This window comes from Rhinopithecus roxellana, chromosome 5 (assembly GCF_007565055.1).
Source record: "Rhinopithecus roxellana isolate Shanxi Qingling chromosome 5, ASM756505v1, whole genome shotgun sequence".
NCBI lineage: Eukaryota > Metazoa > Chordata > Mammalia > Primates > Cercopithecidae > Rhinopithecus > Rhinopithecus roxellana.
Window position 1 is genome coordinate 76,512,969 of NC_044553.1, and position 576,716 is coordinate 77,089,684.

A 576,716-nucleotide genomic window follows, 5' to 3' on the forward strand; every position below is an offset into this window, starting at 1 on the left:
ATGGGTGGGGGCTGCCAGCAGCAAAAGATGTGCCTACATCCAACAGCAGATGCAATGAAATGACATTTCTGGGTGATTTATAGTCGGCAAAGCACTTACACATCTGTTATTTCCTTTATCCTCCCAACAACCTTGTGGTGAATTAAAGAAGCAAAACGGGAATTATTACCCCTATCTAATAGATGGAGGCAAAATAAGGTCCAGTGACCTGGCACAGTGGCTCACCCCTGTAATCCCAGCACTTTGGGACACCGAGGCGGGCGGATTGCCTGAGCTCAGGAGTTCGAGACCACCCTGGGCAATATGATGAACCCCGTCTCTACTAAAATACAAAAATTTAGCCAGGCGTGGTGGCGCACGCTTGTAACTCCAGCTACTCAGTAGGCTGAGGCACAAGAATTGCTTGAGCCCCAGAGGCGGAGGTTGTAGTGAGCCGAGATTGTCCCACTGCACTCCAGCTTGGGCTGCAGAGTAAGACTCTGTCTCATAAAAATAAAATAATCCAGAGAGTAGATGTGGCTTGTCCAACGTTACACAATCAGTGAACGACAGAGCCAGAGTAGAGCTGTGGACTCCACAATATCCATGTGTCCACCTCATTTGCAAAGAATTTAGATATTCATGCAATCTATGTCAAGTTAGAAGCAAAGTATACAGAGGGTAGAGACTATGCTAACCAAATACATAAAATAGAATTAAAACACAAACAATGTTTAAAGCTATGCATACCAAAGGATATACAATTCATAGACAATGGTTGGATAGGTGGTAATTTATTCACTCTACAAAGCATCAATTAAATATCTACAGTGTGCAAACAGCTATGCTAGTCACCATAGGGGCTACAGAAACGGATAAGGCATGTATCTAACCTTCTGGGACCACAGGATCTAATAAGGAAGACAAACAAGGTGCAAATATACCCATGACACCTGACAGTTAATGCCACCGGAAAGGTACAAACCATGTGCTCTCAGGGTTCAAATGAAGTAAAAATCTTCCCAATAGGGAGTGGCAGTGGTATTCGAGTTAGGACTTGAAGGGTGAGAAAAATGTCCCAAGGGAAGATGGAAGGAACTGTTGTTCCATGTGAAGGAGAAGTTGAGGAGTAAAGTTGTGGAAATGAGGATAATGACATGACTAGCTGGAATGCAAAGTTGTTTTTTAAGGAAAATGAGGCTACAGAGGTGAGCTGGGACAAGAGTATTGAACAGCAGCTAAGGAATGTGAATTTTACTTGGTAGGTAATGAGGAATATGAAAAATTTGCATAGGAGAATGACTCCATCCTAGTAGTGGTCCAGGCAGGTTAATGTCTCGGAAGCATATGGGATACATTGGATTAAAGGCAAGAGGGGTCCACTACTTATCTTTCCAGCAGTCTAGTAAAGCTTACCAAAGGGGTGGGGTTTCAGAAATAGCTTCTGAAGGTCCATAAATGACACAGCAATACTGCATTTAATATAGGAATAAATGGTTAAAAACTTGGTTTGAATCCCAGGTTTGTCAGTTGCCAGCTGTGTGAACTTGTTGAAGTCAGTTAACCTCTCTGTAAAATAATGTTATTAAACAACTACTTTACAGGGTCATCGAGAAGATAAAATAAGAACATATGTGGGAAAACACTTGGTAAATTACAAAGTGGTACATATGTTGGTGCTTTTGATTTCCAGGGTTAAAGTGACTTTCTGTGGACTCCCTACAGGCAGGGAGGATGGGAATGGGAGCCTGACATTGCATCTCAGAGGTACTCACCTTCCAGGTCCAGGGCTGCGGCTGCTGTCAGACACCCTTTGCAGGAGCAGATGGTGCTCACAGTTGGGACCCTGTCAGTGCCCAAGGACACCCAGGGCCCTGCTGGGTTCCCACCTGCAAGCTCCCTTCCTAGACAATGCACCTGTGCTTGAGCTTCTGGGGCCACCAGCGTCTGCCAAGAACAGATCATGTCTGCAAAGGGAGATATGATAAAGCCACAACTCAATGCACAGAGGCTCTTACAAACTTATAATATTAACAAATATGACTTGAGCACTCAGGAGGTCCCAGGTGCTATGCTAGGTGCTGAGCATATAGTAGAGAGCAAAACAAATGGGGCTTCTCATCTCTTGAAGCTCACAGTCTAGTAGAGGGCAGAACACTGAGCAAATTACCCACTATTGTTAATGGCTAATGTATTTTCTTTTTAAAAGGTAAAGCTGTAATCTTTATTAAGGTATAATTTTAGATAATAAAAGGCACAGATCTCACATATCCAATTAGGTGAGTTTTGACACCTATGTATAGTCATGTAACCACCATCCAAAACAAAATATAGAACACTTTCAAAACCACCAGGTTGCCTTGTGAGTGCCTCCTTTCCATTACTCAAATCAGACCACCCTGCAAGGGCAACCACTGGTCGATTTATCACCTTAGCTCTCCTGTTCCCGGACTTTATATACACAAAATCACACAGAATATATTCTTTTATATATGCTTATTTCACTCAGTGTAATTTTGTTTTTTTAGCTCCATCCATGTTGTTGCATGTGACAATAATTCATTCCTTTTTAGTGCTAAATAGCATTCCATTATATGACTACTTCACAGTTTGCTTTTTTTCACCTGTTGGTGGACATTTGGGATGCTTTCTAGTTTTTTGTTTGTTTTTGCTGTTATGAACATTTTTGTACAAGATTTTTTTTCTTCTTTCTTTCTTTTTTTTTTTTGTAGATGTGTGTTGTCATTTATCTTCAATAAGTACCTAGAGGGCCAGGCCCAGTAGCTCACGCTTGTAATTCCAGTGCTTTGGAAGGCCAAAGCTGGGCGGATCACCTGAGGTCAGGAGTTCGAGACCAGCCTGGCCAACATGGTGAAACCCTGTCTCTACTAAAAATACAAAAATTAGCTGGGTGTGGTGGTGGGCACCTGTAATCCCAGTTACTCCTGTCTCGATCGGCTGAGACAGGAGAATTGCTTGAACCTGGGAGGCAGAGGTTGCAGTGAGCCAAGATCGCACCACTGCACTCCAACCTGGGTGACAGAGCGAGACTCCATCTCAAAAAATATATAATAAATAAATAAATACCTAGAAATATAATTTCTGGGTCTTAGAGATATGTATATTTAACTTTGTAAAAAACTGCCAAAGAGTTCTCCATAGTGATTGTGCCACTTTGCATTCCTATCAGCAAAATATAAGAGTTCCAGTTGCTGACATGACCACATCCTTGCTGATATTTGCCTTACTAAGTATTTAGTTTGAGCCATTCTGGTGGATGTGTAGTGGTTGCTCACTGGGATTTTAATTTACATTTCCCTGATGATGAATGATATTTGCTTATTGGCCATTTGTATACATTATGTGTGAAGTGTCTGTTCAAATCATTGAACATTGTTGATTTGTAGGAGTTCTTTATATATTCTGGGCACCAGTCCTTTGTCAGATGTATGTAATGAAAATATTTGCCCATTCCATTACTAGCCTTTTCATTTTCTTAACAATGTTTTTGTAAAGAACGGATGTTTTTAATTTTGATTAAGTACTTTTTAATTAATTTTTTGGGTGTTTTTAATAGTGTTTTCCATGTCTTGCCTAAAATAAACTTTGCTCACCCTAAGGTTGCACACTTATCCTTCCACATTTTCTTCCAGAAATTTTATGGTTCTAACTTTTACAGCTAGGCATATGATCCTTCTTGCATTATATTGTTTGTGTGAAGTGAGGTAGGGATTATGGATCATTCTTTTCCATGTGGATGTACCGTTAGTGTTACATGGGGGCAGCCCTAAACCAATGACTAATGGAAACTGTCATATAAATACCCAAGTTCCCTTACTCCTCAGGTGGGACAGTTCTGAGATGTGTGTAATACCCTGTTTCCTAAGTTTTCCAGTGGAGTTAAGTTCCACTTACCCATGATGCTAACTTGTTTAGTAATGATTCATTTTGGGCTAACTTCCCTACCCTATCTCCCTCCCCTATCAGTGTTTCCTGGGATCACCTCTCAAATAAATTGCTTGCACTTGACGGTCTGCTTAACCCAGGGTCTGCTTCTGTGGAAACCCAAACCAAGACAGTAACAAACAAGATAGATAGTCCCTACCCTCATGTATTTAGCTTTAATATAGTTACATACAGGAAGATGGTACAACCAGCATTCAGAGGAGGGAGAAGTCATTCTCATATGCGAAGTAGACCCTCCAATGCCTCGCTGACTAGAAGCAGCAGAATGACAGCATTTGAAGTTAGAACTAATAAATGACAGGTTACTATGAGCTAATACATCCCCTTCTTTTTTTTTTTCTGTAGAGATGGGGTCCCGCTTTGTTGCCCAAGCTGGTCTCAAACAAACCCAAACTGGCTTCAAGCAATCCTCCTGCCTCAGCCTCTCAAAGCACTGGGGTTACCCACATGAGCCACTGCATCCCCACATCCCCCTCTTAGAAGACTATTACCAGTTAGAAAAACCTAGCCCCTGAAATTTAAAAAAAGAGAAAAAGTCATTTATTTCACTGAACAGTGTTTTCATCCCAAATCCTTTTACTGTGTAACTCTATTTTGCAGATGGCATAAATAGCACAGAGAGATGCTGTGTGAGTAAGTCAGCATCATTGTTGGAGGCAGGCTGAAGGACTGGTTTTAGAACCCTAGTATGTCTCTTTCAGAGCAGATCAGGGACCCCATACATCCCTTCTGCCAAGACTATTGAGTCAGCAAAGGAAATGATGGCTTCAGTCTCCTTGGGTCCCCTAGATGACAAGATGACAGGAAGAGCTGCACCTCTGCTCTGCCTGCTCTGTCCCTCAGCAACAGCTCTGGGGACCACACAAAGTGATTGAGAACTGCAGAACAATGTTGGTGGTTGTGGGTTTCCCAGAAAAGGCCTGTGTGCATCAGTCAAGCCAGATGAACTGTCTACATTATGACAGACCTGTGTATACTGTGTAAGAAGGGGATGTTCCCCTGGTACTTTACACTCACTGCTAAAAAGCAATTATTTTCCAGTTGCTACTCTGTATCTTTCACAAGCAAAAATCAACCGCTCCTTTGCAGGTAATTGAAAGTATTTCAATGTGACCAGGCGCAGACAATCCCAACTTGTCTACAGGTTGCTGGTCATTGGCACAACCTGGAGAGAGATTAACACTGATTTTCCCATGTGTTAAAAACCCAGAGAATAATAAATTACTATAAAATGTTTGCCAGCTGGTAGATTTGGGAGTGCATTTTACAAAGCTGGATTAGAGTCAGAAATAAGAATTTAAAGCAAACCCTAAAGGAAGACTATGAACTCAGACCTTAAAGAGAGGGACTATACTTTATGTTGGAATCCAGAATTGCTGGCACATAGTAGGTTCTTAATTTTTTTTTAATGAAAGGACTGCAAATTTTAATATGGAAGAAAGGGACAATTTAAAAATTACTATGAGTGTATAAAGGGTTAACATGGGGGGAAATAGTTAATACCCTTTTCGCTTCCTTGCCGCCACACTGTTGGAACAAGAAGAAATCACCTTCAACCATGTCATGAAGAATTGGAGCTAACATTAAAGAATAAATTTTTGTATCTCAAGATCTTAATCTAATAGGTGATCTATTTGGGGACTTTCTAACCCGGACACCTACATATACATAGTCAAATACAGAAACATAGATCCCTAGAAATCTCTTCCAATTTGATGCATCGCTTATTCCATCATTTGTTCCCTGACCCTGGAGAGGTCATTTAGCTCACCTCTGTAGAGTGAGGCTGTGAGACTTGCAATTCACACCTCAGAGGGCAGACAGCATAAAGAAAATGCTTTGTACTGGGAGTGACTCAGCAACAGCATTTTTGTGCTTAGTTGTTGGGAATATTTTGAATAATTCAGCAACTGCAACTGCACCTCCAGCAGATGTTAGGTTAGGACTAGCTGAGGCTGGGAGGTTGAAGTTTCCGGGGGACCCTGGGAATGGTAAGGGCTGCTTGCACTGCTTCCTCACATCAAATGCTTAGCTCTGAGGACATCACAGTGTCTCCAAATGAAAATCTTTCCCTGGGGGATGATTCTAACAATAAATTGAGGGACCCAGAAAAAGAATGACTTTTTGTGAAGTGGTCATGTCAATTCAACTAATTTGTTCATTCATTTATTCAGCGGTGTTTCTTGGATTTACTCTGTGCCAGGCACTAAGCAAAGTAACAGAGATAAAAATCTGAATAGGTAAAACGCTTCTCTTGAAAATGTTTATAGTCTGGTAGAGGGACAGACCCAAAGACAAAAAATTCACAATATATTGTGAAAGATGTTCAATAAAGACAGGACCTGGCCTTGTGTTGGTGCAAAGGACTGATACCTTCAAACGAGAGCAGTTAGAAGGCATGTGTTGTGCAACCATCACCACTCTCTAGTTCCAGAACATTCTCATCACCCCAAAAGGAAACCCCATACCCATTAGTCATCATCTCCATGTTCCTCTCCCCTGAGCCCCTGGAAAACACCAATCCACTCTTTGTCTCTATGAATTTATCTATTCTGTATATTTCATATAAATGAAATTATACAATATATGGCCTTTCATGTATGGCTTCTTTTACCTGGCATAATGTTTTCAAGATTCATCCATGTTACAGCATGTATGAATACTTCATTCTTTTTAATGGATGACTAATATTCCATAGTACAGCTATACCTATGTTGTTTATCCACCTATCAGTTGACAGATATTTGAGTTGTTTCCACCTGAGAGGAAACTCTTGAATACTTTATGTATTTCAACATAAAAATGGCCTTTTAATTATCTTATAAAATAAGCAAAACAGACTCCCAGGCAGCATAGTACAGTTAAATTCACTCGTCAACAACTTCTCCCATCTCCAGACACATAGCAATGACAGGTCAAATATAAGAAGAGATGACTGAAAAGGGATAGCTAGGATCAAAGAGAAGACAAGCATCTCTGGGACCATAAATCTCCAGCAGTGAGCAAGGATAAAGCTAGGGCATGCTGGGCTCCAGGTCTGGCCCCAGACAGTGGTAGCAGGGAATCAGGACCAAACAGCTCCACACAACGCACAGAATAGAGTCAGGCTTCCTGCATGAAGCCAGGAGCTGGAGTGGGATGCTGTTCCTTTGAAAGGGGCTCAAAAAGACTGCCACTCTGCTGCCCGGTGTAACTGTTTCCAGAAACATGGGGCCCAAAGGAGGCAGGTGGACAGACACAGCCTCATGAGCAGGACCTGAGCCAAGGCTCCTGCAGACTCTGGGACTGGATATCTCCAATGTTGTAGCACATCAACATCCCTGTAAGACTTGGTTTTGGACCGGGGCCTGGGGGACCAAGGGAAGGCAGTAGCACACCACTCAATTACTAGAAAGCAAGGGAAACATGAAGAAAAGCAAGAAGCTTCTTGCTTAAAATGACCCTGAAAATCAAAAGTCTAAAACACGTCAGGGAACACAATTCTAGGAAAGACGATCAACAAAATCAACACTAGGAATACAAACTCACTTCTGACAAAACTAATGGTATAGAACAGACTGACAAAAATGCTTTAGAATGATCAATACTATTTATTACAACCTGCGACATGGATGAATAACATAATATCGAACAAAAGAAGCTAGACACAAAAGAGTACGTAACACATGCTTACATGATGTAATGTGAAAAAGCAGGCAAATCAATCTATGGTGTCAGAAGCCAGAAAAATGGTTACCCTTGGAAAAAGGCCAAAGAGGATCCTGGAAACATTTTATTTCTTGACTCAGATGCTTGTTACATGGGTGCCTTCACTTTATGAAAAGTCATTGTGTTGTCCATACAATCCATCTTCATTTATTCACTGATTCTGTATTTGCTTATTTACCTACTCACTCAAATTTATTTGCAACCCCAAAATCAATACTTGCTGAGCTTTGTGGTTGTTTGCAGATACACACATTGAAGGGAAAAATTTGAGTCACTGGATGCACATGTTCCAAGCTGAAGTCAGACAAAACAACTCTCTGCTTACTTGTTTCAGCTCTCATGTTAGAAGCAAGTGTCCTTTTCACAGGCTACTTAGTGCACGTTTTTCTGCATTTTTGTGCTTTCTGATGGTGATTTTGCTGTTCAAAATGGCCTGGAAGCATACAGCTGCAGTGTTACCTAGTGTTATCATAAACCTGCGGTATGCCTTACAGATAAAATACATGTGTTAGTAAGCTTCATTCAGGTATGAGTTGCAGTGCTGTTTGCAGTAAGTTCAATGTTAATGAATCAACCATATATATTAAATAAGGTGTCTTTCAATAGAAACACACACAAAACAAGATTATATATTGATCGGTTGATGAAAATGTTGTGACCAGAGGCTCACAGGAGTCTAACTCTGTACTTCCCCTGGGAGCAATGGTTCAGTATTCATTAATTCAGTGTTCATGGTGATTTTATGGAACATAACTTTCACAAATAATGAAAATCAATTGTATATATAATTTTTGTAGGTTTCTTTATTTATATTACACTTCAATTAAAAAGTTGCCCATTTAAACATTTAAACAATGAATTTTCAATGTAATAACTGAGAGTTGATACTTCTAGACATTCACTAAAACAATTATTAGAGGATGTATTTAATGGTAGCACAGAAATTGGTTTTAAATATAGAGAAACTTAATTATTGACTATCAAAAAAACTATTGACTTTTTAAAACTCTAAAGAATAAAAAGATAGAGGGAGAGAGGTAGTCAACAAGTAGTTAAATTATGACAACGTCCAAAGTTAGGATTGAAATATTTAATAATGTTAGTTTTGCTAGAAAATGAGGAGTTAAATGTGCATATGTTAAAAAATGAAAGAAACTACTAAAAAACATAGAACAATCTATAGCTTCCAGATGAGTAGACTAAAAAAAGTCTATCAACAGAGAGAAGGAATAAAGAAAGAATGATAAGCAGAAATCATGCATAAGCTGGTCCTAAAAGTTCAAATATACTTCACATATGCATATATTTACAAAAAATGTAAATAAATTGTACTCACAAATTAAAAACATAAATTATCAGATTGGACTTTTAAATCTAGCTATATGCTAGAATCAGTTATGTTATTCAAAATCATAGCTAAAAACTGATCAACTAGAAGAACATCAGACTATAAAAAAAATCCTTATTATCAGACAAAAACAGCATGCACATTCCAGAAAAATAGTCACAGATTATAAAGTGAAACATTAATATAACAGAACATCAAAAAAGTATTAAAAACCAAGGAATAACTAAGAAGACAAATGTACTGTCATATTAATAAATGTAGATGACTAGAAAAAAAAAGACTATGATCAAAAAGCAAGGTGAAGGAGAGATTTCAACAAGTTTCTAAGGAGAAAAAAAGCTACAGAAAGAAGGGTAACTGTTAGTAGAGCAGGGGAAATTGCAGCCTGGAGCATACTAGAAGGAGGATGTAAAATAGAAGAAAGCCATCATGTCTGGCAGAGATGGCATGTGTCCCCAGAGGATATATGTGCCTGAGATGTGAGGCTGCAAATGGATGGATTAATTGAAAGTCTGTAAGTGGGGCCGGGCGTGGTGGCTCACTCCTGTAATCCCATCACTTTGGAAGGCCGAGGCAGGCAGATCACTAGGTCAAGAGTTCAAGACCAGCCTGGCCAACATGGTGAAACCCTGTCTCTACTAAAAATACAAAAATCAGCTGGGCGTGGTGGCACATGCCTGTAATCCCAGCTACTCGTGAGACTGAAACAGGAGAATCGCTTGAACCCGGGAGGCTGAGGCTGCACTGCAGTGAGCCGAGATCGCACCACTGCACTCCAACCTGGGCGGCAGAGTGAGACTCCATCTAAAAAAGAGAGAGAGAGAGAGAAAGAAAGAGAAAGGAAGAAAGAAAAGAAAGAAAGATTGAGAGAGAGAGACAGAGAGTGAAGGAAGGGAGGGAGGACAAAGGCCAAAGAGACAGAGCCCATGGCAGAAAACATAACAATCTGGGAGCTCCAGTGGGGTCCTACTCAGTCATTCTGACCTATGTGCAACCTGGAAACGTGAAGGAATTAACATCCCATGGGACAATCCTTGACCGCTGGAAGCTAGGAGCCTATGGATAAATGAATTAATCTTCTATCCTTGGGGGAAACAATTACAGACAATTGGTGCTCGAGCCAGGTTTCTCCTTTTCTCTGAGAGCTGGCTTCATCATCCTCCTGTTGTTGTCAATTTCAGCCCACTTGTGTTTACTTTGATGAAATGGGCCTTTTCTTCACAACTAAGACAAGCTCAAACTGAAGAGGAGAAATAGAAAATTGGGAAAATAGATTCTGTTTGTGTGACATTTTTAGACCCTCCCCACCACCTACAGGCACAGTTGCCTCTCACATGTCTGCTTTCTCTACTCCCTCTGATTGGAATGTCCTTTGAAGCCATCTCACACCTACTTCCTTGTCTACCAGGTCAACTACTGTTCGCCCCTGAATAGTTCCTCACATATTAGCTCCAGGAACATCTCCTTGACCGCCTCCTCCTCCCCAATATAGATAACTAATTCCTTCTGCTCAGTGTTATGTTTAAATGGTGTTTGGTAGCCATTTCATATGTTTATCACATATAATGAAACCTTATTTCCTTACATAATTGTCTTTTTGCCTAAAAGAGAAATTGTTGAGAGCAAGGGGAGGGACTTATTTATCTCTATAGCTCCCTACACCCAGCATAGTCCTTGGAATGGAGTAGATGCTCAATACATGCTTGCTGAATGAATGAGTGAATATAAAGTGAGTATTCCAAAATAGCAGAAAATCCCCAAACTTTTTAGCTTAGTCTTTGAAATGTAATTTTCTTCCTGCAGACCTCGTTTTCTCATTGTGTTTGGTTCAGACTGAAGCTACTTATTTTCCCATTTCATAGCTTTTGCAGTTTCTCTGAGTGTATTCCAACTGACTAATGGAAGTGAGGGAATCAAAAAAGGTTCACTAACGTGCCACCTGTAGGTAATTAAGAACCAATGTAAACCTTTTCAAAGTGGTTTTTAATGTGATTGCTTTGCCCAAACAAGGTCACAGTACTCACACTGGATAAAATGTGTAATTGAAATTTCTCTACCATCCCTAGTTTCTCAGTGCTTTCTCCTCCTTTTCTACCTTTTTGCCATTTCTAGGTCTGACAAATATACATTATGCAAAATGCCAAGATGTCTCTGCAAGAAACATTTTTTAATGCAAAGCAAAACTTCTCAATGCCTGTTAGCTCAAAAAGAGTTATTCCTTATACCATGTATAAAAATAAATTCCAGATGTATTAAAGACCTAAGCATAAAACCAAAATGTAAAATTATGAAAGGAAAGAAGTAAATATTATCATAAAGTACCATAAAAAGAAGATTTTTTAAAACAAGACATAAAAAATTACAAACAATAAAGGGAAAATATATTTGATTACATTAAAAGTAAAAACTAAGCATCATAGGCAAAATTTGAAGACAAGTAAAACTTTCAGAGAAAATATTCACAATCTATTTAACAGATAAAGGATTTGTATCTAGAATGTATGAAGAAGTTCTATAAATCAATAACAAAAGACAAAGAAACCCAATAGAAAATGGGCAAAATATGTGAATAAGCAAAATACATAAAAGGAAAACAAAATGAGCAATGAACTTATGAAGAGATGCTCAACTTCGTTAGCAGTCAAGGAGATACATATTAAAAACAATAATGAGGCTCTATGTTATTGGCAAAAATTAAAACCAGACAACATTAATATTGAAGAGAATGTGGGAAAATGGGAATTTTCAACAGTGTGCACAACAATGTAAATTAGTTCTACCATATGGGAAAGCATATTAGAAAGCAATTTCTAATAAAATTGAAAATGCACACGTCGTGTAACTCAGCAGTTCTACTTTCAGATTTACACCGTAGAGAATAACTCACAGTCACAAGGAAACATAAAAACATAAAGCAGGATTTTTTTGTAATAGGGAAAATTTGGGAACCTTTTTTGTCTTAATTTAGATTCCCTACAAAAGCAGAGGTTAAGACTGGATCTTGCGTGCAAATAGTTTATTTGGGGAAGTGGTCTGAGGAAATAGAGGTGGGGGGACTAAAGAGTGAAAGAGAGGGCTGGGCACAGTGACTAACACCTGTAATCCCTGAACTTTGGGAGGCTGAAGCGGGCAGATCACTTGAGGTCAGGAGTTCGAGACCAGCCTGGTCAACGTAGTGAAATCCCGTCTCTACTAAATATACAAAAAGTAGCTGGGTATCGTGACATATGCCTATAATCCCAGCTACTTGGGAAGCTGAGGCAAGAGAATCACTTGAACCTGGGAGGCGGCGATTGCAGTGGGCTGAGATTGCACCATTGCACTCCAGCCTGGGCAACAGAGCCAGACTCAGTCAAAAAAAAAAAAAAAAAAAAAAAAAAAAAAAAAGAAATGAAAGAGAGAAAGAGGAAAGCTAATCCAAGGATGTGTATTTAGCTGGTCACATTGTAGGCAACTGTAGTGGGGGTCAATCCCACCACAGATTCCTTTGGGAACCATAGGAACTGTTCTAAGTGATTCATAAATATGAATGAATCTAATCTTCAAAAGAATTCCATTAAGTGCAGCTAGTCCCACTTTATCTATAAGAAACCCAGGCACAGAGAAGTAAAGCAATGTGCCCAAGTTGCACAGTTAGTAAGTGGCAAAGAATTTGAATGCAGGTAGGGAATTCTAGAGCCCTCAAACATGACCACCAAGCCAGAGATGTTGCTGTAGTAGTAGGCTGGAGGGCAGATCATAAAAGACCTTGTATGCCTTGCTAAGGAGTCTACATAATCCAAAAGAGCAGTTCTGCATTTGTCTGCTTTACACATTGCACTTCTGTTTGAAGACTTCATTTAGATACAAGGTTCTGCTTCTAAAATTGCTATAGGCAATGGCAGTGACTGAGTAATTTTAAGCTAAAGGGTGATGTGGTCTGATTTGCCTTTTAGACAGATCATGCTGGTGGTCAGTGGTGTGGAGAATGAATTGGTAGTACCTGTGATCAGATATAAGATCAGTGCAGTGATCCAGATGAGGGATGAAGAAGTTTGATATACACCAATATAGCAGTGATGGAGAGCAGAAATGGTTGTGAGATATATTTAGGAGGGGGAATCAACAAGACTGAAGAGACTGATTGAGTGTGGGAGCTGATTGAGAAGAAAGGGTCCCAGATGACTTAGAGTCTTGCATGCCTGAGCATACACAAGGGCACATCTCATACATGTGTGCAGTCATAGTGTGGCATGCACACACTATGCACAGAGATGCATTATTAACTCTAGACAGGAACACACATACTCAGATTCACAAATGCATTTCCGATATCACCCATGGCCACATCTGCAAAGCTCCTTTTCTCTTCTTTTTTATTTATTTTTATTTTTTTTTGAGACAGGGTCTCACTCTGTCACCCAGGCTAGAGTGCAGTAGTGCGATCACAGCTCACTGCTGCTCAATCTTCCCAGCTCAAGCAATCCTCCCACCTCAGCCTCCTGAGTAACTGGGACCACAGGTGTGTGCCACTATGTCTGGCTAAATTTTGTATTTTTGTATAGACAGGGTTTTGTTATGTTGCCCAAGCTGGTCTCAAACTCCTGGGCTCAAGGATCCACCCACCTCGCCTCCCAAAGTGCTGGAACTACAAGCATGAGCCACTGTGCCCAGCCTCCTTTTCTCTTCTTACTCTGCCAGAATCCTGTTCTGAAATAAGAATTTATTCTATCTATTACAAATAGATTTATTATAGATCTAAAAGATCTATTTATTCTAGATATAGGTTTAAAACTGTGTGGAGGCAGTTTAGCTGTTACAATGACCTGGGCATGCTGTTGTTTAATGCTCAGGAGCCAGAGTTGCTAAACATCATGTAATAAAAAGAAAAAAAAACTGCCCTGCCCAAAATGTCAACAGCACACCTCTAAGAAATTCTGAAAGAAATTTGTAATCTAAGAGCCCTAGATTTGAAACTGAGCTCCTCCCGGTACCAGCCTGGGCAAGTTAGTCAGCATCTTTAAGCCTTAGTTTGTTCACCTGTAAGGTGGGCATCTAACACCTGCCTCCTGGGGTTCTTGTGGGGATTCAGCAAGATAGCACAGTGGCTGACATATATGGAGTTCTTGGTAAGAATAGTTTCCTTTCCTTGTTTAGCATCACATTCCTTTTCTCAGCTTCCTTTTATGGGTCGTGAACCAGTGTGCTGATTTCCAGGAAGCAAATGTTGTTCTCGCCCCTTTCAGAATCCTGGGCACATGGCAGGACCGTGCAGTCCACTTCAGGGGTAAGTGATTGACAGTAAAATGTCCCTTGAAATAACTCATGAACAGCTTGTGGAAGTTGAGCTGTCAGAAATCCCAGCTCAGGAAGAGCTGTTTCCAGCACTAGAGGCTGTCAGCCCATTATATTTATAGAGACAGGGGCAGTGTGGATGAATGGATGGTTCAAGCCCAAAATGAGGGTGAAATTATGGAGAGGCCAGTAGCTGTTTCCTTACTTCAGAAATCAGAGAGCTAATCTTCCTACAAAGGCATTTGTAAACCACTCAGTTGTCTGAAGTTTTTCAACCAGCCTCTTGAGATGGTAAAAAGAGATACTTACCATTGATTAACTCCCTACTATGTGCCACGCCCTGCGTTAATGACTTTATTTACACTACCTCTACGTGTTCATAACCAATTTTGGAGGTAATTCTTGTATTACTCATTTTTGTAGATGTGAACATTGAAGCTTGGTCAGGTGGAGTAACACAGCTATAAATGATCCAGCTCATTTTGACATTGGTTTGTCTTGACTTCAATGCTATATCTCTTCATTAAATGCAGCAGAAAACTAGGGAGGCTTTTGCTGGATTTTATTTTTGCTCTCTTTAGCCCATGCTTCCGTTGGTGTTTGACAATGATAATCCTAATCTCCCTTGAAACTGTGTATCTGCTGATAGGGATCCCTCTGTCCTGGCACAGTGTTGGCCTGGGTGTGAGTGAGAATCCCTTGGCTAGTGGGTGTCCAGCACTGGTGGCTGAAGGTAAACTGGACAGTTTTATGTTATACTCTGAGCTGATGGGGACTGCTAAGTCATAATGACTGTGATTGTGGCTGAGGTCACCAACGCAGTGGAGTGGCCAGTGACATCCTCTCCCCCATTGTTTGGGTGCCCACTCAGATTGATTGATAACTGTGCCATACTGCTCATTAAATATTTTTAATATCACCCTTAAATTGTAGTGTCAGGTTAAAGCTGATTTCAGAATGCTGGCCTCATTCTATAGAGTCTATGTAAAAGGCTCATAAAGGTGGTTTGTTACTTTTTCTGCATAAAGAACATTATTATTATGGTATTTATATTATATTTACAATATAATATTCTATTATAGTACATCTATAAATATTATATTAGGTAGAGTATACTAGAGTATGTATTATAGAAACTTACATGATACATATTATATACAAAATATATATGTATCATATATTATAATAAATATTTATATAATACAAATTTATAACTTATATATTATATGTTTATATTATATAAACTTATGTAATATATACTATAGTATACTATATATAATATTCTATAAAAGAGCATTTTTACACTTATGGTTTTTGAACTTCCCAGAGAAATACAAGTTTATTCTAAACTTTTCGAATAGGCTTAAATACATGTATTTGTTAGCTGTCCAGCCAGCATTCATTCTCTTGTCTCCCCTTCCTAACAATGCCCAGACATTTTTTCAGGTATCTTCTCCATCTTGCTTATCTGCTTAAGCTAAGACTGATCAGGATAATATGATCGGAGGGGGAAATGTGACTTAAGCATCAGTTATCTGTGGCTTATGAGAAAGAAATTTCCTCTTCTTTTGAAAGCAGCCAGGAGAGAGGTCCTTTCCCTGGGACAGCCTGGTGTGTGGGTGCACAGCCTGGGACTGCTACAGCTATTCTGGTACCATGAAGGGAGTCAGCCTTGGGGTAAAGCTGGAGCCAGAGATGGCAGGGCAGAAAAAGGGAAGGGAACGGGTTCCTGATGACGACACTAGAACCTCTGAACCAAATCAGCCCTGAAGCTCACACCACCTCTGGCCTTTTCAGTTACATAAGCCAATAAATCCCCTTCATTTTTCAAGTCATTTCAGATTGGATTTTCCATTTCCTGCAACTGCAAGCATCCTAAGTGATACATTACTGAAATAGATTTTTTCAGAAAGGAAGAGAAAATGAAATTAATCACCCATAATTCTGCCAGGTAGTTTTATTAGTATTTTAAAGTATTTTCTTAAACCTTTTCCCTCCACTGTAGTTATATATATATATATATATATATATATATGTAATTGTTCACAGATGAGATAAGATGGTCTATACAATCTTGTGTCTCCCTTCTCTCTAGCATTCTAGCATAAGCATTTCTCCTCACCATTAAGAATTCTTTGTTTCTCTTTTTTCCTGTGCGGTAAAAGAAACACATAACATTAAATTCACCATCTTAGCCATTATTAAGTGTCCACTTCAGTAGTGTTAAGTATATTCACATTCCTGTGAAACAGATCTCCAGAACTTTTCCATTTTGCGGAATGGAAACTCTGCACCTATTAAACAACTTCTCTTTATCTCTCTTCCCCAAGCTCCTGGTTCTAAGCATCATTTTAATGGCTGTATTATGTAACATCATTTGGCTTTATCAAAAATCATTTCTCCTTTTATCGGGTGTTTTAAGTCATATAAATTTTTTTATTTTTTCATGCACATTTGCTGAGCATTCCATGGGTATCACTTAGCCAGGGATAAATTTTACATTAATTTCTTACTTTGGGTTTCTGGACCATCAAGGAGTGTAAATTCAAACAGCAAGCCTATGTCAGGTAAATATCTATGGTTACAAATTCTCATAGGGGACACACACACACACACACACACACACACACACACACACATATATTTGCCCAAGCAAAAAAAAAAGATAAGCTTTCCCGATATCTCCCTTTGTGTGAGGTGGTTAGGGTGGACAATTTTTTTTCTGGCCTACTGTCGTATATACAGTTAAGGACACACACATACCCCACCAGCATTCATCATTACCATACACATTATCTCATTGTAAGCCTGTGATTCTCTACCTGAGGGCTCACACATGGTTCATGCCATGGGGTGAACCAAAAGTGCTGGGGAGTACAAATCCTGGGGAGTGATTCTTAGTGACGAATGGGAGGAGGAGCTGTCGATGGTGAAAACCTGCTCATTAATACAGCCTCTCTTGACTTCCTTCTACTTGTCTCTCTTCTCTAGCTTCATACCAGTGCTGTATGGGAACACCTTCCAAATAAGCTCCTTGCATTCAAATCCTTTTCTCATCCTAAGAAGGCTGGTGCCAAAAGTGATCCTAGGAAGCAGACCCTCAAGTATGGGATTCTGAAATTATGTCATTTGCCAACCAGATGTCAATAAAAAGTGACTGGGGTGGGCTGGGCGCGGTGGCTCACGCCTGTAATCCCAGCGCTTTGGGAGGCCGAGGCGGGCAGATCACAAGGTCAGGAGATTGAGACCATCCTGGCTAATACAGTGAAACCCCATCTCTACTAAAAAATACAAAAAAATTAACCAGGCATGGTGGCAGGCACTTGTAGTCCCAGCTACTTGGGAGGCTGAGGCAGGAGAATGGTGTGAACCCAGGAGGCAGAGCTTTGCAGTGAGCCGAGATCATGCCACTGCACTCCAGCCTGGGCGACAGAGCGAGACTCCGTCTCATAGAACTTGCCTATAGATTGGGATGGAATACAGGTGGAATGGAGTGCGATGCTTATTCAATAGCTCTGGCACTTGAAAGATAAGGGGGCAATGGTAATTACAGACATGGCAGAATTGGTTGGCTATTGTTAACTGCCATAAAAACCCAGAGGGGCCCAGTGTGGTAGCTCATGCCTGTAATCCCAGTACTTTGGGAGACTGAGGCAGGTGGGTCACTTGAGCTCAGGAGTTGGAGACCAGCTTGGGCAACATAGTGAGAGCTTGTGTCTACAAAAAATAAAAAAATTACCCAGGCATGGTGGCATGCACCTGTAGTCTCAGCTACTCAGGAGGCTGAGGTGGGAGAATCACCTGAGCCCAGAAGGTGGAGGTTGCAGTGAGCACAGATTGCAACACTTGCACTCCAGCCTGGTGACAGAGCGAGACCCTGTCTCAAAATAAAATAAAATAAAATAAAATAAAATAAAATAAAATAAAATAAAATAAAATAAAATAAAATAAAATAAATCTCAGCAGGGGAAAAAACACCAAGTTCCTGGCAGCCTCCTATTAAATCTGGATACAGTGTGAAGACCACAGGGCCTGGTAGCAATGTTAGTGACCTGCATCTCCTACAGCTGAAAGGCAATTGTATTAAAAATCAGGACAAGGTTTGACTGCAAGGGTGGCGGAGTTACACAGCAAGATGAATTAATAGCCCTAACAAGTCTCGTATGCCAAAATCACAGCACTGATAAGGTGAGGTCAGGACCCTGATACATGGGATATTTGGGTAGATGCCTTTAAGAATCCAGACCCTTGCCGGGCGCGGTGGCTCAAGCCTGTAATCCCAGCACTTTGGGAGGCTGAGACGGGCGGATCACGAGGTCAAGACATCGAGACCATCATGGCTAACACGGTGAAACCCCGTCTCTACTAAAAATACCAAAAAAACTAGCCGGCCTAGGTGGCGGGCGCCTGTAGTCCCTGGCGCCTGTAGTCCCAGCTACTCCGGAGGCTGAGGTAGGAGAATGGGGTAAACCCGGGAGGCGGAGCTTGCAGTGAGCTGAGATCTGGCCACTGCACTCCAGCCCGGGCGACAGAGCGAGACTCCGTCTCAAAAAAAAAAAAAAAAAAAAAGAATCCAGACCCTTCTGAGCCAGTAGGTGTGCCCCTCTCACCTCCACCACCACTTGTTAGGAGGGCAACCTCCCATTGCCACCTTCCTTGCTTCTCCATTTTCTTTTTTTTCTTTTCTTTCTTTTTTTTTCTTTTTTTTTTTTTGGAGGCGGAGTCTTGCTCAGTTGCCTAGGCTGAGTGCAGTGGCAAGATCTTGGCTAACTGTAACCTCCACCTCCAGGGTTCAAGTGATTCTTCTGCCTCAGCCTCCTGAGTAGCTGGGATTACACACACCTGGTTAACCACACCTGGTTAATTTTTGTATTTTTAGTAGAGACAGGGTTTCACATTGTTGGCCAGGTTGGTCTCAAACTCCTGACCTCAAGTGATCACCTGCCTCAGCCTCTCAAAGTACTGGGATTACAGGCGTGAGTCACTGCACCTGGCCACTTCTAGATTGATAAGTAGGGTCAGGTGTGCTTTCAGTTGAAAAGTATGATTCTTGCCATGAAGTAAAAGGGATTATTCACCAAAAGAGCTGAGGGAAAACATATGTGGGAATGGATCCCAACAGTGGTGGACTAATGAGGTTGAAAGATAAGGCTGAATATGGAAGATTTAATGATATGGAGACACTCTTGTGGCTTTGGATTTAACATCCCACTGAGGATGCCTGGAGCTGATCCTAATATGGAATGGCTCCTTGAAGCTTGGAATCAGTGATAGTCTGTAGGAAAGAAAAGGGAGATGCCTTAGCAGAGTACTGAGGAGGAGGTCAAAAGCCTCAGAAAAGCCAAACACAGTGGCTCATGCCTGTAATCCCAGCACTTTGGGAGGCTGAGGTGGGAAGATCACTTGAGGCCAGGGGTTCAAGACCAGCCTGGGCAACATAGCAAGACCCCGACTCTTTAAAAAAAATTAGCTGGGAGAGGTGACATGCACCTGTAGTCCCAACTACTCTAGAGGTTGAGGCAGGAGGATTGCTTGAGCCCAGGATTTTGAGGTTGCAGTGAGCAGTGCCACTGCACTATTGTCCAAAAAAAAAAAAAAAAAGCCTCAGAAAAATGAGCGTGTTAGAACGCATTTATTATGCAATTTTAGAGAACACTCCAGCTGGCTATATTCCTTGGAAAGGCCAAAAAGACACTTTCTTCATTAAAATAATAAGGAATAAGCTAGTGAGGGGTTCAGTGGTGGCAGTCCTGTGTGGGCCAGGGTTAAAGGTAAAAGATGTGCTATGAAACTGGAGTCCCTAATATCAAAGAGATGATAGGATTCAGGAATAGCACAGGCCATGGGGCAGCACTTAACTGTCAGAGACAATGCGGGTGTAATTACCATGATGAACAGCAAAGCCAGAAGAAAATCAAGAGTCCTAACCCACATGGCTTCAGAGCAATGGCTAATAAACAATGATGTTTCTAGGCACAAGATAAATGGAGGGCCAATGAGAATGTGGCTCACCTTAAAAGATCAAAATAGATCAAGGGAGGATGAGCAGAAGGTTGATTGCAGTGGAAAAATACCATGATCTCTCACTGTTTTCCAGACATGAGCGAGTTTTTAGAGCACTTGCTTAAAGGAGACTGTACTTCCTTGAAAAAGGACCCTATATTCACATCAAGTGTATGCAAGTAGGTGTTCCCTCAATCCTGATCCCAAAGGGACCTGTAGTCATTTATCACAGTAACTGTGCACAGGGCTGTCCAGATCTTTTAAAGGCTATTGGATAGAGAGCCTTTAAATGAGCCGACATTTGATACCATGAAGACCCAAAATGTCATCATGGTCCCCATACTTAGAGTAGGGGTATATGCAGGCTGGGTATTACATGAAGTCCTGGTATAAGTCCATTTTCTCAGTCCTGATTGCATGATTGAAATGGATATACTTAGTAGTTGGTTCCCTGACCTGTGGGGTAAGAGTCATTGTAGTGTGAAAGGCCAGACAGAAGTCCCTTAAACTATTCCTCCTGCCAACCAAGATAGTCAATTAAAAGTAGTTGTACTGCATCCTGGGTGGAATAGCAGAGATTACCATCATTCTTTCTTAAGGACCTACAAATCAGATTGACCAAGACAAATGATGGTGGATTCCCATAAATTTAAGCAAATGGTAGTCCCAATCCCAGCTACTATATGAAATTTGCTCTTTACTGACTAGATCAACACAGTGTATGATACTGGGTCTGCATCTATTAAGCTGGTGAATGTGTTATTTTTAACCTCCATTAGGAAAGAAGGTTAGTAGTAGTTTGCGTTTACCTAAGACACAGAGCTGTACACATTCACTGGTGTTGCCCAGAGCTTGATTAACTCTCCTACTCCCTGTTACAATATAGTCCAAAGGGACCTTGAACATCTTGATATTCTGAAGAACTTTATGCTGGTTTACCATATTGATTGAATCGCATTAGTCAGACTTGGTAAGGAGGAAGTGATAAGTATTCTGGAAGCCCCGGCAAGACACTTGAGGGCCAGAGGGTAACAGATAAATCCCATAAAAATTCAGGGAGAGGCCGGGCGCGGTGGCTCAAGCCTGTAATCCCAGCACTTTGGGAGGCCGAGACGGGCGGATCACGAGGTCAGGAGATCGAGACCATCCTGGCTAACACGGTGAAACCCCGTCTCTACTAAAAATACAAAAACTAGCCGGGCGAGGTGGCGGGCGCCTGTAGTCCCAGCTCCTCGGGAGGCTGAGGCAGGAGAATGGCGTAAACCCGGGAGGCGGAGCTTGCAGTGAGCTGAGATCTGGCCACTGCACTCCAGTCCGGGCAACAGAGCGAGACTCCGCCTCAAAAAAAAAAAAAAAAAAAAAAAAAAAAATTCAGGGAGAGCACCATACCAGTGAGGTTTTCAGGGACCCACTGGTCTGGGATATGCTGGAATACCTTCAAGTAAAAGAGAAATGATTGTACCTTGTACCTCCTAGCACTGAAAAAGTGGCAGAGTACTTGGAAGTTCTCTTTGAATTCTGGAGATAGCACCTACCATGGTTGGGAATATTATTCAGTCCCATTTATCAGATGCATTGGAAGGCAGCTGATTTGGAGTTGGGCCTAGGGTAAAAGTGGGCTCTTGAGCAGGTCCAGGCTTCAGCAAAAGCAGCCCTGCCATAGGGCAGAGGGTGGGGAGGTCATATAACCCAGCACAATGGGGCTATAGGTATCTGTGATAGATAAGGGTGCTATGTGGCATCTCTGACAAATTATTTTAGGAGAGTCATAGCACAAATCCCTAAGGTCCTGGAGAAAGGATTTGCTACCTGCAGCAGAGAGATTGTCATTATGTAAACAACAGTCCCTGGTAGACCAGAACCCTGGTTGAAACTGAGTGCATGACCATGGGGTGCTAGGTGACTGTAGGGTCCTGTCACATCCACCAAGTCACAAATTTGAGAACACAGTAGCAATATATCATATGGTGGAATTGGTATTTTTGAGATTAGGCCTAAATAAAACTGAAGAGCTCAAATAATTTACACTTTCAGGTATCCCAAATCCCCATGCTGCCTGCCTCTGTGGTACCAATACCTTTATCTCAGCTCAAACCTAAGGCCTCATGGAGAGTTCCATACAGCCAGCTACCGCGAGCAGGAAAAAACTGGGTCTGGTCCATGAATGGAACGCCTTGATTTGTTGCTGTGAGCCACAAATGGTCTGCCATCCCACTACAACTCCACCCATGGCTGTGATCCTCCTGGAAGGCAGAGCTCTACGTAGGATATCTGGCCATCAACTTTTGTGAAGGGAAAAGTGACCTGGGGTAAGTGTATTAATATTCCATTGTATGGCTATACTACCTTTTATTTATCCATTCATCAGTTGATAGACACTTGGATTGTTTATACCAAGGTATCCACTATTACAATTGTCCTTTGATATCCAAGGGAGATTGGTTCCAAGATACCCTCCCATACCAAAATCCACATGCTTATGTCTCTGATATAAAATGACACAGTATTTGCATATAACCTGTGTACATCCTCCTGCATGCTTTAAATCATCTGTAGATTACTTACAATACCTAATGCAATGTAAATGCTATGTAAATGGTAGTTCTGTGTTTTTATTTGTATTATTTTATTGTTGTATTATTATTTTTTAAAAAATATATTTCTTAAAAATATATATACACATATATTTTTTTGAGATGGAGTCTCACTCTGTCACCAGGCTGGAGAGCAGTGGCATGATCTCGCTTCACTGCAACCTCCGACCACCTGGTTCAAGGGATTCTCCTGCCTCAGCCTCCTGTGTAGGTGGGATTACAGGCATGCACCACCATGCTCAGCTAAGTTTTGTATTTTTAGTAGAGATGGGGTTTCGCCATGTTAGCCAGGATGGTCTTAATCTCCTGACCTCGTGATCCACCCGCCTCGGCCTCCCAAAGTCCTGGGATTACAGGCGTGAGTCACCATGCCCAGCCCAAAAAATACTTTTTATTCAGCCACAGTTGGCTGAATCCAAGGATGTGGGACCTGTGGATATGGGGAACCAACTGTATAAGTAACGCTGCTATAAATGTTTTGTACAAGTTTTTAATTCTCTTGTGTGGAATTGTTGGATCATATGATACTACTATGTTTAACTTTTTGGGCCAGGCACGGTGGCTCACATCTATAATCCCAGCACTTTGGAAGACCAAGGGAGGTGGATTTCTTGAGCCCAAGAGTCCAATACCAGCCTGGGCAACATGGTGAAACCCCGCCTCTACCAAAAATACAAAACTTAGCAAGGAATGGTGGCACTTGCGAGACTGACGTGGGAGGATCACCCATGACCACACCACTGTGTTCCAGCCTGGGCAATAGTGCAAGACCCTGTCTCAAAAAAAAAAAGAAAAGAAAAAAGAAAAAAACCTTTTTGGAGTTTAAAAAAATTTTTTTGAGACAGAGTCTCTGTCGCCCAGGCTGAGGTCAATGGCAAGATCTCGGCTCACTGCAACTTCTGCATTCCAGATTCAAGCGATTCTCCTGCCTCAGCCTCCAGAGTAATTGGGATTACAGGTGCCTGCCACCACACTTAGCTAATTTTTGTACATTTAGTAGAGACAGGTTTTCACCATGTTGGCCAGGGTGGTCTCAAAACTCCTGACCTTAAGTGACCTGTCCACCTCGGCCTCCCAAAGTGCTAGGATTATAGGCATGAGCCACCGTGCCCGGCCTAGAGTTTTTTTTTTTTTTTTTTAAACAATTTTACATTATTACCAGTCATGTAGAAAGGTTTCCATTTCTTCACACCCTCACCAACATTGGTTATTTTCATGTTGTTGTTGTTGTTTTTTTAATTATTACACCAATCCTAATGGGTGTAATGTGGTATCTCACAGTGGTTTAGATTTTAATTTTCCTGGTGGCTAATGATTCACTTTTCTTTCTTGTAAGCTTAACCATGCACTTTATTTTTAAATTTTTAAAATTTTTTTATTTGAGACAGGGTCTCAATCTTTTGCTCAGGCTGGAGTACAGTGGTGCAAACAGGGCTTACTGCAGCCTTTACCTCCTGGGCTCAAGCAAACCTTCCACCTCAGCCTCTTGAGTAGCTGGAACTACAGGTATGAGACACCACGCCTGGCTACTTTTTTTTTTTTTATGTTTTGTACAGATGGGGTTTCACCATGTTGCCCAGGCTGGTCTTGAACTCCTGAGCTCAAGTGATCTGCCTGCCCAGCCTCTCAAAGTGCTGGGATTACAGGTGTAAGCCACCACACCCAGCCAACCACGCATTAAAAAAAAAAAAATTGGTTACCTTACTAAGTGTTTGTAGTAGGCAGACCCAGAATACTTTCCCCACTACTTTCTTTGCAATCAAGGATTAATATTGAGTTTTTAAAAGATTAGAATCGGCCAGGTGTGGTGACTCACACCTGTAATCCCAGCACTTTGGGAGGCCAAGGTGGGCAGATCACTTGAGGTCAGGAGTTCAAGACCAGCCTGGCCAACATGGCGAAACCCTGTCTGTACTAAAAATACAAAAATTAGCTGGGCTTGGTGGTGTGTGCCTGTAAGCCTAGCTACTCAGGAGACTGGGACATGAAAATCGCTTGAACTCGGGAGGTGGAGGTTGCAGTGAGCTGAGATTGCGCCACTGCACTCCAGTCTAGGCGACAGAGCAAGACTCTGTCTCAAAAAAAAAAAAAAAAAAAAAAAAAAAAAATTAGATTTAAGCATAGAAATCCATAGCTAGAGGAAGCAGTACGTTTTAGATTAGCTAGGATTGGTGTTAGAAGAGCATCTCATATTAGAGTTTTTATCATATGGCAAAACTGATATAGAAATTAGATGGCTATTAGCAAGTCATAGAGTTTGTTGAAGAGATGGGCCACCCAGTCACTGCAGAAGGTTCATTATGGGGGCATATACTAGGGAGATATGATAATTGCTCAAGCCTAGCTTCTCCTGTATCCAGAATCTTCTCATGCTCTGGGTTCAATATATCCTAGTCCCATGATTTAAAACATGGGATTAAAACTATATCAAAGTGGCCATTCAGCCCGTCCCACTGGGTTGTCAGTATGACAACACAGCTGCAAATCACTCATTCATTCATGTGTTCAAGCAATAGTTATCAAGCATCAAGAGTCTAGCATTGAGAACAGTGGCCATAATTGCTCTAGGCACAGCATACATGACGGTCAACAAGGCAAAGTGGGTCCCTGTTCTCCCAAGTCTTATATTACAGCACTGTGTGGAACTGGATAGCCTCTGAGTGTTTCTGGACCTACTACTCTCCTGTGTGCAGTTTCTACCCTCAGACAGGACAGTAGCTTCTTCAAGGCAGCCCCCATGGCAACTTTAGAATGCAATTAGAATGATCCAGATAGACTGTCAAGTGTGTACTTTCACAAAGAGACAATCTGGGTTTAATTAGAAAGAGGATTCCGTTAACCCATTATTCATTCAACTGAAAGGCCCTCTAACCTGAAAATTTGGAAATGCAAATGAAGGCAGACACAGTCAGAGAGATTTTTAATATCTAAGTGTCCAAGGGTCAGATTATAGTTCACTCCACATGCATGGTTAATACTCTCCAAGCCTTTTCTCAGTAATTACTGTAAAAAGCTTTGAGATACCTTGAGCATAATCATAGTTCCAGGAAAACACATTACACAGCATATTAATTACATTGGTTGCTAAAAATATGGGGGACCGGGGTGACAACTGCATAAGGGTTGGGGCTGTGGAACAGCCAGAATGGAATAATGCACTTACTTCAACCTGTAAAAAATGCAAACCAGGACGTCTGGGAGAAACATCACCTGGAACCCAGATGGTCAGGGGAGGAACACTGCTGATAGCCTGATGGTCAGAAGGGGATTTGGCAAAGCTGCTGAGTGTGGCACTCTGGCTGAGCCCCATAGGGAAGTCATACGCCTGCCCTGCAGGAGCCTCCATTGTGATGAGGAAGAGCCATGGGCCACAAGAAAGCTTCACGAGTTTGATGACGAGCCCTGCAGAATGCTATAACTGAAAGGGCAGTGAAATAAACTTATCAAACCCTACACTCCCACATGAATGATGTGCTGTGGTCAACTTGATCACCCTCCCCAAAACTGGCCTGAAGTTTCCCATCACCGCCCATGCTGGAACATCCTCCATTCTTTTTTCATGTATCAATTTCCATTTATCACTCAAGACTCAGTACAAATATGACCTCTTGGACCAGTTGGCCCACATTGATCTCTCCCTTCTCCAATCATCAATCAATGACTTACAAAGTCCATGGATTGGTCACGGACTTCCTTGGATAAGGAACCAGACCTTTATTCAGCTCCACCTCTCTGGGAGTACAGTGCCTGTGCCCATATGGTTCTTGCCCTTACAGAGCTCAAACTGTGTATCTTTTAGGTAGTTCTCTTCTTGACTGAGAGGCAATAAAACATACAAATTCCAAAAAGCTGGTGACATCAGCCAGGGCTTGTAGGTCCAGAAGGGCCAGCCAGGGACTGTGGAGCAGAACAGGGAAATAAGAGCAATGCAAAGCCTCAGATGCACCCAAGCAGCTGTTGGAGGCTTCAGGGTTAGCCCTCCAGTATCAGCTCCTCACACTGCCTGGGTCATCAAGGTAGGGCTGAGACTCTGGGGAAAAGGAGGCCAGGATCCAGGATGATCCAGACCACCTGGGAAATTCTTCCCTCAATGATGTTGCTTAACTCTTTGTGAACTTAACTACTGCTGTTTGGGTTGAGAGAAATGTAAAGTAGACTGGAAAGAGTCTTTACCTGGGAGGCAGGAGGCCTGGGTTCTATTTCTGGTTTTGATTTGTTACCATTGAATGGCTTCAGACAAGTCATTTAAAGCTTTCAGATTCAATTGCCTCACCTGAAAATGGGGATAAAGGATATCTGATCCGCTTGATGGAGTGGACCTAAACCAGAGGGCCTCTTGAATTTATTTCCAGATCTAATATATATTATATTTCATCTTTTTATTCTGCAATATTATACCCGGAAAGTACATAAAACCGATGGTTCCAGATGAATGTAGAGTTTAATCCTTCTTACTGACCACCTGGGTAATCAGCACAGCTCAAGAAAGAGATCATTATTTTTTTTTTAATTTTTATTACTATTTTGAGATGGAGTCTCACTCTGTTGCCCAGGCTGAGTGCAGTGGCGTGATCTTGGCTCACTGCAACCTCCCCCTCCTGGATTCAAGCTATTCTCCTGCTTCAGCCTCCCGATTAGCTGGGACTACAGGCGCGTGCCACCATGCCAGGTTAATTTTTTTCTTTTTCTTTTTCTTTTTTGTATTTTTAGTAGAGACGGGGTTTCACCGTGTTAGCCAGGATGGTCTTGAACTAATGACCTCGTGATCCACCCTCCTCGGCCTCTCAGCCTCCCGGCCTCCCAGAGTGCTGGGATTACAGGTGTGAGCCACTGCGCCCAGCCAGAAAGAGATTATTTCTAGCACCACTGAAGCACCCCCAGGTGCCTCTTCCTAGTCACAGCCCTCTTCCTCCCCAAGAGGAATACATTATGCTGACAATAATAGTAGTCACATTCTACCTAAGGCTGTGAGTCTAGGCTAGGTAGTTTGGCTGCTGATTTCTTCAATATCATACAGATGGAATCATGTAGTGTTTATTCTTTTGTATATGACTTCTTTGCTCAAAATTATGTTTATGAGATTTGTTTATGTTGCTGTTTATGTAGCTGGGTTCATTTTTGTTCCCATATAATCTATTGTATGAATAAATAAACTATGGTTGATGGACATGTGGATTGTTTCTAGTTTGAGGCTATTGTGGACAATAGTGCTATGAACATTCTTGCCCATGTACATTCTTGTACAGGAATTTCTGGGTTATGGTATGAGTATGTATATCTTAAACTTTACTAACAAATGCCATTTTTCCAGGATGGTTATGCCAATTGACACTCCCATCAACAGTATAAGAGAGTTCCCCTTGCACCACACCCTAACCAATGCCTAGTGCTGCCAGATGTTTAAGGAAAATTTTACCCATCTGATGGGTATGTAATATAATCTTATTGTACTTTTCCTTAATTAATAAAATTGAACCACTTTCCTTAAATGTATTCAACATTTGGACTTCCCTTTTTGTGATGTGTCTGTTCAAGTACTTAACCATTATTTAAATTATGTTGTCTTTTTCTCCTTGATTTCTAGGTGCTCTTTCTTGCTGGTTATATGTGTGGAACACATCTTCCCTCATTCCATGGCTTATTTTTTTTTTTTTTTTTTTTTTTTTTTTTTTTTTTTGAGACAGAGTCTTGCTCTGTCACCCGGGCTGGAGTGCAGTGGCCGGATCTCAGCTCACTGCAAGCTCCGCCTCCTGGGTTCACGCCATTCTCCTGCCTCAGCCTCCCGAGTAGCTGGGACTACAGGCGTCCGCCACCTCGCCTGGCTAGTTTTTTGTATTTTTAGTAGAGATGGGGTTTCACCAGGTTAGCCAGGATGGTCTTGATCTCCTGACCTTGTGATCCGCCTGTCTCGACCTCCCAAAGTGCTGGGATTACAGGCTTGAGCCACCGCGCCCGGCCAATCTTCTTTTTTATGGTTGGTACTGTTGTGCATCTTATGAAATCTTTACCTATCCTAAGGTCATGAAAATATTCCCCTATCTTCCCTTATACATTTTTTACTATTCTGTCTTTAACTTTTAGGACTCCAAAGTATTAAGAATTTTCCAATCCATCTGAAATTTGATTTTTGTTGATGGTGTGAGAATAAGAGTCATTTTTTTCCACGTAGATAACCACTTATTACAAAGACGATCTTTTCCCAGTGTACAGCATTTTTTGTCATATATCAAGTGTCCATCTATGCACAATTTATTTCTAGAATCTCTATTCTATTCCATCAGTTCAATGGTTTAATTTTTTATCTTTGTACAAATACCATACTGACTTAGTTACTCTAGCTTCATAGTAAATCTTTTTATTATTATTATTATTATTATTATTATTATACTTTAAGTTCTAGGGTACATGTGCACAACGTGCAGGTTTGTTACATATGTATACATGTGCTATGTTGGTGTGCTGCACCCACTAACTTGTCATTTACATTAGGTATATCTTCTAATGCTATCCCTCCCCCCCCACCAGCATCATAGTAAATCTTGATATCTGCTAGAACAAGTCATCTTACCTCTTCTTTTACCTTGGATAAGCTTTACCTTTTACATTTCCATATAAATTTTAGAATCAGCTCATTGTGTTTCATAAAAGAATCTTGTGATTTTAATTGGGACTGTATTGAGTCTATTGATCAATTTAGAGAAATTTTACATATTTACAATATTGGCTTCTGATACATCAACATAGTATATCATTTTTTTGGCCTTCTTTAAATCTCTCAAATTTTATAATTATCTTTATTGAGATCTTGAAATTAGACCATCCACAGCAGCCACTGCCCTCAGGACCTTCTCAGTGCTTCTCTCTGGTGCCACCATTAACCCAGATCTCCCTGTCCACAATTCCACTTTCTCTTTAAGAGAAATCCAGAGGGACAGAGACCTCCACTTTTAACTTCCTAAGCCTGTTCACCATTTCTTTTTTAAGCTATCTCAAATGTTACTATTCACCTCTACATCAACCTAACAGTGAACACAGTTCCCTGTTAACCCTGATGCTCCCGGCTGGTGCCACACAAATTGCTGGCAAGTGGCCTTCATGAGTTGGTGGTTCTTGCTGTGGAAACTTCCCTTGAGTCCTCTCTTCTCACAATAGCCTGTACATCCCCATGGTAATGCTTCAGCTCTAGAAATGCTCCTAACATGTTAGGGTAGGTTTCTCAATCTCTAGGTTTAATGGTGTCAAAAACTCTACTTCCCCAAGTCTACACTCCTTGTCCAAGACCAGGGGACATCTGTAACAGGCATTGAGGCCAAGGAGGCTCTGATGGACACTAAGGAAAAGCACCCCTTCAACTCAGTGCAATGCATAGATGCTCCACAGGACAGACTGCCATATTGTCTGTGGCCCACATTCCCTTATTTAACTCAGGCACATCATGTGACTTCTCTCAACCTTAGATTCCTCAACTGTAAAGCTGAGATAACACTTGCCCTGGCAGATACTGTAGATTAGATGATTTAGCATCTATTTCAACCATATTGTCTACTGCCTTACTTAAAAAAAGGCTGGCAAGTGACATGCTCACATCTCTACTCTTTTGTAGAAAAAAGTGGCCATGATACCACACAGCTCTAACTAATGAGATGCAGACAGAAGACCCCAGGGAGTCCTTCCATTCCAGAATAAAAAGTCAATGTCTGACAAGGAAGAGGCTACTGAATTTTGCTATTTGCTTTTTTTTTTTTTTTTTTTTTTTTTGAGATATGGTCTCACTCTGTCACCCGGGCTGGAGTGCAGTGTACGATCTTGGCTCATGGCAACCTCTGCCTCCCGGGTTAAAGCAATTTTTGTGCTCACTCAGCCTTCCACTCTCAAATAGCTGGAACTACAGACATGTGCCACCATGCCCAGTTAATTTTTGTATTTTTAGTAGAGATGGGGTTTCACCATGTTGGCCAGGCTGGTCTCAAACTTTTGGCCTCAAGAGATCCACACACCTCAGCCTCCCAAAGTGCTGGGATTACAGGTATGAGCCACCATGCCCAGCCTGCTATTTGCTTTTTGCCTTCCTCAATCTTCTTTCTTTCTGCCTTGAACTTGGATGACATGTCTGGAGGTACAGCATCTATTCTATTCTACTCTATTCTACTCTATTCTATTCTATTCTATTCTATTCTATTCTATTCTATTCTATTCTATTCTATTCTATTCTAGAAGTAAAAACACACGAACGATGGTAAGGCAGGTAGATGAAAGAAGCCAGGTTCTTCATAATGGCTTTGGCAAGTCATACAGTTCTGAATTTCCTAGCCTGAACATCTGTTTATGTGAGAAAAATAAACCCCTTACTTTTTTTTTTTTTTTTTTGAGATGGAGTCTTGCTCTGTCGCCCAGGTTGGAATGCAGTGGTGCCATCTTGGCTCACTGCAAGCTCCACCTTCCGGGTTCATGCTGTTCTCCTGCCTCGGCGTCCCAAGTAGCTGGTACCACAGGTGCCTGTCACCACGCCCGGCTAAGTTTTTGTATTTTTAGTAGAGATGGGGTTTCACCATGTTAGCCAGGATGGTCTCGATCTGCTGACCTCGTGATCTGCCTGCCTCGGCCTCCCAAAGTGCTGGGATTACAGGCATGAGCCACCACACCTGGCCTGTGATAGGGTTTTCTAATGCTTATGATCAAAAGCATTCTTGATACACATATGTACAAGGCTATGATGAGAAAGACAGCAAATATAAAGTCCCAATAGTACCTTGGTGCTTGGTGGTTGTTCAATAAATAGTATCTATGATAACAGACCCCTTTGTGTGAGTCCATTTACCCAGACAGACTAGGAACTTCCTGAGGGCAAAATCCAAGAAAATGAACAGTGGAGGTCAGTACCAAGTAGGTTGAGCTGAACCAAAATGAATTCCCTCCTGGGCAAACTGTTATCTATTTAGGTGACCCAGCAGAGGACAGATGCATCAATCAGTTTACTGAAGTAAGCAGAAATCACTCTAATTATTTTATGCAGAAAGGAATGTAATACAAAACATTTTTGGAAGAAATTTGTGATGTGGAAGTCAAGGTTCTGCAACCAGGCTATCAAATACATAATTATACCACTAAAACTGTCAGGAACCCACTGCTGCTACTACCTCTGCAAACACTACAGCTGACTCTCATCCCACAAAGCAAGACACTAGACATTGGAACTCTGAGTCCAGATGCTGCCACAGCCTTTGTACTCTTTACTTTGTTTACCAGCAACAGCAGGAAGATGGCCTTCTTCTCACTTCTTACTTCCAAATGTCACCTGAGTGTTTATTTGGTAAAAGCTGCTTTGAATCCAGAAACTTAGCTGCAAAGGAATCTGAGAAACCTAGTGTTTAGCTTTTCAATGCCTCTAACTAGGAGAAGGTAGAATGGAGGTTGAGAGGCCAATTTTTGCAGTAGGGACATGGAGAGGAGAGGAGATGGGTAATAGAAGGGGAGGGAGAAAAAGATGGAACCTGTACCTTTCCTGTGGTACTGTTGGAGGCAGCAAGGACAGGGAATCAACCATAGTATTTTCTGATTACTGATGGTTTTGTAAATATAAATTCTGACAGGCATGCTGACAGCTCCTGGGGAAGGAGTAAAGCAGACCACATGCTCATATGTGTCTCATTCTCTTAGTGAAGTAGGCAGACAACAATGAGCTGAGGAAGACATACCAAGGGGAGCAGCCTCTGTGAGTTGACATGCTTGGGTCATTTTTCTTTTGTCTGGCTCCACTGCACTTTAGAGAGGGGACCAGAGAAGAGGAGGGAGGCTAGAGCTACCCTTTCATTCAGCTCTCTCATTCCAGGCTTAGTCAGGGAGACACTATCTGTCCGAGACTTGCGTTGTAAATCTGTGAAGCCCTCTATTCACCCAGCTTCTCTCTAACCAACACTCAGAGCCAGCATTAGGGTTCCCACATCACTGTGTGACAGGTCCTGTGCTAATTGCTTTGTGTGTGGGTTCATTCGACAGTCAACAAATACTCATTTAACAAATACTGGAAAGGTACAATACTTTTTGTGTATTAGGCTGGGTTCTAGGTGAACAAAGGACCTGAAAATGTGTGCCCATATAGAAGTATGAATGACAGCCATGATGCCTCAGTTGTAGGAATTTCACATTATCTTTGTAGGCTGAAATAAATCAGCACTGAGAACAGTGACCCTTTAACATATAAAACAGCCCTGATCTTCCATGCCAGTGCTATGTTCCTTTTCCCCCACTGCTGGGTCATACTTAGATCCCTGGGGCCTGGTCCTTAGCCCTATGTGGTTAACATTGTTCTTACATCTTTTGCTGTCCATTGCCAGTCCTCCCTATCTCTCCTGCACTGTTGTTCTTGGTGGACTACTGATTTATCCATCACAGTGATCCTATCTTTTGACACCACTCTGATGCCATTCTAGCTCTCCTCCAACTCAATTTTCCCTAATGTCTCAGAGGTAGATGCTCCCATGACCTAGTAGCATCCTCCACTTGGAGGAAGACTCCCAGATGAGAGTCTTCTGTTAGTGTGACTGTTCCTCAGAGAAATTCTCCCATTTTTCTGAGTGAGAGGGAAAATGGCTCACTGGAGAAGCAGCTGCAAAGCCTAAAGACACTGCCTTACTGGGGCCTGATTGCCATCACCATGAATTCTGACTCAGCTGGATACAGAGCAAATGCACCCAGTTCTACCAGTAGTGGCTGTGACAGCCTCTCTAGTTAAATCCAGCCTGCCCTACAAGTTGATGCCAAAACTCAGAAACATCAGCACACTAAGGGAGACCTTCAGAGATGCAGAAAAAGCAGTTGATTCAATATCCATTCATAATAAAAAATAAAAATAAAATACTATTAGCATCCTCCTACTCCCTTTAAAGTCCAGAATAAGACAATGGCACTTCTTTTCAATAAGCTTAGGGAGAGCCTAACCATGCTAGGGAAAAAAAGATGCTAGCAAACAAACAAACAAACAAACCAGTTGGGCGTGGTGGCTCACACCTGTAATCCCAGGACTTTCAGAGGCTGAGGCGGGTGGATCATCTGAGGTCAGGAGATCAAGACCAGCCTGGCCATCATGGTGAAACCCTGTCTCTACTAAAAATACAAAAATTAGCTGGGCGTGGTGAGGGGATGCCTGTAATCCCATCTAATTGGGAGGCTGAGGCAAGAGAATGGCTTGAAGCTGGGAGGCAGAGGTAGCAGTGAGCCGAGACTGTGCCATTGTGCTCCAGCCTGGGTGACAAGAGCAAAACTCCATCTCAAACAAACAAACAAAACCCATACATATCTCTATTAAAGCATAAATCAATTAGTACAAAGATGTCAAAAATGTATTGGAAATAAAGGAAACCATCATTATTAGTAGAATAATGCACAGAAAAATAAAAAATAATCTACAGTACAATTATTAAAACAAAGTAGGAGAAGGTGAAAACATGAATTGCATTCATATGCAGCAACAATAAATACTTGTAAAATATAATTTAAAATACTGTCAAAATTGTAAAACAAAACAAAGCTAGAAATTCACTAAGAATAAACCTAACCAACACATCCCAGGAGAAAATTTAATGGAGAAAATTATACAACACTATTGAAAGATTTTAAAACAGATCTAAGTAAGTGTGGATTTTATATATCTCTTAGATTCATACGTGATAAAACCCAAAATTGTAACTATGGCAGTTATCTCCAAATTGATATATGAAATCAGTATAGTTTTTGGGCAATAGGGTTTTCTGTGGAAATGAACAATTTGATCCTAACGTTCATATGGAATAGTGAAGAATTAAAAACAGCCAAGACAATTTTGAAGATGATAGGAGGAGAGACTCCCCAGCCAGATATCAAAATTTCATATAAAGCTATGGTAGCTAAAGGAGTGTGTTATTGGAATAAACATTGACAAATAGAAGAACCTAATGGGTAGAGAGGCCACAAACATGTCTATGTCATGGATGTCTGATACATGATAGAGGTAGGATTTTGATTCAGAAGTAAGAAGGGCTGAAAATATTGGTTATCCACACACAAAACATTATATCTGTAGCTCATACCACATACAAAATAAATTCTGGACGGACAGATTGAAGACCTAATTATGAAAAAGCAAAACTTAAAACCTTTTAGACAAAAATATAACAGCATATTTATATGACCTTGGAGTAGGAAAGGATGTCATAAATTAAGAAAAAAAAGCATCAACAACAATGGAAAATAAATTCAACTACATTAAAAATAAAAAGTTTGTACAGGCCGGGCACAGTGGCTCATGCCTGTAATCCTAGCACTTTGGGAGGCCAAGGTGGGCGAATCACCTGAGGTCAGGAGTTCAAGACCAACCTGGCCAACATGGCGAAACACTGTGTCTTCAAAAATACAAAAATTAGCCAGATATGGTGGTGTGTGCCTGGAATCCCAGCCACACAGGAGGCTGAGGCAGGAGAATTGCTTGAACCCAGGAGGCAGAGGTTGCAGTGAGCTGAGATTGTGCTACTATATACCAGCCTGGGCAACAGAGTGAGACTTTGTCTCAAAAAAAAAAAAAAAAAAGTTTGTACAAAAAAATCACAATTGAGAAGTCAAGTTATTGATTGGGAGATGATCTATGCAGTGCATCAAACCTACAAAGGGTCAGAATGTAGACTATATAAAGAACTATGAAGCACTGAGGAAAAAACTAACAATGCAGAGGAGAAAATATGGTCAAACAAGGAATTCACAGAAAAGGAAAATCTAAGTGGCCAATAAGAGAGAAAAACTGCACAACCTCATAAGCAGTCAGATATGCAAAATTAAGAGAATATGATATACCATTTCACACTCAACAGACTGGCAAAAACTGTGGTGCCACATGGACTCTCATACAATCAATTTGGACAGGAGCTGCTAAATATAAGATTATATACACTAGGAATCAACAATTAATTACTACCAGCTAAACAGGAACTGTTGTATTTATACATGAGAAAATACATACAAAATTTTCATTTCAGCATAGTTTACAATAGAAAAATATTGGAATCAACCTAAATGTCCATCAATAAGAGAATGAGTGAATAAATTGTGATATAATTAGGATCAACACAGATAAATATTCAAATAATGTGAGTGAAAAAATAAAATTATGGGGCACTTAAGTATGATACAATTTATATAAAGTTTAAAAACATGCAACACAATGCTATATATTATTGATAGATACCTACACATTTAGTTTGGGTAGGAATGATGAACACCAAATTCAAGCTAGTGGTTATCTCTGAGGGCAAAGAGAAGAGAATTGCAGACTGGTTTACAAGGGCTTCAACTGTATGTGTAATATTTTATTTCAGTTTATAAATAAAAGGGTCAGAAGCTGAATGGATAAAGAAAATGTGGTACTTATACACAATGGAGTACTATTCAGCCATAAAAAAGAATGAGATTCTATTATTTGCAACAACATGGATGGAACTGGAGGTCATTATGTTAAGTGAAACAAGCCAGGCACAGAAAGACACATCACATGTTCTCACTTATTTGTAGGATCTAAAAATCAAAACAATTGAACTCATGGAGATAGACAGTAGACTGGGAAGGGTAGTGGGAGGATTGGGGGAAAGTGGGGATGGTTAATGGGTACCAAAAAAATAGAAAAAAATGAATAAGATCTAGTATTTGATAGCACAAAAGAATAACTGTAGTGAATAACAAATTAATTATACACTAAAAAATAACTAAAAGAGTATAATTGCATTGTTTGTGACACAAAGGATAAATGCTTGAGGTAATAGATATCCCATTCTACATGATGCAATTATTACACATTGCATGCCTGTATCCAAATATTTCATGCACCCCATAAATATATACACCTACTTGGTACACACAAAAATTAAAATTAAAAAGATTGTTTTTAAAGGTTGGAAGCAAAGGTGACAAAATGCTAAGATTTGACAAGGTGAGTGATAGCTACATACATACACTTTTTTTGTTTTTGAGACAGGGTCTCACTCTGTCACCCAAGCTGGAGTGCAGTAGTGCTATCTCAACTCACTGCAACATCCACCTCCTGGGTTCCAGTGATTCTTCTGCCTTAGCCTCCCAAGTAGCTGGGATTACGTGCACACGCCACCACGCCCAGCTAATCATTGTATTTTTAGTAGACATGGGTTTCTATTAATCCCATTTCACCATGTTGGCCGGGCTGGTCACATATACCTTTTTTGTGTGTGTGCCTGAACTATCTCCTAAGTTTAAAAATGATATGGAAAAGAGCTACCATGGAAGTCAGCCCTCTGTCTCAAGAACTCTTTCATTATTCCAAGAATGCTTCCTTATACAAGGTTGGGGGGTTGGAACAGTCCATATCAAAATAGCCATACTGTCAGCTGGAGAAGGTTTCATTAGTCCTTTACTTCCAGCCCAAATGCTATCACTCCATTTTCATGGATCTGGTTGCTAGTAAAGGTTCTTATATGTGGGCTGCAGCCTGCTTCCTGGGCGTCCTGCCTTCTTCCTTGACTGTCAGAGAAAAGAATGTGGCCGCCGCCCCAGGAAGCAGGATTCTCTCACTCATTTGTTCACTGTGCCTCCCCTTCCCCCACAATCCTCTGTCTTTTTTTCATTTCATTATTTTTAACTTTGTAGTATGAAAAAAATGTAAACATACAAAAAGTCGAGAGAATGGTAAAATGAACTGGGTGATAGATCATCTCCCAGTTTCACGAGTTATTAATATTAAAACTTGCCAATCTTATTTCGTAAATCTTCCTGATGTTTTTCCTTTTCTGTCTGCAGTATTGTAAAGCGAATCCCAGATGTTATTTTATTTCATTCATAAATGCTTCAGTGTTAACAGATGACTTTTTAAAATTACTGGGCCGGGCACGGCAGCTCACGCGTGTAATCCCACACTTTGGGAGGCCAAGGCGGATGGATGACCTGAGGTCGGGAGTTCGAGATCAGCCTGACCAACATGGAGAAACCCCATCTCTACTAAAAATACAAAATTAGCTTGGCATGGTGGTGCATGCCTGTAATCCCAGCTACACAGGAGGCTGAGGCAGGAGAATTGCTTGAACTCAGGAGGTAGAGGTTGCGGTGAACTGACATCGCGCCATTGCACTTCAGCCTGGGCAACAAGAACAAAACTCCAACTGGAAACAAAATAAAATAACCGCGGCCAGGCGCGGTGGCTCAAGCCTGTAATCCCAGCACTTTGCGAGGCCGAGACGGGCGGATCACGAGGTCAGGAGATTAAGGCCATCCTGGCTAACCCAGTGAAACCCCGTCTCTACTAAAAAATACAAAAAACTAGCCGGGCGAGGTGGCGGGCGCCTGTAGTCCCAGCTACTCCGGAGGCTGAGGCAGGAGAATGGCGTAAACCCGGGAGGCGGAGCTTGCAGTGAGCTGAGATCCGGCCACTGCACTCCAGCCTGGGCAACAGGGCGAGACTCCGTCTCAAAAAATAAAATAAAATAAAATAAAATAAAATAAAATAAAATAAAATAAAATAAAATAACCATAACACTATTATCACATCTAACAAAATTAAGAGTAATCCCTCAGTATCTTCCCAACACGATGATACAGTATTACTCCTAGACCTGGGCCAGACCCCATTCTTTATATATATATATATATATATGTGTGTGTGTGTGTGTGTGTGTGTGTGTATATGTGTGTGTGTGTGTGTATATATAAAATACAAATATATTTTAGAGACAGAGTTTTGCTATGTTGCCCAGACTAGTCTTGAACTCCTGAGCTCCAGCAATTCTCCCACCTCCTGAGTAGCTGGGAATATAGGGGTGCGCCATCACACCTGGCCAAGGTTTTTATATATTTCTAATATCAACAAATATATAAATACATAAGTATTAAAGAATACATCGGCACCTCTATCACCTGGATTGAGCATATAGCCCTAGCACAAATAACCTGTAGCCTAACATCTGCTCTTGTGACTCACACCAATCAGGCCTCTGGGAAGAGCTCTTGTCCCCCCAGTCCCCCACCAGCCTCTAAGTAAGAGGTGCCTGCCTCCAAATACTGAGTAAGCATCAGAGCTGGGCAATTTTTGAGGTTAGAGATGGGTCCACTTCTGGGAGCCTGTGGATTTTAGTAGCAGAAGCACTTAAGCAGAGAAAGACAAATTAACTTGTCAAATCATTCCTCTTAGAGAGTGTGATGTGAATGCAGTACATTCTTGCATGATAGATGTCTGCCTCAGTAGTGCCAAGAGACCATTTCCTTGCTTCTCTTCATATTCTAGTTCAGAGTTCTGGACGCACTAGTGAATTAGCAAAGAATTTGCAACAGCTATGTATGGTAACTGAGGAACATTTTGCAAAAGTAAACAATTCATACTAATTTTAAATTTGTATCTACTAGATCTAGATGCCCTGTCCCTTAAGTATAATGCTGATTCTTTACCTCAGCAATTAGATAGACAATAAATGAGGCTGGGTGTGGTGGCTCACGCCTGTAATCCCAGCACTTTGGGAGGCCAAGGAGGGTGCATCACCTGAGGTCAGGCTGGTGGGCGTAGCAGCAATAGGGAGGGGCAGGGGAACAACAGGGAACAAGGACAACCCAAGATGCAGGTACATGCATGCAAGCACACTCAGACACACACCAGCCGGCCCTGTGTGTAGAGGGAAACAGATGGCCAGAGTCAGAAGCCCTACCTGAGGCCTCCCAGATGTCTAATAATAGTAATCGAGCCTGCATTTACAAAGCACTCACCGTGGGCCAGGCACTGGGATAACCTCTTCTGGTTCACTATTTCATTAAATCCTTTCCACAATTCCTGGAAGTGGGCAGTAGTATCCTTGTTTTACACATGAGGGACTGGAAGCCCAAAGAGTTGGGGCTTGCTAAAGATCACACCATCTGATTTCAAAGCCCTGTCATCCTGCTGCCCACATGGGTACTACAACAGACCCAGTTGTAGTACCAGCCTGGCCAACATAGTGAAACCTGTCTCTACTAAAAATACAAAATTTAGTCAGGTGTGGTAGCATGCGCCTGTAATTCCAGCTACTCGGGAGGCTGAGGCAGGGGAATCACTTGAACCCAGGAGGCGAAGGTTGCAGCGAGCCGAGATCACGCCACTGCACTCCAACTTGGGTGACAGAGTGAGACTCTGTTTCAAAAAAAAAAAAAAAAAGGTCGACAATAAATGCTAACATTGTGATTATTTTTAATAAAAATACTTAAGGTGTAATTAAATTTTTTTAAAGTAAAAATTTCAGCTTTAGTCAAATAATTTGAATTTAAACTTTTGATAATCATTCCTTATGGTTTGTATTTTGCCTTTTAATTCAATGGGTAATTAAGAATATTTCAAACTTTTTCTGTAAGGATCCATGTACTAAATATTTGAGGTTTTGCAGACCACGTATGGCATACAGTCTCTGTGCTATATTCTTTTTTGTGTTTGTCTGTTTTTACAGTCCTTTAAAAATGTAAATACCAACCACAATGAGATACCACTTCATAGCCACTAGGATGGTTAAAGTAAGACAGACAGACAATAACAAGTGTTGGCAAGGATGTGGAGAAATTGAAAGCATCACACATTGCTGGTGGGAATACAGAAGGTACAGCCTCTTTGGAAAAAAAAAGGCAGTTCATCACAAAGTGAAACCCATGACCCATCAATTCCACGCCTAGGTATATACCCAAGAGAATTAAGAACATGTGTTCACCCAAAATCTTGTACATGTATATTCATAGCAGCATTATTCATAATAGCCCTAAAGTGGAAACAACCTAAATGTCTGCCAACTGATGAGTGGATAAACAAAATGTGGTATATTGTGGTATAATAAAAAATGTATTTGGTCTTTGTCTGCAGTTTCTGGCCCAGAGCTCCTGAAGCTCTGGGAGTTTCCTGAGTGATAGGAGCATCTAGTCATTCATCTCAAGCCACTTTGACTACACTTGAGGTTTTCCTTGTTTTGTTTTTGGTGGGGGTGTTGAGATGGGGTTTTGCTATTTTGGCTGGGGCTGGTTTCAAACTGGGCTCAAGTGATCTTCCTGCCTCATGAGGCCTCCCAAGTAGCAGAGACTACAGGTGCACACCACAGGGCCTGGCATACATTTTATTTACTTACTTATTTATTTATTTATTTATTTATTTATTTACTTACTTACTTATTTTTGAGACAGAGTCTTGCTCTGTCACCCAGGCTGGAGTGCAACAGCTGATCTTGGCTCACTGCAACCTCCACATTCCAGGTTCAAGCGATTCTCCTGCCTCAGCCTCCCAGGTAGCTGGGATTACAGTCATGTGCCACCACGCCAGGCCAATTTTTGTATGTTTATTAGAGATGGGGCTTCACCATGTTGGCCAGGCTGGTCTCGAATTCCTGACCTCAGGTAATCCACCCACCTCGGTCTCCCAAAGTGCTGGGATTATAGGTGTCAGCCACCGCGCCCAGCCCTGGCATATATTTTAGTTTTGTTAAGAGGTGACTTATGGCGGAGCCCCTTGATAGCTTCAGGATGGTGGCTGGTCATCAGAAAGACCCAACATGTGATTAGAGGATGGGAACTTTCAGTGCCCTCCCCTAACTCCTTTCCCCATCTCCAGGGAGAGTAGGGGAGACTGAGTTATAAAAACTCTTGAACAATGAGCTTCTGGAGGGTGGTGCATCCAGAGAGGGCATGGAAGCTCTGTGCCCCACCCCACATCCCTTGCCCTACACATCTCTTCCATTTGGCTATTCATTTGTATCCTTTATAATACGCCAATAATCGTACGTAAAGCACTTTCCTGAGTTATGTGAGTTATTCTAGAGAATTACTGAACCTAAGGGTCAGGGGTGGGGGTGGGGTCATGAATTTGGAATCAGATGGACAGAAGTGTCCCCATTTATGGCTGGCACCTGAAGTGGGAGCAGTCCTTTGGGACTGAGCCCTTAACCTGTGGGGTCTGTGCTAACTCTGGATAGTTAGTGTTAGAACTGAATTGAATTATAGGACACCGAGTCATGTTGGAGAATTGGTTGTTGGTGTGGAAAAACAGCAGGTATTTGGTGTCAGTGAAAAAACATTTGGTGTCAGAGTGTTATCAGAAAGTACTACACATATATCGATACAATGAAATATTACTTATATACAGTATATGCTACAACATGGATAACTTTGAAAACATTACGCTAAGTAAAAAAATTCAGGTATAACAGGTCATATATTATATGATTATATTTATATGAAATGTCGAGAAAAAGCAAATTCATAGAGACAGAAAGTAGATTTGTGGTTTTGAGGGACTGGGGGCTAGGAGAATGGGAAGTGATTGCTAATGGGTCATGTTTCATTTTGGGGTGATGAAAAGTGTTCCAGGATTAGATTGTGGTGATGGTTGCACAATTCTGTGAATATTCTGAAAATCACTGAATTGTATATTTTAAAAGAGTAGGCTGGGCATGGTGGCTCACGCCTATAATCCTAGCACTTTGGGAGGCCAAGGCCAGTGAATCACCTGAGGTCAGGAGTTTGAGACCAGCCTGGCCAACATGGCGAAACCCCGTCTCTACTAAAAATACAAAAATTAGCTGGGTATGGTAGCGTGTGCCTGTAATCCCAGCTACTTAGGAGGCGGAGGCAGGGAGAATTGCTTGAACCTGGAAGGCGGAGGTTGTAGTGAGCCGAGATCACGCCACTGTACTCCAGACCAGACAACAGAGCGAGACTCCATCTCAAAAAAAAAAAAAAAAGTAAAAACCATTTTTAGCTGAAGGGTCATAAAAAAGCCAAAGGCTGCATTTGGCTTGCAGACTGGAGTTTGCCCAACTCCTGTTTTAAGTGATAAAGCTGTTTTGGGAAACATGTGGGAGGAAAATGTAAATTTCTACTCTTAACCCAAGCTATGTTAATGCAAGGGATAGTCCCGATCTAATATCGAATCTGTTTTCAAATTTCTCAGAATGTCTCTTTACACATTCACTGTCCCCTCCTCCCAGAGTTCTGTTTTCTCTTGTGTCTCTCTCTGTAGCCTTTGGTCCTTCTATATCCATTGTTTCATCTGGTCCCACACCGATGGAGGAACGAGAGAAGAGGAAAAACGTTCTCACATAGCTGGATCAAATAGCTAAAACACAAGCAGACTTTTTGCACTGTGAAGATTTAAGAGCACAAATCCTGCACATTTTGTATAATCAAGTAATTAAGGTGATGATGGTGAAATGCGTAATGGTGGTGGTGGGTGGTTATGGTGGAGGACAGGGTCCTATTTAGATAACAGCCATCTATAATGGAATGATTACCAAAAGATATTTGAGAATAGCCCTCTTTTTGCTAGCAATATTGCTATTTTTCTTTTATTCCTGAGTTAGCCAGGAAAATGAGTCTCTGCCAGGGTCTGGGCAAGTAGGAGTCTGCAGTAATATTTAGAGACCTATTTTGCGATTTTATGGAACTGCTGAAAAGGTCAGGAACATTTCTTTAAATGTCAACGGCCTGAGGGTCCAATTACCCAGGGGAGGACATTCTTGGAAGAGGAGCTTTATAAGTCTGGCAGAATGGTGTGGGAAGAGCTTAGAGAATAGGGAACCAAGGATGGTCCCAGGCTTCCAAGAGAGAGGGTCTTGGGCAGAGGAAAGAGGCTTTTGCAGAAGCTGTTGATGCATTCTCCTGTGGACGGAGAAGGCCTGGTAGAGTTGCCTTCTCCAAGAGGGCTTGCTGCCTCCTCCACCCCTTCTTGCGAGACGGAGTCCACAGGGGTTGCAGGGGCCTAGGGAGCCAACTGAAAGCTGGAGGGGATGCACCCTCCTCCCAGAGTCCTCTGTGCAGATCCCTGGGACTGACACTGACCTGAGGAAGCCCAGCAACTGCATTCCAGGCCAGGCCATGTGCTCAAAATCCTGAGCAGACATTTCCAACATTAGTGAACCTAGTTCTCTCCCATAAATGTATGAAAAATGTAGATTTGCACCTGAGCCCCATGTGTAGCAATTTGGAGTCAAAGATCTTACAATAAACAGTATATATATACATATACACACACACACATATATATATACATATATACACACATATATATACACACTGTATATACGCATATATATACTTATATATACACACACATATACACACACACACACATATGTGTTTTGTTTTGTTTATTTTGTTTTGGTTTGTTTTTTTCATGGAGTCTTGCTCTGTCGCCCAGGCTGGAGTGCAGTGGCGCAATCTCAGCTCACTACAACCTCCGCCTCCCGGATTTGAGTAATTCTCCTGCCTCAGCCTCCTGAGTAGCTGGGACTACAGGCGTGAGCCACTACGCCTGGGTAATTTTTGTATTTTTAGTAGAGATGGGGTTTCGCCGTGTTGGCCAGGCTGGTCTTGAGCTCCTGGCCTCAGGTGATCCACCCACCTTGGCCTCCCAAAGTGCTGGGATTGCAGACGTGAGCCACCATGGCCAGACAGTATATTTTTTTAATAAGGGGGAGGGAAGCTATTTTCATGGGAGACAGGCAGCTTGTTAAAGTGCATATTCCTAGGCCCTCAACCCATTGAATCAGTATGGAGAGGAAAGGGTGCCTGAAGAGGGAGTGGAACCCAGGAACCTGCACTTTCGGCAACTTCCTCAGGAGATTCTAGGACTGGGCCTCTCCAGGCCTCCCTGCAAGAACCAGTGCATTTGCCTGGAGAATCTTCTGTCCCCTGTGAATCTCTTCTTAGGAAAACTGGGTCTGTTGTAGTACCCATGTGGGCAGCAGGATGACAGGGCTTTGAAATCAGATGGTGTGATCTTTAGCAAGCCCCAACTCTTTGGGCTTCCAGTCCCTCATGTGTAAAACAAGGATACTACTGCCCACTTCCAGGAATTGTGGAAAGGATTTAATGAAATAGTGAACCAGAAGAGGTTATCCCAGTGCCTGGCCCACGGTGAGTGCTTTGTAAATGCAGGCTCGATTACTATTATTAGACATCTGGGAGGCCTCAGGTAGGGCTTCTGACTCTGGCCATCTGTTTCCCTCTACACACAGGGCCGGCTGGTGTGTGTCTGAGTGTGCTTGCATGCATGTACCTGCATCTTGGGTTGTCCTTGTTCCCTATTGTTCCCCTGCCTCTCCCTATCGTTGCTATGCCCACCAGCCTGCAGCTCAGGGTTGCCCACCCAAACAAGGGGAAGTACAGCTGAGATGTGTTTGCCAGTATCCTGTGTGTCTGCCAATATCCCATACCAATCACGGCCAGCTCCTCGGGAAGGACAGTCTGTGCAGATACACAAGGCTGATTTGGGCACAGATGCAGACGGTGGCCCTGAGGGACCCAGCGTCTGGGTTTTCCCTGTGGCCTGAAACATTTAGAAGCTGGAGTTTCCCCAGGATAGATATACTCAGGCTCCCTTGCAGGGTCTTCCTCCCACTCTCCACTCTGCTCTTGTGATGCACTCCAGTGTATCGACCTTTTCCCTGAAGCCATGGAGACATTTTCCCAGAAAACGGAGTGCTCCCCAGAGTTGGCCAGAAGGGATGTGTGTGAGCTTAGCTGGGGAAGGGAGACTGAGGTTTTCTCTTTCAGGCTGCAGCAGGAAGACAATCCTCACTGCCCTTCCCCCACCTGCTACAAATAGCTCCTGCTCAAATACACGGATCTTGCTGTTTGACAAAAGAGCCGCGGAGACTATATGTTTTGATGAGGAATTTCTCAGGATGCCATTTATTGAGTGCCTATTATGTGCCAAGAACTTATATTCCCCACCTCTCTCTCTCTCTTTTTCTGAGATGGAGTCTTGCTTTGTTGCCCGGGCCAGAGTGCAGTAGGCGCGATCACAGCTCATTGCATCCTCCACCTCCCAGGTTCAAGTGATTCTCGTGCCTCTGCCTCCCGAGTAGCTGGGATTACAGGTACGCCCCACAATGCCAAGCTAGTTTTTGTATTTTTAGTAGAGACAGGGTTTCACCATGTTGGCCAGCTTGGTCTCACTTCCAGCCTCAAGTGATCTGCCCACCTCGGCCTCCCAAACTGCTGAGATTACAGGCGTGAGCCACTGCGTCCGGCCCCCTGTCTCTTTTAACCCTCATTACAACCCTGTTGGTTAGGTACTCTTTTCTGTTTTACTAGTGAAGAAACAGGATCTCAGACAGGTCACAAATGGTAGCACTTTTAACTCAAGCCCAGGGACGCCTGACTTCAAATCCTGGGATCTTATCTTTGGGCTCTATTTCAACCACTAAGTAAAGTTGACCAAGATAAGAGAATGAAGGACGAGGCCAGTCATGGTTGCTCACACCTGTAATACCAGCACTTTGGGAGGCCGAGGCAGGCGAATCACCTGAAGTCAGGAGGTCGAGACCAGCCTGGTGATCTCGATTGGATTGATTAGGTCTCTTGGTGGCAAGGGACAGAACCCAATTATGGGTACAAAAAAGAACTTTATTGGTAGATACAGAAGTACCAGGTTGTCCTTTCGGAGGAGCTGGCCAGAGTCAGGTATGGGGTACTGGCAAATACATCCCAACTAGAAGAAGGGTTGAACAGTCAATCTAGGGAAGAGCAGGCTACCAGCCTGGTGATCTCAACATGGTGAAACCCTGTCTCTACTAAAAATACAAAAATTAGCTGGACATGGTGCTGCGTACCTGTAATCCCAGTTACTCCGGAGGCTGAGGCAGGAGAATCACTTGAACCCACGAGGCGGAGGTTGCAGCGAGCCGAGATCATGCCATTACACTCCAGCCTGGGCGACAACAGCAAAACTCCATTTCAAAAGAGAGAGAATGCAGGACAGGATGGGTCACCAGAGCCAGAGTCTGGGGTAACAGATGAGAACAGTCTCTGGGTCAGGATTTGCCGGCGGGGAGCTGGGGATGAGGAAAAGAAATACATCTAGCCGTGTGTGCCCCTTGAGAGCCAGAGGTGATGAGAGTCACACTCACGAAGCTTCTCTAGTGGGACTTGCAAAAAAAGTCCCACAGTCCTCCTTGTGAGAGAGCAGATGAAATAGAGGCTTACTGATTTGTCTCTCCAGCCCTCCTCTCAAATTCTAGGGAGAGGCCTCTTTCTTCTAGTAACCTGCTTCTTCCTCCTTTCCAACCACAGGGTTCCCATGGAAAGAGCCATTTTACTCTATCCTCAGTTCATCATGGACTGATCCAGGGGCAGGGCCTCTACCCAAGCTGAACCCATTGACTTCCTCCCTGGGATTTTTTTGAGCTGCTACTGAGATAGAGTCCATTTCTCATTAGGAACTGTGGCTGTGAGGGCTGAGGCTCAGGAGGCATCTGAAGCTGATCTACAGTCACAGAGGAGCAGAGACAAGGCATATAGGTGGAAGGAGGAAGACAGGTTCCTGGCAGCATTCAAGACTTGAGTTCAACCGGGCGTGGTGGCTCATGCCTATAATTCCAGCATTTTTGGAGGCCTAGGTGGGTAGATCACTTGAGGTCAGGAGTTTGAGACCAGCCTGGCCAACATGGTGAAGCCCGTCTCTACTAAAAATACAAAAATTAGCTAGGTGTGGTGGCGCACATCTGTAATCCCAGCTACTAGGGAGACTGAGGCAGGAGAATCACTGGAACCCAGGAGGCGGAGGTTGCAGTGAGCCAAAATCATGCCACTGCATTCCAGCCTGGGCAACAGAGCGAGACTCCATCTCAAAAGAAAAAAAAAAAAAAGACTTGAGTTCAGATGTTCCTGGGGTCCAGCAGCAGCCCTGCTCTTCCCTAGGTTGACTGTTCAACCCTTCTTCTAGTTGGGATGTATTTGCCAGTACCCCATACCTGACTCTGGCCAGCTCCTCCGAAAGGACAACCTGGTACTTCTGTATCTACCAATAAAGTTCTTTTTTGTACCCATAATTGGGTTCTGTCCCTTGCCACCAAGAGACCTAATCAATTCAATCTGTCATCCATCACTGCTCCATGAGGAAGACATGACCGGCATGTTCCAGAAAGCTGGGTCAGTCAAGCCAACCAGAGGGGCCCAGGTGCCTAATGGTGACATGAGGCCAAGTATGGGGGAGGCTCAGGCCCGGAGCAGCTGGCGCCAGTTCTGGGCTGCAGAGCCCTGGTCAGAAGCCAATCGTTTGGGCCAGGCTGGCTCCTGGTACCCAAAACAGAAGCCAAAGAGGTTGGGTTTAGAGGTGGCTGCTCTAAATTTGTCATCACCCAGATGCCTGAGCCAGAAATGTTGCCTTTCCTCTGACCCTCAGGGAATCACTATAAGAACCACTGGGCTTTTCCTGGAAGTCCAGAGCCTAGTCAGATCATTCCAGAAACCTTCAGCCAGATATCCCTCAGAGCCAACATGGATTAGGGAGGGAAGAAAAGATGGGAGGTAGAGGGACAGGGGAGGAAGGGGAGAGGAGAGGAACAGTGAAGAGGAACCTGCAGAAAAATCCATTCTTATCTCTTTGTCAGCAGTTCCTACAAAGTGCTTCCCCCACCCTCTTTCCTTCTTCCAGCAGAGATCCAGACTTTATTCTCCTTTCAAGAAAGCTTTTCTGCTCAGCTGGAAGGAGCGGTCAGGAGTGCAGGGCTGATCAGCAAGATTCCACAAAGCTTCTAAGCAGCCCTTCTGGGTCTCAGCTACTCCCCAGGGGTGTCTCAGTCCTGGGCAAGGATCCTAGAGGATGCTCATTTTAGGGTAGAGAGAGCTGGACCCTGTGACTACGCAGCTGGCCCTCCTGTCCGCAGTGGAGACACAGCTGAAGACTCTGGCCCCCATTCGCTGCCTGTGGAATGAGACAGGGGTGTAACTGAATAAAAGCCAACAGCTGTTGTGCTGGGAGTCTCCTGTTGGGAGATGGAGAAGACAGTGCCCTGCCATCTCCCCCACACTCATTACCCTACTCCCAGTGTCCTTTCCCTCATGTCATTTCATGGAAGGGTCGTAAGTGTCCTAGAGGAAGGCCAACGATATCCATCATCTCGGCATTCGTGGAAGGTTGAGCGTCAGAGTTGGGGGCCCACCCACTGAGAGCCGCACAGCACATCCCCATAGAACTCTGTTCTGCTTACCTCACCACTCTGCCTTCCCCTGTAGCCCTGGTCCCACCTCTGTGCCTCCCTGCAGCTTGGGCTTCCTCCAGCTCTTCTAGCTTTTGTCCTGGATGAACTTTTTACACAACTTCAGCCTGTCTGACTTGGCTGTCACCTAGTTGCTGTCACCATCTCTCTGTTCCACTTACTTTCTGTCCTCTCCCTGCCACTCATTCCCCTCGAGACAGCCCCTGCCTCAGGGACAACTGGCACCCTGCAATGTCAAGGGAAATGCAGGCTGACTGGTAGGGTTTGCTGTGCTGTGCAAAGCTGCTTGGGCCCCCACACCCATCCCAGTCCCTCTCCCCTTCCTCTCCCAGCCTTCTGAGACACCCCTGAGGGCTCTTCAAGGCAGACCCAAAGCTGGCTAGTTCCCAGGGTGCTTGGAAGGTAGGGAGGGGAGAGGAAACTGTTCATTAAAATTCACATCAAGAGAAATAACTAATCAGAAACCATTTGTTGCTTAATTGGTTTTAAACTTCAGGAAGATTCCTCATTAGCCTAGGGGTGACCTCTGCAGAGTGGCCCAATTGGGAAAGGAAGGACGGGGGTAGGGATGCAGAAGCCCCTTCTCCTGCCAGCCTGCCCCCGACTCTCCAGCTGGGCCATCAGAGATGCTCCTACGCTTCCTGCTGTGGGTTCTCAGAGCCAAGCTCTGGGTTTGCACTCCTTCTTCCTTCAAGCTCCCTTTTCCAGGAAGCCTGCTGCTAGAGTCTGAATGTTTGTCCTTCAAAATTCATACGATTATCACCCCAGTGTGATAGTATTAGGGTGAGGCTTTGGGAGGTGATTAGGTCATGAGGGCAGAGGGTGGGTGATCTGCCCACCTTGGTCCAAAGTGCTGGGATTATAGGCTTGAGCCGCTGTGCCCAGCCCACACTGGGTACCTTTTGATGTATTGATTGTGCTTCCCACCCTGAGAGCTGAAGTTTTCTCCCCATTCCTCTCATTAACTCCCATTTCTCCCTCTTCCTCTGCCTCCCTGCTTCTCCCACTCTTCTCTCTTCTCTCCTTCCTCTTTCCCCTTCTCTTCCTCCCACCCACCACCACTTCTCCTTCCTCCCAAGTCAACTCCCCTGGTGGCTAAAGGAAACACCAGATCAGTGGCCGCCTCCAAGGCACACTAGAGCCCCCCCCATCATTTTCATCAGCATTCCAGTTGATAATTCTCAAATTCGGGCCCCATTCCAACTTCCAAGCAGACTGCTGCCTTCTGCCCAGGAGTCTGGGGAGGGGGCACTGGAAACCCATTGTATTCAGAGAGAGGGAAGAACTTAGCTTGGAGAAATGAAGACTAGGGAGGTTACAATGACTCTTCATATTTTGTCCTGTGCAGGCCAGAAGGACAGAGCCAGGACTGGTGCTGGAATGAATTTGAAGAAGATTAGTGAACAACCACTTGTTTTGTTTGCCCAGGCTTCTAGAAACAGCATTTCTTTCTTTGGGGAACCTACCCTTCCACACTCCATATGGTTTCAACATGGCTACCACCTAGTGATATGGTCTCCTAGCCTCAGGTCATGGGACAACACCTGGCCAGTCATAAGCGCCCATGGTCCTGTCTGTGGTGATTGGCTCAGAGATGGGCATAGGACCCAAGCCTGGCCTCTCTCTGTGATCACTGGGAGAAAGATTCTCTATCTTCTGGTTCCCCAAGCTGGGACGAGATATGCTGGGAATTGTTGGTGACTTTGTGCCAATCACACAGAGAAACAGAGCCAAGAGTTGCAGGGAGAGAGAAGAAAAGTCCTGACAACATTGTTTAGGTCTCTAGAGCCCTTGAGGTCACTTCTGTTGCTATCCTTCCCAATTTCTTGGGCCAATACATTCCCTATTTTGGTGAGCCAGTGAGTTGAATTTCTGTCACTTCAACTCAGAGCTCCCGACTGACGTAAGAAGTTTCTCACAGTGGAGCTGTACAAATGGGGCTGGGCCACCTTGGGAGGTGGCAGCTCCCAGAAAGAGCTGGACAACCTCCGGCCAGGGATACTGGAGAGAAAATTTCTGGGTCCAATTATGCCAGATAACAGCTAATATTTATTGAATGCCTGGCATTTTATAGATATTAACTCAATCCTCAAAACACCCCTGTGGGGAGGCATTCACCCCATTTTATAGATGAGGAAACAGAATCTCTGGGAGGTTCATTAATTTGTCAAGGTGGCACAGATCCAGGGTGAAGTGCAAGTTTTTTGACTCCAGAACTCCTGCTCCTTAAGTCCAAAGATTCAGAGACTCTTTGCCCATACCCTTCCTCAAAGCCTAGATGCCTCTGGAGGGGCAAATGCAGTCCTGGTTTCTGCCGTCAGCTCAGCAACTCCTAAATAGGGCAGTCGATAGAGGAATGGTGCTGTGTCCAGGTGAGCAGAGAAGCACATGGCCCCAGTTGGCTCTGGGGACAGGCTGTCTGCATAAGTGGAAGAAACCCAGAGGAGGAGAGGGGAGCCTCTCGGGAGGGGGCAGGTGAGCAGAAGGTGTGTCTTCCTCCAAAGACCTGGATGAGGGGTTCTGCACCTTTTATGTGTCATGAACACCTTTGAGAATCTGATGGAATCTGTGAGCCCTCTAGAAACAAGGACATGTGCAAATATGCAATGTATTGCAAACAAGTCCGGGGGCTCCAGAGACCTCCTGGAGCCATGCATGGAACCCCAGCAGCCCAGTTAAGAATTCCTTGTCAAGAAGCATGAAAAGTGCCCAGGTGCTGCCCCAGGCCAATCAGGAGTAGCAATGAAATCTCAGAGAAGTCAGACCTACCTTAGCTGATGATTTTAACCAGCACATCCAGTGGGGAAGGAGATGGGATTTCTTTGCCCCCTTTCTCAGGACTTTGCCCCCCAGCACCATACTGACTCACAGCTCTCCTGCTTCCATTTCCTGCAGGGTTTCTGACTGATACATAGGCTCCTGTCTATGTTAGCCCAACTATTACGACTAGGATGACGGAGAGAAGGAGGAGGATCATGGTTGTTTCTCTCTCTCTCTCTACCTCTGACTCTGCCTCTGCACTTCTCCGGAAGAGATTGAGTTTCAGGAGTCATCCAATGAAGAAGGATGAAAGAAATGACTCAGGGTGGGCTGGTGAGGCAAGAGGGGTGAGTTGTCTGTGAAGCTGTCCTATCGACAGATGGGAACAGGGAGGTGGAAAGGAGACCAGAAAGATGAGGGGTCTTCTAGAGAGGCTTTGGCCTCCAAATAAGACTGAGATTCATGGTTGAAGAGCAAAACGCAGCAGGGCTAGGAAGGGCCTGCTGAGGGGGCCCTGCAGGTCAGGCCTCTGCCTTTGAGTCCATACCATCCCACCACATCCCCACGATGAGCTCTTCCTTCCCAGGGCCTCCCTCTGGAGCCTGACCCCCTTCTGAGGCTCCCTCTATCTGAGCAGCCTGTCCTGCATATTTGTCACATTGGCCTCTGAGGTGTGACTCTTATCTGCAGTGCCTGGGCCTCTGGAGCCAGGCACACCCAGTCAAGCAGGAGACAGATCAGCCAGGAATGCGGGGGTTGGAGGGGGCAGGGTGAGGGAATGCCCCTGGAAAGGCCCCCATGTGGAATGCCTGCTCTCCATCTCAAGCTTCTCCCACCTGACCCTTCACCCCAGGTCTGGGCTAGGCATTCCTTTTTTGGGCTCTCAAAGCTGCGTGTACTTTCCTTATTGAAATTGTCAGATTAATCGCCCATCTCCTTTCCTGTCGAGTCAATATCTGGTCCACCATTCTACCACCAGTATCTAGCAACTTGCTTGGCATATAATAGGTACACTGCATCCAGTAGATGCCCAACCAATATTTATTTATGAGGGAAACTGATCACATACACCCTGCACCTGGGGAAAAGGCCCCCAGCTGCATTGCGGAAGTAGCATGAGGCGCAAGACCCCTGCAGGACTGAGAGGCAGGAGGCCTGCAGTTTGCTTAAATTCCACCAACTGTGGCTTTGGACACTCCCTTCTCCTTCCAGGCCTATTTTCTTATCTGAAACTTGGATTTGGTTGGACTTGATACTCTGTGGTTCTTAGCCCCAATATAAAACTTTTTAGTTTTATTTTATTTTAAAAAGTTTAATATTTTTTTTTTGAGATGGAGTCTTGCTCTGTCTCCCAGGCTGGAGTGCAGTGCACAATCCTGGCTCACTGCAATCTCTGCCTCCCAGGTTCAAGCAATTCCCCTGCCTCAGCCTCCCAAGTAGCTAGGATTACAGGCATGTGCCACCACGCCCAACTAATTTTTGTAATTTTAGTAGAGATAGAGTTTCACCATGTTGGCCAGGTTGGTCTCGAACTCCTGACCTCAGGTGATCTGCCCACCTCAGCCTCCCAAAATGCTGGGATTGCAGGCATGAGCCACCACACCCGGCCCCAATGTAAGACTTTTTAAAGTATCATGATTAATACATAAAAATTTTGACTCGTAGTCAACAAACCTTGGCAACTTAGCTTTTCTTTTACTCATGGCCAGGCACCATGGGTATTTTTATTTATATGAACCTGGCCTAAAAAGAATCTGTCTCCTCATCCAGTCATGTGCCCACAAAATCAATTAATTACTTCGCTCACTCACTTGTTCGTTCAGCAAATATTTATGGAATGCCCGTCATGAGTCAGAGATAAACCGCGTTTCCTTTACCATCATTGTGGGAATCTTCAAGAGAGTGGTAGGTAGCAGGGATGGCGCCTCACATAGAGAATCTTCACGTAGGCATGGGGGGTGGGCCAGGGGAGGCCCCTCCCTCTTCACCTGCCCTACTTCACCCCTCCTGCTGTTTGGCAAAGGCCTTGCTCCTGGAAGAGAGACAGCCCTGTGCGCTGAGCAGAGAGGTCCGGCTGGCTAACAGGCTTCCCGTGGGGCAGGTGGTGACATCTGATTCAGGGATCTGGAAAGAGCGGGAAGGGGCTGGTGCTTAGCCCCTTCCGCATCCTCCAGTGGAGACCTGTTCACATGCCCCAGCAATTCCCTTGCACACACCCACCAAATATAGGTGGGAAGTACCATGGCCCCCTCTCAGTGACACTCAGGATGGGCCACTAGCCCCAGCCAGGACAAGTGAGCTGACCGTGCCACCTGGGTGGATGCTGTCTAGGACTCATCAAGGACTTGGCTAGAGCTGTAAGGCCTTCCCTCTAGATGTCGGGTTATGGTCTGACTTGCGCCTTTCCCCCGCACTGGCGGGCAGTGTCCTTGCCTCTCTTTCCACCGGGGGTTGGAACAGCCACAGCTTTGTGCAGCGCAGTGAACATGACAGGCACATAACTGGAATCACAGCTGTAGCCACCGCAGTCCATTCCTTCTGAGAACCCCTGCTTGTTTCAGCCTTCCTGAATCCTCGTGAAAGAAAATAGATCTCGAGACCCTGAACTCTCTATGCCAAAGGGAAAGTTAAGCTGGGGAACTGAGTCATACAAAAACTGCTTTCCTTTTGTTCCCAAACAGGCAGCTGTGATTTCACAACCCCATCAGAGCCTCATTTCCTCTGCTCCCTCCTTTCAAATGTTTACTCTCTCTATGTCAAATGCAGATTTACAAAACGCAGGATAAAGCATCATTGACTTTTTCTTCTGCTCCCTTTCACATATAAAATGTAGATTTACTGAGGTGAATCAGAGCCTCACAAGAACGTAATTATCTGCCTCAAGGCCTACCCTCACTCCCTCTTTTTTCCCTCTTGTTTGCTCTTTCCCCTTTAAATATGAAAGTTCCCAAAAACCCCCTTTGGAAAAAGCACGGGTCACAGACGCTCCTGTGGCTTGAATTTCCCTACCCTCCCTCCCACCCCCTACCTGCAACCCCTACGGCCTGTCCTTAACCTTGACTAAACAAACCTCTACTCGATGGAAACCTACCTCAGTCACATTTGGTTTATACCTACATCTCTCCCATTTGGCCTTGGGTACAGATGGGCTCAGGAGAGTTGCGTGCAGAGTCAAGAGAGGGGGGAAAGTGTAACCAATGCCATCTGATTTGAAGTCGCCAGCTCAAGGGTGGTCTACAGAGCCCCAGGTGGGGAATGTAGGGCAGCTCCCCCTGGAAGTGTCCCATGGGTTAGATGCATTTTGCTAAATTTGGCCAAGTTGTTTTTCCCTTCGGTTTACACAGTCATGAGCTATACCTGCTGAGCGCAGCTGGGGAGAGTAACCCGGGCTCAGGCACTGGCTTCTCAACAGATTCCCCCTCCTGGCTCAGCTGGGGTCCCATTACCGCTTGGCAATCCTTTTAAAAAATAACTTTGTTATTTAACTTACTAAAAAGCCATATAAGCGCCTTGTAGAAAATTTAGAAAATAAAGGTAAGTAAAAAGAAAAATCACTCATAATTCTCGCAATTCCACCACCCAGAAAAAACTACTGCTAACTTGCATATATTCTTACAGTCTTACATCTGTCTCTATATACATATATTACATATTCTTTTCAAAAATCAGATTATTGTGTTCATACTAGTTATTCTATGAATATTCCTGAATTTTTTTTCATGTAATCAAACATTATTTTCCAACATATTTGAATGGCTGCATACCATTCTATTATACTGAAATTGGGTTATAAATTAGACTAATATTTCATATTAACCATTTGAGCCTGTCTGAAGTAACAAGAAATCCAGTGTCTCTCTCGGGGGCTTCCTCCACCCTGAATTGGAGGACTTCCTGAATCCGAAGGGCTGGTTCATCCATCCAAAGCCAGGTGAGGAGAGCGCTGGAGCCTCCGACTCACTGTGGCTTCTGCTGCCGCCCCAAGGTGTCACAGTAGAACCTGGCCCTGCACAGTCTGAGCATCCTTGCCCACCGAGACAGTGATGTTCTCACTGGTCCAGATTTCTACAGAGATTGTGGTCCTTCTTCAATGGAAGAAGACCCCAATGTGCTGAAGTGCCTAGGATGGGAGAGGCTTCCAGCCCAGACACACCAGCCAGAACCCTACCAGCTTAGAGCCTGGGCCTGGCACTGAGCTTAGACCCTGGCCAGGTCCCCACCACCAATGGCTCTCTTTCAGATCCATCTCAGTCCATTAGAGGGAATCAAGCCGTGTTGATTACTGAATGAAAGAGTTAAAGGCTTCTACTCCTTTCCTCTGGGGGCTCTCTGCTCCAAAGAGATTGCCCACCTCCTTCTCAGCAGCCATTCCTGAGAAACTATTAGTTCTCTCAAATTCCCTTTGCTACACCTCAACTTTCCTCTATTTGCCATGCATTCTTTTATTTCCTCTCTTGTCAGGAACTGTCCTCCTCTTCCAGGCTAACCCCATGTCCTCTATACACTGCTGATCTTGCCCCTGCCCTCCTGTATCTTCTCTCTTTGTTAACTATGCCTTCTATATCTCGCAGCTTCTATCTCTCCCTCTTTACTAAGTCCTTACCCTTCCCCAGACGGACAAATCTCTCAAGCCTAGAAAACAGACAAGCAAATAAACCCGCCCCTTTCAACCTTGATTCCCCTCCATCTACCACTCAACGCTCTCCTTATCTTTTGGGCCAAACTTCTACAAAGCACAGTGTACCATCAGCCCGCATAACCTAGGCACCTTGGCCACCCCTCTGATGAGACCGCTTTCTCAGAGGTCACCACTAACTGGGGTTACCATGTGTCTCAGTTTTCCAGGAAGAATCCTGCTTTACTCTTGTTGTCCCAGAGTATTCTCCAGCGGTCCCAGTTTAAACACTAAATGTTATAACCACCTCATCCCTAATCAGCCACGACCAACACAGCCCACAGCTCCATTGCAGTCATTCTCCACAACCGCCCTGCAACACAGCATTCTATCGACTATGCTGGTCTTGAACTTTCTTCCTCCTCCGGCTTATTTGACACCTGTCTGCTGGTGTCTCACTTCTCCCCTCTGTGTGCTTTCTCTTATCCGCATTCACAGCATTCACTTTCCCCACATGTGCCAATGGTTTTCCACCTTCACTTCCTCTTGTTTAGCATTTAATCTCCTTCTGAATTTCGCCCACACCCACAGCTTCACTCATCATCCCTGCCTTCACCCTCAATTCAGGGCAAATCTAAAGACTCTGGGAATCACGCTGGCCAGGATGGTCTTGATCTCTTGACCTCATGATCCACCTGCCTCAGCCTCCCAAAGTGCTGAGATTACAGGCATGAGCCACCTTACCCAGCCTATGATCTTTTAAAATATGATCAAATTATTTTAACTAGATAGTTAATCTGGTAAGAAACCCAGGAAAGAATTCTGACTGAGATAATACAGGAGAGAGACTCCTCTTAATATTTAAAGATAATAGTATGTTACAGTAATTTGGGGGTGGTGGCAGAGTGGTATAGGAACAAGAATAGAGAAGCAAATCAATGCAACAGAGATATAATCCAGAAATATATAACCGTGTATGTACAGAAATTTAGTATATGAGGAAAGGAGACATTGCTAATTAATGGGGGAAAGATGGATTATATATGTATATAAACATTTATTCATAGAAAGAAAATTTAAATGAGTATTTCTTGAGATGGGGAAGAGCTCTTCAAGTGTGATATCTAAGTCAGAGATGGTAAAAGGAAAGGTTAATATATTTTACCATCAAAAGGCATTGTTTGATCGTAAAAATACTTTTTTACAGCTGGGCGCAGTGGCTTACGCCTGTAATTCCAGCACTTTGGGAGGCCGAGGCGGGCAGATCACGAGGTTAGGAGATTGAGACCATCCTGGCTAACACGGTGAAACCCCATCTTTACTAAAAATACAAAAAATTAGCCGGGTGTGGTGGTGGGCGCCTGCAGTCCTCGGGAGGCTGAGGCAGGAGAATGGTGTGAACCCAGGAGGCGGAGCTTGCAGTGAGCTGAGATGGCGCCACTGCACTCCAGCCTGAGCAACAGGGCGAGACTCTGTCTCAAAAATAAATAAATAAATAAATAAATAAATAAATAAATAAATAATACTTTTTTACTTTTAATTTTATACTTTACTATAAAAAAGAAAACTTCTGCATGGCAAACACTGCATAACAAAAGTTAAAAGAAATAAGAAACTAGGGGAAATGGGCATTTGTAGCAATATGTGATAGAGAAGGGAATACTCTCCCCAGTATAGAAAGTGCTCCTTCAACTAAATAAGATAAAGATGCAGACTGAATGAAAACAGGGAAAGGGGATGAAAGCATTTGGACATCGTTGTTCGCTTAATCAGCCACCTATGCGAAAAGGCAGTGGGGGAGTAGCCAGCTAGAGGAGCAACATCACACAAATGTTATCAGACCCTCCCAGTCTGTGGCTATAAATAAAGCTCCATTAACATCCATAACTCAAAGTTCCTGCTGTTTCTCTTCTTGCGCTTACAGGACCTCTGCCCTCTTCCTCCTCTGCCACAAGTATTTCTGGGAGTTCCAAAAAAGGGAGCACACATATGCTCAAGCATCGCTCTGTCAGCCATGATCCCCATATGGTTTCTCTAGAATCCTTCCTCTCTGCCCCAGCTCAACGCCTACTGTCAGCAAAGCCACTAGAAGTAGCCTGAGCATGTCACTCTGACAGTGACCCATGGGTGACTAGTGCTCTGAGGAGGTGTCACCTTCCAATGTTTCCAAAGCCACCATTCACTGGAACCAGAGGGTGCCAGGCCCCAAGGAGAGGTGAGGAGGACTGTCTTTCTTCTCTACCACTCAGCGCCCAGCTACGCTGCTTACCCACAGCTTAACCTGACTCAAGAGGAAGTGAGAAGTGACACCAGAGAGGGAGGGTGGAAGGGGACTGTATTAGTTTCCTATTGCTGCTGTAACAAAGTGCCACAAACTTGGTGGCATAAAAGAACACACATTTATTATCTTACAGTTCTGGAGGTCAGAAGCCTGAAATCAGTTTCACTGGGCCAAAGTCAAGGGGTTGGCAGGGCCACGCTCCCTCCAGAGGCTCCAGCACAGAACCGTTTCCTTGCATCTTCCCACTTCTAGATATGTTCCTTTGCATTCCTTGGCTCATGGCCCCTTCCTCCATCTTCAAAGTCCGCAGTGTAGCATCATGCTTTTGTGGGCACTTTGTCTTCTTGTTCTAGGTCAAACCTCCCTTTGTCTCCCTCTTATAAGGACACCAGTGATTGCATTTAGGGCCTACCCAGATAATCCAGGATAATCTTCCCATCTCAGGTCCTTAATCACCTTGGCAAACTTTTATATATTTTTTTGTCAGGCAAAGTAACATTCATAGGTTCCAGGAATTAGGACCTGGTTATCTTTGGGGCCCATCATGCTGCCTACCACAGGGGCAGATCAGTGCCTCCTGATCACTCCCCAGACAGCTTATCTCCAGTCTTCCCAGCTCCCAGCTACCTTCCCCAGTTCAGGAAAGCAGCCTCCATGTATCTTCATAGGGGCAAATAAATGCTGGTATTGGGGAGGGATGTTGTCTATATCAGAAGTGTCAGGGCTCCAGCCTGGCAACCAAGTGCCTTGTGTTGGGGGTCAACCTTCAGCCCTGGGTGTACAGAGAAAGTTGGTGACAGGTCAGCATCTCAGAGCCAAACAGCCCCATAAGCTGATCACTGCTGGACTCAGCAGGACTTGGAACCAGCACCACCTGGCTGGACCTCCCAGTGGCTCCTCTCCTAGGGTCCCCGGCAACTTTGTCTGTCTCCCCAATGAGTGCTGCAGCAGGATCCTCATGTTTATCACCATCACTGTCCCATCACCAACATGCTGGGCTCAACTCAAGGCCAGAAAGAGATGAACGCTGGACATAGGTTCAGGCTGATAACCAAGAGTCAGTGTGGGAGCTTGCCAGGGCCCCAAACAGAGAGCCCTGAAACAACCTGGGTGGAGGTGGTCTGAGATGGGCATGCATAATTAACCTTGCAGGAAATAGGAGCAGGGAATATTTGTTGGATGACACCAGCCTCCAAAGATTGCCTTGAAAATGTGATGGGCAGTGGTTTAAAGTTACGATCATAACCACCAACAACTAACATCTGATCGCTTCCACAGCCATGAATGACATCACCATCATCACTACCAGCAGAAAGCCCATGGACATGCATGAGTACACAATGCAACAGTCAGGAGGGCACTGGTTAGAGGGAGGGCTGAGGGAGCAACAGCAGCCAGACCATCGAGGAGCTTATTTGCCAGTAGAGTTTGGATTTTATCCTAAGGCCAGTGATATTTATTAGGAGTTTTAAGCAGATGTGTCTAGACTTACATTTGAAAAACCACTCTGGCAGCATCATGGATAACGGGTTATAGTAGAGCAAGGCTGGAGGCAGGGAGACCAGTTAGGAGGCTGTTGCCATAGCCTAGGCAAGATATCATCTGAAGTTGTGTCAGTGCATATGGTAAGAAGTGGACATATTTGAGAGATATTTATGAAGGAGAAATAAGACTTTTGAATTGATGGGATGTTGGGGCAGAGGAAGGAGTCAGGAATAATGCCAGTGTTTCTGACTTCAGCCACGGGATGATGGTGGTCTCATTCACTGAGCAGGAAGAGCAGGGGTCTTTGGAGAATAGTGTGAATGTTTAGACATTTGCAGTGTGTGCTGCTTGTAAGACATCCAAGAAGCCAAATAAGCAGGTCTGGAGCCCACAGGAGAGGTCTGGAGCCCACAGGAGAGGTCTGGGCTGAAGGCATGAATGGTAACTGAAGCCAAGGACCTGGTGTTCAGGGAGAGAGATCCTGTAGGGGGAAAAAAAGAAGAGCATACAATAGAGTCAGGGATATCACCCACATGTGAGGAGCCAGTAGAGGAGGATGGGACACAAAGGATCCCGAGGACTGGCCAGAGACATAGAAAGAAAATCAGAAGTGTGTGTGTCCCTAAAGTCAAGGCAAGGGGATGTTTCAAGAAGGGAGAGGTGGTCAGCAGCATGGCATGGTGCTCCAAGGACAATAAGGAAAGGAATAAAAGGTGAACTTCGTACTCAGGAGGACATTTGTGGTCTTGCTGAAGACACCACGGGTAGTGAAGCCTGACTGCATGGGCTGATGAGTGAGTGGGAGTTGAGAAAGGAAGGCAAAGGAAACCCACCCTCTTGAGAGGTTTAGATGTGATGGGAAGGAGAGAAAGGGACAGTGAGTTTCAAGGAGGACACTTTTTTTTTTTGGACAGCAAAGATTTGATCAGGAGGCTGAGATTTGGGGAGAAGTATTAATTGGTTGCTATTGTTTGAATGTGACCCCCTAAAGTCTGTGTGTTGGAAACTTAATTGCCATTGTATTAAGAGGTGGGGCCTTTAAGAGGTGATTAGGTCATAGGAGCTACTCCCTCACGAATGGATTAATGCCATCATTGCCAGAATGGGCTCCTGATATGTCTGGTCCCCTTCCTCTCTATTTCACATGCTTGCCTTTGCCTTCCATCCTTCCAACACAGGATGACCCTTACCAGATGCTAGTGCCATGCTCTTGGACTTCCCAGCTCCAGAACCATGAGCCAACTAAATCTCTTTTCTTTATAAATTACGCAGTCAGTGGTATTCTGTCATAGCAACACTGTGCAGACTCAGACACTGATGGAACAGAATGAAGACATGGCAGATAAGGAAAACACAGTCAGATTGCCAGGCACAGAGGCACATCAGAGACAATGAACAAATCTGTGCAGCTATGTGATTTTCTCTGGCTGCCTCTCAGGCCTGCTGTAGCTGGTGTGCCTGCAGAGAAGGTCAGAGCTGGAGTTTCTAGGTTGACAGACAAAAAGAACCACGAGGCAAGGAAATTGAGGACACTGGCAAGATAAGGTTGTGGTGGTAGATATTGGGATCTAAACTGGGAAGGGAAGGGACTGAAGGCAGAAGGGGTGGATGCACAGAACTTGCTATTGTCAGAGGTAAACAAACCGAGACACTAGTTAAAATGGTAAGGACAGATTTTATTCAATGATAACTATTGCAAAAGGGAAAAGGGTTCTGCATGAACTGAACTCAACTTCTTCAAAACAAAGGGGAAGAGACTTTTTTTAAAGTGGGGTGAGCCAGGCAACAGGCACTGAAGGGCAAAAACAGGGGTTTGCTCTATATGACCAGGCAAGCTAGATTTGGTGACTGGCACTTATCAAAGTTAAGTGCCTTCCCACAGAGTCTGGGAGACAGAGGCCCTCGACTGGAACAAACAATAAATTCTTTTGGCCACCTTGAGCTTTCCCAGGCAGGGACTTTAAGGGGCTGGAGTCATCATCTAGTGATGCTGCTTTGAGCTGTTAGAAACTATGCTAGTGTTTATTTAAGTCTCTGGGTGCAAGGGTTCAGATGGAGTCATTATGTGCTGAGAGTTCTTTTGCAGCTCTCACTGTCCTTGATGAGCAGGTGTAAAGGGAGGGCCCAGAGAGCAGGTGGAAGGAGCAGAGGCTGAGGTCAGCCTAAATTTTAGATTGTAGAGGTAGAGAATCTCTAGATTGAGGCCATGGGAGTGGGTGGCTGGAGGTGAGATGAAGGCCACTGAAATCAGAAGCTAAGGCCGAGGTTCACGCGGAGCTCCCTCCGTGAAGGCAGAAATTCAGTGGGAAAGATGCCTGGGTGACAGCCATGAGGGGACCTGCTGTGGGAGCCTCAGAGGAGCAGGTGGGTGAAGAGGGATTTTTGTTTGTTTGTTTGTTTTTGAGACTGAGTCTCACTCTGTCCCCCAGGCTGGAGTGCAGTGGCTGGAGTGCAGTGGCTGGAGTGCAGTGGCTCATTGCAACCTCCGCCTCCCAGGTTCAAGCGATTTTCCTGCCTCAGCCTCCTGAGTAGCTGGGATTACAGGTGCCCACCACTGTGCCCAGCTAATTTCTGTATTTTTAGTAGAGACAAGGTTTCACCATGTTGGCCAGGCTGGTCTTGAACTCCTGACCTCAGGTGATCTGCCTGCCTTGGCTTCCCAAAGTGCTGGAATTACAGGCATGAGACACTCCCTGGCTGGGTGAGGAGTTCTATGGGAAGGTAGAAGAGTGATGGTCTGGGAGGAGCCATAGGGAGTCCCACCTTACTTCCTGACCAAGGAGCATCTGGGAGAATGAGGATCCATCCATCCTTCAAGGACAGCAGGGGGTGGGGGCCTTCTCTGCACAGCTCAAAGTGAGATCCTGACCACAAGGTACAAAAACAACCACAGTCCTTGAAATCATTACAGTTATTCTGTGCTCTCTTAGGGCAGAAAATCATATCCTGCTTATCCCCAACTTAGTACCTCAGGCAGGGGCAGAGAGAAAATACAATTCCAGAAATGCCAGAAGTGGCCATGGACTGAAGGAACGCTTCCCTGTAGGTCCCAGCCAATTCAAGTGTGAAGACCCCTTTTTCAGTGAAAACATTTTTGACTTTGAACTTCAAATGTATCTGACACAATAGCAGTTGTGATTAAGAGAGTTGCTCATGGTGAGTGAGGATAGGAGCCCAGACTGGGTCAGACAGAAGCATCTTCAAACCCTGGCTCTTCCTCTAGCCTTGGGAACTTGGGCAACTCGGTCAGCCTCTTTAAGCCTCAGTTTAATCATCTGTAAAATGGGGAAAATACCACTTACCTGACAGCTCTAGCGAGGATTACATGAGCTAATCCATGCTAAGCATTTGGTGTGGTAGCTTGCACAGAGCAAGTGCTCCATAAATGTTAGTTACCATCATGACTATGAATTCTCTTACATTAAAAAAAAAAGTGTGTTTCTTTCTTCACAAGAGCACTGCACACATGGGGGAGATGGTTGTTCATACGTGTGGGAGGCACATTATGGATTCAATCAGCTGGCTGTGCCTGGGGAGACTCTGGAGATTCAGAGACCCCTGTGAGTAACTTGGGCCCCTAGTTAGTCCACGTTTGCACTTACCACACTCTAATCTGATCTGTCCCCAGGGTAAGCACTATCAAGGAAACTGAGGCCCACAGAGGGCCAGGAACCTACCTGTGGACACACAGACATCCGTGGTGGAGCTGGGTGGGCGCCAGCCTCACTCACCTCCCTCTCGCTGTCTTCCTGTGGCAGCTTCAGCCTGCTGGCGTCCCCACAAATGCCTGGGCCTGGCTGGGCCTCTGTGTTTGCTGTGTTGCTGCTGTCACCGCCAACTGCTCTGTCGACCGTGGGAGTGTGGGCCCGGGCTCCAGGAACTGTTGTCCCAACTCTGACTGTGGTTCCAGATTTAGTCACATTTCTGTCCCAGTCCCCATCGCAGTGCCTGTCCCTGTCCCTGTCAGAGTTTCTGTCCCAGCCTCTATCACAGCCTCTGTCACAGCTCCTATCGCAATTCCTGTTACAGTCCCTGTCAGAGTTTCTGTCACAGCCCTTGTCCCAGCCTCTATCACAGCCTCTATCACAGCCTCTGTCCCAGCCTCTATCACAGCCTCTGTCACAGCCTCTGTCACACCCTCTATCATAGTCTCTATCACAGCCTCTATCACAGCCTCTGTCCCAGCCTCTATCACAGCCTCTGTCACAGCCTCTGTCACAGCCTCTATCATAGTCTCTATCACAGCCTCTCACAGCCTCTGTCCCAGCCTCTATCACAGCCTCTATCACAGCCTCTGTCCCAGCCTCTATCACAGCCTCTGTCACAGCCTCTGTCACAGCCTCTATCATAGTCTCTATCACAGCCTCTATCACAGCCTCTGTCCCAGCCTCTATCACAGCCTCTATCACAGCCTCTGTCACAGCCTCTATCACAGCCTCTATCACAGCCTCTGTTACAGTCTCTGTCCCAGCCTCTATCACAGCCTCTATCACAGCCTCTGTTACAGTCTCTGTCCCAGCCTCTATCACAGCCTCTATCACAGCCTCTGTTACAGTCTCTGTCCCAGCCTCTATCACAGCCTCTATCACAGCCTCTGTTACAGTCTCTGTCACAGCCTCTATCACAGCCTCTGTTACAGTCTCTGTCACAGCCTCTATCACAGCCTCTGTTACAGTCTCTGTCCCAGCCTCTATCACAGCCTCTATCACAGCCTCTGTTACAGTCTCTGTCCCAGCCTCTATCACAGCCTCTGTTACAGTCTCTGTCCCAGCCTCTATCACAGCCTCTATCACAGCCTCTGTTACAGTCTCTGTCACAGCCTCTATCACAGCCTCTATCACAGCCTCTATCACAGCCTGTTACAGTCTCTGTCACAGTCTCTATCACAGCCCATGTCACAGCATCCATCACAGCCTCTGTCACAGCCTCTATCCCAGCCTCTGTCACAGCACTTGTCACAGTACTTGTCATAGCTCTGTCACAGCCCTTGTCACAGCCCCTATCACAGCCTCTGTCACAGCCTCCATCACAGCCTCTGTCACAGCCTCTTTCACAGCCTCTATCACAGCCTCTATCACAGCCTCTGTCACAGCCCTTGTCACAGCCTCTGTCACAGCCCTTGTCACAGCCTCTGTCACAGCCCATGTCACAGCCTCTGTCACAGCCTCTGTCACAGCCTCTATCCCAGCCTCTGTCACAGCCTCTGTCACAGCCTCTGTCACAGTCTCTATCACAGCCCCTGTCACAGTCCCTATCATAGCCTCTGTCATAGTCCCTGTCACAGTGTCTATCACAGACCTTGTGACGGTGTGTATAACAGTCCACACCGCAGTCTCTATCACAGTCTCCATGACACCCCCTGTCACCACGTGTGTCATAGCTTATGTGGCAGTCTCCATTGCCCACTCCCTGGCTCTGCCTCTTCTCTGGATCCTGCAGGGTGGCCTGGGGCACAGCTCTCATTACACAGTGGAGCTGTCTCTTTCTGGAAGGCATCCAGTGGAAGGCTCATGTAATAGCAGGTTCCCCTGATGCATGGGGTTTGTGGGAGGGAGGCTGGGCCATGGGGCCTGTACGAAGATGTGCTTTGTAGGGAACCAGAGAGAGCAGCTCTCTCAAACTTGAGCCTGGCTATTGCTCAGTCCCTGTCCCTGTAGCAGTCAGGGGTCCAGGCCCCTGCTTCTCTGGCAGGATGACTTGTTTCACAGCATTACTTTCATCTCTGTCACCCCACTGTGAGCTTCCAGGGGTGAGGATTGTGTCTCGTTCTTTTCTTGCTCACTCTGAGCAGAGCTGAGCACAGCGCTGGGCTCCCAGAGCACAACCCAATGTCCTCCCCAAAGCCCTGGCCTGTCTCCAGTTGCCCTTAGCATTCCCCACTGCTTCAAGAGCCACCCACCCTCGTGTCCTCGCGTTCCCCACTCCTCAACCCCCGGGACTGCGGTCTCCCAGGGCACTCATCTCCTCCAGGGCAGGGGCTTCCCTTTGCTGTTCTTCTGCTCACACTGGGCCCTGCACCTGGCGTGCCCCACCCCCCCTGCCTCCACTTCTACAAGTCACACCTGCTTGCTTCAAAACTACTTCAGACATGAGCATCTCCCCTGCTCCATCCTCATGCTTGTCCTCCTCCCCCCTCGACTCTCTAGCCTCTTGTCCACATCACATGCTCCTCATCCCTGGCTTCCTTATGTGAAGTCTTGAGTCTGCATTATCCTTGCCACAGCCTGGAGGTGCCTGGAGATTAGGGACTGGTTCATATAGCATCAGATAACAGGTACTCCACACGTTGAACAGAGAAAAGGGATCATGTGAAATTGGGGGAGGAAGAAAATGTGGATAAGTCAGGGAGAGGATTGAGGCCATGGTAGGGAGTACTGCCTGGGCAAGGCTGGGTGGAGTGGAGGAGCCCAGTGTTAGTGGGGGACTGAGCCAAGTCCAGTCCCTGGGCCATCTCAGGGTCCCAGGAAAAGCCCCAACTCTCCAGCTGCCCACCACCTTTCTTTCTACCACCACACCCGGCCCCATTTGCAGAGTCTCTTCCCCTGTCACCCAGTCTATTCTGTCTCTTCCTTCTTTCCCTTCCTGGCGCCTCCAGCCCAAGCTGTGAAACCACCCCCAGAGGCCCCTGTCTGAACCCACTTCATCCCTGATATATTGTGAATTCCAGACTTTGAAAAGAGGAGTCTGTGGTACTTAGTTCTTGGCAGCTCTGCTCAGTTGGCACCTCAGGGCCTCCGCCTCCCAATGCGTCCCTCTCTGGCCTGGCTCTGAGTCCAGGTGGCCCAGACGTCCTGGAGCCCCAGAAGGACACAGAGACACAGTCCAGACCTGGCTGAGCTGTCAGCACATCTTCCTCCAGGCTCCCCGGGGTGGGAGGGGGAAGAGGTCCCACCCGGTGCCCTGGCAGAGTCCCCAGGGAACAGCTGAGCGTCGGGGATGGTGGGGAGTAGAGAGATCAAGGGCAATGCAGCTGGGGCTGGCCTGGAGATGAAAGGGCTTTGGGCTCTGCTGGGGTCCAGGTGCTCACAGGTGGAGTTCCGCACAGAGGCAGGGGATAGAGAAGAGGACAATACAATAGCTCATGCTCCTAGATCCTAAAGAAACCAGGCAGAACTGAAGAGAAAGCAGAAGGCAAGCCCAATAGGAAGCTGGGCCTGTAGGGGGTCTCTTGTTCACTAACACCTTAATGTGATGGGCATGTGGGCTCCCAGGGCTTTTTTATAGCAAGTGTCACCTACTGGGGTTGAGGGTACTAGGAAGGGGGGATCAGAAGGAAGGAGTATAATACAGCAGGACTTTCTCTTAGGGCTAGCTGAGGGCAAAAGCTGCTGCAGGTGAATTGGACACCTGCCCCCAGCCCTATCCTTGATGACCCCACTGTGAGAATGCTGCAGGCCTTATCCATGCCAGGCTACTCCATTCACTGTTTCCTCCATGATAAGCACACACACACACACACACACACACACACACACACAAAACCACTTTCCATTTCCTCCAGGAAACCCACCTTGACTCTACTCAAGAGGATCATTGACCCGAGCTTCTGAACCACTCCCTCTGACCCTTGATTATAAACCTCTGGGATGATCTTTTGCTGCTTTGACCAGACCAGGTACCTCCCAAACTAGGGCATATCTCTGCCTTCTTGGCCTTCATCCATGTGTAGCTGTGCACAGGGCTGGGCACCCAAGGGCTTGGTCAACACTGGCTGGCTGGTTTGTTTCCAGAACATCTACATCCAGTCCGGTTGCTCCCTGCATGCCCCCTCCCCTTCCAGTTTCTTTCTCTTTTCTTTCTTTTCTTTTCTTTTCTTTTCTTTTTTTTTTTTTTCTTCCAGTTTCTTTATCAGGAAGCCTCGGGACAGAAAACCTGAGGGTATGGTGCTGATTCCAGTATTCTTTCTTAGAGGCCTTGTCTCCAGGTCGGGACTCCCAGCGGGAAGTCTATATGTCCCTGATCCCTGTCCAGCAATAAAGAGCAGACCCGCCTTGGGGCAGAGCAGACGGGCAGGACTGTATCTACACTGAGCAAAAAGATGAAGTGGCATGTATGTATGGATACCACTCCCCACCACCCCCCGCCTTCTCAGAGGGTCTTGAGCACAGGGTCAAGGGTGTGGCCTCTGAGTTAGTAGCTGCCTATACAGCAGGGGTGTCCAATTTTTTGGCTTCCCTGGGCCACACTGGAGGAATAAGAATTGTCTTGGGCCACACATAAAATATACTAACATTAACAATAGCTGATGAGCTAAAAAAAAAAAAAATCGCAAAAAAATCTCATAACGTTTTAAGAAAGTTTACAAGTTTGTGTTGGGCTACATTGAAAGCTGTCCTGGGCTGCATGAGGTCCGTGGGCTGTGGGTTGAACAAGCTTGCTATAGAGCTTGGGGTCACAGCAAGTTCCTGTCCCAGAGAGAAGGAAGTCTGTCTTCTGGAGACCCAGCCAGGGGTTGTCAGGGATGGAGAGTTCAAAGGAAAGAATCTTGTATAAAACATCCCTTTCATCCCAACAGAAAGTTTTAAGATGACGGTATGACCTAAATTGGATTCCAAAGGCCAGCTGCCTTCCTCTCCACTGGGTAATGCAGGTTTCATTCTATCATTTCATCATTCAGTGTTTACTGAGAACTTACTACAAATGAGATGCTATGCTAGGTGCATTCATTTTCTCTTATAGTCTTAGCAATAACTTTTGAGGTGCATATCATTAAACCCATTTTACACACGAGGAAGATTGAGGCATACACAGGCAGTAACTGACAGAGAAGTACTTAATTCTCCAGCTTTTGTTTTTCAGTCTCATGCTCTATTGTTTACAACAGGGGTTCCCAGACTTTTGGAACTTACAGATCAATAACATTTCAAAAATAATTTTTGGAAACAAACACAGAACCCAGTGCCAACTTTTTATATAGCCAATGACATTGAAAAAACAGCATCTTCCAGCATCATGATTTCATAAAAGGGCATTTTAACACAGAGAATGTGGCAAGGATATAACCTTAGAATAAAGACAGCCTTCTAAGAAAGGACAGCTGGCAATCTTACCCTAAAATATCCTACATTGTTCTCTCTCTCTCTCTCCCTCTCTGTGTGTGTGTATGTGTGTGTTTCATTTCATTTCAAGCAGAACTGGCCAAAACTTTGGCATTGCAGGCTGTGGGAGCCACTGCCCTACCCCAGAGCTGCCTCTCCAAGCAAGAAGAATGTCCTCTGCCCATAAGCAAATAAGCGTCCAGAATTTCCCATCCCCCTCTGCCCATCTAGGTCCCCCACAAATAAGGTCTGAGATTGATTTATACAATCAGCTACATTCTCCACTTCTACTCCCAGCAGGTCTTCTTTCATTGATATTCAGTGTCCGTTCCAGGGAAGGAAACGCATCCTCCCCAGTCCCCTTCTCTCTTAGACTCAGATGTTTTCTACGTTTGCATTCCAGGAATACCCAGGCCTGCTGTAGCCCTGCAGCACCCCACTTGTCTCCAAAGTCCCCTAGTCCCCCACCCATGGTTAGAGCAGCAGGTCTTCTCCATATTTCAGTCCTGAGACAGGGCCTTTCCCTTGCTGGGGTCCCCGGGGCCTGGCTACCATGTTATCAAAGGAACCAGAGCAGACCCCAGGCCTTCTAGGCAGTGCTGGAAAGGAGAAGGTGTGAGACCCGGGTGGAGCAATGGGGAGATTACAGAATGTGGGGGTCCTATTTATTCTCTCTCCATTCTTCACCTTCTCTCTCCTTCTCCTTCCTCCACCTGTGCCTGCCCCCTACCCCACCTGCATGAGCAGATGGGCAGTAGGGCACAGCCTGCCCTATGGAGCCCTTGTTTGGAATTCCAGCTTCACCATTTTCTTGCTATGGGGCATTTGGCAAATCACTTAACCTCTCTGTGCTTTAGTTCTCTTGCCTGCAAATGGGAGTAAGAATGTTAAGTTGACCTATGTGAAATCGCCAAAATTTGACAATATTGGGCTCACAAATATCAAAATTCATGTGGTTTAACAACAAAAAGGTGTAAACTGTAAAGTGTTGGATATACGTCTCTCATCAAGTCTGGCCCCCTCCTCCAGGAAGCCCTCCCTAGCTACTCCAAGGCCAGAAATAGCTCCCTCTGAAATCTCTCATGGTTGGGGACATGATTTAGTACACATTTCTTTGCTGTCTTCAGTTTTCCTGCTCTATTTTCATGCCCTATTCCTGAGAATGAGTCTAGTTTCCTCATAACTTGAAGCCCACCAAGGGCAAGACCTGGGGCTCTTCCTCCTCTGTCCCCTGGACTGCTGGCATACCATCAATGTCCTCCATTAGAATTTCCACATAAAGGAGACAGGAGGAGCTAGACCTCATCAGGGTTTTCCAAGGGCCTGTATTTATCTAATAGTCATTGCTGCACCCAAAGTTGGTCCTAGATGGTGGTGAATGGGTGCCACTAATGAAATTGAGGGTGAGTGAAGTGCTGGTGGGGAGGAATTAAGAGACCCTGACCCCTGGCCAGCCTGTGGCAGCAGTATCCCAGGAAGCAGAATCTTGGTCTTATCCTCCATCTCCTCCAAGCATCCCCTCCAATGCCGTTAGCTAACTTCTAGGGTCCCTCACTCATTTGTAGTGTTGAAACTTATTGATCTGCTTTCTGTCCACCCTTGTGTTGGTGGAGAGGTCCCTGAGACAAGGTGGACCTGCTCCACCCTCAGGGCACAGACTGCACTGTGTAATCAGTGCTCAGGGTCACAGGAGCTAATGGACCATGGGAACCAAAGGCAGGGACATGACCAAGGTTTTGGTGACTGGGAAAGGGTTCCCAGAGGAGCAGATGTCTCTACCATAGGTCATGGGGAAGGCTATATGGGCTGACTTCCTGAGCGGGGTTAAGGCAGACTAACTCCCAGCTAGACAAAGAAGCCCAAAGAAGTGTGTTAAATGGAGGTCTTCCCTCCTGTGGCTGGTAGACCAGGGCGGGCTGGGCTCACAGCTCGTTAAGAACACTTCTTCTCAAGGAGACCCAAGGACACTCAGGGATTAGGCCTCCAGCATCTGTGCAGAGAACTGTCAGCTCAGAGCTGCTCAAAAGTAAAATGCCAGCTACCAGTGATGTCATCACCCTAGTCATTCCTCCCACTGTGGGAGGTCCTGTGGTTCAGTGGGTAGAGCAGAAGAGCCCCTGCTAGGCTGCCCGACCCCCATCCTGCCCTCCAAATTCCTACTCTGGATGGAGGAGGGGGAAGTGGTTACACTGGGCTAAGAATGAGAGTAAAAAAATCATTTGAAGAAAAGCTTGATGTTATTCCTCAGAGAGATGGCAGAGCCAGGGGACCTTTTTGCCTCCCTCCTGTGAGACTTTGCTGTGTGTCCGCTCCAGCGTTAACCTCGGCTCCAGCCTTCCATGGACAACCCCCTCCCCTTAATGCCCAATCTGTCCCCCTCTCCATTTCTGAGCTAATCTGGGGTATCAGGCTGCCCAGGGTGTTGGAGAGGGGTAGGGCTATACCTTAGGCTGAGCTAGTGAAATCTGTCCATACGCGCGGACACTGGAGACTGGGAGAGACTCGGAGAGAGGACACACAGCTGGATCCTTGGGGGGGGGGGGGCCGGGGGGCGGGGGAGGGAGGGGCTGGGCTGCAGACTGGAAGGGAGTAGGGGCTGTGCAGCTGCTTGGGGATGCAGGTAGGGCACTGGGTGGAACAGGAACTCACCCAGCGTGGGTCCACATAGGAGGTGTCATAATTTGGATGGGAACACAGGGAGAAGGGGCTCCAAAGCCAGTTCCGAGTGCCGGGGCGTCCGAGGAGCCCGCCCAACCGCTCCCCGCTGCAGCCGGCTTGTCCCTCTCTCGGAACTACCGAGGGAGAGGCGCTTGCGGAGGTCGGCGTTCGGATCTCGTATCCGTGACTGTTGCCGGCGCATTTCCTCGAAGTCTTACCTCGAAGGGCTGGGTCCCACCCGCGCGCCCTGTGCGTGTCTCCCTGTTTCCCCACGCCCTCCTTGCCTGGCTGCTGCGAGGCTTTGCAGGGGAAAGACTGGCGCGGGGTTCGCCCCCTGCCCATGTCACAGGAAAACCCTGGGAGCCTCCCCGACGCGGCGCATTTCCGGAAACCCCTCCCCAAGCGGGCTGCGGGAAGGCCGGGACTCTGCATCCAGAAGACCCGGTCGCCTCCCAAAAGGAAGAGTCGGAGACCCAGCTGAGGGGCAAACATGCCAGGGAAAGGCGAGCCCAGAGCTTGGTGATGGAGAATTTGGGAAGCCACCCCGCCCCCTTCAATCTTGGGATGGGGAATTCGCAACTGAAGCCGGAGCTCTAGACTTGGGGCGCGCTCCCAGCTTGGCCCAAGAAAGAGATTTAAGGGCGCAGCAGTATGGACACCTCTCACCCCGGCTCCGAAGGTCTAGCGAGGGTCTAACCCGGGCCCCTCGCCAGGCCCGCCCCCCGCCCCCTCCCAGCCCCCGGCCCGTGCGCCGCTGCCCCTTTAAGAAGCCCAGGTAGGCAGGCCCGGCTGCGGGAGCCGCTCCTATGGCAACCCGCGAGCTGCGGCGGCTTCATGAATATTCCGGGGCGCGGGAGCCCGAGCGCGGCCGGAGGGCGCTCCGGGGGAGGCGGCCCCTGATGTAAGCCCGGCGGGTCGCTGGGCTCCGCTCGGCTGCGGCGGGAGCCCCGGGACGGGCCAGAGGGGCCGGGCCAGAGGAGGCGAGACGAGGTCGCGGGGGGCCAGCCACAAAGTCCGGGCGGCGAGACAGACGGACAGCCAGCCGTCCCGCGGGACGCACGCCCCGGACCCGCGCGGGCCGTGCGCTCTGCGCTCCGGAGCGGTTCCCCAAGCGCCGCGGCCGCAGAGCCTCTCCAGCCGGCGCCCATTGTTCCCCGCGGGGGCGGGGCGCCTGGAGCCGGGCCGCGCGCCGCGCCCCTGAACGCCAGAGGGAGGGAGGGAGGGAGGCAAGGAGGGAGCGCGGGGTCCGAGCGCCCAGCCCGGGAGGAGGCGCAGCGCGGCGAGCCCGGGGAGTCGGAGCGCAACTGGGAGCCTCCCAGCGGCGCACAGCCTGCCGGAGCATGGGCGCCTGAGGCGGCCCCACGCCGGCGGCGAAGGACGAGTCCCCACGGGCGGACTGACCGGCGGGCGGACCTGGAGCCCGTCCGCGGCGCCGCGCCCCTACCCCCGGCCCCTGGCGCCATGGACAAGCTGCCACCGTCCATGCGCAAGCGGCTCTACAGTCTCCCGCAGCAGGTGGGGGCCAAGGCGTGGATCATGGACGAGGAAGAGGACGCAGAGGAGGAGGGGGCCGGGGGCCGCCAAGACCCCAGCCGCAGGAGCATCCGGCTGCGGCCACTGCCCTCGCCCTCGCCCTCGGCGGCCGCGGGTGGTACGGAGTCCCGGAGCTCGGCCCTCGGGGCAGCGGACAGCGAAGGGCCGGCCCGCGGCGCGGGCAAGTCCAGCACGAACGGCGACTGCAGGCGCTTCCGCGGGAGCCTGGCCTCGCTGGGCAGCCGGGGCGGCGGCGGCAGCGGCACGGGGAGCGGCAGCAGTCACGGACACCTGCATGACTCCGCGGAGGAGCGGCGGCTTATCGCCGAGGGCGACGCGTCCCCCGGCGAGGACAGGACGCCCCCAGGCCTGGCGGCCGAGCCCGAGCGCCCCGGCGCCTCAGCGCAGCCCGCAGCCTCGCCGCCGCCGCCCCAGCAGCCACCGCAGCCGGCCTCCTCCTCCTGCGAGCAGCCCTCGGCGGACACCGCTATCAAAGTGGAGGGAGGCGCGGCCACCGGCGACCAGATCCTTCCGGAGGCCGAGGTGCGCTTGGGCCAGTCCGGCTTCATGCAGCGCCAGTTCGGGGCCATGCTCCAACCCGGGGTGAACAAATTCTCCCTAAGGATGTTCGGCAGCCAGAAAGCCGTGGAACGCGAGCAGGAGAGGGTCAAGTCGGCCGGATTTTGGATTATCCACCCCTACAGTGACTTCAGGTAAGGGGCCACAGCGATGATCCTGTGGGTGCCCTGCACGGTGCAGGCATGCCTCCTGACACTGCCTCCCAGCCGGAGTTAACTTTCCTTCCTTGCGCTGGGAGCTCCAAGAGAAGCAGGGCGCCTCTAGGCTCCGAGACACCCCCAGGCCCCCTTCTGCACCGCGCTGAGGGAACTTTCCTCTGTGTTCTGTCACCGGCCTTCTCGGGTCTGGGCTGCATTGGAGACAGAATAAAAAGGTGTTCTGAGCCTGGCCTACCCCTGCCGGCAGCCAGGATAGGGCTCTGCCACCTTAAGCCACACATTCCTCCTCCCCCTTCAAGGCTGCAGAGTCAGGATGGCCATCCTAGAGGCAGCTCCGGGTCATTCAGCCAGCAGAGCAGGGCCATGAAGAGAGACAGACCTCTTAGCAACGGGCCAGCTCCTCGGGTACTGACAGCAGGCATTATTATCTGCTTTCTGGTGCCCTGGCAAGCTGCGGCTGGGTCCCTGGAGGACCGAGGTCACTGGGGCCTCAGGCCGGGATGAAAACCCCCTGCACCCATCGTCACCCTGAGCGCAGCTCCTCATGCTGAGTGGTGGGCCAGGAGCAGGCACCCTGGGCAGCTGGCATCCGGAGCGGCAGGGCAGAATGACCTTGCTCACAGTGATGGATGAAGATGCCTGGTGTTCTGATTGATGAGCCGCTGTCCTGTACCCCATGCTTGTCCAGTGGCCCATCTGTAACCTGGAGACCCAAGCTCCAGCATCTGCTTGGCCTCTCATGGGCCACTCGTGGGTCCCCAAACAAGGTATGACTGTCAGGCAGGGAGAGGGACCCTGCCCCCTTCCACATCACCTGAGTCAGATGCCACTGAACAGCAGATACCACTGGGAGCTTGTGGACATATTTGTGCAAAAAGAGGGATTGTTGGTTGTCTCTAGGGTTGGGATCAGGGATGCCTTTACCTAAGTCAAGGTCCTGAGGTTCCCTAGTGCCCCTCTGGGCTTTCCTGATACGTGAGATTGTGATGAAGGTCTGGGAAACACTTTTCAAGCTGGGTTTAATTCTCTTGTTCTCTCTTTCTCTGGGCCCTGCCCCCTACTTATCTCCTTTCCTTGCCTACCTTGCTTGCCTGCCTATAAAAATGAGCATTTTGCCAACCCAGAGCCCTCTTTGCAAACTCCAGGGAAGCTGGGTTTGTAATGAGAGCAAAGCCATTTTCCATCCAATGAGAGAGATTTCTCGCACTGGAAATGACCAGTCAGACAACACTCGGTGGCTTAAAATAGGTAGTGAACAGAGCCCCTCCCCCCTTTTTCCTTTGAGAGACTGCTCTTCCTAACCCTAATATCTCCAGGGTTCCCATTCCCAGAGGACTGGGGAGACCAGAGGGCAGGGTAAGCAGACAGCCATAGTCATCAAATTGTATGAGTAAATGTGGGACCCTCCCATCAGGAACGGTGGCTAGGTTCCCTGTGCCAGGTTCCTAAAGAGTAGACTTGCCTCTGGCCAGTATTAGACCCTGAGGATCCCGGGCTGAGCTAGAGGAGTGAGCAGGAGCTAAAAAACGGGTGTCCTGCGTTTTTTCTCCTGTCTCTCAACTCTTCAGTAGTGGTGATAGGCAGTTCCAGTACCAACCACTTGAGATTGGTGAGGGGCCGTCCCCTCCCTTGCCCAGGTTCCTGCTGTCTTTGTTGTCAGAAAGCATCTGTTCAGGGTTCTCATCACCAAGCCCTTTGCCTGGGGAGCCTACAAGAGGTCAACCCCAGGCATGCCCAGCCTCCCTCAGCAGGAAACATTGGCTGGGGACCTTCTGGATGCTGGGCCTGGCCCTTCCTGTCTCCCTTACCTTGGATGGTGAAGAGTGACGACTGGGTCGATTTCATCAGATAGGATCCTTTTCCCCTTCCTGGTCTTACCACATTCTGGTATGTCTGTCTGTAGTCCCCCTGCTGCAGAATCTCCCACTAACTACAGGCTGCCTGGGACATGGCTGCAGGAGAGGGTGTGGGGATAGGGAAGCAGGGATACAGCAGAATTGTTAAATGGGCAACAGGAAGAGGGTCAGAGTGGGCTTTGAATTTGGGTTTGTGCAACAAGCAACAGGAACTGGTAGCTGCAAGTGGCATGACCCCTTTGCACAACTTTGTAGCTGTCTGGAGCTGGGTGGGGTGTAAGGAAAGAAATCCAAGAAAGACCATCTGAGTGTGTCTAGAGGAGTGGTGGCCATGCCTTTCCTGCTTCTAGGCCAAAACAGCTAGTCTTATCCTCAGAAGGTCAAAGAGGCAAGAGCCTAGCTAAGTCTTCTAAGCTTAGAAAACCCACCACTCAACCCCACCTAACCCACCCTACCCCGACCAGCACCCCCAGCCTCAGTCTCTAGAGTTTTAGCCACTGGCCTTGGGCCTCTGTGTAGCCACTTGCCATTGCCCACCTTAGGCTTCACAAGAGCTTCTGCAAGCATTGCTCAGGCTAGTCAAGGATTTATTCATCATTTTGACGGGCAGGAAGCATTGATCCAGCAGAATTGGTTTAATAAAGAATTGCCAGCAAACCATGATAGATTGAGTTTGTGGTTTGGAGTTCAGGGCTGGCTGTGATGGACTGCTTCCGGCATCTCCCCTTGCTGGGGAAGGAAGGCTGGGTGCCTTTTCCAGGAGAAGGGTGGGCTGTGCTTTGAGGGACCAGCATAACCTGGGCCGTGGCTAATAATAGGCTTTTCTGGGCTGCCTCTGCTTCTCATTACTCTACCTACCCCTGATCCCACCCCCCAATAGAAAAGAGACCATGCCTTGGCTACCCCCATGGCTCCTCCAGGCTCCCTGGGCTTTTCTGGCTTCCCCTCCCCTCCAACTCCCCATCTGCCTTTTGAAACTTGTATTTGTGGTATGTTAAGAGAAGAGGCCAGGATGATGCAGCCCCTCAGGACATGGCTCCCCAGGCTCCTCCCCGAGGCTGGCTGTGCTCTTAGGTCCTGGATGGGTCCTTCCTTCCACACAAGCTGTGTCCTGGAGAACCTGGAACAACAACAACAACAGTACAAAATAACAGATACAAAAACAGTATCTGGATAATCTTGTTTTTCTAAGAGGAGAGAAAAGAAATGGAACCCCAAGTGCAGATGTAGCTGGTTGTGTTCCCCAGTCCCCTCTATAGACCCAGACTGGGATTATCAAGTAGGCCAGCCAGGCCGCCGAAGACGAGATATGATGGCTCAATGTCTTCTGGCTGGTATGCAGGCGGCCTCAAATAAGGTAGTAAATTTCAATAAACTAAAAGAAATTATTCAAGGTCCAGATGAGAACTGCTGGTCAGGCTCAGGGAGTCAGCCTGGGTGGGTGTATCTAGGTGTCTGTCTGAGTGGGTGTCTGGGGGCTGTGTGGGTGGATGTGGAAGCTGGTGGGGAAGTCCCTATGTGGAATGTCAGTTCCGGAATTGCTACTGCACCCCCAAAGCTGGCTAAGTGTTAATAATGGAGGCAGGCAGAAGCTTGGCCTTTCTCATCCCCCTGTCCCTACCCTCTCCTAGACTGAGCCTCCTGAAGCCATGAGGAAGGGAAGGCGAGGGTGCTTAAAGTGTCCTTTCCTTGGGGCAGAAAGAGCTGGGCTCCAAAATCTTGGAAACTGGGCCAGTGGCCTAGCAGGTCTCAGGGGTGTCCTGAGCTGACTTCCTCCTGCCTGCTGGTCACTGGCACCCCATCACAGCCATTACTCACCTCCCATCACCTCCCCAACCCTGACTGCTATGGAGCCCTGCATGGGTTATGAGCCTTCTTTGAGCCCCAGTTTGCCCATTTAGAAAATGGGAATCTTGTTGCCTGTTGCCGTGTCAAGCACAAATTGTACAGCTATGGTCGCCCCGCCGAGGTGAGAAGCTGCAGTGAGCTGAGAGGAGCAGTGATGCTGTTGTGAACCACACCTCCCCTGCCCTCACAACTTCCTTTCCTTGGTTTTGGGAAGATCACATGGACCTCTGTCCTTGGCTCAAGCAGGGGTTCAGAGATTTCACTCCATCCAGAAGGATACCCAGGTATCCAGACACATAGAGTGTGGCACTTGATTTCTGGTGTCTGTGGCCTCCTAAGTTGAGGACCATCTGGGGGCTCAAGGTTGTGAACCCCTCTCTAGGCCATCGCAGAAGAGAGCCTGGGCCTGGTGAGAGGCAGGCACTCACTTTCTCTAGAGCCTGGCAATGGGGGTCCCTTTGCAGTCTGGGGCTTGGGCCTCCCATTGCCAGCAGGATAGAAACAAAAACAGGGCTCAGAGTTAGATGCCTGAGGGAGGAAAGGGGTTCTGCCTGGGCACTGGTTTCTTTTCTATTTCCTCAGTCCTACCCCCTCCCACCTCTCTCCCTTTGAGTCCTGGGAAGGACTGTTCCGGCAGGAGGTGGAAAGGAGGAAGAGGCAGCAGCCTGACTCTGGGTCTGGGGGTTCTGAGGCCCCTTCTTTCCTGGGCTTTCCTGGGGCCATTTCCCAGGAATGTTGTTAAGACTCTCAGTGTGCAAAGCCAGGCAGAAAGGAGCCGCAGGCTGTGCTAGAGGGGGAAGGGTGCCTAGTTGCAGAGGGGAATTCCAAGGTGAGCTGCCTGGGCTGTGCTTTCAGCTGGCACAGTGGGCAGCATGGCTCTCTCTGGGGATGAGATGTGTCCCACCTGACAAGGCAGGGGCTGCTGGAGCTCAGGACTGAAGTGCTCCCAGGATGCTGGGTGCACAGAAACCCGATAGGGGCAGAGAGCCAGGACCCCCATACTGGCTGGCTAGAGAGATCTTGGCTCCAGGTTCTCCCTGCTGCAAGGCTCAAGTTCCTGGTCTGGTGGCTACATGATAAGGCTGGGGGTTACTTTCTCCCCTGCTTGGCCCTACCACACCAGTTCCCTTAGCTGCTGTGAGCTTTGAGGCTTTTGGGCTGCCAGGTAGCCGCCTGCCTCACACAGGGAGCTTCCAACTGTGCTGACCTTTCTCCCTGTCCATCCACCCTCCTCTCCCATGCTTTAGGGCCCACTGTCCCCAGGGCCTTGTGGGATGCCCTCTCAGGCCACCCTGGCTGCCATCCATCTCTCCCTGGCTGACCACCCTGTGGCATTTGGACGGAGCTCTATGTTTGTTACAATGCAGCTTCTCCTGCTGTAATGTCATCCGACTCACCTGGAGATCTTGTTCAATACAGATTGTGAATCAGTGGGTCTGGATGGGGTCTGAGATGCTGCATTTCTCATAAGCGCCCAAAGAATGCTAATGTGGCTGGTGCCCAGACCAGGACCATGCTTGGAGTATTGAGGTTACTGTTCATGCTCTTGTTCCATGCTTAGCCCAAGCTCCCAAACTGAGCTCCCTGAGGGCAGAGCTCCATTTTACCTCTTTGGCCTCAGAGCCTGTGGCCTCTGTCCTCAAGCTCAGCATGGCAGGATGAAGTCTGTGAACTGGGCTGAGCCAAGCCACAGAGGTCTGCCTGCCAGTGTGGGGATGTGGAATTCACAGCTCGCTCTTCCTCCTTTCCTGCACTGCTGCTTGGACCCTGCTGGCCCTGCATGCTGGCTTTTGTGATGGGTGTAAACAGGAAGAAGCTGGGTGACCAGACGACCCTCATTAATCCATCCTGTCCCACCACTTTTGCAGCTTTTCTCTCATCCAAAGGGCCAGAGGGGTGGGCCTGGCTGGGGAGAAGGGGCAGGGAGTACTGTGACTGCTGCATTGCAATGAGATTTCTGGAAAGGAGCAGATGTCGGTATGAGCGCAGAGGTGACTGAGCAGGGGAGCCAGTGACTCTGACAGGGGCCAGCTGAGAGGAGGACAGAGGCATCCGGGCCTTCTTCCCAATCTTATGTCCTCCTTCTGTGCCCCAGGCTATGCCCAGAAGCCTCCCCTGAGGGCTGGGCTTGCCCGTCACTTCTCTGTGCCCCCTCCTACCCTGAAAAGCATTAACTTCCATACAAATGGTGGGGCTGAGAAGTGTCATAGCAGCCTGAGTGGCCCTTGTGCCTGCCACAACACTGGCCACCATGGGAGAATTCACTCAGAGCAGAAGATCCAGCCCCAGTCCCCTGGGGGCTTGTCATAGAACTGAGGAGGCAGCCGGCTCCTGCACACGCTCACTTGGCTCAAGGGCTCTTACAAAGCTGCAACTGCCAGTTGCTAATTAATAGAAGGGCTACTGAGGGTGACCAGACAGTCTTGCTTTCGCCCAGGGGGATGCTGAAGAATTCACATTTCCCAGACAGAGAGGGCCATGGGCCGGCAGGGGCATTTTGTTGGCTTTGGAGAGGATGTTCTCTGCCAGCTAGGCTTCTTTACTGAGGAAGCATTGCCAGGGCCCTAGAAGTCTGCAGTGCCACGGGCTGGGAAGTCACTTGGAGACACTGTACCATCAGCACCCACTCGGGTCTGAGGCGGAAGGCAGCACAGAGAGGTGGTGAGCTCCCCGTCACCGTGGGCGCTCAAGATAAGACTGAGCAGTACTTCAATCAGAGGTTGCCAAGCAGCATCTCTTGCACCAAATACAGCACCCAGATGTGCTCTGTTTGGCCAGCATAGTGTGTCATAACAAATCTGAGCCAATGTTTTTAAATGGAAAGATATAACATGAAAATATGGCTCTTGGGCTTCTCTTGAAAAACTGGAAACTCTGGCAGCCCTGGCCCCACATTCCCACTCCCTAGCAGGGAGCTGAAGGAGACACTAGAGGCTGCCTCCTTTACGTCAGCTTTTGTTCTGCAGTTGCACGGGTCCCCAGCTGTCGCTAAGGCCACTGTCTTACACCCAGCCACGTCATTCATGCCATTTAGCTGCCTGACCCCTGTAGGCTTCAGAGTTTACAGCCCTAGACTCAAATCAACAGAGACTAAAAGCCAGGTGGGTTCACAGATCAGTAACCACCATTTACAAAGCCAGGCTGTGCTAGGAGCTCTATATCTCCCGTTTCATTTATTCCTCACGATGGCCCCCAAATAGTTTTATATCCCCAGTTTACAGATAAGGCTCTGACGAGGAAAGGGGAGAGAGAGAGAGAGAGAGAGCCCCCAATCATGCAGCCATGAATATCAGAACTGGAATTTGACACTCCTCATTCTTTTATGTTAGTGTTTAAAAAATTTAATTACACGAGTAGTTCAAGAAAACATTCTCCTGAGAATTAAAACATTGAGGAGGGGCTCAGAAAGGGATAGTCAGCAGGCACAGGAAATCGATCAGGTGTCGGAATATCAGATCTGGAGAGGCCTTACCAAGCCCCTGGCCTGGAGCCTTTGTTTCATAGATGGGGAGCAGAGGAGCAAAGAAGGGGAGCACCTGGCTCAAGGTCACAGAGTATGCCAGAAGCGAAACCAGAGACCAAGTGGGTGGTGTAATATCTGTCTGCAAAGGTCTTCAAGCTTAAGTCCACCCCTAGCTTCCCAGCCAGAGGGTTCACAGAGGCTTTCCTGAATAGTCCTGTCAGTTGGAGCTTTTTCTTGTCACTCTAGCTTCATATGTGTCTTTCTGGGATGATAGGTGTTTTCAGGATCCCATCATAATTTAGGCTGCTTCCATGAGAAGGTAGTCTTCCCCTTTCTGAAAGTGCAGAGTCTGGTGACTGAGACATGCTGTCCTGACCCCAGATCTGGGGTTGCTGTTTCTGAGGATGCTGGGCTGGGATGCCGGCTCACCTCCTCTTCCTGGGAAGGTCCTGACTGCTAGAGACCTTTGGGGTTTGGGGACCATGTCTGGGTGCCATTAATGCCCCTGTTCCTGGATGGGGGTGATTGGGGTTCAGAGGAGAAGGGGTAAGTGGCCAGTGGTATCTTTCTCTGATCCGCTAGAAGAATGGCCACATGATCTATTCATTATATACTTCAGAAAAGTCAGGATTTGGAGTTGATCTGTGGTTTAGGATTCAGTATGTGACCAGAATCAGGGCTCATTCTGTGACCATGGCTAGAACTCAGTCTCTGACAAAGGTTGGGGCTCAGTGTGTAACCAGGATTGGGGTTCAGTCCATGGCTGGGTTCAAGGCTAAGTCTGTGGCCAAGGGAAGGGTTTGGTCTAGGGTCGGGAATTGGCATCCTTGTGCAAAACCTTTGAGCCAATTTCGGTGCCCTTCCTGAGGTACCAAGGTTTGGGGCTCTACCTTTGTGCCCTGCCCCCCTTTAGGAAGCTTTCCCTAAGTTTCCTGAGCTCCTACACCTCTTAGTATCTGAGCCAGCTGCCTCTGGTCCTCTCCGGGAGGTAAAGTACAAATTATAAATAAACAACCGTGCCACTGCTGCCGATGCCAGAGTCATCACATCTCACACGTGACAGCTCCCCACCCAACTCTGCTCTCTCATTGTTTGGGGCTGGTGTTTGGTGTTCTCAGCCAGGCAGCAAGCTCAGGCACCCTCAGGGTCAGGGCTGGACCTAGAGCCGTGCCAGCTGGATAGAGGGACTCCCTCCACCCACTGCAACCCCAGCTCTGGGCTACCACAAATTGCAGAGCGAGCAGCGGGGCCTCCAGGTCTGATCACGGCAGCTGTGGGGGCCTGATAATTGGCTGCTGATGATTTTGTGTCTGTCTAAGCATTTATCTGTGTGGGTGGATGTGTTATGTCTGCATGAATGAGGCTTTCAGAAATTAATACATAATAGGGGCTGGCTAATACATTATCCTCTGGGCTTGGGGAGAGGCAAGCTAAGGGAGTCATGCCCTCCAGAATACCGTATCACCCATTCCAAGGCTGCTTTCACCATTAAGGGGGCTGGAGGTGGCAAAGTGGAGAGTAGGGTTCCACTTCTGGTTTATGGGAGGGCCAATGAGCAATAGATCAATGTGGGTTGATGGTCAGGGAAGGCATCCTGGAGGAAGTGACTCTGAGCTGGATCTGAAGGAAAGAGAGAACCATTCTGTGCATTTTCTTGGAAATTTGAGCTGAGGGCCGCCTGGCTGGGGTGAGTGTTGGCAGATGCTTGGGGCTGCTTATTCAGAACCTGCCTCTTTTAACCTGCACTCCTTAGTCCCTGCCCTTCACCCTCCAGGACTCTGAGCAGGCTGCCTGTGCTGCCATCTGATTATGTGTGGTGTGTTTGCCTGTGTGTGTGTGCATCCTCATCCTAGCTGTGCAGCCTTTGAGAAGACTCGCTTCTCCTGCCGTACTAGGCCCAGAAGGCAGGTGTTGCCTGCAATAATGTCACTGAGCGTGTGGCCTGGAGCCCAGAAGTAATTACCCTGCAGTTCCCCGTTGGAGGCTAGAGCAGCCCCTGTTAATGATTAATGTGAGTCCCCAGCCACTGTATGCCAAAGCCAGCCACGGGCTTCTCCCACCTCCAGTATCCTCAGAGGATGTGAGGGCACTTGTTCCCTTCCCCAAAGACAGGAAAGACCCTTAGGTCCATAGGTCCCATCCATGCCATTAGCACCTTTTAGAAGAAACTTGGTCCAGCAGGGGAGACTGCCTCTGGGGCCCGGCTTCCTGCAGTGTGGGGGCTGGCCTGCCCCAGATCTCTGGGTCCTGCATCTTGAGCCAGCCTGGCCCAGAACTGCCCACTCCTCCCACCCTCAGTTTCCCCTCCTGAGTCTCATCCTGTTCTGCTGGGTGACCTCAGCAAGCTCTTCTCCTCTCTCAGTGTCCAGGGTTGGGGCTCAGTCTGAGGCTGAGAAGAGAGCAGAGCTAATTGACCAAATAGGTATTGAGCCCTGAATCCTGACCCCATTAGCACAAATTGAGCCAGCAGGGCAGGGACAGCGCTGCCGGCCAGTAGAGCTTTTGAGAATCTCCCTCCCTCTTTCTGGCTCTGTCACCGAGGTCCAGCCAGTCATGATCCTAGAGTTCTGCAGCCCCTTGGGGCCAGGGACACGTGGAAGATCTCTTACCTAGGGGCCAAGTTTTGTGGAGGCTTTGGTGGCCCTTGTCCTGGGGAGTGGGGCTGGGGGTCTTCCTGGCATGTTGTGTCCTATTGGCGAGGCCTCTTGAAGGACCCCCTCCATTAGGTCGTGGCCTTCGTGGAGGGGATGCCAGGCTTTCTCTTCTTTGTTTCTGGGGCATCCTTCCCAGGAAGTGATGCAGCAGGAGCTTAATGAAAATGAACTAAAATGCTATCCTGGAAAGGGCCTCAACCATGCTCTCCTCCCAGCCTCCCCTCCTAGGGAGCAGTCTCCTCCTGGAAGCTCAGACCTGGCCTCAGAAGAGCTCGGGGTGTGAGGACTCATGCAGATTGCAGGGCGCACTGGATGACTGTGGGTGGAGGGGCCCTGTGGGATGGGTCAGCGGGATCATGTACTCTGGGACTGGCAGAAGAAGGAAACAGGAAAAGCTGTTCAACGTGTCCCAGAGGTTCTGGGGCATCATCATCCCATTGGGTTGCTCTGCAGCTCCTGGGGACAGAGTGTAGGGGACAAGCCTGTGAATCCCACCAGTAGAAGACTTGGCTCTGTGCCGCCCAGCTGTGTGGACTTAACTGAGGCCTCACCTCTCTGGGTCTTGCTTTCCTCCTCTGAAAATGGGACCAGAGAGGGGTTGGGTGTTAGCAAGATCCCAAAGCCTAAATTGGCAGCTGCTGAAGAGTCACCTGGGTGCTTATGTGATCACAGATGCTCGGGCTCCCTGGGTGAGGCTGGGCAGGTACAGTTTTAGGAAGTACTCAGGTGATTCTGCTTCCATCACTTTGGGAGCCAATGAGCTGGACATCCCTAAGCCCCCATCTGTGTTAACAGTCTGCAGTTCTCTGATTGCACTGCATTTGCCTTAGCCCTACAGTGGCTCCCCAGAGCTTGGGGTAAAATCCTGCCTTCTTAGCCCAACATCTAACCCCATTGGTAATAGGCCTCCCTCTCCAGGGAGCTTTTACACCTTTTTTTCCTTGTGGGTTGTGAGGAGTCAAAATCATAAAATTCTGAGGCCAGGAGGGATCTCAGAGAACATGGCCCCACTCACCTTCCTTGTTAAACTGTGTTTTCCTGGATAGAAGGCAGCACAGCACGTTCCCTCTAGCTCTGTGTCCCCAGATGCCCCAGAGAATCCTTGTTATTTGCTCCCAGGCTCCATCCCATCAAAAAGGGACGGTGTAGACCGTCCCAGAGTCAGTATTTAGCTACTCTTTATAGGGAAGCCTTCCTGTGGTCTCCTTGTTAGCCCCTTCCATGACCAATGCTGCCTACCTTAACAAGTTCTGCCCCAGGCCAGGCAATGTGGCTCCCTCCTGTAATCCCAGCATTTTTGGAGGCTGAGACAGGAGGATCACTTGAGCCCAGGAGTTAAAGATCAGCCTGGACAACATGGTGCGACCCTATCTCTACCATAAAAAAAAAAAAGAAAGAAAAATTAGCTGGGCATGGTAGTGTGTGCCTGTAGTCCCAGCTACTGCAGAGGCTGAAGTAGGAGGGTGGCTTGAGCCCAGGGAGGTTGAGGCTGCAGTGAGCCAAGATTGCACCACCACACTCCAGCCTGGGCTACAGAGTGAGACCCTATCTCAAAAAAAAAAAAAAAAAAAAAAGCCAAAAACAAAGGAGTTCTGCTCCAAATCCGTTTCTAGTGCTTCATGTTGCCCCTCAAGCCTGTGTCCTCCCGCCGCTGGCAGTGCCTTCCTGCATGAGCAGGTGAGCTCTCCCACCTAATTTCCCCAGAGGGCGTGCTCCCATGCTACTCCACAACAATATTCTGTTTTGGTTCCAATCTCCTGAGTGGGAGGACAGAAGGTTCCTGGGGGAGTGGTGTTGGAGCCTTCTTTGATTCTTGTAAGCTGGACTGAGTTCAGTTCTCCAACTGCTTGTTCCCTCCCCCATCTTCCCTGGTGGTCTTGTCCGCTGGGTGAAGCACAGAGAGGTTAGGCCCTGGCCTCAGGGAACATACATCCGGGCAACTTGGAGCACTGTGGCGCAGATGTCCCCTGCTGTGCAGTTTGGGGTTATGTGTGTGTGCGCGCGCACATGCATGTATATGTCCACTGGTATGTTTCTGCATGTACAAACATAGAGTCTCCAGAGGAGGAATTAGCCCATCAGATAAACAGTGGGTTTTCATCTCAAAGTATTTCTTTTGCCCAGGCCTGTCCTCACTGTGCTGAGAAGGTACGGTTGCAGTCCCTTTCTCAAGGAATTCTCTTCCTCTATAACCTTCCCAGCCCCTCGTATACCCTGGAAGAGCTCTGAGTTCTCAAGCTGGCATTCAGGGTGTCTCCCACATTCTCTTCAGAGTTGGGAGCTGAGGTGTCAGGGTTCCCTGAGATGCGTGTTCTTCTGTGAGTGAGCTGTCGATCTGGCCAGCTGCCCTTGGCTGACCTCTTTAGCCTCTGCACTGCAGAGATTCATGGAACTCAGCATATCTTTGGAGATGTCTAGCTTGCTTTGTGCCAATGGGGAAACTGAGGAAAAGTCAGTGAGAGGAAGGGACTTACTTAAGGTCACACAGCAAGTTAGAGACAGGGATGGGACTAGAACTTGAGAATCTCAGGCCCCTGACCTGGAAACCTTCCATCGCATAGCATGGGCCTCCTTCCTGTAACCCCTGGGCTCTAGCCACAGTGCTGTCTCCTGATCAGTGGACCTACTTGGGTGCCTGCCTCCTCTTTGACACTTTAGTACCCAACAGGGCATGCTGCCCCCTGCTCCTTTCTGATGCAAGCCTGGCTGAATTTCTCCTCCCCTCTGGCTGTCCCCAGCCTATGGGATACAGAGTCAGAGATTCTGCATCAACCCTCTTATTCCCTTCCCTTGGCTCATGGCCCCATCTGCCCATGGAGCTGGCCTGGATTTTCAGCTCCCCTGTGGGGTGCGTCTGTCCATCCTCTATACTGAGGGCTTCTTGAGGTGGGACCATTTTGTGTTCCTCAGGATCCTCCTACCTCTCAGGCCAGGACCTGCATCTTAATGGACATAAAATAATGATGATGAGGATGATGATGATGATGGGGATGATGGCCCACTTGAATTGAGTATTTATGCCATATAGCATATTGCAAATACTATCTCATTAGATCTTCCTAGACTCCTGTGAAGTGGGGATTAACGTTCTCATCCTGCACATTAGAAAACAGGCTCAGAGAGGTTAAGTGATTTGCCCAGGGCCTCACAGCAGAGCACCTAGCCACCATACATCTACAATAGCCTGGCCACAGAGAAATGTGGTCCCTGCGCCAGTAGTCTCAGCATCACCTGGGGGGTTGTTAACAGTGCAGATGTTGGCCCCACCCCACAGCTGACTGAAGTCCACCAAGTCTGCAGCTCAGAAAGTCCCCAGGTGATGTGTGTGCACATTCCAGTGTGAGGGGCACTGTGCTGTATGGCTGAAGGATTGCAGGCCAAGAAGAGAAGACTGGGTCAGCTGTCACCCTCACATAGCTCACCTTCTCCTTGGGGAGAGGCTGAGGCCAGCTCTCACTGCATCATGACAGGCAGGACTCAGCCCAGGATGAGGAGGTACCTTAGAAGAGGCAGGGGTAAAGGATCATAATTGGGTTTTAAGAAAAACAAAACGAAACAAACTTTATTCCTTAAATATTGATAAACATAGAAAAATTGGAAAATAAAGGTACACCCAAATCCAAACAACCCGCCTATAAACCAAGCCCCAGATGCCCTTGGCTCTAAATTGGACTGTATCTGAGGCAGCCCTAGGCAGCCAAGGGAGCAGCTACCTGGGAGCCCTGTGATTCTGAGTCAGAGATTTTGAGGTGGGTTAAAAATAGAACCCTAGTGGCCAGGCGGGGGTGGGAGGAAGACAGCAATTTATCTATTATGGTGGGGAGACCCTGGGGTCAGGGAAGAATAGCGAGGGGAGGATGGGCAGGAAGGAGGCAGTGGGTGGGGGGTATATTTCCCTCCAGAGACCTGAACTGAGCACCCAGCCTGGCTCAAGAAGGCTGTGGGAGGTGATTTCAACCCTGAGGGTACAGGGGGAGGCTAAGATGCCAGTCCTAGGACACAGGCAGGGAGGACTCCAGCTCACTCCGGGACAAAACACTCCCCCCACCACCAGAGAGGCAGCTCCTTCTAGGGTATGGGATGATGAAGGGGGCGAGAGTGGCTCTACCTCAGAGAATGGCAAAGAGGAGCTAGACAGGTACGGGGTGCGGAGGGGGAGTAATAGGTGCTTTCAAACAATTATCAAGGTGTGGGGAGGGGAGGCAGGAAAGGCATCCTCATGCATGTCACATGTGTGTGTCATGGGCTGGCATGCATGTGATGTTAAGCTATCCTCCCTTGCCTATTACACCTGCTCTTCAGACGACTGCCCTCTCTCCACCTTCATCATTGATTTCCAAAACATCTTCTCATCCTGACCTCCCGGTCATGGCAGTGGCTTTGCCACGTATTTCTGCTGACCACTTAGGAGCTGGGGACCACTTAGGTCTGACCGCTTAGGAGCTGACCATTTAGGACCACTTAGGTCTGGGGACCAGGGTCATGCTCTCCCCAACACGTTAGAGGACCCCTCACAGCACAGGCCGTCGTCTAAAGGTAGATGAATGTTTCTGATTATAAAGGTAATATCTGCCTGTTATGGGGAAGGTGGAAAAGGTAGAAAGGTGAAATGGAGAAACTCAGAGTCACAATATTCCCACCCTTAGAAATCATCAGTGTTAATGATTTAGTGAATTCTTTCTTTGTTTTATTTTTGGCAGTCTTTTCTTCTTCTGGCAACAGTCTTCCATCCATCTGTCCATCTGTCCGTCCATCCATCCATCCATCCGTCCGTCCGTCCGTCTGTCCGTCTGTCCATCCATCCATCCATCCATCCATCCATCCATCCATCCATCCATTTAACAATACGATAACGTTACTGAGACTCCTCCCCATCCGTTGCCCAACTGTGTGTTCCCATCTTGGAAAAGGAAGAGAAATCATTTCTGCCCTTGGGGAGCTCACAGTAGCGGAGAGCCCTAAGACTCCTCCTGGGTCTGTCTGGTTGGGGAATGGAGGGGATTCCGGGCAAGCAGTGGAGTTGCCTCCTTCATCCCCTCCCCAGGGCTCCTGAGTCTCGGTACTGGGGCCTATTTGGGACAAAGGGAGAACCTCTAAAATCCCCTGCGGTGGAGGTGGGGTGGAGGGGCCAAGGGGGTACACCCATAATGAGGGGGCTTATTATGGGTGGTTGGTTCTGCCCCCACTGCCTGCATAGCTCAGGCTGGAAACGCAGTCAGGGCCTTGGTTGCAGTCTTTAGCCACAAGGTCCCCCCACCAGTTCTTTCTCATCCCATCCTGTCAGAGACCCCAGGCCCCCTGTTTCTTCTGGCCCATGTCTGTCCACGTGCCTTCTCTCCCACTTTCAATGCCTCCACTCTTTCTCTGCCACTTTTCCACCATGATCCTCAGCACCTGGTGGGGCCACCTGCCGAGGGCTGTTGCTGTGAGTCTTGGGGGTTTGGATATGCCAGATTCTTCCCTGACCGTCAGAGGCTTGTGGAAGCCTGGTGGGAAGGAGTCTGTTTCCGAGGGCTGCCCGCGTCATGTGGCTTCTGCTGGGCTCCCTGCCACTCAGCCTTTGGCACACACTCCTGAGGCATGCATGGCATGCACGCATCTGTTCACCCATCCCCCATCCACTCATTTGTATGTTTCCACCCATTCACATATTTATCAGGACCTACCATATAAAAGGTACTGTATAAAAGGACTTCAGAGAGTCAGTGATGGCAAGTTAGACAGTCACACACACAGTTTCATTATAACATGATAAATACCATGCCAGGGCAGCGCCTGTGAGGGGCAGTTAACTGGATTTCATAGGATACAAAGAAAGCTTCCCAGGAGAAGTGATACCTCTTGTGAACCAAGGGGGATAGGTGGGCACAAGTGGGAGAAGAGTTCCAGGCAGAGATGACAGCATGTAGGAAAGCCCAGAGGCAAAGAAAGTGCCATGCGTTGGGGACACTGAAGGCTGCTGAATCTGTCTGCAGCAGAGTGTGCAAGGAGAGGAATGGGGAGCATGAAGACAGGAGAAGGAGGCAGAGTCCAGGCCAGGAAAGGCCTTGGGGATGACAGTGAGGAATCTGAATTTCACTTGGGAGGTGGTGGGAAGCGCAGAAGGATTTGGGGCTTGGAGTGTGGAGAGTGGATTGGAGGAGGGTGCTGGCCCCAGCCCTGACCCTGAGGCATGTGAGGTCCTCGACTGGCCGGGAGCTCCCCTGGGAAGCTGTTGGAGTAGTCCCCATGGTGGGTTGATGGGACACATTGGATCCAATGTAATGAAGTGTTGGAAGGCAAGGGAGATAGAAGAGTTGAAGATAACTCTGAGGTTTCTAGGATCTGCTTTTGGATGCCTGGTGGTACCATTTTCTGGGAGCACAAGAGTGTGGAGGAAGCTGTGAAGCTCTGTCTGAATATGGCAAGGGTGAGGTTCCCGTGGGACATCCGTTGTAGACACGTAGTCAGCAAGTGGATGCATGGGTGTAGAGTTCAAGAGAGCGGTATGGTTTATAAGGCAGCAGAATAACAAGGCCATGGGAGTCGGTGAAGTCACCTGGAAAGAGTGCATAGAGCGGGAAGAGATGAGGGCCCCAAGGAGCAAAAACATGGAAAGGTCATGCTGAGGGAAAGGAGGCTGTTCAAGGGAAGGGAAAGGAGAGGCAGTGAGAACAGAGAAAAGCCAGTGGAGCAGGCCACCTTGGAAGCCAAGGAGGAGACTGTCTGCAGGACAGAATGGTCTACAGGGCCAGACAATGCTAAAGGCCGGGGAGGAAATGGACTGGAAAGTGACTATTGGATTTAGCAGCAGGGTACATATTGGTGACGTGCTGAGGAGTGGAGAGCAGCATCGCTTCTTGGCCTTTGGCTAAAATCAAGTGGAGTGGAGAGGAGCGCTGGGTGAGGCGCATGAAAGCAGGACTGTGGGGACAGTGACATTTCCTTCAAGGAGCCTGGGAAGAGATAAGACAGCAGGGGTTCAGGGAGGGATTTTTTTTAAGTTTAGAGAGCTTAGAAGGAAAAGCTGATGGGAAAGGATCAGTGGAGAGGGAGAGATGGAAGAGATAGGTGAGAGAGGGAATCTTCTGTAGATTAAGGTCCTTGGGGAGGAAAATGGGGATGGTATCAAGAGGGCAGGTAGAAGAGCCGCTGATTCCCTTGTGACTGGGAGGAGGAGATGGGATGGGGGAGATGCTGCAAGGTGGGAGAAAGAGGAAAGGGGTACTCTGGCGGCTTTTCTTTTCTCTGTGTGACATAGAAAGTGGTATTATCTGCTGACTCTGAGAGAAAAAGTGGTGGTTTCAGAGCTTTGAGGAGACAGGAAATAATTTGAAATAGCAGCTGTGGGGAGTGGGAAAGTTTACTAGGTTCTCCTGTAAGGATCAGGGGAGGGAGGTGAGGGCTGTGAATGAGGCCATAATGAAGACATTGAGGCACGAGGAGCTAAGAAACTTGGCTGTTTAGTAGGACTGGTCTGAGGTTGTGGGATTCTTTACACAGCCCCCATGTGAACGTGAAAAGGGTTGATGCCGACCCTTGCCTGGGGCTGGGATTTCATGACGGTGCCAGGAAGAGGGGCATAGAAGTTAAAGGCATTGGTTTTAGAGAGGCGAATGAGCTGGACCATCGTGTCTGGGGTGGAGGGTGGTTGGGAGGATGTGCGAGGGTTCTGATGGGAGGATCAGAGGAGTCAGCAGACTGGATATTCCCAGTACTCCGAAAAACAGGTGCAGTGCAACTGAATAGAAGAGCTGGCAGGAAAGGAGGGCAGGTCGTACAAGAGGACTGCAGAGATGCAGTACCTGGAGGTGGTGATGTGGTCAAGGGTGCACTTTGGAATGGACCATTGAGGTGGGATTGTTAGTCAGGGCAGCAAGCTACCAAGAGGCCAGGGTGTTGTCTGGGTCAATGATACGAAGTAGAAGTCACCCAGGACGATGGCAGGATTTGGAGTGGAACGGAAGGTTGTGAACCAGGTGCCAGCATTGCCAAAGTCCTTGAGGATGGCAGATGGATGCTGGAAGGATGGCCAGCAAGTGACAAGGATACCCAAAAGATCTTGTAGACATTTCTACCATAGGCAGGAGGTAGCAGCAGTAGGGAGAGGGGAGGGTGCTGACTCACCCCTGACCCTGAGGTATGAGGGATTTGGGGGAGTGGTGTCCTTAGGACACAACTAGGGTTCACTTAAGTGGGGAGGCAGTGGGGTCTGGGAGTGAAGAAGTTAAGGATGCAGGTGTCATGGAAGAGAGCACGGGAGAGAGAGCTGGGTGGGAGACAAGGAGCCTGAGGAGGCACAGAGTTTGGGAGTAATAAAATACCACCAGCCAGATTGATATTTCTGTGGAGTGGTTAGAAAGTAGGCCTCTGGAGTCAGACTCTTTGGGTTTGAACACTTGGCCCACCATATATAGCAAATCTCTCAACTCCTTGTACCTCAGTCTCTTCATCTGTAAAATGGGCATAATTATAGTATCTACCTCACAGGGCTTTTTATTAATGAGGATTAAATAAAGTAATCCAGATAAGGTACTCAGATTAGTGCCTGGCAAATGGTAAGTGCCCAAAAAGTATTGACTGCCCTCATCCTCCATTCTCACTGTGTTCAGTATCAGGATCTTTGCTGGTCTGGAAAACCAAGGGAACGGGAAAGATAACCCAGAGGGCATATGAGTTGGAGACAAAGAGAATGGAGGCTGGAGACCAGGAAGGAGGTGGGGGCAAGGGTCCAGGTGAGAGACAGACGCAGAAGCCATCATGGAAGCAGCTTGACTAGACATGGTAACTGCTGGGGGTGTTGCTGTAGGGGTGGGTGGGAGGTAAGAGGCAGCAGTAAGGGATGGCTGGGAAGTTTTGGGCCTGGATTATTGAAATACAGATTCATTCAGCTTTGAGGAGGAGGATGCTGAGTTCAGCTCTGGAGTCGTTGGCTGTAGGAGACAGCAGGCCCTCTGCGTGGATGCATTTTGCAGGCAGGTGGGAATGCAGGTCTGGTGCTGGGAGTGGCCCTGAGTGGGAGCTGTCTGTAAAGTTGGAGAGGGTAACAGATATGGCACTGAGTGTGCTATTCACCTGGGAGAAAACATGGAGACCCACGGGCTACAGTCAGCACTGCAGGGACATGGGTGTCTGAGACAAGGCCCCTGTCCTCCAGGAGCCCATGGTGTTTTAGGAGAGCTAAAACCAAGACTCAGGCTGTGCAGAGGCTTCAGTGGTCAGAGTTGAAGAGCTAGCTTAAAAGGTGGAAAATATTTTAATGACAAAACAGTGACCTTCTTCTTCCAGCTGACAGGATTCTCAATGGATATCATTTGTGGCAAAATGTATGCAAGAAAGTATGCATGTGTAAAAATGGATGCATGTAGGAGGGCAAAAGACAAGAGTGTGTTTACAAAAAATGTATTCATGGTATTGCATGTGGGTGTGCATGTGTGTATACATGTTCATGTCTGTGCATGTGCACATGTGCATGCATGTATATATGTGCATATGGCCTCAAAGGCAAGCATGGGTGTGTGTGGACAAGAAGAGGTTGAAGGAGGTCATCCCCAGCTGGGACCGCCACTTTTCCTACTTTCATTCTGTCACCCTTCCCATCCTCTTTGGCCTCCAGGGAAGGACAGGGCCCTTAGTCTAGTCCTTGAGTCCCCGAGTTCAGGGTCAGTCACCTCCTCGTGTCTTCCTCAGCTCCCTTGAGGCTATGAACTTCCTCTCACACCAAAACATGAAATTTTCAGATATCAGTGTAATAGGCTGCTTGACTTATTGCTATCCCCCATTCTTTCTGCATATGGGACCTGCCCCTCCAGTGTCAGCCTATAGGCTGCCTGCCTGGGTGGACCCATTGATCCAGGTAGGAAGTAAGGAGATAAGACAGGTCTGGGAGCCTGGGGCTGCTGGGGCTTCCAGAGTCCAGTTGGTGTCTTGCTGGGCAGGACTCCTGTCAGCTTAAAGGACACTGGGCTGGAGGAGCGTCCTCTGGATTTGGAGAGACTAGGGCCCCTAATTCAGGCATGTGCCAGCTCCAGGATATCTGAGCCTGACTGCCCCTTGCTTCCTTGTCAGGGCATGACACTGACCACCATGGATTCACACCCTAGATTGTGAGATTTATTCATGAGTGATTCTAGGGGTGGCCAGGTGATAAGGGAGCATTGGGCATCCAGCTTGAGGCTTTGGAAATGTTACTCTTCCTTCCTTTGTGAGCCTTCATTTTCCCTTCTGTAGGACACGTGCAACCATGACTGAGTGACTGCTGATGGCCAAGGTGCCTTTAGCACTTGAGAGGTGTACTACTTCCTCTACTTCATACAGCCCTAGCATCAGGAGCATGGGCCCCCCAAATCCTCTTTGCAGTCTTCTCTTCTGTTTTATCTCTGAGGCAGGGGTCGCACTGCTGTGGTAGGCTACCTTTCCACTGTGATGCAAAAGTGTCAGAAAGGCGTGTCTGCCTCCCACATCCCTCCAGGGTACCCACAACTCCAAGAACTCAAACTCTGCAGTCCCAGAGATTTCTCCTAATCTTGCGTCTGTCCCTCACGAGCTGTGTAGTCTAGGGCAGACACTTCTCTCTGAGCCTCAAGATCATCATCTGTAAAATAACAGCAGCCACAGTGCTGGTATGAGGGATAAATGAAGTAATGCGTGGAAAACCAAAGTAAGTGCTCTATACGTGTGAAGTGTTTTGGAGTCTTTATGAATAAAGACTTTTCAGTCACCAAGGAGCCCCCAATAAAAATGCCCAGAGATGTTAAGGAGTCACTTGCGATGCTTCTGACCAGCAGGATTGGAAATGAAGAGGGGCCAGCAAGCTGAGGATGCAGTGCAGAAGCTGTTGCCAGCTTCCCCTGGCTAAACCCACTGAACGGGGCTGGCAGGTGTGCTGGGCGCTGTCCGTGGTGCTGAATGCCATATCTGGTTCTGGCAGAGCCTGACTTTCGGAGATCTGTGCAAGCATCTGGCAAGGAGTAAGGAAAGGTAGTCCAGGAAGCCAAGGGCAGCTCCCAAAACGCAACCCCTCTTGCTTCCTCCAGAAGCACTTCCCTGGCCTCACCCTTCTAGGCCACCAGGATACCATTTTTATGGATGCCTGGGCTCATTTGGATGGTTTCTTACACCATTGCCCAATTGCCTTCTATCCAAGCCTTGTGCTCTTGACCAGACCATGAGTCTCTGGAAGTGAGGGCATCTGTGTGCTGAGGCAAATAGGTCTGTCATCTGATTGCTGGGGGCACATGTGCATGCATGTATATATGTGCATATGGCCTCAAAGGCAAGCCCTTGCCTCTTGCTACTGGCTCCCCTGGGTCTATTACAGGCTTCTCTGTGATCCCACTCCTAGCAGATGTTTTGCTCTGGCTCTTCTCTGGGAGATTTGATCTTCCTCCCTCTTACCTCTTTCCTGCAAATTTATTGATTTGAATGATTTATGTACCCATTTCATAACATAGCTGGGCATAGGTCAGAGCATTTGACAGAAATCAGTTGATTTCCTCCTTATGACAGTGCTTCTAGTCAGGTACTGTGGTTATCCTCATTGAGCAGATAAGAAAACGGAGGTGTGGCATGGTAAGGTGACTTGCTAGTAAACCATGGAGCAGGAATCGAACCCAGGTTGGCTGATTCCAGGGCCCATCCCTCCTCCCACCATATTATACTGTCCAGCAGCTCTCTGATGTTCCAGGATAGTGGTTTGTGGGAAAGAATGATCCGGGATCCCGACCCCAGCCCAGATCGAGTGCTGGAAATATCCCTGAGCATCTGGAAGCTCAAGATTGAAACCATTAGTCAGAGTGCGAGGAAATGGGTGTTTTTGCCTTATGCAATTTGGTTTTATGAAGACCACTAAATGCAAACATTCTCCTGTTAATTACTGTCTCAAATTTTGACTGTAATTGAGGGAACTAGAGCTGGGGAGAGTGTAGAAACCCGTTGGAGTGGCAGGCCTGCCCAAGTCAGCATTCCCAGCCGCCTTGCACCCGCTCTGTTAATTTTAGAAACTCCTCTAGCCTGGGTGTATTATTAGCTTTATGTACAGAGGGCCACATGGCCCTCAGTGGCCTTTCTATGCACAGTTAAAAAAATTTGTTTTCTTTTGTTTTTCCCAAGAGATTAAATGAAGAGGGATGACAGCAGAGTGTATAGAGGGGTGTTTGTGCACTGTGCATGTGAATGGGGATACCTGCGTGTGGCATCTATGAGTGTACACAGCTGTCTTTGAGTGAGCTCCATGTGGCTGGGTGGAGCATGCATGGCTCTAGGGCACCCCATAGGTGCTGAAACCATTCTCCTGGGGTCCATGACTCATTAGCAGATGGGCTGTATTCTTTGTAGTGAAGTGTGAAGCTGAGGGTGGGTCCTCAGGCCTTAGTTGGGTTCTCTCAGCTGGCATACGGGTACTGGGGCCACAGAAAGGAGTAGTGGGTCATGGGATAGAGAGGAGCTGAAGTTGGCCTCTTGGCATCCAGCCTTATCCCCCATAAGGCCCTGTCTTGAGGCCCTGAAGAGCTTGGCTTTCAAAGGAGCTGCAGAAAGCTGACTCTCTGGAAACTGCCCTTCGCCATGCAGCATGATGTAGGACAGCCATGTCACCCACCTTCAGCAAAACAGGTCCTACCCTCTCCTTGACTCACAGCCCCATTTTGAGTCTGGCAAACAAACGAACAATTTGCTATGAAGTAATTTCTTTGCAACCTGGAACTCTGCAGGCAGGGGCACTTTGGTTTACAGTGAGACCCTCTGAAGACTCCAGGAAAGCTTATCACTTTCTTTCCCACTTCCTTCCTCCCGGCTTCCCTGCAGTAAAGAATCAAAGATGGTAGGAAAGTTATTTCTCCTGGGAGAAGACATGCTTATTTCTGCGTGACTTAATACCTTTATCTGTTATTGTGTAAACGTCTAAATTAATAGCAGAGGGAGACAGCTCTGCAGTGCAAGTTTTTGGTCTTGGGGCCAGCCCTGGTATGGCTGGTACTTGGGCAGGGTCCCTGGGAATAATTGGCCATGGCTTCTGGATTGGGGTCTTGGCCACCTGTGTTGTTTCACACTCCAGAAGGCCCCCTGCTTGGTGAGTTGGGAGAAACCCAGCGCAGACCTGTGAGTTGGCATTGTGCCTCCTCCTCATGCTGCTCAACTTCTCTGAGGCTTTGCCCTGAGGCTCCCTCTGCAAACGACTTGAAGGTGCCTGAGGCCTTAGAAGAAATGATTCTGGAGGCCCTGGGCTGCTCTCTTTCTATCACATTGAATGGTACCTCACTAGTGCCTGAAATCCCCCCATTAATTCTTCTTGTTTTGAAGCTATCTCTCCCCCTCCACACCCCCATGTTAGGATGCAAACCTCTGAGGGAAGAAGATGGTCAGACATTTTCTGATTATAGGGGAATAGACTAAAGGGGGATGCCAGAGAACCAGTGTGGGAGAGGGCCAGATCAGAATGATAGGATTCATTACACAGTGAGGAAACTGAGGCCCAGAGTAGGGAGGCCTTATTGGATGTTACACAACATGTTGATGACAAAGCTGGGGCTGGAGCCTGGGCCTCCTGCCTCCCAGGCTCCCGAGTTGTGTCTGCATCTCCCCTGCTCTTTGGTCATAGTCTGTGGAATGTCTCCCTGACAGCCCATCTCAAGCCACAGCTGACCCTCAGGGAGGATGGGGCAGCCTAGCCTGAGCCTGGGGTGGTGTGGGGTGAGCTGCTCCTTTTGCTGAAACAGCCTCTTGCTTCTCTCTCAGTGTCACTGATGTGCATTTCAGCCTGACTCTCACTGTGGGGTGGGGATGGGAGGAGGAAGCTTGTTGTTGGGGGTTGTGGGAACTCACAGAAGGGCAGCACGGAGGGTATCCTTAGTGAATGAAGAGCGTCTTACTGTGTCATTCCCTGTGCCAGTCTTCACGTCTTGCCCTGGTACCCATGTGCCTATCTTCCTGTCTCGGAACCTCCCAAGACTTCTCTCTCCCAGATGCTGTCCCTCAGATCTTCCTCCCTTAGTCTGTAACTTGTCCTCTCTATCCTCCTGGCGACTGACCCCTGTGTCTCTGGGCAGATTTTACTGGGACCTGACCATGCTGCTGCTGATGGTGGGAAACCTGATCATCATTCCTGTGGGCATCACCTTCTTCAAGGATGAGAACACCACACCCTGGATTGTCTTCAATGTGGTGTCAGACACATTCTTCCTCATCGACTTGGTCCTCAACTTCCGCACAGGGATCGTGGTGGAGGACAACACAGAGATCATCCTGGACCCGCAGCGGATTAAAATGAAGTACCTGAAAAGCTGGTTCATGGTAGATTTCATTTCCTCCATCCCCGTGGACTATATCTTCCTCATTGTGGAGACACGCATTGACTCAGAGGTCTACAAGACTGCCCGGGCCCTGCGCATCGTCCGCTTCACGAAGATCCTCAGCCTCTTACGCCTGTTACGCCTCTCCCGCCTCATTCGATATATTCACCAGTGGGAAGAGGTGAGTGGTCAGTGCAAACCTCTTGGGGGAAAGGCCACTCCCCACAGAGGGAGTGAGGAACTGGCAGGGAACCTCAGATAATTGAACATGGGATGTCAGATTGTGGCAGGCACACCTGCTGTAAGAGGACAAATACTAGCAATTTCTTGACTTCTTATGTGCTGAATACTTTACATGCAGTATCTCAGTGAAGTCTGTAACAGTTATAGAGGGAACCATATAGGTACATGTATATACTCATTTTTCACATGAAGAAACAGAGAGACAGAAAGATTAAGTGACTTATACAAGGTTGCATGATTAGTAATTTGTGAACCTGGAATGTGAACTTAAGTCGATCACCTCCAGAGCCCACATTATTAACCACTGCGTTATGTTGTAGGGTTTATAAATCCGTAAGCTTGTTGGGGACAGGCAGGGAATAGGGATGGGGTGAAAAGGGCCAGTTGGGGGACAGTAGACAGTGTGGTGGATGAGAAGAACTAGAGAACATCTCCGTCTATATTGGATGGCCTCTATGCAGCTCCAGCTAAATTTTGTTCAAGTGGGAATGGGCCCAGGGTTGCTAGTTCTACAGCATTATGAGAAATGGAAATCTGGATTTTTGTACAAATTTTGTTGGCAACTATCTTAGTTTGGGTTCTTCCTGAGCAGACCCTGAGACAAAGATTTGCATGAAAGTGATGTTTTTGGGATGCATTCCCAGGAAAATCTGGTAAGGGGGTGGGGGAGAGGGACAGGAAAAGCCGGAAAGCCAAGCAGTAGTTGGACATTGGAGGGTGTCTTGTGGAGGGCTGTTTGCCTCAGCCCTGTGGGATCCGAGGATAGTGTGCGCCACACCTTGGAGTTGTCCCAGTCAGGGCAAGGGAGTTGGAATGTTTATATCCCCTTACCTGTCAGTCACTGATTCAAGGCACTGCTAGCCCTCAGCGCTAGCACCAAAGCAGTTTCCAGCAGCCCGGGCAGGCCTCTGACAAAAGGTGCGGCCACTGGCTGTAGAGAGTGAAATCACGCAGGCAGGCTAGAGTCTTGTGTTCAGATACTGTAAAGGGATCCTAGGGGCTGTGAACACTGGCTACAGGAGGAAAATAAAACATTGAAAAAGAACTGGGCGGGCCAACTCCGTTCTGAACAAACTTCACTCATTCACGGGCTGAAGCAGTCGTCTGCAGCAGAGGAGTTAAGGGCTTTGCTGGGAGGAAGAGCAGCTGACCTTGCCAAGTGCTTCGGTCTGTGTCTGCCACCCACCCAGGTTACACGACTTGGCAGCAGTGGCAGGCAGGCCAGCCTGGAGGGCCCATTCTCTCTGTGAGACAGCCCACCTTGGGGCTGGGCAGTCTGTGGGTGGAACAAGCTTCCATGGAGGGCCATTTCCCGCTGCATCCCTGTGCCATGTGGCTGACTTCCCAGCCTCCAGGACCCCTGCTTGCCTGGGCAGAAGTTCCCGTGCTCAGGACATGAAGCCCCCCACCCTCACCCCCAACAGCAGCCTGGGCCTCGGCTGGCAGCCCCTGTGGCTGATGGTAGAGGCACGGGCAGGTTCAGGTCAGAGGCATCATGAATACATGTGCCATGGGAGAAGTGTGTGCACCAGTTTGGCAGCGTTGCTCCATGGCAGAAATTCTCTTTGGCTTGGAAAATTTGCATTACTGATGCTGACAGATAGGGGCCATGACTCTCCCAAGGTCATGCAGTTAGACCTCTGGTAGAACTGGGGCAGAATCCAGCTAGCTCTCTTGGCCCCCAGCACATAGTGTGGGCTGTCCCACCCTGGTGTAGTGGAATGGCACATTTAAGACCCAAGTTAACATCTGGCTTCATGCTGCCTAGCATGTAGGTTTGGGTCCACTTTGCCTCTCTGTGCCTCAGTCTCTTTATCTGCAAAATGGGTGTAAGTTGTACCTGATGTTTATAAAGCCTTAGCATGAAGCCTGCTGCAGAAGAACTGTTTAATATGTGTCCCTCCTGGCCAGGCGCGGTGGCTCACGCCTATAATCTTAGCACTTTTGGAGGCCGAGATGGGTAGATTGCTTGAGGCCAGGAGTTCAAAACCAACCTGGCCAACATGGTGAAACTGCGTCTCTACTAAAAATACAAAAAATTAGCTGGGTGTGGTGGTGGGCGCCTGTATGTTTATGATATATATATATGTGTGTGTATATATATATATATATATATACACACACATACACACACACACTTCCCTCCCCACCAAGTTGTCGTAGTAACATTTCCTTGGTTCCTCACACCTAGCTGGCAAGAGAAACAGGGCAAGATTTATGATCCTCATATGTCAAGCGAGGAAACTGAAGATCCGAAAGGCCAGCTGCCCAGTGGTAGGACTTTTGGCCTAGGCCTCCTGTCTCCCAGTTCCATGCCCTTCCCGCTTTCTCAGATGGAAAGAGAGTGACTTTGATTCTATGATTGTTTCCTTTCATGGCTGGGTTGCCTCCATGGGGGACTGGACTTCATTCAGTCCAGCAAGTGCTTGCCGGGCACCCACCTGTGCTGTCCTGGGTGGGCGCTGGGATCAAAGGACTAGGATGACCACTAGCAGAGAGTGGGAGGGCAGCGGCAGGGGAGGAGATCTGTGCAACAGGTCAAGTTGGAGGTGCCTGTGGGACAGAGATGTGCAGAGATGTGGCAGATGGTCTGAGCTGAGGGCTAAGAGGGGACAGTGACTCTGGAGGGTGGCGGCTGGGTCCACTCTGAGGGACTGTGAAGGAAGGATGGAGGCATGTTTCCCCTTATGCCCTGACACACTTGTCTCCTGGTTTCCATCCCAGGTGGAAATGTAGGACCAGGTTGGCTCCCTCAGACCCTGAGAAACCCCCAACCTTCTGCATGTCATGGACCCACAGCTAGACTGCCATGAAAAGCAGAGACATGCCAGCTCTTTCCCTTCACTAGCATCCATTTGTGTCTCCAGGCCTCAGCCTCCCAGGGGCCAACCTTACTCCTCCAGGGCCTGGGGGCTGCGGTCTTTTGTAGGAGTTGGCAGAGATGCCAGAGGCTGGACAGGGTGAGTCCTGTGTTGGAGCTAAGCTTGTCTTTCACATCCCCACATTATGCATCCTGGGAGGTCAGGCCCAGGACTCCTGTCCCCACTGCCACCCTGGCCTGGCCACCCTCTTGGGCACCCAGAACTGGTCAGGTGCTGGTCCTGGCCTTTCTCTGGGGGAGGCAGAGGCCCCAGGACACCTTGGGTCAGGCCTCTGAACTAGACATGCTGCCCCATCTCGTGGGCAGGAAGGAGATCCCAGAAGGCCAGATGGATGACTCTCAACCTTCCACACACAAACCCTTCTCTCTCCTACCAGCTGGGGAGAAAATTGCTTTGAGCCAGTTTCTGCCGGGCACACCGCCCAGCCTAGGGCTCTCACTGGACCCCTGAGATTGGACTGGAGTTTCCCAGCTGGCCCCAGGAACCCTGTCTCCAGGACCATAGTCGGCCACTCCAGCCCAGGGGCATCTCCCACCTCCGCTTGACCCGGAGGCAGCAGCAGAAAGACCATTTGAAGCCCTAGGTCCGTGTGAGAGCTGAGGAGAGACGTATTTAGCACAGAAAACCCTCCCCTAATCTCCTCTTTCAAGTCTCTCTATGAATCTCTTTCCTCCTTTGGGCCTCAGTTTCCCCACTTGTCAGGTACATGCTGATGTTCTCTGAAGCCGTGGCTCCCTGGGGCCCAGTCCCCAGCTCCCATCTGCCTTGGCAAGGTTCATGTTAGCTGATCCTGAAGACCTTGTTGTAGCTCACAGGACGCGAAGGAGGACGCCCTGTGGTGGGGCTGGGGAGCTTGCCTCCCACAGACTGGGGAAAGCTTGCCCCAGGCTGCCTGGTAAAGCTGCAAGAAGCTAGACTTCTGACCCCAGGCTTCAACTGCCCCCCCAGCTGGGCCCAGAACAGGCCCCCAAGAGATCTCCTAAGTGTTGGTGGCAGTCAGGCAGTCTTGCGAGTCAGCGTGGGTGGAGTGGTCTAGGGCAGGTATGGACCGCCATCTTGGAGGATGTCAGCCTCTTGCCTCCATCCTCGGTGATCTGGGTCAGCAGACTCCCTCCTGAGCCTCTCCAGCCACGCCTCTTCCCTCCCTCCCTCCGAGGTGTGAGCTTATTCTAGGCATGGAGGCTATTGTTAGAAACCGTGGTTACCTCTCTTTGGATGTTACCCTGCAAGGCCCAGCACTCCAGTGACCCATCCCAGAAGCCTCTCCTCTTCCTTGGCCACCTGAAGTGGCCAAAGAGGGGCCGGAGGCAGGAGGCCAGCTGGGGCTGCTGTGTGGCCTCTGATGAGTCCCCTCATCCTGTGGGCCTTGATTGTCTCATCTCAGAATCAGGCGCTTCTCATCTGCGAGAAGTGATGACATGAGGAGAGGTCCTGGGGCGTGGGTACTGGCCCTGTCTCCTGCACCCAGGAAGGGACCTGGCATGACCCTCAGTGCAGCTGCCTTCAGGCTGCACCCAGGATGCATATGCAGCAGCCTGTTCTGCCAGGCCTGGGGTTGTTGTCTTCAACGCAGACACTTGTTCTTGAGACACAGGTGGAAGTTGTTCTTCCATGAGGAGAAAGTTAATCCAGAGGAGGGGATTCAATCAGGCCCCAGGAAGAGGCCTTGGTGGAAACAGTAGCAGTCTGACCTCTCATTTCTGGTCTCCCCTTGGAACTGAGAAATCAACTCTTTGGAGGTCTGGGAAAGAGAGGGAAGGAAAGGAACCAACATGTCCTGAGTGCCTACCATGTGCCAGTGGTGGCTATGATCTCACCTGACCCCTGTGATAGCCCTGAGAGCTGGCAGTTACTGACCCATTCCACAGATGAGGAAACTGAGGCTGGGGGTGGAAAAGGCAGTTTCCACCCAAGGTGAAAGATGTGTAGCCCTGTCCTTGCACTGCAGTTGAGAAACTGCAGAAAGTGTGAGAGCAGGGCTTCCCCAAGTTCCATGTGTGGCAGAGTGAGCTGCCTGGACCACCTGACTGGCAAAGCTTGCAGTGGCCTGGAAAGGAAGGTGCTCAACCCCTGCGGTCAGAACCAACATCGTAAGAGGGAGTTCTAATGCAATATAAAGAGCAAGGCAAATATTTGCCTGGTGCAACTGACTCTCAGGTGGCCTGTGGCCCCAGCCAACAGTGGAGACACACCAGTGTTTAGCAGCCTCTCCCAGCAACGTCCAGCCTTGTTCTCAGCAACCACGTCCTGGGTGCTGGAGAGTGGTGCAGGTGAGGTGAGTGTCCTCAAATCTAGGGTACCCCCTAACCTGAACGGATTTGCCCCCACCAGCTCTTCCCAGGCAGCTCAGACTGTGCATTATTGGTGCTTCAGCTTTGTGTGTCTAAAAATCATCTGAAACAAGCCTCTCCAGCCCTCCCACCTGCACCCACTACCCCAGTGCCCACACTGCTCCTCACCGCAGTCCCAGGCTTCACCACCACCATGCTCTCAGTAGGACGTGGAAGTCTGTGTGCCCTGCAGGAGAAGGCACCTTGGTTATTCCCACAGGGACGAGGGCAGGTTCCCTGTGGGCTGCATCTGCCCAGAGCGGGTACCTTTTTGTTCTTCCACTGTCTACACTAGCAGGAGCCCTGCTGCCCACCATCATTCTCATCACTGTCACCATCGCCTTCACCTTCATCGCAAAGCTCTTCTCAGTTCCTGAAACCTTACCACGTGCTCTGTGCCATGTTCATTGCTGAGATCACGATAAAGGCAAAATTAGACAAGGACCTGATCTTAGAAGAAAAGGAGTGATGAAAAGAAAAAGGTGATACAGAAGGAAAGGAAGTCATTGCAGGAAAACGTGCCACCCTCGATGCTCTGTCTTTAAGGCTCAGCATGATCTGTCCAAAGGAGCAGTTACTGTGGACTGTGATAGTCTGGGACTCTTTCTAGCCATGCCTGGAGACTTCCTTGAGCTCCCATATGGTGCCCACTCATTCATTTAGATGTACCCACATTTATTCAGGCAATCAGCAGATATTTTTGATGCCTGTTTGTGCTAAGCATGGAGGAACACAGAAGTGAGAAATAGAGAAGAGCCCTGCCTCACGCAGCAGCATGCAAGTCAGTGAATGTCATTTCAGATGGTGAGAACTCTGGGAAGAAAATATATCAGGGCGAAGAGTCATGGTGAGAAAGGGAAGGGAGGGCCCTTGGCTGTGTCACACACAGAGATCCAGTGTCCTTCCTTTCCATGGAAGTGGCTCTTGAGCCAAGACAGGATGGCAAGAAGGAGCTGGAGGCAGCACGCAGGCAGATGGAAGAGCAAGCCCAGTACTGAGGGCCTGGGGCAAGCGTGAACTGGCCTGGGGCGTTCAAGGACACCTCTGTGGCCAGAGATGGCCTTGGGCAGAGTCGGGGAGGCTGGTAGTTGGGAGCCAGGATGCCGAGGGCCACAGTCGGCAGTTGGAGTGTATTCACGGGTGCAGTGGGAAGTCATTGGAAGGTTTATGGTAAGAGGGTGACATGTTCTGATTTATGTCTCCAAGAGGTCTTTCTAGCTGCTTGGTGGAGAATGGCTTGGAGGGGTGGGGAGCCTCATCAAGAGATGGGGGCCGTCATCTTGGGGGTGTTTAGATTGGGGTCATACTGGGATTGGAGGGAAGTAAATGGCTTTGAGATGTCCACTTTGGCAGTAGAGCCAAAACCACCTGGATTGCTGGTGGATGGGATGTGGGGAGGGGTGAGAGACTCACTCACAGCTGGCTGGTGGGTTTTTGCTGCTCAGCCTCACGAACAGCGGCACCAGTTGTGAGATGGAAACAGGTTTTGGATGTGTCATGTAGAGACAGACCAAGACAGCTGGACCTAAGAGCCAATTTATGTTACTCTTAGAGTCCACCTGTGTGTCTCAGGCATGACAGAAGGAAGGAACTGGGGTATCCCAGGGCTTGAAAGAGGAGCACAGGGAAGGTTGCCTCCGGCAGAGGAGGAGCATTGCCGACCTCCACAGCCCCTTGTGATGGGGGCAACACAGTTGCATCCTGGGGAGCCCTTTAGCCAGGGAGACCCCACTCAGGGTGCTTCCAGAGATGCCCTAGACTTTGATACCCTCCGCAACTAAAGAAACTTTCAGCAGAATTCCTGCTGCCTTGACAAGCCAGGGGTGGGAGGAGAATGGCATGCTTGTGGCTGTGGGCTCTGCTACCAGCTGTGCTGTCCAGTCCCACAGCAACATCTGGGCTGCTCAGAGCCTGAACCAGCCTCTCTACTGACCTCCCCATTGTGCCCTGCTTGCCTTGCTCTGTTGCTAGGTTTCTATATACATGTTCCCAAGTCCCTTTCCTGGGTGTGGCTTCCTTCCCCAGCCAGACTATGAGCTCTGGGCAAGCAAGGGCAAGACTTTCCTCCCTGAACCCATAGGGAGGGGGGCTTTCTTGGGCACTGACAGGCTGATTTCCAGGGGACATGGCATAGACATTTGGGTCTCCCTGAGGGTACTGCCCCGAGATCCAGGAAAGAAGGGAAGAAAGGCCCCACTGGCCCACACTCCAGAGGGCTCCTCTTCTCACAGTGAGGAGTCTGGGGGCTCTTTGCAGCTCTTTCTTGACCACACTTGAGTACCCAGCGTTCCTGGCACAGACACCTCTAAGCTTGCTGCCAGGGCCTGTGCAGGGCCCTTCCCAGGCTGTGTCCTGAGGGGACCATCCTGCCTCTATGCCCACCCCTTGACCCACTTACAAGTGACTGTTCACACGAGTGGCATGGATGTGGCTTGGCTGTCGGCCAGGGTCCCCTGCTGGGGGGCACAGTCAAGGAAGAGAAGGGAGGTGAGCTGTGCTCTGGAGTGGTTTTCTTGGTTTTCTTTTCTTTTTTTTTTTTTTTTTTGAGACGGAGTCTCGCTCTGTCGCCCAGGCTGGAGTGCAGTGGCCGGATCTCAGCTCACTGTAAGCTCCGCCTCCCGGTTTACGCCATTCTCCTGCCTCAGCCTCCCGAGTAGCTGGGACTACGGGCGCCCGCCACCTCGCCCAGCTAATTTTTTTTTTTTGTATTTTAGTAGAGACGGGGTTTCACCGTGTTAGCCAGGATGGTCTCGATCTCCTGACCTCGTGATCTGCCCGTCTCGGCCTCCCAAAGTGCTAGGATTACAGGCTTGAGCCACCGCGCCCGGCCTGGAGTGGTTTTCTAGGAGTTCTCATTTCAAGCCTGACCCTCCGGGGCGTTATGCTGGTGCCTTCTGTCAAGGTAGGAGAACAGAATGTATTTTCCTTTGTTGGCTTGACTTACAACTTTATCCAAATCTGTGGCTTGTGGAACTTGATTTGTACCTTGTCCTGGACTCTCCAACCCTGGGGCAGGCCTGCCTCATTACCCCGGCTCAGCACTAGGCCATGTGCCTTGGGGAGGCTGCCGTTTTGCCCTCATGGGCCCCCGTCTCTGCCTGCTGTGCCCTTGGCCTCCTGCACAGCTTTCCTGTCTGTGGCAGAGGGCTGGGTTCTGAAGGCTGGTGTCTCAGTCAGCTCAGGCTGTGACAACATAAATACCAGAGGCCGGGGGACTGAAATAACAAACACTACTTCCCACAGCTCTGGAGGCTGGAAGTCTGTGTTGAGAGTGCCAGAATGGGGGCTTCTGGTGAGGCCTTTTGTTGTTGTTGTTGTTGTTGTTTTTTGACTTGTAGATGGCTGCCTTCTCCCTGTGCCCTCACAGGACAAAGAGAGATCATCTCTGGTCTCTTTTTATAAGGGCGCTCATCCCACTCATGAGGGTGCTAACTTCATGACCTGATGACCCTCCAAAGGCCTCATCTCCAAATGCTATCACATTAAGGGCTAGAAATTCAACATAGGAATGTGGGAGGGACACAAAGGTGCAGTCCTTAGCAACTGGGAAGTGAAGGAGCTTAATAATAATGACTCCACCCTTGCATCTATGATGGGTGTGCAGAGAGTACTTTGTTAGCTAGTTTAGTTCACAAGCAGCCTTGCAAAACAGGAGGCAGATGTCTAGCTTGTTTGCGGGGGAGGCTGAGTTGTGGTGGTGGGGAGGCAGGTGTGGAGGATGGCCGGCTCTGAGACTGTGAATGGTGCTGTGCCACTTGCCCTCCCCAAACCCCTGGTGTCTTAGCTCAGACACCAGGGAGTTGGGTGAGCTGGGAAGCTAGTGGCATCCTGGACAACCAAGACTTAGAAAGGTTAGGATTTGCCCAAGGTCATAGACATGTCACGTTCACCTAAGTGTTAAGGAGGCAAAAGTGGGATCTTCCCCCCAGCTGGTGCTGGGGGCTCTGGTGCTCAGGGACCTGCAGGGGAGAGCCTCACAGTCTCAGGATACAGGTGCGTAAGCACGACCAGCCACAGAGAATGGACCAGAGACACTAGCTTCATAATCAGATCTGGTCTGCGTCACAGACCCAGGCTCCAGCCCAGCCACAGACCGGCCTGCTCTCTAGGGCCCACCATTCCTTCCAGGCCATGGCAGATGCTGAACAGTGTCAGCTTAGCCAGGAGCTCAAACGCTGACAGCCCCAGAGCTGGTCTGTGCCCCAGTGGTGCTGGGCTGCAGGGCACACAGCACCGTCTACACCATCGCACTGTTTGCAGGGCCTGGGGAGGCGAGAAGCTGGGAAGTCCCGCCTGGCCTCAGACCCAGCTTGCTGTGTGAATCTGGGCACGTCATTCAGCCACTTTGGGTTTGAGTTGTTTTATCCACAAAATGGAACTACTGAGAGTTACCCTTTCCTCACTAGGTCAATCTAACGATCTAATATGGTGGCTGCAGGCCTCAGAATCAGGCAGACCTGGCTACAACATCTGGCCTTTTCACTGCCACTGTGATCTCGGACAAGTTCCTTTACTTCTCTGAGCCTTGGTATAAAACAGATGAACAATATCTTCAGCAAAGGATTTTTGTGAGTTTAAATAGAGGATGGCTGTGGAATTTCATGTCCATGGTCAGGTGTGGCACTGTTGTCCCCTCTGTCACCAGGGCCATGGGGAAATGATGGGGCAAGCTTAAGCTACCAGATCCCGGAACCTTTCGCTGTCCACTTCATCCTGGAAAGACTCCCAGCTTTGCAGCTGGAACCTTCAGGGTCATGCCCTTGATGGGGGCCACAGGTAGGGGTGACTGCAGGTGATGAGCTGTGGACAAAAAGTATTCATCTTTGGTCACTAGCATCAGAACATCCTGCCACTAGCTACAGGGCCGTAGCTGGAAGACCAGTAGACAGGGGCTGACATATCTAGGCTCTGTCTCTTTGGGCCTAGTTTCCGTGTCTGAAATGGGCTTAAACTAGGTCTCTGTGACATTTGACCCAAGCCCCCCTCCAAGAGGGGTGTCTTTGCCTGGGAATAGTATGGAGGGATGAGAATGGGGGCTGGGTGGCTAGACCCATTCCAAAGTCTCCCAGGCCACAGAAGCAAGGCCAGAGCTTCTAGAGACTTTCCTCTAGACTTGCCTCCACCTCTCCATCCCTCACTGCCCTGTCATCAAGGGGACCCCAGCATGGTAGTTTGGGAGGGGGGTGCCAGGATATGCCCACCTTGGCCCTGTCCAGCTACACTGCAGCCGCCCACTCGGAGTTGCAGGAGTGGAGAGGGGCTGGTGGCAGTGGGCTGGGGTCAAGGGTGCTGTAAAGGAGAGCATTACCCCAAATACATATTAACCAATCAGGAAGATTAATTATTAATAACAACTTATCAATTAATAATGGTTTGTAATTTATTGAACACTCCTTTACCCATTACTAAGCACTTTATATGTATAATTTAGTCCTTTTGACAACCCACTCAGATAAGAATTTTTATCACCATTTTCCAGATGAGAAAACATGATCAGAGAGGTTCAAGGTTACACAGCTAGGAACTGGGTAGGACCTGGGCTTGGGATCAAGGTCTGCCTGAACTTGGGGCCTGTGAGCCTGTGCCGCTTCCTCTGCAATTCCGTGGCTGCCCTGTGTGGGTCTTGAGAATTTAGTGATAGATTTAGGGAAACACACCCCTGGTGTGTCTGTCAACCTTCGTTCTCTGAGGAGCCTCAGGCTGGCAGGCTTTTCTCCCTGGTGTCCTCACACCCCAGGCAAGCTGAGAAAGTGGCTTCTCTGCCCACTTCTGGGCTGCATGGGGCTCCAGGTGTCCTTCCACATGTTCCGGATGGCTAGACCTTTCAGTAGGACCCCCCATCTGTATAGATGCCAGGAGATGTCCCTCTGGGATCCCGCAGCCTGCAGTCTTCCTCTTCCGAGGCCTGGACCGATGCTTTCCCACCCCACCCCCCGCCTGGACTTGCACCGAGCGGGCGCCCTGCAGAGTCCGTGCAGAGCAGTGCCCACCACCTGCTCCAGGGCAGAGAAAGGGGCTGCTGGTCCTCCTGGCTGCTCACCTATCCCAAGCAATTTCTCCTCCTCTGCTGGCAGATCTTCCACATGACCTACGACCTGGCCAGCGCCGTGGTGCGCATCGTGAACCTCATCGGCATGATGCTCCTGCTCTGCCACTGGGATGGCTGCCTGCAGTTCCTGGTACCCATGCTGCAGGACTTCCCTGATGACTGCTGGGTGTCCATCAACAACATGGTGGTGAGTGCGCCCAGCCCGGTTCTCTCTAAGCCATAGGCGGGCTCTCCAGAGGTAGAGAGGTGAGATGTGGACTTCCAGCATGTAGGACCCTGAGTGCCACCCAGAGCTGAGGAGCATGTAGCTCTACCGAATACAGGCCCAATGGCTTGCTTCCAGTCCAGGAATCCATTCACAGCTCTGGGTTGGGAGCTGGTACCTCCACCTTCTCACAGCCTCCGTTGCAACTGGGAGCCTCAGTATTTCATCTTAGTTTTACCAGGGACACTAAGACCTGGGCGGCCTCAGGTTGTATCAGGTGTGGCAATGCTGGGCTGGCAGCTCCTGGCCTCCTGCCTCTGCCCCTTAGAAGCCAAGTCCTTAAAAGCTGAGCCTGAGGCTGGATGCAGTGGCTCATACCAGTAATCCCAGTGCTTTAGGAAGCCGAGGCAGGAGGATCGCTTCAGCCCAGGAATTGTAAACCAGCCCGAGCACCATCGGGAGACCCCTGACTACAAAAAATAAATAGAATGTAGTTTTAAAAGATGAGCCGGGTGTGGTGGCGAGCACATGCGTCCCGGCTGCACAGGAGGGTCCCTTGAACTCACTTGCACTTCAGCCTGGGTAACAGAGCAAGATCTTGTCTCAAAATGAAAAAATTAATAAAAACAAAAAAAACAAAAAGCTGAGCCCAAGAAAACAGACGCCTTCGAGGGTACTATTTGCAGCCCACGCAGACTCCCAGACCATACGTGGTCACTTTCTACTCCAACAACAGAGCTGGGCTGCCCCCACCCCCAACATATCCTGGTCCGAGGTGGGGTCCCGATGGGGAGGGCAGGCAGGATGGAGGCTGATCCCACCCTCTCCCTCCAACCTTGCGAGTGGGTCAGTGTGGCTGGGAGAAGTTGAACTTGGGGCCTTGGAAGCCATAGGGCAGAGTCTTCAGTCCCCCTGTGGATAAGGTGGGCTCCAGGCAGGACAGAAGACACCCTGGATCTAGGAGCCTTTCTGTATCTCTGGTGAACCCCTGCCTCTCCCAGGCTCCCTCCCAGTCAGTTTGGTTTGGTCTGAAGGCAAATTCCCAGGGCCCCAGGGGAGGAAAAATCGGCTTTGAAAGAGGTGAAAGAGACCCTGAGGCATCTTTCAGCATCAAACAGGCCTTTACAAAACAGCCTTTTGATGAGCTAAGTGTAAATGAATCGGCCATATGGATTGAATTCCCTGTTCCCAGAGGCTCAGCAGTAAAGGCCAGAAACCCTGACTGGAGGCCACTGGGGGCCTGCCCCTGTTCCCCAAGGCTGGGAACCCAGGCCCCTTCCACTCCTGGGGATCAGCCCTGCTGGTCCCCACTGCAGTCTAGACTGAGCCACCAGACCCAAGGAGCCAGCTCAGCTCTGTTCGGGGCGGTCTGGCTGACCTTGAATATGGCTCGAGGCTCACGGTCCTCACGCCTTCCCGTGGGGGCTGGGCCTCCGGCAGGTGCTCTGCAGGCCTGGGTAGGTTTCTACACTGTGGCTCATCCATCTGCCCTGTGAGCAGAAAGACACCAGGGAGGTGGCTGATGCTGGCATTCATCTGGTTCAGCTGGCCCTCATCTGGGGCAGTGTCCTCTCTGTGTGAGGGTGGCAGGCCCACACATGCACTAAATTCAAGAGATGGCCCTTCCGATCCCAATGTTCCCACGCTGAGCCTTCCTTGAGACACCGACTGGCTTTGTAGACAGAAATAGCCAAGAGCTTCCCTCCTCCTGTCCCACGCCTTGTGTGTTCCGGAGAGTCTGCCTTGGGGGTAGTGGGAGGAGAACTGGTGGCCGCAGCCGTGGCAGAGGCGGACAGGGTTCACACAGGAGGCCAGTTAGCTCACAGCTTTAACTTTTGCTCACCCAAAATGAGGACAGTGTTTTTCGGCTCAGTCTGCCAGAGCTTGTACCCCCAGGGGAAGCATATCTGGTTTTATAATTGAGGTCAGTGGGGAAATGGGCTTCACTTGGCAGCTGTTTAGGGGGTAGGGGGTGGAGCTGTTTTAGCAAGGGAAGGACAGCAGGGTGGCTCAGCCCGGGGCCTTTGCCACCCAGCCAGGAGGCTCCAAGCTGCCCCATGGGGGCTGGGCCATGCTGGCTCCCATACCTTTACTGGGGCTTCCAGGTCTGATCCCTGCCTCCATTGCAAGAGGAAGGCGCAAGAGGGGGACTCACTGGCAGCACAGGCTGCCTCTGTGGGCTTCCTGCCCCTCACCCAAGGCTCTCGGCCAACAGCAAGGTGGGGGAGCCCTGGGCCCAGCCACTGAGCAAGTCAGGTTGAGGTGAGGAGGTGGCAGAGACTTCTCTTGCTAGTGAGAAGGGCCTTCCCTCTCATCCGTTGCCCCCACCCATCCGTCTGTCCACAGAACAACTCCTGGGGGAAGCAGTACTCCTACGCGCTCTTCAAGGCCATGAGCCACATGCTGTGCATCGGCTATGGACGGCAGGCGCCCGTGGGCATGTCCGACGTCTGGCTCACCATGCTCAGCATGATCGTGGGCGCCACCTGCTATGCCATGTTCATTGGCCACGCCACTGCCCTCATCCAGTCCCTGGACTCCTCCCGGCGCCAGTACCAGGAAAAGGTAAGTCTACCTAGGGAGGGCCTGCACGTTGGTCCCTCCCAAGAGGGAGCACAGGCCACCAGTCAGTGGGCCCCCAGCAGGAACTGCTCTGTTCCCACCCCCTGGGATCGGGACTCCCAGTGTGAGGCAAGAGCAGGAGGAGGGGGACACCTCTGAGATGAGAAGAGTTCCAGCTCCCTCGCCTGGCACCTCCACATGTCTTTTTATCTGTGCCCACCTTCCCCATCTCCGGTGTCACTGGGGCCTGTGGCTCCTGGCTGAGGCCTTGTGTCCTCCGTGCTGCGCCGGTAGGCATTTGACAGTCACCACGCCCTTCCTGGCCACTCAGTCGTTCTGCAGGACCACACTCTCGCGGTGTTCCTCCTGCCCCTCTGGCCACTACCCTGTCCCCTTTTGCTGGCTTCTCTTCCCAGTCACTGCCACTGGAGTCCCCAGTGGCTCAGGCCTCGCCCCTGAGCCTCCCTGTGTCTGGGGCCCCAGTGCTATGGTTTCACCACCCAGGCCCGCAGGCTCTGCGCCCATCTTCGCGCAGTGGGGCCTGTACAGCATCAGCAGCCCCAGCTCATCTCTGAGCTCCAGGTGGTTTATTTCATCCCTCTCTGGACACGTCACGCCCCTCTTGTCTATAATGAGAAGTCCGCCGTGTCCTCTCTACTCCACCCTCTGTTCTTCCCAGACCCCAGGCCAGAGACTAGAAGCCATCCCTGACCTCTCTCTGTCATCAATGCCTAACTCAAAGCCACAGCTCCTTCTCTGCATCCCAGCCACCCTCGCCCATCACCAGCTTCATCTCTCCCTGGGGTCTCAACAGCAGCCCCCTCACCATAGAGAATGAGTCCTATGGCTTGGAGTCAGGCCACCTGGGTCCTACCCCAGCTCCTCTGCTGCCGAGCTCTGTTGGAGTGTGGGCCTGTGCCTCCGCAGCGTGGGGCCTCGTTTCCTCATCTGCAGGGCGGGGGTGGTACTGGGCATCAGCCCATGGGGGTTGCAAGTAAGCTCCCTGTGTTTATCAGCTAAGGAGGTTCTGCCCTGGTTGCTTCCACTGCACGCCTCACACAGCAGTTGGAGTGGCATCTAAAACGCATCAGCCTGATCCTCTCCTTAAAGCTCTTCGGGGACTTCATGTTGCTCTGAAGACATATATTCACTCCTAAGCATGTTTTCACAGCCTGGCATTTGAGGGGCAAAACCAGGTCTCTGCCCTCATGCTCAGCTCCTGCCCTGGGCCCTGCACCCTTTATTTCAGCCTGGCCAGATGTCTCTCCCCATGCCCGCTCCTGCCATGGGGCCCAGACACGGCCTTTCACCCTCAACTATCCTCCCAGCTCTCCACCTGACACCCTCTCCGCATCCAACCTCACCTCTTGGAGAAGCCTTCTGTGACCCGGCCAGCTCGTCACCCATCATGTGACCCCATGGCACCCTCTCCTCCTTCACTACACTCAGCACTCTGGTGATGATGTTATTAACTCTAGGCAGCCATCTGTTTAACGTCCACCTTCCCTCTCCAGGCCACGGCTCCATGAGGGGAGGACGCAGTATGTCGTTCTCCATTTTATGCCCCATGCCTGGAATATAGTAGGGTCAGCATTTGTGGATTCATCGCCTACCTGTCTGCCCCAGGCACTGTCCTTTGGTGGGATGACTGACAGGCAGTGTGGAGGTCCAGGTCCCATGGTGCCAAGAAGAGAGGTCAGGAGAGCCTGCAGAGCCGGGAGGGAAGGAGAGCTCACCCTGGGGAGGCAGAGGAAGGAGAAGGTGGAAGAGAACTCTAGGCCAGGCATCAGGATGAGCATGAGCATAGGTGTGCTGGCAGAGAAATTAGCCTGGCTAGAACACAGGGTCCTGGGTTAGAAGGGAGCAGACGGGAAGGGAGGTAAAGAAGGCATCGAGCTACAAAGATCAGGGCTTAGCCCAGGCCCAGGTGAGGGATCGTTCTGGAGCCAGCACCAGGGCCCAGCCTGTGACTGGGGTGGGGCTCAGCATGTGAGTGGGGTCAGGGGCTCAGTGTGTGACCAAGGCTAGGGTTTAGTCTGGGGTCAGGATCAGGGATTAATATAGAAAAAGCATCTGGGGCCAGGTGTGGTGGCTCACACCTATAATCCCAGCACTTTGGGAGGCCGAGGCAGGCAGATCACCGGAGGTCAAGAGTCCATGACCATCCTGGCCAACATGGTGAAACTTCATCTCTACTAAAAGTAAAAAAAGAATAGCTAGGCGTGGCAGTACACACCTGTAGTCCCAGCTATTTAGGGAGGCTGAGGTAGGAGAATCGCTTGAACCCAGGAGGCAGAGGTTGCAGTGAGCCAAGATTGCACCACTGTACTCCAGCCTGGGTGACAGAGGGAGACTCCGTCGCAAAAAAAAAAAAAAAAAGAGAGAGAGAGAAAAGGAAAATCATCTGGGAGGCTGGGCATGATGGCTCATGCCTGTAATTCCAGCACTTTGAGAGGCTGAGGCAAGCTGATTTCTTGAGCCCAGGAGTTCAAGACCAGCCTGGGCAACATGGCAAAACCCTGTCTATACTAAAAATACAAAAATTAGCCAGGCATGGTGGCGTGTGCCTATAGTGCCAGCTACTTAGGAGGCTGAGGTGGGAGAATCACTTGAGCCCAGGAGGTTGAGGCTGCAGTGAGCTGTGTTCACATCACTGCACTCCAGTCTAGGTGACACAACAAGACCCTGTCTTAACAACAACAACAACAACAAAAATAAATAAATAAAAAGAAAAAAGTTGGCCGGGCACGGTGGCTCAAGCCTGTAATCCCAGCACTTTGGGAGGCCGAGACGGGCGGATCACGAGGTCAGGAGGTCGAGACCATCCTGGCTAACACGGTGAAACCCTGTCTCTACTAAAAAAAATATAAAAATCTAGCCGGGCGAGGTGGCAGGCGCCTGTAGTCCCAGCTACTCGGGAGGCTGAGGCAGGAGAATGGCGTAAACTCGGGAGGCGGAGCTTGCAGTGAGCTGAGATCCGGCACTGCACTCCAGCCCGGGCAACAGAGTGAGACTCCGTCTCAAAAAAAAAAAAAAAAAAAAAAAAAAAAAAAAAAAAAAAGAAAAAAGTAAAAGAAAATGCATTAGAGTTTATTTTAGGGCCAGAGTCAAGGTGTCTGTGGCTTTTGATTTGAGACTTTTATTAAAATGTTTTTCCTTTGGCTAATATCTAAGTCTGCCCGATAAATTTCTCTTAGATGTCTTCCCTCCCCTCCATCCCCATGTCTGTCTCTCACCTGGACCACTTCAGCCTTTTAACTCCTGCCCCATGTCTAGACCCTGCCTCCCCACCCCTACCTGTTCTCTGGGGATCAGAGTAGGGATTCTCTAAAACACAGCTCCAGGTATTCCGGCTGCCTCCGCCCCTATAACCAGCCGGGAAGTCACTGTCCCCTGGGACTTTGCGTAACTTGGAGCAATCAGAGGCCAGGGTGGCTGGACAAAGTTTAGGAAATGTCATTTCCCAGCCCTCATTTGCCTGTGGGTATTTCTGTGCAGCAGTTCTGTGTCCCCACCTCTTTGGAGCACACATAGATGCAAACAGGCTGCCCCATTTCTGATTGCTGCTGGGGTTATAGGGACTTCCTCTGCTTCCCATCCAGGAGGAGTCTGTGTTGTTGCCTAATCAATACCTCCCATCCCTCGTTCTGCTCTTGAGAATCCCACTGTCCACCCACAATCTACGATGGTGGGAGCAACGTCCACTCCTCTCAGCAAGGGTGGGCAGGATCGTTTCTTATTTGAGCCCCAGGGTCTGAGGCTCACAAATCTTTTGTACCCGAGCCTCTATTTGCAGGTTGCCTCAAATTAGTCTACCCTGCTTTTCCCTTGCCTGGAGTTGCTCTCAATGAAGTGACCTGGGGTCTCAGCTGAGGCCGCGTTTAGATTCATAGTGTAGAGCAGCCAGGGATCCTTGCTTCTGCCTCTGAGCGTTCTGAGCTGTCGCAGCCTCGCCTCCGGACTGTGCTGTTGTCACTGCTGGGAGGAAACAGCTTCTTTCCCCACAGTCAGTGAAGCCTCCCTGTCCCCAGTATAAACATTCCAAGGAAACGTGATCGACCTCCCTGGCGATACAGTTGGTGTCCTGTCACTGGGCTTTGGACATTCCCTGCTGCCCCCACCCACCTCCTTAGTATTAAACACAGGACCAGATGCTGGTGGGGCCGCCTCCTCCATGCCAAGCAGCTGGGAGCCCGGGCAGTTGTTTGGAGCACAGTGAGGTCATTTCAACACTGTAGAGCTCAGATCTCAAGAAACCAAGTTTAACCAAGAATTCCCCCAGGGTGGGTGCCCGGATGTGGTGCCTGCTGAGGCGGTGGGGCTGGCTGCGCGGAGATGACGCCCCCTTCTCCCGGCCTCAGTATAAGCAGGTGGAGCAGTACATGTCCTTCCACAAGCTCCCGCCCGACACCCGGCAGCGCATCCACGACTACTACGAGCACCGCTACCAGGGCAAGATGTTCGATGAGGAGAGCATCCTGGGCGAGCTGAGCGAGCCCCTGCGGGAGGTGAGCTGTGCAGCGGCCCGGCGGGGAGGGGAGCCAGGCCTTCCTGGCAGCCAGCTCCCCTCACCTCCTCCTTCCCGTGTCCCAATCCACCTCGTCCGGCAGGAGATCATCAACTTTAACTGCCGGAAACTGGTGGCCTCCATGCCACTGTTTGCCAACGCGGACCCCAACTTCGTGACGTCCATGCTGACCAAGCTGCGTTTCGAGGTCTTCCAGCCTGGGGACTACATCATCCGGGAAGGCACCATCGGCAAGAAGATGTACTTCATTCAGCACGGCGTGGTCAGCGTGCTCACCAAGGGCAACAAGGAGACCAAGCTGGCCGACGGCTCCTACTTTGGAGGTGAGGCAGCCCCGGGCCCTGGGGGACAGGGCAGCTGCTCCCAGGGGATGGGCTGGGGAGACACTAAGGGGACAGAGGCAGTGAGCACCGTTCGTGGCCACAGCCTGGAGGGAAGTGTTTGTGAGCCCGGGTTAGGGGTGTCTTAGTCAGTCTGGGCCCTTGTAACAAAAGTGCCGCAGACTGGGTGGCTTGTAAACCACAGGAATGTATGTCTCATGGTTCTGGAGGCCGACCATCTGAGCTGAGGGGGCCAGCATGGTTGGGGCTAGTGAGGGCCCTCTTCTGGGCTGCACTGCTGACTTCACGCTGTGTCCTCATGTGGCAGAAGGAGGATGAGCCAGCTCCCTGGCCTCCTCCTAAAAGGGCACTAATTCCATCCACCAGGGCTCCACCCTCATGATCTAATTACCTCCCTAGGCTCCACCTCCAAATACCATCATGCTGGAATTAGGGGTTCAACATATAACTTTGGTGGGAGGACATTCAGTCCAGAGCAGAGGGTATGTCCCAAAGATGGGAAAGGCTGTCCAGCCCCCATTTGGTGGGGAAGAGGCATCCAGTGTGGCCACAGTCTGGGGGCAGGGCCTTGTGAGCCTGCCATGGTTTCTGTGCCAGGTAGTCAGGGCCAAGGTCAGGGTGGGCAGTCCCCGTGGCTTGGGCAGGCTGTGCATGCCTCACCCTGAGTCCTGATGCTCTGCCAGAGATCTGCCTGCTGACACGGGGCCGGCGCACAGCCAGCGTGAGGGCCGACACCTACTGCCGCCTCTACTCGCTGAGCGTGGACAACTTCAATGAGGTGCTGGAGGAGTACCCCATGATGCGAAGGGCCTTTGAGACTGTGGCGCTGGACCGCCTGGACCGCATCGGTGAGGGGGATGGGCCACAGGCGGGGCAGGCGGGGGGCGGGAGGGGCAGGAGGGCAGGGCTTCTCTATGCCTAAGCTGGGTCTGCACCTGATCTCCTTCCCCACTCTGCCCTGAGTGCCTGCTCTTGTTCCGTGGCCCAGGCAAGAAGAACTCCATCCTCCTCCACAAAGTCCAGCACGACCTCAACTCGGGCGTCTTCAACTACCAGGAGAACGAGATCATCCAGCAGATTGTGCAGCATGACCGGGAGATGGCGCACTGCGCACACCGCGTCCAGGCTGCCGCCTCTGCCACCCCGACCCCCACACCTGTCATCTGGACCCCGCTGATACAGGCACCACTGCAGGCTGCCGCTGCCACCACTTCTGTGGCCATAGCCCTCACCCACCACCCTCGCCTGCCTGCTGCCATCTTCCGCCCTCCCCCAGGATCTGGGCTGGGCAATCTCGGTGCCGGGCAGACACCAAGGCACCTGAAACGGCTGCAGTCCCTGATCCCTTCTGCGCTGGGCTCCGCCTCACCCGCCAGCAGCCCATCCCAGGTAGACACGCCGTCTTCATCCTCCTTCCACATCCAACAGCTGGCTGGATTCTCTGCCCCCGCTGGACTGAGCCCACTCCTGCCCTCATCCAGCTCCTCCCCACCCCCCGGGGCCTGTGGCTCCCCCTCGGCTCCCACACCATCAGCTGGCACAGCCGCCACCACCACAGCCGGGTTTGGCCAGTTCCACAAGGCACTGGGTGGCTCCCTGTCCTCCTCCGACTCTCCCCTGCTCACCCCGCTGCAGCCAGGTGCCCGCTCCCCGCAGGCTGCCCAGCCACCTCCCGCACCACCCGGGGCCCGGGGAGGCCTGGGACTCCCGGAGCACTTCCTGCCACCCCCACCCTCATCCAGATCCCCATCATCTAGCTCTGGGCAGCTGGGCCAGCCTCCCGGGGAGTTGTCCCTAGGTCTAGCTGCTGGCCCACCGAGCACGCCAGAGACACCCCCACGGCAGCCTGAGCCGCCATCCCTTGTGGCAGGGGCCTCTGGGGGGGCTTCCCCTGTAGGCTTTACTCCCCGAGGAGGTCTCAGCCCCCCTGGCCACAGCCCAGGCCCCCCAAGAACCTTCCCAAGTGCCCCGCCCCGGGCCTCTGGCTCCCACGGATCCTTGCTTCTGCCACCTGCATCCAGCCCCCCACCACCCCAGGTCCCCCAGCGCCGGGGCACGCCCCCCCTCACCCCCGGCCGCCTCACCCAGGACCTCAAGCTCATCTCTGCATCTCAGCCAGCCCTGCCTCAAGACGGGGCACAGACTCTCCGCAGAGCCTCCCCGCACTCCTCAGGGGAGTCCATGGCTGCCTTCCCGCTCTTCCCCAGGGCTGGGGCTGGCAGCGGGGGCAGTGGGAGCAGCGGGGGCCTTGGTCCCCCTGGGAGGCCCTATGGTGCCATCCCCGGCCAGCACGTCACTCTGCCTCGGAAGACATCCTCAGGTTCTTTGCCACCCCCTCTGTCTTTGTTTGGGGCAAGAGCCACCTCTTCTGGGGGGCCCCGTCTGACTGCTGGACCCCAGAGGGAACCTGGGGCCAGGCCTGAGCCAGTGCGCTCCAAACTGCCGTCCAATCTATGAGCTGGGCCCTTCCCTCTTCTTTTCTCTCCCTTCCTTCTTCCTTCAGGTTTAACTGTGATTAGGAGATATACCAATAACAGTAATAATTATTTAAAAAACCACACACACCAGAAAATCAAAAGACAGCAGAAAATAACCAGGTATTCTTAGAGCTATAGATTTTTGGTCACTTGCTTTTATAGACTATTTTAATACTCAGCACTAGAGGGAGGGAGGAGGGAGCAGGCAGGTCCCAAATGCAAAAGCCAGAGAAAGGCAGATGGGGTCTCGGGGCTGGGCAGGGGTCGGGGTGGCCAGTGTTGGGGGTTCTTAGAGCAGATGTGTCATTGTGTTCATTTAGAGAAACAGCTGCCATCAGCCCCTTAGCTGTAACTTGGAGCTCCACTCTGCCCCCAGGAAGGGGCTGCCCTGGGGCGTGCCCTGGGGAGCCTCAGATGCCTGCGACCTTGGGAGAAAAGGGCCAGGGCCCTGAGGGCCTAGCATTTTTTTCTACTGTAAACGTAGCAAGATCTGTATATGAATATATGTATATGTATGTAAGATGTGTATATGTATAGCTATGTAGCGCTCTGTAGAGCCATGTAGATAGCCACTCATGTGCGCACACGTGTGCGGTCTAGTTTATTCCCATGTTGCCAGGATGCCCGGGTCACCTTACACCCAGCAACCCACCTTGGCCCGCAGGCTGTGCACTGCATGGTCTCGGGATGTTCTCTCTCCAGTCCTCAGGGAAGAGGACCCCAGGACTTCGCAGCAGGCCCCCTCTCTCGTCTCAAATCCAGTCCCAGCCTGACCTCTCACCACACGGAAGTGGAAGACAGTCCTTTCCTAGGGCCTCAGGCACACCCCGCCACCTCTGGGGCCATCAGTTTGCCCATCTGTACAGCGGGAGGTGAGGGGAACTTCTGTGTATTGAGTCTGCTCTGTGCCAAGCACTGGTTTCGCTCTTTACACACGTTCACTCCTTCAGTTTCACAAAGACCATGGGGTGGGCACTTTCATTCTCCCCATTTAGCAGATGAAGAAACAGTTCTGGGTAATTTCTCCACCATCATGTAACTCAGAGTGGCAGAGGGGGGACTGATTTGAGGTTCAAATCCACGCCTGCTTGAGGCCCAAGTCTGTGTTCCTTCCATCAGAAAACTGTTGAGGGGGTCTGAGGTAGATGGTCCCCAAGCGTGGTGCAGAAGGAAGACACCAGATTTTGGCAGCAGTCAGGCCTGGGTTTGAATCCCAGCCCTGCCACTTCTTAGCTGTATGATCTTGGGCAAGTTATCTGACTTTTCTGTCACCTCATTTGTAAAATGGGAATCATTATGGTACCGCCTCACAAGGACCTATGAGGACCAGATGCGAAAAATCTGTATGTGAAATGCCCAGCCCAGCGCCTGGCACATACCATGGTAGGTGCTCAATCAATCACATTTCTTCTGCCCCTCATATGCCCAGCCTATTGCTCCAGCAAACTATGTGAGAGCCCAGGGAGCTTTGGCTGAGGGCTCCAAGACTTAAAATCTCAGGACTCAGGAGGTGACTGGGCCTCCCTAAGGGCCCAAGGAAGGTGTGTGGCCAGAGGTGGGTGGGAGCCAGGCCTTGAGATGTGGGAAGACTTCAACAGGGAGAGAGGGAGGGAATGGTGGGTGGGATGGAGTATATAGCGGAGAGATTCCTGAGGTGGATGTGGAGTGGTGGATCAGGGCTTTGGGAGGGAATCCGCAGGCTGAGGGGTCAGAGGGATGGCCTTGGGTGATAGGCTAAGGGATTGACTGGGCTTGGTCCTGGCAACTAGGAGCCATAAGCAGGTTCCAGATTGCAGGAACGAGAAAGCAGCGCAGATGCCTTTGAAGGCACCATCCTCCCTCCTCCCAGATGGGATCCTGCCAGAGGCAAAGTCAGGGGTCTGCCCCTGCCCATAGGGCCAGAGCAGGTATAGCTGCAATCCCCAAATAATGAGATGGGCTGGCCCCACATTATCCGTCCAGAACATTCCATGCTTCAAGCCAGAATGTTGGCAAGATCGAGTTTTGCCTTGAGCTATCCTGGGATGTGGGAAAAACCGATTTCTCCATAGATGGGCTGCAGGGAGTGGGAGGCGGTACTCCAGGAGAGAAGTGGGTGAAGGTTCCTGGGATCTTAGGTAAAGACTAGATGCCGCCTGATACTGGTCTGTACTGTGCTGGCTCAGGAGTTCTGAGAACTGGAAGGACTTAGCCTCAACCTGAGTTCTGCACACACCCCTTCCCCTTAAGGAAGGCAGCTCTGAGAGGCAGCAGGACTTGATCCAAACCCACAGTCTTGTCCTGGAGGCAGCAGGAGTGAAGGTGGAGGGTCCAGGGCCGTGAGGAGGCTGCTTGCCATCAGATCCTGGCCTGCCACCCTCTTGTGTACTTACACACACATGTATTTTAGAATAGCTCTGACCCAACCTGGCCACTCTGCAGAGACTGGGACAGCCAGGTGCAGGCAGTGGGCCCTCCCACACCCAGTCACCTACAAGGAATTTTCAAATCTTCCACTTTTAAAACAGAAACCGGTAAATGCGCCGTATTGTATATTTTATTTAAATAAAAAAAATTCCAGCAGATGCTGCCTTCTTCTAGGGGCCAGGGACGGGGGTGGGGGTGAGGTCATTGGGGAATCCTGGAGTCCTGGGAACTGGGGTGTGGAAGGCAGGGGACATGGCCCAGAGGGCACATGTGGGCCCTTGTGTATGTGCAAACCTATGCCTGCAAGAGCATAGAGCTGTGTTCTGTGCGTAGAGGTGTGCACGGGGGATGTGCAAGGCCTGGCTATGGACACAGGTGTGCACGTGATTATGGACTGGTGAGAATCATTAAGGAGGAGGGTGAGAGTGAGTGGGCATGTGTCCTTTGCTAGTGGAGGGGAGAAACGCAGGAGTTGGGGAGGTGTGAGACCCTTGCCACTCCCTACTGCCAGGGCTGGCTGAGGAGGAGGAGGGTGGTGAATGTGCACCTGGGCTCCATCCAGCTAGATGCTGAAGAGGGGGACGCCAGCTTAGTGTGATCAGGTAAGCTCTCAGAAGTGGGAGGGTGGCTGGAGACACAAGGTGACTGGGCAATGGGGAGGGCATCAGAGGGGTGACCGAGGGGTGGGGGCACAGCGCTGGGCTTCTCTGTGGGTTGGTGGGGGCTTGAGGGCAGAAGCAGTATCTGGGGCCTCTGGAAGGAGGCAGGGCACGGACTCCCCACTGCTGTGCCTGCTCGAGGGGCTAGGCCTGGTCCCCGGGTGGCCCCTTTCCCCACCCCTGTCTCTAGAGGGTTCCTCCAGGCCTTGGGACTTCGCGGGGTCAGGCAGAGGCCCCCTCCCGGGCCGGCGACGGGCGACTGGAAAACCAAGTCCCCGCGGCTCCCGCCGGCATAGGGAGTGCCATGTCTCCCGCCCCAGGAGGGGAAAGTCCTCGGAAAAGGGCAGGAAACCCGGCAGCCGTTCCCCATCACCGCTTGCCAGGGGATGCTGTTTCCATGGCAACTGGCCGGGGAGTCCTGTTGCTAAGGAGGCGGCTCAGCGGGCCCCGGTGTCCCCATGACAACTGCCCTCTGCGGCCAGGCGGCGGTGCTTCCTTGGGGACCCCGGGGGCGGCAGAGGCAGGGCGCGGCCCTGGGCTGCGATCACCTCCCTGGAGTCTGAATGGCTCAGGCCTGGCCTCTGGGGCTGTGGGGAAGCAGTGGGGACAGGTCCCTCTGAGAGGGAGCCTGCGCGGGTGGGGCATTCGCTGCGGGGCCCTCAGTCACTGTCTCTGTTCCCTGATGCGGGAAGGACACCTAGTAAGTACCTCCTGGGCGCTAGACCCTGGCTCTTTCCTCTGCTGTCATCCGCCCAACCACCCCAGAGGTCAGAATTTCCCTCAGTTAAGTGAGCCAAAGGGAAAGGGGCTCAGAGAGGTAGGAATTTGCCAGCCCTGTCAGCTAGAAGGAAGGAGCGGGGCTGCACACCCAGGTGCCGAGGACTCAATCTGTCTCTTCCCACTAGAGCCCTGGTGCAGGCAACAAAGGGTGCGCTGACTGTAGAGAATTTTTAAAAAGACGGTAAAAGTGACTAAATGTCAGTTTGCTTCCTCTGATCACCATGTACCAGCAATTCAGACAGTGTCAGTGAGAGAATGCTCCCCGCACAGGGGCAGACGGCTCCTCCACCCCCACCGTGAGCACCCTATGCGTCAGCCCCAAGGGACACCTGCTGTGCTCTTGCTGCTGGCGCTGTGGGAAGGCCTGAAGGCACTTTTTCTCCCTAGTGGGGCTAAACCAGACTGGGGTTTTAAAGAGACAATTGAAGACAGGGCGCGGTGGCTCACGCTTGTCATCCCAGCACTTTCGGAGGCCAAGGCGGGCAGATCACGAGGTTAGGAGATGGAGACCATCCTGGCTAACATGGTGAAACCCCATCTCTACTAAAAATACAAAAAAATTAGCCAGGCGTGGTGGCGGGCGCCTGTAGTCCCAGCTACTCGGGAGGCTGAGGCGGGAGAATGGCGTGAATCTGGGAGGGGGAGCTTGCAGTGAGTCGAAATCGCACCATTGCACTCCAGCCGGGATGACAGAGTGAGACTCCGTCTAAAAAAAAAAAATAAAAAAAAATAAAAAAAAATAAAAAATAAATAAAAAAGACAATTGAAAGAGATGCATAAGATCCCTGCCCGGACTCCACATCTCTTCCCAGCCGCTACTCCTCACTCTTCCCACCGGAGAGCTGTGTCCCCTCCCTGTCCTCCTTTCCTCCTCCACCACATGGCTCTGACAATTTCTGATGAATTCACCTGCCCACATTGTGAAATCCAGGGCCTCCTTCCCAGCCCGTGTCCTGCTCTCCTCTTAGCAGGGTGTGACCTCCTCCACCAGGCGCTCCTCAGTGCATGGTGCCCCATCCCCTGCTCACTGCTTCACCTTTCTCAAGCTCAGCCTCAGCTTGAAGGGCTCTTCTTTCTCCCAAAAGGTTGGTGCTCCCTGGGCTGGCCTTGGCCCCCATCTACTCACTCCAGATTCACTTCCTGGGGTTAACCTCACCCAGGCCTGTGGCTTCCCCAGCTTGGAGGCAAAAGCTTCCCAGAGTTCCCCTACCCCAGTTCAGTCCCCCGCATGCCCTGAGCCTCAGCCTGGGCTGCTGCTCCAGGGTCCCTCACTCTCTTCTGACCGACCACGGCCATTTTATTCTCTCTTGGGTTTGCAGCTTCCAGTGCACTACAAAGCATGCCTTCTCCTCCATCTGGCCCCTTATTGATTTTCCTGCTTTAATTTTCTTTCTCTTGAGGATGGAATATTTCATACATACTGAAGAGATACATTATGTAAATCAGATATAAAAAATAATACCAACAGCCATATCTCAATCACTCAGTTTAAGGAATGGAGCATAAGGAATACTTTGAAGGCATCTGTGCTGTTGCCCGTGTGTCCCTCTCCCTCCCTCCAAGGAAAACCTCTCACCTGAATTTTATCATTACTTTTCATGATACTCTTTCTATAGAAATAAATGACTCTAAAGAATGTATTCAGTTGCACACCAAGGTGGGGAGTGGAGATTGGAAGTAGCTGACTTTGTGGCAAGAATTTTTATCAATAATATTGTCCAGAATTGGTGATGTATGGTGACAATAAAAATCAGATTTTGGTCAGTTTTATTATTACTTTCTTTACAAGCAATGGGCCTTTTTATTACCTGCATTAGGGGTGGGCCATACTCACCATCTTCATACACCACTGAATATATTTGTAATTTTAAAACTTTGCGTCAATGGTATGCTGCATGCATTTTTTAATAATTTGGGTTTTCTTCATTCAGTACTGTAATTTTGAGATCCTACTGAGGCATGGATAATTCATTTTCATTGCTGTATAGCATTCCAGTATATGAATAGCCCACCATTTACATACGTGTTCTTCTGAACACAGACATTTCAGTCAATTCTCATTTTTGTGATTAACAGGCCTGCTGCTACAAATGTTCTTGTTTGTGGCTCCTGAAAAAGATGGGTAAGAGGATCTCTAGGCTCTATATCTAGGAGTGGAATAACTGACTCACAGAGTAAATTAATCTTCACTTTACAAGATAATGCCAAGCTGTTTTAAGTAGTTCTAACAATTTCCACTCCCACCTGCAGAGTATGAGAACTGCTCTTGCTTCACATTCCTGCCAATAATTGGAATCACCAGGCCTTCTTATTTTTTCCCAATCTAGTCATATCTAATTGTGTTTTCATGTGCAAATCCCCAATTAACAGTAAGATTGGATGCTTGTTCGTATATTCATTTGCTGTGTTTCCTCTTCTGAGAAATATTTATTCACATATTTTGACCAATTTTCTGTTGCCTTTTTATTGATTTGTAGGAATTTCACACATCTTTTTGAAAAACTAAATCCTGTGTCCACTATATTTATTGCAAATGTCTGTTTATGGTTTGTATTTTCGCTTTTTTTGGAGGGGTGTTTTTGATAAACAGAAGCTTTACACTTTAATGAGGTCAATTTTGGCTATATATATATATTTGTCTAGTACTTCCTTAGTGCCTTTTTTGCTTAAGAAACCTATCTTACCCTGATGTTATAAAGATATGTTCTATATTCTTTCTAGAACTGTGAAGTTTTGCTTTTCACAGTTAAGTCCTTACTCTACTTGACTTTGGTGTGGTGTGAAGGTGTAGTTCAATTTTTTTTTGCCCCATATGGATAACCAATTGTTCCTACATTGTTTCTTGAATGAGGCTTGATTAATATGCAATGCCATGTTACACCTCTATCATATCTGGGTCTGTGTCGAGGCTCTCTATTCTGTACTATTAGCTTATTTGTCTATCCTCAAACAGTCAATTGTCTGAGTTACACTAGCGTTATAAAGTGTGTTAATATTGAGTAGAGTCAGTTCCTTCTTTTTTTTTTTTAGATGGGATCTTGCTCTTGTCACCCAGGCTGGAGTGCAATGGCATGATCTCGGCTCACTGCAACCTCCACCTCCCAGGTTTAAACGATTCTCCTACCTCAGCCTCCCGAGTAGCTGGGATTATAGGTATCCACCACCACACCTGGCTACTTTTTTTGTATTTTTAGTAGAGAAGGGGTTTCACCATGTTGACAGGCTGGTCTTGAGCTCCTGACCTCAGGTGATCCACCTGACTCGGCCTCCAAAAGTACAGGGATTACAGGCATGAGCCACCACGCCTGGCCCCCCAGCTTCTTCTTAAAGAATGTCTTGGCTACTCCAGTCTCTTTGCGCTACCGCAGACATTTTAGAATCTGTCGAGGCACATGAAGAGTCCAGTGGGCTTCTGATTGAAATTACATTGACATTGTTGTGGAAATGTGTGTTCCCATGGATGAACAGGGTATAACTGTTGCCACATTTAGGTCTTCTTTAATGTTTTTGTATTAGTGAGCACAAACAGCCCCAACAGAAAAAGCCACAAATTTCAAGGTTTAAGACAATAAAGGTTAATTCCAGCTCAGGTAAAGTCCTGTGCAGCCCAGGCAGCATTTTCCTCGCTGATACCAACTTGAACTGAATCCCCAACTCCAAGATCATTGTGGGAGGAGAAGAGACAACTAGATGAGATTCCTGCGTCTGACCAACGTCTCAGCAGTGAACATCACTTGCTCTTATATTCCATTGTCACAAGGCCACAGCGTCACTGCAGAGGAGGCTGTGCTGTGTGGGAGATCATTTGCAATCTTTGCTGGGCATTAACTGTCTCTGCCAATTCTTTCAACACAGTCTTATCATTTTCTTCATGAAGGTTTTTGCATTTCATTACATTAATTCCTAGTACCTTATATTTGTGTTGCTAGTGCTAATTCTATTTTCTTTTCTTTCTTTCTTTCTTTTTTTTTTTAGACGGAGTCTCACTCTGTTGCCCAGGCTGGAAGGGGCAGTGGCGTGATCTCGGCTCACTGCAACCTCTGCCTCCTGGGTTCCAGCGATTCTCCTGTCTCAGCCTCCCAAGTAGCTGGGACTACAAGTGTGCGCCACGATTCCCAGCTAATTTTTGGATTTTTTAGTAGAGATGGGGTTTCACCATATTGGCCAGGCTGGTCTTGAACTCCTGACCTCGTGATCCACCTGCCTCAGCCTCCCAAAGTGCTGGGATTACAGGCATGAGCCACTGAGCCCAGCCTCTATTTTCTTTAGTGAGGTATGACTTATATGTATCAAATTCACCAATTTTCAGCGCACAGCTCAATGAGTTTTGACAGACAGTACTACAACCACCTAAACAAGTAAGTTATAGACTCTTTCCATCACTCCCCAGATTCCTGCGTGGCTCTTTGCGGTCAATCCCCTCCTCCCTCTCCTGAATCCTGCCAGTCTGCCTTCTGTCACTAAAGTTTTGACTTTTCTAGAATTTCATATAAGTATCATCATAAAGCATATGGTCTGTGTCTGATTTCTCTCCTTTAACCTAATGTTTCTGATGGCTATGCCACAGTTGGTTTATTACTCACCCATTCATGAACATGGAATTGCTTCCAGTTTTGGGCTATTAAGAATAAAGCTCCTATGAACATTTATGGTCAATTCTTTATCTGGGCGTGGATTTTCTTTTTAAGTAATTATTTAAATTGACAAAGAAAAATTGTGTTTTCTTTTTCTTTCTTTCTTTTTTTTTTTTTTTGAGACGGAATCTCGCTCTGTCACCCGGGCTGGAGTGCAGTGGCCGGATCTCAGCTCACTGCAAGCTCCGCCTCCCGGGTTTACGCCATTCTCCTGCCTCAGCCTCCCGAGTAGCTGGGACTACAGGCGCCCGCCACCTCGCCTGGTTAGTTTCTTGTATTTTTTTAGTAGAGACGGGGTTTCACCGTGTTAGCCAGGATGGTCTCGATCTCCTGACCTCATGATCCGCCCGTCTCGGCCTCCCAAAGTGCTGGGATTACAGGCTTGAGCCACCGCGCCCGGCCGACAAAGAAAAATTGTGTGAATTTATCATATACCACATGTTTTGAAGTATGTACACATTGTGGAACGACTACGTTGAAATAATTAACCTGACATACTTATCACATTACCTCACATACTTACCACATTACCTCACATACTTATCACATTACCTCACATACTTACCACATTACCTCACATACTTACCACATTACCTCACATACTTATCACATTACCTCACATACTTATCACATTACCTCACATACTTTTCATTTTTTGTGGTGAGGACTTTTAAAATCTACTTCTCTCATTTTCAAGATGGATGTACATTTTTGTTTATCTTAACACTCAAGGAATGGCATTGCTGGGCTATTTTATATATATATATATTTTTTTTTCTTCTCCTTTTTTTTCTATTTCTTTGAGATGGAGTCTCACTCTGTTGCTCAGGCTGGAGTGCAGTGCCTTGATCTCGGCTCACTGGAGCCTCTGTTTTTAGTAGAGACAGGGTTTTGCTATGTTGGCCAGGCTGGTCTCGAACTCTTGACCTCAAGTTATCCATTTGCCTCAGCCTCCCAAAGTGCTGAAATTACGGGGGTGAGCCACCATGCCCGGCCTGATAAATATATTTTTGACTTTCTAAGAAACTTCACAAGATTCTTTTCCAAAGTTGGAATACTCTTTTGCATTTCTCTCGGCAATCATATGAGAGTTTCAGTTATTTCACATTCATGCAAGACTTGATATTGTCAGTCTTGATTTTTACCATTCAAGAGCGTGTATAATATTAACTCCTGGATTTAATTTGCATTTCCATGATGACTAAAGATACCAAGCATCTTTTCAGGTATTTACTTGCCAACTGTATATGTTCTTTGGTAAAGTGACTGTTCCAATATTTACTCATTTGTTTTTGCTGAGTCATTTGTTTTCTTATTATTGAATTGTAAATAATATATTTAGGATATAAGTCCTTTATAAGATATATGTTTTGTGATTATTTTCTCCTAGTTTTTGGTTTGCCTTTTCAATTTTTAACCATGACTTTCAGAGAGTAAACATTTTTAATTTTGATGATATCCAACTTACCTAATTTTTCTTTCATGATTCATGTTTTTTGACAAGGGAATTAAAATGGTACACTAGAAAATATCTACTTAACAAAAAGAAAGCAGTAATAGAGTAATAGAGTGACAAAACAGACATAAGACACGGTCAGTGCAGTGGCCCACGCCTGTAATCCCAGCTTTTTGGGAGGCGGGAGGATCACCTGAGGTCAGGAGTTCATGACCAGCCTGGCCTACATGGTGAAACCCCATCTCTACTAAAAATACAAAAATTAGCCGGGTGTGGTGGCAGGTGCCTGTAATCCCAGCTACTCAGGAGTCTGAGGCAGGAGAATCGGTTGAATCCAGGAGGTGGAGGTTGCTGAGATCGCGCCACTGCACTTCAGCCTGGGAGACAGAGTGAGACTGCATCTCAAAAAAAAAAAAAAAAAAAAAAAGGCACAAGACATATAGAAAACAAACAGGTAAATGGCAGATGTAAATCCTACCTTATCAGCAATTACATTTATGTAATATGTACCACTTACATAAATGTACATAAATGTAATTATGTAATATGTACCACTTACATAAATGTAAGTGGATTAAACACTCAGATTAGAGGCAGAAATCGGCAGAATGGATATAAAACCATGAACCAACTATATACTGTCTACAACAGACAGTTCTGTATTCAACGATGCACATAGGTTGAGAGTAAAAGGGTGCAAAAAGACATACCAAGCAAACATTAGCTGAAGAAGAGCTGGAGTGGCTATACTATTTAATAATATCAAAGTAGACTTTAAAACAAAAATTATTACTAAAGACAAGGAACATTTTATAATGAGGAAAAGGTCAATCCATCAAAACATTGAACAATTATATGTATATACCTAACAACAGAGCCCCCAGACTCCTAAGCCACCATGGCGGTGCATGCTTATAGTTCCAGCTACTCAGGAGAGTGAGGTGGCAGGATCACTCAAGCCCAGGAGTTTGAGTCCAGCCTGGACAATACAGCCAGATCCTGTCTCTCTCTCTCTCTAGAAAAAAATTATATATATAGAGAGAGTTAGGAAGAGTTTGTGAAGGATTGCTATTAATGTTTTCTAAAGCTTTGGTCGAATTCACCAGTGAAGTCATTGGGTCTTGGGCCTTTCTTTGTGGGAATTGTTCTTTATTACTAATGTAATCTGTCACCTATGGATCTATTTGGATTATACACACACACACACACACACACACACACACACACACACACACATATACATACACATACACTCATGAAGTAAATCTGACATAATGGAAGGGAGGATAGACAATTCAACAGTTATAATTGCAGACTTCAATACTCCACTTTCAATAACTGATAGAAAAACTAGACAAAAGATCAGCCAGGAAATAGAAGATTTGAACAATACAAACCAAAGAGAGCTAAGAGGGATCTCTGGAACACTCCATCCAACAACAGGAGAATATGCATTCTTCTCAAGGGCACGTGGAACATTCTACAGGACAGACTATCTGTTAGACCACAAATCAAGTCTCAATAAATTTAAGAGGATTGAAATCATATGAAAGATATTCTCTGACCATAATAGAACATTTAGAAATTAGCAACAGATATTTGAAAAATTCACAAATATATACAAATTAAACACATATGTAAATAATCATTGAATCAAAGCAGAAATCACAAGGGATATTAGAAAATAAGTTGAGGCTGGGTGTAGTGGCTCACACCTGTAATTCCAGCACTTTGGGAGGCCAAAACAGGCAGATCCCTTGAGGTCAGGAGTTTGAGACCAGCCTGGCCAACATGGTGAAAACCCATCTCTACTAAAAATACAAAAGATTAGCCAGGCCTGGTGGCGGGCGCCTGTAGTCCCAGCTACATGGGAGGCTGAGGCAGGAGAATCATTTGAACCCGGGAGGCAGAGGTTGCAGTGAGCTGAGATCACACCACTGCACTCCAGCCTGTGCGACAGAGCAAGACTCCATCTCAAAAACAAACCACCACCACCACCGACAACAACAAAAACCCTGAAAAAAACAAGTTGAGATGAATGAAAACAAAAAGATAACGTACCATTCCAAAAACACGGGATGCAGCAGAAACAGTGCTTACAGGGAAACATAGAGTAGTATGCTCTGATACTTAAAAAAAATCCAATCAATAACCTAAACATTCACCTGAAGAAACTAGGAAAAGAAGAGCAAACTAAACTCAGAGCAAACAGAGGAAAGGAAATAATAAAGATGAAAGCAGAAAAAAATGGAATAGAGAACAGAAAACCAATACAAAAAATCAGCAAAACCAAAAGTTAGTTCTTTGAAAAGATCAACAAAATTGACAGCCTTTAGCCAGTCTGACAGAGAGAGAGAGAGAGAGAGAGAGAGAGAGAGAAGAGAGACTTGCTAACATCAGGAGTAAAAAAAAATATATTACCACCAGTCTTAAAGCAATAAAAAGGATTATAAGAGAACACTATAAAAGTTGTATACCAACAAATTAGATAACCTAGATAAAATGGACAAATTAGAAACAAATTACCAAAAATGACAAGAATAAATATAGAATCCGAATAGATCTATAACAAGTAGACAGATTACATTAGTAATAAAGAATGCTTCCCACAAAGAAAGGCCCAGGCCCCAGTGACTTTATTGGTGAATTCGACCAAAGCTTTAGAGAACTATCAATAGCAATCCTTTACAAACTCTTCCAAAAAATAGACAAGGAGGGAACACTTCCCTTATTCTATGAGGCTAGAATTAAACTGATACCAAAGCCAGATCCCTCCACCCAAAATACAACCCCCGCCACCCTGGCAAAAACAAAACAAAACAAAACAAAACAAAACAAAACAAAACAAAACTACAGACCAATATCCCTTACGAATATAGACACAAAATTCTCAACAAGTTCTCAGGGAAGATGATGATCACTCATTTACTTATGTTTTGAACATACAGTGCCAGTCAGGCTTCCCTCTGGTTCTTAGTATTAGGCTTTTCCCTGAGGAAATCTCAACCTCTTTTTTCTTTTCTTTTTTTTTTTTTTTTTTTTTTTTTTTTGAGACGGAGTTTTGCTCTGTTGCCCAGGCTGGAGTGCAGTGGCCGGATCTCTGCTCACTGCAAGCTCCGCCTCCCGGGTTTACACCATTCTCCTGCCTCAGCCTCCCGAGTAGCTGGGACTACAGGCGCCCGCCACCTCGCCCGGCTAGTTTTTTGTATTTTTTAGTAGAGACGGGGTTTCACCGTGTTAGCCAGGATGGTCTCGATCTCCTGACCTCGTGATCCGCCCGTCTCGGCCTCCCAAAGTGCTGGGATTACAGGTTTGAGCCACCGCGCCCGGCCTCAACCTCTTTTTCCATCTACCACTTGGGTTACAGACATCCCTTACTGTCTTTGGAGCAAATCACTGAAAAGCACTTTTGGTTGTAATTTACTCAGTATTGGAATTTTTCCTGCTTTTCAGATTAGTTCAAGCAATGCTGGAAGAAACTCCTCTCTTTGGTGAATTTGTCATCATTCTCAGTGTCACCTTCTTCGTGACACGCAACTCTCCAGTGAGGGTTGGAAATTCCTTCTTTACTTTACCAGATCACTTTGTTTGGGTCTCTTAGCACTTTTCATGGTAATTTCTTTCTGTTGAACATCTGTGAACACACAGCAATGGAGACTGTCGTACTCATTTTGCATCCTCGGTGTCTGGCATATAGTGGGCCTTCAGAAGTATCTTTGGAAACAATTGAAGATTTCCAGATTTTTGGGTGAGGAAGACCCTTTTCTGACTGGCCCCAAATGTTCCTTCTCTCATCCCACCAGCCCACACTGAGATCTCTCTGGCTTCAGTTACAGTCAATTTCTCTTCTGTGTGTTAGTCTAGAATGTTCATTGGCTGGTTCTCCTTACATATCCTGGACAACTTTGTCTGCAGGAGCCTGATCCATAATTTTGCCTTCAAAAGTAAACCCTGGCTCTTTCCAGAAAGCCATGAGCTGCCCGGAATTCTTGGCAAGACCTGGGTTTTGAGTTTACAAAAGGAGCCACTTTATTCTCGTCTCACTAGAACTGACCCCAAGCTGTGGTATCTGGCCAGCTAAACTTAGCTTGACTGGGCCCAGTATTGCCCTTGCAGTGTTCCAGGAATCCGGGGGACCATCTCCCTCTCTCCACTGATGGCCAGCTAGCCAGACCTGTGCACCCTTCATAGACTTTGCACTGGCCTGCTGGGGCCTCTGCACTGAATCCAGTGACAGGAGGCTGAGCACAGGAGTGACACGGGATGGCTGGGATCTGTACTGGTGGCAACATGAAGCAGGCAGCTCCCCAGCTCTGCAGTGGCCTCCTCCTTCCTCCGGATAGATAAGCCTCACATTATACCCTAGACTCAGCTCAAGCTTAGTTCCTCTGCAAAACCTTAAGTATATGCTCCTAGGAAGAATTAGGGCTTTGTTAAATTCCCTCAGCACTGGGCCACGATGTATTAGTTACCTGATTTCAAGTCCATCTGCCTCACGAGGCAAGTTCATTTAGTGAAGACTTATGGTGTGCTGGGTGCTCGGGTGGAGAATCCAAGCACAACTGCTTTCCTTAAAGAGGTCATAGTGTACTGGTGGAGACAGAAACACGAACAAGAATGATCAGGGGACTGGATGGTTAGGCTGGGCCTTTAAAGATGAATAGACATGACCAGACAGAGAAAGCCAATGGTCAGCGTAGGGGATAGGGAGAAAATGAGGCAGAGGAAACAGTAGAGGCCAGACATCATGGCTTATTCTGCAAGTGTAAATTGCTCTCTGTGGTTAGGGCCAAATTCGGGTGAAGGGGCAGATTAGTGGGAAATAAAAGGGATGAGGCAGACAGGGTCACACTGGAGTCTCTACTGTAGGGCAGGTGCTGGAGCTCTCATCGCATGGTGCTGAGCAGCAGGGAGGCATCAGATTTGCCTTAGAAGCAGCACCTGAACACTTGTGTGGGGGATCACTACCTGATTGCTGGTGAGACTCAGGCAGGGGGCTTAATTAGTAGTTTGCCTACCAGTCAGCAAAGAGCTGCTCTGGGGAACATCTGAGAGGTAGAGCTGGCAGGATTTGCTGAGCAATGCGCTGTGGTGTTGAGGGAAGAATTTAGAATGGCTCCCAGATTTCTCCTTTGTGTGACTGGGTCCACAGAAGGCAGACCCCATTAGCAAGGGGCTGACACCTAGTAACAGGGTGATGAGGCTTTGCTCCAGGACCCTGAGAGGGAGAAATTGTAAACGGATGGCAACCCAGACACAAGCTGAGGTCAGTCTGCCTCTTAAAATCTGGATTAGGCTGATTGGAACCCACTTTTCTTGACCTGTGTCCCCCTCTGCCCCCTGGACTGCTGGGAGTTCTCAGGTTTAAATTCTTACGGTCACTTCTGGCTCTCAGCTCTTGCTTCTAGCAAACCAGTTCCACTCATGGGTCACCCTCGCCGTGCCAGACACATGGCCTGCCCCCCGCCATGTTGGCCCAGATGCTGTTTTCTTCACTGGAGGAGTATCCAGTAACTCATTCAAGGCCATGTGCACACAGCAGATGTTACATGAGATTTGGGGAGCTGGAAGGAGTTCACTCCATAGAAGTGCAAATAGCATGAAATTGCCTCTAACATCTTCTCATTTGGCCAGGTGTGGTGGCCCACGCTTGTAATCCCAGCACTTTGGGAGGCTGAGACAGGTGGATCACGAGGTCAGGAATTTAAGACCAGCCTGTACAATATGGTGAAACCCTGTCTCTACTAAAAAATACAAAAATTAGCTGGGCGTGGTGGCAGGCGCCTGTAGTCCCAGCTACTCTGGAGGCTGAGGCAGGAGAATCGCTTGAACCCGGGAGGTGGAGGTTGCAGTGAGCTGACATCATGCCATTGCACTCCAGCCTGGGCGGCAGAGTGAGACTCTGACTCAAAACCAAACCAAACCAAACCAAACCAAACCAAAAGATCTTCCCATTTAAGAAAGGTCTTTGAACACCTTGAGGCCAGCCAGTTTCCACTGGGGTGCTTTCCCACAGAGCCCCTCAATCTTGCACCATCTTGTTGATTATACTGGTTGCCAGTGTCCCCTCCATCCCTAATTATTTCAGGAAATCCCGAATTGTTCTTGTGCTACAGTGCAGCAAGTGTTCCTGCCAACCTTTTGTGAGTTCAGCTCTAGGTCCCTTTCATTTTTCAAGCCAAGTTCCTAATTGAGGAAAAGGATGTCTTGAGATGAGTATCATCCACCATGTTTAGAGGGTAGTTGTAGTTTGAAGTAGCACTTCCAACATTATGCCCATTAAAAAGATTATTAAAAACTTAAGTATTATTTTCTTGCAACTACTGTCTCCTACCTCTTCCTCCTGTGCCCCTGGTGAACTCCCTCCTTTGGTAGCTGGGAACCCTAGATTAGGAATTGGGTACCTGCTACCTGGGGTTCTTCTGTCTGTGGTTAGGGGTGGTTCCTCTTGGCTCCCTGGTTCTCCAATCCCTGCCCATGGTCCTGTCATCATCAATTTGATGGCTTATTGCTGGTCTCCAGTCTCTCCTGATGGTTCTCCCCACTTCTGGCAGGAAGGTGGTTGCAACTGGGAGGGGTTGATGGATGGGGCAGGAATAGGGTAGGAGAAGAGGTATTTCTTCTTCGTATAGAGGCTTGTTCATAATGCTCATCTTAGAACAAATCTGCAAGACCTTCTTGTCTTAGTTCCCAGCTTGAAGCTGGTCATGAGGTCATGAGGCATCAGCACTGTTTCTTATCTTTCTTTTTTTTTGAGATGGAGTTGCACTTTTGTTCCCCAGGCTGGAGTGCAATGGCATGGTCTCTGCTCACTGCAACCTCCGTCTCCCAGATTCAAACTCTTCTCCTGCCTCAGCCTCCCAAGTAGCTAGGATTACAGGCACTCGTCACCATGCCTGGCTAATTTTTGTATTTTTAGCAGAGACAGGGTTTCACTATGTTGGCCAGGCTGGTCACAAACTCCTGACCTCAGGTGATCTGCCCGCCTCTGCCTCCCAAAGTGCTGGGATTCCAGGCATGAGCCACTGGGCCCAGCCCAGCATTGTTTCTTATGACTGTCATCTTTCATCTTTCACGTTTACCCCAGGAGGCCAAAGGGCCATGGCTACTGAAATGGGGGTGTCCTAGCACCAGAACACTGCGGACCTCCCAGGATCCCTGCCAGGAGGGGGCTTCTTGTGTGTGCCTGAGTGTGAAGCCTTTCAACACGCTCCAGGGCATGAGTCCACGTGACTGTTTGTCTATCCATCCAAGAGACAAGCATCTGCTATTGTCAGAAACTGTCCCTGGCATTAGACATTCAGAAAGGAGTGAGAAATAATCTTGTCCCCACTGAGCCCACAGGGCCCAGGAAAAGACTCAAACAAGTCACAGCAAAACGTGCCAAGAGCTCCACCTAGGGACGCACTGGAGGGATAGCAGCAGCAGATGCCCGGCACTTAGAACAGAATGGCAGTAAAGAGGACACTCCACGCAGACTGCGAATGGCCTCACTGGTAGCTTTCTGTGGCCACAGCCCCAGTGCACAAGGCGACATGAGTCTGGATCTGGAGGCTGTGGCAGACCAACCTCCAGCTATGGGAGTATGGAGTTCATCCTGAGCCCAATGGAGTGTGGCTAATGAGAAGGACGGGATTTGGGCTTCCTAAAGTACACTCTGGCCGCAGAGTGAAGGAGCAGTGATGACACTGTGCTCTGTGTTCAGCCCTCACTCTATTATTGCAAGCTCAGGCCTCTGGCTGCTGAGGTTACCTATTCCCTGGCCCAGACTCTGGGACACCACGAGGAATCTTAGTGAACACAGTGAGATGAGGCAGCCTGGGGCAAGCGGGCCTCCCAGGAGACATCTGCTCTGGCTTTAGGTCCCTGTGAGTGGTGGGGCTGGGAGTGGGGAGGCCGGGCTCCGCATGGGCACTCAGTCTGCCCTAACAGAATGCACTGCCGCAGCAGGGACATGGCCTGCACTCCATTCAGGGAAGGCTGCCAGGGGCCCCCTGATTCCTCAGGCTGCTCAGTCCCTGCAGGGCAGCAACAGGGGGATGAGAACAGGGACAAGACTCATTTTTGGTGCTGGTGGACGGTCCAAACACCTCCTGCAGCCTCCTGGCTCACCTGCCACCCTTCCCTGAGTCTCCTTGTAGACTACTGGCTTTACAGTTGTGAAGGCAACAGCAAAGCCAATTAGAGAGGCTGGGAAGCAGGGGGCCCTGAAGGTTTTTGTTTTTGTTTTTTTTTAAGGACAAGGGAAAATAACTCTTTGACCAGACCAGAGTTTGATTGGATTAAAAAAGTGTATTGGATTTCCAATACTAAATAAAAACATGAAATCGTTTTTAAAAAGCCATAGAGTTTACAGCATCAACTACAGAAAAGGCCAAACAAGTGTGTACAGACGCCAGTCCCAGCAGCCCTCTGCGCCCCTCCCGCAGGCAGTGCGGCGACAGACACAGGCGTTCCACATCCCCCGAGGAAGCCGCTGAGCAGCAGCTCAACTAGGACACTACAGACACGCAATGGTTTAGTTTCAAAAATCACAGGAAAATGTAAGAAAATGTATTAAATTGTGAAAAGGTGCAATACAGAATAGCTTTCCTTTTTCTTAATTTTTAAAAAAACCCCCAACTTTGAACAGTTATTTTATTGAAAAATAGGCCCCTCCCCCACCCGCCCCAATTCTGTGGCAGTATCCAGGTACCAAGGCCCTGAGGTAACAGAAGGTCAGGGTTCGTGGGACGAAATGCCCCAAATACTGAGCATGTTCTTTGGGCACAAGGTAGTTTCTGGGGAACCTGGCCCTCTAGTGGCCAGAGTGCTTGGACAGCTCTCTTCAAGATCAGTTTAAGTGCACTGGTTTTCCAGAATCCCGCCTGGCACCCCCACATGACCAGCTAGCTCGGCAGCAGGAGTTCCCGCATTGCACCTTTCATTGCCCTCCAAATCATAAATACAAAGAGTTCATCTTGTGAAAAAGCAAATATGTGGTAAGATCCAAAAGTGGGAAATCCCCAAGTTCAAAGGCAGGTGACCTGGGGTACCCACTGGTGGTTTCAGCAGCTGATCTCTTCTTGGCTATAGAACTGAAGCCCGATTTACTGTCTACACTGCCTTCCACACTGTCTTCTGGGGATCTGTTGGGGAGTAGAGGAAGATGCCTGAGCATCAGTCCTATGTTTTCCATTATATATTCTTAATATTAAAAAACCACACACCTCAGCTCCTTACCTTTTTAGGAAAAAGAACCCAAGAACTATGTGCAAAGGCAATGGCTTCCAAGTGTGGCTGAGCCGTTGGGTTCACCTCAGAAAACTCCTGTGGCCTCCTTCTCATCAGGGCCTAGCTGAGCTGCCGGGACAGGGGAGGGCGGGCAGCTGCTTCCGCTGTCTCTGTCCCTTGTTACTTGAAAAATAATATTCAGAAAGATGTGTGGAAGCCTCAGGGGGCACTGCAGCTCTGCCTTGTCTCATTCCTCCTGCTAATGCTTTCTCTGAAGGGGCTCTGAAGTGTGGAAGAGAACGCTGGACTGGTTGAAGACTGGAACTAGAGAGGAGGAGGAGTCTTATGTGGAAACAAAGTTCCTTCCTTAACCTCCAACTTCCTCAAAGAGAGCCAGTAATAGCAGCAGGAAAGGGTCTCCATCCTTGCTTTCTGATTTACAGAATAGGGTCAGGCTCTTACCCTATTCTGTGTGACTCAGGCAATTGGAAAGACAACACCTGTCTCCTCAGCATGGACATTCTTACCAGGCTATGACCAAGACATCAGGGCTGCTAAATCCTCAAACCCACCTATTGCACAGAAGAATTTTAAAACCAGATCCAAATCAAACTCCAGTTGCAACGTAGTGACAATAAGGATGGACATGCCAGGAAACGACAATAAAGAAGATGCTTCCATTCTCTGCAGGCTTCTGGAAGAAAGTACAATGACGGAAACATTCACAGGACCTCAGCAGCCCCTCCATTTCCTATTACCAACCCCCAGCCCCCCACCCCGCCCCAATACTGAAACTGCACAGAAAGCAACAAACAAGTCTTTTCAATGTTACATTTCATTCAATTCAAATAGATCTGTAATCTCACAGTGATGAGAGGAAAGAGTCAGGCCTTTAATAATTATAATAAAAAAATAATAAAAAAGCTTACAAACAGCAATGCAACATTTCCTCCCCCTCAGAGTGATGGATTAACAGCTGGTAGAGGATGCAATGACTCAGAATTAAAAAATAAAAACAAAACCAAAAAACAAGCCAACCCCAGGAACAACCCACACTGTCAATGACTTTCCATACATAATTGGAACAAGCAGTCAAATGTCAACCACTTGTGGAGAACACCACGGACTTCCTCGGTTTTGGATGGCGTTTTTGTTTTTGAAGGTAAAATAAAATAAGACACAAATAAAATTGTACATAAATGCCAATGTCTACACTCCATAAAGGTGATGCAGTCGCAGCACGAAGACACAGCCTGACCACAAAGTGAAATGCAGGTTGCACTTCTCGCTTCTTCCCTGGACACAAAATTTTGGCCCATGGTGCCCAGTCCTGCAGAATATCAGCAGGCAGAGGGAAGCTGCCTCAACACCGGCTTCTTCCAGGCTGACCAGGGGAAGGCAGGTGGCCATGCCTGGAGCCAGCCCTACACAGAGGCGCTGGCCAGTCTGCTGGCTCATTCTGTGTTCTCAAGTGCTGTCCTCTCGTACTCTGTACAATTCCTTGTTTTCAAGGGTAAGTTCCAAGACTTCCAGACTCAGGTTTGAAGCCATGTCCTGGTGAAGGTCGTCATGCTGTCGTGATAGCGTTTAGGTCCTTCATTAGTCCTTCCAGGTGGGCCATCTCTTTGGTCAGCTCATCTGGTTCATAGCTCTATGGAAAAGAAAACACTATTACTAACCCAGAAAGGAGAGCCCAGAGAGAGGCCAAGGCATCATGTGGTCAGTAGTCAAATGGTCCCAGCAAACGGGCTACTAATACGCAGGGTGGCTCAGAAGAGTGGAAAGTAGCAGGATAGACCCAAGGTCACTGGGATCCCGTTTCCTGATAATGCACAATGCCTTTCTCCCAACACACACTCCCCAGGGTCACAATGACCTCACAAGCCAGAAGGCCTGCTGCTTGCCCCTTCTAGGTCTCTGCCCCAGTCAGCACAGTCGGTATGTCCCTGGATCTCTGGGCCCCAAGCTTTCTGCTTAGAGAATCCTGTACGTGGAAATTCAGAGGCAAAACATTTTTACTGGAGTTTGAGAGTGAAAGATCAAAGAGAGACCCTGGTGATTTCTGTTTTGACAGCAACCACTCAAGCACCTTCTCCTCCAGTATCTTGCTCAGGAAAGGTCACAGAGTAGAACTGAGGGAACGTATGAATGGTTCAAACCAAGAAAAGAAGAACAATGAGAGAAGGGACAGAACTAAAAGGCAGGTAGGAAGTGGGGGGAGGGGCCATTAGCTGGGCTGTGTGAAAAGCTAATTTAAGACGTTCAAGAGTGGATATGGGGGCTGTGTGCGGTGGCTCACGCCTGTCATCGCAAGCACTCTGGGAGACCAAGGCAGGTGGATCACCTGAGGTCGGGAATTTAAGACCAGCCTGGCAGACACAGTGAAACGCTGTCTGTACTAAAAATACAAAAAAATAGCCGGGTATGGTGGCGGGCACCTGTAGTTCCAGCTACTCAGGAGGCTGAGGCAGGAGAATCCCTTGAACCCGGGAGACAGAGGTTGCAGTGAGCCGAGATGGTGCCACTGTATTCCAGCCCAGGTAACAGAGCAAGACCCACTCTCAAAAACAAACAAACAAACAAACAAACAAACAAACAACAGTGGTTATGGGAAAGAAAGTAGACCAAATCCTCAGCATAGTTCCCGGCTCAGAAAAGATGCTCAACACTGTTTCTACTGAATGAATGAGTGCATCTGCTTCATAGTTCTGGGTGGCGAGCCTGGTATGTACAGAATATCAGCTTGACCAGCAGTCTCAGACCCTGGGGCGTGTTCCCAGACAATCTGGCTGGACTGATGGCCCCACGAACTTACACTCTCGGAGTCTTCCAACATCCTTGTGGTCTCCTGCACTTCAGGGGCACTGGGAACAACCACTGGCATAGGAGGCCGGCTCCTTCCTAGAGTCCCGATGGAGGCTGTCTTCACTGAGTGAATGTGATGGTTCAGAGCTGAGGGGAAAGGGCATCGTCAGGTATGTGACCAAGCCTGCCTCCCCTAGACCTCATGAAGGCCCTAAGGTCCAAGTGCTGCTTCAGGGTGAGAGAGACACACAGACCCAGTGTGCGGATACTGCTCTGAAAAGTTACTGGAAGAACAGGGAAGGAGGGAGATAGCAGGGCTTTCATGAGGCCAGAGAAAATATTCCATTGGCTCTAGAAAACCAATATCCTAGTCCAGTGGTTCTCTAAGTGTGGTGGTCCACGAACCCTTGCAGGATATCTGGGAGGCCAAAGCTCTCCGCATAATAAGACATTATTTGCCTTTCCACTGCGTTTGCCTTTGCACTGAGGATACAAAGGCAATAGTGGGTGAGCTGCTAGAGGCTTAGTACAAATTAAGGCAGTGGTGCCAAACTGTAAAGCCATTCACCGACATGCACTTGCAGTTTAAAAAAGCCAGTTTCACTAAGAACCATCATTAATAAAGGAGTAAATATTTTTTTTTACTACATCTTGACCTTACTGTATGTGACAAAATGGAAAGTATGCATAAAGTACTTCAGCTGTGTACAAAGTATGACAGCTATCTTTTTTTTTTGAGACGCAGTCTCTCCTTATTGCCCAGGCTGGAGGGCAGTGGAGCGACCTTTGCTCGCTGCAACCTCTGCCTCCTGGGTTCAAGTGATTCTCCTGCCTCAGCCTCCCAAGCAGCTGGGATTACAGGCGTCTGCTACCACGCCCGGCTAATTTTTTGTATTTTTAGTAGAGAAGGGGTTTCACCATGGTGGCCATGCTGGTCTTGAACTCCTGACCTCAGGTGATCCACCCGCCTTGGTTGGCCTCCCGAAGTGCTGGGATTACAAGCGTGAGCCACCGCGCCTGGCCAACAGCTGTCTTAAATAAAGGCACTTGTGATAGTTTGAGTTTTGAGTTGAATGTTTTTATCATGGAATATCACTGTTAGTTCAAAGACAGACAAACTGGTTCTTGAGACATCTTTTAGAAAATGAACAAAGTGAGCCTGTCAATTCAAGGCACACAATGGATAGTGTTTCTTGCCAATGATAAAATTTAAGTTTTAAGTAAAAATGAACATTTTGGAAAACTTGCATCTGCCACCATGGTCTTGAGAACTTAATACTTACACATTTTGATGATATTAATGAATATGTTTTTAGATACTGAATGAAATGTATCACTATTTGCAGAATTTGTATAATGTAGTGAACCAGTATTTTCTAAATGACTGACATGTGATGTTTTAGTATGGTGCATTAAATGCAAGACAGATGAATGAATTTTAATGGAATAAAGTACAAATAGTTCATAGATAAGGTTTCAGATTTCACTTTACAAACAAACCTTTAAAAAACTACAACTTGTTGAGTTTTGCTGTAGTATCAAAAAAGAATATCCACAATTATCTGAAAAGGTTATAAAAATACTCTTTCCTTTTCCAATTACATATCTGTTAGACCAGATTTTCTTCTTATATTTCAACTAAAACACCATATTGCAACAGATTGAATGCAGAAGCAGATAGGAAAATCCAGCTGTCTTTTATTAAGCCAGACATTAAAGAGATTTGCAAAAAAAATAAAACGACTCTTCTCACTATATTTTTGTTTTGAAAATAGTTGCTTTTCGGCCAGGCATGGTGGCTCATGCCTGTCTTCCTAGCACTTTGGGAGGCCGAGGCAGGTGGATCATGAGGTCAGGAGATCGAGACCATCTTGGCTAAGGCAGTGAAACCCCATCTCTACTAAATACACAAAAAATTAGTTGGGCATGGTGGCAAGCACCTGTAGTCTCAGCTGCTTGGGAAACTGAGGCAGAAGAATGGCGTGAACCCGGGAAGTGGAGCTTGCAGTGAGCCGAGATTGCACCACTGCACTCCAGCCTGGGTGACAGAGCGAGACTCCGTCCCAAATAAAAAAAAAAAAAAAAAGGAAAATAGTTTTTCATATAAATATGCTGGTTATCCTAACATGATAGATAATTGCTTTTTTAAATGAATAAAATACTTTAAAAATTTCTTAGTTTGAATTTGAATATTGTAAATATTGACAGATATAACCTACATGAAGAAAAGCTCTTTTATGTGCTCAATAGCTTTTAAGCTATAAAGGGGTACTGAGACCAGAAATTTTGAAAATCACTGACTTATTCTAAAACAAATGAACAGGTAACAATCAAGTGCAGAAAGCAAGCACACCTTTGAGGTCAGGGGACTGTTACTGAGCTGTGTGGATTTGGGTAAATGACTTTCCCTTCACAGGGTTCCTTTCCCTATCCTGAGGTTCCCTCTGCTTTCACCACCCTATGAGTCCAAGCCTTGGCCTGATCCTTCTCTAGTTTGCAGGGACCTTACGAAGTGAGGTGATTCCAGGGAGCTGGGCAGATTAGATCTGCTATCCATTCCCATGCCATTGGACTTACCACCAAAGGTGCTGCACATCAAACCCAATTCAAAACGTCAGCCCACAAACTTCTTGGGTGGGGCAATGGCACACTGCTACTCTAACTGAATTGCTGGGATAGGCTTGGAGGATATTTGCTTTGCTATACTTCAAGGAAGGGGTGACTTTATCCAAGCTTGAGCCAAAGGGTCCCTCCAGGTATGCTGCCATCCTCACTCACCTTGCTGGGATAGTAATGGTGTGCTTGGCAACGCAGGATCATAGGTGGGAGGTCCTGGAGGCGGGACTGCCGGCACGGCGAAGCTCTTCAATGGGTGGGAAGGGCGAACATGGGCAGTGGGAAGACTCTGGCCTGAATCTTCCTCTTGGGAGCTGGCCAAGTAAGAGGAGCTGGTAGCACCTTCAGGGTCCTGGTGATCAGTGCAGCATGTTTGAGACGAGGAGGCTGGCATGGTGTCAGTGCTGGGGGTATTTCGAACGGATTCTACAGCAGGAAAGTCTAAAAGTTAGTATTTCTTTTGCCATTAAATATGGGGAAGTCCCCGAGTTTGGCTACTTCTAGGGGTTCCCTAAATCAGCTCAAAAGCACTTGTGATCAGTGCTAGTCCAAGAGAACATGGATTAGTACCACTGCCAGGGATAAGAATGGAGTCTCGAACAATTTTGTACTCAACCAGCTATTCCAGTTTTTTGCCTCACAGCTAAGTGGTCACAATTTTATAGATTTAAAGTTCTTCTCATTATTTACTATGGAGCACATGTAAAGGTTCCTGAGATGACTAAGATATTAAGATATAAATAAGTATAAAAGAAAATTAAAAACTTCACTCACTGGAATCTTAGAGAGTGGCCTTTCATAGACAAACATGGCTAATCACCAAGGCTGGCTGGGTACCTGACAGTAGCCAGCTCTACTGACAAGGCCTGGCGGTCACTGCAGGAGAGGCCAATGCCACAGGCCTTCATGCCTTCAGGGGCTGTGCATGGCCTCATCACAGCAAAAACCCCATAGCTCAAGTGAGAACTGGGCAATGAACAGAGCAGCCCGGAGGTCTGCACACAGCTTTCAGATCATGCCAAATGAAGGGCATTTTTGATTCAGAGAAAGAAATGGGGATAGATTAGCCTGGAGAAGGGAAGGCTCAGGAAGAACATGATTAACAATCTCAAAATATAAGAAGGGGCAGAGTTGTTCTGGAAGGCAGCACAGCAGGGTAGAAAAGCGCAGACTCTGGAATCAGACAGACCTGGACTCTAATCTTTGCATACAAGCTGGGTGAATTTGACAAAGTCACTGAGTTATCTCTGAGTCTCAGTTTCTTCATCTACAAAAGAGGGAGAATAACACATAATTCTTTGAGGATTAAATGAGATATATGAAAAGTGCTGAACATGGTGCTTGAATATCTGAAAATATTCTTTTCTTTGTAAATTACTGGGTGCTTACTTTAAGCCAGGCACTATGCTAGCTGCTTTACATTCATTAGCTCACTCGATCCTCAAAGTAACTCAGAAGGCACTGGCAGGTTAAGCAAATTGCCTATTTGCACAGTTAGAACTAGCAGGGTGGAATCTGAATCCCTGTCTTCCGACTTCCACACACATGCTCTGGACCACCACACACCTTTCCACACACAGAGTACCACCTGCCCCCACCCTGTGGGGCAGAAGCAGCACCAAGGCCCGGGGAGACCACATGAGGAAGACCCTTCCAACAGCGTGAGCTGGTGACCACCTTCCACACCCGTGAGGAGAGGCACGGAGGACACAGCTCAGGACAATGAACTGTACCAGGTAGCCTGAAGGCCTCTTCTGACTTCTGGAGTTCTCAACCTTAACAAGTACCGTAGTCCCCCTTATCCATGCTTTTGCTTTCAATGGTTTCAATTATCTATGGCCAACTGCTGTCCAAGAATTTAAATGAAAAATTCCAGAAATAAATAATTCATAAGCTTTACATTGTGCACCATTCTGAGTAGTATGATGAAATCTTGCGCCGTTCCACTGGGGATGTGCATTATCCCTTAGTCCAGCCTCTCCAGACTGCGTATGCTACCTGCCCTTGAGTCACTTAGCAGCTGTCTCAGTTATCAGATAGAGAAAGCAGATATAAAAGGTTCAGTACTACATGTGATTTCAGGCCTCCACTGGGCGGGGCGGATCTTGAAATGTATCCCCACAGATGGGGATACCATAAAGCATGAGCAATCTGCAGAAATCCAACACATTTCCCTGTCTTTGTTGCTGAGGTAGCAGTGAATCTGTGCCTTTGGGCTCTGAGAAGTCAGGCCACACCAGTCATGAGTGGCACCTCTGACCTTGGGTCCACGGATGAGGACTCATACACCCTCTCAAGTGTGCCTGACTGTGTTGGCCCTACCAGGCTTAGGCCACTCCTCATCCCTTAAAGGGGTGTGCTGGGGATCTCTTCTCAGGCTTGCTCAAGTTAGCCATCCCTCACGGTGGGGGAGCTGGTGGTCCCCCTCTGTGATCCTGGGCAGGGTAGAAGCTGGCTAGGAAGGGTAGCAGGGAGGAGGAGAGAGAAGAGTAAACTCATGCCCAGACCATGTCAGCCTGTATTGGCAGGTATGTTAGATCAGCTCTGGGCAAACAGGCCTCTCCTGACTGCCTCAATGGTCTGTAACTAGATATATAAGCTTCTGAGGGCCAAAGAGATGGTGCAAAAGGTGAAAAAGGAAAATGGGGTTGCCTATATGAGTCAGCACCCTGGCCTGCTACCACAGACCAGGGCTGCCTTGTACAACTCCAGAAGCCCCAGGCATGTTGCTTTCTACACGAAGGGTGCTCCCTGACACTGTGCAAAATCACTGGCCTGCTCAGAATCCATGCTGTAAGTAAAATTCCTACTTTGGCAAGGGGCCTACTTCCTGACTGACTTGCCTCTTAAAGAGTTAAGACACACAGAGTTCACACTGGCCAAGTGATTGGACAAGAGGGAAAGTGCTTTTCCAATGTCAAGTGGTGGTGACATAGTGAATGTTCCTTAGAGCAGAGACTGGCCCTGCCTAGCCCACATATACCAAGCTGTGCCAACACTCTGAGCTCCAGAAACACAAAAGCTTAAAAAAGTGCAATAGTGAAAAAGAACTTTGATCATTTCTGGATACTTGCTCTACATTTCAAATCAGTCTTCAGCGAGTCTATCACTTTAGTTTTACCTTCCTTTATGCAACTGGTCATCAAAGCATGGACTCTCTTAGTAATGCAAATTATTCTTTCCCCCTCTCTTCACTTTCTGCCTAGGTCTATAGAGAAGGGAATGCTTACCAACACTAAATCACAAGGGAGAGGGCTGGGTAGGAGCTGCCATGCTCCTCTCCAATCCCCAAACCCAGCAGGAAAGAGGGCCTGATTTGATTGGAAGGTGCCTGCCATCCACTCAAGCAGGACCACATCCTAGCGTGTGAGATTCCTTGGCCTTAAAAATGGAGAAACAGGGTTGGGCACAAAACCTTCTAAGAGTGGTGTGGAGGCTGCTTTCTGGTCCTCTGTTCTATTTGAGACTATGTCTGTAAGGCAGACTTTGGCTCTCCATGCAGCTGGCTGGAGTAACTGCCTATCTTGTAAACCATCTTTCCTAAATGCAGGACTTCAAATTGGGATTTGGAAGGAGATAGTAGAAAGGTCAAACATATATATATATATATATAATATTTAATATTTAGTAGAGATGGGATCTTGCCTTGTTGCCCAGGCTGGTCATGGACTCAAGCAATCCTCCTGCCTCGGTTGCCCAAAGTGCTAGAATTACAGGCATGAGCCACAGTGCTCAGCCTGGAAGGCCAAATTTAGATGTGAGTTCAAGCAGCATTCTCCAAATCAGGTAATAGCTTTGGGAGTAGATAATGTCAGGAATTATTACACACCCCTTAATAAAGCTTCATTTGATGTTCTGGGTATGTTTATGATTGATAAAAACTTGAAAGAATGGGGACCGGGTGCGGTGGCTCATGTCTGTAATTTCAGTACTTTGGGAGGCCAAGGCAGGCGGATCACTTGAGGTCAGGAGTTTGAGACCAGTCTGGCCAACAAGGGGAAACCTCGTCTCTACTAAGAATACAAAAATCAGTCGGGTGTGGTGGTGTGTGTCTGTAATCCCAGCTAGTTGGGAAGTTGAGGCAGGAGAACTGCTTGAACCCAGGAGGTGGAGGTTGCAGTGAGCCGAGATCGCGCCACTGTACTCCAGCCTGGGCGACAGAGTGAGACTCTGTCTCAAAAACAAACAAAAAAACCAAAGAGAAACAAAAAACTTTAAAAAATGGGGATATTACTAGGAACCCAAACTTCCAGCATAAAGTTTTGAGGTTCTTTTAAAATGGAACTCACTTGAAATTCCCTTATTCCCCAGAGCAGCAAAACTCAGTTCTATCAGTAACATAATAACTATTAATAGGCAAGTTTCAAATAGTGGAAAAATAATATGTTGAATATATGGGAAGTTGCTAGGCTTGCCATTTAAAACTGAGGATGAACATTAATTTTCAATTAATGAAGAATAATATTTACACCACTTGCTGTCTCCATGCCTTCACTATTTCCTCCTTAAAACTTTGATAACGCGGTTTCCTAAGATTTCCAAACTGGGACTTGTTTGTCTAGCAACATGTGTCTTTAAATACACTGCAGATTGTTACGCTAGTTTCCTGTTTCTGCAGAGAGGATCTATTCCTGCGCATCCCTTCCTAATTTTAATAATCCTGAGGTTTACATCAGGCACCCTGTGGTTTACAATACACACAACTCCACGTGGCTTGTGGCCCCACCGCCCCTTGGATGTTGTTTGCACTTTGGTCCACGGTGGAAGTAACCTGTATGTAACAGTTAACCTTTGGACCTACCCAACGTTAGGGTGACTGCCAGGCAAAGGCAACCACGAGTGTCTGAAATCACCCAGGATGAGTTTTCCTTTCAAATTAGAGGATTAAAAGAAATAAAGAAATTGGAAAAAAGGACTGAGTTAAAGTGCAATTTTATGGAACAAGGGATGCTTATGTGATTAGAGATACTGTTTTTACTAAAAGGAAACTTTGCACTGAATGTTTAAAACTTAAGTAGAAATACAGGGTGAATTTTATAGAAACAAATTTGAGTCAGTCACAGAAACGTTATGCTAAGTAAATAAAATAGAAAAATTCCAAATCCCTTTTCTAAGTAGGGCAAGCCCTTCCCCATTTCCGCTTGCTGACTCCTTTGGAATGGTTTCCATCTGGGCTTGATCCTCATCTCTCACCTGTGGAATTGGCCCTGTCTGAAAGGGACATGGATGTGCCAATGGGCCATGGGCTGCCCGGGTGGTAGAGATGACTGCGAGCTGGAGAAGCGAGGCTGCTGGAGTGGAAATGATGGTGAGGGTGATCGAGGGAATGGATGGGATGGGCACTAATCACAGCTGTGAATGAACACAAGACAGAGAAATGCTTAACACGCTTGCACAAACACACACAAATCACAGTTCAGAGCAAAGTCACCCCCTTCCCACCTCCCATACAGTCCAACCACTCCCTTGGGTTTTCGGTGGCAGCTGGCTAGATCTGGTCAATTAGCCATTGATTTTTACATTTGTTTTTTAAAAATGAATATACTCTTTTGCATATGTCTACATATGTATAGAAAAAAAGGTCTGAGGAATATATACTAAAATGTTAACAGTGGTTATCTTGCAGGGAAGAGTGGTCAGGATTAAAATAATATTTTTCTTTTGGCTTATCTGTATTTTCCAATTCTACTATAATAAACATGGATTACACGAGTTATTACAAATATCTATTTGAATATGTCACAAAATATAAATCCATAAGCCAACACATAAATTGAGTTTCTATTTTGTCCTGCTAAAAAGGATAGAAAGAAGTCCCTTCTTTTTCGAGTATATTCCTAATTCATTCTGCCTTTGTTAAATCTGCTGAATTAAGCATTTAATGGGTATTTAGGCCAAATAAATACGTAGCTGCTTAATCAGCTTTCATGTCTTAAAATAAATGCAAATGGAATTGAACTCTGATGGTCCCATCTAGTACTAAAAGCATGAATCACTGGCCGATGGCACCATCTTTTACTGCTTCCAGTCTGGGGACTCAGCCATACCCATCTGCATTTAGGAGAATAAACGGCTCTTTCCTTCTCACACTGGTTAAGGATTCAATTAACTGTGTTTAGCTAAAGAATCTGAAATTTCCACACAGATTTCACATACTACTTTCTATGAAGACAGAGATTCCATGTACAACTTTCTACGAGGCTTCATTATCCATCTGAGATGGAAACAGATAAAATTAGAAGACCAGAGTCTTGGAATAAACTTTTCTGAGGAACTCCCTTGGAGTGGTTGTAGAAATGGCACTTTTAAGGTCAAGATAACCAGCTCTACCCGTACCAAACAGGCAAATAGGCCAAAGCTTACTAGCAATACAGGGAATCCTTTTTTCTCTAAACAAAGGCTTCGTGAACTTAATAATACAACTTACTTAACACTTAGTGGCCTACTGAAATGTCTTCTGTCCCCAGGGATCTCCCTAAAGTCTTTGTGGGGCTATTCAACATTACTCTGCTGAAGAGAAATCCTGGTCAACAAAACGGATGCCTTTACTTTCCAGCTATCCCTTGTCCTGGCCACATGCAAGCAAGCAGGTGGCATGACTGGGGCCCCTGAGCACTGCTGCCCCTTCCTTCCCCTCTCAAGGCCTGAGGAACAGAAAAGGGGCTTTTCCTTAGGTGCTGCTCTTGGGGACCAGAGGCTCCAGGTTGTGCCCAGGAATAAAACACAACACAGGAAAGCTGCCTGAGGAGGGCTCTTGGGGTAACTGGGTAGTCAGCAACTCCTCTAGGGGAAGACAGGTAGTTTTTAAAAGTGGGTGCTTCAGACTAAGTGTTTTCCAGAATTCAGGCTGGGGTAGGGGGAATAAACCTGATTTTTACCTAGGAAAGTACAATTTGAGAGCATTTTAGGACTCTCACAAAGGAAAGGCAAAATTGACTTTTTTCCCTTTATAAGGCATTTCCAGTCTTTGTAGGTAAGTAAAAAAAATAAAGCAGTGTGAATATGCTTGCCTAGGATATAGCAGGAAATCAGCAGCTGTTAGCTGACTCTGAACTCGATGCTTTGGTACATGGCTCTGGATGGAGCCATGTCCCGGCACCAGCAAGCCCTTCCTGGCACTGCTCAGTCATTTAAGACCAGGGTAGGTGGGTGGTGGGTACATGGCTCCCGCAGCATTCCAGGGTCTAGAGCTCAGGGAATACCAGCTTGTGAAACAGAACTGTAGTCATGTGGGTTTTACAAACAGTATCTGCAAACCTAAACACCATAAGTGGATCTTATGGTTGCAGGTTTTTAAAAGATTCCACTTACCCACCCAACTGTTAAGGCACAAATTAAATAATATTGTATATCGGTGCAAACTCCTTCTCCAACATCAAAAAAAAAAAGAAGAATGGTATCAACTGGACAACAGATCTTTTTTACTTAACATATTTAAAAGTAAAATACATCTAGAAATAAAGAGAGCAAAATTTTAAGTTTTCAAAATAAGCCAGTTCAGGTAGGAACTGAAGTCTTATACAAAACAAACAAATAAGCAGTAGTGCTAGCATCTTCTCGATCAATCAGAAGCAACTAGAATGGATTAATTTACTCTTCTTGGGCATTTGTATCTTTAAACCTGGGAACCCCATCCAGGGCACCTCTTATAAGAGGGAAACCAGGTTTTCCCCCGCATGCTTCCAAGTCCAGGCCTTTCTTTCCATCAAGGACCACAAGCATAAGCTACCCTGAGCTGAAATTACCTATTATCAAATAAGGTGTTACTCTTTCAAAGATGATCTTTGTAATAATCTTACACGTTTGTGTACAGTGTTTGTGGGAGAGGGAATGGGTGTGCAGACATCCACATGCTTGGAGCTTCCACCAAGAGGTTGGGGATTTGAGGAACTTTTCCAAGTGCACGATGTCATAGTGCACCTCGTTGCATGTATGATATTCATGGCTATTAAATCTCATCATTTGTTGACAGATGGCTGAATATTCCCTCAACTGCAAGCCCCACTGTGCTAGCTAGTCTGAAAGGCTTCACTTCCTTGAAAACAGTGACAAGAGAGAGAACACAGTAGTTTGAAAGAATTGGTTTGTCACACTGCTTTCTGGTTTAATCGTGATATTTAACTTATTTTGAATTTCAACTATTATTAAAAGAGGCTCAGAAACCTTTATGCTTATCAAAGTGAGGCACGAATCAAGAATGAAAAATGTTGTTTAAAAAATTCCGGCTGGGTGAGCATGGTGGCTCATGCCTGTAATCCCAGCACTTTGGGTGGCTGAGTTGGGTGGATCACCTGAGGTCAGGAGTTTGAGACCAGACTGGCCAACACGGTGAAACCCCGTCTCGACAAAAAACTAGCCAGGTGTGGTGGTGAGTGCCTGTAATCACAGCTACTTGGGAGGCTTAAGCTAGAGAACTGCTTGAACCCAGGAGGCAGAGGCTGCAATGAGCTGAAATCGTGCCACTGCACTCCAGCCTTGGCGACAGAGCAAGACTCTGACTCTGTCTCAAAAAAAAAAAAAAAAAAAAAAAAAAAAAAAAGAAATCCATACAATGAAACCTAAGGCTATTCTAAAATATAAAGTCTAATAATTTTATTTTTTATTACTTTAACTAATTTAGAGACTGGCTCTTGGCTCTGTTGCCCAAGCTGGAGTGCAAAGGTGCAAAATCACAGCTCACTGCAACCTTAAACCCTGGGTTCAAGAAATACTTCCATCTCAGCCTCCTGGGTAGCTGGGACTACAGGTTGTGTGCCACGATGCCTGGCTTTTAAAAAAAATTTTTTTTTTTTTTGAGACCGAGTCTCACTCTGTCACCCTGGCTGGAGTGCAGCAGCACGATCTTGGCTCAATGCAACCTCTGCTTCCCAGGTTCAGGAGATTCTCGTGCCTCAGCCACTTGAATAGCTGGGATTACAGACATGTACCACCACACCTGGCTAATTTTTGTCATGACTAATTTTTACTTTTATTTTTTTTGGTAGAGATGGGGTCTCACTACAACATTGCCCAGGCTGGTCTAGAACTCCTGGCCTCCAGCAATCCTCCCACCTTAGTCTCCCAAAACACTAGGATTATAGGTGTGGGCCACCTTGCTTGGCCTTCAAATCTATTAATTAAAAAAAAAAATTCCATAGGTGCTCATTAGCACTGGTATCAGGAAGCACAACGAAAACTTGTAACATCGGGCCATCCTTAGCCCTAGTCTGGAGGGAAGCTTTCCCATCTCTCCTATAGAGATATGATGCACTTTTAGGGAGACTTCCCTATTCCCAGGGATCTGGAGACATTCATTGGCTTTTCAGCTTATTTACCATAAACATAATGACGTTAGGCCTCAAGAATAATGTTTGTTGCAAAATATGGCAAGTGTTTGGTACTTCCTCCTTCAAGGTGTCAAAGCTTTGGTAGATTATCTTTGTGTTAGAATCCAGTGAAGTCAAAAAGATCATTCATATTGTTCCCCTACATGACTGAACAGATTGATAGCACTGAGGAAAAGAGAAGCTTTTACTTACGCTGGGGTGGCTGGGAGTCAAAGGGCATCATCATTTTTGGTCTCATTCCCCGCCTTCCAGCCAGTGTAGACATGCTGTCCTCTGACTCATGCCCTAAATGTTGAATGTGGAGGTTAGTTACCAGCATGTGCCCTACGCCACTGAGCAGCCTCAACAATAAAACATTTCTAGTAGGGGATTCAGAATTCACAAACAACACAATGGGGACAAGACATTTCTGCAAGAAGTGAAATAAAGAGGAAAATGATCATGAGAGCATCACAAGAGTTCCTGCTAAATCAATGTGGATGTCACAATGTTGCCCGCCACACTTCATAGAGTGTCTGAAAGAGCCTCCAGACGAAGAACATTCTGAATACCACGATGCTAGCTGGAAGCCAGCTGAAGACACTGAATGAAATGCACAGACAAGGGCTAGCTAGCAGCCTCAAATGCTTGAATATCACACTGCTGAAGCCTGATGAGAGACCTAAAAGATCTGCAAGATTGTCTTGTATGGGTGTGTACCCATACGAGTACCTCTCTCCCATAAGAAGCTAGCTATTCTTTATCATATGTTCCCAAATCTTCTAACACACATTTCTCTAAATCTGATGTCATATAGGAATTGCCAAATGAAGGCAACCTCAGGGGGAAAATGATTTAAATGAAAACAGTCTCCTAACATTTGAGGAAAAAACCTACACTTAAAATGGTACCTCTGTATGAATTTCGCCTTTGATGGATATTGCTGTCCATGGAGTTGTCAACTGGTGTGATATCTTGAGAGTTGCGAGGAATTGGAGTATCAGTCATGATGGGGTTTGGGTCTGGAGACTTATCAATGGGTTTCAGCTCCAGTCTCTCATGATGGATCCAGAGATCTGGAGGTTTCACATCTTTGGAATTCCCTTTGTACTTATGAGAGCCATTCACTGATTTGCAGGCAGCTCGCTTCCTAGGCACAAAGTTAAGAGAAGCTTCTTAACTCATTTGAACATATTCATCAAAAGGCTTGAGTGATTAAAACTGCCTTTCTGAGAGAGTTTCAAGCAAAGGCAAAAACTAAAAATATACCTCCTGCCCCCAACAATAACAACAACAACAACAAAAAGTTTGCTCCTGGGGAGAGTAAGTGTATCTCTATTTTGTCCACACATATTTAGAGATACTTACCAGGGTTTTATGTTTGAATCCTGCCTTGTGACTACTTTTGTTTGACTGTTAAAAGATTAAGATAGCATTTTTCATTACATAATCTCTAAACCAGAAGGTTCATCCACAAGTTTCCAATTAGAGCAATGTAGAAACATAACAATGGAGTAGAAGGAAAGTCTATGGCTTATAAAGGAGGGAGGCAACAACTTTATTTTTTTTTTTGAGATGGAGTTTCACTCTTGTTGCCTAGGCTGGAGTGTAATGGCGCAATCTTGGCTCATTGCAACCTGGCCTCCTGGGTTCAAGCGATTCTCCTGCCTCAGCTTCCCGAGTAGCTGGGATTATAGGCATCCGCCACCATGCCCAGTTAATTTTTGTGTTTTTAGTAGAGACAGGGTTTCACCATGTTGGCCAGGCTGTTCTCGAACTCCTGAACTCAGGTGATCCACCACCTCGGTCTCCCAAAGTGCTGGGATTACAGGCGTGAGCCACTGCGCCCGGCCGGAACAACTTCGAAGACTGCTAAACTAGGACTACGAACTAGATGGAGTCAAGAATGGGGACAACAATGTCTACTCCTTTGTGTTTTAGCTTCTCCATTCACTCGCTTACTTACCCCTAATGAGGACATACTGGGTAACCAGTATATGCCAGATCCTGTGCTAGACTGCTATGCCCTCAGAATTTTTGGTGAAGTGAGGAACACAGATGTTGAACTATTATTTTAAAATGTTCTGAGCTTACTGAAATGCCAAATGTTAGAGTAACTTCTTAATAGTTGGACTAAAGCTGAACAGGAAAAACCTAGAGGAGGAAGCGACATTTAAACTAAGACCTAAAGGGAACAGAAAGTGCATGTCCAGGTGGTGAAATCAGCTTATGTCCAAACCCTAAAGCAGACAGCAATGCCCTGGTGGTATATTAGAAGGATTTTAAGAAATCCTGAGTAGTGGGGACATAGTGAACCCTGCAGAGAATGATGTGAAATAATACTAGAAAGGTAGTCAGGGACCAGATCATACAGAGCTTTTAGGACAATGCTAAGAGTCTGAACTTCCCTTTGTGAGTAATGAGAAACCATTAAATGGTTTTAAGCAAGAGAGTAAGGAGATCACTTTTGAGTTAAAACTTTATACCAGCTGTGATGTGAAGAATGGCCCTGTGGGGTTGGGGATAGAAGAGGAGACCAGCTAGGATGCTACTGCAATCTCAGCCATAACTGATGGCATGGGACAGTGGGAGTAGAGGCAAGAGGCAGATTTGAAAGTTATTTGGGAGGCAGATATGACAGGTCTTGGTAAATAAATGGATGTAGGGTGAGGTGGGAGTAAAGAAGAAAGAGGAGTACAGGATGATGTTAAGGTTGCCAGTTTAAGCCACTTAACATTGGGTTTAAAGGAGCAGAAGCGGGTTTGCCTGAAAAAATGATGAATTCTGCTCTGGGCGTGCTGAATTTGAAGTGTCTCTGAGACATTCAAGAAGAAATGTAGAAGAGAAAACTGGGTGTGCAAGTCTGATACTCAGAGGAGGGAGGCCTTGGCTGGAGACAGAAATACAAGAGTAGCTGGATTGCTGAAGCCATGGGAGCAGATGAGATCACTTGGGGAGAACACAGAAGGAGAAGAGAGTAAGTCCAGGCCCAGGCCCTGAGGAATATCTGTATTTGATGGCTAGGGAGACAGGAGGGCCTATGAAAAAAAACAAAAACAAAACAAAACATGCTGTCATGGATACAAAAGAAGAACACATTTCCAGAAGGAAGGAACAGCTGACTGTGTGAAATGTTGTTGAGAGACTAAGATGAGAACTGAAAAATGTTCTTTGGCTTTAGCAATATGGAAGTCACTGGTGACCTCCACAAAAGCAATTCTGGTGAAGTGGTAGGGCAGAATAAAGATTAGAAAGGACTGATGCATGGGTAGGGAGTGAACAGACCTAAGAGTATAAGCAAGTAATCAAGGAAATCTGTGGTGGAGAAGGCGGGTTTGTAAGCAGCCTGTGATAAGGACCATACAGGGGGTGGGGGTAGGGGTAAGGTTGTAATTATAATGATTCCTTAAGCTGGAAGAAGTTAGAGCATACTTAAATACTGAAGAGGTGGCCAATAACGAGTAAGAGGTCAACTATGCTGGAGAGAGGAATAACAGCAGGTAAAAGGTCTTAGAAAAATGGAAGACAATGAGATTCAGGGGGTAAAGGGTGGAACTGGCTTCAAACAGGGGAAGTACACTTAGGAGGGAAGAGGAAACAATGATTACCAGTGTAGGAAGGTGTCAGATTTGATGGCGGTGTGCTGAGGTCGTTCTTATCTGACAGCTTCTGCCTTCTTCATGAAGGAGAAGCCCAGCTTATCTGTTGCCAGTCAGGGGCTAAGGGGGAATGTGCTGAGAACCAACGAGGGTTTAGATTCTCTAAGTGCTCTGTCAACTTTGAGGTTGTAAGACTCTGTAAGCAGCTACCATCTAAATGAACCTCAGGTATTACAGAGGAAGAAAAGTAGCCAGAAAAGCTCACTTATATTTTTCAACAGTCAATGGAATACTTGCAAAGCAGATACCTGGGGAAGTGGGGGAGGGGAAAACCCTGTGAAGATCTGATATGATGATTTTCGACAAAGGGACCCAAATCTGTAGGATGTGCCAATACAGAGAATAGAGCCTATTACCAACTCATCTTCTTACTTTCAATCTGAAGACTGAGTACCTTATTAAGGAGGCTCAGGCGGGCAGATCACCTGAGGTTAGGAGTTCAACACCAGCCTGGCCAACATGGTGAAACTCTGTCTCTACTAAAAATACAAAAATTAGCCGGGCATGGTGGTGCATGCCTGTAATCCCAGCTACTTGGGAGGCTGAGGCAGGAGAATCACTTGAATCCGGGAGGTGGCGGTTGCAGTGAGCTGAGATTTTTCCACTGCACTACAGCCTGGGTGACAGACTGAAATCCTGTCTAAAAAAAAAATTTACTTTGAAGTCCTCCAAAGCACTAAGGAATTGTCATTTTGGTTTTCAAATTCTTTTAATAAAAGAACAATAAATAGGCCGGGCGCAGTGGCTCACGCCTGTAATCCCAGCACTTTGGGAGGCCGAGGCGGGCGGATCACAAGGTCAGGAGATCGAGACCACGGTGAACCCCCGTCTCTACTAAAAATACAAAAAATTAGCTGGGCGCGGTGGCAGGTGCCTGTAGTCCCAGTTACTCGGGAGGCTGAGGCAGGAGAATGGCCTGAACCCAGGAGGCGGAGCTTGCAGTGAGCCGAGATCGCGCCACTGCACTCCAGCCTGGGAGACAGAGCAAGACTCCGTCTCAAAAAAAAAAAAAGAACAATAAGTAAAGATCCCAATATTTCTGAACTAGACATAAAATCAAGTTCATAAAGACAGATAAATATGAAATGTCAAATAAAGAGGCTTGAAGAAAAGTTCTAGAGTAGAAAAAAAAATGTAGTCTTTGAGGCTTTAAAAATAATAGTTTTCCACTATTAAAAGTAGATGGAGCCGGGTGCAGTGGCTCACGCCTGTAATCCCAGCACTTTGGGAGGCTGTAATCCCAGCAGGTGGATCATTTGAGGTCGGGAATTCGAGACCAGCCTGGCCAACATGGTGAAACTTCATCTCTACTTAAAAAATACAAAAGTTAGCCAGGCATGGTGGTGGATGCCTGTGATCCCAGCTACTTGGGAGGCTGAGGCAGGAGAATTGCTTGAATCCAGGAGGCAAAGGTTGCAGTGAGCCGAGAACGTGCCATTGCACTCCAGCCTGGGCAAGAGAGAGAGACACCATCTCAAAAGAAAAAAAAAAAAAAGGAAGAGCTGTAAGAGGTAGTGGTCAGAAAGATTATAAAAGAAGCTCCATTTTCTTGGAAAAATGATACAGTACAAGCTATGGAAAGCTATTTCATTTGGGCAAAAGAGAGAGATTTAAAATATCACATAACCTACAAAAAATGACATAAAGTCATTACCAGTAGCAGTTACAGGGTAGACTGTACTTGCCCTGTACAGTGAAAATGAACAAATTTATGATCATTAAATACATGCATCCTTGCCTTGGGCAGATCAAGTCTGCATGGATAATCACATAAACATGAATTTCTCTTTCTCTAGTGGAGCAACACCCCCATCTTATGATCTTTCAAGATATTGCAACTAAAGTCATTTTATTATCTATATTATGGTATTGCTATTAGGAATAACTCAGGAATCTCCTTTTTTTTCTATCTGTCTTGCTAACCAGATATTTGAGTTGTATGTAATTTAGGATCAAGGCTTCTTGCAAGTGTAGGAGTGTATGGTATCAGCAAGCGTTACATAACTGAGTCCCTTGCTATCTGCACTTAGACCATTAGCCACAACCCTCAAAATCCCAGAGGAGTTCACGGCTAGCAGACATCTAGTCTCTCTGAGAAACGGATAAATTAATTATCAATGATCCTTTCCTGTTCATTAAAGCAACCCCACTCCCACCCCCACCCTCCACACTTGGTAGCACTTCTTTAAAAATATTCTTAAACTTAGATTTAGAATGACAGGCTTACGGTCTTCTTCCACCTAGGCTGGCATTTGTGCTGTGATACAGCCTGTGAGAATGCCCACAGACTCCTGGACATCGGGTTCACCGTGGGCATGTATAGACGGTGCTCCAAAGGGGTGACAAGCAGTGCCAGACACTTTCCACTTTCCTCACCACATCTATTCTCTAGTTGGCTCTGTGACCCGAGAGGTTGAGCTAAATTAACTACATCTACTTGGCAATCCTGCTGGGTTTCCTGGCTTCTAGCTGGGTATAGCTAATACTAGGCACTGCCAAGAGGCTGGAGGGTAGGTGTTTCTTCTCCCGCCACTGTCCGCTGGGAGGAGGCTGGCAATGGCTGCATGCCTCTAGCACCCACCTTGCTCTTGTCAGGAAGCTCTCTCCTACTGCTTCAGATCTCTGAAAACAGCTCTCTCCTCTTGCCCTTTCAGGCCCAAGGATGATGGTGTCTTATCATAGCTGCTAGCCTCTGAATATCCCTGCCTAGTTTTCCTTAACCCCATCTATGACTTTGTAAATTACCTCTTTTGAAATACTTTTAAATGTGCCATGTCTTTTCTGCCAGGACACTGACTGATACATGTAAGAGGAACCACTTCCCATTTTCTTTTAAAATATCTGAAATTCCTTTTCATGTATTTTTGTGCCTTAACTTTGTGTACCACTCCATATACAGAAGTCACATGGAAGCAAAAGATAAGATGCAAAAGTCTAAGGGGTGCATTTGGGGCTTCTTACTTTTTCTGGTGAAAGGTGGTACGACGGGTGCAAAAGACAGCGATAATCACAACCACCACGATGGTGATGACGCCAACAGAAACAATTATGACCAGCAGCATATTACTGTCCAGAGGAGAGGTGGGGCTCCCATGAGGGCTGTTACTGCCTGCAGAGAGAGAAACGGTATATGTGTTAGTGTTAGAGAATTTAAAACTTGTATACTGTCAAGTTACAGAACCATTAATATCTCACTTGAACTTCTTGATCATTGCTCTGCCTCATATAAAAGTGCTGCATGAACATGGCTCTCTCCTCTAGATGATGAGCTCCTAGACAGCTAAGAGTCTGTCCTGTGAACAGTGCTCAGGACAGAGCCTGCTCAAAGACAGTGCTTAATTAAAGCTTCTCAAATTGTACTGAACATTCAAGAGCTTTCAAAGGTTAAGATATACTTAGACAGATAAAGAGTCTTGCCTCTCTGGTGTCTCATGTGATACATAAACTCGTCTTGTAAAGCACCACTTATAAATCATTTAGTTTTCTGGTTTTCAAAACCATTTAAAAATGTTCATTCATACAAAGCAAAAGTTTTCCCCAGCAGACAGATATCTGAGATTATAAAAATTACATGAAAAGTAAAGTCTGTTTTTATAGATACACAGCCTATGCAGAGTTAATTCTCTTGTTCAACTTCAAGAAACAGTAGGTCTGAAGTATGCCTTAATTTGACAAATACTGAATGGTTACTATGTGTCAGTCATTGCTCTAGGTACTAAGGGTGCAATGGTGAACAACAGAGATGTGAATGTTTGGCAGGGGAATGGAACAAACGATAAATATGAAATTATTAGTTAATAACGAATGGTGTGAAAAAAAGAAAATGAGGGGATATGATACAGAGTGTCTGAGTAGCTAATTTAGATTGAGTGCTTAGAAAAAGCTTCTCTGAGAAGACCCATTTAGTTGAGATCTGAATAAGAAAGATCCTATCATACAAGGGGAAGGACCGTGAGGCAGGAACAAGTGCTTATCAAGGAAGAGAAATGCAGCCAGTGTTTAAGCAAAGAGATGCAAGTCAGAAGGAAGTACGGAGGAAAAACGGGATGAGGCTGGAAAAGTTGCAGAGGCTGGACCATTTAGGACCCTTTTTTTTTTTTTTTTCTGAGACGGAATCTCACTCTGTCACCCAGATTTCCTGAAGAAGGAAATTGAGATTTTCTTTTCCTTTTCCTATTATTGTTATTGCTGAAAGCATGAGGTCTAGGCTTTGTAATCTAGCTCTAAGTCTTGCTGTCTTCCATTTCTTGAAGCACGTTTCTTTGCTTCCCTACTTATTATTTAAGTTATATATGCTCATATTATAAAATGTGGCAAATCCCACTACACATGTCTAATCACCACAGATATCTGATGTCTTTCCTTCTAGCTACTCTCTCTCTCTTAACTTTCTAACAATCAGAGGTGTACAATAATGGGATGAGCTGCCTTGCCAAGTAATGAGTGTTTAGTTATTGGAAGCACTTAAGAGGCATCCTGCCAGCGTGGGATGTTGTGGAAGAAATTCCTACCATCAAAGTATGGCCTGGAATGTGTGTTCCAAAAAAAAAAAATCTCTTGGCTGGGTGCGGTGGCTCACGCCTGTAATCCCAGCACTTTGGGAGGCCAAGGTGGGTGGATCACGAGGTCAGGAGATAGAGACCATCTTGGCTAACATGGTGAAACCCCGTCTCTACTAAAAAACACAAAAAATTAGCCAGGCAGGGCGGCGGGCACCTGTAGTCCCAGCTACTTGGGAGGCTGAGGCAGAAGAATGGTGTGAACCCAGGAGGCGGAGCTTACAGTAAGCCAAGATCACACCACTGCACTCCAGCCTGGGTGACAGAGTGAGACTCTGTCTAGGTGGAAAACAAAAACAAACAAACAAAATAAATAAATCTCCTGAAGTGGTTCTCCTAACAACCTGGCTTATAAATTTATGTTCTAATCCAAACTTACACTCATTGTGGGAATCCCTTCCATAACGCTGGATTAACTGACCCTCCAACTTTGCTTCTTTGATTTTATAGACTATATCTAAGTACAGTGCTAAATCTGGGGCTGCCTTAGAAGGGATTAAGAGCTTACTCTACATTTGGCTCAATCACTTTTATCTTTCATTTATGAGAAAAAGGTAAACAGACAGACAACTTAAACTATACATACTGACCTTCAATAAAATAACATTTTTATATTTGGGAAAGACCATGGTACTGGGGCCACTAAAATGGACCACACTGTTCATATTAGAGTAGGGCTTTCCATAACACTGTTATTAACAGCAGTGTTGAACTACAGGGTTGGGTATTTGGTAGGGCAGGCATTGCAAATTAGAGGCTGGGGAGCTGAAGTATGGGAGGCAGGCAGAGGTGGAGGTGTTTCTTTCCTGCATTTAACTGACAAATTCTCATTTACTCACATCTGACCTCTAACGTGTGAGCTGGACAAAAGCTTTCTTCTAAGATACAGCAAGAGTGAGCTGCCAAAGAACAGTCCTACCAGGGACAATATATATGCCATTTCTTTATGCCTCATCTGGACTACTGTAACAGCTTCCTTTTTTTTTTTTTTTTTGGGACGGAATCGCACTCTGTCACCCAGGCTGGAGTGCAGTGGCACAACCACAACCTCAGCTCACTGCAACCTCCGCCTTCTGGGTTCAAGTGATTCTCCTGCCTCAGCCTCCTGAGCATCTGGGATTACAGGTGCATGCCACCATGCCTGGCCTGTAACAGCTTCCTAACCCCTCTTCCCTGACTTTATACTCTTAGCCCCCAACTTATGCTTAACTGTTATCAGAGTAGTAATAGTTGACAATAAAAGATGGATGTTATAGGGTACCAGCTGCGTCAGATATTTCACATGTTATTTGTAGGATAAAGCTCTTATTTCTTAACACCGGTACTTGAGTTTTTGACAGGTTGATTCTAACCTGCATTTTCAACTCAATCTCTACCCTGTCTCTATGCAGTGTGACTCCTGGAGAGAGCAGGCTGTTTTATTAGCATATTGCCATGCCTCTGCACATGCTGTTATTGCTTCCTGGAATGTTCAATCCCCTTCTTGACATTTAGTAATCTTCTAGCATCCTTGAAGATCCGGGTTAGACAGCACCTCTTCTTGGAAGCTTTCCTTTTATCAGGTAGTTTGTTACTCACTCCTCTTGCTCCCACAGCTTGTCACATAGAGCCTGCATCTTTAAAAACGTGCATGCGGGCCCTGGGCGTGGTGGCTCATGCCTATAATTCCAGCACTTTGGGAGGCCGAGGTGGGCGGATCACCTGAGATCAGGAGATCAAGACTAGCCTGGCCAATATGGTGAAAACCCATCTCTACTAAAAACACAAAAATCAGCGGGGCATGGTGGCGGGTGCCTGTAATCCCAGCTACTTGGGGAGCTGAGGCAGGAGAATCACTTGAACCTGGGAGGCGGAGGTTGCAGTGAACCGAGATCATGCCACTGCACTCCAGCCTAGGCGACAGAGCAAGACTCCGTCTCAAAAACAACAAAAACCAAAAAAACCAAAAAAAACATGCCATGCATGAGTGAATACATAAATGAAAGAAAGACAAAGGAGTAATTACTTTCCCCACAGCCTTAAAAATTATACGGTGGACACAATATAAATGTCACATATGCATGGAGAAGAAGAAACTCATAAACAGAGTCCTGGAACCTGGAACATAATTATTTCTGGAAGGATATACGTTTGTCTGGTTCTTTTAAGGCTGATTTCATTAAAGTCTGGGCAGTGCCACTTTTGATGTAAATAGATAGCTGGAGATTAAGACATCATTGTATTCCTACAATTAGAATACAAGTTACTAGAGGACAGGCGTTTTTCTCATATGTCTCTTTCTTCCATATGTGAAGAGACAGTAAGAGTCACTCCTAGTAGGTTTCCACATCTGGTATAGGACCCACTGCTTTTTTAGGTTGAATGCGACAGTGGGAAAAGCACAACCTGAAATGAGAAGCCCTAGGTTTCCATCCTAGGACTGCCATAATTAGCGGGTGGCCTCAGGCACATTGCTTCTCTACTGAGTTTCCGAATATATTAAATGGGAATAATGGTATCTGTTCTCCCTGCTTCACCGTGTTGTAAGAATCAATTGTGACTTCACGTGTGAAAGTAGCTTATACATGTTGAAGCTCTGTAAAGATGGGGGTGTCATCATTAAATTAGAAGACACCAGCTCTCAGAATGGCTAGGAGAGTGGAAGAATTTTCTAGAATTACTAAACTGAAAACATTGCAAAAACTCAACGATTCTAAAAGCATTTGTTTGGCTTGTTTTGGATGGTGGGTAATCCCACTAGAGGGTTTATTTTGAAAGCAAAATTCTAACTTTTTTCTAGAGGCAGTAGGCAACACGATGAACAAATTGTTTAGGAATTAATCTTAAGTTGGATAACTGGGGAAATAATTTTATTTATGGGTCCTACAATGCATGGGCTTGGAGTAATTTGGCAAACACTTAGATCTAGTAATAAAAGAAAACAGGTTAATATGCTACAACCCACCATACATAAGCTATAAAAGACATTTCAAAAATTTAAGCAAAACTGCTTCATGTCCATAGTAAGCAAAAAACGTCATGGGAAGGGCTTTACCACTCATTGGAGGTTTGTAGTCGGATCCTAGGTCTGGCAGCCGGCTTCCTTTCCCTCCAGACCCTGAGGCTAAAGGAGAAGAAATCATGTCAATAATGACCCCACACATTTGGCGTGACAGTCCACTTCATAGCTAGTGAGTGTTTTAAACAAAAAACACAATTTTTAGTCTATTCTGTCCATGAGAAAATAAAGTAGCACATAAATCACGGGAATCTATAGTCTATGTGTGGAAAGCAAACTAAGGTAGAGCTTTCTATACAATGAGGCATCTGAAAGACTGACACCCTTGTCTCATAGCTGTGAGCTGACTGTCACTGCTGTTTAGAGGCTGGGACAGCAGGTGCTATTTCTCTAGCGTGGGAAACAGTTCCCAAAGGACTGCTCAGAGGACTTACAGCAAAAGTAGCTTCTCCTAGAAAAGGAACCAAGGGGACTAATTAGGTTAATGTCTACATTAAAGAACTATACTCTTCCAAGGGACCTGGCTATGTGGATACCTAGCAGGTATTAGTATTGTTTAGATTCTTCTCTCAAATTACAAAGTTGTCCTTCTGAATATAAAGTTACCCTAAGCAGGAGCAGGAAGGTAAATGGAAGTTCAAATCAGGTTCTCAGTTCCTGCTCAGTCACCTACATTCAGGAGTGAAAAAAATAGTCTTCCTCCTAGTTGCTCAAAAAGACACTGTCTCCTAATCCATCATCAGGGAACATACTAAGTGAGGCTGCTGACCTCAGGCCTAGGACCACCCTAGAAGCAGGCCTCAGAAAGTGTAAATATCAGTTTTTTAAAAAATGCTTACACTTGGTCTTGAATTTTGTTCTTCACATTTATAGGAAAAGCTGCTTGGGAGAAGCAAATACAAGGACCTTTTTCCAACAAAGCTCTAAGGTTTATACCCAGAAAGCAGTATCATACTTCTTCTGAAAAGAGGTCTGAAAGAATTGCAAAGTAAAAGATGTTTTATGAAGTTAACTAAGAGGCTAATACAGCACATTGTTTAATAGACTGACTGCACTTGCATATTGCCTCCATCATATAAAACTGTTAGACTTTGGGCAAGTTATTTATTCTTTTTGGGCCTCAGTTTTCTCATTGTAACAGAGGGATAATAATGGTATCCACTTCACAAAGCTGTTGTGAGGATTAAATGGAAATTTAATCCCATAAAATATTTTTAATACTGCCTGACACATAGTAAATGTTCCATAAATGTTAACTACTCCTATTACAAGCATAAAAAGTCTTCAGGAAAGATTATAATCTTTCCTTTACAGAGGCAGAGAGCATGAAGCTTCAAAAAACACTTATAAATGAGAGTTATTTCTACAAATAAAGCCTTACTAGAAATGTATAAACTAGGTGTTTCTGCAAAACATTAGAGCTAATGTCAAGTACTTCTATAAATTATCAGGATATATATATATATATATATATTTGATGAAATGAAAAAAATTACAATCTGAAGTTTGTGTATGCAGTTCATCTAAGAGAATAAATCGAGTGACTAAAACAATGCTACGCTTCCAGAAGCTGAAAACCTACCAAAAGAAGGTAACAGGAGTTCTTTTGGTAGGTTTTCTTTTCTTTTTTTCTTTTTTTTTTTTTTTTGAGATGGAGTCTGGCTCTGTGGCCCAGGCTGGAGTGCAGTGGCCGGATCTCAGCTCACTGCAAGCTCCGCCTCCCGGGTTTACGCCATTCTTCTGCCTCAGCCTCCCGAGTAGCTGGGACTACAGGGGCCGCCACCTCACCCGGCTAGTTTTTTGTATTTTTTAGTAGAGACGGGGTTTCACCATATTAGCCAGGATGGTCTCGATCTCCTGACCTCGTGATCCGCCCGTCTCGGCCTCCCAAAGTGCTGGGATTACAGGCTTGAGCCACCGCGCCCGGCCCTTTTGGTAGGTTTTCAGCTTCTGGAAGCATTGCATTGTTCTATGCTATGGGCATATTCTAGAATTTACTCCCAGTCCCTGGCCCTTTTTCCATTGTCCACACATATTACTTTATCTCCTTACTTCTAATGCCATCATTTCTCCCAAATGACACACACCATATATTAAGAGTCCAGTTGTTCCTCATATGCTTTTCACTATGACAAAGTCTAGCTGGTGGAGATGGCTTAGCACCTGCAAGGCTCTTCAGGTTTAAGTGTACTTAGCTGACAGACAGGCTACATTTAAGCCAAACTATCCAGAGCATTGTATTATGTACATAATTGTCAGAGAACACCCATTGCTAACAAACTGGATGGTTTATATTCCTATATTTCCTAATATTGTTTCTCTTGAATGTAAACTATGAACAAGAAATTCCAAGGATGAACCGAGCACCAAAAACATCAATGGGTAAAGAATTTTAAATATCAGAGGTGTCATGCAGCTAAGAATGGCACTCTGGCTATGGAGTCAAATGAGAAAACAATGAGCCCATTTATATTCTGTGCATATATATATAATGGGTATTTTTATATTCCTGTACTTTCACACAACAGAAAGTATGTTTGCAGTTTCTCCAACGTACAGCAAAAGACTCACTGAATGCAAACACGTTTCCAAAGTGTTTTGGAAAACTCGATACTGCAAGTTCTGACTCTTCCTTGCCATTAGCCAAGATCCAAATACCCTGCATTTCTACTAACTACTCTTAAACCAATAGAGCAATCATTAAACTTACTTTTAATGTTCATTCTCAGTATGGAAAACATACTAGCATTAGCTGACTTCCTAGAGATAAAAATCACAAAGTATAGTCATCCCTCCACCATGGCAATTACAGTGGAAAGACAACTGACAGATGGTTTCAAGAATGGTGACATGGAGGCCCCTGTTTCCTAAGTCTGTATTTCAATTATTACTATTATTATTATTTACTTTTTTTGAGACAGGGTCTCACTCTGTTGCCTAGTGCAGTGGTGTGATCATGACTCACTGCAGCCTCTACCTCCCAGGGTCAGACAATCCTCCCACCTCAGCCTCCGGAGTAGCTGGGACTATAAGTGAGCACCACCATGCTTGGCTAACTTTTTTTTTTCTATTTTTTGTAGAGAGGGGGTCTCACTTTGTTGCCCAGGCTAGTCTTGAACTCCTGGGTTCAAATGATCCTCCTACCTTGGCCTCCCAAAGTGCTGGGATTACAGCCATGAGCCACTGTACCTGGCCTAAGTTTTCATTTCAAATAGTTTCGATCCTCTTTTAATATGATAAGACATATTTAAGGGGAGAAATGAAAAAAGAGCTCTGAATTAAGTTTATGGTAACAGAATAAACAAAGCAGTAATTTTATCACAGAGAATCATAACATTTAGTAAGGTAAATCTGTGGGTTCTTTGTGGGAAGAGGAAAATAGGGTATTCACTGAATGTGATACAACTTTCCACTTAAAGACACTAATAACATTCTAGACACTACAAATATGAACAATTGGTATGATCGGTCTAATCATGACTCAAATGCCTATCGTTGTTACAGAACTTAGCACAAAAGATGATCTTATCCACACTTAAGACCAATCTCCTACAGCTGCAGGACCCAGTTTATTGACTCAGTTTTCTTCTGCCTGCCTAGTTAGCTTCTACATAAATTCCCCAGCTTTTCAGAACATGGACTCAACTCTACTTTGGCCAATAAATGTGTGGCTTTTAATACATGGTGCTGATTTTTCAGGAAAAACAAAAAACAAAAAACAAAACAAAAAAAAGCTAATAATAGGTCATAAAAGAAAGGAAAGAAAAGAGAGGCCATCTACTCATTTACCTTGATCATTAGGCATTTTATCAGAGGAGTCCGCTAACAGGCCAAGCACAGGGGAAGAAAAAACAAGAGCAAGGATCACAAGCTTTGAAGATGGGACAGGCAGAACTTTTTAAAGGAAAAAAATTAAAACCCCCACAAACTTCCAAACAAACTGAATCTTGACTTTAGTACTAACAGAAATTAAATTCACACAGGGCTTCCATAATTCCTTAGATTCAGTCCCCAGTTAAATTTTATTAGCCTAAGCTCACTTGGTTCAATGCTTTTATCTTCATTTTCTTATCTAGGGTTTTATTTAAAAGGCCCTTTTTAGTCTCTTTCTCTCTATAAGGTCCACAAATAAGTCTTTCAGGTTAACAGCCTGCATGAGTCGAACCATCCATCACAAGAACACACTATTATTTCTCTATATGGGAACCAAAAGAATCACATCTGATCTGGCTGGTAAAAACTTTTAGATCACTGCAATTCATCTGCCCCAAATAGCCTGGAGCCAATGTCCTCTTTTATATGATATGTTTAGGCTGGTAACCCGGGGAACACTGATTTGGTGGTCAATAAGTAGGTGAGGAATCATTCTGGGATAAATCTTCATACCATGGCTCTCAAGCTCATCATTAAGACTTCATATGTTATCCACAGACTCTATATGCTCAAGTGATAGTGTCAGCATAGCCCCACTAAAGAGACACACAACAAAACCCTCAGCCTGGGGAGCATTACCTTTAGGTGTTCTGAATTGGACAGCTTCAGACATGGGTCCCATGCCCTTTGAGTTCCGTGCCTGGATTTTGAAGTAGTATGGTGTGTCAAGAGTTAATTCTTGTATCTGGTGAGTCAGTCTGTTGCCCACAACAGGCTCTATAACCCAGTCATGTATCTCTGCATTCACATCTGTACTGTAATATATGATGTAACCTGTCCAAAGGAGTGAATGGGAAAATAAATCTCATTCCTGCTTTTCCTTTTGCATTCAGTAAATCAATAAGTACCTATTACATCAAATGCATATTATAGCATAATATTTGAATAGTGAACCCTCAAGGGTCTACAATTAAAATAATGCAGTTTTGAAAACCAGGAATTGCCTGACAGGCTGTTTTAGCTCTCACTAATGTGATCTCCTAGGAACTCCTGGGCAGAGCCACAATGAACTGTCACCTGATACTTCCACCAGGTGGCACTTAATCCCCGCATTGAAAAGGGAAGAGTCACAACCATGAGTCTATCTTTTTTTAAATATATATATATATTTTATTATATTTTAAGTTCTAGGGTACATGTGCACAACGTGCAGGTTTATTACATATGCATACATGTGCCATGTTGGTGTGCTGCACCCACCAACTCGTCATTTACATTAGGTATATCTCCTAATGCTATCCCTCCCTGCCCCCCTCCCCACAATAGGACCGGTGTGTGATGTTCCCCTTCCTGTGTCCAAGTGATCTCACTGATCAATTCCCACCTATGAGTGAGAACATGCGGTATTTGGTTTTCTGTTCTTGCTATAGTTTGCTGAGAATGATGGTTTCCAGCTGCATCCATGTCCCTACAAAGGACACAAACTCATTCTTTTTTATGACTGCATAGTATTTCATGGTGCATATGTGCCACATTTTCTTTTTTTTTTCCATGTGAAAACAATTTATTTTATTTATTTATTTTTATTTTTATTTTTTTATTATACTTTAAGTTCTAAGATACATGTGCATAATGTGCAGGTTTGTTACATATGTATACTTGTGCCATGTTGGTGTGCTGCACCCATCAACTCGTCAGCACCCATCAATTCGTCATTTATATCAGGTATAACTCCCAATGCAATCCCTTCCCTGCCCCATGATAGGCCCCGATGTGTGATGTTCCCCTTCCCGAGTCCAAGTGATCTCATTGTTCAGTTCCCACCTATGAGTGAGAACATGCGGTGTTTGGTTTTCTGTTCTTGTGATAGTTTGCTAAGAATGATGGTTTCCAGCTGCATCCATGTCCCTACAAAGGATGCAAACTCATCCTTTTTTATGGCTGCATAATATTCCATGGCGTATATGTGCCACATTTTCTTAATCCAGTCTGTCACAGATGGACATTTGGGTTGATTCCAAGTCTTTGCTATTGTGAATAGTGCCGCAATAAACATACATGTGCATGTGTCTTTATAGCAGCATGATTTATAACCCTTTGGGTATATACCCAGTAGTGGGATGGCTGGGTCATATGGTACATCTAGTTCTAGATCCTTGAGGAATTGCCATACTGTTTTCCATAATGGTTGAACTAGTTTACAATCCCACCAACAGTGTACAAGTGTTCCTATTTCTCCACATCCTCTCCAGCACCTGTTGTTTCCTGACTTTTGAATGATTGCCATTCTAACTGGTGTGAGATGGTATCTCATTGTGGTTTTGATTTGCATTTCTCTGATGGTGAGTGATGATGAGCATTTTTTCATGTGTCTGTTGGCTGTATGAATGTCTTCTTTTGAGAAATGTCTGTTCATATCCTTTGCCCACTTTTTGATGGGGTTGTTTGTTTTTTTCTTGTAAATTTGTTTGAGTTCTTTGTAGGTTCTGGATATTAGCCCTTTGTCAGATGAGTAGATTGCAAAAATTTTCTCCCATTCTGTGGGTTGCCTGTTCACTCTGATGGTAGTTTCTTTTGCTGTGCAGAAGCTCTTTAGTTTAATTAGATCCCATTTGTCAATTTTGGTTTTTGTTGCCGTTGCTTTTGGTGTTTTAGACATGAAGTCCTTGCCCATGCCTATGTCCTGAATGGTACTACCTAGGTTTTCTTCTAGGGTTTTTATGGTACTAGGTCTAACATTTAAGTCTCTAATCCATCTTGAATTAATTTTCATATAAGGAGTAAGGAAAGGATCCAGTTTCAGCTTTCTACTTATGGCTAGCCAATTTTCCCAGCACCATTTATTAAATAGGGAATCCTTTCCCCATTTCTTGTTTCTCTCAGGTTTGTCAAAGATCAGATGGCTGTAGATGTGTGGTATTATTTCTGAGGAGTCTATCTTACTCACAGCAAAAGGGCACTGCACTGCTGCTGGTTTTAAAAGACAAAGTAAAATGTGATCCAAGTCAAGTCATGATTCATTCTTTCACAAAAGAGGCAAAGTCAAAACCTAAAAAATGACATAAAGACCAGGATGTATGGAGATTCCTACTGAAAGCAAGAAGCAGGGCAGTGCTAAGAAACGCTTTCCATTTCCTTAGGCCACCTATTCATACAGAGGAACTTTAAGGCAAACCCCAGTTCCTCAGTGCACACCTACAAGTGGCAGAGGCACCAAAGGAAGTAGGAGCAGCTGAACCCCATCAGGCTTCCCTCCCTGATAAGGCTGAGGAAGGCAGAGTGTCCCCTCTAATGTGGAAGGCTTTCCTCTGCAAGTACAAGGAAAAAATTCCAGGTCCCTACAAAGGCCTAGGCCAGTTCACACTTTTAACTCTAATTATAAGAGCACAGGTACTTGAAGTAGCAGGTCTTGGGGGGTGGGGAAAAGGAAATAAATATCTAATTTTTTTTTTTTTTTTTTTTTTTTGGTGTGTCTTCAGGGTATAAGAGCAGAATCTCTGTTTATTGGGTATTACTCTATAGAACCAGGGAGGGGGTATATAATTCTGAAGCTGTCCATCTAGGCAGAGACAGAGAAGAAGAGCTTTCCTGAGGAAAATAAATGTCTACGAAGTCCCACTATAGCCAAAGGCTGTCTTGTGCCTCTCATCCCCGACTGCAGTCAGAACCACCAACATGCAACCCATTTTATGCCACTGTGGGTAACCAGCACAGCCTCGCCCCAATTTCAAGGACCATCGTGACTCACACCTTCCCATAAAATGACCAAGCCAGCGTTCAGACTCCCACTTCTTCCAGCAACACTGTACTCTCCCGGAATACTCCTGTCAGGCAGGAAGAGGGCACAAAAAAATGCACACTTTGATTGCATCTTACCTGTAATTTTGCCATTGGCTTCAGAGGGAGGCTGCCAATTCACAATTATGGTCTTAGGTTTCCCCTCTTTACTCACAACAGTCACATCCTTGGGTGGAGAAGTTGGAACTACAAAATAACAATATTTTTAATAATTTCTGTCCATTTCAAATTAGTTCACTATTTCTTCAACCTTGTCCACTTGTAAGGCATAATAAAGGGCACAAGGCAATAAAGATAAAGCTTCCGGCTTCAAAGAAATCAGTCTATCAAAAGTTGCAATTAAAAAGAAGAATATGCAGAGTACCAAAGAGGAAATACCATACTACGAAGATACAGAATTGGCATCTTGGCTGGGAGTCAGGGATAAACAGGATAATTAGGTAGGAAGTCAAGTGGCATTTGTACCAAGTACCTACTGTATACTAGGTAACGTACACATAGTATCTCTCTTAATATTTGTAGAAAATCTGAAAGGCAGTTATCACTATCTCTGCTTTATGGATCAGGACACCAAAAAATTAGGGAAGTTATGTAATTTGTTCAGGATGACTTTTTCCCTGTCACACTGGATTATTTTATTAGAATATTTTAAATTGTATAACAGTTTTCTCTCTCATTTATAGTTGGCTCTCCAAACCAAATATAACTTTTTTTTTTTTTTTTTTTTTGAGATGGAGTCTTGCTCTGTCATTCAGGCTGGAGTGCAGTGGCACAATCTTGGCTCACTGCAACCTTCACCTCCTGGGTTCAAGTGATTCTTGTGCCTCAGCCTATGAAGTAGTTGGGATTACAGGTGCGCACCATCACATCTGGCTAATTTTTGTATTTTTAGTAGAGACGGGGTTTCGCCATGTTGGCCAGGCTGGTCTCGAACTCTTGGCCTCAGGTGATCTGCCCACCACGGCCTCCCACAGCACTGGGATTACAGGTGCAAGCCACCACTCCTGGCCTCAAATATAACTTTTTTTTTTTTTTTTTTTTTGAGACGGAGTCTCGCTCTGTCACCCAGGCTGGAATGCAGTGGCCAGATCTCAGCTCACTGCAAGCTCCGCCTCCTGGGTTTACCGCCATTCTCCTGCCTCAGCCTCCCGAGTAGCTGGGACTACAGGCGCCCGCCACCTCGCTCGGCTAGTTTTTTTTTTTGTATTTTTTAGTAGAGACGGGGTTTCACAGTGTTAGCCAGGATGGTCTCGATCTCCTGACCTCGTGATCCGTCCGTCTCGGCCTCCCAAAGTGCTGGGATTACAGGCTTGAGCCACCGCGCCCGGCCAAATATAACTTTTAAAAGCCCTATTTCTTCAAAGAATAGATGATTTACAGATATTTTTCACTATGAGTTTATTCTGCAAACATACTGCCAACTATTGAGGTTACAGCTCTAAAGTGAAGCCATTTGTTTATACAACAGGACAATATGTTTCTTGTGTTTCCATGTGACAGCTGAAAACTTTTAACATACTAGTAGGAAAATGAGCAAAGTAAGTACATCCTTATATTTACTCAACTCTTCCTAAAATACTAGAATTCTCCTAGTATAAAATGTAAGGAAGCCTGGTGAAATGCAAACATCCTAAGGGAAAACACAATCTCATTTGTTAGCTAATGGGTTGGGAGTGAAGTAAAAACATTTTCTTAAAATGGTTGGCAAAGAAAGCAAACTCAAGGTCTGTTTAAACTTTGATGCACTGTATTTCTAACTCTTCAAATCCAACCCTTTTCTCTGTACGAAGTCCAAAGAACTGTGCAGAAGACAAAAAAACACTGAGGCCAAGCCCAGTTTGTGGATTTATAACTTTATTTTTTCGTTATTCATATAGGAGAGAAAGAAATAGGAGGTCAAACTAGACAGAGATTTGAAATGGTTACGCATATCCCTAGACTAGGAAAGCCCAGGGGGTAGCAGAAAGGCATGTCTAAAAGTCAGCAAAAACCAAACAGACTCTCAAACCCAGATAGCCTGTTATGTCTTTAATTTGCTTAGTCATCTTTTCTCTCTCGTCTCCACTTACAAAGACCTTAAGGATTATTTCAGTGGAAGATTTTATAAGACACTAATTTGCTTGCAAGCAAACTGCAGAGGCAGCTTTGGGGTCACCTAGCAAAGTGTTCAGGCTGCAAGCAAGCATGGCATTGGAACTGTTTGGTCAAGGGCAGGTCACTTCATCTTTTCTATCTCAGTTTACCAGTAAAGCAGGATTAATGGCAATAATCCCTTACATCTACACAGTGCTTTGTAATTTATCTGTTTTCCCTGTAGAATCCTGTTATTTGTTAATGTTCTTGTTCAGTAATTAAAAAAAAATAACTCATCAGCTGAAATAGCAAACACTGAATTCCAAATGTAGTTGCTCACTGTGTTTTGTAAATATATCAATTCATGCACTCAATTCTTTCCTTGGGAAGTAAAAGCAGCCATGTGACATGGCTTCCGACAACACATACCTAATTCAAAGGTGGTCCCATGCGCTGTCATACTCCATGTGCTTGATCTTCGGCCTTTGGTCACCATCACAGAGAATTCATAGAGTGTATTCGGTTTTAAACCAGTCACCAAATAACTCAGAGTGGTTGCATTTGCATTCTGAAAAAAACATGAATTGAGAACTTTAAAATTAGAAAATGTCAATGATTAGCGTTTTTCGGCCAAGGCAAATGTGTCAGTACCTTGTACTTGGTGTTTGCTGGGATGTTGGTTTTCCATCGGACGGTGTAGTATCGGGAGTCTGTAATCTTCTGGTGCTTGGGCAGTGAGTTGTCTGCCCACGTAATCCTTATGGTGTCATGACTCAGAATGGAAGCCTGAACTCCCACTGGTGGCATCATGGGAGTGGGATCTGGCACTGGAGTGTATGGAGCATTAATAACAAATAAATCAACTTCAGAAGTGTCTGAGCAGAAAATAATTTAAAAAGGGAAGTGGCATTTTAATGTAAACAAAAATAAAATAAAAGGGAAATGCAGGGTAATATAATGGAATGAAAAGGTGAGAAATGGAGAAAAAAGAAAGAAAATTCGGAGTTAATAGATAACCACCATTCATTTAAAAGACTATTTCCACTTGTGTTCTTTCAGGAAAAAAATTACAGAAAAATGTTAAGAGAAGCAGTAATAAACTATATTCTCTACTGCATTCTATAGGCATATTAAAATGTTATAATCCAATGATTATATTAATGTATTCATGCTCGAATTTTCTTAAAATAACTTAAAAATTCTACCTCCTGTTCAAAAAGCCTCATGAGGCTGGATGCGGCAGCTCATGCCTGTAATCCCAGCACTTTGGGAGGCTGAGGCGGGCAGATCACCTGAGGTCCGGAGTTCAAGACCAGCCTAGCCAATATGGTGAAACCCTGTCTCTATTAAAAATACAAAAATTAGCCAGGCATGGTGGTGGGTGCCTGGGGTCCCAGCTACTCGGGAGGCTGAGGCACAAGAATCGCTTGAATCTGGGAGGTGGGGAGGTTGCAGTGAGCTGAGATTGTGCCACTGTACTCCATTCTGGGTGACAGAGCAAGACTCTGTCTCAAAAAACAAACCCCCCCAAAACCAAAAAGGCTCACGAAGACAAAAACTGCTTTTAAAACCAGGGATACAATTTCTAAACAAGCAATACAAAGCTCATGGTTTGAGATTTCAGTGAATGTGGCTGAATTTTTGGGACAAGAGTTATCTGTGCATATCACTATTCATGTAAGGGTCCAACTCTCAAAACCTGAGTCTTGAATATCAGCCATGGGCATTGAGGGTATCTGATATCCACAAAGGGTCACGTTCAGAACTCCTGATGTCCTGGGTCTACAGACAGTACAGTGACATAGCTGACACCATGTTGGACTATCTAACATAGTTTCTTCCAGAGAGTCAGAGAACAACCCAGGGATGAATCCCTATCAGTTAAGGGAAATGCCATGGTTATCACAGTTCCAAGTAACAAACTTCACAAACTTTAGAAATCAGAGTACTGTACAGTACCTTATTTGATGGAAAGTCTATACTCATGGAGCTGTCCTGTGCCATATACAACAGACACCTTCTCTGAGGCCAGAATGAGCACAAAAGCACCATGCACCATGGGCCCAGGGCAATACAGCAGAATCCATATGGGCTTTCCCAATTCATGCTTAGGTTTTCTAAGTATACACATACTGATTTAAGTTCACAGTTTACAATGGGTTTCTCACATAGCCATGGTGACTAGCCCTTATTACTCAAAATGTGGAATGGCATAGACCCTGTTTATGAATAATTGCTAAGCTAAAGTAATAGTCTCCATTTGTGTATTTCCTGCACAATGAGGACTAAAAATAACAGAGGAGAAGCGTACATTATATAACCAAGAGCTTTGTTCAAAGTTTGGCAGGACACATACCAATTAGTTACAGAAAATGCACCTTCGGGTGTAGAAGTCATTAGAATTCCTGGAGAAATTTTTTTTCTTATATGTAGCAACCCTTAGAAAACATATCTAGATGCCACATAAAAGAAAGTAATTTCAAACTTGTTTTTTACTATTAAAGCCTGATTTTAGAAAGTAGCAGACCACTTATTTAAATATTATTTTTCACTGAATTTTTTTTCTTTTTGTAATACTAAAGCTATTTCTAAAAGAAATTATAAACTGTAAGCATAGAGAAGACAGAACAGAACTACCAAACACATAGTAGTCTTAAATAGAAGCTTAAAAAAAAGGACAGAGATTATTAGACCCCCTGATATTCTGGGTCAAATGGCAGTACAGTGACATAGCTTACACCCAAATAAAGCAAAAGGAACTCAAGGGTGTACTCTTCCTTCAGGAAAGGTAAGCCTTCCTTAAGAATGCTACCAAATCTGTACAATTATGCTACGTATCCAGCAGGTATCACTGGACAATACAGAATCAAAATTTGGGGAAATAAATGAAAAAGAACATTTCCAAAAATAAATTCTTTGGTTTCCAGTGCCTTTTTAAAAAATTTATAACTCTAAAACTCTAACATATTTACTTCAATAAACTTTCTCTTTCAGATCTAAATTAGAAGTCATATATATCTATAGAAAAATTTATATGACATGTATATTACTTTATTTTAGAGATGTATTTTTTTGTTTGTTTTGTTTTTTGAGACAGAGTCTCGCTCTGTCGCCTAGGCTGGAGTGCAGTGGCATGATCTCGGCTCACTGCAAGCTCCGCCTCCCAGGTTCACGTCATTCTCCTTCCTCAGCTTCCTTAGTCGCTGGGACTACAGGCGTCCACCACACACTAATTTTTTGTATTTTTAGAAGAGATGGGGTTTCAGCGTGTTAGCCAGGATGGTCTCGATCTCCTGACCTCGTGATCTACCCACCTTGGCCTCCCAAAGTGCTGGGATTACAGGCGTGAGCCACTGTACCTGGCCTTTAGAGATATTTTAAGTAGATAATTCAAAGAAAAACAATGAATATTTGTTTGTAATAATGTATAACTTGTTTGTAATAAATGTATAACTGATGAAATGGCTAGTACCTCTGACCTTATACTCAAGCTTACGAAAGGCACATAGAAAAATACTTTCCTAACCAACTCAGGTGGCTAGTAACGCAAATGATGTTGGGTTCACGAATCACATGCATTTACTGCCGCAGTCAGTAACATGCATTTTTTTTGACTCACTTTAGTTTCAACTTACATGCCCAAAAGATGGAAAATCACTTTTAATTATCGAAAAACTCTGCTTTCCACATCCTAACAAATTAAAAACATGTGTATATATCTACACAGAATGGCTTACGTGGCAGAATTAGAATCTTCCAAAAAATGCAAAATAGGAATTAACAGAACTTTCCATGCTGAAAGCCCACTTCCCATTTGAAGTCAGCACCCGAAACTGCCATACGCTTTTTCTTCACTAACACCTATGGGACAGGCCTCATGCCAATATTCTGCCTAAGCTGTTCGGAAAAGTGCTGGAGACTAGGAAAGATAGGATTCCTTACCTGTGTGAGGCCTGGTCACAGCACTCTCGTACAGCGGGATGCCTTCACCCACATTATTAAATGCTTTCAGGGTAATCACATAGTGAGAGCTGGGATCTGAAGAAAAGGAACACACATAAAAAATGCTCACTACAGAATTTTAAAAATTCAAGGGTGGCTGTGCATAATCTTAACCACAGAAGAATTCAAGAAAGATAACTTTACAATTTTTTACGGGGGATTATTTCAGGGTGTGGGGAGATGTGGAGATGGAAGCACACACAGTACAGAAAAACTGGCCGGGACCAACTTCCTGGATTTAGTCTCAGTAGAGGAGGTGGGCTGTGCTTGAATTCTCTCTTGGCCTCTCCTATGGTTTAGTGATGTTCAGAGTACGATGTAGGGCTTGGCTGAGACTGAAGAGATAAGATTTAATGTGCTGAAGCCTACAGATGGAGCTTGGAATTAAACAAACCCCTTTCATTCCCGGAAGGACAGCGATGAGAACAGACAAGGTAGAGAAGTAGGAGATAAACTGTGAAGTCAGTAAGTGCTCAATGTCCTTGACTCTCCAAGTGGCCTCCAAATCCAGAAATGGCCAAACCTCATCTAGCCATCATGCCTCATGAGCCATGTCTCATGTGGCATGTGTTACTTCAAAAGCTTAAAACAGCTGCTTTTCTTGGCGGCCACCTACTCCCTAGATTGCCACTAGAGGGCAACAAATAGAGGCAGGTCTTCCTGTGTCAGAACTGACAACAAATGGAATCAGTAAGACTTACTTCTTGAATGGCAAGGAAAAAGTGTTTTGGGCAACATAATAGATAGTAATGTCATTCACTGAGATTGGGAAAAGGGGCAAGAACAATCGCGATACACACCTGCAAGGCTTGATTCTAGGTCCTCTTCTATTCCCACTCTTTGCTCTCACCCTATGCACTTTCGTTCATTTCCTTAGCTTTGATTAGCATGTATGTGTCATCAATTACAAATACAGATCTCTAGTCTGGATCTTTCTTATGAGTACCAGACCTTTATGTTCAATTGTCTGTTTGGCATTTCCTCTTGGGTGTCTCAAATCTGTCCCTCCCCACCCTGCCTCCAGCTTCAGACCGGCTCCTGGTGTCTCCTAGTTTAGTAAACGACACTACCACCAATCCTGCTGCTCAAGTCAGAAACCTGGGAGTTATTAAGACCTCCTTTACCCTCATCCCCTCCAGACAAACAATCAAGTTTTGTTGAATCTACTACTTGTCTTCTCCCACCACTCACTTCATTGTTTCTTGTGCTCCATCACTACCGGCCACTTCTCAGTTCACTGAGCGCTGTGTTCTCTCCAACACGGGGCCTTCTTGCTTGCAGCTGCTCCCTATGCTGGGGACACATCCCACTCTTCCTGTTTACCTAGGTAAGCCTATTCATCTGAAAGGGCTCATTCCACACTGGACTAACCTCTCTAGTTACAAAGCCCATTTCTCTTCCTCAGCACTGTGAACAATTTCAATTATTTTTGAATTGTATTATTTCTAATAATTGTAAGCACATCTGTCTCATTCTCTGCTCTATTTCTAGCACAGTGTCTGGGATATTGTTAAGTGTTCATTAAATATTTGCTGATCGATCAACAGGTTTGAGGAAGAAGGCATTAACTTTAACTTTGGGCCAGATGGAATATGAGATATATCCAGGTGCAGATACCCAGTAGGCAGATGTTTATATGGATCTGAAGCTCAGGGGAGAGTTCCAGGCTGATGAATAGATGAATTGCTAACTGTATTTCTCCACCTCTCACTTGCTTCTTTAACTCAACATCATATGCATGTTAGATCTATCTAGGTCAGTAATTATAGCTCAAGCTTATTTTACTTTATGCCACATTAATTTTTTTGCTACTCTGTAATATGTACTCCATTTTCTAATAAATTCTATCTGCTTACTCTCTTCTGCCCATGCCGCACTCCTCTCATCTCTCTGTTTCAAATGCTATTTTGATTCTATCTTTCGAGCTCAGGTGTTTCTTTCCTGACTGCTCTACTGTGTCTTGCTAGCTCTCCCTTCTCTGAACAAAATTCACTTCAAGTCACTTCATTGTTTCTTGTGTTTTCTTTTTGTTCTGTTAGACTGAAAGCACCTGAAGGTCAAGGACCATGTCCTGTCAATACTGCAAAGGAGTTTCACATCAGTAGTTGCATAAAGGAAACAGTATGAGGCTGGTCACTACAGGGACATTTTTTTTTTTTTTCCTTTTCAGACAATGTCTCGTTCTGTCACCTAGCTGGAGTACAGTAGTATAATCGACTCACTGCAGCCCTGACATCCAGGGATCAAGCGATCCTCCCACCTCAGCCTCCTGAGTAGCTGGGACTACAGGCACATGCCACCATGCCTGGCTAATTTTTTAAATTTTTTGTAGAGATGAGGTCTCAATATGTTGCCCAAGTTGGTCTTGAACTTCTAGGCTCAAGTGATCCTCTTGCCTTAGCCTCCCAAAGTGCTGGGATTACAGATGTGAGCCACTGTGCCTGGCCAGACATTTTTATTCTACCAGCAAAGCTTTCCTTTTGCTCTCTAACAATTGTCTTAAAAGATGTTCATGTGGGGATACATTTCCTAGGTTAACTGTACTGTTTCTTCCTTGTAAGGAAAAAGACAAAGGCTGCTTTTTTTTTGGAATAAAGATTTAAATCCCAGCTTGTTTTCTAACAGAAAGGATGAATATAATTCATCTGTTAGGCACTTGAAGTTGTTCTTAGGAAAGATGTTTACAAAGAAACAATTTGAATGAAAATTTGGTCAGGGCAGATTTTAACTTTAAAAACGAGTGTTTCAAAAAAGATCTATAATGATAATCCTATTTGGAAAAGTAATTATACCTGACATAATATTTATTATAAAATATAAATATTTCTCAAACTCTTTTGCTTTTAAAATCAACAATGAGGCCGGGCGCGGTGGCTCATGCCCGTAATCCTAGCACTTTGGAAGGCTGAGGTGGGTGGATCATCTGAGGTCAGGAGTTTGAGACCAGCCTGGGGCAACACAGTGAAACCTCATCTCTACCAAAAATACAAAAATTAGCTGGGCGGGGTGGGGCATGCCTATAATCCCAGCTACTCCAGAGGTTCAGACAGGAGAATCATTTGAACCCAGGAGGTAGAGGTTGCAGTGAGCTGAGATCGTGCCACTGCTCTCCAGCCTGGGCGACAGAGTGAGATGCTGTCTCAGAAAAAAAAAAAAAAAAAAAAAATCAACTACGAGGTATAGTTAGCATACAATAAAATGTATCAAGTGTACATTTACAGTTTTGGCAAATATATATATCTTGCATAATAACCACCAAAATCAAGATATAGAACATTTTCAATTCTCCAAGAAGCTCCCTGGTTCCCTTGTAGTTGATTCCTACCACTCCTGGTTCCAGGCAACCACTGATCTTGCTTTGTCACTATAGACAAATTCTGCCTCTTTTGTAATTCACAAAATGTAACAGCATTGTATGTAGGGGCTTGTGTTTGACTTCTTTGCTCAGCATGTTTGTGAGATTAATTCCTGTTGTCTTGATAGCCTATTAATTGATGAGTAGTACTCCATGGATATATCACGATTTACCACTTACCTGTTGATAAAAATTTGTCATTTCCCCTTGTTCACAAAGTTACTATGAACATTGTATATAAGTTTTTACGCAGACATGTATTTTTATTTCTTTTAATGAATTATCTACGTGTGGGATTTTCCTGGGTTATATGCTTAACTTTACAAGAAACCGCTAAACTGGTTTCCAAAGTGGCTGTACTATCAAACATTCCCACCAGCTAAGTTGTGTGTCCTTGTTGATGTTTGTTATTGCCAGTTTATTAATGTTGAGCAATTCTAGCGAGTGTGCAATAACATTTCACTGTGGGAGTAATTTGCGTTTTCTGATGACTAATGCTGCTGGGCGCCTTTTCATATGGTTATTGTCCCACTCATGTATTTTCTTTGGTATAGTGTCTGTTCAAATCTCCTACCCACTTTTTATTGGGCTGCCTTCTTATTACTGAGTTGTAAGAGTTTTATATATTTTAGACTCAAATTCTTTGTTAGATATTTAAATGGCGGGTATTTTCTCCAAGTCTGTGGCTTGCCTTTTCATTTTATTGGTATCTTTATAAAAGTAGAAGTTTTAAAATTTTGATGAAATCCAATTTATCAATTTTAAAATTTTATGATTTGTGCTGTTTTACAACCTAAGAGGTCCTTGCTTATCCCAAAGTCGTAACGATTTTTTCCTATGCTTTTCTTCTAGGATTGTTGTTCCAAAGTCATTTGCGTCTTGCATTTACGTCTGTTTTTGCATATAGTGTACGACAACGGTTAAAGTTCCTTTCTTTCTGATACGGATATCCAGGTATTCCTACACCTTTTGTTAAAAAGGCTATCTTCTCCCCACTAAATTATCTAAGCAACTTTTCCAAAAACCAACTGACTATATACATATGGATCTATTTCTGGACTCTATTCTGTTCCATTGATCTATAACATCTACCTTTACAATACCACCACTATGTCTCAATTATAAGAAGACATGAAATCAGGTAGTATGGGTCTTCTAATTTTACTCTTTAAAAAAACTATTCTAGTTCCTTTGATTTTTCATAAAAATTATTAGAATCAGCTTATCAATTTCTACAAAAAAGCCTATTGGGACTTTTCTTGGACTGCATTGGGGAGGACTGTCACCTTAGTAATATCATGGCTTCTAACCAATGAACATGGTATCTTCATTTAAGGATTCTTTAATTTCTCTCAGCAACAATTTTCTATTTTCAGTGCACAGATACTACATACATTTTGTAAGTCTGCTCCTAAGAACTTCATATTATCTGATGCTATTCTAGGTGGTATTGTTATTTTAATTCCAATTTCCAACTGCTTATTATTAGTATATGGAGATACAACTGTTTTTGTATATTCACTTTGTATCTTGCGGCCTTGCTAAATTCACTTAAGAGTTTTAGTGGCCTTTTTGTAGATTCCTTAGGATTTTTTACCCCAGTTACAATCAACAGACATAGTGCCCAGATATTGGTTTCCAAAATCATTTTTCATAAAATAAATCGGGGTTCCTTAGAGAAATGGCTGGTTCCAGGGCCAAGGCTAGGGAAATACTAGATGAGCCAGGAACATCTTACTATGTTGTCAAAAAGGAAGAAGGTGCTCAAAGAAAGATGGAAGATGTCAAATGGACACAGGAACCAGTTATAAAGAGACTCCCATTGGCCATTCTCTTCATGGGAGTGAAAGAAAGTTCTTCCTTATCATAGGATGTTAACATGTGTAGAGGAAATATGGAATTAGGAAATCACCACCAGGGAAACACCTTTCTAATAACTGTTACTACAGATGCTGAAACCAGTGAGTGAAAGTGTAATGGGAAACAAGATACTTACAAAGATTCAAAGTATCTCCTCCACAAGACACTTTTAATTACAAAGGAAAAAATAACAATTTTATAGCAGGAAAATGTGGCAGATGCCATTTTAGCCAACTGATTAAAGTGAACATCATTATCAGTATAGGCTGTAATGTGCCTCCTGATATGATGCACTGACAGGAACCTAACACTTCTACCCTATTCCTTCCAAAAATGCATAACCTGAATGTAATGAGGAAATATTAAGCCAAGTCTCAATTGAGGAGCATTCTGCAAAATATAGATGTAAATGTGGTTAAATGTTAACATTTGGGGAATTCCGGTGAATAACATACAGAAATTACTTGTACCATTTTTTGCAATTTTCTTGTAAAAATAAAAATATTACATAAAAGGTTAAAAAGAAAGGAATCACCTACACAATTAACTTTCTCTACTTAGCAAACATACCCAGATTTTCAATGGTGTAATAGCGCTGTTTATAGTCCACTTTGATGGTCTGGGCATGAGGGCTGCCAATGCCATAACCAATGGCATAACCTCTGACCACAATGTTCTGATTCTCCGGAGGAGTCCAGCTCACTACGATGCTAGTGACAAGCGGGCGTACGTGAAGAGAGCTAGGCACTTCAGGAACACGAGTTTCTAGGAAAAAAAAGTGGAAAAGCAAGATGACATATACTGTCCTTTAAAATATCTCACCATACTTGGGGAATGGTGTTTAGCCTCCTGCCACACTATTTGGGGCTAAGTTTTTTACATTATGCCCAAGAGTTCAAAGAGAAACCATATGTATAGTAAAATATAGTCCAAGATTTTACTGCATTCTAAGAAAAAAAAAAACAACAACCTAAACAGCTTTAAATACAAGACACTGCAATATTAATTTGGAAGGGAAAACAAAGAGATACAAGAACCTCTTCTGCCCCAAAGGAGAAAAATAAATTGCCTTTCAATAGTTACCATCTCTCTTGGTCCCACATCCCATTCCCAAACTCTACCAGGTGGAATGAGAAAGGCATAAACTGAGTAGTTGGAAGCCTGTTGTTAACAGGTGTTTAAGCATCACATTATAGCAATAGTACTAATTACTTACTCCCCTAAGTAGTATGATAAATCAGAAAACATGAAATTTTAGAGCCACAGTTGATTCAATTGGTGAGAGACTAAGAGGCTTACAAAGGAGGAAATTTACATGCTCTTTCACATACACTGTTTTCAGGGCATAAATTATGACCTTAATTAAAAAATGAGTAAACTGAGGCCAGGCACAGTGGCTCATGTCTGTAATCCCAGCACTCTGCAAGGCCAAGGAGAAAGAATCACCTGAGCCCAGGAGTTCAAGACCAGCTTGGGCAACATAGTAAGAACCTTATCTCTAAAAAAAATAGCTAAGTGCGTTGGCACACACCTGAGGTCTCAGCTACTCAGGAGGCTGAGGTGGGAGGACCGTGCTTGAGCATGGGAGGTCGAGGCTGCAGTGAACCATGACTGCACTCTAGACTGGGTGAGTTTGTTAAACCCCTTTTCAAAAAAAAAAAAAAAAAAAAAATTAGTAAAATGAGACTCAGAACAAGAACTCAGGTCTTTTGCCTCCCAAGCCCAGCACCTATCACTGATAAAGGTGCCACCTATACACACGCCTTTGGAAGTACTCACTGAATGAACAGGTGAGAAAAAGGGCAAGGTGTCCAGGACTAAAAGAAAAGGGAAACTGCCATTGAAATAAAGGCATGATTTATGTGGCTCAGCCTTAAATTTTAGATCATCCATCTACTTAATGGCCTTGGTAAAAAAAATCCAACTTATAGCACATACACATTTTTATTTGCTCTAGTTCTGCTTGAAAGGACAGTTCGCTACAAGGCACTGCAAAAAATCCATTCCAGCAGCCTGGTGCAATACAGGAATGACAGCAGTGTGATACACTAAAGTTCAGACTTGAGCCATATCCAACCCACGTCTGTGGCTTTCCAGTTTGACTCATTTGACTGCAGTTAGTATTTATTGTGTGTCAGTCTTGCCAACTGTTATTCTTACCATCTAGGTCACTTTCAAAAGTTTCAGCAGACAGCCAGTCAGTTGCCGGGCCGGTACCATTGATTGTTAGAGCAGCCACACGGAAATTATACTCAGTCCCCCGATCGAGACCTGAGACCAAATGACAAAAAAGACAACTGAAACCAGAGCTTTGGAAAAACAAAAGATTAATAATCCCTCATTAAGGCAAGTATCTCAGTCACCAACTCAGTATATAGCTTAACAAAGTTTCAGTTGAAGTTAATACAGTGTAGGCAAAACGCAAATACAACATAGAGTAGCTTCCATCTCCAAATAAAGCAAAGGCTGAAGCCCACACAATCTCACAATCTAAGAGGAAAACAGAAATGACTGAAGCTCCCAGGAGATTACAGACTTGTGTTTAAAAGCTTGAAGGTACCTGAGAGATCATTCAATGCAATCCCTTTACTGTGTTACAAAGAAAGCTAAAGCCAAAAAGAGGCCAAGAACAATGAAAGAGTTATAACAAAGGAACAAAGATATCTGGTCTTAGAAGGCACCAAAACCTAAGAAGGAAAGAATGCAAAGATGTAAATCCTATTGAGTTACCTCTGTTCTCCGAGCCACTTCATAACCATGGCAGAAAAATTTTAAGCACCAAATATGGTCTCAAAATCTATTCCTTAACAACCAATTGCTCATAGATTATATAGTAAGTAAAAGTGGAAATTGGCCCAACCCTTTGTTACGCAACTTTTAATTTATTACCAGCTAATAAAGTACGTGATCTACCAATGTATCAAAGGCAACAAAGATGCACACAGAAAAGTCTGTTCTACAAATCAGGGCAACAGTACTGAGAATGTAACTTGGCCAGGACACAAGAAAAGCCCTGGTTTGGTTAACTAATCCTGTCCCGTGGTGGAGAGAAGAGTTGGTAGGTTCTATCTCAACAGGCCTTCCTGACAATCTGTGTGCCCCACAAAGCAAGGAGCAAGGCAAAAGGGAGGAGCAAAATGCCTGGACCCAAGTCAATTTATCTCCTTGAACTCAATGAACCTGAAAGTACTAGACTGTTTGCTGACAGATAATCATCTGGACTACTAGCAAATACTGCTCAGTGAAGCTCCTGAAAGAATCCAACCAATCATTCCCTGTCTTTTGGGGACAATTAGGATGTAAGAGAAAGCAAGCAAAAATGAGGTACCATGCAAAAAGGCTGAGTTTCCTCTCCCTCTAAGTACCCTATAGAGTTTATAGGCTACAACTAAGGTATACAATACATATCATAAAGATATGGCAAGATCTGCTTAGTGTTATAACAACAATTACTTCTGTCTAAAATTTAATCATATAATGTGTTGTTGGTAAAGGATCTTGGTGATCCATATTGCTCCCTAATACTTATCAGGCTTTAAGTTAATGCTTTAAGAGTGCAAGCATCTCCATTTTTGTTCACCATTGTATACTCAGTGCCAGAACATGCCAACAAAAGTTCAATGAAATCTATTAAATGAATAAATCCAGATATGATTTAAAAATGTAATTATTTTCTTGATAAATATAAAGCCATTTTTACCATAAAAATTCTATTTTGCTTACACATCAAATGTTTCATTGAGAAAATGAATAATCTCCTCATGGGCAAGGACCATATTCTTTTTTTAACAGCAACAGGAATGGTGCCTAGTATATAATAAATACAACTAAATATTCAAAATGAAAAAAGCCTTACGAATGGCAAATGTTATTTATCTAAATGTAGAGTAAAATATGAAACTGACTTTTTTTTTTTTTTTTTTTTTTTGGAGAGACACTGTCCCTCTGTTGCCCAGGCTAGAGTGCAGTGGCACAATCACGGCTCACTTCAACCTCTGCTTCCTGGGTTCAAATGGTCCTCCCACCTCAGCCTCTCAAGTAGCTGGGACCACAGGCGAGCACCACCACACCTGGTTAATTTTTATATATATATTTTTTTCAGTCTCTGCTTATCCATTAAACTTTTTGTATTTTTTGTAGAGACACAGTTTCACCATGTTGCCCAGGCTGGTCTCAAACTCTTGAGCTCAAGGAATCCGCCTGCCTCAGCCTCTCAAAGTGCTGGGATTACAGGAGTGAGCCATCATGCTCAGCTGAAACTGACTTTGAGAACATGTGTGGCCAATGCTCCCTTAGTGGTATTTCTCAGCACCATCTACTGCAGTCATGATACGGACTGCAGCTAAGAGATGTGGGGTTCTTGTGAAGAAGCTGGAAGACTGAAAGATATGCCCCTGGAGACAAACATTCACCTTCTCCTATTTTGAAGGAAGTCAATCCCATTTGTGAGGTGAGGAGTGAGAAGCTTGCTGATTACCAGAGCACAGTTTTTCACTGCCAATGGCTCTCTCAATTTTTAGAAACTTATACCCATAAACAAGGGAAAACATTATGCTTTTTTTCTGAGACAGAGTGTTACTCTGTTGCCTAGGCTGGAGTGCAGTGGCATGATCTCAGTTCACTGCAGCCTCTGCCTCCCCAGTTCAAGAGATTCTCATGCTGCAGCCTCCTGAGTAGCTGGGATCACAGGTGTGTGCCACCATGCCCAACTAATTTTTGTATTTTTAGTACAGATGAGGTTTCACCATGTTGGCCAGGCTGGTCTTGAACTCCTGACCTGAGGCGATCCACCTGCCTCAGCCTCCCAAAGTGCTGGGATTATAGGCATCAGCCACTGCACCTGGCTGGAAAACATGACACTTCTGGCCCCAGATCTTGGTTCTCTCAAGAACCTGGTCCCTGGGATCCCAGGAAAGTGGGTGATGCCAAGCTTCTGTAATCCTTTCAATGTCTACCCAGGAGAGATAAAATATAAAGAAAGTTAAAAGTTTCCAAAGGGTGATGAAATTAATTCTTGGGCTTGGATAATAATGACAATATCGCCCATTCTTATAGTTCTTATCCACCAGCACGCTTTGGAGTTTCCTAGCAAAAAAATTACCCAAGTCAGAGCTTTTGTCCCAAGATTAAACATGCCCTGTGACTACACTGTTACAGCTACAGATAACTCACACCTTTTGGTTGTAAATGTACTAGACTCAAATTCATCTGTTTGCTTGCAAAACAGATGGGCTCTATTGAGTGACAAAACTAAGCCGATGCAGCTGAGGCAATACTCCAACAGGCCCAGCCCATGTGAGTTTACTCCTAGGACAGAAGTACGGTGATGGTGCCAAAGCCGAGGCATGTGTAACTGAGCAGGACAGAGTCTTGTCTTGACACTGCTAAACTAATAAAGGAGTGGGCAGGATGGGGTCTGCTCAGACTACAGTCGATTCTGCAGCCATATGAAGCATCTATGAAAATCCAATGGAATAAGGACAGCTTGGGGCATCTGTCTCAATTCTTTGTAGGCATGATCCCAATATTCACAGGGTGAAAGCACTTAATCTGGCTCCCATGTTTCTCCTGCAAAAGAACCTTACCCTTGCTTAGCCAACTCTACTTCCCCTACTTGAGGAAGACAGGGGGATTCTCTGTCATCTCCAGGGTGAACCCACATTAGATATACATTTGGATCCATTTTTACCAGGTATGCCACTTATTCTGTTGCATATGAAGGGAAAACTATACAGAAGGAGCTATGCCTGATAGTATTTTCTAAAATGTTATCGTGTCCATAGTCGCATATATGATTATTGCAATGAGGCAGCTATTCACAAATACTGTTTCAGGCCACGTACACACGAGTGGTGGTTGGTGTTACAAAAACCATTTTGTAGACCTCAGTTACCAACTAGACTGAGTGGAGTAATTTCTATGCTTATATAACTTTGTTTAATCATTTTTCAGATTACAAAAAAACAATAAATACATGCAAAAATGAAAACATGGAGAATGCAGAAAACACAAGGAAGGAAAAATCAAACTCAATCTCACCACTCAGAGATAGCAGAACCTTTAAAAATGTTTTCTACTAATCTTTATCAAGTCAGAAGTGGACTGAACCATTAACAATTTTCATGAACCATTTTAAAATTGTGTAAGTCGACAGCTCAGAGCAGTCATTAGATTAGCATAATTCAATATCTGAGAAAGACACAGTCTACCTTTTGCCTATGTGCAAGGTAGCTTACCTTCAATCAGCTGAGACAGCTGTGTCCCGCTTACCAAGGTCTCAGTGACATCACTCTTTCGGGAGGCCTTTCGGTAGCGAATCTTGTAGCCAGTAATCTGCCCATTTTGTGTGGCTGGAGCAGGTGGCTGCCAGTGAATCATAATACTCTGCACAAGACAGGATTACAGAAAAAAGGCTGAATATATCAAAAGCTTGGTCCTATTTTACATATTTTTATCCTGATTTTACAGTGTAAAGAGAAGAAGCATAGAGGCAGCAAGGTACTCAGAGTTTTACAAAGTTATTTAACAATCACTCAAAAATACCTTTAAATTCTAAAACCCTCAAGGATCAAATGGGAAGATTATACATTCAAGTAGTACCCTCTGGACCCCTGATCTCCTGGCTGTTTTGCCAGAAAGAATATGTTGGCTAAAAGTCTCAGAAAAGTTTTCAGAAGGAAAGTATAACGCCAGAAGCACATGGATTAGGGAAGTAAACTATTATTAGGTATAAAGATTCTTTCCCGTGTCCAGTGCAGAAGAGCTGAAATCTTCATCTAAAACTCTCTAAAAAGAGGACGATTAATTAACAGCTGGTTGCCTCTTAAAAGAAAAAAAGGAGTCCTATAGTACTTTCTTATTTTTTTAGAGTAGGGGGTCTCACTCTGTCACTCAGGCTATAGTGTAGTTGCATAATCACGGCTCACTGCAGCCTTGAACTCGCGGGCTCCAGTGATCCTCTCACCTCAGCCTCCCAAGCAGCTGGGACTACAGGCACGAGCCACTGCATTTGGCTCTCTATAGTACTTCTTGAAAGGACTGAATATCTCAGTTGTCTGTGTAGTCCAGAAGGGCTCTGAGCCTCTGAGAGGCATACATGGCCCTAAGAACACAGCAAACTTGGCTAGGAGGGACAGTTTGAGGAGATACAACCAATCTGACAGAGGTCTGCCTTTGATTCACATGGGCTCATCTCACAGCACTAAGGAACCATGTTATAAACAACTTATTTCCTTCTGCTGTACCACTAAGGTTCGGAACAGTTAACATCTAGAATGTAATGTTCTACAGAAAAAGAGCAATTTATTTGCAGAAACACTAAAGCAGTTTTGGCGTCCGAGAAAGGAAGCAAAATTAAGGAGAATAAATGAGTTGGTTTTTAAGCCCAGCTTTAATGCAAGTGTAATATCTATGTCTTTTTATTTCTTTGCTTGTGATTTTTTTCAGTTAGGTTCTAATTTATAGGTTTAGTATTTTCAAATGCAGATTATTACAACACTGCCATTCATTTACTTTGATGCTTTCCCACAGAATCTCCCTTTCTATAAGCCCCTCTGAGGCGCAATAGTATACCAGTAAAAATGTACAGCAGCGTCATAAAGTTTTACCTTTGAATTTCTCACTTCCAAGGACAGATTCTGAGGAGCAGCACTGGGAACTAGAGAAGCAAACAAAAAAAATTGTTTTTTTAAATCACCCACACATCACCGCATCATATGATCATCTTGGCTGGACTTTAAACAAATGCAAATCTCAAACACTGATTACGTGACCAGATCTAAACTAGCTGCCAATGCCCTTATGTTGACAATACTATGTGGATGACATATGGCCATGCCTGGTTCAATTTTTAACATAAGACACTTTCTTTTTTTTTTTTTTCTTGAGACAGAGTCTCGCTGTGTCGCCCAGGCTGGAGTGCAGTGGCGTGATCTCGGCTCACTGCAAACTCCACCTCCTGGGTTCACGCCATTCTCCTGCCTCAGCCTCCTGAGTAGCTGGGACTACAGGTGCCCTGCCACCTCACCTGGCTAATTTTTTGTATTTCTGGTAGAGACGGGGTTTCACTGTGTTAGCTAGGATGGTCTCGATCTCCTGATCTCGTGATCCACCCACCTTGGCCTCCCAAAGTGCTGGGATTACAGGCTTGAGCCACCACACCTGGCCCATAAGACACTTTCATATGGGAAAGCACCCACACCCAGGTCAGGTTGTACCTTTGAGAAGTCAGATAGTTATTTCAAGGATGTATAGTGGCTCTGAACTCTTCTAAAATCTCTCAACTTTTCTAGACCTCATATGTACTCAGAACCTTAAATGCATTCTTTTGAGTATTATTGATGATGGTTTATCTTTTTTCTTTTTTTTTTGAGACTAAGTTTCACCCTTGTTGCCCAGGCTGGAGCACAATGGCGCAATCTTGGCTCACAGCAACCTCTGCCTCCTGAGTTCAAGTGATTCTCCTGCCTCAGCCTCCTGAGTAGCTGGGATTACAGATGCCTACTACCAAGCCTGGCTAATTTTTGTATTTTTAGTAGAGATGCGGGTTTCACCATGTTGGCCAGGCTGGTCTTGAACTCCTGACCTCAGGTGATCCACCTGCCTCGGCCTCCTAAAGTGCTGGGATTACAGGCATGAGCCACCGCATCTGGCCCTGGTCTATCTTTACCTTGGCAGACAACCATGTTTTTCTGGAATACGGCAAGTGACTGAACGGGGTAATGACATTATGGATCAAAATGAGATGTACATACATCAGTAAGCCTGGCTTTTCTTGTGGAGTTTCTAAGCTGGTTTTGAAGGCAGTTCCCAAGTAGAGCAAAGATATTTAAGCAATGACAGCTGGTAAAGTGAACCATCTGGCTTCCTGAGGCAACCAGATATCAGAAAATACTCATTTAGATGTGAGAAGTTTGGGACTGCTGGTTAAACAAACAGCCACATAACTTTAGTTCCTCACTTTTTTATTTATTTATTTATTTTTTTTGAGACGGAGTCTCGCTCTGTCGCCCAGGCTGGAGTGCAGTGGCGCGATCTCGGCTCACTGCAAGCTCCGCCTCCCAGGTTCACGCCATTCTCCTGCCTCAGCCTCCTGAGGAGCTGGGACTACAGGCGCCCACCATCACGCCCAGCTAATTTTTTTTTTTGTATTTTTAGTGGAGATGGGGTTTCACCGTGTTAGCCAGGATGGGCTCGATCTCCTGACCTTGTGATCCGCCCGCCTCGGCCTCCCAAAGTGCTGGGATTACAGGCGTGAGCCACCGCGCCTGGCCTAGTTCCTCACTTTAGAACATAACCCAGGGTTATCTCAAAGTGTGTGGCCCACACATTCTCTAATATCTCCCTTCATATTGGTGACAGCAAGCAAAGTAAACCGAATTTGTTTTCTCTGCACTCGCAAACTGCTGACTTTAGCCCTTCTCTCCTAATCCACTCATGGAAACCTCTCTCTTTCTGTCTCTAACATTTGGTGACCAGGTATACAACTAAGTGCCCACTGTACTATAGCTTCTGGAAGACAAAAGAATATGTCTTGCTAATTTCTGTAATTTGTGCCCAGCAAAGTGCCTTAAGCCTACACTCAGAGATTCAGGTAATGAGGGTCTAGAGTAGAACCTAGGCACATCGTATTTTGAAAAAAGTACATTAATAATCCAGTCATCTCTATGTTAAGAAGTGACTGAGTTGCAGAGGCATCCAACATAGCTGTTATCATTGTCTTCATTACCATCATTATAGCAAAGATTTGCTGCATGGTCATTTCATGGCAGGCACTTATTCCTTATAATAATCTCAGGACGGAGTTTCTATTATCATTCCCAGTTTTCTGTAGATCAGAAAACTACAGAAGAGGTAGAGGGAAGTTAACTTGTCCAAGATATTTGTTTCACCTGGTATCAGAACCAAGATTTGTGTTATTCCAAAGTGCTTCCCCTAGCCACCATGCTGAGATGTGTTCAGTTCCCACAGATACTGTAGTCAACATGCCAACACACTTAATGCAGTTAAAATTTGCCTCATGTATAGATTTAAGAGCCTACAGTAACTTTTTTTTCCCTTAATTTTTCCCCAATATCTTGACTAACTGGCTTATGTGGTTCAGTAGCCAAGGTATAACCACCTACAGTTTGTTTCCTTTTTCCCAACTTTTTTTTTTTTTTTAGACAGCATCTCACTGTCACCCAGGCTGGAGTGCAGTGGTACAATCACAGCTCACTGAAGCCTTGACCTCCCTGGGCTCAGGTGATCCTCCCACCTCAGTCTCCTGAGTACTAGGATTAAAGATGTGTGCCACTCATGCCCAGCTACTTTTTTTTTTTTTTTAAGTAGAGATGGGGTTTTGTCATGTTGTTCAGGCTGGTCTTGAACTCTTGGGCTCAAGTGAGCTGCCCGACTTGGCCTCCCAAAATGCTGACATTACAGGCGTGAGCCACTGCACCAGACCTCCCAACTTTTTAATCCTGAAAACTGTCAAGCCCATGGAAAACAGTAGCAAGAATAGTACAATGAATGGCTATTCTTTTCAGATTCATAATTATTAATATTCTGCAATCTCTGCTTTATTTATCTTACTCTATGTATATGTACACAGATTTCTCTCTCTACATATTATTTCTGAATCATCTGAGAGATGTCTGCAGTCATTATACTTCACTCCAAAATTCTGCAGTGTGTATCGCCACGTATCTCCTATGAACAAGGACATCCTCCAACAAAATGCACAATACAAAAATCACACTCAGAAATTTTAACACAAAAATATTATCTAATATAGCTAATAACATCTAATATTTACTATTGCCTAATACTGTAAGTATCTAACATTAAGTAATTATACCAATAGTGTCCTTTATGGCTGTTTTTTTTTATGTCCAGATGCAGGATCCAAAGATCATACATATTTTATTTCACATGTCTTTACTCTTCTTTAATCTAGATTCTAGAATGATTCCTCAACCTTTTTTTTCTTTCACAAAACTAATATATTTTGAGAATCCAAGTCAGTTAAAATAAACATTTTTTTTTGCAGAACTTCCCTCAATTGGGATGTGTCTCATTGTTTCATCATGATCAGATTCAAGTTAAATATTTTTGGGACTAATACAACAGAAGTAATATTGTGTCTTCCTCCACATATCACATAAGGAGGCACGTGATGTCAGCCTGTTCTTTTATTGGTGATGTTAAGTTTGACTATTTTCTTAAGGGAGTTTAGCTTCTAAAGCATGTGTATATAAGAGCTGTATACACATAAATAAATTTAAAAAAAAGACATTTTTTTAAAACATTAGATTTAGCTGAGTTTCATGAAACAACATATACCCTTAGTAAGTGCAATGAACTCTAATCTTTTCTGTTCTATTCTAAAAATATACATATTTTTAAATGCTGGTTTTGACCTACTTAATCTCTTTGGCAAGCTGTAGTTCAAAAAACACTGCTCTAGGTCATGGGTATGTATATAACTTAATTTAGAAATTCAGTCACAGGTGAGAAATACAACAGTCATAAATATGGAGGAACTAGAAAGACTAATTTGGCATGCAAATATGATTGCTAAGTAGAACAAGGCTAGTCTTCCAAAAGCCCTGGAATGGTCTGTGTTATGAACAAGCAATAGTATTTACTTACACAAAAGCTTCTGCTACAAATATAAATGCTGAGAGCCTACTCAGTAAGAGGCACTTTATGTTCTATGCTTTCTCACTGAATCTTTACAGCAACTCAATGAAGTTAGTATTATCTACATTTTACATGTAAAGAAAGGTGTTCAGACTTTACTAAAGTCATATTACCAGAAAGAGGTAGAACTGGGATCTGAACTGAATCTTCTAGACATCAAAGCCCATATCTTACAAGTAAACCACTAGGGGCACCAAGTGTGGTATATTGTTCCAGAGGAAGAAAGACTCACCATCTGACAATGTTCGAACAGCAACATCTTGTGTGGAGACTCCAGGACCATGTTTATTGTAGGCCACCACTCGGAAACTATACTCTGTATATTTTTTCAACCCATTAATGGTGAAAGAGTGACTTGAAACATCAACATCCTTGAATAAAATAAAACATTTTATACCTACACAACTCAAGCCAAAAGAAAAGTTGAAAATTAAAGAATTAGCTATACAAATTCTATATTCTACATGAAACAGATTTTATCCCTTTTACATAAGGTTCTTTAACAGTCAAAGCAGATTAATCATAAACTGACAATTTACTTAGAAATACTGCTTGATGTTCAGTGACCGCTGCTGGTAAAAACTACACAATAAATCTTGGTACAAAGAAATAGAATCTGTCAACTTTTCATTTCCTATATATCTTTTTCTCCCTCAAATTTCCAGTCAAGCAACTATTGAGTTTTGGAAACATATTTCGACTTTACTATTCCAATCAATGGTTTGAAAAGTTGCTTCACTTCATACCTGTTCTTTATCTGTCCCCTTTTCCATGTAGTACAATTTATAATTCTGAATTTCCCCATTGCCAGACACTGGTGTTTCCCACGTAACAGTGATGGAGGTAGGCGAGGTTGCATATGCACGAATGTTAGGTGCTGGGCCAGGGAGCTGAACTAGAAAGAAAAGTTTGAGATAGCAAGATATAAATGAAATGCTACACTCCTCAATAACCGTTCTTGGCAATATTGTCATATTGGCCATATTTTAAAAATAATAGAAGCTAAGAAAACAATGGATTTGATTGAAGTGGTTTTAGAACAATATATAAACACATTTTCCTTTTTATGATTCAAATCAAAGCCAGAAATTACATTGAAAAACTTTCCTTGTGGTTTATAAAATCCCAGTTTTGCAGCGGGCCTACACAAGACATAAAAGGCAACCACCACAGAAAGAGATCCTTCTTTTGTCGGGCACTGTGGTAGGCACTAGGGATACAGTGATGAAGAGACTCCTGCCCACAAAGAACTCCCAGTCTAGCAGGAAAGTCAGACACATAAACAGTTACAAAAAACGTCTTAAGTGCTAACAGATTTAGGTAATGGTTATAACAAAAACAGAAAGACGAGAGAGTACACAATTCTGCTTTGGGAGGGGTTTGGGAGGGAAAAGGAGGATTGGTGAAGAATTCTTGGAGTCAAGCAAAATGAACACTTTCCTCAGATACCAAGGGGAAAATCATTCCAGTCAATGGGGTCAATAGGGAGAATATACAAAAAGACAGTGTTAAGTGGTTCAGCTTGGTTGAAACAGTGGATATGGGAGACAGAATGTTGAAAACAATGACCGATCAGATAGTGAAGAACCCTCTAATATCCTGCTATTGAAGCTCACGTTTTCTCTAGTAGGTGTTAGGTAACTACTGAAAAATTATGAGCAGGAGCATGACATGATCAGATCTGTGTTTAGAAAGGACATGTGAACACATGTATGGAAGAAAACAGCAAAGGAACAAGAGTAGATAAAAGAATAATAATTGTAAAACAGCTCCCATTTATTGAATGGTTACAGTCAGTCAAGCACTAAATACTTGACATGTATTTTCTCATATAATCTTTGCACTAAACCAAATGAGATAAATATTATCATCCTCATTTACAGGTGAGGTTATGAAGTTAACAATCTTTCCCAAGTGATGGGAAAGTTAGCTCGTGGTGGACCCAAGAGTCGAGTACTTGCTGATTCTAAAACATGGGCTCAAGAGGACCTTTCAGGAGATGATTACAATATCCACGACAGGATGCATGTGACTGGAGGCCTGGATCACCGGCTGACTGCTTAAGTGTCTAGCTGGCTCTGTCTCCTACAATGGCTCACATACCTACCCTTTTACTATATTCTTTTTGTCTGATTGACAGGTTCCAGTTCCAATTTATACACAAATCCTGTGTAGCTGTCTATGCCTACACTTTGGTAGACATCTATATTTGAAAACATTTCTCTGGCACTAGTGTTTCTGTAATTCATTAGATTTAAAAACTGGGAAGGGAAAAAAAACTAACAAAATGTAAAACAAACTGGCTTTCCTGAATAACAGCACCATAGCTTAAGATTAATTTTGCTACCAAAGTAGAGAAATCTGAATATGGTTACTCTAACAGTTGTTTGCTTTAGTTATGAATCATGTTACTCACTTAAGTTAAGGGCGCATTTTGTGCAGCCTGACAGGTGGGATTTGTCACACTTCTGCTGCTATGGGAAACTTTCCTCTAACTTATTAAAGGAGAAGAAAAACAAAACACTCCCTAAATTCTCTTGAAATCATTTTCAATATATTCATTGGCCAAGTGTAAGCAAATATGATCCTAAAAAAGGTGCTAATGAATTCTTTCATTTCAGCTGTACAGTGGCATAATAAATGGAAAAAATGTTAAGTTGGTTTGTGAAACTAAATATGTAAAATATTTTCCAAGGGCTGGTTCCAACATTTATGCCTCCCCCACACAAGCTGAACACCTCCAGATGAAATGCAAATCTCTCTTCAGAAACTGCTTCTCTTTTGCCAAAACATGTTAGTCTCTTCGCCATCCTTAAAATACCCTCACCAGAACCTGTTGCCCCTTCTACCTATATTCTTGTAACTATTTTCTTTTAGCCAAACTCCTTGAATAAATGGTTGTGGTTCCTACTTTCCTTAAGGTGATAACACATCACACTGTTGTCTATGGTACCAGACCATAAGCTCCTTGTGGACAGAAGTCAAGTCTTACTCATCTTTACATCCTGACTGCCTAACAATTACCTCCTGACTGCCTAACACAGTGGCTGACACGTGGTGGGCACTCAATAAACCCACTCTTCTTCACCCCTTTTCTTTCATCTCTAAATTTGACAATGACCCTCCCAGTGGTTCTCAACAATTTGACATATGAAGTGAAATGATAATGAAAACTACAGATTCTTTCCAAGGGAAATGTGAGTATGTACAGACTCAAAGATTTATTTTCATGTAGTTTCAGAAGGTTTACAGCTTCAGGATAGGACCCTTGCATTTCCTTCATTTTCATCATGACTTACCTTGCATGTGCACTGTTAGATTCTATTTCTGGGATTTGGGTCATGCAAATTCCTTCCCACAATAAGCTTGCTCTAAGTCAAATGCCTCAAGGCCAGCCTCAGGTCTCATCTTTCCCTAGGATCCTGCCTTGACTTTTCTATCTTTTACAGTAAGTTTTCTCTATTCTGTATCCTAGTATCTTTCATGAATGATGCTTCTATATGAAAGCTGATGAAGGATAACTGAGCTTGAAACCTAATAGAGTATTCCTGCTCTTGTCTGAACATAGATAACTGTAAAATTCAACATCCTGCCTGTAATGAGAACACACTCTTCCCTTAAATCAACCCCCTGACTCTGTGATGGCCCTCTTGTTCTTGACTGGGTTTGATTCATATCTTCAATCTCTGTCACTGAGATGATGAAAGGTCTCCTATCTTGCCTGCTCCTTCTTTAAGGGAAGAAGACCTAGCTTGTTCATCCCTGCATCTCCAGTATCTTGCACATTACCTGGTATGGGGATACTCAATAAATATTTGACAGGTGAGTGATTTGCCATGGCATTAGAAAGTGAAGTTCTACAGCTTCTTGACTTATTCTACCCATCAGGTAAAGTTCTTAAATTATTTCTATAGTTCCACTGGTAAAGTCATTTAATCTGTTTAGTCGCCTGGTCAGTAGCCTCTACAAATATATCTAAAATACTCTCTACTTAAAGTAAAATATTTTATTATTACTGGAGGTTTTTAATACAGAAAAACTAATGCTGTTAATAATAAAAGTAGACTGAAGAATACACCGAGGAAAAAGCAACTTGTGCTAAAAGAAGGCAAAAGTCTAGACAAAAACGTCAAGTAGGAAAAGCATTCATCAAGATTTGGCTGCTTGTAATTTTGGGCCTATAGTTTACAACCCACACGTAAGATATACAACACATTTATACTATAAATAAACCCGACTGACACTCAAGTCACAGAAAATCTTAGAAATGTAATTAGAAGTAACCCTATGTAGCACAAAAGACCACAGGTCCAAAATAAAGCCTCAAGGAGATTCTAAAGAGCATGGTATGCCTAAAGATAGACAATCCAGTTAAGAACAATCATTAAATACCTACTTCATGTGCAAGGCATTACATTAGACACTGTGGGAAATGTAAAGATGACAAAGGCTCTGTCTTTGCTATAAAGTCAGCAAGATAAGTTCATAATCATAACTGAAGGAAGAATGTAATAAATACCTTAGAACTGTGGAGATAACAATATTAGAGGAAAGATTCTAGAAGGCATCTGAGCTAAGTCTTAAAGGGTCAGTAAAATATGAACATGTAGAAAAGCATCAACAGAAGTATATTGTCTCATACTATTTGCTTTTTTTTTTTTTTTTTTTTTTTTTTTTTTTTTTTTTAAGACGGAGTCTCACTCTGTCACCCAGGCTGGAGTGCAGTGTTGCAGTCTTGGCTCACTGCAACCTCTGCCTCCTGGGCTCAGGTGATTCTCCTGCCTCAGCTATTCTCCCAAGTAGCTGGGATTACAGGCACTCACTACCATGCCCAGTTAATTTTTGTATTTTTAGTAGAAACGGGGTTTCACCATGTTGGCCAGGCTGGTCTAGAAAACCTGACCTCAGGGGATCCGCTTGCCTCAGCCTCCCAAAGTGCTTGGATTACAGGCATGAGCCACCATGCCTGGCCCTATTTGCTGTTTTTGGATGTAAATTAATTTTGTCTCCAATAATTGATAAGGGCCCTGAAGGTAAGGAACTGTTATCTTCTGCTCCCCTATGGTGTGCGAGGCTAAACAAAGGCAGAACTTCAGAAAGGTCTACCTCTAGGGGGTGCTGACAGACAGGTGGAAGACTTACCCTCAGGTTGCGTTTCTACTCGCAGTGGAGCTGAACTCTCTCCGGAGCCATGCTTATTTTGAGCCATAACTCTAAAGGTGTACACAGTCGCTGGCATTAGGTTTTGAATGGTTACCTGCATCTCTCCTGGGCGACTGGTATTCTCAACACGTTCCCTTTAGACAAAGAAGGATTTGCAGAGAAATAGCATCAATTAGGAATATTTCTAGAATGTACAGTTTCATTTTCCACTCTACATAAAAATCTATCAGTTTTAAGTCAAATTAGCTCTCAGACAGTGAAGCTTCTGGGGGTAGGACAGTGCAAAGAAGATGGGGACTGGCAAAAGAGCAAGGGCATATGTATCTGACAAGTCGGTGATGTTCTTGCTGACATGTTACTGATATTGCTGACCATAATCACAACTTCCTTTCAGAGAAGACACAGGGCTCTTCTCAATGCCATTTCAAATGGGGCAGCTAGTCATCCACTTTCTAGGCTTTAGAAATCACTGAGTTTTAGGGAAACTGATGGAAGGTGGATATTGGTATGACCTAATGATATTTCATAGAAAATATCAAAGAATGCTGTGTATATTCTGGATAAGAGACTCTCAATAAAAAGAATGCTAGAGGTTACCACTTTTTAAAATTGGAAATAAAAACGTTAAACATTTAAATAAATCCTAAGTGTAACCCAGTCTATAAAATAAGCTGATTATAATACTGATTTTTATAATTTATTTTTTAAAATTAACACTACTTCAATGATTTTGAAGCTGATATGAAATGATATGAAATGTCTGACAAATTTTATCACAAACAACTCAAATCCAGTGGTCTAGTATTAAATATTATGAGATGAAAACTTAAAACCAGTTATCTAGGTTCTTCAGTAAAGGTGGCTTCTACGTTCTGTCTTGGGGTCTGTGTGACCAACACAGGTCCACAAACATGCTCAGTCTATTGTACTCACTAGAATGAAAACCAGATTGTATAATCAAGAGTTTTCAACAAATATTGTGAAGGAATTTGTTTTAGACAAACAGTTGGCTTTTAGGAACTGTCATTCATGTGAGGAAAGAGCTATACCTGTCTTGAGAAAGTAATTAAAGAGCCTCAAACTACTCCATTGAAGAAATTATTCTAATTTATTGAATTAAAATTCTTACTTTAAAATACTGGTAATTTGTCTTGAAATTGCAGATTAAAATTTGTTTAGGTCTAAATGACCATACGCCAATTTGTCTGATTGTGAGCATTTGCATTGCAGAGAAGTGCTTTTCAGTAATTTTCTATAGTTCTTTAAGTTACTTTATTTTAACTAAAAAATCCAACAGTAGTACCCACATAATATTTACAGAGGATTTTTTTTCTCTATAATCAGCTAGGTCCCTGGAAAAGAATACTGTGGTAACAGAAATTATCTTTCAGAGATACTTGAGATACCTAAAAATACTATTTTATCTTCAGCTAAATCTCTCAATCACAAGATTTACAAGGAAGGATCAACTGATTTCTTACAATTTAAGGTTTCTGACACTTGGTCTGATCACAGATGATCCCTGTCTTAAAGAGAAGTACAGCTGATGCTTGAACAACACAGGTTTGAACTGTGCAGGTCCACTTATAAGCGGATATTTTTCAACAGAAGTTACACCGAGTGTGCCTGCCTTTCCTGCCCTGCTTCCATTTCCTCCACCTCTTCTGCCTCTGCTACTCCTGAGATAGTAAGACCGACCCCTTTTCTTCTTCCTCCTCCTCTTCAGCTTACTCAACCTGAAAGTGAAGACCTTTAGGATGATCTACTTTCACTTAATGTACAATAAATATTTTCTCTTAAGATTTTTTGTTTGTTTGTTTTGAGACAGGGTCTCACTCTGTCACCCAGGCTGGAGTGCTCTGGTGTGATCTCGGCTCACTGAAGCTTCCACCTCCTGGGTTCAAGGGATTCTCGTGACCTGGCCTCCAGGATAGCTGGGACTATAGGTGCGCACCACCACACCTGGCTAAGTTTTGTATTTTTAGTAGAGACAAAGTTTTGCCATGTTGGCTAAGCTGGTCTCAAACTCCTGGCCTCAGGTGATCCACCAGCCTCAGCCTCCCAAAGTGCTGGGACTACAAGCATGAACTACCGCACCTGGTCCCTTATGATTTTTTAAATAACATTTTTTCCCTAGCTTACTTTACTGCAAGAATACAGTGTATAATACATATAACATAAAAATATACACTGTTGATGTTATTGGCAAGGCTTCCAGTCAACAGTAGGCTACTAGTAGTTAAGTTCTGGGGAGTCAACTATATTGTATTTTACACTAAACTAAAGGCTCTCTGAGACAGTACAGATCAGGTCTCTTTTGTTAACCCTATACAGAAAAGTTGAAACAAGTTTTCTTCTACAAAGACACAGGAGGGGGACTACTTTACTTTAAACTGAAGTAAAAGACTGTCTCATTCATGTTCGTGTACCATAGAAGCACTTAGCAGAATGGTCACACAGGGAAGCTGCATCACAAATATACACTGAATGAATAAAAGAAAATCTGCCTTCTGATATGTAAATCTCATGTAGTAATATCATATATATAATTTTTGTTTGTTTCTATGTGAAAGGGAAAAAAATGGGAGAAATAGGTGAAGTTTACTAATACCTAAATCAAATTTCTAAAGAAGTATTACCATTAAAAAAAAAAAGTCAGTCATAGGTGATCTGACACCATTGGTCTGAGGTCCCAGAACCAAGTTAATATGCAGGAAAAAATCCTTGGTTTTGGGATAAGATTCAAGAAGCATTTGAAACATCAATTCTCCTAAGTGTGTGGGGTTACAGTGGGACTCAGCTTAGAATGTGAAAGCTAAGAGTCAAAGGGGAAAGAAAAAGGCACACTTTATAGAAAGCAAGCACTGGGCTGGAAGTTAGGAGATGCAATTCCAGTTCTAGCAATGCTACTAGCTTACAAGGAAAAGTCACTAATGTTTTCTGGGCCTCACTTTCTTTCTTTCTTTCTTTCTTTTTTTTTTTTTGAGCGGAATCTCACTCTGTCACCCAGGCTGGAGCGCAGTGGCACAATCTTGGCTCACTGCAAGCTCTGCCTCCCGGGTTTACGCCATTCTCCTGCCTTAGCCTCCCGAGGAGTAGCTGGGACTTACAGGCACCCACCACCACGCCCGGCTAATTTTTTGTATTTTTAATAGAGACGGGGTTTCACCGTGTTGGCCAGGATGGTCTCAATCTCGTGACCTCATGATCCGCCTGCCTTGGCCTCCCAAAGTGCTGGGATTACAGGTGTGAGCCACGGCGCCTGGCCTGGGCCTCACTTTCTTTATGTATTAAATGAAAAAATGAGACAGGGTGGGCAAACTTTTTCTTAAAGGGCCTGGTAGTAAATATTTATAGGGCAAGAGGCAAAATGGAGGATATTATATAGTTACCTATGTAATGTTTCAAATGTAACTATTTAAAAATGTAAAAACTATTCTTAGCTCTGGGGCCATAAAAATAAATAACTGCCCCAATTTGGCACAGTGTCAAGGGTTTGCTAACCCCTTGACTAGACTAACAGATCTCTAAGGCTTCAATCCATCTTTAAAGTGCTATAAATAGCAGGAATACCTTACTTTCCACTTCTCACTTAATGGTTAATATAGAAAAGTACTGCTTTTTAAAGAAAGACGAAATTTCCATAGCTGAAAAGGCAGAAAGAAAGGACCCTCTGAAATCTCTGGCAACTCAGGTACCCAGAAGAATTACAGCTCATGACCAAGGCATATAGTGCCACCTGGTGGCTAAACTTTCAAATGCAGGAAGTGGGTGAATTTGTAAATACAGGTAGTGGCATACATTCTCACATTTAATTCTTACTACACATCTGGGAAGTAAATATATTACCCTTGTTTTTTAGATAAGAAAATTTAAGCTGATAAAGGTTAATAAGAAAGTTTTGTTTATATAACAATTAGCCAGGTTATAGTCTTATGACTTAAAAGAATTAACTTCTCCTTCATTGCCTCTATTGAGAAATCACAAAGTAATGAAGCAACAAAAAACTATTATGGTCTCCCAAATCTTCCTTTTAGATATTTCCCAAATTCGTCCTATCCACTTCAAGTCGCTGCTTTCACCTTCATCCAAGCCGACAACTAGCACATATCCAGGCTAACATAATTACTACCCAGTTTTGTCTCCCTGACTCTATTTTTTCTCTCCTTTAATCTTGGGTAGTGTTCCCAAAGTACTGTTTAGTAAAATCACAGTGTACAACTTTCTTAACAGTCTAAAATGGTCCCTTCTTATCTGATTACGTCAAAATTCTCACTGGCATTCCAGCATCTGGCTCCAAACGTCCACTTTATTCTAATCTCTTACTAATTTCTGCCAAAACCTCTGGGCCAGTTTGGCCAGCTTTCTTGCCTTTGCATCCTTCTCACAGCATACACACAGATGGCCTCACCGTGCACTTCCTCTTCCTTTACATACACTCGTCATGCCCACCTGCCTCTGCCAATTCAACTTCTGTATCTCTTCCAACTACAAATTCGTTTACTAATCATTCCTGCTTACTCCAACCCATAATCTATCATAAAATTTAAATAGGTGAGTCTCATTAAAAACATTTAAATATAAAAGTACATATAGTTAAAAAAAAAAAAACAAGTCTCAGTTCTCTTTTGTCAAAACCTGTCCGGCCCTGAGAGCTGACTGTGGCACATATTGACGCATATCTCACCAGACAGTCTCCATGCCAGGGTTTCTCACCCTTGGCACTACTGAGACATTGGGCAGGATAATTCTTTGTTGTGGGACTGTCCTGTGTGTGGCAGGATGTTCATTAGCATCCCTGGCCTCTACCCACTAGATGTCAGTAAGTACTTCCCTCATCCCAGCTATGACAACCAAACAAACAAAAAAAAAAAAAAAAAAAACCCTGCCAGCATTGCCAAATATTCCCTGAGGGATGAAGGGGCAAAACTGTTGCTGGTTGAGGATCACTGCTTTACACATTTACATAGACATCAAAATATACAGATAGGTCATTTAAAAAAACTGCTGCACCATACTTACGTGTATACATACAGTCATGCACCGCTTAACAACAGGGACATCTTCTGACAAATGCATCACGTCATTTCATCGTGTGACCATCACAGAATGCACTTATGCAAACCTTGATGGTATAGCTCAGAGTAGCTCAGAGTATATCCCACACACCTAGGCTGTATGGGACAGCCTATTGCTCCCAGGCTACGAACCTGCACGTTACTGTACTTAATGTTACTGTACTGAACACTGTAGGCAATGGGAACACAATGGCAACTGTCTATATGTCTAAACACAGAAAAGGTACAGTAAAAAGACAGTGGTATAATCTTATGGGATCACCATTGTATACGCAGTCTGTCTGACTGAAGCATTGTTATGTGATGCACGACTGTATATTATGTGCCCATTCTTCTACCAGTGGATATTTACATAGTCTCCTTTTATAATCTTGCAAACAATGCTATAAATAAACGTGTTTGTATGAGGGCCCAATGCATACATATATCTGTATGTCTTACAGGACAGTTACCTAGAAGTGTGATGGAAGGCTATGTATATTTAAAATATGTTAAAATTCTGCCAAATCACCTTCCCTAGACTATTCTAATTTATACTGCCACCAATAACCTAGAGTGGTTTCCTCCTAGCTGTCAACTCATTGAACACTGGATATTATCAACTTAAAATTTTTGCTAGCTTTATAGATGAAAAATGGTAACTTGGCCAGGCGCAGTGGCTCATGCCTGTAATTCCAGCACTTTGGGAGGCCCGAGGTGGATCACCTGAGGTCAGGAGTCCAATACCAGCCTGGCCAACGTGGTGAAACCCCGTCTCTACTAAAAATACAAAAATTAGCCAGGCGTGGTGGCAGGCACCTGTAATCCCAGCTACTTGGGAGGCTGAGGCAGGAGAATCGCTGGAACCCGAGAAGTGGAGGCTGCAGTGAGCCAAGATCGTGCCACTGCACTCCAGCCTGGGTGACCCAGTGAGACTTTGTCTCAAACAAACAAACAAAAAACCCTCATCATTTTGCTTCCAAGATTGCCTGCGATGGTGAAAACCTTTTTTTCTTTTTTTTAACTCTAATGGGCTTTCCAGTACTATGAATCATCTGCTTGTAATATCTGTCTCTTGGGATATCTTTTACTTATAATTTGTAACTTTGCTACTGTTTCCTGTTACGGTTTCCCGATTTGCCATCTCCCTTTAAAAGCCCTTTCTTGTTCTCCAAATGATAAAAATCATTTCTGCATTTTCTTCTAATATGTTTATAGATTTAAAAAATATTTATCTCTTAATCCATCTATAATTTAAGACACAGATATAACTTTTATTTTTCCCACCAAATGGTTAATCAATCTCAACATGATTACTTGAATTATCTATTATTTCTCCACTGATTGAAATTAATGTATTTACTTAATAAATATTTACTGAGTGTTACTAAATGCCAGGCTGTTCCAGATGCTGGAGAACACTATTGAACAAGACAGACAGAATAAATAAGCTGATAAAAGAGAAAATTTCAGAGAGTAATAAGCGCTCTCAAAAAAAAAAAAAAAAAAAAAAACCCAAATAAAAAGCGAAACAAAAATACCACACACATACCCAAAAATGGGTGATGTGACAGCAGTGGTGTTCTGGTGAATGTTTAACAGCTGGCTCTCGTTTGTAGCATTTGTCACTGTAAATACTCCCACCGTGCCCAATTTCAAGCTGCCAAGTCATGTCATTAGGTTTGCAAAATTTCCCGAGCATTTAACAATTAGCTTGGGAACAAGCTGGCTCTGATACCCCACTGTGTGACATTAACCGAGGGGCTAAGTTTGGGTTGGTATTCAGGGAAGGCCTGAGGAGATGTCATCTAAGGATGACAGATAAGAAGCCAGATGTAATTAATGTGAGGAAAATGCATTTCTGGTAGAAGGCACAGTAAGAGCAAAACACCTGTTGTAGAAACAAAGCTTATTACACAGAATTACTAAATGGCTTCTTTCTTCTGTGACAGCTTATGAGATTTGCAATGAGATTTCAAAATCTATTGAAGATATTTTAATGGTGATATTGAAACTTGCTGTTCGGTGGGAATGTCTTACCTTTTTTATGTATAGAACTGTTTTCCTACCCTTGTAAAACTCAAAACATACAGTATAGCATTCAGGTAACTCCATCCATTGGTCTTCAATTATGTGTCACTTAGACTTCTTGAGAGTATTAAAGAAAGGGTCCTGCACTTGCTGAACTTGCCAGTCTGGTATTAACTATAATATACATCAACTATAAGCATGCTAATGGAAATGTAAGCTTTAGCTGATGTGTTAGCGCTCCTACTAAAACAGGTATCTTAGCTTTCTTATTCTGGTTGGAAGAGCACAGTGAAGGAATTTACTCAGCAATGTGTGAACAGTCAGCATGTGCCATGGTTCCTTCCAAAGAGTTTATAATCCGGTTGGGAAAACAGCACAAATACATGTAACATAATTGAAGAATAACAGCTTAAGGTAGTAAAAGATCACATATGACCACAATCAAGTGCCAATATTAGGGATACAAACACACGTACAAGGGAAACACTCTATGTGCTGAAAAGGTGGGGAAAGCTTTTTGAGAACTTAATAGGGCTTAACCTGGGCCAAGAAGGATTAATTGAATTTACCTTTAGCTGAGAAAGGGGCAAGGGGAAGTGACTGAAGAGAAAATACTCGAAAAAAAGGCTACAGTGATTAGACTGGTTTCACTAGAAAGTCAGTTACATTGGGAAAAAAGGAAAAACAAGTTGGACAGATAAAGTGAAGCCAGCCTGTGGCATAAAGCAGCCTGGACATTATGGATCTTCTCCTATGAGCAATGTGAGCTCCTGAGGGGGTGGAAATGAAGAGGAATGTAATGAAAATGCTATTTTAGTAAAAGTCATCACTAACTACTCTTGCTTCATCAAGGAAAACCCCTGGAGCTCCGCAACTCACACCACATAAGGGTGTGGCAAATATTCATTTAAGATTACTTTAATAAATTAAGTCTACCTTAATCTCTAGAACTTATACTGACTGAATCTTATGAAACATAAGGGCAGTCCTAGTTACATTTAAATACTTCCACCTCAATAGCTGTATCTATCCTCTCCCTAAGTCATCCCAGAAAAGGAGAGACTACCAGGATTTTAGTCTGCTTCGGAGATTATTTAATTACCTAAAATTAGGGAATATGCATCTCTGTGATCTTATTTTCTGGACGAAAAATTGGTACAGATACCAAGAGCCAGGGTGAGCATGACAAGGCTGCTGTGACCAAGAGGCAGCCAACTGGCTGCAGACACACACGCACTTACCTAGCAATCCCTTCCTTGGTGTAGAACACAGAGTAGGTAAGGTTGTCTCCATGAGGATCTGATGCAGGTGTCCGCCACGTCAATTTGATGAAGCGGGTAGAGACCAGGGAGGCCACGACATCCCGAGGAGCTGAAGGCAATGGTCCCGTTGTGGCTGGTGCTAGATGGTCAGTAGTGGCACTGGTCAGTGAAGTGGGAGGTAATGTTGGGATGGCAACATCTTGTCATGTGCAAACATTGGGGAATATGAAGGGCAAACCACGACGGTTTTAAAAAAGAGAACAGAAAAAACAAAAAACAAAAAAGAAATAAACAAAACCACGATGGGAAATAAAATAAAATGAATGAACATAAAAAAGGCCATTAAACTGAAGGCTAACATGCAGGCCAGGGTAACTACTGAAAACTAATGGGCACTATTCAAAACACATCACTGGAGGGCAAGCAGACTTTCTGGCCACTATAATGGTTATGGGCAAGGGACAAGGAGGGTGACAGCTGAGAATAAAACATCTCACAGAGGGCACAGCAGTGCCCATGTAATTTTCTTAATCCTGAAAGCAGCATGCAACATCTGTCAAATTTTGCATAAAAGTCTCCCAAATGACGTCACTATTTTCTTCTACTTTAACATATGGAATAGTATGGATGACCCTAGCTGCACTCAGAGGCCCATGGCTATCGTGACTTCACTGCAGAGCTCCTTTGCAGGAGAACTGAGGGCCATATCTTCAACTTTAGTCTAATATTAAACCCTGCACTTCTGTATTTGGTAATCCTGTGGGCGAAGGTTGATAAACTTCTTCATTATACTTTGCTGTTTTGTCAATTCATTTAGCTATGACAGTATAAGATCCTGAACCAAAAATTCCAAAGCCAAAAACATGCAAGTCAGGTAGCTAATCTGTTTGTTAGACTCTTCACTGCGATGTATACTGAAACGGCTTGCAGACCTCAGGGACTGGATCGGAGAAAGGAAGCAGTGGCAAGCCAAAGCTGCTAGTCAAAAGCCACTTTTATATAGAGGTAGCCATGGGTAACTTCATGACTTCCAAGGCAGCCCATTCTACTCATGGACAGTACTGATTGTAGAAATGTATTCCTAATACTGAACCTAAAATCTCTTTCACTTTGGAGTCAGAGAGTACAAGTTTAATCTCACAGTTTTTAACTGAAAGAGCTCATCAGAATCATGTTCAAACCGTAAAAGGGAAATTAGTAGGAGAGACATAGAGAGGAAAACATGAAAACAGTGAATCTAGTTTTGAATGAAGTGGTGGAGCAACAACCTCCTGGAAATGTTTGTGAACTGCGAGAGTGTAATGTGATGCAGTCTAAATAAATATGCCACATGAAATAAATTATCTATCTCAGGGAATTGGCAAAGAAGGACCAACCTAAAATCTCTAGATAGGTGGAGAGGGAGAAGAGTAATCCAATAGCTACCACTTATTGAATACCTTATATATGGCACTCTGGCTGTCTACACAGAACATTCAATCCTTACAGCAGCCCTATAAAATAGGTACAATCATTATCTCTAACTTATATGTAGAGACTGACACTGCTAAATCACTTGCCCTAGGTCACAGAGAATGACTGGTGGAGTGGTATTAATAAAATCAACTTTAGTTTTCAGTTTAAAGGACCTCTGGATATAGCCAAGCGGAGTCTGAAAACTTGACTTCCAGTTCTCGTGCAAATCACACAAGAGAGCCTTGTTCTCTCTCCCTTTTTTCTCCTCCCTTGGTAGTGCTTTTAAGAGTGCAGATTGCCATAACAATGTTAAGATTATGCAGTTTCAGCCCTGACGTTAAGTACACACTTCACTAAATCAAGTGTCAATACTACAAAACATTAACTCTGAATGGATGCTGAGGCCTTGTAGTACTGTACACATCAACAGATGCACTGCCTTAGAGGAAATAAATACCTCTCATTCACAGCTTTCGGAGTTTTTCTTTATGTATTTCGTCAGTTTACTCACACAATAACCCTATGAAGTAGGCTGGAAATGATAGGATTAGATGCTGAGATAAAGGTTAGGAAGGAGTCAAAGACTTCCAAGTTACTAGCTTAGAAGACTGCGGAGCTGGAGGTGTCATTACTAGAGAAAGGAAACGTTAAGAGACAACAGATTGAGGGGGAGATGATGAATAATTTGGTTTTGAATATGCTTTAACAATTCAACACCTATGAAATGAGATGCAAATGAAAATATGGATCTCTGATTATTGTAAAATTAAGTCATTAAAAACCCTTATTGGGAAATGATTCAAAAAGTAGCCTGAACAGTCTTGCTTTGCTGCCTCATTTGTGTGTCCATCTAGAAACACACTAAGCTGCCTCCAATTCTGACCCAACTCATCAAACTTAATTCTTCTCAACTATCTACTGGCTAGAGGAGAGAGAGTTTGCTGGGTGAGAGGCAGCACAGCACACTGAAAAGAGCCCAGGATTTCAAGTACAAAGACCTATGTTCAAAACTTGACTCTTCCAATATGCGAGGTTGGGCAAGTCACTCTGATGTCAGTTTCCTTATCTGTAAATTAGGAATAATAATGCTCCCTACCTAAACCCCAAGCTGATATGACCCAGACAAATAGCACACAAGAAAAGTGCACGTGGAAGCTCTGCATACATGTTATTTACTATGACTAGCTTGAATGAGTAACAACATAAGGATTTCAGTAGGAAAGCAGCTGGGGAGGGAATGCAAGCAGGGAGGATGAGGGGATGGGAGTAATGAGTGATATAATAGAATCACTTAGATAGGGAAAACTCAATTACCCTACTGAACTTCCATAGCACAGATCTGTAACTCTTTAATGGCATCCAGCACATCCTATTTCCATTTTTCATGTTTACATTGTATTACTTTCACTAATCTATAAGCTCCTTAAGGACAAAATACGTATCAGCTTCATCTTGGAATCACTGAACATGCCTCTGTATACTTTAGATAACCAAGTATATATTTATCGAATTAATAAATGGAAGGAAATTCAGGGAGAAATGAGTACAATGAAGACAATGTTTCTAGAATCTCATCACAAAAGGCAATATTTTAATCTCTAGTTGATACAAAGTGTATATAAATAACATTTATATAATGATATACCATTTGTAAAGCAAATATGTTTTATTAGTTATATAGGAAATAAAAGTATAAATAATGCCTGATCATTGTAAATCATTCCTAATTAACCATGGGAAAAATCCATGCCCACTGTGGTACCAGTGTTCTACATCAACTTTCCCCAGGTTGATTCTATTGCTGCTGTTCCATATCCTAGCTGAGCAGGTAAGAGAAAGCAACTTATATGATCACAGAGAATCAAACAGGCAGTTAAGTTACACCAGCATCAATGGCAAGATGATGCAGACTGGGACTTTAGATTCCTGGCATGATGGTTTGAGACTGACAAATCCTCTTCCCCCAAAGCAACTATAAAGCGGAAAAAAACTGTCAAAAACTGGAAACTGACCAAAGACATATAACAAGCTGAGAAGCATCTGTTCATGAAAATTACCACACTTCACATACAAACAAGTGTCTGAACCAGTCCCCCACAGCTCTGGAGTGATTGTTCAACCAGGCTACAACAGGCCCTACAAACCAGTGGCTTTGCTGCTGTTGCCAGAGGAGCTCATCTGATATGGAGTATTGTCAACTAGAGGAGCAATCCTGGTGGCAAGTGAATAGGAAGGGCCAGTGTTCTGCTAGCCTGAGGTTGTACCTTATTGAAGTAAGCAATGGATGGTAGACTAGCCATTGAACAAGGTACTCTATGAGGTGAGAAAGTGGTGAGGCGGCTTGATAACCTCTGCACACATCCTAAGTTGACTGAAGGTCATGTGTATGTGCTCTAGGGACTGCAGCAGGCCCAAGCCACTCACATACCCCTGGCAGATGAAACCTGTGTGTGTGTGTTCACAAGACAACTGAGAGAGCCTGGTAGAAAGCAAACGCTGGGAAAAGTAAAAAATAATCCAGATTTTGAAAGCACTCACCAAACCACACAAAGACCCATCAGCTCAAAGTGGTAGGCTTTTTGGCTTGAGGTATTTGAGCATAACTTCTGACCAATCTTTGGTTCAACACTAATCTATGCAGACACAGGGTAAAATCTAAACAGAGACATTTAGAAAACACAAATAAAAAGATAATCAAAACTAAACACTAAACAGAAACATCTGTGGTTGCATACTCTGGGAGAGGCAGAAATCACAGATTTAGTACAGTCAAGTTATTAAACAAAAGAAACAAGAACAACTGCTAGGGGGTGGAAGAAAGAGTCAGAATCCACGGTTGCTACAATTTATTATTCAAAATAGCCAAGATTCAACAAAAATGAAGAAACATGCAAAGAAATAAAGTGTGACTCATACTCGGGGTAAAAAAGGCAGTCATTACAAAATGTCTTTCTTGGAATGTCCTCAGATACTGGATTTAACAAAGACTTCAAAGTGGCTATTTAAATATATTCTAAGAACTAAAGAAACTGTCAGGAACCAAGCAGGATCTGAGAGTCTACCTTATTGATAAGCTAACAAGTTAGCTTATTACTGTTTCACGAGTGCCGGCATATGATACAAGTGCTGCATCAGAGACAAAGAACTTTATTAGTCATGGCAGTGGAAGCAGCTAGAGTTTCTCGTTTGTGTTTTGTCAGTTTCCCACGCCCCCAAAGTCCCATGAAGGCAATGTGGAGGGGCCGGAATGGATGCCTGCATATGCAGGGTTTCGCTCTATCACCCAGGCTGGAGTGCAGTGGCACGATCATGGCTCACTGCAGCCTCCACCTCCCAGGCTCAAGCAATCCTCCCACCTCAGCCTCCTCTGCAGCTAGGACCACAGGCATGCGCATTCACGCCTGGCTAACTTTTTGTACTTTTAGTAGAGATAGGGTTCTGCCATGTTGCCCAGGTTGGTCTTAAACTCCTGAGCTCATGCGATCCACCCGCTTTGGCCTCCCAAAGTGCTGGGATTACAGGCAGGAGCCACCATACCTGACCTGTTTACTACTTTTATAGCAAGAGGAAGTAGGCCCCAGACAAACAGCAGGCTTACTGTGGATATCTAATTTAATTCTCTTGTGGTCAGAGAACACACTCTATATGATTTTGGTCTTTTAAAATGTATTAAGACTTGTTTTGTGTCCTAGCATGTGGTCTATCCTGGAGGTTGTTCCATGTGTGCCTGAAAAGAAATCTGTATCTGCAGTTTCTTATAAAGAAGATTATGAAGATTCATAATGTCAGTTTGGTCAAGTTGGTTGACAGAGTTACTTAAATATTCTATATCCTTTCTAACTTTGTCTAATTGTTTTAGCAGTTTTTGACAGTAGAATATTGAAATCTGCAACTATTATTGAATGATGTTATTTCTTCTTTGAATATAACAATTATAAATGCATACACATCTAACAAGAAAGCCCCAAGATATGAAATCAAATGACAGAATTAAGAAAAATCTGAGAAAACCCCAAATATTTGAAAATTAAACATGCTCTTAAACAATCCTAGGGTCAAAGAAGAAATCATAAGAAAAATTTAAAAATATTTTTTTAACAGGCCAGGCATAGTGGCTCATGCCTATATAAACCCAGCACTTTGGGAGGCTGAAGTGGTGGATCACTTGAGCCCAGAAATTTAAGACTAGCCTGGGCAACATACTGAGACCCTATCTCTACAAAAGATACAAAAAATTATCCAGGCATGGTGGTGTGCACCTGTAGTCCCAGCTACTTGGGAGGCTGGGACAGGAGGATCACTTGAACCCAGGAGGTCGAGGATGCCGTGGGTCATAATTGTGTCACTGCACTCCAGCCTGGGTGATCGTGAGACTCTGCCTCAAAAACACAACTTTTTTAACACTATAAAAATAAAAACACAACGTATTAAAAATTACAGGATGCAGCTAAAGTGGTACTTTAAGGGAAATGTAGTGCTTTACCTACATCAGAGAGAAGAGAGGTCTCAAATGAATTACTTAAGCTTCTATCTCAGGTAGAAGACTAGGAAACTGAGAGAAGACACAAGTCACTCAAATCAAGAATAAAAGAAGGGACAATAGTAACCAATCCCACAGATGCTAAAGACGCTTTAAGGGAATATTTTGGGAAAAAAAATTGCCAACAAATCAGACATCTTAAGAGGAAGAGGACAAATTCTTAGAAGAACATAAACTGCCAAAGCTATCAAGAAGAAACATGAAGTCTGAACAGACCTATAATAGAGAAATTGAATTAGTAAGTAAAAATCGTCCTACACAAAGAAAATTCTAAGCCCAAATGGCTTTACTGCTGGATGTTATCAAATATTTGAAAGTAATACTAATCTTTCACAAACTTTTTCAGGAAATAGAGAAAGAGAAACATTTCCCAATTCATTCCTGTGAGTTCAGTATTACTCCATTATCAAAGCCCAACAAAGAAAAGAAAGAAACATGACACAAGAAAAGAAAGCAACAGACAGTATCCCTTATGATCACAGTATAAACCTCCTTACCAAAATGTTAGTAAGCCACATTTGGTAACACATTAAAAAATTTACATGCCATGACCAAGTAGAATTTATCACAGGAATTCAAGACAGTTTAACGTTCCAAAATCAATTCAACTCATCACATTAAGAGACAAAAGAAAAACCACTAGTCATCTCACTAGACACAGAAAAAGCATTTGACAAAATGAAACACACATTAATGATAAAAACTCTCAACAAACTAGGAAAAGTAAAATTCCTCAACCTGAAAAGCCTACAGTGAGCACTGTATGTAATGGTGAAAGATTAAATGCTTTTTCCCTAAGATTAGAAACAAGACAAGGATATTAGTTTCTCACTCCTTAGTACTAGAAGTCCTAGCCAGTGCAAAAAGGCAAGAAAAAGAAAAAGGAATACCGATGGGAAAGGAAGAAGTAACACTATTTCATTTGTGGATGACGTAATTATCTATGCAGAACACCCTCATGAGTTTACTGGAAAAAAAAAAAAAACACTAAAACTAATAAATAAGGCTAGCAAGGTCAGAAGATATGAAAACCAACTGTATTTCTATATTTTAGGAACAATCCCAAAATGAAATTAAGAAATCAATTCACAAATTCCACTCATAATAGCATCAAAAAGAACTAAAATACTTAGAAATAAATTTAACAAAAATATCTAGCAATAAATTTTAAGATACTCAAGAATAAACTTAAAAGAAGTGTAAGATTTGTACAGGGAAAAACCTACAACACATCGCCGAGAGAAATTAAAGAAGATCTAAGTAAATAGATATTCCATGCTCATGAACTGAACAACTCCAAGTTGTTAATAAGGCAACTATTAACATGCTAGAAGAAATGCAAAAGACCTAGAATAGCCAAAACAATTATGAAAAAGAATGAAAAAATGTTGGAGGATTTACATTACCTAACTTCAAAATCCACTGTAAAGCTACAGTAATCAAGACATATGAATAGGCACATTGATCAATGAGACAATTTAGAGTCCAGAAATAAACCCTTATATTTGTGGTCAATTGATTTTTGGCCAAGGTGTCAAGAAATTTCAATGTGAGAAGAATAGTCTTTTCAACAACTGGTGCTGAGACAACAGTATATCCACATGCAAAGTAATGAACTCACACCATATATAAAAATTAACAAAATATCTCATAGTCTTAATCTAAGAACTAAACTTCTAGAAGACTTCATGTCTTGAGTGAGCAAAGAATTTTTAGATGCTACACCAAATGCATAAGACATAAAAGAAAGTATGCCCTGATAAATTAGATTCTATTAAAAACAAATACTTCTGCACTAAAAACAAAACAAAACAAAAAACAAAAACAACAACAACAAAAAACAACCCACAACTAAGTAAATGAAAAGCAACAGACTGGCAGACAGTATTTCCAAATCATGTATCTGATTTAAAAAAACTTACACCTCAAATATATAATGAACTCTTACAACTCAATAAGAACACAACCAAAGTTTAAAAAAAAAAAAAAAAAAGGCAAAAGCTTTGAATAGTCATTTCATCAAAGAAAACATAGAATAAGCACACGAAAATGACATTATTAGTCATTAGGGAAATGTAAATTGAGAGCGCAATGAGATAACTACTCTGGTGGCAGAAGGGAAAGCAACCAGCCTGACTCTAAGAAACAAAGGTTTTTACTATATGTGGCCTAGAGATCTGTATTTTTCATGTTTGCTTTGGGCCCTTGATGACTGATTGGCATTTATAAAAGTCTTTGAGAATTTCTGGACACTTTAATTTTATGAAGACTTTAGATAGACTGATTTTAAGCTCAGGCGTTTTGAGCAACAGAAATGTCCTAGGACTGTGTAACTATTGCTGTTTTACACTAGGAAAAAAAAGTATGTTTAATAGTTTCAACTATCCAGTCTTTCTTTCCTTTAACAGCTTTACTGAAGTATGATTTACATAACATAAAGTTCATCCATTATAAGTATACCAAACAGCCTCCAGAATAAGTCTAAACATCTCAGCATAGTGTTCAAAGTCCTCCAGACTGGTCTCATCCTCGCTTTCCAGGCTTATTTCCTAAACAGGATGTGTTCTCGATTTGCTTGGTTACTGAACAAGAAGGAACTTTATAGCTTGTATACCTTTGTTCATACTGCTACTATGTTTAGAACGGTATGTAAACACCATGTAAATCTGAATCAAGCCAAAGGCAGCTGGGAAATCTATTTGAGAAAAGGTATTACATTTTCAAATGTGAACACTGCTGTCCACTCTGACCTGCTGCTCTAATGCTTGGCAGCAGCTTCACACTGACCCAGTCACTGAAACCTAAGGGCTGCACAAGGCTGTAAGTAGCAGAAACTGAATTGTTCCGTGGAAGTTCCTAAAGAATGATGATGTTTCTCCTGATCTGGCTTTTTTGTTTGTTCGTTTTCGAGATGGAGTCTGTTGCCCAGGCTGGAGTGCAGTGGTGTGATCACTGCAGCCTCTGCCTCCTGGGTTCAAGCAATTCTCCTGCATCAGCCTCCTGAGTAGCTGGGATTATAGGCATGTGCCACCACGCCTGGCTAATTTTTGTATTTTTAGCAGAGATGGGGTTTCACCATGTTGGCCAGGCTGGTCTCGAACTCCTGACCTCAAGTGATGTGCCCGTCTTGGCCTCCCAAAGTGCTGGGTTTACAGGTATGAGACACGGAGCCCGGCCAGACCTGGCTTTATATTGAGTAAGTCATCAGAATTACTCCTAATATTTCTGAGAATTAACTTTCAAAATCTAGCTACATGGTGGTTGATGGCTCCAGTTTTAATACACTAGATTTGTGACTGATAAAGTGTCACTTAGTAACAGTTTATAATTGTTAGTTTAACCAATACATGTACCTGAAAGTTTCTGAAGGTGGAGATCATTAAATTCTGTACTAGGCATGTTGCACCCTTGGTTAAGCAGATCCCCAATTATCCTAATTTGATGCCCACTCACACCAACTACAGCTGTGAGTTGGTACATTTACATTTTCTTTTTGGAATCCAAATTTTGTTCATTTAATAAAATTTCTTTGAAAATAGATTAGTTTTGAAATTTCTTTAAAAATTTCTAAACTCATTTGAAAGGTAAAGTATCATGGAAAACATTCTTTCTCTCTGGCCCTTCATTAGGAATCTACTAAATTGTTATTTCCCAGGAATGTTCATTCTAACATTATTCAGAATTCATTATTCAGAACGGAGTCAGATTTACATGGTGCTTATTACTCCAAACATAGGAATAGTGTGAACAAAAGTACAGTTCCACAGAATATTACTTTTGGGAAATGTTAACACATATACTGTAAAATAAAAAAGAGAACAACAATCAAATTTGGGAGATTGTAGAGATTTGCCACGCATATTAGTATGTTAAAGACTCCTAGCACCTGTTCTGTTTGTTAACCTAGCATTTCTCATTCTTATTTGATCATGAAATTCCTATTTCCTCAAACAGTAATCCAGTCTGAGGATCCATTCCCGAATTAAATGCTTCCTGAGGTACTGTCTAACAGAGAGCATTCTTTGGATCATCATGGCAGATGGGAGGCAGGAATAGATTGCAGCTCCGACTTGGATGGACAGAGTAGTGTGTGGAGGCTTGCATCATGACTTTAAGCTCCAGACTGACTGCAAGAACAAACCAGCAATTCCGAGAGGACCCACAGGAAGTGGATTTCTGAAGGCAGTGGATTGCTCATGCAGGACCTGGGAGACACCCCAAACACTGTGAGTGCCCCAAGTGCCCCAGCTTAGGAAGTGGGAAAGGGAGATTTTCCTCTCCTGAACACACATCCCCACTGGAGAAACTGAAGGTTGTTTGAGGGAGAAGTTTCCGACCTTACCTGGAGTTGAGTCTATTTAGAGAGCCAAGCAAAATACAGGGGTAGAGGAAGCAGCGAGAAAGGCGCTGGGAGCTCACTAGGTCCCCAAGCAGGCCATACCTGCCTGGCACCACAAGGATCCTTGGGAGGGCAATCAGAGGAGTGCGGGGGAAAACACCACAGGGAGAAGGAAATCTCCAACTGAACTTTGTAACAATTTGAAGCCGGGGAGAAACCTCTCGGCCAGAGCTCTGGAAACCGTGCGAATCAGGTGTGCAGACTCCACAGGCTGGGGAAGAATCAAACCCTTTTCTTTCACAGCTGGGAGTCAGGCAGCCTGGGGCAAGTTCTCAAGCCTGGCTCACCCACCGCCTGCAAACAGACTCGGGGCTGTTCGGCAGGGCACGGTGGGAGTGAGACTGGCCCTTTGGTTTGCGTGGGAGCTGGGTGAAGTCTGTGACTGCGGCTTTCCACCACTTCCCTGACAACCTGCATGGCTCAGCAGAGGCAGCCATAATCCTCCTAGGTACACAACTCCATTAACCTGGTAAACTCACCCCCATCCCCTACAGCAGCCACAGGGAGACCCGACCAAGAACAGTCTGAGCTTGGACACCGTCTAGCTCCGCCCCTTCCTGATGGTCCTTCCCTACTCACTCTGGTAGCTGAAGAAAAAGGGCATATGATCTTGGAATTTCTAGGACCCCACCCACCTCTGGTTCCTCTCTACACTACCACAGCTGATGCTCTCTGGAAAGTACAACCTCCCGGCAGGAGGCCAACCAGCACAAAAATAGACCATCAAACCACCAAAGCTAAGAGCCCTCACAGAGTCCACTTCACCCCCCTACCACCTCCACTGGAACAGATGGTGGTATCTGCGGCTTAGAAACCCACAGACGGTTCACATCACAGGACTCTGTGCAGACAACCCCCATACCAGCCTGGAGCTGGGTACACTTGCTGGGTGGCCAGACCCAGAAGAAAGACAACAATCACTGCAGTTTGGCTCACAGGAGCCACATCCATAGGAAAAGGGGGAGAATACTACATCAAGGGAACAACCCGTGGGACAAAAGAACCTGAACCACAACCTTCAGCCCTAGATGTTCCCTCTGACAAAGCCTACCCAAATGAGATGGAACCAGAAAACCAACTCTGGTAATATGACAAAACAAGGCTCTGTAACACCCCCACCAAAATCACACTAATTCACCAGCAATGGATCCAAACCAAGAAGAAATCCCTGATTTACCTGAAAAAGAATGCAGGAGGTTAATTAAGCTAATCAGGGATGAACCAGAGAACGGCGAAGCTCAATGCAAGGAAATCCAAAAAATGATACAAGAAGTGAAGGGAGAAATATTCAAGGAAATAGATAGCAAAAGAAAAAACAATAACAAATTCTGGAAACATTGGATACACTTATAGAAATGCAAAATGCTCTGGAAAGTCTCAGAAACAGAATCAAACAAGCAGAAGAAAGAAATTCAGAGCTCAAAGACAAGGTCTTCCAATTAACCCAATCCAAAAAAAGACAAAGAAAAAAGAATATGAAAATATGAACAAAGACTCCAAGAAGTCTGGATTATGTTAAATGACCAAACCTAAGAATAACTGGTGTTCCTGAGGAAGAACAGAAATCTAAAAGTTTGGAAAATATATCTGGGGAATGATCAAGGGAAACTCCTTCGGCCTTACTAGAGACCTAGACATCCAAATACAAGAAACACAAAGAACACCTGGGAAATTCATCACAAAAAGATCATCACCTAAGCACGCCGTCATCAGGTTACCTAAAGTTAAGACTAAGGAAGGAATCTTAAGAGCTGTGAGACAGAAGCACTAGGTAACCTACAAAGGAAAACCTATCAGATTAACAGAAGATTTCTCAGCAGAAACCCTACAAGCTAGAAGGGATTGGGGTCCTATCTTCAGCCTCCTCAAACACAACAATTATCAGCCAAGAATTTTGTATCCAGTGAAACTAAGCCACATATATGAAGGAAAGATAAAGTCTTTTCCAGACAAGCAAATGCTGAGAGAACTCACCACTACCAAGCCACCTCTACAAGACAGCTAAAATGATCTCTAAATCTTGAATCAAATCCTGGAAACACATCAAAACAGAACCTCTTTAAAGCATAAATCACACAGGATCTATAAAACAAAAATATGAGTTAAAAAGCAAAAACAAAAAACAAAAAAACCAAGGTACGCAGGCAACAAATAGCACGATGCATGTAATGCTACCTCACATCTCAATCCCAATACTGAATGTAAATGGCCTAAATGCTCCATTTAAAAGATACAGAACTGCAGAATGGATAAGAACTCACCAACCAACCATCTGCTGCCTTCAGGAGACTCACCTAACACATCAGGACTCATATGAACTTAAAGTAAAGGGGTGGGAAAAGGCATTTCAGGCAAATGGACACCAAAAGCAAGCAGGGGTAGCTATTCTTATGTCAGACAAAACAAACTTTAAAGCAACAGCAGTTAAAAGAAACACAGAGGGACATTATATAATGGTAAAAGGCCTCGTGTAACAGGAAAACATCACAATCCTAAACATATATGCACTTAACACTGGAGCTCCTAAATTTATAAGACAATTACTAATAGATCTAAGAAATGAGATAGACAGCAACACAATAATAGTGGGGGACTTCGATACTCCACTGACAGCACTAGATGGGGCATCAAGACAGAAAGTCAACGAAGAAACAATAGATTTAAACTATACCTAGGAACAAATGGACTTAACAGATATATACAGAAAGTTTCATCCAACAAGCACAGAATACACATTCTATTCAACAGGGCATGGAACTTTCTCAAGACAGACCATATGATAGGCCATAAAGTGAGCCTCAATAAATCAAAGAAAACTGAAATTATATCAAGCGCTCTCTCAGACCACAGTGGAATAAAACTGGAAATCAATTTCAAAAGGAACCTTCAAAGCCATGCAAATATATGGACATTAAATAACCTGCTCCTGAAAGAGCAGGTTCAAAACCTGCTTTCGTTCAAAAATGAAATCAAGATGGAAATTTTAAAATTCTTCAAACTGAACAACAATAATGACACAATCTAACAGGACCTCTGGGATACAGCAAAAGGGGTGCTAAAAGGAAAGTTCATAGCCCTAAACACCTACATCAAAGAGACTGAAAGAGCACAAACTGACATTTTAAGGTCACACCTCAAGGAACTAGAGAAACAAGAACAAACCAAACCCAAACCCAGTGGAAGCAAGGAAATTACCAAGATCAGAGCAGAACTAAATGAAACTGAAACAAACAAACAAACAAAATACAAAAGATAAAAAAAACAAAATTTATTTTGGTTTACATCAAGGAATCATTTATTTGTGGTTCTTTGGAAAGATAAATAAAACCGATAGACCATTAGCAGGATTAACCAAGAAAAGGGGGGGCGGGGGGGGCGGAGCAAGATGGCCGAATAGAAACAGCTCCAGTCTCCAACTCCCAGCGCGAGCGACACAGAAGACCGGTGATTTCTGCATTTTCAACGGAGGTACTGGGGTCATCTCACTAGGGAGTGCGGGACAATCGGTGCTGGTCAGCTGCTGCAGCCCGACCAGCGAGAGCCGAAGCAGGGTGAGGCATCCCCTCACCTGGGAAGCACAAGGGAGAAGGGAATCCCTTTTCCTAGCCAGGGGAACTGAGACACACAACACCTGGAAAATCGGGTAACTCCCACTCCAATACTGCACTTTAAGCAAACGGGCACACCAGGAGAATATATCCCACACCTGGCCGGGAGGGTCCCATGCCCACAGAGCCTCCCTCATTGCTAACACAGCAGTCTGCGGCGATCTAACCGCGAGGCAGCAGCGAGGCTGGAGGAGGGGCGCCCGCCATTGCTGAGGCTTAAGTAGGTAAACAAAGCTGCTGGGAAGCTCGAACTAGGTGGAGCTCACAGCAGCTCAAGGAAACCTGCCTGTCTCTGTAGACTCCACCTCTGGGGACAGGGCACAGCTAAATAACAACAACAAAAAAAGCAGCAGAAACCTATGCAGACACAAACGACTCTGAAAGCTTTGAAGAGAGCAGTGGATCTCCCCACACGGAGGTTGAGATCTGAGAAGGGACAGACTGCCTGCTCAAGTGGGTCCCTGACCCCTGAGTACCCTAACTAGGAGACATCCCCACTAGGGGCAGTCTGACACCACACACCTCAAAGGGTGGAGTACACCCCTGAGAGGAAGCTTCCAAAGTAAGAATCAGACAGGTACACTCGCTGTTCAGCAATATTCTATCTTCTGCAACCTCTGCTGCTGATACCCAGGCAAACAGGGTCGGGAGTGGACCTCAAGCAATCTCCAACAGACCTACAGCTGAGGGTCCTGACTGTTAGAAGGAAAACTATCAAACAGGAAGGACACCTATACCAAAACCCCATCAGTACGTCACCATCATCAAAGACCAGAGGCAGATAAAACCACAAAGATGGGGAAAAAGCAGGGCAGAAAAGCTGGAAATTCAAACAATAAGAGCACATCTCCCCCTGCAAAGGAGTGCAGCCCATCGCCAGCAACGAATCGAAGCTGGTCAGAGAATGACTTTGACGAGATGAGAGAAGAAGGCTTCAGTCCATCAAACTTCTCAGAGCTAAAGGAGGAATTACGTACCCAGTGCAAAGAAACTAAAAATCTTGAAAAAAGAGTGGAAGAATTGACAGCTAGACTAATTAATGCAGAGAAGGTCATAAACGAAATGACAGAGATGAAAACCATGACACGAGAAATACGTGACAAATGCACAAGCTTCAGTAACCGACTCGATCAACCGGAAGAAAGAGTATCAGCGATTGAGGATCAAATGAATGAAATGAAGCGAGAAGAGAAACCAAAAGAAAAAAGAAGAAAAAGAAATGAACAAAGCCTGTAAGAAGTATGGGATTATGTAAAAAGACCAAATCTACGTCTGATTGGGGTGCCTGAAAGTGAGGGGGAAAATGGAACCAAGTTGGAAAACACTCTTCAGGATATCATCCAGGAGAACTTCCCCAACCTAGTAGGGCAGGCCAACATTCAAATTCAGGAAATACAGAGAACGCCACAAAGATACTCCTCGAGAAGAGCAACTCCAAGACACATAATTGCCCAGATTCACCAAAGTTGAAATGAAGGAAAAAATCTTATGGGCAGCCAGAGAGAAAGATCGGGTTACCCACAAAGGAAAGCCCATCAGACTAACAGCAGATCTCTCAGCAGAAACACTACAAGCCAGAAGAGAGTGGGGGCCAATATTCAACATTCTTAAAGAAAAGAATTTTCACCCCAGAATTTCATATCCAGCCAAACGAAGTTTCTTTCTTTCTTTTTTTTTTTTTTCTGAGACAGAGTCTCGCTCTGCCGCCCAGGCTGGAGTGCTGTGGCCGGGTCTCAGCTCACTGCAAGCTCCACCTCCTGGGTTTACGCCATTCTCCTTCCTCAGCCTCCCAAGCAGCTGGGACTACAGGCGCCTGCCACGTCGCCCGGCTAGTTTCTTGTGTTTTTTAGTAGAGACGGGGTTTCATCATGTTAGCCAGGATGGTCTTGATCTCCTGACCTCGTGATCCACCCGCCTCAGCCTCCCAAAGTGCTGGGATTACAGGCTTGAGCCACCGCGCCCGGCTGCCAAACTAAGTTTCATAAGTGAAGGAGAAATAAAATCCTTTACAGATAAGCAAATGCTTAGAGATTTTGTCACCACCAGGCCGGCCTTACAAGAGACCCTGAAGGAAGCCCTAAACATGGAAAGGAACAACCGGTACCAGCCATTGCAAAAAACATGCCAAAATGTAAAGACCATTGAGGCTAGGAAGAAACTGCATCAACTAACGAGCAAAATAACCAGTTAATATCATAATGGCAGGATCAAGTTCACACATAACAATATTAACCTTAAATGTTAATGGACTAAATGCTCCAATAAAAAGACACAGACTGGCAAACTGGATAAAGAGTCAAGACCCATCAGTCTGCTGTATTCAGGAGACCCATCTCACATGCAGAGACATACATAGGCTCAAAATAAAGGGATGGAGGAAGATCTACCAAGCAAATGGAGAACAAAAAAAAAGCAGGGGTTGCAATACTATTCTCTGATAAAACAGACTTTAAACCATCAAAGATCAAAAGAGACAAAGAAGGCCATTACATAATGGTAAAGGGATCAATTCAACAGGAAGAGCTAACTATCCTAAATATATATGCACCCAATACAGGAGCACCCAGATTCATAAAGCAAGTCCTTAGAGACTTACAAAGAGACTTAGACTCCCATACAATAATAAGAGACTTCACCACTCCACTGTCAACATTAGACAGATCAACGAGACAGAAAGTTAACAAGGATATCCAGGAATTGAACTCATCTCTGCACCAAGCGGACCTAATAGACATCTATAGAACTCTCCACCCCAAATCAACAGAATATACATTCTTCTCAGCACCACATCACACTTACTCCAAAATTGACCACATAGTTGGAAGTAAAGCACTCCTCAGCAAATGTAAAAGAACAGAAATTATAACAAATTGTCTCTCAGACCACAGTGCAATCAAACTAGAACTCAGGACTAAGAAACTCAATCAAAACCGCTCAACTACATGGAAACTGAACAACCTGCTCCTGAATGACTTCTGGGTACATAACGAAATGAAGGCAGAAATAAAGATGTTCTTTGAAACCAATGAGAACAAAGATACAACATACCAGAACCTCTGGGACACATTTAAAGCAGTGTGTAGAGGGAAATTTATAGCACTAAATGCCCACAAGAGAAAGCTGGAAAGATCTAAAATTGACACTCTAACATCACAATTAAAAGAACTAGAGAGGCAAGAGCAAACACATTCAAAAGCTAGCAGAAGGCAAGAAATAACTAAGATCAGAGCGGAACTGAAGGAGATAGAGACACAAAAAACCCTCCAAAAAATCAATGAATCCAGGAGTTGGTTTTTTGAAAAGATCAACAAAATTGACAGACTGCTAGCAAGACTAATAAAGAAAAAAAGAGAGAGGAATGAAATAGACGCAATAAAAAATGATAAAGGGGATATCACCACCGACCCCACAGAAATACAAACTACCATCAGAGAATACTATAAACACCTCTACGCAAATAAACTAGAAAATCTAGAAGAAACGGATAATTTCCTGGACACTTACACTCTTCCAAGACTAAACCAGGAAGAAGTTGAATCCCTGAATAGACCAATAGCAGGCTCTGAAATTGAGGCAATAATTAATAGCCTACCCACCAAAAAAAGTCCAGGACCAGATGGATTCACAGCTGAATTCTACCAGAGGTACAAGGAGGAGCTGGTACCATTCCTTCTGAAACTATTCCAATCAATAGAAAAAGAGGGAATCCTCCCTAACTCATTTTATGAGGCCAACATCATCCTGATACCAAAGCCTGGCAGAGACACAACAAAAAAAGAGAATTTTAGACCAATATCCCTGATGAACATCGATGCAAAAATCCTCAATAAAATACTGGCAAACCGGATTCAGCAGCACATCAAAACCCTTATCCACCATGATCAAGTGGGCTTCATCCCTGGGATGCAAGGCTGGTTCAACATTCGCAAATCAATAAACGTAATCCAGCATATAAACAGAACCAAAGACAAGAACCACATGATTATCTCAATAGATGCAGAAAAGGCTTTTGACAAAATTCAACAGCCCTTCATGCTAAAAACGCTCAATAAATTCGGTATTGATGGAACGTACCTCAAAATAATAAGAGCTATTTATGACAAACCCACAGCTAATATCATACTGAATGGGCAAAAACTGGAAAAATTCCCTTTGAAAACTGGCACAAGACAGGGATGCCCTCTCTCACCACTCCTATTCAACATAGTGTTGGAAGCTCTGGCTAGGGCAATCAGGCAAGAGAAAGAAATCAAGGGTATTCAGTTAGGAAAAGAAGAAGTCAAATTGTCCCTGTTTGCAGATGACATGATTATATATTTAGAAAACCCCATTGTCTCAGCCCAAAATCTCCTTAAGCTGATAAGCAACTTCAGCAAAGTCTCAGGATACAAAATTAATGTGCAAAAATCACAAGCATTCTTATACACCAGTAACAGACAAACAGAGAGCCAAATCATGAATGAACTTCCATTCACAATTGCTTCAAAGAGAATAAAATACCTAGGAATCCAACTTACAAGGGATGTCAAGGACCTCTTCAAGGAGAACTACAAACCACTGCTCAGTGAAATCAAAGAGGACACAAACAAATGGAAGAACATACCATGCTCATGGATAGGAAGAATCAATATCGCGAAAATGGCCATACTGCCCAAGGTTATTTATAGATTCAATGCCATCCCCATCAAGCTACCAATGAGTTTCTTCACAGAATTGGAAAAAACTGCTTTAAAGTTCATACGGAACCAAAAAAGAGCCCGCATTGCCAAGACAATCCTAAGTCAAAAGGACAAAGCTGGAGGCGTCACGCTACCTGACTTCAAACTATACTACAAGGCTACAGTAACCAAAACAGCATGGTACTGGTACCAAAACAGAGCTATAGACCAATGGAACAGAACAGAGTCCTCAGAAATAATACCACACATCTACAGCCATCTGATCTTTGACAAACCTGAGAGAAACAAGAAATGGGGAAAGGATTTCCTATTTAATAAATGGTGCTGGGAAAATTGGCTAGCCATAAGTAGAAAGCTGAAACTGGATCCTTTCCTTACTCCTTATACGAAGATTAATTCAAGGTGGATTAGAGACTTAAATGTTAGACCTAATACCATAAAAACCCTAGAAGAAAACCTAGGTAGTACCATTCAGGACATAGGCATGGGCAAGGACTTCATGTCTAAAACACCAAAAGCAACGGCAGCAAAAGCCAAAATCGACAAATGGGATCTAATTAAACTAAAGAGCTTCTGCACAGCAAAAGAAACTACCATCAGAGTGAGCAGGCAACCTACAGAATGGGAGAAAATTTTTGTAATCTACTCCATCTGACAAAGGGCTAATATCCAGAATCTACAAAGAACTCAAACAAATATACAAGAAAAAAACAAACCACCCCATCAAAAAGTGGGCAAAGGATATGAACAGACATTTCTCAAAAGAAGACATTCATGCAGCCAACAGACACATGAAAAAATGCTCATCATCACTCGCCATCAGAGAAATGCAAATCAAAACCACAATGAGATACCATCTCACACCAGTTAGAATGGCAATCATTCAAAAGTCAGGAAACAACAGGTGCTGGAGAGGATGTGGAGAAATAGGAACACTTGTACACTGTTGGTGGGATTGTAAACTAGTTCAACCATTATGGAAAACAGTATGGCAATTCCTCAAGGATCTAGAACTAGATGTACCATATGACCCAGCCATCCCACTACTGGGTATATACCCAAAGGATTATAAATCATGCTGCTATAAAGACACATGCACACGTATGTTTATTGCGGCACTATTCACAATAGCAAAGACTTGGAATCAACCCAAATGTCCATCTGTGACAGACTGGATTAAGAAAATGTGGCACATATACACCATGGAATATTATGCAGCCATAAAAAAGGATGAGTTTGTGTCCTTTGTAGGGACATGGATGCAGCTGGAAACCATCATTCTTAGCAAACTATCACAAGAACAGAAAACCAAACACCGCATGTTCTCACTCATAGGTGGGAACTGAACAATGAGATCACTTGGACTCGGGAAGGGGAACATCACACATCGGGGCTATCATGGGGAGGGGGGAGGGGGGAGGGATTGCATTGGGAGTTATACCTGATATAAATGATGAATTGATGGGTGCTGACGAGTTGATGGGTGCAGCACACCAACATGGCACAAGTATACATATGTAACAAACCTGCACGCTATGCACATGTACCCTAGAACTTAAAGTATAATAATAAAAAAAATAGTTTATATTAATAAAATATCTGCTATTCCCCCCCCCCAAAAAAGAGAGAAAATCCAAATAATCTCATTAAGAAATGAAACAGGAGATATTAAAACTGACATCATTGAAATACAAAAGATCATTCAAGACTACTATGAACACCTTTATGCACATAAACTAGAAAACCTAGAAGGGAGGCATAAATTCCTGGAAAAATATAACCCTCCTAGCTTTCATCAGGAATTAGATACCCTGAACAGACCAGTAACAAGCAGCGAGACTGAAATGGTAGTTTAAAAATTACCGACAACAAAAAGTCCAGGACAAGACAGATTCACAGCAGAATTCTATCAGACATTCAAAGAAGAATTGGTACCAATCCTTTTGACACTATTCCACAATACAGAGAAAGAGGAAACCCTCCCTAATTCATTCTATGAAACCAACATCACCCTAATCCCAAAGCCAGGGAAGGGCATAACCAAAAAAGAAAACTACAGACTAATATCCTTGACGAGCATAGATGCTAAAATCCTTAACAAAATACTAGCTAACCAAATCCAACAATATATCAAAAAGATAATCCACCATGATCAAGCGTGTTTCATACTAGGGATGCAGAGATGGTTTAACATACGCAAGTCAACTAAATGTGATAAACCACATAAACAGATTTAAAAACAAAAATTATGTGATCATCTCAAATAGATGCAGAAAAAGCATTTGACAAAATCCAGTATCCCTTTATGATTAAAACTCTCAGCAGCAAATCAGCATACAAGGGACATACTTCAATGTAATAAAAGCCATTTGTGACAAACCCACAGCCAATATAATACTGAATGGGGAAAAGCTGAAAGCATTCCCTCTGAGAACAGGAACACAACAAGAATGTCCACTCTCACCACTTCTCTTCAACATAGTACTGGAAGTTCTAGCCAGAGAAATCAGACAAGAGAAAGACATAAAGGGCATCCAAATAGGTAAAGAGGAAGTCAAACTGTCACTGTTTGCTGACGATATGATCGTTAACCTTGAAAAACCCTAAAGACTCCTCCAGAACGCTCCTAGAATTGATAAAAGAATTCATTAACGTTTCTGGATGCAAGATTTTTTTTTTTTTTTTTTGAGATGGAGTCTTGCTCTGTCGCCCAGGCTGGAATGCAGTGGTGTGATCTCGGCTCACTGCAAGCTCCACCTCCCGGGTTCATGCCATTCTCCTGCCTCAGTCTCCTGAGTAGCTGGGACTGTAAGCGCCCACCACCATGCCCAGCTAATTTTTTTAATTTTTTATTTTTTAGTAGAAACAGGGTTTCACCATGTTAGCCAGGATGGTCTCGATCTCCTGACCTTGTGATCCACCCGCCTTGGTCTCCCAAAGTGCTGGGATTGCAGGTGTGAGCCACCGCGCCCAGCCACGGATACAAGATTAATGTACACAAATCAATAGCTCTTCTATAGATCAACAGCAACCAAGCGGAGAATCAAATCAAGAACTCAACCCCTTTTATAATAGCTGCAAAAAAACTCAAAATACTTTGGAATTTACCTAACCAAGGAAGTGAAAGACCTCTACAAGGAAAACTGCAAAACACTGCTGAAATAAATCACAGACAACACAAACAAATGGAAAAACAGCCCATGCTCATGGATGGGTAGAATCAATATTGTAAAAATGAGCATATTGCCAAAAGCAATCTACAAATTCAGTGCAATCCTCATCAAAATACCACCATCATTCTTCACAGAATTAGAAAAAACACTTCTAAAATTCGTATGAAACAAACAAGCCCACATGGCCAAAGCAAGACTAAGCAAAAAGAACAAATCTGGAGACATCACACTACCTGATTTCAAACTATACTATAAGGCCATAGTCACCAAAACAGCATGGTACTGGTATAAAAATAGGCACACAGACCAATGGAACAGAATAGAGAACCTGGAAACAAACCCAAATACTTACAGCCAACTGATCTTTGACAAAGCAAACAAAAACATAAAGTGGGGAAAAGACATTCTTTTCAACAAATGGTGCTGGGATAACTGGCTAGCCACATGTAGAAGAATGAAACTGGATCCTCATCTCTTACCTTATGTGAAAATCAACTCAAGATGGATTAAGGACTTAAATCTATGACCTGAAACTATAAAAATTCTAGAAGATAACATTGGAAAAACCCTCCTAGACATTGGCTTAGGCAAGGATTTCATGACCAAGAACCCAAATGCAAATGTAATAAAAACAAAAATAAATAGTTGGAACTTAATTAAACTAAAGAGCTTTTGCACAGCAAAAGTAACAGCAGACTAAACAGACAACCCACAGAGTGGGAGAAAAGCTTCACAATCTATACATCTGACAAAGGATTAATATCCAGAATCTACAACGAACGCAAACAAATCAGTAAGAAAACAAAAACAATCCCATCAAAAACTGGGCTAAGGATATGAATAGACAATTCTCAAATGAAGATAAACAAATGGCCAACAAACATACGAAAAAATGCTCAACGTCACTAATGATCAGGAAAATGCAAATCAAAACCGCAATGCACTACCACTTTACTCCTGCAAGAATGGCCATAATCAAAAAATCAAAAAACAGTAGATGTTGTGATGGATGCGGTCAACAGGGAACATTTCTATACTGCAGGTGGGAATGTAAACTAGTACAACCACTATGGAAAACAGTATGGAGATTCCTTGAAGAATTAAAAGTAGAACTACCATTTGATCCAGCAATCCCACTACTGGGTATCTACCCAGAGGAAAATAAGTCATTATAAGAAAAAGATACTTGACATGCTCGTTTATAGCAGCACAATTCGCAACTGTAAAACTGTGGAACCAACCCAAATGCCCATCACTCAATGGGTGGATACAGAAACTATGATATATTTATACTGTGGAATACTACTCGGCTATAGAAAGGAATGCATTAACAGCATTTGCAGCGACCTGGATGAGACTGGAGACTATTATTCTAAGTGAAGTAACTCAGGAATGGAAAACGAAACATCAAATGTTCTCACCGATATGTGGGAGCTAAGCTATGAGGACGCAAAGGCATAAGAATGATATGGACATTGGGGACTTGGGGAGAATGGTGAGAAGGGGGCGAGGGACAAAAGACTACAAATAGGTATTGTGCATTGTATACTGCTCAGGTGATGGGTGAATCAAAATCTCACAGATCACCACTAAAGAACTTATGTAACCAAATACCACCTGTACCCTAATAACTTATGGAAAAATGAAAATAAATAAATGCTACAGAGAAATCCAAGAAATGACCAATGCAGGAATGCCATTCAAATTCAACCAAAAAAAAAAAAAAAAAAAAAGCCCATGCCTGAAAACCTCCAGCGGTTGCTCAACTACTGCTGTAGGTAGTCTATTTCATCTTTTCATTGAAAAATCAAAATGCAATATGCTTGCTATAAAAATAATACATAGGGTACAGAAGTATACAAAGTTTAAGAAGTATACAAAGATTATGGTTTCCCTTTTCATCACCTCCAAAACACTGCTATTAATAGTTTGGTGCACATTCTTTCAAGTATTTTTCATTTCAATGATACACTTACATATATATATATAAATATGGGAATGAAATGATACCAAACATGTTGTTTTATAAACTGCTATATGATGTAATGTCTTTAGGAGGTTCCCTTATCAGTACATAAAGACAAACCTCATTATTACTAATTGCTGAATAGTATTCCACAATATAGATATACTACAACTTATTTAATCATTCCCTTATTGTTCCTTTCTTTTGGGCTGTTTCCATTACTTTTTTTGCTACTATAAGCAATGCTTCTATAAACTTTCCTATACGTGTTATCTTTGGGGTCCATATGTAAATATTCTATAAGACAAATTGCTAGAAGTGGAAATGCTGAGTCAAAAATTTGCATTTGAATGCTTGAGAAATGATGCCAAATACTGTCTTCTGAAAAAGGTATTTTTACCTTCAGTTTTAGGATGGAAGGTCAAATACATTTCTGGGTCCACCACTTCATAAATACTCCCAAACAACAAATAAGATAAGAAACAGGACCACAAACTCCATTTCTGATAAAACTGAGAGATATTTTGGGTTGTAATCCTAATCCATAATATATGAAAGAAGAAGGTGGATAGAAGCAAAGTAAATTATTTCATGGGGAAGAGTCAATCTAAGTACCTCCAAAGGGACAGACAGGTTAGACTCAAGCCAACTGACCTTCAGGAAACAGCGGCACTTCAGGAGGAAAGGATGATATGGGGGATGGAGGAATTATTTGAAAGCTCCTGTAAGAGGAGCTTCAAATCTCCAAATCCCTCACCCTTGGCAACAGGAGATTTACACTCAGGAGAAACTAAATCAGAGAGGCTCTGGGCTCAGAGATGACTGCAGGGAGAAGACGACTGGCAAAAACCACCTTAACCACATGATCAGTGTTAACGTTACCAAATAACGGGACATGCTGATACCACGTACCCCGATATGAATGTACTGAAAAGGGTACATCACTTCTGTGGTATTCCTCCAAAAAAAAAAAAAAAAAATTCCATAACCTCAATGTAATCACAAAAAAGTATCAGACAAATCCATACTGAGAACACTGTACAAAATACCTGACCAATACTTTTCAAAAGTGTCAAGGGTATGGCAGACAGGGAAAGACTGAATAACTATTGCAAACTGAAGGAGACTAAATGCAACTTGAGACCCCAAAGACTCAAGGGGAACCCAATACAGCTTTCTTGAGCTGCTTCTTTGCATATTTCTCTTCTCCCCAGTAGCCTGCTGCACAAATTTCGCTTACTTTTACTTTCTTTTTCTTTTTTGAGATGGAGTCTGGCTCTGTCGCCAGGCTGGAGTGCAGTGGTGTGATCTTGGCTCACTGCAGCCTCTGACTCCCTGGTTCAAGTGATTCTCCTGCCTCAACCTCCCGAGTAGCTGGGAATACAGGCATGCACCACCACGCCTGGCTAATTTTTGTATTTTTAGTAGAGACGGGGTTTCACCATGTTGGCCAGGATGGTCTTGATCTCTTGACCTTGTTATCCGCCGGCCTCAGCCTCCCAAAGTGCTGGGATTACAGGCGTGAGCCACCGTGTCCGGCCCCACCTACTTTTCTAGACCTAAACTCTGATCTCAGTCTCACTGAGACTCCTGGGCTTTCTGCTCCCCTCTGCCTGTTCATAAATGGGGCATCCTATGCTACAGAAAAGTGGCTCCAAGCAGAAAGCTGGGAGGGCAATTATGGGGCTCATTCCATTTGTTTTCCTGAGTCATAGGGATCATGGTTCTGCACGTTTTCAAATGTCTACAAACATGTATTTCATATATTTTGTCTAATTTTCTAGCTGTTTACAGCAAGAGGGCTAGTCCAGTACTAGTTACTCTGTCATGGCCAGAAGTAAGGTCCAAGTGCTTTCAAGATATTACAATAATTATCAGACAACCTCTTTCAAAGAAGTACCACTGTACTTTTAAAAAATGCTGTATTTAAAGTATTTCTAAGCTCTGGTCATGGTAAAAAATGTTTATGTATTTTTATGTTATTACATTCATTTTAAATATTCGTTTAGAAGCTAATATTACTATACATTCAATAAATGTTTCTTCAACGACTAAATAAAAACTAACAGAACCCTTACAAACAAAAATGTTAATTTTGGGGATATGGAGAACCTTAAAACATGAGCTTATATAGTGCATAAATAAATCCTCTGGGGCTGACTTTCTAAACAGAACTTACTTAGTTTACATGAAAATAAAGACTTGACTATACAAAACTAGACAGCTGTAATTCCTCTGAAACAATCTAAGAGCCAGTAAAAGTAATACTCTTATTAACCAAAAAGACCAGAATGTTTGTGAGTATATAATATAAATGCATGTTATGCTACATATTCAAGGCTACACCTAACAAGCTATTAAACCTCCAAATAAATCCTAAATTATTTTGCTCTAATTTGTAGAAGTTCCACCCAAGTTATTTGCTTTTTCAAATAAAAGTTTATGCATTCAACACTCAGTTTCACAAGATAAGCCTTCAAGCTTTCTTATCAGTGGCTTTGAATTCATATAAAGTTCTTAATTTCCAATTTGACAATTTAGCTGGCCTCTGGTTAGGGCCAATGAAGTCCTTGACGATTGGTGCCAATGAGGCCCAACTTGCCTTCTGGATTCTTGAACAAAAGGAAAATTGTTCTATGGCTACAGGAAACACTTCTAATCACAGCCAGGCTCCTGGAAGTAAATGTAGAAATGACTAGGCTAAAGGGTATCACCACTTCAAGGTCAAAAATAACAAAAAGAGCTGTCCTCTTGGTAAGTGGGCACCATATTCTTGTAAAACCTCAGTTCACAATTTCTCAACTTTTCAATAGTCCTTTTGTCTCCACCTCTTGTCTTGTTTTATACTTTAACTCTGATTTGCAAACAACAACAGAAAGACTTATTGAAAGCACATGGCACTTCAGATAGCATCTATACGGCAATGTCATCACAATACCAGTAGGCCAGACATAGGCTACTTTTTTTTTTTTTTTTTTTTTTAGACAGAGTTTCGCTCTTGTGGCCCAGGCTGGAGTGCAATGGCGTGATCTCAGCTCCCCGCAACCTTGGCCTCCTGGGTTCATCCAATTCTCTTGCCCCAACCTCCCAAGTAGCTGGGAGGTGCCCGCCACCCACACCTGGCTTAATTTTTGTATTTTTTTTTTTTAGTAGTGACGGGGTTTCACCATGTTGGCCAGGCTGGTCTTGAATTCCTGACCTCCGAAGATCCACCTGCCTTGGCCTCCCAAAGTGTGGAGTTACAGGTATGAACAACCGTGCCTGGCCAAGCTACTTTTATAATTGCCACTAGACAGTCAATCAAAATTGCTAATGGGTGTTTCTACCATTCTGAAATTATAAAAATGTATGTATTGAATATTCAAGTATCTCAGTATTCATCCTCAAAAATTTTCTACTGAGTCGTACTCCATGATTCTGACAGAGTTCATTTTCCCCATTGCAAAGAGCTCAGAGAAAGCAATCAGAAAACTTTGAGAAGCACAGAAAAATAACAAGAGTCCAATAAAACAACTGTTCCTTCAGATTAAAGACATTCAGATGAAGCATTTACACTCAATGGGGAAACAACAATAACACTAGGCTATTAATCATAGCATTTATTAAAAATAAAAACACTAACAAAATGTGAGAAGAGCTGCATATTATTTGCTCCTGAGAGTAATCTGTCATCTAAAGGAGCCACTGAAAAATACGTGGCAGATACAATGAGTTCAGGCTGTAACACAGGTTGTTCCCAATGGTGTCTCTCAACAGACTGGTCATATTTCATGAAGCTCATAAGTGAGAAGTATAAGAAAAGACATATTCTTCCCTTCCCAAACTAATACAATTCATCACTTTTTCCAAATTTAAAATATAATGATAATGAATAAAAGAAAACTAAAGCAGAGGAACACTACTACACATTGGTGATAATTCAGAATTAGCATCCACTTATCCAGTCACAATCTAGTTTATAAACATCTGCTCTCAGGAGACTCAGAGAAAGAACTACATCCCCACTCCCTATGCCCTATCCCATTATGCTTCACAACTGCTCTCATGGGAGTTAGCATGAAAATCTAAAGGTTTTGTGTTTTTGTTTTTATTTTATTTTTGAGACAGGGTCTCACTCTTTCACCCAGGCTGGAGCGCAGTGGTGAGATCACAGCTCACTGCAGCCTTGACCTCCTGGGCTTGGGTGATCCTCCCACCTCAGCCTTCTGAGTAGCTGGGACTACAGGTGCATGCCACAATGTCCAACTAGTTTTTGTGTTTTTTGTATAGACGGCATTTCACCATGTTGCCTAGGTTGGTCTCGAAATCCTGGGCTCAATTGATCTAGCTGCCTCCGCCTCCCAAAGTGCTGGGATTACAGGCGTTTGAGTCACCACACCCAGCTAATCTTAAGATTTTTATAGATTCTATAAGTTCAAAGTGTAGGTAAGAAATAAGCTTTAGAAAACAGGAAGACTTTAATTTAAAATACGGAACAGTTTTTTAAAAACATAAAGTTCTACTAAACAGTAGAATGGGATGTCTTGTAAGAAAGAATACCCTATCACTAGAAAATGGTAAGGATTACTGTAAAGATAGCCACTGTACAGGTAAAATTTGTAATTCCAAAATTCTTTCTGAAACAGAACAAAATGGTCTTGCTAATAAATCTCAGGGACTCCATGTCTGACATGTCACTTATTTGAAATGGCACAAACTTCTTTGCTACGTACTATTTAAAAGAAAGATACCGTATGATCAATTGCTTTGTGAAATTCTGACATGAATTTTAAGACTTGACAGATATGATATTTTCCTTCAAGGTTTATGTGACAAAAGCAATGATTTATTTGATGCCTACTTTTAATTTGAGAATCACCTTCCATATTATAATCCATATTATTTAACTTCTAGAAGGAAAAATCAAAATGTTTAGTTAGTATGCAAATGGCTCCCAAATATCCTGAATCTCCTTGAAATTTTCATACATATTCAGATATCTTTATTGATGTAAGTATAATGAGAAGCCTCTATCTAATTAGTTCCAAAACTATTTGCCATTTCCTGGATATTCATAAATATTAATCCCAAAGGCAGGTTTAAAACAAATATGCTCAAGATCCCTTAATCATATTTAAATAAAATTCATGCAAATATTTATAATGAGCCAAAAAGGATGCATTTATAAATTAAAGTCAGAAGTTAAACTAAATAAATATACTTATAATTACTTAATAATATTTATTAAAATGGTACATGCTGGGGAATGCTGGGAATTGTAAAAATAACTGACACAAAGGACACTGAGAAAAGACACAAATCCTTTTCCTAGTGATCTCATTGTGAAGTAGGGATGAAACTATGTGTCAAATGACTGTATTATATATAAAGTAGAAAGTGCTAGACAAGAGGTCAAATAAATGTAAAATTAAATTAAAAGTTAAGAGTTTTCTTTCTGCTGGAATATTGCCCAGAACACTGGTGCTGAGGTGGCATTTAAAACTGGGCCTTGAATGATACACAGGATTTGGCCTGGTAGAAGAGAGGCATCTTATGAGCAAATCAACTTGAGGGATGAAGTTTAAGGTGAGTGAGGAACTGAGGTTAATTGAGTTTGCTGGGATAAATCTGGGTTCATATCCCAGCTCCAACAGATATATTAGCTGTGTGGTGCTGTGTAGATTATTTAATGTTTTTAAGTTTCCATTTTCTTAAACATATATACAAATAGTAACAACATCTACTTTACTGTGTTGATGTAATGATTAAAATATATTTAAAGCATTTATCATGTTTCCTGGCATAAAGTAAATGCTCAATTAATATCAACTTACCACTATTAATAGTAACACATCTATTCATTAATTGAAAGTGAATGTGATTGGATCAAGCTGGATTGAGCCATACTTGTCTACCTTCCTTTCCAACCAAAATCTCTTAAAATTACAGAAACAACTACTTGTATAACAAGAGATGTCACTGGGTGTGGTGGTGTGCACCTGTAGTCCCACCTACTCAGGAAGCTGAGATCGGGGGATCGTTGCTTGAGCACAGAATTCAAAGCTGCAATGAGCTATGATCACTTCACTACACTCCAGCCTGGGCAACAAAGTGAAACCCTGTCTCTTTAAAAACACACATACACACACACACACACATACACACACACAGGCATGCATGCAAACACATATACACACACACACACAAAAAAAAAAGAAAAATGAAAATGCCATTCTTAAAATTAAAAAGTTGAAGAATTCTTAAACGATAGGAAGTGGTTTGGTGAAAACAAAAGAATAGAGAAAATCTACAGCCAAATTTGGCAGAGGAAAAAACAGTTTTCAGATGAGCAGATAAGCAAGACCAGAGATATTCCATAGAGTAAAGGACACGGGAAAACACATGAGTAATTAAAACAAAAACAAAAAGAAAACTACCTTTGGATAGTCTGAGCCAAAGACGTTTCTTCTTCTGCTCCTATTGAGCCACATGTTACCCTAGTTTTATTCTTGGGACAAAACCTTAAACCTCCTTCCCCAAAAACAGTGCTTATGACAAACTTTTATGAATAAACTTGTGATAGGTCAACAACCTATCAACAACCTAAATAGGGATAATCAAAGGCAAATATGTATAGAAAGCTAAACCATCTAGAATTAACACAGTAAAAGAGAGGGATAAAATTCAACAAGAGAAATAATAAAGGAAACAGCAAATAAGGAAACAGGAGAAAACTTTAATGTTTACAGGCCAGGTGGGGTGGCTCACGCCTGTAATCCTAGCACTTTGGGAGGCTGAGGTGGGCAGATCGTCTGAGCTCAGGAGTTCAAGATCACCCTGGGCAACATGGTAAAACCCCGTCTCTACTAAAATACAAAAAATTAGCTGGGCATTGTGGCACACGCTGGTAGCCCAGCTACTCGAGAGGCTGAGGTATGAGAATCGCTTGAGCCTGGGAAGGCAGAGGTTGCAGTAAGCCGAGATTGTACCACTGCACTCCAGCTTGGGCTACAGAATAAGGCTCTGATTTAAAAAAAAAAGTTTACAGATCTTGAAAATTAAAAATACAGGCAGAAGAGATGTCCAGTTTCAATCGTGGCATGTAAATAGCTTGAAAATCATCATTTTCATTCTTACAATAAGAAAAAGCTGCACAAATTGAAAATGAATGACTTTTCTTGGACTCACTAGAGAAATGAGATTGCAGAGCAAATCACCACCCCAAACTGTAGAGACAGGTGCATTCAGAGACATACAGCAACCAAGATTTGCTTACACAAAGCGGAAGCCATGGGAGACATAAACTGGTAGGAACACTTAAAAGGTAATCTTGATAAATTGCTGGAGGTTGAGTGTGGACTAGCATGAGAATGAGAAAATCCTGGGGGCCACAGTCTTAGGGGTGACTATATTTCTGTGGGCATTCCCTCCAGGAATTCTACCAGGTTGTCATCACGAGGATTCCAGAAGATTCCCTCCTGTCTCTGGCAGGGGAAGAGGAAGAGTAACCATCATGAAACATGCCCAGAACCTGTTCCAGAGAATAACTGTGAAAGCTCATCCCAGCTAGAAGAAAGAAATTCCTGCCGGGCGCGGTGGCTCAAACCTGTAATCCCAGCACTTTGGGAGGCCGAGACGGGCAGATCACGAGGTCAGGAGATCGAGACCATCCTGGCTAACACGGCGAAACCCCATCTCTACTAAAAAATACAAAAAACTAGCTAGGCGAGGTGGCGGGTGCCTGTAGTCCCAGCTACTTGGGAAGCTGAGGCAGGAGAATGGCGTAAACCCGGGAGGCGGAGCTTGCAGTGAGCTGAGATCCGGCCACTGCACTTCAGCCTGGGTGACAGAGCGAGACTCCGTTTCAAAAAAAAAAAAAAAAAAAAAAGAAATTCCTTGCCCCTCCAATTTTCTTCAGCTTTCCTGTTTGACCTAGGTGGGGGTTAGAAGAGAATACAACAACCCATAGTTAACAGGGGACAGGGACTTCAGGAAATAGATTGGGAACACTACAGATGGGAAAGGGAATAGGGAACAGCAGGGAGAAAGCTGTACCACTGGAGAAACACTTGTGAAGGTCACAACCATAAGACAAACCCCCTGAAAACCTGAGACTTAATCAAAGATCATAGCATGTCCTTCTCCCCCACATCTTAACACTATACAAACAGCACTCAAGAATAATGGTGGAAACAACTGTTAGCTGAAAGAACTGCAAGAAAAAGGCTCTCTCTGAGGAGTAATACTTAGGAAAGTTCCGAAGTCAAGAGTAGAGACAAAAAATCAAGCACGCTAAAGAAGCTTCAAGTCTCTGATACCTATAGCTACGACAAACACTAAACACACAACCCAACTTCTAGCTGGATTAACATAAATCCTCACACTAAAGGCCTATTTATCTCAGTTCTTATTACTGCATACAAGATACCAAGTTTTCAACAAGAAATTATAATATTTTCATGCCCCAAACAAGGAAAACCCCAGTCTGAAGAAACTAAACAATCGTCAGAAAAAATCAAAGATGTTGGAATTATCACCAGGGTATTTGAAATCACTATGACTGGAAGGCTAAGGCCTGTAATGAAAATAAGTAGGTAACATGCAAGAAGAGACTAGTAAGCACAGAGACAGAACCGTAAAAAAGAATCAAAAGGAATTCTACAAAGAAAAAATGAAGCACGCCTTTGATGGGCTCATCAGTAGATTTAACATGGGTGTGGCAAGAATGAGTCAATTGAGGACAGCCAGTAGAAACTTCCTACACTAAAATGCAAAGAGAAAAAAGGATGAAAAAACAGAATATCCAAAACCATGGGGCATTATCAAAAAGTGGAATATACATCGAATTGGAATATCAGAGAAGAGAGAATAAAGCGAGAATTTTCCAAAATTAATGACAAACACCTAACCACAGATCCAAGAAGCTGAGAGGATAACAAGCACAATAAGTATTTAAAAAATCTACATACACCTAAGCACATCATACCCAAACTGCATAGAGCCAAAGACAAAGCGAAAATCTTGAAACACAGCAGAGTAAAAAAACCACCCTACCTGCAGAGTAATAATGATAAGAATTACAGTGGAGAGCATGTCAAAAGCCAGATAAGTGTAGTGAAATATTCAAAGAACTGGGGAAAAAAAAAAAAACCCACCAACCTTAAATTCTATGTCCAGCAAAACCACTTCAAAGATTAATGGGAAATAAAGACTTTCTCAGACAAACAAAAGTGAGGAGAATTAATCACCAGATAATTTGCCCTGCAAGAAATGTTAAAAGAAGTTCTTCAAGCAGAAGGAAAATGATATAGGTCAGAAACCTGGATTTGGTCAGAAACCTGGATTTACAAAGAAAGGAAGAGTGTTGGAGAAGGAAAAAATAAAGGTAAAATAAAATCTTTTATTTTTCTTATCCTTAATTGACCTAAAAGGTAGTGATTTGTTTAAAGCAATAGTAAAGCAATTTGTTTAAAACAATATATTGGGTAGCTACAGCATATGGATAAGTGAAATAAATGACAGCACTATCACAAGGGATGGGAGGGAAGAATTGGGAATACTCTGTGATAAAATACCTGTAGTACAAATGGAGCAGTATACTGCTGTCTGAAGAACTTAGGTTAGTTCAACCCAAATGTCCATCTGTGACAGACTGGATTAAGAAAATGTGGCACATATACACCATGGAATATTATGCAGCCATAAAAAAGGATGAGTTTGCGTCCTTTGTAGGGACATGGATGCAGCTGGAAACCATCATTCTTAGCAAACTATCACAAGAACAGAAAACCAAACACCGCATGTTCTCACTCATAGGTGGGAATTGAACAATGAGATCACCTGGACTCGGGAAGGGGAACATCACACATCGGGGCCTGTCATGGGGAGGGGGGCGGGGGGAGGGATTGCATTGGGAGTTATACCTGATACAAATGACGAATTGATGGGTGCCGACGAGTTGATGGGTGCAGCACACCAACATGGCAGAAGGATACATATGTAACAAACCTGCACGTTATGCACATGTACCCTAGAACTTAAAGTATAATAATAAAAAAAAAATGTATATTGTAAAACCGGGGGCAACCACTAAAAATTTTTAAAAGAAGTATAATCAAACTTTTGAGAGAAGAGATAAGGTGAGATTATATAAAGTACTCCAAACTGACGAAGGCAGAAAAAGAGGGAGAAAAGAAACCAATAACCAATGCAATGAATAGGAAGAAAACAGTTGGAAACATGGTAGATATTAATCTGATTACAGCAACAATCACTTTAAATGTAACTGGCCTAAATATACCTATTAAATGACAGGGATTATCAGAATAAATTAAAAAACATGACAAAACTATGTGTTGTTCTACAAGAAAATTCACTTTAAATATAAAGATTCAGATAGAGTAAAAGTAAAGGGATGACTACTTTATACCCATTAGGATGGCCACTATAAAAAACACCCCCAAAAATGAAAGTAATAAGTTTCAGGGACGACACTGAAAACCTGGAACTCTTTTGCACCATTGGTGGGCATGTAAAATGCTACAGTCACTGTGAAAACAGTATAAAAGTTCCTCACAAAAGTAAGAATAGAATTATCATATGATCCAGCAATTCCACTCTGAGTATACACTAGAGAATTGAAAGCAGGGTCTCAAAGAGATCTTTGTACACCCATGTTCACTGCAGCATTATTCAGAATATCTGAAATGTGGAAACAATCCAAATGTGTAATGATGGATGAACAGATAATAAGAATGTGGTATATAGATGTAACAAAATATTATTCAGAATTAAAAAGGAAGGAAATTCCAACATATGTTACAATATGGATGTACCTTGAGGATATTATGGTAAGTGAAATAAGCCAGTCACAAACAGATACTGTATGATTCTATTTATATAAGGCTAGAGTAGTCCTGATCATAGAAACAGAAGGTAAAAGAGAAGAGGGAATAATGAGGAGCCTTTGCTGAATGGGTACAGAGTTTCAGTTTTTCAAGATGGAAATAGTTCTGGAGGTGGATGGCAGCGACAGCTGCGCAACAGAACGAATGCACTTAATGCCAATGAAATACACACAATAGTTAAGATAGTTAATTTTAGGGCTATGTACATTTTACCATAATTTTTTAAAATGGGGAAAAATATTAGCAGGAGAAGAAAGTAAGTCAGAGAGGAGGAGGTAGAAAACAAAGATAGCTAGAATGAAAGAACCATGAACACAGGCAATTCTGGGTAAGGTAACTTGTAAAGGGACAAAGGGGCAATGGATTGAAAGCAGGTAACAGATGCCCCTCTTCTGCCCCATCTAAGGAGGCTCAGCTGAGTTCAAAACAGCTCTTTATTACAGATTAAAACAATGACTTCAAAATTCTGAATAGGAGGACCTCTATTATATAATAATTTGAAGATCTTCATGTGTGATTATGGTTTAAATATCCTTTCATTAAAAAGCCATACGACTAAAAGTTACAAAAAAAGTAAAGGGAGGCCAGGCACAGTGGCTCACACCTGTAACCCCAGCAATTTGGGAGGCCGAGGCGGTTGGATCACCTGAGGTCGGGAGTTCAAGACCAGCCTGATCAACATGGAGAAACCCTGTCTCTACTAAAAATACAAAAATAGATGGGTGTGGTAGTGCATGCCTGTAATCCCAGCTACTTAGGAGGCTGAGGCAGGAGAATCGCTTTAACCCAGGAGTTGGAGGTTGTGGTGAGCTGAGATCGCGCCATTGCACTCCAGCCTGTACAACAAGAGCAAAATTCCGTCTCAAAAAAAAGAAAAAAAAAAAGAGAGAGAGAATGATATAGCTTACTATCATTAATCAAAAGAAAGATGGAATACCTTTATTACATTGTTATATTAATATATTAATTAGCTATATTAATACTAGACAAAGCAGACTTCAGAACAAGGAAGATTATCGGGAAAAAGGAGGGTATTACATAATGATAAAGCTGTCAATTTTCCAAGAAGACATAACAATCCTAAATATGTATGCACCCAACAAAAAAGTGCCAGAATATATAAGGCAAAACTGACAGAACTACAAGAGGACAGGCACAATTCACTATAATAATTGGAGAATTTAAATACCCTTCTGTCAGTAATTGATAAATCAAGAAGGAAAAAAATTACTAAGTATATAGATGATCTGAACAGTCATCTATATCAATTGATCTAATAGACATTTATAGCATATTCTTTCCAACAATGACAAAATGCACATTGTTCTTAAGCTTGCGTGGAAATTCACCAAGATAGATAACATCTGGGACATAAAACATACTTTAATGCATTTAAATGAACAGAAATCATCCAAAGTGTATTTTCAGACAATAGCATTAAATTAGAAATAAGTAACAAAAATATAGCTGGAAAACTCCAAATATTCAGAAATAAATATATATCTGAATAACTCATGGGCTAAAGAGGGAGCTAGATAGAAAATCAGAAAATATTTTGAACTGAATGAAAATAAATGAAACTTAGATTATATCTTAGGAAACTAGAGAAAGAAGAGAAAATTAAGCCTAAAGCAATCAGAAGAAGGGGAATAATAAAAATTAGAGCAGAAATAAACGAAATTGAACACAGAAAAATAGAGAAAATAAAATGAAACTAAAAGTTAATTATTTATAAAGATCAACAGACTGATAAACCTGTAGCCAGGCACCAAGGGAAAAAGAAAGAGAAGCCACAATTTACTAATATCAGATATCAAAGACAGGTTAACACTACTCATTTCATGGGCATTAAAAGGATAAGAGAAGCATGCCTGTAAACCCAAAACTTTGAGAGGCCAAGGCTGGCAGATCACTTGAGCCCAGGAGTTTGAGACCAGCCTGGGCAACATGGCACAACTGTCTCTACCAAAAACACAAAAATTAGCCGGGCATGGTGGCACACACCTGTGTTCCCAGCTACTTGAGGGGCTGAGGCAGGAGGATCATCTGAGCCCAGGAAATCGAGGGTGCAGTGAGCCCTGATCATGATACGGCACTCCAGCCTGGGTAACAGAGTGAGACCCTGTCTCAAAAAAAAAAAAAAAAAAAAAAAGACATTGGAATACTTTAAACAACTCTATGCCCACTTAGATGAAAGAGACTCCCTTTCTCTTTTCCCTTTCATTACTCTCTCTCTCTCCAGAGACTTCCTTTCCCTTTCCTTTCCTCTTCCCTTTCCATCTCCCTCTCCCTCTCCCTGTCTTCTTCCCCCGAGTCTTCCACCTCCCCTTCTCCTGCTCCCTCTCCCTCTCCCTCTCTCTCTCTTAACTTTATTTTTGGTAAAGACAGGAATTTGCTCTGTTGCTCAGGCTGGTCTTGAACTCCTAAGCTCAGGCGATCTGCCCACCTCAGCCTCCCAAAGTGCTGTGATTACATGTGTAAGTGACTGCTCCAGGCCAACCAATTTCTTAAAAGACTCAAATCACAAAAATTCACACAAGGATAAAGAGATAACCTGAATAGCTCTGTCTATTAAACAAATGTAATCAATAATTAAAGATCTTCAAAAAAAGAACACACTAGGCCTAGATTGTTTCACTGGTGAATTCTACCAAAGCCTAAAAGGATAAATAATACCAACAGTCTACAATCTTTTTGAGAAAACAGAAACAGAGAGAACATCTCCTCATTCTATAAAGCCAGTGCTATGATCTGAATGACAGTGTCCCCTCCAAAATTCATGCTGGAACTTAATCCTCAGTGTAGCAGTATGAAGAACTGTGGCTTTTGGGAGGTGATTAAGTCATGAGGGCTCTGTCTCATAAATCAGATTAACACCCCTATAAAAGGGTTTGAGGTTGAAGGGTCCCCATTTTGCCACGGAAGACACAGTGTTCCTCCCCAATATAGGCTGGAGCAATAAGGCACCATCTTGGAAACAAGGACTTAGACTTTTACAGAGTGTGGTAAACAGGCTCTTACCAGATACTAAATCTGCTGGCACCTTGATCTTAAGACTCCCAACCTCCAGAACTGTGAGAAATTAAGTTTCTGTCTTTTTTAAATCACCCAGTCTAAGGTATTTTGTTATAGCAGCACAAATATACCAAGAAAGCCAACATTATTCTAATACCAAAACCAGATAAAGACATTACCAAAAAACTCAGACCAATCTATCTCATGAATATAGATGTAACAATCCTTAAGAAAATATTAGCAAATGATTGAACAAATAAGTAAATGGGGAAGGATGGACAATTTTGTGTAGAATACCAGTCTATGTAAATACTTAGCCCACAAGGAGGTAGAGCATAAGTCTCCAATCCTTAAATGTAGACTGTGTATAATGATTTTTTTCCCAAAGTATAGAGTATGGAAAGGGTAAAAAAAAAAAAAAAAAAAAAAGAGTAACTTTATGGTGGAGAACTCTGATAAACACTACCTTAGCTACGTGATCAGGGATGGCATCTACAGTGATAAGTCATGTTGATAGCATGTGCCCTCAACGTGATGTGATGAGAACACTATTTTACCTCTGTGGTCTTCCTCTCAAAAACCCATATCCCAGTCTAATCATAAGAAAATATCAGGCAAATTCTAATTGAGCAATATTCTACAAAATACCTCACCAGTGCTCCTCAAAACTGATATGTTGATCAAAAACAAGGATAAGTCTGAGAAACTGTTACAGTCAAGAAGAATCTACTGAAACACGATGACTAAATGTAATATGGCATCCTAGATAGCATCCTGGAACAGAAAAAAGATAAAAGCTAAGAGTATCTGAATAAAGTTTGAACTTTTGTAAGTGAAAAATATATCAATGTTGGTTATTTGTGACAAATTTATCATATTAAGAAGTTAAAAGTAGGGGGAAATGGTGTAGGATATATGAGAACTCTCTGTATTATCTTCGTAATTTTTCTATAAATCTAATATAATCCTAAGATAAAGTTTCTTAACAATATAGACAGAAAAGCACATTGAACTCAAAAAGAAAAAAAGAGGAAATTCTAGAAGTAATTCTAAGGACTTTCCCAGGATATAACACTTAAGGGCAGCAGATGACATGAAAAGCAAAACTATAAGAGGAGCTAACAGAGTAAGTAGCAAGAACAATAATCAAACAGATACATCGTAAGATTTTTCTGGACCTAAACAGACACAAGCCTTTAAAGAAACCACTCAAGCTGGACAATATGAAACTGGGGGTTTATTCCTTAAATTCAAATTTAAAAAAAAGCTTTGCGAGAATAAACTAAGCCATCTAAAATCAAGACATGAATGAGAAACTGAATTCCTAATATTATGCTAAAAGATGATGAAACTGTATATAAGGGCAAATAATATATTTTCAGACAGACAAAGTTTTGAATATTTACTTCTCACTGTTTCTGAGAAATTTATCATAAAATATAATCAAGTGAAATAAAGAATGATGAATCCAAGAAAGTAGAAATTGTAGCCCAGAGAATATAGTTTAGGACAATGTACAGTATATGAGAAACAAGGCAGTGAAAAGATGAAGTTTTTTTAATTGTTTGGTGAAGGAAAAGGGATCATGATGAATCCTGAGTGCTGCTAGAAAAAAAAAAAGGCTAAATATGTTGAATTTTTAAAGGCATCCATTTGATAAACAGAAAGAAAAAAATCAAGATGACAGAACTCATAAGGACAGTAAGTATAAAGTGGTCTACAGTTGATAACCTTAAAACAAAAGGACACCAAAAGTTTGAAAATGAAAGAATAGAAAATATATTTCAGTCAATCCTATTATAAAAGCATGAACAGGCATGGTGGCTCACGCCTGTAATCCCAGTATTTAGGGAGGCTGAAGCAAGTGGGTCACTTGAGGTCAAGAGTTCGACACCAGCCTGACCAACACTGTAAAACCCTGTCTCTACTAAAAATACAAAAATCAGCCGGGCATGGTGGTGGGTGCCCGTAATCCCAGCTACTTGGGAGGCTGAGGCAGGAGAATCACTTGACCCCAGGAGGCAGAGACTGCAGTGAGCCGAAATTGCGCCACTGTATTCCAGCCTGGGTGACAGAATGAGATTCCGTCTCAAAAAAAAAAAAAAAAAAGAGGCAGGTATAATAATGTCAATATCAGACAAAACAAAATTGAAAGCAACAAGAATTAACTAGGACAACACAAATGTTTCCTGCTGATAAAACAAATACCATGTTTTCTTGATCCTTTTCCATATTTTAACATCTCTGCAATCAGGTTGTATCTTATAATGCATGGTATCTTAGATTTGATGAAATGGAGTAATTGACCAGGAAGATAAATCATAATTCCTAATGCATTAACAACATAGCTTCTGAATATATAAAGTAAGAATAGAAATAAAAAATTGAACAAATCTGCAGTCATACTTTCTTAGAAATATATTTTTTTCTTTTTGAGATGGAGTCTCGCTCTGTCACCCAGGCTGGAGTGCAGTGGCACAATCTTGGCTAACTGCAAACTACACCTCCCAGGTTCAAGTGATTCCCCTGCCTCAGCCTCCCCAGCAGCTGGGACTACAGGAATGTGCTACCATACCTGGCTAATTTTTGTATTTTTATAGAGATGAGGTTTCACCATGTTGCCCAAGCTGGTCTCGAACTCCTGAGCCCAAGCGATCCGCCCACCTTGGTCTCCCAAAGTGCTGGGATTACAGGTGTGAGCCACCGTACCTGGCCCCTCAGAAATATATTTTCTTAGAAACTGACAGATAAGGTAGACAAAAATTAGGTAAGGGTTTAATGAATTTTAAGAACACAATTAAGTTAAATCCAATTGATATTTACAAACTATAATATGCAGCAAACTTAACACCCATAGAATTGTCACCAAAAAAACTGACCATGCATGAGATCACAAAAAGATCTTAAATTCCAATGAATGGGAAATGTGGGATCATCTGCCGAAGTAAGAGAATTATAGGCTTGAGGGGCACGAAGGTTTCAAATATTGACATACAGTGACGGGAGAGGAAGTAGACTAGGGAAACCTAATAGGATTTGCCAGCAGTCTCAGCCTAACTGAAGTTGGTGCTTATGAATTTGGTATGCAGTCTCCCTGGTGATGAGAGAATAACATACTTCAAAATGAAATTATTCAAAGCTACTCTAATATCTGAAATGTCCATGAGCGTGGTTGAATAGCTAGGAGACTGGTTAGGGCCAAAATGCAACGTGAACATAAACTCACAAAAATAGCCAAGGCTACATATTTTGAGTATTCAAACAATTTCACTGCAAGGGAATAAAGTGCATGTGAATAATCTCACAGACACTGGAGTTTCTCCTTTAAGGAACCAAGTCTCAAAGGCAGAGAAGTACTAATCTGATAGGAACACACTACTGGGGAGTTTTAAATATGTGTATGTTCTGATAAGCAGCCCTTGCAGTGAACTGCTGATTTCAACAAATGACTTATATAAACAATTGAAGGAAGTTATAAAATAAAATGAACACAAAATACTCCTCCCATTCTTGTATGCAAGAGAGATGTTTTAATTTTAAGGAAGTCATCTGACTTTTTCCTGACATCAAAAGCACTCATTAAAAAAGGTGTGACAGATGTTAATGACGCACCTACCACAGCAGTGGGCCCAGAGAAAAGATAGCCTTCTCTCCTTTCATCCTAAACCAAATGCTGCCTCCTCAGTATGATTCCCATATCCCAGAGGAAAGGAGGAAGACAAAAAGCAGAAAGGTATTTCTGCTCATTACCCATTTAGTCCAATAAAAAAGAAAAACTGACTTTCAATGAGCTTAGTGATTTATGTTACATCTAATCATAACCAATTTTCTAGGATGTAGTTGAAAGAAAAAGAGCATTAGCAGTTTTTAAGATGCGGAAGTCCAAATTAAAGCAGTTTTTATTTCCTGAGATTATTTTAAAAAGTAGTCTCTAATTGAGATTTTTAACAAAACTATTCTAAAATAAACTACAACTACTCAAATTTGTAAAAGAGTGTAAAATGAAGAGGAACTCTAAAATTAGGAGAAAATCATCACCAAACCAGAATCTAGCCAAAAAATCTCTTACGTTTATTTTATCATTTGGGGTCTACAATGCTCAGGTATATGCTATATAAGGGGAAACTCAGGCAATAATTCTGGTGGTAAATAAAGGTGTTTATGAGAAATACTCATACAGCTAAAATATTAAGACAATATTATAGCAGTTATGAGGCAGTAGTAGTAACATTTAAAATGTTAATACCAAAGAAAAACATTTCTCTAAATGCATATCAAATTATATTACACTTTTTATTTCTGGCAGTCTCTTAAGTATGCATCAATTGGGAGATATTCTCATTGCCAACAACACTATAACCTAAAAAGAAAAACACACAGATCCAGCATGGAAACTATATGAAAACTAGTCTATAACAGCCAGATTGTCAGTGATATCTTTCAGACTCAAATGATATTTTGCCAACTATGACATTATTGTATAATTTAGCATCTTTTAAACATAACTACCAATTAAAAGATATTCAGACATACTATCTTCCTTCTGGTGTTTTAGCACTGCATAATAGATTCTTTCTTTGTAACAAAATAATAGCATCAAATTCAAATTCAAGCTTGCTCTTTGATAATTCTAAATTCAAATTTGTGTCCAGAAAGGTCATCTGCAGGACTTTTATTTAACACCAAAAATTATCATTGAGGCATTAAATTATTATTTGGACCTCAGAAATTCTGGTCTTAAAGTCCATGACCTTTGGCAAAGAAAATTAATGTTTAACATCAAACAAACTATTCATACTTTAATTATATGTCTACCTCTTCAAAGCTATCTAAAAACATAGCATTCATTATAGCACAACTCAAAATTAATGCAGACAAACCTCCTTAACCTAAGTAGAACAAAGATCATATCCTCAGATTTATACAGAGAATCTCTCTACTTTTAATTAGTGTAAAACTCCAATGTTTTCTTCTTATTTTAAATATCCAATAAATCATAAATCTTGTGCCATCTTCTTTTGTAGAAACATCCAACCAACATGTAACAAATGTGTACCATGTATAAGCCTGATAATCGTTTGGATGTTTGTCCCCTCCAAATCTCATGTTGAAATTTGATCTCCAATTTGGAGGTGCAGCCTAGTGGGGAGTGTTTGTGTCATGGGGACAGAACTCTCATGAATGGCCTGATGTCTTTCTTGCACCGAGTGGGTTCTCGCTCGATTCGTTTCCTTGAGAACTGGTTGTTTAAAAGAGCCTGGAACCTCTTCCTCTCTCACCATGTGACATGCCTGCTCCCACTTTGCCTTCTGCCATGATTACAAAGCTTCCTGAGGCCCTCACTGGAAGCAGATGCTGGTGCCACGCTTCTTGTACAGCCTGCAGAACCAGAAGCCAAATAAATCTCTTTTCTTTATAAATTACCCATCCTTAGGTATTCTTTTATAGCAATGCAAATTAACTAATATAAAGCCATTAGGGAATAAAAAGAAAGCCTCTCTCTCTCCATTGCCATAAACTAGTCCAGGGCCTTAAACATCACATCTGATTTGGTACAAAATCCTCCTAAATGGTAGGACAGATTCCATATTTTCCTCTGTAAAGCCACTCAACACATCTTCCATAAATTAATCCTCATAAAGTGCTACATAACTGAAAATTGCTGGAGTCCTCCAACTGGTCAACAAATTCCAACCCTTTGACTTGGTATTAAATAATCTGGTCTATGCACACCTTCCCAGAAGTATATTCCTGCACTCATATTTCTCTCAACACTGGTAAACTGAGATGCTTGCTATTCTCTAAATGCACTTTGAGCCTTCTTGCGTATACACCTCTTCCCATCTTCTTGTAACCTGACTAATCTATAATCCCATCCATCCTTCTAGGCTCAGCTCAAATGCCACGTTCTTCAGCCTCCCTTGCCTGTCAAACCTAGCAGAAATTATTTCTTCCAATTTAGAATGAGTAGCACTTTGGCATTCATCACAGCTTGCATTATAATTATTTAGATTCATAATCCAAAATCTTTACCCTGGCACTGTGTAGAATCTTCCAGATTCACTAACTTGGCAACAATTGGGGTGACCATGGAATATGCTGTCCACAACCAGATACTACTAAAAGTGAAAGGAGACACTTTTTGGTAATTATGCTTGGGGACTGTCTCAGGCACACTAGATGTATGGTCGTCCTAGCAAAATGACACATCTGACCAACCTTGTCAGTAAGTAATTACACTTATTTATACTGACTTAAAAGATTGAACTTGAAATTAAGAGAATATAAGCGGAAAAAAAGAACATAAATTTTTGTCTTAAAAACATTAAACTTGCTAAAGTGGTACAGTGAATTCTGAAATTGAAAACCAAGGTATCAGTCCTGACTCTGATGCCAACTAGTTATTTTATGGCAAGTCACTTAACTGAGTTTCCAGCTCAGCTAAATTAAATACTCAGATCTCTAAGGTCTATTCTAGCTAGACTTATAATTTTACATTATCTCCCCTAATAGCCTATATAATAGGGTCTCTGCTAGATAACTGTGAATCTCTATTTACACAGCACATGTACTCAATAAAGTACTTGGTTAACAAAACAAATTAGTTTTTAATATTTTAATAAAGTATACTTAACCACCTCAGCATTTATATGACATGATTCATCTTCTAGGAAAAAAATGCTATATTAACTAACATTTGCAGACAGTTGCCAAATACTTTTAAACTATTTTTTTCTCCTATAGCATTTTGTTTCAAGAAATAAAAACTAAAAAAGTTTATAACTACCTTACAAGTTAGAAATCACTAGGTATAGATTTAAATATTCCAAGTTTAATTTCTAATTGATGTTTCTATTTGGCTTTCCAAAAATTTCAAATGTATTATTTTTCCTTTCCTCCTCATCTTCAGGTTTTTCCAATCCCATTCCTCAGATATAACCATCATTAACAGACTGCTGTGTAGACTTGCAAAACTTTCTTACACATACAAGGATATATACATTTATATCTTTCCTTCTCCTTTCCACAAATGAAATCAGAGTATACATACTTTTCTGCAACTTGTTTTTATTAATAATATAAATTGCATATTTTTCCATACATCTTATTCTTATTAACAGCCTCCTAGTATTCCACTCTATTCTGTATTTAACTAGTCCGTTATTGGTTGGATCAATTAGGTTACTTAGAGATTTATTCTAGTCTAACATATGAATCTTTAAATACTTAGTAACTATATCTGTAAGATAATTATAAATAGGATTGTTTGATGAAAGGGGTGTGAATTTTAAATTATTCTTAAACTGCAGCTCAAAAAAATTTACATTGTTTCAAGAACTCAAAAACATGTTTCCTCATACTCTAGTCTGACAAGTATAGATCAGTTTAAAAAAAATAAAAAAAGATAAACCTATAAGGACTACCATGTCCATAAGATACTGTTTTCCAAAGTCACAGAAAAATATGATTTCACTTCTGCAAATAAAAAGTTTATATATGAATATGTGTATATGTATGTGTAAGTGTAAAACAAGCATAGGCTCCTTCTAACCCTCAGGTCTCAACTTAAATATCACCACTTCAGAAAGGCCCTCTTTGTCTAGCCTATTTAAAATAACTCCCACTTTACCCCCAATAATTCTTTATCAGAGCAGTATTTTTATTTACTTTAAGTAGACAATAAAAGGTATAATTATTCATTTACTTGCTTATTGTCTGTCTCTACTAAAAGGCAGAGGGCAGAGAATCATGTCTGCTTATTAGGTGTCTCATCCCTACCACTTAGCACAACAAATACAGAATCGTATATGCCATATAGAATTTCGCTTAACAAATTACTTACTGAATGCACAAATACATAGAATGTTTGTTAACGAGTAGAAAGTAAGATTAAGGGAAGGGTTAAAAAGTAAATTTACTTTTATTTCAGTCAATTATGTATTCTTATTCTTGACAATGAACATGTGTTACGTTTGCTTTAAAATATTTTAGTGCAAATTTAGTTTTAACCAGATCATTACAGACGCCTTACAATCTGGTCATATAAAGAAGATTTTCTAATTTTGCAAATTTAAATGATCTAACTGAATATTATATGGATTTCTGTTGTCTATTTTGAAAAAACCTTCAAACTTTGCTTCATAAAGTTAAGCTTTTATCTTCACTTTTAATCTCCTTTAATGCTGACTACTGAATTCTCATCGGTGCTCTGCCTTTGTATGTTCTTTCAAATTACTATTACCCTAAAGTTACAGAGTACTTACAATTTACAAAATGCTTTACATATATTATTCTGTTTGCCCCTCAAAGGTGTGCTGTGCAGAGATGACTGTTTAGAGTCACAGGTAAGAAAACTGATGCGCAGGGAGGTTAATCACCTCATCCACAGTGGGACTGGGACATTAATGCAAAATGTCAGACTTTTAGCACAAGGTTTGTTTCATTATACAAGTTATGACAGTTTACATAAAATTATTAACTGGAAATGCCTCAATCTGTCTGCAAACAACATATCTATTTCAATATACCTATACAGAAAAAGCATTCTGAAACATATTTTACATTAAATGCATATGTTTGTAAAACAACTGCATTTAACAGAGTATTTGGAGTGATATGGGACCTAAGAGATCATTAAATTTAATTCCTTTATTTTATAGAAAATAAAAAATCACAGAATTACAATATGTAATCCAGTCATTAACAGCAGACATGAACTAGAACCCAAGCAGTGACAGTAGATATATATTCAGGCTTTAGAGAGTTCCTAGACATGAAATTCATGATTAAGAAGTCAAATTACACCAGTTACCTTGAATAAAACTTTCCCTAAAGTTATAATTACCGTTACAAAAAAGCAAAATAACTGATTAGAACTTATCCTTTAATTAACACCAACACCAACTACTGTACATCCTAGTGCTTTGAAATTAAAATATTCCACTAATGAGTAACAATTTCCTGCTATCTAGCCAATTTTTAATCATGCCAGGACATTAGTCACTTATTCCAGAACCTCTATTATTCAATACTAACCTCAGATACTATATGGAATTTTTTACAGACATTTCTGTCAAAAAAAAAAAAAGGTGGAGGATGCTCAGTGTGTATTCTTATCTACCATGGCCATAATATCCCAGCAGTCATTTAAGGAGCTGGTAAAGTGTAAGTTTCCTTTACTAAAAACAAATTCATCTTACTCCCTTTTCATCAATCCTTCTTCCTTTACTAGAACTAACATTTGCCAGTTATCAGACGTGGTATGAAAGGACAGAAAAAGAAAGTGTATTTCTGTGTTTTCACATTCCAGTCTCACATGATAATTTTGGAATCTATTTTTAAATTCAACTGACAGGAAGAAAGGTCATTAAAAAATTAATGGACAAAAGATACAGACATTTTACCTTAATTCCTACTACTCTTAATGGACCAGTAATAATTTAAATAATAATAACAATGTACCTGCCAATGCTTTTCTGAAAATATGATTCAACAGATAATTATAAAAAACAAAGGATTTTAGCATACAATGACAGGCAATGTTAATCTGAAATGGCAGCAAATAAAAATAATGCTGTTTTATAGTCAGTTAAATATTTTTAAAAGATACAAGATCTGGCCGGGCGCGGTGGCTCAAGCCTGTAATCCCAGCGCTTTGGGAGGCCGAGACGGGCGGATCACGAGGTCAGAAGATCGAGACCATCCTGGCTAACATGGTGAAACCCCGTCTCTACTAAAAAATACAAAAAACTAGCCGGGTGAGGTGGCGGGCGCCTGTAGTCCCAGCTACTCGGGAGGCTGAGGCAGGAGAATGGCATAAACCCGGGAGGCGGAGCTTGCAGTGAGCTGAGATCTGGCCACTGCACTCCAGCCTGGGCGACAGAGCGAGACTCCGTCTCAAAAAAAAAAAAAAAAAAAAAAAAAAAGATACAAGATCTTCTAAAATCAAGAGTTGCTGTTACTGAAAATGTATAAAAGTAGAGTTAAATATTAAAAGTTGTATTTTAAATGTTTTGACTAAGAAAGCATGTTGTGAACAAAAGTCAAATTCTACTTCACAATTTCCTCAGAAATTCTGTTTTCCAGTGATAATGCACAAATGTTTTATATATTTTAACTATAATTATTGTTTCATTTAATGTTTAAAGCTGATAATTAACCTAATAGTCATGTTAAGTATACCACAGGCCTACTATGGACGCTCCAAAGCAGCTTCTTGCAGCCAAGCACTAGCCAGCTGGCTGATGGCCAGTATATATAGCCACACACTTCAGGTGGGAATCAGAAAACTCTCCCTACAGAAATAAAACCATCGAAGATGCACAATACTTTCAACATTATTTTTAAAGAAGGTTTGTGAAGATACGCACCATCACAAGAGATGTGTTTCCTTTTTCAATAACAGAAGAATACAACTCACAGAAGAGCAAACATAGAATACAGTGGATCCTTGAACAACCCGGTTTTGAACTGCATGGTTCCACTTACATGGTGATTTTTATTTTCAACCAAACGCAACAGAAAATAACGGTATTTGCGGGATGCAAAACCTGATGCTACAGGCAGCCTAGTTTTCATGTACTCAGGTCTTACAGAGGTGACTACAGTACTTGAATATGCACAAATCTGGGCATATGTGGGGGTCCTGGAACCAATCTCCCATGTACACCAAGGAATAACTGTGTTTCTGAACATATGACAAATATTCCACTTCACAATCAAAGATATAAAATTCAACGAGTAAAATGTCATTTTTGCCTAATAATGAAGTTTATTTTTGCATGGGCAGGGCGGTGGTCTTGCTCTGTTGCCCAGGCTAGAGTGCAGTGGTATAATCACGGCTCACTGAAGCCTCGACCTGTTGGGCTCAAGCAATCCTCCCACCTCAGCCTCTTTAGTACCTGGGACCAAAGGTGTGTGCTACCACACCTGACCAATTTTTTTTACACTTTTTTTGGTGAGAATGGGGTCTCACTATGTTGCCCAGGCCAGTCTTGAACTTTTGGGCTCAAGTAATCCTCCTGCCTCAGTTCCCAAAATGCTGGGATTACAGGGGTAAGCCACCTCACCCAGCCTAAATTTTGCATTTTTAAATGAACATTACTTTGTAATAGTTGGCTAAAGTGTGATTAGGTTTGTATCCTTTCTTCACTCTTAGTAAAAATGTAAACTGTTACATCATTTACTAAAACCATTTGACAATTACATAAATTACTGACTCAAACCATTAATTGTTCTTTTAGGAATTTTTCCTAAGGAAAGAATCAGAGATTTGGATAAAGACTACTAATATGAGCATTAGTAATTAAAAAGGAAAAACAGACAGGGATACAGAAAGGAAGAACAGGAAATGACTTAAATGTCCCCAAATAGAGGAAGTAGTTAAAATAATTATAGTACAACCTTATGATGGAAAAGTTTTTTGGCCATTAAAAACCATGCCTTTGAACGCCTTTAATGATATCAGGAAGATCTCAGGATATAATAACAAGTAGAAAAACAAGATACAAAACAATATATACCAAATAATCTGAATTTAATTTTTAAAAGTGTATATACATATTTAGACATTTCCATACCAAAATGTTAACACTGGTTATCTTTGGGCAGTGATATTTTTCTCTGTGTTCTAAAATAATCATGTATTACTTTTATATAATTAGTAAAGTCTTTTTTTTTTTTAAATACTAAACTCATCTTTTAATCAGTGGTAAAATTTAGAAAAGGCACCAGATAAAACATTGATGACTTTCTGCCAAAAACATGACAGACAGAAGTTAAGAGTCTACAAACAATTCCTTTCACAGGAGAATTGGGTTGTCTTGCAAGAAGTAAATACAGCAAATTCCGACAGACCTCACTGATACGTCTTGATGTGGTAGGAGAAAGGCAGATGCTTGGGCAGCCTGAAGGAGAAATGATGAAAACTGACCCACCTTGAGCCTCTTCCCATTTGCGTTCATTAGCACTGTGAATTTCCAACAGTGGAATACAGTGTTTATATACAGCAGTCCCCAAATCTGTTGGACTGTGGAGCATCCTTTTTGTTTGTTTGTTTGCTTTTCAGTAGACCCATTAATACATCTTAAAGGGCACAGTTTGGGAAACAGTGATATAAGGATATTCAAGGGAAGATGGACTAGATTGAGATTTGCAAACTGTGGCCCACAGGCCAAATCCACTGCACTTCCTGCTTTTGTATATAAAGTTTTACAGGAACACAGCCACACATATTTGTTACAGATTGTCTGTATTCTGTCTGTGGTGGTTTTCACACTTATAATAGCAGAGGTGAGTAGTGTAAACAGAGACCAAATGTCAAGTAAAGCCTAAAGTATCTATTCTTTGGCCTTTTAACAGAAAGTTTGCCAACCACTGTACTACATGATACATATCTTTCAGCCCTGATAGTTTGTGATTCTAAGTTATTTCTCGTCAGAGGGATGCCCGTTTCACTTAAATTTTTTTTAATAAAAAAGGGGGAGGGAGTGGGAGGAAAAAAGACAAACAGGGAGCAGGAGGATAAAGAATATAAGGATAAGAGAAGAAACTTGGTGTATGAATAATGAGGAGGAAATGTGCCCTAGTGACTGCAAAAAGGAACTGTTAAAGGGAGAACTACAAACTACACATAGTTTACTAACTTATCTTTGTGATCACTATCTTAGCTTAACTAGAAAACTAACGGAGTGAATTCTTGAAAAAAAAAAAAATTCTGTGATAGTTCTTATCTTCGTGAGTCTTGTTTAAAAATAACATTCAAAGTATCTGAGCATCTTTGACACACAGCATTGTTGTGTGCTATAAGAATCCTACAATAGTTTATTTTCAATTCTACCCTACGCATCGGACTACACTACATATACCATTCTGTCACACTTTTACACTTTATGTTATAAACTATTTCTGTGTTAGACCAGAATAAGCATATTAGGACCTGCTACCTGTTTTTGAAAACAAAGTTTCACGGGAACAGCTAAGGTTGTTTGAACTATATGGCGGCTTTTGTGCTACAATGGTCGAGTTAAGTAGTTGTGACAGAGACTGACCCATTAAGCCTAAAATATTTACTATCTGGCCCTTTACAGAAAATTTTGTTGCATGTTACCCTATTGCTGCCTGCCCTATTCCCCTCACCTCTCTATCACTGGCACCCATTTGCTTTTAAAATCCACTTTTATCTTGAATCATGTAAGACAAATACATACTGATATAACTATTTAATTCATGGTGCCTTGCGTAATGGCCAGAGGTGCACGAGTTTGTGAAGGTGGAAATAAACTACTTAGACAGTGAAAAAGAGAGAGAAAAAAAATTGTGGGTCCCTGTTTAGACAGTCAATTATCTCTTAAAGCAATTAAGTAATTTAAAAAATATATTTTTATATTTACTTTAAAAAAGAAAACACTCTAGCCCACTTTGTTTTTGTCCTTTTACATTTCTTGTAGCATGGGTATGTCAGCAACAAACTCTCAGTTTTTGTTCTGAAAAAGTCTTTATTTCACTTTAATTTTTGAAAGATATTTTTGCTGGGTATAGTTTTGGTTGCCTTTTTTTTTAAGGACTTAAAAATTATTGTTCTGTGCTCACTTGGGCAGCATAGATACTACTACTAAAATTGGAACAATACACTGAAGATTAGCATGGCCCCTTAATTACTTTTTTTAAACTAAAAAATATTGCTCAGTATCTTCTAGCTCACATTTTTTTCTGGCAAAAGTCTGCTGCACTTCTTATCTTTGTTCCTCTGTATGGAATGTGTCCTTTTTCTTTTTAAATTTCCTGTTGCCTTCGAGATTTTTTCATGTTTGGTTTCCAGAAGTTTGACTATAACGTGTACAGGCATATTTTCTTTTTATTATTATTATTATCATCATCATGGTATTTAGTTTGCTTGGGGGTTGTTGAGCTTCTTTTTGGTTGTGTGGTTTGCTCTCATTCATTTTTTAAAATTCTTGGCCATTATCTATTCAAACATTTGTTTCTCCCTGTCCTTGTTCTGTTTTCCTTGTGAGACTCCCATTTACTTATAATTTACTTATGTTACAGCCTCTGATATTGTCCCATCTTAGATGCTCTGTTCAATGAATGATGTTCCATTGTATAAATGTATCACACTTTGTTTATCCATTCAGATACTGAAGGATATTTTGGTTGCTTTCAAGTTTTGGCAATAATGAGTAAAATTCTTATAAACATTTCTGTGTAAGTTTTGTGTGAACATAAATTTTCAACTCGTGGGTAAACATCAAGGAGCACAATTGTTAAATCTTATGATAAAAATGTTTAATTTTCTAAGAAACTGCCAAACTGTCTTCGAAAATAGCTGTACCATTTTGCATTCCCAGCAACAATGAATAAGAGTTCCTGTTGTTCTGCATCCTTATGAGAGTTTGGTGGTGCTGTATTTTAGATTTTAACTATCCTAAGAAGTGTGTAGAGCAGTTTTAGATTCACTGCAAAATTGAGCATAAGGTATCAAAATTTCCTCTGCCCTACACACGCATAGTTTCCCACATTATCAACATCCTCCACTAGAGTGGTACATTTATTACAACTGAATAACCTGTAGTGAGACATCATTATCACCCAAAGTCCACAGTTTATATTAGTGTTCACTCTTGATGTTGCAAATTCTATGGGCTTGGACAAACTTATGACACGTATCCTCCATTATAGTATCATACAGAGTAGTTTCACTGCTATAAAAATCTGTGCTCTGCTTGTTCATCACCCTCTCCTCCTAAACCCTGCAACCACTAATCTTTTTACTAACACCATAGTTTTGCCTTTTCTAGAATGTCATGTGGTTGGAATCATATGGTTTTTAGTCCTTTCAAATTGGCTTCTTTCACTTGATAATTTGCATTTATAATTCCTCCAGTGCATTATGGTTTGACAGCTCATTTCTTTTTTCTTTTTCTTTTCTTTCTTTCTTTTTTTCTTTTGAGACAGAGTCTCACTCTGTCACCCAGGCTGGAGTACAGTGGTACAATCTTGGCTCACTGCAACCTCCACCTCCCGGGTTCAAGTGATTCTCATGCCTCAGTCTCCTGAGTAGCTGGGATTACAGGCATGCACCACTACGCCCAGCTAATTTTTGTATTTTTAGTAGACATGGGGTTTCGCCACGCTGGCCAAGCTGGTCTCGGACTCCTGCCCTCAAGTGATCTCCCCACCTCCACCTCCCAAAGTGCTGGGATTACAGGCGTGAGCCATGGCCCTTGGCCTGGTGGCTCACTTCTTTTTGGTAATGAATAATATTCCACTGTCTAGATGTACAACAGTTTATTCTTTCACCTGCTGAAGGACATCTTGATAACAAGGAATAAAGATGCTACAAATACATTTGCGTGGTTTTGTGTGGACATAACTTTTCAACTAATTCAGTAAATACCAAGAAGTGCAATTGCTGGATCAGATGTTAAAGAGTGTGTGTTGTTTTTGAGTTATTGGTTTGACTCATCTTGTAGTCTGTAGGAGTATATCTCAAGTAATTTTTAAAATAAAGGTATATATGAAACCCCGTCTCTACTACAAATACAAAAGTTAGCCAGGCGTGGTGGCACGCACCTGTAATCCCAGCTACTCAGGAAGCTGAAGCAGGAGAATCGTTTGAACCCAGGAGGTGGAAGTTGCAGTGAGCTGAGATCGTGCCACTGCACGACAGCCTGGGTGACAAGAGCGAAACTCTGTCTCAAAAAAAAAAAAAAAATTAATTAATTAATTTTAAAAAAAGGTATATAAAGAATGAAATGTGAATGGTATATTTTCTAAGAATATCTTTCTATCACATAGAAGTCACAAAGGCTGAAAACAGTTCTATTGATTAGTTTCTCTCTCAATAGTAGATGGGCTCATTAAAGTCTATTAATTTTTTGGTTGAATGCTGAACATGGCATGCAGAACAGCAGTATTATTTACACCTGAAAAATGGTATGCTTATTTTTCTGTCATGCCAGATTAACTAAATCTAGTCAGGAATGGATTTTATTGCTACAGTTACCTTAAGTATACTATAGGCTTCAAATTCTTCTACTGGGAGACTACCACTGTCCTGTGCTTAGGAGCCAGAGAGTTGTTTTTTTTTTTTTTCCCCCTTTCCTCTGAGTTTTCAACCACTCCAACATACCAATACCACAGGATATCCCTCTGTGCTCTTGACCCTTCCCAAACAGTAGAAAGCTCACCGAGGCTGGGCGCGGTGGCTCAAGCCTGTAATCCCAGCACTTTGGGAGGCCGAGACGGGCGGATCACGAGGTCAGGAGATCGAGACCATCCTGGCTAACATGATGAAACCCCGTCTCTACTAAAAAAAACACAAAAAACTAGCCGGGTGAGGTGGCGGGCGCCTGTAGTCCCAGCTACTCCGGAGGCTGAGGCAGGAGAATGGCGTGAACCTGGGAGGCGGAGCTTGCAGTGAGCTGAGGCCCTGGGGCTCTTCTTGTGGCAGTCAAAATCTGCTTTGCATTTGTATTGGTCTTAGGTGGAAGTTTCCTACTCTTCCCCTGATAGTAAAAGACCCCTCCTTGGTATCAGTGTAGAATCCTGAGGCAACGAATGGTTTCTGCGCTTCTTTCAGAAATAAAGGGTTTTCTCTTCTACCCTTTCTCCAGCATCAGTGAGTCTCTGTCTGCATCCTGGGGACAGGAGCGCTGCTCCTCTAAGAAGCACAGGGCTTTGACTTCTAATCTCCCTTCAGAAACTTATGAAATCAGAAGGTTTTCTGCCCCTCCCCCACTGGTTTGAGGCTTAAAGGGGAAGGGTCTGAGTAAATGGGAAGGCCTTTGTCCTGTCTCCCAGGCACAAAGGCCGCTCTGCATCACTCTCTCTCTGCAGCTGCAGATCATCACGTCCTTCATCCCTATACCACAGAGATGGCTTTCTGTAGTCTCCTGCTTTTGCCTCCTCTTAATTGGGAGTACTCTGTGGAGCCCCAAGGAAAAGTGCTTGCAAGAAAGTATAAACTCCCTTTCTGTCTGAGGCCCCCATACATTCCAAACTAGGCCATAGTTGGCCTTGTAGTTAAAGGCCTTTTAATTAAAACTCTAGGAGTTTTCCTCTTACTCACTTTTATGGTAGTTGTCTCTTTCTCTTGTGTTCTGCCAAAAGTGAAACAATGCATATATGATCGATGCCTTTGAGGGGGTTGCGTGGGGAGGGTTGTCCTTTTTGGAATTTAGGTTATTTGGTTGCCGACACGGTTTGGCTGTGTTCCCACCCAAACCTCACCTTGAATGTAGCTCCCATAATTCCCACGAGTTGTGGAAGGGACCTAGTGGGAGATAACTGAATCATGGGGGCGGTTCCCCCCATACTGTTCTTGTGGTAGTAAGTCTCACAATATGATGATTTTTATAAGGGGTTTCCCCTTTCACTTGACTCCCATTCTCTCTTGCCTGCCACCATATAACGTGCGTTTTGCCTTCTGCATGATTGTGAGGCCTCCCCAGCCATGTGGAACTGTGAGTCCACTAAACCTGTTTTTCTTTATAAATTACCTAGTCTCAGGTATATCTTTATCAGCAGTGTGAAAATGGACTAATGCATTTCCTTTGCATGCTCAGCTCTCTGCTGGGCTCAAGAGAACTTATGACATTGTAGCTTACTAAGCTCTTCTTGTGGTGAGAGTGGGTTTTTCTTTATGCACCTCTTTATATCCTAAACAGAAGTGGAAATCTCCTTCCACTTTGATCTGCCTTCCTTTTCTATTTGTGTAAAAGTGTCACCATTCTTCTAGTGATATGGTTTGGCTGTGTCCCCACCCAAATCTTATCTTAATTTGTAACTCCCACAATTCCCATTCCACCTCCCAGTGGAATCACCCAGTGGGAGGTGATTGAATTATAGGGGTGGGCTTTTCCTATGCTGTTCTTGTGATAGTGAATGAGTCTCATGAGATGTGATGGCTTGGAAAATGGGAGTTTCCCTGCACAAGCTCTCTCTTTGCCTGCTGCCATCCATATAAGATGTGACTTGCTCCTCCTTGCCTTCCACCATGATTGTGAGACTTTCCCAGCCATGTGGAACTGTAAGTCCCATTAAATCTCTTTCTTTCGTAAATTGCCCTGTTTCAGGCATGTCTTTATCAGCAGCGTAAAAACAGACTAATACACCTAGTTACCCAAAACCTGGGTAAACCTTGAAAGTATGTCTGACTTCTCTACAACAATTAATGTTCAATCAGTTGATAAAATCTCAATCAGATAAATCATTAACACCTCTGATATAGTTTGGATATTTGTCCCCGCCCAAATCTCATATGAAAAGGTAATCCCCAGCGTTGGAGGTAGAACCAGGTGGGAGGTGTTTGGGTCATGGGGGAAGATCCCTCATGGCGTGGTGCTGTCCTTGAGATAGTGAGTTCTCACAAGATCTTGTTGTTTAAAAGTGTGTGGCACCCCCCACTTCACTCTCTTGATCCTGGTCTTGCCATGTGAGATGCCTGCTCCCCTCTTGCCTTCCATCATGATTGGAAGCTTCCTGAGGCCTCCCCAGACGCCAAGCAGATGCCAGCACCATGCTTTCTGTACAGCCGGCAGAACTGTGAGCCAACTAAACCTCTTTTCTTTATAAATTACCTAGCTTCAGGTATTTCTTTACAGCAATGCAAGAACAGACTAACACAATCTCCTTAGTAGGATCCTTTTCCACTGATTTCTCTACTATAAGTACTTATCATCTCACAATGGCCTCTTACAACAATTTTCCTTCAACCAGCTTGTACTCTGTCTTCCTCTAAACCTGACTTTACCATCATACTCATTACACGTGGCATTGTTTTTATTATTTACAATCATGCGATCTGATCCTATCCCTGCTGTTAAAGGCTACCTTCCTATAGGAACAGGTCTTCTATTGTATTTCCATACTGATCCAGGTCTTCCTTTGAATCAACATCTAGAAATCTTATAATTCAAGGCCTATTACAAAGGGGACATCTTACACGAAAAAATTCCCTGATCACACAGACAGAATTCCTCTCTTCTGAACTGTATGCTGCTTTATTTATGCATCTGGACTGGTATTCAAGTTGTATACATCTCTTACATCCCGTATTAAATTGTTAACTCTAAAAAAGCAGAACTCAGATCTAATAAGTTACTGTATTCCTTCTTTTAGCTTTCCTGCATAAATATTTATCTTGCAAATTAAAACAGCAAAATAGAAAACACAATAACATGACACTCTTCTTCTTATAATCTATGCATCTTTAATGCATGCCCAATAACGACACTAAAAAATTTCATCAGTTCATAAAACACTATTACCAAAAAGAGAGAAGCAAATACACTATGACTACAATTTGTACACTATCTAAATATTTTCAGAGGAAAGCCCAATTAGGATTAGTTTAGGAACTTCCTGGCATACTTACCATTTCTACTATTAAAGTTAGATTTGTAACAGTAATCTCAAACACAAATATACTGAAGTGCCTTTGCTTAGTACCATGTAAATAAATATATCCCAAATAGCCATGAGGTTTACTAAGAAAAGTCACTGCTGCAAGTAAAAAGAAATAAGCCTATCTACTTCACTAATTCGGCTAGTGCCTTACTTGGTAATTGTACTCAGGCATTTCACCAAGATGGAAAAATGGCATGCTTCTACTAAAATCATTTCCAATAAACAGGGGAGGGTATATATAAACCTAAGAAGAAAAAAAGCAGTTCTAATATTTTATGCTTTTCTGTAATAGTACTCTCAAGTATAGTTTTCAAAAAACAGCACATAAAAATCCTACATATATGCCATGTTAGTGAAAAGCCAGAGTAGGGGCCATCTTTGCCAGTTAGGTTCCCTGGCCAAACTACAATCATCAGAGAAATTCTTCCAGGAGGCATACCAATACCCGATTGTATTTGACTTGAATAAAAGATCAGATGTCTAAAGTGGCATCGTTTTCATGTATTTTTGAGAAATGCTCAAAATGAAAAATGTTTTAGTTGCTAAAACAAATAAATAATGCACCCAGCAAATACCCTTATCAATTTAACACAGACCTGTTATCCAATAATTCAACTTCTAGTAATTTAGTATAATAATCACATAAAAAGTTCAATACATCATTGTTTATAGTAGGAAAAAACAGGTGACAATCTAAATGTTAACCAATATAAAATCTGTTATATAAAACAGAGTATATATATATATATACTATTTAATAATAAACAATATTGATGCAGATCAACTGTTGACATAGAAAGATGTACACAGCAATGCTGTTGCAAGAAAACAGGAAATTATAAAACCATACACAGTATATCCAGGTGGTAGGATTTGCAGTGTGTACCAGTTATCAATTTACTGCCTCTCAGCTTCAAATTCTGATTTCATTGCCTATGCTGCAGAAACAGAGCCATGTCCTTTATATACTTTTCCTTTGCCAGCTGGCATATGTATTAAACTTTATCAATAAGAAGGCAATGGAGATACGGTACAGAAGAAAGGCGTTTCCTTCCTGGTTCTAGTGTACTACCCTGGCAGGCTCCTATAGCCAGCAGCTTCCCCTTACACCTGATCCACTGGGTGGTTTTGTAGCAGAATGCCTCCAGTGAGACACTATTCTGTGAGCAGCTTTCCCTAACCCTCCAGAAAGGAGATTTTGAGCAAGTTTAGAGAGCAAAACACCATATCAACTTCTCTGTCATCCAGTAAGTTATACCATCTACAACAGGGTCTGGACCTCAACCTTAAAAAGAGGGGCCTCTTCCTGAGGGATCTATCTCAGATGTAGGGGTTCTAGTTGCTCCTGAGAGTTGCCATTCTTACCTTGTCTAGAGTTCTCTTTACTTCTTACTAGTCAAACTTTTGTTACTCCAATCCCAATATCAACGTTAATTCCTTCTATTAAACCTCTGCTCAAATTACAGTGTGGGTTCCCTAATTTGAGATACAGGATGGATTTTTTTTCTTTATACTTTTCATTGTTATCTGAATTTTTAAATAATAAACTTGGTTTTTTGGTGGTAATCAGAAAAGGTAAATTAATTGTATTCTGGAAAAACTAAAAATTTCAATGCAAAATAAATACTAAGTTTTTCTAAGAAATGTGGATCTGATAAACTTGTGCCTATGATTTTAACTTATGTTTGATATATAGTAGTCAGGGTTTTATGAGTGTTGGCTATTTGGTGCCAACAGCCCAGAATCGTCACTTCTATGTAAGCAGAAAACAATGAGCTCTGCTTCCAAAGTTATTTAGTTTCCTCAGTGTTTGAATGCGATTTTTTGTAAGTGTGTTAATAAAAGTGCATAGAATTGGGGGAAAAAAGAAGTTTTTCTTTATAGGACAGAAATATATTTGTGAGATTAAGATGACTAAATTCTTTAAAAAATTAATTTATTAAGACTATAATATTCAGTTTTTCTTTTCTTAGTAAAAATTTCTTTTCAACATTATCCAAAATTGTGCTTCTAGGTAATTTTATGTAATATAAATGATTCAGACTGCTATTCTTTTTCTCTCAGTTATGCCACATATTGGCCTTGACTAGTGGGTCATCAATCATGAGTTATTTGGACTCATGGGTGCTCGTTCATCAGGCACACAGCCTCTATCATCTGACTACTTCAGCCCCTCTTACCATGTTCAAGGATTATCAGTTGGGCTCCAGCTTGTGCATTTCCAACATCATTTTCAGCAATGCACTGATAGAACCCTTCATCTGATTTCACCAGACCCAAAACTTGAAGATTATGTTCCTTCTGAAGAAGAAAAGCATAAATAAAATTTCATGATTTAATTGAGAAATACCAGACCAAAATCTCAAAAATATGCTTTTTGGAGAGGAAAAAAACAAGTAAAGTTTTTATGATTCAATTATTACATATTATCCATCTAAGCACCTGTTAATCTCATACTAAAGCACTGACAAAGTACCAATTTAACTGAATAGACGACTACGTACTTGTCATTCACAATGAAGAACTTAACGCATGGAAAGTCATACTCTCACTGTTTGCAAACTTACACTTTTGCTTGGAAAAAGATCTGGCACGCAATACCATCTGACCATAGTTAAGTCCAATTTGTGAATTTAAGGTATTATTTTTTCCTAAGACTATAATATCAATAGTTTTAACAGATTAGACTACAGTAAATTCAATGAAGCCACGTGAGCTTTCCTTAAATGAAAAAGTACTATATGAATGTCAACTATTATTATTGGTCCAGGAGCAGTGGCTCACATCTGTAATCCTAGCACTTTGGGAGGCCGAGGCAGGAGGATCACTTGAGCCCAGGAGCTGAAGACCAGACTGAGCAACAGAGTGAGACTCCATCTCTATAAAAATACAAAACTGGCTGATCATGGTACTACGGGCCTGTAGTTCCAGCTACCCAGGTTTGCAGAAGGATTGCTTAAGCCCAGGAGTTTGAGGCTGCAGTGAGCTATGATCACACCACTGCGTTCCAGCCAGGGTGACAGAGTGAGACCCTATCTTTAAAAAAAAAAAAAAAAAATTAACTATTGTTATTGGTATAATAAATATGGTTTAAAAATTTTCTAAAGTTTTCAAATATTGATTTTTAAAAGACTATTTTAGCTATAACAGAGTGCTTTATAATGTTAAATACTTGTGAATTACTTTTTGTAACAGGAGATCATGCATTTCAAAAACAGAAAGTATATTTCTAAGAATGAATTACTTGTATGACAAATTTGTAATGAGATATTATGTCTTTAACAACTACAGTTCTGATCATTTTTATGAATGTCATGTATAGATCTCAAGGTATGTCATTAATCTTTATTACTAAAGCTGGATAAATCTATTACTAAAATGTTAGATATTGATGATAATATTAGTAGGTAATATCTACAAAGCATTTACTATATATAAAGTATATTAAAAAACAATTATGGCTGAGTGTTCTTAAATACATTTGACACTTTTTAAATGCATTTTTAAAAAAGAATCTTTGTAACTATTGTGACAACAATTGTCTGACACTGGGTCATCCTTATTTTAAAGGGTCTGGCATCAGTATATGATTTAAGGTTAAGCTTTGTACAGTCAGTTGCATTCTTACATATTATGTTTTTCAAAAGGATCATCTTTCCACACTTCAAGAGGAAGTGTGGAAAGATTTCTGCTTCTTGAACAGAGAGCTGTGGAGACAACTGGGGACACACACACACACAGGTGTGTGCTAATCATCTGCCAGAAAATGGTGACAGCTGTGTTTCAGAGTGCCAGTGTGTTCAAGAGTCTAGACTCTAGGCTTAGGTAAGCCACTGCCTTGCTATGTGATCTTACATAAGCTACCAAAATATTTCTGGGCTCAGCTTTCTCATCAGCCAATGAAGACATTACATTCTATGTGAATTTTTCTATTTCACTTGCAGCACATAAACTAGTATATATAAGATAACTGATCTCTTGGTGACTACATTAAAAAATATCTAAAGGTTACAGAAATAAACATACTTCTTTGAAAAATACTTACTACAATCTTAAAGTAATCACTTGGGATAACCATATCCCCATTTTTGACCCACTTCACAGTTGGAGTTGGTTTTCCAGTCACTTCACATTCAAATACAATATCCATAGATTCGTGAGCATATATATTAGTAGGCTGCTTCAGGAATTCAGGCTGAGCTTTAAAATAAAAAAGGAAATTAAGACATTAATGAAAATAGAACTAGTCAGCTATTCATATTTCAACCAATTTTTTAAATCATAAAATCCACAGGATTTTTACTCATTATTTGAAACTTCCACATATTTTTGGAAAAGCATAACAGAAATATATACTAAAAATACATATTAGGAATATAATTATCTCTAAAAAATGATTTGCTGGTACAACTAACTGTTTTAAAAGATAATTTCTGAGTTTCCTTATTTGGAATTATTTACTAAGCTGACTATATTGGAGAAATTAAAAATGTCTAAAAATAAATATTAAAGACTACTTTCCTAAGATTTATACAATTTTCTAAGAGCTATAATTAGAATTCAAAGGTTGAAAAGATTGATAAAACTTTCTTTTTCAGTCAGCTTGATAAGAACAACAACAACAAAAAGTAAAACAAATGTCACATTAGAGTCCTTAAACAGCTCACTCATGCAACACACTCCTATTACTAAGACCCCTCATTATATGCAATGGTTTTCCAGGGTGATGGAGAAAGGATAATTATATTTGAAAAAGTCTGAATATTCCAGTAGCTCCCTTTCCACATGCCCCACAGTTGTAAATTGCTAACTTACAAATAATAGATCACAATATTTTTAATTAGAAGCGTTGAAGTAGATCATCTAGTCCAGCATCCTACCGAATGATGTCATTTCCTGTATGACATCCTTGAAAAAGGGTCTTAATGATCCGTGTTTGAAAAGTGTGAATGACAGGAACTCCCTACATCACAAAGCAGCAAACTCCATTGCAGGCTACTTCTATGAAATAACAACAACAATGGCAATGACAGCAGCTTTATTTACAGTTGACCTAAAATCTGCCAAGCCTGCTGGGATTTTGATTGGGATAGTGTTGAATTTGTGGCAACTTGACATCTTAAAAATATTGTCTTCTTTTCCCTGAACACAGGTTTATCTCTCTATTTAAGTCTGATTTCTTTCATAAATGTTTTATAGATTTCAGTAAGCAAATCTCATTCATGCTTTGTTAGATAAATACCTAGGTATTTCAAATAGTTTTGATGCTATTCTAAGTGGTACTTTAAATTTTTAAAAATTTCCAGTTGTTCTCTGCTAGTATGTAGGAATGAAATTGATTTATGTGTATTAACCTTTTATCCTGTGGCCATCCTAAATTCTCTCATTATGAGTTGTTTCAGCTTCTGTAAATACAGTTTGGGGATTATCTACACAATCATGCTTGTCTGTGAGTAGAGACAGTTTTATTTATGTCTTTCCAATCTCCTTTTCCTTTTTTAAAAAAGAACTTTTTTAACCCATTGCACTGTCTAGAGCAGGCCCTGGAGATCTAAACTAGCTATATAACTTAGGTAAATGAAGAACAACAGTACAGAGAGGAGGCAGAACCCCAGGCAAGCAGAACCTCCCCCAAGGAGGGAAATCATGTATAATCTTAAGAAACAACATACATTCACAGTGATGGAAGATCCAGAAAACATAAATCTGTACAACAAGATGAAATCAAGGAAATCTATTAATAGTGAATTTGACTTGATTCTTTCAAACAATGACAAGCCATTTATATTTATTCTTTTGTGAATTATGTATATAAATATGCTGCCGTTTTTCCAATTAGAGTAGTTATAATTTTCTTATCTATATATAAGAGCTTTTTGCATAATGAGAGTTATTATTTCAAGGCTCTCAGCTCCAAAACCTGTCCTTCTTTGCAGTAGTGGATACGGACTTTTGTCAGCTAGTGCTTTGTTAACAGCACTAGGAAAACACTGCACAGCAAAGCAGAGTGATGGGCTTAATTTTCAGATTGGAGGATGCTCTTCTTTTTGCTCCTATGGTGAGGCTGATTGTGAAAGACCCAATAATGATCACCCTCTTGTAAGTTTCTCTAGCTTACTCCAGCATGTGGCTTTCTGTGCACCAGCTCTGACACACTGCATCCCACTGGATAGGGTCCTGTACACCAGCTCCAACTCATGTCATCCCAGTGGGCAACTTTCTGCTTATCATCTGTCCAGCCCACAGCACCCCAGCAGGTGTCTTCTGCACACCAGCTCTGAGGCCTCCCAGCAGGGGATTTCCTGTGCCCCAGCTTTGGCCCATAGCTATGTCCTTTGGCAGCAGCTACACTGTCTCCAACAAGGTCTGAACAACAGTCTTCCTGATTTTCGGATTCTCTCCCTCAGCTCAAGAGGTAGTCATAGCTAATCCCTATATTTACTATTTTTGTATTCTTTAATGTCCTATTTTGCCCTCTTTTAGTAAGCAGATTTTAATAGTTAATAATTCTTTTTTTTTTTTTTTTTTTGAGATGGAGTCTTGCTCTATTGCCCAGGCTGGAGTGCAATGGTATGATCCTGGCTCACTGCAATCTCCGCCTCCCAGATTCAAACGATTCTTGTGCCCCAGCCTCCCAAGTAGTTGGGATTACAGACATGCACCACCACGCCTGGCTAATTTTTGTATTTTTACTAGAGATGGGGTTTCACCATGTTGGCCAGGCTGGTCTCGAACCCCTGACCTCAGGTGATCCACCTGCCTCGGCCTCCCAAAGTGCTGGGATTACAGGTGTGAGCCACCACGACTGGCCATTAATAATTCTTTATATTAAATTTTGTCTGTTCAAAAATGCCTAGTATAGTTTCTGGCTCCTAACTGGGCCCTGACTAATACAGTAAGCTATGAACCCCTTATCTTCATGCTGCCAATATTTGTTTCCTCTTCTGTCTTTAACTTAAGGCATCTATTGTAACAAAGTTTTATGTTTTCATATGGTAAAATGTATAAGTCTTCTCCATTTTAGCATCTGTATTTCACTATTTTTACTCCAAAGGCTTTCCCTTCTTCTGTACTATAACAATATTCACTTGTATGTTCTTCTTCTATTTCTACAAAACAATCTAGACTTACTAAGTACCCAGCTTTACATGTATCTAAGTGACAAGATCAGTCATTCCAAAAAGAATGACTGATTTGAAAGATTTAATACTAAAATCTGTGTACTCTTGGGGGTTTATTTCAGGACACTAATTGGTTTCATCCATCTGTCTATTCCTGGGCCAGAACCATAAAATTATTGTAACTATGCAATATGTTATAATATATGGTGGAACAAATATTCTTCCTTTACTTCCTCAAAATTTTTCTAACATGTTTGTTTAGTGTTCCACCCCCTAGATAAATTTAGACTCATCTTATGTTAACTTTGTCTGTTCTTTCTCAAAGTAAACAGACAAACAAGAACTTGGAGTTTTCATCTGAACTGCAATACATTTTAGATGCAGGAAAACTGAGCATGTTTGCAATTGTGAGTCTTTTTATTTAGAACTAGGTTACTTAAGCTTACTTGTGTTAAATAAAATTTATGGGAGGCTACTAATATGGACTGAGCTTCTACTCTACAGATCAAATCAAACAGACTGAACCAAAGTGAAGTCACTCATGCTAAAGTTGCACATCACCAAACTGAACCTCAGTTATTTACGTGACCTTCTGAGAAATCAGGAGAGTGTGTGTGTCAAATCCCCAAATGGGACACTTTTAGCCATCATAAGAAAGTCCCTTCTGCTTTGACCCTTACAATGAAAGTAATCTGAAGCAACTGATGTTAACCAACCCACTTTATTTCTTTGTTCCTCCTCAAGTTACCCTGCAAAAACTAACTGTTCTGCCTGCCCAGTGTAGTGCTTATCTCTGTTCTTTAGATGAGATGCTGCCTGACTCATGAATTATCATTAAAAGTCATTATATCATTCAACTAAATTTGTAAAACTTTTGTCTTTTGATTCTTGGATATTCTTTGATAATTATTTACTGTAAAGCAGTTGTAAAGGCTAGGAGTCAAGAGACATAAAGTTGAGTTCTGGTTCTACCACTGGACATTTTACTAAATGTGGGTTTCAAATCCCTGGGTTACTAAATAAGGAATTCAACTAGACTATTCCTAAGTACACTAAGATCTTTAGCCAATGATTTATAACTTTAACATATATCTTTGATGTGTGATAATTAACACAGCAAAACTAACATTCATAAGTGCTTTCCACTTATAACCATTTAGTTCCCACAACAATTCTATTATGTAGTTATTATTATATTATTTCCATTAATACACAGAGAAGCTAACTCCATAGCATAAGGCTTAGTCAGTGACAGATCTGGAATTTGAACCTAGGCAGTCTGACTCCAAAACCTATATTATTTTAAAAAACTTTTTATTTAAGAGGATAGAATAAATCCCACGTACCTATTATGTTGATTCAACAATTATCAAGTCATGGTCAATACTGATTCATCTATGCCTTAATCCATGCCATTCCCAACCTCTACCCCACACACATTATTTTGAAAGCAAACTCCAGGTATTACATTATTTCACATATAAATATTTGAGTACCTCTATAACCCAAGAACTCTCATTTCTAAACATAACCATGATACCATTATCAGGCTGGTATCTAAAATAATTTACTGGCCGGGTGCGGTGGCTCACACCTGTAATCCTGGCACTTAGTGGGGCTGAGGCAGGCGATCACCTGAGGTCAGGAGTTCAAGACTAGCCTGGTCAACTTGGCAAAACCCTGTCTCTATTAAAAATACAAAAATTAGCCAGGCGTGCTGGCTCATGCCTGTAGTCCCAGCTACTCGGGAGGCTGAGCCAGGAGAATCGCTTGAACCCAGAAGGCAGAGGTTGCAGCGAGCCAGGATTGTGCCACTGCACTCCAGCCTGGGTGACAGAGCAAGACTCTGTCTCAAATAATAATAACAATAACAACAATAATAATTTCTTATTATCACCTATTATCCAGTTGGTATTCACATTTCACTAATTGGCCAATGTTCTCACTCTGTTGCCCAGACTGAAGTGCAGTGGCGTGATCATGGCTCACTGCAGCCAAGACTTCCCAGACTCAAGTAATCCTCCTGCGTCAGCCGCTCAAGTAGCTGAGACTACAGGAACACACTACCACACCCAGCTAATTTTTTGATTTTTTTGTACACAGGAGGTCTCACTATGTTGCCCAGGCTAGTCTCAAACTCCTGGGCTCAAGTGATCCTCCTACCTCAGCCTCCCAAAGTGTTAGGATTACAGGCGTGAGCCACTGCCTCTGGCCTCTGTGTTCTTAAAAATGATCTACTTCATTCCAATTGGGCAAACAAGATGCATTCACTGGTGTTAATTTGTTTCTTTTGGTTTTTTTTTTTTTTTTTTTTCATCTACAGATTCCTCTTTATCTTTTATTTGAAATTTGTTTAAGAAACCAAGTCATTTGTAATATAAGGTTTCCCTGCAATCTGTCTTTTGCTGACTACATTGCCATAGTGGTATTTAACATGTTATTTCTGAAAGCTCACAGTTAAATGTAGAACCTTGATTGGAGTCAGGCTAGTTCCCCGCCCCACCCCCCACACGACACTACTTCATAGGCAGTTCCATGTGCATCTATCAGGAGGTTCATCATGTGTGTCTATCTGTCTTTTGGTGATGTTAACAGCCTTTGGTTATCACTGCCCATCAGGCAGTGCAAAATAGTAACAGTCTTATTCTATCACTCATTCTATAAAGAGAAATATCCCTTATATTACTTATTATTATATCCCCTCAATTATTAGGACAACCCTACAATTATTCGGTTATCCTAAAGTACAGTTCTTTGAAAAGGGGCAGAATAAATGTTTGATTTTTTTTCCCTTCACTTACGTTTTCAAAACAGTGAGCTGGTTTTCTAATATCCTCTCCCAAAGGTGATTGCTGAGGATTTTTTGTTTAAGTATTAAGTGCCCTTAGTTTAAGATATATTTGGTTAGTTTCAATTTACTGAAGTTATTATTCTTTTGATTCTTAAACTATCCCATATTTGACCAACGGAGGAAATCTGAACACAGTGAAAGCTCCTGAGTCCTTTTTCACATGACTCTACTGGTCTTCAGTTTATGGTCATTGCTCTGAGGCCCTTTTTGTGGACAAAGTCAGCAATTCTGTATTTTTTAAGTATAAACTTCATCATGATTTTCTACTAATGTTTCCAGTTAAGTCTAAGACTGTAGGTTTTAGCTGAATCTTCTTAATTTTACATCTATATTTTCCTCTCAAGCCAAAAATCTCTGTTCTCAATGACACTAACATAATTACTCATTTACTTTATCCTACACCCATGGTCTCCGAATAAACATTTGTACCAACAATACGATAACAGAAAACAACTTAAGATTTTTTGCAGTTGTGTCCTTAGAGTAAATCCCACTAGGTACATTATAGTCCAATTACAATTTTAAATTTATATGGAATTATAATTCCACATACTTAGAATTTACTTAGAATTGTAACTTTCTATGTGGCTATATTACCAACTGGATATACCTTTGGAGTCACCTGTTTCATTTTACTTTCCATTTTCAGGAACTACTTTGTAAATGTTTAAATCTATAAAGACAAGGTATATTCAAACAAACCTACATACCTTCTAACCCTGTTTCTCTCATCCTATTTCCTCCTTTACCCTATTGGTAAATTTATAGTTTATTATTCCATTATGAAAATTATAAGCACATACCCACACCCACAATTTGTCCCCACTCCTCTTATTTAGATTGTAAATGACAGCATACTAATTTTTTTCTATCTTCAAAGCCTATACTCTTAACGACTAAGGTGCCATGTTTCCAAGGAATTAACATATTCCTTGAGTCTAAAGAACTGAAAGAACTGAGGCTCCCCCTAGGGCAGAGTAAGTAATTACTCTGGAAAACACAGCAAAATCCTCTTCAAAAAAAAGGAGGGGGGGGGGGGCGGATTATTTCAGTATGCATTTTTAGTAAACAGACTTTCACAGACTATTAGAAAAAAAACCATCATAAGCAATGTTCAATTAATCATTACTTTCCCTTTCATCAATTATAAAATAATGCCCTTAAAATGTTCTCTGGATTTTAACTACTCTGTAGATAGTATTCACACCAATTAAACACAATGTAAGAGCACATGTTTGTGGTTGGGAAGTTAAATTGATAACCAGAGAACAAATCAGTCAATTACCATAAGAAAATAAGTGTTGTAATGGAAGATTATGCATTTTGTTACCAAAGAGATAATTAAGCTTCAAATCCTCTTTGACAGCTCCCTATCCCTTCAAATGCCATCATCATTTCAAGAATAATTTTAATTGCTAAATGTACAAGTAGAATTTAATACTAAAATATATTATACTTGCAACATTTTTTTACTAGAAACATCACTTAATTCCATCACTGTTACATAATGCTGAAAATTGCCATTTAATTAAAATAGAAAACAATATAGTGCCAACGCCAATGTTTCAAGGTTACTTTATTATGCTATGATTTGGAAGATAACCGTTTTCATTTACATTAGCTCTGAATTGTTGGAGTTTCTATTGTTTCATTTTAAAGGTTTATGGATTGAGATTCTTATTAAGCTCTGTAAGCAAAGAAAGAAATCAATTTTGTCCATTTTATATTAAAACTGCTTCTTTTCTGTAATTCACAAATTTACATCTACATTGTTAAAAACAAAAACAAAAACAAAAAAACCCAACAAATAAAAACCAAGCATATAACAGTGTGAAATCCCTTCAGGGATTTTGTTTGACAGTCTAATCACAAATTTGCTATTGGTACTGATTCAACTAACAAAGCAGGAATATATTTGAATCCTCTGACATTTCTTGAGAAAGCTTCCCATTCCAATGAAGGTGAACAGGCTTCTCCTTAACCTCCAGGAGAAACAGGTGACATCATAACTGAAGTAATATTATAACAATGTTTCCACTTGACTATGAAATTGTATTTCTCTCCTTTCATCCCAACCCTGCCCCTAGTCTCATTGTTTTTTCCTTACGCTGGCCTTCAATTTAGTTAATAGGCACTCATCCATCTGATCCTAATTAAAAGTACTTCTTGGTCAGCACGGTGGCTCATGCCTATAATCCTAGCACTTTGGGAGGCCAAGTCAGGTGGATCACTGGAGGTCAGGAGTTCCAGACCAACCTAGCCAACATGGTGACACCCCATCTCTACTAAAAATACAAAAATTAGGCGGATGCTGTGGTGCATGCCTATAAACCCAGTTACTTGGGAGGCTGAGGCAGGAGAATCAACTGGGAGGCAGAGGATGTAGTGAGCCGAGACTGTGCCACTGCACACCAGCCTCGGCACCAGAGGGAGACGCCATCTCAAAAAAAAAAAAAAGTATTTCCTTAAAGAAGCATTTCCTGACACACAGTCCCTCACTTTTCCCTGTTTCTAGCCCTTGACTGTCCTATTTACTATCGAAATCCCAGGGGCCTAAACCATAATAGGTGCTAACGCATATTAGAATTTTTTTCAAGGATTCTCAAGTTTCTTAAGGATTCAATGTTTTGTGTTGTTTCTCCTAAGTCCACTCTTCAATGTCTGACTTTCTGCATGAATTTTAAATTTTGCTTTTAAATGTTTATGATGATGTAAAATTTTAATGAACATGAAATTTCAGCACCAACATTTGTGCTCATGTTTACATGTTAGCTCTGTGATCACATGATTTAATTCTAATGCAATATTCCTCAAACTTGGAGTCTTAGGGTCTAAAGCTCTTAACTTTGAAAAACTGTACTCTATATATTAACTTTTATTTTGAAAAATTCACAAAAACCTTTATTAAATATAGGCTCCACTTCTTTAACAAGGTTAAACATACTCAATCTTTGCTTGATGTCTCAATATTGTATGTATATACAACATCTAACTTATCCATTCATTCATCATCGTACACTTGGGTTGTTTCCATGTTTCAGTTATTGTGAATAATGCAGCTGTGAATATGGGTGTAGAAATATATTTCTGAGACCCTACTTTCAATTCTTTTGAACATGCACCTGAGATGGAGCACCCTTGAGGGGCCTATGGGCCTCCCCGGCCCCCAGCACGGAAATAAAGGAAAATCTTGAGTTCCTTCAAGAGAAGTTCCAGGCACCTAGCTGGACCTGAGAAGCAAATGAGCAACTTGATAAGCAAGAGGGTAATAGCAGCTTAAAATAATAGCCAAGGAAGTTAGAGTGGTGGGATGTTTGGTTCCCTATAGAAACTAAAGGTAACATCTTAACACATGTCCCTGGCTTGTTTTTCAGAAACCTGAACCCCACCAAATGGATGTGCTGGCATGTAAACCTCAGATAAGGGGGAACTGAGGACTGAACATCTTTGTCCTAAAGTTCTTCCTGAGGGACTTGGGAAAAGTCACACCCATGAGCCAGAGCTAATATTCTTTTCTGCCGACCCTCAAATTTTAAAACAAAACTTCTCTCCCTTAATGAACTGCAAATCAGAAAATCTACCTATGACCTGTAAATCCCACTTCAAGATTTCCTGCCTTTTCAGGCCAATGTATAACCTCCATGTATTGCCTTATGATTTTGCCTGTAACTTCTACATTCCTGAAATTTTCCCCTGCTTTCGTAAACTCCTGCTTGCAAGCCATTGGAGAGTTCAGGTCTTAAGCATGAGCTACCCGATTCTCCTTGTTTGGTGCCCTGCAATAAACATCTCTGTTTCTCTTGCTGCAATCCCAATGTCAGTGTTTAGCTTTGCTGCACTGGGTGAGCAGATCAAAGTTCAGTTTGGTAACATGCCAGAAGAGAAACTGTTAGTTCAAACGCTAATTCTAGTTTTTTTTTTTTTTTTTTTTTTGAGACAGTGTCTCGCTCTGTCGCCCAGGCTGGAGTGCAGTGGCCGGATCTCAGCTCACTGCAAGCTCCGCCTCCCGGGTTTACGCCATTCTCCTGCCTCAGCCTGTAGCTGGGACTACAGGCGCCCGCCACCTCGCCCGGCTAGTTTTTTGTATTTTTTAGTAGAGACGGGATTTCACCGTGTTAGCCAGGGTGGTCTCCTGACCTCGTGATCCGCCCATCTCGGCCTCCCAAAGTGCTGGGATTACAGGCTTGAGCCACCGCGCCCAGCTCTAGTTTTTCATTTTTTAAGAAGCCACCATACTTTTTACCAGCGACTATGCTTTTCGCTGTACCAAAAGTGCAAAAGGGTTCCAATTTCTCCATATCCTTACCAACACTTGCTATTTTCTGTTTTGTTTTTTTGAGTCGGAGTCTCGCTCTGTCACCCAGGCTGGAGTGCAGTGGCGCGATCTCGGCTCACTGCAAGCTCCGCCTCCCGGGTTCACGCCATTTTCTTACCTCAGCCTCCCGAGTAGCTGGGACTACAGACGCCCGCCGCCACGCCCGGCTAATTTTTTGTATTTTTAGTAGAGATGGGGTTTCACCGTGTTAGCCAAGATGGTCTCGATCTCCTGACCTCATGGTCCGCCCACCTCGGCCTCCCAAAGTGCTGGGATTACAGGCGTGAGCCACCGCGCACGGCAGCTATTTTCTGTTTTTAGAGAGGAGCCATCATAGCAGGTATGGGGGTGGTATCACAGTACTGAGAGAGGATAAAGGAATAACCCGGTAAGGTAGGCAGTTAGGGTGGGTCCTCAGTTGAATTATTTCAAACAGAACCACCTGAAACATCAAGCTGCAGGCACAGATAAGGGAACTTGCATAGGGGGGCTTGCCTAAGACATGTCCACAGCCACACAGGTAAGAAAGGCTACATAGGTGACTTGCCCAGACATGCCCACAATGGAAAATCCCGTCTCCTGACACATGTGCAGCAAGGGGAACAAAGCAATGTGCAATAACTCAAGCTAAGGGCCTGCATGTGCATTAGGAGGACGGGGTGGAGCTGTCAGAAATTTGCACATTATGTAAATGGCATGCCCAGCCCTCAACGGTTTCTTATAAAAAGCCTCCGCATTCAACTGTAAAAACGGCAGCCCTCTTCTGGGTCCCCTCTCTGCTGTGGAGAGCTTTCTTCTTCACTTATTAAACTTTTGCTCCAACCTCACCCTTTCTGTCCACGCCCCTTAATTCTCTTGGTCACTGAAACAAAGAACTCTGAACTCCAGGTGATACCTCACAAGAGACTGCTACATTGTAGTGCATTGGCAAGACTCTAACAATACCATATATGTTTTTGTACCATTTGATTTTTTACCACGCTTGTTGACTATTTAAGAAAATTACTGACTGCTGGATGGTTTGAATTTACCTGCTCTCTGATTCTCCCTACTGTTCTACAGTTGGTATTTTTCTGTTAACTGACAGTATCGTTTTCTTTCTTTTCTCCATCTCTCTACTTTCCTTTTTATCATTTTCAAATTTAAGAAGGTGAAAATTACTCAGTATAAAAGGTGTACAGAACATAGAAAACGTAAAAGCCTCCCCTTTATCAAGCTTCAAACCACCTGTCAATACCACTACCCTCCTTAGAGAGAAATACTATTCATATTTTTGGTGTGTGAACTGTCCAAACATTTTTCTATGTATTTAAAACACATCACACATACACACACACATACTTGTTTTTAAAATATAGACTGTAATCTAGGCAACGTAGTGAGAACCCCCATCTCTACAAAAAATAAAAATAAAAAAATAAAAAATTGGCCAGGCATGTGGAACATGCCTCCAGTTTCAGTCACTCAGGAGGTGAAGGCAGGAGACTCCTTGAGCCCAGGAGTTCGAAGCTGCTGTGAGCTATGATTATACCACTGCACTACAATCTGGGCAACTTAGCAAGACCCCCACTTCTAAAAAATAAAATATAGACTGAGTCAACCAATAACTAATTTTCTGCAACTTGTATTTCTCTCTTAATAATATTGCATATTAGTATACATTAGCCACATACACAGCATAGTAGGTCAATCGTATGTCCATATCCCAATGTAATTATTCTATTAATGCACAGTTAAGGTTACTTTTCATTTTTCTACTACAGGCTGCAATATGCATCCTTGTACATATCTTTGTATGCATGTGCAAGGATTTTAGAACAGATTCTCAAAGGGAATAACTAAGTCAAGGTGTTTCTGTATTTTAGATTTTGATAAATATCACCAAAGGCTGTACCAATTTCATATTCCTATCAGAGAGTAACTATCAATGAAGCTATTCAACATTCTACTGCACGTCCTAGCTAATTTAATGAAATAAGAAAAAGAGGTTGGGCATGGTGGCTCATGCCTGTAATTCCAGCATTTTGGGAGGCTGAGGCGGGTAGATTACTTGAGGTTAGGAGTTCAAGACCACCCTGGCCAACAAGGTGAAATCCCGTCTTTATCAAAAATACAAAAAATTACCCGAGTGTGGTGGCATGTGCCTGTAATCCCAGCTACTTGGGAGGCTGAGAAAGGAGAATCGACTGAACCCAGGAAGTGGAGGTTGCAATGGACCGAGATCGATCGTGCCATTGCACTCCAACCTGGGTGACAGAGCAAGACTTCGTCTCAGAAAAAAAAAACACACACAAACCAATAATAATAATAATTAGCTGGATGTGGTGGTGGGTGCCTGTAATCACAGCTACTTGGGAGGCTGAGGTGGGAGAATCGCTTGAACATGGGACGTGGAGGTTGCAGTGAGCTGAGATTGCACCACTGTATTCCAGCAGCCTGGGCAACAGAGTGAGACTCTGTCTCAAAAAAATAAAAAGAAAAAAAAAAAAAAAGAAAAGAAATAAGAAAAACAAACAAAATACAAATACAGGAAAAGGGCTGGAGAAATCCACCCCCGCCCCTACCACACACATCATAGCAATGACTGTCTACTTAAAACATTCAAGAAAATCTCTCTCGCCTGGAGAAATTCCAATGTGCATTACTGTACTATCTGTAGTGGGAAGGGACTCCAGTGATTTCATGAACAGGAATAATAATTACACAAACTACAATAGGTCTAAAGCATATGTTACAGCCTTCCCACTCAAAGTATAGTACAGGACCAACAGTACTGGCATCATCTGGGAGCTTATTAGAAATACAGAATCTCTGTTTCCCCACCCCAAACCCTCTGAATCGGTTTCAGCATTTTAACAAAATCTCCAGGTGGTTTGCAGGCACATTCAAGTTTGATAAACATCGCTTTTGGGCATTTAAATACTGATTATAGTCCTGTATGTACAAACAGAGAGAAATTTAAATACAATAATGTCAAAAAGCAATTTGCAGAGCAAACTAGATGATACAATAACTGCTAATGAAAAAATTATTTTTAGATGTACATGTATGTAAATGCTTTTTGAAGACACCTGTAAGTATACACACTAAACTAATAATGGTTATCCTCTGAGGAAAGGGGTGGGAATGGGGAAGGGGTAATAAAGGAGGAGGTTTACTTTGTTGATATGGTTTGATTCTTTAATAATGTTACTGCATTACTTAAATAATTTTTAAAAGAAAAATAAAAGCCAAAAGAATAAGCTGAAAAACTATTAGAATGAAATATAAACCTCTAGTAAACTAGCAGAATAAATGATTAACATGTTTTTTGTTGTCACTCTTACGTAACAAAAAAAAGTAGAAAATGTAAATCTAAAAACCTAATTCATAGCTACAAAAACAATAAAATAGTTGAGATATATACTTAACAAGTAAAGTATAAAACCTTTAGGATGAAAACTATGTAATTTTATTAAGGAAACAAAATATTAAAGAATGGCCTGGTTTGATTGAATCTTGCATGGCTGTTGTCTCAAGCAATAGTTGTTCATTTCCATCTGCTTTCTCTCCCACCTAAGTGTGTGCCACCACCCCATGGAAGATTCAGTGGACATGAACATGAGCCCCCAAGGCCTGAGGACCATGTTTCTCATTGTGAACCAAAGGCTGACAAAGATTACCACCTTAGGTGGCTAATGATGAAAATGAGTATCGGTTATCTTTAAGAATGGTCAGTTAAGAGGCTGGTGCTACTGATGAACTGCAGATTGTTGATACAGAGACGATGAATTATGAAGGCAGTCGAATTAAAATAATACTGGCAACTGGCCGGGCATGATGACTCACGCCTGTAATCCCAGCACTTTGGGAGGCCGAGGTGGGTGGATCACTTGAGGTCAGGGGTTCGAGACCAGCCTGGCCAACATATTAAACCCAGTCTACTAGAAATACAAAAACTCAAAAATTAGCTGGGCATGGTGATGCACACCTATAATCCCAGCTACTTGGGAGGCTGAGGCATGAGAACCACTTGAACCCAGGAGGTGGAGGTTGCAGTGAGCTGAGATCACACCACTGCACTCCAGCCGAGGCAACAGAGCGAGACTCTGTCTCAAAAAAATAATAACAAAATAAAAAATAAAGTAATAGTGGCAACTTTGAACAGCCAATGATTTCCCTTGGGGGCTTTGAAATACCACCACCCGTGGCCTTATGGTTGAAGTGTGGTTCAGGGCCCATGCATATCAGGGGACAGCACTTAGTAGCTGGGGAGGAAGGTGGAGAGGCTTAGAAGATCAAGAAGAGGAGGATGTGAAACTCTTAGGTACATCTGGAGAGCAATCTGCCCCTGGAGCTGGTAGCAAGGTTACCCGGGTTGTAGGAGAGGGAAGAGGAGACAAGAATAAGCTCCAGTGAAGAAATCTATATGCGACACTCCAGCCAAAAATGCACAAAAATCAAAGCAAAATGGAAAAGATTAAAAACCATCAACACCAAGATCAAAGGATCAAGAATCCTTCAAAAAACAGGAGAAAAAATAAAAAATAAAACACAAACTCCAAAAACACCAAGAGGACCTAGTTCTGTAGAAGACATTAAAGCAAAAACGCAAGCAAGTACAGAAAAAGCTGGTTCTCTTCCCAAAGTGGAAGCCAAGTTCGTCAATTATATAAAGAATTGCTTCTGGATGACTGACCAGGAGGTAATTCAAGATCTCTGGCAGTGGAGAAAGCCTCTTTAAGAACATAGATTAAACAGTTTTAAAAATTTTTCCATCTTATTCACTTATGTAACAGTTGATATACAGTTGTCCTTTTTACAATGTAGTGAGAATTTTCCCTAATATGTCTGATAAATGTTGTCCAAGTTCCACTGCCAAAAATGTGCTGTCCAAAATGCCTGTTTAGTTTTCAAGATGGAAATCCACCATTTGCTTGGATTTAAGCATATATGGAATGTTATGATAGGACACAGTAGTAGCAATGGTCAGACATGGAAATGGTGGGGAGACAAGAATGTACATATGAAATAACCTCGGCATTTCTTAAAAAAAAAAAAATGGAGGCACAATTATAGATGCAAATATGTATGAAAATTCTCATACTACTGAAGTGACATTAAATCAGGGAAAAGATACGTAACTCAAGAAAAAATCTTAGAAACTGTAATCACTTGGAAAGAATAATGTTGGATTTGTATCTCATTTCTTATACCAAAATAAATTTCATATGTATCAAAAATTTAATGATTAAAACCAAATGCTGCCATAAAAGCACTAGAAGAAGACATGAGATTTTTAAAAAATATAATCTTGGAGGGAGGACTAAGTATGACACAAACTCAGAAGCCACAAAAGAAAATTTAAACATATTGGCTTGTGATACTGTGAAATCTGTCTTTGGACTTCATCCTGGTTTCCTGACACAGAGCCCCTAAATCTCCTGGAATTTCCTGGGTGACAGGAGCAACTTTTGTTCTATAATAAGACAAATCTTGATGGGGTACTTGATAGCCTCTGGATGAGGGCTAATCAACAGTGGAACCAACCATGAGAGGGTTGGAATTTTCAGCTCTGTTCCCCAAACTCCAGACGGGGAGATGAGCTCAAGGTTCAACTGATCACCAGTGGCCAATGATGTAATCAATCATGCCTACATAATGAAACCTCCACAGAAACTTGTAAGGACAGGGTTCAGGAGAGCTTCTAGGTAGCTGAACACATGCAGGTTCCTGCAGGGTGGTTCCCAGAGAGGACATGGAAAGTCCATGCCCCTTCTCACGTATCTTGCCCTATGCTATTTAACACTTTGTAATATCCTTTATAATAAATAGCTACATTTAAGTAAGCATTTCCCTGAGCCCTGTAAGCCACTCTAGCAAATTAATAAAACCCAACAAGGGTATCGTGGGAACCCCAATCTGTAGCTAGTCAGTCAGAAGTTCTGGAACCCTACACTTGAGACTATACCACCTGAAGAGAGATGGTAGTCTGGTGGTCCTGAGCTCCCAACCTATGAGATATGACACTCTCTCCAGTACCATATCTCCACATGGAAATGGTGAGGAGGCAAGAATATACATATGAAATAAACTCAGTATTTAGTAAGTAGTACTGTTTCTATTAGAAAAATAGAAAGGTAGGTAGTGTCAGAACTGAACTGAATTACAGGACACACAGCTGGTGTCCACTGAAGTACTGCTTGGTGTATGGGGAAATAACCCCCACATTCTGGGGTCACAAAGGTTTTCTGTGTTGAGTAGAAAGTAGAGAATAGGAAAAACAAGAGTTTGGTGTTTTGGGGTTTTTGTATGTTCAAGAGGACTACATAGAAAAATAAAAAGTATACATAATTAAAAATTATGAAGTAAAAAGACAATGAATGGGGGAAAACAGATAACAGAATTAATTTCCCTAATATATACAAGTTTCAACAAATTAATAAGAAAAAATTACCAATAAAAACAGTAAAAGATATAGACCATGCACAAAATGAAAATACACAGAATTTCCTAATATATGAGAAAAGATGTTGAACCTCACTCATGTAAGTAATATGCAAATAGCAAGTGTACGAGAAACGGACAGTCTTATATATCTTGGTGATGATATAAATTGATACAATCTTTTACAGGGTAATTTAATAATATCTACAAAAATCTAAATTGTATAAACTCTTTGATACAGCAATTTCACCTCAAGAGATTCATCTATCAGAAACACTCGCACATTTGCATAAAGACATAAGGATATTCCATGAATACTGAAGCAGCAAAAGATTAGGAATCACCAAATAGTAAGCTATTTTAACCACACTCCATCAAGACTGCTGCTGCTTCCATGCTGACTTGCCCTTATGCCAGGTCATGGTGGAGTGGCTGAAGTCATTTTTGTAATTAAGAGAAGTCATGAGGAAATTGAGCTACATATACCATTAGTGGGTTTAGTGGGATATATTTATGTGGTTTTTGCCAAAACTTCTGTGTATACCTAAACTGTCTCAGTATAGGACAACTTCCAGGAATACTCCTTCTGCCCACTGTACTAACAGGACCCAACACCGAGACACAAAGGTGTAGAGTCATATTCAAATAACTATATCTTAAACACTGGAGAAAAAGATCAAATTAGCCTTCTATTTACATAGAAAGTGACTTACAAAATCACTGACATAGGAGACAATGAAATAAAATGCAGCAAAAACAATTATTACAACACATAAGTGTATAAGGTAATATTTTTAAAGTGTTTTTTTCTGGATTTTTTGTAATGTTTGTAGTGTTTATCAGCTTTGAAAAACTAATTTATTGTGCTTTCTTTTCTCATTTGGAATATCTACTCATTTTGTACATAATTTGGTATTCACTATGTTTTTAAAAAATTTTTTGAGACAGAATATGGCTATAGCTGCCCAGGCAGAACTCAAACTCCTGGGCTCAAGCAATCCTCCTGCCTCAGCTTCCTGAATAGCTAGGACTCCAGGTGTGTGTTACCACATCTCGCTACTCACTGTCTTATACAAGGCCCCCAAAGTAGTTTTCACTGCAGACCTCAAAAAAGCTGGACCTGCTCCTGACGATGACAACCTCTAAGATTGCTTGTTACATCTATTATGCTATTTTTACACACCTCTTTGCTTGAACAGGCATAGAATATCTCCAGAAGGATAAGAAAAAAATAATGATAATGGTTGCTTCTATGGAGGAGGGCTGGGACATTGCAGTAATATTTCACCACATATCCTTTCTAGAACATCTTCATATGTTATATACTAAAATATATTAATTGAAATAATTAAAAATTATATTTAATTGAAATATTAAAAATATTTAATTGAAAATAAAAGTGAGGCCAGGTGTGATGGCTCATGGCTGTAATCCCAGAATTTTGGAAGGCCAAGGCAGAAGGAATGCTTGAGGCCAGGATTTCAAGACCAGCCTGGGTAACAAAGTGAGATCGCCATCTCTACAAAAAAAAATACAAAAATTAGCTGGGTGTCGTTGTGGTCCCAGCTACACAGGAAGCTGAAGCGGCACAACTGCTTGAGCCCAGGAAGTCAAGGCTGCAGTGAGCCATGATCACACACTGCACTCTAGTCTGGGCAACAGAGTAAGACCCTGTCTCAAAATAATGGTAATAATAATATAATAATAATAGTGGAGATATACACACACCTGACTACAAAGACTTAATTTTGTAAATACATCAATCACAATTCTTTTGAAATGAATCTGTAAATTCAATGAAATGCCATTACTATCCCAAGAGAAATTTTATCAAAATTTAACAAGCTGAATCTGCAGGCCATCTAGAAGAAAAAATTAAAAAAAAAATTTTTTTTTTTGACAGTCTCACTCTTTCTCCCAGGCTGGAGTGCAGTGGGGTGATCTCGGCTCACTGCAACCTCTGCCTCCCAGGTCCAAGCAATTTTCCTGTCTCAGCCTCATGAGTAGCTGGAACTACAGTCATGCACTACCACACCCAGCTAAGTTTTGTATTTTTAGTAGAGACAGGATTTCACCATATTGGCCAGGCTGGTCTCGAACTCCTGACCTCAACTTGCCTCAGCCTCCCAGAAAGCTGGGATTACAGGTGTGAGCCACCACATCTGCCCAAACATATTTATTTTTGAAAAGAACAATGAGAAGGGATCCTTTTAACAAAATATTAACAACTGAAACAGTATAGTATTGATGTAGGAATTCATAAAGTTTTCAATAAAACAGAGTTTAGGATAAGATCCACAGAATTTCAGAAATTTCAAGGTTTTCTCCAAGATGGCTGACTAGAAGCATTTCCAGCATATCTCATCCACTTAGAAGAACCAAAATAGTGTGTAGACAATTACACTTTAAATATATTATCCAAGAGGGAGCATGGAGTTCAAGAGAAAAGCAAAAGGAAACTTCAACGTCTGGGAAGGAGAAGGAAAACAGGTAACCCGTGTGGCAGGGACTGGCTGAAAATCGGAAATGAATCCCCAATAGGGGAGAGGGTGAGTGAGTGTGCCTCTGCAGTCCATGTTCCCACAGGGGAATCGTACAATCCAGGCTGTGGGAGAGCACCTTGGCCCTCCTCCTGAGTCCTGGATCTCACGTGGGGAGTGACCAGAGAAGGAACTGCTCCAGGGACGTACCACACATTCCATCAGATACAGGCAGCTACAGTAATCTCAATCCCAGCTCTTAACAAGCTGTGGGTGGTCCTGGGAACTAGTGGCAGTGCCAGGCTTTGGTGTCAGAGATTTGGGCCGGGGCTTGAAGAACTGGGACTCAAGCAGGAGTCTGGACTCCTGCAACCAGAACTGAGAAACTGGTATGGGCAGCTGATACTGAGACTGGGGTATCCCCCTACCCGCTTGGGACCTGAGCAGGAGGAGAGTTGCCATGGAGGCTTGGAATTAAGCTGGGTTGTATCTCCTAAGGCCCCAGACTGAGTTACAGAACATGGCCATGACTGAACAGGCTGATCTGCTGCCACAGTCAAGAGCGGCAGGGAACTCTGCCAGGACTGGGGCATGAGAGGGAAGCAAGTCCCACTTACACAAGCCAAATCTGTAGCTGCTCGGACTGCCCCTCCCTCCCCATATTAAGACCTCAGCATAGAAACAGTCATCCCTCACCCAAGAATTTCACCAGGGGCCTGAGAACTGCCCTGCCACCCCCGTCAAGGAAGGCGAATGCACCCACCACTGGGAGGCCTGAGTATAAGCTTGCCTTCTCCAGCTCCACTCAACTTGGGCCCCATTCCACAGAGGCGGGTGGAGGTTAGGGGGATCCAGGTTCCTGAGAATTCTGCAACTCAATTCACCATCTGGGACACCTGTGCAAGCACTTCTCCTCAGAAACAGAGGTTGGCATAAAACCTACTGTTGTCAATGCAGCTGGCTGTTACCTGCAAATGCCACCTACTGGCCTGGAGGATGACGTGTACAGCCCATTGCAACAACTGATAAAACAAGGGCACAACACTTGTGAATGGGAAGAGGTTCTCACTACTACTGCTATCCGCATTGCCCATACCACCCTGGCTCCCCAGGAGATCAAGAGCCTGCTCACCTGCATGGTCTACCTCTACTACAACAGGCATTTGAGAGAGTCACCCAGGGGCCAAAGAATTGGCCTACCTGGAACTACGAACATGGACTGGGAACTACGAACATGGATGCCAGCATATACCACACCAGCTCACAATGATAGACACATTTAGCCCACCACCACTACCACTGAAGGACCCATCAGGCATTCCAGTCCCCAGCAAAACCTCATCACAGACTCCACCAATAACTGCACACTAACACACAGAAAAATCCACAGATAACATTAAGGCTATCTGTTGCCAAGGAAATCATATGGAATCCTTAAAGCCACAGCACATATCCAGCAGGAAAGCCAAAATGTCCTATCCAATCAACATCATAGACATATCTTCAATAAAAATCTCTCCACCCAATGAAAGCAAATTCAAAAATAAGAAGTAGTGACTGTTACTCCAGATGCACAGAAACCAATGTAAAGATACAGGAAGTATGAAAAAGCAACATATTATGACACATTCAAAGGAACACAATAATTCTCCAGTAATAGGTCCTAACCAAAAAGAAATTCTTGAACTTCTAGATAAAGAATTAAAAATACTGATTTTAAAGAACCTCAATGAGATTGCAAGAGAAATATAAAAACCAGTACAAAGCAGTAAGAACATCAATTTAGGATACCAATGAGAAATTTATCGAGATAGATATCTTCAAATTCTAGAACTGAAAAATTCACTGAAGGAATTACAAAATACATTTGAAAGCTTCAACAATAGACAAGCCTGAACAGAAGAAAGAATCTCAGAACTTGAAGACAGGTCTTTTGAAATAATCCAGTCAGACAAAAACTTAAAAAGAATAAAAAAACACAAAGACTTCAAGATGTTTGTGACTACATAAAGTGACTGGACTTGTGAATTATGGGTATTCCTGAGGGGGAGGAAAAATCAAAAAGTTTAGAAAACCTATTTAAGGAAACAACTGATGAAAACTTCCCAAGTCTAGCAAGAGATTCAGACATTCAGATACAGGAGGCCTAGAGATCCTGAGGAAAATACATTCCAAAAAGGACTTGGAATAGGCACCACAGCGTATTATAATCAGACTGTCTGAAGTCAAAGTAAAAGAAAGAATTTTAAAATTAGCAAGAAAAAAAGCATCTAGTTACCTATAAAGAAAACCCCATCAGACTAACAGTGGACTTCTCAGCAGAATTCTTATAGGCCAGAAGAGAATGGGCTGGCATTTTCAAAGTGCAGTAAGGAAAACCACCACCACCACCACCACCACCACCACCACCATACACCAGACAAGAATTTTATATCCAGCAAGATTAAGCTTCATAAATGGAGAAATTAAGTATTTCCCAGAGAAAATTTATGACCACCAAATCAGCCCTATAAGAAATGCTCAAAGGAGACCTAAACGTGGAAATGAAAGGTTGACATTCACCATGACAACACAAGAAAGAAAGAAAAAAAAAACCTCACAAAAAAAGAAAGGAATCAAATAGCAACACAACATAATTCCATCAAGCCAAAAGACAAAGAAAAAGAAACAAATTTATAAAACAACTAGAAAACAATTTACAATGTAACAGGATCAAAACCTCACATATCAATGTTAACGCTGAACATAAATGGATTAAGAGCTCCACTTAAAAGATATAGATTGGTGGAATGAATTTTAAAAACATCATTCAACAATATGCTGCTTGCAATAAACTCACCTGTAAAGACACATAGACCGAAAGTAAAAGATATTTCACACCAACAGAAACTGAAAGTAAGCAGGACTAGCTATGCTCATATCATATAAAACAGACTTTAAATCAAAAATATCTTAAAAAGACTAAGAAAGTCATCATCATATAATTATAAGGGGACCAATTCAGTAAAAGAATATAGCAATTCTAAATATATATGTACCCAATACCAGAGCACTCAGATTCATAAAACAATTATTATTAGACCTAAAGAGATAGCAATACAATAATACTGGAGGATTTCAACACTTCACTCACAGCATTAAACAGATCAAGACAGAAAATCAACAGAGAAATATTGGACTTTATACCAAATGGACCTAACAGACTTTTACAGAATATTCTACCCAACAACTGCAGAATATACACTCTTCTTATCAGCACATGGAAAATTCTCTAAGATAGGTCATATGTTAGGCCACAAAACAAGTCTCAACAAATTTTTAATAAATGAAAACATGTCAAGTATTTTCTCAGACTCCAGTGTAATCAAACTAGAAGTCAATACCAAGATGGCTTCAGATACCATACAAATACATGGAAACTACATAACACACTCCTGAGTGATCACTGCGTCAACAAATAAATTAAAATAAAATTGTTTTTAAATGTTGAAATACATGAAAATGGAAACACAACACATCAAACCTGTGGGATTCAGCAAAAGCAGTGATACCAGGGAATTTTAAAGCATTAAATGCCTACATCGAAAAGGTAGAAAGATTACAAATTAACAACCTAACATCACACTTCAATAAAACAGGAAAGCAAGAAAAACCAAACTCAAAGTTTGCAGAAGAGGAGAAATACAAAGAGCAGAACTAAATGAAAAGAGATAAGAAAACAATACAAATGATAAATAAAACAAAGAGTTGGTTCTTTGAAAAAAATAAAGAAAATTGATAAACTACTAGGCTAGACTAACCAAGAAAAGATCCAAATAAATACAATCAGAAATGATAAAAAGAGATATTACAGGTGATACAAGAGAAACACAAAAGATCAAAGATTATTATAAACAACTATACACTCATAATCTAGAAAACACTGAGGAAATCGATATAAATTCCCAGAAAAATACAACCTCCCAAGATGAAACCAGAAAAAAATAGAAAACCTAAACAGACCAATAAGTGGTGAGATTGAATCAGTAGTAAAAAACCTCCCATAAAGAAAAAGCCCAGGACCAGGTAGATTCACACCCAAATTCTACCAAACATACAAAGAACTAAAGCAATCCTCCTGAAACTGTTCCCAAAAATCAAGGAAGAAGAAATTCTCCCTAATTCAATCTACAAGGCCAGTATCATTCATACCAAAACCAGACAAGGACACAACAAAAAAAAACTACAGACCAATATTCCTGATGAACACAGACACAAAAATCCTAAACAAATTATCAGCAAATTAAATCCAACAGCACATCAAAAGATAATATACCAGGATCAAATGGGTTTTATACCAGGGACACAAGGACGGTTCAACATATACAAATCAATAAATGTGATTACATCAACAAAATGAAGGGCAAAAAACAGATGATCATCTCAACAGACATAGAAAAAGCATTTGATAAAAGTCAGCATCCCTTCATGATAAAAACTCTCAACAAAGTAGGCAGAGAAGGAACACACCTCAAAATAGTAAAGGCCATATATAACAAACTCACAGCCAACATCATGCTAACTAGAGAAAAGTTTAAAGTGTTCCTTATAAGAACTGGAATAAGACAAGGATGTCCACTTTCACCACTCCTTTTAAATATAGTACCGGAAGTCCTAGCCAGAGCTATCAGGCAAGAGAAATAAATAAAAGGTATCCAAACTGGAAAAAAGGAAGTCAAATTATTCCTGTTTGCTGATGATATGATCTTATATCTAGAAAATCCTAAAGAATCCACAAAAAACCTCTTGGATTTGATAAATAATTCAGTAAAGTTTCTGGATACAAAAGTAATGTACAAAAATCAGTAATGTTTCTATAAACCAATGGCAACTTAGCTGAGAACCAAACCAAGAAGACAATACCATTTAAAAATAGGTACAAAAAATACCTGTGAATATATTTAACCAAGGACATGAGAGATTTCTACAAGGAAACTACAAAATTCTGAGGAAACAAGTTGAAGATGACACAAATAAATGGAAAAACATCCCATGCTCATGAATTGAAAGATGTAATATCATGAAAATTACCATATTGCTCAAAGCAGTCTCCAGATTAAATGCAACTGCTATCAAAATACCAGCATCATTTTTCACAGAATTAGCTAAAACAACCCTAAAATTCATACAGAACCAAAAAAGAGCCCAAATAGCCAAAGCAATCCTGAGCCAAAAGACCAAAGCTGTAGGCACTGCATTACCTGACTTCAAATTATACTAGGTTATCTAGTAACCAAAGAGCATGGATGGTCCTATCAGAGGTATGTGAGCCAGAGCAACTGTATCTTAAATAGGAGCTAGGTAAAACGAGGCTGAGATCTACTGGGCTGCATTCCCAGACAGTAAAGGCATTCTAAGCCACAGGATGATATAGGAGGTTGGCACAAGATACAGGTCATAAAGACCTTGCTGATAAAACAGGTTGCTGTAAAGAAGCTGGCCAAAATCCACCAAAACCCAAGATGGCCACAAGAGTGACCTCCTGGCCGTTCTCATTGCTACACTCCCACCAGCACCAATGACAGTTTACAAATGCCATGGTAACATCAGGAAGTTACCCTATATGGTCTAAAAAGGGGAGGCATGAATAATCCACCCCTTCTTTAGCCCTTTATCAAGAAATAACCATAAAAATGAGCAACCAGCAGCCCCTGGGACTGCTCCATGGAGTAGCCACTCTTTTATTCCTTTACTTGCTTAATAACCTTGCTTTCACTTCACTTGATGGATTCTCCCTGAATTCCTTCTTGTGTGAGATCCAAGAATCCTCTCTGGAGGTCTGGCTCAGAACCTCTTTCCTGTGACAGTACTGGAATAAAGATAGGCACATCAATGCAAAAGAACACAGAACAAAGAAATAAAGTCACATATTTATAGCTAACTGATCTTTGACAGAGTTGACAAGAACACACACTGGTGAAAGGATACCCTTCTCAATAAATGGTGCTGGGAAAATTGGATTGCTATATGCAGAAGAATGAAACTGGACCCCTATCTCTCCATATATATAAAAATCAATTCAAGATGAGACCTGAAACAAAAATACTAGAAGAAAATCTAGGGAAAACTCTTCTGTACATTGGTCTGGACAAAGAATTCATGACTAAGAGCTTGTAGCACAGGCAACAAAAACAAAAATAGACCAATGAGACTTATTTCAACTAAACGCTTCTGCACAGCAAAAGAAATAACAGAGTAAACAGACAATCTGTGGAATGTGAGAAAATATTGAGAATTGTACATATGAGAAGGGACTAATAACCGGAATTTACAAAGAACTCAAATAACAACAAATAATCCCATTTAAAAGCAGGCAAAGGATATGAATACACATATCTCAAGACAAAAATGGCCAACAGGCATATGAAGAAACGCTCAACATCACTAATCATCAAAGATATGCAAATTAAAACCACAATGAGATATCATCTGACACAAAAGAAACAGAACAGCTATTATTAAAAAGACAAGGCTGGGCGCAGTGGCTCACGCCTGCAATCCCAGCACTTTGGGAGGCCGAGGCAGGTGGATCACGAGGTCAGGAGATCGAGACCATCCTGGCTTACACGGTGAAACCTCATCTCTTCTAAAAATACAAAAAATTAGCCGGGTGTGGTGACAGGCACCTGTAGTCCCAGCTACTCAGGAGGCTAAGGCAGGAGAATGGCGTGAATCTGGGAGGCGGAGCTTGCAGTGAGCCAAGATCGCACCACTGCACTCTAGCCTTGGCAACAGAGCGAGACTCCATCTCAAAAAATAAAAAAATAAAAAAATAAGACATGAAACACTTGAATACATTATTTGTAATTCATATGCCAAAGAATTGATATTTAGGATATATAAAAAAATCCTACATATCAAAATAGACAAAAAGCAATTACAGAAAATATAAAAAAATAAAAATCTGAAGAGATGCTAGAACTCAATAATAAAGAAATGTAAATTAAAAGCAAAATAAGATGTATTTTTCCCATTCCATTTGCACAAATGACAAAACTTAATGATATGGGAGATTATAGGGAAATCAGTATTGTCCTACTATCAGTGTGTAAGAAAAGTGATAGCACTTTTCTGGTGGGCAACTGAGATATATCAATATTTAATAAATGAATACCTTTTACTTAACTCTAAGAGTTATAAAAAGATAACTAATAAAGTGCATAAGTGTGTATGTACAATGATGTTTGTAACAGTTACAATAAAAACCACAAAATACTAATTAGGGACCTGGATAAGCAAATGAAAACACTGGAACACTAAATAGCAGGGATCAGCAAATTATGGTCCCATTTTGTAAGCAAAATTTTACTGGAATGTAGCTACGCACACTCTGTGGCTGGTTTTCTGCTACAACGGCAGAGTTGTAACAGGGACAGCAAGCAAGGCCCACGAGACTAAAATATTTAAGAAAAAGTTTGCCGACTCTGCTATACTGCCAATAAATATATATATATATATATATATATATATATATATAATGTAAATTTGTATGTCATGATATAGAAAGATGTGACCATAATATGCAACAGAATAAAACGTGCAAAACAAAGGGAATGGTATCATTTCATTTTTATAAAAATATGATCTTGTATATGAAAAGTTGGAAATATATAAACTATAAGGTTAACGGCATTATTTCTGGGTGGTGAGATCTTTATGCCTTCTGGTCTTCTTTTGGGGGAGGAATATAAAATATGAATTATTCTTATAACAAAGTAATAAAATTATAATTTTTGTAATATTTATTTACAGTCTAGAGAAATAATTTTGTAATCTCATTACAAAATCTTAAATGAGTACACATAATTCCCTAAACAATAATCCAATCAAAACTAGTAAATTATCATGAAGCTCCTTCTGAACTAATTCCTCATTTCCAAAGGTGAAAAGCTTGTTCTTAAACATGTTCTTTATTTATCAAACTGCTAATAGTGTATTTATTTTTCACTCCTTACCACTCATGATAATTCTCCAAGTTGGCCTAGCATAGAAAAATCTTTGTACACTTTTCAATATGCAAATTAAAGTACATATTTTTAAATTTCCACATAGCAGCTGAAAATGAGCATTTTATCTCTTAGAAGTTCAATAAATCATTGGATTTGCTTTTCAATACAAGCTTCAGCAGTTCAATACAAAGCAGAATATTTGTTTTTCAAGTTGCTGACCCACTGGCATACCAACGGCAGTCCAGTGGGCATTTTAGCTCTTAGAAGTTCAATAAATCATTGGATTTGCTTTTCAATACAAGCTTCAGCAGTTCAATACAAAGCAGAATATTTGTTTTTCAAGTTGCTGACCCACTGGCATACCAACGGCAGTCCAGTGGGCATGGCCAGTTCTGATGCAGGTACTGAAGGGGTTCACTGTCTGTGGAATTTAAAAATAGTAATTAAACTGGCTTAAAATTGGTCTACTTTTTATTGTCATGATTTGCCAGCAATTCTAAACCATGTCAGTGATAAACCAACCAGAGCAGACTACTCCCAACCTCTTGTCAGTTGACCTATAAATGTTTCATGAAATCAGTTTTGTAAAACATGGAACAGAAAGAGATGGGATGGGGGAGGATAGAAAATGGTGCACCTCACATAGCCTGGGTATGTACTGCTTTATAAAACTTTTGTTTCAGAGACAGATATATGAACAGACACACACACACACACACACACACAGAGAGAGAGAGAGAGAGAGAGAGAGAGAGAGAGGGAGAGAGGATCATAGCATAAAATGCCTTTCTTACTGTTTTTAGTAGTTTAAAATGCTTAAAAGCCACTGGGAGAATAAGGACCTTAATGAAGAGGTATAACACTGTATAAAGAGTACTAGACTAGGAATCATCACCCCAGTTAAAAATGGCTTTTATCCAAAAGACATTCAAAAACAAATGCTGGCAAGGATGTGAAGAAAAGGGAACTCTCATACACTATTGGATGTAAATTAGTATAACCATTAGAGAGAAGAGTTTGAAGGTTCCTCAAAAAACTAAAAATAGAACTATCACACAATCCAGCAATCCTACTGCTAGGTATATACCCCCAAACAAAGGAAATCAGTATGTCATGTTTGCTGCAGCACTACTCACCACAGCCAAGATTCGGAAGCAACCTAAGTGTCCATCCACAAGCAAATGGGTAAAGAAAATGTGGTACATATACACAATGCAGTGCTATTCAACCATAAAAAAAGATTGAGAACCTGACATATGCAAAAACACGGATGGAACTGGAGGTCATTAATGTTAAGTGAAATAAGCCAGGCACAGGAAGACAAGCTTCAGATGTTCTCATTTATTTGTGGGAGCTAAAAATGAAAACGATTGAAGTCATGGAGATAAAGAGTAGAATGATGGTTACCAGAGGCTGGGAAGGGTAAGTGGATGGGTGGTGATGGTTAATGGGCACAAAAATATAATTAGAATGAATAAGATCTAGTATTTGATGGCGCAACAAGGTGACTACAGTCAACAATAATTTATTGTACATTTGAAAATAATTAAGAGAGTATAACTGGACTGTAACACAAAGGATAAATGCTTGGGTGATGGATACCCCTTTTACCCTGATGTGATTACTAAACATTGTATGCCAGCATCAAAATATCTCAGGTACCTGATAAATATATGCACCAAGTATTTGCACAATTTTTTTTTTAAAAGAATACTAGACTAGGAATCAGAAGTTCTGAGCTTTTAATCTGGGCTTTGCCTCCAAATGTGTTTTGTGATCTTGGGGAAATCTATTTTCCTTAAAAGGACATAAGATCTAATATACGCGAAAATACTTTCTTGTTAATATGAAAGATATTTTAGAAATTTGCCAGGTATATCCATATAATGTAAATGTGACACAGTATAAATTATACTTTGGAAATAAAATAAAGATTGCTTGATATTATTTCTACTATAATTAAATTTCTTGTCAAGTCCAAATGCCTCATAATTCTACTACCCTAACTCTTGCAGTATTTTAAAATGCAACAACTATTTCTGATAAGGTTTAAAGAGGAAAATATAATTTAGAGGCTTTCGGAAGCTTTATCAATCAGTGGACTAATAACACCTCTATATAGGGTTTTACAAGAGAAAAGAGAACTAAACTCTGTTCAGTATCAGATGTAAGTCAGGTGTTTAACACGCACTTTATCTATTAAATCTCTTCAAAGCCTCAATAATATAAAGCATTATTTACATTTAAAGTATAATTATATTACGTAATCATTGGAAATCAACCATTACAATCATTACAGTGTAAGGGGCTGACAATAATGACTTTTGCCAATATAACTTGCTTACATTATTTTTTCACTTTAACACACTGGTGTGATATGCTCTAGATCTGTAGTTCCCTCTGACCCAGACTTCAGGCAGGGCCAATGCTTCACAAATAATTTACACCTCATAAGCTTGGGAAGCAAGATTTATCCAGGGTTTTGGGAAGAAATGGTGTTTTGCCAATGCAGTGATTAGATTTTGTAATTAGATTTTTAAACAATTTGTAATTAGATGAAGACTAGTATACTATGTGTGATGGTAAATTTTATGTGTCAACTTGACTAGGCCATGGCATGTCTAGATATCTGGTTACTCATTATTTCTGTGCCTCTCTGTGAGGGTGTTTCCAGAACAGAAAAGCATTTGAATCGGTGGACTGAGTTAAAGCAGATGGTTCTCAATGTGTGTCAGCATCATCCAATCTGACAAGAAACAAAAAAAGACTGAAACTGTTTTCTGCCTGTTCCAGTTAGGACACTGATCTTCTCCTACCCTCAGCACTCCTGGTTCTCAGGCCTTCAGACTCACAATAGAATTTAAACCACTGGCTCTCCAGCTCTCAGGCCTTCAAACTATACTGCTGGCTTTCTCGGGTCTCCAGAAACAGCAGAACATGTGACTTCTCAGCTTCCATAATCATGTGAACCAATACTTTATAATAACAGTCTCTTCTCTCCTTCTCTAAACATACACACACACAGTTTCAGAAAAAAAAAAAACCTCTCAAGTTGCATTTTTTTCTCTACTCTCACACCACCACAATCAACAACACAGAAGAAGGCTTCTGTGACCACATTATGTGGGAATTTCCCCCCCACACACACACCCAGCAGTGGACACCAGCTGGGTACTCTCGAATTCAATTCCAACACTATCTACCTGCAGATAGCATTAGATCCCACAGGATGAGGGCTCACTCCCCAGTATTCTCCCCACCCCCAACCAGTTACAAGCCTAGTCCTCCAGAACCTCTGACCAATGTGTTTCAAGTGGAGGTTCCCCGGACTCTCTCTCTGGGTTCATTGAATTTGTTGGAGTGGCTCACAGAACTCAGAGAAACACTTTAACATTTGCTGGCTTAATACAAAGGATATTGATACAATGAGGACATGTGTAGGGTGAGGTATGGGGAAGGGGCACAGAGCTTCCATGTCCTCCCTGGGGCACCACCCTCTGGGAGCCTCCATGTGTTCAGCTATCCAGAAGCTCTCTGAACCCAGTCCCTGTGAGTTTTTATGAAAGCTTCATGATGTCAGCATTCTTTCCTCCAGTATATGGGGTGGGCCCCTCTTTGGGAAGGGTCCTAAAACCCACCATCAGAAAGGCTGGGGAAGATTAGAGCCTTGGGGCAGGTGAAAGGAGGGCAGGAGAAGGTCAGAGATTCTGTTTCCTGAGGCCTGCCCCTGAGGCCCAACATACCCAACATACAAGAGAAGACTGTAACAAAGGCTATGGGAGATACGTGCCAGGAACTGGGGATGAAAACCAATATATGTATACATATTTCATAACACCACACACACACACCCACACACATACACACACACACACACACACACACACACATATATATATATATATATATATGGAAAACTTACGCTTCCTATTGGCTCTATTTCTTTGGATAACCCTGACTAATACAATAGGCAAATTCATTTATTTACTATAGGCACAGATATTATGAATCAGTAGTTTATGTAGGCAAAAATATTTAGAATCCATTTGTAAATAACAGACATTTCACAGCACATGAGATTGTTCTTTTGCTTCTTCAAGAGAATTTCAAATGGTTACATGGAGAAAATGTTCAAATCCCAAAATAATCAAAATAGAAGTTGATATGGTTTGGCTGTGTCCCTACCCAAATCTCATCTTGACTTAGAGTTCCTATAATCCCCACATGTTGTGGGAGAGACCCTGTGGGAGGTAACTGAATCATGGGGGTGGTTACTTCCATGCTGTTCTCATGATAGTGAGGTCTCATGAGATCTGATGGTTTTACAAGGGTTTGCTTGGCACTTCTCCTTCCTGTCACCATGTGAAGAAGGATGTGTTTGCTTCCCCTTCCACTATGATTCTAAATTTCCTGAGGCCTCCCTAGCCCTGCAGAACTGTGAGTCAATTAAATCTCTTTCCTTTATAAATTATCCAGTCTTGGGTATTCCTTCATAGCAGTGTGAGAACAAACTAATAAAGAAATAATAGCTAAAATCAACTATTTCTAAAGACATGTAAAACAGCTTGAAATTATATCAATGTTTTTTCTATTGTCCACTATTTTCAGGTATTTTCAGTAGACAGTTTCCTGACAGAACACTTTTAAGAATTAGTTTTAATATGTCTATAGCATGTACCATCTACCCAGGAAATCAACACTGTTTGGAAAATACCTCACAAAGGAAGATGCCAGAACAGCCAATATGCAAATATAAAGTATTCAGCATCACTAATCATCAGGGAAATGCATATTAAAACCATATAGAGATGCTACCATATACACCTACCAGGATGACTAAAGTTAAAATGACTGACACCACTAAATGCGGGTCAGAATGTGGAGCAACCAGAACTCACATACACCGTTGGTAGGAATGTCAATTGGTATGACCACTCTGGAAAAAGACCTGGCATACACTACTCAGAAATACTACTCATCAACGAAGAGGAACAGGCTTCTAATACAAGCACCAATGCGGATGGACCTCAAATATGTTATGCTTTGTGAAAGAAGCCTTAAACAAACAAACACAGATAACATGATTACTTTTATAAGAAGCTTTAAGACAGACAAAACTAATTTATAGTGGGGGGGAAAAAAAGAATAGATCCTCTGGGGTAGTAAGCAGAGGATTTACTGAGAAGAGGCATGTGGAAACTTTCTGCAGTGGTGGTAATATTCTATATTTTAATATGGGTTTTGGTTGAATAGTAATGCATATTTGTTGAAACACATAAACAGCACACCTAAGATTTGTGCATTACACTGTATATAAATTTTACCTCAAAAGAGGTAAAAGAATATTTACTAATATTTTGTCATGCTGTCCTAGATAGGCAGGAGCCCAGCAAGCGCAGACTTAGGTGAGAGAGCCTAAGAAGCTAGACTGGGCGTGAGGAATGGGGTGTGGCTGGCTTGGCTCAAAGACCACAAAACATGGTGCCATCTGATGGATGGCTGGTGGCATGGAACAAAAGCAAACAAAGTTATCTAAGATGTCAATTTGAATAATCTAAGGAGGAAGCAGAATCCTTTAGAAGGCAAAAAAGAAATAAAAAACCAGAGAATCAAGTGAAGAAGGCTTAGATAGAAAGCAAAGATTCTTTGGGCCCTGGGGACATTAGCTGAGGTACATTTACTGAATGCCTATATTGCACCAGGCACTGCATCAAGGATCTTCCTCATAACACCACCACAAAGAAGGACTCTTATCCCTTTTTTACAAATAGGAAGAATGAGGTTCAAGTAAATTAATTAATTTGCCAAGATCACATTGCCAAGAGGCTGGGAATCAGAGATATGCTTCCAAAAAACATACCTCTTTTCATGAGACCACATTCCTTCTGTGAAGCACAATGTTAATTTCTTAGTGGCACCACAAATCCAGTTCTGCACCATGACTTCTGCTTATTTGTCCCACAAAGCTTCCTCATTGGGGTCATTTTAGTAACAAAAATCACAATGCAGCTGAGTTTTTCTTAGGTTGCATTTTGCCTAATGCACAAACAGCAAACAGGCAAAATCTTCAGGCCTGTGAATGGCTCTTCTACCTGCAACATTTTCAGGGTCAAAAATCATGCATGTGTATTCCACATAAATCTGAGTTCTAACTTTATATTATTTCATTTTATTTCACATGGATATTTCTGGTCTTTTCTAGAATATCTGAAAGTTCTCTTCTGAAGGTGGTTAGTAACCATGGAAATGAGGCTATTATGGTTCAGAATAAATTTACATAACTATTAGGAAATTATTTCAAGCTTGTAAAATGTGGAATTTATCTCAACGCTAACATGACCACTGATGCAATAAAAATCTAAGAAGAACTGCAAATCAATGCCAAAATGATTCAGGCCCCAATAAAGGATTATAAAGCAAGTGTAAAGAATTTTCTTACAGTAATACTTAAACAAATGCAAAGTTTGTAAAGTGAAATTCTGAAATATTCTGAATACAGATAGCATAAAAGAACGGATTATAATCTACTGTCGGATATCTTTTTTTTTTTTTTGAGACGGAGTCTCGCTCTGTCACCCAGGCTGGAGTGCAGTGGCCGGATCTCAGCTCACTGCAAGCTCTGCTTCCTGGGTTTACGCCATTCTCCTGCCTCAGCCTCCCAAGTAGCTGGGACTACAGGCGCCCGCCACCTTGCCCGGCTAGATTTTGTATTTTTTAGTAGAGACGGGGTTTCACCATGTTAGCCAGGATGGTCTCGATCTCCTGACCTCGTGATCCGCCCATCTCGGCCTCCCAAAGTGCTGGGATTACAGGCTTGAGCCACTGCGCCCGGCCTACTGTCAGGATATCTTATCCAGAAGTATGGAGTACAGAGTACTCAGTACTTAAGAAGTACAGAGTACGGTACTTAAGAAGTACAGAGTACAGTATCAGGTACTACTACATTAGGTGCTAAGGATCTAAAGATTGACAAGATCCAGTCCTGTCCTCATGTAACTCAGTCCAGTAGGGTAGAAACTGGATACAAAAACTGGGGGGAAAATGTAAATGTGATAGTTAAAACAAGACAGATAATGTATAAAACATATGTGCACACTTAATGCACAGCTACTGGAAGGAGGTAGGGAGAAGAAAGGTACAAGGGATAGGAATAGGTAGGAGTCAGAGTTTCAGAGGTTTCTGAGGAAAGCCATGCAAGGGAGTGGAAGGAGGAACATTCTAGGTAGAAGTGACAGTACAAGCAAAAGAACTGCATGGTGTTTTTAAGTAGCTAGTGGTTGCCCTTGAAATTAAGTTAACTTGAGAAGCAATGGCAAACATGCACTCATCAGACTCAGAATCCAGTTCTCTCTCTGCTTGGAGCTTAGAAGAAAAATGACCCCTTCAAGGTAAGTAAACATCCAGTACTCTGAAAATTACAGGGAGAAGGCCTCAAGAGGAAGATATAAATTGGTATGAGGCTAATTTTTATAAGAAAGCCAAAGGATCTGATCCAATTTACAACATAACTTTGTGGCACAAATCATACTTCTTACATGTTGCTTCGGGATCTTACTTTTCTTCATTTAACACACCCAAAGTATTTTATCTTGCCATTTAAGAGACTTCTAAAACATAATTTTTGTAGGAAGCATTGTATTCTGATATATAGATAGGCTATTTCATTTAACCAATCACCTATTTTTTGGCATTTAAGTGGTTTATAATTTTTGCCACTAAATATACATCATTGCATGGATATTTCCATGCATAAATCTTTGCACACATCCTTGATTATTTCATCAAAACAAATTATCAGACATGGAACTGAACTGCTGGTCAATGAATGTGTGAGTTTTAAAGCTTTTGATAAGATTACTAAACTGCCCTCCAAGAAGGTTATATCAATTTGCACCACTACCAGCAGTGTGTGAGAATCCCCATATTACCACAATTTTGCCAAGAGTGGGTTATTATTTTTAAATTCAATCAGTAGGCAAAATGGGCTACTTTAATCTGTATTTCTTTTTTTTTTTTTTTTTTTTTTTTTTTTTTTTTTTTTTTTGAGGCGGAGTCTCGCTCTGTCGCCCGGACTGGAGTGCAGTGGCCAGATCTCAGCTCACTGCAAGCTCCGCCTCCCGGGTTTACGCCATTCTCCTGCCTCAGCCTCCCGAGTAGCTGGGACTACAGGCGCCCGCCACCTCGCCCGGCTAGTTTTTGTATTTTTAGTAGAGACGAATCTGTATTTCTTATACAATTAGTGGGGTTGAACTCTTTTCAGGTCAGCTGGCCATTTTCACCTCATTTCATAAGCAAACTATGTTTTCCACCCCCCCTTTTTTTTTAACAGATATTAATCTTGTTCTTATTAATAAGTACCATTCATATCATTGCGATCATTTTTCCAAGTTTTTAATGAAAGAATCATGTTTGCCACTCTGTGAAGAGTGGTTTTGAGGACAGACCAGGTTAGAACTAGAGAAATCAGTTAGGATGCTACTGCAGTAATATAGGTAAGAGATGACTTGGACTTGAATCAGGGGAGTATACCATATACCCTGACTGAATGCGTTCTGTCACTCAGCTTTGCTTCTGGCACCTCCATTTCCTCTTCCCCTTTCTTCCCATTTTACCTAAACTATATGCCGTAAGCCTTAAGTTACTCAGTTTATTTCATTTTCACTTTGGGGTGAAGATTCAGTTTCAGTCTTTTCGATCTAGTTTCCAAGTAAGTCTATGGTCAAGTATTAACAAAACAAGTGACTGGTTAACTTTAGAACAGGATTTAGTGTTGGGGAGGTTATAAGAATCTTTATTTTAAATTTTTTTGGATGAAATTTTTATCTATTATATACTAAACATTCTTGCTGCTGCGTACAAAGCCATAGCAGATCTGAGGCACTCTTGAGGGCTGAATTATTCTCAAAGTTGAAAGATGTCCTTGGGTTAAATTAAAAGTCCTACCAAAACCTGAGGTGGGGATGGGGAGCCTTTGTCTCCACCAGTTCCACTCTACTCTCCCCTGAAATCCTCTGCCTTTTGAAAGCAGATCATTTTCGCTATGACATTGGATGCTACAGGTATCTGTCACTGGGCCAGCGGGGACCTCTGAAGCCTTCTTGGTGGCCTGGCTTATTTCCCCTGCCCCATTCTGTGGCTTTTCTAATGGGCTTTCAGAAATTTTGTAATCTCATAACTTTCTAAGCTCCACCACTTCCTTAATTTTAAGAACTTTATTTGAAAGTATAAATTAAAGGTGTTGTTTGTAGACTTAACCACTCAATGAAAGCCCAGCTATCATTGCTGACTGTTAAGCAAATGATGCTGGTCATCGCAGCTTCAACATCTGTTTTCTGCCGCTTGACTCTCTCTGCTGATCTCAAAGTTTCCTGGCTTTTCCTCCCTCAGCCCCTTGTCACCCCTTTGATGTCCTGTGTAGTGAACTGGTGACAGAAATTGTTGTTGCCCCTCTCCCTACAACATCACATATAAGTTTCCAATTTTATTACTACAAGAAAAGTGCTTTACGCTCGTTCTTCTAAAAAGAAAAGAGTTTAATCCTTGTAACAACCCATTCAACTGATAAAAGAAACAAAGACACAGGTAAATTAATTAAGTTGGCCAAGTTCACAAAGCTAAGTGACAGAGCTGAGACTGGAATCCAGGCTCACTGGGGCAAGACTGCTCTCAGTCACTCCTCTGTGTTAACTCCAGTTGATGCTGAAAAAGCCGACTATGAAGGGTCTGGATGTACTCTGTATGCATGACATAAGGAATTTGCTTTTTATCCCGAAGCAAAAAGAACTCAGAGTTCTAATTAATGACAGCAGAATATTGTAATTGATCATGAAGTAAAGGGAAGTGAAATCACAAAGACTGATAGAAAAGGGGAGATCAATGTCTTAATGTGGCCAGAGATAAGAGTAGAGCAGAAGAGTCAAATAAGTAGAGTGACATAGGCTATGGCTTAAGGAAAGACAGCGAGGTTTAAAACTTAAGTGGTAGATTAGTTATAGGTATTTACAATGTCAACGGGGTAGCCAATTTAGAATATATCAATTTGTTCCACAAAAATACAAATGGAAAAATTTCTTTTTGGTGGCGGGGGAGAGGACACGTGTATCACAGTCTATTGTAACTGTTTTAAGAAAAAAAGGAAAAGTTTCTGTTTTTAAAAACCCTCATGACCCATTTTAAGTGTTATCAACAATCTGAGATGACAGGAAATACATGATGGGCTAATTCACGTCACTGCATGTGTAGAAACTCCAGAAGTTAATGATAAGACAATAAATCTGAAACATTTAACAGATGAAAAATGAACTTACAACCTTTTCTACATTAGCACTCACTATGGCATTTCCTATAGCTATAACTTCTTAAAAAAATAACAGAAGTCAGACAGGTATGACTGTATTTATATATATATCTCCAGTTATTTCTCAAAATCTATTCTCCCTGTCTGAAAAATAAATGCTTTCAGTTATGGGACAGGGCTCAAAACAAAATTTTCCAAATATGTTTTTGCACATTATAAGTTCTAATCCGTAAACAGTAAAAAAAAAAAAAAAAAGAAAAGAGATGATCTCACGTGGCACACATGAACGATACAGCTTGAATTGTAACTACCACCCAGATTAAGAAAAAGAACATAAACACACCAGAAGCGGGGCTGCGCAACATTCAGTAACTACTCTGCCCTTCTCCAAAAGTAATCACTATTCTGACTTCTAAAACCACAGATTAGTTTTGTCTGTTTTTGAACTTTACGCAAATGGAATTATACATAATAATATAATTATATATATAGTAGGTATTCTTTTGTGTCTGGCTTCTTCTTTACGGGTGTTTCTGATTTATCCACATTATTGAATGTAGCAGTGATCTGTCAATTTTCATTGCTGATAATTTGCCATTATATGACTGGAACACTACTCTACATTTGTATTTTGATGGACATTTGAATTATTCCTAGTAAGAACATTATTGTCCATGGTTTTGGGGGCATATAATTATACATTTCTGGTAAGTATACTCCTAGGAATACACCTACTGTATCATAGGGCATTTCTGTGTACAGTTTTTTTTTAAGTTTTTATTTTTTAGAGATGGTCTTGCTTTTTCACCCAGACTGGAATGCAGTGGCACGATCGTAGTTCACTGAAACCTCAAATTCCTTGGCTCAAGCAATCGTCCTGCTTCAGTCTCCCGTGTAGCTGGAACTACAGGTGCATGCCACCATGCCTAGCTGATTTTTTCATTTTTTGTAGAAACAGGGTCTCACTATGCTGCCCAGGCTGGTCTTCAAATCCCGGCCTCAAGTGATCCTCCTGCCTCAGCCTCTCAAAGTGCTGGGATTACCGGCATGAGCTGCTGTGCCTAACCAGTGTACAGTTTTTAATAGATTCTGCCAAACAGAATTTTAAAGTGATTGTGTCAGTGTATACTCCTGTCAACAGTACATTAGAGTTCCCAGTGTTTTTCATCCTAACCAATGCCTGGTATTTGTTAAGCTTTTCAATTTTAGCCATTCTAGTGGAATATAGTGATATCCCACTGTCGTTTTTATTTGCATTTCTCTGAAGACTAATGATGACAACCACTTTTTCAAATATTAATAGCTAGCTGGACATCTTCTTCCAGGTCGATGTTCAAGTCTTTTGCCCATTTTCTATTGGTTTCTCTGTCTTTGTTTATCTTACTGATCTGTAGTTCTTTGTAGAACCTACATCAGGGATTGGCAAACTTTTTCTCTAAAGAGCCAGACAGTAAATATTTTAGGCTCTGTGAGCCATATGGTCTCTGTCACAACTACTCAACTCCTGTGTAGTGGCATGAAAGCAGTCATAGGCAATACATAAATGAATGAGTGTGGCAGTATGCCAGTAAGACTGCATGAACAATAAATTTTGAAATCTCGTAAAATTTTCATGTATCACAAAATATTATTCTTCCGATATTTTTCAACTATTTAAAAATATATAAACTATTTTTAGCTCACAAGCTGTACAAAAACAAGCAGTCAGGAAGATTTAGCCCACAAGCAGTACTCTGACAACCCGGGGTCTAGATAAAGGTCTCTGTCAAGTTATGTACGTCTTCTCTGGGATTTATCAATATTGTTATGCATTACAAAGAATCAACTTTTGGTTTTGCTGACATTCTCTGTTTTGAATGTTTGTTTTTTTATTTCATTAATTTTTGCTCTTGTCATCATTTCCTTCTTCTGTTTTCATTGGTTTGCAAATATTTTCTCCCATTCCATAGGTTGTCTCTTCACTGCCGACTGTTTCCATTACTGGCAGGAGCATCTCAGTTCAATGCAATCCAATTTATCTATTTTTGCTTTTGTCGCCTGTGTTTTCTGGGGTCACATCCAAAAAACCTTTGCCAAAACCAATGTCAATAAGCTTTTTCCCTCTTTTCTTTTACTAGTTTTACAGTTCAGGTTAGTTATGTTTAAGTGTTTAATCCATTTTGAGTTGATTTTTGTGTGTGGTGTATATAAGAGATAAGGGTCTGATTTAATTCTCCCACATGTGGCTATCCAGTTTTTCCAGCACCATCTACTGAAGAGACTATGCTCTCCCCATTGTACATTCTTAGCATCAAGAGAGCCAGGAGAAATCTGCACTGCCTTTTCTTTTTAAAGAAATTCTCTCCAAGTATGACAACCAATGCACAGCTTTTTAAAAGCCTCAGAAGTCACATATGACTTCTGCCATACTCTATTGATCCAAATAGCTCCAAGCCCGCCCAGATTCAAGAGCAAGGGACATAAACTCCACCACTCTCAGAAGGATAGTCAAAGAATCTGGAATCTGGGAGCTGTTTTAAAACTCCCCCTTTGTTTTAAAAGGCTCTTGCAGTATTTCCCAGATATATCTCTTATTGAGTATTTATTCCAAAAGTGTTTTCAATGTATGTTTGTGTAGCAAACCTTCAGAGGTCTTATGTGATAATTTTTATTATGCCTCACATTTTGCATGCATATAGATTGTGTGTATTCAATGTCTTTTAACACCTTAAAAAGATTACTCTAGCCGGGCGCGGTGGCTCAAGCCTGTAATCCTAGCACTTTGGGAGGCCAAGACGGGCGGATCACGAGGTCAGGAGATCGAGACCATCCTGGCTAACACGGTGAAACCCCGTCTCTACTAAAAACTACAAAAAACTAGCCAGGGCGAAGTGGCGGCGCCTGTAGTCCCAGCTACCCGGGAGGCTGAGACAGGAGAATGGCGTGAACCCGGGAGGCGGAACTTGCAGTGAGCTGAGATCCGGCCACAGCACTCCAGGCTGGGTGACAGAGCGAGACTCCGTCTCAAAAAAAAAAAAAAAAAAAAAAAAAATTACTCTATTGTCCTCTTGATACCAGATTTCTCAAATCAACACTTAGGTTCAATCCAATTCTTTTCCTTTTGTAGGTGATCTGCTCTCTGTCACTGGAAGCTTTTAGAATTTTTTTGGCTTTGATATTATACGTTACTGTATATACAATTATATATTATTGTATGTTACTGTAAATGGACCTCAAGGTGGGTTTTTCCTTCTTTCACCTATTTAACAGTCTGTAGGTCCTTTTAGTCTAAGGTGTTCTACAAGTCTAATTCTGAAAAATGTATCTTAATTATTTCTTCAAATATTTGCCTCTTCCTTTCTCTCTAAGACATCTATTTATCTAGATAGTCCTTCTACATGTACCTATCATATCTCTTAGATTTTACTCCATGTGTTATCTTTCTTTATCATTTAATGCTGCATTCTCAGAGAATTACTCAATGTAATCTTCCAATTCATGAGTTTGCTCATCAATGGTATACCTTTCTCTGACCAGGCACAGTGGCTCATGCCTGTAATCCCAGCACTTTGGGAGGCCCAGGCAGGTGGATCGTTTGAGCCCAGGAGTTCGAGACCAGCCTGGGCAACATGATGAAACCCCATCTCTACCAAAAATACAAAAACTAACTGGGCATGGCAGCACATGTGTGTAGTCTCAGCTACTTGTGGGGCTGAGGCACAATGATCGCTTGAACCCAGGAGGTCGAGGCTGCAGGGAGCAGAGACTGTGCCACTCCACTCCAGCCTGGGTGACAGAGGGAGAGGCTGCAGTGAGCAGAGACTACAGTGAGTGAAACAGCACTCCTAACTCTTAGGGAGAAACAGCACTGGGAGCAGTCTTTCTAGATTGAAAGCTACCAATCTGGGAGTTCTGAGGGGGTGGGAAGAAGAGAAGAGGTAGAAAAGTGACCTCTGGTCATTTTAGTCACCTCTAGTCATTTTAGTCACCTCTAGCCGGCACTTGAGGGTACATTTCCATATGGAGGAATGGCAAAGGAGATGGGGATAAAGACAAGACTATGTATACATGACATCTTTATTTTCTGACGTCTGAATCAGAGAACCTACAAGGGGAAAAGGGAAGAGTATGGAGAAAAAGGAAGAACAACTACTCTTGCAGTAATTATCAGAAGTATGAACAGAGGAAAATAAACACCAGATCATCAAACCAAGCTATATTGAGAGGCATAGTATGCTCCTTCCTGGGTGATCTGTTCACCCAAAAGAAAAGGACACCAACACAGAGGAGAGACATAATTTGGGGTCACAGAACAGAGACATCTTCATCAGAAAACATCCTGAGAGAAGAAAAGTGAATCTTCCAGATGCCCCAGATCATACCTTTCCTGTCACTACTACTACTACTACTCAAAATAATAACAATAACTAACATTGAGCTTTTACAATATTCTAGTCACTATTCCAGGGGTTTTACAAGTATTAGCTCTTTTAACCCTCAAACAATCCCAATAAGGTAAATACTCTTATTATTTCCATTTTACAGCTGAGGAAAATGAGGTTCAGAGAAATTAAGTACGTTTCCTATAGTCATATATCTAGGAAACATTAAGATTTAGAATTTAAACCCAAGCAGTCTGGTCTAGGAGTTATGCTTTTAATTGTTTTGCTGTATTGCCTCGACCATGTTAATATTTTTTAAAAATTAGCAGACCCAGAAAGTACACAGAATTTTAAAATTATACAGCAAATATTTACATACCTTGTACTGTAAGTTCTGCTTGAGCTTCAATTGTCTCATTTCCATTATCAGCTATACAAAAATAAGTCCCAGCATCATCCTCAGTAACATCACTGATCTCCAGGCTACCACCTGCCAGCAATACCAGTCTTTCAGAACTGTGTTAAAAAGAAAGAAAGAAAAAAAAAAGATACATTTCAGTACTAGGAAAATAATACCTGAGAAACTCTCCACATAAAATAGAGAAAACACTTAAACAGTATTATTATTTATATAGCTATAGATGAACCAAGACTAACATAAAATTATCAGAATTTAATTTAGTCCAATTTGCTTTGCTCATATTTTACATGCATAAGTATCACAAATACAAATCAAATGTTACAATGAATTATCCCTGACACTTCTAGTTATTCCCAAAGGGGTATCACACTTAGAACCAATTTCAGTTCCTTCAGCCCATCCATGTCTCCCTATTCTGGCCAGTTTTTTCCAAATTATGTAATTTTGAAGTCTGGAATCAATCTGAGAGTTAGTTACACCACCACAGCTATGCTACAATGAGATTAGTAACAGAAAGAAAACATAAAGAGGGCAAAATGTTAGATCCAAAACATTAAGTCAAGGGGTCACAGTGCCTACTGAAAGTTTCCCTATGGTAGCTTATCTAGGAGAGGGAGGAAAAGAGGAAGGGAAGAGACAGAGAATGGTTGCCAGAGAGCTGCTCCCTGGGTGTGGTAGCTGGGCACAAATCAGTCACCATCATGCTATTATCAATCAGGATGTTTACTGGCCAACTCTACAGAGTTATTTAAGCTGATTTAAAGAGAACCTAAATAATCCCATAACACTGAAGAACAATCAATATTCTGATCAAATTTGTATAAAGTGAACAAGTTCAGTTAATTTGGAGAGTTATTAACCAAATCAGACATATAAAGGTACTTGACATAGGGCAAGAGATGCAGTTAATTCTAGAGACAAGTACCTAATTAAAGCTGCCACTTTAAAAGTCACTTTCATAGATGACATAAATTCAAAATATAGTACCAAACACAAAAATAAATGTACACATATATTTTTATTTTGAAGTTCCACATCCAAACTCGTTTCCACAGGTTAGACTTTTCTTCCAAATCTTAATACTGTTAAAAAGTTCTGATTACAATTTGGCTTTTCATATAGAATTCCTTATAGGCTGGCCTCAAACTCCTGAACTCAGGTGATCCACCCGCCTCGGCCTCCCAAAGTGCTGGGATTACAGGAGAAACCCCGTCTCTACTAAAAATACAAAAATTAGCCAGGTGTGGTGGTGCATGCCTGTAATCCCAGCTACTCAGAGGTTGAGGCAGGAGAATTGCTTGAACCCGGGAAGCGGAGGTTGCAGTAAGCCAAGATCATGCCACTGCGCTCCAGCCTGGGTGACAGAGCGAGACTCTATCTCAAAAAAAAAAAAAAGAATTCCTTATAAGGGTAAAAAAAATCAGAGGAAATGACTATACAGTCTTGGCCACATTTATAATTCTCATTCTAGGTAAATGAAGTGCTAGTCTGGCTTAAATTTCATTACATTGTAAAGTCTAGGTAACTAATCTTCCTGAATTTGATAAACATGATTAAGTTTCTGGACATAGAAAGCCGAAAGCCAGAATCAGATTTGGTGACTTCTCCAAGAAATACGACCCTGCAAGGTCATGACTAACCTTTATCAAGCAACCTTCCTATCAGAAATGTCTTAATTACACCCTTAAATCCCAGGTTTACCTGATGAAACAGAGAAGCAAGATATTATACAACGGAATAGAGCAGGAATGACTGGGATGAAATAAATGGAGAGATAAGACAGGTCTTTGGTGCCTCACAAAATAAGAAAAATTTACAAAAATTAAAATCCTACACTTTATACCTGGATAAAATTTACTAAGTTTCAGAAACAAAAAACTTAATGTTCATCAAATGAAAAATCAGCAATGTATACACGATACCCAGCTGAGATGAACATAATTTGAAACACTAGTTGTTATTTTTGAAAGCGAGATATAGTAATTTATATCTAATAATTATACTAAAAAATATTGTTGATACTTGATATGCCTGATACTTGATACTGATAGTACCAGTAGCGTAGCAGTCAGTCTTTCTTAATGGGATTGATTTTACTCCCTTTAAAAAAAGCCTGGAAGAATTAATGTCCATTTGCTTGGCAGAATTAATTCATTCAACGAGTTTAAGGCTCACAGTAAAAAGACCATCAAGCCTTTGGAACTCCAAAATTCAAAGATGCAAAGAAAAAAACCAATGTGAAAAAATATATACAGCCAATGGACTCAAGTAAACTCAGTGTTCCTGCGCGTAAGGTATCCCTGAGCAGCCTAGGGTCAGTCTGGAAGAGGTTGGTGTGCTAAGGAGAACTTTTCTTTTTTGACCAAGGGGAAAGGTTTAAAAAAAAATTATTTCAATAGGTTTTTGGGGAACAGGTTGTGTTTGGTTACACGAAAAAGTTCTTCAGTGGTGATTTCTGAGATTTTGGTGCACCCATCACCCAAGCAGTGTACACTGCACCCAATGTGTAGCCTTTTATCCCTCAGCACCCCCCCACCCTTTCCCCCGAATCCCCAAAGTCCACTGCATCATTCTTATGCCTTTGCATCTTCATAGCTTAGCTCCCACTTACAAGTGAGAACACAGGATGTTTGGTTTTCCATTCCTGAGTTACTTCACTTAAAATAATGGTCTCCCATTCAATCCAGGTTGCTGTGAATGGTATTATTTCATTCAATTTTATGGCTGAGTAGTATATATTTATACCACAATTTCTTTATTCACTCATCAATTGATGGGCATTTGGGCTGGTTCCATATTTTTGCAATTGCAAATTGTGCTGCTATAACATGCATGTGCAGTATCTTTTTTGTATAATGACTTCTATTCCTCATTATAGATACAGGAATGGGATTGCTGGATCAAATGATAGATCTACTTGTAGTTCTTTACAGAATCTCCACGCTGTTTTCCATAGTGGTTGTACTAGCATACATTCCCACCAGCAGTGTAAAAGTGTTCCCTTTTCACCACATCCACGTCAAGATCTATTACTTTTTGATTTTTTGATTATGGCCATTCTTGCAGGAGGAAGGCGGTTTCGCACTGCGGCTTGATTTGCATTTCCCTCATCATTAATGATGTTGAGCATTTTTTCATGTTTGTTGGCCATTTGTATATCTTCTTTTGAGAACTGTCTATTCATGTCCTCAGCTCACTTTTTGATGGCATTGCTTGTTTTTTTCTCACTGATTTGTTTGAGTTCCTCGTAGCTTCTGGATATTAGTCCTTTGTCGGATGTATAGATTGTGAAGCTTTTCTCCCATTCTGTGGGTTGTCTGTTTACTCTACTAATTATTTCTTTTGCTGTGCGGAAGCTTTTTAAATTAAGTCCCATCTATTTATCTTTGTTTTTCTTGTGTTTGTTTTTGCATTCAGGGTCATGAAGTCTTTGCCTAAGCCAATGTCTAGAAGGGTTTTTTGAATGTTATCTTCTAGAATTTTTATGGTTTCAGGTCTTAGGGAAAGGCTTTTGAGCAGAGTAATGACACAATCAGACTTTTATGAAGAAACAAAAAAAGGTGGGAAAACACTGAAGCAGAAGTTTGATTATATAATTACAATGGTCCAGAATTAAAGAGCAAAAGATTAACTATGGCTGTAACAATAGGGACAAAAAGAAAGCAAAAAAGTATTGACTACTCTTAAAAAGTTGGATCAAGAAGGTAAGGAGAGAGATTTACTCATTCATTTAACAAATATTTATTGGTGTGTCCATATGTGTCAGGTAGCAGCTGGGAATATAGCACTGAGCAAAAACACAATCAGTGCTGTCATGCATCTCAAGTGGGAAACACAGACATAGAAGATAATTCTACAAAATGGTATAGCAAAAGAACCTGCCAGGAAATTAGGGACGAGGAGAGATTTTCCTGACAAAGTAACCCCTAAGCTGAGATCCGAAGAATGAGTAGAAGCTAACTAAAATGAGGTGGGAAAAATATTTCAGAAAGATAGACTAGCACATGCAAATTAATTGTGGCAGAAAGGATCACAGTGGTTTGGGGATCTAAAAGAAATCAGTGTGGCAAAGTGTAAGAAAAGAGAGGAGGATGAGGATGGAGCCAGACTGCATAAGGCTTTGAAAACCGTTTTAAGAATTTGGGTCCTTAACCTAAGAACAATGGAAATCCATTAAACATTTTTAAAAGTGGGTAGGGGGTTGAGAGTGCTGTGGTAAAATGAGAGCTTTGAAAAGACTGCTCTGGCAGGAGTGTGAAGGTGTATCTGGAATGAGGCCAGAGTACAAGGGGGAAGAACAATTAGGAGGCCACTGCAGAGACTGTAACTTAGAATAAGGCCCGTGGTTAATTCATGGATGGATTCCAGAGACATGTAGGAGGTAAAATCTTGCAGATACATTAGATAAAGAAACTGAGAAGAAAACAGATGTTAAAGACAACTTCTTTAGGATGGTAAGAATGAAGAGAAAACCAAAAAAGAAAACGGTTTAATTCAGTTTTTTGTTTGTTGTTATTTGAAAGAGAGTAAAGTTTTTAAAATCTGCATTGAAGAGACCTTTTTCTTCACTGAGATTTCTATTTTTTCATTTGCTTCAAATGTGTTTATAATTGTTCACTGAAGCGATTCTTTGATGACTGCTTTACAATCTTTGTCAGGTAATTCTAAAATCTCTGTCACTGTCTTTTCTCCTTTCAGCTGAGGTTTTCCTGATTCTTGGTATGATGTATTATGTTCAACTGAAACCTGGATATTTTAGGTATTATGTTATGACACTCTGGATCTTATTTAATCCTTCTGTTTTAGCTCTCTTCTTCTAACACCACACTAGCAGAGAAAGTGGGTGGGGGGCGGAGTGCTGTCTCATTACTGTCAGTTCAAGTTTCCCACTCAGCCTCCACTAACATGTAAGTGGGGAGGGGTTTCCTCATTGCTTCTTAGCAGGGTTGGGAGTTCCAGCAGCCCCCTAGGCCTCCGCTGATGCCTCCCTGGGTAGAAGGGGTAGGACTGTCTCATTATTGTTCCCCACCTGGTCACATGGTGTTGACACCACGGAGGGGGCCTTGCTACTACATGATGGTAAAGTCTTGACTCTCCACTGGGCCTCCTTTGATACCACCCTAGTGTGAAGGGAAGGGTTGCCTCTTACAGCTGGATGGGGTGAAAGTCGAGGCTCTCCATGTGTTCTCTACTGACATGGGAGGGGCCTCATTACTGCCTGGCTAGGATAAAAGTCTTGGCTCCCTACTCCAACTTTGACACCACTTAGCAAGGAGGCTGAGATGCCTCACCACAACCTGGGAAGGGTGGAAATCTAGGCTCCTGGCATGGTCTTTGACTGGCATGGTAGGGTGGGGCCACAGTTTCTTCTGTGGTGTTTGACTGGAATAGGAGTAAGTACAGTCTAACAGCTTTTGTCTTGGTGAGATGCCCTTTTCCTGCCCCTTTGGCTAGAGAGCACCTTCTGTTGAGGCGTTTTTTTTTTTTTTTTTTTTTTTTTTTTTTTTTTATATATATATATTTTTTTAATATACTTTAAGTTCTAGGGTACATGTGCATAACGTGCAGGTTTGTTACATATGTATACTTATGCCATGTTGGTGTGCTGCACCCATCAACTCGTCAGCACCCATCAATTCATCATTTATATCTTGTATAACTCCCCAATGCAAGCCCTCCCTCCTCCCCCCTCCCCCCTCCCATTGATAGGCCCCTGTGCGTGATGTTCCCCTTCCCGAGTCCAAGTGATCTCATTGTTCAGTTCCCACCTATGAGTGAGAACATGCGGTGTTTGGTTTTCTGTTCTTGTGATAGTTTGCTAAGAATGATGGTTTCCAGCTGCATCCATGTCCCTACAAAGGACGCAAACTCATCCTTTTTTATGGCTGCATAGTATTCCATGGTGTATATGTGCCACATTTTCTTAATCCAGTCTGTCACAGATGGACATTTGGGTTGATTCCAAGTCTTTGCTATTGTGAATAGTGCCGCAATAAACATACGTGTACATGTGTCTTTGTAGTAGAATAATTTATAATCCTTTGGGTATATACCCAGTAGTGGGATGGCTGGGTCATATGGTACATCTAGTTCTAGATCCTTGAGGAATTGCCATACTGTTTTCCATAATGGTTGAACTAGTTTACAGTCCCACCAACAGTGTAAAAGTGTTCCTATTTCTCCACATCCTCTCCAACACCTGTTGTTTCCTGACTTCTTAATGATTGCCATTCTAACTGGTGTGAGATGGTATCTCATTGTGGTTTTGATTTGCATTTCTCTGATGGCGAGTGATGATGAGCATTTTTTCATGTGTCTGTTGGCTGTATGAATATCTTCTTTTGAGAAATGTCTGTTCATATCCTTTCCCCACTTTTTGATGGGGTTGTTTGTTTTTTTCTCGTATATTTGTTTGAGTTCTTTGTAGATTCTGGATATTAGCCCTTTGTCAGATGAGTAGGTTGCAAAAATTTTCTCCCATTCTGTAGGTTGCCTGTTCACTCTGATGGTAGTTTCTTTTGCTGTGCAAAAGCTCTTTAGTTTAATTAGATCCCATTTGTCAATTTTTGCTTTTGCTGCCGTTGCTTTTGGTGTTTTAGACATGAAGTCCTTACCCATGCCTATGTCCTGAATGGTACTACCTAGATTTTCTTCCAGGGTTTTTATGGTATTAGGTCTAACATTTAAGTCTCTAATCCATCTTGAATTAATCTTCGTATAAGGGGTAAGGAAAGGATCCAGTTTCAGCTTTCTACTTAGGGCTAGCCAATTTTCCCAGCACCATTTATTAAATAGGGAATCCTTTCCCCATTTCTTTTTTCTCTCAGGTTTGTCAAAGATCAGATGGCTGTAGATGTGTGGTATTATTTCTGAGGACTCTGTTCTGTTCCATTGATCTATATCTCTGTTTTGGTACCAGTACCATGCTGTTTTGGTTACTGTAGCCTTGTAGTATAGTTTGAAGTCAGGTAGCGTGACGCCTCCAGCTTTGTCCTTTTGACTTAGGATTGTCTTGGCAATGCGGGCTCTTTTTTGGTTCCATATGAACTTTAAAGCAGTTTTTTCCAATTCTGTGAAGAAACTCATTGGTAGCTTGATGGGGATGGCATTGAATCTATAAATAACCTTGGGGAGTATGGCCATTTTCACGATATTGATTCTTCCTATCCATGAGCATGGTATGTTCTTCCATTTGTTTGTGTCCTCTTTGATTTCACTGAGCAGTGGTTTGTAGTTCTCCTTGAAGAGGTCCTTTACATCCCTTGTAAGCTGGATTCCTAGGTATTTTATTCTCTTTGAAGCAATTGTGAATGGAAGTTCATTCCTGATTTGGCTCTCTGCTTGTCTGTTACTGGTGTATAAGAATGCTTGTGATTTTTGCACATTAATTTTGTATCCTGAGACTTTGCTGAAGTTTGTTATCAGCTTAAGGAGATTTTGGGCTGAGACAATGGGGTTTTCTAAATATACAATCATGTCATCTGCAAACAGGGACAATTTGACTTCTTCTTTTCCTAACTGGATACCCTTGATTTCTTTCTCTTGCCTGATTGCCCTAGCCAGAACTTCCAACACTATGTTGAATAGGAGTGGTGAGAGAGGGCATCCCTGTCTTGTGCCAGTTTTCAAAGGGAATTTTTCCAGTTTTTGCCCATTCAGTATGATATTAGCTGTGGGTTTGTCATAAATAGCTCTTATTATTTTGAGGTACGTTCCATCAATACCGAATTTATTGAGCGTTTTTAGCATGAAGGGCTGTTGAATTTTGTCAAAAGCCTTTTCTGCATCTATTGAGACAATCATGTGGTTCTTGTCTTTGGTTCTGTTTATATGCTGGATTACGTTTATTGATTTGCGAATGTTGAACCAGCCTTGCATCCCAGGGATGAAGCCCACTTGATCATGGTGGATAAGCTTTTTGATGTGCTGCTGAATCCGGTTTGCCAGTATTTTATTGAGAATTTTTGCATCAATGTTCATCAGGGATATTGGTCTAAAATTCTCTTTTTTTGATGTGTCTCTGCCAGGCTTTGGTATCAGGATGATGTTGGCCTCATAAAATGAGTTAGGGAGGATTCCCTCTTTTTCTATTGATTGGAATAGTTTCAGAAGGAATGGTACCAGCTCCTCCTTGTACCTCTGGTAGAATTCAGCTGTGAATCCATCTGGTCCTGGACTTTTTTTGGTGGGTAGGCTGTTAATTGTTGCCTCAATTTCAGAGCCTACTATTGGTCTATTCAGGGATTCAACTTCTTCCTGGTTTAGCCTTGGGAGAGTGTAAGTGTCCAGGAATTTATCCATTTCTTCTAGATTTTCTAGTTGATTTGCGTAGAGGCGTTTATAGTATTCTCTGATGGTAGTTTGTATTTCTGTGGGGTCAGTGGTGATATCCCCTTTATCATTTTTTATTGCATCTATTTGATTCCTCTCTCTTTTCTTCTTTATTAGCCTTGCTAGCGGTCTGTCAATTTTGTTGATCTTTTCAAAAAACCAACTCCTGGATTCATTGATTTTTTGGAGGGTTTTTTGTGTCTCTATCTCCTTCAGTTCGGCTCTGATCTTAGTTATTTCTTGCCTTCTGCTAGCTTTTGAATGTGTTTGCTCTTGCCTCTCTAGTTCTTTTAATTGTGATGTTAGAGTGTCAATTTTAGATCTTTCCTGCTTTCTCTTGTGGGCATTTAGTGCTATAAATTTCCCTCTACACACTGCTTTAAATGTGTCCCAGAGATTCTGGTATGTTGTATCTTTGTTCTCATTGGTTTCAAAGAACATCTTTATTTCCGCTTTCATTTCGTTATGTACCCAGTAGTCATTCAGGAGCAGGTTGTTCAGTTTCCATGTAGTTGAGCGGTTTTGATTGAGTTTCTTAGTCCTGAGTTCTAGTTTGATTGCACTGTGGTCTGAGAGACAGTTTGTTATAATTTCTGTTCTTTTACATTTGCTGAGGAGTGCTTTACTTCCAATTATGTGGTCAATTTTGGAATAAGTGCGATGTGGTGCTGAGAAGAATGTATATTCTGTTGATTTGGGGTGGAGAGTTCTATAGATGTCTATTAGGTCCGCTTGGTGCAGAGATGAGTTCAATTCCTGGATATCCTTGTTAACTTTCTGTCTCGTTGATCTGTCTAATGTTGACAGTGGAGTGTTGAAGTCTCCCATTATTATTGTATGGGAGTCTAAGTCTCTTTGTAAGTCTCTAAGGACTTGCTTTATGAATCTGGGTGCTCCTGTATTGGGTGCATATATATTTAGGAGAGTTAGCTCTTCCTGTTGAATTGATCCCTTTACCATTATGTAATGGCCTTCTTTGTCTCTTTTGATCTTTGATGGTTTAAAGTCTGTTTTATCAGAGACAAGGATTGCAACCCTCTGCTTTTTTTTGTTCTCCATTTGCTTGGTAGATCTTCCTCCATCCCTTTATTTTGAGCCTATGTATGTCTCTGCATGTGAGATGGGTCTCCTGAATACAGCATACTGATGGGTCTTGACTCTTTATCCAGTTTGCCAGTCTGTGTCTTTTAATTGGAGCATTTAGTCCATTAACATTTAAGGTTAATATTGTTATGTGTGAACTTGATCCTGCCATTATGATATTAACTGGTTATTTTGCTCGTTAGTCGATGCAGTTTCTTCCTAGCCTCGATGGTCTTTACATTTTGGCATGTTTTTGTGATGGCTGGTACCGGTTGTTCGTTTCCATGTTTAGGGCTTCCTTCAGGGTCTCTTGTAAGGCAGGCCTGGTGGTGACAAAATCTCTAAGCATTTGCTTATCTGTAAAGGATTTTATTTCTCCTTCACTGATGAAACTTAGTTTGGCTGGATATGAAATTCTAGGTTTAAAATTCTTTTCTTTAAGAACGTTGAATATTGGCCCCCACTCTCTTCTGGCTTGTAGAGTTTCTGCCGAGAGATCTGCTGTTATTCTGATGGGCTTCCCTTTGTGGGTTACCCGACCTTTCTCTCTGGCTGCCCTTAGGATTTTTTCCTTCATTTCAACTTTGGTGAATCTGGCAATGATGTGTCTTGGAGTTGCTCTTCTGGAGGAGTATCTTTGTGGCGTTCTCTGTATTTCCTGAATTTGAATGTTGTCCTGCCCTACTAGGTTGGGGAAGTTCTCCTGGATGATATCCTGAAGAGTGTTTTCCAACTTGGTTCCATTTTCCCCCTCACTTTCAGGCACCCCAATCAGACGTAGATTTGGTCTTTTTACGTAATCCCATACTTCTTGCAGGCTTTGCTCATTTCTTTTTCTTCTTTTTTCTTTTGGTTTCTCTTCTCGCTTCATTTCATTCATTTGATCTTCAATCGCTGATACTCTTTCTTCCAGTTGATCGAGTCGGTTACTGAAGCTTGTGCATTTGTCACGTATTTCTCGTGTCATGGTTTTCATCTCTGTCATTTCGTTTATGATCTTCTCTGCATTAATTAGTCTAGCTGTCAATTCTTCCACTCTTTTTTCAAGATTTTTAGTTTCTTTGCGCTGGGTACGTAATTCCTCCTTTAGCTCTGATAAGTTTGATGGACTGAAGCCTTCTTCTCTCCTCTCGTCCAAGTCATTCTCTGACCAGCTTTGATCCGTTGCTGGCGATGGGCTGCGCTCCTTCGCAGGGGGAGATGCGCTCTTATTTTTTGAATTTCCAGCTTTTCTGCCCTGCTTCTTCCCCATCTTTGTGGTTTTATCTGTCTCTGGTCTTTGATGGTGGTGACGTACTGATGGGGTTTTGGTATAGGTGTCCTTCCTGTTTGATAGTTTTCCTTCTGACAGTCAGAAGGACTGTCTGTTGGTCTGTTGGAGATTGCTTGAGGTCCACTCCAGACCCTGTTTGCCTGGGTAACAGCAGCAGAGGTTGCCGAAGATAGAATATTGCTGAACAGCGAGTGTACCTGTCTGATTCTTCCTTTGGAAGTTTCCTCTCAGGGGTGTACTCCACCCTGTGAGGTGTGGGGTGTCAGACTGCCCCTAGTGGGGGATTTCTTCCAGCTAGGCTACTCAGGGGTCAGAGACACACCTGAGCAGGCAGTCTGTCCGTTCTCAGATCTCAATCTCCGCGTTGGGAGATCCACGGCTCTCCCCAAAGCTGTCAGACAGAGTCGTTCGCGTCTGCACCGGCTCCTGCTACTTCCCCTGTTGGTCTTCAGCTGTGCGCTGTCCCCAGAGGTGGAGACTACAGAGACAGGCAGGCTTCCTTGAGCTGCTGTGAGCTCCACCCAGTTCGAGCTTCCCAGCGGCTTTGTTTACCTACTTAAGCCTCAGCAATGGCGGGCGCCCCTCCCCCAGCCTCGCTGCTGCCTTGCGGATAGATCGCGGCAGACTGCTGTGTTAGCAGTGAGGGAGGCTTCGTGGGCGTGGGACCCTCCCGGCCAGGATTGGGATATATTCTCCTGGTGTGCCTGTATGCTTACAGCGCAGTATTGGGGTGGGAGTTACCCGATTTTCCAGGTGTTGTGTGTCTCAGTTCCCCTGGCTAGGAAAACGGATCCCCTTCCCCCTTGCGCTTCCAGGTGAGGCGATGCCTCGCCCTGCTTCAGCTCTCGCTGGTCAGGCTGCAGCAGCTGACCAGCACCGATTGTCCGGCACTCCCTAGTGAGACGACCCCAGTACCTCAGTTGAAAATGCAGAAATCACCGGTCTTCTGTGTCGCTTGCGCTGGGAGTTGGAGACTGGAGCTGTTCCTATTCGGCCATCTTGCTCCGCCCCCTCCTGTTGAGGCGTTTTTTGTTTGTGCCTATTAGGGTTTCCAGGTTGCTGGCTTCTTTAGCTCCAAGTCTGGGACATATGAGGCAAAACACAGCCCAGGTTCCTGACAGGGTCTTGGGCGGGGTGGGGAACCTGAGCCCATAGAACTAACCACCAAGTTGGCTGGGTGCAGTAACGCACATATGTAATCCCAGCATTTTGGCAGGCCAAGATGGATGGATCATTTGAGGCCAGGAGTTTGAGACCAGCCTGGCCAACATGGCGAAACTCTGTCTCTACTAAAAATACAAAAATTAGCTGGCAGTGGTGACACATGCCTATAATCCCAGCTACTCATTTGATCCTGGGAGGCAGAGGCTGCAGTAAGCCCAGATCTCACCACCACACTCTAGCCTGGGCAACCGAGCAAGACTCTGTCACAAGAAATAAAAAAAAGAACTAACAATCATGCTGTTCCTTGGGTCTCAAGCTCCCTAGCAACTCAATCTCAATTTTTCTATCTCTACCTTTCAGTCTTCTTATGCTTGTTTCACATGTAACATCTTGGGTTTTGGGGTGTATTTAGCAAAAGGAATAGGGAAAAATATATCTACTCAATTTTCCCAGAAGTAGAAGTCTTTCATTTGTTTTTTTAAATAACCTTATTTTTCTACTACTGTCAATTGTAATAATATCAAGCATTTTAACCTGTTCCTTTGCAGTGGGCTTCAGATCTATCATTCCATTAAAAGATAACATTATTTGACTACTAAATTACATTTTTCTGTCAATCACCTTGAACATTAGCATTTATATTTTCCGGATTCTCTCCCTTTAAATTAAAACTACTTAGTGAATGGGATCCATTTCGACCCCCCTCTTTCATTAGCTATGATTATTGTAAACATGAACAAATGTGATCAAAGGTTAAATATATAGATCAATTCTTGGACATTTATAAAAGTCATGGAAATGTTTTTAAGTTCACTTTCAAAGAAGTCTTAAGATTAGTAATAAAAAAAAGGATGTTTAGTTATTTAAGATCTTTTTTTTTACTAGAGCCAGCCCAACACTATCTGAATTTCTAGCCACTTTTTTCTTTCAACTTCTAATCTTCTAATTTGGGGTCTAGATCATTTATTAGCTAAGGCCTATCTACATATCTCATAAGGCTCTAGCAGAAACAAAGATATTTTGAGTAATTACATACATCCAACCAAAAGCACTCCTGTGCTTCATTCACTTACTTATATTTTCCTACATTACTTTGGGTTATTCAAGCTAAATATATTGCCCACCTCTTCCCCTCCCCAGTTATGTGCCAGGCACTGTGCTAGAGTCTGGATAGACCAATGTGAACACCACCAACACTGTCCTGCTCTTATTTTCTTCTGAAACTTCTTGAGACAGTGAAATATCAAGGCAGTGCTTCTCAGACTTTTCAGCCACCTAACCTGAGTATTCAGGAGCCTACAGAACTAAAGGCAGAAATAAGTCAACTCAATCTTCAAAGTCTACCACTTTATCCTTAAAATTCAGAGGAATATTACTAACCACGACATAGTCACTAAAAATTATCTGCTCCCAAGGATATCTCTGAATAAAACTGGATGTTTCAGGAAGATATGAAACTCTTCTATCATGACATGCATACCCTGGCCCACTCAGACCCCAGTCTGAGAATCATTCTACTAAAAGAACAATTCTCTGACACATTGTATAAAATAGCAATCCTATCTCTATTTCTCTTGGCACTCCTGATATAATTTGTCTTAATCTTCTTCATAGCACTTACCATAACCTGACATTTTTTATTTTTACTTAGTATCTGACTCTTTCCCACTAGAATATGAGCTCTATGAGATCAAGAACTCCATCTGCTTTACTACTCTACTCCCAGCACCTGGAACATGCATGACATAGTCAGCATTTGATAAATATTTGTTGAGTAATTACTGAACAAATGAGAATCATAGAAAGCCTCACATTTATTTCTGACATAAAAAATCATTATATACAAGTTTTATATCTTCAGAATATCCCTTCATGACAAAATATGTTTTAAAATAACATATTTCAGCCTTCCTACTCCTGATAAAGATTTTGTTCTAACATATAGCCAATTAAAATTTCTACTGTAAGAACTTCACATGTTTATCCCTATTTTAAGGTTCCCTATGTTTCAGTTGGCAAAAAAAAAAAAAAAAAAAAAATTGAAGTCTTATAAATTCTTTGCTTATATAGTATTTAGCTGGAAAGAGGAGCAGAAAGGAAGTAAAATGTAGAAAGGAGTAGGGAGGAAGCAAAATGTGGAGAGAGGAAGTTGGTGAGTGGATGGATGATGAGAAAGAAATGAGGTGATGTTGGGGAGAATGCCATGTTTTGCTAATGGAGCATGTGGGGAACAATCTTGACCGTATTCCATCATCCCCAGTGATCATTGTAGGCTGATCACCCAGGTAACTAGACAGATACCCATTTCTACATCTTGGCTACTGAACTACACAAATTAAAACTGTCTGTTCACTTTTGATTACACAACTGAGAAACTCTAGACCTGCCTTGTCCAAATCAATAGCCACTAGCCACATGTGGCTACCTGAAATGTGGCCTGTGTAACTGCAGAACTGAATTTCTGAAATTTTAAAATAAATGTACAAGCTAAAGCTGTGTTAAATGTTTCCCACTAAACACAAACTTTACTGTTTTGGTAGAACTACATTTCATGTTAACTGGTACATCACATAAAATATTACTATTATATTTATAATTGTACGTGTACTTCTTACTTTTTAAAAACATGGCTATAAGACATTTTTAAATTACATGTGTGGCTTGTGTTATACTTCAATTGAACAGCACTGCTGTAGAACAATGGTCCTCAACTGGGGGCAATTTTGCTTCCCAAGGACTATCTCACAGTATCTAGGGACATTTTTGGTTGTCACAATTTGGAAATGCTACTGCCACCTTTGGGTAGAAGGCAGGGATGCCAGTAAACATCCTACAGTGCACAAGATAACATTATATTTTGGAAGCAAAAACATACCTACCTACCACCACCCCACATCTCTTAGGAGAATACATCTGAGAAAAGCACCCATTGCATAAGGGAGTAATGAGAGGAGACAGGAAGGAGAGTAAGGTGGTTGGTATTTTGTGAAAGATGAAGAATTTATGATTTCTAACAGGATTTCAAAAGGCAAAAACAACAGGATGAGGAATACAGTTTCTTTTCCTTTTTTTTTTCCTTGAGATGGAGTTTTGCTCTTGTTGCCCAGGCTGGAGTGCAGTGGCACGATCTCGGGTCACTGCAACCTCCACCTCCTGGGTTCAAGTGATTCTCCCACCTCAGCCTCCCGAGTAGCTGGGACTACAGGCGCATGTCACAACGCCCAGCTAATTTTTTGTATTTTTAGTAAAGACAGGGTTTCATTGTGTTAGCCAGGACGGTCTCGATCTCCCGACCTCGTGATCTGCCTGCCTCAGCCTCCCAAAGTGCTGGGATTACAGGCGTGAGCCACCGTGCCCAGCTCAATTTCTCATACTGATTGTGCAATGGAAAAACTACTGTCAATGAAATGCATATGAGAATGAGTAAGAAGACTCAGGCTACTCAGGACCAAAGCTCTTGCAAAAATTTAGGGAAGAAAATCCTGAAGCCTTAAGCTGAGTACACTGCTGCTTCAACAGAACAAAGGGAATAATTAATTATCTCTTAATATTTTGAAATTATCTTTTCCTTTAAATATCCTAATCATATATATCATATAAACATATTTCAAGGATGACATATGAGCATTATGATGTGTTTAAATAAAGTTGATAATCTTTTTAAATTAGTCAATAGTCCCAAATGGGATTAGACAAAGTCGTAAGCTAAGGCTGAAAAAGGCTTTTAGGCAGACAACACTTACCTCTCTGTATCAAGTGCCTCCTCATTTTTCATCCATTTAATGGTTGGAGTAGGAAGTCCTGAAGCAACACATGGCAACACTACATCCTGACCAATGACTCTGACTAAGGGAGAAGGCTGTTTCAAAAACACCAAGTCTGATGTCACCTCAGTATCTAAAAAAAAAACAAAAAACAAAACAAAACAACAAATTAACAAAAGACAATAATTAAATAAAGGACAAAACAAGCCGGGCATGGTGGCTCACACCTGTAATCCCATCACTTTGGGAGACTGAGGAGGGAGGACTGCTTGAGCCCAGGAGTTTGAGACTAGCGTAGGCAATATAGCAAGACCCCATCATTACCACACACACACACACACACACACACACAAAAGACAAAGCACTTTACTGCTTTAATCTTGAGGAATGACTAGTTCTTATTCAGTCTGTGTGGCTTTATATGACAAAATATTTTAAGCAAAAATGATATAAAAATTTCCATTCAAATTAGCAAACACTTCTCAAACAAATTCTATGTGCAAAGCATTGTGCTGGGCTCTTTAGGGGTCTTAAGGACATATAACGTACTGCTCCTGCCTTCAGGGTACGTACTTGTCAATCAATTGAGGGATATTTGACATGAATCCCCTTCACGTTGAAAGATAAGATAAAAGCCATAGGAGTGGTACAAACAGTGGAGACTGAGTAAGCTCAGGATCCTTGGCATCTTCCTCCTTGGTATCCTTATCCATACTCACAGGGATAAGATGTTTCCTTTCTTTCCCTGTATCTGTGTATTATTTCTGAAAAGCTTTCAGAGTTTCATCTCTTTAACTTGCTCACTTAGTCTGTCAATCCCTTGATTTTGTAATTGAGCAACCATCTAGCTACTACCATATTTGTATATTTCTTATTCAGACATTAGAATTAATGCGTGTTCACTTTATAGAGTTGTCCTCTTGTGGAAACATGGAAAGGCCACACTCTTGTGGGCAGAAGATAGAGCTCGCTCCTCAATAGGATAATATTAACTTAACATTGAGTTTTGACAAAAACGGTCTCAGGCTGAAAAGATGTGACTCTTTTGCTCACATGCTTTGGAAAAGATGTTCTACAGCCATGATAACAACCTCCAGGACTAGCCTTAAACTTGTCTAACCTATTAGTGACAGACCCGTGGGCATGGTAACAAGGAAACATTGCCTAACTGATTAGTGACAACTCACAAGGGTGAATGTGCCTTTGAAAGCCAAACAAGCTCAGGCTTTGAAAGTCAGCCAACTAATGGTAGAGTCATTTGCTTTTAAGGTTGACATTCGCTTGCTCCCACCTCCATAATCAACCACAAAACATGTTTCTATGACTGACATTAATCCACCTCTGTCTCTTAACCAGTACAACCAAAAACAATGTCTTCTGAAAAACTCTATAGGAGATCAGGACTTAGCTTTGCTCAAGAAAACTATGTTTGATGAGCACAACTCTCCCTTACTTAAGTAAGCAAAACATTCCATGTTATGTTTTTGTTTCAGATATTGAGTAGTGATCTCATCTTTTGACACTACAAACCTTGTTTTCTTGGATCACATTTTGAGGATTTGCTTAAATGCTACCCTACGTGTTGAGAAGTTATTACCTCCGTCATGTAAAAGCAAGTGAGCAAGCAGGCTGAACAATATTGGTATATGGCAATAGTTCTTTTTTTAAATTCACCTTGAATTACTTAGGTATATTTAATCAAATTTTGATAAGAATCAATTAAACAAATTCATAGCAAATATTACTGGCTTCTATGTGCCAGAAAGTGTTTTTGGCAGCAGACAAAATTCCCTGCTCTGATTGAGTTTACATACTAATGAGGGAGAGAGACAAGTAAGATAGAATATGTCACATGGTGATATGTTCTGAAGTAAAATGAAGGTAGAAGGAGAAAACACTGAGGGTGGAAATCAAAGACTGTTGTTTTAAACACAGTGTTCAAGAAAGGCTTCACTGATAAAGTGATATTGGAGCAGAGATGTAAGAGAGTGACCCAGGCAGGTATCTGAGGAAAGAGGATTCCAGGCAGAGAAAATGACCAAGAGCGTATCTGGAGTATTGTAGAAACATAAAGTGATCACAATCTTCGAGTGAGGGAGAGAAGAGTAGGAGATGGGATAGGGGAGAGAAAGGAAGAAAGTGGTATTAAGATTATAAATCTTTACAGGCCAGAACTTTAACTCTGAATGACACAGAAAACCATTAGGGAGTTTTGAGCAAAGATGTGACAAGACCTAATAATATACACCTTACACTGGCCACTGTGGCTCACACCTGTAAGCCCAGCACTTTGGGAGGCCAAGGTGGGACAATCACTTGAGTCCAGGAGTTCAAGGCCAACTTGGGCAATACGGCAAAATCCCATCTCTACAAAAAATACAAAAAAATTAGCCAGATGTGGTGGTGTGAACCGTTAGCCCCAGCTACTCGGGAGGCTGAGGTAGGAGGAACACTTGAGCCCAGGAGGTCAAGGCTGCAGTGAACCAGGATTACACCACTGCATCTAGCCCGGGTTACAGGGCAAGACTCCGTCTTAAGACACACACACGCACACTTTAAAAGATACTGTCCTTGCTGAGAATATACTGAGACAGAATTGACGAGGGATAATGACAAAAAAAGAACCCGGATTTTTAAAAAGATCAGTTGAAGGGCTATTAGGAACACCCTCAAGAGTTGCAGCTCAGAGTCCTGCTTTGCAAACCCATCCATAGGTTAAAAATGAGCCTATTTAATAGACATAGAACTCTTCCCAAATAATGTAGGGACGGTTCAATTATATTCAGAAACTCAAATTTGAGATGAGAAATATGGAGGGGGCACCTAGCAGTGAGAACAGAAGGTAAACAGTCATGAAACACCAAAAGGCTAGAGAGGCTATGATGAGCTACAAGTGGGAGGAAGTTATGAGTAAGCAGAAGTTATACAGTGAGAAAAGATATACAGAATTGATTAGGAGGAATGCCAGAAGGGGCAGGAACTGAGAAGACACACAAAAAGAAAGACTCAAATAGGAGCTGAGTTTATACTAAAATGGGGAGTATAAAGATCCAAGGACTCTTGCCTGCCATTGCCTCTAGAGCCACCATGTTAACACTTACCACCCAACCCATCCCTTATATGAATTAGCCTGGATAGGTATCTGATTTGTATAAGTGAAAAGATCTAACAATAAAAGTATCCTATTGTTGGGGAGAAGGCTTGACAAAAGACACAGAGCTAATATTTTTTTGACCAAGAATACCATTAGATAGTGAACATATTTTATTGCTTGATAAATTTTTAATAATGCATTCCCTGAAGAGTGGATCTTCTGGTACATTTTCTTCTTTTCACTCCTGTAAGAAACTGAGACTCCTTATGCTGAGAGTAAAATGTCATACCACATATTAACATTCTTCTTTTTTTTTTTTTTTTGAGATGGAGTCTTGCTCTATCGCCCAGGTTGTAGCGCAGTGGCACAATCACGGCTCACTGTACCCTCCACCTTCCGGGTTCAAGCAATTTTCCTGCCTCAGCCTCCAGAGTAGCTGGGGTTTCAGGCACCCGCCACCATGCCTGGCTAATTTTTGTATTTTTAGTAAAGACAGGGTTTCACCATGTTGGCCAGGCTAGACCTCAGGTGATCCACCACTTCAACCTCCCAAAGTGCTGGGATTACAGGCATGAGCCACTGTGCCCGGCCAATATTCATTATTTTTAAAAATTCTAACAGAACGATGTTTACCCATTCATAAACATAAAACCATCAGTCCTGATAATGAATTAATACCTGGAAGAACCTTCAATTCAACTTCATCACTATACTTTGGTGGCCCACCACTTTCCACTATGCAGCGATAAAGCCCGCCATCTCCTTCAGTTGCATTGCTGATAACCAGCATTCCACTTGGAAGTTTGATAACTCTATCATCCAGAAGAAGGGGGTGTCTGTTCTGTTCCCACCTCACAAACGGGACCAAATCTGCATTAACTTCACAATTCAGAATTGCGCTGTTCCCAGCATAAACTGAGGAAGGTTCTGGTTGGCTGGTAAATCTTGGAAGACCTGGACAAAAAAGGAAAAGAAGAAATAAAATTTAATTAAATACTACTTTAAAATTTTGTCTTGGGTGCCAGGAGCAAGTCAGCCCACATGGCTACAACATATGGCAGAACCAGGGTTGAAAAAAAGGTCCACAGAAATTAGCTAAATACAGGAATACTGGGCAAATAAGTAAATGCATTAAGGATAATTGGAATCAGATTCCTCACAGTTGGAGAAGCAAGATACAAACATTGAAAAGGAGATGGGTAGAATAAGTCCTATGGTACTGGTCTAGAATGGAGGTATCAGTGTAAACGTCATGGTTTTATATAATTATAGAAATAAAAATACATATGGGTGTCTATATAAATATATGTGTGAAATATTTATACATTTTGTCTAGTCATTACTTATTAATTGCTATACCTATATACATATATACACCTATATACTTCCTAGCCCTGTCCACAGAGAAGGTCCAGCATCGATATCACTTCAGTAGCAATGGTACATATGGTGTCTCTACCTTTTCTAAATAACACTCTTGGAGAAATGGCCAATTCTAAGAGTGCAGATGGAGAGAAAGTACAAGATGAACCTGGAACATCTTACAACATAAAGTAACAAAAGTGTCCGAAGAACAATGAAGACATATCAAAAGGGCATAGAAGTCAGACTGAAGGGAGCTTCCTCTGGTTAAATCTGGGATAATGGTATTAACATGCATTACAACCCACTGAATAAAACAAGAATCTGTGGGTTCATGCAAATGTAAACAAGTAAGTGGAAGAGAAGGAAAAGCTCTACCGTATAGAAATGATGGAACTAGAAAAATCACCATTTGATAGTAATAACTGATTCAGGCATGAATCTCAATGGATACTAAAACTAATAAACAAAAATGTGATGAGGAACAGTATATTTACAGAGTATCAAAGTATCTCTTCCCAAAATACTCATTACTAATTAACAAAAGTACAAAGCTTTACAATGGAGAAACACTGCACAGACCATCTTAAGTAGTAAAAGTTAACATCACCAGCAACAGAACAAAATATCACATGCTTCTTGGCATGATGCACAGAGAACACAGCATTACTTCTGTGGTATTTCTCCCAAAACTGTGAAATCTGAATCTATTCATGGGAGAAATCGAACAAACCCAAAATGAGGCAAGGAAAAACCAAGTTATGTCAAAAGAGTTTAAAGAGACACAACCACTAAGTGAAATATGTAATCTTGGGCCAGAAAGAAGAGTATGTGTGGGAGGCGGACAGGGGTGTACTCTGCTTTTGGTTTTTACTATAAAGAACATTATTGAGATAATCAGTGAAATCTAAATTAAACGGTAGTGTTGTATTACAGTTAATTTCCTAATTTTGATGGACATCTGTGGTTATCTAGGAGAATGTCCTTGTTTCAAAGGATTATACACGTAGGTATTTAGGTGGCAGTTACAGGAAAACCTGTCTGCAATTTACTCTTAATGGCTCAGAAAAAATATGTATTTGGATGTATGCATATTTGGGGGATAAGGCAGATATGGTAAGATGTTAATAATCAGGTAATCTAGGTGAAGGTATATGAGATTTCTTGGTTCTATTCTTGCACCTACTCCCTAAGTTTGAAATGATCTCAAAATAAAATGTGAACCAAAAATGTCATCATAAATATAGATGCCACAGGATGCAATAGCTAAGAGCATCAGTTTTCAAGTCACATATCTGAATCTGAATCCCAACACCACCACTTCATGGGTGTATGAAGTTGGCAAGTTATTTAACCACTCCCTAAGACTCAGTTTCTTCACAAGTAAAATGAGAATAACAGGCCTCACAGGATTGTTAAAAAAAAAAAAAGTACCTAAAATAAATAATTTATATATAGTATATTACATAAACACTTAACTACCTATTATAATTAATATCTAAAAAGTGAACGCTATGCTCAGAATGAAACAAAATGTTTCTTCAAGGAAGAACAAACAAATCATGAGAAATGATTACAGGTTTTCTAGTTTTATGACGGTGAATTAGTCCAAACATAAATCACACAGGTTTTACAGCCCTGCAATAAGCTTTTTCTTTTTCTTACTTTTTTTTTTTTTTTCATTTCAAGGGGATCTTTGCAGGAAAAGAAATAAAGATAAAATTGTCCAAAAAATCTGCTTTTTTTTCCTTGAGTTCCCATGATTTGATCAAAAATCTACTTTTAAGAAACCAGAATATCAGAAGAAAGGAATTAACAAAGAGAAACACAGAAACTAATAAAGTTGGGGAAAGGAGGAAATGTTAATCAATAAAACCAAAATATAGTCTCACTCTGTCGCCCATGCTGGAGTACAGTGGCACAATCTTGGCTCGCTGCAACCTTTGCCTCCAGGGTTGAAACGATTCTCCTGCCTCAGCCTCTCAAGTAGCTGGGGGTGCCTCCAGGGTTGAAACGATTCTCCTGCCTCAGCCTCTCAAATAGCTGGGGTTACAGGCGTGCACAAGCATACTGGCTAATGTGTGTATTTTTAATAGAGATGGGGTTTCACCATGTTGGCCAGGCTGGTCTCAAACTCCTGACCTCAGGTGATTCGCCCATCTCAGCCTCCTATAGTGCTGGGATTACAGGCGTGAGCCACTGCGCCCAGCTCAGTTGTATTTTTAAATGTCAAAAAATTCTTCCTCCTGAGGTCTCATGAAAATTAATAATTTTTAAAATGTAAGCTCACAAAAACATATGGAGAATTGGCAGACAAGAGATTTCAAAGAATGTCTGAGTAGGGAAAGCAGATGGAGGACTAGTAACTGACATATCAAGGCAGGGAACGCTGCAGCTTCCTGCGCTCCCAAGAAGAAAGCCAGTTGTCCTGCTGCCTCTGGAGAACTGCAGGACAAAAAGGAGAGTGGGAATAAGACCCGGAGTTGACAAGAGGATATTAACAATGTCTGTATATAGAGCACCCTATTACCCCACCTCTGGGCACAAAATACCCACAGCCAGCATACTGCTCAGGCAGAAAAACAGAAATTTTGGTTGTGGAGAAATGAGACAGCTCAGTGAAAAAGACCTCTCATACTTAATTCTATGAGGTACCTATTTACTGTTCTTTTAAAAACTTTCCTTCTTGCTTGACTTGGCTACGATCAGTACTACTGTTTGCAACCAAAAAACTCTAAGAGTCTTTTAGAATGGCAATTTGGCAGAAATTTAAGTTTTATTGAGATATAATTTATATACCATAAAGTTCACTATCTAAAGTACATAATTTAATATTTTTAGTATATGAATAAAGTTGGGTAATCATCACCATAATCTAGTTTCAGAACCTTTTCATCATCCCAGAAAGAAACCTTGTACTCACTTGCAGTCATTCTGCATAACCCCATACCTATCCCACAATGCCTAGGAATGGAATTGCTGGGTCATATGGTAACACTATGGTTAACATTTTGAGGAACTGACAAACTAGTTCCTTTTAATTGCGCACACACACAAGTGTATCTTATGATCCGGGAATCCCAATTCCAGTAATCTATTTTATAGAAATAAAGATTTGCAGAAGGCAGTTCACTACAGTATTGCCTATAATATCCAACAATTTAATCCATTTAACTGTTCATCAACAAAGACATCTTCAAATAAATCACAGTAAGTATATCTAGACAATGTATACTATGCAACTATTTAAAATAACTTTTATTTCATCCCTTAGCTTGGATACTATTTACTCCTGATATCTAGGGCCAAGAGTGGGTTAAATAACTTTCCTACAGAACCCTGTGTGCAGTCACCGCAGAATGTATCACCTTTTATGGTGCTGCTTGCTTAGATACTGGGTCAAAAAATGCTTCCTGAAGGTATCAAAGCTAAGAGAAAGAATGGACAAACTTAGCAGAGGAGAAGAAAGTGAGGAAAAGGTGGAGGATAAAATTAACAGGCAGTGGGGATGCCATGAGCAAAGGGTGGAAGGCAGAATATAAATGAAAGGAAACAAAACACTCAGTACTGCCAGTGGTTATAACTGTGGTCAGGGTGATGATGGAGGTAGGGGACAGGAGTGGGGACAGAGGCAGGGTGAAATGTTAAGAAATAAGGTTGGAGAAGTGAAGGCCAGCTCATAAAAGGAATCAACAGGCCTGTTATTTGAGAGTTTAGATGTTACCTTGATGGTGTTACTGGAGGATCACTGAAGGACAAGAAAGAGTACTCTAGCCAGGGTGGAGACTGGACTGGAGGAGGGGAAGAGTAAGGTAGCAGGCAGATGCTTACAAGGCTGTGGTGAGGGAACACTGGGAGTTGCCTCGGGAAGGAGAAAGTGGATTAAGTACAGAGAAATTAGGAAGCAGAATTCACTGGATTTGATGATAGTATGTGGGGGGACAGCTGAGAGGAAGGAGCCCATGAATAATGCCCAGATAAGAGACATTTAAGAACTTAAATTATAAACACTGACCTCATTATGACATTGTAGAGGCAGTCATTATACTAATTTATTTAAGAAGCATGTTGGAGAAAGCCTGGCAAACAGATTATTTGAGGGAGAGAAGAGAAAGAAAAGAAAAGAAAAGAAGGAAGGAAGGAAAGGAAAAGGAGAGGAAGGAAAGGAAAGGAAAGGAAAGGAAAAAGGTAAAGAAAGTAAAAAAGGAAAGGAAAAAGGAAAGGAAAAAGGAAAGGAAAGGAAAGGAAAAAAGGAAAGGAAAAAGGAAAGGAAAAAGGAAGGAAAAATTAAAGGAAAAAGGGGAAAAAAAAAGAAAAAAAAGGAAAAGGAAGGAAAAAGGAAGAAAAAAGGAAAAAACGGCAAGGAAAACGTAAAGGAAAAAGGAAAGAAAAAGGAAAGGCAAAAGTAAAGTACCTTAAGGAAGGAAACACAGTTAAATAAAATAAAGGAAAAAAAGTAAAAAGAAAAATACCAAGATCTAAAGATGACTAAGGAAGTAAGGTAGTTAATAGGGAGGTCCTGAGAGAAGGAAAGAAAAGGGAAATTTTCCATCTTCAGTCTATGACTATGGAATAATTACAGAAACTTTTTGTCACACCCAAATTCAACTTTGAGTATTTGTCCCCAAAGAGGAAAAAAAAAAAACAGCCATTATGCTCTGAATGTATGAGCAAATATACTCTGGAGTGAGCATGAGATGGGAAACCATAATCCTGGAGTAGGAATGAGATGGGAGACTACTATCTCTAAGGTCCTGTCTCACACGTGGGCATTTCACCAAGGTGAGAGTAAATACAGGACTTAAAGATAACATTTTTGTATAACATGACCCTTCACAAAAACTATTTCCTCTGGTACTCAAGTAAAGAAACACTGTCTCAGGAATACTAGTATCTACTATAAAACAGACATGACTTACTTAGATACCACATCTTCTAGATCCCTAATTTTTCTTACACTTTCCATCATTCTTCAAATAAGGAAACTCTGAAAAGGAGGGAAAGTTCCTCTCTTTATAACTGTCTGCTCTCCACCTTAATATACACTCTCTAGATTTTATTTATTTATTTATTTATTTATTTTTGAGACGGAGTCTCGCTCTGTCGCCCAGCACCCAGGCTGGAGTGCAGTGGCCGGATCTCAGCTCACTGCAAGCTCTGCCTGCCGGGTTCACGCCATTCTCCTGCCTCAGCCTCCTGAGTAGCTGGGACTACAGGCGCCCACCACCTCGCCCGGCTAGTTTTTTGTATTTTTTAGTAGAGACGGGGTTTCACAGTGTTAGCCAGGATGGTCTCGATCTCCTGACCTCGTGATCCGCCCGTCTCGGCCTCCCAAAGTGCTGGCATTACAGGCTTGAGCCACCACGCCCGGCCACTCTCTAGATTTTAAAATAATCCAATTGAATGTCATTTCCTTGGTTAAGGCATCAAGGAACCAGGATTCTGACTTTACTGCAAGTTTTACAAAACCATACTAAATGGTTATGCTGGGTAAGATAGAAGTTGCCATCAAAGTGATTTAATTTTCCTATACCACTTCCTCTGCCACTTCCATGTTTAAAAGGAGAAAAGAACTGCTCAGTACTTCTGATAGCAATATTAAGCCATCAGACAAGTGGAAACATGCTACAGTTTATTCTCTACGGCACTGAGCAACCCCTATAGCAAAGTCCCATACACAGAGTATATGCACGGTTGATATCTGTTAAATGAGTACATTTGTTGCTACTAATTAAATGAAAACTCCAAGAGAAGAGTGCTTTTATCAAGATGTACATGTTACAAATATTTGAAAATGCAAAAAAAAAAAAAAAAAATCACTTAAAACTTACCTGCTACTGTGAGCTTGGCTGTTCTACTGACAATAGTTCCAAGACTCTCAACAGTGGCCACACACTGATAATAACCTTCATCAGGTTTATTGTGCTTGGAATGCACCACGTTGCTGATAAATAAAGATCCATCTGGGAGAAGCTGGCGTCGATCATCTGATGCTAAGTTTAAAAAAGTTCCATCTTTTTTCCATTCAATTTTTGGAGAAGGCTCAGAATATGCTGAACAGTTTAATATAACAGAAGAGCCTCTAACTGAGAGTGTATCCACCGGCTCCACCAGAAAATAAAATGGAGTGAACGTTCTAATGCTGGCTCCTACAAACACAAAGAAAAAGAACAAAGTTAAGCAAACCTTTCTTCTACTATTTCTGTCAGAAAATATATTACTAACAAGTCCAAAAATTATTAACTGTTGCTCTCTGGATATGACACATAAATACAGTCATCTCACTATAAATGTCTAATAAATAAGATTTACTTTGAAGTAGGAAACCAAACTTTGATCCATTTAGAAGAACATTGGGGGGGGGAAAAAAACCTTCTACCTGAGATAAACAAGCCTTGTTAAACAACATGAGTATCTAATAAAAGTTTTATTTCAAACCCTAGAATTAGATTTATAAATACTTTAAGTTACTGCATTCAAAGTGAAATTCTCTATTGAACATAAAGGAGGCAGAAAATTAAAATGATTCTTCATTAAGAGGTATCTTTTTATGTTTATTAGTTATTTGTATTTCTTTCATAAATTTACCATACACACACGTTGTCCATTTTTCTAGTGAATGTATTCATCTGACTGAATTAAAAAGCAATCTGCTATCATATTTTACAAATATCCTTTTTTCCATTGACTTTATAATATTTGTTATAAGAATAAATTTTAAGCTACATAAAACTAAAAGTTATGCTTAGGTCTTTTTTATCCCAAGATTATAAAAAATTTCAGCCTTGCTTTGTTCTATTATTTTGTGATTTTCTACATTTAATCTTCATCTAGAATTCATTCTAGTGTAAAGAGCACGGGAAGAATTAGCTTAATTTTTCTAAGTCCCTGTCAGTTCTTTGAACATGGGAAGAACAAAATTTAAAGAAAAATATTTGCTATAAACCTTATATTCTCAGCCTGTTGGAAAGCTTTCCAACTTAAAGCTTTATCACTTTTCTTCAAGAAAACTTCTGATCAATTCCCTTGTAAACAACTCAAGTTGTCATCAGCTTTCTTCATGTGAAAAATCAGAGAAACCTAATCCAGCAAATGAAACTAAGACTGTTTTTCAAATATATCTACACCTCTTTATAATTTATTTACATTATGAATCTAAGGATGACACAAATTATATATTATATAATGAACAAATAGCTCTAAAGAAATACAAAACACACTGGCAGAGGGAAGGAAATAACATTCAATTGTTTTAAAAGTTTTCCGGCCGGGCGCGGTGGCTCAAGCCTGTAATCCCAGCACTTTGGGAGGCCGAGACGGGCGGATCACGAGGTCAGGAGATCGAGACCATCCTGGCTAACACGGTGAAACCCCGTCTCTACTAAAAAAAAATACAAAAACTAGCCGGGCGAGGTGGCGGGCGCCTGTAGTCCCAGCTCCTCGGGAGGCTGAGGCAGGAGAATGGCGTAAACCCGGAAGGCGGAGCTTGCAGTGAGCTTAGATCCGGCCACTGCACTCCAGTCCGGGCGACAGAGCGAGACTCTGCCTCAAAAAAAAAAAAAAAAAAAAAAAAAAGTTTTCCAACACTTCAATGATAAACAAATTCTAATTCTAATCAGACTAATTACCCTTTCCCAAACACCACAGGCAGGTATTAGAAAAGAGATGGCTGGGCGCAGTGGCTCACACCTGTAATCCCAGCACTTTGGGAGGCCAAGGCGGGTAGATCATGAGGTCAGGAGTTCAAGAATAGCCTGGCCAACATGGTGAAACACCACCTCAACTAAAAATACAAAAATTAGCCGGGCATGGAGGCACATGCCTGTAGTCCCAGCTAGTCGGGAGGCTGAGACAAGAGAATCACTTGAACCCAGGAGGTGGAGGTTGCAGTGAGCCGAGATCACGCCACTGCACTTCAGCCTGGCAACAGCGAGATTCCGTCTCAAAAAAAAAAAAAAGAAGAGTTTCAGGTCTCTATGCCCATTTAATGACCATAAAATTTATTTTATTTTTCAAGTCTTAAAATTCCTGAAAATAAGCCTAGAAATTTTTCAAAAGTAACCTGCAATTAGTTTCTTATTGCTATCAAAATGTTTATGTTGCATTAGTTTACTGGAATCATAGTAGAATAAACACATAAACAAAAAGGAAGTATAAAAAGATAGCTAGACTAAGATAAATTACCTTTATATCTTTACTTTGTAACTATTAAATCTCTATTGTACCCCCCAAACTTAAATCAGAAACTTAAAAGATAAATGTGTTAGATTGGTGGCTAAAATACGCAAACTAAAAATCTGAAATACTGTATTACTGATAATAAAATACATTTTATTTCAAAATTACAACACAATTTTTGCCATTTAAAAAAATAACCCCCAAATTACAATTGAAATGTTTTGCAGTTTAACACTGCCTTTTTTTTTTTTTTTTTTTTTTCATTTTTAAAATTGAGCCAGGTTGAACAAAAAAAGTGTATGTGTTTGAAAAATTAAGAGCGAATTACACTCACAGGAAAGCTTATAAATGCCTTTCAAAACCAAGGCACTTCAAAATGTTTACAAAAAATATTCACTCTACATTATTGAGAACACAGTGTTACTTAAATATTTCTGTATATCATTCTGTATTTTGTTCCCTCAGTAGGAGGGCAGCAACCTAAGATATTCTCTCTTCACTTAAAAACCCTCAAAGGCTTGCTGCTGCCTTTTGCAAAGAAAACTGAAGAAACTTCTTTAGTCGACTGCCCCGTCAGTCACCACCTGATCTAGCTTCTGCCTATCTCCAGCCCCACTTGCATTGCTCTCTCAGTCAGCTCCCCACAGCTCCCACCTCTTCACACAAGCTATTCCCACCACCACTCCTTTTCAGTCAGTTCCCAGTCTTCCCTCAAGCTCAGCTTAAATACCATTTGCTCAGAAATGCTGTCTGTCCCAGGTGCCCAGGCAATGTTAGTTTTGCCTGTTCTAAGCAAGCTTGGTGTATGCGCTACCTACAGAGCACTCCGAATGTTCTGCACTCCAAATGTTCTTAATCTTTGAGTATTTGTAATAACTTGTTAAAATAGAGAGGTCCCCAAACTTGCTTGGCTCCTGGTACCCTTATTTTCTCTGTAATTTCTTTCAAGAATTCCATAGGTCAAAAGAAACAGCTAACCATTCTATCTTTTTTTAACAGGTTCAAACAAATGAGTATCTATGTCCCAACAAATTAGCACCTTTTTGAAAAAATAATACATGCAAACTGAAATATATATATGTATATATATTTATATATACGTATATTTTTATATATATTCCATTTTAAAATGACCACAATTAGTTACTATGAGATGTTTGCACCTATAGGGCCCTGCACAACTTCTAAAACTTAGATGCTGTGCAACTAAATACTGCCACCCACATTTCCTGTTCCACACTGATTTTTGCATAGTACTTGCTTTTTAAAACTGTAACCACCAAAAGTTCAACTTCACAAAGATATCACAGCTACAAAATGAAGATGGCACAGATGCTGAAACTGTGAACTACCTTGAGCTAGAAGTTCATAGTGTCCAACAGATGTGGCCATGTTTCCCTACAAGTTTGAAATGACCCTGGGAGTTCTCTGAAGTGCCTTTGGGTATCTCGGTATAGTTCGGGAACTGCAGCCTTATGATCTATCTTTCTACAGTTTTCATTTGTTATATTCCCAGTACCCACCTAGCATGGTGGATGGTACCAATCTTTAGATTATATAACCAGATATCTTCTAAAAACTTCCAATGGTTAAAGTATTAATGAGAGACTGCAGGTTCCATCCTAATAATGGCCACTTAGTATCACTCTCTTCCATGCTAAGACTTAATAACAAATAGTTTTTGTAAATTCTGATGAGTGTTTACAAAACTATATGGAAGAACAAAAAAAAAAAAAAAAAGGCAGTAAGAACCAAAGTAATTCTGCAAAACAAAGTAAAGGGACTCCACTCGTTAGTTACCAGTATGTATAAGGCTACAGTAATTAAGCACTGCGGCTCTGGAGCAGGGGATAAAGACACCTAACAGGCTATAAAGCCCCCAAACAGAGCTATATATATTTAGAAACTTAATATTAGTAGAGATGACATTTTAAATCAATTGAGGAAAAGGATGAACTAACTACTCAATAAATGTTACTAGGACAACTGGTTATCCATATGGGAAAAAAATGAGATTCCTACTCACACCCTGTAATAATAGTAAAAGCACTTATGTACCAGATAACGTTCTAAGTATTTTCTACATATTAACTACTCATTTAAGCTTCACTGTTGTCTTATGAGACAGGTACAATAATCAGTCCCATTTTAGAGAGGAAAACAAAAAACACATAAATGTTAAGGACCTTGTCAAAGGTCACACAGGTAGTAAATCACAGAACCAGGGTCTGTGACCTTATACTACATTATTATTAGCTATTTGTCCATCATCTGTGATCCTTTTTTTTTTTTTTTTTTTTTTTTTTTTTTTTTTTTGAGGCGGAGTCTTGCTCTGTCGCCCAGGCTGGAGTGCAGTGGCCGGATCTCAGCTCACTGCAAGCTCCGCCTCCCGGGTTTACGCCATTCTCCTGCCTCAGCCTCCCAAGTAGCTGGGACTACAGGCGCCCGCCACCTCGCCCAGCTAGTTTTTGTATTTTTTAGTAGAGACGGGGTTTCACCGTGTTAGCCAGGATGGTCTCGATCTCCTGACCTCGTGATCCGCCCGTCTCGGCCTCCCAAAGTGCTGGGATTACAGGCTTGAGCCACCGCGCCCGGCCCATCTGTGATCTTATATTACATTATACTACAATGCCACTCAATACAGACATTAAAATGTATTCAAGGCCTATAAAAATGCAAGTGATAAAAACCTTAGAAGAAATTTTAGGAAAATACAAGGATAATCCTGGAGTTAGGCAACCTTTTAAATCAAAATAGGAAACTCAAAGCTAGAAGAAGTATGTTTTACTTTACTGCATTTAAAAAAAAAAAAAAAAAAAAAAAAAAAAACGTTTTATGGTAAAATACCGTAACAAAGCAAAAGACAAACAATGGATTGGGGGGCAAATTGTGCCACAAATAACAAATAAAGAATTTAAAAGGTTAAACTGCTCAATATAAAAATGGGTGAAGCTGTGTTCCAGTAAACCTTTATTTATACAAATAGGTGGCTGGATGGATTTGATCCATTTATTGCAGTTTGCTGATCCTTGCCTTAGAATATTATTCAGCAAAAAAATGAGCAGGCTACATTTCAGTGATGTAAAATGAGTTCTGTGAAAAATGAATAATGCAGCTGAGTGTAAATTATATAATTTCATATGTATATCATTATATGGGCATCGAGAAACGGAGGAAAAATGTACACCAGGTTGTTATTACTGGTTACTGGGAGGGGAAAGATAGGAGAAAGGGAGTGGAGGATAGAGAAAATAGTTCCATGATAAAAATCATCTTGTATGTATAATCCATTTACAAATACTACACTGGCTGGGTGCTGTGGCTCACCCCTGTAATCCCAGCACTTTGGGGGGCCAAGGCAGGTGGACTGCTTGAGTCCAGGAGTTCAAGACCAGCCTGGGCATCTCCACCAAAAAATAAAACAAAACAAAACAAAAATTAACCAGGAGTGGTGACTTTTACCAGTAGTCCCAGCTACTCAGGAGACTGAGGTGGGACAATCACTGGAGCACGGGAGGCAGAGGACACAGGGAGCCAAGATTACACCACTACACTTCAGTCTGTGTGACTGAGGGAGACCTAGTCTGGGTGACTGAGAGAAACCTTGTCTCAAAATAAATAAATATATATATATTATATCTTCATATGTGGCAGGTGTGATGTATGTTTACACTGGTATAAATACCTAAAGAAAAACATTTTTTTAAATGGTCGCCAAAATAGTGATTATCTCAAGGATTTCAGTTGATTTTTAGTTTTTTCTTTCACCTTTGGTATTGTCTAAATATTTTACATAAAAATAGTATTACTTAAGCAGAAATATAGCTATCTTCATAAACTCATACACACATACAGTCTGCACAGGAGAGGAACATTATGAAAAGTCTGGGATACATTTGTATGCTGAGATTAAAACAGTGTCAAGATACATAAATAAAAAATTTACGTTCAAAATACGTAGAGTATGACTCTTCTGATATTAAAATATGTACACATGTACAGATACTTGTATGCCCATATTTAAATGCAAATACGAAGGGAAAAGAATAGAATAACAAACACTAAACAGTTAACATTGTTTTCCCCCTGGGGAGAGTAGTGGGTTTGAGCTGCCAACAGAGAGCGTACCAGGAGAACACTTTACTCCACGTATTTCTATAGTGCTACTTTTATATATATATATGAACAATTGCATACACATTCTTCTTACCTTTTTTTTCAACAACAAAAATTTTGTTGGCGGTAATGGTGAACAATCCTTTGCTGGGAACAGGAGATTATTTTCTAAAAGATCCATCACCATTTTCTTTACCCAGTTTTTGTTACAATAAAAGGGTTATCAAACACTCACTCCTTAGTTGACTTTGTATAAAAACTGTCCTATACTTCTCCCCAGGGACCTGACTCCCAGCCACTTATATTTGCTTAATTTTGGTTTAGTATGGCCAGAGTCACTGGATTCCATTTTGAAATAGGTTTAATGATCCTATCTAATATCTTCTACATTTCCAAGTCTCTTCAAATTTCTCACTTCTTAATGGAATAGCTCTCACTTCTTGATAGACTATTCCTCACATTCTGATAGAATACTTCACACTTCTTGATAGAATTCCATCTTATGGAAAGAAAATATCCACAGGGAACTTCTTTCCGTTGTAATTCCCACCAATATCAACAAATCATATCATGCGGTGCATGTCTTAATTGTGTGACCAGTAATAATTCTAAACTTTATTGTACCCAGAGTAAAACATTAACATATGGTATTTGAATACTTGCCGAAATAAAAAAGAAATCTATCTGTCTTATTGCCAAAAGAGGTTCAACGTTTACTAGCAGCAGAAATGCAGGGCAGAAGGATAAGCAGCATTTTTATATACCTACAAATTATACATTCTGTATAATGCTCATCGTAAGAAAAGTATCACTTTATTATAAGAAGCTAAGAGACTACTGTCAAAGGACTTCCTTTTTTTTTTTTTTACTACTTGTTAATGTTTCTTTCAACCATCCCATCCCTTCTCGTCAGTCTCCAAATCCTACATTTCATCCATCCTGATCCTTTAGGGTCCACTATCACTATGCATTTCAGACTATCTTGCTTCAAGTTCTCACCTACCTGAGAAAATTAGAAAATTAAAATAATTTAACATTCAAAGATCTCAACAACATTCATGTTACCAGCTAACAGCAGGCAACACTTAAGAGTTAAACATTTTCTACACTATTTTGCTACGTAACAGTTACTGTTCCTGGTTCCAGAGCTCAAGCTCTCTCTGCCCTGCACAGCTAATTTCTCCAAAGACTGATCTACCTCAGACACATCACCTTCACTATATTTCAACTTTACAAAACCCACTCCTAGGGAAAACATGTAATTAATTGTTAAAATTATACAGATCATTTTAATTGTCTGATAAACATATACGCTTTTAAAACTTCATGGCATACAAGTATACCATAAAAACAGTGAATGTCAATGTCTAATCAAAGCTAGATCTGAAATTCTTATTCAGGATCATAATGTCCTATAGGGAAATTCTAGAGAGATTCAATTTCTATACGGTAATGTACTTTGATACATTTTTCTTTTTTTTTTTTTTTTTTTTTTTTTGAGACGGAGTCTTGCTCTGTCGCCTGGTCTGGAGTGCAGTGGCCGGATCTCAGCTCACTGCAAGCTCCGCCTCCCGGGTTTACGCCATTCTCCTGCCTCAGCCTCCCGAGTAGCTGGGACTACAGGCGCCCGCCACCTCGCCCGGCTAGTTTTTTTTTTTTTTTTTGCATTTAGTAGAGACGGGGTTTCACCGTGTTAGCCAGGATGGTCTCGATCTCCTGACCTCGTGATCCGCCCGTCTCGGCCTCCCAAAGTGCTGGGATTACAGGCTTGAGCCACCGCGCCCGGCCTTTGATACATTTTTCTAATTTATAGTGAGTACCTTCCCAATCACTCCCCCAAAATTAAAAAACAATCTAAATTCCTTTATTCCACAAACATTTATGATAATAAGAGTACTTTCCTTTTCTTCAATTTTCAGCCTTGTTCTTCTCCCCCCATCTCCCTCCCTGCAAAAAGACACTAAAAAAAACTATGGGACGGTAAAGTCAGGCAGACATGTTTTTGAATCCTAGCCCTTCTGTGCTAGTTGCTTAATTTCACTCTGTATCTAAAATTTCCTCCCCCATTAAACAGGAAAAATTATGCCTCCTTTCAAGGAAATTTCTGTGAAGATGAGAGAGAATCTGTGTAAAATACTTCACTGCTTGGCAGATAACAGGTCCTCAGTAAATAGTAATTATTCACAGTTCAAAAACCTACAATATCTCCCCCAAAATCGCTAACAATCTAGGACCTCAGTTTTCACAATCACATTTTAGAAACTGTTATGTATAAAACAACATGGACTGTATTTTGACTCATATTTTAACAACTATTACGTGTAAAATAATAGTAAGTGATCTTAAAACCAAATTTGACCATCTTTCTTCCCTAATCTTTCAAGAACTCCCCAATACAGCTAAAATAAAATCCAAGTTCATTACGATGGCCTACCTACAGGATCTGGTTCCTGCTGCTTTCCAACCTAATCTCGTACCACACTTCCTCTCACTTCTCTCAATGGGCTGTGAATAAGCCACATTATTCAGTCTCTCTAACAAGCCATGTCCTTTCCCACACTGGGGCCTCCCTATGTGCTATCCTCTCTGCCTGAACACTTGCTCTGCACCTACTCTCTGTCACACGGCTAGCTTCTTCCTTCATGTTTTAACCAAACTGTCCCTTCTACAGAGGCCTTCTCTAACAACTATTTCTGAAGAGATGCTAGTCCTCTATCCTTCTACCCTATGTGTGTAATTGTCACAGCAATTTTACTTGTTTGCTTTTTCCTTTTTTCTAAGGTCTATCTTCCCATGAGCAGGCTGGACTATCAGAGAGTATTAAAATGACCGCTGACTTGCCATGGCTATTTGCACCTTGGTTTTAGTTTGTTGTTTTGTTTTATTATTTTTCAGGATCCTACAGGTATGAAAGGTGCCTGGGCCAAGATGGAATCAAGTATTAGCGATTCTTAATGACTGAGGATAATATCAAATCTCCATTGCTTTTTCTAAGATCAGCCTTAGGCTCCAAAATTTGATCTCGAGATGACTTAAAGTCTGTCCTTTGTAAAAATGTTTTATGTAACCTTCTTAAAGCACCATAAATAACTAAAGTTAATATTCTATATAATTTCTTCATGATGTGCAAGAAGACAAGGGGCAATGTGATAACCTGCAGACAGTACCATTAACGTTCTAACCAGTCACCTGGAAATTCTCCAAAAACAATTCTCAGGAAAAGTCTATTAATAATAAACAATCTTAGCAATATTTAGCTCATATTTAGCTATACTTTAGCTCAAAACTTGGGGGAAAATCTGAATTGGTCATTTTTCATTCTGCTAGATGAGAAAAATATAAGAATTTTCACATTAATTACAGAATGTTCATGAAAAGCTTTTGGGGTTTGGTGGTGTTGTCTTTTTGGTACAGACAGGGCCTCACTATGTTGCCCAGGCTGGTCTCAAACTCCTGGCTTCAAGTCATCCTCTCACCTTAGCCTCCCAAAGTACTGGGAATATAAGCATGAGCCACTGTACTCAGCCTGGAAATATCTTATAAGCCACTTTTTAATACTGGTGGCCAGAAGATTCTCCTGAGAGTAAGACCTAATACAGATGCGCATTCACCCAATACTGTTGCAAAGTCTTTTAAATTTCTGAAACAAGTATTTTTTCAGTTCCACGTTTGTTATACTGATGAAAATATGGCTGCAATGATAATACAATGTAAAAATTAACTCGGAGGTACAATCCAATCCCCTGAATCATGGCATTGTTTTACACTGTAATATTCAATTACCACCATTTCATTTTAGCAACATCGTCTTTAGGAATGCTGATTCAGTGAATGCTTACAAAGGCTTCAACTAACTGATACTTCTTTGTTTAATGATGTTTTATTTTTCTACAATGAGCAATGATACTTTACTAGTAGTATTCTAGGTACCAAATGTTATATTACAGTAAACTGTCAAGTTATTTTTAAACAGGACATCTCCTTTGCAAAACTTCATAAAATACTCTCTTCTCTATCTTCCTCAGTTATTATGACCTAATATAAGACTGGATAATCAACAAATCTGGAAGCATCCTAAATAACTCTGAACTAGATACAACTACACTTCATCAATCTTCAAGATCACCTTAATTTTGTATGTGAATCTGTTTTACCTTACTGCTACAATTACACAGGTTTCTGCGGGACAGAGGTATTTATTTTACAAAGAAAAAGCAACCCAATATATTGTAGCTCTCAATCTTTTGTGAGCTTAAAAAATCATAATTATAAATCTCTCATTAACTCATTGCCATTTGCAGAGGTGCTGGGTTTTCCCATTCATTTCAATAAATTATGTTAACAAGGGGAGAGAATGCTTGAAATTAAAACTCTCCTAAAAAATCTAGTTCATCTTATTGGTTTAGAAAGTCACTACAGAAGAGTTTGTAAAGCAAGGGACTGAGGGTAAAACCAGCAAGATATAAAACAGAAGTCAAGGGATTCAATATCTAGTCCTAGCTTCCCTAACAAAATATAAGGACACTTCTAAGACAGAATGGGAACTATCGGACGAAGTCTAAAGGCATAATGATAGGAGTTAACATTTACTAAGCATTTACTATGTGCCAGAGACAGATTCAGTGCTTTTCCTATATTATTTCAATTCCGCATCCCTAGTAGTAAGAACTATTATTATCTCCATTTTACAATGAGAACACTATGCCACAAAGAGAATAAAGAATTTGCCCAAAGTCATGATGCTAGCTGGTGGAAGAAGGCAAGATCTGAACCAACTTAGTCTGGTTCCTCTGTGCCCAAGATTGTAACCACCAGATCTGCACTATCCAATAGGGATAGTGATGTGTGACATGTGGTTATTGGTAACTTAAAATAGCTCATCTAAATTAAGATTTTAAGTAGTATAAAATACACACCAGATTTAGAAGACTTAGTGCACACACACAGAACGTAGAATATTCATACTAACTACATGTTAAAATATTTTGGATATATTCATGTAAATAAAACATATTATTAAAATTAGTTCCATCTGTTTCTTTTTACTTTTCTAATGTGGTATCTAGATTTCAAATTACATATTTGGCTTGTACTATATTTCCATTGTACAGCACTGCACTGGCCTATGTTACCCTTCATTAACGTGTTTTAAAATAATCAAGTTCTCTAATAAAAAAAAAACAACGTATTATTTCTGTAAAGGGTAAAAGATTAACATGAATCATGACAATAATTGTGAGGAATCAAAGCAAAGCTCTTTCCCAGCTGTGTAATATAACTGTTCTGACATCTAAACAGTAAAAATGAAAGGATTTTTAAGTGACTACCAGTACCCTCTCTTTAATGCCTAATCACAAATGTCTATTTAGAAAGGAAACTTTATAGAAACTTTTCATTAAAAGCTCAGTAATAACTGATTCATTACTGATGAATGCTCAAACCACTGGATAAAAGAAGTCATACAATTTGAGTGTCATCCACAAATCAATTACGAAGGGGGAAATGTACCTTCACAATGGACAGATTTGGCAGACACCACATCAACTAAGTGATCAAATTCATTATTAACAGCAGCAGGACAACCTGGCTTCATAAACATCCTGATGAGATGCAATAAGCAGCATGTAGTATTCTTGCCAAAAGTGTCTAACCTAAATCTATGCATGAAAAAATAATTACGCAAATCCAAAATGTGAAACCATTCTACAAGACAACTACCCTAGACTCTTCAAGTAAACAAAAGTGAATGTCATAAAAAACAAAGGCAATAAGAAGACTGTCCTACATGAACTAATGAGACTAATGAGAAACAAGCAAATGCAATGAGTGAAACTTTATTGGATCCTGGGCAACAAAAAACATTTGGAGAATATCCAGATGACTTTAAATGTTGAGTATATTAGATAGCATTACTGAGCTAATTTTAATTTTCTTAGATGTGATTAATGATATTGTTATTTAGGAAAATGTCCTTATTCCTAGATACTTTTACAATATTAAGACATCAAGAGAAAACATTGCATTGGGTTGTTGTCTAAGCAATTACAATATACCAGAAACTACGCAACACACAGCAGGTGCTCTTAGGCATATAGACTCAAGAAACTCAGTGCCTTGCCCAGAAGAGTAATCAATTGCAGAAAAGTAATTCCTCTGGCCCAACTGAAACAGTGGACATTTGTTTGGTTCTTTGTCTTTTCTGATACTCTGGGTAGATACGATTTTTCAAGAAATGTAATACAATATTTTCATATAATTAGAGTTCAAAATTAATAAAGTGACCACATTTTTCAAGAGTTGCTCTAAATATTCTGCCTATGATACGGTTTGGTCTGTGTCCCCGCCCAAATCTCATGTTGAATTATAATCCCCAGTGTTGGAGGTGAGGCCTGGTGGCAGGTGACTGGATCATGGGGGCGCATTCCCCCTTGCTGTTCTGGTGATACTGAGCGAGCTCTCATGAAACCTGGTTGTTTAAAAGTGTGTGGCACCTTCCCCTCCACACTCTCTCCTGCTCTTCCATGTGAAGATGTGCCCTGCTCCCCCTTCACCTTCCACCATTATTGTAAATTTTGTGAGGTCTCCCCAGCCATGCTTCCTGTACAGCCTACAGGACTGTCAATCAATTACACCTCTTTTCTTCATAAATTACCCAGTCTCAGGTAGTTCCTTACAGCAGTGTGAGAACAGACTAATTCATCTGTTGACTATCAAATCAATATTTCAGCTATTTGATGAGAAACTTTTTCTAATTTTAGGATCTAGGGCTTGAATTTTATAAAGTACAATGAATAAAACATATCATTTCTTAATAAAAACAATTACACCATACAACACCTATTATTTTACTTTTCTATTTTCAAAGTTAACCATGACTTCTCACTGCTATTTCTAAAGTATACCTCCACTAGTCCTTGATTACCACAGTTCTGTTCAGGGAAACAAGAAAACAAAAAAACTAAGAATTAGATTTGAAGGGTTTGAACAATAACCTAATCACCACAGAACACTAGGTCCAGAAAGGTATATCATATTTTTAGATAGCTGAGTTTCAAGAACTTAAGTCAGTGATGTCAGTAACATCCAAGATTTCTGCACTTGAAGGGCTCTTTAAAATAATAATTTGGCCCAGTCACAGTGGCTCACACCTGTAATCCCAGTACTTTGGGAAGCCAAGGAAAGATGATCACTTGAGCCTAGGAGTTTGAGACCAGCCTGAGCAAAACAGCGAGACCTCCATCTCTACAAAAAATACATTTAAAAAAATTATCCTGGCACAGGGCATGTGCCTGTAGTCCCAGCTACTTGAGAGGCTGTGGCGGGAGGATTGCTTGAGTTCAGGAGATCAAGGACATAGTGAGCCATGATCATGCCACTGCGTTCCAGGCTGGACTACAGAGTGAGACCCTATCTCAAAACAATAATAATAATTTATACATTCTTTCAAAAATATTATTAAGGATCTACTATGTATAAGAATAAAATTATTTTTCTTTTGTTGCTTTTGTTTCTTGCACCCTAACCCACCTCCATCCCCACAATACACTATTAGCTCAATGAGAGCAGGAACCCTGCCTGGTATAGAGTGGGTGCCACATGCTCAGCACCTAGGTTAAGAGAACAAGATACTTACTATCTGCCCTTAGAGTGCTTATAGTGGAGGACATACACAATGAAATAATCATAGCCACAAATACAACCACAGACCAGTGTGATAGGAGCCACGACAGGATGTGTACAAAGTACATATGTACACGAAGAGAATCTAACCGGCCTAGACAGTCAAGGAGGACATTCCTGCAAAATGACATGAAACCTCAGGATCCAGCCAGTGAAGAGAAGAAGACACTCTGTCAAAGGAATAGTGGGTGCAAAGGCCTGGAAACAAGCTGGCAGTGGAAGTGGCAAAGTACTCAAAGAAATTCACAACTGGGAAGGCAGCGACCAGATAGCGACGATTTCATACACTAAGCCAGTAAGTTTGAAAGTTAAGAAGAGTTGGCAATGGTCCTGAAGGGCTTTAAGATGGTAGGTAAAGATCACATTTACTTACTATTAAAAGGATCATTCTTACTGCAAAATGGAGATTACTTTAAGGGCAACAAGAGTTGAGATAGGGAAACCATTTGGGAAGCCACTGTGGTAACCTCAGTTGAAACCTGCTGAAGTCCTATTTAGGAAAGCAGAAATAGTGACCAAAAAAAAAAAAAAAAAAAAAAAGGCAGACATGATGAATTTTTAGAGTGGAATTAATACATCTTAAGACTGAATAAATGTGAAAGTAAGGTGAGTAAAGGAGGTGAAAGGATGATGGAGTAGTTGAAGATGAATGAGAAGTTTCTAGCTTGGATGACGACTAAATGGTGGTGCCAGTCACTGAGGAGGAGGACATGATGAAGGAGATCATGTGTCCACGGTAACATGGAGAGTTTAAGGTGCTTATGTGGAGGACATATAATCCTGGAACTCAGGAGAGGTTCAGAATGAAGAATACATGTTGAAACTGGAGGTACAGGAAAAGATGAGACAGGTAGAGAAATGTAAAATCTGAAGAAAGCTGGGGACCAAATGCTGTAGAACGCCAACATTTAAGAGACAGACAGAGAAAGAAAAGCCTGAAAAGGCCACAGAGGTCAGAGGACAAGAGAACAGTACATCTGAAAAGCCAAAGGAATATATCAGAAAGGAAAATGAACTGCTCAGAGTAAAACGCAGCCATTCATTAGATAGAGAGACACCCATTCATTAGATATACATTGAGAAAGTCACTGATGATCCAGGCAAGAACAGCTCTAATGCAGTACTATAAACAGATGACAGACTACAACACACTAAGGAACGAGATGAAAAGTGAAGAAGGAAAATGTAGACAGTGTTTCTCAAATTATAGTGTACATTCGAATTACCTTGTTAAACCTTATTAAAAATTCAGATTTTTTTTTTTTTTTTTGAGACAGAATCTCACTCTATAGCCCAGGCTGGAGTGCAGTGGTGCAATCTTGGCTCACTGCAACCTCCATCTCCCAGGTTCAAGCGATTCTTCTGCCTCAGCCTCCCGAGTAGCTATGACTACAGGCATGTGCCACCACACCCAGCTAATTTTTGTATTTTAAGTAGAGATGGGGTTTCACCATATTGGTCAGGTTGGTCTTGAACTCCTGACCTCGTGATCCGCCTGCCTCAGCCTCTAAAGTGCTGAGATTACAGGCATGAACCACCACGCCTGGCCTAAAATTCAGATTCTGATTCAGTAGTTCTAGGATGGGGCCTGAGATGTTACGTTTCTAATGAGTTATTAGATGACAAAGATGCTATCAGTCCACAAACAATATTTTTGAGTAGCAAGGATAGACATAATTTTCAAAAAGTTTGGCTGTAAAAAGTAGAGGAGAGACAGATTGGTAAACAAAGATGACACGAGCTTGGTTTTCTTTTATATTCTTTGCACTAGAGAAGAGACTTGAGCATGTTGAAAAGTTGATGGAAAGAACCAGTAGAAAGACTGAAATAGATATGGGCAATTACAGGGTAAGATGATGCAGGCTTCTGACACACTGCAGTATCAAGGATGGGACTTACCCTCCTTGCCCTGGACAACTAAAAACTGGACAAAATCGATGAGACAATGCTTTTCAGACACTGGACAACAGATTTAGCACAGGACTATGACCCTTGAGAGAGAGGTAAACAAAGTAAGCCCTAAAATGACACCATCTTACAGCCTGTAGACCATTTCCAGGCCTCAGCAGACGGTGGAAGAAACCAAAGAGAGCTTTGCAGTCTCACAGAGTTGAAGAAGCAGAGATCATGACTAGGGAGGCCAAGGTGGCTGCAATTTGCAGATCAGAGTACAAACAGAATAGAGCTGCAGCGAGAGAGAGGGAGAGAGAGAGCATGTGTGCACGAGAGAGACAGAGAGAGACAGAGAGAGAGAGAGCACGCTCCAGAATTTGGCAGAAGAATTCCCTTGACCACTAATGTGCACATAACAGGATTGAAATTGTACAAAGTATGTTTTCTAACCACAATGGAATTAAACTGCAAATCAATAACAGAAACCTGGAAAATCCTAAGATATTTGGAAATTAAGCAACACACTTATAAAGTAACCCACAGATCAAAGAAGAAATCACATGAGAAATTACAAAATATTTTGAATTTAATGAAAATGAAAATACAGCATGTCTAATGTGGACAATGCAACTAAAGTAATGCTTAGAGGGAAATTTAAAGCATTAAAATGCTTACATGAGAAAAGATGTGTAGAAGGATTAATTTTGGATTGAAGGAAAGCTGCCTCTCTCATTGAAACAAGAAAGAAGATTGAACATATGAGTAGGCCTGGTAGTAGGCCTGGTAGTAGTTACACGAATCATTAACGGCTTGAATAGCCTCTAAAATATGAGATGAGTTCATCTGCTGATGATGAGAGAAGACTGGTGGTGTTGGGAAGGACCAGAATTTGCAGGTAGTGGAAAACATCTGAAATAGCTGTGGCAAGCATGGAAGAGAGCACTAAAGAGGGAAAACAGGATTACTGGGCTACACTGAGAGCCCAGTTGCCACTGGTAACTGTATTTAATGAATTTCAAATATGAGAATGTGATTTTATAAAATACAAAAGGAAGGAAAGTAGACATTTGAAATTAAATTTTTATAGGCAGATGAGTTGAAAGTGACAATGAAGAGGGTTCAAGATATCAAAGTGGGCAGGGGGGCACCCAAGATGGCCGAATAGGAACAGCTCCAGCCTCCAGCTCCCAAGCGTGAGTGACACAGAAGACGGGTGATTTCTGCATTTTCAACTGAGGTACTGGGTTCATCTCAATGGTCAGTGTCAGATAGTCAGTGCTGGTCAGTGTGTGCAACCCAACCAGTGAGAGCTGAAGCAGGGTGAGGCATCGCCTCACCTGGGAAGGGCAAGGGGGAAGGGAATTCCTTTTCCTAGTCAAGGGAAACTGAGACACACAACACCTGGAAAATCGGGTAACTCCCACCCTAATACTGCACTCTGTCAAGGGTCTTAGCAAATGGCACACCAGGAGATTATATCCCACACCTGGCCTGGAGGAGGACTATGCCCACAGAGTCTCCCTCATTGCTACCACAGCAGTCTGAGATCTAACTGCAAGGCAGCAGCGAGGCTGGGGGAGGGGCGCCCGCCATTGCTGAGGCTTAAGTAGGTAAACAAAGCCACCGGGAAGCTTGAACTTGGTGGAGCCCGCTGCAACTCAAGGAGGCCTGCCTGCCTGCCTCTGTAGACTCCATCTCTGGGGACAGGGCATAGCTAAACAAAAAGCAGCAGAAACCTCTGCAGAGGTAAATGTCCCTGCCTGACAGCTTTGAATAGAGCAGTGGTTCTCCCAGCATGGAGCTTGAGATCTGAGAACGGACAGACTGCCTGCTCAAGTGGGTCCCTGACCCCTGAGTAGCCTAACTGGGAGACATCCCCCACTAGGTGCAAACCGACACCTCACACCTCACACGGCTGGGTATACCTCTGAGACGAAGTTTTCAAAGCAAGAATCAGACAGCAATACTTGCTGTTCAGCAATATTCTATCTTCTGCACCCTCCGCTGCTGATACCCAGGCAAACAGGGTGTGGAGTGGACCTCAAGCAAACTCCAACAGATCTGCATTGAGGGTCCTGACTGTTAGAAGGAAAACTAACAAACAGAAAGGACACCCACACCAAAACCCCATCACTAAGTCACCATCATCAAAGACCAAAGGCAGATAAAACCACAGAGATGGGGAAAAAGCAGTGGAGAAAAGCTGGAAATTCAAAAAATCAGAGCGCATCTCCCCCTCCAAAGGAACGCAGCTCATCACCAGCAACAGAACAAAGCTGGACGGAGAATGACTTTGACGAGTTGAGAGAAGAAGGCTTCAGTCCATCAAACTTTTCAGAGCTAAAGGAGGAACTATGTACCCAGTGCAAAGAAACTAAACACCTTGAAAAATGAATGAAGAATGGGTAACTAGAATAACCAATGCAGAGAAGTCCATAAACGAACTGACAGAGATGAAAACCATGACATGAGAACTATGTGACAAATGCACAAGCTTCAGTAACAAACTCGATCAACTGGAAGAAAGAGTATCAGTGATTGAAGATCAAATGAATGAAATGAAGTGAGAAGAGAAGTGTAGAGAAAAAAGAGTAAAAAGAAATGAACAAAGCCTCCAAGAAATATGGGATTATGTGAAAAGACCAATCTACATCTGATTGGTGTGCCTGAAAGTGATGCGGAGAATGGAACCAAGTTGGAAAGCACTCTGCAGGATATTATCCAGGAGAACTTCCCCAACCTAGCAAGGCAGGCCAACATTCAAATTCCGGAAATACAGAGAACTCCACAAAGATACTCCTTGAGAAGAGCAACTCCAAGAGACATAATTGTTAGATTCACCAAAGTTGAAATGAAGGAAAAAATGTTAAGGGCAGCCAGAGAGAAAGGTCAGGTTACCCACAAAGGGAAGCCCATCAGACTAACAGCAGATCTCTTGGCAGAAACACTACAAGCCAGAAGAGAGTGCGGACCAATATTCAACATTCTTAAAGAAAAGAATTTTCAACCCAGAATTTCATATCCAGCCAAACTAAGTTTCATAAGTGAAGGAGAAATAAAATCCTTTACAGACAAGCAAATGCTTAGAGATTTTGTCGCCACCAGGCCTGCCCTACAAAACACCCTGCAGGAAGCACTAAACATGGAAAGGAACAACCAGTACCAGCCACTGCAAAAACATGCCAAAATGTAAAAGACCATCGATGCTAGGAAGAAACTGCTTCAACTAACGAGCAAAATAACCAGCTAATATCATAATGACAGGATCAAGTTCACACATAACAATATTAACCTTAAATGTAAATGGACTAAATGGTCCAATTAAAACACACAGACTGGCAAACTGGATAAAGAGTCAAGACCCATTAGTTTGCTGTATTCAGGAGACCCATCTCACATGCAGAGACACACATAGGCTCAAAATAAAGGGATGGAAGAAGATTTACCAAGCAAATGGAAAACAAAAAAAAAGCAGAGGTTGCAATCCCAGTCTCTGATAAAACAGACTTTAAACCATCAAAGATCAAAAGAGACAAAGAAGGTCATTACATAATGGTAAAGGGATCAATTCATCAGGAAGAGCTAACTATCCTAAATATACTTGCACCCAATACAGGAGCACCCAGATTCATAAAGCAAGTCCTTAGAGACTTACAAAGAGACTTAGACTCCCATACAATAATAATGGGAGACTTTTAACACCCCACTGTCAACATTAGACAGATCAACGAGACAGAAAGTTAACAAGGATATCCAGGAATTGAACTCATCTCTGCACCAAGCAGACCTGATAGACATCTACAGAACTCTCCACCCCAAATCAACAGAATATACATTCTTCTCAGCACCACATCACACTTACTCCAAAATTGACCACATAGTTGGAAGTAAAGCACTCCTCAGCAAATGTAAAAGAACAGAAATTATAACAAACTGTCTCTCAGACCACAGTGTAATCAAACTAGATCTCAGGACTAAGAAACTCAATCAAAACCGCTCAACTACATGGAAACTGAACAACCTGCTCCTGAATGACTACGGGGTATATAATGAAATGAAGGCAGAAATAAGGATGTTCTTTGAAACCAATGAGAACAAAGATATAACACACCAGAATCTCTGGGACACATTTAAAGCAGTGTGTAGAGGGAAACTTATAGCACTAAATGCCCACAAGAGAAAGCAGGAAAGATCTAAAATTGACACCCTAACATCACAATTAAAAGAACTGGAGAAGCAAGAGCAAACACATTCAAAAGCTAGCAGAAGGCAAGAAATAACTAAGATCAGAGCAGAACTGAAGGAGATAGAGACACAAAAAACCCTCCAAAAAAAATCAATGAATCCAGGAACTGGTTTTTTTAAAAGATCAATAAAATTGATAGACTGCTAGCAAGACTAATAAACAAGAAAAGAGAGAAGAATCAAATAGATGCAATAAAAAATGATAAAGGGGATATCACCACTGATACCACAGAAATACAAGCTACCATCAGCAAATACTATAAACACCTCTATGCAAATAAACTAGAAAACCTAGAAGAAATGGATAAATTCCTTAACACATACACTCTCCCAAGACTAAACCAGGAAGAAGTTGAATCCCTGAATAGACCAATAGCAGGCTCTGAAATTGAGGCAAAAACTAATAGCCTCTCAACCAAAAAAAGTCCAGGACCAGATGGATTCATAGCCGAATTCTACCAGAGGTATAAGGAGGAGCTGGTACCATTCCTTCTGAAACTATTCCAATCAACAGAAAAAGAGGGAATCCTCCCTAACTCATTTTATGAGGCCAACATCATCCTGATACCAAAGCCTGACAGAGACACAACAAAAAAGGAGAATTTTAGACCAATATCCCTGATGAACATCGATGCAAAAATCCTCAATAAAATACTGGCAAACCAAATCCAGCAGCACATCAAAAAGCTTATTCACCATGATCAAGTGGGCTTCATCCTTGGGATGCAAGGCTGGTTCAACATAGGCAAATCAATAAATGTAATCCAGCATATAAACAGAAGCAAAGACAAAAACCACATGATTATCTCAACAGATGCAGAAAAGGCCTTTGACAAAATTCAACAGCCCTTCATGCTAAAAACTCTCAATAAATTCGGTATTGATGGAATTTATCTCAAAATAATAAGAGCTATTTATGACAAACCCACAGCCAATATCATACTGAATGGGCAAAAACTGGAAGCATTCTCTTTGAAAACTGGCACAAGACAGGAATGCCCTCTCTCACCACTCCTATTCAACATAGCGTTGGAAGTTCTGGCTAGGGCAATCAGGCAAGAGAAAGAAATAAAGGGTATTCAATTAGGAAAAGAAGAAGTCAAATTGTCCCTGTTTGCAGATGACATGATGGTCTACTTAGAAAACCCCATCATCTCAGCCCAAAATCTCCTTAAGCTGATAAGCAACTTCAGCAAACTCTCAGGATACAAAATCAATGTGCAAAAATCACAAGTATTCTTATACACCAGTAACAGACAAACAGAGAGCCAAATCATGAATGAACTCCCCTTCACAATTGCTTCAAAGAGAATAAAATACCTAGGAATCCAACTTATAAGGGATGTGAAGGACCTCTTCAAGGAGAACTACAAACCACTGCTCAGTGAAATCAAAGAGGACACAAACAAATGGAAGAACATACCATGCTCATGGATAGGAAGAATCAATATTGTGAAATGGCCATACTGCCCAAGGTAATTTATAGATTAAATGCCATCCCCATCAAGCTACCAATGACTTTCTTCACATTTTTGGAAAAAACTGCTTTAAAGTTCACATGGAACCAAGAAAGAGCCTGCATTGTCAAGACAATCCTAAGTCAAAAGGACAAAGCTGGAGGCATCACACTACCTGACTTCAAACTATACTACAAGGCTACAGTAACCAAAACAGCATGGTACTGGTACCAAAACAGAGCTATAGACCAATGGAACAGAACAGAGCCCTCAGAAATAATACCACACATCTACAGCCATCTGATTTTTGCCTAACCTGACAAAAACAAGAAATGGGGAAAAGATTCCCTATTTAATAAATGGTGCTGGGAAAATTGGCTAGCCATAAGTAGAAAGCTGAAACTGGATCCTTTCCTTACTCCTTATATGAAAATTAATTCACGATGGATTAGAGACTTAAATGTTAGACCTAAAGCCATAAAACCCCTAGAAGAAAACCTTGGCAATACCATTCAGGACATAGGCATAGGCAAGGACTTCATGTCTAAAACACCAAAAGCAATGGCAACAAAAGCCAAAATTGACAAATGGGATCTAATTAAATTAAAGAGCTTCTGCACAGCAAAAGAAACTACCATCAGAGTGAACAGGCAACCCACAGAATGGGAGAAAATTTTTGCAATCTACTCATCAGACAAAGGGCTAATATCCAGAACCTACAAAGAACTCAAACAAATTTACAAAAAAACCCAAACAACCCCATCAAAAAGTGGGCAAAGGATATGAACAGACACTTCGCAAAAGAAGACATTTATGGCTGGGCGCGGTGGCTCAAGCCTGTAATCCCAGCACTTTGGAAGGCCGAGACGGGCGGATCACGAGGTCAGGAGATCGAGACCATCCTGGCTAACACGGTGAAACCCCGTCTCTACTAAAAAATACAAAAAACTAGCCGGGTGAGGTGGCAAGCGCCTGTAGTCCCAGCTACTCGGGAGGCTGAGGCAGGAGAATGGCGTAAACCCGGGAGGCGGAGCTTGCAGTGAGCTGAGATCTGGCCACTGCACTCCAGCCTGGGTGACAGAGCGAGACTCCGTCTCAAAAAAAAAAAAAGGAAGACATTTATACAGCCAACAGACACATGAAAAAAAGCTCATCATCACTCGCCATCAGAGAAATGCAAATCAAAACCACAATGAGATACCATCTCACACTAGTTAGAATGGTAGTCATTAAAATGTTGGGAAACAACAGGTGCTGGAGAGGATGTGGAGAAATAGGAACACTTTTACACTGTTGGTGGGACTGTAAACTAGTTCAACCATTGTGGAAAACAGTGTGGCGATTCCTCAAGGATCTAGAACTAGAAGTACAATTTGACCCAGCCATCCCATTACTGGGGATATACCCAAAGGATTATAAATCATGCTGCTATAAAGACACATGCACACGTATGTTTATTGCGGCACTATTCACAATAGCAAAGGCTTGGAATCAACCCAAATGTCCATCAGTGACAGACTGGATTAAGAAAATGTGGCACATATAACCATGGAATACTACGCAGCCATAAAAAAGAATGAGTTCGTGTCCTCTGTAGGGACACAGATACAGCTGGAAACCATCATTCTCAGCAAACTATCGCAAGAACAGAAAACCAAACACCACATGTTGTCACTCATAGGTGGGAAATGAACAATGAGATCACTTGGACACAGGAAGGGGAACATCACACACTGGGTCCTACTGTGGGGAGGGGGAGGGGGGAGGGAAGGCATTAGGAAATATACCTAATGTAAATGACGAGTTAATGGGTGCAGCACACCAACATGACACATGTATACGTATGTAGCAAACCTGCACGTGGTGCACATGTACCCGAGAACTTAAAGTATAATAAAAAATAAAAAAAATTTTTAAAAAAGATATTAAAGTGGCTGGGTGTGGTGGCTCACACCTGCAATCCCAGCACTTTGGTAGGCTGAGGTGTGTGGATCACCTGAGGTCAGGAGTTTGAGACCAGCCTGGCCAACATGCCGAAACCTCATCTCTACTAAAAAATACAAAAATTAGCTGAGCATGGTGGCACACACCTGTAATCCCTGCTACTTAAGAGGCTGAGGCAGGAGAATCACTTGAACCTGGGAGGCAGAGGTTGCAGTGAGCCGAGATTACACCATTGCACTCCAGCCTGGGCAACATAGTGAGACTCCCTCTCAAAAAAAAAAAGATATCAAAATGGTTGTCTAGGGAATCTAAGGCAGGGAAGGAAATAAATAGGACTGAATTGAGATGGATAAAAATAGCACAGCTATAATGTGAGGAACCTGGAACAACTGGAGACTATGTGAGACTGGGGTATATTTTAATATTTTAGTGCTGCTGAGTGATGACAAGGGATAGGGCACATTTATAGACGCTGGTGTTTGAAGTGGCATGGAAGAGAAGTGATTGGAGATAACAAGGTTAAAGAACTGAGAATGCTATCGAGAAAGCAAGACAAGTAGACACAAATTTTCAAGAACAATGGTAGATTTGGAACGGAGAGAAAGACTGTAAAATAACATCTGAGGTTTTTAATAAATGAAAGTGAACAGTAAGTATACAAATGATAGTGAACAAGAGAAGTAGAAAATGATATAATTCAGTGGCTCACATCTTAAAAAAGCAACAGTTTTATAAGAGTAACTATTTCGCATTTTTAAAGCAATTTTTCCATGATTCCTCAGTAATCAGCTATGTTCTAGAGAGCTGATGTTGCTCTAAATATTGCTAAGAGTGCTTTCCTCATACGGAAAACAAGTATTACAGGTTTTGTTCAAGTACCCATATGTCTACAAATTGTTACCAAATTCAGTTAAAAAAAATTCTAAGTAAAGTTGCATTAATTCATGAACACAGAAAACAAATAGCACATGAATAATTTATTGAAAGCTTCTGCTGTCAGCAGCTTTACTAACAGAAGTAATATTTATGAAATTCCATAGGACAATCTAACAATTCAAACATATGCAAAAGAAAAGAACACAAAATTAAAAATCCTTAATAATGAATCTTATATTATCAAAGCTAGTTTCTGCAAATAATTCTATGCATGCACAAGCTTTCAACACATAATAAACAGATGTGTTAGAAAAATCCTGTCATAGTCTCACAAGGTCTATAAAGCAGGTTCTAGAATTCTTCTATTCAGCTGTGCATTTACTGATGAAGATAAACTAAATTCAAAAGCTTCTTAACTCAGTCCTGCATTGGTAAGCTGTCGCACCGTCACAGACAAATTTCATTCATTCCTCGAGCTCTTAATAGTTTGGTAACACACTTGTGATACAAAATAATCTTGCAGAAAAGAGGGGACACCTCTAAAATCTAAGAAAGATGTTAACAGCATCAGAAGAATAGGACACCAACCCCAAAATATCCACAATGAAGTCATATATATAAACCAAAAGCAGTTGTAAATGCATTTCCGGGAGTAAACTAAGACTATCCACACTGCTGCATATCATTTTCATACAGACGTAGAATTAGTTATTTAAATGGAATGCAAATGGTCCTTAATCATTTTAAAAGATGCTCAACTTCATAATAAAAGAAATGCAAATTAAAACTACAGTGAAATACAATTGCTCACCTATCATACTGGCAAAAATCCAAATGTTTGATGACATACTCTGTAGCCAAAGTATAGGAAAATAGGCTGATGGAAATGCAAAATGGTGCATTCACTATAGGGGAAAATCTGCAAGATCTAGCAACATTATATATGCATTTACCCTTTTACCTAGCAATCCCATGTCTATGAATCTCTCCCAAAGATACCCTGGCCAAAATATAAAAACAGGTAGGTACAAGCAAGGCTATTCACTGTACCACGACTTGTAGTTAACAACCTGGAAACAACTTTGATGTCCCTCAGTAAGGGACATGTTGAATAAACTATGACACACTGACACAAGGAGGTACTATGCAGTTGTACACAGGACTGTAAAATAACTTTATTTTCTACCATGGAGTGATTTCTATAATAAATTAAGTGAAAAAAAGTAAGTTTGGAGAAAAATTAGTATATTTTTATCCTAAGATAGGATATTAACACATACAGACATAACTTTTAATACACACGGGGAAAAGAAACATGGCGAAAGAGACAGGGATTGAGGCTAAGTCTCTTCACAGAACTTGTTCACAGATTTGACTCTGAGGCTATGTAAACATTTTACATAATTAAAAAACAAAATTAGATTTTAAAAATCTCTAAAAGTTGAAAGTAGAAATTAGACAAACCTAATTCACCAGCTGTCATTAAAATCACACAGAGAACTAGTTCAAGAGAATTTAAGAACACAGTAACCTAACTATACATAGTAGGATATACTCTAAGGACCAAAAAAACCACAAAAAAAATGTAAGCTGTTTTAATGACCTTTTTATTGCAGTTAGCATTTGTATTGTTATTCTGAGGGTGTGTGTGTGTGTGTGTGTGTGTGTGTGTGTGTGTGTGTGTGTGTGTGTGTTGTGGGATAAAGCAAATGAGTAACTTTACTGATATCAAGGAGAACATGACACTCTTGGTGTAGAAGAAAAACACTATGGATGTAAAAATCAGTAACATTAAGTACAATCTTCTAGCCTTCAATTTTAAGTACTAATATAAATTCATTTGTTAAAAAAAAAAAAAAAACAGGTATTTCCTAGCTCACTTCACTTAAAAGGCCTAGTAATGATGACCAATCTAGTGGCAGTGAGCACTTTCCATACTCGGGTTTTGGTCGCCACACATCATTTTCCACTCAAAAAACCTTACAAAAAAAAAAAAATGGCTAGTTCCAGGTCTGGGATTAGAAAAATGAGATGAATATGAAAATCTCATCATAACAGAAAATAAAACTATCAATGACCACTAAGGTCATCTCAAAGACTCAAAAGAGGCTCTGGGCTGGGCGTAGTGGCTCATGCCTGTAATCCCAGCATTCTGAGAGGCTGAGGCAGGTGGATCACCTGAGGTCAGGAGTTCCAGACCAGCCTGGCCAAAATGGTAAAACCCTGTCTCTACTAAAAATACAAAAATTAGCCAGGGATGGTGGCACACACTTGTGATCCCAGCTACTCGGGAGCCTGAGCCAGCAGAATCGCTTGAACCTGGGAGGCAGAGGTTGCAGTGAGCCAAGACTGCACCACTGCGCTCCAGCCTAGGTGATGGGAGTAAGACTGGGTCTTCAGAAAAAAAAAAGCGGGGGGAGCTCTGACTGGCCAAATACAAGAGGACTTCAAAAAGTTTGTGGAAAAATGAAATTAAAAGATAAAATTTTAAAATATCAACTTTATTTCTCAACACAAGCTCCCCATCAAGGTCAGAACACTTTTGTAAGCAATGATACCAACCATTTAGTCCATCCCTAAAGAACTCAGTCCTAAGAATTTAGTCATCTCAGTGCAGTCTTTTTTACATTATTATTTGTTTTTTTGAGACAGGGTCTTGCTCTGTAGCCCAGGCTAGAGTGCAAATGGCATGATCACAACTCACTGCAGCCTTGACCTCCTGGGCTCAGTGATCCTTCTGCCTCAACCTCCTGAGTAGCTGGGACCACAGGCACATGTTACCATGCCCAGCTAATTTTTTTTTTTTTTTTTTTTTTTTTTTTTTTTGAGACAGGGTCTCACCATGTTGCTTGCCCAGGTTAGTCATGAACTCCTGGGCTGAAGCAATCCTCCAACCTTAGTCTCCCAAAGTGTGGGAATTACAGGTGTAACCTACTGCACCCAGCCTTACATTGTTAAGTAAAGAAAAATGAGTGCCCTTTGAAGATTTTTTAAGATTAGGAAACAAAAAGAAGTCAGAAGAAGCCAAATTGGGACTTTAAGGTGGATGTCTAATGATTTCCCATCAAAACTCTCACAAAGTTGCCCTTGTTTGATGAAAAGAATTGCCAGGAGTATTGCCTTGGGGGAGAAGGACTCTGTGGTGAAGCTTTCCTGTGCGTTTTTCTGCTAAAACTTTGTCTTTCTCAAAACATTCTCATATTTTCTGACAGAGAAATATTCTCATATTCTCAGATGTTACCATTCTTTGGCCCTCCAAAAAGTCAGTAAGCAATACGTCTTGGCCATCCCAAAAAACTGTTGCCATGATCTTTGCTCTTGACTGGTCTGCATTTGCTTTAACTGCACCACTTCCACCTCTTGGTAGCCAAAGCTTTGATTGTGCTTTGTCTTCAACATTGTACTGGTAAAGTCACATTTCATCTCCCGTTGCAACTGTTCAAATGCTTCAGGATCTTGAGTAAACTTGTCTAAAATTTCCATGCAGAGTTCTGCTTTTGTCTGCAGTTGATCTGGGCACAATGATTTTGATATCCATCGAGTGAAAGGTTTGCTCACCTTTTCAGTCAGAATTGTGTAAGGCAAACCAACTGAGATATCTATTGTGTTTGCTATTGTTTGTGCTGTTAATTAGGACATGAACAAGATGAATTTTTTCCTTGCAAATGGATGTAGATGATCTGTTGCTGTGGGTTTCATCTTCAATGCTGTTTTGTACCTTCTTAAAATGAGTTATCTATTTGTAAACTGCTGATTTCTTTGGGGGCACTGTCCCCATAAACTTTTTGTAAGCATCGATATTTTAGCACTCTTCCACCCAAGCTTCACCATAAATTTGATGTTTGTTCTTGCTTCAATTTTAGCAGAATTCATATTGCTCTGATAAAGGCACTTCTCAAAATGATGTTTTATCCCTGGCAGCACCTCAAACTAGATCCTATTCAGGCATCTTATAACAAGTTAGCACAAGTTTATTTTGATGCAAAGAAATTTTGAAATCCATGCATAGTTTTTTCATATATGTATTTTCCATGAACTTTCTGAAGACCCACGGGATATTTAAGCATCAATGATAATAAAACAATAAACTGAAATGGTCAAATCTGTTGAATTCCATTACTTTACAATAATCTCAAAAAAAAAAAAACTAATTATCATCTTTGGTAAATGCTATCGAACCAAATCATCTTGAAAACTTTTCAAAAGGAAGAGGAAAAAAATTAAACATCTTTCCCCATCAAACTGTTCCTGATGGCAATAAAATTGTTGGTGAAAGTTTCTGTTTATAGAAGTATTCTACCAAATAAATGAAAAAATGATAGATTATCACTATTTTGCAACCCCTAATGAACTAACAGCTCTAGGCAACAAAAAGTCAATGGTGCAGAAGTCAGCAAACGTTTTCTGTAAAGGGTGAGACTGAAAATATGTTAGACTTTTCAGGCTAGACATAGTTGCTGTTGCAAATTCTCCTTTGCTTATGTTTTTTTATTCTTTTTTAAAAACACTTTCAAAACGTAAAAATCAACATTAGTTTATGAGTTATACAACAACAAGCCAGAGACAACTGACCATTAGCTGTACATTTTCTTTTTTTTTTTTTTTCAGACAGAGTCTCACTCTGTCACCAGGCTACAGTGCAGTGGTGTCAACTCAGCTCACTGCAACCTCTGCCTCCTGGGTTCAAGCAATTCTCCTGCCTTAGCCTCCCAAGTAGCTGGAATACAGGTGTGCACCACCATGCCTGGCTAATTTTTGTATTTTCAGTAGAGATGGGGTTTCACCATGTTGGCCAGGATGGTCTCGATCTCTTGACCTCATGATCCACCTACCTCAGCCTCCCAAAGTGCTGGGAGTATAGGCGTGAGCCACCGTGCCCAGCCTAGCTATGGTTTTCTAAACGCTGGTAGCTAATAGCAACAGAGAAACAGACCCAAACAGACATTGTACACCTCTTGATGAAAGAATAAATTACCATCACCTATGTGGCAGTCCAACAAAACCCTGAAATGATCAAATCTCTAGATCCAACTAACGAGAAACAAGAATAAAAATAAAAAAGACAGAGGAAGATGGTAAGAAACACCATGGGGGAAGCAACCAGCAATATCCCAACCACGTGGAAATTCTTCTCGACAAATGACAGAGAAGAAAACAGAGAGGTGAAGAAGGGATAATTATCGCTTAAAAGAAACTTAAAACATATACCAATAATTGTGGAGATTCTAATTCAGATTCAAACAACAATAAAACCTTTAGAAAGGCTATTGTATACAGTATACATTGCAGCATTATTCATAATAGCCAAAAGGTATAAACATGAAAATAAACCAATGTCCTTCAACTAATGATTACATAACATGTATTAAATCCAGACAATAATGTTATTATTCAGCCATAAAAAGGAATGAAATACTGATACAAGCTACAATATGGATGAACCTTGAAAACATTATGCTAAGGAAACGCTGCCAGGCACAAAAGATCACATATTATATGACTTCATTTACATGAAATATCCTGAATAGGTAAATCAAAAGAGTGTTATCCAGGACCGGGGAACATGAGAAATGGACAGTAGACTGCATATGGTCTATAAGATTTCTTTTGGGGTGATGAAAATGTTCTAAAATTGATTGCGGCAATGGCTGCACATCTGTGAATATATCAAAAGCTACTGAGTTGTACATTTTAAATAGGTGAATTATAGTATGTGAGTTATATCGCAATTTAAAAAAATAATAGTTATGGAAGAAGCCAGGGCTCCTTGAAGGAATGGTTAATTCTAAAATTAGGCAAGAAATATAAATGATGAGTCTGGAGCATCTTGTAGTGCCCAAAGGTAAGGAAGTGCTAAAAACAAAACAAAAAGCACAATAGTGGAGGTATGTCAAAGAGACACTGGGGCAAAATTAAGGAGCTTCCAGCCAGGCACAATGGCTAGTGCCTATAATCCCAGCACTGTGGGAGGCCAAGGCAGGTGGATTGCTTGAGCTTAGGAGTTCGAGACCAGCCATGGCAAAACCCCGTCTACACAAAAATTTGCCAGGTGTGGCTGGTGGTGCACACCTGTGGTCCCGGCTACTTGGGAGGTTGAAGTGGAAGGATCACCTGAGCCTGGGAGGCAGAGGTTGCAGTGAGCCATGAGCATGTCACTGCACTCCAGCCTGGGTGACAAAGCACAACCCTGTATCAAAAAAAAAAAGGAACTTCCAATGGTCAAAGCTGAAACAATTTAAGCAACAAAATAAATAAAGGATTACCGGATTATAACGCAAGGTACAAAATAAATATCCATGAGTTCATACTGATATATATGGTTGAAAGATTTTAAAATGGAGAAAAAGACAAATACCCCATGCAGAAGAATTCCAAATAATTCACATAGAAACACCACTCTCTACGAGGGAGAACATAACTCTCCGCTCCTGAAGTGTAGGCTGCCCATAGTGACTTTCTTCTCAAAAGAGTACAGTATGGAAAAAGGTAAGTAACTTTACCAGGGATAACTTGACAACCACAACCTCAGCCAGGTGATCAAGATCAGTGTTAATAGTGATACATCATGTTGATAGTATGTACCCCCGAAATGATGTGATGGCACTTTACCACTGTGGTCATCCTTCCAAAACCATAAACCCCAGTCTAATCCTGAGAAAAACATCAGACAAATCCCAACAGAGAAACATTCCATAAAATACCTGACCAGTACTCCTCAAAAAACTGTCAAGGTCATCAAAAATAAGGAAAGTCTGAGAAACTATCACAGCCAAGAGGGCCCAAGAAGACATAACAATTAAATGTAATATGGTATGCTAGATGGGATTCTGGAACAGAAAAAAAGGACATTAGGTTAAAAACTAAGAAAATCTGAATAAAGTATAGACTTCAGTTAATATATCAATATAGGTTTACTAATTGTAACAAATGTACAATTTTAATATAAGATGTTAACAATGGGAGATACTGGTTATGGAGTATATGGGAACTCTGCACTAACTGTAATTTTCTGTCAATCTAAAACTGATCTAAAAATAAAGTTTATTAAAAAGCAATAATTATGACATAATAATTTAAAATTCTAAAGCTGGGTACTTTATGGTATTTTATCATTTCGATTTCAAAATAGTAATGTTATTTATGTGTGAAAATCTTTATGACTGATTTGAATTACTTATGTTTATAAGAACACTGAAAAAGACCAGGTACAGAAGTTACACTGAGTAACCAAACACCAACTACATTCAATATCAATTTAAAAATGAACATTTTCAATGAAACTCATCAACTAAATACTGTATTTAATACAAAATTTTAATAGAAGGATCAGCAAATCAAAAACTAATGCCATAATTAAGTAAAGTGGATTCTAAGTTATTTGTTAGATAACCATGTGTTTTGCTCTTATTTTAACAGGTATCTAGATATTCAGTAGGTGAGATTTTAAGCTCTTAATTATCCCCCTTAACCAACTACAGCAGCTAACACTTGTCTAGTACTTAGGTTCCTCTATTAAATTGATACCTCTATCTCACAAAGACAAAAGAGTAGTGACTAATCTAGGGAACAGAAGTAGTTAGAATGCTATCTAATAAATCATCCTGAGTTACAAATGTGACTTCTCTGTATGAACCCTGAAGTTGTAATTTTACCTTATTTCAATATAAGTATAAATGACTATTCTAAAGGTAAACAAAAGATCTGGAGATTACCCATGTAATTTCTCCATTTGACAGACAGTTCAATTTTATTTACTTTTATTTGGTAATCACAAATCCTGGCATGCATTTATTTAAGTAATTTTTCTTGCAACTGTCACATGAAAGATACAGCTCACAAGCCAAGCATGGTAGCTTATGCCTTAACCCCAGCACTTTGGGAGGTGGTAGGATCACTTGAGTCCAGGAATTTTGAGAACAGCCTGGGCAACATAGTGAGACCTCAACTGGGAAAGATTCCCATTCTTTCCCACAATATTCTACAGAATCCATTTAGTCTCTGCAAAAAAAAAAAGGGGGGGGGGTAAAATTAGCCAGGTGTGGTGGTGTATGCCTGCAGTTCCAGCTCTACAGGAGGCTGTGGTGGGAAGATCACCTGAGCCCAGAAAGGTCGAGGCTGCAGCAAGTAGTGATCATGCCACTGCACTCCATCCTGGGACACAGAGTGAGACTCTGTCTCAGAAAAATAAACAAACAAACAAACAACAATAACAAAACGAATGCAGTTCACTACACACAAAAGCAGAACCCTTAAAGGCACCAAACAGTGCAGGACTCACTGCTAATTTTTATTAAATACTTTCTAATTTTTAAGTATTTGTTTTTCTGGAATAATGCATATTTAAAATAATGAAACTCGATTGGAAAAAAAAGTTTGTATAAACAAATTTTCACCTCAAATGTATATGGCTTTTCAGGAATGTAATACATAAGGCAAGGTCAAACAACACTAGACCATAACTGCATGTGTGTACCAATGTCCATAGTACCTCAAATAGGTTCCTGCACATAGTAGGCATCAGCTTGTTTAATAAAAACTTTTTGAGGTTCAGATTTTAAAGCCTATGAACTAAATATACAAACAGGAAAATGACTAAGTAAATTATGGTACACTGTTATTACACAGTCACTAAAAAATTGTAAAGGGAGGCAGTAATAGTAGTGGATAAGAGCATGAGTTTAAGAGTCAGGCTGCCTGAGTTCAAATCCTAGTTCCACCATTTGCTGTGTGGCCTTGGGCAAATAACTTATTCTCAGTTTATTCATCTATAAGACTGAGGATAATAGTCACTGCCTCAATAACGCAATTGGGAGGATTAAGTCTATTACACATGCAAACCATTTAACACAGTACTTAGCACATATAAAACATTTTAAAATGCTAGATACTATATTGTAACCAAAAAAATGCTATAGAGTGTAATTTAAAATATGATACTATATCTATGCTCTGATTATAACGATGTAAGAATTATGTACATAAAGATTATGAGGAACAGGAGGTAACATGTAAAATGACTGGTAATAGTGGAATGATAGTGATAATTTTTAAATTTTCCATTAGTAATATTCTTTTTAATATATTTATACAAGACAGAGTACAATACTTATAATTTTACGCTAAGAATTATAATAGTTGTTTATTGATGCTCTCTGGTTAAAAATTATAGCATCTGCTGGCAATCAACAGTTCCCACCTTTTTATTATTGCTGCTTTTATATTTTAAAACATTCAATGTATGCCTATTCCTTAGGCTGCCATCTTTAGGCTGAGATTATCATATTAAGATATTAGTATGAATCCTTCCAGACATTTTTAACTCCTGTCTCTCATTCTCTCTCACTCACATGCAGAGAGCTTAGAGGTTTTACTTTTTTAAATGAATGGAGTAATAGGCATGGCGGCATGCGCCAGTAGTCCCAGCTACTCAGGAGGCTGAGGCAGGAGAATCACATGAACCCGGGAGGCAGAGGCTGCAGTGAGCCGAGATGGCGCTACTGCATTCCAACCTGAGCGACAGAGCAAGACTCCATCTTAAATAAATAAAAATAAAATAAAAGGAATAATATACATTGTTCTGCAACTTGTTTCTCTCACATAACAATGTATCTTGAATATATTTCTATATCAATACCTATAGTTCTATCTCATTATTTTCAACAGCTACATAGTTCTCCATGCTATTAGTGTGAACATAAACCAAACACATAAATTATCTTTCAAACCAGGACACATCTGAGAGTAAAATAAAATGCTCTAAATAATGATGCCGGTGTAAACTGGGTCTGTCCCAAGCAAATTTGGACATATGGTCATCCTATGTAGGAGAGCTATACCCAACGGTCACTGTTTAAGTCATTTCCAATTTGTTGCTATTATAAACAATGCTTCTTTTTTTTTTTTTTTGAGACGGAGGCTCGCTCTGTCGCCCAGGCTGGAGTGCAGTGGCCGGACCTCAGCTCACTGCAAGCTCCGCCTCCCGGGTTTACGCCATTCTCTCGCCTCAGCCTCCCGAGTAGCTGGGACTACAGGCGCCCGCCATCTCGCCCGGCTAATTTTTTGTATTTTTTTTAGTAGAGACGGGGTTTCACCGTGTTAGCCAGGATGGTCTCGATCTCCTGACCTCGTGATCCTATAAACAATGCTTCAATGAACATCTCTGTGCCCATAACTTTTTGCACACTTGAGAGGTATCTGTAGGATAGATTTCTAGAAGCAGAATTACTAAGTAAAAAATAACGCATATTTTGAATTTTGATAAATACCACCACCTACAAAAAAGGCTGTATCAATTTATATTCCCTCCAATAGTATATGAGAAAGACATTTTCCCTTTTCTCTGTCAACACTGGGAAGCCTTTAAATGTTGACCTAAGGAGCAAAAAAAAAAAAAATGGTATAAGTTGTTTTAACTTGTACTTCCCTCAATATGGGCAATAGTATATTTTTAACGCATTTGTTATTTTCCATGCATTGCATATTTTTATTTGACTGCTTGCCAAAGTCTTCATTCCGTTTTCTACACGGTGAGGTGGATGCTCAGGAGAAGTTACTGGTTCACTACTCCTATATCATATGTCAAAACATTTTCATGTATATGCAGGAAAAAAATATTGCCTAGGAGATATTTTTTCTCTAAGATACCAAAAACAATTATTAGAATACTTTATCAGGTACATACAAATCACTGAACTAATTAATTCTAATCCATCCTCCCATTCTTATCTTTACTACATATACTTATGTCCAGTCTTAAAAAGAAGTGAAATTTTCCACTTCTGAAAAGGAGGTAGGGAGACAAAAATAAATTGCTTCTAATCAAACATAAAAATCTAATGTTCACTCATCATTATAATCAGGAGACGGAAAGATAAGTAGTTTGAAACTATCTGACATTATTGAATTACTAACCAATAAAAATAAAATGACATTTTGTCTGTATTTGTTTCCTCATAGAGTGAAATTCATTCTCAGAACCGCAACTATCAACCATAATGATGGTGCACAAATCTGAATCTCTTCCTTCAAGTTAACTCAAGCTCAACAAATTAAAATCTAACACTTCTCCCTCCTTACTCTTTCTGAATCTTCTTAGGAAGCATCTTCCTTCTTAGGAGTTTTTCTAGCCTCAAGACTTTACTCTCTCTTACTTCATCTACTCTATTTCAGACCCAATTCATTTATCAAAATTAACTGGAATGCTCTATTTTGAATGTCCCCATCCTCTTCAGTCCTTTCCCTCTCCTTTAATCCTAGCCTTCATTTTGTGTTGAGACTACTGCCACTTAACTCATCTTTGTCTGTGACTGTAACTGCACATTCCTCACCGTATTTATATAAAACTTTTTCACTCTTTTTACCCTGACCCCATTCTATTAAGATAGCCTTGCCTCTTACTTGAGAAAATGCAATCCCTTTTCTATAAATTGAATTTCTCTTCTTTGCACTTCAAAATTTCTTTTGCATCTTTCCTCTTTACTTTCCATCACAAGTATCAGGCAAAAGTGGTTGAAACGACATGTTTTCAGGTAAAAACTGGTCAAATACCAGCTATTTCATGTCTCAACCTAAAAGATGCACCATTCCTTTGTTCCCTGCATTTCTCTCCTTGATATCATTTTTCCCTACATTTTCATCTAGACCATATTTCATCATTTCAAACAACTCTCTGCACCCTTGCTCCTGGTTCAATATCTTCCTTTCCACTGAATCTTTGCCCTGATCTACAAAAACGCCTCACAGAAAAATTTCTTTAGTCTTTCTCTTAATCTTGCTAACCCCTTGATACATATTCTCTTCACTTCCACTCCTTCCCTTAAAAAAATAAAATATGAATATGCAGTCAGATACATATTATTATATATTTTATATGTCTTTACATATTTGAAGATATAAATACACTTTTTAAAGTATCTATTTTAGAGTAAAAACTTACATATACTTTCTAGAAAGCAATCTGGTAACGTGTGAGAGCAGCCTTACATATGTCAAATTCTTTATTTCAAGAAATAAGTAAATTATCAGAAAAAAACACATAAAGACATTTACCACACTTAAATGTTCAACATTAGAAGAATGTTTATGTAAAATTATGGCATATCCATACAACAAAATTAGAAACCATACTGGGTCCAGAAATAAAATGGTATTTGTAGTATAATCACCAATTTTGTTTTAAATACACACCCATACTTACATGTAATTCAAAAATATACAATTATGTATACAGAGGAAAAAACTAGAAAAAGAATTCCAAAATATTAATAATCATCTGAATTGTGAGACATGATATTCTCATTATTCATTTCTATAGTTTGTATAAGTTTCTACAATCACATTATTCTGATTACGAAAGTAAATTTTTTATCTTGTACAAGACCCATTTCCTCTCAGCATTAAATTCTACCAAACATTTAAAGAAGAAATAACATTCTACATGATCTTTTCCGGAAAATAAAAAAGGAAGGAACATGTCACAACTCACTTTATGACTCTAGCATTACTCTGACACTAAAACCAGACAAAGACAGTACAAGAAAACTACAAACCAATATTCCTCATGAACAAAGATGGCATGATCTTCAACGCAGCATTAGCAAATCAAATCTGGCAACATATATTAAATAAAAGGAGTATTAAGACACTACCAAGTTGGGGTTTATCCTAAGAATATAAGATTGCTCAACATTTAGAAACCACTCACTGTAAGTCACCATAGTGACAGACTGTAAAAGAAATCCACATGATCTTATCAACAGATGCAGAAATGTATTTGACAAAATTCAACTACCATTCATGATTTAAAAAAACTCTCAGAAAGCTAGGAATAGAATGAAAGTTTAACTCAATAAAGAGCATCTACAAAAAAACTAAAGTTAACATCCTACTTAATGGTAAAATACAGAGTGCTTTCCCCCTAAAATCAGAAACAAGGCAAAGATGTCCACACTCACCACTATTTTTCGCTGTACTGAAAATCCTATCCAGTGTAATAAGGCAAAGAAAATTAACAGAAGATATATATATCAAAAAGAACAAATAAAACTGTTTCTGGCTGGGCGCGGTGGCTCATGTGTGTAATCCCAGCATTTGGGGAGGTCGAGGCAGGTGAATCACGTGAGATCAGGAGTTCGAGACCAGCATGGTCAACATGGGGAAATCCCATCTTTACTAAAAATACAAAAATTAGCCGGGCATGGTGGCGTGTGCCTGTAATCCCAGCTACTCAGGAGGCTGAGGCAGGAGAATCGTGTGAACCTGGGAGGCAGAGGCTGCAGTGAGCTAAGATCGCACGACTGCACTCCAGCCCAGGCAACAGAGTGAGGCTCCAACTCAAAAAAAAAAAAAAAAAAGAAGGAAATCTAGAAACAGGCAGTTAGAAATTAGAATGCAGAGGTTGCAGTGAGCAGAGATTGTGCCACTGCTGCACTCCAGCCTGGGGGACAAAGCGAGACTCAGTCTCAAAAAAAAAAAAAAAAAGAAAAGAAAAAAACCTGGCTGGCAGGCGGTGGCTCACACCTGTAATCCCAGCACTTTGGGAGGCAAAGATGGGTAGATCACGAGGTCAGGAGTTTGAGACTAGCCTGGCCAAAACCCCGTCTCTACTAAAAATACAAAAATTAGCCAGGCGTGGGGGCACGTGTCTGTAGTCCCAGCTACTCCGGAGGCTGAGACAGGAGAGTTGATTGAACCCGGGAGGTGGAGGTTGCAGTGAGCCAAGATCACGCCACTGCACTCCAGCCTGGGTGACAGAGCAAGACTCTGTCTCAAAAATGAAACAAACAAAAAACTTGTTACTATTTCCAGATAACATGACTGCCTACTTTGAAAATCACAGGAATCTACAAAATAGCTTCTACAACTAATAAGTGAGTTAAGCAAGGCTGCAGGGTACAAAGTCAACATACAAAAATCAATCATCTCTCTATATACCGGCAAGCAACAACTAGAAATCAAGATTTAAAAACAAAACCATTTACAATAGCTCCAAAAACATAAAATACTTGGGTATCTGAAAACTATTAAAATAAAATACTGATAAAAGTAATCAAAGGCAACATAAATATATAAAAAGACATACTATATTCATGGATTGAAAGACTCATCATAGCTAAAATGCCCATTCTTCCTAGTCTATGAACTTAATAAAATTTCAATTATAATCTCAACCAAACTTTTCATAAAGATAAGTTGACAAATTTATAGGGAAAAGGAAATAAAGTAGAATAGCTAAACAATTTCAGAAAAGAAAAACAAAGTTGAAGGATTCAAAATACCCAACTTCAAAACTTACTACAGGCCGGGCGCGGTGGCTCAAGCCTGTAATCCCAGCACTTTGGGAGGCCGAGACGGGTGGATCACGAGGTCAGGAGATCGAGACCATCCTGGCGAACACGGTGAAACCCCGTCTCTACTAAAAAAATACAAAAAAACTAGCCGGGCGAGGTGGCGGGCGCCTGTAATCCCAGCTACTCGGGAGGCTGAGGCAGGAGAATGGCGTAAACCCGGGAGGCGGAGCTGGCAGTGAGCTGAGATCCGGCCACTGCACTCCAGCCTGGGCGACAGAGCGAGACTCCGTCTCAAAAAAAAAAAAAAAAAAAAAAAATTACTATAAAGCTACAGCAATCAAGACAACATGGGATAAGCAAAAAGACAGATATAGAGATCAATGGAACCAAACAGAGAACACAGAAGTAGATCCACACAACTATGGTCAACTGACTGCTGACATAAGTGCTAATGCAATTCACTGGAAAAAGGATAGTCTTTTCAACAAACAGGATTGGAACAAGTGGATATCCACACGCAGAGGAAAATCTTGACTTTATGTAAAAATTAACTCAATATGGATCATAAATCTAAATGTCAAATGTAAAACTATAAAATTCCTAGAAGAAATCAAAGGAGAAAAGTCACTGTAAACTTGGCTTAGACACAGAGTTCTTAGACATAACCCTAAAAACATAATTCATAAAAGAAAAAAACTGGCAAGTCGAACCTCACTAAATTTCACACTTTTGCTGTGAAAGACACTGAAAGTATAAAAAGACAGACTGGGAGAAAATATTTGCAAAATTATTAACAAAATAAATTGCATAAACATATATAAAGAACTCAAAACTCAACAACAAGAAAACAACCCCAATTTTCTTAACGGGCAAAAGATTTGCATAGACACTTCACCAAAAAGGGCAAGTAGCACTGAAAAAGATGCTCAACATCATCAGTCATTAGGGAAATGCAATTTAAAACTATGAGACATCACTACATACCTAATAGAATGGCTAAAAAACAAAACTGACAATACCAAATACTGGTGAGAATACCAATCAACTGTAACTCCCATACACTGTTAGTGGGAATTTTTAAAGTTATAGCCATTCTGAGGAACAGTTCAGCATTTTCTCATAAAGTTAAATACTTACCATATGACCCAACAATCTTACTCTGAGATATCTGTCCTAGAGAGATGAAAACATGTTGACACAAAAACTTAATGTTATAAACTCAAATGTTTATAGCTGCCTTATTCATAATCCCCACGAACTGCTAGCAACCCAGTTGTCATTCACCAGGTGAATGGATAAGCTGTGGTACATTCATACGATGGAATACTACTCAGCAATGAAAAGGAACAAACTTTCAAACAACCTTGAGATTCATCTATGTTGTTGTGTGACAAAGGCATTATGCTTGCTGAAAGAAGCCAGCGTCAAAAGATTATATATTTTATGCCTGGAAAAGGCAAAGAGATGGTGAATAGATTAGTGAATGCCAAGGGTTAGGAGTGGAGGGAGGGTTTGACTACAAAAAGCTGGCATGAGGGCCCTCTGTAGTTTAAAAAAAACTTTTTAAACTGAACTAATGATCTTTACTCTATCCAACCCCCACTTCTGTCCCAAACTTTCTCATCATCCATATTTCCTAGATCACTACCACTATCCATCCAGTTGCTTTGTTTCTCCATGGGGTCAGCTAAGGCCCCGGTATATCTGGTTCACGGTTTTACATCCAATGCCTAGAACAAGGCAGTTGTTCAATAAATATTTATTACCTAAAGACGAAACCTGAAACTATTAAAGAAGAAACGGTAGAAGACCTGGGGCCACTAAACACACACACACACACACACACACACACACACACACACACACACACACAAAGAAAAAGGTAAAATTAAAACATAAATGGACAGTATAGCCATTGTGGAAAACAATATGGAAGTTGCCCAAAAAATGAAAAATAAAACTTCCATATGATCCAGCAATCCCACCACTGGGAAATTTCCAAAGGAAATGAAATAAGTATATCAAAGAGATATCTTCACCCCCATACTCACTACAGCATTATTCACAATAGCCAAGACATGGAATCTACCCAGTGTCCACCAACAGATGAATGGATAAAGGAAAAAATGGCATATATACACAATGGAATACTATTCAGCCTTTAAAAAAGAGGAAATCTTCTCATTTGTGACAATAAAGATGAACCTGGAGGACATTTTAAGTACAATAAGCAAGGTATAGAGAGACAAATACTGCATGATCTCACTTAAATGTGTAATCTAAAAACGTAGAATTCATAAATGCAGACAGCAGAATGGTGGTTACCAGAGGTTGAAGGGTGGGGATTTGGGTGATGTCAGCAAAAGGATAAAAAATTTCAGGTAGATAGGAGGAATAAGTTCAGGAGGTCTATTGTACAATAAGGTTACTGTAGTTAATATTATAACAATGTATTATATTCTTGAAAATCGCTGATTTTTTGTATTATACTTTATGTTCTAGGGTAGATTTTAACCATTCTCACTACAGAAAAATGTAAGCATATGAGGCAATGCATGTGTTAATTAGCTCAATCTAGCCATTCCACAATCCCTATATATTTTAAAACATTATATTGCCCATAATAAATATATTCAATTTTTATTTGTCAATGAAAATAAATAAAATAAAAAATAAATGAAAAACAGGCCAGGCATAGTGGCTCATGCCTGTAATACCAGTGTTTTGGGAGGCTAAGGCAGGTGGATCCCTTGAGGCAGACACCTGAATATTTGTTGGGAGGATTTAAAAACTTTATCTATAATTTAAGTACTGTTAATACTATTGTTATCCTCACTTTACAGATGAGGAAATGGAAAAATCATTACATAACTTGTCTATGGCCATACAGCTAGTAATAAGGAACATAAGGCAGAATAAGGAAGAAAATAACATGTACAGCACAGTATCACAAGTTAAAAACACACAAAACAACATTTCATATTTTATATATTTAATGCATATTCAAAAACATATATAAAGCATATTAAAGTAGAAGCCTAAAGAGACAAGAGAAATGGGAATGAGTGTGGCAGATAAAGGTGGAGTAAAAAACACAAAATAAGAGATATCTTGCACTGTACAATGCTAATGTACTACGAACTGAACGCTGGGGTTACTTGACTTTCTATCTTTAAGGACCAAACTGTGCTATATATATATATATGTTTTATATTTGTATATTTATTGAATGTATGAATGCCAGAAACTTGGACCCATACTTGGCATCCCCCTCTACCTCTCCCCCTTCCATCACATTCAATCACCAAGTCTTGTCTATTCTACCTCAAATATATTTGAAATATGGCAGCCTCTCATGATGCCCATTTACACTCTCTAGTCCAAGCCAGAACTACCACAATTGCTTTCTAACCAACTGCCTGACCTCTTTCAGTTTTGCCCTGCTCCAATTCATTTCTCATTAATCTGATCTGACACTGCTTAACTACACAATTCAACAGCTTTCCATCACTCTCATGAAGAAGTCCAAAGTCCTTGATACACATCCAACAGGGCCCTGAATTATTTGCTCCTACCCTCTCTTTCCTGTTTTCATTCACAGCACAATCCCTTCTCTTACTACATTCCAGGCACTCTGTTATTTTCAATTCCTCATACTTGCCATTCTCCTTCCCACTTCAAAGGGATATAGACACACATTTTAGCCAGGGTCTGTATCTGTCAGATCTCAGCTGCAACATCAGTTCCTTAGGGAAGCTTTCCCTAATACATTAGCCAGGATGAACTCTCCCTATTATGCACTTGTCCTTTATGGCACTTAACATTATGTTAGATTACAGATTCTAGCTAGATTATAAACTCTAGGAGGACAAGAGACACTTTTGTTTTCACTATTTTATCATGTATACCTAACACAGTGCCCACATATAAAATACTGATATGTATTAATAATTCATTTGAGGGTGACAAAACAGTTAGTCTATTTGCTAAAAATAGTTTTAATATGCCTGCTGATATTTTTCAGTGAATAAACAAAATGTTTTCTCTTTCCAAAAAAAAAAAAAAACCTTTGTTCTGTGAACTTCATATTACTGTTTTTTCTGTGAGTCAATGACTATCCACATTAAAATTTTAGAAAAATTTACAGCAATCTTCTCAAAAGTTCATCTTCAAATTTAAGGAGAGTACATTCTCAAAGTGTGCAGAATTTACTTCAGCTCAGTAATTCTACAAATGTCATCTTATATTATGATGCGGTAGACAGAAACCCATCAGTCAAAATTTCCCTACTTCTGTTGCATTTAAGTAACATTTTCTCAGTGAAAAAAACTTAGGGGAGGAAAATGTTACATATCTAAAGAGCTTAAGTAGACTCGAATCTAAGTATTATGGCTACAAAGGCAAGAATCCATTATTAAATTCTTATCAGGTATTTAGGCTGGGCGTGGTGGCTCATGTCTGTAATTCCAGCACTTGGGGAGGCCGAGTTGGGCAGATCACCTGAAGTCAGGAGTTCGAGACCAGCCCGGTCAACGTGGCAAAACCCCATCTCTACTAAAAATAAAAGAATTAGCTGGACGTAGTGACGCATGCCTGTAGTCCCAGCTACTCAGGACGCTGAGGCAGGAGAATTGCTTGAGCCCAGAGTGGGGGGAGGGGGCGGGGGGGCAGAGGTTGCAGTGAGCCAAAATTGGGCCACTGCACTCAAACCTGGGTGACAGAGCAAGACTCCATCTCAAAAAAAAATACATACATAAATAAAACAAAACTAGTATTTAGCCGTTAGTGGTGGCTCATACCTGTAATCCCAGCACTTTGGGAGGCTGAGGCAGGTGGATTACTTGAGCCGAGACCAGCCTGGGCAACATAGTGAGACCCTATCTGTACAAAAACGTTAAAAATTAGCCAGGTGTGGTGGCATGCACCTATGGTCCCAGCTACTCTGGGGGCTGAGGTGGGAAGATCGCTTGAGTCCAGGAGGTTGAGGCTACAGTGAGCTGTGATGGTGCTACTGCACTCCAGTCTGGGTGATAGCGAGTCCTTGTCTCAGAAAAAAAAGAAAAGAAAAGAAAAGAAAAGAAAAAAAAAAAAAACCACTTAGTACTTACTGTAATATTTCACCAGCAGGTGGCAGATCCATACAACTTTGTGGAAATGCTTTTATCAACCTTGATAAGTTAGTCCAATTAGAAGGAATTTTAGGAAAAGTAAAATAATTTTAACTGTATTTGAATCTGAGCCAGTTAACCCCAGGGTGTTACAATTGGCCCTCAGAACATTATACTTCTATTTAACTGTAAATTTGTCTCTAGGCCATGCAGAGTACCTAATTTTCTTTAAAGAGAACAGAATATTAAAATGCAATTTTAAAATGTGATTATCCATAGTCCAGTTATTCAAAATCCTCAGGTCTAAGAGGAGTTTGAATCCCAAAGTAAAGGGAACATGAAACGAAAAGGTAGAAAAAAATATAGGTGAGACAATGAGAAAAGGGGGAGAGAGCAGAAACATCTACCAAACTAAGAAGCTAGTAAAACCCAAGTTACAGCAACGCCCTCCAAAAATGAACGTGTCTGTGTTTTATGTGTTCAGCAATATATTCTAATTAATAACATAAAGACTTTAATCTCAAGTCTATCAGTTAATTACAAAATTGACTTTTCAAATTTTTCAATAATTCTAAAATCCTTAAAATGTATTATTATCAAGATGAAATACATTATCTAGAAATGACTATTCAGTTATTTTAAAATGCTATTGAAAACGCTATTTGCAAATGCATCCTTGAAATCTAAGGAAAACATCTTAATTTGTTCACCACCTTGGCTGCAGCACACCTTTCCCTCCACCATCCTTCTTCCAGTCCTAACGGAACTTCTCCTGCCTCTTTCTGGCCCATGTTTGCATGAGAAGTCATGACCCCTGACACTCAGAAAGAGATCCCTGGCCACTATACACACCAGCCAATGGTTCAGCTTCCTCACTAATGCTTCCTTCCTCACGTCCTTTAATCTACTCACCAAATCCACCTCGGTCACAATTAGAAATCAACAGCCAACCTCCACCATGAATCAAGGCTGACCTGGGTTTTGTGAGATTTGAAGCATATATAATTTGAGGGCCTTTTTGAAGGAAAAAAAATAGGAAAAAAAAAAATTTTCCATTTTGCAAATGTTACAAAAATATGTAACTAACGAACACGCTACACTGCTAGAGTCTCGCCCAGATCCTAGAAGAGGCCTATGCAAGTGAGGGGATCCAGGGCTCATCAACTTAAGGGTAAACTGTCTCTGCCATGAAGACACGTTGAGGAAAAAACAAGCCTATAAACTCTGTTTGTTAAATAAAACAACAAGTATACCAATTCCATTCAATAAAAGAAAAGCACTGGCTAAAGAGTTAGTGTTCACAGTTACTTTAGAATAAAGTGGCTAAAATTAAGGACAGATAGAAACTGTCTAAAGGCAACAAGAGAGCAAAGCACAGAGAAGAAAAAATGTGAGTGGAATCAATGGGGGAAAGGCATACTCATCCACTTCTTTCATACTCCTGAAGCATACTGCCATCAATTACTTGTAGGTCTCCCCCAGGAACAGTTTTCCCTATTGGGTTCTTATTTACATAACCTAATCTCACTTTTCTTCCCTGACAAACAAAGAGAGAGAGAGAAAACAATTCTCAAACGACTTCGCTTTGAGAATTTTTCTTTCATTTACGCATCATATATTCCATCATTCTATCGTCCAAGGTCCCTATCACTATTAGAAGAAAGTTGCCAAATCTCTCATTCCTTCCTCTAATACAATCTGCTTTGATATACGCAAAGGTCTCAGAAGCTTATCTGACTGAACGAGAACACAGGTTTTCATTTCCTAATAACTTCCTGAATATTTTATTATCATTTCCGCCCAGGAAATTTATTCACTCTATGTAGCTCCAACACAAACAGTTCATTTCTGAAGGGAAACTATTCAAGTATAGCAGAAACTCATATAAAAGATTACTTCCAATAGGCTGTTGTTAAACTATGTATCTGAGCAAAAAAAAAAAATGAGTTGAAAATACATAGGAATTTAGAAATACACAAAAAATAAAGGGAGACATTTATTTAAAATAAAAATATTTTCCCATAATAATTGATTAAATACAAAGAAAACCCACTGGCATATTTGATTGAATAGTACAAATAGCAAAATTGATTGAATAGCACACTTAAGATCTATATTTACATTTCAACCATACCTACATTTCAACTATAACTCAGTAAAAATATATTCTAAAAGTCCAAAAGTAAGATTGAGTAATTCTGGCCATTAACGAGAAAAAATATTGGTACTCTTTTCAAGGGAAAAAGATTTCTAGAAATTACCTTAAATGTCTTAACATAATTTGTATTCCTAGGGCCACAGTTTTGGGCCTATTGTATGACATAATAGCCTACAATACACGCCAAACTTCACAGTAAATCCTCCATGCTCTTTGGAGCTAAGGATGTGGGGCAGTAAACAACCAGTAACAATAAGATTCCAAAACAAAATCTATTTGGGCATTCTCTCTGCCATACACAACTCTGAACAATTAAAAAAGAGCTTCTTTCCTTTCTCTTTGAAATAGAGGAAGTAGTCTGACTAAACAAATGGTATAAGAGATAATGCACTTTAGAGAGGAAGGGAATTCCAGGAGGGAAAACCACACTGTTTAGTATTTTGTAATGCAGCAAGCTGGTTAAGAGCCCGGCCTGAGTTCAAATTCCTGCTTGTCATTTACTAGGTATATAACCACAGATTAAATGACTTATTACATAAACATACTTTTTAAAAGTCTCCAGCACATAGTGCTTTACACATGAGAAAACTAAAGCACAGAGAGGTTAACCAACTTGCCTAAGGTCCCCAAGACCCAGCGCTGCTAGTGAGGAGGCATGAAGAAGAGATCTCCAGAAAGATACAGGGAAAATACAGCCAACTGTATCTTAACTCAATAGAAACACAGAGCATCTACTCTATCTGTGCAACAAACGGATGCCCGTGCCACACCCTACACCTCAGTGTCCCTAAAACCTTTCAATAACACTTTACTGTGTGTCAGACCTCTTTTTTAGCAGGACGGTAGGACACACTGCCATTGTTTTAGGTAAATAGAGAGCCCTTTGTAGACTGGGGTTGGGAAACGAAACTAGACCAGTCACCTATACTGCTCCTCCTGAATCATCCTTGAAGACATCAGCATGAAAACTGCAACAAATTTCAGGGGATAAAAATCTACAGAACACTCAAACATCCACTGTGTTTAATACGGCAACACACTTGAATACAGTGTATCACAGAAAACATTCTACAATGTCAATATTCTTCTCCCTGCTTCTCCTGCAGGGATTCTCTAGCTTATCTGAACAGGGAACACTTTCCCCTCCCCCAATATAAAACTAATAATCTACCAGATTAGAAGAAAAATGGTCCATGAAACACCAACTTGGGTAAATAGCCTAGACTGAACCCACTCTTCGAATTCACAGTATACACCATTGTTAGATCAAGGACACTTCTTTTCTATCCCTTTCTTGCGCCACTTCACATCACCACCCTAAACCTCCAAGTAAATTACTTTCTGTTGCCCATATCACCAATGCTTTCCTACTTCTAGATGTTTGCTCATTATACTTCCTCTCCCGCTTCCCATCGCCATAGGTCTATATCCACTGCTAAGCCAGGGCCAACATCCTGCACAATGGAGAGGAACCATGTACCCAGCCTTCAAGATCTATCAAATTCTATCATCCCATAAAGCTTACACTGAGTTACTTCATGGAAGTAACCTTCTCATTTTTAGAAAACCCAAAGCACTCTGCACCCCTTTTACAGCCTATATCACCTTTTACTCAGCAGTATTATTTTTACATATGATATGCCATTTGTTAGACTGATAACTTATTTCTCCCATTACATAGCACAGTGCCTCACACACAGCTGCTCAATAAATGCTTGCTGAATGAATAAATGAGTCTGAGAATCTATTTCCCATCAGAGAATCATAATTAGTTTTTGCTAAACACAGTTAAATAGACTGGACTTCTCCTCCAGAGAACACAAACTATTTGAAATTGCCAAGAGCTACATCTTAAATCATAGAAAGTCACTGAGCTGTACAGCAGAACTTCATTCACACAAGCTTCCTTGTACTTACTTGTTTATGTGTTCTCTGTGAAACAGGCCTTTACACTGCCAAAATTGAGGAGGGTGGAGAACATAACTAGTTTAATTTGTGTTTAAAAATATGCAGCCAATTAGAATACAGTTATGACAACCTGAAAATGTAGCTCAAAAATTGCTATGTTAGGCCAGGCACGGTGGCTCACGCCTGTAATCCCAGCACTTTGGGAGGCTGAGGCCAGTGGATCACCTGAGGTCAGGAGTTCAAGACCAGCCTGGTCAACATGGCAAAACCCCATCTCTACTAGAAATACAAAAATCAGCTAGGCATGGTGGCGGGTGTCTGTAATCCCAGTTACTCAGGAAGCTGAGGCAGGGGAATCACTAGAACCTGGGAGGCGGAGGTTGCAGTGAGCTGAGATCATATAACTACACTCCAGCCTGGACGACAGGGACAGACTCTGTCTCAAAATAAATTAATTAATTAATTATTTTTTTAAAACTGCTATGCTATCCTACAGTTTTCCTCTTAATAATCACAGAATATGTTTCTGAACTTTTTCTGATAACTCAGTTCTTCCACAGAAAGTGCCTTACCTCCTACAATAATCCCTGGAGAGAAGACAGACCTAAGAAAACATAGTTATCTTATAAACCAAAACATGATCCTTCTAAATCCTTGAAGAGGAGAAGAGGAACAGCAATGTTGTGAGAAAGAGGAAAGGTAGAGATAAGAAAAGAAGGTAGCCCGAGCAGTAGCAAAATAAATATGAGAAAGATCAGGCTTGCTTCCAAAGAAAAAAATCAGTTAACGAAAGAGAGGGTCTGCTTTGGGGTGTGAGGAGGTGGGCAGGAAGAACATGCTGAGGTCAGGGGAGTTGGAAATATTAGAATGAAGTTACATAAGCTTTGCACTGTACAAGATCCCAGGCCTTCTCCAAATGCCACACCACTCAGAGGTCCTCCCATGCTTACTGTCAGTACCTTCTCTTTATCTATACAACTAATACTTACTGAAAATCAGCTATGGGCCTGGCACTCTTTTAGAAACTGGAAAAACAGTAAGTAGCATCCATTTAGCAGAAAGAACAGAGATATGACATTGTTACTTAACTTATTTAGGTCCTTCAATCTCCAATCAGATTGTAAACCTTTTGAAGGCAGTACCTCTCAGCTAGATTACAAACACCTTAAGAGCAGGGTAAAAATTATACACTAAATGTCATTGTCTTCACAGCCTCTGTGTATCTAAAAATATCACAGAATCTATTCATGCCCCCATATTGCTATTAATAAAAATGAAAATATTCATCGTGGCTGTTTGCAGGCAATGTCATACCATCACAAACCAAAAGTAGACAAAAGGGAGATCTGAGCTGCGCCTTAATTCTTGGTCCTTTGTACTTCTAGTAATTCCACTGGAAACACTATTTCACCATCTCCCTCCCCATATTTCTATTCTCTCCTTTCATGCTCAACTGTCCCCTAAATTATTGCAGATATGAGACACTCATTCAATACCTGGTGAACTTTGTGCTAAAGCTTAGCAAAAAAAGGAAATTCAAAACAGATAAAAATTGGTTACAGCTTACAAAAGAACGTGGCATATTCCTAGTCGCAGCTCAAGTAAAGTGCAACCTCTCTGGAAAAGAGAGGAAGAAAGGGGTTGAAGCAGATGATCCTGGGGGTCCTCTTCCAGTTAAAACAATTGTAGTATTCACAAATTCTGACAAGTACACAGGTAAAACATAATAGGACAGCACTATTCGGCTCAACTGATTGGGCAGAATGCCCTAGTTGGTGACATGGCATCCTATGATACAAAAGAAACCATTAACAGGCTCAATCTTCACATGGCCAGTGTTTACACTGACACCCTTCCAGTGTCTCTATCAAATGGACAATAATCATCAACTTGTACTTCCAGACGCAGAGTTCCCCCAAGTCCAATCTGTTCCCACTTTCAGAATAGCAACTGAAAGTGCATGTCTGCCTCATGATGGATCATTAGCATTTTTTCATTTTATAAAGTTGGCATATATATAAGTGCACCACTCATCTGGCATTTAATCATATACTGCTTTGAGACATACTGATTCTTATTATGTTGTCTCAGGTTACATTAGACAAGTTCCTTAAAGGCAAAAGCTATGCATTATGCAACTCTGTACCTGCCATAACACAGTATCAAGCAAATAAAGGCACCAAAACCAAAACAAAGCACACCATCACATTCTCCCCTCTGTCCCTTTCCCACCCCCACAAAAATTCCTGCTAGATAAAAGGCTGTTGGACTTTCTATTTAACTTGGGACTCCTAGAAGGCTGGAACTGTGTATCATATTCACTTACCTCTTTGTATGGTCTAAAGCATAACTGGTCATGTCAGAGGAACGTAAATAGCTGCTATGAATCTAAGCCTCACTTTTTTCATCTATAAAAGCAGAAAGATAAACTAAATGATTCCCCCTATGACTCTATAATTTTGAAATAGTCTTTAATTCAAAAACAAAATATTTCTGAAGACATATTATATGCTGGGCACTGTGTTATGTCCTAAGGATACAGAGATAAAAGTATGGCCACTACCTAGAGGAACATTTTCTCATGATCATAATTTGAATTTCTCCATCTGGCTCCTCCACCCCAACCCTAGCTGTAGTCTACCCTGGTCACAGGGTGCCAGTATTTCATATGTTTGCAAAGCAAACAGTGTCAAGCAGAGGAAGGAGGCCAGGGACTCCTGGGGTAAGACTGACAGAAAAGGGAGAGTCATGCTGGAGAGGGGTGTGAAAACTGGGCACACAGAGAAGACCTGCCCCCTCCCATAAAGGGCCATGTGCCTATACTACTTCAGACATGAGAAAATAATTCTATCTGTCTGGAATTATTAATTGTGTCCATAATCTAAATAACATGAGGGTATCCTCACACATCAAAAACCCGTTTTATTACACTATATGATATTATATGAAGTCACTTCTGACAGCTCCGAATGAGCCACAGAAATAAAGCATAAGAAAATGAAACATGCAAAGGAACACTTCAGTTTAGCCATTACTTTATGTACATTCTGTGTTTTTCTTCTCCTTATCTTACTCACGAGTCTAGAGTAACAAAACGGCCAGAGAGATTAGAAAGGAGTGAAAAACAAGGTGACTGCCTAATCTTGATAAATAAACTAGATAATTAGCCTCTGAATAATGAGAAATTGGTTAAGGCCTCCATTTTCAGACAGAACGCGTTTTTAGAAATGGATGCCTAAAACTGAATTACGCTGCAGAACAATTCTGATTTCATCTACAATGTACCTGAACTATGCCTGAGCTGACACCTTTATCTGTTTAGACATGACTTGAGTCCTCAAATGAGTAAAATCTGCTGTGTAAATCAGTACTTAATTAAAGAACAAGCTTAGTAGGCTGCAGGGAGAGATTTGTTGAAATGGTGAATTAAACACTGTTATAGTAAGAGACCTCCTTCACTTATTAATTCTATCATTAGTCCACAAAATTCAAGTCAGACAAGAGTAGTTACTGTTTATGCATTTTTCATTTAAGATTCTAGAGTAAATACTTACTCGGAACCTACAGTCTCCAATGGGCTCACTGACGCCTGGTAGATGAGGGGGAAAAAGCACAGAAAATACTATTCCCATATAATTTACAATCCTGTTAGATCTCCTAGTATGGTACATTCTCACATTAGTTCTGGTAACAGTAATCCTACATCTCTGGTCAACCAATGCCCCAACACTCCTGGAAACCATTTCCTGCTTATCACACACAGCAAAAGGCCTCACTGCGTCATTAACAATAATATTCACCTGTTCTTATGTTCCTTCCCTCTTGTTAAAGGAGAGTTCTCTCTCCTACAATGAGTCGAATGCAAATCTTTCTACTTGTGCTCAAAACCCTCCCAACCTTCTCAGGAAACTTAACACTGTCAGTTATCCCATTTTCCTTGCATACTTAAACTATCCCTCTCAAATAGAGCCTTCCATTTTAAATATGCTCCAGAATCTCATCCATTAAACATAGACACACACACACCCAACTCTTGAGACCTCAACCACTACATTCAGTCATCTCCATCAAGGCTAAATTTCTGGAACTTTTCAGTCTTCATTTCCTCCCTTCCCACTTGTCCCTCAACCTGCTTCCAAATTCCATCTACAGCTGTCAGCAAAGTCAACAGTGACTGACAGGTAAATGCAAAAGACTCTCCAATCCTCACCATACTTAATTCTGCCAGCAGAATCAGATACTCTCCTCCTTGGTTCCTATGATACAAATTTCTCCTGGTTTTCCTCCTACTTCTCCGCTCACTTCTCTGTCTTATAATACCCCATCTTTCTCAATTTGACCACATTCTAAGCAAATGACTCACAAATCTATAGCCCACGTCTTCCATCACACTCCAGACTGTAACTACTGCCCCTGGGTATCACAAAGGTGTATCAAATTCATAATGTCCAAAATTAAACGCATGCTCTTCTTGCCTCCCAAACTTAGTTCTTTCCCAGTAAAAGATATCATCACCCATCATCCTGCTATGCAAATCCTAAAGAACCTTAGGAATCATCTTTGACATGTCCCTCTCCCTCACCACCATATCCAATCCATCACCAAAGTCTACTTTATCACCTAAATATCTTTCTATTCCATGTACTTCTCTACACCACCATCATGCTAATCCAATTTATCTCTGTAAACTACCTAGGCTACTACAACAGCCGAAGTGTGAAGCATCACCATCACCACCACGACCTACCTCCACGCACGCACGCACACACACACTTTTTCTTCATGTATTATGATGGTCAGTTTATTTAATAACCTTTTAAATTAATTGAAGTTAGGCAAAGCACAAATGGCTTGTTTACATGTATTCCTTCCCCATCTCATTCCCACAACAGTGTGAACTTTACCAGGACAGGATGTAAGTTTTAATCACCCTCATGGTCCCAACATAGAGCCTGGCATGCGACATGTACTCAATAAAGGTTTACTGAACTTGTCTGAAATTCACCTTGTTTTGGAGAGTTAGAAAAAGCTTATATACATGAGACTTTCAGATGACCTTTTCATTTATGTTCCTGCTTCCAACAGTTGAGTCAGTTAATAAAGCAAAACTAAAACTTCTAAAAATTATAACTCTGAATCTTTCAGTTATTACATTAATGAAATATAATCCAAATTCTAATGACATTTCACAGTTAAAAAAAAAAATTAAAAGCCAGCTGGGCACGGTGGCTTATGCCTGTAATCCCAGCACTATGAGAGGCAGGCAGATCACCTGAGGTCAGGAGTTCGAGATCAGCCTGTCCAACATGGTGAAATCCTGTCTCTACTAAAAACACAAAAAGTAGCTGAATGTGGTGGCACATGCCTGTAATCCCAACTACTCAGGAGGCTGAGGCAGGAGAATCGCTTGAACCCAGGAGGCAGAGGTTGCAGTGGGCCAAGATCGGGCCCGGGGCACAAGAGCAAAACTCCATCTCAAAAAAGAAATAATAATTAAATTAAAAGCCATCAGACACAGTACAATCATTTCCATGGAAAAACAACTAAAAGACTTTCAGAGAAATGGCAATTCTTTTCAATATTCAGTTATAAAGACATTTCTTAAAACAAAAGTGGACCAAGTGTGGTGGCTTACACCTGTAATCCCAGCACTCTGGGAAGCCACAGTGGGCCAATCATTTGATCCCAGAAGTTTGAGCCCAGCCTAGGCAACAAAACCCTGTCTCTACAAATAAACACAAAAAATTAGCCAAGCATGGTAGTCGCAGCCACCAAGAGACTGAGGTGGAAGAATCACCTCAGCCTACAAGGTCATGGCCGCAGTGAGCTGTGATGGCAGCACTGCACTCCAGCCTAGGTGATGGAGTAAGACCCTGTCTCAAAACAAAAACAACAACAACAACAACAACAACAACAACAAACAACTCAAGTGAATAAATAGCAACTACCCCATCATACGTAAATTACATTTTTCCTTGGAGGAGGAGTTCATTCTCAAACACTGTTTCTTTTAAATTATGAAGCAATATCCTGTCTTTTTAATTAGCATTTAAAAAATGTTTCTCAAACTTTGTGAATACAAAATCCACCAGATGCTTCTCAAAATTCAGATTTCCAGGCCCCAGAACCACAAATTTTCTCTCAGTAGATGTGTAATGATGACCTGAAAGTAGTAACTATACGTAAAGAATCGCTTAGAGCCAGGCACAGTGGTTCATGCCTGGAATCCCAGCACTTTGGGAGGCCAAGGCAGGAAGATCTCTTGAGGCCAGGAGTTCCAGACCAGCCTGGGCAACATAGCAGGACTCAGCCTCTATAAAAAATTTTAAAATTAGTCAGGTGTGGTAGCACCCACCTGTAGTCCAAGCTACTCACGAGGCTGAGGTGGGAAGAGTCCTTGAGCCCAGGAGTTCAAGGCTACAGTGAGCTATGATCATGCCACTGCACTCCAGCCTGGGTGACAGAGTGAGATCCTGTCTCTAAAAAAACTTTTTTAACATTTTTTCCAAAAAGAATCACTTAAGCACGCTGCCAATGGCTAAGGCAACCAGCCCCTACTGAAGATATAATCTTAAAAGATATTACAGCAGTCCCTCCTTATCCATAGTTTTGCTTTCCATGGTTTCACTTTCTACAGTTTCAGTTACCCATAGTCAGCCATGATATTAAAATATTTAGATAATCTGTGAGACAGACAGAACATTCACATAACTTTTATGACAATATAATGTGATAACTGTTCTAGTTTATTATTAATATCTTACTGTACCTAATTTTTAAATTAAACTTTGTCATATGTATGCACAGGGAAAAAACTGGTATAGATAGATTTGATAACTTCCACGGTTTCAGGCATCTACTAGGATATTGGAATGTATCTCCCATGCATAAGGGAAGACTACTGTATATACCATTGATAGGCTTTTTAAAAATCTCTTTTCTATTTTCTTCTAGCTCTTTCATGATTCACTTTCATCATAAAATTAGGCATTTTATGATACATAACAAATGCTCCTTAAATATTTCTTTTGAGTTGAGTTACATTCACATGAGTTATATGTACAGCTAGTAAAACTATACTTCATTTGTTTCATGTAATTAAAATACAGTTCATGATCTCTCTCATAGTACACCACTACTTCCAGATGTTCTAACACCTGAACAAGTGTGAAAGCCACTGCATTAAAAACTGAAAATCTGGCATCAAATGTATTTTTATATCAACTTTATATTACCAATAAAATACATGACCTAAGATGAACAACATATGAGGGAAATTAACCTACATCATGACAAAGCATTAGTTCAAAAGTTTCAATTTAATAACTTTCCCTAAATTGTACTATTCTTGTTGGATATAAAATGAAGACAACCAACTCTCTGTACAGAGTATTTTATGCCTATAACAGATAGAACCTTGTTTTCCCCATGACTACATACTGAAGCTAGCCATTTTCCTTTACAATCTACTCTTTGGCCCCAGTTGCCTGCTTTTTCCCAATTCCTTATACCATACTCAATCTGTCAAACCACCTCCAAAGCATTATTTCCTGAGTAGCAAACTCTAGATTTAAGGTGGAAACAGACCGCTAACTCTTCTTCCTTTAAGTAAAATTGAATATATAATGCCTCTACTTTTCTGTCTTATGTCCTACCTACCTTACTAAACTCTGAATCCCTTATGTAATAAATTAAAAAATAAAAAGGCCATAAAATCCATACTATCCTACTTTCCAAATACGTGTAACATGGGTAATTTATATATATATGTGTGTGTGTATATATACGTGTGTGTATATATATATAAAACATAAACCCTTAATTGATATAATCATCTAGTCACAGAATAAACTGAAATTTACTATAAACAATGAGTAATTCAACTGAAATTATAGATAAGATTTTAACTGGAATATTTTCTATAGACATAAAAACTATTATCAAGGTTTATATATTCATTTATATTCAATGATCTAACTAATGGGTTAAAAAACAAAAATTTTGAACAGACACTGGTTCTCTCTCTTTAAAAAAAAAAAAAGTCTCTTGGCCTCAGAGAAAGGTATCTCTGCCTCAATAATAGGTATGTAAGATCAAAGAACTTGCTGACATCTGTACTCCCAAAATCTGGTACTGCCTCAAAACACAGTTGGCAGTCATGAAAATGTCTGTTGAATAAAAGATGCCCCTACTCGGCTGTGCTCAGTGGCTCAAGCCTATAAGTCCAGCACTTTGGGAGGCCAAGATGGGAGGATCGTTTAAGCCCAGGAGTTTAAGACCAGCTGCGCAACATAGCAAAATCCTGTCTCTACAAAAAAAATACAACAATTAGCCCATGGTGACACATGACTGTAGTCCCAGCTACTTGGGAGGCTGAGGGGGGAGGATCACTCGAACCCAAGAAGTCAAAGCTGCAGTAAGCTGTGATTACCCCATTGTACTCCAGCCTAGGTGAGAGTGAGACCCTGTCTCAAAAACAAACAAACAAACAAAAAAACCAAAAAGCCCCACTCTATCAAAGGGTTTCCATCCGTCGGGAGTTAACTACCCTAGCACAGTCCTTCAGTGATTGCAGAATTTTAATCTAAATGTACATAAAAGTTAAAAAAAAATATTCTTTTAAATTGGATCAGATATCAAACTAAACCAAATGAGAACAAAAAAATATACCCATGGTAGATTCTCAATTCAAGATGGCAAAACTAAGTTCATGCATTTAACCAATGCCCACCAACACCTCAGCTTAATATCCACTAAAATAACTAAACAATTTTTTAAAAAATTAATAAATAAAAACACCAAGGGGAAAATCTGTACCTCCACTGGAAATCACAGAATAGTGACAAGCATTATGTGGATGGACCCATGATAGCTCCAAGAAAAAAGGCTAGCAAAGCACCTGGTTCAGCACTCATGTTGAGGATTAGAGATAAGGGACAGAAACAGACCAGGTGCAGCGGCTCACACCTGTAATCCCAGTACTTTGCGAGGCCAAGGCAGGTGGATCACTTGAGGTCAGGAGTTCGAGACCAAGCTGGCCAATGTGGCAAAACCCCATCTCTACTAAAAATACAAAAATTAGCCAGGTGTGGTGGTGCACACCTGTAATCCCAGCTATTTGGGAGGCTATGGCATGAGAATCACTTGAACCCAAGAGGCAGAGGTTGCAGTGAGCCAAGAACGCACCAATGCCCTCCAGCCTGGGTGTAGTGAGACTCTGTCTCAAAAAAAAGTGGGGGCAAGGGGAAAAAAACGAATACAGGAGACTGCCACAGCTAGCTCCACAATTGATTACCAGCCCTGAATGTTCAGTTTTTGAATTTCAGCATTGCAAAGAATGCATTAGCAGTAAACCTCCCCATCTCACAGTTACCTGGCTATATCTTGCCCCTACTCCCTGCAAACCACCAGACCAATGATAAAGGAATGTAGATCATTCTGTTAAACCAATAATCTAGGAATGTCAAACAAACTGTTAAATGGTAGCAAATCTAAAAATTTCTCTTCTTTCATCTATACCTGAAATATTAGAAGAGGAACCCACACAAACTTCAAAAGCATCCATTTCAACCAGCAATACTGAATATATATAGACATCATCATATCATCATGGTCACCACAGACACTTGAAAAGACCTAGAAGCTAAAAGAATGATTGTTCTATCAACTGGAGCAAAAATTTCCCCTGGAAAATTTACAGAGAGAAATACATTTTAGAATATCATTAGAATTCCCAACTGCAGAAATCCCAATTATAGAAATCCTAAAGAAACTTAAAAGAATACTGTGTATATGAAAAGAGAACAATCTGAAATCAGGGAGATTGCTTTCGGCTACAAAACTACTCAATAATTTTCCAATGAAATACAACTGGGACAACAAACAGCAGATTGCACATGATGAAAAAACCAGACAAACTTGAAAATTTATCATAAAACACAAATAACAGAAATGATGAAAGAGGCATTGAGAGAATTCAGCTTCCAGGAATGATACAGTAGATGGTTTAGACCAATTCTCCCGCTGAGAATAACTAAAGAAACTAGACAAAACACAAAATATCTGTGTAAAGGCAATCAAGGCAATGAGGAATTGAGGAACCAAAATCCAAAAAGAAAGAAAAGCCAAAGGGACAAATCTGGTATGTGGGGATCCTTTTGGCCTAGAGCTATCAGCAGATTCTAAAGGCTACTGCTGGAGAGGCTGAGATGAGCACAGCTTTTGACAGACTCAAGCCCTAAGGGGACAAAAACTGGAGTGAGGGCCTGCCAAGAGGGAGGGCAGACCCCTTAAACTGTGGATCAGAACATCAAAGGGCTACATCCAAGAACTAAAGGTATACCTAAACTATTTCAACTTATAGAGTCTAAAGCCTAATTTTAAATCACCTCAATCCCTGCGTAATGTGGTATGAGACTATTAGTACCTCCAGCATAACCACCTACTGGAAGCAAAGGTAAATCCTTTCTGGGAGAAGGCAGTATCATCCAGATAATCTAGATAATTTTTCATACACAACACCTGGCATTCAATCACAAATAAGAACATGAAAAGAAACCCTCCCAAATCAGGTGATATAACAGACATAAAAGCAAAACTCCTATGGGAACACACATGATGGAGTGGGTTAAAGGGATAAAAAGACAAGATGGAGAACTTCAGCAGAGACCTGCAAACTATAAAAAAGAAAGAAAGAAAGAAAGAAATTACAGAACTGAAAAAGTCAATAAATGAAATTAATTCAATATAGAGAGTGCTGCCTCGAATCAGAATGTAAAGTTATCAAAGACTATTACTGTTTTCCTAACAACCAAAACAGGGCAGACAAGCTACAAATCTATAGTTTTTCTGAACCCATCAGAGAGAGAAGGATGTAAGGGAGTCTAAGTGAACTAAATTCCAATGAAATTTAATTCAGAAAAAAATATTTGAAGGATAACAGCCAAGCCAAGAACTCTTCAAAAGTGATGAAAGTGATCAGCCCACACATACAACAAGCTCAATAAGCAGGATAAATACAAAGAAAACCATAACTAGGCACATCATAGTGACATTTCTGACAACCATAACTAAAGAACAAATCTTAGAAGTGGCCAAAGGTGGGAGGTAAGCACGTTACTCACAAAAGAAGAAAAATAAGACAGCTGACTTCTTACTAGAAAACATAGAGTTCAGTGGACAATGGAATAACATATTTAAAGTGCTGAAAGAATACACTGTTTACCTAGAATTCTACATTCAGCACCCTCTCCTCAAAAATCCAAAAATGAAGGTGAAATACAAATGTTTTCAGACAGACAAGCTGAGAAAATTCATCTCCATCAAATCTAACTAAATGCTAAATTATATTCCCCAGGCAGAAAGAAATGATCCCAGATGAAAGATCAGAGATGCAGAAAAATAAATGAAGAGCAACTGAGAAAGGAAATATGTGGGTAAATCTAAATGAATAACTTAATGAATTTAAATAATTAGATCTAGGCCGGGCGCGGTGGCTCAAGCCTGTAATCCCAGCACTTTGGGAGGCCGAGACGGGCGGATCACGAGGTCAGGAGATCGAGACCATCCTGGCTAACACGGTGAAACCCCGTCTCTACTAAAAAAATACAAAAAACTAGCCGGGCGAGGTGGCGGGTGCCTGTAGTCCCAGCTACTCGGGAGGCTGAGGCAGGAGAATGGCGTAAACCCGGGAGGCGGAGTTTGCAGTGAGCTGAGATCTGGCCACTGCACTCCAGCCTGGGTGACAGAGCGAGACTCCTTCTCAAAAAAAAAAAAAAAAAAAAAAAAAAAAAAAAATAATTAGATCTAAATGAATAGTGAGTATGAAATAACATCTGATGGATCTTAAATATGCAGAGAACTAAAATACACAACAATAACATAACATAAAAACAAAAGAGAAGGACAAATGGAATTAAGGTGTTATAGAGGCCTTGCACTATCCATGAAATCATACAAATAACAAGTTAAAAGAAACATTCAGGAAACACTAAATGAATAGTAAAAGAAATTACAACTGGCAAGCTAAAAGAGAGGGAAATACAGAATAACTTAAAATAATCCAAAGAAGGCAGGAAAAGAGAGAAAGGGGAATACAGAATAAGCAGTGCAAGCAGAAATAAATAATAAAATGGGAGGTTTAAAGCCAAATATATGAACTGCTATATTAAATAGACATGATTTAGTAAAAAGACAAAAACTGTCAGGCAAAAGAATACAAAACCTAACCACATGCTACAAACATAAATATATGACTACAGGGCCAAATGCAGTGGCTCACATCTGTAATCCCAGCACTTTGGGGGGCCAAGGCAGGAGAATTACTTGAGTCCAGGAGTTCAAAACAAGCCTGGGCAATATAATAAGACCTTGTCTCCAAAAAAAAAATTAAGAAACTAGCTGGGCATGGTGGTGTGCATCTGTAGTCCCAGCTACTTGGGAGGCCGAGGCAGGAGGATCACTTGAGCCCAAAAGACAGAGGTTACAGTGAGCTGAGATCACACCACTGCACTCCAGCCTGGGCAACGGAGTGAGACTCTGTCTCTAAATTAATTAATTAATTTTAATAAAAGTTCATAAAGTACAGAGAAGTCATATCACACACACATTTAAGTTAAAATAATTCAACTATGAGAGTGAGAGAGACAAAGAGAGAGAGAATACGAACTAATATAAATAGAACAAGCCATTCTACCTGCCATTCATATAAGCACAAAATATGAGATATGAACTTCCACCAGCTGAGCTCAGCTTCAGAATGTCTTAGTATGAGAATCTCATCACACTGCAATCCCAGAGTTTAAAAAAAAATAAAGTTTCTGTACAATAATACAAGTTTTTCTCTTCATTTGGTAGTTAACAAAAGAAATTATCTCTTCCAACATAGTGGAAAAACTGTTGATGACCAACTTATTGAGAGAGAAAATATCAGCCTCCAACTTGGGGTTTTCTTAAGGTATGTTAAAAGAGAATTACAACAACATGCAATTTTCACTTCACTCGCTGAATTTAAAGATAATGCCAAACTAAAATACAATGTCAATGTACCACCTTTTTTAAAAAATGAATAATCTCCCACCTAGTCATATTCTGGTGAAATTTCTAAATCCCTAATCACATACTCACATACAAAAATCTACAGATTTTTTTTGAAATCAAGTACCTAGTATCTAGTACATAATTACATTACATTCAGCATTAAATGCAGGAAGGAGAACTGCCCAGCGAGCTGTGAAATAAAAAGATCGTGATACAGGAATTTTATATCAAGGTCAAGCTACTATGCAAATACAGAGGCAAATCTAAAAACTTAAGTGTGAACAAAGTGGAACTGCCAAGTATCACAATGTCTACACTTCTAACCCCAAAATTTCAATGACTGACAAGGCTGACTCTGAAACAGAAATGCCTCTACTTAACTGTAACTACTCTGAAGAAGAAATAAATTCGCTTTTCCACAAAGCTTACAGAGTTTTTTTAAAAGTATTCTTCAGAAAGTGGCAAACACTAACTCCTTAGAACCTCCTAATACACACAATCCTGAAGCTTACTTCTCTGACTCTGAACAAACTCCAGAGAAATCACTGATTCATAAAATAAGCTCACAACATCTAACAGGAAATAAATGAAGTCTTAAAAAGCAAATACGTAATGATAAAGTTAATTTTCATTAAAAATTGGACATGCACTATCTCCACCTTCCTTCCTACCATGACAGATTATTCTGCTATGATTTCATCATCGTCACCCCTCTGCTACATGACAAATTATTAACTCCAGAATAAAAATGAACCTTACAAGAAACAGTTTACGGAACATTTCTGTTGCTTTTGCCTTTACTTTGCCTCATAATGCTCCGTATTTTACACTCCTGGACAAAAAACAAACTAACAAACAAAACGCCTGCCCATCTAAAAACCCTACTTACGGCTTCAAAATCAGCTCAAGTCCTAAGAAACTCAGCTGAATATCCCAAACTAAACAAATCTTTATCCTCTTCAACACAAGCTGACTCATTTAACAATCTATTTACACATAGCCATCAAATAAACACAAAAAAATCACGTTACCTAATTTTCATGTCTTTTTAGTTAGCCTTTCCACCTAGTACACGATAAAAAAAAAACAACAATAATAACAGTTTACATTCCATGAATAAGCCAGGCTTTGTTCTAAGCAGGGACACATATTAAGTCACTCATTGTTCATTTCAGCCCAGTAGAGTGGGTGGCTATGATATATGTCACTTAGAGAATTGTTCAGAATTGGCTCTGTATGCCTTCGTTCTCCCTGCCTACTGTTCTAATCTGGGGCCATGACATGCCTGCAGGGGTAAGGGAAATAAGTGACATTACTTTAGCACTAGCTCATTTATTCACACAGGTGTTTCTCAATAAGCCTCCATAGGCAAAATGAAATTTATCATTTTATATAATTCTTACTCTACATCCTTACCTAGCTTTAATGGTGGTATCTTCTTCTGTAAACAGAGGAACGTTTCCTCCCTTTGGAAACCCAACTACAGGTGTATGCCTAAGTCTTTGCCCCAGGCTTTCTTTTTCCTTCCTAAGTGTCATGAACTACACTTAAGGCGTGAACTATCATCTCTATCAGATAACCTGTGAGCCTAGCTTCTAGCCTAGACTTCTCAACTGAGCCCTAATTCTGCAATCCTTCCTTTTACAGGGATGTTCTGCTGACATCTCAGGCTCAAGGTGTCCAAAATGGAACCAATATCCATTGTTCCCAAACTTGTTTCTTCTGCTGAATTCTTTTTTTTTTTTTTTTTTTTTTTTTTTTGAGACAGAGTCTCGCTCTGTCGCCCAGGCTGGAGTGCAGTGGCCGGATCTCAGCTCACTGCAAGCTCCGCCTCCCGGGTTCACGCCATTCTCTCGCCTCAGCCTCCCCGAGCAGCTGGGACTACAGGCGCCCGCCACCTCGCCCGGCTAATTTTTGGTATTTTTTTTTAGTAGAGATGGGGTTTCACCGTGTTAGCCAGGATGGTCTTGATCTCCTGACCTCATGATCCGCCCGTCTCGGCCTCCCAAAGTGCTGGGATTACAGGCTTGAGCCACCGCGCCCGGCCTCTTCTGCTGAATTCTTAATCCACTTTCCACTTTAAATCACCACAGTACCTTGGGCCAAACTGGCATTCAAGTATTTGACTAAATGAACTTAATCACTCCAAACCAAAATTGTTATTTCTGTCTTAAAAGAGGTAACAGCATGTTTCAATTCCTATTTGTTACTCAAATCAATGAATAAAATATTTAATTTTTTTTCCTCAAAACAGAACAGTTTTAAAGCTTATGAATCAACATCAGGTTAGCATGAGCAGTGCTTAGCAGGAGTCAGATAACTAACCCAATTACTCATTTGCTTATCACTAAGTTAAGAACCATAAGCAGCCACGGAAATTTTGACAAATTATAAAGTTTTAAATTATTCCTATTCTTAATTACGTATTATCTATATTTATAAATGAACCAGATTCAAGAAAAGATACAGAAATATGAATAAAACACATGAATAGGCAATTCTCAGAAACAATATAAAACATCAATACAAATCTGAAAAGATGTTCTACTCCATTAATAATTTTAAAATATAAAATTTACAGTTTTTTTTTTTCTTCTATCAAATTGGCAAAAAGACTAAGAAGTCTGAAAATAACCAATATGCTGGCAAGGATGTGCGGAAACAGACATCCTCATTTGTTGCTCAAAGGAGTGTAAATCAGCTGTTTAGTAAACAATCTGGAAATAATGTGAATGCACATGCCCTCTTGTCCTACAATTCCAAATCCACAAACTTACTCTATGGTTTACCCGCACATGTGCACAAATAGGGACATTTATAAACATGGGTTCACTGCATCATTTGTTTGCAATCAAAAACTTGGGAGCATCAAAAAGAAATTGGTTAAATAAATTATGATATATCCAGAAAATAAAATTTCATATGGCTATCAAAACAACTCTGATAAATTTATACACACTCACATGGAAAGATGTCCTAAAACAAGTTAAAAATCAGTATGCACAGCAAAATCCAACTTTTTTTTGTTATATATGTACTGGATATTTTAAGTATATATATAAAATAGACCATAGTTATTAAAAGCAATTTCTCTGGGAACAAGGGTTGAAGTGTATGATTTCACCTTTTATTTTACATAGTATGAAATGTTACATTTTTAACATAAAAATTCAACAATTAACTCTACCCCCAAATTAAAAATCCACATACATATTTCAGCAATCAGGTTTAGTAACGCTGTTAATAAAGATAAACGTCATGGCCAGAGGGGAAGGAACCATACCCTGCCACCTCCCCTCCCCTCCTGGTCACATTTCCTTTCTTCCTACCTCAGGCATCAAACTGAACCCTTACTAATTTGAGAGGAGATTAAGACTCAAGAGATTTCTGAGGGAAGATCTATCTCCCAGACAGCAACTATATCTGTAGTAGGAGGGGATAAAAGGAAAGGCCAGGGGTAGGCAATATCCATTAGTAGTAATGGAAAGGGAAAGAAACTTTCCTCAACTTGGCTGAGACAGTAACTTCTGTTTATGGGAAGATCTCTGTATTCTTACACTTATTTTAAGTATCTTTCCTTGAAACCTTCTGCTGCAGGGGGCATTTCCCAAGATAGTCCTTCTACCCACTTCTGATCAGCTATGGGCTTAGAAATTAGATTACACTGTTTGTTAGAATTGCCTATGAATTAAAGAGAGGCTCTGAACAAAGTCCTTTGGGACTCTGAGATACGTATTTACTTTGAAAATTATTTCTCTTATTCCCTAGTCTTCAGTTATATTCCGGAGGTAGGCTGCATAATGGTTGAGTTCTATGTAGGTGAGATACAATTAATAAACAGGTTAAGCCGGTGCAGTGTCACATTTGTAATCCCAGCACTTCGGGAGGCTGAGGCAGGTGGAATGCTTCAGTCCAGGAGTTTGAGACCAGCCTGGGCAATATGGTGAAACCCTGTCTCTACGAAAATACCCAAAAAAATTAGCTGGGCATGGTGAGGCACGACTGTAGTCCCAGCTACTTGGGAGGCTGAGGCTGGGGATCACCCGAGCCTGGAAGGTTGAGGCTGCAGTAAGCTGTGATCACGCCATTGCACTCCAGCCTGGGTGACAGACTGAGAGCCCATCTCAAAATAAATAAATAAATAAAACGGTTATCACCACAAGAATTTCTGCACACAATCCCTTGAATATACAACACTATATAAATTTAAAACAACTAGTTGCCCGGGTGCGGCAGTAACTCACGCCTGTAATCCCAACACTTTGGGAGGCCGAGGCAGGTAGATCATTTGAGGTCAGGAGTTTGAGACCAGCCTGGCCAGTATGGTGAAACCCTGTTTCTACTAAAAATACAAAAAAAAAAAAAAAAAAAAAAAAAAAATGAGCAGGGTGTGGTGGTGAATGCCTGCAGTCCCAGCTACTTGGGAGGCTGAAGCAGCAGAATGGCTTGAACCTGGAAGGCAGAAGGTACAGTGAGCCAAGATCACGCCATTACACTCCAGCCTGGGCAACAGAGCGAGACTCAGTCCCACAACAAAATAAAACAAAACAAAAAACTAGTAATCCCACCTCCAACTTCAAAAGCTTTCAACAATTAACCAAAAAGATCTTCAAATTTTACTTGTTATATTTAAAGCTATGCTGTGAATTAAAAAACTATAAATGAAACATAATTTGTTATTCTATCCCTAAATTTGTAAATAATAATGCTATTATCTTAACTAGACCTCATAAAGACACATTTTGGTGATTTTTTTAACCACTAAAGCAGAAAAACAGAAACATTCTGTTTTCAATTTCCACATAGTATCATTACAAAAATTCACTCTGCTCAGGACTCCTCAGTAAGTTTTACTATTACTGACCAATAATCAATTCTGAAAATCAGTATGATCAATCTCCAGATTTCCAAAAAACATGGGAGTAGCTGCACCCCCAGATGGCTCAATTATGAGCATTCTCATACATTCAAACACTGCAGTAATCACTTAGAGGAAATGACATATAACTCCTTCTTGAGAATTCTAGTCTACTGGCTTTATAAAACTAAGTTAGGACTACTCTAAAGATACAGAACCAAAATTATGAGGGAAAGCAGCACTATTCCTTGATCAACAGTAACACAATGATTCCAGAATGTATTTTTCTACCTACAGCAGTAATGGCACTTTCTCTCACCAAATCAAGTTACCTAATATCTACCTCACCTCCACCATTAGACCAAATGCTTCCTGAGGACAGAAAGCAGGTCCAATTCATCTTTATTTCCACAGTGCAGTTTTGTGCATAATTAGCCCTCAAAGAGAGACGTTTGCAACCAGCCAAAATTATTGCAACTCTTAGCTTTGCCTATAGAACTGACTTAATAAAAAGTTAAATGTAAGGATTCTTGCTATGAAATAATTTTAAAGAAGGTTATTTCTAAGGATTCTTTAAAAAAGGAAAAGCAGAGACATGCAATCTGAACTGTAGACCACCAATCTACTAACTCCTCAGAATTCAAGAACTGACTTCATTCAGTAAGATAAAACATAGGCTGGGCGCGGTGGCTCAAGCCTGTAATCCCAGCACTTTGGGAGGCCGAGACGGGCGGATCACGAGGTCAGGAGATCGAGACCATCCTGGCTAACACGGTGAAACCCCGTCTCTACTAAAAAATACAAAAAAAAATTAGCCGGGCGAGGTGGCGGGCGCCTGTAGTCCCAGCTACTCGGGAGGCTGAGGCAGGAGAATGGCGTGAACCCGGGAGGCGGAGCTTGCAGTGAGCTGAGATCTGGCCACAGCACTCCAGCCTGGGTGGCAGAGCGAGACTCCGTCTCAAAAAAAAAAAAGATAAAACATATATAACTAGCATACCTCTCTGCCTTTTCTTTATGTAAAGGAGTCAAACAGGGAACCAAAACCTGTTTATATAAGCCAGCTCTGTAAGCTGGTCAATTTACTTTACATCCCTTCCAAGCCTAAGAGTAAGCATCTAAATTTCCGGTAATACTATATCTTAAAATACCTCACAATTACTTAACACTGAAGCAATATAACTCAGCACTAAAGCTATTTTTACACATATAAAATAAAATCATATACAATCATTTGCAAGTAACATAGAAGATTTTCCAATCACATCCTACTTCCCACTACAAAAAAAAAAAAAAAAGACGTACAATAACTTGGGCTTTAGGGAATGAAAAAAGGTGACTTTTGCATCCGAAAACCAGAAATGACCAGTGTTGGAACACAATAACTGAACAGAAGTTATTAAGTTGAAATAAATCCACTGTTCCATATTATGAACTTCAGAGTAAGAGAAACTTGAAGGTAGAAGGGACCTTTGAAATTACTCATTAATTAGCTCAACCTTTCAGTTAACAGATGAACCTGCATTTTAAAATATGGCCTTAAGGACCCAAAGTTCACAATTAAAGGTGGTAAAACCTTGAAAAAGTTATAAAAGTACTAGTCAATGGTATAACTCAATATCATTACTTTTCTATAATAAATGGAACCCTGACTCCCACATACACACACAAGTTAACTTTTCACCAGCAATCCTATATGTGAGAATCCAAAATATAGAAAGACCATAAGAAAGAATATGTTCATCACAGCATTCTTTATCACAGCAAAATAGTAAAAATAACTTCAATATCCATAACAGGAGAATACACAATTAGCAGCAGAATGCAGAGGAATAAAGAACATAGGCTTTGAAGTTGCAAAGACCTGGATTCCAATGTCAACTTTTCCACATGACAGGCTGTGAGACGTTTGGCAAGGCACTTAATATCTGACACTCAATTTCCTCATATGTGGAATGTGAAGAAATTGCCATTTTCCTCACAGGACTGTGTAAAAGATTAAATACATGTGAAAGAGCATGGCACAATGCCTGGAACTCAGGGAGTGTTCCATAAATACTACTTTAATTAACCACTATTATTATATTTGCTCCCTGGAATATTACACACACATTTTAAATAATGGTTATAGGAAAATCTGTATATACTGGCATGGAAGAATCTCCAACACACTCAGTGAAAAAGCAAGTCAAAAAAACAATAGGTAGTATGATCCTGCTTATCTGTAAAAAAAAAAAAACTATACACACATATGCACATGCAAGGGAAGATATTAAAAGGGGTTACTTACGGATTTAAAAAATGGAATTTGTGGGTAGGAGTGATAAAATTTTTTATTCTATGTATTTTTATATTGTTTGACTGCAAACAAACATATATTTATGTATTTTTAAATAAGTTTTTAAAATAAAATGATTTAAAGATAATGTGACAACAAAGAAAAATGGTATTATGTCAAGACAAAACATTTCAAGTTATACATACACCATAATTACAATGTAAAAAGATAAAATGCCTTATAGGCAGTAACTAGAAAGAAATATACCAAAATCATACCAGTGGGTCTAAATTACCTTTTTTGTCACTATTTACAAAATTTTTGAATCAAAAAAACTCTCTTCATTCTAAATGAATCCAAAATTTGGGCTCTGTTTTAAAATCATCTTTCACTAGCTTGTGTTCATGACAAAGTTGATTTTTCAAAATCTTAAACACAAAGCTTTTCCTCACTTCACTTACCTCTCCAGTCAATATGGTCTTACCTACAGTTATTTCCTCTAACTGTTCGCCAATTATTGACGCAACCTTACCCAGAAGCCTAAACCAATGATATGGTAAATAGTTCCCAATCACATGGAAGTCACTAATAAAATAAAGGGTTTGGAAAAAAGACTATTAAATAGTATATAATGAGATTTATTAAAGTTACCCCAATATTTTAATTGAGGTAGAGAAAAACTCATAAGGAAGAAACCAGTAATGATCAATTAAGCCAAAAGAAAAAAAAACTACACTTTCGAATAATTTAATAGAATTATAGTATATTTTTAGAGTTCACAAAAAACAGTAAAGCCATTTTACATAGGTATGGTACTTTACAGTTTATGAACAATTTTACATTTTATTTTTCTGACAATCCAGTTAGGTAGGTAAGGTATTATTCTTGCCTGCCTATATCTCCCAACTTACAGAGGTATGTGAAGTTGTAGAACCCTAAGTCATACTCCATATCCTCTGCCTTCATAAATGTCTTTTCATTATCCCACATCATGTATTAATTTTCATACAGTTTATGAAAATCAGTCACATTTCTTATCTTCTTTGAGCATTCATCCCAGAATTCTATGATCTCTTTTGTGCCTCATTCTGACAGGCAAAGCAACGCCATCCGTCTTTTCTTTTAGATGACTCAGTAAGATCAAAGATCTTTCCAAAGATGACAAAACTAAAAAACACGAAAACTACGATACATCCAGGAGGATGACCAAGCTCACAAAAGATCTGAAAACTAAGTAATGCAAAGAGTGGCCGAAGGAATTAAGGATGGTTAACATAAAGAGGATAAGGGGGAAGGGCAGGGGGGCCCACACACACATGCAAATGTGCACACATGAAATGTGATTAGACACGTGAAGGGCCATCATATAAAGGAATCAGATTTGTGCTGTATGGCCCTAGGGGTTAAAAACAAAGGCAATTCAACATTCAGTCAACAAACATTTACTGGTTATCTTCTCTACGCTACATGCTAGTGCTACATTAGGGAAACAAAAGTGAGTAAGACAACCCAGCCAACTCTTCAGAGGTTGAGACTAGCAGAAGAGACAAGAAAATAAGTAACACAAGATGAAAAGTACTCAGGAAGCTATGGGAACACAGAACAGTGACCACAACTCTCTTTGGAAGAGAGGGCTGGTGGAGAAAAATTCACTGACTAGATAAGGAGTTTCAGAAGTGGACAAGGTGAGAAGTGACAGGAAGAACAGAATGTGCAAAGGTACGGAGATCTCAAGCTGTGTCGTTAATCTGGAGTGGTGCAATGCAAGGTGTATGCTAGGAGTGACAAGAGATGAGGCTTTATTGGGTTTGGGAGAACGGAGGTAAAGAATACAAAGGGCCTCACAATCTCCACGCCTAAGAGTTCTACCACCCAAGCTACAGAACACTAGTAAGAGATTTTAAGTAGGAGAGCGGCATGCTCAGGAAAATATTTCAGAAAGCTCATCCTAGCAGGACAGACTTCTGGAGGGTAACAGTACAGACAAAGAGATTAATTATGGAGCCACTACTGTTAGCCCATGTGGGGATGAAGATGAAAAGATACCGATTCAGAGTCAAGAAATAGCTGAGAGATAAAAAGCAAAAAGCACTATCAGCTATGGGAATGGGAAGAGGAGGTCTTCTTGATCTCAGCTTGGGCAAGTGGGTAACAGTGATGACCAAGGCAGGCAACACAAGAAGACAAATCCATGCAATCATTCCAACAACATGAGAGACAGGGGCCAGCAGCTGGTTTGTTCTTGCTTAGAGAATGGGAATGAAGGAAGCACGAGGGAAGATGACACAGAGTTTAACTTCGAACTTGAGTAACCTAAGATGCCTATTTAGTGAAGGTAGCAAGTGGCACGTGAGAAAGCGTGAATTAAGAGAGTCCTTAGCTCACAGGTGGCAACTGGGGGCAAACAGAGTATGTAAAATGAGATAAGCTTTAGATACTAATATTTAATGAGTTAAAGAAAAGTCAGAAAGACAAATGAAGAATTAATCAGAGAAGAGATTAACCTGAAGATAGGGTAATGCTGAAAAAGGTAAGCAAAGAGGAAAAAATATAAGAAGGGTGGGGAGGGTGAAAACTACAGTGAAATGTACTGTATAAAGCAAAATTTTCTAACAGATGTTATTCAACACAGAAATGGACTACCCTGTAAGGCAATGAATCACATCATGAAATAAATGGTTCAGGCAGAAGCTATAGAGTCCTCGGTGAAGAATGTTCACTCTAAATAGAGAAGACCTGCATTGCACAGGCTGCTGTCATGTCATCTTCCCCAAGGTCCCTATGTATCTTTTCAGTAATCTGCCCTTCTTCACAATACAAGATTATGTTCCTACTCAATTCCAACTCTCCTCTCTTGCTGACCATTTTCTATCACCCGTCCTTGACTTTTTACTTTTTCCTCCACCTCCGTTATGTCTATGTCTAACCTCAGACAGAAAAACACCTTCCATTTATCCTACTGTCCCACATCTCTATTTGGCTCCACCTTTTACTACTGAACATATCTACTCTCCTACCAGATGGGTATTAATCCCCTACAAAAAGATTTCTGAGTCTATCACTCTACAAAAATAAAAAAAAATAAAACTACTGACAAAGGACATCTGACTTGTGGACAGCTCGTTCCAGTTGCTGCTTACTCAGTTCTCCAGTCTCTTGATCTCTTCCGCAGTTTTATGGCAGAACTGACCAATCCCTCCTTATTGCAGTTATTCCTTTCACTTTTGTAATGAAGCACAGCGGTTTACAGGAAGCACTCTGGACCGAGAACCAGAAGATCTACGTTCTAGACCCAACTACACCACTAATTACCTGGGAGCCTCCCCACCTCCACTCCTACTCACTCCTCAGATCTCAGTTCTTGTGAGGCACCCTAACACCCAGACTAGGTTATGTCACTTCAGTACCCACTTTCTCAAAACCTATTCTCCTTTGTAGTGCTTATCACAATTCCTTAATTATATAATTAGTAGCTGGATGGCCATCTTTCCTACCCACACACCAGACTGTAAAATCCATGAAGGCAGAGAGCACATGCCTTGCACCTCATCTGTGCAAAATAAAACCTGTCAATTGAGTTAATGTTGAAACAGATGTCAAGACCGCTTCCTAAGAGACTGCTTACATTATTTTATTATCCTAAGTAATAAAATCACTAGCATTTTAGTTACTTACAAAATTATTGACAAAGCTTCAAACAAAAACTCCATCTATTAACAAAAACTCCATCTATTAACTTGAAATTTGATGAACTACATATGAACTACCATATAAAACAGATCATGAGTAATAGGAACTTGTTTTCTAAACACTTCAGCACCAAAATGTGTTCTAAACCATATATGAACTGAATGTATAAATGTACATCATGACATAAGCGATGTTTAATTTGACATTAAAACACTACTGTTTACGTAGCTGTTTAGAGAATACCCACTGGTACTTTAGTTTAAAGCTGTTCTTTACCATTGGCAAAAGCCATGAGCTACATACACAGCGAGGAAATGAAAAGTTTATCAGTCAAGTTACCTTTCAGTGTGATTTCAAATAATATTTCATATAAATCAGGGAAAAACAAGTACTGGGTCAACGGTAAGATTGCTTTCAAATGTAAAAATATATCTCACACGAGTGAAAGTTTTGTCAAGTTTTACGGTACCCCACCTTGGTCAAACAATTTTAACAGATTACATGCTAATTTGACTTTCAACTGCTGAGTGTATCCTGCTCAACAATACCGTAAGGTCCTTCCTGGAAGGCTTGGCATTTTTGTTCGTTGGTCCCCTTAAGTAAATAGGAACGCAGGTGGTTTCAGTAATCTATAATATTCCAAAACAGAACTGAAAATGGCTTTTGAGGTTCAATATGTTTATACAATGCCATCTCAAAACATCGTACAAGTACTTAAAATCCGATGCTCAGACAATTCCCTTGGTTAAGAGTGGTTAACAGGCTGTAAATATAGTTGTAATCCCCAGGAAAGAAGAGGCATTCCATAACGGAAACACTAAGAGACGATCACTCCGAGCCGCTCTCCAAGGCGTCCTCATCGTTAAATCAACACCAGGGGTTGTGAGCGGGCAATTGTGCCCCTCTGACACCCCGCTCTTCCGCAGACTTCGGGCTCCAATCCCCGCGCGAGGAGTCCCTCGAGACCAGCCAGCGCTTCCCCGAGACTTCGGAAGCTGGGAAATCCCTGGCCAGGGAACCAGGAGTTCAAGCCCCCTCCCCTTTCCTTTCCTGAAAATTAATGAATTGGCCATCCGATTGTTTATTTAATGAGGTGTGTAGTGGCCTCTACTGGTGCTAGTGTGAGCACAAGAATGTCCCACTCTTACAAGTGGGATGAACCTGGGGGAGGGGAGAGAGGCGAGGGGTGAACCTGCCTCCAGGTACAAAGCTCGGAACTAGACCTCTGCGCCCCCGACCTGCCCCCCGGCAGCCGCCCCTCCACCGGCGGCGCCCCCTTTCGCCCTTCCCTCCCCACCACGCACGATCCCCTTTCTCTACGGCAACCGGAGCCGAGGCAGAGAAGTTCCTGCACGTTTCCTTCTGGATCCTAAACAAAAACACCCGAGCCACCGCCGCCTGAGCCGATGCCGCGCCCCCGCGCACCCCCGGGCCCGCGCCCGCCGCTTACCTGGGGACTGCGGCGCGGAGCCGCTCCTGGCGGCCGCGGCGCCCGGCGTCCGGCGCCCGAGCAGCAGCAGGCAGTAGAGCCACAAGGAGGAGGTGCTGAGGAGTCGCCGGGCTCCCCGCTCCGCCGCCATCTCTTCCCCGAGAGTGAGCGGCGTCGGCGGCGACAGCGCCGCGGAGCCCTTGCCTTCTTCCCTCCCGCGCGTCTCAGCCGGTCCCTCGCTGCAGGCTCGGCTCCCGCGGCCGCCGCTGCTCCAGCCCGGCCCGGCCCGGCCCGCGCGGCCCCTCTCGCGGGAGGGGAGACTCGGGGGCGCCTCCCTCCTGCAGGGGGGCGGGGAGGGGAGGAGAGCGGAGAGGGGGAGTCAGTACATTCCGGGGCGGGGGGGGGTGGGTCGGTCTCCAGGTTCCAGGCGCCGCCACCCGCCGCCGACTCCGGCTCCACACACCAGCGCGAGGGGGGCGGAGACCTAGGACGGCGGGGGCGGGGGGCGGGAGTCCCGGGCGCGCGCGCGCGCACGCGCGCGTCTCCCTCGCCCGCACCCCCTGGGCTCCGCGCGCGGCCCGCCCCCGCTCCAATCCCGGCTGCCGCCTCGCGGGCCGCGACGGGCCCGCTCCCCTCCCCCTTCTCCCCGGAGCCGCTGACTGGTGCGGGGCGCGCGCACCGGGTGCTGCTGCTGGCGTCAGGGAAACCCCGGAGAAGCGGATCCTCCTCCTCCTCCCCCCGCCCGCTAGCCGCAGCCCCTCGGCTCCGCGCGCCCCCGCCTCCTACTCCTCGCCCCGGGGACAAATTTCCCCCCTCACCTCCCCAGACGCCTCTGGCTGCAGAGACCTGAGGGCGAGAGGCGCTCCGAGCTCAGGCTGGTCTGGGAGGCCGGCGTGGGCGCGCACCTCTGCACAGTCCGGGCCTGGAGCGTCTATATAGGGCCTCAGAGGAAACCGAATGGCCTCCGGGAGGAAACCTGGGTGCGCAGTGGGTCGGCGCGGGGATTTATGTGCTCGCCAAAAACAATAGCGATCCCGCCCGGCTCTTGCTGGGCCCTGGCGCGGCTCCCGTGGGAGGGGGCCGGCCGCGCAGCCGCTGACCTCCGGCTTCCAGGCCTGGCCGTCCTCGCCGCGCGCTTCCCCCGGGCAGCGTCGGGACCCGCCCGAACCGCGCCCCCACCCGCGTCGCTGGGCCCAGGTCCAGGGAACTAGGCACAGACAAAGGTGCCCGCTGTCCACTTCCTCAGTTCGTGCGGGGGCCCCGACCGAGCCCTGGGACTCCCGGGGGCCAGTGCTCTCGCAGTAACTGCTACGTCTTACCTGTACCTTTGCGGGACACTTCGCGTTTTCCTACCTGGGAATCACGTCTTTCGCTGATAAACCAAGGAGCAAGTGGGATATGATTTTAAACCACTTAGTAATCGTGAGGCATCACCCAGGCTACCCAAAGTTAGGAGAAAGCAGTTTGTAGTTCCACTGCTGATGAGATTATTGATCATTTTGTATACTGCACCCATGGAAATTGTTTTTAAAAAATTTCTTTGTATGATTACGCAATCAGAGTCGTGTTTGGTGGTTAATAGGAGTTGGGTTTTATTCATTCTTCTGTGCAGTCGATAACCGAAATGTCTTGCTTCCCACAAGAAAATGGCTATTTCACTAACATATCCCTCTGTGCTTTCTCATAGTTACTTTCTAAAGATATTTTATTCTAAAGCGCCAAAATGAACAATATAAGACATGGATTAACATCGGGAGGGAAGAGCTCAGAATCTTCCTAAAAGCTCTTAAATCATCAAAACGGTGAAATTAGGAATTCTCATCCCAGTTCTTTGAAACAATTGACTTAATAGAGGAAACACACGCTTATGGTTTTTCACTAGGGAAACCATTTAAATACCTTTTTGTTTTGGTTAGACTTGTTAACCAGCAAAAATATTTCCTAAATACCCGTGATTGACCTGTTAAATTAGAAATAGATTACCTCCCAATTACTTCACAAGTATTTGCTTAATTAACCTTTAATAATCACATCATTATTCAGTTTTCTGAGATAATTAATGAGAAAAGCTCTTTGAAAACTGTAAATTATCTTGCAAATGTTAATTTCCTGATATCTTTTCTAAGTCTGGAAAGATTTCATTATATTAAACCTAAAACGTCTAATATGACTTCTGAGATGAAGCTTACATCTGTCTCCAAGTTTTGAAAAATACATGAGTTGTGGTTAGTGACAGACTGGTTTTCATATATGACTTCTATGAACTGTCTCAGTAATTTTATCAGTCCACTGTGTATATCAGTTTTATATCAAAAAGTGTAAAGCAGTTGTGTATTTCTGGCTTGTGATTAAATCACAATTTTAATAAAACCCACTCTATTAAACCACTAATAAATGGAGCCCCAGGTTAAAGCTACAGATCCTAAATCAGTTCAAGATAGTTAAATAACTCAGGCACACACTTGAATTCAGCTCCTTTGTTTCAAAGTCACTGACACTGTCAACTTGCCCTTTAAAAATCATCATTGATTAATTAACCTGTTCTTTGTTTAGTAAAGCATATCTGAGAAAAGATTTTCTTAGGCATCTCTTTTATCATTCTTACTCTCCCAACAAGATTTTCAACAAATACTTCAGCCTGCACCTATACTGCCAATCAACACTTTTATATTGTCTAAACTCTCAATCTATGAAGAGATATTAAACCACTCGTGAAATTAACAGTTTTTTTCATCTACATAAAGTTAGAACATGAGGCCCATGTTCAAGGAATAAGTGCACAAAGAAACTTTAGAGCAAAGAAAACAGAGTGGCCATTGTATGTCAGTAAAAGTTATCAAAATGCAGGCCAAAAATAACTAGACTGATATCTTGTGAAATTTATGCTAATGTATTTTGATGTAAAAATTAAATGAAATATTAAAGCCTACGAATATAAAACGTGGTAGGAATCTTATTCTCTATAGTAAAAGGATTTTTTTTTTCAACATTAGAAAGGACGTACAATTCAGTGTTTAACTGCTGGCGGTAATGAGATTCTGCAGCTGAGTCCCTGGCTGTGGATCCCAGTATCCGAGGTAGAGAAGAAGAAAGCTAGTCCACTGACTAGCAAGATCTCAGGATAGAACACTTCCGAGTCACAGCAGACTTCAACTAGAAGTTGCCCCAGTCTTAAGAAAGTGATTTTCTTCTGCACAGAGATTGTTATTTTTATATTTGCCCTTTACTTTCCACTAGGTAAGAATTTTTTTTCTCCTGTTCTCCTTCAAAAGCCACCTGTTCTAGGGAGCCATCTCTGATTAAGCGTAATTAAAAAGGATGTGTGCTCCTTTTTAAGTACAAGGCCTGCTCAATATTAATTTTGCTTGTCACATGTTGCTTAATTACATATCTTTAGTTCAACAACAATCTATTAATTCAGCAAAAATTATTGAGGACCTGTTTTCACCAAGTATTGTGCTGGATGCTGGGATAACAACATTATTGGTTCATTCATTTAATATTTATAAAGTACATCCTGTGTCTCTGGTCCTGGCTTGTGTTAAGGGAAGACAGTGATGAGCCAGATAAACAAAGTTCCCAGTCTAGCAGAAAGGGTAAACAATTATAACAAAGAAGTGTAAAGACTGTTATGGTAAGGAAAGATAAGGAGTGTGGGAAAACTTAGTAAGAGCATCTAACTTGACTAAATTGTGGGGGGGGGGGGGGGGGGGGGGGGGAAGGAGAATTAGAGAAGCATTGGCCTCTAAACAGAGACCTGAAGGTAGATAGGAGTCAGCCACGCCTACAGGTGGGATTTGACCCAGATTTGCATTTTAGAAGGAACACTCGGGCTGCTTCTTGGAGTGTAGTTTGGAAGAAGTCGAGACCCAAAAACAAAAACAAAAAAACAGTTCAGATTTTGTTACAGTAGTCTAGGAAGGAGATGATGATGGCCTGGAGTAAAGCAGAGAGGATTAAGAAAAGTGAACAGATAAGAGAGAGATTTAGGAGATAGATAGAAACAGCAGGGGTGTGTGGGAGAGATAGGAGATGTGGGTAACTCAGGTTTCAACTTGGGCAGCTAAATGAAGGTGGTGGCATTCGCTGAGGGGGGAACGAGAAAGAGGAGCAGGTGGGAGACAATGTTAGTTTAACTTTGGACAAGCAAATTTAAAGTACCTATGCATACATAGGTACTTTAAATATATCTGAGTAGAAATATCAGTAAGCCGTTCATTACTTGGATCTGGAGTTTAGCAGGGAGATAGGACTGGAGAAGTGAGTCATCAGCATATACTACATATGCCTGAGTATAAGGTGCCTCTGAGCATAAGGTGAGCCTCCATTTTTCCAATTAAAATCCACCCCACTCCCCCAGGCCCCTCAGCGGCTCACACCGGTAATCCCAGCACTTTGGGAGGCCGAGGCAGGCAGATAGCTTGAGCTCAGGAATTCAAGACCAGAGAAGGCAACAGGGCAAAACCCAGTCTCTACATTAAAAAAAAAAAATTAGCTAGGTGTGGTGGTGTGTGCCTGTAGTCCCAGCTACTTGGGAGGGAGGATCACCAGCCTGGGGGGGGGGTCGAGGCTGCAGAGATACGTTATTGTGCCATTGCACTCCAGCCTGAGTAACAGAGCAAGACCATGCCTCAGAAAATGAAAACAAAAACAATCCTCCCCCATAAAACTTTGTGGCCAACTTGAACATATGAACTTTTAGAGATACAGATGAAATAATCAGGGCTCTGCAGCTATAAAAAAGAATGAGATCATGCCTTTTGCAGGAACATGGATGGAGCTAAAGGCCATTATCCTCAGCAAACTAGCACAGGAACAGAAAACCAAATACCGCATGTTCTCGCTTATAAGTGGGAGCTAAATGACAAGAACTTATGATCACAAAGAAGGAGACAGCATACACAGGGGTCTACTTTAGGGTAGAGGGTGGGAGGAGGGACAGGAGCAGAAAAAAATAACTTTTGGATACTGGGCTTAATTCCGGGGTGATGAAATAGTCTGTACAACAAACTCCCGTGACATGAGTTTACCTGTGTAACAAACCCTTCACATGTACTCCCAAACCTAAAATAAGTTTAAAAAATTAAGAAGTAAAAGTTGGGAAAAAAGAAATAATCAGGGCTCTATTTATAATATTTAATATATTAATTTAATTATGCTTACTTTAAGTTACATATTATATAAATATAATCTTTAAAATAATTTTATTGAAATTCTTCATAGTGCCTTTATCATCACAAGTGTCTCATTTGGAGTCTCTAACATATTTCCCAGGACATACCATGTTCACTTCTACCCAAGTTTTTAACTCTATATATAATGCTGTCACTGAGAATTTTATTCCAAGCCACAAGTATCTAATCACACTACATCATTCACCCTGTAATTATATTCACGTACCATATTGCTTTTTATAGTGACTTTTAAAGACTTGTTTACAAGGACATCCAACACTTCCAAGTGTGAAGATACTTCCCTAGAAGTAATTTTAAAGTCTGTGTTCAATTTGTTTCCTTTCTTTTCAATTCTGTCAGGTGGCTTTGTATGAGCATTGAATGAGATCATTTCATGCTAATGTACATTTCCCCAAAAAGCATTTTGTTGTTCAAAATAATTGAGAGCATCCAGTAACATGAACAACTTTTTTTTTTTTTTTTTTCCGAGACAAGGTCTCTGCTGCCCAGGCTAGAGTGCAGTGGCACAATCATAGCTCACACAGCCTCAACTTTCCAGGCTCAAGCAATCCTCCCACCTCAGCCTCCCGAGTAGCTGGGACTACAGGTGCATGCCACCACACGCAGCGAATTGTTTGGGTTTTTTGCATAGACAAGGGCTCACTATGTTGCCTAAGCTGGTTTTGAACTCCTGGGCTAAAGCTATCCTCCTGCCTTGGCCTCCCAAAGTGTTGGGATTATAGGTGTGAGCCACCATGACTGGCCATGAAGGACTTTTAAGGGTCAGAATATAAAGTGACTCCCTGTTTTCTGATTTTGGTGGGAGAAAGAGGGCTCTGTCTTATATTTGGGTATGTACAGTAATGCCAACAGAGTGGTTGAGATTGCCCCAGGAGAGTTTAGGATGGAACCAGGATTGAGGATTGAGGACTGGGACCAAACTGGAAGAACACCAACACATGGAAGGCATAGAGCAAAAAAAAAGAAACTTGCAAAGAAATAAGCAGACATGTAACAAGAAAACCAGGAGCATGTGGTATCACAGAAGCCAAGAAAAAGTGTTTCAGGAATGCTGAAGTGGTCAATAGTGTCACACACTCCTGAAAGATCAAATAAGGTAAGACCTGGAAACCATTCGTTGTATTTAGTGATAAGGTAAGTAGGTAACTGCAACCTTAGTAAGAGAGTTACAGCAGAGAGTAAGGCCACCTACTTGCTATGGCTTGTCACTGAGTATGAACTACTTCTTCAAGAAGTTTACCTGTAATAGGAAGGAAAAATTGGTAACTCTAGAATAGATTTTAAGAGGGCAGTAGATTTAAATGCTGATGTAAGGAGCCAACAGAGAGGGAAGTGTTGAAAATTTAAGAGAGAAAGGGGATAATTGATAGCTTTAGAAACGGTGCAGTAGATAATTTGGCAGCCGTTATTCCGCAAAGCCCATGATTATCTGACCTCAGTAGTCTCAGGCAACTGGCAGAAGGCAAAAGAACTTCACAGAACAGAGGCACACCCTGGCCCTGTGGTTCCCAGGCAGGCTTCAGCTGTATTTGAGCATGTTTAGTTCTTGTAGTATCTTAATTAATGCTGAAAATAAGAGACAACATCCTGACATTTGCTACCTAGTCCCCTAGAATTCTATCCTCAAAAGACACATGGCTGGGTCCCAACAGACAGCAATTATAAAACAAGTCAGACCAGCTTTCCAGCAAAAATGGTAGGATCTTGCTTTTTGGTTACAAATAACAGAAACCCAATACAAAATACTATCTTCTTTTTACTTTCTTATTTTTTAATTTAATTTAATTATTATTATTTTTGAGATGGAGTCTTGCTCTGTCACCTAGGTTGGAGTGCAGTGGTGTGATCTCAGCTCACTGCAAGCTCCACCTCCCAGATTCACACCATTCTCCTGCTTCAGTCTCTGGAGTAGCTGGGGCTGCAGGCACCCACCACCACTCCTGGCTAATTTTTTTTGTATTTTTAGTAGAGATGGGGTTTCACTGTGTTAGCTAGGATGGTCTCCATCTCCTGACCTTGTGATCCGCCTGCCTCAGCCTCCCAACGTGCTGTGATTACAGGCGTGAGCCACTGTGCCCGGCCACAAAATACTATCTTAAGCAGAAAGAAGGTTTATTAGAAGGACCCTGGCATTTTATGACAGGGGTGCGTCTGGGCCTTGGGAATGGAACTGGAGACTGGAGCACCTTAAAAAAAAAAAACAGAAAATCCTCTTTTGGAGAACCTCTTGTCTCTTCACCATTCTCTGAATCTGTCTCAGCTCTACTCTCACTGCAGAATGGCTCTTTCTTTGTCTTAGTCCACATGGTAGTAAATGGCTACTACCAACTTCCAAATTACCCTGTTACAGTCTGATTCTGACTGCCAGTTCCAATTACAAATTTCCCAGTGAACGGATTGATTGCCAGTCTTGGTTTAGGTGCCCACTTCAAACTACTCAGGGAGGCCAGTGGGTGAGAGTTATAATATGGAAGCTTCCAGGGCAACCAACCAGTAAATAAAGGCATAGTGTGCAATTCACAAAAAAGGGGTGCCATCAAGCAATTCAACAAGCATCTTTTGCAGCTGGGTTCTATTTGTCACTTTATCCCAGTAGCCCAGCCTGGTACCTGCTGCTTAATAAATATTTGTCTAAAGAATAAATATTTAGGCCGGGCACAGTGGCTCACGCCTGTAATCCCAGCACTTTGGGAGGCCGAGGTGGGCGGGTCACGAGGTCAAGAGATCAAGACCATCAGATCGAGACCATGCTGGCCAACATGGTGAAACCCCATCTCTACTAAAAATACAAAAATTAGCTGGATATGGTGGGGCGTGCCTGTAGTCCCATCTACTCAGGAGGCTGAGGCAGGAGAATCTCTTGAACCCCGGAGGCAGAGGTTACAGTCAGCCACGATCGCACCACTGCACTCCAGCTTGGCGACAGAGCAAGACTCTATCACAAAAAAAGAGAAAAGAATAAATATTTAGTATTGAAATAAAGATTATTTAAATTGTGGAAGGGAAGGAATTTAGATATCAGGTCAAGCGATTTGTTTGGATGGGAGGAGCCAGGAAGGAAGGAGGCAGAAATGGATATGTGAGAGGATACAAAGTTCATTCTTGAGGGTCTTGATATCCTTCCTCCATTAAGTAGGCAGCAAAGTCATCTGCTGCTAGATGGTAGAGTGTTTAAGGGGAGAGGTAAAATCCTGGAAGAGTCACACAGGGGATTAAGAGAGGGAACAATTTAGGGGCCTGGCTGAAATTAATAATAATACATTTGTGATTCTTCTCTTTGTGGTATTCATGAGGCAATAAATGGTAAGAGAAGAGAAGGTGGTTAGTTGGATTGGCCTACAGTTGGGGATTTCTAGGCATGGGCAAAGAAGTAAAAAAACAAGAATGGAAGGACTCAAGGATGCCAAAAAGTGACTTATTGTAGTGACAAGTGACATGGTTTAGGCTATATAGGGAAGGAGATAAATCCAGAATGGGCAGAATGACTAGGGGGAAATGAGGGTGCCTGGGAATTGGAGCACTTAAGAAGATCAGAGTAGATTTTCTATGTATAAGTAAGAAGAACATAAAGATAGAAGGTTATGTATTTCAGACTAGAATATTGAAGGAGAGTCAAGGAAGCCAAGAAATTTTTAGGTAATGGTATTTGGTACATCATTTGCTTTTTGGTGTGTTACTTGTATGTTTTGGAAATGTTCAGGATTTCCTTTTTACTGCTCTGGACTCGGTTCTATCCGGTTGCCTGTCACTCAGCTGCTATGTATCTCTCTCTCTCTCTCTCTCTCTCTCTCTCTCACACACACACACACACACACACACACACACACACACACAGAGGCATGCATATGGCAAGCTGCTTTCCACAAAGGATTTGAGGCAGCCAGGAAAAGAGATTACCAGAGGACAACCAGACTCCTTATTCCAAGCTATGACTCCTCCCCATCTCCCCATGATCTGCTCTCCAGCACTAGAGTGCTGAACTAGACAACATAAAAACCTCAAGAATCTCATTTAAGCATTTAGCTTATGTGCTTTACAAGGGCTCCCTGTGTTTTGGTCCCTTTCTTTTATCCCTGCTGGGCCATGCTCACTGAGAAACTCTCAAGCAAAAGGCACCCTCAACTTTACTACTGATTGGGAAACAAAAAAGAGAGTTGCCTCTCTCCAGGTTTTCTCCTGGAGAAGGAGTCAATGAGAATGTTATTCAGTATTGGCCTTTTCCTGCCCTCTGTGTTGCCATGCAATCTCCTCCTAGGTGTTGAAGGTAGTGGGGAGAGAGAGAAGGCAGAGAGCAGGGACAGTGTGGCTAAAAGATGTGTGTGTGGTCCACAGGCCAATGAAATCATCTAGGATGGCAAGACATGAAGGGGTGGAGAGAAAGAGTGTAAGCCATTGTACCTTTAAGATTCTTGAGGAGTGGGTCAGAAGTCAGCCATGAAATGAAAAAAAAAAAGACACTGAGTTGGATGTCATGTGGTATGCTCTGAATATTTGTGTTTCTCCAAAATTCATATGTTGAAACCTAATCACCAAGATGCTCATTTTAGGAGGTGGGGTCTTTCGGATGTGATTGGATCAGGGGATTAGTGCCCTTATAAAAGAGGCCACAGAGAGCTGCCTTGCCCCTCTCACCATGTGAGGACACAAGGAGAGGCCGCCATCTATAAAAAAGTGGGCCTTGGCAAGACACTGAATCTGCTTTGAGAAATAGATTTCTGTTATTTGTAAGCCATACAGTCTATGGTATTTTTTTATAGAAGCCCAAATGGACTAAGACAACACGATTATCAGAATCAGAGAGAATTCTTGTTTTGTTTTGCCTGGTTTTGTTTGTTTGTTTGTTTTTAACCAAGAATGTAAGTGAAATGATGGAGAAATGGCAGGGAGGGGACAATCAGGGATTATTATCAACACCTACTGGTCACTTGAAATCTGAACAAATGAGGTCTGCAGAAGTGGCCTTGGGAGAGAGTCAGATTTCACATAAAGAAAGAGTGCCTGTGTGAGGACCATGAACGTGGAGGTGTCTGTTTACAATCCAATGGGACTTCCGGGGGGGAAACAAAGGAAATGGTTGGGACGGAGGCTTAGCACTGAGAGCTTGCAACGATGGGAGGAAGTGCAGAACATTATAAAACAAGCCCACCGAACAGTGGCCACCAGGATGAGGGGTTCTGACTCCATGGTGACACTAAGCCAATGTGTTGCATTGAGTACTTTAGACTGTGAAGAGCCCAGCCCGGCTTAACACAGCCTCTGGTGTCTGGGTCAGTAGGTGGAGGCCCATGGGGCAGAGGAAGGCCAGTCCACTGGTTCCTCGAACTAGGGCTCTAGATTCTCTCCCCCACACACCCTCAGCTGGACACCCAAGAACTGCAGTGGCTGGGGCAACACTGGAGGAGGAGGAGTGACCCAAGGGCAGATATGGGAGAGCTTCTTCAACTCAGGAGTTCAGGATTTTTCTCCCAGAAGGGAAAGCCTCCCTGCCACTTATCCCAGGCATTCCCAAACGCAGACTCATCCAGGGACTACTTTTAAAACACACACAGATTCCTGGGCCTCACCTAGTCCTCTTGAATTAGAAATTCCTGGGAGTGAACACCAGGAATCTGCATTTTTGAGAGTCACCTGTTAGTTTCAGAATTTCTATATAGGAGGAACTTAAGGGTAGTAATGTCATTCAATAACAGAAGTAAGCAAAATAGACTATGTTTTTGTCTAGTGACTCAAAGGATAATCAGCTTTATATATTTTCTTATCTAATTATACTAAAATAAACAAAAACATTAACTTATAATTTCCTACTTTTAGCACTTTTGCTGTTCCCAACCTTTTTCCTACTTGTCATTATTTTAATTTGAAATAATATCCTCTTATCATGGGTGATTTTTAAAAATCTTCCCTTGTTTGCTGGGCGCAGCGGTTCATGCCTGTAATCCCAGCACTTTGGGAGGCTGAGGCAGGCGGATCAGCTGAGGTCAGGAGTTTGAGACCAGCCTGACCAACATGGAGAAACCCTGTCTCTACTAAAAATACAAAATTAGCTGGGTGTGGTGGCGCATGCCTGTAATCCCAGCTCCTCAGGAGGCAGAGGCAGGAGAATTGCTTTAACCTGGGAGGGAGAGGTTACAGTGAGCCAAGATCGCACCATTGCACTCCAGCCTGGGCAACAAGAGCAAAACTCCGTTTCAAAACAAAACAAAAAATCTTCCCTTGTTATATACTGCATTTATCAAGTTGTCCAATATTTTAAAAATGCATGTTGTGGAACACCTAGGAAATGCCCAAAACTAGATAGAAGAGGAAAATTACCTGTATTCTCTTTTCCCCCACCATTCTTAATGTTTGGTGTTATCTCCTTCTATTTCTATTTCTCTCCACAAAGTTTCTTTTTCTGTATTTGTTATCATAATATATGTGTAAAACTATATTCTTCTTAAACATTTCATTATAAATACTTCCCCATGTTATTATTCCTATAAGTAAATCTAATTGCTTCATAATATTATATTGAATAGATAAATCATAATTGTCTAAACTATTTCTTTATTGTGAGATGTTCGAAATTGTTTCTTCATTCCACAACTATTTATCAACTTCCTAGGGTATGTTAGGCAGGGTTCTGGGGCTTGGAAATATAGTAGTGAACAAAGTAGTCCGATTCTCATGGAGCTTACATTTTAGTGGTTGGGGAGGGACTGGTAATAAACAAATGTCAGGTTATAAATAATGCCGTGAAAAGAAAAACAGGAAAACAGGGTTAGAGAACAACAGGGTTACTATTTTATATAGTAATGTGGCAATGACTATATATGTAGTGATGAGTAGATTGGTCCACAATACATTTCAGTTTTTCAAATTATCTTGTCAAGATGGTTTACCAAAGAAAAAATTATTAAATCAAGGAATGTGAATATTTTTTATATTCTTGAAATGTATTGCTTATTAAATTACAAAGGGTTGTACCAATTATATCCACCTTTGAGGTAGGATTGTTGAGTCTTTATATGGTTTTATAAACACTGCTTATTGGAATTTCTCACTGATTTGAATGAGCTTTCAATGAGTCAAAAATGAACTTTTATCATATTTGCCACAAGTAACTTGACCAGATTCCTGGTTGATTCTTAACTGCAGTAATATGCCTCTCTCTTTTTACATAACCACTGGTTATCCCAATACTCTGTGCTGAATAACAGTTTCTCATACTTTGGTTTGTGCAGTTTTATCACATATTAATATTTGAAGTATATCAGGATCAATTATAAGATTATTTATTTTGTTCATTTATTTGTTTATTTTTGCATCAATACTACATTGCTTTAATTATAATATCTGGCAGGGCTAATTACCCCTCATTATTCTTGCCTTTAACATATATGTCCATGTGTGTGCATATATGTTATTAGTATTATTATTATTTTTGAGAAAGAGCATCTCACTCTATCACCCAGGCCAGAGTTCCGTGGTGTGATCTTGGCTCACTGCAACCTCCACTTCCTGGGTTAAAGTGATTCTTGTGCCTCAGCCTCCCAAGTAGCTGGAATTACAGTCGTGCGCCACCACACCCAGCTAATTTTTGTAATTTTAGTATAGACAGGGTTTCTCCATGTTGGCCAGGCTGGTCTTGAACTCCTGGCCTCAAGCAATCCACCTGCCTTGGCCTCCCAAAGTGCTGGGATTACAGGTGTAAGCCACCGCGCCCAGCCTGTGTTATTCTTTATGTTTTATTCTTTTAAATAAATTTTATACTAATTTAATCAAATATTCATTCCAGTCTACTCCCTACCATTATTATATTTTCGATGCTATTAAGAATAGGATTTCCTTTTCACCACATTTCTAATACATTATTGCTGTTATACAGGCTAGCTATTGATTTTTGTGTATTTATCTCATCCCACCATTTTATTGAACTCGGTTTTTATCAATTCAAATAGCTTTTTAATGGAATATCTTTGGTTTTACAGATACACAGTTCATTTCCTCTTATATTGCTCATAGGTTTTACTATGTTTTGGATAATATGTTACTTGATTTCGTAGAACTTATTCACATAATCTTTTTATTTTGAAATATACTTATCAAAATAAAATTACTCTCTTTAATAAATGGCTTTGACCTTGGATTTGACTTTATGTTTATTTGTGCCTAAATATATCTTTGCTTTTCTGTTATTTAAGAATTTTTTTTCCTTTTTTTTTTTTTAGCTATGTGTAATGGACACCGGAGGGTGTGCCTGTCATTCATTCCTCCTCCAAGCATGTGGTTACCACTAGAGCTACCATATTATTATAGTGCGACCTCCATCTCTTGGCCACAGTTAATTGAGCTTGTTGTAGACATCTGACCCAAGCTTGGCTAATCACAGTACCCTGATCTACTGTCTGTAGTTGACTGGTTCATGGATAGGTGACGACCTAAATAAAATCCATAATGCTTTAACTTGAAGTACTGAGAGAGTGAGACCAGTAGTTTAAGGTCTAAAATTTAGAAACCAGTAACTGTCTGAGGCCATGTTTTTCAACATGTGGCGAAAACAAGTGTCCAACAAAAGATAATGAAGCTGACATACAGAATCTTAGCCATGATGAGTGACACAACATTTGAATGTCATTAACGTCCCAGTTTCTGGTGTTCCTGAGGGCCAGCTGCATCTCTGCACCTATAGTCCAATCAATTATACTTTCAATTTTGTGAAATTCCTCAGTCTTCGTCCAATGAACCCTCCCCTTTTTTGTAACCAGCTTAGATTTACCCTTGAGACAGAAATGCCAGGCAGGTTGCTTTCTAATTCCTAGAGGTGAAAAATAATTATTTTGTATGTTACACTGGTCAGATCAGTTCAGCAGGGAGTTAAGAAAGGGAAGGATATAATACGGTAGTTTAGGTTATCTTGGTCCCGTTCTCTTCACCTCTCACTTAGATGATGCAAGCCACTCTTCTCCTGCTGGATTGAGGTCCTAAGTAGCCCCAGTCACAATATGACTACATTCTCTCAAAGTACGTATCTGAGCATCAGAAAGTTAGTTTCGTGGCCTCTGGATGAAGTGAGGGGGAAAAGAGACCAGATTGATAGGCTTTGACAATAACATTCTCCTTTTCTAAAACATGCCCTGCAGTGCTGTCTTCAGGGCTGTCAGCCTGTACCTTTTGCCACTAAAGACCGTTAAAGAAGTAAAAGGATCACTTCCGGGAACTGACTTTCCAAAAGGAACATCTGTCCTGTCACTTCGCAGCACTCTCCAGGAACTGATGGTCAAAATCAGAGTTCCCAGGCATGTGGCATTGAGGGGCACTGATCCCAGATGAAGACAATATCAAAGATCACCACGTTTTCCTGACAGCTATGCCGCCAAGACTGTTAAGATCTGTACGTCTGCTTTCAGGACATGGATTTACCATTTTGGATAGTTTTTAGTCTCTTACTGACACCTTAGAAATCAAATTACTCTGCTAGTGCCAGAGGCCCTAGCTCACTGATGGAGCTACTAAATCAGACTAATTGAGCTAACAAATATGCTTGAATAGTGCTTCCTTGAGAAAATGCAACCTTCAGAAGACTTGACATTTACTTCTGACTTAGCCAGACTTATTGACAATTTTCTGAGACTGCTTTTGATTTATATCGATTTAAAGAAATACGGAATGAATTTTAAGATTTCAAATAAACCTTTTCCCTGATTCAAACACCAACAGAAACACCAAATGGAAATTTGTAAGTAGAACATGAGTCTAGCCCAAGTCAGTAACAATTGAAAGCTTTTATTGCCTGACAGCAGCTTTCAGACCTATAGGAAATGCTTGGAGGGGTTTGGTGCAGTTCATAATGGGCCAAGTGTCAACGTCGCAGATGCCTTCCAAAAGTTATTACAGTTGTTTGGCTACTGTGCTGGCAGTATCAGCAGGACAACTAAGAAGTATAATGTTACCAACAGCACACATTTCTTTCTTAGTCCTAGATGTGGTGCTTTGAAGACAGAAATGAGGTTAAGGAAAAATAACTTCTACTATTTCTGCCAACTTGGCAGATAACGTCAAAACTGTTAGTTTAGCTATTTTAATCATAGTGAAACAAATATTAAGGAAAAAAATCAGAATATGCCTTTAATAATTGGATTGTAACTTTTTGTCTTTAAGGTTTTTTGTTTGTTTGTTGTTTGTTCTGAGACAGGATCTCACTCTGTTGCCCAGGCTGGAGTGCAGTGGTGCAATCACACCTCGTTGCAGCCTCTACCTCCCGGGGTCAAGTGATCCTCCCACCTCAGCCTCTTAAGTGTCTAGCACTACAGGTGCGTGCCACCATGCCCCACTAATGTTTTACTTTTTGTAGAGATGAGGTCTCTCCATGTTGCCCAGGCTGGTCTCAAGCTCCTGGGCTCAAGCGATCTTCCTGCCCCAGCCTCCCAAAGTGCTAGGATTACAGGCCTGAGCCACCACACCAAGCCAGATTGTAAAGTTAATGGCAAGAAGGAAATATTTTAACATAATGCAGTGTGATAGAATACAACAAATCCACCAGAACTGCGAAACAGCCCAGAGAGTGAAAGAATTTTCCCTAAGACTGACAGGCAGCATACTGGTATGCTAAACAGACTGATATTTTAATCAATGCCCTAAAATGAGGACCCTAAAATAAGCTCAAAAGATATTGAGATTTCCTTTTAAATGAATTATTCATAGGCCAAATAGCAAATTAAAAATAACATTATTGGCCAAAAACTCTGAAAGAAAAAGTAAGCATGGTTAGTACAGTCAGCTGTAACTCAGAAGAACTGGACTCTTCTTTTTCGTTCCTAGCTTTATCACTCACTCACTAGTTTCCTTCATAGTTTTTCCAAAAACCCCTGTGTCTATACGTATCAGATTACAGAGATACTTTATCAACTATGAATAATGATATGGAGCTAATCAACATGGAAAATAACCTGTGAGCCACACGATTCATTTTTCTTCTTCTGACTTTGATAGAATAAGAGAACATGATTATCTTCTAGGAGGTCAGCTCTGAATATCCCCAGCTTCCTTGATAAACTATGAATTCCTTTTATAAACTATGAATTTTCCTGTGCCCCGAGAGAGTAATTCTCCTGAAGCACAGCTTCAAGAGGCAGCATGGTTAGATTAGGAGGGAAAAACCTTGTAATTGGAGTTTGGATTCCAGATCTACCCTGGTTGAGCTTATTTATTACTACTTCATTTGTTTCCAATGTAGATAGACTCTGAGTACTATTGAGGCACAAGGGGCAGCTCCATTGGGTTACAGGTGGAGCTGAGCTACTGATTCCCTCAAGCCTTGCCCTGGCTGAGTGGGGTCTGGGATAGCTGGAGTCCCCAGGCCTCTTGGCCACAAGCAGACTCCATGCTATGCTTGACCCCTAATATGCTATTAAAAATAATATTAGTTTCTATGAGATCCATGATATTGAAAACACTAAGTTGTCTCACATTGGCATTTCCCAGTCTGGAAATACAAAGGCTGAAATAGGATCAAAGCTTTAAAAAGCCTGGTGAACACAGTGACAACTTGCCCTTATTGGGTTTTCTATACCGTTCTCACTTTTCTCCTCTATGCATCATAGTTCTCCTCATTGCCATCACAGAAATGATTCTAAACACATGCCCTCCTGAAATCCCACCAGTGATGCCTATTGTCTACAGAGAAATGTCTAAACAGGGCCTATGAGGTTTGTCTTTCTCTAGTTTGCACCTATTTCTCTGGGCTCATCTCCTATCACCGCCACTCAAACTCCCGCAACAAGATCACATGGCTTCTAGTTCCTTGGATACCCTGTGATTTTTCATGCCTCCATGCTTTGCTCAAGCTGTGCCTTCTGATTAGAATGCACATGCCTGGTAAATTGCAATCTTTCTTTCTTATTTCAACTGCTCCCTCCTTTTTGATGACCTGTCCACCTTGAACATACTTCTGTGATTTCACTTATTGAGGTATTATGATTTGCAAGTCTGACTCCCCCACCAAGACAGGGACCATGCCTTATTTGTCTCAGTAACTCTGAGGGCTGGCACCGTAGGCAGTGGTGTAACGTTTGCTGGGCAGATGGACACACTGACAGATGGTTGAATGGATGGATGAATTCAAGTTACTGTGGTCTTGTTCATCAAATCTCAAAACTCTGGCACAAGAGCTTTGTGAATAAAAAGATGAACGATTTTACATAATGCACACTTGTTTGGTACTTGGCATGCCACAATTTATCCTTTTATGTTAATCTCCTGTTTCTCTAAGAATATCATAAATCATTAATACACATACCAGTGAGGTGTGCCATAGTTGGTGCAAGACTTGATTCTTATCAGACTTTGTATTGCGAATATCTGGTCTCTAAAACAAGTCCAGCCACCTATCGCACCAGGGTTCCTCTTGGGAACAGCATTTTAAAAATAGGTGGCTAGTTATAACTGTGTGGAGATTAAGAATTGTTAGCAAGGCCAAAGGACTGCCCTCCTGTAACTTCTGGGGCATTCACATGAATTAGTAAGAACTTTCTCTTATCTTTACTTCTGAATGCAGAGTCTGGCTGAGCATAGTAAATAGAGGGACACTCAAATGGCTCAGTTTCCTCCCTAATTCAAAGCCTCATCTCTGGATAAAATAATGGAGTTTAATTTAAGTATTTAGATTTTTTAAAGTGATTGCCAAAAGAAAAGTGGTTGTTACACAGAAGAAAATTATCAGAACAAAACAGCCTTCTCAAACTGAGCCAGACTTCTCCTTCTTCTTTATTCTTTTCCTCCCAACACTGGGATACAAGAACTATGGTGATTATGATAGTCTTTTTCTACTGCCGTTCTTTCCATCTGAATCAGAGGCACAAAATCATAGAAATACAATTAGCTAGTGAAACAAAGGCATATGAAACCCTCATCAGGAAGCCCCCAGCTTTTTAGCCCTCATCAACTCAGCCCTTGCAATGTCATGTTTTGGGAAACATGGGACTCTTCTAAGCCTATGGGGTTCTTGCTTTCAGTAGGCTTTTTTTTTTCTGCATAACTAGAGGAGTGTCTTTTTGAGTTTGGACTTTCTAACCTTGAGAAGGAGTTGACGTGCTTCTTCACTGAGTGTGAAATGAGCAGATGGTGTTGTTTCACTCCAATTTGTTTTGCATGGACTGAGGAGAAGGCTGTGGGGGAAGGGATAAATGTGTTCTATTCCTGACTGCTAAACACAACTTATTGGCACAAAAAAGCCACTTCACTAACATTGGATCATCTACTTATTAATAAGGACTGGAGCTTCACTTATTCTCTACTTCAGGCTAGAAGTTAATATCACCATATTTTTCTCTTTGTCCAGAAGGAACTATATTCTCATTACAGCACAAAACAACGTGTTTTGACTGTTTGCCCAAGCTAATAATTGAAGGAGTCTATAGTGGGCCCTTAAGGTAATGAAAGTCATCCAACACACACTCTTTTTAAAAAACCAATTGCCCCTCTGCAGGCAGGTTCACCACATTTTTAACTCTACATTCAGTTCACCTACACCGGACTCCACACCCCAAAGATGTTCCTGGGGAACCAAGATAAGATAACTATTTTCATGGAAAAGTTGCTAAATTCCCAGTGATCACCCAGCTAGCTCTCTATCTGGACTGCTAGGGGAAATATGGGCTGGAAAACTGGTTGCAAGATTTCACCTTCCGCCTTATGCTAGGAAGCATGCGGAACTTCTACCAGGTAAGCAGGTGGAGACCTTTGTTCAATCTCATCCAGGGAAGGAGGCACCCAGGTCTAAGAGGGGGCTATCTGATCTGTCAGCAGTCAGCCGAAGGTGGTGTGTGCTCAGTTTCTACCACACGACACCTTGATGCAGCTACAGTGCCTTTTTTATTTTTATTTTTTTGAGACGGAGGCTTGCGCTGTCACCCAGATTGGAGTGCAGTGGTGCTATCTTGGCTCACTGCAACCTCCGTCTCCCGGGTTCAAGCTGTTCTCATGTCTTAACCTCCCAAGTAGCTGGGATTACAGGTGCCCACCACTACAGCTGGTTAATTTTTGTATTTTTAGTAGAGACGGGGTTTTGCCATGTTGGGCAGGCTGTTCTCAAATTCCTGACCTCAGGTGATCCTCCCACCTCAACCTCCCAAAGTGCTGGGATTACAGGCATGAGCCACCACACCCAGCCTACAGCACCTTTTTTTTTTTTTTTTTTTTTTTTTTTGAGGCGGAGTCTCGCTCTATGGCCCGGACTGGAGTGCAGTGGCCAGATCTCAGCTCACTGCAAGCTCCGCCTCCCGGGTTTACGCCATTCTCCTGCCTCAGCCTCCCGAGTAGCTGGGACTACAGGCGCCCGCCACCTCGCCCGGCTAGTTTTTGTATTTTTAGTAGAGATGGGGTTTCACCGTGTTAGCCAGGATGGTCTCCATCTCCTGACCTCGTGATCCGCCCGTCTCGGCCTCCCAAAGTGCTGGGATTACAGGCTTGAGCCACCACGCCCGGCCTACAGCACCTTTTTATGTCCCACCTTTTCATCCACTGGCACAAAGGCATCAGTAATTAAGATGGAATTTGCTGAAGATTTCTTTGGGGAGAGGGGAGGAATGGAGGAGAAAATTAACATCCATACCACAGGGAAACACTCTCAGTCATCATCATCTAGATGAGTATTGTGTCTCTCTCTTTAGCAGTTCTCCACTATGTTTCATCCACACTGCTCTAAATTCGGCTTGGCCCCCAAATTTCTAGAGTCCCCTCAGTAAAAGCTTTGTGGTTATTATTATTATTTTATTTATTTATTTACTTATTTATTTTTGAGACAGAGACTCACGCTGTCGCCCAGGCTAGAGTACAGTGGTGCAATCTTGGCTCACTGCAAGCTCCACCTCCTAGGTTCACGCCATTCTCCTGCCTCAGCCTCCCGAGTAGCTGGGACTACAAGTGCCAGCCACCATGCCCGGCTAATTTTTTGTATTTTTAGTAGAGATGGGATGGTCTCGATCTCCTGACCTCATGATCCACCCACCTCAGCCTCCCAAAGTGCTGGGATTACAGGCGTGAGCCACCGTGCCCAGCAAGCTTTGTGGTTATTGAACCTCTCACCCTCCTTAGAAGGCAAATTAATAGACTCTCTATTATTATGTATGGCCATCCTCTTCGAGTCTCACCTCCACCCCAAGGGACATTGAACAATATCCAATATTCTCCCCAATAGACAATCTTGTTAATACAATCTTCTTTACCTCCCTGTACCAGTTCTGGCTTAGTCTCCAGAATTCACTGAGGCTAATTCCTAGTTTGCTTATTTAAATTACTGCTCCCTTGTCTTGCAACCTCTCCTGCCCCTACACCTGGCCCTTTCTTGCTCTAGCAGCCTGCTTGGGATGCCCTTCTTCCATCACGTTCAGCCATCCCTCTAGGACAAGGACCCCGACACTGCTGCTTCTTTAAGGGGAGAGCTCCTCCTGCTTCTCCATCCTGCCTGGACCACTCTCTCGGAGTGTTGAGTCAGGTAACACCAAATCGCTGTCCTTAAATGCGATCCTAACATAACACTTAAGGAATTTACAAATATGTTCATCCTTCATCAACACCATTAACTCTTAGAGACAGGCCACTAGTGGCCTCAGAGATAGACGGTAATTGTAAGACTGCACATCACAGGCCAGCTCTGGAATTCCTCATGGTCTGGGCCCTGCTTTTCCCCTGTTGCATTTACTGCTTATAACGGTCTTACTAGTTTGATGGCTATCCATTTGGGTCTGGCTCTGCCTTTGGGATGCTGTCCATCAGAACTAGGGCCCAGCCTCTAAACCTGGCTGTCGGGTTTGTTGCTACTCCGGGGCTCCTCTCTTTTGACTTTGAGGGACTTGCTTTGCCGCAGCTGTGGGGAGGGTCCTGCCTGAGAACTGGTTGTGGGTGTCTCCTACCTCACCCAGTCACCTAGGTGGCACTAAACAAACTCAAGTTTTCAAGGGAAAGAGCAACATGAACTTACAGCATCAAAATAGGTGTGCCAAGTACCTGGCATTGAGCCAGACAATATGCTTTTTTAACTTCCTGTATAGCTTGAAACAAATTTTTAAGGGGGCACATATTTTTGAATAGTTACCATAAGGTAAAATAACTATTTCTAAAATATTATACATATACACACAAATGATAAATAGGAAACTTTTAAAATAAGCAGATAAAGTATTTAAATCAGTTTTTATATATCCAACTCCCATGCAGGTCTGGTACCTAAATTATTATTGTTGAATGCTGAACCTCCTTCCTTTTTAATTCAAAACTGGACAGTAACTAGATCTATCATTTCCAAGACAAAATCTGTAAGTTGGAGAGATATAGAGAGAGCAGAACTGTGTATTCAACCATTTAAAACTATTTGCAAAAGGTTATTTTTCAACAGAATACAAAATATGGTCTTGCTGGAATTTGTCTCCTAATCTTTTTTTTTCTTTTTGAGACAGGGTCTTACTTTGTCACTGGGGCTGGAGACGGTACTGTGATCTCAGCTCACTGCAGGCTCAATCTCCAGGTTCAAGTGACCCTCCCACCTCAGCCTCCAGAGTAGCTGGGACTAGAGGCACCCACTACCAAGTCCAGCTAATTTTTGTATTTTTTTGTAGAGATGGGTTTTTGCCGTGTTGGCCAGGCTGGTCTCGAACTCCTGGGCTCAAGCGATGTTCCTACTTCGGCCTCCCAAAGTGCTGGGATTACAGGCAAGCACCACTGTGCCCAGCCTTGTCACCTAATCTTAAAAATACACATAGGTTTCAAAGGACATTTAATTATGATTTTTATTCCTTTCAACCTAACAATATACTGTAAAAGCACTACTTGATATCTAAGAATACCTCATGAATTCTTTTAATAATGTCCTCTTTTTTGACTAAGAAGAATTTTTGCCAAAAAGAGCTGGGAACGAGAAAACTTTGGTACTGCATTAAACTATATTGGTCTTTCATTTTTTGAAAGCTTTCCAGAATATTGTCTTTTCTGGTTTATAATTTTTCCCTCACCTACTAGTTGAATAAGTTAAAAGGTCACATCTTTCTCATCCCATCACCAAAGTAAACATTTCTCCAATTACCCATAAAGGGCAAATGCTTCCAAGGAATTATTTATTGTTTATTAACAAAAGACAAAGGCTATAAGAGAAGGCTCTGTGTCACACATATGAATACTTGGCAGTAATATTTAAGTATCCCTAAGCCTAAACAAAAAATAGAAATCATACCACATTTACTATATTTCTAAGAATTTGTTAGCCAACTGCCTGCTAAAGTGTATCTAGAGTGGTTCTGAAGAGCTACTTCTTGGAAGTATCACCTTCACAATTCATTTGTTTTACAAATGTCTATTGCCTAGCTCTATTATAGACACTGGAAATATAGTGGTAAACAAAAGATACAAAAATCCCTGTACTTTACAGCTGTGAAAAGAAAATCTCAGTTTCTTTAGCAGCTCCAGCTTACTAGAAGTAAATACAGTACATAAACGACTACTTGACTCCAAAGAAATCCAGGCTTTCGCAGTCAGACTGTAAACTCTCCGACCAGTACCCTTTTGGAAGGAAGGGCTGAGAGGCATCCTCTCCAAACTCCTCCTCTGCCCAGATCAGTGTTTGTTAAATCTTCAATATTTTGTTATAACTGTTGATGGCCCATTTCTGGACAAACACCCTCTGGGTCCCTGGAATTATTTTCTCACATACGGCACTTTTTCAGGTTTACCTGATTGTCCACATGCAACAACCATTCTTCAAGCTTCTCTGATATAAGAAAAAGTCATTTTAAGTAATTGAAACTGTATCAAGTTAAGTAAAGAAATATTCTGGCTTTGTTGTACCTAGGTTGGTCATGTAAGTACAATGCTATGGAATGGCTAGATTAGGGAGTAAACTGGGGGAAGCCCAGGAAGTCCTGTCTATCCAGACTCCCCTCTTCTTTCCCCTCAATTTATCTCTTCCACTCAGATGCCTCACCGCAAGAAACAAATCCACCATAGGACTGGTTATTACTCTGCACAGAATTGCCTTCTCTAGGTATCATTTTTCGTATATGTAGACACGTCTTAGAGGGATATCAGACTCTGCTAACAGTCACTGCATCTGGAAGATTGAAGGGAACTAACACGGAAGAGTTCAAATTGTGTGGTAGGCACTTGTCACATTGGTTAATTCCTACAACAATCTCTATGAGTAGGTTTTCTCATCTTGTAGATGAGCAATCCAGGATTCAGAGAGGCTCAATGATAAGCCCCCAGATCACATACCCTTCCAGGGCTGCAGCCAATAGTCAAATGTAGCCTTTTTCTCCCTTAGTCTGAACATGTTTATCAAATTCCTTACCTCTGTGGCACACAAAACCTAAAGATAGCCTCGAGAGTGATGACTGCCTGGCAAGGAGGTTGAAAGTGGGGGAAAGAACAGAGACATGAAATGAGAGACGAAAAGGAAGCAACTTGCTGACATTACAGTTTTCTCTGAGGTCGGATCCAGCACAGAGCTACATTCTTACTGCTTTGATAAAATTCCTGATTCTCAGAAATACTGACTCGGCAGGACCTTAGAGGTCATGTAGCCCAACCCACCATTAAAAGCTTTATTCAGTCATTAACTCACTTTATTACCATTGGTGATCTGGGAAGTAGTGTCACTGACTTGGCAAGTGAGCACATTTCTCTGAACCACAGTTTTCCACTATCTCATCGTGGTCTTGTCTAGAGAGATTTGACTTTAAATAATAAGAGTTCTTTACATCTATTTTGCTTTTCACAGTTGTCAAAATGCTTTCGTTCATATACCCTGTGCCCTTTAAATTCTTGTTTCTGTGATAAAGAGGGGCGAGTGCATTTTATGGTGGGAAAAGCTGGGAGCTAGACCAGATGGATCTGGGTTCAAACTTCCACTTTGCGATATACCAGCCATGTGAACTTGGGCAGACCATTTACTCTCTATAAGCTTCCTTACGAAGGTTGCCTTTTTCTTTAAGCCTCCAAGTTCTCATCTGTAAACTGGGGGGCAATAATACTTCCCACGTGTGGTTGAACTGAGGATTAAGAGAGGTTACATATGTAATGTGTGTGCACAGGGAAGGTGCTCGGGGTTGGTTGTTTTTCTCTTTCCTTTTCTTTTTACAGCTGAGAAACTAGAGAAGAGGTAAAGCAATGCTTCCCGGGTAAAACTGCTAGTGATTGGTGAACTGAGGCTGAGCCTTTTTACTGCGACTCTAGGGCTCTTTGTACTACACCATCCTGTCTGGAATAACTTTCTTTTCCTTCTTTAGTCTTTTGATTTGTACACACCTTACCCTTTTTAGCTAACTTCATTGTAGTGCGAACTCTTCACTCCCTTTCTCTACTCTAGGCCTTCTGCTTTGCTGCTGCTTCTTCTCGTGGTGCTGTCCTCCTGCTAGTTTCTGTGCATATTGCCTCTTGATAGTTTCCTGTGTGTTTTATATGCTTGTTGGAAGTTTAAGACAAATGAACAAGATGCTTTCATCCATGTCCCTCAAATGTAAAATCTGGTTCTCATATGGAAGACCGAGCAGCTGTGGTGGCATCCAGGCAGATGGGCTCTGAGTTCCCTGGCTTCTGGTGCCTGGGTGTGACGTGCTGCGGCTGCCTTCTGGATTTTGATGACTGCTCCCCTGGCCCTGCAGCTTCCCCAACACTCCTGTAACAAACTCTGATTTAAACAGCCCTACATTCAGCCTTTCACATACCCCTGTAATGCACAGAACTGGTGCAGCCCATTGGGAGCTCAAATGAATCGCTGCCGAAGGAATCGGTGTTGTTAAAGAGGTCATTCTTCCAAGGCTATACAGAAACACACGCAACTCTTCTAAAACTATCTTTATTTAGGTCATTCAAAATGCATGGTCACAATGTCAGACTAGAGTGAAAAATAAATATGGAGGCGAACAGACTTATAATACAGCATGCACACATATTTATGCAGAACACATAATAAAAAGATACTTGTCACTCATTTCCTTTATCATATATTCAAGTGGTACAATTGGAATATTACCCAGCCCAGAGAAAATATAGTATCACAGATCTGAGAAAATTCTCAAGAGATCACCTTGTCAACCTACCTATTTCTCTCTAAGCAGAGGAAATGTCTAAACTAATCAGAATTGAGAGTTAATGTTCTCTTATTGAAAATTCCTATTCTCCTGTGAAGCCTATTTACATATCTGAAATTGTTTTCTTACCACCATACGACAATCTCTTGGGAAGTCCCACAAATAAGTGGGATCATACTTGTTTTCCTTCCTGAGGAAGTCTCTAGGGATACGATCTTGCAAGCTTGTCAAGAAACCCTACGTCACATTCCTATTCTGTCTGTTGCAGGCTGCCCCTCTCCTTGCCCTAGTGGGTGTTCAGGTTCTCACCCAACCAACCCCGTTGGTGCAAGGCTGAGCCCATACTAACACCTCTTGTCTGCAGGACCACTGGCGATTTCTAAGGATCCTAGTTTTTGGGGGGGGGCAGAACAAAAATAAATCTAGCAGGCTGGATACAGTGGCTCACACCTGCTATCCCAGTACTTTGGGAAGCTGAGGCAAGAGGCTTCCTTGAGCTCAGGAGTTTGAGACCAGCCTGGGCAACATGGCAAAACCCTATCTCTACAAAACACTACAAAAATTTTCCAGGTATGGTGGTGCACACCTGTAGTCCCAGCTACTCGGGAGGCTGAGGTGGGAGGATTGTTTCAGTCAGGGGGGTTGAGGCTGCAGTGAGCTGTGATACCACTACTGCACTCCAGCCTGGGTGACAAAGAGAGACCCCATCTCAAAAAATAAATAAGTAAATAGATAAATCTGGCTGTTGGCAAGGGTTCTGTGCTTCTGCTGGGCTGCTATGAGAGCTAGGACTCTCACAGCCCATTGTAAACCAACTTCACTCTTACCCTTTGACCCCCTCCTCCCCAAAGCCCTGGCCAAGCCCTCAAGCAATGCAAGAAGGGAAAGGACAAACTCCCCATTGAGCAATAGAGCCAGGCCCCTGGATCCCACTGCTTTCAGGACATGTGCCTCTCCCACACTCCCTCCCCTTCCTCATGCTGGCCTCTTCTCAGCTGAGCAAGGCAAGACCATCAAATCAAGTCACATCAAATCAAATCAAATCAAAGAGAAGAAAGCAATACTGCAGACCACGTGTTGGAGCATGAGAACACAAGGAGCCTCTTCTGTGCAAAGCATGACCACCTGCCACGCTCTTAACTTCTTTACACAGTTGCCAGGACTTATTTGAAAGCGTGGCTTGAGTTTATCTCCTTTCCGTGGATTCCCATCTCTCCAGAAAAACCCAGAGTGGCAGTAACATAAACGGTGTGGAGAAACAAAATATCAATATTCTCCTCAAACACTTTTAAAATATGCTTATCAACAATATTGCAGAATAACAGTCTGCTTAAATACCTGGCTTAATCTTTTTGCGAGCCAATTTTGGAAAAATAAATCTAATTTTACTTTTTTTGAGAACAAAAAGGAAGCCATTAGGTAATATTCAGCCTTAAGAACTGGAATCTAGTGTGGGCACGGTGGCTCATGCCTGTAATCCCAGCACTTTGGGAGGCCAAGGTGGGAGGATCGCTTGAGCCCAGGAATTGGCGACCAGCCTCAGCAACACGGCAAAACCCCACCTCTACTAAAAATACAAAAATTAGCCGGGCGTGGTGGTGCATGCCTGTAGCCCTAGTTACTCTGGAGGCTGAGGTGGGAGGATCACTTCAGCCCAGGGGGCAGAGGTTGCAGTCAGCAGAATGTGCCACTGCACTCTAGCCTGGGCAACACAGCAAGCCCCTTTCTCAAAAAATAATAATAATAATAATAAATAATAAAAATAAAAAATAATTGGAATCTACAACATCACTGGGGCAAGCCTTGTCCTCACCAGGAACTATTTACCTCACACCAATACAGGAATTATACACGAGGGATACTTCCAGGGCCCCAGCCTCCCCCATCCCCAGGATGACATCCACTCTCTGTGGACCCTCCACTTGACATGATTGCTTGCTCCTAGTCTGTAAGTCTAGTTGGAACCCATTAATATTTTGATGTTTCTCATAAACACAAATACACATTTTTATTCTTTTGCTTTCTCTTATTTCTCTCTGATAAAGTGCCTCATCTTCCCCACCAGGGCCTGGGATTTTGTGACCTAGGCTCTGGGTGACAAAACCATTTAGTTCTCTTGGCTTCTGCCTGGCCCAGCCCAGCCCAGGTGCACACCCAAGGCTCATTACCTGCATTCTTGGTCTTGCTCCTCGGGAGCTTCCTGTGTATTAACCTGGCTCCATAAGGTTTTGAGCAAGAGGTGATGAGGCTCTCTAAGGATGAGGATGGATTTCCAGGATAGTTAAGAGTACAGGGTCGTATGGGACAGTATCTCCTCAGTTGGACTCTGCCTAGATTCCAGTCCTTCCAAGGAGACTATGAGTGATGGTAACCTCGTATTTAACTCCCCTAAAAAGAGATATGAATTGGATACATAGTAGTCTGCTAGGGTTATCATAACAAAATGCCACATATGGTTAAAATATGCTTATCAACAACATTGCAGGAAAGAGGGAATAACAGTCTGCCTAAATACCTGGCTTAATCATTTTGTAAGCCAATTTTGGAAAAAGAAATCTAATTTTACTTTTTTTGAGAACAAAAAGGAAGCCATTAGGTGATATTCAGCCTTAAGAATTGGAATCTGGGGTGGGCACAGTGGCTCATGCCTGTAATTCCAGCACTTTGGGAGGCCAAAGTGGTTTAAACAACAGAAATTTATTTTCTTACAGTTCTAGAGGCGAGAAGTCCAAGATTAAGGTGTCTGCAGGTGTGGTTTCTTCTGAAGCCTCCCTCCTTGGCTTACCTTCTTTCATGGCATTTCCTCATATAGCATTTCCTATGCGTGCACACACCCCTGGTGTCTCCCTGGTGTCTCCTGTGTGCATCCAAATGTTATCTTTTTATAAGGACACTAATCAGATTGGATTAGGGCCCAATGTAATGGCCTCTTTTTTTTTTTTTTTTTTTTTTTTTTTTTTTTTTTTTTTTTTTGAGATGCAGTTTCACTCTTGTTGCCTAGGCTGGAGTGCAATGGTGCAATCTCGGCTCACTGCAACTTCTGCCTCCCGGGTTCAAGCGATTCTCCTGTCTCAGCCTCCTGAGTGGCTGGGATTACAGGTGCCCACCACCACTCCCGGCTAATTTGTGTATTTTTAGTAGAGACGGGGTTTCATCATATTGGTCAGGCTGGTCTTGAACTCCTGACCTCAGGTGATCTGCCTGCCTTGGCCTCCCAAAGTGCTGGGATTATAGGCGTGAGCCACCGCACCCAGTAATGGCCTCATTTTTAATGTAATCACCCCTTTAAAGGCCCCATCTCCAAATATAGTCATATTCTGAGATAGTGGAGGCTTCACATATAAATACAGAGAGGTCACGATTCACTCCATAATAGGTGGGTTTGCTGCCTTCTGATATGAAGGGCCCTTATGGAGCAGATTTTATGCTACGCTGCCTCAGATGCAGTTGTCATATCCGGTTCCTAGGTGGCTGCCTTTGGCTTGGCATTCATGTCTGGTGAAGCCAGTTATGGTGAGGGTACCAAGTTGGTTTCCCTCAAAACATAGTATAAGCAATAGCAACTGACACAAGAAAGAACTGGTTTGGGCCACTCTCCTTAAAAGGGAGCTTCAGGCATGGCGGGTATTCCTGGATTCCTGCAGTACAAGCTGAGAATCCACACGGCTGCCAGTTGCTGGAAGCAGAGCTGGTGCTCCTTTTCTCTCCACCTGCCCAGGTCTCAGCCTCTGGGATGTGAAAGCAGGACTGCATCTTCCCCACCCAACCTCAACTAGGCCCTTTCTAGGCCTGGCACCTCTTCACCTATTGGGGGTTAGTAAGGTCCATGCTGGGAAGGGGGAGAGGGACCAACAAATGAGACTCTTCCCAGAAGCACCTCTGGCAGCTGGTCAGATGGCCAGGTTATGCCTAGCTTGAGAGGCTTGAGGCAGAAAGATTTGGACTGCTGCCATGATAACCTGCACCTGGGCCAGCAGCTGCCTTCTCTCCTGGGTTCCTTTTGGACTGCTTCTCTCCTGATGCTCAGATAACCAGCAATCATACATGCTGCCCCGCAGGGGAGCAGAAAGCCAGGGAGCTGCCCCTTCATTGATTCTCAGTGAGAGTCTTACCCCAGCCCTAGCCCCTGGTGCCTTCCTGCCTAAACTCAACTGCTCCTGTTGGGGTCCTCCTGCTGTTTGAAAGGGCAAAAGATCCCCCATAAATTTATCCAAAATAAAAAACCAAATGAGATGAGGCCCCACCTGCTAACCAGGCCTGAATGCAGCATTTGTTGAGAGCTGGTACCTGCTTTTACTTATCCATCTGGTGTTTCCAAAGCTGAATCTTTGAGGTGAGGAACCAGGCCTACAGAATCACATTCATTCATACAGGAAGGAGGAGAAGGGTCTTTCAGAGTATCTTGACCCTATGGGTTCCAATGCCTGGCAAATGGCATTAAGTTTGCCCTTTAGAACCCAGGAGCAGTGGGGATATTTAAATATGTAGGTGGCCGCCCTGGCTCTGAGAAACCATCTGATGACAAGTCCCTGTTTCTCCTCTTAGGAGATGCAGACAATACTGCCAGGGTGATCCAAATCTTAGAGTGATGCTTCTTTGAAATTGCAAAGCTACCACCACTTTATCACAAACTTCTGAAGAAGTAGTTTTGCCTCGTGTTCAATTTAAGGTTCAAAAATTCCTTTCAAGCTGTTTTGTTTGGATCATGTTTTTGTCTGCCAGGCATCTCTCCTTTTGGAGAAATGCCACTTCCTCACAATCTGTGAAGTGGCATTTCTCCAAAAGAGAAGGCTATGAATAATGGGGCCCTACCCCTTCAATCACAGTCCCCAGTCAGACCACCCTCACTCCCAGGTATCTGAATCTAGAGTGGGGACACAGAGGGTAAGAAGGCAGATGGGGCTGGGCTGTCTCACAAAACTGTTGCACTGGAGGAAGGCATCACAGGCATTACCACCTTGTGTTACAGATGAGAAAATGGAGACTCAGAAAATTAAATGTCTTCTCCAAAGTCCCACACTGCTCAAGGTCCCTGGCAGAGCCAGGATTTGAACCCAGGTCTGTGTGATCCCAAAGTTCATGATCGTTCCACTCACCAAAATAGTCTCCACGTGCAAAGTGATTATTAGGGGGAAACAGCTTTAGAGCTTGCCCACTTCACTCAGTGAATCAGATGCAGAGGCATATGTGAGATTCAGTTATTTCTCATTTACATGCACAGGATCATGGTATTTCATCTCCCCACCTTGCTGCAATTCCCTGCATCCACTCACCATTGTGGTCCTCACATGCCCTACCATTTGCCAATGAAGATATTTTAGTTTTTCTTAAGACGTTTTTCTCTGTTTTCAGGTCTGCCTTCATCTTCATCTTCATGAGACAGGCATTAGCCTATGCGTGTCCTCTGTTTTCCTGAATTGTTCTTTTTTCAATCAATTACTGCATCCCCCACCCCCACCTCCAACTGCCTATGAAGGCAGGCTACAAGCCAGGGTGTCCCTGTAAATACTGAAATTGTTCTTCCATTTTGCCATTAGACATTATGCTTTAACCAAATAAAGCATGTCTGCTGAGGGCACTGGAGCCTCTTCCGAGGTAGTTTATTTTCCTATGACCTGCGAGCTTCTTTCTTCCTGATGAATCAGCACCACCGCTTTGCTCTCCATGCTGCAGCAGTAACAAGGCACAAAGACTGTCAAGCCTCAGCCCATAAATGACTCTAAATGCACCTATTATTCCACTATTTTTCCAGCTGATTCCTCCTGAGTTCAATACTGTGTTCTAGGCAGTTGTAAGTGTCAGTATATCTTGCTGAGGGCTCAGGGGGTTTGAAAAAGCATTTGATTTCTTGGGTGTACTGCATGCTTTGGGAAAACAAAACCAAACAAATAATTCTTATTTGAAAATCACATTTTCATAATCCTCAAAGGGAAAAACTTAAATGCAGTGTTAACCTCATCCAATTAGCCCAGAAGCGCATGTCAGGCTGTGTCTGTGAAGATAAACTCCAGAGGAAAAGACTTGCTTGACACACCTCTTGTGGGCTTGAAAAAACACTTTTCAGTTCTATCCAGCCACCTGCCTTGATGTACTCAGAAGCTATGGAAGGCACACTGTAATTTAACATAGATTGAGCACAATTATTTCCTCTTTGGGGGTCTAAGGGTCATGATCAGTGTGATCAGATGTGCTTGGGTTAATTCTCACTGTCACTTCTCTGCTTCTGCTACAGACTCCATCAACTCCTCTTTTTGTTTTGTTTTGTTTTGTTTTGTTTCATTTTGTTTTAAGCGCCTGCCTTTTCTGGGCACTGTGGGAGGGAGACACAAGAAATGGCCAGATAGATCCCTTTCAAGGGCCTCTCAATACCAGTAATGTAAGCAGATTGTATCACTGGTGGCTGGACCCTGAAGAGAATTTCAATTCTAGCAGAAGCAGACGGAAATAGGCTTTTAAAATCCTTCCTCGCCGGATTCTAACCTGCTTGGGAACTGGCTGCCCACTTTTGCTGGTCTCCTAGCAACCAAGCCCCTTCCTCCGCAGGCCCTGCTGCTGTCCACCGGGCCAGGCTTGGGAGAGTCAGCCTTTCTCTGCCCTCCCTAGCACAGGGCAAGGATGTCACCGAGGGAACGGGAGTAAGCACTTGGAGAAATTGCTAAATGGTCTGTAAATGCACGGTAAAGATGACAATCCAAATGGGGGCACCTTTCACACATTTTTCAGGGGATCTTGGGATTTAAATTCATCCTTCTTCTTCCTTCCAATAATAGCTGGCATGCATGGAATGCTTTGTATTTTACAAAACACTTTTGCATCCATTACCTCATGCGATTCCCAACAAGAGCCTTGAGAGACCTCTACAGTGGGGAAAAGCATGGGGAAATTTTGTGAGTTCACTTTCAGATGCATTTAAAGGACTCAAGAAGAAACTCCAGGTCGTTCCATTAGTAGTGTCTTAAGAAGGGGGGAGAAATTCTAAACACTAATTTTTTCCATCATCATCATTGGTAATTTTAAGTTCTGAACAGCCAAGCTTTGCCTTTGTGGGAGGGAGTTGAGTGGCACCTAGGAAAGGTGATGTATCTCTTTCTCTCTCCTGCCCTATCACTCTCCTTGTTGCTTACACAGCAGCCACTTTGGCCTTAAAATGGATGGAGGCTCTTTGTTGATAACAGCTTTGCTCAGAATTTTGCCTATAATATTCTGCCCTTCTTGTAATAAAAGGACAAGCAGAAGGGAGAAAAGCTGTCTCAGTCTGCTTGAGCCACCATAACAAATGACCATAGACTGGCTTAAACAATGGAAATTTATTTCTTACAGTTGTGAGGTCTAAAAGTCCCAGATCAAGGTCCAGCTAGGTCTGTTTCTGGTACGGCCTCTCTTCCTGGCTTGTAGACAGCTGCCTTCTCTCTGTGTCCTTACGTGGTGGAGAGAAGACTCGGGTGTGTTCTTCCTCTTATAAGGGCAACAGTTTTATGGGATCAGGGGTCTACCCCTATGGCTTCACTGACTTAACCTGAACCACCTCTGCACCACCTCTGCAAAGTCTCCATCTTCAATATAGTCACATGGAGAGGTAGGGCTTTAACATATGACTATGGTCCTGAAGGATGGAGGGAAGAGAAGCAAAATCTTCCCATCAACTCAAAAATTCTGCAAAGTATCCCTTAGCTGGAGATGGAGGAGGCACGTCTTTGAACTGTGGGTCAGAAAATTTGGCTCAGTGATAAAAATCTTTTTGTTTCCCTCACTCCTTGTGGATTGGAATCCTTTGAAAGAAGTTATTGATTCTCCGTGGTTTACAGCATCTTTATCATTTTAACAGTGTTCACACAACTTGTATGATTGTTCCAAGAGAGTCTGCTAAAAACAACAGGATCTAAAAATGCAGTTGTGGAGATGCTTCTGAGGAATAATACATCTTGAGGAATAATACAGGGTAGTCGCAGGAGAGTAAAAATTCCAGGCAGCAATTTCACATGACTGGCAAAAGGAAACTGGTGAAATAGCTGCAGAGGGTATGGGCTGATAAGGCCCTGAAAAAACAGGGTGTGGACCAAGCTGGCTAAGACCAACTGGATTCAACATGGCACTGGATTTGACTTAGGTTTCACTTAGGACCTCATTATATGCTCATTAACATACAAATCACACACCCACCAGCACCATGACAGTTCCAAGAACACCCATATTTGGTGTAAAAATGGGTGGCACCACAGTCTGAGAAATCTCCACTTTTTCCAGGAATTTTCATGAATATTCCACCCCTTGCTTAAAGAAACCTATAAATGTAGCAGGCCCAAACCCCCTTGTGCTCGACTCTCTCTTGAGTATACCTGCACTCCCTTTTCTTGAGGATGTACTTTTCTCTTTGCAATAAATCTCTACTTTCACTATTTTACGACTCATCCTTAAGTTAATTCTCGGGACAGTGTGAAGAGCCTGGACCCTGGCTGTGGTCGAGGTCCCACCAGTGTTTGGGGATTTCCCCCAGCCCATTGGTATGAATCTTGCTCATCATGATGCAGTTACCAGCAGTCTTTGCTATTGAGAGAGGTGGCAGCAGCTGGAGGTCTTGGAGTGACCCCTTTCATTGCCACCTTCAAAAACAGCAGCTGTGACTATGGTGGCACCCTAGTAGCCACAGAGCGCAGATACAGCGGTCTTCTGGGAACACCTCCCTCCCTCTTGCTCTGTTGGTGCTGGCCTCTTGCCTTTTTGTTTTCTGGTTGTCAAACGGAGGAGAGAAGGGAGAACTCTGTTTTGCAGCAGCGATAGCAGGTTTTTCATCATATGTAAAACTCTAGATAAAGAAAATCAGGCTAAACAAAGCCCTAACTTCATTGGTTCACAATCTTGAAAAGAGAAAATGCAAACGTAAATTTTTAAAATAAACTTGTTTTATTTTGGAATCCTTTTAGATTTACAGAAGAGCCGCCAAGACGGTACAAAGAAGTCTGTATATCCCTTCATCCAGTGTGTGTCCCGTGTTATCTCACATTACCAAGGCACCTTTGTCAAATTATAAAACCAGCATGGATACGTGACTAATGCTATTCAGAACTCACCAGTTTTTCAACTAATGTCCTTTTTCTGCTCCAGGATCCAATTTTGAGTCCCACATGGCGTTTAGTCACTGTGTCTCCTTTGTCTATTCTAATCTGTTGCAGTTTGTTAGTCTTTCTCTGACTTTCATTCCCTGAACATTTTTGAAGAACACTGGTCAGGTATTTTGTAGACTGTCTATCCATTTGGGTTTGTCTGATGCATTTTCTCGTTATAGGAAGACCATATACAGTGGTCTTCTGGGAACACACTCCCTCCCTCTTGGGAGGGGTTAGGGATTTTTGGGGGGTAGAAGAATACATTGAAGTTATGTTCCCTTCTGATATCACATCCGGGGGTAACTGACAGCCCCATGGCACCACTGATGATGTTAGTGTTGATCATTTGGTTAAGGGGGTGTTTGCCGGATTTCTGCACTGCAATGTTACTATGTTTCCCTTTTCATACTTTATTTTTGGAAGTGAGTCACTAGCTACAGCTCATGCTGGGTGGCTGGAGGTGAAAGATGAAGATATCTATACATATTATTTGGGAAGATTTGTCTCTTCTCCCTATTTATTTATGAAATGTGAATTTTTTAAAAATCACAACACAGACTTGGGATGAAACAAAGTCAAATACTGTCAAACAAGGGTACCAACAAGAGAATCAAACAGTAGAATGCTAATCTAAATCAAACTTTTCCAAATCATGGAATTTTGAACTTGATGAGATTCTTTTATTTAAAAAAAAAAAAATGCTTTAAAAAACAGTTGCCTACAGAAGAACCATTTATTTAACCACTCTTTAATACAGCTTCATTGTTAGAAAGGATATCGAATTACAAGATGTCCATTACAACAGGCCTTATTAAGAACTGGAGATTACTTCTGAATTAAGGCCATAGAGAGGGAACTTTTCAGGGCATGTGAAATGTGAATGCCAGTTTTCAGGACTAAAAAGGAAAAGGGAAGGGAGGATATAGACTCCTTTATGAAACAGAATGCAGAATTCCTACAGGGTATTGCAGGCTAGAGATACCCCTATTCCTGTCTGGAAACACAGAAAAAAGTGTAGCATTTGATAACAGATGGCCTAGAGCAGGGGTATCCAATATTTTGGCTTCCCTAGGCCACATTGGAAGACAAAGAATTGTACTGGGCCACACATAAAATACACGAATACTAACAATAGCCAAATGCTAAAAAAAATTACAGGAAAATCTCATACCGTTTTAAGAAAGTTTATGACTTTGTGTTAGGCCACATTCAAAGCTGTTCAGGGCTGCATGTGGCTTGTGGGCTGTGGGTTAGACAAAGTTGGGCTAGAAGGTTTCTTAAGTGTTTCTTTCTAGCTTCAGGTCGGAAGAGAGAACTTGACTGAGTTTGTAGAGGCCAATTGTCTTTTGCAAAAGTTTAACAAAGCAAAAACACCAAGCAACAAGGAACCAGAGGCTCCCAGGTTAGAGCAGTGTCAGTAAAGAGGCCTAAGCCTAACATTCATCCTAAAACCAAGGCAAAAACAACAACCAAACATAACAAAACCAGGAAATACTTTGAAAAAGATCAGTTTTCCAAACTGTAAAATAATAAAAGCATATAGCACAAATCAATACAGTCAATAGAAAATTCAATGAAAAGAAAGTGTTCTTATCCCAAGCCCACTCTTGAAAGGCAACCTCTATTAATAGTTCCTCATATTTCCAGAGGCAAAGATGCCCTACAGCCTTATTTGCAATAACAAAAAGGCTGGAAGCCAGCAAAGTGTATGTTCAAAGTGTACGAACAAAGTTCATCAGTAATGAACTAGTAAAATTAATCATGGCTCATCCATACAATGACATATTATGTAGATATTACAAAGAATGAATTCATTACACGTGCTTACATGGAAAGTTCTGGAAAACATATCATTAAGCAAAAAATAGCAAGGTATGTAAAGCATGATTTGTCTTTCTGATTTAAGCCATGTAAGCCTCATTCAAAGGTAGCCATCGCAGCATTGCCACTAGGGTTGGTCTCATCAGAAAATGCCTACCTATAAAGAAGTCACAGACTTGGCAACAGGATGTTGGAGAAGATTGTTCCTACTAAAATGATGTTACCACTGCATTGTCTTGAATCTTAAATGGCCGTAGGAATTCTGCCCTTGGCATTCATGTGGCACTTCCTGTTATAACTCAGGAATACTGTGCTTATTGGTTCTAAAACACTCTTTTTTTCTGGTCACATTTTAACATCTAAAATCAGGATGTGTCTTAAACTCTGTCGGCTAGGTTGTGGTTGGTGATGGGACTGTCACTGTTTGCACATGTGCAGCAAAACTTGCAGAAGAGTGCTCAGTGGCTGGGGAAAAAAACCCAGGAGATATTAATGAAGAACTCATCCTCAAAGATGGTAGTGTGTGTGTGTGTGTGTGTGTGTGTGTGTGTGTGTGGAGGGAAAGGAGCAGTTTTCAATAATGCTAATTCAAAAAATAATTTAGAAGAGCCAAATTTGAACATGAAGAAGTTTAAAAATACGGCAACCAATTTATTTTGCTTATATTTTCTTTTTTTAAGATACATGTAAGAGTAATTTATGATAAAAATCTGTCTCTAAATAATCTTAAAGAGTTCTTTAAATAACTATGCAAACTCTAAGTGATAAAGAAGCATGATACTAGAGTTTAATTGTCAGCCTTTATTATATCCTAACAAAATATAACATGTTGTGTCTTACAAGTGATGGAGTTTTAGATTCAATGAAATATGAGGGGTATTTCTTATTTAAAGGACCATCTTTTGAAGGATTCAGAATGCACAGCTCATATCTCTGACAGGCCTTTCTCTTAAATAAATTGGCTAGCTTTCAGGCACTCCTTTAGATCTATGAAGGATAAGGCTTGGATCTGAAAAACATTATTTAAGAAAGGCCAAGCAAGTGTTTTGTGAAAGTGAAAGTATTCCTTATTTACCTTCACGTTGGCTTTTTCATTGTAAGAAGCATGTTAGTCATTCCCTTGTTAATTCATTTCTTTCTCTGTAGCCTAGGTTCCCTAATGCCATTCCAGTTTGTAATTATATATGAGGTCACTTTGATGATGGGACCTTGGATTTTACTAATTTCCCCCGATGGCAATCACAGCACCCAACTGCAAAGTTCCCCTCCAATTAGCGATCATTTCTGGGATTACCTGGAGTGTGTCTCATGCATTCTGAGTAAGTTAGGTTCACTGTATGAGGATATTTTTTCTTCCCCTTTGTCAGATCTCCTTCCATCAGGAGGACTCATGTCCACCAGGAATTGCAGTTTAGTTAGATGCTGCTGCCTCCTCTGGCAGCTGCTGCTGGTGCACAAGAGTCTCCCTGTTCAGACCAGGTGCGGTGGCTCACGCCTGAAGTCCCAGCACTTTGGAAAGCCAAGGCGGGTGGATCACCCAAGATCAGGAGTTTGAGACCAGCTAGGCTGACCAACATATTGAAACCCCGTCTCTAGTAAAAATACAAAATAAGCCAGGTGTGGTGGTGCATACCTGTAATCCCAGCTACTCAGGAGGTTGAGGCAGGAGAATCGCTTCAACCTGGGAGGCAGAGGTTGCAGTGAGCCAAGATTGCACCACTGCACTCCAGCCTGGGCAACAAGAGCGAGACTCCATCTCACGAAAAAAAAAAAAAAAATAGTCCCCTTGTTCTATTGCAAAGTGTGCGGAAAATATCTATCTTTGTGGCTTACACTGTTGCCATGTTTTAGTCTTCCTTACTGGCTAGAAACGGGTAATTGAGCTAAACTGAGCCAGTCAGGGCTCTTCCCTGGAATGTTTGAACTCAAGTAGCTCTAATCTCTAGAGTGGTAAATCTCGCAGATGTAAACTTGGGAGTTGCTGGGAACTAAATGTCTACAACTGGTTTGAGACAAGGAATCCAGCTTGCAGAGAGAAGCACAGACCTGATTTCAGACCCAGTTTACCCTGCCCTGCCTATGGTTTGTAGAAAATGAGTCACGTTTGCTCAAGCTAATTTAATTTGGAGTCCTGCTACTTGTAAAGCAAAGTGTCACGACACTGTGACACTCCTCTTTTGGGGTTTATACCCATTCCTCTGAAAAGCTGAGTCCATGGTGGGTTGAGATAGGAGGCAAACTCAGGCAATAGACTCCACACTGCACCCTCACTCACCATCTCCATTGACAAAAGTTTTGGTCTTGGGCTAAGATGCCTTGTGATTCCTTCCTTCGATATCTGCCTGACCTTCATCCCTGTATAGCTCAGTACATGGTCTCCCTTACTTGAACTGTACTTTTCTCCTCTTCCTCTCAACCCTCTTCTCTTTTACTTCAGAGTTCTCATTCCATAATTACTAAATACCTCTCTATCTTCAACATTTTCATGGAATACTTCCCCTATCTTCAGTTTTTTTTTTTTTTTTTTTTTTTTGAGACGGAGTCTCGCTCTGTCGCCCGGGCTGGAGTGCAGTGGCGGGATCTCAGCTCACTGCAAGCTCCGCCTCCCGGATTTACGCCATTCTCCTGCCTCAGCCTCCGGAATAGCTGGGACTACAGGCGCCCGCCACCTCGCCCGGCTAGTTTTTTGTATTTTTTAGTAGAGACGGGGTTTCACTGTGTTAACCAGGATGGTCTCGATCTCCTGACCTCGTGATCCGCCCGTCTCGGCCTCCCAAAGTGCTGGCATTACAGGCTTGAGCCACCGCGCCCGGCCCTATCTTCAGTTTTAACTGGTACCAAGGACATCACTTCTTCTGCTGACCTCCTGAACAGAGGCTGCTCATTTTTGTATGTTTCATGTATTTCAGGCTCAGAAGTTGGCATCTTGTCCTCCTTGCTCCAAAATACCACTTCTAGACCATTATCTCCTTACTCTGCTGTGAAACTAAAAAGCCCCTTTTTAAGCTCCATCACCCTCTCCTCACCTCTATGCCCCCTTTTTACAGCCCTCCTTGTATCCTCCTTGCATTCACTGGTGACATTTGCACCTGACTCATAGCCTCCATCACTGTCAAATGCATGCCATCATCCTGGGGGACTTCACAGTCCACCGTAACAGCCGTCCAAAAATCTTAGACTCTTGGTCGCTGACTTCCTCGTTGTCAAAGGCTTTGCCTTGCAAACCACCCCAGCCATCTTCTCCCACCCTCTCAACTCGGAACCTGTTGTTTTTCAGAAACGATGCCAATGTCCATGCCACTAATTTCAACATCCTGCTATCCAACCACAGCCTCTTATTTTTCCAGCTTGCTCATTTAATGACTCCCATGAAATCTGCCCTTCAACAATATTGGGGCTACATTGCAGCTACTCCTGTGAATTTCCTGCTTTTTCCTTGCCTATAAACTCCTTCAGTTTAAAGAGCACTCAGTTTCCAGGAACATTAGTGTCAGAAGAGCTGTCTAGCACTAGAGGTGGCATGGTGCCTTGTCCAGCAGAGATGGCAGCAGAGCTATATTTGATTTCCACTCATCTTTGACACCACTGAGAAGGCTTTCTAGGCTTTGCCAACATAATAAATCTCTCTACTGGTTGTTTGATTTATTTATTTATTTTTTATTTTTACTTTTTATTTTTTTAGAGACAGGGTCTTACTCTGTCTCCCAGGCTTGAAGTTTAGTGGCGTGATCATAGCTCACTGTAACCTCAAACTCCTGGTCTCAAAAGATCCTCCTGCCTCAGCTTTGAGAGTTTATTTTTGTAGAAACCAGATCTTGCTATGTTGCCCAGACTGGTCTTGTATTCATTTTGTATATCTGATTACTAGTAAGGCCAAACATATTTTTGTGTAACTATTGGTCATTTATATTCTCTTGTGAATTGTCTGTTAATGTCCTTTGCCAATATTCATATTTGGGTGCTCATCTTTCCTTATCAATTCATAGAACTCTTTATATTATTAAGGATATTAGTTCCTTGTCGTATGTGTTGTAAACACATATTTGCCTTTTAACTTTGATTATGGAGTGCTTTCCCTTTTCAAAAATTTTTAATTTTAATAATCTACCCTAGCAGTCTCTTTTTTATGGTTTTTGTCTTTGGTGGCAAGCTTCAAAAAGAACTTCCTCATCTTTTCTTCAGATATTTTTATGGTTCAAGTTTTTGCATTCTTAATTTGTAATCTCTCAGGAATTTAGCATCAACAAGTACAATATGGGTCTAACCCTTTTTTTCCCCCTGAAAATAGCCATCAAGCCAGGCATGATGGCGGGCACCTGTAATCCCCACTCTCTGGAGGCTGAGGCAGGAGAATTACTTGAACTTGGGAGGCAGAGGTTGCAGCGCCACTGCACTGCACTCCAGCCTGGGCAACAGAGGGAGACTGTCTGGGAGAAGAGAGGAGAGAGGAGGTGAGGGAGGGAGGGAAGGGAAGAGGGAGACAGCAAGTCTTCTCAACATCATTTATTGACTGTCATCTGATTTCCATTAATTTGAATTCGATTCCACTGATCTGTCTTTCTTTATGCCAGTACAATGCTGTTTACCCACCACACCCAGCTAAAGTTTGTATTTTTTGTAGAGACAGAGTTTTGCCATGTTGCCCAGGCTGGTCTTGAACTTCTGAGGTCAAGTGATTTCTGCCTCGGCCTCTCAAAGTGCTGGGATTACAGGTGTGAGCCACCATGTCTGGCCTCTGTTTTAATTTCTATAGCTTTGTAAAATGTGTTTTAATCTCTCTTAGCAAGACTCCGTCTCTAAAATAAATAAATAAATAAAATAAAGTTTCTCTCATCACCAAGATAGTATGGTTCTCCATTAGGCGTGTGTTTTCTCACACACCCTAAGTAAAGTTTTTGTTTTCTTCACACAAATTAAGTGTATAAATTTTTTTTTTTTTTTTTTTTTTTGTTTTTGTTTTTTTTTTTTTTGAGGCGGAGTCTCGCTCTGTCGCCCGGACTGGAGTGCAGTGGCCCGATCTCAGCTCACTGCAAGCTCCGCCTCCCGGGTTTGCGCCATTCTCCCGCCTCAGCCTCCCGAGTAGCTGGGACTACAGGCGCCCGCCACCTCGCCCGGCTAGTTTTTGTATTTTTAGTAGAGACGGGGTTTCACTGTGTTAGCCAGGATGGTCTCGATCTCCTGACCTCGTGATCCGCCCGTCTCGGCCTCCCAAAGTGCTGGGATTACAGGCTTGAGCCACCGCGCCCGGCCTTAAGTGTATAAATTTATTTATGTCAGCCAGGCATGGTGACTCACGCCTGTAATCCCAGCTTTTTGGGAGGCCGAGGTGGATGGATCACTTGAGGGCAGGAGTTCAAGACTAGCCTGGCCAACATGGTGAAACCCATCTCTACTAAAAATACAAAAATTAGCCAGGTGTGGTGGTGCACGCCTGTAATCCCAGCTATCCTGGAGGCTAAGGCAGGAGAATCACTTGAACCCTGGAGGCAGAAACTGCAGTGAGCTGAGATCATGCCATTGCACTCCAGCTTGGGTGATAGAGTGACTCTGCCTCAAAAAAAATTACTTATGTCTTTTATGAAAGAGGTTGTCTTTATTGACTTATTTTATGCTTTCTTCTTTTTGTATTGTCTAGCTATTTCCTTTGTTTTCTATATTTCACTCTATATTCTGTGTTGTGTTAAAATAATGTTTTATTTGCTTGAATTTTCTGCGGTAATTTAGAATTCAGAAATTCTATTTTCAGTTACTCTACTAGTGTCTTTAGGCTTGGAAAATTATCCTTAAACTTTGTTTCTTTTCTTTTGTTTCTTTCTTTTTTTTTTTTTTTTTTTTTTTGAGATGGAGTCTCACTCTGTCGCCTGGGCTGGAATACAGTAGCATGATCTCAGCTCATTGCAACCTCCACCTCCCAGGTTCAAGTAATTCTCCCTGCCTCAGCCTCCCGAGTAGCTGGGATTACAGGCACCTGCCACCATGACCGGCTAATTTTTGTATTTTTAGTAGAGATGGGGTTTCGCCATGTTGGCCAGGCTGGTCTCGAACTCCTGACCTCAGGTGATCCACTGTTTATTAATGGCAAGAACATAAAGCTTTTCATAAACCTCACTTTTAAAACATGTGTAATCATCTATGAATGAAGTAAATAGATCCAGACTCAGGGTTTGCCAACAGACAAGGTGTGTGGCATTTTCTTGACCCTTTCAACTCCCAAAGATTGGGCTGATAAAGGAGCCCTTACAGACATTTGTTGTATCTCTGCAAGCCCCAGAAATGCATTCCAATCAACCTGCAACCCATGCCAGCTTGTACATTTTCTAACCAAGAAAGTCAGATGCAGTGGGCAGTTTCCTTTAAACAGTGTCTGACGTGAAGGCCACACACCTCCAGCACACTTCTTTCCACCCTGCTGTCAAGGGAGAGAGGACTCCCTATGCAGGATGGGGGCGCTTCTCTGCTCCTGCTGCTTCCTGTTCCTTGGCATGCTGGCAGTTAACCATCTCCAGATAAGTGTGGCACGATGCTGATGCGGAGACAGAGAGTTGAGCCCAGCCCATGCAGAACATGACTCCTGCACAGTTAGGAAATTGCTATTTGTTTTTCTAGATTGTCAGGTCTGCACCTGAATTATGTATAGACACTGAAGGAAGAATCTAAATAATGCCTTCCTTCTCTAGGGCCATCTGCCAGGTTCTCCTTCAAAAGGTAGAGTATGCAGGAGGCAAATCAAACAGCATGCTTCCTGTTCCTTCTTCTTGGTCGGCCCCACTGCAGGCCGACAGCACTGTCTCATTTATAGTTTCCAGTGCTGTCGTCAGTTTTGTATTTTGGTCTATCCTCATGGCATTTTAATGGGAAGGCAGGAGGAACTGTATCAAGAACAGCCTTCTGCTGCCATGCTAACCCAGAAGCCATATCTCTATATTTTTTTCAAAGTATATGATGTAACTTAAAACCTCCCCCATGTCAGGAAATGCAAAATTTGCAGTTCTTGGGGGAATATTATATCACCATCATTGCATTCACTTAAGGTATTTTACTTAAGAGGCAAAGTAGTAATCTAAGATACTTCCTATTTTACATGTATTAATGCAATAGTCAGAGGTTAATATTTCATTAGGGTTGAACTAAATATTTACAGATGTGCATTCAAAGGGTGAGTAACCTACAATCTACCAGTTGGGGGAGGGAACAAATCCATCCATTTCAAAATGATTCATGCTAACCGTAATGGTGTCTCATGTTGAGAAAGTATAGTATTGTAATTGTATGCTTCTCCTAGTGGAACATTGGTAACCACTTTTTAAATGACTCTTGCGTAGTGCCTACACATGTGAAGGACGTTTAAAAGCTGGAGTGGAGTTAGGGGGATCAGGTAAGATATTGAAACACCAAAGAGAAAACAAAAGGACTAAACAAAATCTTGTTTGTTTGTTTTTTTTCCTGGGCTTTTTTTCTTTTTGAGCTATTGTTTCTTTGCTGTGGAGTGCAGTAGCTCTATGCTTTGTTATTTTAGCACTTGTTTTTATAGCTCTGCCTCTACTAACCGTACGAGCCTGGGCAAGTCCCGCGTCTGAGTTCCATCAGCTGAGGCAGGGATATGTGGGGAGAAAGGAAGTGGATTGCATGACAGCATCCACATCCAATCTTTTCTTGGCAGGTGTAGCTAAGGGCTCAAGTTGGAAGTTTCAGAGAACCACGCGGTCTTGGGAATAGAGTGTGGAGCAAACATTTATTAACCTCTGTTAATAGACTCTGGCACAAGAAATTTGTGATCCAGATCCTGCTAGACTCAGTGCTAAGGGGCCACAACTGGGGCATAGTGCTCACATCCAGACACCTCTTTTGCTTTTCTTTTTGAGACAAGGTCTTGCTCTGTCACCCCAGCTAGAGTGTAGTGGCACAATCACAGCTCACTGCAGCCTCCCCCGGCCACCTCAGCTTACCCTCTCGAGTAGCTGGGGCTACAGGCTCAGGCTACCACAGCCACAGGCACCTCATTTTAAGAGAAACACTACAAGAGAGAATGGAATGTGCCTGGGAAGGAGTATCCAGGTGGCAGAAATTAAAAAGAAAGAAACACACATATACCATGAATTGGAGAAAATATAATAATATTCAAATCTCGGTACTACTTTTACGTCCAACCAGACCATGCTGCAGTAGAAACGTGTATCACAGAGTCGCCAGAATCACAAGATATCTCCTCAAAAGACTTACTCTTTGCTCCAGAATTTCAGAGCAAAGGTTTTTTAAAATTTTTTTTCTATCTTTTGATAGCTTAAAAAAATCATAGTTCTTTTTCAATGTATAACAGTATTTTGAAAATACCTCTCAACTGAGGTTAATTTACTGTTAACCCTCTCTGTCCTTCTCTTGCCCTCCACATGTGCTATTCAGGCTTAGCCATGAGGCTGAGTAAACAAGGAGGGAGGAAGTGGACAGAGGAAGGGGACAGCTCAACGCCCACCTCTTCCAGTACAGGTTACTTACAGTAAATCCTGGGCAGAAGGAAAGGGATGCAAAAGAAACACTCCATCTTCTGGACTAGGTGACTATTAGTAAAAAGAAGGAAGAGTATGATGATTAAATTTCATGTGCCGACTTGACTGGATGGTGGGATACCTGGATGGCTGCTGAAGCATTATTTCTGGATGTCAGGTCTGTGAAGGTGTTGCTGAAGGAAATTGGAGTGTAAGTTGGTGGACTGAGTGGGGAGGATCCACCCTCAATGTGGGCAGGCACTAACCAATCTGCTGGGGGCCCAGATAGAACAAAAAGGCAGAAGAAGGGCTCTGTCTCTCCCGTTTTATCCCTGCTACCCCTCGCCCTCTCCCCTTCTCCTCCACTCCTCCTTCCCCACTCCCTCTCAATTCTGAAGTAGGATGCCCTTCTTCTCCTGCCCTTGGGCATCACAAATCCAGGTTCTTTAGAACTTTGGATTCTGGGACTTGCACCTGGCCTCTCAGGGCTCTCAGGCCTTTGGTCTCAGATTGAGAGTCATATCAATTGGCCTCCTTGGCTCTCGGACCTTCCAACTTGGACTGAGACATGCTCATGGTTCTCCAGCTTGTAGATAGCCTATCATGGGACCTCTCAGCCTCCATAATTGTGTGCGCCAAGTCCTCTAATAAATCTCTTCTCATCTATCCATATCGATCTACCTATCCTATTGGTTCTGTCTCTCTGGAGAACCCTGATTAATACAGAGAGGAAAGCAGGAGAACATGATAGTGTGCCCAGAACTCTTCCTTGAGGCCTCAGCTCAGGGGTAGTGAGGAATGTTAGACAGGTTATGGGGAATACTAGTGGGAGGCGGATGTTTGCTTCACATTTGGGACTCTGGAAGGAGCTCATCTGAAAGGCTGTGCTGCCCTCGCCTGTGGGGCCACATCAGGGTAGCTTGGTGGGGCAGCATGATTTGCCAAAGGAGAGCTAGAGTTGCTTCAGCTGAGTAGCTGCTGGTATTGATGTGGTGTGGGTAGGGCCCAGAAGACCCCACATACCCCAAGTGGGTGGGTGTTTACGAAGTAGCTGAGTTGAGAGCTGATGGGCATGTAATGGGCCTGTGATGGTGAAGGGCAAAGAGTTAGACTGATCCAGGGAGTGAATGGAAGACAGGCAGAGCTCAGAGGGGTCTGTGATGCCCACAGGAGTTGAGGGGCCAGTCAGCCAGGGAGCACCACTGTGGCTTCATCAGGCTGAGAGACCAGACCACAGACAATAGCAGAGGAGGCTTACAGAGCAAATGGAGATGAGTCACACAAAAGACACCATTGCCACAAAGGCCACTGAGGACCCAGAGAGCCACATAGGAGCACAGACAAGGCCTTCTTTCCTCCAGCCAAGGTCACTGAGCCACACCCCATCCTCATACACCTAGCCACTATCTTGCAGAGGATATGAGAGACTAGACTAAAATTTAGGAGTTATTTTCTGGCATCCTTTTAGGTGAGGGGCAGGGGAGTGTCCATTGTGGACAGCCTAAAGAAGGAACATTATCTTTACACATCTGAGTTGGAGTATGAATAATTTTTTTATTTCATTACAAATGCCAACAGCATAAAAACTGTGGCATTGACCTTGTGGACAGACACTTGTATGTCCAGGGCCTAGGGTGGTGCCTAGGACAAAGAATGTGCCAAATAATTATTTGCTATGTTAATTAATAGCAATTTTCAGTAATAGGATGGAAGAACATTTTTACAAACTCAGATATATTATTGTAGAAATATCAGTCACTTCCTTGGTTCAATGCAGGCTCTCTAGGGAATCTATACAATTCAGTCTCCATCTGAAATAGGACCAGCAAGATAAGGTATCTCATCAGGGAGAAATTTAAAAGATGAAATGGAGTAGGAGGGACTAGCATCAGAAAGGACTATGTAATAAAGGTCACTGAGAGAAGATGAAAGAAAAAAATCAATGAAGAGCTGCAGAAGACGGAAAAAAATTTGTAATAGCTGAAGTTAATTTAAAGCAATGACAAGTGGAGTTGGTTTGGATTATGCGTATGAGGCCTAGTATAGTCCATTTTATTTTTATGCAGTATCCTTAAAACTTCATGTCATAAAGAACTTAACATAAAACACTCAATAAGAGAATCAATTATAGACTGAAAAAGACATAAAAATAATTTAAAATTTTTTTCACATTGCATTTTCATGCCAATTAATTTCAAAACGAGTTGCTGGTTTGTTGATTTGCATTTTTGCTATCGAACACAACTCTCTTCTTTGCGTCAGCACAGCCTGATACATTCATGACATACAATCAAAGCCCCTGGAAATAATGCTTTCATAGTACACGTTACGATAGAATTTCTGCAAAGCTAAAGATGTTCTGCTCATCCTAAACACCCTTTTCTTTCTCATCCACCTTTTCTGATTATTTTTATTTTACCAATGCAATGTATCTCATATTTGCTATAGCTCGGACTCTCAACACCTCTTGCCTAAACCAGGGATAGAAGATACGGGTGCCTCTCATAAGACCCGGCCTTCTCCACTGAATGCTAAGCTACCTACTGAACATCTGCATTGGATACCTAATAAGCATCTCAACCTTAGATTTTCAAACCCCAGTTCCTAGTTTGTCCCCAAATCTGTTCCTCAGGGAGCCTCCCCCAATCTCAGTAAATGGCAATTCCATTTTTTTCTGACTGTTCAAGCCAAAGACCTTGGAGTTTTTTTTTTTTCTCTTTTCATTCTTTCATACATCAGGCCCATTCCTTCATCAAATTCTGAAAGCTCTACCTTCAAAACACAGCCCAAATCTGATCACTGTGTCACCTCTCCAGTTCCCACCCTGGGCAATGTCACCATCATCTTCCATCTGGATTATTGCAATACCTTTACAACTGGTCTCTCCTGGTCCCCTGGAATAGCCAGGATAATCTCTTTAGATTGTATCACTCCTCTGCTCAAAGCCCTTCAATAGCCCTCCATTTACTCTGAACAGAAACCAGGTCTTCCCTGTGGCCCACAAAGCCCTCTATAATCTGGCCTTCCCCTCACTTCACTCACTTTATCTCCTCCACTTTCCCCATCTCACTTTATTCCAGACACACTGATTCCCATGCTGCTCAGAAAAGAAGTTAGGCATGCTCTTGCCTTTGGGCCTCCACCCTAGCTGTTCCCACTGGTGGGAACATTCTTGCCCAGAAAGAAGCATGGCTCACTCCCTCACCTCCTTCAGGTTTGTGCACAGGAGGCACTTCCTCAAGGAAGGCCTTCCCTGGTCACCTTCATTAAAATAGCAGTTCTCTGATTCTCCTTTCCTGCTCCCTCCCCAACCCCCTTAACCTGCTCTATTTTTCCCCATAGTCCTTATCTCCATCTGACCTACTATAATTCTTTTTGTCACTGCTTATCTGAAATCCCTGAAGCTCCTCCTTCCCTCATAGAATGTAATTTTCTTGAGTTCCACCTGGGATTAGTTTGTTGCTTTATTCTCACATTCTAAAACAGTGCCTAGCATATGGTAGGCAATAAATAGATATGTGTTGAGTGGACTGAACAACTATGCCGATGACTTAGCCACCCTTAGCTACCCCTCGGAACTCACATTTGTTCCAGGAAGGGTCTGTGAAGGTAAGAGACAGGTAAAAGTGGTTTGCCAAGTTGGCCTGGATGAACCGCTCTACGACTGGACCCTGGAACTTGGCAGGGCACCTCAGTTAGGGGACCAGACATCATGGGTCCACGACTTGTTTATACCACTTCTATGGTTGTCTTTCTTAGCCTTTCTAGCTTTCATTTTCCCTCCTTTCCTCTCCCTACCATCATCATCACAGTGGTCAAAAAGTCTTTATGAAGGTTTTATGAAATACTTCCTAGTTCTAGGGCATTGCATAAGCAGCTGCAGGGCTCCAGGGTGTGGGCTGCCTGATATTTTTAGGCAAAGAGACTGTTCAGCAATGGTCTCACCCACATGAATTGGAACAGAGTGGGATCGAACCACCTGCCCCCATTACTGCTGTGTGACTGGTGCCTCCAGGCCCGATCCCAGGCTTGATCCAATTAGTCCTTGTAGTTGAAGGCCAAGTGCAATTAGCTCTAGGTTAAGAGTATGGACTTTGATAGACCTGAGTTCAAGCTCTACCACTTGGTAACTCTGGGACCGAGGGAAAGCCACCTAAATTTATCAAGGTTTCAATTTCCTTATTCTCAAAATGGAAAAAATAATACTACTTTCTTCAGACAGCTGCTGTTAGTTATTAAATAAAAACTCAACTCAAACACATGGCACCGTGTTTGGCCCATAGCAAGGACTTAACTAGTAATAGATGCTGTCGCTATGGTGGCTATTTCCACCCAAATTGAATAACCAACCACCATGAGAGACTCCTGAGAAGAGGAAAGTCATTTAACTCTTATCCTGCCCTCAAATGCTTAATGTGGATCATTGGGACTCTGACTTTTCAGTGACTCTGGTGTGTCCTTGAAGTTGCTGAGTGGTTAAAACTGTGGAGAGTCCATGAAACAGAGCCAGAGGGATTTAGAAATAAAGTAAATGTTTACCTGCATTTTATGTGCTCGGTCTGTTAAATAGCTGTTTTCACTAACTTGGTCCACATTGATCAGTGATTCACAGGAGACCTTAACTATGCACTTCTATATATAAAGTTGATGTAACTGGGGTTTCTTTAAACCACTTTTGTATTTTTGTATGTTTAGAGCATACTTTGTCATTATCATCAACTGAAAAGCAACGTGCTTGGCTCACATATGGATTTCCAATCACGTGGCCATTACTGAAGGAAATGTGACCCAACGTGTTGAGGATATCATCTAGCTTTTCTTTTGCTTGATGTATGTCTGCGTAGTTTTTGCACATATGTTAAACTGCAAACACTTTGAGGTAAAAACTGGGGTGTCGTGGCCGGGTGTGGTGGCCATGCTTATAATCCCAGCATTTTGGGAAGCCGAGGCGGGTGGATCACCTGAGGTTAGGAGTTTGAGACCAGCCTGGCCGACATGGTGAAACTCCATCTCTACTAGAAATATAAAAGTTATCCAGGTGTGGTGGCACATGCCTGTAATCCCAGCTACTTGGGAGGCTGAGGCAGGAGAATTGCTTGAACCCAGGAGGTGGAGGTTGCAGTGAGCCAAGATCGAGCCATTGCACTCCAGCCTGGGTGATAAGAGCGAAACTCTGTCTCAAAAAAGGAAAATAAAAATACAAAACAAAACAAAACAAAAAAACTGGGGTATCACTTTCTTTTACTGTCCTCCACAAAACCTACTTGTGGTCTGCACAATGAGAGATGTTGAACACGGGTAGATAGCTGAAAGCCTGAACATTGAGTGACACTGAGTTTCTAACTCACATTTGCATTCTGAGATTGCAGGGCTTTTTGGAATTGCAAATGGCCTCTCTCTTCAATCCCTCAGGACTCATTCCTTCACATTCTTAGATCCACAGGTCTCTGATAATATACATTTGTTTATCTGTGTGTGTAAGAGTCGTGTGTGTGTGTGTGTGTGTGTGTGTGAGAGAGAGAGAGAGAGAGATTGAGAGAGACCTGTCCTATGTCTCAGATGAGATTCAAACCTGTCTAGGAATGTCTGATGAGCTGAAGGACAGATCCACAATGAGGAGTTGATTTATATGAAGGTTTAACATGAAAGAAAAGGGAAGACATTTGTTGGAGCTTATAAAGGGAGAGCCTGATGTCAGCCTGGGAACTTATTCTACAGCCCCTCCCCCAAGGACTAGGGCCTGAGGTCTCCAGAGAGGCACTGGAGGACAGAACCATTTCCACAGGAGCTTGGAATGTGCAGAGATTGCCGGGCATCTCCCATATGGTAGGGAACTCTGCTGGTACAGTCATGCTTCAGCCACTTCAGGAGCATAAGGAGAGGACTTGTGGTACAAACAGCAACATCCTTACAGAGGTCCTACATAAAGGGATAAAGATGAGGCACTCCCTCCAGCAGCTGGAAAATGTACCAACATTATGGTCCTCATTGTTGACATTGTTTGAGTGTGCCCCGCGCCAGGCTTAACTCAAGGCACATTTAATCCCATTTTACAGGTTGAAAAAGCTGATAAATTATTCCAGGTCACACATGCTTTGATTTTGTAAAAATTTTGTTTTAGGTTGGGCGCTGTGGCTCACGCCCATAATCCCAGCCCTTTGGGAGGCCAAGGCGGGGGATCACTTGAGGTCAGGAGTTCAAGAGCAGCCTGGCTAACACGGTGAAACCCTATCTCTACTAAAACACAAAAATTAGCTGGGAGTAGTGGCACATGCCTGCAATCCCGGCTACTCAGGAGACTGAGGCAGGAATCACTTGAACCTGGGAGGTAGAGGTTGCAGTGAGCTGAGATGTCACCACTGCACTTCAGTCTGGGCAACAGAGTGAGACTCCATCTCAAAAAAAATTATTTTAGAGATGAGGTTTCACTATGTTGCCCAGGTTGGAGTGCAGTGGTTATTGACAAGTTTTATCATAGTGCACAATAGCCTCAAACTCCTGGTCTCAAGTAGCCTGGTCCTGCCTTAGCCTCCCAAGTAGCAGGGACTGCAGGTGCATGCTACCATGCTGGCATGTTTGGAGTCAAATTACCTGGAATAAAATAATCTGGGTAAGTTGATTCCAAGCCTTATGTTCTTAATCACCCTTTGTTATAGCTCCAAGGTTGTATGAAACAGAATAGGCAATCCAGACATAGACTGAAATACATGAGTGTAATATATATCATATAAAGGGTATATTTTAAATCAGTGCAGGTAAAGATGGATTTATAAATAAATGTATTTGGGCAAGTGTACAGCCCTCTGGAAAAAGGTAAATTTGGATCCCTACCTCATACTGTATACTAGAACAAACTCCATATGGATCAAGTATATATGCTTTAATATACACATAAAATCACTAGATGAAAACATGGACAAATATAACATTGGAGCAACTGCTATAACATTGGAGTAGGAAAAACCTTTCTAATGGCTCAAACCCCAAAAGTTCACAAATAAAAACTATGATAAATAAATTTATATAAAATGTCAAAAGACAAATGACAAATATAGAAAAAAAGCCCATCAGAAAAAGGACTAATCTTTATATAAAGAAGCCTAAAAATTGATAAAATAAAGACCAATGACTTAATAGAAAATTGGCAAAGGACATGGCTATTCAGAGAAAAAAATGCAAATGATCCTTAAATATATGAAAAGATCTCATCTTAACTCATAATAGGAGTAATGTAATAAGATGCCATTTGAAATGATATTAAGGTATCAATTTTTACATATCTGACTGGCAAAAATCCAAACATTTGACAACATACTCTGTTGGTGAGGCTACGGGAAAACAGGCATTCCGCTATACATATATGCTGGGGGAAGTCCACAACACCACAGCTCTGTGGAGAGCAATTTGATAATATCTATTAAAATACAAGGCATTGATCTTATACCCCAATAAGCCTATTTCTGGTAATTCATCCTACAGATCTACCCACACAGGTACAAAATGACAGATGCCTAAGTTAAGCTATTGCTGCATTGTTTATCTTGGCAAAGATTGAAAACAGCCCAAGTGTCTATCATTTGAGATCTGATTGACCCAGTAAATACACACTATGGAATATTATGCATTTGTAAAATGCAAGGAAAATTACATAAGGATCTCTCTATATATTTTATGTATACTTTGTTTGTTAAAATATACAGGTGTATCGCCAAGAAGAAAAAGCGAAGGTGCAGAACAAGGTATATGGTTTGTTACCTTTTGGGTGAGAAGGGGAGAAAATAGAAATATATATTTATATGTGCATAAAAAAAAGTGGAGGGAAATGTGAAATAGTAAAATGGGGATTGTGTCTTGGGGGAAAAACACAGAGAACAAGATGGATGGGGGATGGGAGAGAAGACTTTCACTATCACTTTTTATATATTTAAAAAATATTTTTAACCATGAGAACATATTATCTAATACAAGTAACTCAAAGAACTTAATTGTCTTTATGTTTGTCGACTGCTTTCCTCAACATCGTGTGCTGATTTTAGCCTTGGATAAGAGCCTGACCTAGTTTTGGTCTATCTTCAAAACAGTGAACAGATCCCAGAGTTATCAGCTGTGCAAATTAGAACGAGGTCAGCTGTGTTTGGTTCAAGAGTGTTAGCATCGGAGGCTGAGCAGGATGATTTCCTAAAGATTTTGGAAGAACCTTACAACTGAGCATTATTGGGCACAAGAATGACAATAATCTAATTTAAAGTTATGAGTGGCCTGTCCCAAGAGAAATGAAGTCCTCAAGACTATTCTAGAAGGGGGATTCAGATCAAAGCCAACATGGGGCTTCACTGTCAGCTCTGGTGTTTGGGAGCCCTCTGCATGTCTAACCTATCTGACAATGAGGAGGGAGTAGGTCTCAGAGCTCTGAGTTCTTGGAGGCATGGCCAAGGATAAGGGGGGCTGAAACCTTCATACCTTCAACCTCCACCATTCTTTGAAAGACAATAGAGGGAGTTGAAATGGAAGAAAAACATAACCAGACAAAAAGAGTAAAAGACCTGAATCAAAAGGTTAAATAGGGGATAAAATGAAGGAGAAAGGAGCTAACATGTTTTGAGTGTCCATTTGTCAGTATTTTGTTGTTAAATCCTCCCAATAGCCCTGTGAAGTAGGTTTTATTATTCACATTTTTAAAGACAAGGAAACTGAGGCTCAAATGGGTTAACTAAGCCAAGCACGGGAAGGTAGGAAGCAATGAAGTCAGATCTCTCTGATGTCACAGTCCATGCTTTCTGTACTGTAACTTTCAAGTTCAGATTTAGCAACAGGTGCTTCTATAAGTCGTCACCCTTTTCCAAATAGCTCTTGATTCTCCTGGTGCCCCCAGCCCCAGCTTCCACCAACACGGGAAGATTTGAAACATTCCCGTAACTGCTCTTGGACCTCCAGAGCTTCCGGTGTCCCATCCCACATAATCCTGCATTTTTCCTGCTAGTCACGATCTCTCCATGCCCTGGCTCAGGCCTCACATCTAGTTAGTGTTACAACTCTTGTAGATGCCTCTTGAAAGGACAACCATCTTCTCTCAGGGCTTTTGTTTGTTTTTAGAGCTTTTTCTCCTAAGAAACCTGCTCTAGGACTGGTTCATTCCCAGTTCGAGTGGTACCATTTATGTCAAAATCCAAGCTGTCCTTTCCTGCCTAGCATCCCAGGTATTAGAAGCCAAGGCATCTGCATTTCCCCCGACTGCTGACGTGTCTCTCACTGACTGCTTCAGGAAACTCTCTGATGTGTTAGGAAGAAGGCTATGCCTTCCCTCTGACATGAGAGGCTGTATTTTGGAGGAGAGGGTCTTTCTGATGTCATCTCCTTTTTTCTGAATTATGGGTCTTGCGGTCAACCCATGAGGGGGCAGGTTGTACGGTCAGATTTGACTCCACACCTTTGGAATTGCCATATTCAGGCGAGCCAGCAGCCGTATTTCATCTGGCTTATCGTATTTGGGTGGTGGCTAATTCAAGTATTTCTCTCCACACCCAACATTTCCCAGTCACCCAGAGACAGCACATCCTTCTCTCATTTGCAGCCTACAGACTCCTTTCTGCTTGCCCAGTCTCTTTTCATATGCTGCCTCTTCTAGAATCAATAAAATTTCAAATACACTTAATCACTTAAATACTAGTTTTGTGGTGCTCTTCATCTGACTGAGATATAGACATACGTGTATATGCATGTAGAAGACACGCGGTACGCTGCTGTTTACCCAAGTCAAGATGCTGCCATCCTGAGGCGTTTTGCACCATTTTTTTTCCTCACCGAGTCTCTCAGTGACAGCCCAGTGACCTTTTGTCTGAAACAAGGCCATATCTGTGAAGTTAACTTCCACTGCTGCACACATTTCGGCTTGTAAGCCATAAAGGGACATCCACAAGTCCTGACTCTTTATAGATAAATTTAACACATACATATGTATCATCCCCGGGTGCCTCAGATAAGAGGTCTGTGGAAGAACACGGTGTTCATTTATATTCTTCTCATAGCTGGAAGCCGCATGAAGCAGTTGCTTTTTTATTGATGAACCTAGAGCCCTCAGGCCTGAGTTCTGTCTCCTACTGGTCACTCCTCTGGCCAGCCTCTTCTGGGTATGAAAGCCATTTCCCAACCTGGAAGAGCTAGGAACCCAGTATATGAAGCATCTCGAAGAGATGGCACTGGCAGTTGCAGTCCCTGCTTGAACTCTGGGAAACAAACCGCCCACTTTCCACACTGTTGCAATTTACTACAAGTCTTAGCACGAACAGTCCCTGTTTCAGCCTGGCACCCAAATGTCTGGGGTTTGGAAATTTATAATTGGAACTTGAAAGAGCCACCAGTACTGTCTTGGGGGAAAAAAAAAAAGGTTGAAAGACTTTCTTGCAAACATTGTTACTTACACATGCCAGGTAATTTACAAGGTTAGTCCTCAAGCCTCTGTTACCTGGGTAAGAGTGAGTAGTGTTTCTGGGGAGGACATCTGTGCCTCTCTTCAGCCTGATGTCACAGCCAGCTTTTTAATGGTTTTGATTCTCTCTGCTCTGAAAATTGCAGAGGAATACTGGAGATTCAGGTGGGAATGTTCAGCAGGTACAAATGAATTCTGCCAACCATAGCTCACATTCCTGTTTGCATACAAATATCCCCTAAGATTTAAAAATGTCGAAGTGAGGAGTGTTAAGTCGACTGATTTCCTACCTTCTTCATTAAGGTTTAGTGTCAGAAACTGACAGGAGAAAGTTCTCAGCTCAGATAGGTGACCCAAGCATGTTTAAATATATGCTCATATCTTTATTTTAAAATTCTAAACTTTTAATTTTAAATGTTAAATAAACTCACATTTTATATTACGAAAATGATAAGATATGGCTGTAAAATTTTTGAAAAGCTTGAAGTAAAAAGAAGAGGGAAGAATCCCACTCATCCCCCTATCATCCAAAATCAAGTGTTATAATATTTTGGCATATTTTCTTCTGGGCTTTTTAAAGCTCTGGTTTTTAAGATTTTGCTTTTCTTCTTAAAAACAAAACAAAACAAAAACCAAATCGATTTCTTTGCCAATATTTGCCTCACCAAAACCAAAGCAAACCTTTTAAGACCACTCAAAGGAGTGTGTCAAAGGAAAATACCTTTTTCTTCATCACCACTGGGCTGTGTAGACAGGCCTGGGAGCCTCTTTCTCTCCCAGAACCCTTTTTAGAGAAGGGTCTGAACCTCTTCACAGCTCAGGAAGTAACCTTCCCCTCTCTCCTTCCAGAATCTAAAATTAAGGTTTTAGAGAGCGAACACTGGCTTCTCCTTATGTAATTCTCTGGTGTTTTGGCAAACAGGTTCCATCTCCCCTCCCTTGGGACATGGCTTAATCAAACATTCCCCACTGGAAGTTACACTTGAAGGAAGGAGTTCCAGAAGTGCTACCCGAAAATATGCCACTTTGCTGTGCTGATTACTTTGAACAGAGGGCACTTGGGGAACAGTGAATGCTGGCAGAGGTTTTCCCTGAGACCCTTATCTGCCTAAAGATGGATCCTCCAAAGAAAAACTCTATTATGAATCTGCTCCCTGGGAATCTTATCAACATGGGAAGATTAACTCCAATCACAGGAGAGAAGAATGGACATCACACCAAGACAGACAATCATCTCTTCTCCTGAGAACTGCTCCAGACAACTTTTTGTTTGTTTGTTAGTTTTGTTCTGTTTTTTTTGAGACAGTCTTGCTCTGTTGCCCAAGCTGGAGGGCAGTGGTATAATCTCAGCTCACTGCAACCTCCGCTTCCTGGGTTCAAGCGATTCTCGTGCCTCAGCCTCCCCAGTAGCTAGGATTACAGGTGTGCACCACCGTGCCCAACTAATTTTTTTTTTTATTTTTAGTAGAGATAAGGTTTCACATGTTGGCCAGGTTGGTCTCAAACTCCTGGCCTCAAGTGATCCACCCACCTTGACTTCCCAAAGTGCTGGGATTACAGACGTGAGCCACCATGCCCAGCCCAGACAACGTTTTACTAAGGGAGAGACTTTTTATCTGCCTAGCAAGACAACCATATTCACTGTATAATTTTTATTCACCGTATAATTTCTCCCTCACCCTCCCATAACTTGTGTCGTCACCACCCCCAGAAGCCCCAAGCCCCTATTTCCTTCTGTAGCTCAGGCTGCTATACAGGCTTCAGTCATCTCACCCTTTTTTGAGTCTCCTATTTTGTGGGACTCCCATGTGTACACAATTAAATGTGGCTTTCCTCCTGTTAATCTGTCTTATGTCAATTTAAATCATAGCCCAGCCAAGGAACTAGAAGGGTGTGGGGGAAGTCATTTTTCACTCTTCTACACACTGTTGGTCTGTCTTCTAAACTCAATCCCTGGGAATTAGCAGTTTCCCTCTAAGGGAGAAAGATACTCCGTTAGCAGTCCCCTCAATAAGCAGGATACCCTGAGAAACGGGACAGGCCTGAACAGCCCATTGCCAGGAGATTTTGGGGGTCAGTTCTATTTCAGAAGAGCTGGGCCGAAACTTGACAAGATTAATAGGCATGTTAAAGAAATCTAAACATAGGCTGGAGGAGTGCCACGAAAGTCATTAGCACATGAACACACATACAAACCCTGCTCTTTCCCCTCTCGCTCTGTGCCATCAGATTCTGGATGGACTTCCATTTGTTTATGCTCAAAGTTGGATGAGAATGACACAGAAAAATAGGTTCTAGGGCACATGCAGAAAATGCTACATAACTGTGGGGCCCAGTACACAAAGAAAATGCAGAATCCCTTGTTCAAAACTATTAAGAATGTCAAGGTGGTGACAGGAGGACATTAAACCAAGCACAGGGTCCTTCTGAGCATGGGATCCTGTGCGACTGTGCCCAGAGCCTACATGCACTATTCATACCCTTGCATACATGTATTTGTGTGCCAGTTCTGGTTTAGGGATCTTCTTTGCGTATAGAACACTCAACTTTCTTGAAAAGAGAGCCGTAGAGATGGCCTACAGTGGAAGAAACCTAATAGGATACTCGTGGACCCCTGCCTCTAATAAACTCAGCTATCAATGATTAATTCAGGGTCAAGAATTAAACTAGCAAATGACTACAAGAGAGAAAATATTGACAATTGGTATGTTGTTGGTTAAGAAAAGATGAGTAGCTTTATTTCTTCCCATTATGTTCCAATTACACTCTTTTCCCATATAAAGAGACACTTACTATGGGAAATACCTGGGAGAAAGGTCTATTTAGGTTTCACTTCTAACTCCTCCAACGCACTTAGCACCATGCTTGGCACTCAACTGTCATTGTTGAATGAAACAATTCAGAAACTGCCAGAATGTCAGGCTTGGGAGAATGAAGGGACAAATGGATACCTAATGCCTCTATTTCTTAAAAAAATAATAAAGTTGAAAACACAGGAAATGTTTCTTTGCTGTGCTCAGGCATAGCAAATAGAAAGACACAATTGAACCACCTTCAAGCTTCGGTGGAGAAGAGTAAACAAGGGAGAGATTATACATAATTATACCTAATCATGTTTCAGGGGATAAACAGCAATCAAAGGCAAGGAGGTGCTGAAGCCTGGCCCCTTTCCAGCGGCAGCCCAGGAACCAGCAGGGAAAGCAGGCCCTGGGCAGGAAACACTCCCCAAAGAACTGTTTTCAGTTTGTTAGGGAATGGCCTGTTGCGCTGGTTTGTGTTGTGATTTTACTTTCTCTGCCCAGGGGTGGGGTGGGCAGTTCTGGAGTTCCTTTGGCTTTCCTTTTGCACTTTCGAGTTGATTTTTTTCCTTTGGTAATGGCTGAGGCTAACCCCCACCCCTCCAAAACAAAAAAAAAAAAAAGCAACAACAACAAAATCAGCTTTCCAAAGGAATACTGAAGCCAAAGCCAAATCATTTGAAATGCTTGGCTAGTACAGAGAAAAAAAGAATTTCTGAACCAAAGTCTCTCCATTCGTTTAATACATCATAGCATAGCACATTAAAATGTATTCTCTGCAAAAACAGACACATACTTACAGACCCCATTTCTGCACGAGTCAAAGGAAGAGACCAATGAGATTTTGACAACTCAGACCTTAAACATATATTTTGGGGAAAAATTATATTTTATTTGCACATTTTGTGGTCAAATTACCCAAACAATTATACCTCAATCTCTGCTGGTTATTAAGCTAAACACTCAACTATCTTTTTTTCTGAGGTTAGGCAAACTACCTTAACGCTTCAGTGGATACTATCAAGACTGACTTGGGGATCAGGAAAGCCCAAATCTTGAACATTCTACTGGCCTCAGATGGTTATGGCATAGGTCTAGGAGGAAACAGCTCCAAGCTCTGCTCAGAATCTGCTCTGCATACCCTACGGCCTCAGAGTCATCAGGGTAATCTTTCCCCTTGTGCTTAAATTAAATGTGTATTTCACACATAATTATAGGGTTCTATGGGACATCCAAGATGGTATCCACCTGAGTTAATCGTGTTAAGCTTCTACACAGGTAATTAACCTGGTAGAAATAGCCTGGGGCATCGAAATAACCAAAACTGCTTCAATGTTGGGACACTGAAACATTCTCAGAGGCCTCACAAGGCCGAGGTGCCAGAGACAGCCATTCTTCAACGTTAGGCTATACATTAGCATCACCTGGGAAATTTGTTAAAAATGTACAATCCGCGGCTTCGCCTTCTAAGAGTCTGATGGGGTGGCCTAGGAAGGAGTCCGCAAATCTGCACACTATAAAGCCACATAGTTTTGATGAAGGGCCTCAGAGGCTCATGCTTAGAGAAGTATGCTGTGCAAACTTGAGCCAGCATTCACATCACTGGGAGGTTAAAACACAGATGCTGGGCCCCCTCCCTGAATTTCTGATTCAGAAGGTCTGGGATCAATCCAGAGAACTGAACTTCTAACAAGCACCCAGGTGACATTGCTGTTGCTGGTCCAGACAACACACGTTGAGACCCACAGTTATAGACCCTTAATATTCAAAGAACGGGACTGAGGGCGGCAGCATTGGCGTCACGTGGAAGCTTGTTAGAGATGCAGAATCTGAAGCTCCATGTCACATGTTATGAATCAGGATCTCCTTTTTACTAAGATCCCCAGGTGATTCACGTCCCATGAACTTCTGAGAAGGGTTGATTTAGATTAGCAGTTTGCCACCTCAAATACACATTGAAATCACCTGGGAAGCTTTGGGCAGGTACTGATGCCTGAGACCTGGTTTCGTTGCTCTGCCCAGGTATTGGAAGTTTTAAGAGCTTCCCAGATAATTTTAATATACAGCCAAGGTAGAAAACCAATACCTTAGGAGATGTCGGATAAGTACTTGTTGGGTTCTTGTTGATGGAAATTTCCAGCCATGCTGAGGTGATAGCTTCACTTTGGCGCTAGTCTTCACCCTGCCAAGTGGCCTCCCTGTGTACGGAGGCTCTGCCACGCTGACAGCACAGGCCAAGGAAGAGAAGTCTCAGAATGTGAGTACTCCGAGCACACACCGAAAATAATGCAGTCAAAAAAATATTTTTAAAAATCCTCTGATTAGTATTCTCAGTGAGATTTGAGAGGACATTACAGTGATAAAACAGAAAAAAACTGTTATGAAAAAGAGCAGTCTGAGAACAACGTAGAGTTCTTAGAGATGAAACACACTGTTCAAATAAAATTCTCGAGAGAGCAGGAAATAGCAGGATGGATATCACAGAACAAGGAATTACTGAGTTATAAAAGCTGTTTCCAAATGCCAAACTAGCTGAATTAAAGTCACCAATCATCCAGAGCACTGTATTAAAAAGTCTCTGGGCCCTACCCTTGGCGTGCAGAATCAGAATCCTCAGGTGGTGGCTAAGGACCCACAGCGGTAACAAACGCCTGGAAGTATTTTGATGGGTTACCCAGATTTTGGAACCACTCAATTAGAAGACAGGCCTAAGGGATTCTCCCAAGCTCCTAATAAAGAGACAGGGAAGTTGTGAGAAACCACAAACAATGAAGGGCTCAGAAAGAGCCATGGTGATGCAAAGCTCCATTGGGGCCAGGAGTTGGGTCCGGGTGGGTTGCCAGAACACCTTTTACCGCATATGAATGGTGACTTCCAGGTTGGCCATGATTACATATCATGTAATTTACACACTTAAAGTGTACAATTCCTTGGTTTTAGTATATTCAAAGTTGCACAACTCTTCCTGAGATCTAATTACAGAACACTTTCATCACTCCAAAAAGAAGCCCTGTAACTCTTTTTGGAGATGGAGTCTCGCTCTGTCACCCAGGCTGGAGTGCAGTGGTGAGATCTCGGCTCACTGCAAGCTCCGCCTCCCTGGGTTCAAGTGATTCTCCTGCCTCAGCCTCCCAAGTAGCTGGGATTATAGGTGTAAGCCACTGCGCCCGGCCCCCATTACTCATTAGAAGTCATTTCCTGGCCGGGCGCGGTGGCTCACGCCTGTAATCATAGCGGAGGCCGAGGCAGGCGGATCACGAGGTCAGGAGATCAAGACCATCCTGGCTAACACTGTGAAACCCCGTCTCTACTAAAAATACAAAAACTTAGCCAGGCGTGGTGGCGGGCGCCTGTAGTCCCAGCTACTCGGGAGGCCTGAGGCAGGAAAATGGTGTGAACCCGGGAGGTGGAGCTTGCAGAAGTCACTTCCTATTCTCCACCTCCCAATCCACCCCCTGCCCTAGACAACCACTAATCTTTCTCTCTATATATATTTGCCTGTTCTGAACCTTTAATATAAATGGAACCATACCATATTGGTCTTTTGTGACTGGCTTCTTTCCTTTAGCATAATGTTTTCAAAGTTCATGCATGCTGTACCAGGTATCAGTGCTTTGTTTCTGTTTATGGCTGAATAACATTCGTTTCATTTTACAGTTATACCACATTTTGTTTATCCGTTCATTATTTGATGGACATTTCAGTTGTTTTCACTTTTTTGTCTGTTATGAATAAAGCTGCTAGAAACATTTGGATACAAGTTTGTGCGTGGGCATACGTTTTCTTTTTTTTTTTTTTTTTTTTTAGTTTTTAATAAGTTTTTCTTTTACATGTTTTCTTTTCTCTTGGGTATATACCTAGTTGTGGAATTGCTGGGTCATATGGTAACTCTATGTCTAGCATTTTGAGAAAGTGCAAAACTGTTTTTCAAAGTAGCTGCATCATTTTACAATCCCAACAGCAATCTATGAGTGTTTCAGTTTCTCCACATGCTCAACAACACTCACTAGTGACTGTCTTTTTATTTTAACCATCTTAGTAGGTGTGAAGTCATAACTCATGTTTTGATTTGTATTTCCTTGAAGACTAATGATGTTCAGTATCTTTCCATGTGCTTATTGGCCACACGTATCTTCTTTGGAGAAATGTTTAAGTCCTCTGCTCATTTTTTAATTGGGTTGTCTTTTTAAGTTGTGGAAGTTCCTTGTGTATGTATTCTGAATAGTAGGCCCTTCTCAGATATATGATTTGCAAACATTTTCTCCCATTCTGTAGTTGTCTTTACACCTTCTTAATAATGTCATTTGGAGGATCAAAGTTTTAACCTGGAAGTCCAATTTATCTAGTTTTCGTTTTGTCATTTGTGCTTTTAGTATCATAACTAAGAAGGCTTTGTCTAACCCATGGTCACAATGATTTATGTTTTCTGCAAAGAGTTGTATAGTTTTAGCTCTTTCATTTAGGCCTATTTTTCACTTAGACTTAATGTTTGTGTATCTGGTGTCAGGTAGGAATTTAACTTTACTGTCTTGTATGTGGATATCCTACCTACAAGGGAGTCTCAGAAATGTAGTTTTTACTTGGGCACACCGATTCCCTAAACAAAAATGGGGTTCTAGTAGGATACTGGGTAGGCTAATAGCAATCTCTGCCACAGATTATTAAACCTACAGAAAATGAGTCTAGAGCAGCTGGTAGCCATTTCACAGAGCATATGGGGAGAGCCTACTGAGGGCTGGAGAGACAGAAGTCTGACATCCTTTGATTCCCTGTTTCAGCTGTGCCTGAGCCTCCCAGTTATTAAAGCCAATATATTTCTTTGTTTCTTATAAGTTGGTTTTAAGGTGAGTTTTTGTCATTTGCAAAAGAGAGAGTTCTGACTAATGCAAGGATCATCAGAAAAGGACTGGTTAAATTGTGGTACATCTAAATAAATAAATCCGAGGTATACCCTTATAATAAAATTTATACAGTATTACAACTAAATGTACATACCTATGTACAGTAGTCCCCCATTATCCTCAAGGGATACATTCCAAGACCCCCAGTGAATACCTGAAACCATTGATTGTACCAAACCCTATATATGTGTGTGTGTGTGTATATATATATACACACATATATATACTATGTTTATTCTTGTACATACATACCTATGAGGAAGTTTAATTTATAAATTAGCTACAGTAAGAGACTAATAATAAAACAGAACGATTACACTATAATGAAAGTTACATGTGGTCTCTCAAAAAGTGAATGTGATCTCTTCAAAAATATCTTATTGTGTTGTATTTACCTATTTTCAGACTGTGATCATGAGCAACTGAAACTGTGGAAAGTGAAAGCGCAGATGAAGGGGTACTACTGCAGTTATATTTATTCCTATCCATATATCTCAAACTTCCAAGATACACCAAAGTGTTAGTGATGATTTCTCTCTGAGTGATGGGGCTTCCAGTAACATTTACTTTCTTCTGCCTTTTCTGAATGCTGCATAGTGAACTTGTATTCTTTGTTTCTTTTTGTCTTATTTTATATTTTTTATCTAAAAGAACTTTAAATATTTCCAAGCTCTCTTATTAGCAAATGTTTGGGCCCACCAGAATTCTCTGCCATGCTGCCTGGGTAGAGATGATCTCAGCTTGTGGGATTGTTAGGGAGCTGCTGCTGGCTGACTGCTCCTTAGATAAGGGCCACTGTCCTGGATCTAATAATGTTAAGAACTCTGTTGCTGGGGCTCATCAAGATAGTTGCAAAACACAAACCCCAGAAGATGTCTGATCCACCTGAGTGCATGAGTTATGTAAGGTTGACTGTTGACAGGAGTGGATTCAACTTCATTTTTTCAGAAGTAAATAGTGGTGAGCTGTATCATTAGACAGCATTAAATTCCCCTTCCCCTGCCCCATGCTACTGCAGCGTGCTGGAGAAGACACGCATCCCTAATCATGGTTTCCATGTGTTTAAATTAAAAAACCAAATCTTATATATTTCTCTGCAAAATAAGAGAAGGAAAAAAATGTTAAAGAAATGATGCTGGGCTAGGCACGGTGGCTTACACCTGTAATCCCAGTGGTTTGGGAGGCTGAGGCGGGCGGATCACTTGAGGTCAGGAGCTCGAGACCAGCCTGGTCAACATGGTGAAATCCCGTCTCTACTAAAAATACAAAAATTACCCGGACATGGTGGCGAGTGCCTGTAATCCCAGCTACTCGGGAGGCTGAAGCAGGAGAATCACTTGAACCTGGGGCATGGAGGTTGCAGTGAGCTGAGATCGTGCCACTGCACTCCAGCCTGGGGCAAGAGAATGAGACTCCTAAGACTCCGTCTCAAAAAAAACAAAAAAGAAATGATTTAGGATTGCGCCTGGCTGCATTCACTTGCCAGGGCTGCCATAATGAAAGACTACCGGCTGGGTGGTTTAAACAACAGAAATTTATTTTCTCACAATTCTGGAGGCTAGAGGCTAGAAGTCAGAGGTCAAGATGTTGGCAGGGTTGTTTAGAAGAAACATAGCCTCCCTCCTTCCCTGTAGTTTTTAAGGTATAATTGACAAATAAAAATGGAGTATATTTAAGGTATACAATGTGATGTTTTGATATATGTATACATTGTGAAGTGATTAAATCAAGCTAATTAACATGTTCATTACCTCACATATTTTGTGGTGAGAACACTTAAGAGCTACTCTCTTAGCAATATTCAGGTATAAAATACATTGTTGTTATCTATAGCCACCATGTTGTACAATAGATATTCAGAACTCATCCTGTCTGACTGAAACTTTGTACCTTTCACCAATATCTCCTTTTTTCTCTGACACCCCCCACCCCAACCCCAGGCCACCATCATTCTTCCCTCTGCTTCTATGAGTTCAACTCTTTAGATTCCATATATAAGTCAGATCACGCAAGGCTTGTCTTTTTGTGTCTGGCTTATTTCACTTATAATATTCTCCAGATCTATCCAAGTTGTCCCAAATGATAGGATATACTCCTTTTTAAAGGCTAAGTAGTATTCTACTGTGTGTGTATATATACCACATTTTCTTCATCCATTCATCTGTCAATGGACAATTAGGTGTATTGCACATCTTGGCTATTGTGAATAATGCTGCAATGAACGTGGGAATGCAAACATATCTTCAACACAATGATTTTATTTCCTTTGGATATATACCCAGAAGAGGGATTGTTGAATTATATAGTAGTTCTGTTTTTAATTTTTTGAGGCACCTTCATACTGTTTTCCATAATGGCTATCTCAATTTACCTCCCATCACCAATATACAACGTTCCCTTTTCTCCACATCCTCACCAATGCTTATTATCCTTTCTCTTTCTGATAACAGTCATCCTAACAGGTGTGAGATATCTCGTTGTGGCTTACTTTTCTATTTCCCTGATGGTTAGTGATATTGAGCATTTTTCCACATACCTATTGGCCATTGCCATCTTCTCTTGAGAATGTCTATTCAGGTCCTTTGCTCATTTAATCAGATTATTCATTTTATTGTTGTTGAGTTATTTGAGTCCCTTGTATATTTTGGATATCAACCCCTTATCAGATGTAGGGCTTTCCAATATTTTCCCCCATTCCATTGGTTGTCTCTTCACTCTGCTTATTGTTTCCTTTTTGCTGTGCAGAAGCTTTTCAGTTTGTTGCAATTCCATTTGTCTGTTTTTGTTTTTGTTGCCTGTGCCGTTAGAGTCATATCCAAAAGATCATTGCTTAGAACATTGTCAAGAAGTTTTTCCGCTATGTATTCTTCTAGTAGTTTTACAGTTTTAGTTCTTATGCTTAAGTCTTGAATCCATTTTGAGTTGATTTTTGTATATGGTGTGAGATCAGGGTCCAATTTTATTCTGCAGGTGGCCATCTAGTTTACCCAGCACCACGTGTTAAAGAAACTGTCCTTTCTCTATTGTGTATTCTTGGCACCTTTGCAAATGTGTGGATTTTGGGGCTCTCTATTCCATCCCATTGCTCTACATGTCTTTTTTATGCCTATACCATGCTCTTTGATTACAACAGCTTTGTAGTATATGTTGAAATCAGGTGGTGTAATGCCTCTAGCTTTGTTTTTGCTCAAATATGCTTTAGCTATTCAGGTCTCTTATGGTTTTATATGAATTTTAGGATATTTTTCTGTTTCTATGAAAAAGTATATGGGGAATTTGCTAGAAATTACATTAATCTGTAGCTCACTTTGGGTAGCATAAACATTTTTAACAATATTAATTCATCCATGAACTGGGATTTCTATTTATTTGAATTGTCTTCAGTTTTTCCTCAGTTTGTTTCCAGTGTGCAGATCTTTTACTTCTTTAGTTAAATTTATTCCAAAGTATTTTTTAAATACTATAGTAAAAGGGATTCTTTTCTAGATTTCTTTTTCAGATGGTTGGTTTGTGTGTAGAAATGCTTTTGATTTTTGTATATTGATTTTTGTATCCTACAACTTTACTGAATTCATTGGTTCTAACAGTTTTTTTGGTGGAGACTTTAGGGCTTCTGTATATAAGATCATGTCATCTGCAAACACAGACAAATTTACTTCTTCCTTTTCAATTTGGATGTATTTTTTTTCTTGCCTAATTTCTCTGACTAGGACCTTCAGTACTATGTTGAATAAAGTGGGGAGAGTGGGCATCCTTGTTCTTGATCTTAGAGGAAGTTTTTAACTGTTTTTCCTTGAGGATGATGGCAGCTGTGGGCTTACCACATATGGCCTTTATTATGTTGAGCTACAATCCTTTTATACCTAATTTATTGAGAGTTTTTTATCACGAAAGCATGTTGAATTTTGTCAAATGCTTTTTCTGCATTTATTGAGATGATCATATAATTTTTTTTTTTTTTTTTTTTTTTTTTGAGGCAGAGTCTCGCTCTGTCGCCCGGACTGGAGTGCAGTGGCCAGATCTCAGCTCACTGCAAGCTCCGCCTCCCGGGTTTACGCCATTCTCCAGCCTCAGCCTCCGGAGTAGCTGGGACTACAGGCGCCCGCCACCTCGCCTGGCTAGTTTTTGTATTTTTAGTAGAGATGGGGTTTCACCGTGCTAGCCAGGATGGTCTCAATCTCCTGACCTCGTGATCCGCCCGTCTCGGCCTCCCAAAGTGCTGGGATTACAGGCTTGTTCATCAGAGATATTGGCCTGTAATTTTCGTTTCTTGTGGTGTCCTTGTCTAATTTTGGTGACAGGGAAAGGGCTGGCCTCATAAAATGAGTTTGGAAGTTGAACATGTATTTTTAAATAAAAAATGTATACTTTATTTTATAAAGATTATTTACAAAACATATAATATCATTTTTAAGTATGAGTGTGAGTTTGTTCAAGTGTGTGTATGAGAGTGTGTGTGCGGGAGTTTGTGCACAAGTGAGTGTTGCATCAGTGTGACCTGGATGTGAGACATAAAGTCAAAGGAGATCAAGGAGATCATTTCAGAGCTTTAAGATTTGACTGCCGTGCTGGATTTTGGACTTGCATGGGGGCTACAGGCCCCCCATTTTGGCCCATTTCTCCCATTTGGAACAAGTGTAATTACCCAATGCCTGTACCCCCATTGTATCTAGGAAGTAACTAACTTGCTTTTGATTTTACAGGCTCCTAGGCGGAAGGGACTTGCCTTGTCTCAGATGAGACTTTGGAGTTGGACTTTTGGGTTAATGCTGGAATGAATTAAGACTTCAGGGGACTGTTGGGATGGCATGATTGGTTTTGAAATGTGAAAGGGACATGAGATTTGGGAGGGGCTGGGGCAGAATGACATGGTTAGGCTTTGTGCCACCATTCAAATCTCGTTTTTAATTGTGATCCCCATAATCCCCAGGTGTCAAGGGAGAGACCAGGTGGAGGTAATTGAATCATGCAGGGCGGTTTCCTCCATGCTGTCGTTGTGACAGTGAGTGAGTTCTCACGAGATCTGATGGTTTTATAAGGGGCTCCTCCTTTGCGTGGCATGTCTTCCTGCTGCCTTGTTAAGGAGGTACTTTGGAGGTACTTAAGTACCTCCCCTGTTAAGGAGGTACTTAAGGAGGTACTTTGCTACCCCTGTTAAGGAGGTACTTTGCTTCCACCCTAATGGTAAGCTTCCTGAGGCCTTCCCAGCCATGCTGAATGGTAAGTCAATTAAACCTCTTTCCTTTATAAATTATCTAGTCTCAGGCAGTTCTTTACAGCAGTATGAAAACGGACTAACACAAGTGTGTATTTGTATTTGAATAAAATAAAGTCCAAAAGGATATTCACAGAGGTTAGCAGTAGCGTCTCTGGATGGTAGGTCTCCTGACAGTTTTTATTAAATGATTTTATATTTCTGGATTGTCTGACTTTTAACCATTTATTTGCTCTGTGTGATGGTCAGTTTTATCTGTCAACTTGGTTAGGCCATAGTCTCCAGTTATCCAATCAACCGCTAATGTAGGTGTTGCTGTGAAAGTGTTTTGTATATGTGATTGATATCTATAATCATTTGTCTTTTTAAGTAAAAGAGATTATACTTGATAGTCTGGGTGGGCCTGATTCAATGAGTTAAAAGGCCTTAAGGGGAAAACTAAGGTTTCCCTAAAGAAAAAGAAATTCTACCTGTGGACTGAAGCTTCAGCTTGTGCCCAAGAATTCTAGACTGCCCTTCCTGATGGAACTGCCCTATGGATTTCAGACTTGCCTAGTCAGTTCCCACAATTATGTAAGATACTTCCTTGCACTAAATGTGTGTGTGCACGTGCCTGTGTTTTACTGGTTGTTTCTCTGGTGCATCCCTGACTGATCCAGAATTTGGTACCTAGAGGTGGGGTGCTGCTGTAACAAATATTTAAAAATGTGAAAGTGGCATTGGAATTGGATAATGGTTAGAGTCTGGTAGAATTTGAGGCACATGATAGAAAAAACTGAGATTGCCTTGAACAGGCTGTGAGTTGAAATATGGATGTTAAAGACTGTCAGTGAGGGCTCAAGAGGAAGTGAGAAGCATGGTGTAGAACATGCCTGTATCATCCTATAGTATACACATATCATAAATAGAATGTTGGTAGAAATATGTTAAAGGTGCTACTGGCAAAGGCTCAGAAGGAAATGAGGACCATGTTGTTGGAAACTGGAGGAAAGGAGATCCTTGTTATATAGTGGCAGAAAGCCTAACTGAATTATTTCTACGCTTGGTAGAAAGCAGAACTTGTAAGCAATGAACTTGGCTAGTTAACTGAGGAGATTTCCAAGCAGTGTTGAAGGTACTGCCTAGATTTTTACTGCTTATATAAAATTTTAGAGGAAAGACACAAATTAAGGAAAGAACTGTTAAGCAAAAAGGAACTAGAACTTGATTTGGGAAATTCTCAGTTATGCACATTGCAAAAAAAAAATACTAATATTAAGAGATTCACTATTAGGAAATTGTGCCCTGGAGAAAGGGTCAAGGGTGTGGCTGGATAACCTTTTGCTAGAACTGAAGAGATTAAAGGTATGACTCATGGACCCACTCAATCATCTCAACAGAAGGTAGGAATCAAAGTGGTATTATCCAGGACTATCTTGGAGGAGACCTTTGTCTAATGGCTTTTATCTCTGTGAAATATGTGGAAGACCAACAAGGTTTTTAACACTACCAACTTTTACTGAAAGGGACAGAGAGAGGGTAAAATAAAGGAAAGCAGTAAGGCTTCTAAAATTCTACAGGCAGGGAGGAAGCTAATAAAACAACTCAGCTGCAAACCTGCATTGCCTTTCAGGAAAAAAGAAAGATAACTCAGAGGGCAGAGCCTTGAGCCTGAAGGGTAGAGCTGTGCAAGCAGAGGCAGAAAGCAGAGCTGTAGGCCCAGAGAGCAGAATCTTGAGCCACAAAGGGGTTTGAAATCTAATGGATTTGCACTGCTATATTTTAAAATTTCTTAAAATCAGTGACCCCTTTATTCTTTCCATTTTTCTCCCATTTGGAATGGGATTATCTATAATTATTGTACTATGCCTGTTTCACCATTGTATTTTTGGAACAGATGACTTGTTTTCCAGTTTCATAGGTGCATGGATAGAGAGGAATTTTACCCCAATATGAATTATACCCAGAGTCCCACTCACACCTGATTTAGAGGATGAGACTTTGGATTTTTGACCTAATGAGATTTTAGACTCAAATTGTTGTTGTAAGGAGTTGAAACACTGGGGGTGTTGGGATGGAATGAATGTATTTTTCAGATGGGATGGACATGAATATTTGGCAATTAAAGGGCAGACTATGGTAGGCTGAAAAATATGTCCCACAAAAGATATTCATATCCTAATATGTAATGTTACTTTATATGGCAAAACTGTATTTGTAAATGTGATTGAATTAATGATCTTGAGATGGGTAGATTACCTCAGATTATTCAAATGGACCCTAAATGCAATCACATGTGTCCTTACTTATGCAAGGGAAGCAGAGGGAGTGAGATTTAACACAGAGAGAAAAGGCAATGTGATGACCTCAGTCAAGAGAGTTATTTGAAGATGGCTTTGGCTTTGAAGATGGAGAAAAGGGGCCATGAGCCAAGGAATACAGATGGAAAGTAGGAGCTAAAAAAGGCAAGGAATGCAGTTCTAGAAATTGGAAAAGGTAGGAAAATGTACTCTCCCTTAGAGGCTTCAGAAGTGCATCCCTACTGACACCTTGATTTTTTTTTCCCCAGTATAACTAATTTCAGATTTCTGGCCTCCCAAACTATAAGATAATACATTTGTGTGTTTTTAAGCTGCCACGTTTGTGGTAGTTTGTTATAGCAGAATAGGAAACTAATGTACTACATAATCAGAAACATAATAAAGCAATATTAATTTGATACATACATAAATACCAATAAAGTTGAGTACTAGTATTTTATTTGGAAAGTTTATGTCTGTATTTCTAAGAGGGTTAGTCTGTACTTTTCTTTCTTGTACTATCTGTTGAGTTTTGCTGTCAGGAATGTGCTAGTTTTCCAAAAAGAAATGAGATGCCTTTCTTCTTTTTCTAGGTTCTAAAGAAGCTTAAATAGCAATGAAAGTAGCAAAATTATTTGCTTCCCATGTTCTGATGAGGGATAGCTCTTTGATCACATGACTTATTGCTTCCATGGGCTTTAAAGATTTTAATATTCACACTAGTGCATCAGATATGCTGTTTACATATATCTATTTAAATCCCCACAATATTCCTATGAGGTAGTTTTCTTGTGTATGTGTGCCATTTTACAGGTAAGGAAACTTACCTGTGAATGAGGTTGAGGGAAGTTAATTAGATAAGGTTATGCAGTTACCAAGAGGAACAGCTCATACCTGAACTAAATGAGGAGTGTCTGCCTCAAAAATCCATACTTTAATTTTTTTTATTTTTAGGGGGTATCTTGCTCAATTACACAGGCTGGAGTGCGGTGGCACCATCACAGATCACTGCAGCCTTGAACACCGGGCTCAAGCGATCCTCCCACCTCAGCCTCCTAAGTAGCTGGGACCACAGGCATGTGCTACCATGCCTGGCTAATTTTTTTTTTTTTTTTTCATTATTTGTAGAGATGAGGTCTCACTATGTTGCTCAGCTGGTCTCAAACTCCTGCGCTCAAGTAATTCTCCTGCCTGGGTCTCCCAAAATGTTGGGATTACAGGTGTGAGTCATAACCTTTCCTTAAATAATGTCTCCTGGCTTTATACTTTTTGTATACTTTTGGTAATTTATATTTTCTTAGAAAATCTCTCATTTCATTTAGATCATCCAATGTATATAGCATAATATAAAGTATTAATTTGTAATTGTTTAAAATTTGTGTGTGTAGCTGCATCTCCTTTCTTTTCTGAATTTTATGTAGTTATGTATGCTGTTTTTCTTGAATTGACTACTTAGTAGATAATCTATTTTATTGCCCCCCTCCTTCCTATTCAGCTGTCTTAATTTTTCTGTTTTCAAACTTAGGAACATTTTAAAACATTTTTCTTTACCTTATTTTCCTTAAATTTGTTTTATTGTTTTTCTCTAATTGCTTTACTCACTAAATGTTTATTGATTGCTTAATACACGCCAGACATATTCAATTGATTACTCAATTCATTGCTCATTTTCATCTTTTCTTATTTGATAATTGAGGTGTTTAAGTCTATACACTTCCTTCCAAGTACAGCTTTGGCTACATCTTATAATTCTCAACATGTAGTATTCACAATATTAAAATTCACTGAACATTCTGTAATTGCAGTTTTTAATTCCAAGCAGTTAGAAGTTTTTGATTATCCTCGCATTATCTATTTATAGTAGCATTGAATTATCAGAGAATGTAGTTTATTCTATTTGTACATTTTAGAATATCTCATAGACTAAAATGTCATTTTTGTAAATAGTCCACGGACATGAAAAGAATACATTCTCTAGGTACTGGATATAGAAATCAATATATTAATATTAATTAATATTAAATCATCTTTATTTTTAAAATTATTTGGCTCCTTTGGATTTCTCTATTTTTGCTTATTTAACTGATGGTGACTGAAAAATGATATGCTAAATACAGATGAATTTTTATTCAATAGAAGTTGTTGTATACATGTCAGTTTAACAGTGATGGTATAGGCTGTCAGCCAGGATATAAAAAGAGTTCAGCAGTATCATGATACTGGCATACCCTGCTGAATGTCTCTTTGGTTTGTTTTTTCCCAGTAGAATCCCCCTGGGTTTTAATACCCGAACTTTATTGAACATATGTATTTGTCAGTATACTTTTTGGCTGATGTGTTTACATAGAAAAAATAATATTTATATACTCAAACATCAGTTCAACATTTTAACAAAACAACATGCAGGAAAGTCTTCACTGCCTTTCTAAATACAAATGCTAGAATGTCAGAATCACGTGTGGATGTTTTGAAAAGTGTGCTGAGCCTCCTCAAGGGTCATGGAGCTGCACATGCTACCACACCAAAGTAACTGGGTTTTGTTTGTTTTGTGGCTGTTGCTTATTAAGATGTAATTTACATTCAGTAAAATTTACCCTTTAAAAATGCAAAGTTCTGCAAGTTTTGACAGCCACGTAATCGCCACCATGGTCAAGATGTAGACTATTTCTGTCACTCCAAAAATTCCCGTGTCCCTCTGTAGTCATCTCCTCCCCGCACCCTCACCCCCTGGCAGTTTTCTGTTCTGTGTTTTGATCTGTTTTCTGCTCCCATAGTTTTACTTTTTCAGGATGATACGCCCATGAAATCAGATAGTAGGAAGCCTTTTAGACCTGGGATCTTTCACTTAGCACAACCCATTTGAGAATCATTCATGTTTATTTGTCTGTCATAGTTTGTCTCCTTTTATTGCCAATAACATTCTAATGTACAGATAGGCCACAGTCCGTTTATCCATTCCCCAGCTGAGGAACATTTGAGTTTATTCCAGACTTTGATTCTTATGAATAAAGTCACTATAAATATTTATATACAGGTTTTTGTGTGAACATAAATTTTCACTTCTTTTGGATAACTAGGAGAGAATTGCTGGATCACGTGATTATTGTCTGTTTATGAGACTGCCAAACTGCCTTCCAAAGTGGCTGTGCCATTTTACATTCCCACAGGCAATGAACAAGAATTCCTGTTGCTCCCTGTCCCCATCGGTATTTGGTATTGTCAGCTTAAAAAAAAAAAAAGTTAGCAGGTGCCTGTAATCCCAGCTACTCGGGAGGCTGAGGCAGGGGGAGGCTGAGGCAGGGGGAGGCTGAGGCAGGGGGAGGCTGAGGCAGGGGGAGGCTGAGGCAGGGGGAGGCTGAGGCAGGGGGAGGCTGAGGCAGGGGGAGGCTGAGGCAGGGGGAGGCTGAGGCAGGAAGAATGGCTTGAACCTGGGAGGTGGAGGTTGCAGTGAGCTGAGATCGTACCACTGCACTCCAGCCTGGGCGACAAGAGTGAAACTAAAAAACAATAAGTTATTCTAATACACGTAAAGAGCATCTCCCCAGTGACTAACGATGATGACTATCTTTTTATGTGCTTATTTGTTATGCATATGTATTCTTTGATCAAGTCTGTTTAACCCTTTTGCCTATTTTCATTGGATTATTTTCTAATATCGAATTTTGAAAGTTTTCTGTATATTGCTGATTCATGTCCTTTATCAGATATGTAATTTGCAAATATTTTCTCGCAGTTTATGATTTTTCATTCTCTTAACAGTATCTTTGAAAGACCTGAAGTTTTAAATTTTGATGAAATCCAATTTAGCAATTTTTTTCTTTTATAGGTTGAATATTTTGGGTATCATTGCTAAGAAATTGTTCCTTAAGTTAAAGTCACAAATATTTTTTTCTGTGTTTTCTTCCAGAACTTTTATAAGTTTAAGTTTTTCATTTACATGTTAGATCCATTTTTATTTAAACTTTGATTAGAGAGTGCTTTAAGCATTTTACATGCGAGGCTGATAGTTGTTACATATATAGGAGTTTTGCCATGTTTCAATTATGTTTTGGGAAATTATCTTAGAGTTTTGGGTCATCATGAAATACATTATTCTGACTTAAAATAATGATCAGTGTTTAGGGGTAGAACTTCTGTTTTTCAGGAACAGATTGACTTTAAGTGAGATATGCTTATTTTTGTTAAAATGGGATTTTACCTCCTATCAATTTTTTTTTTTTTTTTTTCAGACAGGGTCTCACTATGTTACCCAGACTGTAGTGCAGTGACACGATCTTAACTCACTGCAGCCTTGACCTCCCAGGCTCGGGTGATCCTCCTACCTCAGCCTCCCAGGTAGCTGGGTCTACAGGCATGTTCCACCATGCCTGGCTAATTTTTGTATTTTTTATAGAGATGGGATGTTGCCATGTTGCCCAGGCTGGTCTCAAACTCCTGAACTGAAATGATCTGCCTGCCTCGACCTCCCAAAGTGCTGGGTCTACAAGTGTAAGCCACCATGGCTGGCCCCAAAATACTGTTTAATGGCAGCACAAACTGTAACTCTTCTCATAATTATTATTCAGTGGCAGAGCTGGAATAAATATGAATGAATCAAACTTTATTTGAGTCACAAAGATATGCATTTGTATGCTTCATTCTAGTCCCACTGAACATCCTTGCTTACAAAATCATGCTACTTTTCTAACAAATGAGTGAAATTTGAATAAGCTGGAGGAAGCAGGTGCCCAGGGGAGGACAGATCTGTTGCACTGTCAGAAATCCCCCTCTGCAAGCACACACACGAAGAAAACATGCACGGCAGAAGGAATCAAAAGAATCAGCCAACTAAGGGGAATCATACAGATTGTGTTTGCACCTGACAAAACTGCGAGTGGGCAAAGCACTAAATCCTTTTTTTGTATCTGCTTGCTATTTTGTTTTAATTTTTTGCTGTGTATAACTCAGTTTGGTGTGTTTCTTGCTGGAGATTTTCAACAGATCATCCAGAGCTACATACATTATCAGACAATTCCTCATGGCATTTATTCACTCACTCATATTTACCTAATTACTGGCGTCTACTACATGCTTGAAATGGAATAGTCAATAAGGAAGACACACAGTGCATTGGTTCAAGAACTCTAACGATTTGAGAGTGATGGACAATGGACAGAAGATTCAAACATGGAGGATAAAGAAGAATCTCTACCATACTCACTGCAGGAATCGGGGTCTATTGATAGGCCACATTGTCAGGGTGCAGTTGTTGAGGGTTTCAGGGGGCTCCAGTAAGTGCATGTTGCGTTTTGGTAAGTTTGGTTGATGGTCACAATGGTGTCCTGAAAGTGTTCAGTAACAGGAGCAGGTTTTCTCTTGTGTATCAGTTTCCTATTGTTGCTGTAACAATTTATGACAAATTTAATGGCTTAAAAAAACACAGATCTATTATCTTACAATTCTGGAGGTCAGACGTCTGAAATGGGTCTCACTGGGCTAAAACCAAGGTGTTGGCAGGGCTGCATTCCTTTTGAGGGCTCTAAGGGAGAATCCGTTTCCTTGGCTTTTCCAGTTTCTAGAAGCCACCTGCATTCCTTGGCACATAGTACCTTTTCTCCATCTTCAAAGCCCAGCAGCATAGCATTTTTCAACTCTTTTTTCTGACTCCGGCATTCCTGCTTCCCTCTTTCACCCAAATCCAGGATAATCGCCCCATCTTAAGCATCTTAATCACATCTCTAAAGGCCTTTTTGCCACATATGGTAACACATTCACAGATCCTGGGGATTAGGACATGGACATCTTTGGTGGGAAGGAGGGCATTATTTTGCCTATCATACATTGGGCTTCCTAGACCTATGATTGACCTTGGCTCGTGCTCTAAGAGTATGAAGGGCACCATGAGGGGTGCAAGGCCTCAGAAATATCTGGAGGGAGCCAGGCCAGGGAGTCTATGGATGTGTCATTAAAGTGGATAATTGCTCCAGATCCAAGAGATCATACAGGAGAGCCTATATCAGACCCTGGAACTTCAAGAAGGCTGTATAGTTTCAAGGTCATCCTAAACAGCTGCTTTGTCCTAAGCATGTCTGATCTGTTGAACCAGTCAGTATAGGCTAGGTTATACTGTGGTAACAAATGATCCCCAGATCTTGGCCACTTATAACAAACTAGGTTTATTTGGTAATGCTACTCATCCAGCGTGGGTCAGAAGGGCTCAGCTCTGTGCTCCTTACTCTGAGACCCAGGCTGACAGAGTAGCAGCCATTTCAAACGTTACCAGTTGTCATGTCAAAGGGACAGAGAGAGATCATGGTCAGCAGAGGTGTGTCTTGCCCAGCAATTAAATACTTGGGCTTAGAAATAACATCTGTCACTTCTACTCACAATTCATTGGTCAATGTCAGCAGATGGCTCCACCCAAACCCAATGGGATCAGGAAAGGCAATTTTACCATGAGCCTGGAGAACCAAGAATATTTAGTGAGTAGCACTAATAATCATACACTTACTGTTTTCTACTAATTCCTGATATGAATGAGACTGTGTGCCCACCAAGGCCACTTTTGTGTATCCTAGGAATAATCTGAGCGGATTCAAATGCTGGTGTCAGGTAGAAGCAAATGGCAGCCCTGCATCATCACCACGCTGGCCCCTGACAGACCTGGTTCATCCTGAGCTGCTCACTGTAAAGAAAGTCCCCAGGAAATGGCAAGGATCTGATATGCCTTTGAACTCCTGCAAACCTGGGTATGAGCCTCTGGAAATCAGTCTTACACTTGGTAAGATCTGTTCCAGTACAGCTCAAAGGTTGCAAATGTGCTTGGTTCCTATCCAGGTGGGCTATGAGGGTATTTGCATGGTCTGTTGATACCAAGACACTGAAGTGAAGCTGGCAGGGCCATGGGACTCATGCCAGCTACATCTAATTATCAGCAGGAAATAAAAACATGAACATAAGGTGAGCAACAATAGCAAGCTCTCATGTGTGCCTCCCCTCCAACCCTTGCCACCCGCCTCAAACTCCACAGGTAAGACCCCAAGCATCCTATAGGTGAAACGTTCCACCAGCACTCCCCATTACACTGCTGCTGTTGCTGTTGTGGGTGCTTGGCACATACAGTCACCTGGACTAAGACCAGTTTGAAGCAGGTGGTTTATTGGGCCTGTTGAACGAGAGTCTGTCTCACAAATTTGGAATGGGATGGATTTTAACCAAAATCTCCTCACATTTTGGTGAGAAGCCAGAAACGCTCTCTAGGCTCAGAGAGGAAATTGAGGTGGTAGGTAAAAGGTTCTAGTACAGCTGGTTAATTCTTCTCCCTATGTTTCTCATAGGTGGACACAAGGCCCACCTGATTGGGTCCCCAAGTGCCATGTTTCATGATGGCATTCAAAGGTGGGTTGTACCCATGTCTGTACCCCTCCTTGCATTCTCTCTGCAGTTGCCTGGTTGGGCTGAAAAGTAAGGAAGCTGCCATACTCCTGCCACTGCTTCTCCTCATACCCCTAGTAAGGCAACCCTGGTCCCAGCTTGGGCTGGATAGCAGATGCAGCCAATAGCCATTGATGCTTTTGAGCGTGTGGCTGCAGTACTGGTCAGTTTACTGTGGCTCACTTGTCAAATCCTTTTGATGCAGGTGGCTGGTCTGTCCCTGTCCCAGAGCCCTTGGAGCTTGATATTATCTGCTTGGGTGGGTCTCCGTCATTCCTGACAACTCTTGAATAGACTAAATAGACTACTGACAGCTTGCGTGAGAAGATCCGCCTCTGCTCCCCCATCAGGCGTGGAAAGCAAGTTGTGAAACCACCCAGCTGCAGCCTACAATTCTCCACAGTTGTGAGGAATCTTGGGTAGCAGGACTGTTGTTCCAGGGCAGGTGTGAGCAGCAGGGGTGCTGCAACTAGAGCTGTCATGATCAGTGGGCAAGGCTGGTGGCACAAGGTGAGCAGCTGGGCTCTGGCCTCACCACTGTCCTTAGCTGGTGAAGACCTCTCTGCATGGAGGATTCTCTGCTTTCTTCCTCCTCAGGATCAAGACTGAGTACCTTCAAAAGTGAGGATAGATCTTCCTTATCATGCAACCAGTAGGTCAGCCCTGGAAGTGTTGCCATGTAGATAGGCCGCACTGCACCCGTGTGAGGTGCAGCTCTGGACTCTGCATGAGTGGCTTCTAAAACAACTGAATGGAAATGTTTTCTGAGTTACTCAAATTAATCTAGATTTTCCCATTGGTAAATGCAAAATCTATATTGCATTGAAGCAGAGCCAATATCTAGGCTGGCAAATGGATTTTAAAATATCTTTGAAGAAATGAACACAGAAGGCCCAGGGAGGGTTGAGGGGTAACTCCATTTCCTCCTGTGGAAACTACCTTGAGGTCTGAGGGACACTGGCCACAACGCAGTTTCATATTCTGGCTGTGCAGCCTAAGATTTCCCAGGGATAAGTGATGTAAAGGTGACCAATTGATCAATGGAGGAAATTTCTCTTTATAGAAGCATTCTAGCTAATAAACAAAGAGAATGATAGAATGTCACTATTTTATAACACTTAATGATATACATGAAATAGATTTAGACAATGACACTCAAAGCCTGACAATATCACACACACAAAATTGACATTATGTGCTCTCTGATGGAAGAACACACCACCACCTATAAAGCATTATTGTTAAAAAAAAAAAAAAAAAAGAAAGAAAGAAAAAAATGAAAAAAAGTCAAACCTGAATTCAACAAAGCTCTTCATCTAACTACCAATTAAAAAACAGGGACAGAGGAATGTGTTAAAAAAAAAAAAAATACCACAGGGACTGGTGATCAGCAAAATTCAGGCTATGGGAAACTGTAGCTCAATAACTTAGTTTCTTTAATACATTTTGAAAGCAAGAGAAAACCTATATGAAGAAAAGACTTAAAGCCACATAAACTGATTATAATGTGTAGACATTATTTGGATCCTGACTTGAACTAATGTAAAAATGAGACATTGAGGACATTTTAACACTGACCAGATATTTGGAGACATTAGGAATTCTTATTGTTAGGTATAATAATGGAATTGCTCTATCCAAAAGAGTCCTTATCTTTTGGAGCTATATGCCAAACTAATTACAGATTATATGATACCTGAAATTTGCTTCAAGATCATCCAGGTAGAGTGAGAGGTGAGGGGTGAAGGTAAAAGCAGCTGGGCATATAATTGAAATAAGTCTATTCGGGAGGCCAAAGTGGGTAGATCACCTGAGGTCCGGAGTTTGAGACCAGCCTGGCCAACATGGCAGAACTCCATCTCTATTAAAATACAAAAATTAGCCAGGTGTGGTGGTTTGTGCCTGTAATCCCAGCTACTCAGGAGGCTGAGGCAGGAGAATCGTTTGAACCTGGGAGGTGGAGGTTGCAGTGAGCTGAGATCACACCACTGCACTCCAGCCTGTGTGACACAGTGAGACTTCATCTTAAAAAAAAGTCTGGCCGTGAGTTGACCATTGCTGTAGTTGGGTGATGGGTAAAGGGAGCATCATGTTATTATTCTCTCTACTTCTGTATATGCTTGAAATTTTCCGGAAGAAGAAGAGGAAGAAGTGGGTGGAGAGAGAGAGAGAAAGAGAATATAAATCAGATTGTAAGGCAGACAGTCAGGCAAAGGAGATTGGCAGCAGGGGTGGAGTAGAGGGCTGTGAATCAAGGGGTCAGACTCCAGGTGTCAATGTCTGGGGCCTTCCATGCATAAGACTCACCTGATTGGAAGTTCTCCTCTCACCTTCTCCTGGACTGCACCCCAAAACCAATATGTCTCAGTCTGAATAGTAAGAGGCTGCCACCAGCACTTCTGATTCAAAATAAGAATAGCTAACTGTCTGTCCCCCTGGAAATTACCAGCATGCTTCTCCTTCGCAGGTGGGGAATGTCTGGTTCTTCCTTTGACCAAGGACAGAATTCCTAGTACTGTGTTCTCAGAAGAATCAGTCACAGGCCAGGCATGGTGTCTGACGCCTGTAATCCCAACACTTTCGGAGGCCGAGGCAGGTGGATCACCTGAGGTCACGAGTTCGAGACCAGCCTGGCCAACTTGCCAAAACCCCATCTCTACTAAAAATACAAAAATTAGCCAGGTGTGGTGGTGTGTGCCTGTAATCCCAACTACTTGGGAGGCTGAGGCAGGAGAATCACTTGAACCCAGGAGGTGGGTCTTGCAGTGAGCTGAGATTATACCACTGTACTCCAGCCTGGGTGACAGAACGAGCCTTTGTCTCAAAAAAAAAAAAAAAAAAAAAAAAATTAGTCATATATCCAGAAAGATTCTTAGCAGGACTGAGGGCAGCTCAGGCCCCTTGATAAAAACTATTTGAAATGCAGGGAATTGTGAGAAGGAAAATCAAAGCCTGAGACTGAACCAGCAATTAGATCAGCTCCTGGAATATATTTAAGTCAAATCAATCCATGAGGGAATTTCCATCACAGCTCACTTTCTCTCTCTCCCACAGCCCATGGCTGGAATCATAGCCTTTCAATCAGAGCTCACCTGAAATATAGCAATATCCATCTTCTAAAATGCTTCATCATAGTTTTGCAAAGTCCAGGTACATCCCCTCTGCTCTTGTGGATTTATTTACATATTGATTTATTTATTCCTCTCTCTACAGCAGGCTAGCCTCTTGAGATTATAGCATTTTATTTACAACGCCACTGGGGTCATGCATCTGGACAATGAAGTCAAGGGGAAGGCTGTCCTTGGATGTGCTGAGCCGCACAGATCAGACTTGTCAGAAACAAGTGTGGGAAGGGGGTGCGAAGAGGCAGCCTCAGGCCTGGCACCCCCGTAGTCATCTTACCACCAAAAGAGAGGGCTGGCTTACACTGAAGGGAAGAAAACAGCATGGGAGGTGGTAGAAAAAGCAGCAAGGAAGCCCTGGGTGTGACCTCTATGAATCCCACAAGTTGAGGAGTGGGGTCTCCCTACTGCAATCCCAAATGGTGCAGTGCCCCTATCAGCAGGCAGTTAGCTTCATCTCTTTCCAGGGCCTGCACAATACAGACCCCTCTGGCTCCCCACAGATTACTTCTCAGCCGGAGAAGGCTCAGCTAAGAGAGAAGAGAAAGAAGAAGAAAGAAAAAAATGCACAGGAAAAAGGTCTGGAAGAAACTGAGTTGAGGGAGAGAAATCTGTTCCCTGGCGAAGGCCCCAGGCTGCAAGAAAAGGCTTCCAACACTTTTTATAGATGACTCTTTTTTTTTTTTTTTTTTTTTTTTTGCTAGCAAAGCTAAAAGCTGGAAAACTCCCTTCGTTCTGATTAGCATTCTTATCACTCTGAGTTTTCCCCCTTTTCTTCCAGTCTCATGAGTGCTTTTCTTTTTAAGCGAAGGATTCGCTGAGACACAGAGATGACATCTTCCGAGTGATCATAAAAGAATTCTCGCTGGCATTGTGTCGGGCATACCTTGGTTGTCAAGGGAGGTGCCACTTCTTACCAGGTTACTGGTCAGACTACAGAAGCCGAGGGTGCCCGGAACTTGACTTTCAACTTCCTTTTCAGGGAGGAGGCTTTGAGACTTCGATCTTTAAAAGGATATGTTTGTGTTTGCGTGGGATGAATATGTGGATGACAAGCTGGTAGGAGAAAGTCAACAGCAAGGCTGGGCAGCTTTCTGGGCAGGACATGTGTGTTCGTCTTGTGGCTTGAATTTCCAACTGAGGTTTGGAGTTGGAACCAGAGTCTGTCCACTTCTTAAAGGGGCAGTACCTGGAGGAAAAGTATGATTAACTCAACCGTCCTGGCTGAAGCCTCCTAGACCAAAAGCTTCCCCCTGAAGACTGCATTCTTGAGCCTGCCACCTCAAGGTTCTGAAGAAAAAGTAGCAAAACGAGCTTCATCTGGGAAAAGTTCAAGATAATATGTCTTGGCAAACATAATGAAAAACACAGACAGTTGCTTTAAGAGAGGGACTCAGAAAGAGGTCAAGTTCTGCTGAGAGAGGCAGAGCAGCAATTAGATGGGAGCTTATGTTGCAGCATGGAGGCAAAGGGGTCAAAGAGAGGGTAGAATACTCTGCATCTGATTTCAGGAAGGGAGCACCACATTGCATCCGTGCTGAGCTCAGTTATTGGGGAGGAAATGTAGAGGTACAGGGAATCCGAGGGCAGTAAGAGGAGCTGGATTTATGAGGACATATTAAAGAGCTCAGAGCAGTGTATGCTGCTCGGCTGGGCGGAGAGTCGAGGTTTTATGCTAGCAGTGGGCCCAGCCACGTGTAAACAGTGTAGTCAGTGGGAAGGAGTGGAGTTATTTACCCTGATTTGAGGTTTCAGAATTAAGAGTTCTCATTGGAATGCTTAAAATTTGCAGTCAAACAGAGAAATACACGACACTGAATTCCATCAGTTTATGGAATAAATACTCTTCCTAGGGAAGCATTGGAAAAATCGTGTTATGAGATACTTCCAATGACAGAGGAAAGATCAGCACCAAATTTATAAATCATATAACTAGGATCTGCTGAGAAACCGTACCTTTTAATCTTGGACTTCGAATTAGCTAACTTGAGAAGGAATCTGAGTCATAGAGGGTGTGAAATGGGAGGTGTGATTTCTTTCCACTAAGCAGAATGGGAAATAATCTCATACTCCTGCCCCCAAACCCTTTCCCAGGCTCGTGCTAAAACAATTATTGGAGCCAGAGGAGAGAGAAAAACGCTTTTACCCCGGGATTTAAAATGTGCTATTTAATAACTTATTTTGAAAATGGGTTATGCAGGCTGGGTGCAGTGGCTCATGCCTATAATCCCAGCACTTTGGGAGGCTGAGGCGGGTGGATCATGAGGTCAGGAGATCGAGACCATCCTGGCTAACACGGTGAAACCCTGTCTCTACTAAAAATATAAAAAATTAGCCTGGCCTGGTGGTAGGCGCCTGTAGTCCCAGCTACTCGGGAGGCTGAGGCAGGAGAACTGCATGAATCTGGGAGGCGGAGATTGCAGTGAGCCGAGATCACGCCTCTGCACTCCAGCCTGGGCGACAGAGTGAGACTCCATCTCAAAACAAAAAAACAAAAAACAAACAGAAAATGGGTTATGCAGGGAAAAGAGTTATGAATACATAACCTGTCTTTTCACTAGGAGCTATATATTTCAGGGTAACTAAATAGCCCAGTTGATGAAGGAAAGCTCTTTTACAGAAGAGTGCATGCTAATAAGTGAAGAAGGAATGAGTGTTTTGGAAAATCACCATTCTGCAACCCCTGTGGGATGATTGATTCAGGCAAAGACCATCAGTGGATGTAAAATCAGCTGGTGAGAGGTTGATGGTGAGCTACATATTTACAGGGTGTCAATTACTGCTCCAGTTTATTTGCTAGTTCCAAGAGGGGAAAACCCTTAACTTTGCAATAAAGGGATCAGGCAAGCCATCACCATCAAGCTTAGTGTCACTGATAATAGGCCAACTTGACATGACATCCCTCCTTGTGTGATACAGTGCTAAGTACATAGCATCATCTATGAGGTTTTCTGGATAAAAAGGTTTTACCTGAATCACATCAAGACTGTAGAATTAATTCCCATCTCATGGGAAATACAGGGGAGACAGGAATTGGTTAGACGTCACCTCAGTGGTGAATCAATCAGGCAAATCGAAAAAGTGGAACATTCTACAGTACAGTCGGTTTTCTGTATCTGGATTCCACCAACTCTGCATCAGAAATACTAAAAATAAAAACAATACTGCAAATTAAAAAGCAATACAATAACTATTTATACAGCATTTACATTGTATTGAGTACTGTAAGTAACCTAGAAATGATTTGAAGTACATATATGGGAGGATATGTGTAGGGTATATGCAAATACTACACCATTTGATATGAGGGACTTGAACATCCTCGGATTTTCGTATCCTCAGGGATCCGAGAACCAATCACCCATGGATACTGAGGGACAGCTGTATCTTCAGTAAGTCAATGTCATAGAAAGCAAAAAGGAGTGGAGGTGCTAGTTTTAGATCAAAGGAGATTTAAAAGACCTAATCACCGAATGTAATTTTGATCCTTTATTTGGTCAAGGAATAAAGCTGGTATAAGGAAATGAGCTGTAATGGATATTTTGGGGGAATTACTGAACTGAATACAGTGTAGGTGTTACATATTTATAAATTATTAATTTTGGATATGATATCGTTATGAAGAAAATGTCCTTATTTTTTAGAGACACAGTGAAATATTTAACGATGAAATGTCATGATGTCTACAATTATAAACCACTTGAGCAAAAAAATGACAGAGATAGATGCAGAAAAACACTTTGTCACTGACCAGAGGAAAAAAATGAGAACAAGCAGATTGTCCCCTACAAATATTTGTTAAATCCCTGCCACATGCCAGGTTTACTATCGTTGAGTATACAGTAGTAAATGAGATGAACACATGGGTCCCACCCTCTGGAAACTTAGAGGAAAAGGTTAGAACACATTTCTAATAATGATAACCATAATTAGCATTTATTATGTGCCAGTGTAAGAGTGCTTAAATGCGTGATCTTATTTAACCCTCCCAATGGCTTAATGGAATGGGTACTCTTATGCTTCGGTGATTAAAGCTCCAGGAAGAATGTTTCTGGTCCCAAGTCACAGAACTGGTGAGTGGCCCAACCAGGTCTTAAATCTTAGATTTGTGTGGTGGTCCTGGCTGGGCTCTTCCCAGGGTGGGTTGACAGGAGGACCATGTGACTCCATACTGTTTCAGCATGGAATTAACATGGCTTCATTCTCATTTCTCCTCTTTTCCCTTGTAATCACTGTAAAATGACGCCCAACTTGGCTGCCAGCCAAAAGAAAGTGCTGTTTATATAAAGGACATGAAAAGTAAAATAGCGTAGTGTCACTCATCTTTAAAATCCTTGAAACCGGCTCGATTCTGCCTTAGTCTTTCCTGCAGTCTACATTCTCATATTTCTCTAGTTAAATCTGCTTTTTTCTCCATAAACGGATTTAGATAAATATAGTTAAGACTAATTATTCAATTATTTAATCCTGTGGATAGTCGTCTTTTAGTTGCTGGTATTAAACAAAATTGTTTCCTATGTTGAAAAATATGCAGCTTGCAGCTACATTTTGTTCAAATGCTTCTAAGGGCTAGAACTGGACTGTGGCCTCCACTTAGCCATCACTGGTCACCAAATATTTATTGAGCGTCTACTATGTACCATGTCTGTACTACATTTAGAACATGGTTGGTTTCTCTGGTACTTCAGGTTCCTCATGATGCTTTACAAACAAGATTTAGGATCTGGCTTATTTGCAAACTCGGAAAGGCCTGAATACTGACCATATATTCCCTTAGGGCTGGCATTTGGTATCCACAGGGAAGTCAGGTTTTATGAGCCTGTCACCACTTCTGATGCACAGCCCAGGGCAGATAGCTTTATGGCATTGTGGTAACTAGTTCCTGTCTTATTAGAGGAGCAGTGGTGGGCCCCAGGCAGCTCTGTTTGCCTGCAGAAAGCTCAGCTGTTCCCTGGGTGCCTACAGCAGTGTTACAATGAGAGGAGTATGAAACGAGACCCTGGGCAGACTCTCCGCCAAGGGTGTTGGCAGTTCAGTTGGAGACAGCTGTGTAATGTCCCTGTTGCACTGGCCTGGGCTTCTATCTAAAGCCATCTTATTTGTAGTGTTTATTTTCTTCCACTTTTGCCCTTAGGTGCCCTATTGATGTTAGTGGATTTCCATATCAGAGAGGGACTTGAGCTCAAAGAGGTTAATCAACTTGTTCCTTGTTACTAGGGAAGTGTGGGGTAGAACGAGAAAGGCAGAGCTTAGCACTCCTGCCGCCCATTAAGATCTGTCTTAGTTACAGCCAGAGAACTTACAAGTTCCCATGTGTCATTAAAGGAAATACACTGTGGGACCTACACAGGCTTTGGCATGTGTGAAATTTCACACCTCACAGATAGCGCTTCTGTCTGTGTCCAGGCTGCTTTCTTGCATGTTAGGTTTTTTTGAAAGTGTGAGTTATTCTATAGCAAGAACTTCACCATAAATTATTTAATTTTTTTCCAGAAAAACATTTCCCCCATTTTGTTAATCACCTAGTCACAGAAGCAATTCCTGGGTTTTTTTCAAAAAATACATTTTTCTCCTTGGTTACAAAAGTATTACATGTTTATTGTTAAAAAAAAAAAAAGTCAGAAAAGCATAGGGAAAAAAGTTGAAACGTCCTATAATTCTATCACTCTGACATAACTACTGTTAACATTTTGTGGAATGTGTTTTTAGTCTTTTCTCGGTACATATATAATTTTTAAACAAAATTGGGATCATACTACTTCCTATAATTGGTGCAGTTTGTATTCTGTTTTATTTACAGAGAACATCAATGTGTAAGCATGCTCTTGAAAAGAGTTTTCAAAAATGTTATTTTTTAATGGCTTCATAATGTTTCAGCAAATGAATTAACCATAATCTATTTAACCAAGCTCTATTTGAACTTTTAGTTGTTTCCAGCATTTTGCTTTGTTGAGCATCCTTGATATGAATTTTTGCCCTACCCAGGATTATTTTCTTAGAATAAATTTCTAGTGGTGGAATTCGTGAATGAAAGGGAGTGAACTCTTAACAGTTCTTTATCTTCCAGAAGGCTTGGCCAAGTCTCCCGTCTGTCAGAAATGTCTGAACGTTCATTTGGTGGCATTGGGCCATTTTACAAATATTTTTAAAAGCTCTCCCTATTTGATAGGCAAAAAATGGTATCTTAGTCTTATTTTAAGATTATTTAATCATTGATAAATTTGATTGTGGTATGCCTTATTATACCATAAGTTTTGGATGGGGAAAACAATCCTGGCAAATTTGGTTCTGTTTTATGGTTAAGATTTCTTCTAAAGTTTGACTATTCAGAAGTTCCCTGTTATGAAAATAAGAAACTTGTTCAGTAGCTATTGCTTACAAAGCATTAATTGTGGAGGGTTTTTGGTTGTTGCTAGTTATCATAGATATGGTTAATTTTTATTCAGCAACAGTTTTCATAGGTAGGGGAAATGCCCACAATATTTTTGCCAAGACTATCATGGTTTGGTTTTGAAAATCTCCCCTCAAAGTCTCCATGGTCTATTTCGTTTCCTGTGTCTCAAACACAGCTTTCACTAACATTCTGTATACAGTCTTCTGCTCCTATTTTTGGAATTACATCTAAATCAACAATCCAGATCTACCTGCTGCTTTGCGCTCCACCAAAACAGAGCGAGACCTGGGTCTTGACTTATAGAAGCTTACAATTGAGTCAGATGGCTACATGTATAAGCAGATGAAGATGCCTGTAGTGCTAAACATTGTCGCAGGGTGTAAAATGCTGGAAGGCTACCGAAGGGTGGGAGTTATACCAAGCATGAAGATTTGGGGTGGCTTCTTGTATTGAGTTTTGGAAGAGAAGACAGATTTTCCCAGAATGAATAAAAAAAATTTCCAGTGCCACACGCCCTTATAGAAACTTTCCACTCACCCATCCAAAGGTAGAGTCTATATCCTCACCCCTTGAACCTGAGGGAGCTTTTATGATTGCCTCTCTGAAGAGTAGAATGTGGCAGAAGTAATGCTGCCTGACTTCTGAGGCTAGGTCATAAAAGGAGATATAGCTTCCTCCTTGCTGTAGCTCACTTGTGACATGTGTTTGGAGCCTCCATGTGAGAAGTCTGGCTACCCTGACCTCCTGAGCCACCATGCTGGAGAAACAGGAGAGAGGAAGAGAGAGTGAGATTATTTCAGCCAGTAAGAACTTGACTGGTGATAGTTACTTGAGACATTCTGAGCAAGAACCACCCCACTAAGCCCAGTCAACCCTCAAAACCATGAAAGTTTACAATAAAATAATTGTTGTTTGAAGTCACTAAGTTTTGGGGTTGTCATGCAACAATACATACCTGGAGGCAGCAGGTGTGAGAAGAAAGGGCATTCCAGGCAGAGGGGATAACCTGAGAATGTTTTCTTTGCAGCTTTCATTCTGTTTTATGTTTAAGTGTTCTCTCTATGTAGATGATGTCTGTAGCTATAACTGTGATCCTCCCCTCTCTCAAATTGATGCCCAGTATTCCTTTTTGCTTCCTGGAGTGCTATATCTGGAGATCCTACTCAAACTCAATAGATCACAAAATGAGCTCAAAATGATCCCCTAGGCTGGGCATGCTGGCTCAAGCCTGCAATCTCAGCATTTTAGGAAGCCTGGGTGGGTGGATCACCTGAGGTCAGGAGTTTGAGACCAGCCTGGCCAACATGGTGAAACCCAGTCTGTACTAAAAGTACAAAAAATTATCCGAGCATGGTGGTGCCCGCCTGTAATCCTAGCTACTTGGGAGGCTGAGGCAGGAGAATCGCTTGAACCTGGGAGGCGAAGTTTGCAGTGAGCCAAGATTGTGCCATTGCCCTCCAGTCTGGGCAACAAGAGTGAAACTCCATCTCAAAAAACAAAACAAAAAAAAAACCCCTAGAAACACATATTACTTGTGTTCAGTGTTTTGTTAATGTCACCACCACAGTCCTCATTATCCAAGCTGTTAATCTTAGTGTTTTCACAGATTCTTCCCTCTCCACAAATTTCACATCCAATTCCTCTTACATCTAGCAGTTCTCCTTCCACAATATTTTGCACCTGTTTTACCATCAATGTCCCCATGTTGTCATACCCTACCTCTATTCATGTTTAGATCCCTCACTTGACCTAGATGAGTAACCTCAAACTGGTCTTCAGCTTCCTCCATCCTCACATAGTTTTACCACAGAGCAACTCTGATTATGTCATCTTTTGCTCAAAAACCTCCAAGAGCCAACCCTCCTCACCAATTTCTTACCAAAACTATGGGTAAAGTAAGATGAGAAAAACAAACAAGGAGGCCATATGACTTCCAATCTGAGCAGATGATGAAATTATACTCAGGTGGAGAACAGGGAAGGTAGATTAAAAAGTAGAAGGCTTTGTGTATTTTCTGTGAGTCTTCACTACCCCAGTGTTGTGTCAATAAGTGTCCTACAGTCCTGGGATTCATTTCCTGCCTAGTCACCCAGCTGATCCCTTTTCCATCTATATAGCCCAAATCAGAGTAGAACTGGAGAAGCGGTGGGGAGAGCAGGGAACCAGCCTTGAATGGTGGCTGAAAGCCAGGGACTGGGAAATGGTTAGCTATGTGTACCCATGGGCCTGTCCCAGTCCTTGGAATAAGATCAGTGCCAAGGAAGTAGCCTAGGGTGGAGCAGGGAGATGGAGGGGGCAGGGAGTCAATGAAATTTCATGAAGCAATGAGATTGAGTAAGAATTATTGCCTAGTGGGTCAAGCTTGGTAGGGAATTTTTAAAAGCTCTTCCCCTTCTTTTATAAAGTAAACTATGCAAAGCACCTAATTTCATTCTTATTCCTTCTCGGATGAAAGGACCAAGTGATCGGCATCAGTGGAGCAGACAGAGGTCGAGACAAGAGGAAGGGCAGCAAAATACCAGGAGGCGATCCGACTGGCAGGCTGGCTGAGCATTCCAACCTCTGAGATCAATCATTAGTCCTAAAGTTCTGGTATCTTCAACAATGTGATAAAATAAAAGAGATCTGCCTGCCTAGGTTGAATAGGTCCTAGAGAGTTCCAATATGAAAGCTCAGTATGACTGGATCAAATAGTGTGAGACAGGGAGAGCTTGAAAAAGACCTTCTGTCAGACCATGACAAAGGCTGTCCTAAAAAGTGCCAAGCCTGGGGAGCTCGAGGTTGGCAAGGCCTACCCAGATGCTATGAAGGCTTCCCAAAGGCCTTTGGCTATGATGACTACTGGCTCCCTCCGGGGGCTCTTGTTCCTGCATTGCCAGCCAGGTTCAGCTGTAGGAGAAACATGCTGTGGGAGCTGAGGCCACAGTGGAACAAGCAGCCATGGTGTTCATGTACAAATGCCAGCCTGTGCCAGGAACCCAGCCTGAGACTGGGTGGGGTAGGATAGCTATTTCAATCATTTAGCATCCACCAGCAGCCACTAGCTAAGTCCCTACTGTGTGACATCCTCCACTAGGCTAGGGAAAAAATGGAGAAAAAGCAGTCCCTGTCTTCGAGGAATTCACAATTTATTAGGGGAGACAGTGTTGGGAACAGGCCCCCAAATCTGGCCATAAACTGGCCTCAAAACTAGCCATCAACAAAATATCTATAGCACTGTGACATGTTCGTGATGGCCATGACACCCACGCTGAAGGCTGTGGGTTTACCGGAATGAGGGCAAGGAACACCTGGTTCACCCAGGTTGGAAAACTGCTTAAAGGCATTTTTAAACTATAAACAATAGCATGAACGATCTGTGCCTTAAGGACATGTTCCTGCTGCAGATAACCAGCCAGACCCATCCCTTTATTTCCTGTAAGGAATACTTTTAGTTAATCTATAATCTATAGAAACAAGGCTTATCACTGGCTTGCTGTCCATAAATATGTGGGTAAATCTCTGTTCGAGGCTCTCAGCTCTGAAGGCTGTGAGAACCCTGATTTCCCACTCCACACTCTATATTTCTGCGTGTGTGTCTTAATTCCTCCAGTGCTGCTGGGTTAGGGTCTCCACAACCAAGCTAGTCTCGGCAAGACAGACCAATAGAAGGTGATTTCAGTGCAGTATGGGGCAGGCAGGAAAGCACCAGGTAGGACATCAAACTCTGACCTGGGCATCAGTGAAAACTTCTTGGAGAGAATCTTGATAATTCATTGAATATGGGAAACTGTCTGCATTCCCCATATCCAAGCCAGAAAGATCTCTGTACAGAAATTTGGTGCAAAAGAGTCTGCATGGTCTTTTGAATCTCAGGAGTTTAGGGTATCTTTGGCATTTCAGGGAGCAGCTCACCCCAGCATTGCAGACCAGAAGGTCTCAGAGCAGCTATACCATTGCATGTCTCTGGTTAAATGGCCTTCTCTGGGTGATATATTCCTCCACTGGTGGCCATGATCAGCTACATCTCACAGCTGCTGGGCATCTGATTATCAAGGTGCCTGGCTCACAAGTGCGTGGGTCAATAGTACTCTCATCGTCCAACCCCAGAAACCTAGGGGCAGCCACTGGGTTGAGATCAGAAGCAGACGGAGGCAGGCACTAGTGAAACCCCCCATTGTCCGCTCTGCACACACCAGTACAGCCTCTTTCTAACTCCTTCCCAGCTCTCCTCCCTGCCCAAAGGAAGAAGAGGTGCTAATCTCACAGGTCAGAGTCCAGAATATTCACTGGGCCACATTTTATTGGTAAACCGCCAGGTCACTGTACATTAAAGGCAACACCTTTTCTCCTCTGTCCTGCTTTGGTCCTAGGAAGGTCTCGGTCTTTGGGGCCTCCTGTGCTTTTGCTTCCTTTCTGTATGTGGTGAGCAGACCCAGGTCATGCTGCCACCTCAGCGTGGGTCTGGCCATGCCTCTCTGTTCCTGGATGTGTAGTCAATAAGTAAGTTCAGTTGGGGTCTGCTCTCTCCTTAGCATGTGTACTTGTGTGTGCTGCCACCAGATTTAGATTCAAGAGAGGAGAAGTAGGGAAGCAGCCACCTGATACAGTTATTCTTTCTCCAGCTTTTGCATTGACGTGTCAGCTACCAATAAGGCTAGCAAAAAAAAAAAAAAAAAAAAATGTAATTCACATCCTGTTATTCCTCCTTATATGAGAGGCCAAGGGGCACTGAATGATTGGCAGGACAATATTTTAGCCTTCCTGGGTCCCTAGCGGTAATGCCATTTTACTATTTATAATTCCGCTAAAACCCTAACCCAAGCCTCTAACCGTCTCCTGCAAAGGGAAAGCAGAGCCTTCTGCTTATGGGCATGTTGGACTGAAGCCCAAAATCCTTGGGATCCTCCTAGGCATATTGGCTGAGCTTCAGGAAACAGCAGTGAGCAGACAGGCCATTCAGGGCTTAGGGTGAAAGAACCAGCCTTGTACCAGCTCTCCAGAGGGAGTCGGCTGTGCCAGGTGCTCAGCCTCGCCTTGATAGTGATGCATTGTGGCATGAGTCTGGTGAAGTATTCAGCTGGGAGGTCTGGCCAACTGGTTCCCAGGGATGGGTGTGTTGTGGGAGGGGGATGGAGGAGAGGAAATCATGTGGGTCTTCCTTAGAATTATCTCTAAGGGACTCATACTCCTGGATTAATCTTGGCCAAAAGGGCCATGGTAGGCTGAATAACGGCCCCCGAAGATGTCCTTGCCTCATCCCTGGAACCTGTGAATATATTAAATTTGCATGGCAAGAGGGACTTTACAGATGCAATTAAGGTTATAGATCTTAAGATGGGCCAGGCGCAGTGGCTCATGTCTGTAATCCCAGCGCTTTGGGAGGCCAAGGCCGGCGGATTACTTGAGGCCAGGAGTTCAAGACCAGGCTGGCCAATATGGCGAAATCCCACCTCTACTAAAAATATAAAACTTAGTGGGGTGTGGTTGTGGGTGCCTGTAATCCTAGCTACTCAGGAGGCTGAGGCATGAGAATCACTTGAACCCAGGAGGTGGAGGTTGCAGTGAGCTGAGATCCCGCCACTGTACCCCAGCCTGGGTGACAGAGTCAGACTCTGTCTCAAAAAAAAAAAAAAAAAAAAAAAATGATGGGAAGAAGATTATCCTGGATTAGCCAGGTAGGCTGAGTGTAATCACATGAACAATTAAAAGTGAAATAATTGGCCAGGCACAGCTCCCGCCTGTAATCCCAGCACTTTGGGAGGTCAATGCAGGCAGATTACTGAGGCCAGGGGTTCAAGACCAGCCTGGCCAATACAGTGAAACCCCATCTCTGCTAACAATACAAAAATTAGTGGGGGGTGGTTTGTAGGCACCTGTAATCCCAGCTACTCAGGAAGCAGAGGCAAGGAGAATCACTTGAACCTGGGAGGTGGAGGTTGCAGTGAGCCGAGATTGAGATTGCGCCACTGTACTCCAGCCTGAGCAACAGAGCAAGACTCTGTCTCAAAAAAAAAAAAAAAAAAAAAAGGTAGAAGAATCTTTCCTAGTTGAAGAGTGAGAGATGCAGCAAAAGAGAAGATAGGAAAGGTAAGGCACGAGAAGGACTTGACCCTTTATTGCTGGCTTCAAAGATGAGGGAGAAGTGAAGGAACGTGGATGGCTTCTAAAACCTGAGAATGACCCCTGGCCAACAGCCATCAAGGAAATAAGGACCCCAGTGCTACAAGCACATGCAACTGGACCCTGCCAGCAACCTTCATGAACCTGTAAGTGACTTTCCTCCAGTAAGGAACACAGTTCTGCTGACACCTTGTAGTCTGGTAAGACCTATGTCAAACTCCAGACCTGCAAACTGTGAAATAATAAATGGGTGTTTTTTTTTGAGCCCTCACATTTGTGGGAATTTGTCATGGCAGCAATAACAAATTCATACAGAGGTGGAAGGCCAAGAGGTATTACTGAATCAATCAGTGACCTTGATCTTGGGGTGCACTTGTCCATCTGTATTTTCTTAAGTGGCTGGTAGGTGAGATTTTTAAAACAAACTGTGATTCTCACAGGAATGTCCTGCCAGTTTCTTGGGGCTCTGATTCTGAACAGGAAACTAACTCTGCTTCTTGTCCACCTACCGTGGTCATGGATGACATCCTCTGACAGTCCTGGTGCTATTACTTCTAGATGGCTTTCTCAGGAGACCCCACAGTTGCCCTGAGTCTTTCTGAGAAGAAAGAGTAGCCCATGGGCAGAGAATAACTGTGTCTGGTGCAATCAGGGATGGCATGCTCTGTGTCCCAAAGGAGAGGACTATGGAAATCAGGGGTACCATCTCATCTTTGATGGTGTGGTTCTAGATGTTAGGTCAGAGCTACTAGCTGAGAAGTCTTTGAGTCTTCCTGGAGACTGGGTCAGATAGAATTATGTCAACCCTAAGCTGTGGGATTAGCCAAGGACAGGCCTGACACTTCCTGAGGGGCCAGCTGGGGATATTGCTTGGGAACCAGCTATCTAGAAGATGGGCCTTCCCAGGTAGGATCCAGTTAGCCAGGAACATGTTGGTGCAGCTGGGTTTTTGTCTGTGTTTGTCTCAGTTGGCTCACTCTCTTTTTAAAAGAAGCAGATTCACTCTAGGAACCACCTGGCATCACTCACGCACCTCTCATTAGCCTCCCCAGAAGAGGGGAAACAAGGCAAAACCCAGACTTCTCCAACTTGACCAAGTTGTCCAGATGGCAGAAAAGGCAACAATTTAGGAGAGAAATCAAGGCTCTCTGCCTTCACCAAGTCTTTCTGGCAAATAAACAGGGGAAAATCATGATTAGATTCTAGCCTTGCAACTTAAATGCTAAGCGAAAATTCAAATAGAAGATTCAAAACCAAACCAACAGGAAAAGGAGTCAAGGAGACTTCATGCATAGCATTTTCAAGCAAATGGTAAACCCTAAGAGAACTGCTCTCTGTTAAAGATAGGCAGGAAAATACTCAGCATGAAACCTATGCAAAAAAGCATCTGCAAAAAAGAACATAGTAGACAAAAGATGGATGAAGAGAATCCTTCTGAAGTTTCCCGGTAGGAAACAGAAGAATGACAAAATCTCGGACTGGTGAGGGGCTGGAGCCTGGCCCTTTTATGCTCTGCTGGTGGTGACATAAATTGGCCCAGCTTTTCTGTAGTCCACTGGGCTGGCAGGAATGAACATTTTAAATGAGTGTACCTTTGACCCTGTGATCTCACTTCTTGTAATTTACCCCTGGACAATCATTGCCGAAACAAATGGAGATCTAAAGACAAGTCTTTCCCTCTCAGCCTTGTTTATAACAGTTAAAAGTGGATGGCTGAATCATTGGTTTAAAAAATATAAAGAAATTATGGCACTTCCATATAGATAATATATGAATGATGATGTAGATCTTCATTTGATGATATGAAAATATGCCTATCACATGTATAATTGAGTGCAAAAAAGAGATAACAGAACAGCATGATCCCATTTGTATAATATTTTAATAGGTGCACATGGAGGGATGTCTGGAAGGATGTTCACCCTAATAGTTGAATTTTACATTATTCTTTGTACATTTCTGTATGAGCACAATATTTATAATAAGCCTAAATCTTTAAAAGAATAAAGCTACTTTCAAAATAAGAAGGATATAATAGAAGTCTGCTCAATCTACCAGTTGTGATAGGATCTATAGTTGACAAGTTCGAAATTGCCAGTTACTGTGAGGTATTATAAAGAATGACATAAGCATGTGTTAAATATTTTAACTTAAAATATATAAATGAATGCCCATTCACTATCTTTTGATATAGGGATATTTTCTTTTTATGCTTCATAAACCTAATCTGAATGCAGAACCCTTCTAGATTTTTCCCCATAATACCTGCCTATATTTAATCCGATACTGATTATTTTTAACTAAAAAAATTTTTTTAGAGATGAGGCCTTACTCTGTCACCCAGGCTGGCATGCTGTGGTGCAATCATATCTCACTGCAGCCTTAAACTTCTGGGGTCAAGGATCCTCCTACCTTGGCCTCCGTAATTGCTGGGATTATAGGCATGAGCCACCACGCCCAGCCCTAATCTGATACTGACTTTTTAATCACCTTTATCAAGTCAATACTCAGTCTGAACACTCCCTCCTCCTTGCTTGCTTCTAGATTAAGAATGGAAAAGTTGGCCAGGTGCAGTGGCTGATGCCTGTAATCCCAGCACTTTGGGAGGCTGAGGCAGTCAGATCACGAGGTCAGGAGTTCGAGACCAACCTGGCAATATGGTGAAACACTGTCTCTACTAAAAATACAAAAATAACTGGGCGTGGTGGCAGGCACCTGTAATCCCAGCTACTCAGGAGGCTGAGGCAGGAGAATTGTTTGAACCCAGGAGGCAAAGGTTGCAATGAGTAGAGACCGTGCCATTGCACTCCAGCCTGGGCAACAGAGCGAGACTCCGTGTTAAAAAAAAAAAAAAAAAAAAAAAAAAGGAAAAGTTGCTTTTCCAACCTTCGGTAAAATTCTTTTTTTTTTTTTTTTGAGACGGAGTCTCGCTCTGTCGCCCAGGCTGGAGTGCAGTGGCCAGATCTCAGCTCACTGCAAGCTCCGCCTCCTGGGTTTTTACGCCATTCTCCTGCCTCAGCCTCCCGAGTAGCTGGGACTACAGGCGCCCGCCACGTTGCCCAGCTAGTTTTTTGTATTTTTTAGTAGAGTCGGGGTTTCACCATGTTAGCCAGGATGGTCTCGATCTCCTGACCTCGTGATCCGCCCGTCTCAGCCTCCCAAAGTGCTGGGATTACAGGCTTGAGCCACCGCGCCCGGCCCGGTAAAATTCTTAACAAGGCATTAGCCATCTACTAAGGGTTTCTGGGGGTAGCTTTAGCTTGCAGCTTTCCATTCAGCCATCCAGTCAGCTACTAACATTTTGTTCCTTCCCTTCTATCCTAATTTCTCTTCTCCTGTCCTTCTAACACTGAACCTGCCTTTTCACTGAGCATTGGCCTTTGCCGGACATCACTGCAGATCTGTGGGACTCTTCCACTCCTCTACATTAATTAGAAGTTGTCACTGCATCCGCTGTAGCTCACATGCATGACCGCTGCTACTCCTGGACGCTGCCACCTCTGCCATGCCTTGTTGTCACCATCATCCACACCAGTGCCAATAGTGTCAAAGTGGTATAGTGGTCTATAGCAAAATGAGCAAGGGTTACAGTATCTGTACTCCTTGAAATGTTATGCTCTATTGGAAGAACCCCAAGTGAGAGCTGTGTATACCCCTTTGTGTCCCTGAATTTTCAGTGAAAGAGCCCTTTCCATTTTAATTCACACTCTCTTGCTGTGCCCTGAGCCACAGAGACTGGCTGGAGCGGATCTGAGGGATGGACACTCAGCTATATATGGAATTATACCTCACTTGAAAACCAAGGTTCCATCAGTGGACCAGCTTGGTATCTGGACTCTGTGCTGAGTGAGTTTTCTACTAACAGGCTTCTACCCCCTTGTGCCAACAGATCCCTCCAAGTTCTCTAGACATGGTTACATTTTATTGGTGAACACACTTGGACTCCAACTGGGTCTTCCACTGCAGACTTTTTGGGAAAGGAGAAGGAAAGTAGGGAAATATTCTTAAATATGTTGACTTTTAAGCAAATGTTATTTTATGATTATAAAATTAATACATACTTTTATAAAAAATATGTAAAGTACACAGAGAAAAAAGACCCAGTGAAGAAAATAAAATTCACCTGCAATCCCATTACTTAGAAAGAATCACAAATAGTCTGGGCATGGTGGCTCACACCTATAATCTTATCACTTTGGGAGGTCAAGGCAGGCAGATCACTTGAGGCTAGGTGTTCAACACTAGCCTGGCCAACATGGCGAAGCCCCATCTTTACTAAAAATACAAAAATAAGCCAGGTGTGGGGGCATGCACCTGTAATCCCAGCTACTCTGGAGGCTGAGGAACGAGAATTGTTTGAGCCTGGGAGGTGGAGGTGTCAGTCAGCTGAGATCACACCACTGCACTCCAGCCTGGGCAAAGAGCAAGACCCTGTCTCAAAAAAGAAATAATAATCACAAATAACGTTTTGATGGTTTTTACCTCCTCCATTGTTTTATACTGTTAAGATTACATTTAATATAATTTTATAGCTTGCTTTTTAATGACCTATCATGATGTCAGAAGCCATTTCCCTTGATACTAAAAATTATTTATAAGCAAATTTTTATTTTATTTAGATAGGGTCTCGTTCCATCACCCAGGCTGGAGTGCAGTGGTATCACAGCTCACTGCAGCCTCAACCTCCCTGACTCAAGTGATCCTCCCACCTCAGCTTCCTGAGTAGCTGGGACTACAGGTATGTGCCACCACACTTGGCTAATTTAAAATTTTTTTTGTAGAGACAGGGTCTCACTGTGTTGCCTAGGCTGATTTGAACTCCTAGGCTCAGGTGATTCTCTAATCTCAGCCTCCCAAAGTGCTGGATTATAGGCATGAGCCACCATACCTAGGCCTATATGCAAACTTTTAACGATTATCTAATGCCCAATGTCATGTGTATTAGGAGTGTTTTGGTAGAAAATCACAAAAATGCCACTCGAATGAGTGTAAATTTATTTTTAAATGAAGGAAATTTGTTATGGGATCAGGGATGTTTCCTGGAAACGAAAGGAAGAGACACAGCCAGACCTCAGATCTAGATTATGAACAGATACTAGAAAAGGGGGTAGGAAGCCCACAGCACCCCTTCCCTCCAACTTGCATCTGTTTCCCTCTGTACTTCTCTATTTTTGTATATGGTCTTTTGCAGAAAACATGGCCATTGACCACTCCCGAGTTTGCATGTCCAGGAACTCCAGGGAGAAGCTGATCTCTTTTAGGTCTAGTTTCAAATATTTGGGAAGATGTCTTAATTGATTGACCCAGTTTTGATCAGGTGCTGATCCTTTCAACAGTGGGCAAGATGACCACAGTCATTCAGTAGGAACTTGTCTGCTCCTATTGAAATGTAAACAGTGGCAGTATGAGGGGTTAAAGGAAAGGGAGCTCCCAGAACACTGGGAATCAGTGGAGTATGGTCAGGCAAACTATGTGTTATCCCAGAGTTTACCGAACTATTTCCCAATCATTTTGATCAGTGCTTGCAAAGTAGCTACTGGGTTGGGGGTGAGAGTTGATATGTTGCCTCACCCTGCTATCCATGAGCATACAGATCCCAGCTCCTACCCAGCCAAGGTACCAACTTGTACTTACAGATGGGTATTAATGGAACCAACAGAGAACTCTTCTAGGTTATCAAAGGCTGTTGCTGGACATCTCTAGAACTGAGCAGGGAACTTTCCATATGCAGCTCTCCCCTCAGGAAAAAGCTTCAACTTGTCCATAATATGAGAAGCCTCTCATTCAGTAGAATTAATGACTGGTAAATTTTAACAAAGGAAAGGAAATACTTCTTTCTATCCTGAATAACCCAGTCTGTGGCAGGGGGTAATTTGTATCGGAAATAAGGCTTGGATTTCCGAAGGAGTTGGATGGTTTTATGATCGTTAGTAACATTCACAGTTATGCATGTGTGGATTTTGTATTTCATGGTATGAGCTGATTGCCTGGAGCGGTCAGGAAGGCATATTTTCCAGAATTATATGAGTGGGTAGGTCCATTATCAGAGACCGTTATCTTCTTCTAAAGCATTAATTGTTGGTCATTGACTCGGTGAAACTATCAGAAATGAAACAAAACAAGCCCTGTGTATTTACATGCTTCTAGGGCTTGTTTCTGAGGTCTTACCGGCTTACAAATGAGCCTTGGGGGATGCTGTGGTTCAGTGGTCCTAGCCCAAGGCTGGGAGGATGCAGGAACTGGTATGGGTTCCATACTGATTTGCATAGATTAAGATGTAGGGGAGTTTCCTGCCTCACACAGGAAGGAATCTTTCCCAGACACCTCCCAGTCAGAACTGCCTTCAGGCTCCAGTGCAAGGAGTGGATCATGCATCCCTGTCCTTGTACATGGGAGGTTGGCAAATGCAGCTTTCAGGTCCCCTCCTCAACACCCTCCTGTAGTAGAGGCTGAATTGGTCAGCAAGAAAGCCTTGCTGTTGGGTGGGCAGCGGTGAGTGTCTGTCTACCACCCCACTGTGCACAGAGCACTGGTGCTCGGCGTCATCATGGGACACAAAACAAGTATAAGTCAGTTTCCACCCTCAAGGAGCTCAGTATCTTTAAGTACAACTGAAATAACGGTACTGACGGAGTCAGAAAAGAAACCAAAGGATGAAGAGGCCAGTATGTGCTGAAATAGTCTGAACAGACTTTTGGCAGAGGTAGGGACAGAGCAGGAACCTTGAATGGATGATGGAATTTTTGTTTATTTGTTTATTTTTAATTTAATTTTTGTGTGTGTGTGTTTTTTTTTAGATAGATTCACTTTTGTTGCCCAGGCTGGAGTGCAATGACACAATCTCGGCTCACTGAGACCTCCACCTCCCAGGTTCAAGAGATTCTCCTGCCTCAGCCACCTGAGTAGCTGGGACTACAGGCATGTGCCACCATGCCCAACTAATTTTTGTATTTTTAGTAGAGACAGGATTTTGCCATGTTGGCCAGGCTTGTGTCTAACTCCTGACCTCAGGTAATCCTCCCACCTCAGCCTCCCAAAGTGCTAGGATTACAGGCATGAGCCACTGTGCCTGGCTGGATGATGGAATTTTTTAAATGGTGGGAGAGAGGGGAGGACATGCCAAGCTGGGGAAGCACGCACAGGCTAAGACAATGAAGCAGATAGACAAGACTGCTGCACTGCGGGGTGGGGGTCACCTAGATGCACAGAAGGGGCTCCCTAAACCAGGAGGCTCTAGGCCTCTGGGCCGCAAATGGTTGGCAGAGAGTTTGAACTGAAGTGCAGAGGTCTTCATATCCCATTGAAGGTTTTTGAGCAAAAGTGCCAGCTGGCCCAAGGCAGGACTGTTTTAGGGAGATGAATCTGTAGTATGGTATAGGGGGTAGAAGAAAGAGAGCCTTAAGGAAGCAGGTTAGGAGGCTGTTGAAGAGAATCAGTTATGAGGGGGACAAGAAAGGCCTGTGTTATGTCCAGGGTTCCAAATGAGAAAAGTTTTCTGGTTAGGGAAAGGGGTAGGAAACTCAGTGAAGGACCTGATAGGGCTGGTTATTCAGGAGGCCTGAGCCTGGGAGGATCAGGCTTTGGGAGGAGACAAGCAGAATCCCAATCTGCATCCTCAAACTTGTAACAGTCCTGTGAGTCCAGAGAAATCCCTAGCTCAGCAGAGCTGCCCTGAGATCCTGGACCTTGGGGACAGCCTTAAGCAGGCAACAGAGGGTGACGCCTCTGCTGCTCAAAACCCAGGGTCCTTGAGGAAGATTCCACACCACACCTCCCTGGAGTGTGAGTGATGAGGCCATTTAAATCCTGCAGGACCTGAGGTGAGGCTGAGCTTCCTGGAGGAAGGATCACCAGGGACTCAGATGAGGGAAGTGAATCAGGACTGGATGACCAGCAGACAGGGCTGTGACCTTGGAATCTGAAAGGAAAGGACAGGTCCAGGAGGCAACTTGAAATTCTATCTTCCAGTCGAATACTGGGGCAGAGCACAGATGTGCAGCTTCTCCAGGGGAAATCATTCATCAGGAATCATGTAGACCCTGCAGCAGCATCCAGAAGAGACCGTAAGAGTGAGCTGATTCAACTGCTTCGTTATATAGAATGGAAACTGCCCAGAGAGTAGGAAGGACTTGCCAAAGATCAAAGACTGAGTCCTACTACCCACCCTAGTGCTTTACCAGCAGGGACATTCTGGGCAAAACACCTAGAAAGCAATATGTCTCCCTACTGTCTTTCCAGTTTTCAGCCTGCAGTGTGGATTCTGGAAGACTGAGCCTGTGTTTATCAGCTCATATCTCCCTTTGCCAAGAGACTTGTTGGTCCCAGTAGGGTAAGCAATTGACCTCTCTTCTGCAGAAGAATCCCATGTTGCTCTGGGTAGCATTTCCCCCTCTCCCCCAGGGCACACCACCTCCTCCTCCCACTTGGCATCTACCAGGGCTTTTCCCTGGGGCAGCTGGCATCAGGCTTCTCTGGGCCCACAGAGGGCTACAGCTGTGCTGAAAGGGTAGTGACCAGGTCCCTGACCTATGAGCCCTCTGGAATATCTTCCCTTGGTTCCCCTTGATGAACTAAGACAGGTTCTCGGCACTGAGGGGATCTGTGACTCTATAGATACTGCCCTTGGAGGCACTAGGCAGCCTGTCCTTGCTGACCATTGGAGAGCTGGGGCTCAGATACACCCCTCGGATACCATGGCTCACAATAGCACCCAGTATTGCTGTGCTGGACCTTAGCATAATGATTCATAAACCATGGGTTTTAATAATAAAGACCAGGAAATTGGAGCACTGACTTTCAACCCTGGCTGCATGTTATAAATTACCTACATTTTTAAAAATTTGTATTTATTTTTATTAATACATAATAGTTTTACATATTTATGGGATATATGTGATATTTTGTTACAAGCATAGAATGTGTAATGATCAAGTCAGGGTATTAAGGATATCCACCACTTCAACCATTTATCATTTCCATGTGTTGGGAACATTTCAAGTCTTCGCTTTCAGCTATTTTGAAATATGTAATACATTGTTGTTAACTACAGTCACCCTATTCTACTATCAAACATTAGAACTTACTCCTTTAAGAAATTCACAGTCTAAGTACTTATTCCTTCTATCTAACTGTATATTCGTATCTATTAGCAAACCTCTCTTCATCTCCCACACCCACATCCTTCCCAGCCTCTAGTAACTATCATTCTACTCTCTTCTGCCATATGCTCAACCTATTTTTTTTTTTTTAGCTCTCACATATGAGTGATTATACGTGATATTTGTCTTACTGTGTGACAAATATCACTTAACATAATGATCTCCAGTTCCATCCACGTTGCTACAAGTTACACGGCCTCATTCTTTTTTTTTTTTTTTTTGAGATGGAGTCTCACTCTGTCACCCAGACTGGAGTGCAATGCCGCCATCTCGGCTCACTGCAACCTTCGCCTCCTGGTTCAAGTGATTCTCCTGCCTCAGCCTCTGGAGTAGCTGGGATTGCAGGGGCCCGCCACCATGCCTGGCTAATTTTTGTATTTTTAGTAGAGAAGGTGTTTCACCACATTGGCTAGGCTGGTCTTGAACTCCTGACCGTCAGGTGATCCACCCACCTTGGCCTCCCAAAATGCTGGGATTACAGGCATGAGCCACGGCGCCCAGCCGGCTTCATTCTTTTTTATCGCCAAATAGTATTTAATTGTGGATCTCCTTGTGTCAGATCCAAATTCTTAGAGGAAGGGCTTTTGGCTTTTTCCCATTCAGCATGATGCTAGCTGTGGGTTTGTCATATACGGCCTTTATTGTGTTGAGGTATGTTCCTTCTATGCCTAGTTTGTTGAGGGTTTTATCATGAACAGATGTTGAATTTCATCAAATATTTTTTCTGCATCCACTGAGAAGGCCATATGGTTTTTGTCTTTTATTCTGCTGATGTGATGTATCACATTTATTGATGTGGACCATTGTTTTATCCCTGGGATAAATCCCACTTGATCATGGTGCATCACCTTTTCCTGTGCTGTTGGATTAGTTTTGCCAGTATTTTCTTGAGAATTTTTGCATCTATGTTCATCAGGAATATGGGCTTCTAGTTTTCTTTTTTCAATGTGTCATTATCTGGTTTTGGTGTCAGGGTAATGCAGGTCTTAATAAATGAGTTGGAATTTCCTTCTCATTTTTTGGCAATACTTCAAGGAGATTGGTGTTCATTCTTTCAGTCTGGTGGAATTTGGCAGTGAAACCATTACGTCCTGGGCTTTTCTTTGTTGAGAGACTTTTTATTACTGATTCAATGTTGTTACTCATTATTGGTCTGTTCAGATTTTCTATTTCTTCCTTATTCAGTCTTGGTACATTGTATGTATCCAGGAATTTATCTATTTCCTCTAGGTTTTTCAGTTTGTTAACATATAGTTGTTCATAGTAGTCTCTGATGATCTTTTATATTTCTGTGGTATAGTTGTGATGTCTCCTCTTTCATTTTTGATTTTGTTTATTGGGGTCTTCATTTTTTTTCTTGGTTAGTTTAACTAGCAGTTTATCAATTTTATCTTTTTAAAAAAACAACTTTTTGTTTGTTTGTTTTTTGACCCTTTGTATTTTTTAAGTCTTTCTTTAGTTCTGCTCTGATCTTTGTCATTTCTTTCCTTCTACTAACTTTGGTCTTGATTTGTTCTTGCTTTTCTAGTTCCTTGAGGTGCATCTTTTGGTTATTTGAAATCTTTCTCCTTTTTGGATATAGGCGTTTATTGCTATAAACTTTCCTCATAACACTGCTTTCGTTGTATCTCATTGGTTTTGGTGTGTTGTGTTTCAATGTTCATTTGTTTCTAAACATTTTTAAATTTTCTTCTTAATTTCTTCATTGACCCTGTAATCATTCAGGAGCATGTTGTTTAATTTCCATTTATTTGTACAGGTTTCCCAAGTTCCTCTTGTTATTGATTTCTAGTTTTATTCCAGTATGGACTGAGAGGATATTTGATATGATTTCAATTTTAAAAAATGCGTTGGCACTTGTTTTGTGGCCTAATATATGGTCTATCCTGAAGAATGTTGCATGTGGTGCTGATAAGAATGTGTATTCTGTAGCTCCTGAATGAAATGTTCTGCAAAGGTCTGTTAGGTCTATTTTGTTTAAAGTGCAGTTTAAATCCAATGTTGCTTTGTTGCTTTTCTTTCTAGATGCTCTATCTACTGCTAAGAGTGGGGTGTTGATGTCTCCAACTATGACTGTATTGGAGTCTATCTTTCCCTGTAGATCTAATAATATTTGTTTCATATAGCTGAGTGCTCTGCATTGGACACATATACATTTAGAATTGTTATAGCCTATGGCTGAATTGATCCCTTTATCATTAAATAGTGACATTCTTTGTCTTTTTTTTAACAACTGTTTTTGACTTAAAGCCTGTTTTATCTGATGTAAGTATAGCTATTCCTTCTTGGTTTTGGCTTCTGTTTGCATAGAATTTTTTCCCCCATCCATTTACTTTCAGTCTATATGTATCTTTACAGGTAAAGTGAGTTTCTTGTAGGCAGCATATAGTAGGATTATGTTTTTTAATCCATTCAGCTAGTCTAAACCTTTTAAGTGGAAAATTAGTCCCTTTACATTCAAGGTTATTATTGATATGTGAGGGCTTATTCTTGTCATTATGTATTGTTTCATTGTTGTTTTACATATCCTTTTCTTTATTTTTCTTCTTTTATTACTTATCATTGGTTTGGTGGTTTTCTACAGTGGTAACATTTGAGTCCTTTCTCTTTCTCACTTGTGTTTGCTCTACTTGCGAGTTTTATACTTGTGTGATTTTATGATGGTAGATATTGTGGTTTCACTTTCAGGTGTAGGACTCCCTTAAGCATTTCTTGTAGGACTTATTTTTGTGGTGATGAATTTCCTCAGTTTTTGCTTGCTGGGTAAGTCTCAGTTTCTCCTTTATTTATGAAGGATAACTGTTGGGTATAGTATCTTTGGCTGATAGTTTTTTCTCTTCTTTCAGTACTTTGAATATATCGTCCCATTCTCTCATAGCCTGTAAGGTTTCTGCTGAGAAATCCACTGTTGGTTTGATGAGGGTTCTCTTATGTGTCACTAGATGCTTTTCTCTTGCTGCTTTTAGAATTTTCTTTGTCTTTGCCGTTTTTTGTTTTTTGTTTTTGTTTTTTTTAAGATAAGGTCTCGGGCCAGGCGCAGTGGCTCAAGCCTGTAATCCCAGCACTTTGGGAGGCTGAGACAGGCGGATCACAAGGTCAGGAGATCCAGACCATCCTAGCTAACACGGTGAAACCCCATCTCTACTAAAAAAATACAAAAACTAGCCGGGTGAGGTGGAGGGTGCCTGTAGTCCCAGCTACTCGGGAGGCTGAGGCAGGAGAATGGTGTAAACCCAGGAGGCGGAGCTTGCAGTGAGCTGGGATCCGGCCACTGCACTCCAGCCTGGGTGACAGAGCAAGACTCCGTCTCAAAAAAAAAAAAAAAAGAAAAGATAAGGTCTCACTCTGTCATCCAGGCTGGAGTGCAATGGCATGATCACCACTCACTGTAACCTTGACCTCCCTGGGTTCAAGTGATCCTCCCAACTCAGCTTCCTGAGTAGCTGGGACTACAGGCATGTGCCACCATGCCTGGTTAATTTTTCATATATTTTGTAGAGATGGGATTCCGTCATGTTGCCCATGCTGGTCTCAAACTCCTGGGCTCAAGCAATCTGCCCACCTTGACTTCCCAAAGTGCTACAATTACAGGCATGAGCCACTGTACCTATACTGTCTTTTACTTTTGACAGATTATAATGTGCCTAAAAGACCTTTTTGGGTTATATCTATTTGGGGATATAATCTTCCATTTCCAGGATTTCTCTTGGCTCTTTTTTGTGTCTGTCTTTTCAGTGAATTTCTCATTCATACCCTGAATTGTTTTTCTTATTTTTTATATTATGTATCTGTGCTTTCTTATATTTCGCTGAGCTTCCTGTGTCTGGATGTCTAAATCTCTTACTACATTTGGGATGTTTTCAGCTATTATTTTGTTAAATAGATTTTCTATGCTAGTTAAACTTCTCTTCACCTTTTGGAACACCCAAAATTAGAATATTTCGTCATTTTATGATGTCCCATGTAGGTGTTCTTAATTTTTTTTATTCTTTGTTTATTTCTTGTCTGGCTGACATATTTCAAAAGGCATGTCTTCAAGTTACGAAATTCTTTCTTGTGCTTGATTCTAGTCTATTGTTGAAGCTCTTGATTGTATTTTTTATTTCATTCATTGAATCTTCCATTTCCAGGATTTCTCTTGGCTCTTTTTTGTATCTGTCTTTTCAGTGAATTTCTCATTCATACCCTGAATTGTTTTTCTTATTTTTTATATTATGTATCTGTGCTTTCTTATAGTTCACTGAGCTTCTTTAATATCATTACCTTGAATTATTTTCCAGGCATTTCATAAATTTCTTTTCATTGGAACCTATTGCTGGAGAATTACTGTGCTCCTTTGGAAGTGTCATATTCCCTTTTTCTTGTTTCTTTGTGTCCTTTTATTGATATCTGCGCATGTGGTATAACAGTGACTTCTTCCAATTTTTTGGATTTTCTCTTTTCTTTTTCTTTTCCTTCTTTTTTTTTTTTTTTTTTTTTTTTTTTTTTTTTTTGATGGAGTCTCAGTCTGTCACCCAGGCTGGAGAGCAGTGGCACAATCTCAGCTCACTGCAGCCTCCACCTCCTAGGTTCAAGCGATTCTCCAGCCTTAGCCTCTCAAGTAGCTGGGACTACAAGCATGTGCCACCGCATCTGGCTGATTTTCATGTTTTTAGTAGAGACTGGATTTCACCATGTTAGCCAGACTGGTCTCAAACTCCTGACCTCAGGTGATCCACCCACCTCTGCCTCCCAAAGTGCTGGTTTACAAGCATGAACCACCATACCCAGCCTTGGACTGGTTTTTTTAGGGGAAGACTTTTTGACAGGAAAAAGTCCTCCTCCCCTACGGTGTTAGTTGAGTAATGCACTTTGGCTTTGATTCTGGGTGTGTGCAGTAGTGTAGTCTGTGTACGATGTCTTTGGTTGCAAATATTATCAGCGGTATCTCTGATTTTCTTAGTGGCTTAGGCTATGGCTGCTGGTGGTGGCTGTGGTGAAGTTTTGCTGGGGACAGAACACCAGATGGGCCAGTCCTCAAGCTCTAATGGTGGCAGCAGTGGCCTGAGAAGGTCTGTCATTGGGCCACCAGGTGGCATACATGAACACTGGTATTATTAGCAGGTGCAGGCAGGCTCACTCTTGGGCCTCCAGGAGGTTTGCTTGGGTGCTGGTAGTGTCGGTGGTGGACTGGGTAGGTGGGAGAGTCCTTGAGCCCCTGGGCCACATGCTTGGTGTGGGTAATGATAGTAGTGATGGTAGAACAACCCTTGGGCTCCTAGATGTCATTCACTGGTGTTAATTGTGGCTGGGAGCGCCAGTCCCCAGGCCCCTAGGTGGCATGTGTGGGTGGGTGTCAGCAGTGGTGGTGGAGCAGGCTGGGTGGGCCCATCCTCAAGGCCGCCAGAAGGAGTGTCCAGATGCCAGCAGTGGTGGACCAAATGGCATGCCTGGGGGCTGGTGGCAGGTTTTCTGGGACTGTTGTTAGGCCTACTGGTGGTACGCATGTGGTCTGAGAGCAACTGACAGGGTGGGGCAATACTCTGGCTCCTGGGCAGCATGCTCAGGGACTGGGGGAGCAGTGCCAGGCAGGGCAGGCCTGTTCCCAGGTCCCCTCAATGGTGTACATGGGCAAAGGCTTTGGTGGGCAGGACAGGGTGATCCCCAGGCTCTGGGCAGTGTGCTGAGGTGGCAGTGGCAGCAGCAGCAGTGGGCAGGGAAAGCCTGTCCTCAGGGCACATGTAAGTCCTTGGGGGCCCTGCTGCTAGGGAGGGGAGACAGAGTTGCTGTCTGTGGTAGCTACCCCAGACAGGTGGCTCTCAGGCTCTGGGGAGTGTGTACATTCTGGGTCCCTGCGTGTGGTGGCTGGCTGAGAGAGGCTATCCTCAGGGCACATGCAAGTGTGCTGTTGTTCAGCTGCTGGTGGGGTAAGGTTGCTGTCAGTGACGGTAGCCCCAGGCAGACAGGTTAGTGACGGTAGCCCCAGGCAGACAGGTTTCAAGCTCTGGGGCATGCACACTTCAGCTCCCTTTGTCTGGGGGACAGCCTCCTCAGTGCACTGCTCTGCCCTTTCCCCGGCATACAGGACACAGAGTAGGCTAGAGTTCTGGGAACCCTGCTGTTCCACTGGGTCCACCTGCATCACACCACTGCAGCCCTCTGGGTGGATGCAGGGGAATGTCAGTGGGGGTCCAGGGATATGGAGAGGCAGAGGCTGTTGGGCCCTGGGGAAGGGGATACAGTCTGGTAGGGGCTGAGCTCTCAAAATGGTACCATTCTGCAGCTGCTTGGGTCTTGGGGGGTGATATGGTTTGGCTCTGTGTCCCTACCTAAAGCTCAACTTGAATTGTAATCTTCATGTGTCGAGGGAGAGACCTGTAATCCCTACATGTCAAGGAAAGGAGTGATTGGATTAGAGGGGTGGTTACCCCCATGCTGTTCTTATGATAGTGAATTCTCACGAGATCCAATAGTTTTATAAATGGTAGTTTTTCCCTGTACTCACACACATATACACTGTCTCCTGTCACCTTGTGAAGAAAAGTGCCTGCTTCTCCTTCCACCATGACTGTAAGTTTCCTGAGGCTTCCCCACCCTTGTGGAACTATGAGTCAATTAAATCTCTTTTCTTTATAAATTACCCAGTCTCGGGTAGTATTTTTATATTAGTGTGAAATTGATTAATACAGGTGTGTGGGACCCAATGCATACTTCCTGTCTACAGCAATGTTGTCATGTGGACTCCAGGGAGCTCCCTATACCAGTCTCAGGGCCCACAGGTTGAAGGACTCTCCCATGGCTAGGACTGTAGGAGTCCACAGTAGGAACGTGGACCTCTGGAGATCTCTCATGTACTCTTCTTCCACACTGGAGAGTTTCTCCAGGCTCCTGGCTGATCCCAGTCAGGCCATCTGCCTCACTTCCTTTTCCTTAGACACCTCAGCTGTTTCCTGTCACTTCTATGCTGAATTCCAGAGTTCTGTCTTAGATGTTCTGTTCAAAGTGTTATTATCTAGTCATTATTTTGTTGGTTCTTTGTGGAGAAGAAGGGGTGTTCAGTGCCTCTAGTCAGGCATCTTGAAGCTCCTCCTCACCTAAAATTTTTTTTAAATTTGGATGCCTAGGACCCTCTTCCTAGAGATTCTGGTTTCCTGAGTCTGGGATGTGGCCTAAGCCTCAGGATTTTTAAGACTGATATGCAGCCAAAAGCAAGAATCCCTGAATTAGAGAAATTAAGATAAATTCATTTTATATTGCAGGGAATCAAAATATGTCCTGTCATCATTTCATTTTGTATAGGTGCATCCAGATTCATCTGCTGATTTTGATTTACTTTCTGGTTGCTTTTGTTAGGGGCATCCTTCCCATTTCTGTTCACTCTCTCCCAATTCTCCCTAAATTCTTGGGTAAGTACATGGCCCATATGGATTCAGCAAGGCTCAATGAGCCAATGAGTTCTGAAAAGAAATTGTTGTTGACACTTGTTAAAGATGGTAAGGCAAACTTTGGTCAGGACCATTATGATAGGTGTAAGGACCACTGCAATAGGATTTTGCAATGAAGAGAGATTGGGCTCAACTCTGAATACAAGAAAGAATGGGAATATATAGCCAAGGAGCAAGGTGGGGATCAATGGATAGAAAATTATTTAGCAGAAACATCAGCAATAAAGAGAATCCTGGCTAAACTGACCGGGCAGAATTCATGCTGAAGGCAACTATGGTGATCCTACATCACCAGGGGGATGGTGGAGTATGAAGAACCTCTGTAGATATGATTAGATTAGGGAAACTGACCTAGCAGGATTCTTACCAAAATTGGACACTGCGGAGGTAAACAAGGAAGCCCAAATGTCAGAGCTCAGTTGAGAAGAGAGTTCAGAGGAGCCTGCAGAGAGTTTGTTCAAGGAGAGAATCTTTGTTGGAGTCGCAACCCTTGGATTTTCTCTGAAGCTACGGGGAAAGAGAAGCCCTCTTTCTTCTGAATTGGAACTGGTAGCCTGTGGCACTGGAGTTTCGGGGACCACCATGGAGAGAGGGTGAGCTTGAAAATGAAGCCACCATAGGGAGAGCAGAAAGAAGAAAAGGCACAGCAATGAGGACATCACCTGACCACCTGGGTCCTGGCATACATGAAGCCAGGTATTCCTGGATTTCACTGTTATTGAGCCAAAAAATTGCAGGTTTTGTTTAATCCATTTGATTCTGAGTTTGTTGTTTGCATCTATAAGAGTCCTATCTATGATCAGAAAGTTTCTCAAAACCTTACGGATAAGCTCTTAGGTATGTAAAGTTTTCTTCTTTCCCTTGCGTTCTGCCTACATAGGGTGGCATGAGCAATTTAATGACCAGAGCAAGGCAATATTTTAGATTTAAATAGAGCTGGCTCTATGATACCAATCTCAAAGGTTTGCTGTGAGGATCACATGAGATAAATCTTGTAATGGATGGTCCAACATGCTTTTGTACAAAAATGTTGTCTTGCCATTGTTAAATTTTGTTGGTTGGTTGGTTAGTTTTAGAGTAGCTGACAACAGCATCTCTGTTCAGGTTGGGGCAGGGACCACCTCATGCTATCCTTGTTATATAAATTGTCAGGCCAACAGACTACCCACTTCTGGGGAAAAGGAAAGGTATAATAGAACTTTTATTTAAGATGGCAAAGACAGATAATCCCTTAGGTGTCCAGAACTTTAGACAGTGGGAGAATCAATTTGCAGAAAGCACCCAGAGTCCCTCCTGGGAAGAATGGACTGAGAACGCAACTCCTTCTCTCCGAGACCTGGGGCTGGTACCTGTGAAGGCCCAGTGCCAGAGAAGGGTGAGAACAATCTTGAAACAAAGGTATCTTGAGAGCAGAAACAAAACAACAGGCAGCTCAGTACAGAGTAGTAAAGGACAAATGGGAGAGAATAGTTCTAGGTTTACGACACAAGGCATCCTGGAGCTTGTCATAACCACTCTTTGTAGTGAAGACCTCCACCTTGCACAAGCAACTATATGGAAATAACTGGTCACTCTATTCCCTAGTAGCACCAGATAACTGCAGTAACAGCAGCAGCAGCAGCAGTGGCAGTAGTAGTAGCAGGAGCAGCAATAACTAATGGTTATTAAAGCGCTATGCTAAGCACAGCAGTGCTGGGGCAGGACGTTTCCATTTGTCACCAGCAACTGGTTGGGAGCAGGTAGTTTAGGGAGTGCTCATGAGTGAGCATTTCCATTTGGAGTTCCTATGGGAATGGGCTACAGGGTTAGCAACCCTAAGTCATAGCGTTTTGCAAACAGATATTCCCTTCCAAGTCTGCAAAGCATGGCCCTCACTCAGAAGCCTACATCATTGTTATGTTCCAAGGAACCAGAGGCTGGTGCTGAATAGTAATCATCACCTGCCAGGAGCCTATTGACAGGAGGACTGCCTGCTGCCTGTAACTCCTGGTAACAGGGAGGCCCTTCTGGGAGCTATCCTTACACTGGCTCCTCAATGAGATGGTGATGTCTTTCTCTCTCTCAATGTATTTTTACTGGGTCTCTAAGACAGTAGCCACCAGAACCAGTGCCAAGGCTGACAGTGTGAACTGCGAGAGGCCTGAGTTTATTTGGCCAACTCGGAATCTAAATGTGTGAGCATGGGACTTCTTTTTATAGCCACTGTAAAAATTCTCCTTACACTCACTACTTCACTTTTCCCTTAAGCCCAACCCTCTCCCCACCCCGTCCGTACCCAGCTCAGCCATTACTGGCCACTTACCCTCCAGTGTGCAGGACCTCTTTTAAAGCACTATTAGATGTCTGGATGGTTTATGGATCTCCGGGCTTCTGACTCCATGTACTGCATTACTTTAAAAGCTAGACCATAAGATGCAATTGCAAAGGGGAAAGTTGGAGGGGGCAGTGCGTGAGTTTACTATTTAATGAGTGAATGTATTACACCAAATGGATGGAAACGCTATGCTAGCACTTTTTACTTCTTTATAGGTTTCTGATTTTTTTTTTTAATCAATTGGCATGTTTTTACTTATATTAACTCACATAGCCTCAGGATCTTCAGTCTTTTGGAGTCCCTCTCTTCAAGTGGCCAATTAAACATGCTGAAGCCTTTATCCCATGTACCACAGAAAAGCCACTGCCCTTCTCAGGATTTCCGAGGGACTCCCAGGGGTTTCACAATCCCTTGGTTACATCACCTTGAATTTCTGCTCCCTTTGAGTTCTTGATCTTCTTTTGTCACCTGGACTTAGAGTAATCATTTCGCATCCTCCTTTGTTTCCTAAAGCTCCACTCAAATAAGGTTTTTTATGCAGCAGACCTTTTTCTAAGAGTTTGGGGATTCCTAAGGGGACTATAGGGCAATTCTGAGCAGGAAACAACCCACTGTAGAATTTTTGCCATCCTGGATTTTATAGGCTTGAGCCACACACCATAGGAAAGCCTCAGTGGCCGTTGTTTCCCTTGGGCCCCAGCATCTGCCATTCTTTGGGCCTGTTCTCTCTCTTGTCTAGACTGTTTCCCCATTCCAGGGTCCCTCTCTCTGCCTGGTTGCCAGCACAAAACTGGTGGCCTTTTCAGAGTAAGCTAGCTGTCTTTGGTTTCAACCCTCTTTCATTTAGACTATCTCATAACCAAAGAGCCTGTTATGAAATGTCCTAACCAACAGAGCCATCCACCCCATTCAGCCATGCTGGGCTACACCTCCAGCAACATGAAGAACAGACAGATATGTGGAAGTTTTAAAAATGTACCTAAGATGTACCTGAAAACATACTTGCTGAAAAAAAAACTGAAACCACACAGACAAACCACACTTTCCTCCAACGCTTCTCCATACTTTCTGCAACCCTAGCCCTCCCCGAGAGAGGACCCCTGTCATCAGTCCACACTGTGGCCTTCCAAGACCTTTTTCAGGCATTTACATACATTTGGAAATACATATCATTTTGATTTGCATGAGACATTTATTTTATACCAATAAATCCCGGATGACGGTCTGCTTTTTCATTGATAACCTGCCCTTTAGATGCATTCATGCCACATTGTTTGGAAACAGCAACGCTCAGTTAGGACACCACCGACATGACCACTGGTAGGCAATGGTTAAATGGTGTTCCTTAAATGCCTTGAACCATCGTGCAGATAGATGTCACTGCTTAGCCAGTGGCTAGGACTAAAATGAGGCAAGTAAGAGCAGGTGTCAGGACCCACTTCCCCCACCCTGGCTTTCTATGCTTGGCCCCAGCATCCTTCCTCTTCCACAGGTTGCAGGACTCCTGCCTTGTCTCCTCCACTCCTCCCACCACCCACTCTGGCCTAGCTCTGGAGTGAAGTACAGGATGCTCTGCTTCCTCCTTCTTCACTGATCCTCAAAACAAGTCCATGAGCCTTTTGGATTTAAGGATTTCATTGTTGCTTGCTCTGGAGATGCCGGTTCCCAGCATGGACAAACGCTGACAGTCCCTGGTCTGCAGCTCCCAACTTCCTCTGAGATGGCAGCTCCTGAGAGGGGTACGTCCACCCTGGCCATGAAGTTTCTCTTTGTGATCAGGCTCTGTGGTCAGCAAAAATATTCAAGTGGACACTTTGTGTTCCTGTAGCCTACAGGACTAAGCCATCCTAGGTCCTTCAGCCCAGCCATGGAATGGCTACTTTGGGAATGTTTTCTCAGGGTCCGCTGAGCTCCAGTGCTGTGGGCCAGGTTTACTGCTGGTGTGAAAGCTGGCAGGACAGTGGGTAGGGAAGAGGAGCAGGAGCCCAGGGGGTGACTGGACTTAGCTTGGAGGCCTGGGTTTGTTTTAGACGCAGGGAGGCTATCTTCATTGTGCTTAGGGCACATCCAGCAAGATTACTGCAGAGAGTGCAGCTCCAGGAGGGTGGAGACACCCAGAGCAGGCCAAATTTACAGGTGTACTCACACACGGTGACCTAACCTATCGCTGAACCAGAGTAATTGTCAAGTAGAGTCAAGATAATTACTGCAAAGTGCTACAAATGGTCAAGTCTGAGGTAGGCTGACAGTGAGCAAGAGTGAGCCAGCTTCCCCAGCAGCCTCCTGCACAGCCTTGCCGCCCCTCCCTTCTGGGCTTGGGTTTCTGCTGGGCCCTTGCTTCATCTGTCCCTGAGCTCATCACACTGCATTATAACTGTCAATTGGCCAGGTTTTGCCTTCCTCCCTCGCTGGACCATAGTAAGAAGGTAGGGAAATGTGGCTCAGAGCCATGGCTGTGCATGGTCAGCAGTGTTGCTCTTTCTGTGAGGGCTGCAGGGGATGGGGCCCAGAGAAGCATACACAGCTGATGGAACCCCGTGGATGTCAGTGTTGAGGGCCTTGATGCCCAGCTCAGACCTCATTCTAGAGCATGGCGTTGGGTAACCTGCAACGTGTCAGTGGCATCAGACTATAGCTGAGGGACCTGGGGATAGCAGGGATGTAGGGTGAAAACCATGCTGCTTGGTCTTCCTCTTCTACTTGGCTTCCTGGCAGCAGACCTAGACTCCTGAACACTCCCTTGCTTTATGCCTGACCGATGACCTCTCAAGACTGGCTGTGCATTACCTTGAGGTTATATACGTGTCATCATGGAGGTCCCAGCCCAAACATCACTTTCTTTCCTAATCACTCTAAAAATCAGTTACTCATCTTCTATCTATCCTATATTACATTAACTTTTTTTTCATGTTACTTAAAATCATCTAAAGTGATTGATTGATGTGGTCAGTGTGTCTTCCTAACCAGGAGACAATCCCCATGAGGGTGGAGGGTTGCCTTATTCCCTCTTGCAACCCCAGTGCCTGATGTGTACTCTGTGGGTGAGAAGATAGTGGGGAATGAATGTGGAGTAGAGGGGGCAAGCAATTAATGCCCATTCCATACCTGAATGTGGAAATCAACCTTCACCAGAGAGTTCTGGGAGTATCCTGACCAGGACCACCCACAAGGGTCTTTTTAAAGAGCAATCTCTTTTTTTTTAAATTTATTATTATTATTATTATACTTTAGGTTCTAGGGTACATGTGCACAACATGCAGGTTTTTTACATATGTATACATGTGCCATGTTGGTGTGCTGCACCCATTAACTCATCATTTACATTAGGTATATCTCCTAATGCTATCCTTCCCCCCTCCCCCCTCCCCATAATAGGACCCGGTGTGTGATGCTCCTCTTCTTGTGTCCAAGTGATCTCATTGTTCAATTCCCACCTATGAGTGAGAACATGCGGTATTTGGTTTTCTGTTCTTGTGATAGTTTGCTGAGAATGATGGTTTCCAGCTGCATCTGTGTCCCTACAAAGGACACGAAATCATCCTTCTTTGTGGCTGCATAGTATTCCATGGTATATATGTGCCACATTTTCTTAATCCAGTCTGTCACTGATGGACATTTGGGTTGATTCCAAGCCTTTGCTATTGTGAATAGTGCTGCAATAAACATACATGTGCATGTGTCTTTATAGCAGCATGACTTATAGTCCTTTGGGTATATCCCCAGTAACAGGATGGCTGGGTCAAATGGTATTTCTAGTTCTAGATTCTTGAGGAATCGCCACACTGTTTTCCATAATGGTTGAACTAGTTTACAGTCCCACCAACAGTGTAAAAGTGTTCCTATTTCTCCACATCCTCTCCAGCACCTGTTGTTTCCTGATTTTTTTAATGATCACCATTCTAACTGGTGTGAGATGGTATCTCATTGTGGGTTTGATTTGCATTTCTCTGATGGCGAGTGATGATGAGCATTTTTTCATGTGTCTGTTGGCTGTATGAATGTCTTCTTTTGAGAAGTGTCTGTTCATATCCTTTGCCCACTTTTTGATGGGATTGTTTGTTTTTTTCTTGTAAATTTGATTGAGTTCTTTATAGGTTCTGGATGTTAGCCCTTTGTCAGATGAGTAGATTGCAAAAAACTTCTCCCATTCTGTAGGTTGCCTGTTCACTCTGATGGTAGCTTCTTTTGCTGTGCAGAAGCTCTTTAGTTTAATTAGATCCCATTTGTCAAGTTTGACTTTTGTTGCCGTTGCTTTTGGTGTTTTAGACACGAAGTCCTTGCCCATGCCTATGTCCTGAATGGTATTACCTAGGTTTTCTTCTAGGGTTTTTATGGTTTTAGGTCTAACATTTAAGTCTCTAATCCATCCAGTTTCAGCTTTCTACTTATGGCTAGCCGAGCTCCCAGTACACACACCCAAAGGGAGGGAAAGAGCTGGGAAGAGGATAGGCCATTATGAGGAGTCAGAATTTGCATTATTCTTCGCATACCCATAAAAATTTTATCAAATTTTGAAATCTGAGATTCGTAATAATCCCATTCTCCACCTGACTGGCAGTGGCATTGGTGATATCAGTCTCAGCCCTGACTGGAAGCAGAAGAATCCCAGATGAGGTTGGCCTAATAGGTAAGTTCCCAAATTCAATGGAAGGAAGAGGTTGAGGGTGGAGGGGAACTTTGAGATTTTCTCTCAGACTCTTAGATATTCTTGAAAAATAGAAACAGTCACCAAAATAACTAAAGAAATCCACTAAGCCTTTTTCCTTCCTCAAATTCCCAAAAGAACATAACCTTATTGATGTCTCTCCCTGCCATGGTATAAGGTGCCCAGCAGGGCAGTCTGGAACACACAGGAAGTGCCCCAGGAGTGCAGATACCCTCTGCTAATGGAGGGGAATTTCAGCTCTTCTCCTCCTTGGATTTTACCAGGCCTTCCTTTCCAGGGGAAATCCCCTTCCAGGGCTGTCTTGGGGGTCTGCTCTGTAAAAAGGAAGGTTCTGTTTCTGTTTCTAATTGAAGACTGGCATTCAAGCCAAGGAAGGAGATATTAATCACCACAAATGGATGGAGATTGCCCCTCAGAGCTTTGTAAATTCCACACCACCTCTTGTTTCGTGACTGTGGGCCTCGGCTTACGGTATGCCCTGCTAGAAATGAAAACCTTTCATCAGTGCAGAAGCAGGGCCTCACTGCTGCTGTGTTTGGGCTACATAACTGAGGTGGAACATGTTATTTTAGGGTGTTGCCAAGAGTCAGAGCTTGATTCGAACAGCAAACTCAATTACCCTCACCTTTTCAGTTTTTAAAAATAAGAAATAACATTTTAGGTCATAATTTATCTTGTTGATATCGTATTTATTTATTTAGGTCAAGAGAGGTAATTTAAGTTAAATTCATTCAGTGGACTTTCAGTTATGGGAAGAGGGAAAACAAACTTTCTGTTACCAGGGGGATTTTGCGTGCAAACACACACGAACTTGCGCATGCTCGCACGAACAGATGTAAACACACACAGAACTATAGCACGCAAGTCAAACAGAAATACGTCATTTAGGATAGAAATGTACCCTGTAAGCTACAAGAGAATGTTATTTAAAAATAATAGAGATAGAATCAATTTAAATGTAAGTTTTCAAACATCTTCCCACAGGATAAAATAAAAATAGAGTGGTACTCTATATGGCTAGAACATCTGGAAACTCAGCCTTTTAGACAATACATTGTTTATGAGACTCCACTGTGTGCACTATTAGGCACTATTTCTACTGAGAGGTGAAAAGCTTGGATCCATGCTAGCCCGCGTGAAATCCTAGGGACATGACAAGGAACTACATTGTATATTATATAAGAGGTTGGCAATAGAAGAAAAATGAAATAAGGAGACATTTACAGGGAGAATGAGCAGAAGCTTCTGGGACAAATGGAGAAAGAAAAATGGGAGCCAATAAGGAATCATCAGCGGATGAGAAGGAGTAAAATATTAAAAACATTTGTTGGATGAATGAACAAAGCACCTGATCGTAAGGTGGTAGAATGGGAAACCCCTCTAGTGACTTGGCATGCTGGGATATGCCACTTTCTGAGACAAATCACATGATGTCTCAGAAAGATCCCATGCAGACCCATGACTCCGGGGCATTTCTATAACTACTCATAAACGTGTTCTTCTAGCTATTAAAAGAAATAGAGAGGCCCGGTGCGGTGGCTCAAGCCTGTAATCCCAGCACTTTGGGAGGCTGAGACCGGTGGATCACGAGGTCAGGAGATCGAGACCATCCTGGCTAACACGGTGAAACCTCGTCTCTACTAAAAAATACAAAAAAAAAAAAAGCTAGCCGGGCGAGGTGGCAGGCGCCTGTAGTCCCAGCTACTCGGGAGGCTGAGGCAGGAGAATGGCGTAAACCTGGGAGGTGGAGCTTGCAGTGAGCTGAGATCCAGCCACTGCACTCCAGCCTGGGCGACAGAGCGAGACTCCGTCTCAAAAAAAAAAAAAAAAAGAAAAGAAAGAAAAGAAAAAAAAAAGAAATAGAGAAAATTTGGGAGGAAAAAAGAAATATAGATACCTGAGCTTAGAAATCTTTTGGATAAAGGAATCATAAATGTAAATTAAAAGTCACAGCTGAGCCAACTGTATGCCACATCCTCTTTACATAAGAAAAACCATATTTCAGAAAGCAAAGCTGTGGCCAGCCAGTTCTGGCAAGGTCTGAGTTGTAGGAATTCATTTCCTGCATCCATTGCATGCTTTCAGCTTGAGTTATGTGGGCAGCCTCATCTGATCTGACAACCCGGACTTCTACCATCTGAAGGCAACAACTTAGCATGTGAAAGTTTTGTGACTTATTATTATCCAATCTTTTCTCTTCTGTGTTTTCTGCTCATGATGAGCTGGCAAACTAGGGATGCAGTATTAGCTGTGACTGCTTATAACTAATGATCACAAACTTATTGGCTTTAAAAAAATGTATTTTCTCATAGTTCTGGAGTCCCGAAATCTGAAATCAAGGTGTCGTCAGGGCCATGCTCCCTCTAGAGGCTCCAGGAAGAGTCCATTCCTGGCCTCTTGTAACTTCTGGTGGCATCCCAGCAGTCTTTGGTGTTCCTTGGCTTGTAACCCCATCACTCCAATCTCTGTCTTCTCATCACCTGCTCCTCTTCTGTCACTCTCCTCTATGCATGTTATAAGGATACTTGTCATTGGACTTAGTTCTCACCTGGATAATGCAGAACCTTCTCATCTCAAGATGCTAAACTTAATCATATCTGCAAAGACCCTCTTTCTAAAGAAGGTAACATTCGCAGCTTCCAGGGATCAGGACGTGGACATATCTGGGGACCCCCATTCAACCCACTACAGACACCATCACAGAATTGTCCATGGTGCTGGTATACCTTTCAAAGAGGCTGACCTTGAGGAGATGCTGTGAAAACTTAGAGGGAAGGTAATGCAGCATAGCTCCTCTTCAGATGGTAAGAAAGACAATGGTTCCAAATTTGAGCAGCAGGACAGGGGCCACATTTTAAAGCGCATTTGAGCTTCTCTCTCACACTTCCTCCATGGCTTTCTTAACCTTTCAAGTGTCTGTCTGCTAAATAAAATCAGAACTATCTCAGCTAAATTGAAACCCACAGATTTCAAAATGATTATGAAATCATTTTGCCTGCCCAAACTTTCCTCCCTCCCTCTCCCTCCCTCCCTCCCCATTCCCATTCCATAGAAGGAAAGATTTAGCAGCTTGTGGGCCTTTGAAATGTCAGAGGCTTCGTTATTTTCAAGAATAGGTGTATAGTTGGGGGTGAGTGAAGACACTTCATGCTGCATTAGGCTTAGTTCACTAAAGAGAAGCTGATAGGGGAAGAATTAATTACAGTTTAACAGTAATAATAAAAAGCAAAACAAGAGATGGAGATAAAATAGCCAAGGGAACAAATGGTATTCTGAGAAGAATGGTGTCTACTCACCGTGGAAAATTTATATGTAGAATAAATGCTGGGAATTGGGACACAGAAGAGGCAATCAAAGGCCCGAGGAGGCTCCAGCAAGCAGGGGCTGCTTTTCATTGAATTGTCTTATTAGCTGGCTGGAGGTATAAATAAATTCCTCCAGTGTCTTTGTTGTCTGACAAGATGGAAAGCAGAATGAGTCCTGACGGGGCAGGGGGTGGGGGATTTGAGGAGAGGGAGGATGACCCTGACAGCCCTTGGACCAGGGCTGGGAGGGAGTCTGCCAGTGGGAAAAGAATAGCCAGCGAGGAAGGTGTCCGCTTCCTTTCATGGCAGAGGCAACTGGGTGTGGGCTGCACTGAAGGCCAGGGAGGGGCTGGGATTCCCAGGGCTGAGAGGCTTTGTCCTGAGGCCAAAAGCATGGCTTTATCATGGCAAATCCTACTCTATGTCACCACAGCATGTACTGGGAGCAACAGTCGGGAGCCACAAAGCCTACCTCAGGGTGCACTCAGCCACCAGCTTTCAATCACAGCGCCCTTGATAGACTGCCATGTGTGACTGTTTGCAAGGCATTTTACACAAGACTTGTTACAATGAATGGAAGTACCAACATCTGTGAATAATTAATATTTTTAGAATAAGGAGATTCTGGGAAGATGGCAGTTGTGACAATATAGCTGCATTTTTAAAAATCAGCTTTATTGAGGTGTATAATTCACATACTATACAATGGGATGGTATTTAGTATATCCACAGAGTTGTGCAAGCATCATCACAGTCAATTTAGGTCATTTTCATCACCCCTATAAAGAAACCCCATGCCCAACAGCAATGACTCCCCATCCCACCTCCCACAGCTACACCTTCAACCCTAGGTAATCACTACTCAACTTTCTGTCTCCATATGTTTGTCTCTTCTGGACTTTTCGTATAAATGGGTCATATAATAGTTGTTCTTTTGTGTTTAGCTTATTACACTTAGCATAATGTTTCCAAGGTTCATCCATATTATAGCATGGGTCAGAATTTCATTCCTTTTTAAGGCTGCATAATATCCCATTGTATGTATATGGTACATTTTGTTTATCCATTTATCCATTCGTGGACATTTGGGTTGTTGCCACTTTTTGGCTATTATGAATAATGCCTCCATAAACATTTGTGTGCAAGTTTTCATGTGGGCCGTTCTTGTGATACTGATTATAAAGTCTGAGAACCACTGATGTACAACATAAAAAGATGACAAGGTATGGTAACAACTCCAAAATATTAGTAGGTGGGTATAAGCTACTGACAACTGCAAGAATCATGTGATTTTGGAAACTGTGGGAAGAAAGGCGAGAAAAGGACTCTAGTATCCGTGAAAGCCAACCCACAAATTGCCTTGGAAATCTTGGTGGCTTAATCTGAGAACATCAACCAAAAGTTGGAGGAAGTTTCATAGGATCCCATTTGCATGTGAGTGCCAAGGGATCTCTGGAAGGTAGAAAATGTTGGAATACTCTGGGCTCTCTGAGTTTTTTAAACTAACACATCAAATTTTGTTACAGGATAAACTGCACTGAAAAGTACCCGCTGGGAACAGAATTTAAATGAAGCATCACGGGGATGGGGGGAACAGAAAGAGGAAGGGAATAAAAGTGAGAGACAAGAGCAATGGGGACTCAGCTTAGAAAATATTTGGCCATATTTTTTTAAAAATCACTTTGTGGGCTGGACTGTGGTGGCTCACACCTGTAATCCCAGCACTTTGGGAGGCTGAGGCAGGTGGATCACCTGAGGTCAGGAGTTCGAGGCCAGCCTGACCAATATAGTGAAACCCCATCTCCACTAAAAATACAAAAATTGGCCGGGCGTGGTGGTGTGCTCCTGTAGTCCCAGCTACTCAGGAGGCTGAGACAGGAGAATTGCTTGAACCTGGGAGGTGAATGTTACAATGACCCGAGATGGCGCCACTGCACTCCAGCCTGGGTGACAGAGTAAGACTCCATCTCCAAAAAAAAAAAAAAAAAAAAAAAAAAAAAAATTACTTTGTGAAAGTGAAATTCCAGGATAGTAAATCTAGGAAGATTATACCAGCCTACCTTTTTCTCCTGAAAGTACAAAAAAAGTCTCTCATTAAAAATGAGGAAATTGAGACACATTTAAAAAAAAAAATCTAGAAACAAATGAAAGTGGAAACACAACGTACCAAAACCTGTGGGATACAGCAAAAGCAGTGCTAGGAGGAAGGTTTACAGCATTAAATCCCTACATCAAAGAACTAAAAGGTCACAAATTAATAACCTAATATTATATATTAAGGAACTTAGAAAAAGAAGAACAAAGACAGGTAGCAGAAGAAAAGAAACAACAAAGATTAGAGCAGAACTAAATAAAATAGAAAGCAAAAAAAAATACAAAGGATAAACAAAATTAAAAAATTGGTTCTTTGAAAAGACGAACAAAATTAATAAACCACTAGCTAGACTAACCAAGAACAGAAGAAAGAAGATCCAAGTAAATACTATCAGAAATTAAAAAGGAGACATTACAACTGATACCACAGAATCAAAAAAATCATCTGAGACTGTTATAAACAACTATATACTTACAAAGAAGAAAATCTAGAGGATATGTGTAAATTTCTGGAAACATACAACCTCCTGAGATTGAACCAGGAAGAAACAGAATTGAACAGACCAATAATGAGTGGTGAGATTGGATTAGTAATAAAAAAAACTTCCCCTCCCCAAAAAGCCCATGATTAGATGGATTCACAGCTGATTCCTACCAAATATACAAAGAAGAACTAACACAAATCCTTCTGAAACTATTCCATAAAATGAAGGAGGAGGGAATTCTCCCTAATTCATTCTACAAGGCCAGTATCACCTGATACCAAAATCAGAAAAGGACACAACAAAAAAAGAAAATTACAGACGGATATCCCTGATGAGCATATATACAGAAATCTTCAACAAAATACTAGCAAATTGAATCCAATAGCACATCAAAAAGATAATACACCATGATCAGGTGAGATTCATCCCAGGGATGCAAGGATGTTTCAACATATGTGAATCAATGAATGTGATACATCACATAAACAGAGTTAAGGACAAAACCATGTGATCATCTCAATAGACACAAAAAAAGCTTTGATAAACGTCAGCATCCCTCAACAAACTAGGCATAGAAGGAATATGTTCTATTCCTTAGAAGGAATAATATGCTTAGGAATAAGTATGCTTAAACATAAGGCCATACGTGACAAACCCACAGCCATCATACTTACCAGGGAAAAGTTAAAAGCATTCCCTCTAAGACCTGGAAATAGACAAGGATGCCCACTTTCACTGCTCTTATTCAACATAATACTAGAAGGCCTCACCAGAGCAATCAAGCAAGAGAAAGAAATAAAAGGCATCCAAATTTGAAAAGAGGAAGTCAGATTATTCCTATTTGCTATTGTATGATCTTATATCTGGAACACCCTGAAGACTCCACCAAAAAATTATTACATTTTATTAATTAATTCAGGAGTTTCAGAAGGCAAAATTAACATATAGAAATCAATAGCATTTGTATACACCAATAACTGTCTAGCTGAGGACTGAAAAAAGAAGGCAATCCCATTTATAATAGCTGCAAAAAAAAGTGAAAGATCTCTATAAAAAGAACTATAAAACACTTATGAAAGAAATCATAGATGACATAAACAAGTGGAAATACATCCCACGGTAGTGAATTGGAAGAACTGATAGTGTTAAAATAATCATACTACTTAAAGCAATCTACAGATTCAACATAATCCCTATCAAATTACCAATGTCAATTTTTACAGAATTAGAAAAGACAATCCTAGAATTCATATGGAACCAAAAAAGAGCCTGAATGGCTGAAGCAATTCTAAGAAAAAAGAACAAAGCTGGAAGCATCACATTACCTGACTTCAAATTTTACAAGTCTATCGTGACTAAAACAGCATGGTACTGGTATAAAAATAGAGACATGGATCAATGGAACAGAATATAACCTAGAAATAAAGCCACATCCCTACAACCAACTGATCCTCAACAAGTCAATGTATACTTGGGAAAGGACACCCTGTTCAATAAATGGTGATGGGAAAACTAGATATCCCATATGCAGAAGAATGAAACTAGAACTATACCTTTCACCATATACAATAATTAACTCAAGATGTACTAAAGGCCTAAATGTAAGACCAGAAACTATAGAAATCCTAGAAGAAAACCCAGAAAAAACTCTTGTGAACATTGGCCTAGGCAAAGAATTTATGACCAAGCCCTCAAAAGTAAATGCAACAATGACAGAAATAGATAAATGGGACTTAATTAAACTAAAAAGCTTTTGCACTTTTTTTGTCGGTAAACAAGACAACCTACAGAGTGGGAAAAAGTATTTGCAAACTATGCATGCAACAAAGGGCTAATCCAGAATCTACAACAAACTCAAACCATTCAACAAGAAAAAACAACCCCATTAAAAAGTAGGCAAAGGACATGAACATTTTTCAAAAGAAGACATCCAAGCAGCCAGGAAACATATGAAAAAATGCTAAACATCACTAACCATCATAGAGGTGAAAATCAAAACCACAATGAGATACCATCTTATACCAGTCAGAATGGCTATTATTAAAAAGTTAAAATACAACAGATGTTGGTGAGGATGCAGAGAAAGGGAATACTTATACACTGTTGGTGGGAATGTAAATTAGTAAAAACCTTTATGGAAAACAGTATGCAGATTTCTGAAAGAACTAAAATAAGACTACCATCTGCTCTGGCAATCCCACTACTGGGTATCTACCCAAAGGAAAATAAGTCATTATATGAAAAAAGATACTTGCACTCATGTGTTTATTGCAGCACTATTCACAATAGCAAAGAGAATCAACCTAAGTGTCCATCAACAGAAGACTGGATAAAGAAAATGTGGTTTGTATATATATACATATATATTTTTCCCCCATGGAATACTACTCAGCCATAAAAAAGAATAAAATTACGTCTTTTGTAGCAACATGAGTGGAACTGGAGGCCATTATCCTAAGTGAAATAACTCAGATTCTGGGCTTAATATCTAGGTGATGGGTTGACAGGTGCGGCAAATCGCCATGGCACACGTTTATCTATGTAACAAATCTGCACATCCTGCACATGTACCCTGGAACTTAACATAAATAAATGAACTGATTAAAGAAACAACTCAGAAACAGAAAGTCAAATACCACATGTTCTCACTTATAAAGTGAAAGCTAAACAATGGATACACATGGGCATACAGAGTAAAGTAACAGACACTGGAGGCTATAAAAGGTGAGGGGGTGGGAAGGGTGTGAGGGTTGAAAAGTTACCTATTGGATACAGAGTTCACTATTTGGGTGATGGGTACACTAAAAGCCCAGACTTCACCACTGTACAAAAGATGCAGGTAAGAAATTTGTACTTGTACGCCCTAAACATACACAAATTTTAAAAATGAAACAGAAACAAAATACCTAAAAATGAAAGAGATGAGCAACAGAAAATGATCATGAGCAAATTCCATACAAAGTCACATAAGAGAAAGGAAAATAAGGGATAGAATGTCGTGACAGATAATGAAGTCATGTTAGAAAGACGTGCTTATAAAACAGGTAAAACTTGTAACCTAATATATTACATGAACTAAAAGAAATTAAGAAAAATGATAAGCATATGAAATAATAGTGTAATCAGGTTAGAAAAACTTAGAAGGGAAATAATTTGAGTGAAGGAAGATTTGAAAAGAGAAATGACAACTCCAGAAAGAAAAAGAATAAAAAACAGTTTCATAAATGAAGACTAAAATGGAAGGGACATGTTTTAATTTTCTACTGCTACATAATTTATTACCCCAGAATTTAGTGGAATGCACCAACAACAATTGTGTCATGCTCATGGATTCTAGGCTTAATTGGGACAACTTGAATGGTCAGGGGCTGAGACAGCTGGGATTAGATTTAGATCTGCTTCCAAGATGGCTTCTTTAATTACCTATCTGGCACTTGGGGTAGGATGGCTGGAGCAGAGGTTCAGCTAGGACTGGCCATTGGAGTGCCGACAGGTGGCCCCTCCAGCATGATGTTCTTGAGGTAGTTGGGCTTTATACATGGTGACTCAAGTTTCTAAGAGTAAGGGTTCCAAAGACCAAGGCAGACCAACTTAGTCCTTCATGACCTAGCCTTGGAAGTCTCATAGCCTCACTTGCACTGTAGTCTATTAGTCAAAGCAGTCACAGGCCCATCCAGATTTAAAGGGAGGAAACATAGACTCCAATTCTTGGTGGAGGAGTGTCAAAGAATTTTTGTCTATTTTTCTCAGTTTTATTAAAGTATAATTTGCATACAATGAAACAAATCCATTATAATTGTGTAGTTTGATCACTTTTGGTAGTTATATACAAGTTTGTAACCACTAGCAGTCAAGATATAGAACAATTTTATCACCTTAAAATGTTTCCTCATGCCTCTTTCTAGCCATATTTCAGATGACCACAGAACCCAAATATGAATGAACACCAGCTGTAAAGAAGAAAAATTTAAAAATCAAAGACAAATGAAGAAGACCCAATATATATGGAATAAAAATCCTGAAGATGAAAATCAAACCAATAGAATAAAACAAATACAAACATATTTAGAGTAAGAAAACTTTCATGAAATAAAACAGACTTGAAACTTTATAGTGAAAGGTGTATTTTTGTATCTGGGAAAATCAACCTAAAGCAGCCAATATTCTAGTGGAACTACTGACTTCAAAGTAAAAGAAAAAAAAATTCTTAAAAGACATTGGCAAAAAGACCAAGTCATTAATAAGAGAAAGAAAATTAGATTGCCATTAGACTTTGGACACAACCCTTTTTGCTAGAAGACCACGAAGCAACATATTTAAAACACCAGGAAATAAACTGTGAAGCAAGGATTTTATAGCAAACAAGCTGATCTTCAAATATAAAGACAGACACACTGTTATGAAATGCAAAAATCTCAGGGAATGTTGTTCTTATGAATCCGTCCTGAGGAATCCACTAAAGAATGTACTTCAAAAGACCAAAATGACTGGAGAAGTATCAGCACAAAGACTGCTGATAAGCATGAAAGACATGGTTTCCTGTAGAATTAAGACTAAATGATGGTTCTTAGCAAGAAAGAATAGTATGAGCCGCTTTATGTCCTGACAATATAAATAGAACACAATTATCAAAAATGGGAGAAGAATGGAGAAAGTACATAAGAAGTTCAATAAGCTTGAAAACTGTCTTGTAGAGTACAGCAGGGAAATTATAGTTAATAACAATTTATCATATATTTGAAAATAGCCAGAAGAATCGTAATGTCCTCAACACAAAAAGAAAAGACAAATGTTTGAGGTGATGAATACTCTAATTGTCCTGATTTGATCATTACACATTGCATACAGGTATCAAAGTATCACATATATCCCCAAAATATATATAATTACATGTATCAATTTTAAAAATCTTCCTTATAGGTTTTAACGGGGAGTAAAAGGATATTATTGCAACTTAGATTTGGAGAAGACATGGAGAAAGAGGAAGTTACTAGGTAACTTCAATATCACTCATGGGGAAAGGGGGATCAATCAATAGACAAGAGCATGAAAAACAGGAGATTAGGAGTAAACGTTTTAGAATTGTTATAAAGGTAATACAAATCAGAACCAAAATGTGAATTTGCCTACATTTAAAAGATATACCCTCCATGATAAAAAAGAGACAATAAAGGCAAATATTATTTCCATAAGATATACTTCCAATATAAAACAAGATGACAAAATTTTAGAGGTCAACCTGTCAATAACGTCAGTGTACTCAAATGGTCTTAACCTAAAACAAAATGATTTTCAGCTAGCCAAGCAAAATTCATTACCACATGGTATAGAGGAAATAGCAGATTTATAAAGGTTAAAATAAACATTTAGACAACTATATATCCAGCAAATGCAAATTTTTAAAAAATAGAGGTCGTAATCTAAGTAAAGGACAAGATAAAATTCAGACCAAAATCATTAGAAGAGACAAAGAAGGACACAAGTGCTAAAGGATACAATTCACAATGAAGAAATATTGGTTATTAATATTTATGCACCCAAGACACAGCATCAACTTCTGTAAAATTTAAACTAGAGGACATGCAGGGAGAACTAGACATATACATACTAAGAACAGAAGAACTTAACACATTTCGCTCAATCCAAGATTAAGCAGGCAAAACTTAGATATACATCCAACTCAACCCTGATGCTAGAGAATACACCTTCTTTTCCTTTTTATTTATTTTTTTAAGAACAGTATTTCACTCTGTCACCTAGGCTGGAGTGTAATGGTGCAATCATGGGTTACTACAGCCTCAACCTTCTGTGCTCAAGCGATCCTCCCGCCTCAGCCTGCCAAGTAGCTGGGACTATATGTGCACACTAAGACACCTGGATAATTTTTTATTTTTTTGTTCAGACACAGTCTCACTATGTTGCCTATTCTGGTCTCAACTCCAGGCCTCAAGCAACCCTCCTGCCTTAGCCTCCCAAAGTGCGGGCATTACAGCCATGAGCCATTTTGCGTCCAGCCTATGTCTTTTTAAATGCCAACACAGAGCATTCATGAACATTGACCAATACATTTCAAAGGACATAGCAAATATAAAGCAAATTCTTTATCTATAATGCAATAAAACTAGAAAGTAATAACAGGAAAAGCAAAAAAGCCCTTCTTTCTGGAAATTTTTATATTTTATAAAAGAACTCTTCAGTCAAAGAGAACGTATAAAATGAAATTTCAAAATGTCTTAGCAACTATTATAATGAAAACATATCAGAATTTATGAGATATAGCTAATGCAGTTCATTGGTTGAAAATGTGTAGCATTAAATAAAATAGCTAGAAGAAGAGAATTGCAATAAAAATTCTAATTTAAAAAAATGAAAATACCTAACTCAAAAAGCTAAAAAATAATAATGAAAACACAGGGAACAAATGTAAGAGATAAAAAATCAATAAACTTTTTAAGTGTTAATGAGTTAGAAAATAGAAAGGCAGTACAAATAAGTTTTTTAATCCAAGTTAACTTCTTAAAAAAAAACAACATATAGCAATTTGCTAACTTAATTAAGTAAAAAAAGAAAGCACAAATGTACAAAAATAACTATAAAACAGTGTGTTACCAAATGCAGGTTCAGCCGGTTACAAAACCAATTAGCAAGATTGAGATATGGTAGAAGGAGAGTGACTTTATTATTAACCAAAGCTAGCAGTGGGGAAAACAGTCCAGGCTCTTGTCTTAATGGAACCCCTTCAAATTTCCAAGCAAAATGCAAAGGCTAAAGAAGGGGAAGCCTTGGCATGGGGGACACACAGGGAGCGAGGCAGTGCAGGTCTACGTGACTTGTTGCGATGACTCGTCTTGAGTTACGAACCCCTCAGGTGAATGGGGTGGCATTATCTTCGGCTCAGTTGAGTTGTAAATTAACTCTATCCTTGAAGCAATCTCCTGGTCAGGGAGATTTCCACAGGTGCCTGTATTGTTTCAACATTTAGTCTCTGGAACTTTTGCGTAAAAGTGAGTTGTTGAGTGAGAGACAAGAAAAAAGCACTTTTGCATAAAAAAACGTAGAATTAGATGCACTAGCAATGTGAGGGGGTGCCTAGTGATAAAGTGAACACAAAGAAAAAAAATTAAAAATAGGGTACTCAGTTACAAAAGGAAAATTTAAAAGTCGTGAGAAGTTACTTTGCCCTAACTCTGTGAAAATAACTTTGAAAACCTAGATGAAATGACACATTTCTAGAAAAAGTTATCAAGATTGATCCCTATACAGAAAATTCTAATAAACCAGTGTTTGGAAAATTTAAAGTAAAAAGATTACATTAAAACACCATAAAAACTATCAGGTCCAAATGATTTCACTTGGGAATTCTAGCAAATATTTTTAAATTAGATAATCCATTGTTTAAAGTTAGGCAATCCAATATAATATAAAATGGCAAATTCCAAGTTTAATTTGTGAACCAGGTATAACATTAATCTCAAAACCTCACTGAGATTAAATCAAAAAACCATATATGTCATTTATGGATTTTACTGCAAAAACTATAAATTATTTCTTTTTGCAGACAATATCATAGATCTCCAAACCCAAATGGAAAAGGTGCTACAGATGAGAAGAAAATTTTGTAAAGCAGTAAATTATTAAATCAACATATAAAAATCTATAGCATTCATATATACAAACCAAACCAGTTTAAAAAGCTAATGGAAGAGAATATTCCATCTATGATACCACAAAGAAAACAAAATACCTAGGCATAAACTTAACAATAAATATCCCTTATTTAAATGTAATCATGCAACCACTTTGGAAAACAGTCTGGCAGTTTCTTAAAACATTAAACCTTAACCTGTGGGATCTGATACTATCTCCAGGTACATAATGTCAAAATTGAACTGAATTAGAGGACATCCAGCTGATGTTTGCTGCAGAATCGATTGCTTGCTTGGCGAGCAAGGAAATACCCTACACACAGCTGGTCATAGAGGTCTCTGTATTGATTGTTGTTGAGTGAGAGACAAGAAAAAGCACTTTGAATTTGTGTTTTTCTACACACATGTATAATAAAATAAACTATGGAACAGAATAGATATACAGAAGTTGGTTCAATTGCAAATGGAAATTTAGAATATGAAAAAAATTAGTGGCAAAAAGATGGCATTTCTAATTTACATTGGGATATCTAGATAGCTGTATGAAAAGATAACATTAGTTTCATTTATTATATCATATACCAGAATATTTTCCAAATGGGTCAGAGATTTAAATATTTTTAAATGAACTAATACAAATTAGTCTTTATAACCCAAGAGTTGGAAAATATGTCCTAATTATAATACAAAATCTAGAAATCATAAGGAAAAAGATAAATTTTATTACATCAAATTTTTATGACCAAAAAAGTGCCACAAGCAAAGTAAAAAGACCACCACAAAAAATTTGCATCTTTTATTACAAAAGGACTAATATTACAAATATGTAAAGAATTTCTAAAAATAGACAAGAGAAAAAACTTATAGAAAAATAGGTTAGAGATAAGGACAGTCAATCAGAAAAATAAATGCAAATGTCTCTTAACCATTTGAAAAGATGTTCAACCTCTCTCATAAGAGAGATGCAAATTAAAGCACTCTAAGATAACATTTCACACATGGAATTGGCAAAAATTCATGTTGGATTATGTCAGGGTACTTCAGAGAAACAAAACCAATTGAATATATATAGAGAGAGAAAGAGAAAATAGATTCACAAGGAATTAGTTTACATGATCATGGAGGCTAAAAGGCCCCCAGACCTGCACGCAGCAAGCTGGAGACCCAGGAGAGCCAATGATATACTCCTAGTTCAAGTCCAAGGGCCTGAGAATCTGAAAAATCAGTGGTGTAAAGTCCAGTCTGAGTTTGGGTCTGAGACTGAAGGCAGGAGAAGACCAATATCCCACCTTGAAGAAAGGTAGAGGGAGAGAATTATCTTATTGAGCCTTTTTGTTCTATTCAGGCCTTCAGTGAATTCAATGAGGCCCATCCACATTGGGGAGGGCAATCTTCTTTACTCAAACTACTGACCCAAATGTTAATCTCTCCCTGGTGGTCTAGTGGTTAGGATTCGGTGCTCTCAAATGATAATCTCATCCAGAAACACCCCCAAAGACACACCCAGAAAAAAGTTTAAGCAAATATCTGGGCACTCCTATTACCCAGTCAAGCTGACACATAAAATTAACCATCACAGACTTATGTGGAAAAACATGTTCTTATTCATTGCTGGTAGGAATGTAAACTTTTATAGCCACTGTGAAAGAGAATTTGGTAATATCTAACAAAATTACATATGTAGTTATCCTTTGACCCAGAAATTACACTTTTAGGAATAAATCTTAAAGATACAGTGGCAAAAATATGAAAAGATGCAAGCACAATGCTATTCATTACAGCACTATTTGTATGTAATAGTAAAAGACCAGAAACAATCCAAAAGTTCACCAATAAGGGACTAGTTGAATACACTATGATACAATCATATATAATGAGGTTCCATGTAATTGAAAAAGAAACAAGGAATGAGAAATTTCTCCACATACCATTGTTTAGTGATCTTGAGAATATTGTATTAACTGAGAAAAGAAAATACAGTTAAAAAGATGTAAAATATTCTACCATTTATCTAAGAAAAGAGAGCTACATATATATTAAATATATTTGTATATATTATGTGCATATTCATTTACATGTATTAAAAACAATAAAATGATTTTAAAATCTTTTGAATTCTTATGGGGGAAGAAAAGGAATAGGGCAGAGAAAACAGGATAGGAGCTAGACTTCTTGAAATATATCTTGTTTTATAGATTAGACTTTGGAACCAATAAATAATTACAATTCTAAAACAAATTAATTGGGTTAATGCTGTTACTAAAACTGAAAACTAAACGAAACAAGGAACTCTCACAGCATATCCAGTTTGTGGCTAACCTGACAGAAAGGAATTTTTCCAAATGACTTTAAAAGCCAGTAATTGACATTATAATACAGCAATCTATGTATCCTTATACATCCTTAATGGGATATATCCTAAGGACAAAAAGAATAGAAAAAAAATACCTAAACTGTTTCTAGTAATGATGTTGTTGTTAGTATGATGTTGTCATTCTGTGAAACACAGACTGTGGCTTGTGTATTAAGGGATAAATGAAGTGGGTTGTTAAGGTGGTGTCAATGAGAACTGAGATTTTCAACAAGATCAAAAGAGATACAGATGTTAACATTTTGTTGGAGTTAAATAAGAAAGCTATAGTTTTGACTTTGAATTGGAATTACCATCATAAATTCATAATGTATTTTATATATATTCTGTCAACATAAAGCACCTTGAAACAATGATAAACCCCATAGCAATAACCACTTCTAGTCCCAGATTGTGTATCTAAATACCATTTCCCATTAAAAAGAGTCAGGGTTTCTTTAAGGCTCCAAATCTGGAACAGATATGTACAGAGTGAGCCTGAAATATCTTTTCAAACTACCAGAAGCAAGGAAGCAATCACAGACTATTACGATCATATCAAAAAGACTCCTGAGCTGGCTTGAAGGCTCACTCTGGCCAATATGGGACCATTTTAGCATTGTGTTCCTCCAGAAACTGACCCCAAGACAAGTATTTGAATGTAGAGTTTATCTGGGAAGTACAAGAACCACTGGTAAGGGAACAGGGAAGAGAGAGAGAGAAGGGAAGGCAGCCTATAAAAGGTGTATTATCAAGCTAGGTACCACAGTGGCGACTGGAGCTTAATCCTGTGGGGGAATTCTGGGAAACAGTGTAAGGTACATTTTTCAGTGTTATCCCACTCAAGAGGTGAGGAAGTGGAGTAGTTACACACTGACTCCTGGCAGTCAGTTATGGAGGCCTATCAGGGGTAGGTGTTAACTCTCCAGCCCTTCTTGATTTTGTATGTAACCAATTTGTAATTTTCTGGTAATTGCCTTTAAAAGAATAAAAAGAAACAGACAAAATTATTTTTAATAATAACTTCTATTTGACCCATCATATCCAAAATATTCTCACTTCAACATGTAATCAATATAAAAATTAATGAGATATTTTACATTCTTTTTCCAAACTAAATCCTTGAAATCAGTGTGTATTTCACACTTAAAGCACATCTCAGTTTGAACGCTAAATTTTCATCAGAAATACTTAAGCTGTATTTAGATTTCATAAAATTTATGGATGAAAAAGTAGATTCACATACCCAAGTTGTTTCAAACTTCAGTTTTCCAATAACTGAATCAAGTATCACTTTTACATTTAAATGTATATTAATTAAAATTAAATACACTTTAAAATGTAGTCCTTCAGTCACACTAGCCACTTTCCAAATGCTCACTAGTCAAATGTGGTTAGTGGCTATTGTATTGGATAGTGTACCATTACAGGATAAACTTGCTTTCTTCAACCAAAAAACTATAAAAGAAAAACAAAACTATGTAGTGAGAACACGCAGATTAAAGAAACTTAGGAGACATATCAATTCATCATTTTGTGTGAATCTTATTTGAATTCTGAATCAAACAAACAAAAATAATTAGGAAAATATCAGCTTACAAACAATTCAGGTAGAGAATAGTACTTGGGGTACCAACTGGCCTTCTATTGAAAATTGTTGAAGTCATACACTGGGATCCTTACACTATTCACTCTACTTTTGTTTGTGTTTGAAATTTTCCATAGTAAAAGACAAATATGTGTGTGTGTGTGTGTGTGTATTTATGTATGTGTATATATATATTTATGTATGCATATATATATTATATGTATATAATAAAATAGAGTCAATTCAAAGTTCTCCATAATAGCCTTCAGATCTGTTTTCTTGCATAAAAAGGAAAGTGTTCCCAAGATGGTGCATGACGTAGCCATGCCATGCATCTGAATGCCATCGGTTGCATTTGAGATCCCTGTTCTTTCCCCACTTAATATACTGTGAATGTAGTTTTATTTGTGTACATGGAAATCTACCTCATAATTATAATGGCTCTATACCCTTCCATTGTGTGGATGCGTCATAATTATTTTAACGATTCCACTATTGATTGCTATTTGGGTTGCTTCCAAACATTCATTAATATAAACAAGGGTTGTGATGAGCATTCTTCCTCACACATCTTTTCACATCATGTGGTTATTTCCTTAGGATTCATTCCAAGAAGTGGAACTGCTGGGCAAAACAGTCATTAACAATTTTAAAAGCAGATCCTTGAAAAGATGAGGCCCACAGCACCAGAACTGGCCTACTGCCAAAGAGTTCTGTGGTTGTTCTAGGCCCCAGGAATTTGGTCCTGTGGCCACAGGGCGCTGAGCTCCCTCTCTCAGGGCAGAGAATATCCTACTCCAGATTCTTACTCAGGAGGTCTGCACTGGAACATGAATCTTTAAACAGAGGTCCAGCCGATGCTGATGCAGATGGTCCAGGATCACTTTGGTAAATGAACACTTGTCAGCCCTGTCTTCTCATCAGTGTCTCCTGAGAAGCTCCGAAAAATACTCAGGCCTGGGTGTGGCCCTGAGAAATTTCTTTTTTTTTTTTTTTGAGACGGAGTCTTGCTCTGCCGCCCAGGCTGGAGTGCAGTGGCCGGCTCTCAGCTCACTGCAAGCTCCGCCTCCCGGGTTCACGCCATTCTCCTGTCTCAGCCTCCCGAGTAGCTGGGACTACAGGCGCCCGCCTCGTCGCCCGGCTAGTTTTTTGTATTTTTTAGTAGAGACGGGGTTTCACCGTATTAGCCAGGATGGTCTCGATCTCCTGACCTCGTGATCCGCCCGTCTCGGCCTCCCAAAGTGCTGGGATTACAGGCTTGAGCCACCGCGCCCGGCCGAGAAATTTCTTTTTCAGTGGCTCTGAGGTAGGGCTGGTATATGAATATACTGACTATGTGAATGCAAACATGAGATCATATCATAATGCATGCTGCCTTCTCCTTAATGCAGTCTTATTTTGCTCCCTTTTCTATTTTTGCTTGCCTCCTTTCCCTTCCTCTCCTCCCCATCTTCACCTCACCACCCTCCCAGGCAACCTGCGTTAACAACCTACTTGTTAAACTGAATTGTGAATATGATATGATTTTCTCCACGCCAATGTAACATATGCAGAAATACTATGCATTAAATATATGTATCAGCCAGGGTTCTTAGGAAGCAGCAGAAACCAACTCTGGCTGCTTTAAACAGAAAAGCAGTGCCTTAAAAAGATACTGAGTAATTCACTAATGCTCTGTGTGGGTTGGAGAAGCAGCCAAGAAGGCCACTGATGGCCTTTTCTGAACCGCGCAGGAGTGTAGGTAGCAGGGCAGAGATAAGAAGGGATTGGGAGGTGCTGAGAGGCAGACTTCATGAAGGAAATTTCAGGTAGCCACAATTAGAAGAGGAAAATCTTGGCAGGAGAAGACATTTCATTTTGTTTGTTAGACCACTTGGGGGTCATCTGGAATAATAATTCCTGGGGAGGGGTATTTCTATGGAAAGAATGTGTAACGAGTAAGTCCAGGCTTCTTACAGTATGTTCAGGAACACAGAGGTATCTCGTTAGGTCCTCCAGAAAGCAGACATCAAGATAGAGTTAGTGGTGCCGTCCTGTGCTGTCACTTAACAAAATAGATATGTTTTGGGAAATGCTTCCGTAGGCGCAGGCACTCTCGGACCTGCCGTAGAGTGTACTTACGAACCTAGATGGTCTAACCTACCACACACCTAGGCTATATGTACAGCCAGTTGCTCCCAGGCTACAAACCTGTACAGCATGTGACTGTGCTGAATGCAATAGGCTAAGCATTTGTGTGTCTAAACATAGAAAAGGCACAGTAACAATATAGTATAAAATATAAAAACGAGGCCGGGTGTGGTGGCTCACGTCTGTAATCCCAGCTCTTTGGGAGGCCGGATCACTTGAGTTTGAGACCAGCCTGGCCAATATGGTGAAACCCCGTCCCTACTAAAAATACAAAACTTAGCCGGGCATGGTGGAGCATACCTGTAGTCCCACCTACTTGGGAGACTGCGGCAGGAGAATTGCTTGAACCTGGGAGGCAGAGTTGCAGTGAGCTGAGATCGCGCCACTGTACTCCAGCCTGGGTGACAGAGCAAGACTCTGCCTCAAAAAAAAAAAAAAAAAAAAAAAAAAAAATATATATATATATATATATATACACACACACATACACACACATATACACATGTATACATATATACATACACATATATACATACACACATATATACACAAATGTACACATACATGCACATATACACATAAAGTCTCTGGCAGTCCAGTGGGAAGCTCCAGGACAAAGAGTGCCCAAGAAGACCTCCAAGCAGGGCAGAAGGTGGAAAGTAGCGTTTCTCCATGCTCAGCTATTGGCTGGGGGCTGCCCAGGAAGAGCCTGAGCTTACAGTGGGTCTCCAAGGCACTGCAGCTAGAGGCTGTCGGATAACCCAACTCCCATAGCTAATGTCAAGTTCTTTCTTGAAGGGGAGATCCAAGTGGCATGCCTCCATGACTGCCACAACAGGTTTTAGCCACATTTCCACTGACAAACAGTATAATTTTTTTTTTTTTTGAGACGGAGTCTTGCTCTGTTGCCCAGGCTGGAGTACAGTGGCCTGATCTCAGCTCACTGCAGCCTCTGCCTCCCGGATTCAAGTGAGTCTCCTGCCTCAGCCTCCCTAGTAGCTGGGATTACAGGCACGTACCACCAGGCCTGGTTAATTTTTTGTATTTTTAGTAGAGACAGGATCTCACCATGTTGGCCAGGCTGGTCTCGAACTCCTGACCTCGGGTGATCCACTTGCCTCGGCCTCCCAAAGTGCTGGAATTACAGGCATGAGCTACCACACCTGGCCAACAAAGATTATAATTTTAAAAAATCGGTTTTTTGAGGGGGGTGGAGCAAGATGGCCGAATAGGAACAGCTCCAGTCTCCAACTCCCAGCGCGAGCAACACAGAAGACCAGTGATTTCTGCATTTTCAACTGAGGTACTGGGGTCATCTCACTAGGGAGTGCCGGACAATCGGTGCTGGTCAGCTGCTGCAGCCTGACCTGCGAGAGTTGAAGCAGGGCGAGGCATCGCCTCACCTGGGGAGCGCAAGGGGGAAGGGAATCCCTTTACTTGCCAGGGGAACTGAGACACACAACACCTGGAAAATCAGGTAACTCCCACCCCAATACCACGCTTTAAACAAACGGGCACACCAGAAGAATATATCCTTCACCTGGCCGGGAGGGTCCCACGCCCACGGAGCCTCCCTCATTGTTAACACAGCAGTCTGCGGCGATCTAACCGCAAGGCAGCAGCGAGGCTGGGGGAGGGGCGCCCGCCATTGCTGAGGCTTAAGTAGGTAAACAAAGCCACTGGGAAGCTCGAACTGGGTGGAGCTCACAGCAGCTCAAGGAAACCTGCCTGTCTCTATAGACTCCACCTCTGGGGGCAGGGCTCAGCTAAAAAACAACAGGGGAAGCAGCAGAGGCCTGAGCAGACGCAAACGACTCTGTCTGACAGCTTTGAAGAGAGCAGTGGATCTCCCAACACGGAGGTTGAGATCTGAGAACGGACAGACTGCCTGCTCAAGTGGGTCACTGACCCCTGAGTAGCCTAACTGGGAGACATCCCCCACTAGGGGCAGTCTGACACCCCACACCTCACAGGGTGGAGTACACCCCTGAGAGGAAGCTTCCAAAGTAAGAATCAGACAGGTACACTCGCTGTTCAGCAATATTCTATCTTCTGCAACCTCTGCTGCTGATACCCAGGCAAACAGGGTCTGGAGTGGACCTCAAGCAATCTCCAACAGACCTATAGCTGAGGGTCCCGACTGTCAGAAGGAAAACTATCAAACAGGAAGGACACCTATACCAAAACCCCATCAGTACATCACCATCATCAAAGAGCAGAGACAGATAAAACCACAAAGATGGGGAAAAAGCAGGGCAGAAAAGCTGGAAATTCAAAAAATAAGAGCGCATCTTCCCTGCAAAGGAGCGCAGCCCATCGCCAGCAACGGATCAAAGCTGGTCAGAGAATGACTTTGACGAGATGAGAGAAGAAGGCTTCAGTCCATCAAACTTCTCAGAGCTAAAGGAGGAATTACGTACCCAGTGCAAAGAAACTAAAAATCTTGAAAAAAGAGTGGAAGAATTGACAGCTAGACTAATTAATGCAGAGAAGGTCATAAACGAAATGACAGAGATGAAAACCATGACACGAGAAATACGTGACAAATGCACAAGCTTCAGTAACCGACTCGATCAACTGGAAGAAACAGTATCAGCGATTGAGGATCAAATGAATGAAATAAAGCGAGAAGAGAAACCAAAAGAAAAAAGAAGAAAAATAAATGAACAAAGCCTACAAGAAGTATGGGATTATGTAAAAAGACCAAATCTACATCTGATTGGGGTGCCTGAAAGTGAGGGGGAAAATGGATCCAAGTTGGAAAACACTCTTCAGGATATCATCCAGGAGAACTTCCCCAACCTAGTAGGGCAGGCCAACATTCAAATTCAGGAAATACAGAGAACGCCACAAAGACACTCCTCCAGAAGAGCAACTCCAAGACACATAATTGCCAGATTCACCAAAGTTGAAATGAAGGAAAAAATCTTAAGGGCAGCCAGAGAGAAAGGTCGGGTTACCCACAAAGGGAAGCCCATCAGACTAACAGCAGATCTCTCGGCAGAAACTCTACAAGCCAGAAGAGAGTGGGGGCCAATATTCAACGTTCTTAAAGAAAAGAATTTTAAACCCAGAATTTCATATCCAGCCAAACTAAGTTTCATAAGTGAAGGAGAAATAAAATCCTTTACAGATAAGCAAATGCTTAGAGATTTTGTCACCACCAGGCCTGCCTTACAAGAGACCCTGAAGGAAGCCCTAAACATGGAAAGGAACAACCGGTACCAGCCATTGCAAAAACATGCCAAAATGTAAAGACCATCGAGGCTAGGAAGAAACTGCATCAACTAACGAACAAAATAACCAGTTAATATCATAATGGCAGGATCAAGTTCACACATAACAATATTAACCTTAAATGTTAATGGACTAAATGCTCCAATTAAAAGACACAGACTGGCAAACTGGATCAAGAGTCAAGACCCATCAGTCTGCTGTATTCAGGAGACCCATCTCACATGCAGAGACATACATAGGCTCAAAATAAAGGGATGGAGGAAGATCTACCAAGCAAATGGAGAACAAAAAAAAGCAGGGGTTGCAATCCTAGTCTCTGATAAAACAGACTTTAAACCATCAAAGATCAAAAGAGACGAAGAAGGCCATTACATAATGGTAAAGGGATCGATTCAATAGGAAGAGCTAACTATCCTAAATATATATGCACCCAATACAGGAGCACCCAGATTCATAAAGCAAGTCCTTAGAGACTTACAAAGAGACTTAGATTCCCATACACTAATAATGGGGGACTTCAACACTCCACTGTCAACATTAGACAGATCAACGAGACAGAAAGTTAACAAGGATATCCAGGAATTGAACTCATCTCTGCACCAAGCGGACCTAATAGACATCTATAGAACTCTCCACCCCAAATCAACAGAATATACATTCTTCTCAGCACCACATCACACTTATTCCAAAATTGACCACATCATTGGAAGTAAAGCACTCCTCAGCAAATGTAAAAGAACAGAAATTATAACAAACTGTCTCTCAGACCACAGTGCAATCAAACTAGAACTCAGGAGTAAGAAACTCAATCAAAACCACTCAATACATGGAAACTGAACAACCTACTCCTGAATGACTACTGGGTACATAACGAAATGAAGGCAGAAATAAAGATGTTCTTTGAAACCAATGAGAACAAAGATACAACATACCAGAATCTCTGGGACACATTTAAAGCAGTGTGTAGAGGGAAATTTATAGCACTAAATGCCCACAAGAGAAAGCTGGAAAGATCTAAAATTGACACTCTAACATCACAATTAAAAGAACTAGAGAGGCAAGAGCAAACACATTCAAAAGCTAGCAGAAGGCAAGAAATAACTAAGATCAGAGCAGAACTGAAGGAGATAGAGACACAAAAAACCCTCCAAAAAATCAGTGAATCCAGGAGTTGGGTTTTTGAAAAGATCAACAAAATTGACAGACCGCTAGCAAGACTAATAAAGAAGAAAAGAGAGAGGAATCAAATAGATGCAATAAAAAATGATAAAGGGGATATCACCACTGACCCCACAGAAATACAAACTACCATCAGAGAATACTATAAACACCTCTACGCAAATAAACTAGAAAATCTAGAAGAAATGGATAATTTCCTGGACGCTTACACTCTCCCAAGACTAAACCAGGAAGAAGTTGAATCCCTGAATAGACCAATAGCAGGCTCTGAAATTGAGGCAACAATTAATAGCCTACCCACCAAAAAAAGTCCAGGACCAGATGGATTCACAGCTGAATTCTACCAGAGGTACAAGGAGGAGCTGGTACCATTCCTTCTGAAACTATTCCAATCAATAGAAAAAGAGGGAATCCTCCCTAACTCATTTTATGAGGCCAACATCATCCTGATACAAAGCCTGGCAGAGACACAACAAAAAAAGAGAATTTTAGACCAATATCCCTGATGAACATCGATGCAAAAATTCTCAATAAAATACTGGCAAACCGGATTCAGCAGCACATCAAAAAGCTTATCCACCATGATCAAGTGGGCTTCATCCCTGGGATGCAAGGCTGGTTCAACATTTGCAAATCAATAAACATAATCCAGCAAATAAACAGAACCAAAGACAAGAACCACATGATTATCTCAATAGATGCAGAAAAGGCTTTTGACAAAATTCAACAGCCCTTCATGCTAAAAACGCTCAATAAATTCGGTATTGATGGAACGTACCTCAAAATAATAAGAGCTATTTATGACAAACCCACAGCTAATATCATACTGAATAGGCAAAAACTGGAAAAATTCCCTTTGAAAACTGGTACAAGACAGGGATGCCCTCTCTCACCACTCCTATTCAACATAGTGTTGGAAGTTCTGGCTAGAGCAATCAGGCAAGAGAAAGAAATCAAGGGTATTCAGTTAGGAAAAGAAGAAGTCAAATTGTCCCTGTTTGCAGATGACATGATTGTCTATTTAGAAAACCCCATCATCTCAGCCCAAAATCTCCTTAAGCTGATAAGCAACTTCAGCAAAGTCTCAGGATACAAAATTAATGTGCAAAAATCACAAGCATTCTTATACACCAGTAACAGACAAGCAGAGAGCCAAATCAGGAATGAACTTCCATTCACAATTGCTTCAAAGAGAATAAAATACCTAGGAATCCAACTTACAAGGGATGTCAAGGACCTCTTCAAGGAGAACTACAAACCACTGCTCAGTGAAATCAAAGAGGACACAAACAAATGGAAGAACATACCATGCTCATGGATAGGAAGAATCAATATCATGAAAATGGCCATACTGCGCAAGGTTATTCATAGATTCAATGCCATCCCCATCAAGCTACCAATGAGTTTCTTCACAGAATTGGAAAAAACTGCTTTAAAGTTCATATGGAACCAAAAAAGAGCCCGCATTGCCAAGACAATCCTAAGTCAAAAGGACAAAGCTGGAGGCGTCACGCTACCTGACTTCAAACTATACTACAGGGCTACAGTAACCAAAACAGCATGGTACTGGTACCAAAACAGAGATATAGACCAATGGAACAGAACAGAGTCCCCAGAAATAATACCACACATCTACAGCCATCTGATCTTTGACAAACCTGAGAGAAACAAGAAATGGGGAAAGAATTCCCTATTTAATAAATGGTGCTGGGAAAATTGGCTAGCCATAAGTAGAAAGCTGAAACTGGATCCTTTCCTTACTCCTTATACGAAGATTAATTCAAGATGGATTAGAGACTTAAATGTTAGACCTAATACCATAAAAACCCTAGAAGAAAATCTAGGTAGTACCATTCAGGACATAGGCATGGGCAAGGACTTCATGTCTAAAACACCAAAAGCAACGGCAGCAAAAGCCAAAATTGACAAATGGGATCTAATTAAACTAAAGAGCTTCTGCACAGCAAAAGAAACTACCATCAGAGTGAACAGGCAACCTACAGAATGGGAGAAAATTTTTGCAATCTACTCATCTGACAAAAGGCTAATATCCAGAATCTACAAAGAACTCAAACAAATATACAAGAAAAAAACAACCCCATCAAAAAGTGGGCAAAGGATATGAACAGACATTTCTCAAAAGAAGACATTCATGCAGCCAACAGACACATGAAAAAATGCTCATCATCACTCGCCATCAGAGAAATGCAAATCAAAACCACAATGAGATACCATCTCACACCAGTTAGAATGGCAATCATTAAAAAATTAGGAAACAACAGTTGCTGGAGAGGATGTGGAGAAATAGGAAGCCTTTTACACTGTTGGTGGGATTGTAAACTAGTTCAACCATTATGGAAAACAGTATGGCGATTCCTCAAGGATCTAGAACTAGATGTACCATATGACCCAGCCATCCCACTACTGGGTATATACCCAAAGGATTATAAATTATTCTACTACAAAGACACATGCACACGTATGTTTATTGCAGGCACTATTCACAATAGCAAAGACTTGGAATCAACCCAAATGTCCATCTGTGACAGACTGGATTAAGAAAATGTGGCACATATACACCATGGAATACTATGCAGCCATAAAAAAGGATGAGTTTGCGTCCTTTGTAGGGACATGGATGCAGCTGGAAACCATCATTCTTAGCAAACTATCACAAGAAGAGAAAACCAAACACCGCATGTTCTCACTCATAGGTGGGAACTGAACAATGAGATCACTTGGACTCAGGAAGGGGAACATCACACACTGGGGCCTATCATGGGGAGGGGGGAGGGGGGAGGGATTGCATTGGGGAGTTATACATGATATAAATGATGAATTGATGGGTGCTGATGAGTTGATGGGTGCAGCACACCAACATGGCACAAATATACATATGTAACAAACCTGCACGTTATGCACATGTACCCTAGAACTTAAAGTATAATAAAAAAAAAATCAAAGTGTGATGGTTAATACTGAGTGTCAACTTGATTAAACTGAAGGATAAAAAGTATTGATCCCGGGTGTGTCTGTGAGGGTGTTGCCAAAAGAGATTAACATTTGAGTCAATGGACTGGGGAAAGCAGATCCTCCCTTAATCTGGTGGGCACCACCTAATCAGCTGCCAGAAAATATGAAGCAGGCAGAAAAATGTGAAAAAGAGAGACTGGCCCAGCCTCCCAGCCTACATCTGTCTCCTGTGCTGGATGCTTCCTGTCCTCGAACATCTGACTCTAAGTTCTTCAGTTTTGGGACTCGGACTGGCTCTCCTTGCTCCTCAGCTTGCAGGCAGCATATTGTGGGACCTTGTAATTGTGTAAGTTAGTACTTAATAAACTCCCCTTCACATCTATATATATATATATATATATATATATATATATAATTTATTTATATATACATTTATATATATATATATCGCCTATTAGTACTGTCCCTCTAGAGAACCCTGACTAATACACAAAGCAACAAGTCATTATGTCAAAGATCATTTGAAACATGATGTAGACAAACATATGTAGAGAAACATGTCAAAATAATTTGAAACATGTAGAGAAACACAAAGAAATGAAGACTGCTGTTATCCCACTAGAGATTTCCTATATGTAATATGTACAAATAAATATATATTTATTTAAAATAAGATCATGTGCTACATGCTGTTTTAAGCCTTTTTTACTTAAAATATATTATGAACATATTCATATTCCCTTTTAATTTATAGAAATCTATTTTTTCTAATGAGTGCATAGTGTTCCTTGGTATGAATATACCAGCATCTGTTTAAGTGGTCCCCTATGGCTCACCAGTTTGGATGTTTCAAATTGTTTGTGACTATAGCCATCACTGCAATGCCAATCCTAGTACATGTATCCTGTTCTTGGTCTTGGCCTTGGTCTCTAGGGATTCCAGAGCCTGCCTCTGTGACTCTCTGATGCTGCACTGTCTTGACAGTTAAGATGTTGCCCTACCCGGGAGCTCCCCTGAAATATTGCCAAGGATGCAGAGGTACCAAAGGAATGACCCCAAGAGAAAGCCATCTGTGCCAGGTGGCTCTGAAGATCCTTTTGAAACAAAGAGCCAGGCCTGGTGTCATGGCTTAGGGAAACTGGAACCCTTTCTTACTGGCACATCCCTACCAAGACTCATGGCCCTATTGGGCTATTTGTTTGTTTGTTTGTTTTTATATCATCTGCTGCTTGCAGAGATTTAATCCCCCAATTCCAGTGAGGAGAATTAAGGGAAGCAAAAGAGTAACTTTCCTCAGCCTTCGCCTGGGAACCACCTGCTTCTAAGACCAGCATGGACAATCACTGTATCTTCAGTTTCCATGGTGATTTGTAGGGCTAGCTCCTACGGAGTGCCCAAAGAATGTAGTCCATCCCTCAAACCCTCTCAGGTACCAGGACTGAACTCAACTGAGCCACTGGAGAAGGCTGGTGGTGGGGTGCACCCGAAGTTGGGAATCAGAGGCCAAAGGAGCTGGAAAGAGAACACAGACTAGACTCCAGTGTTCTTTGTTTTCCTACCAATGAAACTGATTTCTCTATCAAGTGCCATTCTACTGTGTTATGATTTTTATTTCAGCTTTAGGGGTTCCCCCCACCCTTTTCCCTGGAGTTGGAACCAAGTACTCAGGGCTTATGTAGTGTCAAGCGGGAGAGTTCTTACCAGCCCTCAGACTTTGCTGTATGTCTCCTGACATCTGCTGAGCTGAACATGAGCCCTGCTGACCCCACACAGATGTCCACCGAGACATGCACTCCCCATCTGCCAGGCAGGCTGCCATTCGTGCTGGTCACTCTGCAGCCTTCCTTTCCTGCTTCCCTAAGTTGTCTACATTTTCCACTTTAAACATGTACCACTTTTGAAATCAGAAAAAAAGTTATTTATTGTCATTAGAATATGGCGTTAGTATTGCTGTACGTTGTGTTTCTGTCTTAAAAATATGGTAAGTAGAACCCAGATGGGGTGGGAAATGGGCAGATTTGGAACATGCTCTGGATGAATGTTATCACTTGAGAGAAAAACTAGGATACTTCAACCTGTAATAGATGCAAAACAAACCCATCTGAAAATGTGTTTATCAATTTGTGGCTACAGATTCTTGGAGGAGCACCCTAGATTTAAGTGCAGGGAGGTGACTGGGGTGTGGGCTGAGAGAAAACAAAGCTGCCCTGCCCTTTGGCTTTATGATTAAGGTAGGGCTGTGTTATAGGGCAATGAACCAGATACAGGCTGGATCGGAGGAGGGTACCACCTTCCAGGAGAACCCTGATGACACATGTACAAATAGACAAATGGACTTTCTCCTTTCACTCCCTTGAAACAGATACCCAGATTGGAGAATATGGTTACCGTAGCCAAAAGTCACTTTTGTCTTGTGTCTCTGACATTGTTCTGGTTCTGTTGGCTGGCTCTGGTGTGGAGATGGAGCCTTGGACTGATTGAGTTTGATGACAATGTCCATTAAGATACACCAGTCTCTTACAATTCTTTCTAGAAAGCAAAGTGGCAGCTTGTATTAAGAGCTTTAAACAGTCCATACCTTTGATCCAGTAACTCCCCTTCTAATAATCATCAGAAATTCAAACACACATGTGTGCACAATAGTTTATGTTGTGCTGTTATTCAAAATGGTAAAAAAAAAAAAAAACAAAAAAAAAAAACAAAAAAAAAGGAAACAACGTTAATATTCAGTAACAAGGGAAAGAGATTAATAAATCATGGTGTCCCCATACATTGGCCTAGTATGGAGCCATTAAAAATGGTTTTCCAAGAATTTTACTGGTAATAGGAAATATTCACAATATAGCAAGTTTAAGAACTAGGATTCAGAATTGTGTAAATAGTATTTCAATTAGGTAAAATTATTACATGGAGAATCCTAAGTAAAATATTAAAAAGAAATTTATCAATTATTTAGGTGTTTATGGTTGATAATTTTTATTTTCTTCTTTGTATTTCCCACCAGAGAGGAGGCTTGCTTGTTTGTTTGGTGTAAAGTCGTCCATTCCAGTTTTTATAAAGATAATTGAATATATTTGCTATTTTACCACATTGTCACATATTATAGAATTTTCTTTTTTAAAAGGCCGAGTAATAGTCCCTGTATCATGTACTGCATTCCTTTGCCCACTCCTATTTTAATTTCCATTAGGAAATAATACATGAATATGAGTGTTTATGGCCATCATATTATTCATTATAAATTAATAAAATGGCCTGACAGTTGTGGTTTTTAAAAGCTTGTTTCACAAGTGAGGAAAACCCCTGCACTGGAAGAAGATGATATGTAATGAAAGGAGGTTTTAGAGAGAATACAAACATTCTCAACTATTTCACCTGTCTCCCTATCAAGAAGAAATGCCATCAAACAAGAATGAAGGAAATGGAAGGCCAAGATAAGAGATCTGATGGTGGAAAAGTACTTTAACCAAATACACAAATTGGACCCTCTCCCTTTTGGCTGTAATATATAGAGAAAATATGAAGAAGCCACTGTTCAAATATTTCATAAGTGTCTTTGAATGGATTGAATTTCTTTTGAACCCCTGAAAACCACAAGGGGTTTAAGGGTCAGGGGGTGGAGAAGGGAGAGGATTTGAGAGGAAGAGTTATTTGGAGAGAATGGTTTACGTGGTGTCAGGTATTTCCCCTTCATCTCAAGTAGAGGGAGAGAGGTTTCAAAGGAGAGCAGGTATGCGGAATGGGGAGAGGGTGGGATGCAGTAAATTGGGATCTGATTCTTGCCTGAAAAAATCGAAAGATGAAGAATGCTTGAAACACTTACTAGTCTCAGAAAGTGAAGAGCCATTTTACAAAAGTGCCAAAGAAGGGCTTTCCTACTCCTCAGCCTGTCAGCACCACCCCACCCTAGAGGAGCTGGAATTCCAGGTTTATAAGCTGATGTAGGAGAAGAGGTTAAAAAAAAAAAAAGAAACCAGATGTACACCGTTTCCAGCTATAAGCTGCCTGCCTGAAGCAGACTCAAACTGAAGAGGAAGATTTCACCTTAAACAAAGTGTACAGTTTTGCTTGTTATATAAAAGCAGATTTCTAATATCTAAATAAAGACTATATTTAGTGACTTAAGTTGATTATAGTACATTTATTTATCATGAGTGATGTGATCAGAAAAGTTACAGGACTGATAAATTTTTATCCGTAGACAGGGGAAGGATATGCCTTACTGAATAAATTTTAAGGGACAATGGGAGACAAAATAAAGTTGCTTTCTGCTTATACCTGGGGATCCATTTATCCCATGACACTAGCTAGCTTGCTTCAGTGAGTTTAAGCCAGCTGGTGCAGACAGATGACCTCCCAGATGATGGCAAGGGTTACCTGTAACATCTTTGATAGAACCTGGAAAATCAGAGAGAGTAGCCAAAACAGTGAAAATGGAAAATGGTGTCCTGATTTTTAAATGGGGTGATAAATGAAATTTACAATTTGATTGACGAGTACCCTCAGTGCCAACAAAAATCTAGAAGGGATTATTAAACAGATGGTTTTCTGAGCCCTTGAAAAAGAAAGCAACGTTTGCCAGGAACTAGCGTGGACTCACTAAGAACAAGTCTAACCTCCTTTCTTTTTCTCTTTCTTTGTAAGTGATTAAATTAGTGGATTGGGGTATTTCATAGACTCTGTGCCTTGATTTCTGTGATGACTTTTCCTAAATCTCTCATGATTCTCTTGTGCAAAGGTGGAAACACATCAATGGGGACTACAAGGTGAATTTATAGTTGGCTGAACAGTCATTCTTAGAGAGTGTTGATTAATGAATCGCCGGCACCCTGGAGGGGAGTCTCTGGTGGCATTCCAGCGGGCTTTATTCTGGCTTTGTCCAGTTTAATATTTTTTATTAATAACTCAGGAGATGACATAGAAGCCAATTTTATCAAAAATGTGGAAGACATGAAGAAAAGATAGTGAACACATTTGGATGACTACAAATTTTTTAAAATTTGCAATCACGGCTGGGCGCAGTGGCTCATGCCTGTAATCCCAGCACTTTGGGAGGCGGAGGCAGGTGGATCACCTGAGGTCAGGATTTCGAGATCAGCCTGGTAAAACATGGTGAAACCTCATCTCTACTAAAAATAAAAACATTGATCAGGCTTTGTGGTGCGTGCCTGTAATCCCAGGTACTCGGGAGGCTGAGACAGGAGAATTCGCTTGAACCCAGGAGGCGGAGGTTGGAGTGAGCTGAGATTGCACACTGCACTCCAGCCTGGGCAATAGAGCAAGACTCCATCTCAATAAAAAAAATAAATGTGCAATACATGTGCTGATGTATTTTTTAAATGAAGGTTTAAAATATCTGCAACCAGGACAAAAACTGTTTAGGGTTGATTCAATAACAGTTCTCTTTCCTCTCAGACAAACGCTAACTTGCACAGCCCGCTGACACTGTGAACCCTCTCAGTTACGTAGTTCTCCATGCCACTATCCCCAGAGGCAACCTCTGCCTTATTCTCCTCATTAGTTGTAACGACACCCCAGCTCCTCCCCACAAACTGGTCCTAACATTGCCAGGCAGGCCCCACTGAGCCAAATGAGCCCCTTCAGGACCTTCCCCTGCTTAGGCCCCTGCCCTGGCTCAGCAAGGTTTTAAGTCCTTGGGCATCCTGCCAGCTCATGGCCCATTATCAGTCTCCCCAGAGTTCTGTGAGCAGGGCCGGGAATTCCTTTCCCTCTTTCCACCAAGTGTCTACTTGTTCCAACATCCTAATCCCATATATCCCTGTGCATAAATATACATGTACTTCCTACTACTGGTATGAAATCTACAGGGATGAAGGTCAAGTCTGCGTTGTTTAAAAATTCAATTACACCAGTAGAGAATGGGAGAAACCTGTCTTGACAAGAATCTATATTGAGCTTTTGGGCCAATTTGCCTAAGACCTATTTGCCTAAAGTCAACTTGCTTAAAGTCCCAACCACTGAAAATGTATATCCTCAGAGAACATTTGTAACATTTTATATAAGATAAAATTATAAAGCATTTTGAATGTTAGATGATTCTTCCTATTTTACCAATTTTTAAAAAATATTTTATCAATAATTAAGTGAAAATTTTTAAAGTTCTTTTATTTCACATGTCTATAAGTTATTTCTAAACTTACTGTATGTCACTTGGCAGTTTCTAATAAAGTTCTACTCCTAAGTATATACCCTAGAGAAACCAGTGTATTTTAAAACAAAAAGACTTCTGTAACAAGTATGAACAAAAACACCCATATTCAGTTTTTATTTTTATTTTTTTAAGTGTTTTTTTGAGAAAAAGTGTGGCTCTATCATGCAGGCTGGAGTGCAGTGGCATAATCTTGGCTCACTGCAACCTCCACCTCCCAGGTTCAGACCATCCTCCCACCTCAGCTTCCTGAGTAGCTGGGACTACAGGCACACACCACCACACCCAGCTAATTTTTTGTATTTTTGGTAGAGGCAGGGTTTCGCGATATTGGCCGAGCTGGTCTTTTGTTTTGTTTTTGAAATGGAGTCTTGCTCTGTCACACAGGCTGGAGTGCAGTGGTGTGATCACAGCTCACTGCAACCTCGGCCTTCCAGGTTCAAGCCATTCTCCTGCCTCAGCCTCCTGAGTAGCTGGGATTACAGGTGCCCACCACCATGCCCAGCTAATTTTTTGTATTTTTAGTAGAGATGGGGTTTCACTATGGCAGCCAAGCTGGTCTCAAACTCCTGACCTCGTGATCTGCCCGTCTCGGCCTCCCAAAGTACTGGGATTACAGTAGTGAGCCACTGTGCCTGGCCTAAAAAAAATGTTTTTAGAGACAGGGTCTTGCTATGTCAGCCAGGCTGGAGTACAGTGATATGATCATGGTTTGCTACAACCTTGAACACTTGGGCTCATGTGATCCTCCTGCCTCAGTCTCCCAAGTAGGCAGGACTATAGATGCACATCACTGCACCTGGCTAATTTTTAAAATATTTTGTAGAGATGAAGTCTTGCTATGTTGCCCTGGCTGGTATCAAACTCCTGGCCTCAAGTGATCCTCTTGCCTCTGCCTCCCAAAGTGTTGGGAATACAGGCATGAACCACTGTGCCCAGCCTCAGTTTTATTCTTAATAACCAAACACTGGAAAGAAAACAAATGTCCATCAACAGGTAAATGGATAAACAAATTCAGCTATATTCATACGATGGATTATTACTCAGCAATAGAAAGAAATTAACTACTGATATCCTCAGCAACATGAATTAATCTCCAAAACATTACATTGAGCAAAAGCTGCCAGGGAATTGATAAGTACAATTCCATTTATATGAAGGTCAAGGACAGGCACAAATTAAAGTGTGGTGAAAGAACTGGTACAGTTCTTATCTGGTGGTGGAGAAGCACTGGGAAAGAGTAAGAGGGAGTTTTCTGGAGTGTGGAAATGTTCTATCTGTTCATCTGGGAAGTGGCCACATATGCAAAAAGTCGTATGTGACACAGAAAGTCACAGAGCTCTACTCTTAAGATTTGTGCATTTTACTATATGTAAATTAATACTAAATCACTGTTTTTAAATTTTTACATTTCATATGTTTCCATTAAAAACACACGAAGTTTTAGTATTTTTACCTCTAGTTTGCTGTTTAATTCGGTTTTTAAAAACTTTTTTGGAAAATGCAGATTTTTAGAGAAAAGTAGCCACATATTCAGGTTGAGACTTATTTAGTGAGCAGATGTCATTTGAACAGCAGAAGTGAGATAAATCTCTCAGAGCACATTCAGCTCCTTTACAGTTTAAGTTTCATAACACCTAATTGGTAAATTTATGCTGGGTGATGAAACTGAAACACACATAACTTCAGAACACAGTGTCCTGAGTTCAGGTAATTGTGGATATTTGCAGCTGGGCTTCAGCCATATGCAACGTTTTCTAGACTTTCCTCAGTCTCCATGGCCTCCATGGTCTCTCACCCCTCCACAGCCAGTGTTGATCCTGATGGATGGTTGGTAGGCACCAGCTAGCATCCTGCTTCCATAGTCTCATTCATTTGGATCAGTCCCAACCTACTGGGCATGCTTTGAGTAACCATAAATTCCCTGAGGTTGCCAGAGTACTGTAGAGGTTGAGACTTTTGCATCATCTCTCAGGTTGGCTTGGTGTGGCCAGGAAGTAGGCTCTACAGGGCCCACCTGGCTGTCCATTCAGATTACCCACCTTCTCCCAGGATGGTGGAACCTTGTATATGGAACAGCCCATTCCCCTAAGTCCACCTGCCTTAACCAGCATGCCAGATGCAACCCACATGTAAGTAAAATCCAAATATTTCTCTGTGAATATTCACTTGAGACTTTATTAATACATGCTTAGTGTTGCTGTGGGCCTGGTAAAATCCCCAACTGGAACCCAGTCCCACAGTTCTAGCCATGTAATATTTTCTTCCTTCTTGGAAGACGGTAAGGTGTTAATAGATAGGATTATTGTTCTCGAGCAAGGTAGGCTGAGTCGTAGTGTTCTTTTTTGTAAGGAATCTGTCTGGTGACACTGAGCACAATGAGCGTAATTCAGTAATCTCTTGGTTAGAGACCCTGTTGTTAAAGAATCCTTCTTTCCTTCCCTCCCTCCCTCCTTCCCTCCCTCTCTCCCCGCATCGCTCCCTCCCTCCCTCCCTCCCTCCCTCCCTCCCTCCTTCCTTCTTTCCTTCCTTCCTTCCTTCCTTCCTTCCTTCCTTCCTTCCTTCCTTCCTTCCTTCCTTCCTTCCTTCCTTCCTTCTTTCCTTCCTTCCTTCCTTTTTCTGAGACAGTTTCACTCTTTTTGCCCAGGCTGGAGTACAATGGAATTATCTCGGCCGATGGCAACCTCTGCCTCCTGGTTCAAGTGATTCTCCTGCCTCAGCCTCCCAAGTAGCTGGGATTACAGGCACCCGCCACCATGCCCAGCTAATTTTGTATTTTTAGTAGAGACGGGGTTTCACCATGTTGGCCAGGTAGGTCTCAAACTCCTGACCTCAAGTGATCTGCCTGCCTCGGCCTCCCAAAGTGCTGGGATTACAGGTGTGAGCCACCATACCCAGCCAGAATCCTCTTTTCTTAGCTCCATAAATAGATTAGGGAGAATGCTGCTCCTCTGTGTACCAAATAAGTCAAGAAGAAGTTGTAAAGAGACTGCATCATGGGCCATATGACTGTTCTGGCAAGAAGAATGAGAGAAATAAGGACTTCTCTCTTTATTTGAAGAGTTGCTCTGATCAGGCAGTGGGTGGAAAACAGTATGAACAATGCTGTTATTGATTTTTTTACCTTAGTTTATGATTTTTTTTTATGCTGAATTGGATAGCAATTAAATGGCTTAGCCTGGACAACAGAGGGAGACCCCATCTCTACAAAATATAACAATAAATTAGCCAGACATAGTGGCATGTGCCTGTGGTCCCAGCTTCTTGGGAGACTGAGATGGGAGGATCACTTGAGCTCAGCAGGTTGAGGCTGCAATAAGCAGTGAGCCGAGATCACACCACTGCACTCCAGCCTAGGTGACAGAGCGAGTTCCTGTCTCAAAATAACTTTTTTTGGGGGGTGGGGTGGGCGGAGACAGAGACTTGTAATCTCAGCTCACTGCAACCTCCACCTCCAGGGCTCAAGCAATTCTCCTGCCTCAGTCTCCCAAGTAGCTGGGGCTACAGGCGCACGCTACCACACCTGGCTAATTTTGTATTTTAGTAGAGACGGGATTTCACCATGTTGGCCAGGCTGGTCTCAAACTTCTGACCTAGGTGATCCTCCTGCCTCAGCCTCCCAAAGTGCTGGGATTACAGTTGTGAGCCACTGCACCCAGCCAAATAAAAATTTTTTAAAAAGAAAGAAGAGAGCTTTGGCCAGCCTCTCAAAGCTCAGCCTGGCTCCTGGGAAAGTGGTTACCAGGTGTGGCAGGCCCTGAATCAGATGTCAGGGTGTCAGGCTGTGGGTGAGGGAGACAGCATATCATAAGGTTTAGAAGCACAATCTCTGGAGTCAGGCTGACCAAAGGCTCAATCTTGGCAAGCTGTTTTACCTCTTTAAGCCTCAGTTTCCTCCTCTGGAAACTGGAGTTAAAAACTACTTCACCAGCTCATCATGAAAGTTTAAATGAGATAATAAGTATAAAGTGCCTGGTACATAATGAGTCTTAATGTTATTGTTCTCTCATGACAAGAACAAGAACACACAGGAAGTACTGGGTCCCTTTCTGAGATTTTGGAGAATTAAGAGAAAATGTAAAGTGGAAAATAGTCAATATCAAAATGGAAGACCTTCCTGGTCATTGAAGGGGCTTTAGAAATCTTGAAATGTGAGGAATAATTGAGGAAACTGAGAGTGTTTTACTTGGAAGAGAAAGAATTATCAAATATCTGAAAAGCTACCTTATATTCAAATAGGGGCTAAAAAGCCCCTTGGTGGCTGGTACCAGCAGCTCTCAATGAAATTCAGATCCCCAAAGCATCCTGTCCCGAAGCTAGCAGAGATTGGAGGGCAAAGGCCCAGGCTCAAGGTTGGCAGCCGATGATATCCAGGGACTTGGATTGGAGGACTCTGAGCAGACACCAGGTTGGCCCTCTGGCTGGGGCGGAAGGATTTGGAACCCAGAACAGCCCAAGGAGAGGGACAGATAGTGGTTTATCCCAATTGGACCATAGCAGCATTTTAGAGAAATACTAATGCTATTCCTAGTACTTTGTCTACATTTGAGAGAGGCCATTTCAGGTCACAGGAGCATTCCTCCTGGGTGGAGTAGAGTTTGTTTCCTTGTGGTCTGGCCAGGAAACGCCAAGCCGGGTGGCTGAGAGGCTGGCCGTCTTGGCTGGAAGGCGAAATGCTTGGCCAACTGGTCTGTCTCCAGAGAGCAGACTGGCCCGCCTCGACTGGCTGGTCCTCAGGCCACTGTTGCTGCCTGCAGAGCATCCACCAGTCAGTGGATTTTCTCATTGCTAGACTTGTAAGTGGCATGATTTATGACTCTGCTCATCCATGCTGGCCCCTGGGTATACACGCTTTTGCTTCCAGGCTGGGAAGTGAATAATGAATTAATCACCCTGCCTCGGGTTCAATACGGAGCTGAGTGTTTGCAGATCTTTATTGTACTGTGCAAGCCAAGTCGAACTGCTCAATTTACACTTCTAATTCGAGTTTATGCAAGTCTGCCTGTTCCAGGGGAGCTGCAGCCTCGTGGCTGCTTAGTCTCTGAGGAAGCCTCACTTCCCCAGTTCCTGGCCATTCCCTCCAAGAGTGAATGAATGTCCAAGACTTCAGGGTGCTCAGAGAAGCCAATCCACTTCCTCAGAGACTGCTCCCTTGAATGTTTCTTGTCCTAAATGCTGTTGTTTATGACAGTTCTCAGCGCAAAAGAGATAGGTGCACAGCCTGATGCCAGCCTGTGTGCATGGCATAGAGAAGGCACACAGGAAATGTTTGTTGAATGAATAGCCCTGGTGCCACAACATAGATGCTTATCAAAACTAATGGCTTGCAGTCAGGGCTGGAGTCGTTCCTCTTTGCCTTAGTTCTAGTTCTCTAGGACTTGGGGAGAAGAGTTTTTACTAGGTCTCAGAGCTGATGAGATCTGAGTGATGAGATAGGGCAAATTCTCAAGTTCACTCAGAAGCAGTGGGAGGCAAAGTCTGCATTTGAAGATTTGGGACTTCCCAGCTTTGGCCATTTTTCTTCACCTCCCAAAGACATATGCAGGTACTTTTCACTCAGTGCTTGAATGTGAAAAGCAGGTGCACAGAGTAAGGCTGACCCAGGCTGTATCCTGATGGGCTCTAAGAAGGGGCCACATCTATTCTGGGGACATATTCTTCCTGACCGAGTGCGGCTGAGATGCTGCCTCATCCATCTCAGCATCCAACCTCCCCACAATGCACACACATGATCCTGCAGTCCAGAGGGACCACCACACCCCAGTGTCTTTCTTGGGGCTTTTGTTCGCCTTGTTCTATTCTCCTACTCCTTGCCTCTTTCCTTGCTACTTAAGATTCCTCCTCCTCCATTCCTCAAGACCTGCCTCTAAAGCTATCCTGTCTCAAACCTTTCCAAGCTGCTTCAAATCTATGTGGTTTCCTTTCCCTTTCGGCCTCAGTCACGTGCTGCTTGTCCTTCTTTTAGCCCTTCTCTGACTCTGACCCATGTCCTCATCTCCTGACTGACTGGGCATGGCTTCTGCATTCTCACTCTAATTACTGGTAAAAATGTGAGGACAAGAAAGAGTCGAGGGCAGCCCAACACCCACCATCAGGAACTTCCTTACAGATTAGCTACAACTACCATCTTCCATTCATCAGACACAAACATTTATAGAGCCCCTACTCCACCCAAGCACTGGGGTTGCAACAGTGAACATGACTTTACCTCTTCTTGTTTCTCCCCTCCAAGCTCCAGACACATCAACTTTCTACAATGCCCTCAAACCCACCATGTCCTCCTGCCTCAGGGCCTTGGTATATGATCTATGCCTGAAACATCCTAACTCTCCTTCTCTTCTTATTTATTCATTCTGATCTTTTAGAGCTCAACTCAGATACCAATTATTCAGGGAAAGCTATGCTGGAACCACCACTAACACCACTGCTCCTTGGTCTGGATGTTTTCTCTGAACCCCTAATCACAACTGTAACTACAGTCATTAATTATGTTGTCAGTTGTTTCCCATTCATCCCCATCCAAACCCAGGATGGAAGCTCCCTGAGGGCAGGGCCATGCCTTTCTTGCCCCCTGCTCTATTTTTGTTGCCTACGACAGGACCCTACATAAATGAAGTGCTCCACAAATATATTTTAAAGAAATAAAATATATCATTAAAGACATTTTAAGAATATCATCTTGTATTCTAGTCTAGGAGACTTATCAATGGGAGAAGTGTGGTCAGTGGGCATGAGAGCCAGGCACTGGTGATTTCCATTTCACATGCCATTCTAATTTGTAGAAAACACCAGAACAGGACAGAGGGGAAGAAAGATGCTGGTGAAGGTGCTTTCCTCTTGCAACACACTGCTCCCACAGAATGCTGCAGGCAGAGTCTGAGATAGGAGGAGTCCTGGTAACGACACATGTTGCGGATTGAAATTTTTGGTGTGCTCCATCATAGAAGACCCAGGGGGTGTACCTTATGAGATTCAGCTAGCCATGAGCTGAGCTCTGCAAGTTCGCCTGCTGTCAACTGAAACCAAATGGATTGTAAAGTAGGGCCTTTGTAGAACTTACAAAAACAAGATTAGCAGAATATTATTCACTATAGAAATCAGAAAAAAAAAAAAAAAATCCCTGGTGTGATTCCATCCTGCACGGCTCTTCTACGGCTCTTCTCTGGAGTAGTCATTTGTCTCTATCCACCTTCTCTCCCACCTAAGAGTGTGCCACCATCCCTAGGAAGATTCAATGGACATGGACATGAGCTCCCTGAGGCCCCAGAGCTATCTTTTTGGTTGTGAACTAAAGGCCAATCAAGATAATCACTTTAAGGTGGATACTAATGAAAATGAGCACCAGTTATCTTTAGGAACAGTCAATTTAGGGGCTGGTGCAAAGGATGAATTGCACATTGTTGAAGCAGAGACAATGAATTACGAAGACAGTTCAATTAAAGTAACACTGGCAACTTTGAAAATGTACAGTCAATGGTTTCCCTTGGGGGCTTTGAAATACCACCACCAGTGGTCTTATGGTTGAAGCTTGGTTCAGGGCCAGTGCATATTAGTGGATAGCATTTAGTAGCTGTGGAAGAAGATGCAGAGTCAGAAGATGAAGAGGAGGAGGATGGCCGGGTGCGGTGGCTCACGCCTGTAATCCCAGCACTTTGGGAGGCCGAGGAGGGCAGATCACGTGGTCAGGAGATCGAGAGCATCCTGGCTAGCACGGTGAAACACCGTCTCCACTAAAAATACAAAAAATTAGCCGGGCGTGGTGGCGGGCGCCTGTAGTCCCAGCTACTCCAGAGACTGAAGCAGGAGAATGGCGTGAACCTGGGAGGTGAAGCTTGCAGTGAGCTGAGATTGCACCACCGCACTCCAGCCTGGGAGACAGAGCCAGACTCTGTCTTAAAAAAAAAAAAAAAAAAAGAGGAGGATGTGAAACTCTTAAGTATATCTGGAAAGTGATCTTCTCCTGGAGGTGGTAGCAAGCTTCCACAGAAAAAAGTAACACTTGCTGCTGATGAAGAAGAATAAGAAGGAGAAGGAAGAAGAAGAAGAAGAAGAAGATTTTGATGAGGAAACTGAAGAAAAAGCATCAGTGAACAAATGTATACAAGATACTCCAGCCAAAAATGCACAGAAGTCAAATCAGAATGGAAAAGACTCAAAATCATCAACACCAAGATCAAAAGGACAAGAATCCTTCAAAAAACAGGGGGAAAAAAACTCCTAAAACACCAAAAGGACCTAGTTCCATAGAAGATATTAAAGCAAAAATGCAAGCACGTACAGAAAAAGGTGATTCTCTTCCCAAAGTTGCAACCAAGTTCATCAATTATGTAAAGAATTGTTTCTGGATGACTGACCAGGAGGCTATTCAAGATCTCTGGCAGTGCAGGAAGTCTCTTTAAGAAAATAGTTTAAACAGTTTGTTAAAAATTTTCCATCTTACTTCATTTCTCTAACAGTTGCTATTTGGCTGTCCTTTTATAATGCAGACTGAGAACTTTCCCTACCATGTTTGATAAATGTTGTCCAGGTTCCATTGCCAAGAATGTGTTGTCCAAAATTCCTGTTTAGTTTTTAAAGATGGAAATCCACCCTTTGCTTGGTTTTAAGTATGTATGGAATGTTATGATAGGACACAGTAGTAGCAGTGGTCAGACATGGAAATGGTGGGGAGACAAGAATGTACATGAAATAAAACTCAGTATTTTAATAAAAAAAGAAATCAGAAAAAATAGAAAATCAATTGGCATCCTTAATTAAGGGATGCAAGAAGACATCCCATTTCTGCTCTCTAAAGCTAGAGCAGAAAGTCATATGCAAAGGAAGCACTCAAATTTTTAAGAAATGCAATGACCTGTGTGCGAATTCAAATTGGAGATAGTAAAAAAGCACCCTGAGAAACTTTTTAAAAGAGGAAAAGTCATGAAAATGGTAAAGATGCACAGGGAGGATTTTAAAAATTAGGAATCTGGCAGGGCAGGCTGGCTCACACCTGTATTCCCAGGACTTTGGGATGCTAAGGCAGGTGGGTCATTTGAGGTCAGGAGTTTGAGACCAGCCTGGCCAACACGGTAAAAAATCTATCTCTACTAAAAATACCCCCCCCCCCAAAAAAAATTAACCAGGCATAGTGGTGGGCGCCTGTAGTCCCAGCTACTCAGGAGGCTGAGGCAGGAGAACCGCTTGAACCCAGGAGGAGGGGGCTGCAGTGAGCCAAGATCGCACCACTGCACTCCAGCATGGGTGACAGAGTCTCACTCTATATATATATATAAAATGAAACTCTCGAATATATATAATATATATGTATATATATTAGGAATATATATTTATAAATATATATTAGGAATATATATTTATAAATATATATTAGAAATATATATTTATAAATATATATTAGAAATATATATTTATAGTTCATATTATTTATAATTATATATATATATATATTAGGAATCTGCCTTAAGTAAATTAGATGTTTTCAGGGCAACAATCAGAGCATTTGAACTAAGCAATAATTGAAGACCCACTAAAAAGATTTCCCTAAGTGGTAAAATGTCCTGAGTCTGCATATTGGAAAATTTTACTACATTCAAAAGGTAACACAGAGAATCAGCATCTAGGTACATCCTGATAACATTCTTGAATTCTACTAACAAAGAAGATTCCTTTAAGGATATAGGCACACAAAATCAGTTATCTACAGGGACAAAATTAGGTTGACCTCAGACTCAACAACATTAAATGCCAGAGAACATGACAGTAATATCTACAAATATTTGAGAGGAAAGCTTTGTGACACAACATGGTTAAGTGTGGCCACCGTGACTTCTATGGATAAAGGCCATGGAAAGATATTTTTAGAAAATATACCATCAACATCACCTTCTTCACATATCCTTCTTTTAAAAATTACCTGTAGATGTGCTCCTGCAGACTTCAAGATAAACCAAACCAAGAACTCAAAAACAAATGGGGGAAGAAGATAGTTTGGCAGCTTCTTACAAAACTATACATAAACCAGCAATTGCACTCTTTGTTCTTTACCTGAGTTGAAAGCTTATGTCCCTATAAAGCATACAAATGTTTGCACTGGCTTTACTCAAAACTGGGAAGCAACCAAGATGTCCTTGAGTAGGTGCATGGATAAATAAACTGTGGGACATCCAGACAATAGAGTATTATTCAGTACTAAAATGAAATGAGCTATCAAGCCATGAAAAGACCCACAGGAATGTTAAATGCATATTACTAAGTGAAAGAAACCAATCTAAAAAGGCTACATACTGACTGATTCCAACTATATGACATTCTGGAAAAGGTGAAACTATGGAGACAGTGGTTGCCAGGAGATTGGGAAGAGGGAGGGAGAGAAGGATGAATAGGTGCTACACAGGGAATTTTTAAGGTAGTGAAGCTACTCTGTATGATATGCAGTGATGGATACATGGTTGTTATGCATTTGTCAAAGTCCATAGAATGTACAACATCAAGAAAGAACCCTAAAGTAAACTATAGACTTTAGTTAATAATAATGTATCACTATTGGCTCATCAACTGTAACAAATGTATCACACTAATGCAAGATGTTCATAATACAAGAAATTGGGGTGGGGATGATGGGATATATATGAGTGAGGAGATCTCTCTTTACTCTCCTCTCAATTTTTTTTTTTGTAAATCTAAAACTACTCCAAAAACTCTATTGATTTAAGTGGAAGTAATGATATCAAAGGACTGGTAAGTCTTCTTAGATTAGATCCCAAATTCGGTTGAACTGCATGTATTCAGTGGTCTTCAGCAGCCTGAGGGCAAAGCTAGACCCCCCAAAGTCCTTCCCTTGGTGGATTTCTGCTGTTTTCTTCAAGCTCTGCCATGTCAGAACTCTGTTTGCCATTTTTCTTGCCCTATTTGATGGCTCTGGAGCAACCCCAATTCTCTTCTGGTCCAGTTCTTACTAACAGAGGTCACATCCTTTATGTTGTTGGTATTCTATGCTGGGAGAATCACTAAACATTTTTATCTTTCCCTTTACAACAGTGGACCTGCACATAATGACATAGCAACCATTTTCACAATCAAGGAAGCTGAATAGCTGAAAAACTAATCAGTTTACACTATCCAAAGCCCAAAGGCTCAGAAACAGGCAGCACCAGATACCTTGGGAAGTAGGAGTAAAAGCTGATCTGAAAAGAGAAAGGTAGGTGAAAGTCTGTTAAAGGAGCACGTATCCCCCAGATGCCCTCATCCACTCAGCTCAGCTAGGGAGCAGTCTCTCTCTCACTCTGTAGAAAACTGTAGGGTTATTCTCTGGAGAGTACAAAACAAGTTCTCTAGGCTAAAAAATACCAGACACAATTGAAGGCAAGGATGAGATAATGGAAGCTGATGCATCTAGTTTTCTTCTCACACCTGGATTTCAGAATTCTAGAAACCATATACACTTCCAAAAGGAAATTGGGAGAAACTTCTATGGGACTTTAATTAGTCTCTAAGAGAAAAAATAAAAACTAAGAAATTAATAACAGGATTCTCTGCAAAATGACCCAGGAGGACCATTATATCATGAAACCCTCAGCTGACAAGGCTTTTCCACTGGGCTGAATGTCTAATCAGCTTTTCAGTGCCCTACTTCTTTAAGTAGACAGTACATGAAAAAACAACATCATTAATTATCAAGGAAATGCAAATCAGAACCATAATGAGGTAACAATACGCACCCTCTAGCATGTCTAAAATTAAAAAACTGACAGTACCAAGTGTTGATGAAAATGCAGAGCAATTAGAATGCTCACATTGCTGATGAGAGTGTACAACTGGTACAACCACTTTGGAAAATAGTTTGACAGTTTCTTATAAAGTTATGAATACCCTTGCCATAAAACACAGTAATTTCACAACTTGGTATTTAGCCAAGAGAAATAGAAATGGTTTTCCATAGAAAGAGTTGTACATGAATGTTCATAACAGATTTATGCTCCAAACTGAAAGCAAGCCAAATGTCCACCAATAAATGAACGAATGAACAAATTGTGGTGTATGAATATAATAGAATTAATTAATAGAATAGAATAAAAAGGAAAGTAAACCACAGATTCACACATGATTGATGAATTTCAAAAACATTAGATATGCTACATTCCTCTGAAATTCTAGAGTCAGTTAACTAATATATAATGGCATAAAGCAAATCAGTGGTCCCTGGGGCTGGAGGTGGGGGCAGTGGGAAGGGGACTGTAAAGGGGCACCAAGGGTAATGGAAGTGTTTCATGTCTTGATTGTGGTGGGGGTCACATTTTATTTTTCACATGCCTGCCAATGTATGTCACATATGTGCCAATACATGTCAAAATGTAGTGAACTTTACATTAAAATTGGAACATTTGTTGTATGTAAATTATAACAATGGAATGAAAATACAAATTATATCTCAGTGAGGTTGACCGAAAAATAATTCATGACACAACCAAGAATCACTGAACATTTAAGGAAAGCATGTAATACAGAAGGCAGAGGCCTGGGGAAAACACATGGAAGAGGCAAGATGAAAAAAAACAGACCTTTTATGGACAAGAAAACATTAAAAAATAGAATCTCACCATTAATCTTCAGAGATATTTTCTTCAAAAATGATACATCTACAAAACAAGAAAGGTTGGTATAGGAAAAGGATATTCAGAGAACAAAAAAGAACTTTTGTAAATTAAAAATACAATAGTAAAAGCATTTTAAACTGAAAAAGGAAAATTGGAAAATTGTAAGAAAATCTTCCAGAAAGTAGAAGGAGAAAACTAAATGGATGAAAATAAAAAATAAAATTAGGGCCCAATTTAGGTCCAAGATGTGAATTACAGGAGTTCCACAAAGAGAAAAGAAAGAAAACAGGAAAAAAATTCATCGAAGAAATAATTCAAGAAAGTTTTCCAGAACTGGAGACTAAGTGTTTCCAGATTGAAAGAGTCCATTGAATATCTAGTGGATGAAAACAGACTAAATCACATCATGACAAAATTTCAGAAACTAAAGACAAAGAGGAGAGGCTTCCAGAAAGGGGGAATGGTCAAGAACCAGAATTGCTTTAGGCTTCTTGGTTACAGCATTAGAAGCTAGAAGACAGGGACGCTTTCAAAACTTCTGAGGGCGAATTCTAACTGATGTAGAATTTTAAATCTAGCCAAATCATCGATTATTGATGAGGGTATAATAAATTTTTAGACATGGAGGGTCTCAAAAATGTACTTCTTATATATTGTTTTTAGAATACTCGTAGTTAGGGGGCGGAGCAAGATGGCCGAATAGGAACAGTTCCAGTCTCCAACTCCCAGCGCGAGCGACACAGAAGACCGGTGATTTCTGCATTTTTAACTGAGGTACTGGGGTCATCTCACTAGGGAGTGCCGGACAATCGGTGCTGGTCAGCTGCTGCAGCCTGACCAGCGAGAGCTGAAGCAGGGCGAGGCATCGCCTCACCTGGAAGCGCATGGGGGAAGGGGATCCGTTTTCCTAGCCAGGGGAACTGAGACACACAACACCTGGAAAATCGGGTAACTCCCACCCCAATACTGCGCTGTAAGCATACAGGCACACCAGGAGAATATATCCCAATCCTGGCCGGGAGGGTCCCACGCCCACGAAGCCTCCCTCACTGCTAACACAGCAGTCTGCCGCGATCTATCCGCAAGGCAGCAGCGAGGCTGGGGGAGGGGCGCCCGCCATTGCTGAGGCTTAAGTAGGTAAACAAAGCCGCTGGGAAGCTCGAACTGGGTGGAGCTCACAGCAGCTCAAGGAAGCCTGCCTGTCTCTGTAGTCTCCACCTCTGGGGACAGCGCACAGCTGAAGACCAACAGGGGAAGTAGCGGGAGCCGGTGCAGACGCGAACGACTCTGTCTGACAGCTTTGGGGAGAGCCGTGGATCTCCCAACGCGGAGGTTGAGATCTGAGAACGGACAGACTGCCTGCTCAGGTGTGTCTCTGACCCCTGAGTAGCCTAGCTGGGAGAAATCCCCCACTAGGGGCAGTCTGACACCCCACACCTCAGAGGGTGGAGTACACCCCTGAGAGGAAACTTCCAAAGGAAGAATCAGACAGGTACACTCGCTGTTCAGCAATATTCTATCTTCGGCAACCTCTGCTGCTGTTACCCAGGCAAACAGGGTCTGGAGTGGACCTCAAGCAATCTCCAACAGACCAACAGACAGTCCTTCTGACTGTCAGAAGGAAAACTATCAAACAGGAAGGACACCTATACCAAAACCCCATCAGTACGTCACCACCATCAAAGACCAGAGACAGATAAAACCACAAAGATGGGGAAGAAGCAGGGCAAAAAAGCTGGAAATTCAAAAAATAAGAGCGCATCTCCCCCTGCGAAGGAGCGCAGCCCATCGCCAGCAACGGATCAAAGCTGGTCAGAGAATGACTTGGACGAGAGGAGAGAAGAAGGCTTCAGTCCATCAAACTTATCAGAGCTAAAGGAGGAATTACGTACCCAGCGCAAAGAAACTAAAAATCTTGAAAAAAGAGTGGAAGAATTGACAGCTAGACTAATTAATGCAGAGAAGATCATAAACGAAATGACAGAGATGAAAACCATGACACGAGAAATACGTGACAAATGCACAAGCTTCAGTAACCGACTCGATCAACTGGAAGAAAGAGTATCAGCGATTGAAGATCAAATGAATGAAATGAAGTGAGAAGAGAAACCAAAAGAAAAAAGAAGAAAAAGAAATGAGCAAAGCCTGCAAGAAGTACGGGATTACGTAAAAAGACCAAATCTATGTCTGATTGGGGTGCCTGAAAGTGAGGGGGAAAATGGAACCAAGTTGGAAAACACTCTTCAGGATATCATCCAGGAGAACTTCCCCAACCTAGTAAGGCAGGCCAACATTCAAATTCAGGAAATACAGAGAACGCCACAAAGATACTCCTCCAGAAGAGCAACTCCAAGACACATCATTGCCAGATTCACCAAAGTTGAAATGAAGGAAAAAATCTTAAGGGCAGCCAGAGAGAAAGGTCGGGTAACCCACAAAGGGAAGCCCATCAGAATAACAGCAGATCTCTCGGCAGAAACTCTACAAGCCAGAAGAGAGTGGGGGCCAATATTCAGCGTTCTTAAAGAAAAGAATTTTAAACCTAGAATTTCATATCCAGCCAAACTAAGTTTCATAAGT

At 42.1% G+C, this 576,716-nt stretch overlaps 2 protein-coding genes and 1 pseudogene across 5 annotated transcripts; 2 read left to right on the forward strand and 1 right to left on the reverse strand.

The window, feature by feature from the left end:
- The first annotated feature begins 72,176 nt into the window (after positions 1-72,176).
- HCN4 (hyperpolarization activated cyclic nucleotide gated potassium channel 4) lies at positions 72,177-122,228 on the forward strand. The gene is made up of 8 exons (XM_030931125.1): positions 72,177-73,937; positions 97,807-98,230; positions 109,579-109,740; positions 112,105-112,323; positions 116,682-116,828; positions 116,931-117,171; positions 117,873-118,037; positions 118,178-122,228. The coding sequence occupies exons 1-8, from the start codon at positions 73,153-73,155 to the stop codon at positions 119,644-119,646; spliced, it is 3,612 nt and encodes a 1,203-aa protein (XP_030786985.1). The 5' UTR covers positions 72,177-73,152; the 3' UTR covers positions 119,647-122,228.
- A 15,645-nt stretch (positions 122,229-137,873) lies between these two features.
- On the reverse strand, positions 137,874-412,713 carry NEO1 (neogenin 1). 4 transcript variants are annotated; one of them, XM_010383274.2, is made up of 29 exons: positions 412,334-412,712; positions 411,537-411,853; positions 338,206-338,523; positions 331,691-331,966; positions 327,898-328,051; positions 312,262-312,398; positions 270,089-270,243; positions 268,224-268,344; positions 208,892-209,111; positions 200,542-200,696; positions 196,146-196,294; positions 195,632-195,770; positions 191,325-191,374; positions 189,954-190,101; positions 185,878-185,988; positions 184,288-184,482; positions 178,443-178,538; positions 175,152-175,375; positions 174,930-175,068; positions 172,506-172,613; positions 169,269-169,463; positions 164,793-164,861; positions 160,161-160,308; positions 154,452-154,690; positions 153,754-153,846; positions 149,429-149,587; positions 144,398-144,661; positions 141,630-141,766; positions 137,874-140,465 (listed from the first exon to the last, which is right to left on the reverse strand). In XM_010383274.2, exons 2-29 carry the CDS (start codon positions 411,664-411,666, stop codon positions 140,382-140,384), a joined length of 4,413 nt encoding a protein of 1,470 aa, XP_010381576.1. In that variant the 5' UTR covers positions 411,667-411,853; positions 412,334-412,712; the 3' UTR covers positions 137,874-140,381. The 4 variants fall into 4 exon arrangements, with proteins under 4 accessions (XP_010381576.1, XP_030787173.1, XP_030787172.1 ...); XM_010383275.2 differs by having other exon boundaries at positions 138,221-140,465; positions 175,152-175,327; positions 412,334-412,711; XM_030931313.1 differs by lacking the exon at positions 149,429-149,587 and having other exon boundaries at positions 412,334-412,713.
- A 153,503-nt stretch (positions 412,714-566,216) lies between these two features.
- On the forward strand, positions 566,217-569,942 carry LOC115897563 (annotated as a pseudogene).
- Positions 569,943-576,716: the final 6,774 nt, after the last annotated feature.

Coding starts and splice junctions, on each gene's coding strand:
- NEO1 (XM_010383274.2), bottom strand. CDS start 411,666: ATGGCGGCGGAGCGGGGAGCCCGGCGACTCCTCAGCACCTCCTCCTTG. Junction 195,771..196,145: donor AGGGGACAGATAAAGAACAG/GTATGAAGTGAA, acceptor ATTTTATTCAAG/GATGTTGATGTTTCAAGTCA. Junction 190,102..191,324: donor TGGAAGTGAGAAATTCAAAG/GTAAAACTTTAT, acceptor TGTCTTGTGCAG/AGTATTATGATTCACTGGCA.
- HCN4 (XM_030931125.1), top strand. CDS start 73,153: ATGGACAAGCTGCCACCGTCCATGCGCAAGCGGCTCTACAGTCTCCCG. Junction 73,938..97,806: donor CACCCCTACAGTGACTTCAG/GTAAGGGGCCAC, acceptor GTCTCTGGGCAG/ATTTTACTGGGACCTGACCA. Junction 98,231..109,578: donor ATATTCACCAGTGGGAAGAG/GTGAGTGGTCAG, acceptor CTCTGCTGGCAG/ATCTTCCACATGACCTACGA.